General features: G+C 38.4%; 1 protein-coding gene across 9 annotated transcripts; it reads right to left on the bottom strand.

Moving 5' to 3' along the window:
• Nucleotides 1-107,420: 107,420 nt before the first annotated feature.
• EYA1 (EYA transcriptional coactivator and phosphatase 1) lies at nt 107,421-458,309 on the bottom strand (the record flags this gene model as incomplete). 9 transcript variants are annotated; one of them, XM_080694448.1, is made up of 18 exons in its annotated part: nt 107,421-107,501; nt 118,535-118,635; nt 122,374-122,495; nt 122,596-122,710; nt 123,873-124,033; nt 124,152-124,210; nt 150,735-150,824; nt 175,751-175,834; nt 177,836-177,975; nt 204,857-205,043; nt 205,452-205,530; nt 230,809-230,950; nt 234,652-234,797; nt 235,117-235,186; nt 247,121-247,198; nt 268,061-268,188; nt 269,741-269,790; nt 458,277-458,309. In XM_080694448.1, the coding sequence occupies 18 exons, from the start codon at nt 458,307-458,309 to the stop codon at nt 107,421-107,423; spliced, it is 1,866 nt and encodes a 621-aa protein (XP_080550574.1). The 9 variants fall into 9 exon arrangements, with proteins under 9 accessions (XP_080550574.1, XP_080550581.1, XP_080550578.1 ...); XM_080694455.1 differs by lacking the exon at nt 458,277-458,309 and adding an exon at nt 276,518-276,544; XM_080694452.1 differs by lacking the exon at nt 150,735-150,824 and having other exon boundaries at nt 230,809-230,935.
• Nucleotides 458,310-576,716: the final 118,407 nt, after the last annotated feature.

The raw sequence follows: 576,716 nt of genomic DNA, 5'->3' as shown, positions 1-576,716 counted from the left end.
GGTAGAATGCCCCTGGGTTCAACCTCCAGTAGTCCGCCCCCCAAAAAAAATTAACACTGAAAATAAAATCTTACCTTTTGAATACTCTTTTGGTTTGTTTGTTTGTTTGTTTGTTATTTGAAGTACCAGAGATGGAACCCAGTGGCATTCTACCTCCGAGCTACACCCTCGGCCCTATTTTTTTTTTTTTAGTCTCTTTATTTTTGAAACAGGGTCTCACTGAATTGCTAAGGGCCTTGCTTAGTAGCTGAGGGTATCAGTAAACTGCGATCCTCTCGTCTCCGCCTCCCAAATGCTGGGATTACAAGCATATGCCACCATGCTCGGCCCCCTAATTATTATTTTCTACTTAATGGTAAACTGATTTTTCTAGGCCTCATAAGGATTCTATAACATGCTTAGAAATGTCATCATATTTTATTTAAACATGAACTATAATTCATGTTATGCAAATTCATTGACTCCTATTTTGTTATTTTGGCATTGGCTTTTTCTTCTTTTAATCATTTCCTATTATATTTTAAGTGCCAAGAAGACACATTACATTTTAAAGCTCCTTTAGAACTTACTCCAGTTTTCTGACTAACCTTGTGTATATACTGACTTCACCTGCAAGCCAGGTTTCTCACCATCAAATAGCTAGATGGTATTCATGGCCCCAGCTCCACTTCCTTCATCTAACTTCAGGAGTGAGAGAGTAGTAAAAACATTAATTTTGAGTCAATCCTATTAAGCCCAAATCTCAGGTAGACACTTACTTGCTAGATATATAAATGTAGAAAGTGAATTTATTTCCTTATTTATTGTGTTAGTCAGCCATTGGGAACCCACTTTGCAAAACGGGGCTCACTCTTAGAGAGGAGAAGTTTGTGTACACTAAGCTGTGAAATGTTTACTGCATTCCATCCCTCTTTCTCCTACTTTCAGATATACACGACATAATATTTTATTAGAACTAAGATGACTTACTCTAATTTTCCTCTTAAATTTTACATCAAGGCCAAGCAGAATTTAATTGCCCAACGGCAAGGAAAAATTGGTTGCCCACAACAATCGTAGATTGATTTTGAGCATTCCTTTCTTGGATACTAAAGTTTTAAGTCAGCAGTTTCAAATTGTGATCCGGGAAGCAATAATTTTGCAAATGAATCATTAGGTATATTTATGAGAAGCCCCATCTCCATCCACTCAAAATATTTTCCAGATTCGTTATATTCTGTTAAAGAAATGTGTTTAAACTGTGGTTTAGAGTATATCTTATATCCCTCCTGATAGCATCCTAGAATACTAGCTATTATAAAGTCATACCAGGTATGACTTTGGCTAAGTCATAAGGCCAATGCCATTTCTCTAAAAAGCCACCTTCTTCTGGATGACACTGTAAGTGACGAGACCGTGGGCGCCTTAGAGATCAGCCCATCGCCACACTGTGTGACCTGTCAAGTGGTGTATAAGGAACTCAGTAGATACATATAGGAAAATTATGTCATGTTTTATTCTGAAACAAATTCAGAATAATTGATCATGATGATTAGGATAAATCACTGCTCAAAATATGGAAGATGCTCAAGGAATCAACCTACCATATCACCTCTATCTCTGGCTTCTTATTTGAAAACTGAGGATCACACCTACTTCAGAGCACTTATCTTTACAAACCAACACAGTGTTTAGAATAAAGTTATGAGTTAATAAATATTATTCTTTTTTATTTTCCCTATCATTTTGTCACCAAACTATCCTCTCATATAGGAAATGAGATGTATCAGAGAAAACAATATCGTGAACTTTTTGTACAGGTGATCAACTATGAAATTCTATTCTAAGATGCATGCTCATAATATTAGCAATTAGGAGTCTAGAATCCAGTACAGTGGAAAGTTGGGCTTAGACAGATCAGCATTTAAATCTTGGGTAGGAATGACACTAAATTTTCATTCTGATCTTTAACTTGGAAGCTGGACAAGCCTCCTGGGTATCTCAGAATCTCTTGAATACTTATGTGTCAATAGCAGGTAATGTTCTACCTTATAAGGTTTTTGTTAGGAGTAAAAGAAAAAGTGGATGTAAACTTTATATAGTATCTCATCTAGTATGGAATATTCTCTGATGGTTCAAATATTCTATCTGCATTGTCCACATGATAGACACAAGCCAGATGTGCTTATTAAGCAACTGAAGTGGTGCTAATACAGCTGAGAAACTAAATTTTTAGTTTAACTTTTTTTATACTGGATATTGAACCGAGGGGCATTCTACCTCCAAGCTACACCCTTAGTCCTATTTTTTTTTAAATTTTGAAACAGGGTCTTACCAAGTTGCTGAGGGCCTTACTAAATTGCTGAAGCTGGCCTCCAACTGCTGTCCTCCTGTCTCAGTTCCCAAGTGCTAGGATTACAGGCATGCACCACCATACATGGCTAATTTAACTTAATTTTAAATTTCTAGTTTTTCAACAAAATGTTCATTAAGTTCCCATTTGGTCCCTTTGCATCTTATTTTTACTTACTAATGTAATGCTATAAATGAGTTACAATTGAACATAAGGCATAAGTGAAATAGAACCCACCTGAGCTTCCTCCCCTTCCACTTGACAGGAGCCTAGAGGAGTATTTGGGTGTAAGAGGCTGGGTGAGGAAAGAGTGTCCAGGGTAGAAAATGAACTTAACATTGGGTAGGTCATGCAAATATATTAATTCAACAGGGCAAATGAGAGAAAAAGTCTAGTAGTGAATAGGAGTGGGAGAGATCAAATCACTGAAGTCAGACATGAATGGAAGAATTTCCCAACTCAGCAAGAAGTTAGAGACTGCTGTTCTCAGGTACATGGCAATTACTGGTTTGAGGACCCAGAATAACAAGAACCTAGAAATAAACTGTACTTTGAATAGCAAGAGTCTAGAAGATGATTTTTTTGGGGTCTAAAGTGACCCAAATAGTTACTGTCAGGTTGAGAATATTTTCTCCAAACTAACCAGTCATTGGGACAAACATAAAGCTAGACATTTGGTTTTTACTGATGATAAATATGTTCCTAAAAGAGGGTCATTTCAAGGACCAATACAAAAGCAGTGATGGCAGCATATAACAAAATGATAGTTATATGGGATAGTTAGGAGAAATTGTAGCCATATAATAGCTTAAACTTTGCTGGACCAAAAATCTAATTCTCATAATCCCATCAGTGATATCACTTTACATTTCCAGTGAACAATTTAATAGCAAGGAATGATAGATATAAAATTATCAAGACTTCATTGCCTTTACAAAAAGCATTAGAAAGCATTTACTGGCATGTTATGAAGTAGCATAAATAATTAAAATACATCTACTTATTAAAATATCAGAATAGCTAGTGATGTTATATCCTAGTTGTTATTTCCTCGTGCTCATTTGTGAAGCTCAATAACTTCAAGATGTTAATTGTCATTAGTGCAAAATGGAAAACATGTGATTAATGGGTTGAAGAAAGAGAAAAAAGGGGAAATGACTACACATTTTCCTAAAAGACAGAAACACAAATTAATGTGTTTATTAGGGAAAAATCTCAGAAATATTTTGCTAATATTCCTTTTATAGAACATTACTTAAGCTCTATTCATGAATAAATTATAGTCATTTTAAATTTAGAAATGTTCCTTGAATCTGTGTCTCTACTGTGAAAACATATCAATATGAAAGAATTCAAATACCTTTGTCCTTGTTTTAATAGTGCTAACTTCAATCGACACAGAACATACAAGTCAACTTTAACAAACTATGTACCAAGTATACTGCAAATTCACTGTGATGAATTTGCAAATTATTTTCCCCAACCATAGATAATATCCACCATTTGATTTTGAGCATATACAAAATGTCAATTGCCTATGTATTTGAAGTGACATGCACACATATATGCAGCTGAGAGTTGAAAGGAATGGCTGATATCATGTCAGCCAGGTTTCATAGTTTACTGATGAAAACTAGAGCCATGTTTCTCAAAATTTTATATGCACTTAAACACCTGATATTATGTTAGCACAAAGGTCATGAGTCTATATTTCTAATAAAATTCTAGGAAATACAAATACTACTATTGGAAAAACTATAATTTGAAGATTGAGAGCCTGGAAAACTAAAATAGTTGCCCAAAGTTACACGGGCAGATAGTAGAAGGAAAAGGTTTAGTATTTTTGCTTCCATTTTATGCACCACTCCAGCTTTATTCTATTTATTTATTTGTGTATTTACTTTAGTATCTATAGCACAATGGCCAAGAGTATAAACTCTTAAGTAGCCTGGATTCAAATCTTACCAAACTTAGCTTGTTGTGGTCTTGAAAAAATTACATAATTCCCCCTTAGTTTCTCCTTTTGTAGAATGGAGAAAGTAGCAGTAGAATTCTCGTTAGGTGGAAAAAGAACAATATCATCCATATTAGGTAATTATATTAATGCTAGCATATCATAGGAATTTAATAAAAATTATCCCTGTCTCATTTTGGGGGTACTTAATATCTCCATCTAACAACCTACCTAGGAGATTTTTTTTCTTAACAGAGAAGATCAGAAGCATGTCTAACGATTTGAATTATTTTTGGATTAGGTGATTGCTTTGGTATCGTTTTTATATGTGAGTAGGAGAGTGTTTGGGATATCGAAAACTCATTTCAAATAATTAAGCATGGACCAGCCAGTATTTTAAAATCACTATTACTTACTCCCTACTAGAAATAGAGACAGACCTTTTTGATAAGTGCAAAGATCTTTTTCAAACTTTTTCTGTAGGTGGTGGTTGTGTTTAGAAGGAATTTGACCATATGTAATCTAAAGATAGGTGAGATGCCAATCAATCTAAAATAACACATCCATTGATATTAATGGTAATCTTGAAATCAAGTTTTACTATGGATAAAGCAAAACAAAGACTGTAAAGTTGTCACTGTAAAAGTCTTGGAGAATCAGTTTTTCTTTTTTTCTTTATTTTTTTTAAAAAATTTACTTGGTTTTGAAATTGAGTTTGGATTTAACTATCCTGGATTCTTTTCAGTGGAGGGGGAATTAAGAGACACCATACTGTTCTTTATTGTTTCATGATGGGAGTGTCTTTCAACAATCTACTTGCACCTATTTTCCTTCCCAGCCAACTCATTTTTATCCATGTCCTTAATTGCTCTGGCCTCTGGCACCATATGTGTCAGCCCACAAGGAACAATGCCAGTATCATAATGCTGCAAGGCGATCCCCACTCCAGGTGGCTTCACGGCAAGATGAACAAAGGCAGATGAGAACATAATTTATTTTTTAAAAACCAGAATGCCAATTTACTAATGGACAATTAGAACTGTAATTGTCACACTGACTAAACTATGTATCACTAAGAATAGTGCCCACACAGACATACCAATTACATTCATACCAATTGTCAATGTAATTTATAAATTAGAGTTTGTTAAAGTGAGAGTGTAGGCTGGCATATGAATGAAATTTTATCCAGAGTGCTTGATGAGTAAAGGAGAAGAATAAGAAAAATTTTATAAGTTGAATATTAACAGCATCAGACTTATAAAGCCTGCTATAACCATCTCCAAATGGGATGAACCCATTACGATTTTAGAATATTTATCATTTACTCCCAAATTAAGGGATAGTTATTCACTCACACTAGTCAAAAGTAATGTGAATCTCACACCTTGGGGATCATAGCAATAGTATTTTAGCATATCTAATTATTTGTTAAAGTATGTAGTTCCTGAATTGTAGGGACATGAAGGACTAAAATTAACATTATGAATCATACTTGAAATAATCAGCCAACATGATGGGCAGAACACTGAATCTGTACTCAGTACATATTTGATGATATCTTTTCCAAAAAAAGAATTTCTTTTTCACTTTATATGTTTATAAAAGATATATCACTAACATGTTTGTTTGACTATTTTAGTGCATGCATCGTGGTTTTGTAACTTTAATTAGTTCAACAAATTCTTATTGATTTTACAACATAATCCAGAATCTAAACAAACAATATTTATTAAAATTAACTTGGTGTTTACACTAACATTTTATTATGTACCTGAAAGACCACATGCAAACATATATTAGTAATTTGAATCCATTTGTGAAAGCGAAATAGATTTGACTACATTTAAATAGCCAGTATTTTATTTATGACATTGCTAATGCTTATTTTCCTAGGCTGCTGCAACATTCATAAGTGCTGAGAAGTTAGCTACTGTGTTATGAAACATGGTCGTGATTGGGGAAAAGACAATGTGGAGTGTCATGGATGTGATTGGGGGGAAGATAATGCAGAGTGTATTAGGAGTATTAGCTTTCCAATAAAATTCTCTCTCTCTCTCTCTCTCTCTCTCTCTCTCTCTCTCTCTCTCTCTCTCTCTCTCTTCTTCCTCCCTACCTCTCCATTTTTCTGAAGGATTGGAAGGTATAAATAAAGGATTAACAAAGGAGCAAGCAAGATGGTAAAATGATTTTAAGTAGTACTGTGTCCTTTAAGACAAATTACTAAAGTTCTGTCAAAAACCAGCAATCGACTTATCTAAAAAAGTACTTGTATTGGTGCACTGTGACTCACATCATAAGTGATAGTGACATACATGCACATACAGCACTTGGTGGACTTTTCCCTGGCTCCCTTTCCACTCTCCCCTTTCTCATCCATGGTATTGAGATTGGCATTGGTATTCTCACATATGTACATAATATCCATGAAAGTGTTTCCTTTATTAATTCTTTCCCTCCCCACCCCTTTCCCAAGACCACTTCCTCACTCCACTTGGGTCTCTCCTCCACTAACTAAAGTCCCGCATGCTCTGATTACTCCCTAGCTTCCACATATGAAAGAAAACACATGACCCTTCCCTTCCTGGGACTAGCTAATCTCACTTAACATAATGTTCTCCAGGTTTATCTATTTTCTTGGAAATGTTATAATTTTGTTCTTCTTTATTGCTGAGTAGAATTTCATATGTGTATGTCCCATAATTTATAATCCATTAATCTGTTGATGAACACCTAGGTTGGTTCCATAATTTGGCTATTGTGAATCGTGCCAGCAGTCAGTTTATTGAGAACACAGTACAACTAAGTCCAAGTCATCTCATAATCCATTCATTTGTTCATGTATCATCCACTAACATACCTGCCAGGCTCTATGCAGAGATATAGGAAACTTCTGTTCCTGCTGTGAACAAGCACAGTGAAGATAGGATGTTGAATCCTGTTAGCAATAAATGTTTCTTTAGGATTTTTAAATCTTGTTTCTTTTCTTATACTATTATTAGTTTTATTTTTCCCACTTAGTTTTTTGTTCACTATAGCTCTAAGTTTTTGTTTTAATAATTTTCCTTTTTTCACTGAATTCATTACTTCTCCAATTTCTCTAGACACATTTCCTGGTATGAAATTCTCTTTTTACTTTTACTCTTTTAAGTTTCTTAATTATTCCTTTTTGGCCCTCAAGGATCCCCATTTCTCAGTTATTGACTTCCTTCTACAACTTCCTTTTCTGATGGGTCTGGCATGTGTTTTACTGGCCACACCACATAGCTTGTTCAAAGTGTCTAAAGGAGATGGTGTTCTGGCAAGGATGGTCACCTTGACTACCATTACCATCACTGTAGGTGGGTGTTTCAGTGAGGAAGGGGAGCTTTCAGAAGTTATGGCTATAAAATATTAATAAAGAAATTCTAACAAGAAAATTACCACAGAGAGAGAGAGAGAGAGAGAGAGAGAGAGAGAGAGAGAGAGAGAGAGAGAGAGAGAACACAAGTGCAAACGCTGAGCAAAAGATTGAGATTATTTTGGCTATTGTTCCATACTAGAACCTTAAAATAAAAATGTTTAAGATCAGAGACCTTGCAGTTACTTGAAGAGGTCATGGAACCATCACTCCAACATGTGGGCACATGTAAAAACTTCCTCACTGAGACCCCAAAGACACAAGAAAGTAAAAGGAGGATTGATATCTAGGGTTGCATTCAACTGAAGAGCTTCTATGCAGCTGGAACTATCAGGCACCTCAATAGAGAGATGATAGGAGAAGATTTTTGCCAACTACTCTGATAGAGGACTAATATCTAGAATATATAGAGAACTCAAGAAACTCACTGCCAAAAAACAAAAAAACATACCGATAGCCCAATCAAAAATGGGCAAGTGAACTAAGTAGATATTTCACAAAAGAAGAAATAAAAATGGCCAATAAATGTGTGAAAGGATGTTCAACATAATTAGCAATCAGAGAGATACAAATCAAAACTACCCTGAGATTTCACCTAGCGTCAATTAGAATGGCAATCATTAAAAACACAGACAATAACAAATGCTGGGAAGGGTGTGAAGAAGTAGTAACTTCGATGCACTGTTGGTAGTAGTGTAAATTAGTGCAGCCACTCTGAAAAACAGCATGGAGGATCCTCAGAAGAATGAGAATGAACCTACCCAATGGCCCAATTATATCACTCCTGAGTCTCTACCCAAAAGAATGGAAACCAAACTACCAGGATAATGTATGCTTATTTATTTTTATAGCTGCACAATTCACAATTGCCAAACTAAGGAACCCAGCCAAGATGTTCATCAACGATGAGTAGATTACAAATCTATAGGATATATACACAATGGAATTCTACTCGGCCATAAAAAATAACAAAATTATGTCATTTGCAAGGGAAATGGATGGAACTGGAAAACATTTTGCTAAGATTAGTCAGTGACAAAAAGTGAAAAGTAGATGTTTTCTCTGATATGTGGAAGCCAGGGAGAAAATGAGACATGGGAGGGAGTCTAGACTAAGGAGAAGAAACCCTAGATGAGTGAAGAAGGCGACCAGCTGAAGGAGATGGGGGGGGGAGAGGAAAACGCCTCAATGGTTATGATGTACATATACAAACTTATCAAAGGCAGTCACTGTGCTGAGCACTGGAAGGAGGAGAGGGAGAGGGAATAAGGCGGAAACTGGAAAAGGGCTCAGTGAGTGCTGTGTGCATGTGTGCCTCTATCACCCTGATCTTCAACAAGATGTATGATTACAGTGCACCAATTAAAAAAAAGACAAAAAAATTTAAAGTGGTTGGAGAGATATCACACCATAGGAGAACACCCAACCTGGCACCCCCCCCCCCATAGTCTAAAGCAGCCTCTATTGACTCCCTGGGTCTGAGACTCTGCGATACCACCCAGTAAAGGAGTAGTGGGGTCTGAGATACTACTGACTCGAGATCCAGAACACCTTAAGTGAAGTCATAGTGACCCAAGGGAAGAACCCAGAGAAGGCACAAACTTCCTAAATCATGGGAAAGAGTAATAACAATGGAGAAATGAATGACCACAACCCCACAACATCAGAACCTGATAAAACAGAAATTCAGAGATTTCTAGAAGATCAAATCAGGAAAATAACTGTAGAAATAATAGAGGTGTTTCAAAAAGAATTCAGAGAGAGCCAAAAAGAGATAAAGGATGCAATTAATGAAGTAAAGGCCTCAATTCAAAGTACAAACAACCGATTAGACCACATGGAGAATAGAATCTTGCTCTTAGAAGATGAGCACTCCAAAAATGAACGCATAGTTTCTAATTTAGAAAAAAAAATCCGACAGCAGGAATCTGACATTGAAGAAATATGGGCCCATTTTAAGAGAGCTAACCTAAGAATAATTGGAATAGAGGAGGGAAAAGAAGGTGAAACCAAAGGGATCAATAATCTCTTCAAGGAAGTAATAGCAGAAAATTTTCCAAACATAGAGCAAGAGGTCGTTACACAGGTCCAGGAAACTTAAAGAACTCCCTTTAGACAGGATCGGAGAAGAGGATCCCCACGCCACATAATTGTCAAAATGACCAATGTGGAAGCCAAGCAGAGAATCTTAAAGGCAACAAAAACAAAGGGCCAAGGGACATTCAGAGGCAAACCAATTAGAATCACTCCAGACTTCCCAAACCAAGTCATGAGAGCCAGAAGGGCTTGAAGTAACATATTCCAAACTCTGAAAGAAAACAACTTCCAGCCAAAAATTTCCTACCCAGCAAAACTTTTTATCAAATTAGATGGAGAAATAAGAAGCTTCCACGACAAACAGAAACTGAAGGAATTTATGTCTTCAAAACCAGCACAAGAGAAAATACTCAAAGAGATTAACTACAAAGAAGAAATAGGTAACACACACCAGAACCAGAGAAACAAGATTTTCCATCCAACAGACAACTAAGATTGGTTATCTGTGGAGATTCATTATTTATGTTAGTCTTTTACCTATCTCTAAATTGTATTGTTTGCTTTTATTGTTGCTAATTTTTAGGATTTCTAGTTGTGAAAATATTAATATACCTTCAGATATAGCATTTGGAAATATTTTATCTCATTCTATCAGTAACTTTTTACTCTGTTTACATTGTCTTTGGATATACAATTTTTTTTTTAATTTTTAGGGAGTTTGTTTACCCTTTTGTGGCCTGTGCCATTGAAATCATATCCAAGAAATCACTGCCAATTTCAATGTTGTTATGTTTTATGACCCAGATTTTCTTCTAAAAGTTTATAGTCTTAAGATTTATATTTAGGTCTTTTATCTATTTTGAGTTAATATTTGTATATGGTGTTAGGTAAGGGTCCATTTTTATTCTTTTTCATGTAATTATTATTTTTCAACAATATTTAGTTAAAAGATTACTATTTCCACCACCAAATGTTCGTGGAAACCTTGTCAAAAATAACTTGACAATATATGGAAGAATTTATCTCTAGGCTTTTATTTAACTCCAATGGTTTATATATCTGCCTTTAGAACAGTACTACACTGTTTCAATTATTGTAGCTTTATATGGTTTGAAATCAGAAAATATACATCTTCTAGTTTTTTTCTTTTTCAAGATCGTTTTGGTTATCTAGAGTCCATATTCCATATTAGGATAGATTTTGTTCAGAAAAATAAATAAATAAATGTATGATAATTTCACCTAAAAAGAAAAAAATATTCTCTGGTAAGAAAGAAAGCAAAAAGAAATATTGAAATGTTATCTTTAAGTCATCAAAAGCTTGGTATCAGACAAATGAAACTGTTATGTGAGATTATCATTGTTAATTTTGGATAAATTGCTATAAAACTAGATGTCAACCACTAAGCCAAGCATGGGAAGGAGAAATGGGGAGGGAACGGGGTCGGGATTGGGTAGGGGCTAACTGGGCTATGTGTGCATGTATGTCTACAAAAGTATTTTTTTATCCCATTATAATGTATGAATACAGTGTACCAATAAAAAAAGTATGAAAAAAATAAAGTCTTGAATTTATTTGAATAGTATTGTGCCAAGACTGGCCTTTTACAGAAAGTCTGGTTGTAGGCAGGGATTTGCACCATAGTATCATCTGTTGAACTAAGATCTGCTTCCTGACTCTGCCCTGAAATGATGCATCATGGCTCTCATTAGCTCAAGGAATGGTACTTGACTTCTTTTGAGTGGTAGGAGCAGTCTGGGTAATTGCTACTGAACTTTTATCGCCACCTCAGTGGGAGGCTCAAGCTCTGATATATGTCATCATCCATGTACCTCTGGCAAAATACAGATTATAGACAGGGCTTCAAACCAGATTCATTACACCAATTTCTGTCAGTGGGCCCTGAACATGTGCATGTACTGTCACTCCCGTAAGTATTTGTGATGTCCAAACAGGTTGAAAATCAGTTTTCATGCCTTCCCCAGTGGTGGTCTCATGAACAGGGAATCATGCCTATAGGCCTTGTTTTGAATGGTAGGAAAAGCAGATCAGGAAGTTAGAAGTCAGGTACACAGGAATGCTGAGGTTGTTTATGCTGGTGGTGTAAATAGAAAAAGAAAGCCCAAGATAATATGCAAAAGCAAAATTTCTTGGGGAAAACATTTGTTTTAAAAGCTATAGGGGGTGTTCAGTAATGAGCCAGGGTCAAAGACTGGAAATAAATAAAATGAAGGAATGGAGTCAAGTACACAGACTCCTTCAAAAATATGCTTGTAGGGAGGGTAAAAGCAGATTTGTGAATATTGAAGGAAGGGAGAGTTAATGGGAAACGGAGTGGAAGAGAATATATATATATATATATATATATATATATATATATATATATATATATATTATTGGTACATTGTAATCATACATCACATTGGAATACAAGACTTGAGAGGATATACAAGCACACATCATTCAATTAGCCCTCATCCACTCCCATCCCATTCCCTCCCCCTCCCTAGATCCCATGCTTGATGGTGATTATCTTTGATACATTTGTTTACATACCTCCTGAGTTTTAAAGAGGTTCCATCTTCCCCCATCCCATACCCTCTGATTGGTCACCTTAATTGCTTTGCTATAGGGCCCTTTCTATAACTCGACCTCCTCCTGTTACTCCTTTCCTCCTAGTCTTTGCTAATTAGGGGAAGCTTCTGGTTTTTATTTTCTGTGATATTTCTCTGTGCATGCCGCATTGCAGGTTCCGATCCCACTCTTGACGGCCCCAGTAGTGGCCTGGCCACCCGGAGGACTCCGATCCCAACTTTGCTGGCTCCAGCACCAGCCTTGCCTCATGAGAGGCCCTGATTCTGGCCTCACTGGCCCCCACACCAGCCTAATGCCTCGGCTGGCTCTGATCCCATCCTCAGAGGCCCCAGCACTGGCCTTGCCTCAAGGCAGGCTCCAATCCCAGCCTCACTGACCCTGGCACCGTCCTAACCCCTTGGCAGGCTCCTATCCTTGCCTTGGAGGCCCCAGCACTGGCCTTGCCTCATGGCAGGCTCCGATCCTGGCCTTGCTGACCCTGGCACTGGCCTAACCCCTCGGCAGGCTCCGATCTGAGCACCCTCTTCACCCAGCAGGTTGTCCCATGTTCCTGAGGGTTCATGGTGGTAGCATTCTGCTTCTGGGGTTATTTCTTCAAAAGTTCCAGGTGTAATGGATCAGATCTCTGCTTCCCCTGAGTACTGGCTGCTGCCATTGCCACTGCCTCCACCATTTCAAATCTTTCCCAAGCTCTTTTTCCACTCTGCATGTTGTCCAGTGTTCCTAAGCATGCGCAATGGTAGCATTCGACTCTTGGGGTAATTTCTCCAGAAGATAAGATTGGTAGGATCAGATTTCTGCCTCTCCTGAATACAAGTCTCCACCACCATTGCGGTTACTTGTTCCAACACCGCCTTCTTTCTAGGTCTCCGCTAAACTCTCTCCTTACAGGTCATGTCCAGGATTCTTAAGGATGTAGAGAAGAAGCAGTCCTACTTCACAGGGAATTTTTCCAAAAGTTCTAGTTCAGTTGGATAAATTTTGTCTGCATCTCCAGTATCCTGGCAGCCACCGTGGCCCTCTTGACACCTCTCCGATATTTTTCTTTTCTTTTTTCTTTTGCTTCCCCCCCCCCCTTTTTTTTTTTAAATAAGACAGTATGTGTGGTTTGAGGAGGTTGTGGGATCAGGCACTCGATAGCACTGTGGCCCAGGCCCCAGTTCTTCTGGGGGTCCGGCGTGCCCTGTGCAACCCCCGCCCAGGGCCCAGGGCCCTGCGGCCCTGCTGCGGCCCTGGGCTCTGGTGAAAGAGAACTTTTTGAGCATGCTAGAAGTGAAAGGATGGGGAAGAACCTGAGGTCAAAGCAGCAACTAATAGAAGGAAATTGAAGTCAAGTTCTAGAGAAAATTGCATCAAGATTGATCTTGGGGAAGTTAGATCAACACAGCAATTCTTATTTCATTGTTAAAACAAGTTGAGAGTAACCCTTACGAAATGGGAGGATTACTGATGTGTGTCTGTGACTGTAGGTTCAGCCATTCAAATGTTACTTTCTAATGTGAACTCTTCAGCCTGCATCCTAGCATTTACAACGAGGGACCAGTGTCTAGCCTGGACCATCTGACATGGACCTGAAGGGGGATCCTAACAGTGGGAGAAAGTCATGTCCATCAGTTTATGGAAATGAGGATGAGTGAAAGTTAAGCCTTTGTAAACTTTTGGGTGTATTAAGTTATAAAGCTTCTGTAACTCTTCACAAATAGATTCTGAACAATGACTTTTCATCACATTTGAGTGCTGAGCAGCACTGATTTATGCCCTCTCTTTGCCTTTAAAGTGATTGATTTTTTTTCATTTTAGTTGAGTTCCTTTCTCTTGCATTAAAATCCAGGAAATGTGGGGGTGAGGTGTATTCAGCATGTGTTGCAAGGAAATCATTAAAGTGCTCGCAAACACACCTTAGAGCTGTCAGCTGGCTTATTCTCGATGAATGACTCTTTGGTAATACATGTATCAGCTGGTGATAATTTGAAAACTGGTGTTGAACTTGAATACATGTCATGCACAGGTAACAACTTCTTCCACTTGGCTACTATTCTTTTTTCTTTTCCAGATGCAGCAAACACAAACTTTCAAACAAAATAATCTATGTTTAGATGATTTCTAGTAACAGGGCAACATGGCCTCTTCTTTGCAGGGTTTATTTTCATTTTTCCTCTGAAGAGGATGAGCAGCCATCACATACAGTTTTGCTTTTATTGTACCAAGTATCTCTCTGTGGAGCGACTGAGCAATACAGGTGAGTTACTTTAAACCAAGAATGTTATTCTTATGTTTTAGAATTAGGCCTGAATAGTATATTTAGGAATTAGGCTTGAGTTAGAGTCTCTTCTTAATTTATCTGCTGTATTTCCTAAGATATATTAAAATCCACGGGTTCCTTTAAAATATTTATAACTTTGCCATGTATGGTGGCACATGCCTGTAATCCTAGTATTTGGGAAGCTCAGACAGAAGAATTGCAGGTTCAAGGACAGCCTCAGAAACTTGGCAAAACCCTGCTTCAAAATAATAAAATAGGGCTAGAAGTTTAGCTCAGAGGTAGAATGTCCTTGGGTTCAATCCTCCGTAAACACACTCACACACACACACACACACACACACACACACACACACAGCAAATGGATAAGCAATTTGCTTTACATGCTAGTGGGTTTTGACACAAGGGTCCAGGCACACACACACACACACACACACACACACACACACACACACACACTCACAGAGCAAATGGACAAGCAATTTGCTTTACGTGCTAGTTGGTTTTGACACAAGGGTCCAGGGGGACAATTCAGAGAGTTTCTCTCAGGTGAGAATGAGGTAGGTCTTGTTGTCTATGCTCCTGTTTGAACTTTACAAAGAAATAGGCTTTACACTAAGGTACAGTGGTTTATTTGTGCTTATTTTAGCAATTGATGTTATAGGTGGTGGCCAATCACACACATTTTGACATTATTGCTTCTAAACAATTTTGACAGGATCACTTATTCTATCCTTTATTTTGTCAGCAAACTGAGTTGCCTTTATATGTTTCAGGCACCCAGGAAGGTATGAATCTCAACAGAAATGAGTAAGGCAGAGCTGGGCTTGGTGGCACACACCTTCTATCCCAGTAATTGGGAGGCTGAAATGGGAAGATCGCAGATTCAAGGTAAGCCCTTGATAACTTGCTGAGATTCTGTTTTAAAAGTAAAATAAAATAAAAAGGTTTGGGAGTATAGCTCAGAGGTAGAAGACCCTGGGTTCAATCCTCATTTCTACAAAATGATAAATAAATTAATATTAATTAAAAATAAGAAATAAGGAAGGCCAATTCTGACAGCAAGTCTTTTAGGGGAAGCTGATTTGTGAATAGCACCAGATTCATCAGTAGGACTTCAAATTTATTGTTACACATTCACAATGGGATGGATGGCCCCACTACCCATGCTAATGTGCCCATTTAAGACTGTTTTGTTGTTGTTATTTGTTTTTTATTTAATATATTTTTATTGGTGCATTGTAGATAAACATCACAATGAAATATAAGACTTGTGAGGATATACAAGCACACATCATCCATTTAGCCTTTATCCAGTCCCCATCCCATTCCCTCCCACTTCCTCAATCCCATGCTTGATTTAGTGATTAGCTTTGATATCAAAACACATTATGTGTTTTGAAGAGATTCCATCTTCCCCCATCCCATCCCCTCTAATTGGTCACCTTAATTGCTCCTCCATAGGGGCCTTTCTTCAACTAGATCTCCTTCGATTACCCATTTCTTGCTAGTTTTTGCATATTAGGGAAAGCATCTGTTTTTTTATTTTCTGTGATATTTCTCTGTGTATGCCACATTTCAAGTTCCAATCCCACTCTTGAAGGCCCCACCACTAGCCTGGCCACTCGGCAGACTCTGATCCCAGCCTCACTGGCTCCAGCACTGGCCTCACCTTAAGGCAGGATCTTAACCTGGCCTCACTGGCTCCAGCTACAGCCTCATCGTATGGCGCAGGCACCGATCCTGGTCTTGCTGACCCCAACACTGGCCTCGCCACATGGCAGGCTCTGATCCTGGCCTCAGAAGCCCCAGCACTGGCCTTGCCTCACAGCAGGCTCTGATCCCAGCCTCACTGGCCCTGGTCCCAGCCTAGCCACCCAGCAGGCTCCTATCCTGGCCTCTGAGGCCCTGGCACTGGCCTTGCTGTGCATCAGGCTCTGGTCTCTGTCACTATGAGCAGGTCGTCAACAGATGTTCCCTTTCTTCTTCTTCCTCCTCCTCCTCCTCCTCCCCTCCTCCTCCTCCTCTTCTTCTTCTTCTTCTTCTTCTTCTTCTTCTTCTTCTTCTTCTTCTTCTTTTTGGTGGTACTGGAGTTCAACCCTTCTACCTCCAGGCTACACTCCCAGAGACTATATATATATATATATATATATATATATATATATATATATATACACACACACACACACACACATACATACATAAATTTGGAAACAGGGTCTCTTAAGCCAGTGAGGCTGGCCTCGAACCTGCGTGATCCTCCTGTCTCTGCCTCCCAAGCGCAGGGATTATAAGCGTACACCACCATGCCTGGCATTCTTCCACTTTTTTTTTTTTTAATATGAGAAAGCAGTACATGTCTTTTGCAAAAACTGGGACCCCAAATATCTCGTGGCAATGAATTTTGTCTTCCCTCCAAAGGCAGAGGTCCACATCTTCATTTTGAAGAGCAGGCTCTGCTGCTCCACATGCACCCTGGCCTCCTGCTCTGCACAGAGGAGTGCGGTGGCTATGAGGGCTGATGACTCCCAGAACATGCAGCATGGTGGCCCATCCGGCTCTGTGGGGCTCCCTCTGATACCCCTCAAACCCTTTTACCACTTAACATGTTGTCCAGAATTCCTGTGCATGTGAGGCAGGAGCAGTCAATCTACTTTTGGGGAGATTTCCTCAAAAGTTCAAGGTGGACTGGACTGGATCTGTCTGCCCCTCCAAATTCTGGTCACCACCACTGCCACTGCTGCCACTGCCATCTCAGTTTTCTTCTGAACACCCTCCCCACACAGTTTGTTTTCCAGAATTCCTGAGCATGTGCAGCAGTAGCAGTATACCTTTGAGGACATTTCTTTAAAGTTATGAGGTGGATTGGATTGAATCTCTGCCTCTACCAATCTTGTTTCTCTTCGGAGCACCTTATTCACACAGCATGTTGTTCCAAATTCCTGAGCATGTGTGGTGGCAGCATTCTACCTTTGGGGCGATTTCTTCAAATGATCAAGGTGAATTGAATCAGATCTCTGCCTCTCCTGAGTACTGGCCGCTGCCATTGCCGCTCCCTCTACCATCTCAATTCTCTCCCAAACACTTTTCCCACACTGCATGTTGTCCAGAATTCCTGAGCATGCGTGGTGATAGCATTCTACCTTTGGGGCAATTTCTTCAGAAGATCAAGGTGGGTTGGATCAGATCTCTGCCTCTCCCAAATATTAGCCTCTACCTCTGCTGCCGCCACCGCCTTCCTCCTGGTTCTCCGCTAAGCTCCTTCCTTACATGATGTGATGTCCAGAATTCTTAAGCATGTGCGGCAGAAGCAATCCCCCTTTGTGGGGATTTTTTCCAAAAGTTCCAGGTGAATTGGATAGGATTTGTCTGCATATCCTGAATCCTGGCTGCCACCGCCACCATCTTGGCCCCTCTCCATTTTTTTTTTTTTTTTAACAAGAGAAGACAGTATGTGTGTTTTGAAGAGGTTATGAGATCAAGCACTTAGCAGCAATGAATTTTATCTTCCTTCCAAGGGTGGAGGCCCACAGCCTCACTGTTTAGAGCAGGATCTGCTGTTCAGAGTGCAGCAGGAACCCCAGTGCAGCATAGAGGAGCATGGCGGCCAGGTGCGCTGAGCTCCCCAGGGACGCACGGCTCAGCTTCCCAACCGACGCTGCTCGGCTCCCTCCAACAAGCCTGGATCATTTTTTTTTTTTTTTACAAGGTATGTTGTTAAGAGTCCCCAGCATGTGCAGCTGAAGTGGTCTTTTCTCTAGTCCCTTCTGGGATGTTCTTCCAAAAATTGCTTCTCTTGCGTGGCATGCGCCTCCTTGTCATCTTGCTTCTAATTCTGCTGTTGTCCACTATCTCTCCTGTATTCTAGGTAGAAAGTCGTGGCTGGAAATGTTTCCGCAAGTTGTCCCAATCTGATATTAAACCAAAATCTGGTGTCCAGGGCTTCTCCGAGGAATGCATGTCCTTTTTGGCAGCCGCAGCCGCCGCCATCTTCCCAGGTTCCCTTTAAGACTGTTTTGTGAATCCATGAGATCCAAGAAGGAAGCCTAATATACTCCTGGAGACCATCGCATTTTATAAGGAGAGTTATTTTCACATCACTTTAGGGCCTTCCTCAGTTCAGTGCATGTGAAGAGGATTCATTTTGTCAAAAACCGATAGGAAGCTGGGCGTGGTGGCGCACGCTAGTAATCCCTGCACTTGGGAGGTGGAGACAGGAGGATCGCGCAGGTTGGAAGCCAGCTGCGCTGGCTTAAGAGACTTTATTTCCAAATAAAAATATAAAAATAGGTCTGGGAGTGTAGCCCGGAGGTCGAAGGGTTTCCAGGAACCCCAGTACCACACACACACACACAAAATAAACCTGATAGGATGAGCTCCTAGATTTAAAAACAAGCCCCACAAATATTTGGGTGAAGAAATTCATTCCTCAGAAGAAGAAGGTTTCAAGATCTTGGCTTTTCCTTCAATAGTTAAAGTGGCATTTGATGACTCTAGACTTTTGCACCTCTGCCACAGGCTCGGGAGTGGGCCACATCAGACCTGTCTGGCGAAGAAGTCAGAGGAAAGCTGTCCAGGTCTATGGGGCAGCCTATGACCACAGGCTGTAAATCTTGGCCTTGTCACCAAGGTATAAGGCCAGGAGGCTCACTGACCTGGTGACTGTCCACATACCTGTGTAAGAATTTAAACGTGCTGAAAAGCAAATACTGTTGTCACTTGTCATTTAATTTTCCCTAGGAAAAATGAGCTCAATCAGTGCTTCCTTTTAGGAACTGCCTGAGTGGGATGTATCAGGGTTCCAGGAAATGCCCCAGGGGTCCCTGCTGCTTCAGACCTCAAGTCCATGGGGTCAACTGGGGGTTTATTTTGTAAGTACCCAATCAGGGGCTTCTCTGTAGCAAATGACATTGTTAAAATACTTTTATGTAGATGTTGGGGCAGGGAGAAAAGGAAGAAAAGACATAGGAGTGAATCTGAAAGGAAAAAGAAAACCAGGTCAGTATGTGAGATCTCAGAAGTGTCCTCACAGGGACCAGGGCCAATATCTGGATGTTGATAGAAATCATAAGGAAAGAAGATGAGGATAACTGTCATGGCAGTAACTATAGTGAGCATTAAAACCAGCTGGATGCCTTCTGTGTTACCCCATAAAGAATAGTTTTAAATCCAAATGAAATTCTGCCATATCTCTCTTGATTCTCTGAAGTGACATCACTAGAAGGAAAATCCCTGTTCTCACCTGGGGACCACATGTGTGTGGCCTCTGGGCTGAGGCCTACTCAGTGAGCCTTATGGATCAGTTTATCAATGACATCAATGGGGTCTAGGATTTCCATAGTAAAGAATTTGTTTCAATTACTATTTGTTCCTCCATTTAGGCAATACATAGCTGTCTACTATATGGGTGAGGTTGATGAGTCAAGATGAAAATAATCAGTTTCTCTGGGCGTAGTGCCATACGCTTGTAATCCCTGAGCTTGGGAGGTGGAGACAGGAGGATCGCGCAGGTTCGAAGCCAGCCGTGCTGGCTTAAGAGACCCTGTTTCCAAATAAAAATATAAAATAGGTCTGGGAGTATAGCCTGGAGGTAGAAGGGCTTCCAGGAACCCCAGTACCACCAAAAAAAAAAAAAAAAAAGAAAGAAAGAAAAAAAAAAGAAAAAGAAAGAAAGAAAAAAAGAAAAAGAAAAAAAAGAAAGAAAGAAAAAGAAAATGATCAGTTTCTAATCTTAAAGTACCTTGTATCAAGTTAGAACCTATATGTGCAATTGATAAGGAACCTAAGCTAAGAGGCACAGTAGCTGCTAGCAGCATGCAGGTGGAAACGGCCACTTTCTAATGACTTATATTTTGTCAGTAAGGTTATTTGATGAGAATGGGGTGGGATTGGTTGGCTGATTGAGGAGCATTAGAAAGGTCTGGAAAGGTCACAGTGAAAAAGCGATGGAGCGATAGTGAACAAGGACTCTCAATAGAGATTGTCTCCTGTGTCATCTTCTAGGAGTTGTATAGTTTGTATAGTATATATTTTATGTTTAGGTCTCTGAAATATTTTGAGTTAATGATGTGAAGGGTATATTGAGCTCAGAAAATCTTACTGCAGGAGACTAGAACATGCTGCCTCAAATGTATGTCACTTTGGCCTATCGATTACTTTGAATTAAAGAAACTGAGAACCAGCCAACACAGGAAAAGCTCTTCGCCACCCTGTAAACCACTTAAAACAAATAACTGCCCTTTTATAAAGAGAAATCTATAAGGGAAATTATCATGAGCAAAGGTGTTTAAGGAAGAGCTATTCAGACAACTCGTATTAACTGTGATCGTCTCTCTGTATGAGACAAAACCACTTCACTGTGCACTGCCTCTTCTCACTCTCCCATAATTCATTTCTCACCGCCTACAAGCTCCAACTCCTATTCCTTTCTGTAGTCAGGATTCTAGTCAATCAGATTACTTCAACTGTCTGACCCTTTTTTGAATCCATACTTTTGTGGGACTTCACATATGCATATGTAATTAATTTTTTTCTTCTGCTAATTTGATTCATGACAATTTAAGAGCCTTCTTCCAGCCAGACAAAATAGAAGGATGTGGTTAATCCATTTCTTCATATATATATATATATATATATATTCCCCTATATATATTTCTTCCCTATATATATTTATTATATATATTATATTATATATATGATTCCCTATATATATTTCTTCCCTTCCCTATATATATTTTTTCATATATTTTTTGTGTATGTGCATGTGACTATCCAGTTCTCATACCATTTGTTAAGATACAGGTCCCTTACTTGTATCTTATTGTTTGCAAATAATTTCTTCCATTCTGTGGCTTCATTCGTTCCTTGATGGCATCCTTTTATTTTTAAACTTTTATCAGTATGTTATAGTCTTATAGTCTCACATCATAATGTAGTAAATAGTGATAGTGATGAGGATGCACACAGCACTTGGTGAGCTTCCCCCAATTCTCTTCCCACTCCTCCCTTCCCCATACATGGTATTGAGAATGGCATGGGTATTCTCACGTATTTACCTAAGGTCCATGGAAGTGTCTCCTTCATTAATTCTGCGTCTCCCCCACCTCCCCTAGATGATCTTCCTTGCTCCATTGGGGTTTCTCCTCCATTGTCTAAATTTCTTCAGGTATCCCCATTACTCCCTAGCTTCAGCATGAGAGAACACATATGACCCTCCACTTTCTGTGACTGGCTAATTTCACTTAACATAATGGTCTCCAGGTCCATCTATTTTTCTGAAGATGATATAACTCTGTTATTTTTTGATGAGTAGAATTTCATTGTGCATATATCTCATAATTTTATTTTATTTTATTATTATTTTTTGGGGGGGATGGTACTGGGGTTCCTGGAAGCCCTTCTACCTCTGGGATACACTCCCATGGGCTACACTCCCAGACCTATTTTTTAACATTTTTATGTGGAAACAGAGTCTCTTAAGCCAGTGAGGCTGGCTCCAAACCAGCGCGATCCTCTTGTCTCCGCCTCCCAAGTGCGGGGATTACAAGCGTGCACCACCACGCCCGGCCCATAATTTTTTTTTTTTTTTTTTATGGTACTGGGGTTCCTGGAAGCCCTTCTACCTCTGGGATATACTCCCACGGGCTACACTCCCAGACCTATTTTTTAACTTTTTTATGTGGAAACAGGGTCTCTTAAAACAAGGTCTCTTAAGCCAGTGAGGCTGGCTCCGAACCAGCGCGATCCTCCTGTCTCTGCCTCCGCAGCGCGGGGATTACAAGCGTGCACCACTACACCGGCTGTCCCATAATTTTGTAATCCATTCATCTGTTGATGGACACCTAGATTGGTTTTATAATTTGTTTTTTTGTTTTGTTTTGTTTTTTGTGGTTTTTTTTTTGTGTGTGTGTGGTACTGGGGTTCCTGGAAGTCCTTCTACCTCCGGGCTACACTCCCAGACCTATTTTATACTTTTATATTTGGAAACAGGGTCTCTTAAGCCAGCGCGGCTGGCTTCGAACCTGCGTGATCCTCTTGTGTCCGCCTCCCAAGCGCGGGGATTACAAGCGTGCGCCACCAAGCCTGGTTTATTTGGCTATTGTAAATTGTACTGCTATAAACATGGATATGCATGTATTACTATAATATTCCAATTTCTGCCCCTTTGCAAATATAGGTACATCCATTCCCAGTTTTCTGAGGAATCTCCATGCTGATTTCAACAGAGGCTGTACTAATTTTCAAACTCACCAATAGAGTAGAAGAGTTCCTGTTTTTCTATATTCTCACCAGCATTTATTTTTTGACTTCTTCTGATTAGGGTTAGATGGAATTTCAGTGTAGTTTTGATTTCATCTCCCTGATTGCTAATGATGTTGAACATTTTTATATATTTATTGGCTATTTGTATTTCTTCTTTTGTGAAGTGTCTGTTCAGATCAATTTCCCATTTTTTGATTGGATTTTAGTGTTATATCTTTTAAGTACTTTCTGTATTCTAGATATTAGTCTTCTATCAGAGGAAGTGCTGGCAAAGATTTTCTTTCATTCTGTAGGCTATTTACACTCTTGATGATTTCCTTTGATTGGCAGAAAATTTTTAGTTTAATGTCATCCCATTTATTAATTCTTGCTTTAATTTCTTGACCTGTGTCTATATGTTCGAGTGTTGAACTTATGCCCTCCTCTAGTAATTTCAAAGTCTCTGGTCTACCTTCAAGGTGTTTGATTTATCTTGGGTTAACTCTTATGCAGAGTGAGAGGTAAAGATTTAATTTCATTTTCTACAAATGAATAACCAGTTTCCCCCACACCATTTGTTGAAAAGGATGTCTTTTCTCCAGCATATATTTTGGCACCTTTGTCAAAAATCAATTGGCTGTAAGTGTGTGAATTTGTTTCTCTGTCTTCTATTCTGTTCAGTTGATCCATGTGTCTGTTTTTGTGCCAATTCAAAGGTTTGGGAGGGAAGGGACAGGAAAGATGGAGCCCATGTCCTCTAATAGACTAGAAGTTGATATCGGTTACAGAGAGATTCTATAGAATGGGAACTGGTAGTTAGCTATTACCAAGGAGGGTTGTTAAGGGAAAATTCTACAAGGCAGGGAGGGGGGAAGCAATGATTACTTATTGCCAAGGGGGATTGTTATATCAGGGTTAAGCAGGATAATGGGCTTTCCTGCAAGCAGAGAGGTCTGATATGGCTTGTTAGACAAGTCTTAGGCAAGACAATGAGTACATTTTCAGGAGCAGGGGTAAGAATGTAGTGAGCAAGACTTGCTTTTAGAGTACCTTTTGTTTGGGACACTAACACCAATATTATTCTGTTGTTATTACTGTAGCTTTATAATATAGTTTAAAGTCAGGTATTGTGGTACCTCCTGCATGGTTTTGATTACTGAAAATTATGATGGCATATATATTTTTTGCTGGTACTGGGGATGGAAACCCTTCTACCTCAGGCTACTCTCACAGACCTATTTTATATTTTATTTGGAAACAGGGTCTCTTAAGCCAGCACGGCTGGCTTCGAACCTGCGCAATCCTCCTGTCTCCACCTCCCAAGCGTGGGGATTACAAGTGTGTGCCACCACGCCCCGGCCTGTGATGGTATTTTTTTAAAGGGGTTCTTTTTTTTTTTTTTTTTTTTTTTGGTCTTTTTGGAACTGGAGATCGAAACCTGCAGAGGAGGCAATTTGCTACTGAGCTACATTCCAGCCCCGTGATGGTATCCTTTAAAGAAAAATGTTTTAAGTTTTGATAGAGTCAAATTAATTTTTTCTTTTTCTTTTTTAAAATTTTTTATTGGTGCATTGTAGTCATACATCTTAATGGGATAAAAGATGGTAGAGACATACATGCACACATCACTCAATTAGCCCTAACCCAATTCCTTCCCCATTCCCTCCCCCACTCTCCTTCTCATGCTTGGCTTAGTGGTTGACTTTGACATGTTTGTTAAACTACATCATGTGCATTAGAGACTTTCCCTCTTCTCCCTCCCATTCGCTCAGGTCGCCTTGTTTGCTCATCTATAGAATCTCCTTCTTCATCTAGAGTTTCTTTTATGACCCATTTCTCCCTATTTTTTGCATATTAGGGAGAGCATCCAATTTCTTATTTTTTGTGACTGACTAAGCTCACTTAGCATAATGTTCTCCAGTTCCATCCATTTCCCTGTATGATGTAATTGTGTTTTTCTTTATGGCTGAGTAATTGCTTATATTTCTGATATTGTATTGACCAAGTTATTGCCTAATTCCTGATTCCAAATTTATTTCTATGTACTTTTTCTAAAAAATGTATAATTTTAGCTTTTATATCTAGGTCCATGATCCATTTTGAATTAAATTTTGGATATGGTATTGTTACCAGGAAAAAGATATCCCCAGAAGAGGGTTCTGAGGAATGTCTGGATGGAGGAGGAGGAACTAGATACAGGACAAATGGGGACCTTGATGTATGTGATGAGAGAAATTTTAGCACCTGTCAGTAGAACACAGAGGTCGTTTTAGGAAAGCAAGGAAAAGAAATTCAAGAGAGCATACAGCCATCTTAAGAGTCAAAGACACTCTGAAGGTTTTCAGGCCCTTTTAAAGGAAACTTGGTGAGGGTTGGGTATGGAAAGGTATGTGAGAAGGAGTTCAGTTTGGTCATTTTCAGCACACTTGCCACCATTATCTGTCCAGTAGATAACATCAGACAGTCCTCTAAGTTACAGATTTCTTTACATGTTGTCTTTCTTTTTATCTACTTGTGGGCTAATTAGTAGCATATGAAGTAATTTTTTGTGAGTGAATTTATGGCCACTTTAAAATTTAAAGATTTCTCAGAAATTTGAGAGCAATAAGTCTGGGAGAGAGACTGGGTAGACTTTGTCAAATGCCTTTTCTGCATGATTCTGTGAGTTTTGTCCTTTATTTATATTTGAGTAACATATAATTTGAGCTTTAGCTATTATGCCAACTCTGCATTCATGAGATAAATCTTACTTGGCCACATTATAAACTTTTGTTCCTGGATTTAATTACTAAAATTTTGCTAAGGATTTTGGCAACTGTATTCAAAAGAGAGACTGGCTTCATTTTCTTTTGGTGTATTTGGTTTAACATACAGACTGCATAAAGATTTATTATTCCTCAATAATAGAATAATAACTCAGTGAAAAAGGGTAAAGGATCTACATAGACAGTTCTCCAAATTATATATATATATATATATATATATATATATATATATATATATATATTGTGTGTGTGTGTGTGTGTGTGAAAATGGTAATAATAACACCCTTAGCTTTCAGTAAAATGTAAATCAGAATCACAATGAAATAGCACTTCACAATCATTGGGATTGATTAAATCAGAAAGTATTGGTAAAAATATAGGGAACCTTCATAGCATCATTATTTACAATAGCCAAAAAGTGAAAACAACCCAAATTTCTGTTGCTGATGAGTAGATAAGTAAAATCTGATAAATTTATGTAATGGAGTATTGTTCCTCAATATGAAGAAATAAAGCACTGATACAGGCTACAAATTGGATGAACTTGGGAAACATTCTAAGTGCAAGAAGCCAGTCACAGAAGACCACATATGACATAATTCTGTTTAAATGAAAAGTCCAGATTAGGTAAATCTGTAGAGACAGAAAGCAGAATAGTGGCTGCCTGGGGCTGCAGAGTAGTGTGGGGTAGAACAATAAGGGATGGAGGAAGAGAGAGTTGTAAGAAAATAAAAGTGGAGACTTTCTTCTTAATGAAAGTGTTGAAGGTGAACCAGCTGCCAAAGGAGGGAGATACCAAGAGAAAAAGAACAAAAAGGAAAAATGGAGAATCGCAGAGAGTACAATTTTATTAGGGAGTTATTTAAAGGTTTTAGGAGGCAGCAAGAGACGGAGGTTTCTATGCTAAGCTATACAAAGGAGGGGGGCTGCTACCAACTAAAATATACCTGGTTTTTCTAAAAAATTGAACATGTCATGCATCAATTAAGGAGCAGTCTGGACATCCGTGGCTAGCAAGAAACTGCTTGGTCCACCATCACAGTGCCATTGCTTATCCTTCCAGGTTTGGAAAGCATGGGTGGGAAAAATGCTGGTCGCAACCAAGATGACTGTGGTTCTGTCAAGCTGGATCTCTGTGGTGTTCTAAGATTGATCTTGGAATCCAAATGTGGTAACACACAGAGTAATCCTAGTAACTGGGAGGCTGAGATATGATCATAGGTTCAAGGACAGTCTCTGCAATGTAGTGAGACTTTCAGCAACCTACCAAGAAGTTGTTTCAAAACCAAAAAAGGGCTAGGGTGTAGCTCAGAGGTAGAATACCCCTGGGCTTAATCCATAGAACCATACACACAAAAATAAATAAAAAACTAATGTGGTGATAGTTATATAACCGTGAATATATGAGTATACTAAAAACATTGAATTGTACACCTTAAAGAGGTGAATTATATGGTGTATGAACTAAATAAATATGTACAAATAAAAAGTAAAACTATGAACTAGTTCTCCTGCCAAATCATTCACACCTATTAAGTTGTTTAAAGATAACAATAACCCCCCCTTAGAGGAGATTATTATTACCCTCGTTTTACAGATGAGAATATTGAGATTTAGGTTTACAGCTCCTCCCAGTTCACATAATGTGTGACTGATACAGGATTCAAATCAGGCAATGTGCTTGGCAAGGCCAAGGTTAACTTTGCAGTTAATTCTCTCAAACCCAAGGTTAGACCTCTCCTAAATGAGGAGGCTACTTGTTTCAGTTCAACTAACATTTCTACCCTATTTTTACATCCTTTTTACACTTTTTGTACCAGTATGAGAAATAAATATGAAGGCCAGAAGCTATTTCAATCATAATGTTAATAGCCTTACAAATTTCTACCTATTAAAGAAGAAACAGAATGATAAATGCTGGCTATTTGAGATGACACCTCAATTCTCACTTTTTTTTCTGTGTGGGCACATTCTCCAGGAGAATCTAGATCTATAAACTTTTTTTTTACAATAACTTTTTATTCTAAGTCTTCAGAATAGCTACTCAATACTGACTTGTGCTGCAATGAATTAAGGCAGGGATGTAAGGCTCTATTTTTCTTTTAAAAAAAATCTTGCCATCTGGTTCTCAGTGTCCCCTTAACATAGATTTCAGGCTGTGAAATTCTGTACAAGTTTATGAAGCTCAAGATTGACCTTTAAGAGAGAGAAGCCCTATTTTATTATGCTGACACCACACATCATAACTCTTACTTTGCTTGGAGAGCTCATTCAGTGTCATCACCAACATGTGCAACAAGAGATATGTTATGTTTATGGCTAGAATATTTCTTTTATTTCCAGTTATAGTTTTCCCATAAAATTTCTATTGAAAACAATCTCCATGCAGCTCTTGAATGTTATTGCTTGGAACAGAAATGCTAAAACAATTTGCTTATTTAGGATCTTGAGTTTTTCCAGCATTATAAAGTATCTCAGTCCCTCCAAAAATACCTTTTCAGCCACATTCAGTAGTAATGCCTGTGGTTCTTCTTGTCATGTATTTTATGGAATTGCATTACTTCCATAATTTATTTTGTATTCCTACTGCTTATATTAGAATACAATGGGTAAATAATTTCATTTTGACTCTTCTTTCCCAAATATTTTACAATTATGATTGAAATTCTCTTGAGGGTTTTTTTTTTGTTGTTGTTGTTGTTTAGTTTTAAAGTAGTGTTTCACAGCAAAATCCAAGAATGGTTAAAGGCTGGGCCTGAGCATCATACTATGATCCAAAAGAATACTGTGTACATCTTCAGTATTAGATAATCATTTGCTTTCTATCAGTCATCACTATGTCTGCTATACCTCCCTTGTTGGACAGAGGTCAGCGTGGCCTTCATAGACTGGGAAGGAGGACTTTTGCCACATGACCGAGTCTAGGAGAACCAGAAGAGTCATTGGGAGTCCTAGAGGTCAAGTTCTGGGGCAAGACCCAAAGGGTTGAGGGGAAAGGTACAGGGGGAAAGTTGAACTTCAAGTCTAGTGGGGAGGAGACTGGCAGAAATAGCATGACAGGGGCAGAGGAAAGAGTGATTTGGGTGTTCCTGACAGATGTAGCTCAGATGTCTAAAACTTGGTGTATGTGATTGGTGTAGTCGAATGAGTGTGGTCTTGCCATTGGATCTGGGTTCACATCTTGCTTGGTAAGCAGGCTGGAATCAGTCAGTTAACCCCCTATGCCTGAACTTCTTGTCTTTTAAGTGAACATCATCTTAATCACATCAGTACCATTTCAATAATACCTGTACTATGCTAGACATTTTCCATAGATTCTCTAATTTAAACATCAGTACAACCCTGTGAGAAACTTTTTATCTTCTACTTTTTAGGTGGGGGGATACCAAAGGTCAGAAAAGTTAAGACATTTTCCCAAGGTCCCTTTCTATGGCTGGAAAGTAGTAAAAGCCAGGATGTTCACACACACACACACACACACACACACACACACACACACACACACACGCACACTTTTACTGATACAGTGTAATTATACATCTTAGTGAAAGTCAAAGTCATACAAATGTGCAGGTATCTTGGAGTGTTTCCCTTCAGGTCCCACCCTGCTATCTGCTGGTGTCCTGTCCACTCAGCACAGCATCTTGTCATAGTGCAGGGTGTCACAGATGTAAACTCATTTCTAACCATTTGAAGTTCTTTTCAATTCAACTGGTCTTGATGTCCTGGGCTTCTACTCGAATGTGGCTGTTTCTGTTGCTTGTGTTTGAGTATCCTGACCTCAGTTTAAAAAGTAATGTTATTGAAAAATACCATTTAAAAAATTCAGCACATTTCTTATAAATTTCAGGAAAAGGATGTTGGGGATTGATGAAAAGAACAAAATCACTCACTCAAAATCTGATTACTGAGAGGTTGTGGACACTATTATCCTAATAATTTTATGATTTTTAAATCATATGCATGTGTGAAAAAAGGACACATTAAATGTACTCCTTTGCAAGTTTTGGTGTTCTTGTGTGTGTGATGTTGTCTTTATATCACTGAACATTGTTCTATATTATCACGGTCAGTGGCTAGATGGTATTCTATTATACAAATATATCAGTTTATTAAACTTTACAGTGTAGTTGGACATTAAAGTTGTTTTTATTGTAAGTATTGTTAAATTATAGCAAGTGCATTTGTGTGTGTGGTTGTTTTTGTATACATAGTTTTAAAAGGCTCAATTCTGTGTCCAAGGCCAAAACGTTTAAAATCATCAATGTATTTAATTTAATTAATTTTTATCTATTTATTTATTTATTTTTATGTAGATCATATTGAAAATGGCATGCATTCAGACTGTGCTTGTGCCGCCCACTTCTCCTTCCCCCTCTCCCAACAGTGAGTGTCCAGGTTAACCATGCAATATTTATACTTTTACACATATTCGGGTGTAGCTACTCCATTAATCAACCTCAGCCTTCTTTGTCTCCTATCCTTCCATTTCAGCTTTGCTGAGGTTATCCCATCTTCAATTTAAAATTGAGATACAACGACCGGGCTTGGTGGTGCACCCTTGTAATCGCAGCATTCAGGAGGCAGAGACTGGAGGATTGCAGTTTGCAGACAGCCTCAGCTACTTAAGCCCCTTGCAACTCAGTGAGATCCTGTTTCAAAAATAAAGAATACAAAATTAGGGTACTGGGGATGAAACCCAGGGGCATTCTACCTCTGAGAGATACTCCCAGCAGATAAAAGAGAAGAGGAAGGAAAAAAAATCCCTATACATTTCCCTGGTTTACAGGTGAGTTTCAAAAATGCCTGCCATGCAAAAAAGGGCACCATTATGAAGAAACTCTCCTCAAATTACCCAGTCAGACACCCTCAGAAAGGCCATGGACCGAGGGCTCCCTTTCAGCATCTTCACACTGCCACAGCAAATCAAATCCATCCAGTTTGACTCCATGGGATGCATTGCAGCAACAGCTTTCTTTTTCTTGTTTTTTCTTTCCCCCTACCCATCCCCCAGATTTCCTTGGATACAAAGGCAGAAAAAATAACAGAATTAAGTGCAGTGCCCATAAACAGCATAGCATGCGAAAGTACAATGGGAGGGACATTCCTTCCAAGCTACTCTGCTGCTGTCTTGGCTTAGGGGCCAGTTTTTCACATTGCAAGGTTTTACTCCTTACTCTCTGGTGTAAGGAATTAGGGATGAAAACATTGTTTTGATGGTGGAGCAGGAGTGGCTCTTGACTGACACATGGGTTAGTCTGAAAGGCTTTTAGGACCAGGTGTTAAAAAAATTTTCCCCAAGCATCCAGGAAGTCAGGAAGGACCATTTCTACCCCATGCTGAGGTTTGTAAGCAAAGGCTTTAGGAGGTTCCTCTTGTTGGGGTCTTTACTGCCCTTGATTTGCAAAAGGCCAGGGAGGTCAACGGAGGGCCTAGCTTCTGGAAAGCCAGCTTCTTCCGTCTGCCCTGCACTACCTGCTCTGCTCTGTAGCCTATTCCCACTGGGTGATGATTAGAAGCACAGATCCTCACCCCAGAGTGGGCTAGCAGAGTGGCTCCAGAACGCCTCCCACTGTCCCATCCTCTCTGTAACTGTCAACACTCCCAGAGGGCCTAGTGGCCTCTGGTAGGGTAACATATGCTAATAACAGCATGCAACAGATGTTCCTTTTTTTTTTTTTTTTTCTTTTTCTTTTTGGATGACACTAAAATGCATTGTGTAAACTGGGCATGCTGTGAAGGAACTTTGCCATCACACTAAAACTTTTTAAGATGACCTTTGTGCACACTTGTCTTTATAGTAAGACCCATGGTGTTTGGAAAAGACTTCAAGCATTTCTGACTTTGAACAGGAAAATCTATATTAAATGCAAAAGCAAAAGCAAAAAAGAAAAGAAAAGCAGTTTCCCTGTCACATCTTCTTGACCTGCAGATGACTCACTCTTCTCTTCAGCAAGTCTAAGATGCAGGGAAATCGCCTGCAGGAGCCCTGTTTGAAGACTGTGCTGCATGTGTCTTTATACACATACTGTCTGTGTGTGTTTCCGTCCTGAGGCCCCAGGGCAAGACCCCGCCTTCCTGAGCCGCACAAACCTAGCTTCTGTCAGAAAGCAGGTACACAAAGCCTCCTTTAATTTGCCCGCCCTGCGGTGAGCGGTGAGATGAAACATGGCCACCGAGGGGTAACAGATCTGTCCCCTAAGACGCCTTTCCTGAGAACATGGCATTTGTTGACTCTGGGTGAAGCTTTTAGCATTTTCAATCTGTAGGAGAGCTGGACACTAGCTCTGGTGTCGATTATCATAGTTCTAAGGAAAAGTCTGTTGCCAGCTTTCTTTCTTTATCTGTTCATTAAACCTTTTTAGATATTTCCTCCCTGATTCCTGGGAATTAGTGGTGACTTGTGTCATTTTCATATCACTGAGATTCGTTAAAGGGATAAAGATACAACTGTTAGTTCCTCTTCACTCTGTAGGGTGTTGTTATTTCTTTTTAATTGAAAAGGAGGAATGCTGGGCATGGTGGAGCACGCTTGTAATCCCTGCGCTTGGGAGGCGGAGACAGGAGGATTGAGCAGGTTCGAAGCCAGGCTCGCTGGCTTAAGGGACCCTGTTTCCAAATAAAAATATAAAAAATAGGTTTCTGGGAGTGTAGCCCAGAAAGAGAAGGGTTTCCAGGAACCCCAGTACCACCACCAAAACAAACAAACAAACAAACAAACAAACAAACAAATGTAAAAATAGGTAAATGTATAGTGTTGTTTAGCTCCTTTAACTCCTTATCTATGGAAAAAAGAACAAAGTAAAATAATTTCATAGCTTATTTCTAAAATGGTCATTAGAGGCAGTGATTTATTTTTATCCCTTAATAACTTGTTAGAGGCAATTTAACTGGCCCAGGTGTCTATCTGAGGGTGTCCATTCTATGGGGAGTCTTTCTTCATCTGTTGGTCATGAGAAAAACATTTAGTGAGAAATAAGAAGGCAAAACAAAACAAAACAAACACAACAAAAAAATACTAAGAGCTTGTGTAGTCAGCAGACCACATGATGACTTTGCGAAGTTGTAAATCAGAGTAAGAGAGACATCAGAGTCACAGCATTGTTAGTTGGAGAGCTGTGCCTTTGGGTAGCTAAATGTGCCCCTGTTTGTCTATTCAGGTTTTCCAAATCTCTTCTTCTGAGCCCTTTGTCCTGGGAGGAGCTCTTGCCTTACAGGGACCATATTTACATTCTAGTTTATTTGTCTGGTCTGTGGCTCTCCAGAGGTTTATATTCTGTATGATTCCAGTTTTAATGTAGGATTCTGCAACTGCTTTATTCTTTCAAGAGAAAAGATGACCAGGCCCTCAGTAGAATCTTCCAGTGTGGTTTGGAGACAGAGAAGGGGTTTGTTTTGGAAATGTACATGGTGTATGTTAAGGCAGTTTCAGAACTGTTTGTTGATTGATATTTATCTTCATAGAAAGTTCTGCGGATATGAGAATTGAATAGGGGTCTTGTGTGAGTCAGCTTTCTGTCACTGTGACAAAATACCTCAGACAAATAACTTATATGGAGGAAAGGTGAATTTTGGCTTATGGTTTCAGTCCATGGTTGGTTGGCTTGTTGCTTTTTGGATCTGTAGTGAGGTTCTAATTCATGGTGGGAGAATATATTGGAGAAAATTGCTCGTGGTGGCTGCGCATCAAGGGAGGGGGTGAGTGAAAGGTCTGGGGTGTCGAAGGGTATGCCCCATTGACCTAACTTCTTTCTACTAGGCTCTACCTTCTAAAGGTACCACCATTTGTGCCACAGGCTGGGAACTAAGCCTTTAACTCATGAACATTTAGAGAACATTCCAGACCTAAACTCTAGCAAATTTGGTGAGTGGGAAGGTCTGACTTTGCTGTCCCTCACTTAGTTCTGTATGTTTGTGTATCTTTAACATGTACTCTAGATGAAAGCTCTCATTCAGTCTAATAATCTCCTGAGGTGGGGATTATTGTTATCTCCATTTTTTGGTTGGGGGAATTGAGGCTTAGAAAGGTTAACTCGCTTGCTCAAGGATGGGCACTGGATCCAGTCTCGCCTGACTGTGTGACCCTGAGCATTCCTTCTACTGGTTCTGCTGCCCATGCTCCACTCTCTTACCTTCCATTTCCTGCAGTCCCACCTTCTACAATACTCAGCTGGCGAGACCCCCAACCCTGGTCTTACATTTTTGCTTCCAGAGGCAACTGAGGAGGGGAAATGTCCAAACTACACCATGCAGATTCGCACCACTGAAATTCCTTTGTCCTCTCCACAAGCTTGGCCCCCTCATCACTCATGGATCCTTTCAGATGCTTAGTCAGCTGCCATTCCCACTCTAGAGAGAACGCTTCCAAATACCATCACTCTCAGCCTGCTCTTCCCCCAATCTCAGGAAACCTTCAGACTTCCTGGTGAAACTGAGGCTATCCAAGTACAGAAGGAGAAGGTACATATGTTTCCTCTAATATGCCCAGACTAGGAAACACAAAGGATACCAGTGGGACTCCAGATAATGGAGGGAAAATACCAGCAAAGTTTGAATGGAAAGATAGGAGAGGAGGAAGGCTGATCTTGATTAATGAGGGTCTATATCTGAACATGTGTAAAATTATGAATAAGACATGGTTAACCTGGACAACCATTGGTGGGAGGGGGGAAGGGAAAACGGGGGCGGGGGGGAGAGGGCACCAAATATAGTTTAAATGTATACTATTTATGTTCAATAAAAAAAAATTGTTAAAAGAAAAAAAAAGAAACTGAGGCTATCAACAAATCTCATATACCTTACTCACGAGGTGACTTATAGTCACATCAATACTTAATTTCTTTGTCAATTTCAGTATTACTCTTCCATCCTTTTCAAAGTCAAACCTGTTACTTGGATCCTTTGAAATGTATCCCTTCTTTCTGTTTTCTTCAAGACCTTATTCTATTAGTCAAACTTCCTCAACTACTCAATCTTTATTCTCTTTCTTTTCAGACATCTCCTTAGCCTCAAAGGAAACTCAAAATTTACCCATTCTAATCCCAAGCCAAGTAAAAAGGCCCAAGTCTCTTCTAGTTACTGTCAAGTCTCTCTTCTTCTTTCACACAAACTACTAGAAGAATAGTCTGCACTGCTGGTCTCCAACATTCTTCTCCCTCATTCTTTCTCCCAGGATATTTAGTTTTTGTTTTTATTACTTGTACTGAGATATAATCAGACAAAAAGAAACTACTTCAATTATATGCAAAGAAAATACAATATGGGGAAATTGAATGGGATTTGGAAGAACTGAGAAACCATATGGATAGTGAGGTTTCCTGCAACAACAGAAAACCATTAAGACACCTAGAATGGAGGGACAGAGTGGAGATGGTGTATCAGGCCCTGTTGTCTGGCCTGTCTAGAGGAAACTTAGTCCGTGGAAGGAATTAATCTCAGTAAATGCAGTGTCCTGGCTGGCATTCTTACAGCTATAATCTAAAGATCTGATCATATAAGTTAGAGGAAAGATCTATTTTCTTACAGTTTTGGATTCAGTCCATGTGAGGCTAGGGACTGCAGATTTAAGGGCATGGTGGCAGGAAGCAAAGAGAGGAAGAGCACATGGGCTGTGCTTCTTACATCATGGAGACCGGAAGCAAGAGAGTGAGCATGGGGAAGAGGATCCATGTATTATAATCCCCAAGGCTACACCCCCAGGGACCCACCTCCAGCCACACCCTACTGGCCTGGGTCACCACTGCTGGGATTATAACCCTCATGACTCAAATACAGCAGCTCCAAACATTAATACACACGCTTCTTTAGGTGATATTTTATATCTAACCATAACATGCAGCAAGTAGGATTTTTAGGTTTTTTTTTTTTTTTTTTTTTTTTTTTTTGTGTGTGTGTGTGTGTGTGTATGTGTGTGGTACTGGGGATGGTACCCAGGGGCATTCTACCTCCAAGCAATACCCCCAGCCCTATTTTTTATTTTTTTATTTTGAAACAGGGTCTCACTGAGTTGCAAAGAGCCTCACTAAGTAGCTGATGGTGGCCATGAACCGCGAATCCCCAGTCTCAGCCTCCCGAACGCTGGGATTACAAGTGTGAGCCACCACACCCGGCTTTTAGGTATTTTAAATTATTGGATATCTTTGAATTATACCATTGATCATCTCTTCTTCCTCACTGGCTTCTGAAAGACAGCACCTCCTTCCACTTTTTGATTCCTTCTGTCTTCTTTACAGACTTCACCCTTTCCATGTTCCCATATCTACCACTTAAATGTCAGTGTTTTCCAAGATTTTCTTTAATATCAAGGTTTTAACTCCCTTGTGGATTCTAGTAACTTTCAGATATATATCTCTAGCTCAGACCTTCCTTCTGAAATTTTGGCTTGTGTTGACAACTCTGTGTCTTCATAGCCTGACCTACACACTCTTTCTCTTTTTTTCTTCTGTTCTTCCTTTCTTTTTCTGGGGATGGAACTCAGGGGTGTTCTACCTCTGAGTTATACTCCCAGCCCATTTAACTTTTTTATTTTGAAACAGGGTCTCTAAATTGCTGAGGCTATCCTCAATTCTGCAATCTTCCCGTCTCAGCTTCCCAGTACTGGGGTTACAGGCATGTGCCATCATGCTTGGCTTTCATAACCATTTTCATTTCAACAAGAACAAAAAACTCATTATCTTCCTCCAAATTTCCACTTCATCCCTTTTTACTTTCTATATTACTCAGTGGTGTTACTACCCATCCTCTAAGAATTGTGAATGAGCTGCGATTTGATTTTTTGTCAGTGAAATTTTTGTTCTGTCAGCTAACACATTTGCCTGCCACATATCATGGTGCTGAAGCCTCTTGGATCACCGACAAGGAGCTTTCTCACTTTTTATGTCAGAACAAACCTCACAAGCTTCAGGACTATGTTGGTTTCCCTTGACGCCCATGTTCTATGGAGATGCTGTAGGTAGGTTCAGGTGGGTGTTGTGCTTGCAGCAGGTTTGTTTTATGGAGGGACACTGAGCACCCCCTAACTTCTATAATGAGTTGCAAGAAAGCCTGTCCAAACTTTGCACCAGAAGTAGACATAATCTTTGCTGGGCAGTGGGGAAAATATTTGCTCTTTACTCTGGTGGGAGACTGGTTTTTAAGGTGCTATGTTCTGTAAACAGCCTTGGTAAAACAAGAATTCACCCATTTATGAAGATATTGCTGTTTTACTAGCTCTGCCCCGCTCTCCCGTGACTCTGGTCTCCATCATCCTTTGTTTTCCTGTTCAAATGAAAAGCTCTACTCATCCTTCTGGTCTCAGCTGCCTCCTCTGCCACCTCTGTGGTAGCTTTTCCTTCTGCAGTGACTCCAAGAAACTCAATATGTTCCTTTAGTTCAGAGCTTCTCACACAGCCATTGTCTCCTGATTTGCCTTCGTGTCCCGCTGAGCATCTGGAGGGCCTGACCCTGTCTCTGATGTCATCCCAGCCTCCCAGTGGCACAGCATCACACATCTGGTGGAGCTCGGTGTCATCTCTGGTACGTGCAGTTCAGATCATGCTGCTTCCGTAGCCCCTGCTCTGTTTCTTGTCAAATGGTCTGTGACACTAGCAGGGTTACCACATGTGTATTTCTAGGATTTAGCTTAGATATACTAAATTGTATTTCGTATTTAGTAAACACTAAATTGTAGGGGGAGCTGTTCATTTAATGAGTTGGTGAAGAAAGACAGAGTAAAAATAACCTATTGTATGTTGTGGGGGGAGGGGAACCTATTTTTCCCCCTCTGGGAACAGCAGGTAGAAAGTCTGCTGTCTCCCTGAGGAAAGCAATTCCTTCCCATCTCCCATCTTCTTTTCATCATTTTGCCAAAAAAAAAAAGAATTTGTCTCTTTTTATAATGAACATTTAGAAGAACGAGTCTGGAATAACGTCTTAAATCAGGGTTGGGTGACCTTTGGGGAGTTTTTGCCACTGGTAAGCAAAAGAGACCCTGGCAGACAGTAGGCACATACATTTCAAAATGGTATCCGACACCCCCACCCCAATTTTTTAATTCCTTAAAAAAATTTCAAATTTGGTCAAGCTTCTTTCCATTTCTGTAGATTCTGAAAATTCCAAAAGCATTTTGCTTTAACCTCATTGTAAAAACCACATAACTCCCTTTATAATGAATTGATAACTAGTCAAGTTTTATTTTTTCCTTGAATTTTACATAAAAATAAATCTTATCCACTGAAGGATTAATAGAAAGAAAGCCTAACATTATTCTCTATCCCAACAACAGTGTCTTATATAAAGTTGCAATAGGTTTTATAGAAATCTTGTATCAATCTTTTATTGCTATGTTACTTGGATTTTTTAATTGATACTTTTTTAAATTTATATTTTATTGGTGCACTGTATTCATACATCATAAAGGTATAAAGAAAATACTTTTGTAGACATACATGCACACATCGCCCAGTTAGTCCCCACCCGATCCCCACCCCGTTCCCTCCCCATCCCTCCTTCCCATGCTTGGCTTAGTGGTTGACATCTAGTATTAAAACAATTTATCCAAAATTAAAAATGATAATCTCACATAACAGATTCATTTGTCTGATACCAAGCTTTTGATGACTTAAAGATAACATTTCAATATTTCTTTTTGCTTTCTTTCTTACCAGAGAATATTTTTTTTTTTAGGTGAAACTATCATACATTTATTTATTTATTTTTCAGAAAAAATCTATCCTAATATGGAATATGGACTCTAGATACCCAAAACAATCTCGAAGAAGAACAAAGCTAGAAGATGTATATTTTCTGATTTCAAACCATATAAAGCTACAATAATTGAAACAGTGTAGTACTGTTCTAAAGGCAGATATATAAACCATTGGAGTTAAATAAAAGCCTAGAGATAAATTCTTCCATATATTGTCAAGTTATTTTTGACAAGGCTTCCATGAACATTTGGTGGAGGAAATACTAATTTTTAAACTAAATATTGTTGAAAAATAATAATTACATGGAAAAGAATAAAATTGGACCCTTACCTAACACCATATACAAATATTAACTCAAAATAGATAAAAGACCTAAATATAAATCTTAAGACTATAAACTTTTAGGAGAAAATCTGGGTCATAAAACATAACAACATTGAAATTGGCAGTGATTTCTTGGATATGATTTCAACGGCACAGGCAACAAAAGGGTAAATAAACTCCCTAAAAAAATAAAAAAATATTGTATATCCAAAGACAATGTAAACAGAGTAAAAAGTTACTGATAGAATGGGATAAAATATTTCCAAATGCTATATCTGAAGGTATATTAATATTTTCACAACTAGAAATCCTAAAAATTAGCAACAATAAAAGCAAACAATACAATTTAGAGATAGGTAAAAGACTAACATAAATAATGAATCTCCACAGATAACCAGTCTTAGTTGTCTGTTGGATGGAAAATCTTGTTTCTCTGGTTCTGGTGTGTGTTACCTATTTCTTCTTTGTAGTTAATCTCATTGAGTATTTTCTCTAGCACTGGTTTTGAAGACATAAATTCCTTCAGTTTCTGTTTGTCATGGAAGTTTCTTATTTCCCCATCTAATTTGATAGAAAGTTTTGCTGGGTAGGAAATTTTTGGCTGGAAGTTGTTTTCTTTCAGAGTTTGGAATATGTTACTCCAAGCCCTTCTGGCTCTCATGACTTGGTTTGGGAAGTCTGGAGTGATTCTAATTGGTTTGCCTCTGAATGTGACTTGGCCCTTTGTTTTTGTTGCCTTTAAGATTCTCTGCTTGGCTTCCACATTGGTCATTTTGACAATTATGTGGCGTGGGGATCCTCTTCACCGATCCTGTCTAAAGGGAGTTCTATAAGTTTCCTGAACTTCACTTAAGGTGCTCTGGATCTCGAGTCTGTGGTATCTCAGTCCCCACTACTCCTTTACTGGGTTGTATCGCAGAGTCTCAGACCCTGGGAGTCAATCGAGGCTGCTTTAGACCATGGGGGGGTGCCAGGTTGGGCATTCTCCTATGGTGTGATATCTCTGCCACCACCACTCCCCCACTGGGTCAAGTCCCTAGGAGTACAGTACTGGGATTTCTCCTCCAGGGGCCACAATTTGACTCACTGTTGTTGAGTGCGCAGATGGAGCTGTCGTGGACTTGGTGAATTCGCTGCTGCTGCCGCAGGTGGCAATATGGCGCCACTGCCACGCCCTTGGCCGTGAGGCTGGCATATTTCTTTTCTGTTTTTGAGCTCCGCTCTGAGTCCCTGCAAGGTGTGCCGAGCCCAGCCCCTGGGAGCTTTAGATGCTCCCTGCGCCGAGAAATCTGCCGAATTCCTCCCGGCTGATCCGCAGCTGCTCACCTCGGTTCGCTGTCTGCCGCTCCTCTCTGGAGCCTGGTGGGCTGTTGAGAGCATTGGTCTGGTGCCATCCAGTGAGCTCGTCGCTGCCGCCGTCAGTAAGGCGCTGCTGCTGCGTCCTCGGCCGTAAGGCCGACGTATCTCCTCTCTGGTTCTGAGCTCCGTTATGAGTTCTCCTCCTCTCTGGAGCCTTTTGCTGCAAGGGAAAATGGTGCCCGCCGCTTCATGCTGTGGCTCCGGCTCCAGCACTGTGGTCTGGTTTCTGGTGTCTCATTTTTCCAGCCCTCTTTTTCTCTGTCCCTTGAAATTACATTTTTTTTGTTTCTCTGCTGATGGTGTTTTCTGGCTATGAAAGGCGCTGATTTTGTGGTAATAGAGATTGGTTGTTAGCGGGGCTCGTAAGCCCCGGTTTTCTCTGTCGCCATCTTCCCAGAACCTTAATTGATACTTTTTGAGTTGTATGTATTAGTATCGTCCCCTAAGACTCCGACCCGCAGGGGCTTAGAGAACGACACAGACACCTCTTCAGCTGAAATATGAATTCTTCTTTAATGGATCCTTAATATGTCTCTTCTTCCTTCTTCTAATATGTCTGACAATGCGTACAACAAGCACAATATATATCAGCATCAAAATCCCTCCCTCTATTTCCTACCAACCCCAAGCTTCCACAGCTAGGGCATGCACACTTCTGACTTTCTAATAGGCAGGCTGGTGGTAGGCGTCACTGATCATTCTGCAGGCACGTAGCATGGCACACTGCGCATGCTCAAGGAGACGTCCATCTTGTGAGTCTCATGACTTGGCTGCAAGCCTAGGCGCCATCTTGAATCCACGCTGGCAACAAGCCTGGGTGCCATCTCGGTCCAGCCGAGTGGGCCCCGACATATTAGGTAGACTATCTGGGCCAGGTTCTTAGAAAATTGTTTCATTACTAGTAAAGCTGATTAAAACCATGCTTTTTTAAATCAAGAAAAATGTTAGAAAAAGGACTTTTTATGCTTCATAGTGGTGGTGCCTGCCTGTAATTCCAGTACTTGGGAGGCTGAAACATAATAGCATGTTCAAGGCCAGCCTCAGCAACTTAGTGAGACCTGTTTAAAAAACCAAAGTGGGAGGGTGAGGGTGAGTGTATCTTGGAGGTAGAATGCTTTTGGCTTCAATCCCTAGCAAAAACCAAACAACAACAACAACAACAAAAATTTTTTTTTAAATATTTTTTTAAAATATAGTGAAAAATTCTACATGTGGTTGAATTATAAATGTATGACCATTAAATAGATGGAATTATAATATGTAAAACTTAAGTGAACTTGTAAAATCTGTCTCTTAAATTGACCAAGTCTGTGTGATATAGGTGACAATAAATGACAATTTAGGTTATTCAGGTGTTTTGATGTTTCGGTATAACATAATTTGGATATATCTTTTTCGATAACTTAGCAGTTTTTTTGTTTGTCTTTCCTATTTACCTCTTACAACATCCTAGATATTATAGTTATTTGCTACTACACATAGGTTGAGTATCCCTTATCCGAAAAGCTTAAGATTAGAAATGTTGTAATTTTGAATTTAAAAAATTGGAATATTTGCATTTGTTTAGTGAATGGGACTCAGGTTTAAGTATAACATCCAGAAGTAATTTTAAACAATATTTTGAGTGCATCTGCAATTTGAGTATGACCCATCATGTGGGATGAGATGTAGAATTTTCCACTTGTGACTTTAAGTTGGTGCTCAAGAAATCTCAGATTTGGGCACATTTACGACTTTTTATTTTTGAATTAGGGCTGCTCAACCAATACCAACGTTTCTCAACCTAAATTGTTCTATAAAACAGTGCAGTGAGTTCTTTAAGACAGGCTCCATGAATGAATGAGAGGTAACTAGGGGAGGGGCAGAAAAAAGGGCAAAGCAGCACAGGCTCAGATGGCCGCGGGGGAGGGGCCGGGGCAATTTTGCTCTACTGGGTAGAATTCAGAGAAAATTGCAATGTGTATTTCAAAATAGCTAGAAGAGGGATTTTAAATGTTCCCAGACAAAGAAATAATAAATATCCAAGGTGATGGGTATGTCAACTACTCTGACTTAATTATTACTTACGTACAATATACATGTTTAGAAACGTCACACTGTAGCATGTATAATCCCAGTACTGGGGAGGCTGAGACAGGCACTTCAATGAGGCCCTCAGCAATTTTGCAAGATATTGTTTCAAAAAAAAAAAAATAGAGCTGGGGATATAGCTTAAAGGTAGAATGCCCCTGGGTTCAATCCTTAGTACCACAAAAAATAAAACTAAATAAAAAGGTCAAACTGTATGCCACAAACATGCACAATTATTATATATCAATTAAAAATAAATGCAAAGGTATATTTTTAAGAAAAATAAGAAATAATTGTTGCATATGAATTCTTGACTTCTCAGGGGATTTAAAAGTATGGTAATTCTATTATTTATTTTAAAATACCATAGTATAGCTGGGCGTGGTGGTGCATGCTTGTAATCCCAGTACTTGGGAGGCTGAGACGGGAGGATCGCACAAGTTCAAAGCCAGCCTCAACTTCTTGGTGAGGTTCTCAGCAACTTAGTGAGACTCTGTTTCCAAATAAAATATAAAATAGGTCTGGGAGTGTAGCCTGGAGGTAGAAAGCCCCTGGGTTCCATCCCCAGTACCACAGAAAAAAATAAATTTACTTAGTGTAAAACAAAACAAAAAATTACAAATCTTTGTTTCATTGAAAAGAATTATTAAGAGAAAACCTTTTTAACCACAAATGTTATGTTTCTAGGCCTTAGTTATCTCCATTGAGTCTGTTCTGAGACTTAAATTCATTTTGAGTTGGTTTGTTTGGGGACCAGGCTGAGATAGTATTTTGACAATACATAGTATTGACACAAGGGACACTTACTTAGAAAATCAAAATGGATAAGAACAAGACATTTACCAAGAAAAACAATACAAAGACTCCTTTGATACTGGTAGTTTAATCCCAAACCATAAGAAACGATAGTACTTATCTTCTGTAGTTTACATAATGGGGGTTATGAGTTTACTCCTTCTTTTATATGTCTGTCTATAAAATTTGCTGTCACATAAAGCCAGATCATTGGAAAACTATTAGTCCTCCTACACATTTTGCTTGCAGAGAAGGCAGTTACCATCCTATGTGCAGTGGGACACACAGGCAGAAAAGGCAGGATGGCTCAGCGTAGCCAGGATAGACTTATAACGATATTCAGTTTTTACTGGTTTTAAGAACACTTAAATATTGAACAATTTTTATATTTAAAAACTCAGGGATACTACAGAGATGCAGACCAAGAATGAAATAAATTTAAGTACCAAGTTACAAATCAATAATCCCTTTAGTGATTCTTTTATAATCACTTCTAGTGTCAGGCTTGGGTTCTAGTTGCAGATTTTTGCCAAATATTTGGAGTTGTCTTGCTAATAGCTACTTTTTTGTTTGGCTTTTTCATGTTTCTTTTTGACAGTATCTACTATTTTTGGCTGAAAAAGAATTGCTATCTATAGCCAGCTTATATCGTCTCTCTCTTTCCATTCCTAAAGATAACACTATGGGTGCTCTGATTATCCTGCCTTTAGACAATAGCTATTCACACTTAGTTTGTCCTATCTTTTTCCTTATTCTTCTTCAATATTTAATGAATAGAGTAACTTATTCATATAGTTCTTAGAGTTTCTTTGTTTTTAAATATCCTTTCTTAGTTTGCTGAATCTGTTGTGTTTTTTAAAAGGGATATCCATCCATATATCTGTATACTGTGCTTCATTTCAGAGAGAATTAAGGAAGACTTTTAAGGGAGTATAATATTTTTCATATGAAGGTTTTGAAATATAAGTTAAACTTCAGTCAAATAGTAGCTTCTTTATGGCAGATCAACCATTTTGTCTCATATTTTCAAGAAAAGTATGAAAGAAAATATTTACTGATTCAGAACTTGAAAGTTACATTTTTGAAAAGATTTTTAAGCAATAAGATCTTTACTTAGTAGGAAAATAAATGCAATACAAATATGAATATAGCACTTTTAACTACTGTAGATGCCACACATTCAAACACTGGTCTTTGTTATGAAGAAAATAGAAATTACCAATTAAAAGAAACAAAAAGTGTTTGAAGCCAGGCATGGTGGTGCATGCTTATAATCCTAGTACTTGGGAGGCTGAGATAGGAGGATCACAGGTTTGCAGCCTCAGCAACTTGTGAGGCTCTCCATAACTGTTTCAAAATAAAGAATAAAAAATTGAACTGGGAGTGGACCTCAGAGGTAGAATGCCCCTGGATTCTATCCCCAATACCACAAAAATAAATGAATAAGCAAACAAGCAAAGTATTTGAAATCAGTATACTAGATAATAAGGTGATTTAGGAGAGAAATTAACAGCAAAATGGTGATTATTGGAAAAGCAAATGACACCTACAAAAGGAAATTTTGGTTAGTTCTCAGAAGGTAAAATAATTTAGCTCAGAGCAGCAGGAGAAAGTAAGAAATGGATGTGTCAGACAATTGTACGTGGCATATGGCAATGTTTCATTGCCTGCCTAAATGTGAGCCAATATATCTGTCCTTGAAGAGAATATTGATTAAATGAAGGGATATAGTGCTATAATTTGAACGGAATAGCTCTTCCTCTCTAATCATACTAGAATTACATTTTAACAAAATCTCATTAAAGAGATGAATGTAAATTCCGATAGGCTGCAAACCTCTGCCATGCCAGGAATTATTACAGCAACATCTAACTGATACCACTAGTCACCACACAGTGTAGCTAAATCTCTCATAAACTCCATCATTACCTCTAGAAGAGGGCATAACTTATTGATATGCATAAGGTATAAAATACAGATTATGAAGTAGCGTACATACTATATGAAAGCATATTTGGACTATACTGACTATGGCAAGTTGGTATGTTTATCTTCCAAACAGTGCCCCAGGGAACTGCATTTCAGTAATTCATTTACTTCAAGCAAAAGAAAGACCATTGGCTTTTAGACAGTACATCTTTATGTTTGTCATCCAGCAGCAAGCTAGCTTTTTTTTCCAATCTGATTTGGCTCCAGCCGAGCGATCTTCATGTCACAGCTTCTTCCCTCGCCACATCCAGAGAGAGGCATCCTGCGGCTAGCGCTAGAATGAAGCCTTATGGGGAAGGTGAGGACGCACTGGCCAATGGCTTTTCCTGTTGCCGGCTAGTCCCTGGTTCTTTGTGGACATGAAAGAGCGCCGCTGGAGAAGTGAATGGAATCCTTCCAGTTCCTGAGACTGGTGCTATCCATCATTTCCTAAAACCATTTAATACTTAGCACCCAGAAAATTGTCCATTAAATTATGACAGAAAAGTAACTCCACACCCTCTCTTGTCCAATCACTTTAGCCTGGAATTTAGTCATTGGCATGGCAGAACATAAGATCAGATAGTCTGGGGCACATGGAAAAAATAGCAACATTTCTTCATTTCAGTGAAGATGACTTTCCCTTTTCACTTCCCCAAACAGGCATTCTACATGTGATGAGGAATCTCTGTGGCAGGCAACACAAGTCAATATAAAAACAAGAAAGGTATCGGTTTAGGTTTTCTATCTTTAATCCTTGTCCAAAAGTATGCAAAAAATAACAAATTGAAAAACAAAATGTCTTTATTTAGCCTGCTATGACAAAGTGCCATAAACCAACTGGCTTATAAACAAGAAATGTATTACACTCCTGAGTGCTGGAAGTCCAAGATTCTGCGATTGCAGACGGCCTTCTTTGTGGTTCGTAGATGACTTCCTTCGTGGAATAACCTCACACGGCAAAAGGAATGATGGATTTCTCTGGGGTCTCTTTATTTATTTTATATATTTTATTATTTTATTGGTGCATTGTAATTATATGTCATAATGAGGAAATATGGTGAGTGATAGAAACATACACGCACATGACACTGTGTGTTTCCCTTGGGGTTGGGGTCTCTCTCTCTCTCTCTCTCTCTCTCTCTCTCTCTCTCTCTTTCTTTTTTTTCAGTACTGGGGATGGAACTCAGGGGCATTCTACCTTCGAGCTACTTTTTATTTTTTAAACAGGGTCTCACTGAGTTGCAGAGGGCCTCACTAAGTAGCTGAGGCTGTCCTCGAACCACAATCCTCCTGTCTCAGCCTCCCGAATGCTGGGATTACAAGTGTGCGCTACCGTGCCTGGCTCGGGGTCCCTTTTTATAAACGCTTTAATCACACTTGCCAGGACTCCACCCTCATGGCCTGATCTAATCCCAAAGGCCCTAGCGTCTAATTCCATTGCACTGATGATTAGGTTTTAACACATGAACTTGGGGAGACACAAACATTCAGACCACCGTATGCCTACAGACTCAAGCTCTTTTTTGAGAGCCAATGACTCTTGATTATTCCTCAGATTCAAGTTTTACTTTTGACCCCTGGTGGGAAAAGGGATTCTTTTATCTCATTTCATTTATGCATCAGTGTCAAATCTTTACTGTAGGCTCCTCTTATGTCTGCCATCTAATGTGCTTATATTTATTCTTATATCATGGGTTGAAGAAAAATCTAGGATGAATATTTGAAAGTTATCTTGTCATACTTGTCTTCTGAGAGCATGCTCACATGAATGAAGGAAAGTAACATTTTACCTGAGATTTTTCACGCTAAAGTAAAGCTACTATAATTTCCTCCTCCCACTTCAGGTAAAGAGGAAAGCCAATTGGTTTGATTTCTTAATTGCAACTAAATATAACAAAAATGAGCAAAAATTATAGAGATGTCCAGAATAGCACTAAAAGTAGTTTTTGCTGCTCCATATGGTTTTCTTAGTGTGGATACTACTAGGGGATATAAGGTATATATGGGGTGGAGGGCAAGAAAGAACTTCCCTAAATTATAAATTCAAGGTTTCGACATCAAAAGCAATGAACAGAAAAAAATACACAAATTGTGTTTCCTTTGACTTTTCAATCTCCATCCTTGGAGTTTTGCTGGTACTCTGCCATTCTGGCTCTAGCATGTCATTGGAGTACAAATGGTTGGGTTAGTTAAGAATGCTGCTTGTGCAGTAGAACCAGGAAGAAGCCCAAGAGGCTATGCCAGTTCATGGACATTAAAACAAGTTTGCATATAAAACAAGAAACCATAACTAATTAACACCAGGCAGGTGGTCTTGATGGAAATTTAAAATCCAAACTGGGTCAGCGGGGAATACAGACTTGGCAGACAAGACTGTAACCAAAATGATTCCCCAAGACTCGCCAAGTGGTCCCCATGCCAACTGCCCTTATGAACAGGCTTCCTGTGCCAGTCATTTCTGGGAAAATGGAGCCAAGGACAAATGAGTGCGTTCTTAAATGAGTATGATTACATTAAGATTTCAGGGCATTAAGGTTTGCATGAGCAGGAGGGGATCAGCCTAGATGCTGCACACGTGCATTTATTAATAGCAGAGAGGACCATGGGGAGGGGTTGGCTAAGCTTTCAAGGAGAGAGAGAGGGTATGATGCTTTGCTGGAACACATCGGAGTTGAGGGGAGGAAATATTTAGACCCCCATGGAGTGCCAGAGCAAAATCAGATACCAGTAAGGGCAGGGCTAACTGAGTAGCAGCCAGAATGGCTGAGAACGGTTGAGAGTGAAAAACAAGTTTTACTGCCAGATGATTGTCAAGAGAAAGAAAGGCCGAGAGGGTGGGAAGATGTAGAGAAATGGGGAGGAGGGGGTTGCCAGAGGTGTGATTCCTACCCGGGTGTGAGGAGATGACTCAGCACCTTGCCTGGCTCTGCTTGCTCTTCCTCCCCAAAGGGGCACATAAAATGATGGGATGTCAGCCCCAGATGGGCCCTCAGAGATGATCTGGTTCACAGCCCTCATTTTATAGCTGAAGAAGCCGCAGCCTGGAGGGGAAGTGTCTTACCCGAGGCCACACAGTGAATTCTTTAGCAGAGCCCTGGGGAGGCCAGGGCTCTGGTCTCTCTGCTTGCTGCCCTTTTAACCTCAACACCAGCAAATGCTGTCATTGCTGTGGATGCATTTGCCCACTTTATTTATATTTAAGTTAAAAGGCAAACAAAGGTTCTGAAGAAAGCTGAGGCTTGCATAGCAATCAGAACAATAAATGGATAGTTCCACAGGAACAGATCTAACATTGAAATCAGTGTGCTTTAAATAGTCAGAACTGCACGAAACTGAGCACAAGCTTGGTGGGAAATGGCTTTTTCGGTAAGGCTTTACTTGTTCCAATTATGGAAAAAAATCAGTATACTTATCATGGTAACTAGAAAGTATAGGACTAATATAAGCATCACTTATCCCTACCAAGATATTTTGATATTTTCTGCTAGGATGCAAGCAAATTTGTATCCTAAAACTTTATAAGTATATTTTATATAGTAAAAATAAAGACTTCTTAAACACACACATACAATATTAAAAATCAGGTTTATTGAGTTACTTTCATTAAATAAAATAAGCCCATTTTCAGGGATTTCTCTGAGTTCTGAAAAGTATAGTTAGCACTCTTCAGTTATTCCTATATGAGGAAAATCTCCCTGCCTGTCTTGTTCCACAGGCCTCTGCTTGCCCTGGGGTCCTCTATTTTCTTTCTTTCTTTCTTTCTTTCTTTCTTTCTTTCTTTCTTTCTTTCTTTCCTTCCTTCCTTCCTTCCTTCCTTCCTTCCTTCCTTCCTTCCTTCTTTCTTTCTTTCTTTCTTTCTTTTTTTTTTTTTTGAGTCTGGGGCTGGAACCCAGAGGCATTTGACCTCCAAACTACATCTCCTGCCCAATTTTTTTTATTCTTTATTTTGAAACAGGGTCTCACTGAGTTGCGAAGGGCCTCACTAAGTAGCTGAGGTTGTCCGCGAACCACGATCCTCGTGTCTGAGCCTCCGGAATGCTGGGATTACAAGTGTGCGCCACCACGCCCGGCTCCAAACTCACTTTTATAACAATACGATCCTATGAAAACTAACCTAGTCCCTTGATAATATCATTCCATTTATGAGGACAGAGCTCTCATGATCTGATCACCCCTAACTGGGTCCCACTTCTCAGTGCTGTTCCACTGCGGATTAAGTTTCCAACACATGAACTTTGGACACATGCAGACCACAGCAGCCTGATTCAGTAAGTTAAAAGACCTTAAGAACAGAGCTGAGTCTTACCTGAAAAAGGAGCAATTTCTCTTGTGAACAGCATCTTTAGTACCAAGTCTCAGTTTGCCCTTCCTGGTGTGCAGCCTAGTGGACTTCACTTGCCTAGCCAGCTCCCATGATCATACAGGCCAGTTTCTCCAATAAATCTCTTAATAGGATTCAACCAAAACCAAAACCAAAATAACAAAAAACAACAACAAAAAACTAGAACCAGCAGCAGATACCTAACTGACAGAAGGAGGAGAAACTCTTCTAAGCCAGAAAGCTCATGAGAGTCAGGGGGCTGTCAGTCAACCCTTTGCTGTCCCTCTCTGTCAGCCTGCTCAGTTGCCTTCCCCTTCAGCTGGTGCTCACCCCTACCCGCTGTCCTCGGTCCTGCTTCCTGCCCTGCTTCCATTGGCTCTTTGTTAGATCATGACATAGATGAGAGGAGAGGTTTACTGTTTATCTTATGTATAGATAAATATGAAGCTCTTTCTAGTCAGCTCAGGATTTAGTCTGTTCTCTTTATATCAACTCATGACTTATCACTGAGTATTTTTTTTGTCATTTATTGCATCAAAATAGAGAAGTCTGAGATTTTCAGAATCCTTACTTATCCCGAAATCAAAGTTACTAGTGTGTGTGTGGAAATCAAGTGGCTTTAATTAATTTAATTATAAGTAACCACCTATACGTTTCTTCCCCATGTGGTAAGAGTTTTACTGAATTTGGTTCTTTGAAGGAATATTACTCAAATTCATTAGGCTAATAGGGACCTTAAATTTTAAAATAGGGTGAATTTAAGGGATTGCCTATTCTCACAATTTTCTTCAGAAAATTGTCCTAGAGTGGGATTATCACTGAAGGCTGGGAGGCCGCATATTTATATGGTTAGAGGACTGATGTTCAGTTTATATAGTGTTCCCTCTTTGTAAGAAGGAAGTTGTTATTTATATCACATTTTTATTTTAAATGAGGCTTATTAGTCATATAAAAATAATATACACATTTAAAAAACAGCAATAATAAGCTAGGTGTGTTGGTGGTGCATGCTTGCTGAGCAGGAGGATTGCAGGTTTGAGGACAGCCTCAGTAAATAGTAAGATTCTGATCAATCTAGTGAGATTAAAAATAGGGTGGAGCTCAGAGGTAGAATTTCCATGGCTCCAATCCCCAGTCTTATAATAATAATGATAATGAGTAATTTCCTAACTAAAATGTAGCTGAAACCAAAGCAAAGCAATTTACAACAAAAATAACACCTATTTCTGAACTTAAGTGTTGACATGGCTCCATGACAGAATTCAATGAAGGAGGCAACCATTTGACTTGGCCCAAGGTCCCTGTCAAAGCCACAGCTGTAAATATGGACTGGATAGATGTGTTACGCTGGTGGCTTGGCTGTTAGAGGAAATGATGTAATAAGCGGTGTGGTTTTCTGATACAGCGAACAATTCTTGGTGGACCTCAGAGCAAACATTACAATTTTCTCTTGATTTGCATGGTGGTTGCATTTCAGGAAAACACACTTTATATTAAGACCGTGCACAAATACTTTCTCTTCAACATTGAGTTAGATCTAGACTAAAAAATTTAAAATATGCTTTTGAAAGCCCAGAGAGCAGAGAATATTATTCAACCAGGATCCCTGAAGCAGTGCTTAGCACATAGTAGTTACTTAATAAATATTTGCAAGAATGTGTGAACGTTTTTCCTCCTATAAAATGAGGTGGAAATTTGAAAGCAGTTTAGGATGAAGAAAAACTATCTGTTGTGCAGGACTGCCCTAGGCTTTGCAGGAGATCTGGCATCTGCTGCCCTTGCTCACTGAAGCCAAAAAGGCTCTTAATTATTGCAAGAATCCAAAATCTACCACTTCAGACTTGCAAGTTGACTATGAGTTGTACTGTTTAGAACCACAGGTTTAAATAGTGACATGGGAGTGGTGTCTTGCCACTGGATTTCAGGGAAAACTCACTCATAGGAACGATGCTTTGAGTCAATGAGGATGAGACAGACTTATTTAAAGGACTGTTTGGCTTTGAAGTAGGTGCACATAGTGTGGATGAAACACCAAGGGATAGCTTCCCTCATACTCTGTGGAGTAAAAGTGGGCAGTACTGGTGCCTTATTGTAGGTTCATTTCCTTGTGGAAGTTTAGGCTGTTATAATTAGGGCACTGGGTGATGAAGTCTTGGGATACTATCAAACTTCTACTGGCTATATACATGCTTAATTGACATGTATGGGAAAATCTGTTTGCTAGGTTTCTATGATAGTATGTATACTTTGGGGAAGTGATATTTTTGTTGACTATCCAGGAAACCTGCTTCCAAGGATCAAAAAGCTTTTCTGGTGAGAATGAAACCCGAGAATCTTGAAGGACATTTCCTTAACACTATGAGAGAACCTATATATGTATTTTACTTTATGCCAAAACATGTACATTTTTACCGACAAGACTCTTTTTCAGCCTCATTGGCCAGTGTAGATAAACACCAACAGCTTCTTATTCTTCATTTATGATTGGCTAAGACTCCACATGAGTCAGCCTCTTTGAACTTTTCATTTTACTGGCAATCTATTTCAGTTTTCCATGACTGCCTTAGAAGGGAGAATTATTCTTTTACATGCAAGCCACAAGGAAGCACCCCAGTTCTACCGGGAGGCTTCTCTTAACCCTAAGTAGTGTGAGTGCATGAGTGAGGATAGGCTAAGTTATACCGTGCAACAAATAACATCCAAATCTTTAATTTTTTTAAATTTATTTTTAAATTTTTATTTGAAACATATTAAAAATGGCATACCTCATTTCTCTTCTATACAACATCCCTGGCAAGTCAGGTCAGTTATCCAGAATGGTAATGGCTCACAACTATGGGCTACTTCTGTGTTCTGTCACTTTTATCTCAGTGTATTTTTCCTTGATCACCATGACATAGAAGGATTATGGGGTGATTTAATTCTTTAATCTAGAAATATGATGTATCACTTCTGCTTGCAACTCATTAGGTAGATTGGAGGGGAATGACCTCCTCCTGTACCTAGTAGAGGAGAAGTAGGTATAAATGAGTACTATTAAGGAAGTAATACATAGCAGGTGCATTAGTCTGCTCAGTCCTCCATCACAAAATATGAGGTTGGGTGGATACAATAACAGAAATTCATTTTCTCACAATACTGGAAGCTAGAAGTTCAAGGTCAAGGTGTTGGCAGGGTTGGTTTCTCCCATGGCTTGCTGATGGCCACTTTCTCACAGTGTCCTTACGTGGCCTTTTACTCTACGTGTACATCCCTGGTGTCTTGTCCAAATCTCCTCTTCTTATGAAGACACCAGTTAGATTGAATCATGAGTTATTATTAACTTAGTCGCCATTTGAAGGCTCTATCCAAATGCAGTCGCATTCTAAGGTAATTGGGGTTAAGTCTTAAGTATATGAATGTTTGTGGGACACAGTTTAACTCTTGAAGCAGGCATCTTTGAAGTGGTGTTAGTATACAGCAAGTCCTGCCTGTGTTGCTGAGAGGTCCATGAACATTTCATGGTATGTGTCTATTGTGTTATGTGGTTTCATGAGTGGTAGCTTTTCCCTACTCTCTGCTGTTGCATTCTCTTTTCCCCAAGCTGAGGGCCACAGATGACATTTAGTTATGCCCACATTTGTTTAAATGAAATTTCTCCATCACATTATTTTATGGAGGCTGGTAAGAGCCAACGAAAACTAAAGAACAACCCAAATATAGGCGATGTACACATCTTTAAATAGATTATGAGTAGGTTTTGGCAAAAATTGAAGATTGGGAAATATTGTCTTTTCTTTTTATTTTTCCTATTAGTGACCTTTTTTCAATTTTCTTGTGCTTCTGTCTTCTGATGTTTCCAAAGTGGGTTCATTCTTGTCCCCTCCTCATGAAGATTTTATTTTGTTGGGAAATATTAAAGGTGGCAAAATGTGAATGTATACATAATACGTGATGTGGGAAAAGCCATGTGGTCTAGAGGAGCAGGGGTGGGGGGATGGGGGTGGTGTGAGGAGAGGGGAGGGGCAACATTAGATAGATACTATCAGAAACCCCCTCGCACTACACATGGACAGACCAACAGGCACATACATGTTCAGCTCCAAATTGATCGCTGTCCTGCACAGGACAGAGCAGAGGCAGTGGCAGCCAGAGGACAGCCCCGGGGAGGCTCTGGGCCACTGCAAGGCCCCTTGATTTGGGTGCTCATCTTCCTTGCTATTTGTACACATAGAACCTTCTTCTCAGGGGTAGTCTATCAGTCTCCAGAAAGGCAGTGAAAGCAGACATTACCTGGAAAGAACAGCTTCCAGGCCACCCTGAAGGGAGTGAGAGTGGTTTCATCAGACAGGAAAGCAGCTGTTGTGGGGCTTCTTTCTCTTTTAGACATGTGATTGCCCAGAACAGGAAGAAAAGCACAGCTCCTTGTGCCAGGTCTAAAGCCAGGGTGGAGTTCATGATGCCCCACATCCCTACCATAGCAGGTGGCACTTTCTGGGATTCAAAGTATGTGCAGAGACTGGGCAAGTAGTCACTGAAAAAGAGAAGCTGATGATGAAGATGATGAACCAGGAGTTGTGTTCAAAGGTCAATAGCTGTAGAGCTGTTAGCTTGCACAGTAGGACCAATAGCACAAGGTTACCTGTCACAGTCTCCAGACTAATGCTGCACCTGGAACCACGAAGCCTAATACATACACGAGGTGGACTAGAGTCTTACGCTATAGCCAGTTTATTCAGAGACCTGAGAGGTTTTTTATAACCCAGCAAGACCCAGGAGGTTATCAGAGGTTACAGACTATGTAACATCAATAGACACATAGCACAATAGATTACATTCTCAAAAAAAAAAAAAAAAAAGCCAAGTGAAGTTCTGCAAAAATGTCTGTCTGGTTACAAGGAAAATACCTTTTTCTAGAGCTGTTTGATTAAAACATACTGATTTGGCAGGAAGCATGAGAACACAGCCAAGGCCACATCTTGGTCCAAAGCACACTGAGTGAAAGACCTTTGTCCTTTTCGGAGCTTTCTCACGAGATGCAGTGTGTTCCTTCATAAGATGTTTCCACTGGCCTGTGTCCTGATGGTTACCAGGTCAACCACAGGCCTGACAGCCAATGACCATCTTCCCTGGCCTTGTGCATATGGCTGTGGAGCTCTTGTAGGCCCAATAGGCCAAAGAAGTTAAAAACCAAGAAACAGAGCACAGGCACAAAGTAGTTATCCAGTTGCTGGAGTCCACAGTGCTGGAATTAGTCTCAGTGGTCCCTGCCTAGAACACTTCACTGGTAATAATGAGGACAACCCTGATGGACAGAGAGGGCAGAGATGTTCCTCAGGTCAGCCAATTTAATATGAAATTTTACATGTAAACTGAACTAGGATGCCCAATTGTTAGGTCAAATACTCATCCAGATGTTGCAGTAATAGTATTTTGTATATGTGATTAATTGTAGCTTTAAATAAAGTGTATTACTCTCAATAACGTGGGCAGGTCTCATTTAATCAGTTGAAGGTCTTAAGGGCAAACTGAGGTATCCCAGAGAAGAAGGCATTCTGACTCTACAGTGTGACATAAAAATCTTTCATTAAATTCCAAACTATTGACCTGCTCTACAAATTTTGGACTTCTCAGTCCCACAATTATGTGAGCCAATTTTTTGAAAAATGTTTGTATACATTAAATCTATTGGTTTTGAGATAGTTATCATGGATGAGCTCTTGAAGGAAGGCTGTTGGTTGGGGCTGAAATCTCATCATATCTCGTGCTTCTGTATGTCAGCACCTGAGTCTTTTTTTTTTTTTTTCAATACTAGGGATTGAACCCAGGGGTATTCTACCTTCCAGCAAAACCCCAGCCCTATTTTTTTATCCTTTACTTTGAAACATAGTCTCACTAAATTGAAGAGGGCCTCACTAAGTAGCTGAGGCTGGCTGTGAACCTGTGATCCTCCGGTCTCATCCCCCCAAGTTCTGGGATTACATGCTCAGCTCTGATTCTTCTTTATAAATCAGGCCTATCTTCTCTTCCCAAAGGCCTCTGACCCCGAGCTGTATTGTAGCAACAGAATCCAACCTGGTACTAGTACATGATCAGGAGAAAAGGAACACACAGACTGGTCATAGCCAGGCTGGTGAAGATCTCTGGAAGGCACTGGCCAATCACAAGGTGGGGCCATAGCCTTCAGGATGGTCCTGGACAAGGTGATGACAGGGACAGTCCCAAACCATAGGCCTCCATGTCTTCTTCCACCAGGTTCTGAGTGTCAATACCAGTAGGGTAACCATGCGGTTCCTAGAGTCTTCAAGAACGGAGGCATCTGCTTATCAGGAAGAAGTTGAGACAAGAGATGAGTAGGATGGCATAGGGGCCCAGGATGCATAAAAGGTAGTGTAAGAAATGCCTGCTCAGGGGTGACGGGTGTGGGGGTGACACTGAGCGAGCAAGCCAGGCCTCGGGTGTACCTGTTCAACTAAACCATGATCTGCAGTATGTGTTGGAGATGGTCCAGGTGGTTCGTGAAGGACTTGTCAGAGATCAGGAAGAAATACCAGAGAAGTACAATCCCCAGGCCTGGATGACAATGAGCCAGGTGGATTTGTACGTGTGTAGTTGGCGACTGACTGTCACGACAATGGCATTTCTGGTTGCACCCAGCTGTCAGCTTCCTCAGGCACCAAGACAGGCATCTGGATGAAGTTCTAGTTCCAACTGAGGGGTTGGTGGTAAGCTTGACTCTGTGGGATACTGTTAGGAATGGAAGCATTTAAATCAGGAAGGACACTTCCAAGGTCCTCGGCACCATCCTCCTAAGGAGGCTACAGACATATAATTGGAGAAAATTCTAAATAAGACTATCTGCTTCAGACTTCCAACTCTACCACTTCCAATGTCTTCAGAATGGCTTCCTTGCTCTAGGCCCTAAAAGTATAGCAAGTTTTTTAAGAAAAAATGTGTTAAAGTGCAAAAAACACCAACAAACCTTGGGTCAGTATAAGTTCTCACTGCAGTTATTAACTAGTGTCTAAATAACAGTTATTTGTTAACACTCAATAAAAACAAAAATGAACTTCAGAGCTTTCACCCTTATTCTCGTCTTCTACCTCATTATGGAGATTACAGGATGAGAATCGAGGAACTTGAAAAGATGCATTTAATATCCTTGAGAAATAGACGAGGGAAGATGGCAACCGAGAAAAGCGGGGCTTAAGAGCCCCGCTAACAACAAATCTCCATTACCACAAAATCAGCGCCTTTCATAGCCAGAAAACACCATCACAAGTGAAACAAAAAATCACCAGGCTCCAGAGAGAAAGCGAACTGAGAACAGAGCCACAGAGGAGATAACCGGCCTTGCGCCCGAGGACGCGGCAGACGCGGCAGCAGTGCCATACTGCCGGCGGCACCGGCGAATTCACGGGACGGCTACAGCAAGCCGAGGTGAGCCACTGCAGAACAGCTAGGCGGGATTTCTCCGCGCAGAGAGCATCTAAAGCTCCCAGTGGCTGAGCTCAGCACACGCTGCAGGGATTCAGAGTAGAAATCAAAATCAAGAAGAAAAACGCCAGCCCCATAGCCGAGGGTGTAGCAGCGGCGCCATATTGCCACCGGCGGCAGCAGCACCGAATTCAGCGAGGCCAGTACAGCTACATCTGCGTACTCAAGAACAGTGAGTCAAATTGTGGGCCACAGAGGAGAAATCCCAGTACTGTACTCCCTGGGACTTGACCCAGTGGGGGAGGGGGGGTGGCAGAGATATCACACCATAGGAGAACTTGCAACCTGGCACCCCCCACAGTCTAAAGCAGCCTCTATCGACTGTCTGGGTCGGAGACTCTGTGATAAAACCCAGTAAAGGAGTAGTGGGGTCCGAGATACTACTGACTCGAGATCTAGAACACCTTAAGGGAAGTCATAGTGACCCAAGGGAAGAACCCAGAGAAGGCACAAACATCGGAAATCATGGGAAAGAGGAATAATACTGGAGCAATGAATGCCCACAACCCCACAACATCAGAACCCGATAAAACAGAAAATCAGAGATTTCTAGAAGATCAAATCAGGAAAATAACTGTAGAAATAATAGAGGTGCTTCGAAAAGAACTCAGAGAGAGCCAAAAAGAGATAAAGGATGCAATTAATGAAGTAAAGGCCTCAATTCAAAGCACAAACAACTGATTAGAACACATGGAGAACAGAATCTCGCTCTTAGAAGATGAGCAATCCAAAAATGAACTCATAGTTTCTAATCTAGAAAAAAATATCCGACAACAGGAATCTGATATTGAAGAAATATGGGCCCATTTTAAGAGAGCTAACCTAAGAATAATTGGAATAGAGGAGGGAAAAGAAAGTGAAAACAAAGGGATCAACAATCTCTTCAAAGAAGTAATAGCAGAAAATTTTCCAAACATAGAGCAAGAGGTTGATACAAAGGTCCAGGAAACTTATAGAACTCCCTTTAGACAGGATCGGAGAAGAGGATCCCCACGTCACATAATTGTCAAAATGACCAATGTGGAATCCAAGCAGAGAATCTTAAAGGCAACAAAAACAAAGGGCCAAGTGACATTCAGAGGCAAACCAATTAGAATCACTCCAGACTTCCCAAACCAAGTCATGAGAGCCAGAAGGGCTTGGAGTAACATATTCCAAACTCTGAAAGAAAACAACTTCCAGCCAAAAATTTCCTACCCAGCAAAACTTTCTATCAAATTAGATGGAAAAATAAGAAGCTTCCATGACAAACAGAAACTGAAGGAATTTATGTCTTCAAAACCAGCACTAGAGAAAATACTCAAAGAGATTAACTACAAAGAAGAAATAGGTAACACACACCAGAACCAGAGAAACAAGAGTTTCCATCCAACAGACAATTAAGATTGGTTATCTGTGGAGATTCATTATTTATGTTAGTCTTTTACCTATCTCTAAATTGTATTGTTTGCCTTTATTGTTGTTAAATTTTAGGATTTCTAGTTGGAATATTAATATACCTTCAGATATAGCAATTGGAAATATTTTATCCCATTCTATTAGTAACTGTTAACTCTGTTTACATTGTCTTTGGATATACAATTTTTTATTTTTATTTTTTAGGGAGTCTGTATACTCCTCTGTTGCCTGTGCCATTGAAATCATAACCAAGAAATCACTGCCAATTTCAATGTTGTGAGGTTTTATGACCCAGATTTTCTCCTAAAAGTTTATAGTCTTAAGATTTATATTTAGGTCTATTATCTATTTTGAGTTAATATTTGTATATGGGATTAGGTAAGGGTCCAACTTTATTCTTTTCCATGTAATTATTATTTTTTAACAATATTTAGTTAAAAGATTATCATTTCCACCACCAAATGTTCATGGAAACCTTGTCAAAAATAACTTGACAATATAGGGAAGAATTTAGCTCTAGGCTTTTATTTAACTCCAATGGTTTATATATCTGCCTTTAGAATAGTACTACACTGTTTCAATTATTGTAGCTTTATATGGTTTGAAATCAGAATATATATATATCTTCTAGCTTTGTTCTTTTTCAAGATCGTTTTGGGTACCTAGAGTCCATATTCCATATTAGGATATATTTTTTTCTGAAAAATAAATATATAAATATATGATAGTTTCATCTAAAAAATAGAAAAAAATATTCTCTGGTAAGAAAGAAAGCAAAAAGAAATATTGAAATGTTATCTTTAAGTCATCAAAAGCTTGGTATCAGACAAATGAAACTGTTATGTGAGATTATCATTTTTAATTTTAGATAAATTGCTATAATACTAGATGTCAACTACTAAGCCAAGCATGGGAGGGAGGGATAGGGAGAGAATGGGGTGGGGATTGGGTGGGGGCTGACTGGGAAAAGTGTGCATGTATGTCTACAAAAGTATGTATCCTACTATGATGTATGAATACAGTGCACCAAAAAAAAAAAAAAAAGAAATAGACGAGGGCCTGTAAACTTAGAGGTGCAAATGCACAGATGTTATTTTGGCTGAATGAGAAAAACATGGCAGCTAATTTTGTTTCTCTGAGGCTGTGTCACATGCTGAAATTCTCCAAAACCACTAATAAAGTGATTAACGACATCCATACTGGCCAATCAACCAACACATCAATAAAATCAAATCTTCATTCTTTTTCCCATGTACTATTCAGAGAAATATTAAATTTTCAGGATATATATGACCACAAAGGTCAATTGTTTTATTTGGTGTCATATTCTTGTTAGCCACAGAACATCTAGGGGTCACGGTAGACTATAAAGTAATTATGAAATATATTTCTTAACTTTTAAGAGCCAAATGAATGTAACCTTTGGATAGCAGGCAGCAAGTATATTAATTTCATAGGAAATACCCCAAACAATATCAATTTATTGGAATCTAAAAAATCTGATTTATTTTTGACATTTATATTTATTAATAAGTTATTCACTTCTAAATGTAAATATGCTTCCTTTTAAAAGACTTTTATTTTTTTATTTATTTTTAACAGTTTTAGGTTCACAGTATGATTGAGAGGAAAGTAGAGATTTCCCATGTACTTCCTGCCCCATGCATGCATATACTTTCTCATTATTGGCATGCCCTGCTAGAGTACAGTTAATGGTTCTGCATTGACAAATCATAATCATCAAAGTCCACAGTTTACTTTAGGGTTTATTCTTGGTATTCTATATTCTATGAGTTTAGACAAATGTAAAACAACATGTGTCTAGTATTGTTATATACAGTCTTTTTATTGCCCTAAAAATCCTGGTGCGCTCTCTCTCTCTCTCTCTCTCTCTCTCTCTCTCTCTCTCTCTCTCTCTCTCCAATCCTTCTTCCCTTCTAACCTTTGGCAAACACTGATCTTTTTATTCTCTCTATGCGTTTTTTCTCCCAGAAGGTAATAGAGTTGAAACTATATAATATATAGCTTTTTCAGATGGGTTTCTTTCACTTAGTAATACACATTTAAGGCTCCACCATGTCTTGTCAAGGCTTGATAGCTTGTAGTTTGTTTTCTAGATGTACCACAGCTTTGTCTGTTCACTGACTAAAAGACTTCTTGATTGCTTTTTCTAAGTTTTCAACAATTATGAATAAAGCTTCTTCTATAAACACCCACATGCAGGTTTTTGTGTTAGACATTGGTTTTAAATTCCCTTAGGTAAATGTCAAGTAGGATGATTTCTGGAGTATATGACAGTTATTCTTAACTTTGTAAGAAACAGACAGTCTTCTAAAGTGACAGTGCCATTTTGACATTCCCACCAACAACAAGTGAGAGGTCCTGTTGCTCCACACTTGATAACTGACATTGCCAGTGTACTGAATTTGGGGCATTCTAGTAGCTGTGTGGTGGTATTTCATTACTGTAGTTTGCATTTCCCTAATGATATGTGATGTGGAGGATCTTTTATTTGCTTATCTGCCATCTGTACATCTTTCCTAGTGATGTGTTTAGATTTTGGGGGGATCATTTTTCCCTTGGGTTGTCTGTTTTCTTATTGATGAGCCTTAAGAGTTTTTTGCATCAGCCCACCTCTTAATGAGCAGGAATGGTTCATCCCCAGCAAATAATCAAACTTAAATCTTTAATAATAATTACTCTCTACCTTTATATTTTAACTTTTGCATATTTATAAGATTGGGTATTATTTTTAGAGAGATATAGTAGGTAGTATTTACCTAATTATCTTAAAACTATTTTCTCCTTTGCTTAGCGTACTTTAGGATGTAACAGCTGATATTTTTTTTTCTATAATCATCACATCAGAAAGAGTGTACAGATTGATGTTTTACCCAGTAGCTAACGTTGTTGAAGGCACTTCATTGATTATTTTACTTTGAAACCTGGCAAAATAATAATCAATATTTATTAATCATCAGTATTGTACCAGACACTTTGCCATGTGTTTTAGAAATACTTAATTGTGTTGGGTATGGTGGTACATGCTTGTAATCTCAGCATTTGGGAGGCTGAGACAGGAGGATTAGCCAGCCTGGCTCCTTAGTGAGGCCCTCCACAACTTAGTGGACACCCTGTTTCAATAAAATAAAATAAAGTAAAATAAAATAAAATAAATAGGCATCAGAGTGTAGTTCAGAGGTAGAATGCCTGTGGGTTCAATCTCCAGTACCAAAAAAAAGAAGAAAAGAAAAAAAAAAGAAACACTTAACCATAACATGAAAAAAGTTTTTAAAGACACATCATAGAGATGTAGAACTTCACTCAAAGGTCCAGAGCTAGTGTCAGGTTTGAACCCAGGTTTTGCCTGATCTAAATCCTGAGCTTCCTCACCTGCCTTTGCTGTAATTGGAACTATGTAATTGAAAGCAAAGGACAAATTGGGATCAAAACCCAGAAGTTGAACTTCATATTGATTATGAACTAGAAAACAGTAGAAGCAAACGTATTCTGTGTCTTTGAGGATTGCTGGTTTCTTATTGCCCACTAAGTCCTGCTGCTCGGATGATGGCCCCTGTCTCATAGGTTCTATCATGGGGCTTCCCAACATTTTCTCCCTTTTCACTTTTGCTCTTGCCAAGCTTTTTTAGGCATATGTTTTTTCCTATGAATTCTCCCCACCATGAAATTTTAACACCATAGGGCACTATATATCCACTTATGTACTGAGTACATTCCTACTTTGTACATGAAGAGCTAGATTTTCTCATTGTCCCCTTTTACCACTCCTTTGGGAATGCATGTTCGGGGCCATTAGATGAAGGAAAATTTGTCCAGGAGTTGGTCTAAATTGGTGAGTGAAACTTTGCACCCTGTGCCTGTCTTTTGCACGCTTGAGATGCCAAGTCAAAGCACACGCTCCGGGGACCTTCACTGGTACACAGACCGTCCTGTGGGCAGAATGCACACCTTTCCCATGATCAGTGAAGCAGCAGAGATTCACGGTCCAACATGAAGTAAACTTGACAATAGTTTGCAAAATTACTTCCTCTGAAAGTGACTTGCCTCATGCCTCAGAATATAGGTAGCCTTTGGCCCTTTAAGAATTGGGCAGAAGTTGCCGGGAAGATGGCGACCGAGAAAAGCGGGGCGTAAGAGCGCCGCTAACAACAAATCTCCATTACCACAAAATCAGCGCCTTTCATAGCTAGAAAACACCATCACCAGTGAAACAAAAAATCACCAGGCTCCAGAGAGAAAGCGGACTGAGAACAGAGCCACAGAGGAGATACACCGGCCTCACACCCGAGGACACGGGAGACGCGGCAGCAGCGCCATACTGCCGGCGGCACTGGCAAATTCACGGGACGGCTACAGCAAGCCGAGGTGAGCCACTGTGGAACAGCCAGGCGTGATTTCTCCGCGCAGAGAGCATCTAAAGCTCCCAGTGGCCGAGCTCAGCACACATTGCAGGGATTCAGAGTGGAAATCAAAACCAAGAAGAAAAACACCAGCCCCACAGCCGAGGGCGTAGCAGCGGCGCCATATTGCCACCGGCGGCAGCAGCACCGAATTCAGCGAGGCCAGTACAGCTACATCTGCGTACTCAAGAACAGTGAGTCAAATTGCGGGCCACAGAGGAGAAATCCCAGTACTGTACTCCCTGGGTCTTGACCCAGTGGGGGAGGGGCGGTGGCAGAGATATCACACCATAGGAGAACGTGCAACCTGGAACCCCACACAGTCTAAAGCAGCCTCTATCGACTCTCTGGGTCTGAGACTCTGTGATAAAACCCAGTAAAGGAGTAGTGGGGTCTGAGATACTACAGACTCGAGATCCAGAACACCTTAAGTGAAGTCATAGTGACCCAAGGGAAGAACCCAGAGAAGGCACAAACATCCAAAATCATGGTAAAGAGGAATAATACTGGAGCAATAAATGCCCACAACGCCACAACATCAGAACCTGATAAAACTGAAAATCAGAGATTTCTAGAAGATCAAATCAGGAAAATAACTGTAGAAATAGTAGAGGTGCTTCGAAAAGAACTCAGAGAGAGCCAAAAAGAGATAAAGGATGCAATTAATGAAGTAAAGGCCTCAATTCAAAGCACAAACAACCGTTTAGACCACATGGAGAACAGATCTCGCTCTTAGAAGATGATAATTCCAAAAATGAACGCATAGTTTCTAATCTAGAAAAAAATATCCGACAGCAGGAATCTGATATTGAAGAAATATGGGCCCATTTTAAGAGAGCTAACCTAAGAATAATTGGAATAGAGGAGGGAAAAGAGAGTGAAACCAAAGGGATCAACAATCTCTTCAAGGAAGCAATAGCAGAACATTTTCCAGACATAGAGCAAGAGGTCGATACACAGGTCCAGGAAACTTATAGAACTCCCTTTAAACAGGATCGGAGAAGAGGATCCCCACACCACATAATTGTCAAAATGACCAATATGGAAGCCAAGCAGAGAATCTTAAAGGCAACAAAAGCAAAGGGCCAAGTGACATTCAGAGGCAAACCAATTAGAATCACTCCAGACTTCCCAAACCAAGTCATGAGAGCCAGAAGGGCTTGGAGTAACATATTCCAAACTCTGAAAGAAAACAACTTCCAGCCAAAAATTTCCTACCCAGCAAAACTTTCTATCAAATTAGATGGAGAAATAAGAAGCTTCCATGACAAACAGAAACTGAAGGAATTTATGTCTTCAAAACCAGCACTAGAGAAAATACTCAAAGAGATTAACTACAAAGAAGAAATAGGTAACACACTCCAGAACTAGAAAAACAAGATTTTCCATCCAACAGACAACTAAGATTGGTTATCTGTGGAGATTCATTATTTATGTTAGTCTTTTACCTATCTCTAAATTGTATTGTTTGCCTTTATTGTTGTTAATTTTTAGGATTTCTAGTTGGAATATTAATATACCTTCAGATATAGCAATTGGAAATATTTTATCCCATTCTATTAGTAACTGTTAACTCTGTTTACATTGTCTTTGGATATACAATATTTTTTATTTTTTAGGGAGTTTGTATACTCCTCTGTTGCCTGTGCCATTGAAATCATAACCAAGAAATCACTGCCAATTTCAATGTTGTGAGGTTTTATGACCCAGATTTTCTCCTAAAATTTTATAGTCTTAAGATTTATATTTAGGTCTATTATCTTTTTTTTTGTTAATATTTGTATATGGGATTAGGTAAGGGTCCAATTTTATTCTTTTTCATGTAATGATTATTTTTTAACAATATTTAGTTAAAAGATTATTATTTCCACCACCAAATGTTCATGGAAACCTTGTCAAAAATAACTTGACAATATAGGGAAGAATTTAGCTCTAGGCTTTTATTTAACTCCAATGGTTTACATATCTGCCTTTAGAATAGTACTACACTGTTTCAATTATTGTAGCTTTATATGGTTTGAAATCAGAAAATATATATCTTCTAGCTTTGTTCTTTTTCAAGATCGTTTTGAGTCCATATTCCATATTAGGATATATTTTTTTCTGAAAAATAAATATATAAATATATGATAGTTTCACCTAAAAAATAGAAAAAAATATTCTCTGGTAAGAAAGAAAGCAAAAAGAAATATTGAAATGTTATCTTTAAGTCATCAAAAGCTTGGTATCAGACAAATAAAACTGTTATGTGAGATTATCATTTTTAATTTTAGATAAATTGCCATAATACTAGATGTCAACTACTAAGCCAAGCATGGGAGGGAGGGATAGGGAGAGAATGGGTTGGGGATTGGGTGGGGGCTGACTGGGAAAAGTGTGCATGTATGTCTACAAAAGTATGTATCCTACTATGATGTATGAATACAGTGCACCAATAAAAAAATAAATAAATAAATAAAAATAAAGTAAAAAAAAAAAGAATTGGGCAGTTTATGAAGAACCATGCTAATAAAGGTCTCAGCCACCCTGTTCTCATTAATGTAGGTCTGTTTTTCCCCTCTTACAGTTTCAGTCAGAAGGAGCTCCCATTTTGAATAACTAGTGTTGGTAACAATTTCAACATTAACTTCTCATCAGGAGATGATCCCCTTGTCCAGCAAGCTGCAGACAATTGGTGCCTAAAGCAATAGCAAATTGTAAAAATATTTCCAGCAACTTGCTTGCATTTGTTTTCCTGAAGGTGTGCGTTCAGAAGCAAGGCTGCCTCCCTTAACTCTGTCCTTCTGCCTCTGTTCAGCTTTGCTTCCCCTCATACTGTGGTCTCCCTGTTCTGGCTTTTTCTGTTTTTTTCTTTTTGTGGAACTAGAGATGGAACTCAGGGTCATTCTACCTCTGAGCTATAGCCTCTGCCATATTTTTTATTCTTTTTTTTTTTTTTTTTTGGTGGTACTGGGGTTCCTGGAAGCCCTTCTACCTCCGGGCTACACTCCCAGACCTATTTTTATATTTTTGAAACAGGGTCTCTTAAACCAGCGCAGCTGGCTACAAACCTGCGCGATCCTCCTGTCTCTGCCTCCCTAGCACGGGGATTACAAGCGTGCGCCACCACGCCGGCTATTCTTTATATTTGAAACAGGCTCTCACTGAGTTGCAGAGGGCCTCACTAAGTAGCTGAGGCTGTCCGCGAACTGAGATCCACCTGTCTCAGCCTCCCAAATGTTGGGATTATAAACATGTGCCACCACACTGGCTCCTGTACTGGCTTTTGACCTGTGCTCTACAGCTCTATCCATGTGGATAATTTTGTCCATAAACATCTTGGCAAGCTTGAAATTGCTTTGGCACACATGTGAGTATGAGCTTTTCAAAATAGATGCTATTCTCCAATGTTGACATTCTCCTTTGTACTCCACCTTCTCTCTCATGATAGTAAAAAAGTGTCTAGTGGCATTTGGATCCACTAAAGGGTTCAAGCCGCCCAGTGACGTGGTCGGTAGTGATCAGGTGTGGATTTCTTTGCTGAAATAGGCCACAATGCCCTGGCTATGGGAGGAAACAGCACAGCATCCAGGCTGCCCATTTGCAGTGATGTGTGGGGCATATCTATTGAGTGTATGGGCTCTGGTTCAAATCTCTGCTCTGTTGCTTCCCATGAAACAGCACTTTTTTTTTCTGCCTTTGTTTTCTCATCTAAAACTGAAGGGAGGGTGGGGAAGGGATTAGTGGCTACCTCACAAGAATGTCTTGAAGCCTTAATGAAATGACATATATCTTTAATATTTGCCTATTTAAATACTCAACAAATACTGGCTGCTATTCCTGCTACTGCTATGACATGTCTGCTACTGCCGTTCTTCCTAAGCGTAATGAGCCCTCCTTCATCCAGGAACAGGGAGTGGAACACGTGTTTTGAGAAATTTTCTTTCCTTTAACTTGCTTTATGCACCCTGAACCCAACTTATCTGGGTTAAGTAGATAGAACAATAATCCAGAAACATACAAACCTGCCTCATTAAACTCTTGCTGCAATCCCAGTATTGTTGCATGGAGACTAATGGGTTTAGAAATTAGAATGGAAGCTCTGTGATGTTTATTATTCATTCAGCAAGTGCCACCGTGTAGCAGTAAGATCAATGCAGACAGAAGACTGAGTAAGGTACATCTCCTAATCAGAAGAAGGAGTAATGCATGGATACAAATCATTTTAGGAATGCCAATAATAGACACTTGAACAATTTCTCCTTGGCAGGTTGTATATTTTGAAACAGTACAGTGGCACACAGATACAGAAGTCTCAGAGTTTAAGTAATAAGTGAAAAATTAAAGACTGAACTCTGACTCAATGTGACTTCCAAGTTTGTGGTCATGTCCATTCTATGACACACATGAAAAAAGGGTCATGGGGCTCTTTGGGGGCCTGAGGAGGGAGAGGTACCTTGTAGCTGGTGGTTCATGGTGTAAGGGTGCTTTTGAGGAAGACATGGTGGAAAGGAAGCTTTTCATCATCCCATTCCAGCACTAGTGGATGGGAGTTAGATGGGCTGAAGGACTCTGAGAGAGGACCAGAATAAAAATCTCACACACGCCGGGCGTGGTGATGCACGCTTGTAATCCCAGTACTTGGGAAGCTGAGACAAAGGATAGCAGGTTCATGGCCAGCCTCAGCTACTTAGTGAGGCCTGCTGCAATTTAGTGAGACCCTGTTTCAAAATACAGAATAAAAAAAAATAGATAGACTGCTCCTGGGTTCAATCCCTAGTTCTGCAAAAAACAAACAAACAAACAAACAAACAAACAAAAACAATCCCACACAGGGTGGGCAGGGCATTTCTGGGGGATGTCATATCTGTTTTGACCAAAACAAAGGACATTAGCTGGGGAGAGCCACCTGGAGATGTCTGGTGAATCGAGATTCTTGAAGGCTTTGAATGACAGGGAAGAAGTGTGCAGGAGTTTTGCTGTTGTTGTTTTTGGCAAGGCAGTCTAGGAGGTGGGAGGGATCCCTCACTTTTAAAATGGATAGATCTACAGGAGCATACTAAAGTGTCTCCCTACTAGTCATTTGCTCAGACCGTCTGCTCTTCTGCTTATTCCTTGCTTACTTCAGCAATGACTAGTTCATGCTTGTTGGTGGAATGAACAAAGGTGAAGTTCCCTCCTTACGGGATCATTGTGAGAAGGAGGTTACCAACGCAGAGCACTGAAACTGGTCCTCGATGAATGTTCACTACAATTATTATAGCAAAAGAAGTGCTCTTGAAGTTGTTGGGTGAATGGGTGGCATGGGCAGAAGCTGGTGTTTGGATTATTCTGATGTGTATCTGTGAGGAAGAAGAAATACTCAAGAGTGAAAGGTCAGGAGGCACTTGCTGAGTGGCTCAGGGCTGAAAGGATGAGGAGCTGGAGCAGGCACCTGAATGGAGCCCGGGACTCACTGGGGCAGCATTACTGCTCTTGGCTCCTCATGAACTATCAAACAAGGAGCTCAGAGGGTGTTTGCGTCATAGTGTACCAGGGCACCCCAAATATTTTCTCAGCCCTTTTGAACTCACTGGATGTTTAAAATTACAACATGGCATCAAATTCTATGTGGTTCTGACTTCTCCAAAATTGAATCCGTCCACTTTAGCCTTCCTCCTTGGATCCATGCTGAGGTGGATTTCCCAGAACATTCTCAAAGCTTCAGCCCTACAGGGCTCTCCCAGCTCTATATTTCTGCAGTTCAGTGAAAGCCATGTAATTATCATAACTCAACGTTTCAGTTAGAGAAAAAAGTTGTATGAATATATTAGATCCACTCAAATCAATAATGATGACTAATACCAATAATAAGTGGATTTCCCCAAAATGAAATGCAAAATAAAATGTTTACTCCAGCACTTTATTAATTAACATAAAATCAAGTTATATCCAGTTTGCTCCTTCCCTATGTACCAATAGAAATTTACATTTATTGCCAATCACAATTCTCAGTATTAAAAAAGAGACAATGTCTTTGATCCCTGTTATATTATTAGTACTACATACCAAGGCTATATATATTGTGTGTGTGTGTGTGTGTGTGTGTGTGTGTGTGTGTGTGTGTGTAAGTCACTGATAATTGACTCAGGAGTACTATTCTACTACTGCTCTACATCTCCAGATTTTCTATTTATATTTTGGGACAGGACCTCCTTAGGTTTCTCAGGCTGATCTTGAACCTACAGTCCTTCTGTTTCAGTCTCCCAAATCACTGAGTTTATGGGTGTATGCCACTGTACCAGGTAAGGCTGCATTTTTTTTTTTTTGTGAGAAGGCTGAAATTCAATAGTTGTTCGGACTTACTTTATAAGTATAGTTATATTTTTTATGTTGAGGTATAACCACTGCATTTCTCTCTGAGACAGGGACTGGCATTTTACCATCCAGCTGTTTTGCTCATGAGTCAGTCCTGGCAGAGTATCACTCAGAGCTCTCCTGGCAGAAGCAGGGATAGAGTCTGTGGGATGGCTCAGAGCGCTGTGCACTCCCCCCTCCCCCAGTGGGGATGGCCTTGCCAGTGAGAGGTCAAGCTCTGCTTCATGGTGAGGCATGGAATATCAACAGCTGGAAATTTTGCTCCTAAGCCAACCAGGAAGGAGGCAAGTCATGTTAAGACAGTTTTGTTTTTCAAATAAGACTGAGAGTGTAGAAATGCAGCAGCTTGGACAAACGAGAGAAAAGAAATAAACATATACCAATAAGGCAGGGTTCTGACTTGCTCACTGGAGTGCTATTTCAATAGCACTCAGATTCCTCCAGCTGAAACCACTTGTACATCACCCCAGATGCTGGAATCTGTGAAGGAGCTAAATGATGCCCGGCTCTTCTGGGGCACGTCCAGCATCTCAAGCCTCTCATCAGGTCTCTTCTTGATAATTACTTTTATCAGTGGGTTTATATTTACATAGTCAATACCAACAACTAAAATCAACACCTGACACAGAGCATTTGGTGGGGAAGAGTTCCAATGGAAGGTCCAGTACCTGGGCTCTCATTTTGCTTCTCATGAGCAGATCTGCACACTTTATCAGGTCCAGGTTTGAGTTCTTTGTCTTCTTTCCCTTGATTTGCTTTGAATCATTCTCTGATTCCCTGTATTCACTTCTTCCAAAGGGGTTCAAGTCCTGTTTTCTCAATGGTCTCACTAAAACTTGGAGTTCTTCATTCTAAGTACCACTCCCCTGGCAGCTGTTACATGTTGCATGAGCTCCTCTTCCCCCTCTTCTTCATCCTTCCTGTTGTCCATGACCCTCTGCACACATCCACCTGCCCGGTCTGGTCTTTTGCCCTCCTCAGCTGCCCTGTGGCATAAGTTGTCTAACCCCTGGCACTGCCTCTTCCCATCCAGCCCATGTCACCATGGGCGTGACCTCATTTAACAGTTGCTTAAGCAAGTGGGTGGGCAGTCTAAGTCCTTTCAATGAGAGATTTAGCTGTGACTTTCAAATAGAGGATACTCTAAATCCTTAATGTGTGATCTTTTCAGAACATGTATTGTGGGTTCCTAGGTGTGGGGTCCATCTTAGTAATCAACAAACTTTCTTCAGTAGGCCAAAGAGGGGCCTGGCCAGGATTTGTACTGAGTAAAAGAGAATGAAAGGATTCTACATTTTTTTCATTTCCCATCCTACCTACCTTTCTTTACAGTGGCAAGGCCATTTCAGAGGACGGCTTTCAATCACTTACTTGAGGGGATAAATAAAAGCCCCTTGAGGAAGCAGTTCATAACTTTTCTCCCTCAGCCATCTGTAAGGCTAGCAGTGAATAAAGCATCCAACTCTTGTCACAAAGCCCCAGGATGACAGAGGAAGCAGTCAAACATGCTCCTGTGAGTGGGCACTGATCTGCAAAGTTAGCCAGCCTGGCAGGGGAGAAGGCTGAGTTCCATGTTTTGACCCAGCAATTGCATCCCTAATTGGGCACACAGTTGCACTTTCATGGCATTTAAACACTTTAAAGAAGCCATGCTTGAGACAGAAGGTCTGTCGTGTGTTTTTCCTTTGGGTGAAGGAAGGGAGGACAAAATACAGGGGCTCCTTGCACGTAATTAGCCATTTAATTGTACATCTCAGCTTTGCTGAGCCTTTTACGCATGTGATTATGATTCACTTGAAAGCACTCCATTGATGATGGTCTGTCTTCCATTTCTCTACAAAACAAATTAGGAAGTAAAATATTCAAAACATTTCATTCTTAAAGTCGATTTCTTTAGTTGCTTTTTAGTTCTAACCTGCCTTCAAGTTTCTACAGAGTAAAAACAACCACAGGGAATTCCACATCTGACTCTGATAAAGAACATTAAACAGAATGTACATAACTGTGGGTCATTTGCAATTAGAGCATAAGTATAGTACAAATGTGGGGTCTCTAATCCACCCCTGTTCCCCCTTCTTCCTCTTACCCAAATTTTCAGATTGAGAAATTGAGGTGTTGAAGTCCAATCCCTTATCTAAGTCACTGTCCAGCAGAAACATGTCAGGCATATCATCTGGCTTCATATTCTTTTCCAGCATCAAGCCAAGAGACCAGGATAACATATTTAACTCCATCCTTCCATTAAACACGAAACAATGGATAACCTCTAAGACTTGCATTATACAGAAATATGGACTCAGATCTTTTGATCCATTTTTTATACTCACCTGCATGGTAGCAACACCAAAAACTTTCCATTGAAAAATTGTTGACTCATCTGTTTTTTTTTCATCCTCCCCATCTTCCCATTTTGTTTTTGAAAGGGCTTAGTACCCTAGTAATTTCTTCTCTCAGTTCACGTATGCATGCCATACATGCTAATTTACATACTTCATCTATCAACAGCCACCTGAGCTGTGTTTATGTAGTGTTTGCATAGCATACCTATAACCCTCGCTGCTGCCCCTCTCTTTCTGTTTCCATGAGTTGGCCCTCTTGAGAATGATTGTGAGGAAGACTCTTTAGCCTGATTTGGCTTAATCTGAGTTTACTTATTACCAGAGTCAAAAAAGTGCCACCCAGAGTAGACATCAACTTATTGCAAAATCTCTAGGAGTCAATTTAGATTTTATGAAAATGTCAAGTTCTTTTGGAGAATGCCTGAGTCACTACCAAGGAACCAGGGCTATTTGGCCATGACTGTATGTCCATCAGAAGTGGATTTATGCTGAGCAAATAATAAATGCTAAGTAGTAACATTAACCATGGATTCCTAATCCCTTCTGAATGAGGAAACTCAGCCAATGCAGTTGAGTTTGTCAAGACTTTTTTTTTTTAATGAGAAGTGTGTATTAAAATCATCAGTACTGCCGGGCGTGGTGGTGCACGCTTGTAATCCCCGCGCTTGGGAGGCAGAGACAGGAGGATCACGCAGGTTCGAAGTCAGTCGCGCGCGCTGGCTTAGGAGACCCTGTTTCCAAATAAAAACGTAAAAATAGGTCTGGGAGTGTAGCCCGGAGGTAGAAGGGCTTCCAGGAACCCTAGTACCACCACCAAAAAAAAAAAAAAAAAAAAAATCATCAGTACAGACAGGGGAGCTTCTTCACCACACAGAGGCCCAGATCCAAGCTCAAGTCCCTGCATCAGAAATTCCAAAAAGGGACCCAACTATCTGTATTTCTAAAACATTTCTCAGTGATTCTGATGCTTATGCAGTGAAGAACCAGAAGGCTGGGAGAATCGTATCCATTCTGGTCCTCTTGGAATATGTTTTCTATTCTGTGAGTGTTGTATTTGGAGACTAGAGTTGGAAGACTTGGGTTCAATTTGGGACTGTACAACCAAAACTTGTATGAACCCAGGCAAGTTTCTCTTAATGCTTCTTAGCCTCAGTTTTCCTTTATGTAAAAAGCAAGGTGACAGTAGGGGTTGGTGAGATTCAGGGAGGATGCATCCCAGGCTCATAGCAGGGTCTGGTGTTCACTGGCTTATCCTTATTCTGATAAATTTATGCCCCCACACTTCTTGTTCATTGCTATTCTGTGTTAGAGAAGTCAAAATTTGACCTTTATTATATTCTATGAGATGTTACACCTTATTCCAAATAATAATGTGAATGTAGCAAAGACAAGTAGCTTCCCTCAGGGATGCTCTACAAAATACTCATTGCCTGATTTTGTCCTTACACCACCTCTCCTCTGTTTTGACCTAGTCTGTATATTTCATCAACCTTGTTCAGAGAAATAATGTTATCCTTTGGGGCTGAGCAGAGAGTGGAGTCTCCCACTGGGGAGAAGCGTGGACATCGTAGAATCTCCAGAGTAAAACCATCCTACCTTTCTTCTGCAAGAAGGAAGGAGTACAGTGGATTGACCATTTCATGTCAGGGACACACTGGGCCATGGGTCTGTATGTAGCTCTATGGCCTTATGTTTTATTTTCCAGCTCTACTGTCAGCTCCTCAAGGACACCCTTATCCTATGCAGGGCTTTGCAGAGCTCTGAGAACAAGGAGTGGATGCTCCAGGCAGCCCTCTGGCACGGGCCTGGCTTGTTTACCATTCCAGCTTGAATTGCCTCTCGTGTGCAACAGTATTCATACATATGACAAATGGCCACTGGCTAATTATGTGCTGCTTAGTAGGAATTGAATCTCTGCTGGAACCAGCCCAGTCTCTGCCCACTATTTATAGCCTTCATATGTCCCAAATTTTCCAGTTCTGATTTCAAGTATTCTATCCCACTGTCTCCAGCAGTACACTTTATGCTTGTCAGACCACATGTCAATTTATGGCCTGAGAAATACAGTCACAGTATTATAACCACCACCCTAAACACCACATTTTTTAACTGTGGGATTTGAATCCTGCTGCTTAAAAACAAATTGGACATCCGGAGGAAGTGTAAAACAATCATTTTTGTCTTCAAATGTACTTGGCAAGCAATGGATTTAAAGCTTCACCTGAAGACTATAGAGATCTGGGATCAAATGTCTATGGGATAATAAAGAACTTGATGCGAGTGCCTTCTACATAGAATGTGGCCATCGAAAGCAGGGTGAATAAATAGGTCGAAGGACTGCAGAGACTTTCATGTGCTGTCCCTTGCAGACATCTGATCTGGCTGTGCTGTGCAGCTTCCCACTCAGACGTGGATGCACAGGCACATGTCTTTGCAATACTAGGTGAGAAAGGAGCAGATTTCTGACACCACTGCCCCCCTACTTTATATTAAGTACTTTATTGACTCTGCCTTACTTAGCATGTAGAATGGCACTGGGGCATGGGCACAGAAAACTTTAGGTCACAGATGGAAGAACTGACACATGGAGAGAGTAAGGAGCTTGGGTGGGACACTTGCATGGTTAGCTGTGTGGTCAGAATCAGAGTTTAGGCTAATGTGACTGTAGGGTTTCTCATATTAGTCTTCATTTTCCCCAGGATGATATTAAATGAAATTTAACTAAAATCACTACCTACCAGCCTCAAGCTTCCTATTGTTTTTAGGAAATACTTGTGAATGTAAGTGGCATAGCAAATGCCCCTTTGTCACGCTCCCTGTGTCTCAGTTCAAGGGCAGGCCTGTGTGTTTGGGGTGTGGAGAGCTGTGATGCTTAGAGGCCACCTTGTCCTTGATGAAGCCCTCCAGGGCATTGCGCATCTGGACTCGGTCTTCAAATCTGAGACTTACAATGGCACAGAGCCAAGCCCTGGTCATTGGACCTGAACACCCACATGTCTTAGAAGGCAGAGGGACAGCTTCTTACACAATTATGCTGTATACCATATATCTTAGCAGATATCATTAATAGCATTTGTATAGAATGGTCATTGCTGGTTCTCGGAAACCCTGGGTCTTTTCAGACATCCTGAACTCTGCTCAGTCTGTGGAAAATGATCTTGATTTAAGCAGGAGGGCTACAAAAGGCATGGCCCCAGGACCTAGCATAATGCCTGTTCCAAAGCTGGTGCTTAAAAATTGTTACGAGCAAATGAATGGACCAGAGACTCAGTGACTTACTCAAAACTTATGACAGAAAAGTTGACAAGAAAAGTCAATGCTTGTCCTGTTTTCAGAGATTTCTGGATGGCACCGTGACTACCATGCCATCTGGAAGAGTCAAGTATCCCAGCACTCAGCACAGTCCTGACATAAAACAAGCGTACTGGGATAAACCTAGAGAAATTCCACCTCCAAGCCATACCCCAAGTCCTTTTTATTTGTTTTTTTGTTCTAAAATAGAGTTTCTAAGAGTCTTGCCATTTTGTCTTAGGTTTCTAGGAGTCTTGTCATTTGGCTGAGGCTATCCTCAAACCTGTGATCCTTTTTCTTAGCTTCAAAGTACTGGCATTACTATACCCTGCTAAAATAGGCATTCTGGAGTGCAATGTCTGAATCATGGCACAGCAATGGCTAATATGAATTGGAATACTTCTCTTGGTTATGGGATATACATAAAAAGGAAAACTATATATCAAAAATACAATTTCAGATTTAGCTGTCCAGGGAGTCAAGAACAATAGTGTGTGTTCTTCAGGGTTACAGTGATCACCAGTTGATACTGCTGGAAGCTTTGCTTCATAAATAATGTTCTATTAACTCCTTGTGAGGACACATGGGCAATGCTGGTAGATTTTATGTTCATGACTTTCAAGTTACTGGAATAATCTAAATAAAGAGAGTTACCATTAGATAATCCAAAATATTCTTAGAGAAACTAAGGTCATGTCTGGATTAATCTGTTACATCTTTTCATCTTAAAATAAAAATATGCTTGCCTCTGGGGAAGAAAAATGAAGATTTTGAGGATCTGGTCCAATAGAGTGACCTCCAGTGAATCAAGCAGATATGAGTTATTGTCCTGTTATTTTAGAGGAAAATATCAAATAATTAGGGGCTCCCAGAAGCTGTTTGCTGAATTGTTAGACAGATTAATCAAAAGAAAAGAGCATAAGTTCTTGCCTTCTAATATGAAAATGAAGATCAGTAATCAGATGACAACCCCTTTCCACCAGGTGTGTGGTCCTGGTGAACTCTGGATCAAGCTGCAGCCCTGAGGGCTGGGACCCCAGCCTTCAGCACCAGGCTGTCATAATGAAATGGGCAGCGCCCTATTTTTATTTGATGTGGTTTTTGTAAGGCAGGATGTATTTTGAACATAGCTCTGCTACAATAAAAAGTAAAACATTACAGATTAACTCTTCATAAAAGCAAATTAATCCTTCCCCTCCACCTCCTGGAGAGCCCCCAGCACAGGATGAAGAAGTGATCATTCACCTTGGGCTGGGCTTGACAACTGCTGAAGACCAGACACCTTTGTGTTGGGTATCCAGGGGCCTCGCATGGAGGCAGGCACAGGACGGAGTTCCCTCCTGCTGGTAAACTGCTATTCCATCTGGAAAGGAGGTTTGGAGGAAAGACAGGAGGTGGAGGATGGCTACTGACAGGTGGGGGTGATGCATAGGCCGAGCTGCACTATGTGCTGCCTGAGCTCCCTTTTAAATGAGCAGTAGGTGGGTCCCTAGTGTGTGACAATTATCCCATCTCTGTCCTGTTCATCACAAGCCAAAAGGTTGAGAAGGAAGATCAATGGCCAAGGAAGAGAGAAAGTGACGGTTAAAAGGGGATGTATAATTGGCTTGATTGTATAAAAGGGAATGAAAAATGACTTAAAGTTCTACGGAATTAACTGAAAACTAAATTTACTAGGTCCTGATTTCCTTTTCCCTCACTTTCACAATTTATTTATTTTTATTTTTATTTTTATTTTTATTTTTTTGCGATCTGGGGATGGAACCCAGGGGCATTTGACCTTCAAACCACACCCCCTGCCCTATTTTTTTATTTTCTATTTTGAAACAGGGTCTCACTAAGTTGCAGAGAGCCTCACTGAGTAGCTGAGGCTTGTCCACGAACCGCAATCCTCCGGTCTCAGCCTCTGAATGCTGGGATTACAAGCGTGCACCACCACGCCCGGCACTTTTGCAATATTTTGAAGCTATTATGTAGGTAGAAAAAAAAAACAACAACTAAGATTTGATTTTGTTTTCTAAATTCATTCAGTGATACTGCTAGTAAGTGTGGGATTTATAAAATAAACTCAGCTTGGTCCTTCTGAGCTGGAAACATGGGTGTTCTGAGGGAAAATACTGTGCTAATTGTCTGATGGATTCGGTTTTAAGTTATTTTAAAAATGAGGGTGGCTTTCTTTGATTCAGTAATGAATAACTGCAGACTTGGTACACTATGTTTGTAGTATTCAAAAGTAGTTTGGCAGAAAATTACCTAAGTTTAGTTACAGCCCAGCAAATGCCAAGCATATAGTTGGCGCTCAATCAATGTAGAGTGTACGCATAAATGGCCAGGGGGCACTTAGCATTCTTTAGGGGCGAAACCTATCGATATTCTTGACACAGCTATGGAACTCAATCAACTGGTGGCCTGAGGGAACACTTTGCTGGTACAATTTGTTACTGATACAACTCCCAGGCAGATGCTCATTATAAGACAGGGAATTAATGAGGCCAAGGATCTCAGTTTAATGGCCCCAGGGGCCAGTTATCTTTGTCTCTTCTATGGCTGCGTCCACAACCCATAACCTCTGCCAGCTGTCACACACCAGGGCATTCTCTTTGTGACAAAATGGTCCAGAAAGGAGATGGTGAGGGGATTAGCTCAGACCCATTACCACTTCAGAGAAATAAAGCAAGGCATGTGCGTAACAGAGCGGTCCCTAGGAACAACCAAATGGATGAAGGACACATTCCATGGCCAGCTGAACCCAGTGCTGCACTGCTGTGGCTCCATGTGTACAGTGCCCTGGCCTTGTTCGCTGTAGACAATCTAGCCACATTTGCTGAACAGGGAAGAGTTCCAAAGCCCTGACTCCAGCGAAATGCTCTACCCACAGAATTCAAAATGGACTCGGAATATTATAACCACATACTCCTTCCAGAAACCCCCTTTTTGCTAAATCCATATATTTCAGATTATTTCAACATTACCTAGTAACATTCTTTGAATAATAGACTAGTATATTTTCTTCCTGGCAAGCCTCACCTTGATCTGCATTATCATTTAGGCCCCATCTGAAAACACCATTAATTTAAATAAGCAATAGAGACTGAAATAAAATTCCATTCATGCTTAACTCTCCAATGTGGTTTGGAAATGCTTTCTTCTTCAGCCAGTCTTATGTTACATGCTGGATGGTCTTTTCTTTGACCACCTCATAAAAACGGACTCATAAATACTTTTCATGTGTTATTTAAACTAGCGGTACTCCCCGAGGCACTGTGCTCTGTTTTTTTTTTTTTTTTTTTAATCCTTTGTGTATTTCTAAAACATTTCTAACCCAGTAGCAGAGGTAAAAGTGTTTCCTAGCTTGAGAAGGCCAAGATCTATCACTATCAGTCCACAATTTTCCTTTACTGATAAAAAGATTTCTCCTCTCAGCAGAATGTTGCCCAATTTATGTGATTTCTTTGTAAAAAAAAATCCATTGTGAGATTTAGATCCATTGTGAGAGTTAAGAAATATGTGTCTTTTTTTTATGCCCTCTGATGCCAGAATTGGGACTTTTCAGGATAAGAATGTTTCGTCATAGTCTAACAAGAGCTTTGTTTTCTCATAAAGATCTATTAAATCCTGATTAGTGATGAAGAAGGAGAAAAGAGGGGTTGCCTAGCAGACACAGTTGTCATGCTGTGTGTTGCATGGTCTGTTCTGGGAGCTGACATGGACCGTCCACTATAACCAGTAGGTTAGGAGGGTCATGGCCAGCACTTTACCAGTATTCCAATTCTTGATTCTTTTCCCTATAATATCTTAGGTCTTTTTGTGTTTTTAGTACGCCTGTCTTTCCCACTTTGGAATAAATTTTGACTGGCTCCACTGCTCTACTCAACGACTCTATCCCTTGTCTGAATTTTAAGTGAATTCATTGCTGCTCTCTGCTCCTCACTTATGTTATAGATTTATATTAGAATTAGGATTAGAAAGGAACTGAGGGTTTACCTCATCCAGCTCTTCTCTACACGCAGAGATTCTTCCTTCAATGTTCCACAGGATGCTCCTTCAACATTTGTTTCTGTACTCTTAGGAACATATATTTTCACCTTTGCAAACTGGGTACTTGTTGCTCAAACTCTGAGAGATCCTAAACGTGGATTGCGTCATCAATCCTCTGATCTCATCCAAAGATGTAACTTATCTCCAGAATTTATGTACCCATATTTCCAGCTGCCTCCTTGTCATTGCCACCTGAATGAATTTAACATTCTGTCAGTCATCTGTCAGGTCTTTATTGACTATCAGCTAAGATCCAGCATTGTGTTAGGCACTGGGCCTGCAGGTGTGAACTATATTGTTCTCTTGGAGTTTTATCTCATAATGGGGTGATATAGAACATGTCTTATAGGTTCCCCAAATAATATATACTTAGAAGGTAACCAATTAGCTTGTATTCCATTTCAACTACCTCATCACCCCCTTATCAATGGTTCTCAAAGCATGTACTCAAAGTGGTATCACTATTTCCTGAGAAGTTGTTTAGAGATACAGGTTCTGGGTTCTATGCAGTTGTACTACATTGAAATTTAGGGGGTTAGGCCCAGCACTTGGTGTTTTAACAAGCCTTCAAGATCATTCTTATGCATGCTTAATTTTGAGAACCTGTGTCTGTATGATCCCAGTTTGATCACATATGAATCTAGTTGGATACCAAAAAGAAACCCCATAGACCCTTAACTCCTCAGTCTCTTTCCCCCCAATCACAAAGCTTTGTTAATTTTCTCTAAAGAATATATTCAAAATCTATGTGGTTCTAAATTCAGACAGTTATATCTTGTCTGTTGCATAGCATAAACTTCCTTAACTGGCCTCTTAATCATTTTCTCATCTACTTTATTCTATGTTAAAAATCTTGTCCCACCAAAAAAGCAAAAGTTCCTAGTGGCTCTTTTTGCCTCTAGGATAACAGCTAAACCAAGGGAGCCACATATGGCCTTGTATAATTTGGACAAGACTAGCTTTACAGCCTCTTCTGTGTACTCTGAAGTAGTCACTGTTTCTCCAGCCCTTGAATACACCATGACACAGCCATTCTTGTGATATTCTCGGCCAATGGCTATTGATTGTGACCACAGTGACCACTGTGGCTGTACAGTCACCTGGCCCTTCATTCCTGTCTCTCATTCCTGTCACTTTCTTGTTCAGCTGGCAAAACTTTATCCTTCGAAGCCCAGACCAAATCCCACCCCCCTTGTGAACTCTTCTCTGGCTTCCCCTGGGAGAGTTACTCATTCCTAAAAGTTCGCAAAGTACTTCATTCACCTCTAAAAGAAGTATACTTATCATGTTCAGAATCCATTTGGATAAAGGAGAACCTGGGATCCAGAGAGCAAATGGTTGATCCAGGGTCGCAGATAAACAACGGGAGAGTTCAGAACTAACCCAGGTCTCCTAGCTTCTAGTCTAGGGTAATTTCTTCTGTGTTTACAAAATCCTATTTCATGTGTGTGGTGGTGGGAGTGATGGGCGATTTTTCTTTTCTTCAGACATTACCAGCAAAATCCACGAGAATCTCTTTAATCCCGCTTAAAGTGAGAGCCTTTATTTCTGCTCAGTTGAGAGCTCGGGAAACTGGAGGATCATTTCATGCTGCTGGAGTCTCCTGCTGAATTCCCATACTATCAAGATTCTCTTACAACATCTGGCTGCTTTACAGGGCATTTCACGGAACAAATCAATTAACATTAAAAAAAAAAAGTGGGGACAGAGAGAAAGGAAGAAAATATTTGAATGGTAGCATAGCACTTTTAAAGTTCTCCAAGAGACAGCTGATGCCTGAATTGCAAAAAACCTTGTAAGTCAACATCTCTGTATAACATAGCTCACTCTAACACTAAACATATAGAAATGAGAACTGTTTGGGGAGATAGGTAGGATTACCCTGACTTATACACTGTGCAGTGTGCACTTGTATTGAAACAGCACGTGGTACGTTGTAAATGTGTACAATTTTTTTATTTTTATGGATCAGTTAAGAAGAATTTAAGTCAAAGAATGTATAAACATTTTATTTCCAAGTTTAGATCAGGGTAATCATATTCTTCAGACTGTGGACAAAACATACATAGACATAATTTAATATGAATACCTATAACTTTACCACTGATTTATCCTTTCTCTAACAGCGGGATCCAAGACCAAGATTGTAGGTTAAGAAATTATACTTAGCCAGAAAGGCCCTAGGGGCAGTTCTTTCAAGATGCAGTCATTGGATTCCGACTAAATAGTGCAGGAGGATCTTGGCAGTGGCTACTGGAACCACTTGAGTAGTGCTCGATGTACTCAAAACATATAAGCTGTTTCCACTTGTGAAATTAAGTCCTGGTAATTCACTACAAACAGATCAAACTGTTTGTTCCCATTCAGCATCGGTAGATGTGTGGGTACGCACATACACACACAGAGTATCAATACCATTCGTTATCTCCATTTTGAGCATGTGATTCTACAAGATGCCAATGTATTTAAAGTTCCTAGAATAGTGCTTGACACAAAGTAAATGCTCAATATACATGGTCATTTTATCCTAGTAGCCAGACTCATCTTACAAATCCTGTGATATTTTGAAAAGTGCCCAGTGTCTCTAATTAAAAAAATAATCAGTAATGAGTGGTGATAGCATGTCTTTTGTAGGGATGGTGTATGAATTAAATGAAATAATGTATACAAAGAGGCTCCATTACTAGTTAGAAGTTCTACAAAATCAGTGTATTTAACTTGAATCTGTTTCTTTATCTGTAAAATTGAGATTTGGGATATTGGACTAGTGACCTTCTGAGGGCATTAGTAGGGATGACAGTAGTTTGTAACTATGAACATACTAAGTAGAAAATGTCATTGAATGTCACGTGCTATTTATTATATGGCTCTAAGAGCTGTAAAGAAAAAATGGTTCCATGAAACTCCATATTATTCTGAGAAAAAGTGAAGATCTTTAATTCAAATGATGTGGAGATCACAAAGTTTGCCCTAACTTTAATCACCTCTCAAACCTGAACAAATGAATTGACCATTAAGAACTTTTTAAAAATAGAAGGGTCTTCTCTATAATTTACATAAACAAGGCTAGGAAGAAAGGAAATGAGAGAGATTCAGTCTTAAGTAGTCTATAAAAGGAGAGACCCGCTGGCTGTTCTTTTATCTGCCTGGAGCCTCTTTGGATCTTTTCAGATAGTTATTTACCACTCTTCCTCCCACACACACAGACACAAATACTGAGGTGATGTAGGCTCTGGACTTAGTTTTACTTCTTTCTTCTCCCTAGGTCTTTTCCCATGCTGTGAATGGTAATAGACTACAATCTGTTGGAAACAGGAATATAGCAATAACTCCAAAACAGGCTCCCAAGTTTGAAGAGTAGAGCCAAGATGCATGAGTTTCCAAACATCCCACTGCATTAATACCTTGCGGGTCTGTGGGGACCTTCGTCTAAATCTCTCCAAACACTTCCCAAGTTTGGTTAATCCTCAGCATAGCCATGGTGAAACATTCCCACATTTCGGAGGAGGTCACAAGTGAAGCCCCCATTCAGCTGGAAGCTGTGGACTGGGGTGAGAAAAGGAGACTGAGCCCTGTTACCTGTCAGCACGTGCAGCACACAGTCAGCCATCCAGGGGGCAGGTCACGGGAGGAGATGAGGAAGTTTGTTTCAAATGAAAATAAACTTTAAAATAGAACAAGAAAACATATTGCTTTATTTTTCATAGCTGAAAGATTCTGCATTTGCCAAACAATGGAATGAAAGGAATGTCTGTAATCAACGGCTGTCTCTGGTCCCTGCTTGGAATTCTCCCCATGACCAAATTAATTATTAATAGTTATTCATTCAGTAAACATTTATTGAGCACATTCCAGGTACTTACTGTTGCAGGTATTAGAGAATAAAAAATACTGTGTACAAGTTTCCCTAACTCCCAAGGAACTTACCATGTAAGGAAAGAAGCAAATACAAAACTCTGTGTGTGTGTGTGTGTGTGTGTGTGTGTGTGTGTATGTTTATACATATACACACTAAAATATCTACTTGTGATCTTATTCTTCAGCCTAAAAATAATTTATTTCAGGAAAGCTTCCCCAAATTTCCTCTACCTAGAAGTATTTCTCTGAACTGTCATGGCATCATATCTGCACTTCCAGTGTGGAACTCTCCTCTTCTTACCTAGCATTGTAGTTCTGCACATCCATTGTTTTCTTTAATAATCTATAAGTCTCTCGAGTGTAAAATTTCTGATTTATGCTTATCTTCTGGGCAGCTGGTATAGTAACTTGCACACAATAGGCACTTAAATGTTTGTATAGTGAATGAATAAAAGAATGGACAACTCAAAATTGATCAGTAGTGCAAGACATGTTACACTTTAAAACAGAGCAACTCTATCTTTCCAAAGGGGTTGAAATCAGAGAACTACAGTAATATATGCATACCCATGTTAACAATAGCACAATTCACAATAGCCAAATTATGGAACCACCCTAGGTATCCAGCAACAAATGAATGGATTACAAAATTATGGGAAATACACACAATGGAATTCTACTCGGCAATAAAAAAGGACAAATTACATAATTTGCAAGAAAATGAAAGGACCTGGAGAAAATTATGTTAAGTGAGATCAGCCAATCACAAAAAGTGAAGGGTCATACGTTTTCTCTAATATGAATATGCACAAGCTATGGAGTAATTAGGATATAAGATGGACTCCAGAAAATGGAGGAGAAACATCAGTCGAGCCAAGGAGTTGGTCTAAGGGAAGGGGAGAAGAAAGACTGAGGTTCATTAGTGTAAATACTACCATTGACTATGTGTACATATGTGAATATACCAACATCAATCTCAGTACATTGTATTGGGAAGGGAAAAAGGGGGAGGGAGGGAGCACCAAGTGCTGTGTGCATGTATGTCTTTGCCAACATGATTTGCATTATGTTGTGAGACTATAAGGAACAAATAAAAACACGTTATAAAAAATAAAACAAAGCAACTACAAACCTCTGTTCAATAAAAGGATCAGGGGTAACTTGTCGAGAATACAAAGAAGAAAATTCTAGATCTGTAAGAGCTGAACATCTAAGAGGATTTCTCAACTACATTAGTGAGAAGTTAAAGTAGGTTGGCATGACTGCTTAAGATGGATTTTTGTTCTTATAGTTCATTTCAATAGACAAATTGAACAGTGGGTGGTAGGATTCCTAAAATCGTTCAAAGCTCAGATACATACCTGTGTTATTTGTCAATGTAACAAACTTAAAGAATAAATACTTAGTTCCTTTGTGCTCCTTTGCTCCAAATGAGCGTCTGATGAGTGAACTGAGACTGCTTTCCTGTTCTCTTGGTGAATCTTTGGTGTTATATTAATTAATCTTTCATATCTACCTATATTTTGAAGAGAATTCATAAATAGCATATGAAAAGGCTCAAGGAATCACACAATGATTTATCTGAGGCAGAAAAGCTGAGGTATACCTAGGAAAACATGCATAAATACAAAAAGATGTTAATTGATCAGAAATGACCAACCGGATTCAGGTGATCAGATTAATGCCAGTGCCTGAACATGTGGATGATGACATCATATTTGCCATGATTGAGTAAGCCTGCTGGAGAAAACGTCCACTCATTGTCTGGAGTCCTCATCAGTGTGCAGGCATACTCATGTAAAAGCTTAGTGCCTGAATGTTACTTTTCCTTGGATGGATTCAGGACATGTTTGGGCATAGTGCTGCATGCCTCCTACTCTGCTAGGTCCTTCTCATCTTTCTAAGCTGGGGAGTTGGCTTTGTAATAGGTTTTTGGCGTGGTAGACTCATATACCAGACGAAGGGGGAGGCTGCTCTTCCCTGCTGTGAGCTACTTCATGTACTGCTGGGATTCCCTTTCAAGGAATCTGAAGTGTCTTTTTCCTGATGAATTATATTTTGGAGCATCCTTTACCAAGGATACAATCATGGGCTGTTAACATTTTTTTGGACTTTGATTTGGCCAGCAACTACAATGTTTTTAGAAACCTGTTTTCATTTAATTTCATTTCCTTTTTCCTGTTAAGCACATCATTGGACTTAGAAGAGCATAACTTCAAGTTTTTGGAAGGTTTTGTGCTCAGTCCATGTTGGATACTGGAGGATCAGTTCTGTGGTCCCCTTCTCTGGCCAGCCAGAATCCACACCTTGACCTGCCTTTGGTGGTTAGTGCTAACCTCACAACAATGGTCATTTAACACTAGCACAACATTACATAAGCCATTTCCTTCCCTTCTAGAATGTGGAGGGATATATGAGAAGCAAAGAAAAATCTGTGACCCCACTACTCATATTTTCCACAGGCCTCCAATTACCCTTTCATCTGTACCAAATATGGAGAGTGATGTTAAAAGCGTATGTGAGAATCCGGCAGCATTTTCGTACATGAATGTTGTCTCTGGTCTGGTTTCCAAAACCATTCTGGTAATTTGGAAAATTTGCCAGGAAGCGCCAATTGTTCTGCAGAAATTTTCAGTTAGATTCTTAGACATTTGCTTTCTGTGGTTGGTTTGGTCTCTTTTTCTTTCTTTCTTTCTTTCTTTCTTTCTTTCTTTCTTTCTTTCTTTCTTTCTTTCTCTCTCTCTCTCTTTCTTTCTTTCTTTCTTTCTTTCTTTCTTTCTTTCTTTCTTTCTTTCCTCTTTCCTTTCAAAAATATGCACAGCAATATTCCTGATTACTCATTTTTGGCAATTGTGTTGGCATCCATGTAACACAAATTACTGGTACCTTTTTAGAAAATATGATAATTTTTAGCATGTGTGAGAGAAATGGGATGGGAAGAGGTGAAGAAAAGTCTGAGAGAAATTCATTCTTACACATGAACCTGTGGGAAGGAAGAAAAGTCTGAGAGAAATTCATTCTTACACATGAACCTGTGGGAAGGAAGAAAAGTCTGAGAGAAATTCATTCTTACACATGAACCTGTGGGAAGGAAGAAAAGTCTGAGAGAAATTCATTCTTACACATGTGAACCTGTGGGAGGGAGTTTTTCCCTTGCCACTGAAAAACAGGTAATACAGACCAATTTCATTTATTAATTCATCCAACAATTACCTATTGCGAACTCACTATGGGCAACACTATTCGTACACTAATGATAAAGAACCAATCATAGCTGTTATAAAGCTGTTGAATAAAAATCATGTAACAGGGAAAAGATGTTCAATTTGAACAGAAACACATTATAGTGAGTTGCTCAGATTCCTTATCAAAAATCACCATGAAAATAGTCTGAGAGTGATACATGATTCTTTTTGTGAAATTTCCATGGGCAATGATATTGTTCTTAATTTCTTAATAAGCCAAGATCTTACAGAATAGCTTCTGGAAGAGGTGTCATGTACCATGATGGTCCAAATAAAGCATTAAAAAGATGGTACTTGAGAACAGGTTGTACAAGTGCCCATCAGGGGACAGCAAGCACAAGTCTGGAGAAGAGTTATTGGTCTAGCCAGATGCGGGCCTCCGAACCTTAGTGTGCCAGCTGGATTCCCCTTACTAACTCTTGACCCCAAGAGTTTGTGTACTCTGTGGACAGACATGTGCCAAAGAAAAGCTTGTCACTGGCAAACACTGGCCAGTCCTTCTCACTGCCTGGCTGTGCCCCTGACACCATCCACCACCTGGCCTGCCCTTCGCCCTCCATCAAACAGGTGAAAACACATATGCTTACTGAACTCTCAGGGAACATGGGGGCCATTAGCAAAGTGAGGGAACATCTGGTGCTAAATGGCAGCATGAGGGGCATCATTGCCTGGACTTACTAAGGATCAGAGAGCGAGCAGGGCATAGTAAATAGTTACTCTCCTCTCATCTCCCTCCCTCGAGCAAGCAAAACACAAACCACCACCGATGGCAACAACAGAAAGCAAAAAACAAACCTACCCATGCTCAGTTTTGTCCTTTCTTTTTACAGCATCTGATAGATGTTGGGATAGATTTGGTACCCAATACACTTGTCAACAACCATTTCAGTGCTTTGCAACATGTGCTTAAGAAGGGTTGCTGCTATATAATGGATTTTGCTCAAGTGCTGATAAACATCAATGCCCTTCCTGTAAGATTGTTATACATGAAGGGGGAGAGTTAATGACATCTTTATCTAGACTCGTGCCAGTCAACACGATCACTAGCTGGCATTTCAGGGAATCAAAACATTAACACTAATCTCATATAAATGTTTTTAACATCTAATCTACTACCTTGATCATAGGGAAGCAGAGTCTTGCCTGTTCTTTTCTACCAGGAAAAAAATTGTCTTATCATAAAAGACGAGGGGAGGGGGAATGAAAATAAAAAATAAACCCTTTAATAGCATGCTACCCCTTTTTTGCTATTGACAAGAAATCAGGTTCTTGGCTTGTTAATTAACTTTAAAAATACAGAAGTTTCTTGGTTACTCGCTCCTTGGATTCTGAGTGCCTATGACTTTGAAGTAAACCTCACTGGTGAGTGGTTTGGCATTGAACTAATGAGATTTTATTATTTTGAACAGCTGGTCAAATTTGGAGGCCCCTGGAGCCTTAAGGCAACTGCTGATTTACAAGGATTCTATCCTGTGCCCTGGCTGATGTGTTTGTTGTTGATTTAGGCTGGAACAAAGGTGTAGATTTTGTGATGTCATAAAAATGTCAAGTGATTGATTTGAGAATATGTGCTGTCTATGGGTAGCCCCTACTAGGAAGCCTGCATCTTGGGTGGTTCATATTTGAGAACATTTCAAGAAGGCTTGGGCTTTAAATTAGGCAATGTATTCTAGTGGGAATTTGGATAAATTGGCTTTCTATTGGGTTGATCTAGAGCATTTCAAAAACTATAATTTCTGTTTGTTACTTCCCTCCTCTCTTCACCTCCTTTCTTCCTTCCTTACTTTTCTCTCTTTCCCCCCTTCCTTTCTCTCCCTTGTCAGTAAGTACATTTAAGCAAATTCTAGCACTTCTGAGTATGAATCTCTAAAAAATATGGACATTTTCTTCACAGTATAAACATAATTATTCTTTGGTGTCATCTAATGCTCAGTTTACCTTTCTTTTATAGTTTCAGAGTTATTTATTTCAATAATTTCTTTATGTCAAGATCCAAATAATCTCTCCTGAGGATAGTACTTTTGTCTCCATCATACAGACTAGGAAACTGAGGCTTAAGTGACCCACAGTTAATGAGAGGAAATGATAGTCTCTGAGTGAGAGCAAGATGAAGAGAGAGACAGGGAGACAGACACACACACACACACACACACACACACACACACAGAGAGAGAGAGAGAGAGAGAGAGAGAGAGAGAGAGAGAGAGAGAGACGGGCTATGTGTGTGAGTATGTTTTGGTACTGGAGGTTGAACCCAGAGGTGTTCTATCTCCAAGGTATACCTTTATCTCCATTTTATTTTTGAAACAGAACCTTGTTAAATTACTGAGGCTGAGCTGGGGATGGTGGCACATGCTTGTAATTCTAGTACTTGGGAGGCTGAGACTGCCCAGATCCATATGCATTTTTATTCTGAGTGTCTCTTTTTCTTACCAAATCTATTATTTTGGGTTGAGGCTGGCATAATTTCTTATTATTGTCTTACTTTTCACCTTAATTTGATCCTAACTATACCTCTAAATGTCAGAGGATGAGTGATATGCTAGTATAAGCTTTGCACTGCACGTGTTTGCCATTTTTTCTGAATTATTCCAGAATAAAGGGTGACAGACTCATGGGGATGTGCAGTGAGCCTGTGAGCCTGAAGGGGAGGGCCCACTGTTTCTTGAGTAAGCTTCCAAAATTCTCCTGTACACGCCAGTTAGTCATTGGCTCTTTGTGGGGAAAGGTAAGGCTGCTAATAAAGAGATAAACAGAACACATCCATTTCTCTATTCTTAAAAATATTGTTAGAGATAAGGCCTCAGTGTATAAGCTGGGTAACTGGTCTAGGTACATATCATGGACAGAGTTTTTAAATTTAAATTCTTTGTGTTTTCCCTAGTAAAAGTTCAGGATAAATCCCTCTCTTTCAGGTGGCAGTCAAAGAGCCAAGAATTCCCCTGATGGTCCCTGCTGTGGTTGGGGGAGTAGGATTAAAGAAAAAATGCAGGAAGCATTTCATCTATCCATAAAAACCTCCAAACTACCTCTGTCCATCTGGCCAGCATTCCATCTCTCCCACAGCAGAGGAGGATGTGACGTTCCTAAACCACATGTCAGAGACATGGCTTGGCCAGTCCATGACGCACTTCTATTAATGTACTCTCATGAATTTATCATCTACTTTATCCACACGAATTTGGAGTCTATTTTATTTACAGTGAGTACAGCCTCCCTGTCACTGTTCCTTGTTCTGGAAAAACACTGTTCAATCAAGTAGTTGTCAGCAACATTCCAAGTGCTCAGGAGCCATGCCAGGTTTGCTGCTACCATGGTGGATGGCAACAGATACCAAACACTATCGCTCTCGAAGGTTTCACAGTGAGGCATTAGTTTATACCATCCCTTGGTCTAGACCAACTCTCTGGCTGTTCTTCTGATTCTAGTATGTTGTTTATTTGACAATACTCAAATATCTGACTTTATTACTGTCCAGATACCCCATTGACTCTAAAAAGTACCTTTCAATGTTGAAGAAGATACCCCTCCCACCTCCTTCATTCTTTTGCCATATTTGGTTTTCCTAGAGGTAGATTTATGCAGGGGCAAGATGAATTCTTAGAATCTTCAGCTCTATTGAAGTTGTAGACCACAGGTCAGCCTGTGTGGGCCAGGTTATTCTCTATCCCTGTCTATACTTATAATAGCCATGGGGCATAGCGTCTGCTTTGGGTAGCACTGTCACTCTCCTGGTCACATAAGCCCTTTGATTAAGTCTTTCTCTAGCCTGTGGTCTCTCTGCTCATAGATCTGGATTATAGCCTTCTTTCCTACCCCAGCCACGCCCTCACATCCTGCCAAGGACAGGCATTTGTTTGAAATCTCAATGGCAGAGACCACCAGGTTCGATCTGAGACCCTGCTGAGGCCTGTGAGTCTGTATTGATGTTTCCCCCTCAGGTCCCTCTCCCCACCACTCCCATGCTGCCTCTGAGACTGGACCTGTGCTATGGACCTGCACTTTAGACTTGCTGTCTTCTTTTAAACCCAGTAGGCCTGCATTTGAAGCAATAGTTATCCACCCTCCTGTAGTAGCCTTGCAAAAGGCCCTCTGCCACTTCAGTTCTGCTGTGCCTGATTTCTGAGTTGCAAAACTCAGGCTGAGGAGATTGAGCCCTGGAGTAAGATGTTGGCTGTCCCTTTCTTTTTGTCTCAGTTTTCAGAGGGAAACTCCATACACTTAGTTTCTTCTTTCCTTCCTATCTCTTCAGAGTCCTCATATCCTAAGTCTCTTCTCCTTTTGTTAGTGTTATGTATTCTCAAGGGTCATGCTTTTGTTATCTAGGTGATTTCAAACACTAGTTAGTTCATTTAAAATCTGGCACTTTTTCTGCTCACCTCAGAAAGGAGAAAAAGTCTCCATTCTCTGAATTTCTACAAGTTGTTATTTTTTATTTTTGGCATATTCTTGATGTCTCCTTTGTATCTTACATTTCTTCTGTTCCCGGGTGTGTGCATCCTGTATCCCTTACTGAGCTCTGAGTCCTTTGAAGAAGGAGGCACTATCTTAAAGGTCTTACACCTAAGCTACCACATCTCATAGTGCCTAGCATAGTATTTTAAGCACACCAGGTACTCAATACACATTTAATAATGAATTGATGAAGCCTCAGGAGCACTGTAGGCACAGAGTAGTATTGATTTTCACTTCATCTTTCTCTTTGATACTCATGCGTGTTTGGGATAAAGGGAAGAAGAAATGAAAGCAAAGCATGTTGGAAACAGTTGCTCAGCCATCTGCTCCCACCTCCCCAAGGCAGCTTTCTAGCTTGTTTTTTTTTTTTTTTTTGTTGTTGTTGTTTTTGTTGTTTATCTTGTTGACTAGATGTCTGTCACCTGGATCTCTTCCTTAATAAGTAACAAAGATGGACATGGCAGTAGAAAAAGGCCAGCACTCCTTAGCTTGGATGTTGGATGCTCTTTTAAGATTTCAGTAGTCAATGCAGGCAGGACTTGTGTTCTGCAGGAACCTCACTATGCGTCAGCTATTGGTCCCACTTAGAAAAGCATTGCCTTGACTCCAGAAATGGCTTTTTTGAGCATATTCTAGAGAACAAGGCTGAGCTTTGGCTGTACCTGAGTTTCTATTTTTCCCACTCTTTCTGTAGTGGACTTGCATAGGGCAGGCTGAGTAGCTTGCCCATGGGATAGGTTCTTTACTTCTTTGGTTTGAATGATTCAGAGGCCTCACAATACTGCCCCACATCAGGAGTCTCAGCAGCTAGGTTCACCTGCGAGTCTAGACATTCTCTGACACTTTCCAGTGAGGCCTTTAGAGACCGACTTCCAAGCGACCTGAGTGCCACTGGGGTCTGCTCAGAAGTGACAACCCAGTTAGCCAATCTGGAGGGATGAAGACTGCCACATGTGCCCCAAACTTCTGATATCAGCTGAAAGTAATTAGGATCTCACATTGACAGTTCCAAGACTACTCTCACCTCTTACACCAACTGCAAATACATGGGTGTTCTCCAAACCACTCTCAGGTTTGATAATTTACTAGATAAACTCAGAAAACTCATTGCTACCTTTTGTATTCAGTTATGCTTTATTGCAAGGAGAGTAAGCATGTGAAAATAAGCCAAAAGAAAAAACACAGGGGGCAGAGTCTAGGAAGGTTCCAAACGCAATGCATCCATTGTATCCAGGGTTCCATTTGCCTGGTATTGAGGTGGCATGATATGCTGAAGCATTACCATACATGGAAGCTCACCTTAGCCTCCGTCCAGAGTTTTCCATGGCTCTTCATTGCAGAGCGATGATGGATTGGTTGCCTACATGATTGATCTCAGCCTCCAGGGCAACTTTTCCACCCGAGGCCTCTACCCTAATGATGCGGATGACCTTCCTGTAGTGGCTGCTCCCACCCCAAGATCTAACATGTCCATCTTCCTGTCCAAAGACATTTCTGTCAGCTCTGACATAGTTTACCTCCTAGGAACTTAGGATAAAGCCCAGACTTCTCTGTAGGCAAGGTCAAATGTTATTTACAGTAGCCGAGCAATTTTCCCCATTGTCCCCAGGTCTCCCACCATTGGGTCAAATCATTAGAATATGCTAGTAAACTTTTTACTCTGTCCTGTCTCTCTTTAGCCCCTGGACCCAAGCATCCTCACTTGCCCGATGATTGTGTGTCCTGTTGTACTGATTCATAACTTAGTGCAATACATAGTCCCAAGTTGGCAGTAAGAACCTTGAGGTCCTTGTCCGAGAACCCCCTGAAGTCATGTGTAAGAATATTTGCATTTGGATGTGGGTGGACGATCAGAACTCACACATTTCACCAGATTTCAAAGAGGTCTGCGTCTCCTTAAAGGTTAAGTACCCCTGGCCCAGATGAAAGGGAAGTCTTTCCCTCCTACCACCACTGCCAGTCCGTTCCTGTTTCAGCATCAAAAGTATTGTTTGCCAGGAGAAAGGGCATGGTAGAGACAGAGCTGGGCTGGCAGGACAAGGCAATTTTGCTATCTTGGTTTACAAGGCCTCTTGGGTTAATTCTAGAAGCATCAAAGCAAGCTTTTCTTCTGTCTTTCCTGTGCTCTGCAGGCCAAGAGTTTCTCGTGCTAAAATAAACAACTGGCAGTTTCCTTAGACTTGACTGAAGGAAGGAAAAGGTTTATGTTTCATACCTTTTATATTATATAACAACATTATTATGTGAATTTCAATTCTTCAATCTGTTTATTTAAACTTAAAAAATAGTATTAAATACTATAAATAGAAAACCGTGTCCAATCCTGAGCATTTACAAAAAGTGTGTAGCTAGTAATATAGTTTCTGAAATAATAAACCACTTATCCCTGATGGTCAGGCTTTGTATATATCACCCTTAGATTTTGTTAATTATAGTTGGCTGGAGGAGATGAGAGGTGGATAGGAGGAAAAGTTCTACTTGTTTTAAACTGTAGAAAAGGAAAAAAAAACTACACCTTATTTTGCATCTGTTGTAGCTCTTACATAATCATGGTATTTGTTCCAGCCAGATTCAACTTTGATTTACTTTACTGAGAAATATGAAATCTGTTCATAAAAAAAGATTATTTTCAGTCTATTTTGTTCAGCTCTTAAAGTGTTCTGGTTCTTATCAGACAAGGAAATAAGTTCTTGATGCTCCATAATCCTGATCATTGAGGCATTACTTGAATACTATCTAGAACATGATTCAATACTAGTTTCTGTAGGTGATACAAACATGAACAGTTATTCTTGATATGATGTAGTAGAGAAAGAATACTGACTCTCAACAATAATAGCATTTTATCATCATTTTTGGCTTGCATGCTTTTATTTTTAGCTCCTCTTAAAATTCCAGTGACATTATAAAAATTTTTGCAGAAATATAAATATACATCCTAAAAATCATATGGAATTTAAGGAACCACAAAGACTGACAAAGTTAGAGGGCTTCTTGCATTTCCTGATTTCAAAACTTACTACAAAGCTATAGTCACTAAAATGGTGTGGTACTGACACAAAGACAAACATTTGGACCAATGGAATAGAACCTAAAGCTCAGAAATAAACCCTTACCTATCAGATGATTTTTGGTAAGGGTGCTATGACCATTCAACAAGGAAAGGGTCATCTTTTCAATAGATGATACTGGAGAAACTGGACATCCACATGCAAAAGAATGAAGTTGAACCTTCATCTTATACCATACATAAAGATGAACTCAAAATGGGTTAAAGACAAATATAAAAACTCCAACTATAAATATCTTAGAAGAAAATAGATGAAAATGTCTATGACATTGAACTTGGTAACGAGCATCCCTTATGCTCTAGTACAGGAGAGCAATTAAGCTCTGGTTGGAGTCAGATCTGGGTTCAAACTCGAGACCTCTTCCTACTGTGTGATCTTAAGCAGTTTTCTCTCTGCTCTTGGACTCAGTTTTCTCATGTATAAAAAGATGAAAAGTGAGAGTAATAAATTGACCATAGGAATTATGTACATTCATGATTGCCTTAGCTTTTTCTCAGTAGATGACAGCATTACTAGCCATTCAGGAAAAGAAAAATAATGTATCAGTTAGGCAGGTGGGCTTTGAGTAGGATTTTTTAGGTTCATATCTGAGTCCCACCCTTTGTCACCTCTGTGACTTTGGACCACTGCTTATAGTTAAATAATTGAGGCCATTTTTTATTTTTGTTCTGAATAATGGAGTTAGTAATATTACTCACCTCATGAAGTTGTAGGGATCAAATGGGTGAATCCCCTTGTCGAGCTCTTCAGAATGTGGTCAGCTCTTCCCAGTTACTAACTGTTATTGCTGTGACAGGGCTCAGTGCAGCATCTGACATAGTTGGTGCTCATCTAATGGACTATTATATTCTTTAGACCATGATATTTAGGGAGTGCTTAACAGTGTGAGCTCCTAGGAGTGGCTAACAACAACTTGAACAGCACAAACACAATAGCCTTGGCTATATTATAGATCTTGAATATCCCCAAAGGCTCATGTGTCAAAGCTTGGTTTCCATGGTGGCATTTGGGAGGTGGTAGAAGCTTTAAGAAGTGGGGCCTAGTCCGAGGTCTTTCGATCACCAAGGGCCTGCCCTGGAAAGGGTATGTGGGACGTTCCAAACCCTCCTCACTCTATTGCTCCCTGGACCCGAGGTGCATGGGGTTTTGCTCCTATGTTTATGGGCCAGTTTGGTATCCTGTTACATTAAAGATGTTCAAATCTTTATCTCAGTTTTAATTCTGAGTGCTCTCATCTTCAAATTGTCCTGAGGTTCTTCATGTATTCTGTTTATGACTAATTTGTCAGACATATTTATGCTAATATCTTTTCCATTCTGGATTTTCTCTTTCTTTCTCTTAATGAAGTGTTTTATAAGAATATCTTAATTTAAATATAGTACAGTTTATCATTGTTAAGATAATTTAATGCTCATCATGTTCTTTTAAGGATCTCTACCTAGCTAAAGGTCATAAATATATTTTAACATGCACTTTTCTTTTTGTAAATATATCTATCTTTTTACATTTGGACTCATTATCAAGATTTTATTTTTTGTGTACAGTGATATAGAAGGCAAGATTCATTTTTTTTCATATTGAAATCCAATTGATCCAGCATCATTTATCAAAATGGCCATCCTATCTTTATTGTCATCCTAGCCATCAACCAATGCCAGAATATATGTAGTTTTTACTTTTTTTTTGGGGGGGGTCTTTTTTGTCTATTCTAGTACCAAGATTACAATACTCTAATGGTTAAAGCTGTAGATCATATTAAATATCTGCTTGTATAAGTTTCTCGCTTTGCTTATTTTAAAGAATCAAGTTGTTTGTTGTGCTGTGCTCACTCTCTTGTGTGCTTGTTCTGACTCTCCCTCATTCTTCTTAGATAAGGGGATGATATGTAATTCACTGATCAGTTTGAGAATTGACATCTTAGCAATATCAAGTCTTCTAATTCATGAACATGGTATGTCTTCTTAGTACTTCTTTGCTCTCTGTCAGTAGTCTTATATAGTTTTCAGATTTTCTTGTAATTAGATAATTTAATGTTGAGCTTGTGTTTACATCAGTGGGTTAAAGAAGCTGGCAAGTGTTAAAACTATTTGAAGTGATTTATTTATTTATTTATTTATTTATTTATTTATTTATTTATTTGAGGGTCTGGGGATGAAAACCAGGGGCATTTGACTTCCAAGCTACACCCCTGCCCTATTTTTTATTCTTTATTTTGAAACAGGGTCTTACTAAGTTGCGGAGCACCTCACTAAGTAGCTGAGGCTGTCCATGAGCCATGATTCTCTAGTGTCAGCCTTCCGAATGCTGTGATTACAAGTGTGCGCCACCACGCCCAGCTATTTGAAGTGTTTTAAAATAATATTATCTCTAGACTATATCTTAGACCTGAAACATCAGAATCTCAGAAAATAGGGCTCTGGAAGTCTAAGAACTTCTTTAAATTTCATCATACTTTTGATGGAAGTAAAAATCTTTCTGCAGAACTTGGCAAATTTTATTGACATTTAAATTGTCATACCTGTTTACCTTCCCATTGTATTTCTAGATAGTTACTTTACATGAATTGCCTCTGAACATTTATAAATACATATATAAAAGAATATTTATTATAGCATGTTCTATAATAGGAAAACATAGTAAACATTCTCAATTTATATTAATGGAAGATGTATTGAATAAATTATGCTACTTATATGTAGCATAATACTAGTAGCTATTGAAAGGAAAAAAACTAATCTATAAGTACTGAAGTAGAAAATTTAAAACATTTTTAAAGTTGAGAAATTAGGTGTTGTGTAAGCCAATATGGTTAATAAAACACACAGCTACACACATATATAAGCATATATAAAGACAATGGCTCCTTTACTGGAGAATCTAAAGATTTCTGTCATTTTTATTGTATCTAAACATTCTATAAATGAGCAGTAGGACAATCAGTGGAGTCAAATTCAAAACAAATGTAACTCAGATGACTCTAGTAGACATAGTTGGGGTTGTTGAAGTACCCAATGTTGGAATGAAAAAGCCTAGTGGGATAAATTCCTAGTGGTTTCTGATAGGAATGGGGAGGGGAGAGAACTGCCTGGCTTATTATATGTCAATTTGAAGGAAGGTTGAGAATAAAAATATTTTAAAAATTTTTACATATTTCCCTACTCTATTTCTGTGTTATTTTAAAACCTAGCACTTTACTTTTAAGTACACAATTCAGTGACAGTAACATTAAGTACTTCCAAAACGTCCTGCCACTATAACCACTGGCTATCCATCTCTAGAACTTTTTCATCATCTCAAACAGAAACTCTGTACCCATTAAACAATAACTTCCCATTTCCCCCTAAGTCCATAGTAACCTCTAGTTACTATGTTTACTAGTTTATAGTTTCTTTAGTTTGCTCTGTTTCTGTGAATTTGCCTACTCTAGGGACCTCATACCAATAGAATCATATTTCAAAGTTTATTCATGTTGTAGAATGTTCAAATAAATATTTAGAATATTTAATGCAGGGGGAACATTTTCAAGTTCATTTTGATGTATAGCCAAGTTTAGGACCACAGAGTTAGATGACTTTCTGAGGTCTGAGTGAACAAATTGTGAGGGAAACACAAATTTTGTGTTCACTTCAACAAATGTGTCCCCCAACCTCCCACCTGAGGCTCTCAGTTCTGTCAATATCCTCCTAAAGGCCCAGCTCACACATCAGCTTCTTTATGAAGTCTTCCTAAATATTCCAGACAGACATGCTTCCCATAACCTAAATGTTTTAATTGATTTATATTTTTTTAAATTTTGAAGCATAACTTGGAAGGTTTAAGATTCTAACAACCCACTCTCTCTAAAAGCAGGATATATGGTGTCTATTGAAAACTGAAAAACCTGACACCCTGAGCCAGTATTCCTAAATACAGCTGATTAGAGTTGAGAAGCATTTGTCCTCTTTCTATGAGCCACAGTATTCCCATTTGCCACAGTCCCTCTCACTCTCTCTTACCTCCCCAGCTCTGCGATGAATGCCTATTTCTGGTTACTGGTACTTGTTCTCACATTTTCATTATAGTATAGAAATATTTTCAGAACTTCTGTCATTACCAAATGAGAATTTTTTTTTTTTTTTTTAATGAAAGGGCCGGGCGTGGTGATGCACGCTTGTAATCCCCACGCTTGGGAGGCGGAGACAGGAGGATCGCGTTGGTTCGGAGCCAGCCTTGCTGGCTTTAAAGACCCTGCACCACCATGCCTGGCATTGTCATGCTTAATTTTTAAAGTCATCTTAGGCTCAATTTCTGAAATTGTTTTAGACATTATCTCTTCATTCTTCTTTCACCTTTTCATCAGTGAAACTCCCACCTCTTCTTTATGAGATAGATTAAAAATTCATTGCATTGGGAGTCTTCCCAGATAACCTCTCCCAACCTTGTGCTCCCCAAGCCTTTGGCTCACCCTTTTCTTTACTGGTGAAGTCTAAACCCTCACTCATTGCTTTATCTCAGCAGTACCCAGCTCCCACCCTGGGAAACACACTTCTCAAGGCACAGAATCGTTTAACACCTGGCCCAAGTCTCAGCACATAGTGGGTCTTCAGAACAGGTTGAAAGGTTACATGTCAAAGGAAGAACTATTTTTCTAGCATTTAATTTTCTTTAAAGTCTATTGATGTATGACTGTTTAGGGCAGTGTGTTGTTTTTACTGATTCCTGCATTTTCTTTTGTTTTTCATGGAACACATAGCACCGATTTCCTGTCAAGCTTTGCAAATAAATATCAAGGTCAGGGGCTGGAAACATTTCTGGAGCTATCCTGGTACCTCTTGATTTCGCTGGGCCAAGAAATGCTTTCAACCCCAGAGGGCAGAAGTTTTTCAAAACAAGACTGTTCCAATAAGGGTGTGTGCTTCCTCCATCCACGGGGCCCCCTCCCGCTTGCATTTTAACTATTTTGAAAAGAATGGGAATTCTGGAAAGCCTTTGGTATTTTTGAACCACTAAGCAGGCTTGGTGATGGGGTCCAAGGTGATTTCTCAGTGAGCAGTCCCTACACATAGGGGCAGAAGGAGAAGGAGACAAAGGGGTGAAAGATGCCCCTTCTGAAGTGGAGGTGGCAGGATTCCTGCTCATCACACTCCTCTCTACTTCCCCTGTTCTGACTGAGCTGTCTGCACAGTGCTCACAGAGACTCCGATCGCCATGTCGTGGTTGGTGGGTACTTGTCCAGGGCTCACACCTGTCAGGTCTGAAGCAAGTGTAGGGGGTCGTCAATGGCTTGGTCCTTTTTAATATTCAAGTTAACACACAGCCTTCCTCCTTTCCTCTGCCCTTCTTTTGTCTTTGTTTTTCTTCTCTTTGTTTCTTTTCTTTCCCTCCTCTTCAACACCCTTTGGGTATTGTAAATTGAACCTACGGACATTCTACTTTTGAGATACACCCCAGCCCTTTTTATTTCTTTATTTTTTATTTGAAACAGGGTCTTGCTAAGTTGCTGAGGCTCCTCAAATCTGTGATCTTCTTCCTCTCTCAGCCTTCTAGGTACTGGGATTACAGATGTGCACCACCATGCCTGGCTTCAGTACTTATGTTCAAGGTGGGCTCTGTGCTTGTAGACAAGTACTAGGGACAGAGTCAAAGGGGTATTTCATTAAAGACCCTCAAGAATCTCTTGGTGCTTGGTTCATCTCCAATGAGGCAGCACCCCTGTTATTGGGAGGTACAAGGAATGAACATTTTCTGGACACCTCCTGGTTATGTCTTTAAGAGTAGCTAGAGAGTGGGTAATAGAGGGAGGGTTCAGCGTCTTCACAATCCCCATCAACCAGCCCCTTTCCCCCACACTCTCCCATCCAAAATAGTGTAGTGACATTTCCTCAATTATATGTGAAGGGCTTCAGCCCAATTACTGTACTTTTGGAACCATCTGGGAAACCAGGTTGCTATTCTTGCCCCTTCAGACAGTTCACTGCAACACACACATCCAGTGATATATAAAATTACTTCCGGTCAGGAACAGTGAGAAGACTTAAACTGAAACTACACCCTCTCTCAGCTATAACCCGCTGACTTAATTATGTACAACTTTGTATGAGGCTGCATACTGTCTGCTCTTTCCTGGTGTGGGATGGAATAGATAAAGGCAGAGGCTCTGGGAAGCCTGCTCCTCCCTTTCATGACCTGCTCTGCCTCACCTGCAGTACGGGTTCCATATTTCTTCCCCCAGGCAGGCCTTAAGACAGACTCCCCTTACATCTTGTTTGGATTATTGCTACCATCTCCCACATGTCTTCCAAAATCCTATTTCTATACCTTTCTATACCTTTCTCTTTCATTAATCAAATGAATATGCCTCTGATGTTATCATCCCTCCCTCTAGGCTAAAATTCCTTGATGGCTTCATCACAGCAGATAAAGCCCAAAGTCATGAGTTTCTAAGTTCAGACCCTTGGGAATCCAGACCAACTCAATTTTTTAGATTTTTCTCTCAACTTTCCTCATTTGCCCACCAAGCTTTGTTTTACCAGACTCTACAACTTCTTCAATAGTCGGGCATGGTGACACACACTTGTAATCTCAGCATTTGGGAGGCTGAGACAGGAGGATCGCAGTTCGTGGACAGCCTCAGCTATTTAGTGAGGCCCTTTGCAACTTATTGAGACCCTGTTTCAAAATCAAGAATACAAAATAGGGCAGGGGGTGTAGCTCGGAAGTCTAATGCCCCTGGGTTCCATCCCCAGACCCACCCACACACAAAAAAACTTCTCCAATATACACTGCATTCTAAATTCCCAGTGCCTTTGCTCATTCTCTCGTCTTTCATTTATTTTAGTCATAAAAGGTTTACATTTTATCATGAACAAAAACAATATCAACAGGTCCAGCATTGCCCTTGGTGATGGAAATTCAGCAGCAGGAGCCACATCCTGAATCATCCTGAAGTTTTCAGCCTATTGAGAGAGGCAGACAACAGCAAAGAAACCCAACAGATAAAACATGAAAAACGATGGCAAGTGAAGAAGGAAATAAACAAAAGCTGTGTGAGAAGGGTTTTGTGGGGGAGAAACTGTCTTTTGGAGTGGTCAGAAAGGCACGTAAGGGTGTGCTGTTTAAGCTGAGGCTTGAAAGGTGGGGAAAGCAAGTGATGATAGAGTCCTCCAGGTGAGCACGTGTGTGAAGGCCCCGGTGTGGAGATGCATAGAGGACTTCTGAGATCCAACAAGGGGCTGAGTGGATGAAGGATTGATCAACAGGAGGGGTGCGGCCAGCAGGACGCTTGAGGAGCTCGAGGATGATCCTGAAAGCAATAGTAACGGGCAGTTCTGGGATAGGATTGGCATTTAAAGAGATTGCTCAGGCTGTGAGGTAGGGAATGGGTCAGTGGGGGGATACTGAGGGCCAGGAGACAAGCCCAGAGCTTTCCTGGAGCACTGAGGACACTGGTGATGTGGACGGGGTAGCAGGCTGCTGGAAATGTGTTGGTTGGGAAATAGGCAAGTCTTAGGGCTGAGAGTGGACTTCAGAGAGGGAGGAAAGATCAAAAGGCATCTTTTTAAGCAACAGGACCATTTACTAGGGGTTTTAGGAGAGGACTGAGTTTAAGAGCATCACAGTTCCTTGTTCTTTTTTTCCTTTCCTTTAGGCCAACAAAAACATCACCCACCACCCCCGAGACTTCTCATGTCCTCAGGTAATTTCTTTGCTGAGGGGCTTCCATCAGAAATCAAAGTTATTTGTGACCGTTGCCCCTGGTCCTTGATATCTAATGTGGCCCTCAGGACAGACTGCCTCTATCACACATGTTTTCCCTGTAGACAGCAGCCCCTGAGGACACCGCTGACATGGGACATAACTCTCCATTGACAGAGGGGCTCTGCTGGACTCTTGTGGGATGGACTTGAGTTTAGGTCAAGGGCAAGGCCATGCAGAATGTACTAGAAAGGAAAGACCAACATTTAGAAAGCACCCTTTGGCCACTGGCTCACCTTGCTGGCAGGTGACTGGCAGTGGAGGTGTTTTCCACACATCTGCTGGCAGAGAATAACAGCTGCAGCTTGAGCCATATCTCAGACCAGTCAAATTAGAGTCTGGGGTGGGCTCAAGCTTGGGTGTTTGTCACAGCACCCCAGATGATTGCAAGGGGTAGCCAATTGCGTTAGCAGCGGTCTAAGGAGACTGGACCTCACAGGGACCTTATTTCTCTTATGGGATTGCCCGTAAGTCATGGCAGAACCCTGCTAGATAGGTAACATGCAGGAGGGAGGGAAGGGGATGATGTCAGCAAGGGCCAACACAGACAGTGTTGGGTAGCACATCTCTCACACCTGACACACCTGCCCTGCATCTGAGGGCCTTGGGCTTTGTGTCAAGCCAAGATAAGGATAGGGTGGGCCTCGGTGTGACTGTAACAGGGGGATGCCAACCTCCCCTAACAGGAGGGAATCCATGTCCAGGACTGACAGTCAAGCTCTGGTCCCAAGCAGCAAATTCCCCCTGTGCCATCAGCTCCGAACCCACACAGGATTGTGTGGTCACACACTCGGGGACTTGGGCACCTCTCGTTCTCCTGGTGGTGAGTTCCCCTGGAAGGGCTTCCCTCTGGCAGAGCATCCACTTTTCTTCTGTTGCCAATAAAAATCCCCAGTGCTGCTCTTTCTCCTTCGCTTCCTTGTATTGCTTTTGACAGAGTTTGCCAGTTAGCTGAGGTCAGGATTTCCTTTTTACAAACAACCTGCTTTCAGTCAGCAGGGCCAGAGGTTTCCGAAATTACAAACCCTTTCATTTCTTCTGCCACAAGTCATCCTGTCAGTTTGTTTAATCACATAGAATGGGGAGACATGGAAAGGCTCAGAGAGGCACTGAAGGGAAGACATGCTTTTAGGAATGCAATCCTTTTGGATTGTTAAAAAGTACCCCAGAGAGGCGGGATGAAACTGTTGTAGCTCTCATGGCTGGGACACGTGTGGGTAAAGTTGCAGTATCTGGAAGGTAATTTCTTACAAGTCTCTAATGAGTACACAGTGTTCATCAGCTTCACATTCTCTTAAGCAAATGGCCTCCTTTATATTTGTGTTTGGAAACATCTGTGTCATAAACAAGTTTTGTAAAGCAAATTTAAAACATTATGAAAGCCGGGCGTGGTGGCGCACGCTTGTAATCCCCACGCTTGGGAGGTGGAGACAGGAGGATCGCGCAGGTTTGAAGCCAGCCGCGCTCGCTTAAGAGACCCTGTTTCCAAAAATAAAAAAAATATAAAATAGGTCTGTGAGTGTAGCCTGGAGGTAGAAGGGCTTCCAGGAATACCAGTACCACCAAAATAATAATAATAATAATAATAATAATAATAATAATAATAATAATAATAATAATAAATAAAAATTAAAAAAATAAATAAAACATTATGAAATGTGTGTTTTCTTTGACATTCATAATATTCAATGAAAGGCAAAAGATTTAAACCAAGTTCTAGAAGGAGGACATAGGATTGAGATACTTGGCCTTCAAAAAAGGCATTTAAACATCATTGAACAATTATGCTGTGGATAGGATGCCAAGTAGGCTTTGAAAATTAGAAGGGGACACCTAGAGTTACTTTATTATTTTGTGATAGACCTGAGAGACAAAGATAACATTGCTGGCATGGAAGCTCTTAATCTTTTCATGGTTCTGTGTTGTATTCAAGATGATGAGTTAAGTCACAACCAAAGAGGGTGGGTTGAAGTCACGACATTGGGCAAAGCATTTAACCCAGGTTAAAATGGGGCTAAACGAGGCAGTGCCTGGGCCCACTACTCTAAAAGTAGTCTGGTATAGAAGCATCACCCAAGGGACATCTACAGTTGCTAAGGCAGGAGCAGAAGTACACTGTTTCTGTCCTCTTCCTTTTGTTCCACAAAGGGGGCCGCCATGTGCATGCGTAATAAGAGCACTGGGCCTGAAGTTCTATTCAGAGACAAAGGGCAGAGCCCTGTCCCTCTCCTTCTGGCCACTCCGCACTTCCTCTCTGAGTGCCAGTGCTGTAGTCCCAGAACCTTCACTTCTCTTCTCCCTCCCCAGCTTGCTCTATACCTTCCCAATCTAGGGTGCTCCCAGGCTCTTTTCTGCTTGGGCTTGCTCCTCCCCGGCATTCAGGAAGCTTCACCTGCTCGCCTATTCTAACACCACCCCTCACCTCCATCAGTACTGCTCACAGAGCCCTTCCGAGCACAGCAATGAACTCTTTAGTAGCCACAGCCCAACAATTGTGGTCAGGGACCTGTCATTTTCAGTTTGTTTTGTAGACCAGGCCAGAACAATGCAATGCATGTCTGTAGGGTCTGTGCATTTGAAAAGCTGGCTTTGCACTTGGGAGGACAAACAATATATAGGAACAGGTAGTGTTACTAAGCAACATTAGAGAAACTGTCAGGCAGTGTCTCAGATTCTATATACTAACTTTCTTTGTCTTCACAAGAATCTTCTGGGGTAGCTATTATTGACTTTTTCAAATGAGAAAACTAAGGTACAGAGAAGTTGAAAAGCTTAGCCTCTGGAATGGGGAGGCTGGGATTCCAGGCAGTCTGGCTACAGAAGCAGAACTCTTACACAGTGAGGTTGACTCCTTCTCTTGAAGATATCTTGTGACTCCACATTTTCTCCATTCAACCTAACAGCCAATCTGATCACTGCTATTAAAAAACAAACTCAGATTCCCCTTTCCATCATCCTGGTCCAAATAAGATCTTGGGTGGCCAGACAGGACTAATGGGCTAATAACAGCGAATTCTCCCCTCAGGAACCTGAGTGATCATTTTGAAGAGTAAATTAGACCAGGGCACACTCCTGCACAAGCCCTCAGTGGCCTCCCCTTTCACTCACAGTAGAATGCAGATCCCTTAGGTCAGCCACAAGGCCTTCCTAAACTCCCTTCCCTCACAAAGTCATCTCCTCCACCTCCTCTTGGACCCACAGGTTTGGTTTTCTTTGCTTTTGGTCCTTATCTTGCCTCCTATTTCCTAGCAGTCAAGTCTCAGGTCACTCAGTTCAACAAGGCTTACACACATCAAATATGCATGTTCCATAAGAACCTTTCTGACTTGAGTGTATCTCATTCATTCAATCACTCATTTATTGTCTGTCTCTACCAATTCTAATATAATCTCAGTCCTGGGGAACTTCCCTTGAGCATCCAAGATAGTGCCACATGGTGAGGGCCATGTGGATCTAAGAAATGGAATATAAACTGCCAATACATGTGGAGGTGGAGAGGAAAACAGAAGTTCAAGAGAGCTAACACTGCAGCTTTGATGTGAAAGAGGGTTCTGCAGATGAGGGGGAACGGAGCTGGCCAAGCTTTGGGTAGCTTGAGGCTGGAGAAGGTCATTGCCAGATCTGTAACTGCTCTGAGCAGAGGTGAAGCAGAGCACTTCAGTGTTGTTATGGTTCAGTAAGGAGCTTGGTATTCTGGCCTACTGTCCTGAAGGTTTGTTTCTTTCAGTGATGAGAGATAAGGCTGAGAAGAAAGTACAAACTGCCTTTGAAAGCTGGAGGATGTCAGGGGAAAAAAAATCTGAGCTCTACTCCACAAATGAGAACCCTGTACATGTTTTGGCCAGCGGTGTCATGGTAGAAGTAGTACTTTAGAAGACTCATCATCTCATGGTATGCTCTCCATTTTCTCGAATTTCTATCTTCATCTAGTACGTAATAATACCTTCACTCCACCTCTCTTTAAAGATTTTTTTTACTCAATTTTCTTCACTTTCTTTATTATTGAAGCTGCTTGGCTCACTGCATGTATGTGAAAAATATACATTCTGGGGCTGGTAAATTAGACACTGCACATTTGATTTTTACATGTTTGATGTATGAATGTTGTGTTTTCTAAGATTAAATTCTCAGGAGAACGCAAGTTATGCTGTTTTATAACTCTGTCAGTGTGGTAATCTGGCAAATCATAGAGATCTATGTTATGGGCATTCTTTTTTATTAAATTGCCTTATATTGCTATCCCTTGGGTGGCTAAATCTATGACCTGCAATTCAAGATACTTTATTCTGATTTCTGTTCTATAGCAGATGAACTTGAATGAGGGTCTAGTTTATATAATTTGGGGGAGTAAAGAGCTTTCCCACTCATCAATTCTTTTTTTTTAATTTTTGGTACTGGGGTTCCTGGAAACCCTCTATCTCTGGACTACACTCCCAGACCTATTTTATATATTTTTTTATGTGGAAACAGGGTCTCTTAAGCCAGTGCAGCTGGCTTTGAACCTGCGCGATCTTCCTGTCCCCGCCTCCCAAGCACGGGGATTACAAGCCTGTGCCACCACGCTCGGCCCACTCATCAATTCTTACAATCGTCAAAGAAACAGCTCTGCCTTCTAGTTAAGTCCCCTAAGATTGATAAGGCTTTCACTCCAATTGCTTCATGTATATTCCTTTTATAGGACTTTGAGTGTTATTGCAACCAAATCCTGCCACTTCCTATATATAGCCAAGAGGAAAACGATGATACCGATATTTGAGGAACGTACAGTACTTCACAAATCAATTTTATTAATTTAAACACAAAATTAATGAAGAAAAACTATGTACACAATGGTGGACACACCACACCTTTTTACAGTAAGGCCAAGATAAATTTTGTCTTTTCAGTCTGCAGAGTAAGAAAACATAAAATGAAAAGGTTAAAAAAATCATCAACTTCAGTTTGCTTCAAGCAAAAAAGCAAAAAAATAAGCTAATTCAATTGTTAAACAATTTGGAGAATTCACAAATGACTAATTCTAGCAGCAACATGAAACTCCAGGAAAGGATGAAATAGCTCTTTAGCTACTGTAGGTCAAAGCTAATGGGCCCAATATACTATTAAAGAAAATTCATCAGGCAATGGAAAGCTTTGGATAGACTAGTGCCCAGACAAATTGATCACTTGTGGAAAAACTTTATTATAATATGAACAAGGTGACAGTTTTTATTTCCTAGATTTATGCTTCTCATAATGTAAGTGGAGAGTAACAGATTTTGGTGGTAATGACTCGGCCATATCCACTGTTGGCAATGAAAGGTCCTCTGGGTATGGAGGAAGACAGAACATGAATGTAATAGAGTAATGCTGAGTTTTAATGATTTCTAGATATATGGTAATGTCCTCTTTTATCTGTACAAGAAAATGCAGACACAATAATTCTGAGCATATTCAAACTCAGTCTCCAATTCATGAATCATTTTATTAATAAAATATATCTATCCTCTATATTCTTTCTGTGGGATGAAGCATTTGAATAATTATTTTCCCAAGTAGTTACATATAATACATTAGTATTAAATGAAAAAGTGAGATGGTAAGAGGACTTTTCAGTTTTTCAAATTAATTAAGAAGCTGCTGTGTTATCCTATCAAGGCCTTCCTAACAGCATTAAACATTTTTAGATAGAAGAACTGATTGGGGGGAATTTGGAAAATAAAATTCTTATTGACACTTGACATCCATGCTTTTGGTCTTGACAACATTATAAAAAATCCATTATCTACATATTTATACTCAATACTTGGATAAGGCACTGCGCAAGAGTCTGTGCACATGTTGCCTCAAGCTTCACTATGAAGGTATCACTACCTTTCCATATCATTTCCCTAAACAACATGTAAAAGAATCATCCATTATTACAAATTTACACCAAAAATTCTTTCTGTACATGATTGTCTCCGTGATGTACATATTATACGTTTAAATTAGACATATTTTAAACTACTTTGCAATGTGCTAAAATTCAAAGAACTTGCTATGTCATGAGGAAAAGGTCTTTAATCACTCATTTCTTATGTTATTGTCTCTTCAGTTATTTGATGTCAAAAAAGTCTATCTGGATGAATTTTATGTGATTTATACCTCAGTAAATCTGTTTTTCTTTTTTTTAAAAAAGTCTGTTCATAAATAAGTAGAGATGTACAGATTACCCTGGGTATGAGACGCCAAAAAGTAAACCTTCTTTACAAGAAAATTCTTCCACTGATATTCAGGAAATACATTTCAGTCTTTGTTGTGCAACCAAGTTTGCTGTACTAGAGAAGCTGTTTATGTCACATTGAAAATGCTAAAAACTGAAGTATTTGTAGGTCCTTTCTTCACAGGTTTGAACCGTGTAGTCAATGTGGCAAAGACACATCCCACTTGCTAGAACATTCTCATGGCTTATTTTCGTTGGATTCACAGTACTAGAGTCGACAGCTGTTCTGAAGAAACACACATGGTCCTCCATTCGCCACAAAGGCAGAGGTCGAGATGGAAAGCAGCCATGTATCAATCAGTTGAAATACTAAGTCCTGGAGTCCAGCGCTGACCCGAGGCTCAAGTCTGTTGGGTGTGTCCCCGGTCGCAGGGCAGCTGTGTGGTTTCAAAGTGCTCTTGCTGCTGTTACAGGTACTCCAGTTCCAAGGCGTGATGTAGGGCCATGAGGTCGGAGTGACTGGAGACCCTCCAGAAGGGCATGGCATGCTGCAGGGGGCAGACACATGGTCAGGACAGAACGCGCCCGCAAAACCCTGCCCACTCCTTCTGAGTCCGCTACAGGGTTCACCCCCCTTGTTTCAGTATTGCATAAACTGCCAGCTATCACCTTAACATCACATCTGTCCAAATAAAAAAGGCAAATGTTAACCTCACCTAAGAATACTGGACTGAGTTTTAAAACGTAATTTAGAGTCTTTTCTTTAAGAAGGTTGTGGATATTTCTGAAGCAGATCTATGTGGTGACTCCAAACAATTGCTACAAACAAAACTTTGCCCCAAAGAACTTTTAAAATATGTATCCAGTATCACTGTGATGTGGAAAACTTAAAAAGTTTATATTTTATGAGTTTAAGCAGTTTCCCTTAGTTGGTTGTATTTTACATTTTTCCGAACATAATCTTGCTCATATCTGAAGCAACTATTTTTCATTTATTTCCGCCAGTTATTTTTCATATTGACCTTAAAGTGATTTTATCATATGGGAAAAAATTTAATGGACATTTAAGGTTGCTTTTGTATGTGTTTGTAATTGTTAAATTCTCAATCTAAAAATGAAATCTAAATGATAGGAATGTTTGTAAAACATGTGAATAAGCCAGAGATAAGGAAAACAGGAAAAAAAAGTTTTCTTAATCTGAAAGGTGAAAATATAGACTAAATTTTTACCATTTGAAAGGACTGTAATAAGCTGGGTGCGATGGCACATGTTTGTAATCCCAGCATTTGGGAGGCTGAGACAGGAGGATGGTGGTTCTTGGTGAGGCCCTTTGCAACTCAGTGAGAACCTGTTTCAAAGTAAAGAATAAAAAATAAGGCTGAGGGTGTAGACTGGAGGTAGAATGCCCCTGGGTTCCATCCCCAATACCACAAAAATAGGACTATAGTTAAGTACTTAAACATTAGCAAAATCTTTTTCTAAAATAAAAGGAAGACAATCACTTTTTTTTGGTAGTAGGGATGGAAGCCAGGGACATTCTACCTTTGAGCTACACTTCTACCCATTTTTTAGTTTTTACTTTGAAACAATGTCTCAATGAGTCACTAAGGCCAGTCTCAAACCTATGATCCTCCTGTCTCAGCCTCTCAAGTACTGGGATTACAGCCATACAACACCCAGCTAATAATCACCTTTAAATGGACAAACTAATGCTTGGCTCACTGAATGATATATTATGAATTACAAAATATAATAATGAATCATAAAATAATATGGAGGCCAAAGTATAATTTGCAATGATAGGCCTGAGGAAATTAGGTAAAAAAATATGGTATAGAGGCAATCAGTGGATGTGAGACTGCATTTTTAAAATCTGTAGATAATAATTATGAAATTTACTATTTTGATATAGATCACATAGCTGCTATATACTGGGACGCAAACTATTATACATAAGTTTTAGCAATGTGTTTGCCTCAAATTTATCTGTTATAATTATATACCACATTGCAATATCAAATATAGATCTCTCTGGACTCAGTACTACTTTGAAATATCTATGTATTCTTTGTTATTCTTCAATAACAGAATAGTCCCAAAAAGAATACCAAAGGTTACTTTGTAGATTTCTAGAAGAATGTTCCACTTGGGACCTTTAGATTGATTGTTAAGATGTTTTATTGTGGTTTCATTCAGGAATTTTTTTTACTTTGCAGGCACATAGTCTAGGTATAGAAGAACATGAGATGCGTATGAACCTGGCTCACAGTCCGTGGGCAAATAGCAGAAATGTATAACAGTTATAAAAATTCATCTGGGTTCTAAGAGAAGCAGGAAGGGAGACAATTATCAGTGCCTGGTAAACTGAGGAAATGCCTAAAAGAGAGAAGGTGATAGTTGAGAGGGGAATGAAAGGAAGAGAGAACACCTATTTTTCTGTGGGTTGAGACAGAGGATAAAGGAGACACTCATCACTAGCTCCATTGGCTGGGTATGAGAGAGTGTGTGGTTAGTGCAAGCCTGGCTCTAGATGGTCCAGGGCCAAATTAGCCCTATTAAAGAGTTTATTAGTAAATTATAATAGTTATTATGTACTGGGTATCATGTCAGGCACTGTGTCTTAGAGTAGGTATACTATTACCACTATCTTACTGATGAAATAATTGAGACTTTAAGAAGGTAGAGAGGAGCTTAAGTAATAGCTGGTAAGGAGTGAAACCAAGATTCTTACCAAATCTAGCCTGAATATGAAGAAAATTGGCTCGAATGACTCCTAACTGCTCTAATGACCTTTAATTTAGACATATAAATTATTAGCACACTAACATAGTTAAAACACACAATCCCACCCTACACTGCTGGACAAGAGATACTGAAAAATTTGAGTATCTCTTATTTATAGGACTGATCCTATAAGTGATAATCTACAATATATGAAGTTTTCCTCCTTTTTAAAACTATTGGAGCAAATTCATGCATATTATAAAAACATTTTTAAAACACAAAACCACATAAAATACAAATCACTGATTATCCTAGTAATAAAAATAACTACCATAAACATTTCTACATAGTATACACTCAAACATATTTGAAAAAAAATATATAGTCTCCATTTAGGATCTTTCTCATTTTACTACTTAATCTGAATTCAATTTGAGACTTTTTTTTAAAAAAAAAGCTATTATTTTAAAATATTTAAAAATATGTACAAATGTTTTCAATTATTAAACTGTATACAGTGTTCTTTCATATTTAACTGTCTACTTGGTATCTATTTTTATATTCTTTTTATTTATAATTCAGTTACATTTTTCATATTTTTCTATTATATTTGCCAGTAATCCATTACCTGTAGAGCATTGTAGCAGAAATGTAAATATAGCACACGTAGGACACAAGCCCCTATTGTCAAGAACCACTCAGCTGGCTAGACATTTGATGGGACTGTTTCATTACAGTGTGGAGCACTGTGGGATTAAGAATAAAAATGACAAATTGAGAGTCTGAAGAGCTAAGATGGAGTGGGTAAGCTGGGCTTCCACTGACCCAGAAGAAAGGACAAAGGTGTACAGGTTAGATGAACAGGGCTGAGACCCTCAGAAGGTGTGTGCTGTGGCAAGGCCAACAGGTGCAGTGCACAGAGCATTTTCTGTTTAGTCTGGAGGTGATGGGGCTGGAATAGTCTATTTATTATATGGACTAAAAAAAAAGGAGGGTTTTCTAGGAAAAACACTCAGAATATATAACTAAGGAACAGATTTTTTCTCTTGCAAATGCAAGGGAAAGGAAGCTAACACTTCTCAATGCTGGGCGACACAGGGAAGAAGATAAACAAGTTGCAGGGGTAGCCAGAGAAGGATGCATCTGGAGGTGGGACTGGCTGCGAGCTGGGAAACCAGGCTGAGTGACAGCAGAAATGGACTGAATTCAGTGGACGGGAGATGTTGTGAAGAAAGAATTCATATGACTCATGGGCTGGAAGTAGTGAACTCCAAAGCAAAGTCTGAGTAGGCAACTGCTTTGGGATGGCTGAATTCATTTAATACATTCAGATGGGAATGACATGTAAAATCTAAATGAAATCTAAATGAAAATATCTGGAGCTCTGGGACCAAAAATAGAGCTACCCACAAATCTTAGCAGAAATGACAGTGAGAAGTGTGACCTATGCGTGATTACTTTATCAAGAGTAGGCTGCATTGAGAGAAGTGGGTACCATGGCCTAAAGGAGCACATGGTATTGACTCTTTAGAACTAAAATATTTCTTAAAGGGAACATGACGACATTCTTCCTTTTCTTCTTTTCTATAGAAAATTTCCAAAGCCCCTTACCCTGCCCTTCCCTATCTGATATTCTGTATTTAGCCCTTCAAGTTTCATATGACACCCATCATATGAAAAGCTGGACACATGAATACTCTCATGTAAATGAAATTTTGCTGAATTATTAAAAAGGATGAATAATCTTCTCTAGAATTTAAATGCTCATAGCCTCTGAGGCAACTGAAATGCTTCTAGGAATTTACTCCAGACACACTTGCATATGCATGAACCACATGAAAACCATTCAGTGCAGAACAGTTTGTAACAACAACAAATACTTGAACCTACCTACATACTACATGTTTAGCCCTAGGGGGCTGGTTAAATAAGAGCACATCCACATAATGGAATGCCAATACAGTCATTTAAAGGGATTAGAGAGGCAGAGCTATGTATGTACTGATAGAGATAACTTCCAGGACAGATTACCAAGTGCAAAAAGCTGGTACAGAAGCAAGTGTATAATTATCATTTGTGTTTAAAAATTGATCTGTGCGGGACCCAGTAAGACGCTGGGTTCTGGGCAGGGGTCGTGCACGGGGCACACCAGCCGGGGCCCGGGTAGCGGGAGCCCGGGCCCCGGGCCGAACTTCGCGTAGCACACCAGACCCCTGGAGAAACCGGGCCCAGAACAGAAAAAGATAAAGAAAAATATCAGAGAGGAGGTAAGAAAGCCGTTATGGATGCCAGGACACTGGAGATGCAGAAAAAACTTATCTAAATGCATTGGAACTTATGGAAAAATTCACCGTGAAGAGGACTGCTATTTCTCTATATTGTTAAGAATCTCAGACATCACCTGTAAGGAGAGAGTTTAGCGGAGACCAAGGAGAAATGCGGTGTTGAAAGAGTTCTCCGCGATGGTGGTGGAGACTTGTATTCAGGAGAAGCAGAAACCGGATCCAACCAACTTTATTTTTTTGGAGAAATTACACCAAATGTCGAATGCTACCATCAAGCATGCTTAGGAACACTGGACAACATTCAGAGTGGAAAAAGAGCCTGGGAAGGATTTGAAACGGTGGAGGCAGTGGCAATGCCAGTGGCCAATACTCAGGGGAGGCAGAGATCTGATACATTACACCTGGAACCTTTGAAATAATAACCACAGAGACAGTGATTGGAACCTGCTGAGGGGTTAGGCGGGTGCCGGGGCCAGTGGCCGACATCGGAGCTGCTGTGAGGCAAGGCCACTACTGAGGCCTCCGTGGCCGGGATTGGAACCTGCCGAGGGGTTTGACCGATGCTGGGGCCAGCGAGGCCGGCATTGGAGCCTGCCATGAGGCAAGGCTTGTGCTGGGGTCTCCGAGGCCAGGATAAGAGTCTGCCAAGGGGTTAGGGCGGTGTTGGGGCCAGCGAGGCCGGTATCAGAGCCTGCCGTAAGACATGACCAGTGCTGGGGCCTCCGAGGCCGGGATTGGAGCCTGCCGTGAGGCAAGGCCGGTACTGGGGCCTCCTAGGCCGGGATGGGAGCCTGCCTTGAGGCAAGGCCGGTACTGGGGCATCCAAGGCCGGGATAAGAGCCTGCCGAGGGGTTAGGCTGGTGCTGGGGCCAGCGAGGCTGGCATTGGAGCCTGCCGTGAGGCAAGGCCTGTACTGGGGCATCCGAGGCCGGGATAAGAGCCTGCCGAGGGGTTAGGCCAGTGCTGGGGCCAGTGAGGCCGGCATCGGAGCCTGCCGTGAGGCATGACCAGTGCTGGGGCCTCCGAGGCCGGTATCGGAGCCGGATGAGGGGTTAGGCCGGTGCTGGGGCCAGTGAGGCTGGCATCAGAGCCTGCCGTGAGGCAAGGCCGATAATGGGGCCTCCAAGGACAGGATAAGAGCCTGCTGAGGGGTTAGGCTGGTGCTTGAGCCAGTGAGGCCAGCATCGCAGCCTGCTGTGAGGCATGGCAGGTGCTGGGACCTCCGAGGCCGGTATCGGAGCCGGATGAGGGGTTAGGCTGGTGCTGGGGCCAGTGAGGCCGGCATCAGAGCCTGCCATGAGGCAAGGCCGATAATGGGGCCTCCGAGGCCAGGATAAGAGCCTGCTGAGGGGTTAGGCCGGTGCTGGAGCCATTGAGGCCAGCATCGCAGCCTGCTGTGAGGCATGGCTGGTGCTGGGGCCTCTGAGTCCAGGATCAAAGCCTGCTGAGGGGTTCACCAGTGCTGGGGCCAGCGAGGCCAGCACTGGAGCCTGCCATGAGGCAGGGCCGGTACTGGGGCCTCCGAGGCTGGGATTGGAGCCTGCTGAGGGGTGAGGCCAATTCTGGGGCCAGGGAGGCTGGCATCGGAGCCTGCCGTGAGGCAAGGCCGGTGCTGAGGCCTTCGAGGCCGGGATTGGAGCCTGCCTTGAGGCAAGGCCGGTACTGGGGCCTCCGAGGCCAGGATAAGAGCCTGCCGAGGGGTTAGGCCGGTGCTGGGGCCAGCGAGGCCGGCATCGGAGCCTGCCATGAGGCAAGGCCGGTACTGGGACCTCCGAGGCTGGGATAAGAGCCTGCCGAGGGGTTAGGCCGGTGCTGGGGCCAGCGAGGCTGGCATCGGAGCCTGCCGTGAGACAAGGCCGGTGCTGGGGCCTCCGAGGCCAGGATAACAACCTGCCGAAGGGCTAGACCGGTGCTGGGGCCAGTGAGGCCAGCACCGGAGCCTGCTGTGAGACATGGCCAGTGCTGGGGCCTCCTAGGCCGGGAACGGAACCTGCCAAGGGGTTAGGCCGGTGTTGGGGCCAACGAGGCCGGCATTGGAGCCTGCCGTGAGGCTAGGCCGGTGCTGGGGCCTCCGAGGCCGGGATTGGAATCCCGCCAAGGGGTTAGGCCGGTGCTGGGGCCAATGGTCAGCATCGGAGCCTGGCGTGAGGCAAGTTCAGTCCTGCTGCCTCCAAGGCCGGGACCAAAGCCAGCTTAGGGATTAGACTGGTGCAGGGGCCAGCGAGACCAGAACTGGGGTCTCCCATAAGGCAAGGCCACTGCTTGAGCCAGTGAGGTCTGGATCAGTCTACTGAGTAGCCAGGCCACTACTGGGACCATCAAGAGTGGGATTGGTACTTGCAACGCAGCATGCACAGAGAAATATCGCAGAAAATATAAATCAGACGCTTCTCTTAATCAGCAATAACTAGGAGGAAAAGGGCAACAGGAAGAGGTTGAGCTATAGAAAGGGCCCTATAGTGAAGCAACTAATGTGACCAATCAGAGGGTATGTAATACTGGAGGACGGAGCCTCTTTAAAACGCAGGAGGTACATAAACAAATGTATCAAAGTAAATCACCAAAGAAGCGTGGGATGGAGGGAGGGGGAGGGAATGGGATGGGGGCTGGAGAAGGGCTAATTGGATGATGTGTGCTTATATATCCTCTCAAGTCTTGTACTCCAATGTGATTGATATATGACTACAATGCACCAATTTAAAAAATAAATTAATAAAAAAATTGATCTGTGCTTCCATGTGCATATATAATTTCTAGAAAGTTTGCATAGAGATACAAATACATCTCAAATTAAAGACTTCAAACAGTAGATTGGATGACCTAAAAAGATCAGAATGGAGATGAAATCCAATTCAAGAGCTGGCCTATTGAAGTGATCACTAACTATTAATGAATGAATGAATTTGTGACCTCTCTATCCAATTTAAAGAAACCCAAGTTTAAAACATTAGATTGTATTACAAAGATTACTCTTATTTTATACAAATAGATTGTATTTTTCTCCTGAATAAGTTCAAAATCAGGTTCTCAACCTCATTTTGAATTTTAACATTTTGATAAAGCTTTTGTCATTATACAGAATATAAATGTTTGATATTTTCACCCTGTTTTATTCACAAGAGATTTATTTTTAAAGAGTTCTCTGAAAACTAAGTACTGCGAGTTTAGTAAGGCCACTCTTCCTGTAGAAATGAAAACTAGATATTATTAATGTTTTGATTTCTTAATCATACATATGTCTAATTATTTTACTCAAGCCATGTTGTATTAGGAAAACATAGTGAAAAAGTCTGACCTTCTTATCTTTGAGGAAAGTATTCTTATGATATGCAGTATAGAGTTAAATTACTTAAAAATCCCTGGATTATATTGGCAAAGAAAATCAGGATAATAGAATAGACTTTAATTGACTGTTAATAACATAGGCAAGGAGAGGCATTTTCTGTTTTTTTTGTTTTTGGCTTAAAAAAACTACTCTCTCCAACAAAATAACTCAGCAAACCAAGAGGCAAGCTAGGTGGTTAAAACTGATTTTGCAGAAATGCAAATGGTTTGATTTTGCAAAACATCTTAGTGCATAAATGTGCAGGACTTCACTGGTTCACTATTCTATTTAGTAATTTAAATTGCCCAGTAATTATAGTATCAGAATTAATATTTTTAAATTTTTAATCATAAGTTAAAGGAAAAAGATACCTACATAATTATATATCTACATCTCAAAAGGAAACACAAATTATGTGCTTTAATAAAAACATACATTTTTATAAATCAAAATAAAGATATGTAGATGAAATTTATAGTTTGGAGAAACTCTGTTCTAAATCTCATTGCCAGAGGCAGTAACTGGATTTAATTCCTAGTTTGATCTCTTCCTAGCTGTGGGATTTGGGTAAATTATTTATCCTTCCTGTGCATCAGTTTTCTTATCTATAAAATGAATATGAGGAATTAATGAAATAATGGATAGGAGTGCCTAGAAGAGGGATTGGAAGGTAAGAGCTTTATAATTAGCAGCAATTCTTGTTACACATTATCATCGTTATCCTGCTATAGCATGGATAGCTATCTCTTCATTGACTTCATTGGCTTGAACATTTATATGATATTTACATAGGGCAATGTGGAGTTGTAGAGCCCTTTTCCTCTAAATTAAATATTTCCCCTAAGTTAAATATTAAATATTCTCTACTTTTGTGCAGAACTCCATTTTAACAATACTTATGATCTATTGTGAATTATTAGATTATTGTCTCTTCATACATTTACTACTATTTAAATAGCAGAACTTTAAAAAGGCTAGACAAAACATTCTCTTCATTCAAATTAGAAAATAAGCCAGGCGTGGTGGCGCACGCTTGTAATCCCAGCATTAAGGAGGCTGAGACTGGAGGATCACGGTTCACGGACAGCCTCAGCTACTTAGTGAAACCCTCCACAAGTCAGTGAGGCCCTGTTTCAAAATAAAGAATAAAAAATAGGCCAGGGGGTGTAGCTCAGAGGTCGAATGCTCCTGTGTTCTATCCCCAGACCCACAAAAAAAAAAGAAAGAAAGAAAAGAAAATCATTCAATTTATTAGAAAATTATAGGATAGATACATAATGGAATTCTACTCAGCAATAAGAACAAAATTTTATCATTTGAAGGGACCTGGAAATATTATGTTAAGTGAGATTAGCCAGTCACAGAAAGTGACGAGCCATATGTTTTCTCTTATATGTGGAAGGTGGGGAGTAATAAGGAATCAGGAGAGACTTTAGAAATAGAGGGTTTAGAAACCCCAATGGTGTGATGGAGGGGCTCTTGGGGAGCGTGGCAAGTGGGAGGGGAGAGACTTAATGAAGGAAAAATTTTCGCTGATGTAATGTACATATGGGAAGTTATCAATGCCAATCTCAATATCATGGTGGGGAGCGGGGAGGGAGCTGGGTAAGCTCACCAAGTGCTGGTGCATGTATGTCCCTGGCACTCGGAACTACATTATAATGTGAAGCTACAATACACATATAAAAGTGTGTGTGTGTGTGTGTGTGTGTGTGTGTGTGTGTGTGTGACCTGTCATTCTGAGTAATATCATATCTAAAATGTTTGCAAAATATTAGGAATTGGGGCCTTCTGACAAATCTGCATTTCACACACACAAAAGGTCTCATGGTGCAAAGTGCTTGTTCACATCAGATGGTTTAGGGCTCTTATCACCTATGGTCATCCACAAAATCAAGATGAAAGCCAAGAGGACTCATTTATAATAAACAATTTCAGAGATACTTTTTTGTTTTTCTTGCAATTAGCTGCCTACTTTCTTGGTGTGCGTCTCATGGAAAAAAGAGTATTATGCCCAAAGACAAATAGTGGAAATAATTTGAACTGTTCTTCAAAGACAGAAAATATGCTAGTCCTACTACTATTTCCAATTCTAACATCAAACTCAATTCCTTTATGTTTTTTGTGTTGTGCTCACTGAAGCCAAACTTCTAAGAAACATACTTCTCAGGTTAAGGAAGGAACCCACAGAAACTGTGATAGAGCCTCTGCATTTGTAATTTGTGACCTCCGCTCTCTGCATTTGTAAATGATAACTTTTTTATTTCTCCTTCTCCTACCACAAGCCACACTCTGGCAACTTTCGGTGAATATCAGAGGAAGAAGGGCCAGCCTGGAGGGCAGATTCACACCCTGGCCTCTGGCCACATGGGCAAGAAACTCTGCTCTTCAAGGGCACTTTGTGAATAGGTGCAAATCTGATCCATGTTTTCCTGGTCACCAGGAGGTCCTGACTCACAGAGGCTTTCCCAGGAAGACAACTTAAGTCTGGAGTCCCACCAAACATTTTCTTCTGGTCTGCAAGATTGAGTCTGGGGAATTCCAATTTAGTCTTGGAAAGGTTTTATGAAGATAGGCAAGAGGGTTAACAGATGTACCCAGTAACAGTTGTGGCTGGCCAGAGTGAAGGGGGAGAACTAGTGCTTAAGTGGTAAATCCTGCTGGCTATCACGCACTAGCAGACCTGAAGGCGTATGGAACTTCACTGGCACACTCTGGGTTTATGGGGATATAAGTGAAGTCACCTGTCATCCACACAAGTAGAGTCAGTGCCTATGATTTTATTGGAGTTCAGAGGCATCCAGGGTGTGTTCAACCATTTGCATAAGACTATCAGAAGGTTGGCTGTGTAATACTTAATGCTGCATCTGGAACTTTGTGCTAATTCTAGTATATACCGGAATACCACGGGAGAGCCTGATTGTAGTACCCTTTATGGAAACATACCAGGACTCTTAAGAATGACTCTGTGGGGAAGGAAGGAAAAATTACACAATTGGTTAATCTATAAAATAATTAATGTTCTTGGAGAAGCAGAGACTACAATTGTATCAAGATTTGGTCCACCTTCTATGAATATCAACCATTCTTTGCGTTCCCATTCTTTTCTAGGATCACTTGATGCTGGAGTTCTACTTGGCCCTTTCTGTACACATTCACAGTCTGTTTCTGAGAAATAGGCCTTGTTTGAACAACGTATCAATGAGAAATTTGAGGGGGACAAGATGCATCCTCCTCCAAGGCTCACCTTTTTTGCCCCTTGTTCTTCTTCTACACCATCTCCAATAACAACATACACTACTTTTCTTCCAAACCTTTGAATTATCCTCTCAAAACAGCTTTCCTTTCCTAGGGAACAAAAACAAATTGCAGATAATATAAAGTTTTTATATAAAATGTTTTTCTTATGCATCTGTTTCGACTTTTTCCCACTTGTGCAACTAAGAAGAAATTGCTTTTAGGCTACTAGATAGTATGTGAAATAGCACCATAATTAAAAATTATAAATTAATTAGCAATGTGATAGCCTGTCCCTTGGAAATTGACAGTTTACTCTTTCCCCAAGGACTTGTTTATTAAAAAGTTTGATGTAGTCAATCACAGTATAACAACTGAAGAAACAGAGTATTGTTTTGAACACTTTTGATCCTTTCCCTACAAGCTGAGGCTAAACAAAGGCATGCAGTCCTGGCAGCATATTTAAATTTGATTTTAATAATGTTTCATAATATATCAACTCTGAAAGTAATACTTGATCCAAACACTATTGAGAACGATTAAAAAACCAAACCAAAATTGGTTTTGATATAGCAAGAAAAATAAAAACAAAAACAAAAACTGGAATTAGTTTATCCCTTCAGTTTCAGGTTGAACTGAAGTCCCCCCGAACCTAATGTGCTTACTTAAAATAGTCTCATAAAAATTCTCCTGAAACAAACATCAGGTAATTTGGGGTACTATAGTGAGATCATGGCTGCTTTACCCAGGCATCTCATGTTCAATAAAGCACTTTCCTAGAGGAAAAATGGGATAAAGGTAAGAGAAAACCTTTATCTGTCTATTATCTTTCCCATGTCATGACTCAGTTTGGGCTCTTGGGGCGGCTATACTCTCAGCACATCCCTGTAGTTAATGCGGGCATTGTTTCTTCTTAGAGAAGAAACTGGTGCTCCAAGCCTCTGCCTGACAATGGGGTCATTTTACTGGACAATGGGACAGTTTATATTTTTCCAATGTGAACGGCTGAGAGAGGCCTGCACCTCTTTCAAATAAGGATCAGATATACACATGAACAAATTGCTTGTTTGCTTAAACAAATGTCTGCTTTATATTTGTATTTTGTACTAAAATCTCTCGTTTGCATCTGACAGAATGAAATAGAGCTAGCCTTATTCAAAGGATGCAATTTTAATGCTTCTTTAGTTGCCCACTAAACTGTGAAACATTAAATCACTTTTAAAAACAAATACAAAATGTAGTTTTCATTGCAAAAATATACAACCAAGTACTTACATGTCAGGAAACTACTTTTCCCTCCTTAAGAGGAAATGCATACTTTTGCAAACTATTTTTTTATGGAAAAAGATAGGTAAAATTCATTGTTTTTTGAAGTTGTGGAAAAAACAAATTTTTGCCTATGTACTGTCTCCTATAGGTGTAATTATAAGTTTTGGACCATGTAGAATTTGTTGGCACTAAGTATTAAGAAAAGGAAACTGCTCTTTAGAAGTTAATTAGAAATCTTATACAATAATTCACTTTGATGAATCTATTTTGTGTGAAAGAGCATATCTCTGCTAAAGGAGAGACCAGTCATCTAGCACTTTGGCATTTGTCTACAATAAAAATCCCTGGATTTTCTGTAACAATTTTCTAATATATAATATATTACATAACTATGTCATATGCATACATATTTTTTGTATGTGTGTGTGTAGTTGGATGCTACAACTAGCAATGACCACAGGATTTTCAATCTCTACTTTTCTTATTAAGAATGTTATAGAAATGTGAAACACTACCACTGGTTTTGAGATAATTTTCTACCATCGCATATTTTTTAAATTTTAATTTCTCTTCTGTACTGAAGAAAGTTAAAGTCTAGTGTTTCAAACAAAATGCCCACTTAAAAATATTTAATGCTTACTGAATTGCCATTGCAATTTCCTATTATATTACCATTTTCAAATCATCTGGGATTAAACTTCAACGCATCTGACATGTAATACACTGCTGTACTTTCCTTCTGGGAGGCTGAGCACTACCCTTTCTGTACTAAATGCTTCTTTGGAATTTCTCCCAACTTTCATGTGCTAATAAACTTTACCACAAAACACAATATAATTCCTGTTTATCGATATAGATGAAAATAGGATTAACACATGACTTAATGTAAACTGATTGCTCCTTTTATGGAACATGAGAGCATATAAAGTTTCTGGTTATAATGGGCTACTATGAAACTGACTTACTATGTTCTTTTTATACGTATTTTCAGCATTCTGTCTTTGGCTTTTCTCAGGAAGCATCACTCAAACTACAACTTGAGAGGTCTATCTGAATACCCCATAGGTTCTTCAGACTCAACGCTGATATGATTAAGCATAATTTCCCCAGAAGTTAATCCTGCACTTCTTACCCAGATGCTTAAGAAAAACCTCTGTGTTAGCCTTCCTAAAAATAAACAGGGATTTACTTGTCTGTTCCATTCAAAAATACTTTTTGTAGTACTTTCTATGTGCTGAGCATTGTAGCTACTATGATGAGCCATAGTCCTCAAGAATATTAAGGTCTGGTGGGGAAGTCATTCTATAAACATTAATTATACATATAATTCCTTAGTGACTATTTAGGAAATATTTTAGATAAATATATGTATAATGGTGCAGGGAGATGGAAGTGAGATCTATAGGGATTCCATTTTCCCCCCTTTTTCATCAGATGGAGTTGAGCAGCCAGAATTAGCCTTCTTCAAGGATGCTTACGCCATTGGACTAACTAAAATAACATTCAGATCCTTAGGCCACTGATGACTAGACCCAAGTCGTCTTCTTCAGCTTCCCATGAGCACGTTAACTACTCAGGCTCACAAGATCCTCAGTAGGTACATATTTTAGTTCCTCTGTCTCTGATCTCATAGCACATCTGTCTGGTAAACTCTTACTTATCCTTCTATACCCAGCTCAAATGTCATTGTGTTTTCTGCTTTCACTAACACTCATTATCTGCCTCCTCCTGGCAGGAAGCAAACATTTTCCTTGGCCATGTGTACATTCAGGCACTTAACAGGAACCTCTAGGGTCTGGGAAGGAAATGAATTTTAGAATCGGAGAGACCTGTGACTGACCCTTGATCAGCTATTTAGATGAACAGTGTACTTATGTCTTGGAGCTTTAGTTTCTTTGTTACAAAATATAAAGATGGACTGAAATATGGAATGCTTAGTTACAGTTCTGGACATGTAGTAGATACTAGAAAATGCTTATTTATATATTGCTTTATTATATTGGACTATAGTTATTTGGATGCTTATTCCCCCTGAGAAAATGGACCATGTCTTCTTTTTATATCTACTTTTATTCTGTCTTAGTTTGTATTCTAAATTTCATTTTAGTCTCTTCCTCCAACCATGTTTCCTTCTTGCAAAAAGCTTAATTTCTTTTATATCCTCCATGACAAAAACAGAAAGTGAATTACTCATACATATTAAATTAATAAACAACTGTCAACCCCATTTCCAATAATAATAAATATGCTTTTAGTGTTCGTTTCTACTTTATAGAGTTTTATGTTACTATTAATTTTAATTTATATTTTTGTGGATATTGTCTAATAAAATAGAAATAAGTTACTTTTATCTAAAATGCCCAGGTCTTATGTCAATCAATGAAATAAAATTTTATGAGTTTAGCTACACAGATTATACTTTATATTTCTCTTAATGCCTAAAACAAATTTTAAAAATAAATTATTCTTCCAGTTTCCTGACATATCTAGTGTTCTGAAAAAAAGATTTCCTTTACTGCTTTTTACTTTTACTAGCCTGAAAAGAATTGATGAAAATACAATGATAAAAGCACAACTCACCTATTTTAGTTGCACTGTAAATATTTTCTATTGGAAATACAATTCCTAATCCATACAGCAGGACTTTAGCCAATGCTGGGATGAGCTGAGTCGTTGTTACTAAAATATTCACACAGTTCGTCCTATGAAAACAGAAAGAAAAAAACTGTTGACAAATAAACCTCCAAAATGGGGAGGCACAAGTAGTGTGGGGTCACACAGAGCCCTTGCGGAGCGCCTCACCGGGAGTGGATGAGTGAGAGTGCTTTTAGGGCCAGGGTCAGCCACGAGTCGGTCAGTGCCTCAATCTCAGCCCTCAGCTGCAGCCAGGCTTCTCTCTTAGCTGGACCAAGCAGACCTGGGGGTTTAAAAACACAGGTAAACTACTGTATTCTCACCAACAATGTTTCTTTGGCTTTGTAAATAATGAATACTTATTTATTTATTTGTGGAATTGGGGTTCCTGGAAGCCCTTCTACTTCTGGGCTACACTCCCAGACCTATTTTATACTTTTTTATTTTTTGGAAACAGGGTCCCTTAAGCCAGCACGTCTGGCTTCAAACCTGCGCGATCCTCCTGTCTCCGCCTCCCAAGCGCGGGGATCACAAGCGTGCGCCACCACGCCCGGCAATAATGAGTATTTAATATCACTATCAACCTCACCTTCACACTTTCTAGCATACAAAGTAATTTTCACGTATTATCATTCAGTTGATAAATGTGTTTTTAGTTTATGGAGAACATCTATTGATCATTCCTAGCATCCTGTCTTCTGGTGATAGAAGCCATCACTTCTCTTAGGGAAGTCTATTCTCCCTCATTCCTCCACCCTATAGATTGAGCAGAGTGGACCCTACCTTCTGGCTGCCAAGAGAAGTGTGTGACTTTGGCTTAGCTAGTGAAAATCAGTCCTAGAACTTCTGCTGAGTCTATGGAAAGATCTCTCTCTCTCTCTCTCTCTCTCTCTCTCTCTCTCTCTTTCTCTCTCTCTCTCTCTCTCTCTCTCTACCAGTAGATGCTAAACTGGCAGGGCATATACTTAGATCTATTGTTGGCCATTTTATCACCTCCTGAGTGGCTTAGGGTGATTCTTATCCAAAGGAAAGCATAGGTCTTCCCAATGGCATCTAAGCAACTAGATGTCACCATGTTGGAAACCCACTCTTCATTTTTAAGTCAGGCTATTTCCTTTTTTCCTCATACCATTTTGACCACTGAACCACAATGAAATGATCCAACCTAAGGCAAGCACCCACCCGGGAAGGAACACAAGCATCCACCATGTGCTTTGGTAAGGGTTACTAAGCCCACTTGGTTGGAAGGACAACTGAAAGTTGGAGAGGCCACACTGGCCCAGGTCATACTACTAAGAAGCTCACCAGGATCGCTGACTCTAGTGGGATACTCTCACCAACTCTTAGCAGAGTAATTTCCAGTTGGATGAAATGACCCTGAACAGTGAGACACAGAAGGTAGTGGTACATTTAGCTACACCAAGGCACACGCGGCAGTCACTTGCCTCCCACGTTGTTTTTGTAGGTGTTGTAGATTTCTTTTACTCGCCGGTAGCGAAAGGCCAGCTTTCTCATCCAGTCCACGCCACCCCGGACACCGGTGGCCAGGCATAAGTTAGCACTGGTGGCTGCCGCAGGAAAGCCATCTGTTCCAAAGTTATACGTGCTATTTAGATGCAAGAAAAGTTCAGAGTTAAACAAACAGAAAATTCATATTACTAGCTAAGCAATTAAATCGTAAAAGGGAGGCAATCGGGGTGAGCTCCCACGTGTCCCGGGCTCACCTCAGGTCTTGTCCATTATCATCCGAAGAAACGTCGTCTATATGAACTTGATCACATTCCTGAAATGTAACCAACACAATATGACTCAATATTTTTTAAAGCATCTTTTTTGTTGAAAGCCACATATCACTATTTAAAAAACACTTTTATTGCAGCTGTGTGTATGTGTGTGTGTGTGGTTTTTTTTTTTTTATTATGTGAAGCAGCAGGTGGCAGTCTTGTTAAATTGCCTTTTTTACCTTACTTGGGTCCTCTTCTCTAAGAAACTAGCAATGTCATCAAGGACTACTGTTACTCGGCTCCAGAGAACACATTCTTGCGTTTAGAAAGGAAAGTGGTTGAAAACAATTAGCATATGTGTTCCATAAACCTCAGGTACCTTAAGACATCATGCTGCTCAAAGCTGATTCAGTCAGTGTCTAAGCATAACTGAAACCAGACATTTTGGTAAATGTAACATGCTAGAAAAATTAAACCTGATGCTAACTGCCAATGAAATTATGACCTCTGATTGCTGTTGAGCCACACACCAACACAGCCTGAGGCCAGCGCGCTGAGGAGCCCAGACAAAAAATCTGTTATTGGTTTGGTTTGCCATTTATTTGAGAGATGTGAGGTTTATTCTGTGTGTGTGTGTGTGTGTGTGTGTGTGTGTGTGTGTGTGTGTAGGATTTTTTTAAAAGCACAGGAGACTTCAAAACCTAAATAAAATAATCAAACCATATGCTGTTTTTACATCTTTTGAACTTTTTTACTTATTACTGTTTTACTGGTATTACATATTCCTTTAAATATTGAACTGATGAGTTTATTATAGCAAGGTGTTATTTTGAACAGACCTTATTTTTTAAATCCCAAGCACTATGTAAACTGTTTAGAACGTGGCTGGTGACTGTAGGCTAAAGTTGTACTAGTCCAAGGGAATGTTTGTGCACCTGTTTGTGCAGGAGCCTGTAGGTCCCACCACCCACTCTCTAGCCCCTGCAATGGTTGAGGGAAGAGTGGACACTCAATAAACATTTGAGGAATAAATAAAGGCATACGAATTTAGAGAGGGAAGTCCAGAAACCATGATAAGCTTTCATAGTTCAGCCATGCTCCTCCTTCATACTAGAGAGGAGTTTTGTTGTACTTATTCCCATGAAAGTTTTAGCTAAAAATTATTAAATAAATTTCTAGACAAACGTATTGGATTTGAAAAGGGTCTCCTGATGAAGGTTCGGGTCCTGTTTTCAGATGTAGTTTATTTTAGAAATCTAGCCCCTCTCCTTAGTCCTCATGTTTGTCTTTGTATCCAAGCTGAAACATGACATGTGTGGAACACTGCACTAATAAAAGGTATATTTTTATGTTGTCGGTTTCTTCTGAACAAATTCTTCTCTCTCCATGGATTTTTGAGGAAGGGAGCAGGAGATAGAAGTGGAGAGAAACTCAAACCAGCTGTTCCTTAACAGAATTAAAATTGTGACCCCCCAACCTCTTCTCCAAAGCATCTATTTTCCAGGCAGCCCTCTCCCAGTGAGCAGCGAGTTCCAAGGAGGAAAAGACTTTGACCTTGTAACCCTCACTGCTCTCCTGAGGTCTATAAGCCCAGATAAGAAAAGAGGAAAAGGGGGCCTACCCGCCCTCACATGCTGACTGTGAATTTAACATTTGTAAAACAGGTCATTCTTGGAAAACACAGTTGGGAACTTCTCAGAGTTAACAATTTAATCTTATTTTAGGAGACAGCAGCGATCATTGGATCATTGTGTGTGTTTGTAACAGCAAACTTACTCTAGTCTTAACGAGTTGCTAAGTCAGGAGACAAAACTTCTGATCTTTGCCTGGAAATGAATTTTCATGATGTTGGTAAGTTATTCGTCTAGAGCATGTAGTTAGTATTAAAAAGGAGAAGAAGGGGGGTGGGGGGAGAAAAAGCAAGAAAAAAAGGTCACAGTGGCATGAAGGAGAAATTTTTTTCTCTCTTGGGAAAATAAACAGAACCGAGGAGGAAGCTGAGGAACTGGAAGAGGAAAAGGTATATGTTAAAAAGAATCCAACTCGAGGAATCAACGTACACTTATAATTCCCCAGCTAGTGTTGGTTTGGAAGAGTTGTTTGGAAAAGCAGGGCATTAGATGCTTTTCTTAAGCTAAGCTGTAGATTTCCACTAACAGAGCCGGTTATCTCCTGCCTCGCCCTGTTAATGGCTCCACAGTTGCCATTGTTCTTCTCTACCCTGTATTTATTTTCTCTCTGCCAGCTTTATTTAAAACAAAAAATAAACAAGCAAAAAAGTACCCCAAACAAAAAAAACCTTTATTGTTCCCAGGCAGGACTCTCCTCTGAAGAATTGTTCAGTATCTTGGTTAGCTCTAATTAATGTCAACAGTTTCAAGCTTTTACCTGAAGGGAGCAAATGCCACCCCACAGCCACTTAATGAAAGCCAGTTTGGTGTGATGGCCACAAGGAAATCCTAGCTCTTTATCAGGAGAATTTGGTAGAAGGATTTGATTTAAAAATCAACATCATTTTTGAAAGGGCCTACTTAGCGTCTTCAAGAATGAAAAAGAAAATTCATTAAAATGTCTCTGTATCAGACACGGCCAGAGCAACTTAGTTGGCCCCTCTGCAATTCAGTGAGACCATGTTTCAAAATAAAAAGATAAGACAGGGCGGTGGGTGTAGGTCAGAGGTAGAATGCCTCCAAGTGCAATCCTCAGTACCACCAAAAAATAAAAATTAAAAAAATGTCTATGCAAACAAAGTTTCACTGGGAATTGCACTAACATGCATAAGGAGGGAGGAAAGGGAAGCACATGGGTAAACAAAGGGAAATACACCAAGTGCTGTGAACATGTATGCTTGTATCACTTTGAATCTCACCATGACATATAACTACATTGCACCCATAAAAGTATAAAAAAAACCGATGTAAAATGTTTATAGCACTGTTGTTCATTTTATTTAATAAATAGTATAAAAATACTAAACTGCACAAACTCTGAATGTACAAAACACATGCTGCAAATGTGTTACCTGCAAGTCTTTGTATGAGCTTACAAATAATGCTGTAAATGCTAATGGTTTTTAAAATTTTTCAGAAACTTTAATGAGAAACTATAATATTGCTCTCTTGATATTTCCTATTAAATTTTAATTCTAAAGAGAGCAGAGAATATGAAGATATCACAATAGCTCATCTCAGATCTGCAGGATTAGAACTTGAAGCTACCTGGCTTGTGTTCACATTTTCTGAAAATTGGTGTCCTCCAGGGAGAACTTTTCTTCTACTCCTTTTCAGAAGCCATCCAGCTTTTTGACTCTCTTAAGAGCCTAATTTTAGCTTTCCACTTTTGCCTTCTTGGCCTGGTAGTTTCTTAGTCTCCAAATCTGTTTTTTTTTTTTTTTTTCCCCAGTACTGGCGATGGAACCCCAGGGGCATTCTACTTCCAAGCTATACCCCCAGCTCTATTTTTTATTATTTATTTTGAAACAGGGTCTCACTGAGTTGCAAAGGGCCTCACTAAGTAGCTGTCTGCAACCTCGATACTCCTATCCCAGCCTCCCAAATGCCCAGTTCTCCAAATCTGTTTTAAGCCCAGAAAATCAGACAACCGAGGAAGGAGAACAAGGCCTGATCAAAGAGCCCCTCAAATTCAGCAGAAGGGGCCCTGGACACATGGCGAGAACAGCAATCACAAAGTGTAAAGCCACTGCAAGATTCTATAGACCCAGAAGACAAAGCTGGATACTTAGTCTGTTTCCAGGTACAAAATATATTCACAGAACTCCTGATTGGGTCCTTACTACACAGAGCGAAGAACACACAGGATTCCCTGAGAAAACAAGTTCTTCCAAAAGCTGACTGAACATGCCAAAAATGTACTTCTGAAACAAACCTCTAATAAGTGGGTGATAGGGCTATGAGGAAATGAAATGATTACTGAACCCAGGTCTTGGGAAAGCATTCACATTCCTAGAGGCCACCACCCGGCCAGCAATGTGTTCATCAGTGGAGGTGAGCGGGAGCTGCCCAAAGGGTGTTGGACCTGAGACCTCCCTGGGGGCAGAGGCAGTGGCTGCAGGAGTTCCTGGCAGATTCTGCACTCATGCCCATAAAAGTGCCTTAGCTTAGAAAATGGTTATTCATTCTAGAGTCAGAGGCTACTGTCTTCCAGGTACTGTGCCATATACTAAGGAGAAAACATTTAGTGCAACAGAAAGGAATCTTTATCACCCTGGAACTCACATTCCAGTGGGGGAGACACTTAAACCAGAAAAAACGCTAAATGCACACTGTACTGTCTGATATTGGCAAACGCTAAGGATAAAAACAAACAAACAAACAAACAAACAAACACAGCAGGCAAGGGGGATATGAAATGGCTTGTGAGTGTCTGGGAAAAGAGACTTCCAGGCAAAGGAAAGAGCAAGGTGAAAAGCTATGAGGCGGGGAAGAGCCAGGAGCAGTTAGTGAACTTGTAGGTCACAGCTAAGAGCTGGCTCTCACTCCCTGCCCGCAAGGCCCTTAGAGTTTAGCAGGAAATAGATTGATTAATTAACATCTCAGTGATAAGTTCATCATAATCATGATACATATGGCGCACTCTCTCTGGGATCCGAATAAGTATCCTTCTGCTGAGGGTTGAGGCGTTCTGCAAAAGTAGACTGACATTTGGCTAAGTCAGGGAGGACGGCACGGCTCACTGTTTGTTCTTGTCAAGTGTGTGACCGAAGCAATCACATAAACAGAAGAGCAGCGGCTTGCTAGCAATGGTTACAGCCACTGAGCTGTGGTGGCAGGAACTAAACAGCGTTGTAGCCTCTGACTGTCCAGCCAGACCTCTATGGCCAACTGGGTAGGTGGGAGGGGGCGCATTTATTGGGCAAGCCTTCATTCTTTCAAGGAAACAGTCCACATGCAGAGACAGAAAACAGGCCCCAAAAGGGCCAGAGAGAACAATCCTGAAGATCTTCTTTCTATCTGCAAATCAACCAGAGTTGATATGAGGCAAAGAGTTATTTCTGAAAATGGCTTTCCAAAGGGATGTTAAAATCAACAACATTTTTGCATAAGGGCTCGGCAACAAGTCAGTAATACAGGTATATGTAATTTAACATTTTGATTTCACCAACTAAGGGAGAATAGGGCCAGTGCAGGGTAAAGTTGGGATTACTAAGAAAAGGTGGCAAAGTGTGCTGTTTATTACTAAGCCTTGATGTCACTGATCATCGGCTCACTGCTCCCATCCTGGGCACAGTCCCTCCCTTTCAGAAGTTCTAAAGCAAGTTCTAAACGTCTGGCTACTGACGTTTCCCACACAGACACTGTATCCCTTGCCGATTCTGCCTTTCCCCAAAGCAATGGCAGACTACTTCAGTGAGAGCCATTTCGTATGCAGGTTGAGCACCCCTAATCCCAAAGCCCAACATGCTCCAAAGTCTAAAACTTTCTGAGCACTGGTGTGGCGTCTCAAGACGGCGATTCCACACCTGATATCCCATGACAGGTGACAGTGAAAATGAAGGTGTATTAAAAATATTGAATGCAATTACCTTCAAGCTATGTACATAAGATCTATACAAAAGGAAAATGACTTTTTTGTTTAGACTTGGGTTCCATCTCTAAAATATTATGTATAAGCAACGATTTCAAGCCTGAGAAAAGCTGAAATCTGAAACACATCTGGCCCCAAGGATTTTAGATAAGGGCTATTTGGCCTGCACTTCCTGTGGGGTTCTTGCGGAGGCAGGCACAGGGTTTTTCTCATCACATAGACCTCTTATTTCTTGTTGAGTTGAATTTATGGTGAAAATACAATATATTGAATGCTATAATTTAATTTATAGATATGAAAGATGAGAACTCAGAAAAATTAAATAATGTACGATAAGTGCTGAGGCCTCGTGTCTTTGACATCTTCAATTCACACCTTCCCAATTTCACGTGACACAGATACCTGCCCATTCTACGTGTTGGTCATCACTGAGGCTCATCAGTTGTATGGCCCTTAGGGAACTCTGGCTCCAAAATGTACCCCCCTTTGCCTCGTTCCTGCTGTTCAGGGTGTGTGACGCATCCCCCTCTCCAGCCTGGAGTTCGGGTCCTCCAGTATAAGCCCTGACCCTGCCTGTCATCACCAGACTCTTAAATGATTGGCACTTGGTAGGGATGTCATCTTGGAGAGCCACTGTGGTTACTGGGTCTTTGCCAGGGTGGTCGAGTCCATATAGTGTGACTAGAGGTGGGGTTTTAGCAAGTCACACTGACACAATGCATCTTAAGTGGGAGGTTTGAGATGGAGCCTCAGGGATCGGGCCACAGTGACAGCAGGGGGGATAGATGCCAGTGATCTGAGGTGTGGCATTGGGCCCCCAGGTCCTCGCCTGCAAACCTGTGTTCTAACATGACAGGCTCCTGCAATCACCTTTCAGATAAATACCACAAACCAAACAATCAAAGCGTACCCGAGCCTGGCTTCCTTTTATGTGACACGGCTTGTGCTTCACAGAGCAGTAAAATAAATAAAATTAGCAAGCTTCAGTCACTACAGGCCCTCAGCGCTCAGCCATCCAAGCACTCACATGGCTCGATTATAAAATGATCACTGGATGGCTGGGGAAAACTGCCAATGTGCAAGGCCGCGGAGCTCCAGCTCTGGCAGGGGGAGCGGGCAGGGAGCCACCCAGGTTCCATCTTGGCGCAGTCGCCGCAGCGCTCTGGTTGCGCTGTTAGTCTGCCTTTTTTATTTCTTCTGTCATTATTCTTGGCATCACAACTTGAGCTGACCTTTTTCTGATCCATCATCATCTCTGGCCTTCTAGGGGTGGACCACAGACTTGTTCTTTTGGATCGAGCCCTGGGAATAACTCCGATTTTGTACAGGGGCTCATATGCAAAATATTAAGTTATGGCAGAATTTTTCTGCAAATATTTATTCTGCTTTGATACTGCAGTGGCTGTACTTTGCCCCCAAGCCTTTCACTTGTACCATAATTATGTAAAAATACACCATACAATTCATACTAGTTTAGGAAAATTAATAAAAGGAATTAAGACAGTTACCATGGGTCTTGTTATCTGTGCCAGGCAGAGTGACGTAATGACCAGCACATGGATGCTCTGTGCCTTTGAACGGGAAACCAGAAACACAAACTCGGAACAAACCTGAAGCCTTTGAGTAAACACAGACTCTGAGAAGACTCGGGCTGGTCGCACGTTGTGAAAAGGAACAATATTGAAAAACGGGTTCTACAAATGTGTTTTGAGAGAAGTGGAGTTACTAAGCTTGGATTCTGCTGACTGAGGCTGTATTTGCTCCGTGTTCCAAATTTACCATGAGAAAACTAACACCATCCTGCCAACTAATTGTTTCAATACCTTCCTTTACAAAGCAGAGAAAAAGAGCCACTAGAGAGCTATTTTCATCATGTCTTGACATGAGTGGAGCTATTGAGAGCAGCTGGAGTTGGCCACACTAGGGGAAAGGACCACTGGTCTCCTTGTCCTCTGCCATCCATCATTAGGCCATTACACCCGTAGCTTTGAACTACTGATCATGGAACAGTACAGATACCTGATTGAGACCTCTGACATCTACAAGTTACTAAAAAATATTCCTCTTATTTTTAAGCCTGAAAATCTATACTGAGGCAGTAGTAGTTTAACTACAGAGACAACCATAGCAGCCAGTTGAAAGCTTTACACTGATAAGTGAACAGCAGTACACACACACACACACACACACACACACACACACACACACACACACACGCTGTTGGGGACCGAATCCAGGGGGCATTCTACTTCTAAGCTACATCTCCTATTTAGATTTTTATTTGAAAACATTGTATTGCTACGATGCTGAGGTGGCCTTGAAACACTCCATCCTCCGGTCTCAGCCTTCCAAGTACTGGGATTATGAACACTCCCAGCTAAGAAGTACTTTAAATTAAATAAAGAAAAGTCCCCCTGTGGATCTAACGACCCTATCCCTGTTCTTGAAAAAGGTCTAAATGATACAGATGGCCTTACAAGGTGACCAGTGTTGGAGAGACAGAGGCTTTAAGGGAGCTGCTTTTCATACTGGGTTTTGGAATTATCTCCAGACTTCCTAGATATTTTGATATCATCATTGAGTAAAATAGATATCCTGAGAGCCTGCTTTCTGGAAAGCACCTATGATTCAGAAGTTCTGGGTAGAGGAAGGGGTGGCTAAGGAACCGATCCATCCTCTTGGTTAAGGAATTCTGTGAGTTAGTCAGTTTGCAGAAATTAGGTTTTTACTTGCATATTTCTTTCTGCAAAACACATTCCTCACTTATACTTACTGTTTTGGAATGACATGACTGCAACACACTTTCTCAAGATGGAGCCATACCATATCCATGCAAGCAAGTAGACGTGATGAAGCTTAAAGGGCTGCCGGGTGCCCTCTGCCCAGCTCCGTGGACTCCCTGCAGCCCACAGCGCCACCGGCGGGGGCGGAGGGGGGCGCGTTCACAGCCTCTCCACGGTGCAGGACCTGTCATCTGTCTGGGTGCACTTGGTGACCCTCCCTGCTTTACTATCACACTTCGTCTTTGGAGAAGAAGAGGGTGTGTGTCACCTGTGGCTAAGACACAGGTGAGGAAGACGAAGGGGGTTTTGAAAGTCGCTTCCTCTGCTTGGCGATTTGGGGCAATGCAAGCTAAAGAATTAAGAGACCCAGGCAAATGTATTTCTAATTCCCCACTCTATCTGCTCAGCACACCACTGGCATCAGCACACACTTAAAAATCAATATTTAAGTATCTGTATCTGTTTTGATAGGAATAAGATGACACACAAGACAAGACAATGGGAAAGAAAACAACTGTGAATCTCAGAAACTGAAGAGAGGAATTTCAACTTTTTTTTTTTTTTTGAGAGCTGGGAATAAGATGCAACTTGTGGAGACACACAAGTTGCATCTTTTATTGTTTCTTACTTATGAAAACAGTGTTTTAATATATTTATTGTTACAATATCCTTTAGGGATTATCTAAGTGAGAGGGAGAGTTTGTTTGAATTATGTTTACATAGTTAGGAGACCTAGGTGGATATAACAGAAGCCCAAGATTTGAATGATAGAAGTTTTAGCAAAGATAAGGTATTGGCTGTTTTGATTTGATTCTGCTTATACTAATATTTACAAAATATTTAAAGATTAAACTATTTATTGAATGTGTCTGCAGACTATATATATATATATATATATATATGTACTGAGGTTCCTGGAAACCCTTCTACCTATGGGCTACACTTCCAGACCTATTTTATACTTTTTTATTTGGAAATGGTCTCTTAAGCCAGTGCAGCTGGCTTCTAACCTGCGCGATCCTCCTGTCTCTGCCTCCCAAACGCAGGGATTACAAGGGTGCGCCACCACGCCCAGCTCAACACTGTGTTTCTAACAGTAATTGATTAATTGATAATTATGGTACATCATTTGCTTAAATTATACTAATACTTAGCATTTGCTTTACTTTTTAAATCCATACAATGAATATTTAATAGCTAGTACTAAAAGATGCATGTTTCATTGGTTAACTCTTTTTTGGTGGGTGGGAAGGTGCTAGGGATTGAACCCAGTGCCCTGTGGACGCTAAGTGTACATCCTACCTCTGAGCTAAACACCTAGCCCTTGTTTTTTTATTGTTTAAGCCATGCTCTGTACAACAGCACTAGGTATTTCAGTGAATTCTTTTTTTTTTTTTTTTTTTTTTTGTGGTACTGGGGTTCCTGGAAGCCCTTCTACCTCCGGGCTACACTCCCAGACCAATTTTTTCTTTTATTTTTGGAAACAGGGTCTCCTAAAGCCAGCACGGCTGGCTTCGAACCTGCGCGATCCTCCTGTCTCCGCCTCCCAAGCGCGGGGATTATAAGCGTGCGCCACCACGCCTGACTATTTCAGTGAATTCTATGCTCCTACCACTGATAATGTATATAAAAGTTTATGTCGAGTACAGAGCTTCATTTTTGGTTCAGTTAACATAAGAGGATATAGTATTTCATAAACTTATTTAGGAAATAGGAAAATTTTGCAAACCTTCTGATACCAGGTAGGGGAAGGCATTAATGTTTAATATATGGCTAATCTTAGATGATACAATTTTATCACAACATAGCATATAGATTTTAAATTGTATCCTGTAATGAAGTATGACCATAAAAGACCAAAACAAATGTACAACATAATTATTATTCTGAACATTAAAAAATCTTGGCACGCAGCTAACATAAATATCATCTTTTGAATGTTGATGAGAAGTACCTTTAAGAAGGAGCCTTTGATTTGCTGCTGAACTGATTTCCCAGTGTTCAGTGGGCTTGCTCATCACTTTTGCAAACATGATTTGTCTCTGGCAACAGTCGGTGTTCTTTGTAACCCCTTTCCTTTCTTTTAGATCTATTATTCCTGCTGAGAGTATCTTCTAAAGAATTTTTCATCGTGACACCACCTCTAGACTTGCTGTGAATAATCACAGTCTCATAAAAATCATTCTTTTTATTGCAAACTTGCTGCCAGAACATGGAAAAATATCCAAGCCAGGAGGCCTTTTATCCTTCTCTGCAATTGCTTTTTTTTTTAAACCCTCACTGCCATTTGAGGAAAATGAATCACATACCAATTTATTTACAAAGTATTTAACTAGAGGTTTTAATTTATAGAGAAATATTTAAGCTGTAATATAAAACAGGTCTTATTTTAAGAAAGTGTTTTTCCCCTGGCGCAATTTTCAGTCTATTTATTTGTACCAAGTATAAGTTCCAGTTTATCAAAGTTCCACATCTATCTTTATTTAACAGCAAATAATAGGCAGTATCATGTAATCGACTTTTTTAAGTGCCTGGGTGTTAAAATTTTTGTCTTTCTTTTTACACAAGGATTGCGAGGGGGACCTGAGGTTTGCAAGTTTAAAAGATGGCAGTTTATCAGCTTTGTTAATTTTATAATTAACAGAGCTTACATATATCACATTTTATAATGAACACAGCCAGATAGTTTTTAATAGTAAGAAATACTCAGCATAGAAAAGAATGTGTGGCTCAGAATAAACCAGACTCTATAATATCCTTAGTTGATAAGTTCATAAAAACTTTTTTCACATTCAGTAAAGAGTTTAATCTCTGCCATGCAATTATGATAGACTCCAGGAAGAAAAATATGTGGAACCGGACATAGGCACTTGAAGAAAAAAAGAAAAAAGCTCCCCAATCCCGCTGCTGCAGGAAGGGGCCCATCATCACCCCTGCTCACCGGCAGCCCCTCCTGGGAGGCAGGACCTCTGAGGGCCACTTGTTGACTCACAGCTCTCTATTCCAGTATCAGTCCGCTTGAAAAGCTACTGCCCAAACAGTCCCTTCTGCACACCTTCCTTTATGACATGCAGACTTCAGGTAAGGGGAAATTATTTAAGCTCCATTGCCTTGGTGGAAATACTCCTACCAGATAAAGCTCCTCTGACTGAGGAGCCCTGCTGTGCCCCAGATCAGTGGCTCTACACAGGAGCTGGAATTGGCTGCCTGAAAGGAAAGCTAAGGGAAATTCTTGTTCATGTTCCTGTTCCCACTCTATAAAACCACGCCCTCTTCTCAAGAATCTAACACTTAGAGCTGCCCATAGCCATGTTTTGGTTGTTTATGTATGTTTCAGGAATATACTACATTTTATGTATCATTAATATTGTATAAATATTATATGTATTATATATTAACTGTGGCATTATTGCTAGAAAACATATAGGACATATGTCCTGTGTTTTTAAAATTCATTTTGTCATGCATTCAACTAATAATGACTGAATACCTATTTAAAGCCTAGGCACTAATCACACCAAAAATAATGAGATGCAGAACTTGCCCCTACGGCTTTATACACACAGGAAGGACTGCGAGAACAGGTGCAGCTGACGTTCACTCTGACTTCCTCTCAGGGAAGGTGCTAGGATGCTGACCAAGCCCTTCCCCTCCACCCATCCTAACCAACATCTTCAGAGCCTTCTGCTCCACCAGGGAGCACAGTCTCCCATGTGGGATCTAATCTTGGAGTTGGGGCAGGTAATGCATTTCCCTTCTGTTCCTCTCTCTCTCAATAAATATATTAAAATTACAGTACACACATTCAGTATATCCCAATGCAACAGAATATTTGAGGGCCTCTATGATGAACTTGATCTTGCTTATGCTGCTGTAGCCAGTACATCCTGTCAAAAGCTTCAGCTCCTGCCACACCATGCCTGGCCTCCAGCCCCTCCCTTGCCCAGACAAGTGCATATCTGCTGCCTACTGGATGCTTTTTGTCTTTGGCCTCTTTTCCAGGGGATGCTCCCTGGGGGAAGCTTTCAATTAGTTTCATTCTGTTCTCTGTCCCTGACATCTCCTCAACACCCCTGTTAGAGTCATAATAGCTACCATTTTAGTGTGTGTGTGGTACTGGAAATTGAACCCAGCAACATTCTATCTCCAGGCTACACCCCCAGCCGTATTTCGTTTTTTATTTGGAAACAGGGTCTCACTATGTTATGGAGGTTGGCTTCAATCCTCCTGTCTCAGCCTCCTAAGTACTGGGATTATAAGCACATACCACCACACCCAGCTAGTAGCTGCCACTGAGGTCAGGCAGCTGGGTCACATGCGACGTGTTCTTTTCAATCCTCCCCCAAAGTCTGTATTTGATGGATAAACATGTGAAGATTTATGCACACCATTCCTAAGTGTACTACTAGATAATCAACGCTTTGAAGGAAGAGGCCATCTTTTCTCCTTTTATTTTTTCATACTGGGGACTGAACCCAGAGATATTCTATCTCTTAGCTACACCCCAGCCCTATTTTCTATCCTTTTTATTTTAAGATAGGGTCTTGCTAAGTTGCTGAGAATCTCACTAAATTGTTAAGGCTGACCTCAAACCTATAATCCTCCTGGTCTCAGCCTCCTAAGTACTGGAAGTACAGACATGCCCCACTGTGACTGGTGAGGCCATCTTTTATATATCTCTCTACTTATTTCCTAAGACTGGGCTGCGCACATAGATGTCACTGAAGAAGCCTTCCAGATTATCTGATTGGTAGAATTGAGTTATGAAAGATCAGGCGGCCCAATTACAAGTTAATTGATAATCTTACTGCATTTTGTCTCTGAAGTGTTAAAAATTGGTAGTTGTATAAAAACAAATGTATAATTTTACTAGATTATAAAAGGATACACACAGGTGTAGAAAACTCCTGCAATACTGAAAAATATACAAAAGAAATTAACTCCAATTCCGTCCCTTCAAGTACCCAATGGTAAAATCTTTCTTGTCTCTCCTGCCCTCCTGTTCACCCACTCATTTATTCAAATTCCTAAAGTTTATTATAGAGTTTATATTTTTATATGGAATATAGGCAAAAAAAACCCCAAACAACAACCAACTAAAATCAAGTATATGCGTTTGGCTACTTTATCCCTCCACACAACAATTTGTACTAAAGTTCTTTGCTATTTATTTATTTATTTATTATTTTGGTGGTACTGGGGTTCCTGGAAACCCTTCTACCTCCAGGGTACACTCCCAGACCAATTTTTTTTTTTTAAACAGGGTCTCTTAAGCCAGCACGGCTGGCTTCGAACCTGCACGATCCTCCTGTCTCCGCCTCCCAAGTGTGGGGATTACACGCGTGCGCCACCACGCCCGGCCTAAAGTTCTTTTATATCAATAAATCACTCTTACTTTAAATTGCTGTATACTATTTTATTTTGTGCATGTTCATATTTCTTTTACCAAGCAATGGATAGTTTCCAATATTTTCTTAGACCATTAATAGTAGCAGGGCAGAAATTAGGTCAGTTTTTCTAATAATTCTGTTATAAATATTAAAAAATACTTGGTGCATGATTGTTGCTCTATGAATGAGTCAGTGAATGACTATCTTAATGGACACACTTGGACAGATTTATGACCCATTTTTTCCCTTATGCTATTTTTCATGTATTTTCCTTAGCTGAGAGTTTTAATCACTCAGATCTCTTAGCCTTGTTCATTATACACCTTTTGCTTAGAACGTTCTTCCCTGAAGCCAAGCCCACTGTGTTGGTTCCCTAAGTCAGTCCTTGAATGGCACGCTCTCTGTCACATCTTTTGGAGTGTGCCTGTAGGCCTCTGAGCTGACCCTGCTGCTTTACTTTTTTGCACCCCCATCCCCAGCCTGATCAAACTGTTAGCTCCTTGAGGACAGAATATCTTCATCTTGTTTACTGTTATCTCCAAAGATAGTTTTACAGACATCATTTGTTTCTTACTTCAAGTTAAAGTCTTAAATTTCCCCCTTGGCATTGGAATAGCTTGTCTTATTGCCTTCCTAAGGTCTGGGCCAGCCACAAGGACGGCTTCTGCTTACGTTCACTGGGATAGCTATGTGATCGCAAAAGTTGTTTACTTTGGTGACTTAAAATTAAAACCATTTTTCTTATGTTTTAAAGTAAGTGTTTTAGTTACTACATTAAGAAAGGAAAATAGTCTTATTTCAACAAATCTCTACATGTTATTGAATAAGTGCTAAATACTTTTCTACTTTCCAAGCTACTTATGATTTTTGTGTGACTGAAACACCTTAATTCCAAGTCCAGTTAGATAACATAAGTGCTGAAAAACAAATAGTTCTCACCATCTGCAAAGGAGTTCCCTTTAACTCTCTGACACAGTGAGACACTGGGACATCATTCTTTGTCAATTATGTGCAAAGAGGCAAAAGAGTTCGCAAAATAATGTCACTCAAAAGCACCATCCTCCCCCGTGTCCTGCCTTCCACCTGCCTTATGAAGGCACAGCACACGGGGCCCAGGCACTAGTAGCAGGACTGAGGAAAGCTGACCTTGGAAACACTGAGAGAATACTGAGCTGAGCCCAGATAGAGGCTCCATTGTACCTGGGCTGAAACAGGAGCAGCCCACTGGGACCGCAACTTAAACACATTTTGGGGAAGTTGAAGTTACAGGCCTTCTTTTGCTCTATTCAGGCTTAAAAAAAAAAAGGAGGGGGGTGCCTTGAATTCCTTTTCCTACTAAGCAAACTTCCTATGAAGGCGCTGGGGTAGACTGGCTGTACAAAGTAGTGACTCTTTCCTCCCAATCGACAATTAGCACACACCTGTCAAAATCAAAGATCTAAATGAAACGCCTGTCAGAGGTGATGCTGGTGGGTCAGTTTCGTAGGATTTTTAAATAAACAGACAGCCATGCTGTCCAAGGCTGAAACAGTGCCATTTCTATTTATTAGGATGAAAGGCACTCCTTTTCCTGTGACACTGCTGGGTGGCAGGTACTAAGTAGGGTTCCTAGTTCTGTCTTTGCAGGCGAGCCCTCTCAGGAGCTCCTCAGGATTAACACTGCAAAGGTCACACGTTGGTGAGAAGCAAGGATTGAGTCCAGGTCTGCGCCTCTCTGAAGTCACTTCTTTTCCTCAGACCGCACGGCTCCCAATTGCCTCCTCTAACACAATAGAGAGTCTCGGGCAGAGCTAGGGAAGAAGCTTCATGGGCAGGTTAACAGTCTCATGGAGTAATTACTACAGAGACTCACCACTCCTGGCTTACTTAATAAGCCATTGGATTTTCTGAATCTGGCATTTTCTATACACATTTAGATTATGTGTTTTCAAATTGAAATTTCAGAATGGGACCTCAGCCCTGAGTTCACTTTTCTTTTCCACTTAGCACACTCTTCCTGGGAAATCTTTATGGAATTCCTGGGCAATGGCTCCTTGCTCAAATCTCTCTCCCAAGCTGCAGACCTGTGTAGTCGGCAGCTTGCTGAACCCCACTTATATGTCCAACATGCGCCACAGATTCAATACCTCAAACCCAGAGGCAGAATCTTCCTTCCAAGGCCAGCTCATTCTGCCACGTTTTCTATCTCTACCTAATTGATCGAGCCAGGAACCAAGATTCTTGTAACCCACCGCCTACACTGAATAAACCTTCAGCCCCTACCCAGCCTTCCTTCTTGCCAGCTGCCCCATTCTCTGTTCCCCTGGGAATCCTGGAGATTTCCCACGTGGATTGTTGACACCTCTCACTTCACCATACATTTTATCTCTGTAGCAATGTTCAAAAACCCAACTCCTTAGCGAAGTGCTCAAGCCTTTCAGGATGGGGTGCCTGACGCCCCTCCCTCATGCCCAGGTCCCAGGTGCCCTGGGCACTGTATTGCTCACTCTAAACCCGAAAGCAGGCTCTCTCATGCTAATCGGCCCTTCCTGGGGTCATTTCTCAAACCTGCTTGGCCTTGCTGCCTCTGCCCCCGTTTGGGCAGCCAATCTGCCTTGGCATTCTGCTAAGCTCCTCTGCCTCGTCCCTGGTGGGCGTCACACTTGCACATGGCCATCCTTGCGCTCTCCTGTCTGCGCCTAGCATCCTGGCTCCTTAAGGGTGGAGAGCATATTTCATTATCTTGTCTTCCATGCCTCACTAGAATGCAAAATGGAGCAAACCCAGGACAATTTCTAGCAAGTAGTTGTATTTATCTGTCACACAGAAGGCTGCTAAAATAGTATTTCTGCCTGTTGGAGAACAGGAATCCGTCTGTCTGCTGACCTATCTCCCAACAAATCCCAAGCTGATTTGGGGTTGCTTGAACATTCATGGTATTTAGTTTGTAAGACCTAGCAAGACATAAAAGCTCTGGAAGACACCCTGGAAGAGGTGGGTCAGTTGCAGGGCTCTGTGCTGCTGCATGCCTTGTGAGAGCACCGAGGTCTGTTCCTGCCTTGTCTACGGCTCAACAGGAACAGCCAGGTCCTTGGACACACCTAGAAACATTTGGTGCAAAGATATTTGCAAAAAGAAGCCTGGGTTTCAATCTCAGCCCTACCACTACCTAACCAAGCGGCTTTGGGAAAAACCCTCTGCTTGGCTTTTCCACACTTGCAAACTAGAGATTCTGAGTGTGTTTACAGAGCTGATGGAAAATCAAAGTCATGGTTACTTCACTGACATGAGAGGAGTGTCCCTGAGGTCCACCACCCTCCTGCCCGCTTTGCCAGGGCTCTGGCCAGCAGCCTGAGCCAGCCTGCCTCTGGGGCCTGCCGCCTTGGGATGACATCTGTAGTGGGAGGGGACGCTCTGTGTGGCTGAGTGACTATAGTCACAGGGTTCTGCTCCATAACAGCACAGCCAAGTTCCACCAGCCACGCTTCGTGACAGGTGATTGGAAGACAAGTTAAGGAAAACCTATCAGCTCAGGCCAAAGAAAGGCGGGTCTTGTGCCAGGAAGCCAGCACCCTTATTATCATCTGAGAGGGACCCTGAAAGATGGTACGGTGCAACTAAGGCGCAGCAGCTACTGAGCTGCTCACAGGTGCCACAGCACACCTCCCTCATCTGGCCAGGTGAGGGGGGGGGATGTGCGTATAGATAAAGCACAATGATGGCCAACACCTGTGATCCCAGCCCTTGGGAGGCTGAAACAGAAGGGTCACAGGTTTGAGGCCAACCTAGGCGGTGTAGCACGACCCTATTTCAAAGTAAAATAAATAAATAAATAAATAGGGCTGGGGTGTAGCTTGGAGGTAGAATGACCCTGGGTTCAATCCTCAGTCCCACACATCTACAAACAAACAAACAAGCAAACAAAAGTTTTTGCTGGAGCCTGTGCCATTTGCAAACTAACCACTGGCAAATCTGTTGGTGTTTTCTAGTATGATTTCTGTTGGGATTGTATGTAAGAATTTTGGCACCAAGCCACTTATGGTTTCATGCCCCTTAGCCCAGCCCTCCTTACGTCTCTTCCGTTCCTCCCTGCTCAGCAGTACAGTGCTCAGCCCAGTGCTCTCTGTGCAGAGAAAACTCCATCAGCAACCACAGCAGCTTGGACTGCCTTGGTGCTTCCTGGGTGGCGGGGCTACTTCTGTGACCTAACAAACCCACTTCTCATCTTAGAAATGTAACCACCTTTCCAGTTACTCAGGTTCTTCTTCCTTCTCCTCCTCATTCTTTTTCTTTGTTTTGTACTGGAGATTGAACCCAAGGACATTTTACCTCTGAGCTATAACACCCCCCATATTTTTTTTATTTTGAAACAGGTCTTGCTAAGTTGATGAGGATGTCCTCGAACTCATAATACTCCTATCTCAGCCTCCCAATACCAAGATTTTGATTCTGCTTCTCTCCCCGCCTCCATTTGATCTACTAGCAAACCTTGCCAGGTTTCTACCAAGATATACTCTACTGTAAGTTCCGCTGTTTCTTACTGTATGCACAAGTCTACAGCCTCAGCCACAACATACTGTTCACGTTGGCTGCCTGCAATAATTTTGAGCTGGATGCATGGGCTCCACTCTTGCCTCCATTTCTCATTTCAAACAGGCTGATATTTTATAAAATATAAATACTGTTATATCATGGCCATGCTTAAATTCTCCAGCAGCTTCCCATTAAAATTAAGAACAAAACAAAACAAAAACCCAAAACTCTTCACCATGGTCTACAGGGCCCTTCATGCTGGTCTTCCCCCACCCACCATGTTTCAGCCACAGTGGCTGTCTCAATGTCTCAATTCTTTCTTTCTTTCTTTCTTTCTTTCTTTCTTTCTTTCTTCCTTTCTTCCTTTCTTCCTTTCTTCCTTTCTTTCTCTTTCTTTTCTCAGTGGTACTGGGGTTGAAACCCAGAGGCTTTCTTCCTCTGAGCTATACTCCCAGTCCTATTTTATATTTTATTTGGAAACAGGGCCTCAATAAATTGCTGAGAGCCTCACTAAGTAGCTGAGGCTGGCTTTGAACGTGTGCGATCCTCCTGTCTCAGCCTCCCAAGTGCAGGGATTACAAGCGTGCGCCACTATGTCCGGCTCAATTCTTTCTTGAAAGAGCAAAACTCACCCCCACCTCAGGGCCTTTGCACTTGCTGTGCCTTCCCAGGTGCTCTGTTACCATTTTGTTGTGCTGCCCCCTTACACTTCCTGGTTTCTTCACAGATGTTACCTCTTTAGGAACATTTCTTCCTGACCAAATGCAGCTAAACATGCCTCACTCTAATTGGCCACTTATTCAAGACTTCTTTTCTTCCTTGCATTCATTTCTGCTTGAAAGCATTCAGTTTACATGGTACTTATTTCCTTCTTCCTTTCATAGCACTAACTAGAGTGTCCGTGACTCACTGGTCACTGTGTCCCCGGCACCTAGAACCATGTGTAGGTGCTTAATAGTCACCCAGTAAGCAGGTATTGATTACTGAGAGAAGAAAAGGAATGACAAAGTAGAAAGAGACTACAAGATGCTGTGACCACCTTGAGCCATCACAGAGGAATGACATTAACAACCATATCATTCAGAAAAAACCTTTGGCAACTTTTTAAATATATTTACCTTCAATATAGCATAGACACTGAAATCAAGATCAGATACTATAATACCTTCAATATAGCATAGACACTGAAATCAAGATCAGATACTATAATTTACTGTATAGACTGGTTATTACAATCATATTGTGGTAGCCTTTAAAAATATATTTCTCACGCCGGGCATGGTGGCGCACGCTTGTAATCCCCGCGCTTGGGAGGCAGAGACAGGAGGATCACGCAGGTTGGAAGCTAGCCCCGCGCGCTGGCTTAGGAGACCCTGTTTCCAAATAAAAATGCAAAAATAGGTCTGGGAGTGTAGCCCGGAGGTAGAAGGGCTTCCAGGAACCCCAGTACCACCAAAAAAAAAAAAAAAAAAAATATATATATATATATATATATATATATATATATATTTCTCTGCTTTTAATATGCCATTAACTTTAACATTAAGGCTGTCCTATATTTTATAGCCAACTTTTAAAACTCGGATCATGAGTATTTTCCCTATATATAATAATAAAAAGTATAAAACCAAATTTTCAATGAGGGAGTACCATAATTTATTTAATTACTACTATATCACTATAACTTAGAGGTATAAAACACCATATGGGGATAGAGGGTAGGGTTGAGTTGACTTCTGAGAGGTGTCAGGCCAGAGTTAGAGCCCACTGCTCAGTAGATGCGTGGTCTAACACAATTTTTATTTTAACCATCCCAAGCTTCACTTGGCTCTTCTATAAAACAGCTAATAAGAGTGTTACTACCATCAGGATAAATGTAATGGAATAATATATGAGAAACACTTAGGATAGATGCCCAAAGAATAGTTGTTACTCTTCTCTCCATTATCTGTCTGCACCTCCATCTGTCTCTATCTACTGTGCATTGGGGTGCTGGGGTTGGCAGCCAGGGCCTTAAACACACTAACTGCAAGCTCCACCAGTGACTATACTTCCAGTCCTCATTTTTGACTCTAAAAGTAGAATTACTGAGCAAAAGGATCAGCCCTTTAAGGCACCAAATACATGTCATCAAAAGGAGAGTGCTTTATGAAACCACTATCAATTTGCTACCTTACCAGCAATGCACAGAGTATTCTATTTACTGCACTGGAGACGTCTACTGAATCGACTCACAAACTCGTTTTTTTTTTGCTTTAAAAGAAAAGTCACTGTAGCTTACTCTGTAACTGATGTTGCTACCTAAACATGTCTACGGTCCCTGGGTTTGGCCTTTGACTCACTCAACCCATACTCTAGTGAGACCAGAACCTTCTGTCCCAGGCCCTTCTCCTAATGGAGAGTGTTAACAACTCAAGGTGCTATGAATACAGAGACTTAAATATCAGACCTGCGAGGGGAGTATACAGATAGAAGGTCTTGGAAAGCAGGGAATATTCATGTTGTTGTTTTTTTTTTAATTTTATTTTATTGGTGCACTGTATTCATACATCATAGTGGGATACAAACTTTTGTAGACATACATGCACACATTGCCCAGTCAGTCCCCACCCGATCCCCACCCCATTCTCTCCCCATCCCTCCCTCCCATGCTTGGCTTAGTGGTTGACATCTAGTATTATAGCAATATCCAAAATTAAAAATGATAATCTCACATAACAGTTTCATTTGTCTGATGCCAAGCTTTTGATGATTTAAAGATAACATTTCAATGTTTCTTTTTGCTTTCTTTCTTACCAGAGCATATTTTTTTCTGTTTTTTTGGTGAAACTATCATATATTTATATATTTATTTTTCAGAAAAAAATCTATCCTAATATGGAATATGAATTCTAGATACCCAAAACGATCTTGAAGAAGAACAAAGCTAGCAGATATATATTTTCTGATTTCAAACCATATAAAGCTACAATAATTAAACAGTGTAGTACTGTTCTAAAGGCAGATATATAAACCATTGGAGTTAAATACAAGCCTAGAGCTAAATTCTTCCCTATATTGTCAAGTTATTTTTGATAAGGTTTCCACGAAGATTTGGTGGTGGAAATAATATTCTTTTAACTAAATATTGTTGAAAAATAATAATTACATGGAAAAGAATAAAATTGGACCCTTACCTAATCCCACATACAAGTATTAACTCAAAATAGATAAAAGACCTAAATATAAATCTTAAGACTATAAACTTTTAGGAGAAAATCCGGGTCATAAAACCTCACAACATTGAAATTGGCAGTGATTTCTTGGATATGATTTCAATGGCACAGGCAACAGAAGAATATACAAACTCCCTAAAAAATAAAAAAAAATATTGTATATCCAAAGACAATGTAAACAGAGTTAAAAGTTACTAATAGAATGGGATAAAATATTTCCAAATGCTATATCTGAAGGTATATTAATATCCCAACTAGAAATCCTAAAAATTAACAACAATAAAGGCAAACAATACAATTTAGAGATAGGTAAAAGACTAACATATAATGAATCTCCACAGATAACCAATCTTATTTGTCTGTTGGATGGAAAATCTTGTTTCTCTGGTTCTGGTGAGTGTGACCTATTTCTTCTTTGTAGTTAATCTCTTTGAGTATTTTCTCTAGCGCTGGTTTTGAAGACATAAATTCCTTCAGTTTCTGTTTGTCATGGAAGCTTCTTATTTCTCCATCTAATTTGATAGAAAGTTTTGCTGGATAGGAAATTTTTGGCTGGAAGTTGTTTTCTTTCAGAGTTTGGAATATGTTACTCTAAGCCCTTCTGGCTCTCATGACTTGGTTTGGGAAGTCTGGAGTGATTCTAATTGGTTTGCCTCTGAATGTCACTTGGCCCTTTGTTTTTGTTGCCTTTAAGATTCTCTGCTTGGCTTCCATATTGGTCATTTTGACAATTATGTGGCGTGGGGATCCTCTTCTCCGATCCTGTCTAAAGGGAGTTCTATAAGTTTCCTGGACCTGTGTATCAACCTCTTGCTCTATGTTTGGAAAATTTTCTGCTATTACTTCCTTGAAGAGATTGTTGATCCCTTTGGTTTCACTTTCTTTTCCCTCCTCTATTCCAATTATTCTTAGGTTAGCTCTCTTAAGATGGGCCCATATTTCTTCAATGTCAGATTCCTGCTGTCGGATATTTTTTTCTAGATTAGAAACTATGCGTTCATTTTTGGATTGCTCATCTTCTAAGAGCGAGATTCTGTTCTCCATGTGTTCTAATCGGTTGTTTGTGCTTTGAATTGAGGCCTTTACTTCATTAATTGCATCCTTTATCTCTTTTTGGCTCTCTCTGAGTTCTTTTCGAAGCACCTCTATTATTTCTACAGTTATTTTCCTGATTTGATCTTCTAGAAATCTCTGATTTTCTGTTTTATCGGGTTCTGATGTTGTGGGGTTGTGGGTGGTATTCATTGCTCCAGTATTATTCCTCTTTCCCATGATTTCGGATGCTTGTGCCTTCTCTGGGTTCTTCCCTTGGGTCACTATGACTTCACTTAAGGTGTTCTGGATCTCGAGTCAGTAGTATCTCAGACCCCACTTCTCCTTTCGCTCCCACTAAAAAGTGTCCCAAGAGAGTGACGAGGGGCACACTCATGTAGCTCTCATTCACAGTTGGTGAGCATGACATGCTCAGCAGCTCTGCACGCCTGTGCTCACACACCCCAGAGGGCTTCACACTACTTTCCAGCTCAGATCCCTGCACAGAGGATGGGAAACTGGGGACCAGAAAACAGGTTCCTGTCTAATCATTTGTGGAGGGGTCCTGGGGATGGAATCCAGGGGCATTCTACCTACAAGCTATACCTCCAGCATCTTTTATGGTTTATTTTGAATCAGGCTCTCACTAAGTTGCTGAGGGCCTCGCTAAGTGACTGAGGTTGGTCTGGAACCTGGGATCCTCCTGTCTCAGCCTCTCACGGACTGAGATAAAGGTGTGCGCCCAGCTCTTGCTCACGCTTGAAGGCCAACACATCACCACTGCCGAAGACAGCAACACCACCAGTGAACCCACTCTGCCGAACACCAGTGAAATCCCATCACCTAACATTACTTAAGAAGATTCAACATAAGCTTAATGCTTCCTTTTTATTTAGGCTTATATCCATCTTTATAAAACATTTTCTTTTTAACTGTGGAAAAACCCAGTGGGAGAATTGACCAGCAGCAGATTAAACTGCTACACTGTCATTGTTTAAGACCTTTCCTCGCCTCACTGCCTGCAGATCTCCTGTCAGTAACAACCCACAGAATGAACTCTTTCTACACCCAGAGCCACACCTAACCAAAGAGGCTGAAGAAAAAAGCTCTCCGATTCTATACTGTCATTCATAAAAAATGACTTCTATAGAGCCTCATCGTGTTGCATGTGGAGACCTTTCTTGTAAAGTGATATGCAGGACATTAGTCAGACTAGAAATAGGCAAGCCAGGAGTATGCTCTGGAACTAATGTCTAACCTGTCTCTGCTGGGGAAAATATTATATATATCCTAGGATAATTATGTCTCCCTGTCACTTACATTCCTAAACACATGAAAACATTTTTAATGATACAGAAAAACAAATTTTCTCCTTTTCTTTCTTTTCCTGAAGTACCAACACAATTAATGTATATTATTATTTTTTAAATGAAAAACGCAGTAAGTGAACCACAAGCAAGGCTTTTAAAATAAAAAAAGTTAGCATTTTATTTCTTAGAGTTATTAGGATATTTCTAAGTCCCATTAAAAGTTATTGGGTTAAATTCCTAAATCATATCCTAATAACCATTCGAAGTACATACTTTGATAACACAACAAATATTACTGGAAGCCCCATGCATAGTGTATTTAATTATTTAAAATGTCTTATCAAGCAAGAATGAAGTAAACCAGATATACAGATGGGCAGATGTGAAAAAGTTAAGATTTTGAAAGAAAAGAAAAAGGCCAAATGTCAACAATTAAAGTTTAGAAATCACATTCCAAGCTTACCAAGACTGTTAAATTCCTTCCAATTACTTGTACCATAGACCCTAAAAAGCTTTAAACAAAGTAATTTACATATGTTAAAATGCTCAAGTCCCCTGAGACCACACATTGCTAAGGATGTGTGAAATCATGCATTACTCCACCATTGCTGCCCGATGAGATAATTCTGGTTTTCTTTAGAGTGTTATGCTAATAAACTTATTTTTTGCCAGAAAATATTTTTACTTTTTATTTTGAAAGAAGCTTATATTTGCAATAAACAGTCCCAGGTTTGTTGAATTACAAAATATAAAATGAAAGATGCAAATAAGAACAAATTTATTTTTAAAATTTTATGAAAATCTAGAGCAAAGATTTTCCAATGACAGAAACTAAACGAATCTTTCACGGTTACTTTAGTTGATATCTTTGTATTATTCTTGCGTAAAATAAATTAAAATCAATTTTTATAAAGTTAGAAGCTTAGAAATTTTCCCACTATTGTTTTATGTATTTGGTCGAATTTTTCTTCATTCTCTTTTTAAGTTTATCTTTAATTAGAAACTGAATAGAATGCCAAGAATAGATCGAATATTTCAATAATTGCACAGACCACTACTTATTCTTTTTAAAAATTTTTTTGTTTATAAAAAACATACATCACCTCTACTTTGTATTTATTTGTTTAAGGAATATTTCAGTATTTATATACACTTCAGTGTAAATCTCAATTAAGAAAATGAAATTTTGCACTGAATCAAAGCTGAGTTTAGAAGTGTTTGGTTTGTATTATACCAACTTTTTACTTTGCCTTACTTCTCCCTCTTCACCACATAGCTGACACTGTATAGGGAAGCTTTGGCATTTTTAAGAAGGTAGAGTTTCAAAAGCTAGCAAAGTACTGCTAACGTCTTCTTGATGGGCATTATTAACACCTATTAACATCAATAAGAGAATAACAGGGTTGTACCCATGACAAAATATCAACCTAGTTTATATCTTTAGAAACAAACTGAAACTTAGGAAAGGAATTTAACACATTAGCAAAATACAGAATTATTTCGTGTTGCTTTCTTGTGAAGTGAAATACAACCATAAATCAGAAACAGCTTTTGAAAAGAAGTATGATTATTAAGCTTTTATGTAGGCAATTCTGAACTTGTCACTTACTTAGAATATTTCTACCTTAAAAAATATCAATGACATACATGTCATTTCCTTAAGGAAAGCACATACTTTAAAATGTAAAAAATAAAAATTGCATTTGATTTCTAAGTGTAGAAATAAATATTTCATTATGGAATAAAAAGTAAAGCGCATTTAAATAATTTATTGCACTGGAAGTTGCCAATTCGTCTGTGAGTCGTTTCATTGCAGATGAAAAGAAGTCAAAATACAGGACAGATGTTGAACAAACCACATTTAAGTTCTGTCACACACGGGTATTTTTCAAATGATTTTGGCTCATCTATTAAATAAGGTGCATTTTGCTTGATTTTGAAAAGGGAAACATCAGGAAATATTTAAAGGGCAATTGCTGCCAATTAACTTTGATCAGTTAAAGTTCTATTTGAATCTTTGGGATTCTTCTCCTGTCTGAAATAACATACATTTCTAAAATCTAGCAAAACAACAACTTGATGATTAATGCCTGTTGGCAGCCCTACCACAAGCTTGCTTAACAGCAGGATTTAAATAAACAACTGTCTCCATTAAGAAGAGCAAAATGTAGTTATAGTCATGTTTTCTCATAATGGAGCTGTGAAAAAACAATACTCCTTATTTTTAAGAATGCTGCTTACTGAGATCCCCGTGTCAGTGCCCATAACACATTTATCTAGCCATCTTACACAAGTTTCCCTTAAATCACAATGGACCAATAAAATCATCAGCAGTTGAACCTAAGGAATCTGAGCAACCCAAACACTTAAATAATCTCCAAACAACTGGACTCGCCAGAAAAAACATCTGACTTCACACATTTAGAGTCTGACATGGACAACACATGTGAGGACTGTGAATCCTGTTGGGTTCTGAAGGAAACATATCAACAGTGACTCTGGAGCTGAGAAAGATGTAGCTTCTGATCATCAACAAAGTGTAATACTTAGAATTCTTGACCTTAAATTTTAACCCTTACCAATAGTCATGTGGTATCTAACTTTGAAATACAACAAACCAAAGTAAAACAGAAAAGAAACACCATTAAAGCAGACTGTTGGCATATAATCGTAACTACTTGGTCCCATTATTCCAGTTGTTTATCTTAAAATGTACTATCCATTGCAGTTTTTACAATCAACTGTATTTATTTCCTGACATGCGACATGGAGTATGTATAAAACAATTAGAACTTACCTCTAAGTCATTAAAAAATAGATGCGTGTCTGCCAAGTTGAAAATCATTTCTTCCATTCGCAGTCCAAGGGAAACTGATGTGGGTGGATCCTAAAACAAGAATTTTGCCAGTCAAGAACTCTTCAGATTACACGAAATATAGTGTCATTAAAAGTTAATCTGCAGTCAGGCGTGGTGGTGCATACTTGTAATCCCAGTATTTGGGAGGCTGAGACAGGAGGATTGCTGTTTGCCGACAGCTTCAGCTACTTAGTGAGGCCCTTTGCAACTCAGTAAGACCCTGTTTCAAAATAAAGAATAAAAAATAGTGCTGGGGGTGTAGCTTGGAGGTAGAATGCCCCTGGGTTCCATCTCCAGTACCTCAGAAGAAAACAAAAAAGTTAATCTGCTTCAGCTGGGCATGATGGTGCATGCTTCTAATCCCAGCATTTGGGAGGCCGAGACAGGAGGATCCAGGTTTGCGGCCAGCCCCAGCTACTTAGTAAAGCCCTCTGCAACTTAGTGAGACCCTGTTTCAAAATAAAGAATAAAAAATCAGGCTGGGGGGTGTAGCTTGGAGGTAGAATGCCCCTGGGTTCTATCCTCAGCACTACATTTAAATAAATAAATTAAAAAGAAAAAGCTAATCTGCTTCAGGAAAGGTGAAAAGCAAGAGACACTTAAGGAGATGGGCTCCAGCTGCTCTGGGTGCTAGGGATTTATTATTTCTGCAAATTTTAGTGATTTGCTAAAAAAAAAAGTACCACAGATATTGTTATTTTGCATTAGAAGTAACTTGTTGCCTAAAGTATGACACAGATTATAGGATTTAGGGTTATTTAGACACACAAGGTAGAGGAAATTCAGCTGTGTTTCATGAACAAGAAATTCAGTGAATCAAGAAGTCATTGTTTATATTATGTTAGAATACATTAAGACTTTCTAAAAGTATTCTCAGAAAGTTTAGAAAATATACTATAACTTTAGAAATGTAACCCTGTGTTACCTTTAGATGATAACTCTGTCTCATTATTTTTATTTATTCAGACTACTGCCTGCCAATTTTGAGTATACTTAAAGTAGATAGTAGTAGCCATGCTGACCATTTGGCTCCATGTCCAGCTGAGGGGCAGATCTTGCCATCACATGATACGTCCAGGCATCATACAACTGGTACTGCTCACAGAGGAGAAAGCACCGGCAGTCTGAAGTGTCCAGGGGCTTCCACCTTATGCTTAAGGCCTGGGACACTATGGTGATTACTCAGTCTGTCCCCTACAGCCCACATCTTGATGATATCTACTGGCACTGAAATAAACTTGGGGATATGCAGATGTTTGCATTCTTTATGGTGTTATTGTATTTGTAATGTTTGAAAAATGTTTGTAAAATTTGAAATCCAGGAAGCAATATAATTCATGGCTGAAATACTAAGAAGCAGGAGAGAGTATACAAGGAATATGAAATGAGTTTTTGAAAGTTTTATTGCCATTCTAAAAACAGTATCAACTTTTATATGAATGGCATCTTAAATTTTTCTGAAGTATAATAATTTCTGATATGCTATTTTATTACTGCAACAAACACTTGGAATATGAAATCTATCTGTATCATTATTTAAACAGGGAAAGTGTACTAATTACAGAAAGTATGCCTTCAGGTATGCCCTTCATTTGAGCTCTGTGACAGGGAGGAAATAAAGACTCACAGATAAGTGTCCAAGAGCTGCTAGGAGGTACCCAGAAAAACAATTCCCTCACACTGCCTGTGTGCCAACTCATACTCCTTAGCTTTCTCAAATTGTCCTTGTTTAATGTGACCTAAAATCTATGAAATTTTATAGGTTGCGGAAGAATTAAAAACAGTTGACAAAGATGAGTGTGGTGGTGCATACCTGTTATTTCAGTACTTGGAAGGTGACAGGAGGATTGCAGGTTCGAGGCCAGCCTTAGCACTGAGAGCCTCAGTGAGGCTCTCAGCCACTTAGTGAGATCCTATTTCCAAATAAAAATAAAAAGGGCTGGGGGTTTAGCTTAGAGGTAGAATGCCCCTGGGTCTATTCCCCAGTATTATAACAATAACAACAACAACAAAACAACAACAACATAAAGTTGACAAATATAAAAATTTTTTTTTTTTAGGAAATTGTTCATTCACAAGGATTCTAACTATCCGTGAGCATTCTGGAAAAAGCAAATGTTCAAATGCAAATGTGCCTTAGAGCAGAATTAACCAGTAGGGGAAGTTCAGACAGCCGTTTCTAAAACAAAACACCTGACTAAGGTGTATACGCCCTCTAGTCCAGGCCAATAAAAATACACTGACTTGTCTCATAACCATGTCAATGAATCTTTTTATGTGGCAAGGGTGGAGACTTGCCACATTTATTTAATTGCCAATTGTGGAATTTATGTGCCGTAGTATTGTTGCTTTTGAAAAAGTATTATTTCTCCTTGATATGGTTGCTTATTTATATGGCCATCAAGAGAAATACTCTATTCTTTGTTAATATATAGCATACTTTAGCTTTTCTTCATAAATTACAGTAATGACTTGCTGGTTGGAATACTAATAAATTTTAAAGGCTTGTTCAGTCTTCAGTAAAATGCAACACAGATGTTGGCCTTATTTACCTTCTAATGTTATTCTCAGACTTTAGTTATTAGCAGTCATTCCTTATCAGTTGTTATACCCGCCGCTCTACAGTACTGAAACATTTACTATGCCCAAAGAACTGTTAGAAGACGTTAACTAGAAAGAATCTTAGAACAGGAACAGGTTCTAATGGAGAGCAGTGTTTCTCAAATATTTTTTTAGCCAAAATTCACAGTAAAAAAAATATCATTTTATACAGATACGTCCGAAATGTAAGTTTAGCTACATAAGACTTTATTCACTGTATGGAATGTATTATGATATTTTCCATTCCCAAGCCTGTCGTGATTGATCTGAACTTTGCTAAGCAGAGCTGAAGATGTCCCCTCATTGATTTTAGAGATGGGGGTTCTGATTTCCAGCACTGTAGTTATTTGTGCATGGTAACTGAGCTGCCGGGTGCAAAACCATCTTATCTTGACTCTTTTACCTAAATTAGCAGGAGAGAAGATAGACAACCATGTCCATGGGGTTGCCTACACCATTCCAACATTTGAAATTCTCCTATGACAGATTTTTATTTTTTTATTCTAATAGATTTTTATACCTTTAAACATGTCTGATACACATTGAATGAGACAAATCTAATACTGAACAGTTAATAAGTTAGTCACAGCTTGATGGCTTATTTTGGCATATTCAGAAGAAGAGAAAACATATTCTTAGGCCCAAACTGAGGCATAGAAATCACCATGTCTTTGGCTTAATTTGTCTTTTCTTGCAAGAACAAATTTCGGGGCTGCAGTTATGAAATAGTTTCTTCTACAACACCATTTTTGTTGTTGTTGTCACTTTGGAAGACGTATTTAGAGCTTTGCCTCCACTTCACAGTAACATTTTACTTATTTGCCAAGTGCCTCTTGTTTTGTTTAACCCTCTATGGTTCTTATCACCACTGTCTATCTTTGCTTGACATTTCTCCCACACTGGAGTTTAAGACAGCACTAATCCTTTGTGGGCCTTCTCCTGCAATCTCATCATCCATCTCCTCCCTAGGACTCTGTTCTCATCTATTCCTTGCTCTCTTCAGACCATCCTAGACCCCAACACTCATGGCTTCACACCCCATTCCACATGGCTCTGCTTTCTCAGATCTGAAATCTCAGCTGCAGACCCATATATCATCTACCCAATGGCCACTTCTTCTTGGACTTCCACAAAGCATCTGAAACTCACCACGGGACAAGTATAATCCATTTTATTTGTCCTGGAAACTTACCATCTGCCTTGTTCAAAAGAATGGCAGCCTACCAACCTCAAACCTTGGTACGTCATCCATGGCCCATCAGTGATGAGGCCCTGCCCCTAGGCCTGGACTCCTGCCTTCCTGATGATCACCACCATTCTTTGTTTTCATGTTTTATTGCCCAAGTTACAAGTCTTTCTGTGGGTATCTTCAAGTTTCCTCCACCGAGGTCTATTTTCAGGGCCTCTCCAACTCCCATCCTACTCTCCCACTGATTTTAAGAAATGTCGAGAAGGAAACACCAAGTGCTGAGTGCAGGTAGATTCCTATCACTCTGAACCTCATTGTGATGTATAAGTACAATGCACCAGTAAAAGTGTGTTAAAAATATAAACATCCAATGCCAGGCGTGGTGGCGCACGCTCGTAATCCCTGCGCTTGGGAGGCAGAGACAGGAGGATCGCTCAGGTTCGAAGCTAGCAGCACGCACTGGCTTAGGAGACCCTGTTTCCAAATTTTTAAAAAAATGTAAAAATAGGTCTGGGAGTGTAGCCCGGAGGTAGAAGGGCTTCCAGGAACCCCGGTACCACCAAATATATATATATATATACATATATATATGTATATATATATATGTATATATATATATATACACATCCAGATACTTCAACAAATTCTAAAGGCCCATAAATGTCAACTTTTATTTATCTCCCCAATGTATGACCTGTTTGTGGTTCTTCAGTTTTTAATCATAAAATCTGTTTCTTCAAGAGATGACTAGATGAGACCTGCATACATTAAAAATGTGCTTATATAGTAAAATATATAGCAAATATATTAAATATGCATTATATTTAAAATATGCTATAAAATATAAATATAACTTGACTTATAATATGAATTGAATATATAAATATAAATGTAGTGTACATTTTATGCTAATTTTAATATATTATGCCATATTTAAATTTAATATATTACCTATAATACAGTTCAGTGGCGCTGATGAAAGCTCTCACCTAGAAGCCTTAAGGAAGACTGAGCAAGGGGTCTGTCCCACTGGTTGCCCACATTAATATACTGTGATCTCTGACCAAGCCTGCACATCCAAGTCACCATCTCTGCAGAGTTTCTCACACAACCCATTTCTCATCTCAGCATCTCCTTGCTCCTGATTCCTCCCAGGTGGGCTCAGCAGCTGCTAGGTACCACAGCTGTTTGTGATCTTGTCTAAAGAGGGCAGAGGATTAGCCTTAGCCCACCCCATACCTTTTTTTTTTTTTTTTTACAAAAAAGACTTGGAATTAAGGAAAGCTTTATTTCTTTTTGCTTTTAGTATAGAATTGGTAACTGAAGAACTAAAACGTGGTTATCAGTTCTCTGAGACCATAATGTAAATTCTATGTACCTACTTTTTATAGAATATTTTGTTCGGTTAGATAATTTTTCTTCTTTCTATAGCATTTTAATAACATTTTTATCTTTTAAGCTATCATTTCCTATTTTTTATTATTCTTATATCCATCTCTCTACTTCTTTGGGAACCAACACAATGCTTGCCTAGCATAAAGAGAGAATATTTAAAATAATTTCAATAAAGAAAAAAATCTAAATTTGATCTTTAGTTAGTTGTTAGTATTCTTTGTAAACAAAATTAAGTTCCTAGCTACCTAGTCTGGGAAAAAAAAATGGACATTTGAATCCTTAATCATTCTATTTATATAACATAGTATTAAACATGCTCATTTGTAAACACTTTCTGATTAAAGAGCAGCTCATTCTTATAATAGCTGCTTATGAAATTTTTCTATTTAATAATATGAATTAAATAGTAGTAGCACAAAGTTTATACACAGTTATTCATATTTTAAACTAAGTAATGGCATACATTACAAAATTTTGCAAAATACATTCTTATGTGCTGTTAAATTTAGGTCTCTGGTCAAAGCTGAATGGTACAGTAAAGAGGCTCAAAAGAGAAAATGCAAAGCAAATGTTTAATCACTTTTCTTGTTTAATGAAGAAACTATAAATTTTATCCAGGTCCCATGCTCAGGAAATTCTTACAGTGGAGATCTTCTTCTTAAGATATTTCTTAGCAAAGGAAAACACAGTAACATCTAACCCCTCCACCCAAGGAATGGAATTCAACCCTACTCCTAAATTATGTGGATATGACATGACATTGCAAATGTCTGCATGAAGTCCTGAGAGTAAAGGAACTTGTTTCAATGCTAGGCTACCCATGCTGTCTTCAGTACATCGAGACATATCATGTCTACTGAATGGAAAGTAACGTTAAATGGAAAAATTAAAAAAAAATATTTCTGCTGAGTGTTTATACCAGGCCTAAAACAATTCTTTGACCTTAATACTTTGTCAAAAGATCTTTAATTGTCCCATTGCCTCAAGATATTTTGCTCATGTCTTTAGAACATAGAAACTAAATTTACGAATTGTTAGCATTGTCCCTGGTCCATTGTTGTCATTTTTTTTAACTGTTTGCTGATTGCTTTTTATTTTTTGGCCATATTGCTATTATTATACTCAATATTCATGGGATAATTCTTTTAAAATAAGGAAAGATTTCTAGACAAGAGTATTACACAGGAACGCAAAAATGCCACTAAATACAGTCTCCAGGGAGACATGTCCATTCTCCTTGAAGTCAAATGTTGAAAACCTATAATCAGATTTGAAGTAAATAATAAGGGTATGTATAAGTCCAAGTGGGTACTATATAGCCCAAGTGTTACCTCTTGTTTCCCTACTTTATTCCATACAATGTTTGATAAACTTCAAGAAGTAATTAACAATGTATTTATTTTAAAAAGCAAGCACAGACCATAGTGCTTTAGAAATTTGATTCTAGCAAGTCTCAAACCAGGTGAAGGTGCTTATTTCTCCTGAAGGGCTGGACCTTTGCTTCTACACTTAGGATGATAAGTAACAAAATCCTTTGAACACAGAGCTCACAGAAAAGCCATCTAGCTCCTTCCCTGAGTGAACTAGATCTAACGTAAGTCCCAATAAAAGGCTTGAGTAGTGTCACTCTTTGCTACATGTCACAGAAATTAAAGGAGATCCTTCCAAAATAAGCATGCCCGTTGCCTGAGGCAAGGAACTTTGGCATACAGGGTAGAAGAATGCCAGAAACTCCCGCTCTCTTGACAGTCAGGCCACAGGCTTTGCAAGGCCTAGGCTGGGATTATAACGTTGCTGTTTACTAGCTATGTGTGGTGGTGGGCAGGTTAAGTTATTTAACCTTTGGGTCTCAAATCCTCTGTCAATTTTACGGGAATAAGATAGGCTTGTTTGCAAGACTCAATTTTGTCAATATATGTAAAATTCTGGACTAGGGCTTGGCAAACAGTAAATTACCAATTCCTGCCTTCAAATTGGATATGAAGTTTAGGCTGTTGAAAGATCAAAGCTATGCTCAGCAGTCCATTCTCCAGCTTTCATTAGAAGGAAGTTAAGAAGTCATTGCTGCAGTTTGCTTGCTGCTGTTGCTGCTGTTGTTTGGGTCTTGAGTATTCTACAGAGGCCATGGGTAAAGGCCTGGTGCCCATGTGGGGACCAGGGTACACCAGCTACTGGGGCATGCTGTGTACCCTTTGAGATGTTGAGCCACAGAGACATCTTCAGATCATTTGGGGGGTTCCCTTAACAGGGATAATAGAACCACCCCTTGCTCTTCCTCTTCTTTGCTTTCCCACACATGAGGTAAAGCAATAGGTCCAATCCATCATGGACTGGAGCGTCTAACACTGTGAGCCCAAACAAACCTTTTCTTTTTGTAGCTTGATTATGTTGGGGCATTTGTTATAGTGATAAAAAGCTACCATTCTCACCCACCTGTGTAACTCTACCTTTAAAGAGCCTAAGTTTGGCCGGGTGTGGTGGTGCACGCTTGTAATCCCCGTGCTTGGAAGGCGGAGACAGGAGGATTGTGCAGGTTCGAAGCCAGCCGTGCTGGCTTAAGAGACCGTTTCCAAATAAAAATATAAAACAGGTCTGGGAGTGTAGTCTGGAGGTAGAAGGACTTCCAGGAACCCCAGTACCACCACCAAAAAAAAAAAAATAAATAAATAAAATAAAATAAAAAAATAAAAAAATATGAACCTGAGTTCCAAATGGACTTTCCCCATAGTTATCAAGAATTTTCAGACAGCTCCTTATGCCAATATTTTTTAGGTGACTATGTTCTTAAAAGCCCAGTTAACAGCAAGGATGATTAGGGCAAGAGTTAAGCTGGAGCATGTAGTACGGTCACTGCCAGGCAGGGCTACCATTGGCTCTCCCAAAAGATGCCCACAAAGCTTCTTGGTGCAGAGATGTTTCTTATCACCAGGAAATGTAACTTAGCTCCAGGAAGTTGTCAAAGGTGTCTCATACCCTAAAGATTATACATAAGTCTACTAAATATCTATTCCTATACAGAGACTTAAAGGAAACTACCCACAGAGAAAAGTCATAGCTAGACTCAAGCTGCAAGCTGAAACTACCTTTAAAATGAGTCACCAGCGTTCAAGTAGACCTACAAGTTAACTACATTTGCTCCTTGATTATAAACTGGCTTATAGCCAGGCAGGTGGTGCACGCTTGTAATCCCAGCATTTGGGAGGCTGAGACCAGAGGATCGTGGTTCGCGGAGAGCCTCAGCTACTTAGTGAGGCCCTTTGCAAATCAGTGAGACCCAGTTTCAAAATAAAGAATAAAAAATAGGGCAGGGGTGTAGCTCGGAGGTAGAATGCCCTTGGGTTTCATCCCCAGGCCCCTCCCCCCAAAAAAAGAAACTGGCTTGTAAGCTAAAATTTGCTCTGCTCTTGAAGAGGTAATAAAGCAATGTGTCACCTATCAGGTTATATGGCATCAGCCACTGAGGGCACCTAGCTGTCCACCAGAGGTAATCAGGAATCCCTGAACAAGGATATGTCAGAACACTATAGAGATATTAAAAAGAGGGGGCAACTGACTTTGTCTCACCAAAAGAAGCTCTGGGCTAGTTCTCTTGGAAAGGAACTGTCCTTTTCTTTATGGTAGCAGATCTGTACATACTTGGTTCAATTGGATTAAAGACCTTGTGGTCTAAACCGGGCGTGGTGGCGTACCTTGTAATCCCCGCGCTTGGGAGGCGGAGACAGGAGGATCGCGCTGGTTTGGAGCCAGCCTTGCTGGCTTAAGAGACCCTGTTTCCACATAAAAAAGTTAAAAAATAGGTCTGGGAGTGTAACCTGTGGGAGTGTATCCTGGAGGTAGAAGGGCTTCCAGGAACCCTAGTACCACCAAAAAAAAAAAAAAATAATAATAATAATAATAATAATAAATAAATAAATAAATATAAAAATAAAAACCTTTTGGTCTAGAAAACTCCCCTTTGAGTCTTCTACCTCCTAATCTACATCTTTGAACTAAAGAAAAGGGATGTAAAAGATAAACAAATATATCCCATAATGGACTGCTGGCAGAGACTGTCCACTGGGACAATGACATTTTAAAAACAATAGCAACAAGACATGCATTTCTTCCTGGACATACCCTTATATGAGGTCTTATGAAAAAGAACCTGAAGCTAATTAACATTCTAGATATAGCTATCAGTTTAGAGAAAACATAGAGGACAATGGAAGATTTTAAATACAGAACAAGGATGCAATCAAGAAAACCTAGATGTACAGCACAGATGGTTTGGTTACTTCAATAAAAACAATCAAGGGGAAAAAAAGACTAAATGAAAATCTACAAATTAAAAAAAATACAAGAAATGTGATAAACTAGAAAAAAAAAAGCAAAATTATTGGAGAAAAACACTCAGCAAAGTAGGAGTAGAAGGAAACTGCCTGAATATAATTAAAGGTCATATATGTAAGACCCACAGCCAACATTATACTCAGTGGTGATTGTCTGAAAAAAGTTCTGCCTAAGATCAAGAACATGAGAAGGAGATCACTTTTGCCATGTCTATTTAACATAGTAATGGAAGTCTTAGCCAGAGCAATTAAGAATGACAAATAAAAGCCATCAAAGTTGTAAAGGAAGAAGGAAAATGATCTCTCTCTGCAATGACATGATTGTATATGTAAAAAGCCTCAAAGATTCTGCAGAAAAAAATGCTAGAATAAACATGTTCAGCACAACCTCAGGCACAAAATCAACACACAAAAATCAGTTTTGCTTCTACATACTAAATAGCCAAACAAGGAAAAAAACTAAGAAAAAGATTCTTGTAAAAAAAATGATTTGTCACAATAGTAAGAACAACAACAACAACAACAAAGGAATTGAATATTTAGGAATAAATCAAGGGAAAAGCAAGATTAGTATACTAAAGACTAGAAAATATTGCTGAACGAAAGTAAAAAAGACACAAATAAATAGAAAGACATCCCATGTTCATAGATGTAAGACTTAGCAATGAGATGTCAATACTACCCAATGTGATTTAATGCAGCTCCTATCAAGTTTCCAATGCATTTTGTCTTGTGGGTTTTTTTCCCCCCAGAAATAAAAAAAGAATCCATCCTAAAACTATATAAACTCAAGGGATGCTAAATAACTAAAATTGTCTTGAAAAAGAAAAAGTTAGAGGTCTCCCATTTCATAATTTTGAACTTATTATAAAGCCACAGTAACCAAAACAATGTGGTTTTGGCATAAATGCACATGTATAGACTAATAGAATAGAAAAGAAGGAGCTAGAAACAAACCTCATGTATATGGGCAAATGATTTCTGACAAAGGTGTCAAAATCAATGGGGGAAATGATAGTCTTTTTAGCAAACAGTGCTGGGAAAACTGTATATCCACAGGCAAAAGAAAGAAGTTGAATCTTTACCTTATACTATACACAAAATTAATTCAAAATATATCAAAGACCTATATGTAAAAGCTACACTCTAAGGGGGAAAACTCCACAGCATTGGGTATGGCATGAAGTCTTGGATATGATACCCAAAATAAGGCAACAAAAGAAAGAAAATGGAATAAAAAATGATCAAATCAGAATTTAAAACGTGCAAAGGGCACAATTAACTGAATGAAAAGACAGCCTAAAGAATGGGAAAAAATATTTGCACATATCCACTAATCGGTTAATATCCAGAATATATAAAAAATTCCATAGCCAGGCATGGTGGCGCACACTTGTAATCCCAGCATCTGGGAGGCTGAGACTGGAGGATTGTGATTCGTGGACAGCCTCAGCTACTTAATGAGGCCCTCTGCAACTTAGTGAGACCATTTTAAATAAAGAATAAAAAATAGGGCAGGGGGTGTAGCTCAGAGGTTGAATGCCCCTAGGTTCCATCCCCAGACCCACAAAAAAATAAAAAATAAAAATAAATAAAAAATAAAAAATATATAAATTCCAACAATTCTAAGAACTCCTACAATAGCCAAAAGGTAAAAATACCTCAAGTGTTCATTGATGAATAAATACGCAAAATATGAAACACACTATGGTATGCATGTACAAAAGGAATATTAGCCTTTAAAAGAAAGAAAATTCCGCAACATGCTGCAATATGTATACATCTTGAGAACACTGAACTAAGTGAAATAAAAACAAATGCTATCTGATTCTACTTTTAAAGAGGTACCTGAAGTCCATAAAGACTGAAAGTAGAATAGAGTTTGCTAGGAACTGGGGTAGGGGGAGAAGGGAATTTCTGCCTGGACGCAGACTTTCTGTTTAGGAAGATGGGAAGGTTCTGGAGAGTGGATGCACAAAACGTGAATATAATTAATACTAGTGAACTGTATACTTAAAAATGGTTAGGAGGTTAAAGTTTATGTTATGTCTATTTTACTACAATTAGAAATAAGCATTGCCAGGTATGGTAGCGCATGCCTGTAATATCAGGGAGGCTGAGACAAGAGGATCACAGGTTCAAGACCAGCCTCGGCAACTTTATGAGACTGTCAGCAACCTAGCTGAGACCCTGAGACTATAACACACCAATAAAAGTATATATTAAAATGTAAGCAAAAAGAAAAAAAGAAAAAAAGGCTGGGGGTAGCTTGGAGGTAAAATGACTTTGGATTCAATCTCCAGTAACACACACACACACACACACACACACACACACACACACACACACACCTCTCTAAACATTTAAAAAATAAAGAAGCAGAATATGGTGGTACAAGCTTGTAATCTCAGTACTTGGGAGGCTGAGACAGGAGAATCACAACCTCAGCAAGTAGTGAGACTCTCATCAACCTAGTGAGCCCCTGTTTCAAAAAATAATAAAAAGGAGCCAGGTATGGTGGTATATACTTATAATCCCAGCATTGGGAAGTGGAGAAAGAAGGATCACAGTTTGCAGACAGCCTCAGCTACATATCTAGGCCGCCTTTGTAACTCAGTGGACCCTGTTTCAAAATAAAGAATAAGAAACAGAGCCAGGGATATAGCTCGAAGGTAGAATGCCCATGGGTTCCACCCCCAGTACTGCAAATAAATAAATAAATAAATAAATAAATAAATAAATAAATAAAATAAAAAAGGGCTGGAGGGGTAGCTTGGAGGGAGAATTCCCCTGGGTTCAAGCCACAGTATAATATACACACACAGGAAAGAACTATAATTATTAGATAATGATATTAGGAAATTATGAATTTTGCTAAATAGCTAAGTTACTATGTACCATCTATTGTTTCTATTCTAAAAATAATTCTTTTAGTGGAATCCTATATATACAGTAAAACATATACAAATAGAATCATATGATATCTGAGATTTGCCTTGAGAAGTTGCCTTAGGACAGTACAGAGCAGCTGAGTGATATGGTAGCGATAGATAAAGATTGCGTAGGACATAGTTGATATTTATTACAGTTGAAGAGGTTACCTTAGGTTTCATTATACAATTCCATATGCTTTTGCATATGTTTGGAAGATTATATAATAAAAATCTTAAAAGTATTAAAAACATCCACTGACAAAATATGATTAGTTTTTTGTGGGTGGTGAAATCTTGGTTTAAAAAGATATTTTTTGGAAAATTTAAAGCACACCCAAATCATACTTTTAAAACAAAAAAATTAAGTCAAAATTGTAAAAGCCTTATAAAGTTCCTCAGCATATCCCCTTTGATTGAGAAGAATGTTCTAGGGCTTGCTTTGGGTAGGTAATCTGTATTCAGATTTATGAGGTTTTTAGAATATATTCAAGAATGTCAGCCTCCACTCTGCCTGTATTAACTTCACTCATTTTTATCATACACAGTGTTCTTTTCTAGGACCCCAGAGGAACCCCTACATTTATAATTGAAGGATCTTCATCTCATGGATTTAGGAATGTCAGTGTTACATTGCACTGTTGATCAGCTGCAAAGGAAAAATCTCAGTGTAATTTAAGAATAGCAGTAACCCTAGAAGCACCCATTTAGGGCCTCTTGCCTTTGTTTTTTGGTTGTATGGATCCTGTGGATCCTGAATTTTTTTTTCCTCTTTTTTAACTGATCGGCAATGCTAGCGTTATCGTTTGGCCTCCTAGAGATTTCTGAACTAGTTAAATCATTGTAGCTTATAGGAATGCCTATCGTGAATAATGTTAGGAGGTGCATTTCCTTCTCAGCACTGCGAATCCTTTGGTGATTCTTCAGTTTCACTCTTAGGGGTTTGGAGCAGCATTAGTTGAGCTTTACCCCAATAAAGGGCTGTTGTCGAGGATTCATTCACGTAGCAGTATCCTGCATTATTAATTTATAAGCTCCCTGAAGGCAGGAATTACGGCTAGACACCTACTACACTTCTGTATTTGTGTTATTTTATAAACATAAAAAGCTGACTTTCTGAAAAGTTCCTTAGTGTCAGGGCAGGAAACAAAAGACGACTGAGGCAGAGGAGGGGCTCCCGGCCAGGCATGTGCTCTGGGTAGCAGAGCCTGTACACCTCAGGAAGTTTTGTGGGTGCAACTTGAGAAGGGTGCCATTTGGTGGGACAATTTTCTGAATTACTTTATGGATGTTTGTAATGATCATGAGCTACAACTAAAGTACTCTATGCTGGGGGGTAGGGTAATGAATACTATCCACTACTTCTATTCTGACAAATTCTTTTGATAGTGTCTTAAATTGGGGGTAGTATTACCACGGGGACCACACTGTATTAGCACTGGATCTCTCCCAATAGGAAAACCACCATGAATCCTTCTAGGTCCTTGTAAAGAGGGGCAGTAGGTATATTCTCATAATATTTTTGTTTTATTCCAATGGCCCAGCTGAAATTCACATTGCTCAGATTATTCTGTTGCCCATTTATGTCCAGCACTAGCATAATCATGTCTGCATTGCTAATTCCAGTATTTGCACATGATATTTGATCTTAGCTACTTTGTAATAGATAAACACTGTCTTGAAAGTGGTATGTTCTCATCTCCTATCCTCTTGACTTCATCAGGAAGTTACACTTTATTATGTGGTAACCATGTTCATGAAGGTGGTACTGAAGAAGAGGGAAAAGAGCCCTAACCTAATTTTACCAATGAGGTGGCTGAAGTAAATCTTGTTACGGGCTTGTCTGCTCACCCTAATCATAGTAAAGCTTGGAGAGAAGAATGGAAATTAGAGTTTTTAGTGATTTTTAAAGAAAATATAAAGCAGCCAGATGCTCTATGTTATTGATAGTTTTGCATAAGCATACCTATTTTTTCTTGTACATTCAGCAGCCCTGTCTCTATGACAAGGCACCTTTGATATCCCGAGTTCTGTTGACAGCCAACTGAGCCAGGGCCACAGCATGGGGAGCCAGGACGGAGCACCGCGAGTGACCCGCCAGCCCACAGTGGCTTTCCTAACAACCCCCCCCTTGGCTGTGGTCAGTTCTGCACATTCCTGGTCTTAGCTCTCTCTTCCTGCCAGCACCACTGAAGCGCATTATTCTGGCGCAACACACACACACACACACACACACACACACACACACACACACACTGACCACAGGATTCTCAGGAGAGAACCACAGTCCGGCCTGCTGGAAACAGGTAGTGAGGCACTCAGCAAAACAACCAGGAAGAGTTGAGAAGAAACACAACGCTGTCCTTTGCCAACTTCAAATGACAAGGTCATCTGTTCATAGTGGCCAACACAGACCTCTACAGAAGGGAGGCTGCTTCAGAAACGAGTTTCTAAACCCATTTTTATTTACCTTCTCAAAAACTCTTACTTTTGACTCACTGTGTCCATGGTCCTTTTGAGACTCAAAAGAAATGGAAACTTAAAGGAAAACCTGTTTATCTCTCTCTCTCTTTTTTTTTTTTTTTTGGCTTTTTGGAACAGGTTGGAGTATAAAAATAAAGTGTCTTTCTCTCTTCTCTAGAAACCTTAACTCTAACCATGAAAATATCTCTACCTTTTATGTAACTATGTTTTAAAAGATACAGCCCAAGATTTTTAGTGTTGATTTAATGCCACAAATGCCAAGTGTTATACTAGATCTTATGTAGTCCAAAAGTCATTTCAGTTTTATTATAAGAGCTAAAAACAGCACTGAAATGTTGATGAGGAAGCAGTTTCTCCTTATTGCTTAGATATACCCCACACAGCATTAAAAGAAAAATTGCTCCTATTTTTAATGTGGTTTTGGTTTCTATGCTCTTGTATTTTTTGTCCTGCTACTTTTTCTTTTACTATTTCATGTTTTCCAGACTGAAAAGCAAACGTTTTAATAGTAAACTAAAGCAAGCACATATTTAAGACAATATGAATTATATAATTTGAATTATTTAAGTTTAAACCTCAAATAACTATTTGATGACCTAAGTTACTTCTTCAAATTTTAGACTCTGATTTAGCAATCTGGCTTTACAAAGTATCTAGTTTTCCTACTAACAACAAATAAATGACAAAAAAATGATTTCACAAGGTGAAATTTGCCTTTTAACTATTGTCCTATCACTATTTTCAACATACAAGTTCATTTAAAATATCTGATTAATGTCTCCTGTGCCTCTCCTCTTTGAATTTGTATCCTATTACCTCTGTGAGATCAAAACTAGAAATTGCTGTATCACTTTGGAGCACAATGCAGAATATATCATGTTTTAGAAAGTTACTAATTTTTGGTTAGCTAGAGCTCCTAGAAGACAGTTCAGCTATTTCAGAAAATATGACTAGTCGTGGGTATGGTGCTTACATTCTGAGTTTGTGTAATAAAGGGTAGAGTTCCTAAATTCTAACTGCAGCCAACCCTCTGCTGGCAAGCAGTTACTGAGCCTCGTAATGGCCACTGAGGTGTGGTGCTGACAGTGTGAGCAGATTTAGGAGCATTTGTTGCTCAACGTGCAAATCTTTTTAAGTATTCTTAGGAGGGCAAATCTTGGGGCAATAGCAATCAAAATGGAAGGAAAAAAAAATACTTGTTTTAGGCCGCTTGAACAATTCCTTATTTAGAATGCTAATATTACAGCCACAAAAGGGGCCTGAATGCCACTTAAAAACTCTCCCATTGAGGACCTTTTGTTTTGGGTAAAAAGAAGCTGAAAAACAGGAACGGGCACTCTGAGTACAGAAATGGTTTATTTTTAAGGCCCCATGCTGGCGGTTCACAGGGGAGGAGATTAAGGACAAGCATTGCAAATTAGCTCCCTTATCTGAGAAAAGAGAAAAATTATATGCTGAAACATTACTTTTCTTATGAGACATCACTAAAAGTGTTTTTCAAATGATTGGTACAATCCATGAGAGCCCAAGATTCTACTGCTATCTTTCCTCCTATCCACAGGCATCAATCCTGCACCAAAGGAGATTCATTTTTTCACGTTTCTAAGGCTCACTGGACAGTTGTCATAAATGTTTTGAGAGCCAAGTTATAATTTTGATGCAAATAAGAACTAATCTGGATTACCTCAAGATATTGCAATGCATATGAAAAAGGAATTATGGTTGAACTACTGCCTGGATGATTAGACAAAAGAATCCAAATCTGTGGTTGGGCTAATCAGGTCATTTTTCCTGATCAGATACCTGACACTCGACTGTGCTAATTTTCTCCTTACTTAAGAGACTCCCTTTCAACATTGTGAAAATAATATTCAAGCAGAGAACTAAGAGAGAGAGCTTTGCTATTTCAAAGATTAATTTTGATTGTGGAGGAAGCCCAGTGAGTCCCAAATGTGAGACAGCCGCCAAGAAATGTTACAAAGAGGGAGGAAGGAGAAGAGAGCTGGCGTGGACCTGGCCAAATTGGCCTTAACACACGGGGGCCCGCAGGGTGCCAAGGGGAAGGCTAACCAGCTAAATGCAGTCCAAAGACCTATCAAGAGTTCATTTGTAACCACTCTCGTATCTCGCCCCTTTCTAGTGTTACAGCCACTTTTTAGGCCTTTATTGTATGCTATCAGGAATGCTGCACAATAATTTTCTTTGCCATCAGATTAATCTTATTAATCTTCCCAATTGTGTACTGCTATCATGTCCCTCCACTGTTTAACATTGTTCCTGACATTCCCCAGGCCTATAGCACGAAATCCTGACACCCAAGGCTGGGCACAGCTCTCCTGGGAGGGCAATGGACCCATTAGAATTAGTTTACACACCTGTATTGCCACTTCATAGACATACTTCCTGGGTAAATAATTTCATTTTTTTTCTGAGCCAAAGTCTCCTCCTCGAATATAGGAGCTAACTGGATAATAAATGTGAGATAGTAGTATAAACTGTAAACCTGGGCAAGGTTACAATTCCATTGCCACTTCAGCTCATTTTCTGCTATTCATTTTCTCTGAGTCTGATCCCTCAAATGTACTTTATAGATATCCTAGCCTTCTCACCAATAAGTTTGGTCACTGGCAGTGCTCTACTTTCTTTCTTCCTGTCTGCTACCTGGAACAGCAAAAATATGCATGATTGTTGGCTCTCTCCTCTGAACTCCCAAAGCAAGCAAGAACTGCTCTTATTTAGAGTGCCTGGGAGTGTATCTCTAAAGACTTCGAATTGTTCTAACAGCCCTGCAATCCTCTTCATTGCACAGGTGGGAAGATGGAGGCAGAGGCATGAGGGGCTTTTCCCAAGGCCAGAGGGAGGGAGGCAGACAAGCATGGTTGCTGGGAAGCTGGAGCACGCCTGTTCATTTTCTGCATTCATGAAGAAAAGAAAAAACAAGACTTGATTCAATAAGGCACAGCCAGAACATACGTTTCAGCTCAATATTAGTGGTGATTAGGAGGAAGGAGCTGGCAGTTAATGGAGAGGAGTACAAACCTCCAATGAGGGCAAAGAAAGGGGCTAAGAAAGCTCATTCAGCTGGAAATCCTAATGCTACAGACAACTGCTTTGTTTGTTTTGAAGATTTCGATTCTATGTCATTCCACAGTATCCAGAAGTTTTTAATTGAGCCATACATTATTTCATCTTTTTTATCTGATTTGGGATTTGGAAACCACCTTTTGGGCTTGCCTTGGCCACTTATTATTCCAGCCACAAAACCTTGGGTGCTACCCTGCTAGGGTGGCCAGGGCCCCCAGGGCTTAGAGTGTGCTTTGGGTCTCACTTCTTGGTGACAGAAAGGAGAATTAATGCCAGGACTGCTAAAAACCCATTCTCTTTCTTCCCAGGAACACAGCAAGGCCCCATTTCCCAGCTTCCTTGGTCCTGGGCCGTGTGGCTGAGGCAATGTCATGGGCAGAGGTGTGTGTTCCTTCTCAGCTAGGCCCATGATGCCTCCCATGCACTGCTCCTGCCTATTGTCTCTGTGGGCCCGGCTGCTAATGGCAATAATCCTCTAGCCCTGAATCCTACATGGTGAGGATAGTGGGATTGTGATCAGTACCACTGAGCCCTGCCCTAACCAAGCAACCAAAAATATCCAATCTGGACTGGTTAGAAAGAAAGACAATCATTTCAATTGAGTTTGAACCATTATATTATAGGCCTATTTGTTATAGCTGCTTCACCTATCCTAACTAATTCTTCTGCTGATCTGTGTTTCTTTGGAGCGCCAGATGCAAACAGGGTATGCCTGCACTGAATAAGCAGATATGTGAGCCTCGGTGTGGCTGTCATTTAATGGTCCTGTTGTTCTGCAGTCAGGAGTAAATGGAGTCAGCACAAAGTACAAAGCGTGGTAGTGTAGGGACAATCTTTCTCTAAAGGGATGATAAGTATTTTAGGCTTTGCAACCCTATGCAGTCTCTGCATTTTTTTGTGTGTTTTTTTTAAAAAAATTATCCAGCTGGGCGTGGTGGCACATGCTTGTAATCCCCACCCTTGGGAGGTGGAGACAGGAGGATCGCATGGGTTCGAAGACAGCCTCCGCTACTTAGTGAGACCCTGTTTCCAAATAAAATATAAAACAGGTCTGGAAGTATAGCCCGGAGGTAGGAAGCCTTTGGGTTCTACCCCCAGTACCACAAAAAAAATAAAATAAAATAAAATATATCCTTTTAAAAAAAATTTAAACAATATTCTTAAAGACTGTTACTATCACTGTGAACTACATTGTGATGTGAAACTATAATGTACCAATAAAAAATAAAGTTAAAAAATCAGGCCATAAGCCAGATTTGCCCTATGGGGTAGGGTCTGTTAAACCCTCATCTATCTATCTATATATCTATCTTTATTTATTTAAATTTTTGTGGTACTGGGAATGGAGCCCAGGGGCATTCTACCTCTGAGCTACACCCCTGGCCTTGTTTTTGATTCTTTGTTTTGGAATAGGACCTCACTAAATAGCTGAGGCTGGTCATAAAGCTATGATCCTCCTCTCTTAGCCTTCCAAGTGCTGGAATTACAAGTGTATGCCACCACACCCAGCTATCTATATTTTTTACAATACATAATCAAGAAAATAATATCTTATAAGGCATGAAAAAGACATGAAACAGAAATTTGGAAACTAAATCAAATGTCACTGGAATGAAGCCACAGGGTTTGTGTACCATCTGCAGCTGTGTTCCCAATGTGAGGGCAGAGCTGAATGGTCAAAACAGGTCTATGTCCCACAAAACCTAAGATACTTATTTGCTGGATCTCTACAAAAAAATAGTTTGCCAGCCCCTTGTCTAGACATTTTAGAAGATCATCACACTGTTTAAGTAACCAGCCCCTCTGCAACTCAGCGAGAACACCAGTGACCTGCTGCTCTGTGCTAAGCATTCTGCATTTTCACCACCATCTTGGGAGAGTGCCACACCCAGAGGTCTTGGCGTCTAGTGTTGTCTTCTAAGATAAAAGAGCAATGGCAATCCTTATTGGGTAACTAGAGTGTTCAGGTGAAAGGGGTGTGATAAACTGCTGTTACGTTATTATTTCCCCAGTGTACTAAATGATCATAGCCCGATGACTTGGAGGGTTAGATATTCTAAGCTCATATTACTGTAACTGAAGTCCCCTTAGGATCCTGGCATGTTATAAAACACTCAAGGAGCAGCTACAAATTTGACAGGTTTCTTGTTATTGGCCATTGCCATTAGTAAGACATTATGCTGGGTCTTTCAAATTCAGGATGTACTTTATTTCTTAAAATAATTCTGCGGGCTAAGTAGCTAGCTTTTTGGATGAGCAGATTGAGGTGCAGTAAGAACAAGTAAATTGCATAATGTCAAAAAGCTGAAAAGCCAAGAGCTTAGAATGAAACTAGATTTACTTGAATTCATTTGTGGTGCCCTTCCCATTGCAAGATAAAGAATATCGCATATTGAAAGTTCATCAATTTGAAGACACCACCACCATCTTACTGGCCAAGATTCATATATACTTTTGGCAGTCAGATATTCACCTACATTCAAATATATCTAGTACTGATTTAATCTGTTACATCAGACATGGTCTGAAATGTTTTCTGCGTTGGGTCTCTAGGCTCTCCCAATTCCTTACCCACAAAAACATCTTGGGTCATATCAGTTTCACAGCATAATGTTAAAGGAGTGCTAGGCACGTAGTAAGTCCCACAATTAAACACGGTGAACTTTATGCTACCGTAAGTGCTCATGTTTTGGTTTTTATATAAAATGAGGACTGAGGCTCAATACTCTTAAGATCTATTCTAGCCCAAGTCCCTATGAAACACAGATGCTGCGTAACAATAAAAATAAAGTGCTGAAACAATCGAGCCGCCACATATCGGTATTTGGGGTGTTCTCCCACAAAAGGGGGAGTCACACTTCAGTCATCCTCACAATATTTGCTTGAAATAAAAGTTTGGGGTGTATGCATTGTTATTAACAATTGGATTATACTTTCTAATTTAGATCAAGCAATGAAGAAAACAATAAAAATCAAGACTGTTTTTTTCTAGTGAAAATCAGAAATTAGGATTTATTCTGAAAGCACCTTCTAAGCCTGATTAATCAAAAACAGCTAGGTCAGACATTCCAAACAGTATCCCAGTTTACAGTAACACCCACAGTCTACTCTCCTGCTCCCGTTGCATCTTTCCTCTTCCCTAGCCGTGGCTGTACTGTACTCAGCTCCCACCTTTTGTTCCCATCACCTTTGTTATAAAACAATACTTCCTTATAACCCAACGTGCTTCTTCCCACAGCTAGGATTACACGAAAAGGTGAAACATTCCCAAACTTTTTTGTTTTTGGTACATATTGCTATAACATGCCCTAATTTTGCATTTTATCAACCCGATCCTGTATCCTCTTACGGGACAGCCCACTCATTGAGCTGCCTAAGCTACTGTGACTAAGCTACTTCTCAAGTATCTGGTTCCCATAGAGATGGAACAGCTCTCACATTGTCAGGCATTCATTTCTTTCTCAGTATGAGGGGGAAGGCCCAGCCACATACTTTCCTCACAATGCTCAAGAACACAACTAAATCTGTGCTCCAAAAGGGAGTCCTGCTGCGGAGCTGCCTTCAGACTCTAGGGGAACAAAAGGGATGCAAGACAATCTGAGCAGCTTAGCTGTTATTATTGTAAGGCGGGATCCTTGTTGAGGCATGCACTATTATAAGGCTCGATTATAAGATTTGAGAGGAAATTCTGACTGACTACATGCTCTATAATGAAGAGTGCAGTAAATGTTCTTGCATGCTTCTGGTGGGGACTTAACATCTTCAGCACTGCCTGTTCAAGAAGCCACCCTAATAGGAAGGGAAGCCGCTGGGCAATGGGACAACAGGTCGACCCCAGTGTCACGCACAAAGAAGGTGCTCCCTAAATGTTTAGGGAGAAATCAAGCAGTCTGAAGAGCTTCTGAATCAAGAGTCTGAGGAGCTTCTGACTCTAAACTATAAAGTTGCTCAGAGTCTGGCATCTCCAGCCCATGCCAGTCCTCCTGGGTGTCCCGGGCTCCTCTTTTAATGGCCCTCTTGCCTTACCCAAGTAGGTGTTAAAATGGTATCTCAAACTTGTCCAACTTCAAACTTTATACTTTCCCTCTAAAACAGTTCTTCCTCACCTCAACCAATCTTTCACTCTTCTTTATTACTTACTGTATACTACTTCAATCAAAATCCCTTTCTTTCATCCATTCATCCATCCATCCATCCATCCCTGGATAATACCTACAGATGTTCTACTACTGAGCTACATCCCTATTCCTTTTTCTTGTTTTTAAAGAGGGTCTCATTAAATTGCTGAGGCTGACCCTCCCGTTGTAATCCTCCTGTCTCAGACTCCCAAGTACTGGGATTACAGGCTTGCACCACCACACATGACTAAATAATTTCTAAGTCTCTTCCCTCCATTTCTCCTATTAGTGACTCAGATTACTGCTAAAGTGTTCTATCTGGATTCCCATTTGTCTTCCCCTACCATTTATCCTCCACACTCAGTTAAAGTCATCCAATCTCAGCTCCTCCCTGGAAGGATGATCAGCCCTCCTGGGGGTGGCTGGAAGGCCCTTAGGATCCTGACACCTCCCTACCTCTGTTGCCACTCCATCCTCGTCACTGGTAGTCCTTTAGGCCTCATTGTCCTTCAGACAGCAAGGCCTCCGTGCTTGCCATTGCCCCTGCTTACAACACTTTACCCCAATCCTGACACACAGACTTCAGGCCAATATGACACTCAGAAGATCTTCCTCAAAACACAAGCATTCTGAAGTTCTCCTTCAGTCCCATCAACCCATCAAGGAGACACTTACAAGTAAATAATTCAGATTATTTACTTGTAATTTACTTACAAGTAAACACTTCAGAGAATATATAAATTCAACCCATGAAGGAGACAAAAATAATTTACATCACCCATACTTCAGAGAATATATAAATTTGGCTGAGAATTAAATGAAATAAAACTTTTTTTATCATATGGCCTACCATGATACAACCAAATAAATTAAATACTATTTGATAAAATATTAAAATAGTAATGGGTAACACTTTAAAAAGTGAAGCTCCTGAGCCGGGCGTGGTGGTATGCACTCATAATCCCAGCATTTGGGAGGCTGAGACTGGAGGATCACGGTTTGTGGACAGCCTCAGCTATTTAGCAAAGTCCTTCACAATTCAGTGAAACCCTGCTTCAAGAAAAAGAAAAAAAAATAGGGCTGGAGGTGTAGCTCAGAGGTGCAGTGCCCCTGGGTTCCATTCCCCAGTACAAAAAAAAAAAAAAAAGTGAGGCTCCTGGCCTTAGCACTTTTGTGTGAGTTCTAGACCCCAGCTTTCTTTGTTAGGAGTTAGTTGTAGGGACATTATTATGGCTCAGTTAAGATCTTCTACTAATTATATGCTGACATTTCAGGTATTGAATTAGTTTTTTAGTTAGTTTGTTTGTTTTGGTAGTACTGGGGTTCCTGGAAGCCCTTCTACCTCCAGGCTACACTCCCAGACCTATTTTATATTTTATTTTTTTATTTGGCAACAGGGTCTCTTAAGCCAGCGAGGCTTGCTACAAACCAGCGTGATCCTCCTGTCTCCACCTCCCAAGCACGAGGATTACAAGTGTGTGCCACCATGCCTGGCTTGAATTAGTTTTTAAGCAATAGGTTTTGTAGAAATGGGGTGAGTAGGAGGCCTGATGGAAGACATAATACATCAGCTAAAATAGTGATGAGGTCCTGTTATTACCTCCAGACTGTGTGTCCATAGCAGGGACTCAATGCAGATTTATTGCAATAATCAATACCGGGCACATTTGTAAAAGAACATGCATCTTTCATGGGTATCAACTTCAACAATTAATTGTGATAAACCTCTGGAGTCAATAAGACATAAGAATTCAGTTTCTAAAGCTCCAAACCAATATCCTCAAAGATCTAAGACTTAGTGTTTCTTTAAAGATTGTAAAAATGAGAACTATAATATTTTCAGTATAATTCTTGAATTTTAGAAATTACCTGTAGCCACTTTACATAATATAGTTTTCTCATGGGAAAGTGATTAAGAATGAGAAGAAACATACTAAAAATAATTTCTAAGGCTTCAGGAAACCCAAATGCCCAATGTTGATATGAAAGTTCTAGTCCTCGAGGTGGTTTGTAATAATTCTTTATCTATAATACCAAGATAAATACTATAACAATCCTTAACACGAGTACATTAGTCCTCGTGTTAATTAGTACAATTAATTGTCATAGGCCCAATATGACAAACCATTCAAATAAATTTAGTCCCATCAGTAAAGGAACGTGTAAAGATGTTCATAGCAGGTATTTTTTAAAAGAAATTACTAGTATATTGCTAATTGATGAAAACAATACCAAGTGAAATATTTTCTCCCTATAAGGGTTTAAAAGTAAAATGACAGGGCAAATTAAAAACATACAGCAAAAAAGGTCTTTATTTCTCACCTATATAATATATATATATATATTTGCCATCTGGGGATGGAACCCAAGGGCATTCTACCTTCAAGCTACACCCCCATCTCTATTTTTTATTCTTTATTTTGAAACAGGGTCTCACTGAGTTGCGAAGGGCACTAAGTAGCTGAGGCTGTCCGTGAACCTTGATCCTCCTGTCTCAGCCTTCCGAATGCTGGGATTACAAGCGTGCGCCACCACACCTGGCTCCACCTATATATTTAAATAGCATTCAATCTCTTTTATTCATTAGGATATTAAGTAAGCATGAATTTAATTTTGTGAAGTCCATTTCATTTTGTAAGACTTAAAATAATCTCTTCTTTTGCTTATTTACATGTTTTCTCCTTACCTATATATTTGACCATACCAGTAAGTTATTTTTGCTTTTTATATTTTAAATTTATGACTTAAATTTCATCCACTGAACAAAAAATAAATTCTAGGCATATTACTCCAAAGAAAATAAATGCCCATACCTATTGGTACTCACCCTCCCATATCTGTTGGCGTAGGACCCCGTAAGCAAGGAATGGAAAACAATGATTGTCTCGTCCAAGTCCCAGATGAACACTCTCTACAAAGGAAGAATCAAATCAGTGTGTCTTTGCCTTGGCTGAGAAAACTGTTATTGAGTTAATGTCAACATCAAAAAGTAGTCTTATAATGGCAGAGACAAAGGAAAAATCTGAATTACTCTTTTTAATCACAGCTGTCCCAAAGGACATCTCCCAGTGTTAGTTCATATACCCTTCAGATGAAGAACAGGAGAAGAGTTAGACTAACCACATCAATAAAAATGCAGAAAAGGGATAATGTATATCCTTTTATATGTAGCAAAATTTTAATTACAGTTCTAAAGAAATGAAAAATAAGCTATAACTCGTGGGTAACTTCTGAGATATGGTGGGCAATCAATGAAAAATGACTCAAATGATCTTTCCCTTATATTTGTTAATTAAAAAGCATTAAATAACTAATCTATTCTATTCTTATCAAGCCCCCCCCCCAAGAAAAACCCTGCAACTTTTTAATCTATTCACCTTGTGTTAACTACTGGCCAGTTATCAAAGAGATGGGATAGAGAGTTGGCCCTCTGTATCCACATGATCTGATATGCATTCAAGGATAGAAAATACTCAGAAAAAGAAATTTCATCTGTACTGAATGTGTACAGGTCTTCTTCCTTCTTATTATTTCCCAAACAATACAGGATAACAATCATTTTCATAGCGTTTGTGTTGTATTAGGTATTATAGGTAATCCAGAAATGACAAAGTGTTTGGGAGAAAGTTCACAGGTTTCATGCAAATCCTAAGCCATTTTTTATAAGGGACTTGAGCATCTGTGGATTTTGGCCTCCTCGTGGGGCTCCTGGGACCAGTGCTCTGTGGATGCCAAGGGATGACCGCATGTTTTTGTTTTTTTTACCAATTTTTTTTTTATTTCAGATTTCAGGTTATAGATATTTAACAACTTAGGAAGACAGATCACTCATGCTTTTAGACATGCTCTTGGGGCATTTTGAATTGGATTTGGAGAAATTCACTTCAAAAAGGTCTTTGAGACACCACAGAAAACCTCCTGAACCTGCTTCTCTCCTTCCCATTCCTACTCACACCAGTACATATTCATGCACATAGATGTGCTGGAAAAATCTCATCTTTTCTGCCAAAATAATCATGTTTTCCACCATCAGATTTCACTTTGGCAAAAGCAGAAACTTAATTGCAGTGGCTTCAAGCTTTGAAATCTACCACCCTCTCAGCCTTACTTAATCCCAACTGCTTTTGAACTCCACCAAAACATGTCTCAGAAGGTGATTAGCATTTCAGTTTGGAAAATTTCAGGTTGTCCTTTCTCAATATACACAACTATGTCTTTAATTTCAGAGTGGACTTTATTAAACATTTTTAGTATGGCACTTACTTAATTGAAATGGCAATGACACCAAACAGTGCCACAGAGTTCTGTTCAAGCAAAATTATACAGTTAATCATATTTCCTTAGAGCAAAAGTAAACGTCTTTTATCATGAGGTTAATATGGAAGAAAACACAGAAATAAATAATTTCTGGGATGTAGTTGGAGATATATCTCAGTGGTGATGACTTGCCTAGCATGCACAAGGTCCTGAGTTTAATCCCTAGCACCAAACACATCCATAAAACTTGCATAATCTGGGCTAGGTGTGGTGACACATGCCTATAATCTCAGTACTTGGGACAACCGAGGCAGGAGGATCCTATGTTCGAGGCCAGCCTTAACAACTAGTGAAGTTCTCTGTAACTTAGTGAGGCCCTGTTTCAAAATAAAAAATAAAATAAAATAGGGCTGGGGATGTAGCTCAGAGCTAAAATGCCCCTAGGCTCAATCTTCAGTACCCTTCCCAGAAAATTATATGACCTACAGTTAATATGAAAAAGAGATAAATTGTTTTCCTTATTATTAATGTGAAAAAGAAAAAAATAATAAAAGCATTTGGATTGTTTACAGCTGTTTACAAAGCAGTTCTATAGAACCACAGTTAGAAATAGATGCTTGTTATTTACTTGGGTGTGGGCAGTGACGTCACGTACCTCAAGATCAGAATCCGGGGGAGGTGAAGGATTATTGTTTCTTCGGCCCCGTCCACGTGATTTCCCATCTGAACCTCGACGCAAGCGATCAGAATCTGAATCTTTAATGGGTGTTGAAGGGCTGTGGATTGTACTGTACTCTGAAAGAATACAGGAAGTACTTTCATCTTCAGTTCCACCATTATGGTGCCAAGAGCAACCCTGCTTTAATACAGGGGCAACTTTGAGTAGTAGAACACATTTCACTCTGCTTAAACCCTACATTACCTTTTATGTGCAGTGGTACTTAACTTATGAAATATCTGATTCTAAGATCTGTTTTGAAAGAAAACGCAATCAGAAAAAATTAAAATTTAATTTGAGGTGAGAGACAACATGTTATACTAAGCTATCTAGATTTTTCTCAGGGCACTCTGTGATTAGACAGCGCTCCTCATCCTTATCCACTTTTCACACTCCACAAATAACACCTGGCTGTACTAGAGAAGTTCATGTGCCACCTTGGCTGTGGCTCTCCTAGCTATAAAAAAGGACCCTGGTTCACGGGAAGACAGAAGAAAAACAACAAAAAACAAAAAAAAAAAATAAAAACAAAAACAAAAAACAGCTCTGTAGTAGGAAAACTGAGTCATTAGGTAGTTTTTTCCTTGAAAAGTTTTAAATCCCATTCTCCTTAAGAAGGGCAGATCTGGGACAACACCCATCCTTCATACAGCACCAATCACAGGCTCTTTTCGTGTCTCAGTCTCTTTGAACCAACATCTGAAACCAGGCAGAACACTGAAATTATTCCTCTGGCTCACTCAAGAAAACCACTGAAATAATTATATATAAACCACAAAATAAGGAACAACTCCCAAATGGCTCAAAGGAGGAGCTGGGCAGTGGTTGCGGGGTCATGGAAGATTCTGATGCTGTGTCCAGAATATACCAAAATTCATCATCACCTCTTAGGTAGAGTTTTTTTTTTTTTTTTCCTTAATCTGTCTAGTAATCTCCACTTTCCCCAAGTTCCATGTGCCCAGTATGCTAGTTCTCCATCCAAACTTCTTCACCAGATTTCTTTACCACATAAGGGTTGAAATCTCTCAATTTAATATGAGGAATGACTATTCTCACTGTGATGTTGACACTGAATTTCATCAAAGAGAAAACTATGAAGAACTGAAGCCCTAGTAGCAACAACTTTACCACCATAGCCTTCCATTGCATGGTGTCAGTTGTAACTTCCAAGTTTAAAAGTATTTTTCCAAAGCTTTATAAATCTAAGTAGATAGAAATAGACTTTGACAGAGTAAATTCCATGAAGTAGCTCTAAACTTCCGTTTAACACCTACACAGATTCTCACCACTAAAAGATGAGACTTTTGCATGTCCTCTTCCATGATAAAATGCAAACTTCCTCATATAAATTGGTCGCATGATTCTCATACCCAGAAACCACTAGGATCACCTATAAGTCTGTTAGTTATTTATGGTCAGAAAATCCAAAACAGCTCTATTCAATGGCAGTTTAGTTATTTAGAAAGTATTTTTGACCTAACGTCTTAACACATCTATTAAATTACAGTGCAAGTTAATTATTCTCTAACTCTATATTAATCTATGCATCAAATCAAGCATCTCATATCTTGCAGAAAATTAGGGGCTGCAAATAAATATAGTTTTAAGTAGCTAAGTAGATTCAAAGGTTGTTTTTTTTTGGAAGAAAAGTTTTCATTTAAAAAAATATATTCCGCGATGTACATAACCATGAGGAACATGGTATCCCGTAAGACAGTACACAGGACAATATTAGTGGTTTTAAAACAAGCATGCACCTTATAACTGGCAGGGTTGGCATCTGATTCAAATGCACTTCAAGTACCTCACTATAAAACCTGTCTTTAATTGTGAGCTCTCTAGTTTTTGGTGGCTCCTATTTGAGAAGGTCTAAAAGATATTAAACAATGTATCTTATTATTTCCATTGTTGCCTTGACTTCTAGATAGCTTAGAGTTAAATATGTCCTCAAAACAGTCCATCTTATCTGGGTTTTCTTGGCTTAGATTTTTTCTTATTGATCACTCATTAAATTACTTTTGATGTTAATTAAATTTAAAAATATATAAATGTCATTTTTATTTTTTGGCAAACAGATAAGATATAATTAAGTGAATCACTTACTTAGGTAAGACTATCTCAAAAGAAAATAAATTAATTGAGCCAAGTATACAGGAAAAAATTTAAAACATGGTATCTATAGTTTTTCCAAGTAGAGAAAAAACACCCTAAAAACAAATAATCAATACCTTTAACTAATAAAATACACACACACACACACACACACACACACACACACACACACACCTTATAAGCCTCCACTTATTAGAGGGAAGATAAAATAAAAAATTATGCAAGATACTTAAAAAATTCTTCCTTTTTGTTCTATGAGGTGGAATTAAATGCTTTTGACTCTCTTCACCAGATTTCCTAACTCTAAGTTCTCCTTCCTCCTACTAGTGCAAAACAACTCAAATAATTTAATCTAATCCACCAACAGCTCATGTTTCGCTAAAGCCTTCTTTAAATTATTCAATTTTACCCCCACTGAGATAATGCATATAAAAATACTTTGAGGAGCATTCATTTCATTTAAGAAACATTGACTGGATATGATATTCACACTATTCTAGGCACTGGAGAAGGAGCCTGAAATACAAGGATGTACCAAGTTGACAAGGTTCCTCCCTGGGTTCAAGCCCCAGAACTGCAAAATACATACATACATACATACATGCATGCATACATACATACATACAGGCATATAAATATGAATGTGCTTCAGGCAGACATGAGCATGTGAAGGTACAGAGAGAGAAAGCATGTCATGATTAGGATTGAGAAAAGCCTTAATTTGATCTGAATGTAGAGAAGAGCAAAGCAGTGCAGAGAGAATGAAAAGCAGAGGACTCTACATAACAAGGATTTCCTAACAAGCCCCACACAGATAATGCTGAGGCTTTACTTTCTTATCTCCTGAGGATCCCACTGTTCGCTGCACTATTCTTGCTAAATATCCCACAGATACCACAATTTAATTGTGCCAGAATGATCCTCCTCTTGATTAAAAAGTGTGATTAATGGCCCTAGTATCTCTTCAGTTTTCAAATCCAGAAGCTCCTTACCAGCTCCATCAATCAGGACTGAATTCTACTAAGGTTATTATTATTATTATTATTATTATTATTATTATTATTATTATTTGGTAGGACTAGGGATGGAACCCAGAGGCATTCTACCTCAGAGCTACACTGCACCCCTATTTTTATTATTTATTTTGAAAACAAGGTCTCATTAAGTTGCGAAGTACCTCATTAAGTAGCAGAGGCTGGCCATGAACCCGTGATCCACCTGTCTCATCCTCCTGAATGCTGGTATTATAAGTGTGTGCCACCATGCTCAGCTTCGACTAAGTTTTTACTGCTGAATTTGTTGGGTCTAGTTTGAGCTCTGATCATCTCTTGCTTTAATTCTTACGAGGAATTTCCAGTATAGCTATCTTCAGCCTTCTCACTATCTTCTGCTCTGTCAGAGAGAGTTATAAAATCCTCTGGTGTTCCAAACCTCCATCACAGAATATAAAGAATAGTCCAGGTTTTACAACCCTACACTTTGGGCTCAGCGGCCACATTTTGACTCTTGTTCTTGCTACTTACTAGAAATATGTCTGTGCTGTTATTTGCTCTTTGAATAAATGAGCTTCATCACCTATAAAATGGGAATAGATAAGTTAAAGTACAATGAAACTAGTATATGTAGAAAAGTACTCAGAATGCTGTGTTGCACAGGTAGTCTAGGGTATAGCTACCCTAAAATGAGAGAAGTCCTGCAGCATCACTCAAATCCTTTCTTTTTTTCTTTCCTCTCTCTCTCTCTCTGTACTGGGAATTTAGGAATTGAACCCAGGGGTATTCTACCTCTGAGCTACACCCCCAGCCTTATTTTTCATTCTTTATTTTGAAACAGGGCCTCGCTAAGTTGCAGAGAGCTTCACTGAGTAGCTGAGGCTGGCAATGAATCTGCGATCCTCCTGTCTCAGCCTCTCAAGTACTGGGATCACAAGCGTGCACCACCATGCCCAGATGGAAACCTTATTTCCAACCATTGTTAGAAATAAGCCTACTTCAGTCAGACAAACCACCATGCTGTTTTATCTGTGCACATTCTCCTTCTTCTTCAAGTGCCTTTTCTCAACTCATACTCTCCCCAATATATCTGTGGAATGGCTATTAACATCTGGAGATGAAGCTCATGTATCTTCTTGAGGAGTTTCCATCTAAATCTTGTTCTCTCTTTTGTAATTACTCTTACCTCTATTACAGGGCTTTGTGATGTTTGCAACTGTTTATGCTTGCAGTGGATAATAAAAAACTGGACATAATTATTTTGAGCAAGTGTCCATCACCTTTACTCTGAGAAAGGAGAACCTGGTGGCATTCATTTCTATATTCTGAGAACCCAGCACACGTCAAGCATGCAAAGTAAATGTAAAACTGATGATGTAAAAATTAGTATTTCTTAATTCTAGCTCTCACTAGGATAAACATTTAAAGGTTACCTAATTATTTCTGCCATCTCCTCAAAATATCTGTAAATGGGAAACAGCTATATTTACTTTAGAAGCACACTGAAAAGTTCATGTTTACCTAGTTAATCATAAAATATTAAAATCTACACAAGATCATTAAAATTCTATAAACCTGTCAATATTAGAAAAACAAAGATCTAGAACTAAGAAGAGTCCAGCCAGTTCTCTTACCCAAGGCTTGGGGAAGCGACTATCACTTTTATTCAGTTCTCAGTCTCTCTTTTTTTCTTCATCAAATTGAGAACATAGTCTTTAGGATAGTTATCTTTAAAGTTCTCTTATCTATGGGTATACATACACTTACCAAACCTTCCTAATAGTTCTCTCCTGGTCTCTCCACCTTAAATAGTTTAGTTCCATCCAACTCTATGATACACCCTGGGCAACCCCAATCTTCAACAACCATCAGAGTTGATGGTCAAACAGATCTAGTCCAAATTCCTTAACTGGCTGTATTATTGTGGCTCCTTCAACATGTATATTGTAGTTTTATATGCTGATAAGTAGTTTTTTAAAAGTGTATCAATTTAAACCTGGTCAGGTTTATCTTAACCTTATGAACATGGACTAACCTGTTTCAAAGAAATCAGGTACAGAATGATAGATAAAAAAATGATTTTCAATTTGCGTGTTTTGGAGATGCTTATATATATTTGCTTAAATTATTTTCTATAAACTTTCCAAATCTTTTGCCATTTTTTAATATTTATTTATTTATTTAGCTGGCTAACTAGTGGGACTGGGTATGAACCCAGGAGTTCTCTACCATTGAGCTACATCCCCAGCCTATTTTATTATTTATTTTGAGACAAGATCTAATTAAGTTTCCCAAACTGCCCTTGAACTTGCCATCCTCCTGATCTATCTTTAGAAGCCTTATCCTCTTGGTAGCTGGGATTACAGGAGTGCCTCACTGAATCCAGCTGCCAATTTTTAAATATTTTAAATTGATTTATAAGCCGGGCGTGGTGGCACACACTTGTAATCCCCGCGCTTGGGAGGCTGAGACAGGAGGATCAGGCAGGTTGTTTCCAAATAAAAAAGTATAAAATAGGTCTGGGAGTGTAGCCTGGAGTTTCCAGGAACCCCAATATCACACACACACACACACACACACACACACACACACATCATAATAATAAAAATAAATAAATAAATTGATTTATACAAAATAATCCTAACTTTTTAAAATATTTGAAGCTATTTTTCCCAGTCTGATATTTCTTTACATTATGCTTTCCTTCACAGAGGCTTTTTATTTTTATGATGTCTTGCTGCACAGCATGAAGGCCTGGTTGGCTCCTTGAAGATTTAGGGATAAGCATTCACATTTATTCTTGAGTTGCAGGAGATTTCTGATCTAACCTTACACCCCTGGGACTATATACACCAGTGCTAGTTGTACAGGAAGTAGAATACCGGGATCCTGCGGGCCCTCTTCGCTGTGCTTGGGGAGAAGGCCTGCTCATTTCTAAGTCTGAGTGAGGTGAAGGATGACTCCCCTCAAACAAAATAAAGTAACTGATCTCCTAGAGGAGAGGAAGCTCTCACCACAGGCACAAATGACACTGGAGACAGGCCAGAGAAGCTACAGTGTCTGGCCAGACCCTGAATCTGTCTCGAAGACACTGTAGCTTACAGAATAAAGTGCAGAGCATTTTTTGTGAAATCCTTAGAGATAGTGTCTGAATTTAGTGAACATGTGTAATCGATAATTATGTTGTGTGCAGCTATGTGGAACTCACAAAGAGAAGTGAACATGTTACTTTCCTCAAAGGTATATACTGTCACATTTGAGACTCAAGCCTTAAAACACACAGGACAGGCTGGGCGTGGTGGCGCATGCTTGTAATCCCAGCATTTGGGAGGTGAAGACCAGAAGATCACGGTTTGCATACAGCCTCAGCTACTTAGTGAGGCCCTTCGCAAAGAAGACTAAAACATAGGGTTAGGGATGTAGCTCAGAGGTACAATGTCCCTGGGTTCCATTCCCAGTAACACACAAAAAAAGGGAAGAAAGACAGACAGACAGACAGACAGACAGACAGACAGACAGACAGACAGAAAAACGGGACAATGATACAAGCAAGTAAGAAATAAAGGCCGAACAGCCTATGATACCAAGGTATCACTGAGCTTTGAGACTCTCAAAATCAGCCTAAGTCTATGCAAAGTCATCTTAAAAGATGACATAACAAGCCCAAATTAAGAAAATTGAAAGAAAGGATGCAGAAGGTTTGGACTCTAATTCAATAAAGAAAGGATATCCTGGCTCTCTGGCATTACCTCTAGGGAGACAGAGACATCAAGCTTAATGCTATGGGCCAAAAGAATCATATATATCCATTTGGCATATTTCCAATGTTTTAAATTTGTTTTTCTATGGGGAGAGGACTATTCTGTGAAGCTGAGTTTGATTACTTTAAGGTAAAAAAGGAGAATGGCATCTTGCTCCAGGAATGGGAGAGACGACAGTCATATATAATGGAAATTACCCAGGACTTCTTTCAAAGGCAATGAAATTAATACATAGGATAGCCAGTTATGGGCTACAGGTATACTGTGGGGCATAGAGACTGTGTTAATCAGCTATGTATCACTGTGACAAAATACCAAAGGTAATAAACTTAATAAGGGGATAGGTTTATTTTGATAAACCATTTCAGAATTTTCAGTTCATGGTCGCTTGACCCTGTTGCTTTGCATTTGTGATGGCACATTGCAGCGTGGTGAGAGCTACGGCAGTGGGAGGCTGTTTAACTCATGGTGGCCTAGAAGCAAAGAGAGATAGGATGGGCCCAGAGTATCCCCTTCAAGGGCACGTTCTCCCAGTGACCTAACTTCTTCCCACTAGGTCCCACCTTGTACATGTTCCACTACCTCCCAATGACACCATGGGATGGAGAGCATGCCTTCCACACATGGGCCTTCAGTGGACATTCAAGATCCAATCCAGAGTGGAGATCAGCTTGCTCACACAATTAAATTTTAATTTGTTCTTGTTTGTTTCTATACTCTAAATAGGGATCAGTAAAATTTTCCTGCAAAATGTCAGAGAGTAAATTATCTTATGCTTTCTGGGTCACATAGTCCCTGTTGCAATCACTCCACTTTGCCACTATAGCAGCAGACAGAATGCAAGAGAGACTACAGAATCCTCTTGGGTCAATCCAGTCACTAGACATGCGTCTTGCTGGTGATTTTTGTGTTCTCATATAACATAATGGCCTGGTGTGGGCCCCCACCTAATGAATCTGATGTAAGTTGGGCACAGTCCCAGGCTTGAGACCGTGGACATACTTGTTTACTTGGGTTCTTTGTAGTCTACTGAATCTGGAGGACACCGTCACAAATCACAGGAGCAGGCAAGCATGCCAGTGACACTGGGGAATCATCTAAGCTGCATTGTGAGAGAAGAAAAACTCAGGGGCCCTAATGTTATCAAGCCACGGTGTGCATTCTTCAGGGAAATTAGAAAATTTAAATGAAAAGGTAAATGAAAAAGGGGTCTATAGGCCTTTCACACCGAAAGCTTAGATTTCCCCTGACTTAATGTAACCTCTTGCAGCCTAATCTGACAAATTCTTACTGACCGAGTCTACCTTGAATCCTCTGGACACCATTTAATTAAAAAAAAACTCTCCTCTCCTACAAAGCAGCTAGGGGGAAGGGCCACCTGCATTTGACCTCTACAAGCTCAAGTTCCTCAAAACTAAAAAAAAAAAAAAAAAAATCAAATTTCTATTATTTGCAAAACTTTAAAGAAATTGCAGTGGTGTCCTAAACTTCATGCTTGAATTCTCATGTGACAGAATACCATAGACACCAATGCTCACAACAGAAGATGAGTTTATAGGCACATATTCATTCAGTTCGCTTTTTTCCTTTCTCCTTCTTTCCTTCCTTTTTCATTTTTCTCTTTCTTCCTAATAAAAGGGAAACAATGTTGTAATACTTCTTTACAAAGGTAAAGAAGTAATTATATAATATTGTTTTATAAAAGCAGTCTTGGAAACAAATCAATTTGAAGCAGCTATATAATAGGTCGCCTCATCTTTGTACTGGACCTAATCCTCTGTCCATACTGCCCTGCATGACTAGAATCTTGAGAACAGATAGAAGAAGTCTTCTTATGTCTCTTTTCTTTTTTTTTTTTTTGAGGGGGGGCCAGGGATTGAACTCAGGGCCTCAGATGCATGCTAAGCGCACGCTCTGCCACTAAGCTCTATCCCCAGCCTTTCTTTTTTAATGGTCATTACTGTCACCTCTACTGACCATGGACTTCAACCCCTGGCACTGCTGAGGTTCACACTGAACACCTTTCCTTTCCTAGTACTAATATTCTGACTCAAGAGACACTGCTCAAAAACATTTGGGTTGTGGAGGATTCTAAACAGCTCTGACACATTTTCCTGCTCATTTCCCCCAAGTCCTCCTATGCTTCCATCTCTGCTAACTTGTGAAGATGGGAACTCCTCCAGAGTCAGTCCTTTGTCTCATGCCCACACAGCCCACTGTGCCGACCTCTCTACCTCACACCTGCTCCCCACTCTCCTTTCTCAGTTGTCTTCCACTATGCTGGCCTTCTAGGCACTCAAAATCCAGAAAGAGCTGGGCGCGGTGGCGCACGCTTGTAATCCCAGCATTTGGGAGGCTGAGACCAGAGGATCGCGGTGTGCCGCCAGCCTCAGCTACTTAGTGAGGCCCTCCACAACTTAGTGAGACCCTGTTTCAAAATAAAGAATAAAAAATAGGGCAGGGTTCCATTCCCAGACCCACAAAAAAAAAAAAAGAAAGAAAAAATCCAGGAAGCACAGTCTCTTCTTCATCTTGGAATCCACTCTTTCCCCTTCTCAAAACATTCTTCCTCTGGAGATCCTGATGTTTCTCTCTTTCCCCACTTTAGGTCTCTGAAGTGTCATCTTGGTGGACAACTTTTCCAAAATAATTCATTTGCTCTAATTCCACCCCACTCACCCAGCCCTTCACCTTCCCAGGCACATCTGAGCACAAATGCACTTGTGTTTCCGTGTCACCTGTGCCTTCCAGTAGAATGGAAGCCCCCGAGGGCAGAGACTATGCTCTGTTCACTGTTAAGCTCCTCCTCAGAACTGGGCCTGGATCCTATCAGAGGCTCATGGACATTTATTGTTTTCACAGCCTGGCATGGGGAATATTCCTGGTTCACATGTCCTCCTGATCCTTGATCCTTTTTAAAAGGCTCCATTTAATCACGTCACTTTTTTTTTTTTTTTTGAGCTAAGTGTCAGAGGCTAAAAATTATCAACATGCCCACATTCTATTTGGGGATGATCTGACAAAAGGAGACCTTAAACACACTTAGTTTCTTATTCTATCTTCTTGGTTCAATTGCTTCAGACAACACAGCATTAGAGACACTTTACCCATTCGAAGAAAAAGAAAAGTAAGGCCATGTTAAGTTCAAGAACTAGATGAGTGGAACAGGACTTCCTCCAGGCTTTGAGATTATTTTGACTCCAGATCTGTTCGGGAATGTGCTACTGTCCCCAGGAAACAGAGGAAAAGGTTGAAGTTGATAGACATTAAGGGTTCCCAGCTAGCATGGATCACAGCCAGGACATAGACTCAGGTCTTAGACTCTGAAGCCTCCATGCCATCCACCTTCTTCTGCTTCACATGCCCTCCACCCTTGACTTGCCTCAGAGAGGGCATCTCTTCTCTGAGCCAGTCTTGCTTAGCGGAGTAAGGGATGAGCTGTGCAGCCCTCAGTGGGCACCAGAGACCCTTGGATGATGCCTTCTCCTGAAGGTTTGGGGCCAATGAAGAGTTGCTTCTTAGGTCCAAGGTATGGCTGCATGGATTGTGGAACCTTCACGAACCCCAGGAATGTGACCTTTCCTTTTACTGTTTGGGAAATGTCTTTCTGCTAAAGGATGGATATTACAAATTATGGTCCACCTGTATATACTCTAACTTACAGGACAGACAATGGATTCGTTCAAATTTCACAATATTGAACAATATAACCTGCAAATTAAGATTACAGGGTCTGCATGTATTAAAGAATGAGCTTGGTAAATTGTAATTTATATAATTATCTGGATGTTATCAGTACCTCAGTCTCCTCAACAGTAAAATGGGAATAATGCCATTTTAAAGATAGCAAGTAATTGGTGTACTCTAAAAGATTCTCCATAAACACATTTGTCTTCTTCTTACATTAACTGAATTTCTCAAAGTCATCTCTCTGGACTTGGTTATTTTATTTGTAAAGATGATCATAAAGTGATCTCCCAGTTAAAAAATGCTTTCATCCCTTACTTAAATTTAAAACTAATTTCAGTGTCTTCTTGTGGAAACAATGCCCTGATAAGGACCCCATTTAAAATGCTCTATTTGTTTAGCTTAATAAAATTTCTTAGCCGAGCTTGGTGGTGCACGCTTGCAATCCCAGCATTTGGGAGGCTAAGACAGGAGGATTTGGGTTCGTGACCATCCTCATCCACTTAGTGAGGCTCTGTGCAACTCAGTGAGACCCCGTTTGAAAATAAAGAATGAAGAATCGGCCTGGGGGTGCAGCTCAGAGGTAGAATGCCCCTGGGTTCCACTCCCAGTATTGAAAAAAATAATTTATTTTCCCTATCTTCTGTCCTTCACTTATTCATATCTTTTAATTTTGAGGATAAGCTTCCCCTCCTTTGTTGTTTTTTTACTCTATCATCTAGCAATCATTGTTCGTGAATTTCTTATGATTATTGCTTTTCCATTGTAAAAATTCAACTTTTACTAGTTTTGATGCACATGAGGCTGTCCTCATTGGTAGTAAAGTGATTGAGAACAGGGAATGACCTTCATTTTTTTTTTTTTTTTGTATTCCCACCGAACATGACAGAATGTTAAAAGCAAGAGAAGCTCCATGAATAGCTAATGAAATGTTGAAGTGCATCATCCAATTCTCATGTTTGTCAGTAGAAGAAACCTTTCTTTCTACTTTTCCTTCAATTAGGGAACAGTGTAATGCAATTTAATAGCACAATTAAGGAATGAATCTCAAGAGAAATGTGCTTTTAGAGTAACCTTTATCAATATCAAAGCTGAGTCAGGGCAGGTAATTAGATGAATGAGTCTATTGAAATGGATACTCTAGGGAAAACACTAAAAGAAAAACTGGAGGGAAAGAGACTCCACACAAATCCTGTAGTTCTTACAATTCTTGAAGGGAGAACATTTAAAAGGTAATGTGGAATAGAAAATCAAATAAGTATAGACACAAAAAATCCATAGTAGAGAAAATAAATTATTCTATTTTACATACATTCACACATATTTTACCAGAACAACATGCTTTTTTATATAAGCAAGTGAACTAAAACGAATAAGCCTATTAGACTAGGGAAGTTTGGAATTTTGAGCAGAAAAAAGAAAAGATGGAGAGATGTGTGTTCTAGTGAGGTTACAATTACATGAAGTGGGATGTTTAATGTCCACTGCAGGCCTATTTCTTAAAGGCTGAGTTTCCAGAGTTGCCGTACAGGAAGATTATGGGATCTTTTTGATTGGTTTTGTTTCCTAGTGCTAGAGATTGAATGCTGACTCTCACATGGGTAAAATGTGCCAGGCAAGTGCTCTACCACCAAGCTATAGCCTGAGCCCTGGTGGAACCTTTAAGAGGTGGGATCTACATCACCAAGGACCCTTCCTCTTCTGTTTTCGCTCCTGACCATGAAGTGAATGATTCTGCTCTTTTACTTCATTCTGGCCATGATATGTTTGTTCTCTCTCTCTCTCTCTCTCTCTCTCTCTCTCTCTCTCTCTCTCTCTCTCTCCCTCCCTCCCTCCCTCCCTCCCCCCCCTCTGCTGTCAAAACCATGGGTCAAAAAAAAGCTTTTGTCTTTATAAGCTTATCATCTCAAGTATTTTCTTACAGTGATGAAAAGCTGATTAACACAAAAGTCATTGAAATGATTTTGTGTTCATATAAACCAAAAAGTTGACATTTTAAAAAACTGTGGTTGTAATGCAATTTGCAACTTAAGTGCTCCCTGATTATGGAGTAATTGTGGTGAATTTTTTCTTTGGCTCTTATTACTGAATGAAACATTCTAAATCTTATTTTATGTATAATTTATATCCACTTTACTCCAAGAAGGGTTTAAGATAACCCACCAACTATCTACATGATAATTAGCCAGTTTTTTTTTTAAACCAAAAGAAAAAATTTGTGTGGGAAAGGTAAAATGAAGCCAGCGAGAGCGGTTTGCATAGATCTGCTTGCCCTTGGGTTTTCAGGGAAGGCACCTACAGCCCAGGGATGCATATAAAACAACAAAATTACCTCTGCACAAATCACCTCACAAGGCTGCACAATGAGGGCCACAGACTGTGAGGCCAGAGACATGTCCCAAGGTGAACAAAGAGCTAGGGTCATGAGATCCTTATTTCTAAGGCTGGTTATAGCTAACTCCACAGCTACAGAGTTCAGAACTTGGGCACACAGCACAGGAGTCAGGGTCTTATTAAAGTGTGAAAGGGAACATGCCTAGTGGAGCAGAGCTGGCTGGAGCTCTGCTGCCGGGTGGCAGAGACAGGCTTCTCCTCTGAGTCTCAAGCAGCAAGGTGGTAAGAAGTGATAGTAACAAGTTACCTTAAATGGAACTATTAGATGCTGGTGAGTGAGACACTTATGCTTTATCAAGTTAGCTGTGATGAGAAATGATGCCCTCTAAGGAAAACTGTAAGGCCCAACTAGGAAAGGTTTCCATGAGGAAGGACACAGCCTGAGGGAAGGCCTGTGAAGTTCTCAAAAAGCTTTGGGGATTCATGTGGACCTCCAAAGTAAGGGGGCCATTAAATATTTACAGTAATATGTGATAGCACAATCATGATCATTTTATACAGAGAGAGAAAGAGAGAGAGAGAAAGAGAGAGAGAGAGAGAGAGAGGAAGAAGAAGAAGAAGGAGGAGGAGGAGGAGGAGGAGAAGAAATAATAAAATAATTAATAATAATAATAATAATAATAATAGTAATAAACCTCAGCAAGGCCTTGAATAAATTATATTATTCAGTGAATTTTACCTTATCAACGGATAGAAGATTTAAAGAAAAAAAACCTTGATAAACCTTGTTCTCAGATGTAATGTCCTCCAATAAAAACTTGTATAAAATGTATTAAAGGCATATAAATGTGCTGACTAGTCTTATAGGGTTCAGAAGCAATACAGGATCAATTGACATTGATTGAATTAATACAAAGAATTACTTTGACTTTGCTACCTGTACCCCATAACCATTACTCCCCTTTCACACAATTACTAATTAAGGTCCTAGGTGAATTAATTCCTCAGTCAAACTCCACAAATTAAATTAACAGAGGTTCATCTTTCCTGGAGTTAGGCCATTACCCACTCTCCAAACTCATTCATGGGAACTTCTATTAGTAATGACCTTCAAGAGGGAAGAACTCACAGACTTTCTGAGGACCAAAGACCTTGTCCCTTGTTACCTCTAATCCTAGCACTGAGCACGTGTCTGCCACACAGGAAGTGTTTATAAATATCCACTGTGTATAAGAATAAGGAAAGAGAATATCCGAGGGCTAGCTACTCACATCATTTTATTCTCACAGCTATCCTGTGATAACTCTCAGGTTTTAAATTCTCCAAAATCCAAAATATTTTGGGCATTAACATGACATCCAGAGTGAAAATTCCACATATGACATCATGTGATAGGTTGCAGTCAAAATACAGATGCCCACTGCTGGGCGTGGTGGTGCACGCTTGTAATCCCAGCGCTTAGGAGGCTGAGACAGGAGGATCGCACAGGTGCGGAAACAGCCTTAGCTACTTAGTGAGGCTCTCAGCAACTTAGTGAGACCCTGTTTCCAAATAAAGAATAATATAGGACTGGGAGTATAGCCAGGAGGTAGAAAAGTCCCTGGGTTTCACCCTCAGTACCGCACCCACGTGCACGCACGCGCGTGCACACACACACACACACACACACACACACACACACACACAAATACAGATGCCTAGAAATATTGCATTAAGTTACCTTTGGGCTTTGGGCATAAGGCCATGTGAAACATAAATGAATTTTGTGCTTAAGACTTGAGTCTTACCTCCAAGGTACCTCATTATGTATATGCAGACATTCTAAAACATCTGAAAACTGAATTTTTCGGGAGAAATTATGGAGACAAGCTTTTTAGATAAGGGATGCTTAACTTGTATTCTTTTCATTTCATAGAGAACTGATATGCCAAAGAGCCAGATGACCGTCCAGAGAACATGGTAAACCAGAATTCAAACTCTGGTGAGTAAGCCCAGTTCCAAATCCCTAGCCACTACTCTAGTTTCTCTAAATTGTATTCTAAAGAAATGTAGCACCCAAGGGGTGCTCAGAAATAATCTCTGGTTGAGGGTTGGGGGTGAGGAGAGCACAGCTGGGGAGTGGTACCCAGCCTCGCAAGCCTGGGAAGCGGTGTACATTGTATTTATTCTCAGTGAGTATTATCACATCAGAAGATCAGAAAAGAATTAAAGCAAAAGAACCCTGATAACTTAAAGCATAATAGATGTGTCTCTAACTTATCCTATACTGGGACTCACTAAAGGGTCTAGAACATCTATCCCCATTCTCAGGAGAAAGTTGAGCTACCCAGGGAGTGTAGGAAAGGTCACACCAGACCCTTCTCTCCCGGGGCTGCCACTCCAGTGTGCCATCAAGGGACACCACCAACAGCAGCAGGCTCTGCACCTTAGGAAGACTCAATCTTCATAGATTCTTCGTTTGTCTTTACTGAAGTGAGGTCTTAGGCAACAGAATCAATAAGGTCACGTCTAACATTAACATTAAAAGCTTCTCTAGCCCAGGTGCTTCATACTGCAGTTACTGTAATAAATTTGTAGATATAATACTGTGCCGATTTACAAATGAGCTATGTTCCAAATATTTTAAAAGCAGTTGCTTGAATCTAAGAAGCTGTTTTCTCACAAAATTAAAGGCAGGTCTGGTTTCCAAGTAAATGTATGACTCTGTCAACCAATAATCCAAGTGAAATACTGCACATATACAACAAAAATAGTTAAAAATGATCCTCTTAAATATCAGTAGTCAGTAGTCACATAAAGGTAAAAAACAACACGGCGCACCACACTTGTAACCCTAACACTCGGGAGGCCAAGATAGGAGGGTCACAGACGTGAAGCTAACCTCGGTTATTTAGTGAGACCCTGTTTCAAAAGTAAAAATAATAAAATTAGACAGAAGGTGTAGCTCAGAGGTTGGATGCCCTTGGGTTCAATCCCCAGTACCAAGGGGGGGGGAGAAAAAATAGAATAATAGAAGAAGGGAAAGGAAGGCAAGGTGGAGATAACATCCAGGGGAGAAAGAGAGAAGGAATATAGTAAAGAGATGTGGTGGTAACTTGTTCCCAAGCAAGTCTATGGCAGGTAATTTTTAGTTTGGAGGAAAGGAGAGGAGGGACAGAGCATATTCAGGAAAAATAGAAGACATGAGAGAGGTGTGTGAAACTGCTGCAAGCTACCCATGAGCTAGCTTTGTATTATACTTAAGACCATGTACATGCCTCTTCCCTGAATCTTCAGGTCTGCGGTATTTTTTCAGTATGTCGTAGAGCTCTCCAACATCTAACGTCTACTTAACTGAATATCTCACAGTATATGTCTCTGTTGAGAGTGTTGCAAATGATTAAGAAAAATGAACACTCCCATTGTCAGTACCTTTCAGGGCTGTTTACATGTTCATTCTTACCCCCACTAGAAGCCTGAGACATGGGGTTTTGAGAAGCAGCATTCCATCCTGGAGCCTGAAGCCACGCTCAGAAGCTCCACTGAGCAGTCACTGACTGGGCTTCAGCTTCCCCATATGTGAAATGGGGATAATGGCAACACTGTCTACCTCTCATGGAGCTGGACAAGAATTAACTGAGTTAATGCATCAGAAAAAAATGGAAGAGGAAAAATAAAATGTATGAAACTTAAGCTTAGATGGGGACGGGGGCAAATAGTGTGCGCACTTTTATATAAGCAAGTGTAGTCTTAAGAATGCTGAAAGAAACCAAGGGGCTGTGCACAGGATACCAGAGGAGCTTTATTTTTTATTCTATATATACTTTTGTATCTTTATAATTTCATCCAATTAAAATTATTCATTAAATGTACTAAAAGTTTGCAAATTCAGATAGCAAGCTAGGAATAAATTGGTAGCCACTAATCGATCCATACTGACTTTAATTAATCTTTGTTTTAAACCCACTTACTGAGCTGGGCTGTAGTTCAATGATAGAGGACTGACCCAGCATACCTGAGGCCTTTGGTTCAATCATTATCACACACACACAAAAAGACCTAAGGCAAAACAAAGTAAAAACCTCATTTACTGAGCCATTGAAGCCCAGTTTAATGAAGGGGAAGGAGGGCAAATACAGATAACTTGATGTTCTTCCCAACCGTTTCCAGTTTGAAAATTGCATCTGTAAATGCCGACTTCCTCCACTTTCAGCAAGGGAACTTACTGCACTGATTTCTGTTGGGCCTATAGAACAAGTAATACTTTAAAGCATTTCAAATAAAGAGTTACAAAAGCGGACAGAATAATAACTGTTTGGGGGCATTAGTAATTTAGTTAGCTTAATAATATATCATTCCTTTTCGATAATTTATATATGAACGTCATTATATAGTAGAAGAGAGGATGATGTTTTAGAATCTAAAATACTAAAATTGACTATAAGCATCTTGACTTCTGGCCAACTAATCAAAAACTTAGGCAAACCAGTCACAAAATAGATAAATGCTAAAAGACTAAATTTTTTGCTTCGCGGAAACAAAGCCTAAAATCCACAGGTAACAAAAACTCATTTTTATTACAGTTCTTGCAGTATAAAACAAAGAGCGGATTTACTTCCATTAACTTTATAATCTCATTAAAGTTAATGCTATATATCCTCTGGGGAAAAAGCAAGCAAGCATACAAATGCCAATGAGACAAACAAGTCCACCAACCCCAAATAAACATCTGTTTTGTCTTCTCACATCTTAATAGCCTGGCTATTTTAGATACAAATATTTGTTCTGCTGACAAACGTTTCCAAAAATGTTAGCTGAAATTGTTTCACTGAAATGGTTTATTTTTGAGCTGAACAAATTACAAACTTCTCCAAAATCCACAGGCATCTGTGGAAATGAGCAAGTATGGCCTACAGATTCTTCCAAACCGTTCGCTCAGCAACGTGTAGGCAGCATTAGACATTCTCCTGCAAACCTCCCGGCCACTTTCGCGGTGAACAGTCACGGGCATGTCAGGTATACAGACAAGACCCAAATTTCCTGCATTTATAGGAAAGTCGTCTGGCAGTTCAGCCATTCATCCTGTCACACGGAGTCCCCGTGAGAGCTCAGTTCTGCAATCCTGCACAAGAACGTTCCTGTTTTTCAAGCACTTTGCTCGACTTTCTTGTGTCTTGGCAGGGATCAAAGAAGCAGAGGGAACGAATGGTTTCCCATGCGTATTGAATTCCCTCCGACACTGATTTCTCCTCTGTCACTTGAAATCCAATATTGGCCAGATTCCTGTACATCACCTTAACGACCCGATTGTCTGCATGCGGTCAGTGAGTGTGAAGGTGGATTTTAACATCATATTTGTGGGTAACAAATTCATATGAAAAAGTTCTCTGAAAAAAGAACTCTCCTATGGGATTTATTCTAAAACTCATTCCTAGTGCATAAGTAATTGGCTTGCATTTCACAGGATCCTAAAATGTTTTATTTGCCATTTGCTCTTTTTTTCCTCTCTCTCATTGCTTTTTAGCATTTGAAAAGCATGATGGTATAAAGGTCCTTTCATAAGAGCACAGCCTCAAAATTCTGACTTATTACCTAATGTTTATTGATGTGTCTCATCTTCCTCACCTGTAAAATGGGGACAAATAGTAACTACCTGTTGTAAGTTTGCACGTGATAATGAATATTAAGCTCTAAGCCCAACAATTATATTTCAGTATATTTTACTCTGCCTTCTTCTTCTTCTTCTTCTTCTTCTTCTTATTATTATTATTATTATTATTATTATTCTTATTATTATTTTATTATTATTACTGCTACAATTATCATGAAATGTCCTAAGAAATTTGGGACAAATATGTTCTTAAGCCAAATTAATTAAATACAAGATGTAACCGGATTACAAATGATTGTGTTTTGTTTATTTATATATGAGTCATGGGACAAACTACTTTTAAAAAATGGCTTAAGTAATCTTCTGAAAAAGTCAACTTATTTTAAAAACTCTTCATGACAATACTCCCAAGTTGTTAATTTTTTTTATTACCCTTTCAGAAACATATATTTGACTGTGTTGTTATAATATAACTGAAGCTTTAAGAGTTCAGTTTAAGATAGTCTACTTCCAAGAATTAAGAGATTAGGTACTACTTTAGATATTAACATAACAGAAAAACACTCTGAAATTTTGTCCCTCCACCATCTTTGATATTTGTACAGTGAAGAAAATCACGGACTTGCTAAAGAATTTTTAAAAAATGAAAATTGAGTGGAATCCATCTTAAAATTTAAGGCAGTCATGGATTCAATTGTAACTCTCAGAGTTAGTAAGAAAAAAGTTGAATCTGATAAAAAATATTTTAAGCACTGAAATTTTAATTAACTATAAATATCCTTCTCAGAAACTAAATACTACCTTGAGAAATAAGGCATTTTTGACAAGATATAAATGGATATGTGTAACTAATTAATGATACTTACTGCATACCATCATAATTCTAAGATTTTTTCCCCTGTAAACTGTTTATAAATATATATTTCACTAAAAGTAAACATTCCAATAGTAATGCATATGAAAATAAAACATCTTTGAAGTAAACAACAATAAAAAATAACCTACCAAATGTTGGGAGATCCAACAGGACATAGAGGGGAATTGAGAGCACTGTATGCATGTATTAGAAAAGAAGAAAGCTCTAAATGAGTCCTTCAGTATTATCAAACTAGAAGAAAAGCAAATTACATCAAAGGTAATTAAAGAAACAATCGAATGATAGGAGTCAATTAAATAACAAAAAATTAGCCAGGCATGGTGGCTCACGCTTGTGATCCCAGCATTTGGGAGGCTCAGATGGGAGGATCACAGTTTGCAGACAGCCTCAGCTACTTAGGGAGGCCCTCTGCAGCTTAGTGAGACCGGTTTCAAAATAAAGAATAAAACATAGGGTTGGTGGTGTAGCTCAGAGATATAATGCCCCTGGGTTCCATCCCTAGTACTGTGCAAAAAAAAAAAAAAAAAAAAAAAAAAATTTATTTACAAAACCTTAGAAATCAATGAAACTTGCTTCTCTAAGAGATCAATTAAAAATTTAATCTGTAGCCAGGCTAAGATAAAAAAGAATATATAAATTATGAGTATCATAAATGAAATACCACCACTAGAGATCTCATGGATTCTAAAATGATAATAAAATACTATTATGAGCAATTCTATGCTCACAAATTAGGGAGACTAGATGAAATGGACCAATTCCTTGAAAGAGACAGTCTTTCAAAACTCACACAAGGAGACATTTATAATTTGAGTAGACGTAGAAACCAGTTGAGTTCACTGGTGAATTCTGTCAAATGGTTAATGAGCAAATTACTTGAATTTTCTTTAGTCTGTCCCAAAAAACAGAAGCAAAGGGAAAATTTTCTCAGTCAGTGAGGCCAGATTTATCCTAATAGCAAAACCATACAAAGACATTGCAGGATATAAAAACTGCAGACAAGTATCTCTTTCAAATATCGATGCAAAGATCTTCAACCAAATATTAGCAATCTGAATGCAAGATACATATGTATTCTGCCTATATAAATAGTTATTATATAAATAATTATGCATTGCAAAGGATTACATGACATGACCAAGTGGGATTTATCTAGGTATGCAAGGCTGCTGGTTCAGCATTTGAAAATTCAACACATCAATAGTCTAAAGAAGAAAAATCATGATCATATCAGCCAATATGAAAAAAGCATTTGACAAAAATAAGTAGCCCATCATGCTAAAACTCTGAGAAAATAGGAAGAGATGGGCACTTTCTCAAGCTGATATAGGACATCTAAAAAAAAAAAAAAAAACAACTATAGGTTGTTTTCTCTAAGATCAGGAGGAAGGCAAGGATGTCCTTTCTGCTACTCAACTTTCAGCACTGTACTGGAAGGTCTGCCTATTGCAATAAGAGAAGGTAAAGGAAAGATATACAGATTGGAAAAATATAAAACTGTCCTTGTTCACAGATGATAACTGTCCCTGTCTCTGGAGAAAACATTAAAAAATTGCCCCCCCCCCGCCATGAAAAACTTCTTGGAGCTAATAAGTAATTATAGAAAGGATGCAGAATACAAAAGATAGACAAAAGTATATTGGCTTCTTATATACCATTACATTGACATCAAGAAACAAGAGAGAGAGGGAGAGAGGGAAGTAGGGAAGAAGGAAGAAATAAGTATACACTTGAAAAAATGATGAAAGAAATAAAGGAAGATTTAAATAATGGAAAGATATAGCATATACATGGATAGGAAGATTCAATGTTGTCTATACATGTCAGTGGGTCCCAACTTGATCTATGAATTTAACTTAATTTCAGTTCCAGTTCCAGTTACTTGGTAATATTGTCAAACTGATTCGAAAGTGTAGATGGAGAGGCAAAGACCCGAAATAGCATAATTTTGGAGAACAAAGTCACAAGACTGACATTTTCTGACTTCAAAACTTATTAGTAAGCTATAGGTATCAAAACAGTCTAATGTTGAGGGAAGAATAAATTGATCCATGAAATAAAAGGAGAGGCCAGAATAGAAACATGTCAATATAGTCAACCGATCCTTGGCCAAGAAGATGTAAATGTAAAATGCAAAAATATAAAGGGTCTAGATAGTAACATAGGAGAAAATGACGTTGGGTTTAGCACTGAGTTTCTAGGCATGATGCATAAATATAAAACTTTACAAGCTAAATTTTAGTAAAATTCAAAGTTTCTCTGGGAAAAACACGGCTAAGAAAAAGAACAATAAGCCATAGACTGGTAAAAAAAAAAATTCTCAAATCACATGCCTGACCAAAATACACAAATGATTTTTAAAACTCAACAATAAGGTGCTGGGCGTGGTGAGGCATGCTTGTAATCCCCGTGCTTGGGAGGCAGAGACAGGAGGACACTGTTTCCAAATAAAAATATAAAATAGGTCTGGGAGTGTAGCCGGGAGGTAGAAGAGTTTCTAGGAACCGCAGTACCACAAACAAACAAACAAACAAAAAAAAACACTCAACAGTAAGAAGGCAAATAACCTGATTAAAAATCAGGAAACTATCTGAACAGACATTTCACCAAAGAGTATACTGATGACAAAGTAACACGTGAAAAGATGCTCCACACCATGTGGACTCCAGAACTTCAAATTAAAACAAGATAACGCGCCGGGTGTGGTGGCCCACGCTTGTAATCCCCGCGCTTGGGAGGGGAGACAGGAGGATCGCGCAGGTTCGAAGCCAGCCGTGCGCGCTGGCTTAGGAGACCCTGTTTCCAAATAAAAATGTAAAAATAGGTCTGGGAGTGTAGCCCGGAGGTAGAAGGGCTTCCAGGAACCCCAGTACCACCAAAAATAAATAAATAAATAATAATAATAATAATAATAATAATAATAAATAAAATAAAATAAAACAAGATAACGCTACACATGAGAATGCAAAATGGTGCAATCATTTTGAAATGTAGTTTGGAAATTTCTTCTGAAGCTTAACACAGCTATATAATATAGTATAGAATCTCTTGTAGGTATTTACCCAAGACTTAAAAACGTATACATTAAAACCTACACCCGCATGCTTGTAGCAGCTCTGTTCATAAATGCCCCAAACTGGAAGCAACCAAGATGTCTTATTGGAGGTAGGGAAAGACAGGCACTGCTAGTTGGAGAGTGGGTTTGAGTATTTATTTATTTATTTACTTATTTATTTATTTTTGAGATAGTTTATGCTCAACTGCCCAGGATGGCCACTAACTCCTAGACTCAAGTGATCCCCCTGCCTCAGCCTTTCAAGTAGATGGAACTACAGACATACCACCACATTCAGCGACATGAAATTTCTTAATGCAATAAATACATTAAAAATCTTAGCCAGGTGTGGCGGCACATCCTTGTAATCCCAGCACTGGGGAGGCCAAGACAGGAGGATTGTGGATTATGGACAGCCTCAACTATTTAGTGAGGCTCTCTGCAACTTAGTGAGATAGTTAAAAAAAAAAAAAAGAATAAAAACTAGGGCTAGTGGTGTAGCTTGGAGGTAAAATGCTCCTGGATTCCATCCCCAGTACTGAACAAGAATTTTTTTTGCTCAGTGAACAAATAATACCTTATTATATTTCTCAAAGTAGATGGGTTCTTATGTATCTCCAGATCATGTAAATTTTGTTTAAGATTGTCAATATATGGCTAAAACTAACTTACTCACTTACTCTTTCTTTTTCTATTTAGATTAGACCTAGAGGCATTCTACCTACAAGTTGCACCCCTAACCCTTTTTATATTTTATTTTAAAACAGAGTCTCACTAAGTTGCTGAGGCTGGCCTTAAACCTATGTTCCTCCTGTCTCAGCCTCCCAAGTACTGGGATTACAGGTATGCACACCCACCACACTCAGTTAATAAACTCTTTTTTAAAAATGAATGCAAAGGCATTGGTTTTAGTTTTTAAAATAAACTAAAAATTTTCAGTTAAGCTCTCATATTTGTTATGAATTTTAATGTAATAAATTTGTCTACACAACAAAGAAAATAATTTTCTAGTTAATTATAAACACATTAAAATAAATTAAATATTTTTGAACTTAAGATTCATAAATATGTACATGCTAACAAGTGATACTGCATACTTCATGGACTTAAAAGATTCCTATGTTTCAAATAGCTTTTACAAGGCGCATTACAAGGTAGGTGTGGCGGTGCATGCCTGTAATCCTGGTACTTGGGAAGCTGATAGGAGGATATCAGGTTCAAGACCTGCCTCAGCAACTTAGCAAGACCTTGTTTCAACATAAAAAATAAAAAGGCTTGGCAGTGTATCCAGAAGGTAGAACACCTCTGGATTCAATCCCTAGTTCAAAAAAACAAAAACAAAATCACACACAAGAAAAAACAAACAAAAAAAAACAAACAAAAAAATGGATTCCTACATTGAGTTTCCCTTGCAAAAACCTTACAAGGGCCAGGCATGGTGGCTCACGCTTATAATCGCAACATTCAAGAGGCTGAGACTGGAGGACTGCGGTTTGCTGACAGCCTCAGATACTTAGCGAGGCCCTTTGCAACTCAGTGAGACCCTGTTTCAAAAATGAAAAGACTAAAAAGTAGGACTTGGGGGGGGGGTAGCTTGGAGGTACAATGCCCCTAGGTTTCATTCCTAGTACTGAAAAAAAAAAAACTCACAAAACTTACAAGGTTGTCTTTATATGTTCATTATGAGAGGACAATTATATCAAAAATGTCAGAACAGATAGAATGAAGGAGGCGAGTTGGTACATGTGTAGCTGTAGATTCCTTTTACTGAATAAAATCATGAAAAATACCCCCGCAAAATCCTGGTCATATGTAAGATCAGATAATGACTAGAACCTAACTTTCCAGTATTATAAAATAATGGATTTAAATTCAATAGAAAATATTAAAATGAAAAGAAGAAACACCTAAAAGCAGTTCAATAAAAACAGAAATTGATTATTTTAAAGACTTTTATTTCACTCAAAATAGAAACTATTAGGTTATAGTTAATAAACCATTTTATCTAATTCTGGACTTTAATGATTTTACTTTTTAATTAATAGTAAGCCATAAATGCAAATATATCTAGTAAGAAAGACAAATTAATGCTCCCAAATTTATCCTGAATCTAGAGTCTCATCACAAATGTAAACAAAATCAAGACCATGTCTTCTCTGACCTTTTAAAGTAATTATTTTTTTTCCAATGTGGGAACTCAATGAATTTTCTACTTCTGCTTGTATAACATAATAAAAGCTCATCCATACATATACAGGTTAGTTATAACCATGAGTATAAAAAAATCTGAAAAAAACTTTTTCCCCCAGTTCACTTCTATTCTGTAGCCATAAGATCATAAAACAGAAGTACCTAAATCACTAAACACCTCTTCAAATAAAAGCTAAATACACTTAGGACAATGCAAATTTTCCAAGACAAACCCTCATGATCTAAACAAATGGCAAAGCTCTTTAAGTATTCAATTTAACCTACATGATTAAGTCTTCACCAGTTTATCTATACTGTACCCTTCACAATTTTATTTTGGAATTTCATAAATCAAATAAAATTATTCTGTTATCTCCTTTTCTCAGTCTTTATTCCACAGATCCTGTTTTTTTTTTTTTTTTGCTTTTTCACTAAACTTTTATTGGCAGATTGTAATTACACATCATAGTAAGTTTCAGAGTGATAGAAACATATATGCACATATCACTTGCTGTGTTTTCCTGGATATCACCCTGCTCCTGCCTTTCCCTGCACATGTCATTGAGGTAGGCATTAATAGTTTTGTATATGAGCATAGCATTATTTAAAATGTCTCCTTCATCAAGACTCCTTCTCCATGCCACTTCCCCCAACCTACACCACCAGCCTGGGCTCCACTAGGATTTCTCCTTTTTTAAAAAAAATTTTATTGGTGCATTATATTCATACATAATACTTGGGTAAAAAACCTGTGTGTACATACATGTACACATCCCCCATTTATCCGCTACCCACTTCCCACCCTAACCCTCCCCATCCCTCCTTCCCTTGCTTGGCTTAGTGGTTGACTTCGATATGTTTAACACAGACCCTATTTTTTAAATTCTCATTTACATAATTTTCTTCATTTCAAAACTCCTTTAAGTATTCAAGATAGTGTGTCTGGCAAAAACAGTCAGTATGAAAACATGACAAGATCTTCCTAAAATTGGGACAAGTCATAATCTTTCCTCATGCTACTTATATGAAATTTATGGAAGTAGAGAAGAAAACTCTATAAAACTTCTACAATAGGCCCTATATGCTCTATAATAAATTTTATCTTTAGTGTGATTGTATAGATATAAAAGTTAATTAAAACACAGAAAGGAACATGCATACTTGATTCTATGAACACTGTATTTATAGGACAAGTTTAAAAATGATGCAATATCCTCCTTTAAAATAAAGCAATGCGTGTATTTTTTTTTAAAAAAAAAAGAAAATGTAGAACACAGAAAAGTTAAAGGGTACAGGATATTTGTTAATACTTATAAAATAATCTTATAGTCGAAATTTAAACTAGCATCATCTATAAGATAAAACACTTTTTTCCATGGGTTAGGATGACCAGCTAGAATTAACCCTCTGAATTTATGTCATAGAGGTAAAGTGTTTTGATGTGTGACTATTTTAATTTGGTTTAGAAAAAACCTCTGACTTTTTAAGGATAATAACTTATCTCATTATCTATAAAAGAATGACTGCATATTTACAATTTGAAGACAAAAAGGTGAGAAAATATAAGAAATCTAGGTGGTGATCAATTTAGAAAATTAAGGATCCAGTAAGAAGAGTTCAAAAAGAAAAAGCCAATTGAAGGGCAGTATCAAAGATATTAGGTAAGAAAACGCCCTGGGACAGAAAAGATCTCAACTGAAAGGTCTCATCAAAGGATACACAGAACTATGAACACTGCTTATATTCCCACATGGTTATATACTTCACAGTGCCCTCCAAGTGAGCAGGAAAGGGGCTCACTGGGTTCTATGATCAACCCTTTGGTGCTAACTGATTTTCTGAACCATCAGCAATATATTGCTTTGATAGAAAACATTAAATACTTAATCATAATATATTAAGTTCTAAGGAATATCTTGTACTTAATATGTGATATCAATAAATTTTTATAATTGTTTACAATTATAACTGTAGCTAAATATTTCAAGTTATAAGTAAAAAAAACTAGACAGAAAGTTTAGTGCACATTTATAAATAAGCAGTCTCTAATGTGCTTCTGAAGCTTATGTGCTCTGTATTACAATTTTCAAATAAATAACAAATGCAAATAAAGTTAATTCCACAATCACAGTGCTTAAATTTATGTTCTACCTTTGCCAAAACTATTGAAGTCACTGAAATACCTGACTGTGGGTGCTATGAGCATGTATGCCTCCACCATCTTGTACCCCATCATGATGTATGACTACAATGCACCAATTAAAATTTAAAAAATAAAATGTAAAAAAAAGAAATGCATTTGAGCCACCAGAAATATAGCTGGAAGTACTAATAAAGTGTACAAAAATGTACATAATTACCTGCTGTGGGATCAGTAACTGCTTGACTCGTGATGCCAGATGGTGGTTCCTGAAGCTGGTACGTGGCATTGGTGGATGGCGTCGTTGGGCTGGTGTTGCTACTTGTCATATAATGTGCTGGATATGGTGAGCTGTTGTAATACTGTGCATACTGACCCTGGCCAAAGCTGGGATAAGAGGGATAGTCCTACCAAATGAACCACACAAGGACAATCTGTCAAAACACTGCTGATTTTCTTATATTTCAAAGTATATGTACAAATATGTTGGTGTTCCTGTGTCTTTTTGGAAATCTCATCAGCAAGTGTACATTTACTGAAGGGCTTGAATTTGCTAACAGGCTTTACGTAAGATTATATACATTCTTCATATAGCTTCTAGTCTTATGAAGACAGCACTAGTAGAATTATACCAGTCTGAACACCAAACAACTCACCAAAATAGATTGCTAGAGATTTTTTTAAAAGGAAAAAAAATATTAAGAAGCTTAAGAAAGCTCCTACTTATAGTTTAATGTAAACAGATCCTTCTTTACATGATAAAATTATGTTAGATTTAAAAATATTTTAGAAGTTAAATTGACTTTTTAGATTACCTGCTGTGAACTGTTAAATCCAGAAGAATTTGTGAGTGAGTTGTTTGCTGTATATAATCCTGATGATGTTGTAAAGCTGCTACCTGAAACAAAATGAAAAGAAATGTAGCTTACTAAGCTATGCAGACTAACGTGATTATAGGACAATATCATTTAGATAAGGTGCAATTGGAGGTTGGTTTATCTTCTATCCAATAATCCACTGCTCTGAATAAAATTTCACTTTCTTAAAATGGTTGCCCTTTTTACTTGACCATATGAAGAAAGATGAAAAAGTAAAGAAGTTTACATTTGGGCATACGTGAGTAACATAAACTAAAGAGAGATTTATGTTTTATGCAAACACATTAGACACTGAGTTTTCCATTTAAATTTATAAAATATACCAAGATTTTTTAGATCTTTACATTAAACATGCATAATGTAAAATTAAGAGGTCAGATTAGATGATCTTTATGGTTACTGCTAATTAAAAATTGTCATTCTACTTTCAAGAACTTAACATGTTTTCAGATGTCATTATTTATATCTTCATGATAGTGGCCCACTGAGAAAACTCTTTTATTTCACCAAAGAATGAATAAGAGCACTTGGAGACTTTGATGCAATGAAGATCAAAGAGGAATAAATCAATGTTTTGTCTATTATACATAATTTCAAGGTAGCATTCTATTTGTTGAATGTCTATATTGTTCAACAATAAACAGTAACCACTGTGCAAGACACAACCTAAGAGCAAATCTTAGTCCCACTCCTCCACATTATTTACCATGTTACTGTTAAGTTGTGCAACATAAAGATATTCTATTTTTGATGATCCTATTCCTAAAGACATTTGAAAACATAAGACCAGGGATATGCAATTGTGTAAAAAATGGTATTCATCTACAACAAAATGGACATTTAAATCCGCACCACCTTTCTGTTGAACTATTAGTTAATGATTGAGCAATTTTGTGTACCGTTTAGCCCAGCAACTTTACTACCAGGAATTTACCCCAAGAAAAAAGAAATTATGGATATATTCAAAGAGATAGCAAAGATGTTCTTCAGTGTTGGCTCCAACAACAAGAGTCCCCAGTAATTAATAGTCTTATTCAGTAAATAAAATACTATGAAGCTATGGATGATGTTTAATGACATAGAAAAATTGTTCAGCCGGGCATGGTGGCGCACGCTTGTAATCCCCGCGCTTGGGAGGCAGAGACAGGAAGATGGCGCAGGTTTGAAGCCAGCCACGCGTGCTGGCTTAGGAGACCCTGTTTCCAAATAAAAATGTAAAAATAGGTCTAGGAGTATAGCCTGGAGGTAGAAGGGCTTCCAGGAACCCCAGTACCACCAAAAAAAAAAAAAAAAAGAAAGAAAGAAAGAAAGAAAGAAAGAAAGAAAGAAAGAAAGAAGAAAGAAAGAAAGAAGGGAAAAAGAAAAAAGAAAAAAAAGAAAAATTGTTCATATTTTTCCATGAAACAAAAAACTAAAACAACAAAAAGTATTTTTGGTTATCTAATTTTAAAATAGGTTTGAAAAGCCTAAAAATTGTTAAAGAGCTCTAGAATCTCACGTATCACTGAAGGATCCAATCTATGGCCATGTCTTATTCATTAAGCCAAGGTACTTTTTATTTATTTATTATTTATTTTTTTATTTTTTGGTGGTACTGGGATTCCTAGAAGCCCTTCTACCTCCTGGCTACACTCCCAGACCTATTTTATATATTTTTTTATTTTGGAAACAGGGTCTCCTAAACCAGCACATGCGGCTGGCTTCGAACCTGTGCGATCCTCCTGTCTCCGCCTCCCAAGCGAGGGGATTACAGGCATGTGCCAACGCACGGCTGCCAAGGTACTTTTTAAAATTCTATACTTGGGCCGGGCGTGGTGGTGCATGCTTGTAATCCAGGCGCCTGGGAGGTGGAGACAGGAGGATCGCGCAGGTTTGAAGCCAGCCTCACTGGCTTAAGAGACCCTGTTTCCAAATTAAAAAAATATAAAATGGGTCTGGGAGTGTAGCCCGGAGGTAGAAGGGTTCCATCCCCAGTACCACAAAAAAAAAAAAAAAAAAAAAGAAAAAAAGAAAAAGAAATTCTATACTTGGAACCTTTGTTGCTTCTGTAATTAGAAATAAAAGCCATTTTATAAAAAAATTAAAAATTTACTGCAAATGAGTGGGATAGACAATAAATGTGTTGGCAGACCAAGGAAGAAGTCTTCAACCTTGTAATTCACAGACGGCTTCAGGTATAAAACATAGTAGTGCATAGATGCCAATTATTTACTTGCTACTGAACTTTTAAGTACTGGTTTAAGGGTCAGAAAGCAACAGATGAGCGTTTTGATTCATCACTTATGATCTATCTGGACTTTGGACAAGTGATCTAATCCCCCTAACACATAATCTCCTTATCTGCAAACAAATAGTTCTTAAACATTAAATGAGGTAATGTTTTAGAAATCACAAAGAACGCTCTCTCACACAAATATGAGGCATTCATTTTATTGTTTATTCCAATACCTGTTTCTGAAATTCTCCACTACGTTCATCTATCTTTTCCCTCTCCTTACTTTTCCAAATTAGATAAATATGACTCTCTTTGGATATCTAAAATTCTTTTTCTAATTATTTATTAAGTATGTATGAACTTTGAAAGTTTGATCCTTTTTATTAAGAAGGGAAAAGACTGGACATGTGGCTCACACTTGTAATCCCAGCATTTGGGAGGCAGAGACCGGAGGATCGCGGTTCGTGGACAGCCTCAGTTACTTAGCGAACCCCTTTGCAACTTAGTGAGACCCTGTCTCAAAAAATAAAAAGACTAAAAAATAGGGTTGGTTGGAAGGACAATGCCCCTGGGTTCCATCCCCTATACCACACAAAAAAGGAAAATATTTTCTAAGTTAGTTTCAAATTTAGTTCTCATACAGACTCCTATTTGAGATTTCTTCATTTGTATATTTCAGGAATATTCATCTTTGAAAGTTCCCAGAACACCTATGTTAGGCAAGAGAGGGTCTTCACATGACTGATACTCCACTGTGAACATCAGGGTCTCAGCAGACGGGACTCCCCTATGATTGTTCCTTTCCATGTATTAAAAATAGATTAAACATCAGGCTCACAGAGATGATTATATGGGAATGGCAGAATAGCTAAGACATATCTGGGACCTCACAGAACTTATCAAGATAACATTGATTTTATTTTGTTTTTCAAACATTGGACTTCATGGGCATATGATTTACTCATTAGGTATTTGTATAATGAGGAACAATTATTAATGACTATATAAAGCAAATTTATAAATAATGAGTGCTTAATAATATATAAATACATATACAAACATATATAAATAATATAAATAATGAGTCCTTGTGAAACAAAATTGGAATTTCTTTTGGATAAGTGTGTGCTTTTTAGACATTAGGTATTATATGTATTTGATAGGAAAAATTACTTTGGGTTATGACCTGTTACTTTTACTTAAACATTTTTAGGTTATGACTTGCTACTTTCATTTAAATAACACATTTCTGAGCAATAAATACTGACCTCAATAATCCCAATCCACCAAGAAAATGAATAAGATATAGAAAATATATTTTAAAAATGGATGTTTTGATTCCATAACTTATTCCCTGGAAGAAAGTAGAAAAGACCATGGAAGCTATATTGGCACATACAGGCCACTAGGGTCTGACCAAGTAAATCACAGTTCAGTACTCCAAATGGTACCCAAGTGACTTTCTAGACGTAATGCTACTTCTAAGCCTGTACATTAGCTGGAATTCAACATAAGTTATATTCATTTACTGCTGACTGCAGGCTGAGATTCCATTCCATTTAGTGTGTTGAAGCAGGAGCTTAATGGCACCCCGGTGGCCTCAGAGACTTAATGCAACTTCCAAAAGGATCTCACTTGTTTCAGGAAGAGGCATACCTACTAGAGGATCAGGCACAGGCAATATTAATTTTTCACCACCAGCATCAAGCCTGCAGGGCTGTTCCACCTGCCTTCACATCGGACTTAGGCAGACAAGACTGCTCATTTAGTCCCCCTGCCAGCCTTCGGTTTTGATCACAGACTCTTTTACTGGTTTCCAACCCATTCTCTAGCCCCTTTCAGTTCACTCTCTGCAAAAGGAGTAGACTCTTTCTCTAATGTGCATGACTGATCCTGTCACTCTCCCACTAAAAAAAAAGCAACCTTTAGTGGCTCCTTATTTGCCCTCAGGATAAAAGTCAAATGCCTCACCATGGCTTATTTATTAGGCCTTAGCCGGTCTGGTTCCTATTTATCTTTTGGACTTGTTTGGTTTCTTTCCAGCAACTCCGACCTCCGCTCCCCCTCCCAGATACACATTCCAGCCTAACACAGTGAACCGGCACGCATTGCTTCTAATGCTGCTCCGCAGCTCCTTCTTCCTGTCGAATCCTGTCTGACTCCTATCCAACTTTATAATTCAATGGGCTAGAAACTCTTCCTCAGGAAAAAAAAACAAAACAAAACAAAAAAAAAACCTCAATCCCTTCTCTCCTCTTTCCCCTAGATCTGGTTGTTCTCTGTGCTGTCTATCTTCCAGTCTATCTCTGGAAGTATAACTAGTATAACTTACTAGTCAGTATTTTCAGTTAACTACTGCTAAATAATGAGTAAACTAACAAGTACAAATTATACTTAAGCTTAATAGTCCTTCCCCTATATTTAAAATAGGCTAACACCAACAACAACAGCAAAAACTTTGGAGCTTACAAATAATTTGATATGACTACCCAGCTTATAAAACATTTTCAGAATATAAAATAGAATGACAAGGCCAGGCGTGGTGGCCTACACTTGTAATCCCAGCATTTGGGAGGCTGAGACAGGCAGATCGTGGTTCAAGGACAGCCTCAGCTACTTAGTGAGACCTTGTTTCAAAATAAGGAATAAAAAAATAGGACTGGGGGTATAGCTTGGAGGTAGAATGCCCTTGGGTTCCATCCCCAGTACCTAAAAAAAAACATATAAAAATAAAAATAGAATGACAATAAAACTAGATAACAATTGAGCACTTGCTACATGTTATATAAGTGTGCTCATCTTTTACATGTTTAATCTATACTCAACAAAACTTGATATTATAGGAAGTATTAATATTCCCATTTTGCAGATAAAAAACAGGGCTAGGATAAGAAAATATAACTTCCATGGGATGAAAGTAAACCTCAAAACATATGTCTTTTTTTTTTTTTTGAGGTACTGGGGATGGAACTCAGGGATATACCTCCAAGCTATATCCCCACCCAATTCTCTTGCCCCTTTTTATTTTGTATTGATTTTTGAAAAGTTTAGGAATTCACTAAAGTTTTCTTAGGGATCATTTTAGAAAATGAACATATTTATATGAAACATTTAAATACATATAAGAATTTATATATTCCTATAAGTATAATACTTATATTTATATACAAATATAAATAAAATGTTTATACTCATATAAAGAAAATATATATTCATATATAAATATAGTGAGATATTTATGAAGCAAAATATAAGTTACAGGGACAAATAATAAAACTTTTTGAGTACTTACACTGAGCTATGCCTAAATAAGTATTTTACCTGCCTATTATTACTCACCTATTCCTCATATTTACCTTGAAAGGTAGATCCAATCATAAGCATTTTGCATGACCTAACTGCCTTACGTCATGAGCAAGAGAAGGGATTCAGTCTCAGGCCCTCTGTCTTCAAGGTTAAAGCTCCTATTCGTCACCAAATACAGCCTCTCAGAGGAGCAAAAATTTTTTTCTTATAATTCTTTCTTTCTTTTTAATCAACATTATCAAAACATGGCTGATACCAGGCGTGGTGGCACATGCTTGTAATCCTAGCATTTGAGAGACTGAGACAGAAGGATCTGGGTTCACAGCCAGCCTCAGCTACTTAGTAAGGCCCTCTGCAACTCAATGAGACCTTGTTTCAAAATAAAGAATAAAAAATAGGGCTGGGGTGTAGCTCGGAGGCAGAATGCCCCTGGGTTCTGTCTCAGTGCTGCAAAAACAAGAAAGAAACAAACAAACAAAACACATGGCTGACAAGGGCCTCCACATCAGCAGAAAGTGCCACTGAGAAGTACCTATCTCCCCCATACCGGAACCCTGGTCTTGCGAAGGCAGAAAAGCTAGGGGTATGACCTGGAAATCCATGTGCTTACCAAACATCTACAGTGGCTGAGTTTTACTACCACTATACTTTAGCACCAATTTCAGTAGATGTTTTAGCAAGTGCTTTGAAAACAGGCAACCAGTATAAGCTTTCATTTTACACTAAGCAAGGAATCATACTTTCTAAGCTTTTAAAGAAGCAGCCTCTCAGAGCAGATCTGTGTGAGGCATTCAAGGTTCCTGAGCTGAGCTAAAGATCACATGGAGAGGTCGGGCGTGGTGGCGCATGCTTGTCATCCCCGCACTTGGGAGGCGGAGACAGGAGGATCGCGCAGGTTCGAAGCCAGCCGCGCGCGCTGGCTTAGGAGACCCTGTTTCCAAATAAAAATGTAAAAATAGGTCTGGGAGTGTAGCCCAGAGGTAGAAGGGCTTCCAGGAACCCCAGTACCACACACACACACACACACACACACACACACACACACACAAAGATCATATGGAGAAAAGTTCCCACTGTGAGAGCAGATCCAGTGCAGACTTCAGAGTCGGCAATACCAGATAAGTTTCACTGGAGTTTAAGTTTAGAAGATCAAAAGCAAAGGCAAACTAGCAGTGACCACACTTCTAAGAGGGCTTCAGTGCAGAGGCTGCTAATCCCACCTCCCACTCTATGCAGCCAGCAAGAAACGCACACTGCTGTACAAGGCTGTTGTAAACCAGGTTTGAACCTGAATGCTACAGGGGAGAAAGAAAAAGACACAATCAGGAAAAACAGAACTTTTTTCCACTGGGAGGAACACCCTGTGAATATCTGCTGGACTTACCAAGTTTTCACTTAAAACTTTAGGTCTAAGATTCAGATTCATGTTTGGAATTCCTTTCTCAAAATAACAGGGGAGCATTATTCTTCCTAGATAAAATTGGCTTTACATGAAAAAAAAATCACCTCCAGATAAATAAAATGCAGCATGAATATACTATGATAAAATGTTTTTCATTTTTATGTCACATGAAATCACAAACATTGCCCGATAGTTGAAATTTCCACTTAGAAGCCATTAGCTCTCAATCAAGAAGTCTGGCAGTGACTGGCTCAAGTGATACTCCAGTAATTCTTAGTAGAATCTGAAATTTTGGTGGAGTCCAAAATTAAGGCATGCTCCAAATGGGAGATGTTTGGGTACCTTCTTATCTGCTGGTTGAAAGTTAATTCTAGACTAGGGATGTGGCTCAATGGTAGAGCACTTGTGAGGGCCTGGGTTCAATCCCCAGTACACCGCCCTCCACTCATACACATCCACACACAGAAAAATATCATGTACTTAAATAATTTACTATTATGAACAATCATAGCCATGTTTGGTTTTATAGAAAGTATAAAGGAGAAATACTTTTTTCTAAAACAGAACATTAAAACAAATCTTTCTTTTTAGAACTTCTCTGAGAGACATCACTTTCCCTTCTACTGGCTTTTTGTTAAAGTTGAATGGGCAGGTTTATATCTCTGACCACACACACACACACACACAAAAAAAAAAAAAAAATTCAGGTTAGTTCCATCACCTGCATCTACTGGCACTCGATAGGGACAACACCTACGCTAGAAGCTGTTGTAGACCAAAACCCATGGGGGTCATGAATCTGTCCCTCGAGGAAAGCTTAAAACCCCATGGAGTCATGAACTTAAAACAAAGAACCATCATTTTGTATCGTCTCCTCAGGCCCCTCAGGCTCCTTCATAGAATTGCTGGGCAAAGGGCATGAAGCCGTGTGGTTAGACTGGGAAGGGAAACACACCTCACACACACAAAAAATGGCAAGTGCATTCCTGGCACAGGGCAAGGACAAACTTCCCACAGATCAGAGAGAGAAAGGTTTGTGCAGACGCGGGGAGGGAGCCAAGAATGGGTGATGGAAGTTTCATGATCATTTGTTTAAGAAAACACAAACAGCTCAGGAAAAGAAGTGAAATTCTTTAACAGAAAAAAAAAAAACCCAATAGTTTTAATATTAAGCACATAAATATTAGCCTACCGGGACACAAGAAATATTATGATATTAATTCTCCTTTAAAGATGAAGAGACAATGCAAGATGAATATTTAAGCTGAGCCTGGTGAGGAAGGCTGGGGCTTGGGGTGGAGAGCTTGAGATAGGGGTGCGGGGGAGAGAAATATGCTCACCCAGCTGTTCCCTAGGGCTCCCCATACCCGCTCCACTACCTTAGCTTAGCATACAGTCATTGTTCTCCTAAAACCTCACCAGAATCTTGTTCCTCTCACTCAGTGCTTCTCTCCAACAGCTCCCACTTTCCCATCCTTCAAGGTCTAGCTTGAGTCTTATCTTTTTGGTAAGTCTTCCTTGATTATTCCTGTTTGTACTGATTATAGTTCCTGAGAAACCCAGCTCACTGATAAGTGATATCAAGTAATTTACTTCTTAATTAGACCAATCCTAAAAAAGTTCTCTTTAGTCTTATTCTCATCCTGACCCTAAGTCTTTATATTCACTTGTTTTATTTATCCTGAATGCATAAACCAGAGATGGGTAAGTCATCTCTGACTTAGGGCTTTGAAGGGCTTCAAAACTGAAGATCCTTCAAAGTAGGATCAAGTAGGAGACAGAACTCTCCCTTTAGAATTTCAATCCTGTATGGTAAGTCACTGAAGGGCTCAGTGAGATTACAACTGCCCTAAAGAATCAGATGTAGGGACAGGAGGAGGCCTTTTCACAGTTTTTTGTTGTTATTGTTATTATTATTATTATTATTTTGGTGATGGCAGTCAGTTTGGAAGGGTGACTTTAAGGCCCACAAAAGAAATCAAGAGTCAAATTCCTTATTTGTTCAGCAGTAAAAGAGAAAGAGAGTAGGGAAAGAAAAATATTCAAATAATTGAGCTTATTTCTTAGATATTATCTAAAACACATAATTTGGTGGTTTCTTTTAAACTAGATTGTATACAAAATGTTCTCCTTAAAAATAAGATTTTGGCTGGGCATGGTGGTGCATGCTTATAATCTCCGTGCTTGGGAGGCAGAGACAGGAGGATTGCGCAAATTCGAAGCCAGTATAAAATAGGTCTGGGAGTGTAGCCCGAGGTACAAGTGCTTCCAGGAACCCCAGTACCACCAATCAATCAATCAATCAATCACTCAATCAATAAAAGATTTTATCATTATATACTATATATATACTAAATTATCATTTTATTATACATTATTTATGTACTCTACTCATTTACATAATTAAACTAATATAAATAAATAAACTTGGATTATAATCAGAATTTTAGATTTAAATAATCTGAAAGAAATTAAATGCAAGACCTACAAGCACATATGGAGGAATTAAAATATTTCTGAATGTCTAGGAAAAAAGTACAGGAGAACTTTCAATAACAAAATTTAAGTATTATAGATTTTGAACAGCTCACAAAATCTCACTGATTTTAGCTTCAAGTACTATTGAAGCCCAGAGATGGTACATGGACTTCAAACCACATACCACATGAGCATCCTAACTGAACATTATCCTTGTTAGTCATCTATCTGTATCCTAATAGGACATGGACCTTATGGTGCAGATACAGGCTTCCTAAGAGGCTCTTTACTCTGTTAGCTCAGATACTGATGACTGATGACATGTCACAAGTAAATTAATGAAAATAACAGTCCTTCTTGCATATGAAAAACTTCACATTCGTAAAGTAATAACATCCTACACTTTGGAATCCATTTTGAGATGATTTCAGTATATGGTGAGAGATGAGGGTATAGCTTCATTGTTTTGTGTGTGGATAGCCAATTTCCCCAGCATCACTTGTTGAAGACTGTCCATTCTCCAATATGGATTGTCACCTTTGCTGAAAACGAGTTGGCTATAGACATGAAGAAAATTTCTAGGATCACTATTCTTCTGTTCCACTGGTCCACAGGTCTGTTTTTACGCCAGTGTCATGCTGTTCTGCTTTACTATAGCTTTGCACTATGTTTTGAACTCAGGTAGTATGCTGTCTCCAGATTCATTCTTTCTGCTTAAAATTGCCTTGGCTCGCCGGGCGTGGTGGCGCACGCTTGTAATCCCCATGCTTGGGAGGCGGAGACAGGAGGATAGCGCAATTTCGAAGCCAGCCGCGCTGGCGTAAGAGACCCTGTTTTAAAAATATAAAATAGGCAGAGACTTCCGGGAAGATGGCGACCGAGAAAAGCGGGGCTTAAGAGTCCCGCTAACAACCAATCTCCATTACCACAAAAAGAGCGCCTTTCATAGCCAGAAAACACCATCACCAGAAAAACAAAAAAAACCACCAGGCTCCAGAGAGAAAGCAGACTGAGAACAGAGCTCAGGGCCACAGAGGAGACACACGCGCCCGAGGACGCGGCAGCAGCGCCATACTGCCGGCGGCAGCAGCGAACTCAGCGGACGGCTACAGCAAGCCGAGGTGAGCCGATGCGGAACAGCCAGGCGGGATCTTTCGGCGCAGACAGCATTTAAAGCTCCCAGTGGCTGAGCTCAGCACACGCTGCAGGGATTCAAAGTGGAAATCAAAACCAGAGAAGAAAAAATACGCCAGCCTCATGGCCGAGGGCGTGGCAGAGGCGCCATATTGCCACCAGCGGCGGAAGCAGCAGTGAATTCACCGAGTCCAGTACAGCTACATCTACGTACTCAAGAACAGTGAGTCAAATTGCGGGCCACAGAGGAGAAATCCCAGTATTGTGCCTCCTGGGACTTGACCCAGTGAGGGAGTGGTGGTGGCAGAGATATCACACCATAGGAGAACGTGCAACCTGGCACCCCCCATAGTTTAAAGCAGCCTCTATCGACTCCCTGGGTCGGAGACTCTGTGATACAACCCAGTAAAGGAGTAGTAGGGTCTGAGATAATATAGACTCGAGATCCAGAGCACCTTAAGTGAAGCCATAGTGACCCAAGGGAAGAACCCAGAGAAGGCACAAACCTCCGAAATCATGGGAAAGAGGAATAACACTGAAGTAATGAATGTGCACAACCCCACAACATCAGAACCTGATAAAACAGAAAATCAGAGATTTCTAGAAGATCAAATCAGGAAAATAACTGTAGAAATAATAGAGGTGCTTCGAAAAGAACTCAGAGAGAGCCAAAAAGAGATAAAGGATGCAATTAATGAAGTAAAGGCCTCAATTCAAAGCACAAACAACCGATTAGAACACATGGAGAACAGAATCTCGCTCTTAGAAGATGAGCAATCCAAAAATGAATGCATAGTTTCTAATCTAGAAAAAAATATCCAACAACAGGAATCTGACATTGAAGAAATATGGGCCCATCTTAAGAGAGCTAACCTAAGAATAATTGGAATAGAGGAGGGAAAAGAAAGTGATACCAAAGGGATCAACAATCTCTTCAAGGAAGTAATAGCAGAAAATTTTCCAAATATAGAGCAAGAGGTTGATACACAGATCCAGGAAACTTATAGAACTCCCTTTAGACAGGATCCGAGAAGAGGATCCCCACGCCATATAATTGTCAAAATGACCAATGTGGAAGCCAAGCAGAGAATCTCAAAGGCAACAAAAACAAAGGGCCAAGTGACATTCAGAGGCAAACCAATTAGAATCACTCCAGACTTCCCAAACCAAATCATGAGAGCCAGAAGGGCTTGGAGTAACATATTCCAAACTCTGAAAGAAAACAACTTCCAGCCAAAAATTTCCTATCCAGCAAAACTTTCTATCAAATTAGATGGAGAAATAAGAAGCTTCCATGACAAACAGAAACTGAAGGAATTTATGTCTTCAAAACCAGCGCTAGAGAAAATACTCAAAGAGATTAACTACAAAGAAGAAATAGGTAACACTCACCAGAACCAGAGAAACAAGATTTTCCATCCAACAGACAACTAAGATTGGTTATCTGTGGAGATTCATTATTTTTGTTAGTCTTTACCTATCTCTAAGTTGTATTGTTTGCCTTTATTGTTGTTAATTTTTAGGATTTCTAGTTGGAATATTAATATACCTTCAGATATAGCATTTGGAAATATTTTATCCAATTCTATTAGTAACTTTTAACTCTGTTTACATTGTCTTTGGATATACAATATTTTTTTTTCATTTTTTAGGGAGTTTGTATATTCTTCTGTTGCCTGTGCCATTGAAATCATATCCAAGAAATCACTGCCAATTTCAATGTTGTGAGGTTTTATGACCCAGATTTTCTTCTAAAAGTTTATAGTCTTAAGATTTATATTTAGGTCTTTTATCTATTTTGAGTTAATACTTGTATGTGGGATTAGGTAAGGGTCCAATTTTATTCTTTTCCATGTAATTATTATTTTTCAACAATATTTAGTTAAAAGATTATTATTTCCATCACCAAATCTTCGTGGAAACCTTGTCAAAAATAACTTGACAATATAGGGAAGAAGTTAGCTCTAGGCTTGTATTTAACTCCAATGGTCTATATATCTGCCTTTAGAACAGTACTACACTGTTTCAATTATTGTAGCTTTATATGGTTTGAAATCAGAAAATATACATCTTCTAGCTTTGTTTTTGCTTCGAGATTGTTTTGGGTATCTAGAGTCCATATTCCATATCAGGATAGATTTTTTTCTGAAAAATAAATATATGATAGTTTCACCTAAAAAAAAGAAAAAAATATTCTCTGGTAAGAAAGAAAGCAAAAAGAAATATTGAAATGTTATCTTTAAGTCATCAAAAGCTTGGTATCAGACAAATGAAACTGTTATGTGAGATTATCATTTTTAATTTTGGATAAATTGCTATAATACTAGATGTCAACCACTAAGCCAAGCATGGGAGGGAGGGATGGGGAGAGAATGTGGTGGGGATCGGGTGGGGGCTGACTGGGCGATGTGTGCATGTATGTCTACAAAAGTTTGTATCCCACTATGATGTATGAATACAGTGCACCAATAAAAAAATAAAATAAAATACAAAAAAATAAATAAAAAAAATAAAAAAAAAATATAAATATAAAATAGGTCTGGGGGTGTAGCCCAGAGGTAGAAGGGCTTCCAGGAACCCCAGCACCACCAAAAAAAAAAAAAAAAAAAATTGCCTTGGCTTATGTGCTGTGCTTTTAGAGTACATTTGCATTTGGTATTTACACATCAGTTGTCTCAGATTATGTCCAGTATCACCACTGAGATAACTGAGTCAAGATCCTTATCTTCATCTAAGAAGTGCAGAGGATGAGGGTTTCCTTGCACACAGCCCCTTGGTTAGAAAGTGACCATTATCTCCATGTCTAGGATACTGTTTTCTAATCTACCAGGTAAAATCGACCTTCTAGATATCTGAATCACTTGATATTGAAATGTAATTAGAGATCATAAGAATTGGGATTAAGTTCTGGTTACACAAAAAGTCACAGACACAACAAGAATAGAGACGCTGACACCTAAGAAATTTAATAAATGAATTTGGAATCAAACTATTTCATTTCTTAAAAAAAAGTAAAAGAAAAACCCCTCATGTTCCTCTGTTTTTAGTCTTGTGAACTTAAAAAAAATTCCATAAGGTGACCTAGGGATGGTGTATCACAAGATTTGCTTTCTTGTCGCTGTTTCAGGGGTTCTTACAGAGGAAAGGTGGCAGATTTGTCAACCATGACAAACAAGAAACAGTCTTGCTGCAAGATCCTGTCTTGGTCACCAAGTTCTATATGTGCTAAGCAATAGCAATTAAAACCAAACTACCGAGCCCCCAAATTTTATTAATACATCCCTACTACTTTTTCCAGTTAAGAAGAATACAGCCTGTGTTGATTTTAACATGATTTAAGATATTAAATCAATGTTTTGTGTGTTTTAACCTGGCAAACACAGCCAAGATAGACCTTAAAAAAAAACTAAAAAAAAAAAAAAAAAAAAAAGTAACGTGCAGGTCAAAGGTCTACTTCACAGAGAACAAGGACTCACATTAACAACCAGAATTACTGCCAACATAAGAAGGTTGAACCTGCTGGGGCTTGTCTGACTTCCTATGTTTTAGAACGTTTTCTAGCACTTACTCAGCAAGCAGGATGCTGTCTGTCCCTCACGTATTTTCACAGAAGTCCATTTGCTTTCCTCCCCTGGCCTCTTTGCCATGGGCTATGTCCATCATCAGGCTAAGTCTCCATAGCAGAAGTTAGTGGCTGTCCCCGGGGATAAGGCCAGATGGGCTATTGAAAACCAAGGGTCTCCCCTTCTGTATAAGATGGATCTTAAAGGAACATGTTCTCCTTTTTGTCCTGGTTTGTTTTCAAAGAGAATTTTTGCCTTCGGTAATAAAGGTTGTAAGCTTTTACATTTGTGTTTCTTGATATACTTCAGAATATTTTAACTAAATGTAACTTGTATGGGTAATAAAATTTTTATTTGTCACAAATTATGGCTCTAGCCAGAATTCAAAAGATTTACATATAATTTTCAACACTTGAGGTAACAAAAGATTCCAAAAGAACTGAAATGAAATTGTTATTTTTAAAAATAAATCTTACAAAAAAAATCAGAAGGTGATCTTTGAAGGGAAACACTTGAAGATCATTGGAGCAGTGACCACTACCTTCCAGTTCTGGCCCTGGCACTCCATTTTATGACAGAAAGAGCAAATCTCAAAAGCTTTATCATAGCAGATTATATATATAAAAAAAGACAATACAGATTTCTCCAAAAGTATATCTTTTGGAATCATTCCTTTTTAAAAATACCATTTCTGTGGAGGTGGAAAGTTTTAAAAGTGTGACAGTACATTTTCCTAGGCAACGCTGAGATTCTAAGTGACTAAAACAAGAGTTGAGGCATAGATTGGTAAACTATACACAGACGATGGAAGGACACGGGGGTGATGCTCTTCAATCATTCTTGCCTCATCAGGATCCAGGGGTACCGGAGGTGTGGATGGTGATGGATTTGTGTGCTCTCCCATGTACTGTTTATAAGCCTCTGCCCTGATTTTTCATTTCTCTTCACTAGTTTGAATCCCAATCTCTTTAGCAGAACAAATAACATTATAAACAAAGAGGGAGTTAGAATTTGTGTTTTTTTCTTTTAATGAGAACAATAAAGCCTAAAGAAAAATAAACAAAGCAGTTTCAGGGCCTCTGCATTTAGTCCTTGTCCATCTGTGTAGCCCCTCCCATCCATCACTGCAAATCCTGACACCTTCCTTGGTGCAGAATGACAGGAATGTCCCATACTGTCACTGCTATTCTGGGGCAATAAAGCACTTGAAGGGGCAGTCTGTACCTCTAGTGTGATGATTCTGTGAGCCTCTTAAGAAGCTCTGTCTACTAAATGAACACAGGAAAAAAAAATACATTAAATGCAACATGATAATATATTAATTAAATTTTTAGTATGCTAAATTTCAAATTCATTTCTCCAAACTAGGGTCACTAGTCTTTATGAATCCGTGTGTGTGTGTGTGTGTGTGTGTGTGTGTGTGTGTATGTGTGTATGTGTGTGTGTGTGTGTGTGTGTGTGGTGCTAGGGATTGAACCACCCAGGGGCATTCTACAGCTGTATTTTTTTTTTTTAAATTTTCAAACAGGGTCTCGCCAAGTTGCTAAAAGCCTTGCTAAGTTCCTGAGGCTGGCCTTGAATCTGCAATCCTCCTGTCTTAATCTCCCAAGTCCTGGGATTATAAGCATGCACCACCTCACCTGGCTAAATCTTAATTTCTAATTTTTATTGAGGTATTGACTGCTCCACCACTTACAAAAAATGTACATATTTTAAATAAAGTAATCGAGACTACAGATAACTTTTATGAATGATGGTGGTCATTACCTTCAACAGTCTAGCATCATTAGAACTTAAGTAATTATTACAAGCTTAATTTTCCTGAAAGCTTTGGATTATCCAGTAAAGCGACACAGGTTAATTGTGTGTCTTTTGTGTGCCTGAAATCTTTTGCAAGCACACACAGTTCCTTCCCCAACAGATTGCCATGAACAATTTTGTTTTCCTCACCTGATTCTGCACCGTCACGGGAGCACAGTTAACTGTTTGCTTTGCTAGATGGAATGCCAGTCTATGTGGTAGGTGGGCTTTAAGTAGAGAGTGATCCCAACAATACTTCCAGACCTTGCTTTAGAAAAATGAAAACTAAAAGCTTGGTTTCAAGTCAGCTGTCTCTTTTATATAAAAGGAGAATGAAGGCTGGGCAGATAGTCTGTGAAGTGAATCAGTAAATCAAGTCACAGCAGTTTTTTCTTATTTTGTATACATATATATGCATGTGTGCATGCACGCAACCAGACTCATACACAACCCCTGCTTCACTAGTTTCCAGTGCCCTTTGATTAGTGAGCAGCATTAAACCCATTGTTTGCATTTTCTCTACGATGGCCCAGGGGTCCCTGGGTACCAGGTGACTCTTCATAGCCGTCCCCTCATCAGCAGGCCTGCCGAGGGTGTGTGAAGGAAAACCTGCTGGGACCATTTCAAATATTCCAGAAACACCAGGTGTACACTGGGAAACAGGGAGAGGTGAGAATGAACAGACAAGGGAACTTCACTTCCTCGGGCTGAACTCTACAGATATCTGGGAACAAGAACATTTTTGTCTTTCTCCATTGAACTTAAGTTTCTAATCTTTCACTGGATGTACAAATGAAATAATTAAAGCAGAAAGAGAATTTCCCAGTGATCTTGCAGCAAAGGTGAAAACAATCAGATTTCCTAATCACCAGGGTTTTATTTCATAGAATTGTGGGGTTAGTGCGTATAAAATGAAAATCCGATCCTTGTTTGGTTCACAATGGCATGTGCCAGTTTCAAAGAAGTCTGTCTGCCACAACAGAAGCATTGAATGCTGGGGTGGAAGGGTCCAGAAGGATCATCCGGAATAAATTAAGGAATCAAATAAGAATGGCCCAGCTCCCAAAGGTCCTCGGTGGCAAAATGGCCACAAACTCTCAGTGAAATCTGATGTTTAAGGGCTGAGAAAGTGTTAAGGCACAGATAGCTCTTGGAATGAGTTATCTAAAAAATTTTTCTAGAGCTTCAGGAGCTGGTGTGTGACTAGTTTTGTAGATAGTTGTGTAATCCAATTGCTTTGGTTTTAAAGAACAAGTCTATCCTTCAGAACGTATAACTACCACAGGCAAGTACATCTTGTATTTTGTTTTCTAGAAGAATCTACTGTAGTTTAAGCCTATGTGCAACACGCCAGGGTCAGATAGTCTTAAACCTTTCTCCAACTAGATTTTGAGTGGCCATCCTTGAGGAACCATTAATATTATTCACACTCAATAAATGGCTACTTTTATGTATCTGTCAGTATTGGCAGGTTCATATCCTTTATGAAAGTCATTGTTCAAAGTTGTTAGAAAGACTCAATGAGATGATACATGTGAAATAAATAGAACGATCCTTACCATCTAAAAGGTGCTCATGAAACACCAGCCATTGCTTTATTATTTTATTTTTGTTGTGTGGAAGTCAGGGTTTCTCTGTCTCTACATAGCAAAGCTTATCATATACCATTGCCTAATTTTACCTACTAAACAATTTGAATTTGATATTTAAATAGTTATATTGCTTCTTTTTTCCCATTCATTCCTTGTACTCAAAGTGGACATGTGGTGAGGGAATGGCTGAGGCACAATGGTGTGGTCGGTTCCCTTTCGTCTCACCACACAGAGCTGAGCTCTCCCCTTCGCAGTGGCTATTCAGTACTTCCAAGTTCCCACTGACCAACACCTGCAGCCCCTGATGTTCTTCTTTCTGTTCTTTGCTGATTCTTCCTGTTGGTCTTTTTTTTTTTTTTTTGAATAATCATCTACAAAAAGTCTGACCTTGCCAGGCATGGTGGCACACACTTGTAATCCCCTTGCTTGGGAGGCAGAGACAGGAGGATCGCGCAGGTTCGAAGCCAGCCATGCTGGCTTAAGAGACTCTGTTTCCAAATAAAAATATAAAAACGTAGGTCTGGGAGTGTAGCCCAGAGGTAGAAGGGCTTCCAGGAACCCCAGTACCACCAAAAAAAAAAGTCTGACCTTTGTTGACAGTAATTTTCCTTCCGTGACAGAACATTGTTAGTTAGACCTAGCTCATTTTCGTTTTTGCTGTACTTATTTGGTTATTGGGTGCTTAGAGCTCTTTTTGTTGACAAATATATAAAATCTGATTTGATTATATTTTATATACATGTATGCAAAATGCATACACACATATGTGCACAAACCATATAAATCTTCCCTCTGGGAAATGGGAGGGAGTATTTAGTTCAAGCTTTCTAATTAAAATCTATCCCATAAATCTGACAATAATGATAATGATAACAATAATAATAATAAAAACAGTATCCACATCACCACTGCAATAAGAGCTGTCAGAATAAAAACAAACATTTGAGTTCTTACTATATACCAGATGTTGATCAGAGTGGTTTGCACAGGTAAGTCTCAATTAAACCTCCTACTAGTGCTGTGGGATTAAAATACCATCTCCATTTTGGAGATGAGTAACAGAGAGATGAAGAAGTCTGGTCCCTTGCTGAAGGCCCACAGGCGGCAACGTCACAATCACTGGCTGGCAGTTAAGCTCCAGAACTATACTGCCCCACTGCAGTATATGTGGGCCCCACTGCATCTGCAGCCCAGTCCTTCAAAGTCTGAGAGCAGCAAACAGGTGACTGCCAACGCTTACCTCAGGTCAGCAGGGCACACTGCACTTTGTTGGAGTCACTCGGGCTGCTAGGATATTTCTTCTATTAACATGAGAGTCAATGCTACTAAATCCTAGCAGCTAAATCTTTAAGTAATTCATCAATTACAATTTTAAGTTGTAAAAGATCTTCCTGGAGGAAAAAATCTAGCCAAAAATGTCCCAGATCACTAAAACCAATATACTCTCCTTCAGGATTTTGGCTCTAAGATAAAACTGATATAAGCTCAGATCACTGTGATTCATTAAGTATTAATAGAATTTGAGGAATTCTGAAAAAATTTAAACTATGTAGGAATTGCTATAGTGCAAAAACATGCATTGTAAAGATGATTAAAGGCCAACAGACTCCCACAACTAGGCACACGAAATTACTGAATAATGGCAAAGTACTTTTTATATTGCATTTAATAGTTTATATTAGATTTTAATTATGTACCCAAATCTGGCCATAAGCATTCTCTAGCATATTATATACAATTATCATCATCAAACAGGCAAGAACAGTTTCTTTTCCTCAGTCCCTTATGGGCTGACAATAGGGCAAAATACAATATCCACACACATGGAAAGGATAAAATCCAGAAGGAAAGAAAGAGAGAAAACAAGTCTATTTTTAGGGGAGACTTCCGGGAAGATGGCGACCGAGAAAAGCGGGGCTTAAGAGCCCCGCTAACAACCAATCTCCATTATAACAAAACCAGCGCCTTTCATAGCCAGAAAACACCATCACCAGAAAAACAAAAAAAACCACCAGGCTCCAGAGAGAAAGCGGACTGAGAACAGAGCTCAGGGCCACAGAGGAGACACACGCGCCCGAGGACGCGGCAGCAGCGCCATACTGCCGGCGGCAGCGGCGAACTCAACGGACGGCTACAGCAAGCCGAGGTGAGCCACTGCGGAACAGCCAGGCGGGATTTCTCCACGCAGAGAGCGTCTAAAGCTCCCAGTGGCCGAGCTCAGCACACGCTGCAGGGATTCAGAGTGGAAATCAAAACCAGAGAAGAAAAAATACGCCAGCCTCATGGCCGAGGGCGTGGCAGAGGCACCATATTGCCACCGGCGGCGGCAGCAGCAGTGAATTCACCGAGTCCAGTACAGCTACATCTACGTACTCAAGAACAGTGAGTCAAATTGCGGGCCACAGAGGAGAAATCCCAGTACTGTACCTCCTGGGACTTGACCCAGTGAGGGAGTGGTGGTGGCAGAGATATCACACCTTAGGAGAACGTGCAACCTGGCACCCCCCATAGTTTAAAGCAGCCTCTATCGACTCCCTGGGTCGGAGACTCTGTGATAAAACCCAGTAAAGGAGTAGTGGGGTCTGAGATAATACAGACTCGAGATCCAGAGCACCTTAAGTGAAGCCATAGTGACCCAAGGGAAGAACCCAGAGAAGGCACAAACTTCCGAAATCATGGGAAAGAGGAATAATACTGGAGCAATGAATGCCCACAACCCCACAACATCAGAACCCGATAAAACAGAAAATCAGAGATTTCTAGAAGATCAAATCAGGAAAATAACTGTAGAAATAATAGAGGTGCTTCGAAAAGAACTCAGAGAGAGCCAAAAAGAGATAAAGGATGCAATTAATGAAGTAAAGGCCTCAATTCAAAGCACAAACAACCGATTAGAACACATGGAGAACAGAATCTCGCTCTTAGAAGATGAGCAATCCAAAAATGAACTCATAGTTTCTAATCTAGAAAAAAATATCCAACAGCAGGAATCTGACATGGAAGAAATATGGGCCCATCTTAAGAGAGCTAACCTAAGAATAATTGGAATAGAGGAGGGAAAAGAAAGTGAAACCAAAGGGATCAACAATCTCTTCAAGGAAGTAATAGCAGAAAATTTTCCAAATATAGAGCAAGAGGTTGATACACAGATCCAGGAAACTTATAGAACTCCCTTTAGACAGGATCGGAGAAGAGGATCCCCACGCCACATAATTGTCAAAATGACCAATGTGGAAGCCAAGCAGAGAATCTTAAAGGCAACAAAAACAAAGGGCCAAGTGACATTCAGAGGCAAACCAATTAGAATCACTCCAGACTTCCCAAACCAAGTCATGAGAGCCAGAAGGGCTTGGAGTAACATATTCCAAACTCTGAAAGAAAACAACTTCCAGCCAAAAATTTCCTATCCAGCAAATCTTTCTATCAAATTAGATGGAGAAATAAGAAGCTTCCATGACAAACAGAAACTGAAGGAATTTATGTCTTCAAAACCAGCGCTAGAGAAAATACTCAAAGAGATTAACTACAAAGAAGAAATAGGTAACACTCACCAGAACCAGAGAAACAAGATTTTCCATCCAACAGACAACTAAGATTGGTTATCTGTGGAGATTCATTATTTTTGTTAGTCTTTACCTATCTCTAAGTTGTATTGTTTGCCTTTATTGTTGTTAATTTTTAGGATTTCTAGTTGGAATATTAATATACCTTCAGATATAGCATTTGGAAATATTTTATCCAATTCTATTAGTAACTTTTAACTCTGTTTACATTGTCTTTGGATATACAATATTTTTTTTTCATTTTTTAGGGAGTTTGTATATTCTTCTGTTGCCTGTGCCATTGAAATCATATCCAAGAAATCACTGCCAATTTCAATGTTGTGAGGTTTTATGACCCAGATTTTCTTCTAAAAGTTTATAGTCTTAAGATTTATATTTAGGTCTTTTATCTATTTTGAGTTAATACTTGTATGTGGGATTAGGTAAGGGTCCAATTTTATTCTTTTCCATGTAATTATTATTTTTCAACAATATTTAGTTAAAAGATTATTATTTCCACCACCAAATGTTCGTGGAAACCTTGTCAAAAATAACTTGACAATATAGGGAAGAATTTAGCTCTAGGCTTGTATTTAACTCCAATGGTTTATATATCTGCCTTTAGAACAGTATTACACTGTTTCAATTATTGTAGCTTTATATGGTTTGAAATCAGAAAATATATATCTGCTAGCTTTGTTCTTTTTCAAGATCGTTTTGGGTATCTAGAATTCATATTCCATATTAGAATAGATTTTTTTCTGAAAAATAAATATATGAATATGATAGTTTCACCTAAAAAAACAGAAAAAAATATGCTCTGGTAAGAAAGAAAGCAAAAAGAAATATTGAAATGTTATCTTTAAGTTATCAAAAGCTTGGTATCAGACAAATGAAACTGTTATGTGAGATTATCATTTTTAATTTTGGATAAATTGCTATAATACTAGATGTCAACCACTAAGCCAAGCATGGGAAGGAGGGATGGGGAGGGAATGGGGGGGATCGGGTGGGGGCTGACTGGGCGATGTGTGCATGTATGTCTACAAAAGTTTGTATCCCACTATGATGTATGAATACAGTGCACCAATAAAATAAAAAAAAATGAAAAAAAAAACAAGTCTATTTTTAAAAATATGACTTAATAACCATATAATTTACTACCAATGACCATAAAAAATTTTTAAACTCTAACTCTCAATTTTTGCATTTAAGCTCATCAAGAACCAGCAACCAGAGGCTGTGGGTGGGCTTAGGCCAAGCACTCTGCTCACGAAGTGGTCCTTTATCTGCTTTCTTCTCACCTTTAGATGCCCGGTAGACAATGTGACCAGAATCCATGGTTGTGTAATTGATTTGGTTGCTTCCCTACTGCCTCTCTCCTTGACAAGCATAAAAGCTATATGCACAAGCTGCTATTGTCTGCCTCACGATCCCTTTTATAACTAGAGCCTAGGACCATTACTTGATTAATGATGTCTCTCCATCACTGTTAGTTCTTTTATTCCTTTACTCAGTTGAGATTCAGCATGTATAGAAACAAAGTTCTTTTCCAAGGCAGTTTAAAAGTTTTAGGACCTGGTACATAAGTAGTATTATTCTAACAATAAATGTTGTCTAAAACAGACTTTGTTTTATTGCCACTGAATACATAAAAATGTTGTCATGCGGGCCTTTTTATACCAAAAGCAAAGCCAAATGTGAAAGAATGAATGAATCTTGATCTGTAAACCTCTAGCTTGTTGTACAATTAAAGAAAAAGAGATTAACTGGAAATACATTTATAAAATAGCATAAAATGACCAACAGGTACATGAAAAATGCTCAACATCACCAATCTCCAGGGAAGTGGAGATTAAAATCACAACGAGGCATCACCTCACCCCAGAAAGAGAGGCTATCGTAAAAAGACTAAAGATAACAAGTGCCAATGAAGATATGGAGAAAAAGAAAGCCCTTGCACACTGTTAGGGGGAATGTAAATTAGTGTGGCCATTATGGAGAACAGTATGAAGGTTTCTCAGAAAGTTAAAAATAAGACTCCCACATAATCTGGCAATCCCACTACCGCATATATCTCCAAAGGAAATAATAGTATGTCAAAGACACACCTGCTCTCTCTTGTTTGTTGCAGGACCTTTCACAAAAGCCAGGGAACGGAAACAACCTAAGTATTCATCAACTGAAGAGTGGGTAAAAAAACACATGTGGTACATATCCACAATGGAATACTATTCAGCTATAGAAAGAAATGGAATCCTGTCATTTGAGGCAACATGGACAGAACTAGAGAGCTATTCTAAGTGAAATAAGCCAGGGGCAGAGAGACAAATTTCACATGGTCTCACTCATATGCAGAATCTAAAAAACACTTGATCTCATAGAAGTTGAGAGTAGAATAGTGTTTACCAGAGGCCAAGGAGAATAGGGTGCAGGGAGAGGTGGGGAAAGGTTGATCAATAGAAACTAAGTCATAGTTAAATAGGAGCTATTACTGCACAGTAGGGTGACTACATGTGACAATAATGTACTGTATATTTCAAAACTCTAGAAGAAATAATTTTGAAAGATTTCACCATAAAGAAATGACAAATGTTTGAAGAGATAAATATGTTTAACTTGATTTAAACATTATGCATATATACATGTATCAAGGGCTGGGGGTGGAGCTCAGAAGTAGAATGTCCCTGGGTTCAATCCCCATTACCACAAAAGAAAAAAAAAGTATAAAAACTATAGCAAAATCCTGTATTTACTGAAATGAAAATTTCAAAGTAATATAAGAAAACCTTAAAAGAATGTAATACTTCCTGGAAATTCCACACATAAATTTAGTTAAAAATAAGTAAGTAGATAAGATATGCTTAGCCTTACTCGAGATTTTCAATAACAGGAGATTATTTAAATGTGATTTCATTATGAATGACATGTACATATTAAAATAATGCTATAGAAAAAAACCTGTTAATGTAAAAAGATATTTTCAATATATTTGTTACTAAAAGTAGCATTTTGCAAAATATTATAACCTTTGTTCCTAAACTATATATCTAGAATATATAACAAAGTAAAAAATACATGAAACATATGATTGTAATTATTTTTGCTTCTCTATATTTTCTAGTTTATCTGCAGCAAACAAATTCAATGATCACAGTAAGGAATAAGATAAAATATAAAAGATAGGAAACCTATATAAACTCCTTCAATAAAAATATGATAGGGATTTAATTCAATGACGACCTAGCACTGTTAAATATATTAAATTGATTTGTAGTGAAAGCAAGATCATAGAAGAAGGCGTTAATGATGCAAGACCAATTCTTGCATAGGTTCATTTGCACAGTAACAATTTGCTAATTACAAGTGCTGTCCCTGTACTCTTGACCAAGAGCTTTGACAACATAAATTTGAACTATAATTCATTTGATTATTAACTTACAAATGAAAGTATAACTTTTCTGTAGCCTTAGAAATAGAACCCAGGAATTGGCTCTCATAAGCGTTTTCTTGAATATTCACTGGGTTACCATAAAATTGATCGGTGGGTTTTGGGTAGATATTAAGTCAACACATGCCACACACTCCATTTCTAGAGCTGTGACCATTGCTCCCCAAGTCCTACCCCAACATGAAAATGAAGAAACACAACCCTTTTAGGATAACATCAAGTGCAGGAGCTTTAGCATACATCACAACACCACAAAACACCACAATTTCTACATGTTTACTTTTTTTTCCCCCTCTTTACTTTTCTTTTTCTTTTCTTTTCTTTTTTTTTTTTTTTTTTTTTTTTTTTTTCTGGTCTGGGGATGGAACCCAGGGGCATTCAACCTCTGAGCTACACCCCCGGCCCTATTTTTTATTCTTTATTTTGAAACTAGGTCTCACTGAGTTGCAAAGTAGCTGAGGCTATCCACCAACCATGATCCTCCAGTCTCAGCCTCCCAATCATTCTTTTTTTTTTAATTAATAGAAGACATGAAGGTAGAAAACTTCAGTTTCACACACACACACACACACACACACACAAAAAAAAAAAAAAAAAAAAAACCCTAGAGATTTCAAAAAAGAACCTCACAGGGCATTCATTCTAACCCCTTGATTATAGAACTATGAAATTTAGGTCCAGAGAGCAGGGTAGGGAAGAGGCGAAGAGGAGTGAGTGTTCTGCCTCTAAGCCCAGTACACTCTACGGCAGGATCAGTGTTCTGTGCTCATCAGCTACAGCGCTAAGGAAGCAGCAGCATCAGAATGTATACAGACCTTGCATCTGGTAGCTGTACGGAGCCTGTCCAGGTTGAGGGGTACCAAAGCCTGTGCCATAGCTGAGGAATCCCGTCTGTCCAGGTGACTGTGACTGTGACAATCCGCCTTCAGTCTTGATGCCTGCCCACAACGTACCTAAATCAGTAGGTGACAGCTTATCCATCTGCTCATTCTCAGAAGCTGGTAAATATACAAAGACACGCACTCCTACAACTGTGCAGCCACAGATGCTCCCCGATCTCACAATACTTAGCAATGGAGGGCGTACGTGCTTACAGTGAAAGACCATAGAGCATAACTTCAGGTTTTAGGATATCAGCAATACGAATACTCTGCTCACAAAGTTCTCTTGCTTCCCTGCATCTGACTTTCTATAAAATGAAACTCCAGAAATAGCATTTCTATACTTCATTGTTTTATTTTATGAGAATTGATCATTTTTATAGCCATTAGCTAAACTATTCTGAAACTACTATATTAAATACAATTTTTTCTTTAAAAAGTGATTTAGTTAGAGCCTCTGGCCTCATAGTGCTTCTTTCCTTCCTTTCATCCTTCTATCCTTCTTTCTTCCCTTACTTGTTCTATCTCAGAGCTGATGCTAGTGCACCTCTCATTTTGAAGTCAGAGGAAGCAACACTGGGCATTGAACTAAACAACAAGGGCAAACTCTTTGCCCTGAGTATTTAGATCCAACCAGAAAACAAGCCCAAAGGAAGCAGAATACCAAAGGACCAAATCCTGTAAAACAGCAATGATTTCTAAACATGTGACGTTGACCAGGACTTCTCCTCCTGTCCCTTCTGTTTTCAAATATTCAAATGCTGTGTTACAAATGTGGTCTAACATACATTTTGTTTTTAAATAATCACATAAAAGCCAATTTGTACCTTTATGAAAGCAATGTATTTGTGGCCCCCAAAATACTTCCCAAAGCAACAGGCTGGCACTCTCACTCTAGGACTTGACCTGACAGCACTGAGATATCAAGCTCAGCTTTGCATCACAATTAAAAAGTCATGAAAGTTAGCAACTGTCCTTAATTCCCAGAGAGAGAGGAAAGAAACATTCCTGCCGAGAGGAGTCACATTTTTTAAAATAATTCTGCTTTGCACTTAACTGATAGCTTTAGGATTAAGATACACAGTAGTTTTACTGTTTATTTCCATTTTAGGGGAATTTTAATCAGTAGAACGAAGTGAGGCAATTATCCTAAGGCCGTGGAAGAATCTGACTCTTGGCTGAGTAAGCCCACTCTAATTCCTGGAGTATCTCTGAGTATTTCATAATAACCTTAATATTTAAGGCTTAGCTCAACCTTAACATTAAAAAATGTGATTTTTTACTCTACAAGCAATTCCAGACCAATGAATAACTCATACATGTAAATAATCCCAACAGACATGCACTCCCAAGAAAGGTGGCTCGATGAATCCAGAACCTTCCTTTCTTTCCAAGATGTCACCCGTGAGGATTTTCCCCCTTCCCTCTCTCTTGGGGGGCTGTCCTGCTCAGCTTCCAATCTTCACTCCTACCACCTGCATTTGACCTGGAGGATCAGGACGGGAATCTTTGGGATGAGAACAAATCTGGAAAAGCAGCAAGAAGTGGAGAACACCTAGAGCCACTTCTGTTTCCATAACTTCTACCCACGAGGTGGCAAACTCATTTCCTTGGCCACCCCAAGCAGAGCCAGTGATGAACAGAATGAAATGCTCTTTTCCATTGATCTATGATTTCCACTATGAAAAGACAGACCTATTTTTTTTTAAAGGATTATGTAAGAAGTCAGGAGGCACCGATCCTTAGAGAAAGTCATCTAAGACCATGTGGACATACACTCTCAGCAGTGAAAACCCTAAAGGACCTGCTCTTTCTTCATGAATAAGCCAGGGGGTGGGGAAGGGTCCTGCCTTAGTTTTCAAAGTGCTGGCTCAGGAAAAATAGAAGCTCTGGGTCACAAGCACTCAGGACATCTTCTTGTACTCAAGTCCCAAAAAGAGTCAAAGGAAGTGATCAGGGAAATGTTGGGGACTGCGAATTATTCCTGCAAGATTTGTAGCCATGGAAAGCTCTGCCATCGAAGCTCTTAACACTGAGCCTTACTGACTCTCAACACACCCATCTGGACTCACCATATTAAATTGCCCATCCTCATTCTGCTCCCTCTGATTCCCTCCTCACTCGCCCTAGCCCATCTCACCCTGCTGGAACAGCGATCCCAGCCAATAAGGACCATTCATTACTGGTTTAGCACTGAAGTGGCCCTTACTCCATAGCCTGAGAATAGGCAAAAAAAAGGGGCCTGAGAGGGGAAAGAAGAGACAAAGTCTGGGGCTGGCAGCCGATACAGTGACAAGAACAGCTTTTATGGCAGCACTGGCAGGTTGCCAATATCCTAGTGTTGCGTACACTGTAAAGCACAACTGCACTTCAAATAATCATCTTACCAACGCTGAGCATATAAACTCCAGAACTGCCTTGACTTATTGCAGAATTAAAGCTGCACAATCTAAATTGTAGATCCAAGAATAGTTTAAATAATTAGATTCATATCTGATATTATTGAGAAACTTTAAGTTCTAGAAATAAAATAATTTTAGAAAGTCTATCTTTTAAGGCTGTCTTTATAGTCTGCTTTAAGAAACACCTAGATGGATAACATATAGTGCTGATAGTTTTGAAAATTCAACTATAAAAGCTGAAGTTATACATAGTTTAGGATTTTATTTGTATATATCCTGTAAGAAATTTACATATGGGCCATTTAAGGTAAAAATAGAAAATTAAAAGAAATAAAGTAATTTAGCTTCTAACTATTAATGAAGTTCTTAAAAATATCAATTATTTCAATATACTACAGGAAAGAGTATTATCAAACAATCCTACAAGAATAAACATAAAAAGGAATAGTGATTATATATATATATATATATATATATATATATATATATATGTGTGTGTGTGTGTGTGTGTAATTTTAAAAGCACATAATTACCTATTCTACTAGTCCTTCACTCCAAATGTCTGTATACTTTTTATTGATCACTACTGTTTTTTAAACAAAATTTCAACAATTCAAAAATGGATAGTAAGTTCATTTTGTTTTAAAATTGCAATTGAAACTCAACCAAAGAAAAGATATTTTAAAATGTGAAGGCCCTTTTTTTTTTCAATTGAACTTTGGGATTTGGCTGGATTTATTTTTAATTTACAGGTATTGACCCTGTAACAATTGAGTTAAATTACACCAAGATAAAGATAATCTCCAGGTGGTGAGGAACAAATGGCCGAGGTGAGCTTTAAATGCTTCCTGATCTGGCTCTTCAAAGTGCAGTCCGGGAGGTGATATATAGATCACTTTTCCTAATGGTTGATAATGCTGAAATTTGAGAACACTCCCCCCCAAGTTTAGAGCAAGAGTTTGTTGAATTCCCCCTGTACTTGCCTAATCACAGGAGGACATCTGATAAATAGGAAATGGATCTTTACCCCAAAAGACTTCATTCTCCGAGGTTTTATCGCAAATATGCACAAAAATACTTTGGATTCCAGAGCCAAGTGCTCAGTTGGCAAATTCAGAATTGAAAAAGAAGTGCAGAAAAAAGCCAGCAAGAGGCCACAAGATCCACGCAATCCGTTCACCACCTCTGACCTCAAGATAAGAAGTCCCTAGTTCTTACAGTGCTCACTGTAAACAACCATATCAAGAACTTAGCCACAAAAGGTGACAGAGCTTTCTAAAGTGGCCTGAGATTGAAAATTTTTAAGTACCACTCCAAAATACAAGTCTGCCCACTAGAAAATGTCACTACAACGACGGCAGGATCACTCACCATAGGAGGAAATTCCGTAGGGCTGTCCGGGCTGTGGGTACGTGGCGTACGCTGTAGCTTGTTGCATTCCTGTGGTAAACTGTGTTTGCCCATATGCAGCCATGGTTTGTGAGGAAGGGGTAGGAAGAATATGTGGGTATGGTCTGCTATTTGTCAGAAATGACAGAAAATAGAAAGCCCATGCATTAGATGGAACATGCAAGGTAACCGATTGACAACCACATCACAAATTCCAGTTACAGCATGTATCTTCGAGTTAAATGTTCAACACAAGAGACTAAGCACTGAGACACTTCAGAGTCTGTACTAGGCGATGCTCACATATAAATCTGTGTAAACATATTTAAGTTTCTAAGAAACGTACTTTTATTTCAATCGGGATGTAACATGTGGGCACAGACATGAGTTGGAATAAGGTCAAATTCTACCCAGAAATATTATTTATTAAGAGAAAATACATCTTACTTGGAAGGATAAATCTGTGGTGGAGAGAACTGGTGAGTTGGTCTTGGACTGAAGCTGCTGCTCCCGACTGCTAAGGAAAAACACAACAAAACAAAACAATGCACAATCATCCAAGAAAAAAATACAAAATATAAGTAGGAAGCATTGATGTATTTTGAACTATGGCTTTGCCGTATGGAATCTCTAGATAGTTGTTCTAGAAATAGCAATTTTCTACATTTCTAGCTAATAAAAAGTTTATAACAAGAAACCCATAAGAACTGATTTTCAGTGGCTCTAATTTTAGACAAACTCTTAGAAAACACAGTTGCAATCTTAAATACCTGTCAGCATACTGTAATGGCTTTACAGTGGCAATGCTCTGAGAGCAGAGGGAGCCCTGGCTACCTTCTAGAAGGACAAGCTGAAGGGGGGAGGTTCCGAGTTGAATTGCAGGGTTGGGCAGGAACCTGAAAGGTCATCTGGCCTATTGTCTGTGCTCAACAGGAACACACAAACCCCAGCCTGTATTACCAAGAGATGCGGTCTAATCTTCTCTCAGGTGAGTAGAAATAAGACAGATCCTCATTTGCCTGCATTGATTTAGCAATGCTTTTTAGTAAAAATGCATTCCTATAACTATTTAAATTTCTCATGTTGCAAGCTCAGCCTGTTTTTTCTTTTGCTGATCCGGGTGTTCCTTTGCCTTTTAGTTATATATGTTCAACTTTAATGTTCAAGTGAAAACGCTTTCTTTTTTTTTCTTTTAAAGAGGTATTTAAGCACTCAAGCAGAACTTAATTTTTTAATCAGATTTACTTGATTCAATATGCTTCAGAAATGTTCTAAACTCTTGTGACATGTTCTAATTCTCAGTTTTGAACTAAAGAAGCAAAAATCCATTTTAATTACCAGAGGCCTTACAATGGTAATTCTCAGCTTCTTCTGTTGTAAATAATAACAATTCATCTATAGGTGTGGGTACACACACACACACACACACACACACACACACACATAACACATATATACACACATATAAAAACTATACACACATATGTACATTTACAAGCATGTATATAATTTTTTCTTCAAGCTCCCTAATCTTTACCTGGCTAAGATGAATATAGTTTGGGTAGAAATATTATAATACACAGTACATTTATTTTTTTTTTCCACTAATAGTCGCTGTCTTCAGAGGTTCTATTATTTATTAGCTGTATTCTACATTTAAACTCTTTCATATGGGTCCATAAACTCAAAGTTTTATGTGTTTTTCTTGTTGTCACATCAGGGCACTTATGCTTCTCGCATGTACTTTTCTAGCTTGTGTTTAAGAGAATAGTGTTGGAGTTGGACTAGAATCTCAAAATCTATGAATAGTCCTTCCCAAGTAGAATAAACTAGGCCTAACCCAAAGACAACTGAACAGATCTAGATTAGTCCTATCCCTGTAAGCTGCCAGACTTCTACCAGCTGGCTGTCAGCTTGGCAGAGACAGATGGTCCATACAAAAAAGATGGCAGGGAAATCCAGCTGGTCTCCCCACTCCAGTCCTTTGGCACATACTAAGTCACTACTTGGTTCCAGGAGCCATGCAAGGTGCTACAGAAGCAAAAATATAAAGACGAGTTCTGTCTTTCCCGCCATGTGGGAAGGCTAACATGTAAGTAGCTATGGTAGGATTAAATATTATACTTTATAGAAGAGAAGGAAGGATTAACGAGAGAACTCTTGGACAAGAAGGAGTAATACCTTCCCTAGACAATCATAGTTAAAGATAATTGTTAAACTAAAACAACGAGATGGGCATGGTGGTGCAGGCTTATAATTCTGTAATCCCACTACTTGGGAGGCTGAGACAGGAAGCTAGCAGGTTTGAAGCCAGCCTTGGTGACTTAGCAAGGCCCTTGGCAACTTAGTGAGCCCCTGTTTCCAAATAAGAAATAAAATTGAGCTCGGAGTATAGCTCAGAAGTAGAATGCTCCTTGGTTCAAACCCCAGTGCCACACACATCAAAAAACAAACCAACAAACAAAAGAATCAAATGCAATGTCAACTAAAGATGGACGTCACAGGAGACACTTTTATTCTCTTCTAACTCTATACCTGTTTCTCAGATTGTGGTGAAAAGTTCATAAACTCATCAGGTTGTACCAGTGATTTTTTTTTTTTTTTCAGTAGTGGGGATGGAACCCAGGGGCATTCTACCTCCAAGCAACACCAGCTCTATTTTATTCTTTATTTTGAAACAGGGTTTCACTGAGTTGCAAAGAGCCTCACTAAGTAGTTGAGCTTGTCCTTGAACTGTGATCCTCCCTCCCGTCTCAGCCTCCCAAATGCTAGGATTACAAGAGTGCACCACCACACCCGGCTCATACCCAGTGATTTTTAACAAATAAAACATGGGTGTCTATTATACAGGGTATATCCTATGACACTTGGGTTTACTGTATATGCTCTCTCTCTCTCTCTCTCTCTCTGTGTGTGTGTGTGTGTGTGTGTGTGTGTGTGTGTGTGTGAATGAAAAATGAGATTTGGGAAGCTGCAGATTGTAGTAATTAAGCATAGGTTCTGGAATCAGAATTAAATTTCAGCCCAGATTCAAAGACTAATTGTTACATATGGTCTTAGGTTATTTCCTCTGAGCCTCAGTATTCTTTCTTATAAAAAGATGACTATAGGGCTATCTACATCTCTGAGGACTGTTGTGAGCACTAAATGTTTATTTTCTCAGATTCTTACTTTCCTTCCTTCCAAAATTTGCCCTTTGTTCTCTAGTTCAAACTCCCCAGTGGACAGCATCACCATCTGTTCAGCAGAATGCTTAAAGATGGCATTCTTTAACCCTGTTTCCTATATGAGGAACTTGAAGCTGATAGCAGTAACATGATCAAGAAAATAAATGGGAAAGTTGGTATTTGAACCCAGGTCCTACCAACTCTTTCCACAAAAACATACCATCCTCTGACCTCCTACATAAAAACTAGAAACCTCAACATCATCACACCTTCTCCCTCTCTTTCATGAGTGTCAAATCATTCACCCTTCTCAAGTCCAGAAAGGGCCTGTTGATCCACCATTGCCTGCACACACCATCCTACGCTCAAGGTTAAGTTCTCACCATGTCCCACCTGGACCACTGTGCCACCATGGCCCCTGTGCTCCACTTAGGGATGGCCACCTGTCAGTCACCTCTGAGCCTCACTCACTACTGCTACCATAATGATTATTCCTAAGTGGAAACCTCTTCACATCCATTCTCTAGCTCACAGCCTGTCAATGACTCACATTATCCCTAGAATAAATTCTAAATGCCTTGACAGAATATTCTGGGAGAGTCAGGCTTCTACTCCCCCTTGGGCGTAGCACTGTGCAGCCAACCTGAATTTCAGGACTCCTGTTCATGTCCTGCATTCTTAGGTCTGTCTTGATTGTTCTTAGTACTAGACCCTTTTGCCTTGTGATGTTCTTTCTTGTGCTTGACAAACGCTCCACTGTGGAGACTAAAATGCCATTTTCTCCTTAGAAAAATCTCTCCCTTCTCTCTACTTTTTTGGAATGTTACAAACATTAGCAATGTAGCACTCACTATATTCCATTATGTTTAGCATATTTAGAGTATAGATGATAGTTTCTTGTGCTAATCCCAAGCTTAGGAGCCAGGTGTTTCTTACCTACCTTTGTTTCCTCAGCACCTGATAGGGTGTGGCACATGCTCAGTAATTGATAAATGGCTTCGCATAATATTAGTGTAATATAAATATGAAATACAAGTCATAAGCAAAGTAGGTTTTAAACACCATAATGACTTCATGTATGGTCCAATTATTTTAGGATATATATAAATATACATAATAAATCTAATCCAATTCTTTGGCAGTATAAATTGGAGTAAATAGCATTTATCATAAAATAAATGTGAATAACTCATAATATGGGCTTGCTGCTATGGTGAACTGAAAATTACCATTTCAACTTCCATATCATATATCTGTTTTATTTCTCTCAGTCCAAGTCCCTGCGATCTCCGCGTTGCCTGCAGGCCAAAATCTACCATGTTATGCCTTGAGCACTTGCCTCTATAATGACCTAAAACACCCTCAACTTTTAAAACAGAAATCCAGAAATTAAGATTATTTTTAATCTCGTTGGACCAAAATAATCTACAACAAGGGAATGCCCCTAGGCTATATATCAAGATAAACAAAACAGTCATATTACTATTAGCAAACTCCAAATTGTATGTGCCACAGAGCCTTGGGAACACACGATCAACCAGTATCTCCCTATCTGTGTTAGCACGTTCATTCCCAATTATTCCATTCTTTCTTCTACTTCTAAGATATAATTTAAAGACCCTCCAAAACTTTGTATCAGTACCACAACAAACAAACAAACAAACACAAAGTGAATAATAATCACAAGCCTGAGAACCCATTTTGGAGATCCACAGAAATATCAAAATTAGCATGTCATCAGTCACATTGCTGGACTATCACCTCAGTAATGTCAATATCTCTCAGCTATTTTTATATCAATGACCATATGTAAAATTGTCACTGATGTTCTGTGCATATGTGAAATGATCAATGTCAATCTCTATATCATGTATGGGGAAAGGGGGAGCAGTGGAGAGGGAGCCTGGGGTGAAGCTCAGAAAGTGCTGTTAATATGTTTCTCCCCATCACTCTGAATGATATTAAGATGAGAGACCTCTGCAAAGAAAATTATAAAACATCAAAAAAAGAAATCGAAGAAGACCCTAGAAGATGGAAAGATCTTCCATGTTCATGAATAGGCAGAAAAAATATCATCAAAATGGCCATATTTCCAAAAGTGATCTACAGATTCAACGCAATGCCCATTAAATTACCAAGATCATTCCTCACAGACAGAAAAATCAGCCCTTAAATTCATTTCGAAAAACAAAAAACTCAGAATAGACAAAGTAGTTCTCAACAACAAACACCACACAGGAAGAATCACAATATCTGTCTTTAAACTATACTACAAAGACATTGTAATAAAAACAGCATGGTACTGGCACAGATATAGATACATAGACCAATAGAGCAGAATAGAAGCCTCAGAAACAAAGTCACACACAGCCAATTGATATTTACAAAGGGGCCAAAAACATACACTGGATTAAAGATATATCCTGTTCAATAAATGGTGCTGGCAAAACTGGTTAATCATATGCAGAAAAATGGAAATAAATCCCACTTTCTCACCCTGTACAAGAATCAATTCAAGATGAACCAAAGACTTGGAAATTAGACCGGAGACCTTGAAGTTCCTTGAAGAGGGCATAAGTCCAACACTGTAACACATAGGCACAGATAAAAACTGTCTCAACAAGATCCCAAAGGCACATTAATGTGTGGGATTGCATGAAACTGAAGAGCTTCTGTACAGCAAAGGAAACTATCAAGAATCTCAACTGAGAGCCAAGAGAATGGGAGAAGATTTTTGCCAAGTCCTCCAATAGAGGACTGATGAGAAACTACAATGCACCAATAAACATTTATTTTAAAAAATCCTTCAGCCAGAAAACCAAGTCAAGAGCTGAGAAATAAGTTTTGACTCTTCTCTTTTCCAAACACCGGCATACCATTTCATCTAAGTCCAGTCAGCTCTGCCTCCAAAATAAATTTCAAATCTGACAGCTTCTCACTTCTTCTCATCTGTTACTCTGTTCCAATCACCATAGCAACCAGAGGAAGCACCTCTTGCATCTCCCACTGCAGGGGATATAACCAAAGGAGAGCCCAGCAGCCATGCTCTGAAATCCACCCATACAAACACAGGGAATCCACCCTTGCACGGGCTGGCCAATGGCAGTGCATTGGGACAGGAAAGCAGGCTTCTTCCTGGGAGGCCTACGTCTCTTCTACTGGCCTTCCTGAAATGTCATTAGACTGAAAGTCAGCCCAAGTGCCTCCCCTTAACCTCACCTCCCTACCCTCTTCCACTTCTTTCTCCTAATACAATCTTGGCACATTTAAATGTGCCTCAATGGCGCTTCTAGGATGGTGAGCTAACATGGACATTGTTTCTCTGCGCAAGGTAAATGCTGGTCTCCTTGCTAACCCCCTGTCCCTTTCCAGTGCTTCACCCCAGACAGCCTCCTCCATGCAACAGTGAGCCCCTCATGCCACATTCATCTTCCCCTCAATTCCAAGCCCACCACTGTCCTCAACCCAAATTTATTTCCTCCCTTCACTAGGACCTATGGTCTCAAGTCCCTGGCCCGAGGCCTCCCCTTGAACAGGTCCCCACCTACTCTTCCATTATGTTCTTTGATCAGCTCTTTCTTTCTTTCTTTCTTTCTTTCTTTCTTTCTTTCTTTCTTTCTTCTTTCTTTTTTTTTTTTTTTTTTTTTTGGTGGCACTGGGGTTCCTGGAAGCCCTTCTACCTCCGGGCTACACTCCCAGACCTATTTTATACTTTTTTTTTTTTTTTTTTTTTTAGAAACAGTGTCTCTTAAGCCAGCAGGGCTGGCTTTGAACCAGCGCGATCCTCCTGTCTCCACCTCCCAAGCACAGGGATTACAAGCGTGCGCCACCACGCCCGGCATCAGTTTTTACTTTCTTCACAGCACTTCTCAGGAGACAAGTCACCTACACTGATGCACCACTTATCTTTGCACTGTCTTTCCCTCCCATCAGAACGAAGGCTCCATTAAGGCAGGGACTTATCCACCTTTTCAGTGTTTCATTCCTACTGAATGAAATGCTGCTTGGTACATAGTAGGTACTTAAAAAAAAGTTGAATGAATGAATCAGACCCACAAAAGTTGTAATTTTAGGATCCACTAAAAATAAAGAAACCATATTTGGCACGCAGGATAGGTTTTTGTCTTTTCCAGACACATTCCTGTTTCTATTTTCAAATATTATCAGATATCAACTTTGTATACTAAGTATCAACCCTGGCATCTTACTAAACAACAATTTTAGACATTATGAAAATTACAGATGTGGCAGGTGAAGACATCCATCACAAACACATTATTTTCAGTCACTGTGGCTCTTAAAATTTAAATCATTAAGATATTTTCATTAGCAAAGAGTAAGTAGACAAAATATTACCCTGTTTTCAAAACAAGTTAAGTAACCTTGCAATTTTCAGCTACACGCACTGGAAAACTAGCCAGGCTCTTTCAGTGTCCCCACACCAGGATACCTGAGGGATTTCCTGGAGAAGAGGGCGCCTCATGGCCTTCTTAGTGATTTTGAATGCTAGAGTTCCTTGAAAGACAGATGTGGAGCTGCTATCTCCAACATCAAAGTGGCTCAATTTCTCCTTTTCCTTGTTGTCTTTTTTCCTAGAGACACTAAGAATAGTCAGGAGGGGCGTTTTCAAGTGTATATGAGTTTTTAAGCCACTAAAGACAAGGAAGTAGGAAAGGTGGCCACAGGAGAAATATCTACTTGGACATGGAGGTTTGAAAAGTTCTTTCTATTGAAAATCCAGAGGCTTTTTCACAGCCATTCCAATACTCCTTGATTTTTGTATCTTTACTCATTAAAAGGAGAACAGGAGCTGGGCGTGGTGGTGCATGCTTGTAATCCCAGCATTTGGGAGGCTGAAACCAGAGAATCGCGGTTCATGGACAGCCTCAGCTACTTAGTGAGGCCCTCTGCAACTCAGTGAGACCCTGTTTCAAAGTAAAAAGAATAAAAATAGGGCAGGGGATGTGGCTTGGAGGTCAAAGGCCCCTAGGTTGCATCCCCAGATCCACAGGGAGGGGGGGGGGATAACAGGAAGGGAGGAAGGGAGAAAAAATGTAAAAGACAGTAAAAGAATATCCATCTCCATGGTGCTGTGTGCTTCCTACACCTTGGGCCAACTCCTTAGACAAACCCATGTGTCCATGTGTCCAAGACAGAGAAGCAATCTATGTAAAGCATCATCCTTTCTAGCTTTGGCACCAAATCATCTTTCCACCTTCATCTCAGCTGTTTCCAAAGGCTCTTGCTTCTTCTACATATCTGTCCCAAATAAAGACTCCAGATGACAAAGGCCCTGGAAAACATGTCATTGTTGCCGTTTCCCACTCTTGTGAAAGAAATGACCCTCTCCGGAGGTCCTTGAGGGCTCCTCAGCACTTCTATGCTCAATCTACCTCCTGGGCAATGCCTTGTATTTATCAAAACTTTCGTATTTGTCAGCATCTCCTGATAAACCTCAAAGTTATCCTCAGTTAGACACCTAAACTTTTCTCCTTCACTCTGGCTTTCTATCTGAATCAAACTCAAACCACCTCCTGACCTCTTCCTTCCCCTTTCTATGGTCTCAAGCCACAGGAATTCATTCATTTACTTAGCACGCATTTGCTGAGTATCTTCAGTTTGCCCAGTACCATGATGGTTATTGGACTCTAAGTATGGATAAGACAGACAGAATCCCTGTTCTCATGAGGCTATAGCTTAGCAGGAATATAGACACTGGCAAATAATTTTAAAAGTAGTGGTGAAGGCTATAGAAGGGAAGGACAATGAACTAACTTAGAGAAGCGTATAGTGGTGGTCTCGCTGAAATTTGAGAATAAGGAATGTTACTCTCTTTCCAAAATTTTCATTCTTCTGTTCTCATTTTTTGTTCTACAACCTCATCAAGAGATGTAGGACCCCTGACATCCTTACCTCAAATTACTAGGCCCATCTTTTCTATCTATATCAGGTAGTTGAATAATTAAACTGTTCTTTTATGGATACTCTCAAATTCTCTTACCCTACTCTCTCCCTCACTTTACTTGGCAAGTCCTCACCCCTGAAGTAAACCAATTGTCTGTTTTCCCAAGCTGCTAGCCCTCGTAGAGAAGAATCACTTCATCACAAAGGTTCTGAATTTGACAGCTCCAGCACTGTTTGGACCTGTGTCTCTACTGTCAATCTCCTTCCATATTCTAAGCAGCCTCCTGCTTCCCATTCCACCCAGCACCTGTTTCTGTGTCCTCCAACTCACCAGGCTCACAAGCCAATCACTACTCTCATTCTGAGCCACTTCAAGGAAAAAGAGAAAGCCACCACCAATCCATTCACCAGTGGAATCATCAAGCAAATAGGAGTACCTAATATGTGCCAGGCACTGTGTTAGGTATTGGGGACACAGAAATGAACAAAACAAGACAAAATCCGTGCCTCTTGGGCTTATGCTTTGGTGGGGCACGAGTCCAATAATAAACTTAATGCACAAGTAAATTATGAAGTTCTTGGTGAGAGGAAAGAGGAGGGAGGATCCCACCTGCAGAGCAGGGGCATGGGGAGAGCTGGCGACACAGAGAAGGTGGTCCAGGTGGGCCTCTCACAGAAGGAGAGATGTGAGCACCCACCTGAGGGTAATAAGGGGTCAGGCAAGTGCATGGGGAAGGGACGGCCAGCACCCTGGCCTGTGCTGGGAGCCCATTCAGAATGGCAGAGCACTGATGAGCAGCAGGGTTGGTGCCAGGGCCAGATGGTGGGGACCTGTAGCTTTCCAAGGAATCAGACAAGAATTCCCTAACATGTTGCCCTCTCCTCCATGTCAAATTGCTCCTCATTACCTTCTACCACAGTCCCCATGATGTTTTAGTGTGAGATTTACTCCTCTTCCAGGAGGATCCACTTCTGTGTTGGGTTAAAGCTACTGCTGCTCCATTAGGAACTTTCCTTGTCAATTACGCAGAGAGTCTGTGCTCGCAGCATGAAGTCACCCTGACCTTCTCACACTCATCTCTTTGTCTCTGGGCTGCTCTCTCTTCCCCCCCTTTTGCCACTGTGGACTTGAGGGATCTTTCTCTCTCCTTTCCTTGTTCTTTAAATCACCCACCATTCAATAAACTTAATGAGTTCAAGCTATGTGCTTGGGAACTATGTTGGAGACAGAAGTGGGATGTGATCCAGTTGGGAAAATGATAGTGAAGCCCATCTGCCCACTAAAACTGCTATAGGCTACATCCATCAGAGCTTCTCTTCCTTCCTTCCTTCCTTTCTTTCTTTCTTTCTTTCTTTCTTTCTTTCTTTCTTTCTGGATCTGAGACTTGGAGATAAGTTACATCTTCAGGTGCAATGATAACTCACATTCATTGTGCCCAAACTGAGATGATCTTTCTTTGTCAGTCATGCTCCTTAGTCCTGAATTCTTAACTTCCCCCTGTGTCAGGCTCATCTCTATAGCCACTGGTCACTAATGACTATCAATTCTACTTCATAAAGACATCGAATTCCCTGGCTTACCACACTCATTGCCAGCACTTTCTCTCAGATCACCAATATTTCCTTTCTTCTGAAAATCAATACAAAAATATCTTCTGACTGGCCTCTCCATGTCAGCTCGCTGCCTCTAATCCATCTGCCAATCCTGGACAGACAGGACTCTGGATTATGGATACAGGCATGCTGCTTTTTCTTCTGAAACCTCCCATCACACTTAGGATAAAGCTAACTCCACACAGGATCCACAAGTTTCTCCAGACTCTGGTCTGCCTCCTGTGCAGCACTCCTCACCTGTACCCATTGGGAATGTGGAGCCATCAACAATCTCCCTCTGTGCACAGCCCCCTCCCGTGGACAGCCCCATCTGCCCACCATCCCCGTCCCTGGTCCCACAGGTACTTTCCTCCTATTCACTTTTTAAAGCTGGTGTCCACGCCAGGACACCTTCCCTGAGCAGCCCACCCCAGCCTGGACTCCACTGGGTCCCTTTCTGGGTGTCCTTATGGCTCCCCAGCCTTCCCTATACCACACTAGACTGTGATGGCTTGGTCATTTGTTCACGCCATTAGGTCTTGAACTAGGACCGGTATTACCTAACTGTGAACTCATGGAAGAATCAAGCATAAACCAATACCAGGCAATGTTTTATGAAAGAACAAAGGGATATAGTATGCTTTGTTGTTTCCTTATTGCTTTGAGATGGTATCATTAGTATAAAGGTATGTGTGTATACTTCATTTTATATCTACATAGAATTACTTTCTGTTGTATTAAATAAATGATCCCGAGAACTAGATCAAGTGATCACAAATTTATGAAAGTACAGCATTTCTGATTGAGAAGTCTTATAAATACAGCAGAGAATATGAAAAAGGCTAAACATTTAAGAATTGTCTCCTCTATAAACAATTTTTGAATGTCCAAGTTGGATAACTTGGCAAATATCTAATCAGGTTTTCACAGTTACTCTATTATTGCCAGATATTTTGTTCATTGGAGATTTTATTAATGAGAAAGAGACAAAAATTGCCTTAAACATTTAATGTTTTTACAGTCTATTTAATTTAGATATATAGTTTACACACACACACACACACACACACACACATATACACACACACATATATGAGTTACTTAGGAGCTTGGTAACTCTATCTAGGGGGTATAAAACAAACTTGAATGAATGGAAATCATTCTACATAAATTCTTGTGTTTAGAAAGAGGATATAAATGAGAGAGAAAGAGCCAGGCGTGGTGATGCATGCTTGTAATTGCAGTACTTGGGAAGCTGAGACAGTAGGATTAAAATTTTGAGACTAACCTCAGTTACTTAGTGAGGCCCTCTGCAACTTAGTAAGACCTTGTTTCAAAATAAAAAATAAGACTTGGAGGTAGAATGCCCCTGGATTTCATGTGAAAGAGAGAGAGTGAGAGCGAGAAGAAAAAGGAGGAGGAGGAGGAGGAGGAGGAGGAGGAGGAGGAGGAGGAGGAGGAGGAGGAGAGAGGCAGGGAGGAGGGAGAGAGAGGGAGGGAGGGAGGGATGGAGGGAGGGAGGAGGGAGAGAGAGAAAGAGGAATCATGAGCATAATAAAGAGACCATAAGCCCCTTTATCTCCTTTATTGGACACCATTTTTAGCAAACACTTTATAACACTGAATAGAAACATCAGATTTGTTCATATGTGATTCTGAACATGGCTATATTTTATATCTGTATCTGCATATATGCATACATTAATACACACATATATCTATATATGTAAATAAGCTAGGAAAGACTATGTCTAATATTAATGTGAAATCTAATATTTATTCCTTACCTGAACCTGAGAAATTGTCTAAAGACCCGTCTGCTGTTGTTGATGCTATTTCACTGCTGCTCATTGGCTCTGTTTTAACTATAAAAATAAACATATATCATATACCCAATTAATAGTTATTTGTAAAAGCATGGCAGAGAAGATACAATGTTCAAAATACTGATGAGAAATTAATTCAAAAGCAATCTTTTCCCATTTGAACCTAAATAAGATTAATATTCCTAACAGAATCTCTTCTAAAAATGCATTCACATGCCAAGTTTTTCCCTAAGAAAACAATCTATTATTATGTTACCCTTTAAAAGCAGAACTTTAAGTTAATTCAATATGTCTTATATGTTTATTAAGTTACTTATTAATAATAACATCTTTCAAAATATAGGTAGTGTGATGTGAAATTATTTTCTGGCAGTTACAGAAAAAAATCTGTTATCTGGCCAAACAGAACAAAAATATTTAGAGAAGCAAGAAATGTGTGACTGTCCTAAACACCAACAGGCTTTCATGATGCTTGGGGCAGGTGTGCATATATACACCACACATGCCACCCAAGGGCTTTCTCGGTTATCTAGCACGGACCAAAAACACAGTCCTGAGTTTAATGGATTATTTTCACAAAGCCATATCAGACTGCCAATTCACCAATATTTGATAAACATACTATGAAGAAGAAATGAAGTTTCCATTTTGAAATAATACTAATAGCAGATAGTGTGTGGAATGTATACATGATCTTTGATAAAGTCCCTTTTGGGGGAAACATAACTATTTGATTTATATTATAGATCCACGCCCCTGATAGAGTGATAGAATGACTGTACCCCCACAAAACTAAATGAGCCAGACTACTTCAGAAATCTGCCTTTGTCCCCTAGCTTAGATTTTCTTTCCTTTTATTTTTATAATGTAGAGCTGGAAAATTGTTTTACCTAGAACCTTTTGTTTGTTTGTTTTTGTTAGGTTTGGTTTGGTGCTGGGAATTGAACCCAGGGGCATTCTACTCCAAGCTACACCCCTGCCCTATTTTATTTTTTATCTGGAAACAAGATCTTGCTAAGTTGCTAAGAACCGTGCTGAGCTGCTGAGGTTGGCCACCAATCTGTGATCCTCCTGTCTCAGCCTCCTAAGCACTGAGATTACAGGCATCGTGCTTGGTGTTCCTAGAAACTTTTGATGGATTGGCATCATTGAAATGTGTTTAACTGACTTTGTGGAAGTTGTTCATTCCCCACTGACAAGTTTTCAGAAAAACCGCAGTAATATTCTAAAGATAAGCAAAAAATCCAGAATATGTTCCCTGAAATAATGGCTTCAACAAGAGAAAAACATGGACGTTTGTTCACAAACCCATTCTGAAAGGGGAGAGAATGAGAGAGAATCTCAGCTCTTCCTTCTCTGAAGGGGCCGATCTCAGAAACACCACGCAGAAGACAAACTTATGCTGCTCCTGGGCCTGCCTCAAATATTTGACAATGCATGCTGAATAGTTTGAATGTATGATGTGAAACCATAAAGCACCAATAAAAATATTAAAAAACAAAATGGGTATTATAAATAAATGCACCAGGTAGTCATTTTCAAAAAAATCATTTAGGTAGTTTCTAAACAAGTTTGGGAGAAAAAACAGCGAGACTAATGGGAATCACACTGCCTGATTGTTTTCATATAGACCACACAACAGTGAAACTGAAGTTGTAACTGAAGTTTCCACTTTTCTGCCAGTTGTTTTGGGTTAGAAGTCCTACTTGATGCTAATAAATTCTGACATAAGCCTGTATTACCCTCCTCTCTCCATGCCACCAGCAAGATGATGATATTGCTTTTCATAACTGCACTGCCACAGCTTTAGGAAAGCCAGCATTCTGTAGAAACTACTCCAACAGTGCAGTTTCTAAGTGTTCTACTCAACTGTCCAATTACACGTATCTCCCGTATTAAGAACATATATGACGCTCTGTATACATTTGGCAGTAGTTCTGTTTTACTCTTAGATCACCACTGGGATTTAGAACTCAGAATTACATCCCACATGCTGAGCAAAAGATTAGAGTTAGGTACAATGGAACCCCTCAGGTCCTATAATGTGCCTACTATATATCAGAGTCTTTATAGACATTATCAATAATCTTTCAAGAGAGTCCTCAAGTAGGTCTCTGAATGCATTTACAAACTCGCCGGTTGGTGCTGTCTTCTTGTCTCCCATGTAAGAAAATGAAATCAGAGAATAGGGAAAGAAGCTGTCCAATGCAGAAATTTGTTTTAATTTTGGATTTTTTTTATTCCAAGTCCCATAACCAACGCTTGAAGAAAGAAATGGTAGTTAAGTGGCACTTGCCACAGTTAAGGCTTCTCTACAACAGAGCCAGGCAGGGGAGGCCCAGCGTCCTGCACTGTGGACAGAGTGTAAGGGAGATCCCACCAGTTCCTGGCCTCCAAGGTCCACTGAGCTTCCAGGTCAAGTGATGTTTGATGGAATATATCAAGGAGAAGTATCATACCCAAATGTCAGGAAAAGATGAAGAAGTAATTCCTTCACTGCATAGGATGTTAGTCCAAATTATTTCTAAGTCTGCCAAATTTAAGGTCTATGGTTTTGTAGCTTGACTGTACAGTAACTTTGTGAAAGCTTGCCTATAGCACAACCAGTCCTATTCCTATACCTCCAAATCCATACCAGCTCTTCTTCATTTCTCCATATCTTTAGCTTAATCAAATGTTAACTTTCATTCCCCAGAGGCACATTCAATTACAAGTGAAATCCATTAAAACTATGCAAAAAGAATAGAAGGGAAGGGAAGATGATACTTCTTCTTTTAGGTCCCAAGTTCAATTCTTTGTGTCTTTGTTCAAATATACCCATCTATACACTAAGGAATAAAGACTCCCAATGACTCCGATTTTAAAAAAGGCTTACTATTGAAGAGCAGAGGATGTACTTAAAGTAACTACCAGGATATTCATGATCGTATCAGGTACTGTCACTGAATACTCTGATCACCAGGGACCTGATGCTAAAAAGACTGGTGATTGATTGTGATGTAAAATAGCCTCCCAGAGAAAGCCTAAAAGAACAGACATACTTCTGGCTTTGTTGTTGTCAACCATACACCCACTGGAGAGTTATAAAGACAAGAATAATCTCTAGCCACCAAAACATGACCTGCTTCATCCCCACCAGTGCAGTCACATTTATCAATAGGCCATGGATGACATAACAGAGCTTCTCCCCGAGGCTTCAGATTTAAAAACACCACATGCTGACTTGTTTTAAGTCTTAGATATCTGAGGTAGTATAACATCTGAGAACTGTCCCACCTAAGCCACCTGTCTGAAAAGCAAAATCCGTGAAAGATCTGCTCTCCTCTAACCAGTGTTCCTTTCACCAGACGTTATTCTTTGTTACATGACTTCGATCTATTAGAATATATCTATTTTTGTTCTCATTTGCCACTTCAGTATGTCTCTTTTTCTACCACTTTGAGTTTCCAATCTTCCATCTGGTGTTTAAGGATCTACTTATATTCATCCTTTAAAAAGCCCAGAAGTTCCTCTTTGTTCCTTTGACTCCCTTACCAGGTCATTCATGCCAGGCCTGAGTTCTGCTGGGCAACTGCTACTCTCTGGGTGTACCACAGACTCCCCCTGTGAATGCCTGTCAGCCTTGCTGTGGGAGTCAGAGAATCCAATTACCTGCTACAAGACTTTCTAATGTGTACTTGATTCTTTGGCCTTAATGATCTCAGGTAGAAACTTTAAAAATTTTTCCACATTACAAGAATACAGTAAAGATTCATAAAAAATTAGGTAAAGTAGAAGCTAAAACTGTATTCGTCATATAGCAGTAGCTATAATATCTAATGCTGTTGGGCTAGACACCTTTTGCCCTTCTCCTGGGATTTAATACCAAGAAGTAACAAAGAATGAAGTGTTAAGAGTACTAGATTTGGAATTATCAGCTGAATTTCAATCTAGCTTTAGCATCAACAGCATGAACCTGGATTAAGTTACTTAGTTTCTCTGTGTCTCAGATTTCTCATCCGTTAGTGGAAATTATATATGGATATAATTATATATACTCATGTAAGGATAAGAAATGATTATAAAAAGAAGAAAAATGATTATAAGCTTATAATCATTTATAATCAATTACAGATATATAGTCAATTATAAATCACCTAGCACTGTGCTAAGTGGTCTAGAGCCCAAGCTTTTAAAGTCAGTCACTTTATCATTATATCAGGGCTTTAATTATGAAAAACCAAAGCATCTATCTATCTATCTATCTATCTCTTTATTTACAGTGTTGGGGACTGAATGTGGAGTTTCACTCATAGTAGGCAAAAGCTCTACCTATGAGGTACAACCCCAGCCCACAGAAATTTTAAAACACAGATAACTGGGTCAAAAATCTTGAAAGTTAAGCTTATACTTTGCAAAGAAAATGGGAAGACTCTAAAATGAAGTGACTTGTCTAGGGTCAACTGTGATGCTATGTCTCCAGAGAGCCCAAATCAAATCAAAGTAACTTAGCAATAACTCAAGAAAACAGGACCAAATTATAGTCACATTAAGACAAGTGATACCTTGGTCATAACAATAAATACATGTTCTTTCTGAAGAAGCAGACCAAGAGGAGAATGTTATACAAGGCAGTTGGGACCAAGAATTTGAGGAGACAAAGAACCTGTCTCCCTTTAGTACTTTTTAGAGTAATCTGGCCTGTGAAAATGACAGACCCACCTTTCTTCACCATAAATTTAAGTGGAAATTTGTCTAATAAGCCATTGGAGCTTGATGATGTCAGCTATCAAGATTGCCTAACTAATCCACTGCACCATGATTCAATGTTCATCAAGTAACTTCTGGTTATGCTTTGTATGTTGTGGTCCTGAAAATAAATCTCTGATGCGATGATAAGTCAATTAGAGAAAACTGGCATTTGGTGCATCTCATCAAGACTGGCATTTGGTGTACTTTAATCAAGGTCACCCCAACAGATAGTTGCCTGGAAGACTAAGAGCCAGCCTGTGTTACGAAGCATTCCCCCAGGAAAGCACAGGGAAGGTGCTGGCCTGGGTGACTAGCAGGTCTTCCCAGTCAGTACCTAAACTAATCTCACAACCTTTCTTAGATGTCTTTGCTTGGCACAATTCTGTCTTCTTTTCAATTTCTTAGTATGATACTAAGGGATTTCTAAAACTCAGGTCATCATCCCTCTACTATTCCTTATGACTCCTTTATTTCTTTTGCTGTGATGAGACTCACCTTTGTTCAATTTTGATAATGGTTCAGCTACACCACTGTCCAAACTCCATTAGAAACTCTTGCATTTCTGTTATTCACTTACTTTTTTTTTGCCAGACATGCTCTTAATGCTCATCATTAATACCCTATCTTTCCAAAACTCTCTCCTGTCCCTACTCTGCTTCACAGTCTCACTTGCCAAGTCTGGAATCCAGAGCCAAAAATATCCACTTCACATCCCCATTATCTTAAGAATACTGTGTTTCTCATTTTACTAGCCATCTTTTTTTGAAAACCCTAATTCCAAGATGGGCAGTCTTTCACTGTTCATCCCCCAGCTGCTGTTCTGGATGGATGAGCATAGGAGAATAAGTCACGCACGGCACACTGACAGAGCCCGTATAAATTCAGGCCTTTATTCCCCTGGGTCATCGTGCTCCTTGACAGTTCCCCTTTTCCATCTTCTGAATCAACCATCTGAAATAGCCACCGTTGAGCCTTTTCTACTTTCCTCAAGCCTGGAATCCTACTTCACTCCCCACCCTCTTAGCACATGTCCTCACCCACTGTTTTATGAAGGATGTTGAAATTGCATTAAATCTGTCATCTTGCAACATTTCCCGGTTTTCTACTGAGTAATTCCCGTGGAAGTTCCCTTTCCCTTGGCAGTACTTTATCTTTACCTTGGTGCCTCTTCCAAACTGCCTTTGTAAGGAGATCTTATTATTTGGTTTTTCAGTATCTCCAATATTTCTATTTCAAGAGGCCACTTCCCTCCTTTCTAAAGAAACAGGTCTCTCCTTTTCAAAAAAAATTTTTTTGCAGCACCAGGAATAAAACCCAGGGCCTTAAACATGCTGGGTTTTACCACTGAGCCATACTTTCAGCCCTTCCTCTAATTTTTAAAAGGTTTTCTCTGGACTGTGGTACTTTTCCAGTTGTCTTCTTTTACCATGAAGCTTCCTGAACAATTGTTTCAAAACCTTATTACCTACTCTCTCTTTAACCCTTTGCATCAAATCTTTTGTATCTACTTTACTAAAAGGCCTTTTCAAAATGCCCAGTTCACACTTTTCTCAGTCTTGATTTCCTTTAGTACTTCTGAAGAATGGGTCTTTCCACTTGGCAGTTTGCTCATCACTGTTCAACACAATACAATGGTTCCCTTTCCCTCCATGTATCTTTCTTTTTATGTTCTTTTGCCTACTCTGTGGTCCTATCATTTCACCTCCTCACCTTTCTGAATTTTCATCACAATATTTGACCTTTTGGTGATCATTCTTTAAAAATGACCTTTATGCAGAAAACTTCTAAATCTTTATCTGCATGTACCTTTTTTTCACTGTGACCAATTCCCACATCCCAATTAGACTACGCCCTTGCTGGTCAAGGGTCAGATTCAGCCTACCCAAACATAAAATCACCACCTTATTCCTCTGTAGTGGTCATCTCTCTTTTGCTTAATATTATCAACATAGAATAAAAATTTCCTTTTCACCCTGATTTCTTCTGCTGCTTCTTTCCTCGGACCCCATTGACAAGTGCAACATTTTGGATCATAAGCCCCTAGGGGCCATGTATGATGCTACTGAGAGGTTGTAGCCTAGCAGGGAGTCTTGAGGTTATGGGGAGTGTACCCTCAAAGAAAGTTGTGTAACTGGTCCTTCCTCTTTCTCTCCTATGTCCCTGCCATGATGTGATGCTTTGTCATAGGTCCAAAGGCAAAAGAGACTGAAAACTGCAACACTGCAAGCCGAAATAGACCTCTTTTCTTTGAAAGTTGATCATCCCAGGTATTTGTTATAGAGATAGAAATATGACTAATATATCAAGTCTATAACTTCTTCCATTCTAATCTTTCATAACTTCCTTTTCAATTTCATGACCATTAACCTAATTATCTTCTGCCTGTTCTCTTGTGTAAGTTAGCAATTGGCCTCATGACTGCTGCTGTCCCTACTTCAGGAAGATTTTTTTGAGCATCTCTTCAGAGCTCAGATTTTCTCAGTGCTCTTGACTCTGAGATCTTTAGCGGGCTCTTCCCTTTTCTCTGGAATTTTCTCTTCCCTAATCATGTATTAGAGGCTCCAATTTTTCTTTACTTCCTGTTTCTTTCTACATACTTTATATTTGCATAAAATCTGGTAATTTATAAGAAGACAAGAGTATTAAAAACGTGCTGTCTCATATAATTGTCCAGACTTTCCTGCATGCCCCTATAATTCCCTTCTACAAATGCAGCGCTACACATCCCTATATAGAGACATTTAAAACAAACTTACCTAAAATGTTTAGTACTTCCTCCCTTCTACAGTTTTGCTACTGTCTGTTCATTTGACATTAAATATTCTATAAACCTCCCATATGAATAAATCATATGCTTGAAATGTCAAACAAAATCCCACTTGTTTCATTAAGTCTTCCCTGATCTTCTATTGATCTACTCACTCAGGGATAATTTTTTTCTCTTGAACTTCTAACTAAGTCTGTGCTTGTGCTTCCTTTATAATATATATTCCATTCCATCTCTATTTTTCATAGACTTATTAATTTTAACATATGACAAAAATTCCATGATAGGAGTTATATCATTTTCCATTTTTGTATCTCTATAGAATTTAGTACAATGCCAGGCCTTAGAGTTGGTACTCAGCCTTTACAGAGGAATGGAAAAAGGTAAAAGTTTGCAACTGACCTAAAAAACAGATTGCACTCAATTTCATACCATGAGCCACATTGCACAGGCCATTAAGAATATTGTCCAAACATAAGATGAATTTTATTCCTCCCAAATTACCACTTAGCAAGCTTATGTGGAGTTCTTGCAAAGTGTTTCCTTGACAGCACACATGTGAACATATTTATGCTATTTTGTTAAAGCACTATCTGAAAAAGATACACTACCATTAAATGATATCAATCAATATTAATTTGCATAAGTAGAGAGGACTCTGCCTGAATCAGTGAAGAGAGAGATAACTAAGTTATCATAGATTTAATAATAATTCATGGGGCATGGCCAACCAGTGGCAAATACTGGATATTGCCAAATATGCCTCAAAAAGCCATTCATAAAACAACTCTGCACATGATTATGCTGTAGCAATCACAAAAAAAAGAGCACAATCATGTAATGTTAGGGCTGAGATTCAGTGACAATATCACTCATAAGTTCAAGGAGTTTCTTTCTCAAACTTTTGGGCAGAAATGAAATGTATACTATTAGAAACTGTCAAATGATTAAAAATGGGGAAAAAGACACCAAAGACATAATATGAAGATAATAAAATTTTTATATAAAATGTAAAAATAGACAATAGTAATATCTCTATATTTATACATTTTATATATCATATTTTAAAAACACATGAATTAACTACTGTAAGTAGCCATTTAACTATTTTCTTGTCAAAAAGTATTTAGATGTATGAACTTAATGTTTTGTCTTCTAAATTCCTATTTAGCAAATGAGGTATCTTTTTCTATTTAAATTGGCTCTAAAGCCTGAATTGAAATCTTTATCCCTCCAAATACTAAATTCATCTTTTTTTATTTTAAAAGAGGGTAGAAGCCGGGCATGGTGGAGCATGCTTCTAATCCCAGCATTTGGGAGGCTGAGACAGGAGTATCAAGGTTCACGGACAGCCTCAGCTACTTAGTGAGTTCCTTTGCAACTCAGTGAGACCCTGTTTCAAATTAAAGACTAAAAAAAAAAAAAAGAAAAAAGAAAAAAAATAGGAAAATAGGGCTAGGGTGTAGCTCAGAGATAGAATGCCCCTGAGTTCCATCCCTAGTACCGCAAAAAGGGGGGGGGGGGTAGAAAAAATAATAGCTCTTCAAAATAACATAATGTGCACAACCTTCTAAAAACCATATTGATATATATTGATTAAACTTGAACTTCAGGGTATGTATGTAAAATATTGACTGCTCCTCTGAATTGTCTGTGCAATTCTCTTTTTTTCTTTTTCTTTTTTTGGCAATTCTCATTCTTATCCCACTAGTTCAAGTTCCTAACACATAAAATCTGTACAGATTGTACAGGCCTCGGTACTGTAGCTCATCTCTCCCCAATCCAATCTATCTTTGAAATTGGTGCCAGATTAATACCTAAAACACAAAACACTTCACCGTATCAGTCCCTTGCTCAAAATATCCCCTGGCTACTCTCCTGGCTACAGGATGAAGTCCAAATTCCTTCGCCTCGTCCTCAGGGTCCTCCATAGTTTGGCTCCAGATGATCCTTCCAACCTTATCTACTATCAATTCCTTCTTCAGCTAAACTGGTCTCCTCACAGTCTCCCAGACTATCCTACCTTTGTTCATATTGTTCCCTCATTTAGAATGCATTCCATCTCCTCTGGACCTATTCGAATTCTACCCATTTCCCAACACTCGGCTCAGATTCCATCCCCTCCTTGAAGCCTGGCCAGTCCTTAGCAAGCTGAAGAGCCCTTTCTTCTCAACTCTGAAGGCACTTTTGTTAGGATCAGTGGCTTCTAACCTTCTTGAGAATGAAGCCCTCTTTCAAACACCAAAATAATTTTAGAACTTGAATGATAGCCTATTTTTAATCTGTCGATGGAGAAGGTACACAATGCAAAAAGCCTACTATGAATCTACAAAGATTTGTATTAAAAAAAGCACAACAGAATGTCCATATATGAATGAATTTAGATGTATATTGTGGCTTGCTAATTTTCTCACCCAGTAGACAAAGATTTTTTTTCACAGAAGAATTAGGTACTAGTTCTCCCACTCCTAGGGAACTCTAAACCACAGACGGAAAGCCTACCCTACTTAATTTAGAACATATTATTGCCCTTTAATTTTTGCCAAATGTTCAAAAAGTCATGTGTCCCCCAAGCAGACTGTGATATCCTTAAGGCAGGGCTAGCATCATCTATCTTCTAGAATCTCGCAGAGTTCTTGGTACACAGTAAAAGCTAAATAAATGTTTGTTTTCATTTCCCCTCAATATTGTATTGTACAATTAATCATACATGCAGAGACATTGGAAGAATTATGTAGTGAGCAATTGTAAACCTACCGCATGGAGTGAACAATTAACATTTTACTGCATCTACTTTTCTGTATGTACTCTTCCAAAAACCCCATCTCATTTTTCATGCATTTCAGAATCAAATGCAGATAGAAAACATTTCCCCCAAATATTTCAGCATTTGTATCACATTCATCTAATTAACTAAGGTTTATATTTATGGCTCTTTTTCTTTAAAGCAACATTTATATACATTAAAAATATACATCTTAAATGTGCCACTCAAAGACTTTTAACAAATACTTACATGTAGAAGCCAAAGTAGGATCTATTTTTAGCTTAAAAGAATGGAAGAATGGCATACAATATCGAAAGACTGCCCTATTTTAGGAATTGAGCAAAACGACATTCTCTGTGGCATAAAGCAATATTTATGTGCTTTTAGAAGGAAAGGGTAATAATTTAAAAAGTACTTTATAAGTCAGGTGTGGTGGTGTGTACCTGTAATCCCAGTACTTGGGAGGCTGACACAAGAGGATCTGCATTCAAGGCCAGCCTCAACACTTAGCAAGATCATTTCAAAAAACAAACCAAAACCAAGAGAGAGAGAGAGAGAGAGAGAGAGAGAGAGAGAGAGAGAGAGAGAGAGAGAGAGAGAGAGAAAAGTTAAAGGTTTAGGGGTGTATCTTAGAGATAGAATGTCCCTGGTTCAATCCTTAGTACCAATAAATAAATAAATAAACATTAATAGACAGAACTTCACCAATTAAAGAATTAAATGTGGTTTCTATTTACTGAGCACTTCCTATATGCCAGACATAGTGCTAGGCACTTCATAAGCAAGCATTAGCTTGCTTGTTCTTCATGGCAACTTTATGAAACATTTATTTTAATTATGTCATTCCAAAGATGAGGAAACTGCAGATTAAGGATGTTGAATAACTAGCCCAAAGCCACACAGGTAGTTTCAAACTTTAAAATTAATTTGTCTTTTATATATTCACCAGAGTCCAGTGTTTTCTAATTAGGGTTTTAGCATCCTTATTCTTCTGATACAGACCTAGATAATCAGTAAAGGACAGGGCTATAGGGTAGTCTGAGGCTACCAGGGTGCTGAATAAAAGCGTATCAGTATATGTTGCGAATTAGCAGATGGTAAAATAAACTCGTGTATGAAGATTGGAAGCAGATGAGCTGGCTTGGACTCAGATCCTCAATCACATCAATGTGGAAAAATGACTTATTTGCCTAAAATGTAATCAATCTACCAAATGATTAGTACCCTTCTCCATCCTTCACAGGAGCACCCGGACATGGACCCTTCCCACACTGAGCATGAGCTGGATGGGTACTTACTGAGTACCTCCCACCCTCCCAGTGCTGTGCAGGCTGTGGGGCAGCATGAAGGACCTCAGAGAGGAGGAACCATGCTCTCCTAATGCAGAGTCACTACAGCAGCCAGTCCCAAAGAACGTGTTTCTTTTGTATTTTATTAATTAATTAATTTATTTATTTATATTTTTTTGGTGGTCATGGGGTTCCAGGAAACCCTTCTACCTCCAGGCTACACTCCCAGACCTATTTTTTTTTTTGAAACAGGGTCTCTTAAGCCAGCGTGGCTGGCTTCAAACCTGTGCCATCCTCCTGTCTCCACCTCCCAAGCGCGGGGATTACAAGTGTGCGCCACCACGCCTGGTGTTCTTTTTAAAAACTATAACATTTAGTATTATTTAATATGCAATAGATGCCAGTAACTGTCCTTAAGTATTTTAGATAATTCCTAACATCCTGTAATGCAGGAACAATCTCCATTTTATAATGAAGATAGTAGAGGCTCAGATGTGATAATAATAGCAAATAAACAATAAGAACTTCAGAGGAGTCAGACTCTGTTCACCATTTAACACCCCAGCAAAACTAGGTACCATTACCATCTTCATTTCACAGGCGGGGATGCAGAGGCCTGGGGCAGAAGTGTCCACTTGTTGGCTGGTGAGTGGCAGAGCCCGCCTTCCACAGGGCATCTGAGTCAGGACTCTGCCCACCTTCTCCCCTGCTGCCTCTCAAATTTGCCTTACAGAAACAGCTGAATTGAGATCTTCCACCCAGATTAGACTGACGGCAGAAAGCATGCTCTCTCACCATCATGCAATACCATTTCCTCTAATTTTTAATATTCTTCCCTTCCCCCTTTACTCTGCCCTTAAGACAAGTTGGCAATTTGTGCTCAGAGAGACAATGATATGTAAATAAGCATATTATTTCAAATAAAATACTCTTATTAATTTTCACCTGGAGTCTTTTCTCATTGCTCATCACACCTTGAATATAGCTTCAAAATACTCCTTAAGTGTATTCTTAAAACACAAACCCAATCATACCACTGTCCTATGTACAACCTTCAGGCCTCACAGCTCCTGCACAAATGTACCCAAGATCCTCTCTGGTACCCAAGGCCCTCCATAATCTGCAGTAGCTGACTGGCTTGGACCCATCTCTGTGCATGCGCGCGCACACACACACACACACACACACTTCTGATTAGGATGTCTTTGTGACAACTGTAAAACCATGTTATCCCTCTTACTAAGGTGTATAAATATCACTACACGTTCAGTTTTGTCCCACCTTTGAAAAATTTTACCTTGAGATTACCATGTTCCCAAAAAACCCCCACTAACCCCAAGTAGACTCACTGCCTTATCTTTATATCATTCAGTCATTTCTTAGAGTATGTGGAAGTTGCTTCATAACTGCTAATTTTAGGGAGAGGTACTGGGGATTGAACCCAGGGGCGTTCTACCTCTGAGCTATTTATTTTTTAAACAGGGTCTCAGTAAGTTTTGAGGCTTGCCTTCAACCTGCAATCCTTCTAGCTCAGCCTCCCAAGTATTGGGATTACAGGTGTATGCCATGGTGCCTGGCTCATTGTGAAGATATTCAAGCCCAACAGTTGAATTTTCCATTTACGAAATAATAAGTTAGAATGGGTCAAATGCAGGTCAGTTAGTACAAATTGAATGCAAAATCCGGGGCAGGGTGAACTGCGGATGTGCTCTGGGTGGGAGCCTATAGTGAGTATGAATTGGTATGAGGTATGGTCAATGTCAAGCTGTAAAAGAAACTCTAGAAACTTTTTGAATCTAGTCATGCAATATAAAGAGAAGTAGTATTTTAGGTAATATAATTATAAATACTTACTACATTATTTGCTTAATAACATAGGTCATTTGTTCAACATATATTCAGTGCCAAGCCCTCTGTTAGATGCTGTGGACACAATACTGAACAAGTCGGACCTGCCTTCAAGGTCCTTAGAGATTCTACCAGACAAAATAGATATATAAGTAGATATTCTACACCCTTATCTTGGTCTTAATACTAGGTAAAGGGACATAATAATTTAAGGAAGATAAAGCATTTCAGCAAGTATCAAGCTTTTGATCTTCTAACCAAAGTAGTGGTTTTGGAAAATCCATGTTTTAGAGCATAAACAATATGGATTTTGACATCAGCTTGATTTGCCCTTGAATTTCTTCTCCAATAGAGCTGATATGCTATGAAAATATTTGGCAATCACTTAACCTTTTTAAAGTTGGCTGCATAAAAGTCACCACAGTGATTGTTTTAAAATACAGTGTAGAGGGTATAATGTTGTACTTAGGAAACAGAAAGAACTCAAGTCGACTCATGGTTCACATTTTATTTTGCTAAAAAGCATCCTTTGTATTTAAAATTCCTCTTAGTAGTATCTGATGCAGTGGTAAAATGGGTAAGTATTTTAGATTTTGTTTCCCTTTTCAAAGTAAAAAAGTCTCCAATTTGTTTTATGGGGAGTAGATGTAAGTGCGTCTCCTTGGAATGCGTTTGGTGGAGCTCATCTTTTTTTTTTTTTTTTTTTGGTGTAATGAGATATTAGAGGCATGAAATAAAACCGAAAAATCTGCAAAGCCAGCAAATCACCACGAATACAATCATAATAAGTTTTCATTTATAAACAACTCTGGGGTTGGTTCTAAAACTTAACATAAATCCTTGGTTAGATTCTCAGACTTACATTCTCTTCTAGAAAAGCTAAAAAGCAATCACTGAGGACAGCCATGCGACAGACAGAATTTTTTGTTGTACAAAGTAAAAATAGAAAAATGGAAAATCTCTAATACATAATTGTTTCTATGATTTTGTGTACTTAAGAACCAAAGAGAGGATAATTAATTCCTCTTGGCCCTTATTCCAAGTAAACAAGGTGAGAATTAAAACACACACACACACACACACACACACACACACACACACACACACCACTTAGTCTATGCACTGCTCACCACAAGCATTACCTAAAGCAAGTAATCTATGCCTAAAAAGATATGAAAGTTTATTTGCCTCTCTTCTGGTGGGAGCTGGAGGATGTTCTGTGGGGAGAAGCATTTCTGAACATACTGATTTGTGGCCCAACCAGGGCAGAAGTGCCACAGAGCTGACTCTCTAACCTATCAATAATTGGAAGTAACTGTAAGCTGTCTATATGTAGTCATTAGTTTATGAAAAAAAAAACTAAATGTCTAGCAACCACGAGCCTAAACCATGCAGGTGATAAGTACTGGCATTCCTAATGCGATTAGAAGAGATTCCGTGAGCTACAGATGCTGACAGGTGAGAATCTCTGCTGTCCCGAAAGCCCACGCAGGCCGCCCCTTTATTCTTCTGACTCTGCCTCCTCTACTTCTCGTCATTCTCTCTCCTCTAGCTGTACGGAGTTCTCGCTGTTCCTAGAACACACCACCCATGTCCTGAACTCTCAACTTTGGCATTTGCTGTTCCTATGAAGCACCTAGCCAATGCCAACACCTTGCCATTTGGTCGATACAATCCAGTTCTCAAAGTCAAGAGAAATGCGACCACATTTACCATAGACTTAAAAATAGCCCCTGATGTAGAAAATATTTACTCTGAGCAGTAGCAAAACTGCAACTGCTGTTTGAATTTCACAGTAATACTGCTGCAATCCAAATGTGCACAGAATAATGACTATTATAATGAAAAGCAGAGCTGACTCCCCATCTGTTTGATCTCAGAGAGGCCTAACATAGGCAGACGACTGACAGAATTATAATTAAGTCTAAAGCTTTGAAAACTAGTTAGAGGCAAGCCCCTAAAAGTTAAACTATTGATGTAACACACTGTGTATGCTTGACCACAGGAGGAAATCACACACACACACACACACACACACACACACACACACACACGCACGCGGGAACCTGAGGACCAGAATGTAACTACCCTGGGGAGTCATCTGTGTAAGAAGTTCTTTTGTCATCAAATGCCTGCCAGTGGTTCTTGCACAGTTCTGCCATTTGTTAGGGAATGACATTCTCCATTTACAGCCACCAGTGGAGCAGGGAGCACCAGGATGTTCAGGGGAAAGGGATGAGAAAAGGCTTTGCAGAGGATGAGAATCACAGTCTCTTCATAGAACAGCCCAGTGACTTGAAAGCCCAGGCTTTGAACTCAAAACAGAGCAAAAAGAGATAAATAAATGCCAGCTCAGATATTAGTAGTACCCATCATGGCTCATGTGCCTTTAAACTTGGCATATAACTTTCTAAGGCTCTGACTATTATTTATGCATGGAATGGGAGAGATTGGATAGGAGTTAATAGACACTGAGCCCTTAGTAAGTTCCAAATATGTTACAAGTTTCCTATTACATGCTCACAGCAAGCCCAATGTAAACTCCACTGTTAGCCCCATTTCATAGATGAGGAAACTGAGCCACACAGAAGCTTATTTGCCTGAGTTCACACAGCTAACCATGGAGCTGGGATTCAAGCCCACACACTTAGCCATTCTCTTGGCAATCTCAAGGAATTTTCTGAAGATTAATGAAGCAAAACAGAGGGTGATCAGCACATCGCCTAACAAGCTGTTCACTAACTATAGCTATTTTTATTATTGGCATCAGGCATGTGAAAACTATTCCTATATACACAATATAGCAAATATTAAATCCTAATAAACTACTTTGTCATTATTTCAAGTCTTTTGCTTGAGAATAATATATAAAGATGCCAATTTTGTGGCTCTAGACAAACTCTAAAAACATCACTTAGAAATTCCTTTACTCATGATGCCCCTTAATCTTCCAGAAACTAAGTTACGTGCAGAATGTAAACAATAATAAAATTAGATTACCATGTTTCTATTGACATCAGAATATTTGACCACAGATATATAAATATAGCCTGTAAAACACAGCCTCAAACCATAATTTTATACACATTCACTTCAGTTTGGATATTTCCTACAAATAACATTTCTTAGATACTCTCCTTGTGTAGAATTGCATTTTCTAAGTCAAAACAATAATGAGAAAAAACAAATTCAGATAATTTAACATCTTCAAAATAGATTTTGAATGTAAATGTGTATAATTGAATTAATCTGTCATCTGAAAATATGCAAAACACAGTTGACTAGATTTTAAATGCAGATAATTTAGTCACCTAATTCAAGATTATAATCTGGTATCATCTTGGAAATCTAATATACCAATTTAAAATTATTATTTGAATAACCATCAGAATTCCTGAAACTATGTATAGTGCAAATTCCAACTGTATTTGGTTTCGCATCACTTAAGGACAAATTTATCTGTTTTAAGACCAATTTAAGCTTCTTTTTGAGTTTGAATCTGAATTAATAATAGAGAAGACTCCCGTTCCAAGCTCTAGGTTTCACTCACACTTCTTTTTAGCTGTCTCTGGTCCATGCCCACAGACAACCCAAAATAAACAATGGAAGGAACAATATGGGAACTGACCAATCCCAGGCTCCCAAGCTTTTAAGACAACTAGAGAAAACAAAGATGGGAAGAATCCCTGCTTTGCAAACAAGGCCCTAATTAGGTGGGTAAATAAAATCCTTTTACTGCACTAACCTTTGAGTCCTTCTGAAGGGAAGGTTCCCAACTACTTCTCACATTTAATGCAAACATCAACACAAAGCCTTAGCCAATCGAGGTTGGTGATCCATCCACCCAACATTAGAAATCCTCCTTCACATTCCACACTTTGATATTTATCAATAGAAACATCAGCACCCAAAAGCTTAATCCTTAAAAATAATGCTTTAACACTCTCTCTAATAAAGAATTTCTATCCCATCCTGTCCTGGAAGACTAGAGAAAAGAGTTAAAAGACCACAATTTTTGTTTACATAAGTATTGACTAGTGTCTTCTGGGTTAAGTTTTAACTGTTTCATAGTAACTAGAATATTCATTAATTCATTTGGAAACACTTCCAACAGAACTTCGAACACTGCTTTTCTCAATACAAGACAAGCACTTGCTTACGTTACTATTTTACTATTTTCACCTACGTGAATTTTATAGTTCAAAGATTTATAAAGTGGGTAATGCCAACGGTTAACTGCAATAATATTGATTCACAGAGTATAATGTAAAGAATAACTGAAAGTTTTGAGACATGAAACAAACAACTATTTTAACTGAAAATTTTATTTTTATCTATGAAATGAAAAAAAAAAGAGTATTTGAGGCTGTAGCTCACTTTCTTTCTGTCTTTATCCCTTAGATGAACCATGAAAATAGGCACTAACCTGTGAGTACAGAGTCTACAACGTTGAGACTTAGGGTAATTTGGCAGCAGACTTAAGAAGAAACTTAATATTCTCTGCCTCTTTATTCCATTCCCTTGTTTGTTCTTTAGATGAAGTTATGGTTTGTGATACAGGAGATTTTCTTGTTTTCTTAGCCTCATTATAGGGACAAGTAGTGGCAGGAAATTTTAAAAAATGGCTCTGGGAAGACAATCTATAAGCAGAGGCGAAGCCAGGAACTGTATAAACTAAATGGAAGTTTTGTTGACCTAACTAATTTCACTAATTTCAATTGAGCTGAGATTGCTTAAAACTGAGCTGCAAAGAAGTTGCTTAAATACAAATGACAAATCGTGTGTGTGTGTGTGTGTGTGTGTGTGTGTGTGTGTGTGTAAACTGGAAATAATTTGTTGTAGACTTTGGGGGAGATGATTCATATTTTAAAGACTCTTAACATTTTAATGAATTATCTTTTTTCTTTCATTCCTCCAATTCATGGGTAAATTTCACACTAAATAAGATCTTAAGAAATAGGAAAATCCATAATGATTATATCCCAGGGAAACTTGCCAGATGTTAATGAATTCACGAATTTCAAGCTTAACTCCTCTAGTGGTGGCTGAGAGGAATGAAATGTGTGCATGATGGAACAGATAGTAGCATGATATATTGATTCACGACCTCAATAGCAACCTAGAATTTTCTGATATAGTTTGGACCTAAATAGGCACGTAACATAAATCATGAAGACAGTGTCGGGTCCTTACTTTCAAACTATGTAGTAAAATAAAGCTGAATATTCTAGTAGGTTGACAAAATTCCTTTTATACCTTGGATAATTTATACTGATACTTCTTTCTTCACTTTCTAGCCTACCATAACTCTTGCAAAATACTCCAATGAAGAATGCCTGAAAACGGGATGTGATGAGTAACCGTGTATTTCTCTGAAATCAGGCCTAAAAAAAATCTCTTGTAAGACATAAAATAATTAAGGTTTTTTAAGGAATTTTTAAATTATTTCCCAGATTGAATATTTCAGAATATGGCACAATTATCTAAAATATTGTTTCAGTTTTATTTTAATTATGCAGAGATTATACAAAATACAACATTTCTGAGTATGGATGTGATACCAAGCTATGAAATGTAAATATTCAGAAATACATTATCACTCTACATGTGCTTAAAAAAAAAAAACAAAACACCTCATTCACAGAGGAGGAGGAGGAGAACAGTACTCAAAAACATATTCTGCTCCTGTACTGGGTAGTTCTTATTTATTGGAGATAACTTGCCAGCACAATGTTGAGAAGATATAAATTTCTTACTCCTATTCCACTTTTTCTTACAGGAAATAGTAACTATCAGTATGTCATAATTACTTCTTCCCATATACAGCGATATATTCTATTAAGCAAAAGAGTTAACATGCCTCGTCTTCCTTACTTTTAAGTTCCTTTGAGTGGACTTCACGGTGATGGAAATGGCCACTCTGGGTTTGCACCTATAGCCTGTCTGTGATGCCCATAAGCCTGGCTGAGTGGGTGCCGCACGGAGATCTGCCGGGGCTGTGTGACTTTCCCACTCGGTCTGCACTCTGAAGCAGGCATACTTTCACCTGCACCCAGGCTCCAGGAGCAGAGGAAAGAGCACTGCTTGCTTTTATTTTATGTGCACTAGGAAATCTACTTATACACTACAATTGCTTTCCTATAAATATTTTGAGTTTCTCTTTGACTAGTGAAGTGGGAAGAAGTTTCATATGAAAAGGCACTTTATTCAGAGATTTTTTTTCTTAATCAGCAAAGCTTCGACTTTTGAGAACCATGATTTTCTATAAACACCAGAAATGAATATACTTACTCTTAGAGAAAAAAAAAACTGGTTATACATTAAAAACAATTACTCTCAACCAAGACATCTTATGTCAGAAATGATTTATATTTATCTATTATCATATATTTCATAGCATTACACATTTTAAAAGGTTTCACTGATACACACTGTAATACTCGCACTAAAAGACAATAATCTATAGCACTTAGTTTTACTTAGTTTCTAAAACTATGTGATAAAAGATCACCATGGTGACTGGGAGCTGATAGCTAAGGGTTTATCAATGGATGGGATTCTAACACGGATAATCCTTTGAACTTCTAGTTAAGCTTATTTTCTGAGTCCATAAATGTCCTAAAACTTAAAAGTAAATAAGCAAAAACACCTATGAAGAAGTATTTTTTCAATAGGCTAAATACAGTGAAAACTAAATACAGTGAAAGATGTAATATGTCCTTCCATGTGCTGTTATAAAATATGTATAACACCTAAATGACTCCAGATAACAGCTAGCAATACATACATGTATCTTCACCTCCTTAGACTTAGCTATATATAGATTAAACACATATTTCTATTTAAAATTGCATAAATATTCATATTAATTATTCAAAAATAATTATAACAGTACTATATTTAAAATGCTATTTGCTCTTTAAGAAAGTAAATAAATTTTATGTACATCTTCCAAATAAGGCTTCATATTTTGTAAACAGTGTTCCTTTTTAACTTATTTATATTTTAATAACAAAAGACACAAGAATATTAGGCATACAAATTATTTTATCTATCTTTAGCAACAATACAGTCCAATGTTTACATTTAAGTACAGTTGGCTGTATTGAGTAATAAAACAGAAAGTAAAAGAAATCATTCTAAATTTTCATTGCATATACAGTAAAGCAATGCAAGCTGATACCATGATAGACATGATCAAAAAGATAAAATTCACTCAAAGGTTAAAAATGTTATGCATACATGTATGTAGATGTAGTATGTGTGTGCATATATATAATCAATGTAAAATAAAACCATGCTATGTAATATAATAATAACCTAGTAAAGTGTAGCTCCTAACTAATGATGAATACTGATTCATACGTCAAATTACCTAAAACGGAAATAGAACAGTAGCTTAATGGATTTGACAACTGAAATCATAACCACCTCATAGCAAAGTGTACGTTGATGAAGAAACAAGGCTCAAAGCAAACAGTGAGAAGGCAGACACTCACCTTCGGTGCCATTGGGAGTCATGGAATTACTATTTATATGAGAGTTATCGAGTTTGGGACCACTGGGGGATTCACTACTACCACTCAGACGGCTATGCGGGCTGGTTAGATCCTGCATTTCCATAGACCTAAAGACAAGAAGCCTTCCATTTGACAGATGTACCAAATTCATAACACCAGTGTTTAATGCGCTAACGACTTGACACCTTCTTTGGAACACACTCTCACAGAAGTCCTATTGTATCTATTTTCTTAGACTCAAAACAGTTAATCTCGAGGTGACTTCAGTCATCTTTTCACTGCATGCACTATCACAGATGTCACTCACTCTACCTACCCAGCCAGGCATTCACATGGAGTTTTTAAAATCTCTCTCATTACCTCTTTCACAGTTTATCAAGTCCTGAGGTCTAATGTTAGACATGACATCTATCTTCATTTTCAAAGAAAAAATAATGCAGTCTTGTTTTCCTCTTATATTAAAAAAAAAATCCCCAAGGCTTTCTTTATCTAGAAAAAAACTGGCAACTATGTAAGCAGCTACAATAGGAATAAATCACTTTTCTATGTAATCTGTTACATCTAATTAATTAGCACTAGGTATTCTCTTATACTTTACCACCCGATTGAAATTTAATGGGTCTCCAAACCAAATAAAACACTTGAAACCTATAGTGTAGTGACAGGGGATGAGATGGTCCTGATGCATGTGTTTACTCTGGCAAACTACTTAATTGTTCCTCTGTTTCCCTTGAAACAAATGCAGCATTAAAACATGATGATGTGGGCTCACTTGTTTGCTTTGTGGATTACATACAGCGTGCCCAATTGAAAAGGGATCAGGCCAACATACAGTGAGTCCCTAGGAGCATTAGCACAAGGCATACCTCAGCTGTCATTTAGGGAAGGAAGGAGGATTCTGCTTAGCGCTACAATTCTGCATTTCTACCATATCAAAACAGCTCAGCCCCCTCTGAAAGGCCAAAAGACTCAGTTTATAAATGGTACAAAACTCACAACTCGGCTTCACAACTGCAGAACTAGATATTTATATTTAACACTCTTACTAATGAAGAGGGGAGAGGATTTACTAGAGGCACATCAAGAAACCATCTGTTTTCTAATTTAAAAGTACAAGGCCCATCTGATTTAACCTTTTTTTGTGCCTTTCTTTAAAAAATTAAATGCATAAGGGGGAGGCTTAATCGACATGTATGAAGCTAATATTTGATATTCACCCCCATTAAGTCAATAAAAGGTGTAGTCATTTTAATTTGGAAGCTGCACTTAAATTGACTATGGCTATTAGTTTTTAAAACAGCCATTTTGCCTCTAAGATGTGTCTTTGCTTCCTTAGATCTTCTGAACTCCCACTAGAAGTGGTTTCAAGTCCAGTTTTTCTTTCCTAATTCTCATTCCACATTCACAGTTCTTGCAACATCAAGAAGTATAACTCATTATCATTCTCAAACCAATTCCTTTCCTACATACTTAAAAATGTTTACAGGCACACGCACGCATGCACATGCACACACACACATACACACACACAGACTGTTAAGTAATTTCCAACTGAGGTTGCAGCTATTAATAGAAATAATTAAGAAATACTAGACAAAAATAGACCTGGGTCACAGAAAGGTAATCTACAAAAATGTCAAATATCAACAATATCCTTACCTGCAACTTGAGGAAACAGCAACATCTGAACTGGTTTGAGATGTTTGCACCTGTGGTCAGGGGTAAAAAAAAAATTAGAAGCTGTTGTTACTGTGCTTGAGTGTCAGCTCTTAATTATATAGAGCACATGGCTGAGACCGACAATGCTCTCTTTTAACCAAAAGAGAAAGAGGAGGACGCTGCCGCAGTGAAAGGCATATTGTCTTTAAGTTGAGGTCTCCACTGTTGTTTCCTCCTGCAGGTCTATCCTCCTCCTCCTCCTCCTCCTCCCCTTCTTGGGGGGAGAGGCAGCCAAATGACGGGATAGTGATTCATCACTGGCCTATGACAGCTGCAAACGGGATTACCCCTCCCCCAATCAACATGCAAAGCAGCCTTGCCCAGGCAGCTTGGAAAAGGTGCTTGGAAAAAAAATAGCTATTAACAAAATGAGCGTGTTTAACAGCAGTAGTTCAAGCAGTAATCCAGCTCAGGCGCTCTCAGAACATCTTTCATCTTCTGTTATCACCAGTTGAAATAGAGCTCCCGCCCACCCCTTTGACTCCTGACAGTTTCTTATCCTTATCATGATGATTTGCTCCTACATTTACTATTTGTCGTGTAACATTCACTAAAACAGCTCCTGGGCACCTTTCAGGCAGCACTGGACTAAGGCTAAATGGCAAAGGCAAATTTTCACACCCAAAGTCCCACCACTGAGCAGTGAGCTTGTTTACCCATGCCCAATTAAAATTCAAAGCAGACTTCTGCAGCTCTTTCCTGCAACATAGGGAGAGTAGATTTTTTTTTTTTCAGCTTCCCATCTTTCAGAAGGAAAAAGAGAATGGGTAGTTGAATAATCAGTTCAGTATCCCGGTTAGCCAGCACGCTAAGTGTCGTTTGTTTCTAGTTGAATCTGTGTGTGGGGGCTTTGCTGAACAACTTCACTAACTTGGTGATGGTCTCAATAGTTACTGTCCTACTTCCAAAGGCAGCTTTTACTGCTGGCAGGTGACAAAGCTCAGGTGAGCTGGGCTGCTGCTGGCTTGCAAGCTCAAGCTAAAGCCTGAATATCAGGAAAGGGCATTCTGCATACGGTTGAAAATGGCTCAGAATTCCAAATCTTTGATGTGCATTTTCATTCAACCTGAACTGACATCAATTAGGACTACAGAACAAAGATGAGAACTGAAACAGTTCAAATGGAATTAAAGTTATTCCGCTAAATATAGTCTGATGAGTCCTGTTATTTTTGAATCGTGATTTGCGAAATTAAGAAACACTACATTTCTAGCAAAAATAAAGCGTCTTAGGTCTTACTGTCTCGGTATAACGTTATGTGAAATTTTTAGGTATGCCCTTATTTAACATGTGCAGGAGAAAAACAATTTTTAAAAGATGCTTGAGTGTTAAGTGGAAATTAAACATTAATGCCTGCAGATGTGCCATTCTGTGATAAAAGATTCCTGCAATTTTTGCTAAAGCTAATGTTCTTACACAAGAATAAATGGTTTCCATTAGAAACTGCAGCAATATACCTCAAGGATAAATTTCTCTTTTTTTTCTCCACCCCCTAACTTTTATACACCTGGAATAAATTATAGGTGAGAACTTAGTTTTAAGAACTCTTTCAGCTTAATTATGTGAGAGAGTATATAAAGCATACTTTCTGTTAAATGATAAAAATCCATTTCCATTTTAACATTAGCTAGAAAGCATAGTGTTGGAAACATAATCTTAGTTTCATTGTGTGCTTTTGAAAGTTTGGTTATATTTGAGGTTTAACCTATCATATCTAAATTTAAAAGTCAAACTGTCGCTTATAAAACATGAACTTCAAAACAAGAATTATTCTAGCGTAGTTCCTTGTTAAAACGCATTTCATAACAATATATTTCTTCTATGCTGGTGCAACTTAGTTTTTACTGTACTTTCATACATTCCTATTTTTGAAAGTCCATATCCATGATGTTCATTTCATTAAGCATACTCCAGATATATTCTTTTGTGTCTCAAGGATTATTTAAACCATGTGTTGTATGTTACTGTATTTTAAAATGACTCTTTAATCAAAATAACTTTAAAACAACTAATCCTCACTTAGGCTGGTCAGCTGAATCCACATCGTGGTCCAGGAAAAATAAATCTACTCTCAAGAATGCGAATGCAGACAACAATTAGACACAGATGTGAGCAAAATTAGTTACAGTTTACAAAATGCTACACTTCACATGCTTTTAGTTTTTTATATGTAGTACAAGATTACAGTGCAATAGGGAAACACAGTCTCATAATGACTTATGTGAAAAGAACACCTATTTCTGATTGGTGTTGATTTTCTCACATGTTTAGCAACATCTGTGAATGTTTCTCTGTTTTAAAGGTCTCAAACCATAATATGTTTCATAAAATAATTAGGGATATTTTCGTTCAAAAGGGAAAAAAATCAATTCCATGATTTCCCAGAAAAGTGCGGTTAGGCATTCATTAAGCTCACGTTTTCTGCTTTACATCCCTAAATCCAATGTTTGTCTCCAGATCTGGTATTTTTAATCCAAGTACTTCTATGAATGCAAAAATATTTCCCATTCCATGGTAAATGGTCATCTTTTAATACAATGAAGTCATTTCACTTCAATGCTTTTAAAAACTCTTTACACAGAACGCACATAGTAGCGTGTTGACAGGGTTGTGAAAATACAAAGAACACAAAGATAGCAGAACTCTTGAGAAGTTAAATTCAAGGGTCCTCAGCAAGTCATTTTGACTTCTGATTAGCTAATGAGGTCTTTTAAGTTTGCCTTTTTTCTAATTAAATTTATAATTCTTCACAGATGGAACTTTTGTTGATGTTCAATTTGTCTCTCTCATTTTGTTAAACCTCACATAGTACTTCGCCAATCCATTGAAGAGCCACATTAAATCTGTTAATACCATGCTCTTCAGCCCCAGAAATTATTTCCAGAAGGCAAACTTGCTTTGAGAGATCATCAAACAAGACTTAAGGTACACATTTTATCACATTTTCCCTACCACAGAGCTCAAGATGCACAGCAAAATTCATGACTTTTGCACTGTTTATTATACTTTGCTAAATTACAAATCAAAAGCATCTGACAGAAGATCATGCACCAAGCCAAAAAGTTAATAATGTTCTGTGAAAAGTAAACTGTAAATGGAAAAGGATTCTAAATCTCAGCAGCACACAGCAAATAAAATGTAGGTACTTGTCCAAATTATGGGTTTTCCGTGGGCTTTTTTTGCTTGCTAGAAGCAATTTTTATAAGATGACTATAATTTAAAATTGTTTTGTAAAACTGAAATTTCCAAAGTGAAAGTACTGAACTTATATAAATAAATAGAATTGGCAGGCCAGATAGTTTTGTCCAACCACAGATCAACCTGGGTATTCCCAAACTTGAAAGACAATGGCAATTTTCTAATCTGAATGTACTTTATAGAGAAGAAAGTACCGTTGTCATAAATCTGCTTTTTAAGCAGAATATATTCCTGCTAACATTTCTCCTCAATCAATGTTACCAATTACAGTGTCAGTGTAACAATAAAAACCTAAAATCTTAAAATAAGTAAAAATTCAAACCTAAAATTAAAACAAACTTCTAGGGCAAGGTAGATGTTTTTGAAATGTTAATGCTACCCTTTTTCATCAAAGATGCCATGAAGTACAAGCTTTAATACTATTACTGATTCTTGTAATTACCTTTGAAAAAACATCCCTTAAAAATGAAGAAATAGAGTTCTTAAGAAATGGAAAACAAGTATTTAAATTACATCAATTCTACCTACAGCTATAAAGGACTGTTTTCAAACTTAGCATTTATTTTAAACATTGATTTAAATATCTTTGCTATCTGGTTAAATAAAAGTGATTTTATTCTTACTGCAAGAAGTTTCTCTTTTTTTCCAGTGTATTCTTATGAAATAAAATTTGCCCCTCAAATGGAAATGTTCTTTTGAGAAAATCATTTATCATGTCTGTGAAACTCACAGCAGTTGACTTCCATTTGGCACTCTAAAACCCGAACAGTGGCTCAATTAGGCGCCTATGTCTGTCACCACGAAGAATTTTCAAAGATTGAAAATCCACGGCTGCTTGCTCACTTAGTGAACACTTCGGGCCTTAGGAGAACTCAAGTATTGAGAAAGTCCAATATCAAATGCTTTAACACACAAAAGCATGTCCTCAAACTCCAAACAGTGAGGGTAAAGGCTCACATGACATAACATAAAGACCTACTCTGAAAAAAAATTACAAAAACAATCCCCAACCTATACAACTATCCTCCAGGCATAACTACTGATTTTTGGTACCCCTTGCCATTTGAAAAAAATGAAACATGAAAATGCTTGTCGAAATTCAGTGACAGCTCTGAATCTATCGAATTCTTGTAAATGCTATGCTTAAATGCGTTCAAAAACTCCTCCCAAGAAATATGTCCAGAAATCATTAGCAACTCATATTCTGATTTCGGCTGGCAATCACCTAAAATAATTCAAAAGTTAAAGAATCTGAATTTTAACCTCAAGGTCCATTCAAGTCACCTAAAGTGCCAATATGTGATGAATTCATTAGTTGGGCAAATGTTTATTGTAAACACCGGTTGCAGATGAGCCTGTTTAATATAGTGTTTGGGAAATATGCTTATAGAAGCAAAGGGATTTCTTTCCTTAAACAGTGGTATCAGTTCATTTTTATCAGTTGTCCTTTCAAATGTTAAACCTCCCATTTTTTTTTTTTTCCATATCAACCTAAACTGCATCGGAAAAGTCACCTGTGAGTTAAAATGCACGTATATATAGCATCGCTCAATCTCACACAATAATATTTAAGGTTTGTGCAATTCAAGAGACAAGCGAAGTAATCTCCCTACAAGACTATGGCCCTGTATTACGCTTCTTTATATAGATCATAAAAATAATTGTTAGCAATTAACTTGTAATTATCTCAATGATCCTAAGCGCTCAGATAATTCGGAGGTTAAAAATTATATGCTCATGATGGAACCCTGTGGCTACTAAGTTCTAGGTACCAAGTGTCATAACCCCCCCCCCCGTGCCATTTTTTTTCTCCCCCCACCCCTTACTTACTTACTTTCTTTCTTTCTTTTAAAACAAATCAAAACAATACTTAAGCCCTGCTGTTATCTCGGGCTGCGCCCGCCCCCAAAACAGCTGCGGTCAGTCCCTACAGTTTTCCTGGCAGCGCCGGCTGGTACTCACAGCGTTCGGGTCCGCCGCATCCAGCCGCTCCCCGTGCTCCCTCCCGGCGTCCTGGGTCAGCGCGCGGCGGCGCCGGGCATCCTCCCGGGCGGGCGGCGGGCGGGCGCGGGGTGCTCAGCGGAGCCGCGGGGCCGGGGCGAGCCGGGCGAGGACGCGCGCCCCCGGGAGGACCCCGCCGCGGGGGCCGGCGGCAGGAAGGCTCACAGTCGGAAGTGGCGCTGGAGAGTTTCTGCCCCGCTCCAAGCGCGGAGCCATGGGCTCCCACCGCGCGGCTGGGCGGCAGCTCTGAGCCCTGCGCCCGCTCCCCGCCGAACGGCAGCCGCAGATAACATCTGAGAGCCCTAGACAAAGAAACGGCAGAATCGCATCCCTCGATTTGTTTGCGCAGCCTTGTAGGTCTGCCCAGGAAGCCTCGGGGCTTTTTGTTTTGTTTTGTTTTTGCAACGCAAACCACAGCTATTCTCTTGTCCCAACCTTATTGGTTTAAACGCAACAATCGAAAGGGGCACTGCTCTGTCTGACTCAACCTAACTGCTTTAAAAAAAAAATTATTATGTAAATGAACGCGCCCCATGCTATCTGAATCAACAGCTGTGTGAGAATAACTTCTTCTGCGAGACACTGTCAACACATGCATCCTCCTGCAGCAGTGGCTCCCAATTAAGATCTTTGGGGAATAGTTAGCTACAAGTTATCTTTTACAGTTTTCCAAAACTTTTTTTCGGTCCCTGAAACTTAGGGAATCGATACTTTCAGATTTTTTTTTTTTTTTCCCTCCTAATGTGCCTACCTACTAACAGGTCTGGGGAAAGATAACAAGTAGAATAGCTGTTTCCACTAAGAGGGGAGAGAAAAAGCTAACGTGTAAGTTGTTATCAGTTCAACAATGCAAGCCTGGCTCAGGGCTCTGCAATGATTTCTAGGGTGGCAAGTCTTCAATGGACAATCCTTTGGATACGAACCAGACAGTATTTCAGTGTTCATAGTTTTAAATGAGGTTTGAGGAAAAGATTCGTTGTACCTAGAATGCTTTCCTTACAGCCCATTGTTAAAAACTAAACTAAACTCAGAATCTGCATGTACGTGATAATGTAAAGCACCTTAGAGAGCTGAGCTTCAGTTCAGCTACCATGCTGTTTTTTGGACAAATGAATGACTTCATTTATAAGACCAATGGCTTAACCATTATGTTTATTTCAGATGTTTAAAGAAGGTGCCACTTACGTGGACTAATTTAGATGGGATTTTAATTTGCCAATCTCATGCCATAGTTCAGATACAGATGTTTATTTTGATACTGGTCACTCATCATAATCAATTTTGCACGCTAAAACAAAATCTTTATACCCGTTGGATTTTTCTTAAAACTGTTTCGTCACTACCAATAATGCTATTCTATTTATTTAGATTTTTATTAAAACTCAAAGCATCCCCTTTTTAAAGGCTCTCACCTTGGTATGAATATTTTTTAAATCACAGAAAGTTCTTTAATAATCTTTAATGAATATAATACGTTTCTAGGGCATCAACTAATAAAGCAGATAGATACAGTCTTACCTTTGTTTTGCTAATTTGTAAATGAAAGCACCATCCCCTTGCAAACAAAGACAGAACAAAAAGCTTCTAATGATCAAAATTCAATGCAAGCTTTTCCCCCTCTCCACTCCTCTCACCAAAGGATGCCAGGCTAAATTCCTCAGAAGAGAGCACTTTGTCAAACCTATGAGACAGCTTAAACTGCAAACTCACCTAGGATTGTATTTTGGATAGGACCAGCAAGGAATTATGGGCTAGGCATCTACCATATTTGGGAAGTCAGGTCAAAAACAGTTGATTGCTATTGGATCTGTTCATATATGCAGCAGAAATAGAATTACATTACCACCTACAGCACTCTCATACTTGCAGTATCATTTATTCAATACACTAAAGTCTATATGTAGAAAACAAAATATGGGATATAATGGGGGGGGGGTTCTAGTGCTATCAGATAAAACAGTGCTACGTTAATTCATTCTGTGATATCAAACGCCCACACAGTGACTGCTTTTGCAATCAGATTTATTACTAAGTTCTATAAAATATAAAGTTTGAGGTGTAGGTTGGAGAACTAAATCTTGTTTGAAACTTTACAGTCAGCTATTATACTCATGCTTCCCATAGCTTAAAATTTATTTTAGATATATGAGGCAGAAATGTTATTTTTTCTGATTCATGAAAGATTATATTGGCAAATCCAGAATACTTGAAGCTAAAAACAGAAGTATCACGTAAAGTATGTCACCTTTACATGGAAAAAATTTGCCTATATTATAGCCAAATTTATATTACATGTGCTTTTATATTGAAATTCAATTATTTTTATTTATACAACCAAATAAAATACCATTCAAAATACATGGTAGAAGAAAATGTAAAAATCGTGATTAATTTAATGTGATCACTAATTGACATGCTTTAGCTCACATTTCCTAATTATGTGACAAAGAGTTTAGTCAGTGGCTAAAAGTAATATTTATTTACATATTTACCACTTTTAAATAGTTCCTTTTTTCCTAAAGCAAAACTAGATGGATTAAAAACAATCACATATTATTCCATAAATTTTTTCTGGTTACTACTTCTAAATACCAAATGTATAACAATTACTATTACATACAACTTAAGCCAAAAAAAGCAGTATTCTATAACTAACCAAAATTTAAGACATTACTAATAAGACTCAGTTTTTAGTGTACTGTTATTTTCCTATTTTTCAAATATTTAAGAACCTATAATTACATAACTTAGCCATATACTCTTAAGGACTTTTCGCTAAATATAGTCATACAAATTTCAAGAAAATTTTGGAAAATTTGTCACTAGTAAAGCTAGGTAGTAGAAGAAAATGTAGTTATATTTGCTGCAGAAATCTCAACATATAAATGTATGAATAAGGGTTTAAATTTTTTCTAATATGCCTTTTCCCCTATAAAACAATATATATATATGTATATATATATATATATATATAATTTTATCTGAAAAATAAAACATTTGAAATATTCAACTATAATGAAACACTTGAGTACCCTCAATGAAATATAAAGTTCTTTTCTATATTGTACCTCCAAATAGACTTTATCTGACAGAGCTGGCTGTTACCCGGATGCAGTTATGTAGGAGAAGTCTACAATTTTGATAGAATTTTTAAATTAGCAGAGAATCTTAAGTAAAAGCATGATAAAAAGATAAACAAATGTCCTTAATTAAAAGAGAAAGAAAGAAGGGTAGATAGAAAGGACTCAGCAATATAAAAAGTAACTTGGCATTTTTCTAAAACTAAACGTATTATTCACAGTTGGCTAATCAAATTAAACATAATAGATACACTGAAAAAAACAAAGAATAAAATACAGTGTCTCTTTCCCTTTTCCATCCCAGGAACAACAATAAAGTTCATTGAATAGTTGTAACCTTTCAATCAAGATGAACTTTTCTTCTATTTATATTGACTTGAGAAAATTTCAGGATTAAGCATGTATGCTATGATCATCCCTTCACTAATTCCCATGTTCCTCCAATTCTTATGAAATGATTATTTCTCATAAGTATAATGGTAGAGTCAGTTGCAAAATATAATTAGCACTTAAAAACTTTGCTTTTTCTCCATAAAGCAAAATGCTACTCATTATTTTCTCCCGTGTTACTAAAATCAACACTATCTGGAAAGATGAAGCATTTTGCAACTCAAACTGCTCAAAATAGAATAGCAAATAGAGTATTTCAAGAGACTGTCCTAGTCCTGCTTCCTGGTGAGATTCTCTTCCTTGTGGCCTATTCCATGGTACTGTATTCATGGCTTCTTTGTGAAGTTTTTGGATCCATGTCTAGATGGCGGAGATTATGACACTTGTTGGCATTTGGAATGGCCACGTCCACGACCTGTGCTTTCCCTGCTGGAGTGAGACTTACAATGAGGGTCCTGCTCTCAATACCCTTCTGTTGAAATGCAACCAAGTAAAACATCCTCTATTTATTTGAAGAATGATATTAAATCTGCCAAACTAAATGTCTACCAGTATTTTTCTAAATGCTTTCCATTCAAACTCCAACATGAATAGCTTTTAAGAATAAATTTAAGGAGGCAATTACTATTAACTATACTATGGAAAATTATTTTCATAAATATTACGTCTTTATACAACACAATATGAAAATAGAACCTATTTCCTGACCTCCTAATAAATACGCTGGCCATTACATATGAATCATAACCATTTATTTATGTAGGGTGGAAAACTTGTTATCCTATGTAGTAATGACTGCCTCTCGGATGTTTTTTAAGACAATTATTATTCTTAATAGGAACTTTGAGTAGCACTTCTTAAAACTAATAATGATGGCAAAGACAGTGACAGATGTTTCAGGAAAGGACATGAGATTAGATGATAAAGGCACTTTAAGGAGAATATGACACAACAGGTTTTCCATTTAAAAATCAACTGATTTTTCCACATATGTAAATAATGGGTCTTGGAAGGATATGTTTAATTTCAGCGGTAAGCTCTTTGCCTTCTCACAGTAGAATGGATTATTGTTGACATGGAGCAACCTAGAAAAACCTAGGTTGTCTCCTCTTCAACTTTTTTTTTTTTTTTTTTTTTTTATCTAAACCATGGGAAAAACCAACCTTGTCAGCACCTTCCATAACATGTTAAGAGAATCTGGAAATTTACTTTGTGTTTTTCAGGTTTTATGACAGCTGAATTCACAATTTTTAAATTCTTCAGAAACAATGAATAGCTCATGGAAGAAGGAAGGGGGTTAATTAGCAATTATTACGTGCTGACTATGTGCCAGTAATAGTGCTGAGCATTTCATGTTTTTATAAATCCTGCTTTTTAAAAAATATGAAGGTTTATTAACCTCACTGATTATTTGTTCTGGAATCTGCCTCATTTTCCTAGCACTATCAAAGTCACCTCCAAACAGTAGGTGGAGCACTGGGACATTAATGGCTCCTGGTTTTATCATCATTTTGGAGCAAGATGAAATTTAAGAAAGTAAGTCCAGAAAGTTGTGTGACATATTGCAATGATATATATCAAACATATAGATATATTATCAAGGTAATACATCTATATATTGGTATAGGTCAAGCTGATAGATATTATGTAATACCCGATTATTTATAAACGCATATTGCAAGTTAGCTTACAGGTGAAAAATAAAAGTACAAGAAATGGTCAGCAATAAAAAGAAATATGAAAAGTCTCTAAACTTTAAGTTATAAAAGCATAACATATGCTTTTTTTTTCATTTTTATCTAAAGTAGATTTTCTTCCGAAAGTAGGACTTACAGATAACCCAACCTTTTCCTTATTCTAAAAGGAGAGTCAAAGCTTCTAATTTACAATAAGCAATTACATGGATAACTTGCTTCGTGATTGTATCAGGTTCTTTCCCTTTGCCTTTCTTAATTTGAGTTATCCAATGTGATATACTTTGATCTTAATTGCTACTATATAATAAACACTTGATTTGTTCACTGAGGAAATAATTATATTCAAACTGTGCTCCAAGTTTCCTGATGCTTTTGGAGGGAGAGTTTAAGTCTTCAGAATCAAGAAACTATTACTGTTACAAAGAAATTGCCATGGAAGGGGGGTTGCCCAAACCTAATAACCTATAAAATTTTTCTTCCTTCAGGCAGCTCTAACTTTCCCCCCTCTAGTCTCCCAAATCGGGGGAGTGGGGGAAGGGTAACCTCTAAAGCTGTTTTAGACAGAAGGTCACAATTCAAAGGGCCAGTAATTTAATCCAGTGCACTGCAATCACACTGCTGTTGGAAATAAAACCAGAAGCATCGTTATTCTAATGTTTTTATTAAGCAAAATTGATAAGTATTCTGAGTGGAGGTTTCTCTCCACTGTAGAGTTTAGCTACAATCATACTTGCAGGCAATCAAGTTGCCTTAGGGCCTCAAATTTTATTTTAGTATGCTGTGGAGCACACACAAAGACAGTAGATTGGCCATTACATACTAAGAAAAACAATCTTCAGTTTTTTCAAATATTTAAAGAGTGTACCTTTCCAAGATCAATCTGTATATAAGATTAAATATATATATTTTTATCTTTAGGCACTTATGATGAACAAGAATACTTCTTTTAGGCTGCTTCATCTTTAGAGTATTTTACTGATTACTTAAATTCATGATTCAGGTTCTTTAAATAAAAAAAAATCAAAGTCCAGAAGTCTCCGCTGCCCCTTCTGGGAATTCTGTTTTAATATCACCCATAATCTGGTTTACTTGAATTGTAGAGTAAGACAAAGTCAAGGGTCTGGGCTTTAGCGAGTTAGTATATCATAAATGAGTAAGGTTCTTAAAAAGTAGTGCCCTTGTTGATAGGGAGTTACAGGCTAGTGGCTTATTTTTTTAATCAATACAAGAAAAAACAAATAGTTTACCAAGAGGTCAGAGTGCCGGTGGAGGAGCCCTCTACTCTGTGATTCTCATTGACAACCCCTGTTGAAAGGTCCGCAAAGCCCCCATTAGCCGGGGTCTCCTGGGATGGCTGTTCACTTTCCTTCCTGTCCTTCCCGAGGACAATCCTCCCTGGCAGCAAGAGTGGATAGAGAGGGCAAAGGAGGAGGTGATGGGGATTGGACTAAAACAAAGCAGGACAAGAAAAAGATTATTCTTGACAATAATCAGAAAACTGCTCAAGGACTCAGGCCTTTTAAAAAGAATGAATTCCTTTGGCTTAGAAATTCTAAGGGAAAGAGATCATGTTTTTAGACATGCAAATTTTCTACCTTTTAAGTAGACAATGCCATCACTGGTATCTCCAAATTTTTGTATCTGACAGATCTAAAAATTAAATATAGATGACCTATATTCCACAAGTACATTAAGTTATGATTTATTAGTAATGACTCTTAAAGAGGATAAATTAGATTTTTCTCCAAATCATGGCTATTATCAATCTATGAATGACCTATACATGAAAAAAAAATAAAAGCATTTGATGAGACACTTCATACCGACATCTCCCTGTTGTAGTATAGGACCTATACTATTCTATCTATATTCTTGGATTTTATAGCCACCATTGTTTCATGCTATTCTTAAATGTGTGGAATTATCAATATCTATCTATAGTTAAAAGCACTTATTAGACTAAAACAAGTGCATGCCTATTATTCTAGTATTTTGGAGGCCAAGATAGGAGGACCACCACTGGTGCAAGGACAGCCTCAGCAACCTAGCAAGACCCTGTTTCAAAACAAAAAATAAAATGGACTGGGAGTGTAGCTAAAGGTAGAATGCCCCTGGGTTCAATCCCTGGTAACACACACACACACACACACACACACACACACACACACACCATGCACAAGAGCACTAGAGATTTAAATAAATGTTAATTCTGGCTTTGGCTTGGGTTTTCTCTGAGCCTTTTGTTATCAGTTACTTATCTTTTCAATTTATAATCTGTAGAATGGATAACAATGGATGTGAGGTTAACCACTCTTATCAAAACAGCACAGGAATGAAAATGTTTACTGCTGTGGTAAAGCTCACACAGATGGTAAAATAAAAACAGAAAACTGAATTTCAACTCAATTTAATGAGTGAAGAATGAATGCCCAGATAGGGAATGGTTAATTTTTAAGGTTTAGTACAATTTGGCACACATAGTAGGTACTCTATAGGTGCTAGTTAAGTGATTATTTAAATTAATTAATCTATTCCAGGCTACTTGATGAAACATTGCCCTGGTTTGTGAAAGAAAAAATTTCCCTAAATTTTCTTTGCTATCACTTTTTCCTTTATGTGTTTGCTTTTTTACACTAGTTATATTTCCCCCCTAATTGGAAACTCTTCAGCTGAACTGGTTAGGGCATTATCACTGTCCATTATCATGTTCAAAAAACATAATTCAAGTACTTGAAGAAACAAAGTCAAGTCACTGAATCTGCTAAGAATTTACCATGCCCACAATAGTAACCAAACTCCAAGAAAATTAGAAATCAGAACAGGCCTGAAATCTCTGTATTCTTTTACATATAGTTGAGTGATACAGGAACATGGAATAAAGAGTTAAGGTTTAAGTTTTAAAGAGCATACATTGTATATTAGCCAGAACCATCATATTCTCCCCTAAACACTCTTATCTTAGCATCAGTTCATAGTTTTCTTTTAAATTCCTAACCAAAAATATCCAGAAAAAAAAATACACAATAGATTCAAAGCATCTTTAAGAAAACTTTCTCCCCCCCCCCTTTAGAAATTCTGCTTTGTACATGTACCCACAATGTTGTCATTAAAAAAAAAATACAGCCTTTAGGCCACTCAGATGTTTAAGCAATCAAGTTAGTTGGTCTATTTGCCTATGACCAGTCATTCAGAGGGTATTTATCATGCATCTACTATGTGTGAGGTACTGGGGTATTAGAAGAAACAGTAAAGAAGGCAGAGAGAATCCCTGCCATTAGTGAAATTATGTTATTTGTGCACCAAAGAAGAGTATAAATATAAGCATGATTTTCACTTTCTCTAGAAGCCCCACCAAAGTCCCAGGAAAGGGGTGCTTTTTAACCTAAATAATTGAGGACAAAGAGGATAGGTAATCAGAAATCAGTAACAAACTTTAAAAGCAAAAAGGAAAACAGGCTATTAGAAACTGACTTTGATCTCAGAAGCTGAATCTAAAGTTGACTGTGAGAAAAACAAAAAGCACCTCAAGTATACCATCCCTTTCTGCCCTTAACATGTCTCCAGAGTTAGTGGAGTAGGTACTTTACAAGTGAAAATAAAAATAAGGCTAAAAAGAGAGGATGGGGTGCAAGTCATTGTATGCAGCAGCTAGATCCCTTCTCCCTCCACATACCTAGTGAAACAAGTGACTGGACTGAAGGAGATGCCTGGATATGTTGAGGGAGGAGGCATGATATGCTGGAACACCCACTTCTACTCCCTCCCCCATTATGTCTTTGCCATCAGGGTTTGTAGGACATAGTCATCTAGATCTAGGTCATTGGGCAGGGTCTAAAGTCAAATTTGCAAAGAGTTCCAACCAATCCCAAAAGATAAATCTGAGACACTTATATACCTGGGTGTCTCCCCTGAAAAGGACTCAAACTGATCACCTCAAGGAGAAGCTATGGTCAGCAAGTTCTTCCTGTCAATCACCCTTAAAGGGCCTCACTCTTAAATATGATCTGTAATTAAGTAATATTAGGAGTGTGAGGAAATGTAGAAAGAGGTGAAAATGTTTCTAAGAAATGTAGAAACCCAATGAAGAGAAAAGTCACTGGCAGGAAACAGAGATCAGACAAAAGTGAATGTCAAGAAGAAAAATAAACTCCCATCAATATCCCTAGAGAAATAAGAGAAACTACTTCAGCCATGAGAAAAATTGGAAAATAATAATAAATATTTTTTTCTAAAAAAGAACACCTCATGAAAATAAAAGTAAAATAACAAAAGTGTAAAATGTAACATGAAGAGATGAAAAATGAATGAGAAGTACAGAAAACATAATAAGGAGTTATAGCACTGTTGGTCCAACATCCAAATAATTGGAACTTAGGAATAAATCAGATAAAATAAAGACTAAAATTTGGACAAATGATTCTAAAATCATTTTAGGTCATGTATTTTCATATTGAAAAGGTTCAATGAGTACCCCCCAAAATGTAAAAAAACATACCAATATCAATGACCATTGCTGAGAAATTTCAGAACATTAGGAAAAGGGGTAGAGCTTACAACATTCTAGAAAGAAAAAAACAGATCATGTGAGAAAGCATGGGTTTCAGATTTTTTAATTGGAACATATATTTTTAGAAGGTAAAGAAGAAATGGCCTCAAATTCCTTAAGGAGAAATAAATCGTAACCTAGAATTTTATAAGCTACCACACTTTACAATTCAGAACATTAAATATTTTAATTAAATTATGACTATTTTCAGACGTGAATTCTCAAAAATTTGTTCCTCAAATATCCTTTCTCAGGAAGCTAATAGAAGATGTGCTTTATCAAATTTGGGAAGAAGCCTCCTTTATACGATAGATCATCCCTATTGCTGGTAATAAAGGGAAAATTTAGCTATGCAGATAGATAGAGCCAGGCAGTAGGCTCAGAGTCCAGACTGGAGAAAGTCAGAAGGCCTCAGGAAGTTTTCATGATGATAAATAAATTAATAAAATAACTGATACATTGGAACATATGGAAAAAAATTAAACATATAGTGGGAATATGAAACTGAATTGTTAAAAAGAATAACCAAACTGAATCCAACAATATACCAAAAAGATTATATACCATGACCAAGTGGTTTTATTCCTAGCATACAATATTGGTCTAACATTCCATATCAATCATTGTGATACACCACATTAAGAGAATAAAAGATAAAAACAGCCAGGTGTGGTGGCATATGCTTATAATCCCTGCACTTTGGAGGCTGAGACAAGACCATGTGGGTTCGAAGCCAGCCTCAGCTGGCTTATGTGACCCTGTTTCCAAATAAAATACAAAATAGGTCTGGGAGTATAGCCCAGAGGTGGTAGAAGGGTTCCATCCCCAATATCACCAAACACACACACACACACACACACACACACACACACAAAAAAAAAAAAAAACTCAATAAAATAGGGATCAAAGAAAATGTCCTCAGAATAATAAAGTCATTTATGAAAAGCCTACGGTGGGCATCACACTGGTACACAGTTATGTAGTTGATGGGGAAAAACTGTAATATCTGGTAGAAGGCAAGAATGCCTTTTATTTTTACTTCTATCAAATGTAGTAATGGAAGTAGTAACAAAAATAATCAGATAAGAATAAAAAATAAAAGATATCTAAATTAGAGAGGCAGAAATAAATTTATTCCCATTTGCAGATAAGATTCTATATGTAGAAAACCCTAAAAACTTGATAAAATAAAGATACTATCACAACTAATGTATATAAGTAAGGCAGCAGGATACAAAATCATAAAAAAATCAGTTGCATTTCTTTATCAGTAATGATCTATCTGGAAAAAAGCAAAACAAATCCATTTATGATAACATTTAAATAATTAACTGCCTAAGAATAAATTCAACTACAGAAGTAGAAGTCTATATACTTAAGACTGTAAAACTGATCAAATAAATTGGAAAAAACAGATAAATGAGAAGATTTCTGTATTTGTGAAATGAAAAAACTAACACTTTAAAAATGCCTATACTAAGCCGGGCATGGTGGCACATGCTTGTAATTCCAGTACATGGGAGGCTGAGACAGGAGGATTGTGGTTCTCAGCCAGCCTCAGCTACTTAGTGAAGCCCCCTGCAACTTAGTGAGAGCCTGTTTCAAAATGAAGAATAAAAAATAGGGCTGGGGGTATAGTTCAGAGGTAGAATGCCCCTGGGTTCTATCCCCAGTAAGACCAAAAAAAAAAAAAAAAAAAAAAAAAAAAATCGATACTACCCAAAGCAATCTAAGGATTCAATGTATTTCCTATCAAAATTTTGATGACATTTTGCACAGAAATAGAAAAACACAATGACAAAATTAATATAGAACCACAAAAGACCCTTGGTAGCAAGAACAATCTTGTAAAGGTAAAGAACAAATGTGGAGACATCACAGTTTCTAATTTCAAATTATACTAAAAAGACATAGTGGTTAAAACAGCATGGTTCTTGGTTCTGGGATAAAGATAGAACAAATTAACAGATTAGCGAGTCATATAAACCCAAATATATATGTCCACTATTTTTTTACAAGACCACCAAGAGGACACAGTAAAGTAATGGTGGCCTTTTCAGTAAATTATGGTGGGAAAATTAGATATACACATGAAAAATAATGAGACTGGACCCTCATCATCTACAATGAATAAAAAAAAAAAACTCAAAATGGTTAAAGATCTAATTATAAAACCTGATACCACAAAACTCCTAGAATAAAACAAAATATTCTAAAGCTCCTTGAATTGGTCTTGGCAAAGATTTTTGGAAAGGACAACAAAAATACAGACAGCGAAAACAAAAATAAAGCAGGACTGCATTAAATTAAAATCTTTTGCACAGCAAAGGAAGCAATCAACAAATAAAAAGCAGCATATGGTTTGGGAGAAAATATCCACCTACTATATAACTGATAAGGAGCTACTATCCAAAATATATAAGAAAATACCTAGCTCAATAGCAAAAACCCAAATAAGCCAATTAAAACTGGACAAAGGACCTGAATAGACATTTTTCCAAGGAAGACATAACAGAATAGATGTAGGAAAAAATGTCAGACCACTATTAGGGAAATGTTCATTAAAACCGTAGTGAGGCATCGCTAGGATGGCTGTAATAGAAAAGGGAAAAGGTATGTGTCAGAGAGAGTATACAGAAAAAGAAACCCTTCCTTGGACTGTTCATGGAAATGTAAATTTCAACAGTCATCATTGAGGTTCCTCAAAAACTAAGAATGGAACCACCATGTTTTTAATTTTGTGAGGAACCTCTATACTGCTTTCCATAGTGCTATAATTATTAATATTTCTACCAACAGTAAATAAGAATTTTAATAAAATATTTTTTCTGTCATTTGTCACAACATGAGTGAACCCAAAGGAAATTATGCTAAGTAAAATAAACCAGATACAGAAAGAAAAAATGCTGTATGACCTGTTTATGTATGGCATCTGAAAAAAAAAGTTAAGTAGACAGAAACAGAATAGAAAGTAATTGTCAGAGCTACTAAGGGGAAGAAAATGAGGAGGAAGCAGGTAAAGGATACGAACTTGCAGTTATGTAGGATAAATAAGTTTATGGACCTGATGTATCACATGAGATCTATTAATAACAGTGGTTGGGCATGATGGAACATGCCTGCAATCCCAGAACTTGTGAGGCTGAGGTAGAAGGATTGCAGATTCCAGACCAGCCTTAGCAAGCTAGTGAGAACTTCAACTTAGCAACACACTGTTTCAAAATTTAAAAAAATAGGTCTGGGGATGTGTGTGGCTCAGAGATAGAACAGACCTAGGCTTAATCTCCAGTAATACACACACACACACACACACACACACACACACACACACACACACACTGCTGTCTTGTATACTGAAAATTTGCTAAGAGAATAGACTTTAGGTGCTCTTACCATACACAAAAGAGAAAAATTAGGTAACTGTGGTGGATAGGTTAATTTGCTTGACTATATATAAACTGTATAGACAACCATACATATTACATACACATATATTATCTATATCATATTACATACCTATAATACATATACACACATAATGTGTATGTGTATATAAATGCCATGTATGCACCTTAAACAATTTTAAAAAGAAGAAATCCAAATACCACATGCTTCAGTAACAGCTTATACATAGGTGGAGTCATGGAAATACCAACAATGGATCTATCAAAACTCGGGAGACCCTGGCACTGGAAGGATGGCAAAACCTGCAGCACTGGTTTGCGTGTGGGGTAGAGTGGGAGTGAGATGAGGGAGAGGCAAGACTTCACCTTCCATCCTAACATTCAGCAGGTAACACCTATAAATGGAAGATCGACAAAAGAATAGCATAGCAGCATTTGGCTGGAAAGCCAAAGTGGTTTCTTTAAGAAAGGGGACAGATGAAAGGGAAAAAGGAGTTTCTCCTCCACATCACACTTTTTGTAGAATCCACTTGACTTTTAAAACCATGCAGGAGAAGGCCAGGCGTGTGGCGGACGCTTGTAATCCCCACACTTGGGAGGTGAAGACAGGAGGACTGCGCAGGTTCGAAGCTAGCCGCGCTGGCTTAAGAGACCCTGTTTACAAATAAAAAAATATAAAATAGGTCTGGGAGTGTAGCCCGGAGGTAGAAGGGTTTCCAGAAACCCCAGTACTACGAATAAATAAATAATAAATAAATAAATAAATAAATAAATAAATAAAACCATGCAGGAGGATCACAATATCTGACTATACTACAAAGCCATTGTAATAAAAACATCAAGATACTGGCACATAAACAGATACATAGACCAATGGAGCAGAATAGAAGACCCAGAAACAAGTCCATACACTTACAGCCAATTGATTTTTGACAAAGGGGCCAAAAACATACCCTGGGAAAAAGATAGCCTCTTCATAAAATGGTGTTGGCAAAACTGGTTAGCCATATGCAGAAAAATGAAAATTAATCTCATGTTCTCACCCTGCACAAGAGTCAATTCAAGATGGATCAAAGAAATGGAAATTAGACCAGAGACCTTGAAGCTCCTTGAAGAGGGCATAGGTCCAACACTGCAACATATAGGCACAGATAGAAACTTTCTCAAAGGCACAACAAACTAAAAGGCGAATCAATACGTGGGATTGCATGAAACTGAAGAGCTTCTGTTCAGCAAAGGGAGCTGTCAAGAACCTCAGTTGAGAGCCAACAGAATGGGAGATTTTTGCCACCTATCCTTCCAATAGAGGACTAATATCTAGAAGAGAACTCAAGAAACTCAACACTAAAAAAACAAATCATTCAGTCAAAAAATGGGCAAGTGAATTAAATAGACACTTCACAAAAGAAGAAATTCAAATGGCCAATAAATGCATGAAAAAATTCTCAACATCATTGGCAATCAGAGATGCAAATCAAAACTACCCTGAGATTTCACCTAACTCCAACTAGAATGGCAATCATTCAAAACACAAACAACAACAAATACTAGTGAGGGTGCAGAGAAGTGGGAACTCTAAAACATTGTTGTTGGGATTGCAAATTAGTGCAACCACTTTGGAAAACAGTATGGAGACTCTTCAGAAGAACAGGAACAAATCTACCATTCGATCCAGCAATACCGCTTCTGGGTATCTACCCAAAAGAAAGGAAACCAAACTACCAAACTAATGCATGTGCAACTATGTTCATGGCTGCACAATTCACCATAGCCAAACTATGGAACCAGCCAAGATGTCCATCAACAGATGAATGGATTACAAAACTGTGGGATATGTACACAATGGAATTTTACTCCTAGCAGTCAGTCTTGGAAGAACTAGACACGATAGGTAAGACAATGGCTGTTCCAGCTCCATCTACTGTTTGACAGAAGCTGGTAGAGACTTTAAGCAGTACCAGCAGAAGGGCCACCCACCTAAGCTCAGTCAATCCACAGAATTATGAGTAAGTAAAATGGTAGTGGTTTGCAATTCTACAGTATGTAATGAAAATGCCCATCACTGGGCGCGGTGGCACACACTTGTAATCTCAGTATTTGGGAGGCTGAGACAGGAGGATTGCACGGGTTTGAAGTAGCCTCAGCTAATTAGTGAGGCTCTCAGCAACTCAGTGAGACTCCGTTTCCAAATAAAATATGAAATAGGTCTGGGAGTGCAGCCTGGAGGTAGAAAACCCCTGGGTTCCATCTCCAGTACAACAGGGAAAACAGAAAAAGAAAAAAAAATTCCCATCACTCTACTGAAGTTGATGTTACATCGCAAAAGTTGTGTGTATAAAATCAAACCTAATGGACACATTTCTGTCTTTATCTTAATTGTCTTAAGAAGTAATTTTTGTTGTGATAAAATATGCATAGTATTGTATTTAACTAATTTACAGTATATAGTTCAGAGGCACACTAAGTACATTCACACTGCTGTTCAACCATCACTACCATCTATTTCTCCAGAATTGTTTCATTTTTCTCAAACTGAATCAGTGTACCAGTTAATCACTAATTCCTCATTTCCCCTTCCTCCAACCCCTGGTTATCTCCATTCTACTTTTTGTCTCTGTGAATTTGACTATTTTAAGGTATCTTATTAAGTAGAGTCATACATTTGTTCTCCAGGATAAACTCTTAGTTTAGTCCTAATCACAGTATCTAACATTGCTATTTATTCTCTCCTTAAAATGTTCCTGTGAAGTCCTGGCACACACGCTCTTATTGGTACCCTCTGTCCCATTTTTCTCCTTCTTCCATTTTGCTCTCCTTGAGGGCTGCTCCTTTCCTACTGACTTTATTTCATCTTAAAAGCCAGGCTCTCTCAAGCCTTTTCCCCATGAGACCTCGTTCCCATACATGTCTCAACTGCTACATGTAGGTGAGGGACAACCACATCACCACCTTTAAAGCAACAGAGCAATTTTTTTTAAAAATTGAAATACTGCCAGGCATGGTGGCACATGCTTGTAATCCCTGAGTTTGGGAGGTTGAGATAGGAGGATCGCACAGGTTTGAAGCCAGTCTCAGCTACTTGGTGAGGCTCTCAGCAACTTAGTGAGACTCTGTTACTAAATAAAATATAAAAATAGGTCTGGGAGTATAGCCCAGAGGTAGGAAGTCTCTGGGTTCCACCACCAGTGCCACCAAAAAAAAAAAAAAAAAATTGAAATACATATATATTTGCAAGTATGCTCCTGTCTTCCCCTCCTAAATCCCCCAGTCTTTATACCATTAACCCTGGGCTTTAGGTTATACTTGGAAAGGTAGCATGTAAAGGAAGCTCCTTGAAGAGAAAGAAGCTTTCCAATGCAGGGGATTGGTTGCTAGAAACAGAAACTTACATAACTGGGTAAGGTTTGGCAGGCTTTTGAAAAGTTGTCCAAAAGAAGGGAGATCAAGCCTAAATCATGGGTTCAAGTTTGAATCTCTTTAGAATGTGGAAATGGGTTCCCACGTGTCAATCAAAAACCATCTGATCAGTAACCAAGAACTAGTAACCTCCCAGGGTAGGAGGTGGTATTCTCTTGGGATCTGGTAAAATAATCCAAAAATATACAGAAATAAGTTTTTTAAAATGGAGATGTATATATGGGTTATATTTCACAATCAAAATAACCAGATTTATAAGTAAAATAAGTTATGTCAGTTGACTTTTAAGTTTTGGGATTAACAACTATTTGTCAAGCCACATATAAATGTGGGGATTTTTTTCCTATACAATAAAGTCTTTCTCAATCACAAAATGCTCTTTCTAGTGAGACAAAGAGAAGGCAGCCAAGAGCTCCCGGGTCTCTGGTGGACTTGCCCAAGTGCTAAGAAACCTGATGGACTAAGAGGAGGCCTCCAATGAGAACAAGGGCCACACAGGAGCTGCTTGGGCATGGAGGCCACGGGGGCCAAGGACTCGAAGAGAAGGGTCCAGCATGATACTGGACAGCACTTCACAGGGACAATCAGACATGTGCCCATTCCACTCGGGGATGACGGTGAGCAAGCAAGACAATGACACCTTCACTGGGGCCAAAGAAAACACCTGGGATGGCACAGATACTCCAGGTGCAACAGCTCTACCCATTCATGTCCAGGATAAAATGTGCACCAGCCTCTGGGAACTTCTGTTCTTCCAGGGAAGGATGAGGAAAGGGGGCTTAAGGAATCTGAGTGGCCAGGACTTAAATCTGGAGAGGGCCACCTATGGACCTGCAGAGATTATACTTTCTTGAAGTAGGTATATGTAAGGGGCTTTGTTGTTAATTTTGGTTTTGCTCCTATGTGCTGGGAAGCAAGATAAAAGAGGTTGTGAAAAATACATTTAGCTTTGATTTTACATTGGAGTTGTGTATGAAGTGTGATAGCAGTGCCTTAACAGACTTCTGCTGGGCCACAAATGCATCTCTCCACATCACTAGGCCTCCCTTTTGGACCATCTTTATTTTTATTTTATTTATGTATTCACATATGTATGTTGGTATTTATTAATTTATTTTTGTGTTAGTGGAGATTGAACCGAGGGTCATTCTATCTCTAAGCCACACCTTAGTCCTATTTTATCTATTTATTTTTGAGACAGGGTCTCACTAAGTTGCAGAGGCTGGCCATGAACCTGTGATCCTCCTATCTCAGCCTACCAAGTACTGGGATTACAATGCACCTTCATGCCTGGCTAGGGCCATCTTTTTTAAGTATCTTTATCACTTGAAAATTGTGCATAGATAGGGGTGAGGTTCCCTGACTTTTCACTGAGACCTGGATAATCCAGCTCCTTCACCCGCCTGCAGTCCTGTGCCACAGACAGCCAGGCCTCCTCTGGCCATTCTCAGGTGCCAGTAGCCCCCAAACCTGACCTACAGCTTAATGCCACTGTGCTATTCCTTGCACTAGGAATTTCCAATACTTACTGTCTTTCAGAGTTCAGTTCAGTTGTAACCCCAATAATCTCACAATCTTACCTCTCTTTAGTGGGAGCTACTGGCTGCTCCATTGCCATTTCAAATGACATCTGTACTTTTTTCTTACTTTTTAACTTTTTTTTTTTAACTCCTACTCCTGATTCTAACCTGCTTTTCTACATCTCTCTGTCTCTTGGGAGTACAGCCTTCAGTGATCCAAGCTGGAAATGTACAGATGTTTCTCCTTTTCCACACCCAAATTCTAAGCCCCGTCCCTCTAATACCACCGCTCCCTATCCTGATGTCCATCTGCATCTGGCCCTAGTTCCATTGTCCAGCTCAGATACTCCCTGCTGTCCCTACCCCTCCAGTGGCCTCCAATGGTGTTGGTCCACCTGCAGCCGGCCTGGACTTCCAATGCCATGATACTGGCCACTTAACCCCAGGACTTCAAGACCTTCATCAGCAGACAGCACCTCACTGCTAGATGAAAGTGGGACTCCATAGGCCAGCACACCAGACTCACCATAGCCACTTCTGTCCACTTGTCTGTGCAGCCCCAGGGCCACCCCTCTCCTTTTCTGCTTTAGCAGCCCTAGGCTTCTGGTAACACCCCTAGATGCACATGCTTCTTTTCAAGATGCCTGTACTGGTGTCATCTCTATCATCTGCAATGTCAGTTAGGTACCACAGTAAAAGAAAGCAAATTAAGATTGTGTTATACTTGCAGGTAAATTATAATGGGAACACACAGAGGACACTGGTATCTGCTTTGACATCCTCCTCTCCTCCCCAGTCTACAAGTAGCTCAAGTCTTCTCTGTGCCAACACAACAGGAGGAAATGTCCCTCCGTTTTCTTATATTTTTCTTTTGTCTTGCTATCTTATACTATCTAGGACATAGGACACATAAGAACATTGAAAACATGTGGAAGAAAAATAAATGTGGGAGAATATAACCAGATCAAAGCCTGGGAGAAAGTACACACACACACACACACACACACACACACACACACACACACACACACAGAGACTTAGGAGCAATTGGAACAGCAAGGATTTGGCTTTTTGAAAGACAAAAAGAAGTTAGAGTTCATTTTTGTCAGCACTCAGGAAGTCCATCAGAACTCGTTTGTTAAACTGATCCATATGGTATTACCTGCAAAGCAGGAGTTCTACAGTTGCATGGAGTCATCACACAGACACACAGCAGTGTGTCCAAAATTGTTATGAAGATTCTGGCCCCTCCCTTTCTAATTCTCTTAAATGACAGCAAAGGTATCACAATGTGCTCCCTACAATGCAATCCTGGTTCCCAACTCCCACGCGCCATTTATAACTGTCTCCTTCCAGGGTGTCATTTGGGGATTTATTGATATTTCAGTTAACAGGTTGATTCTAGGCTCTTATAAATATAAAAAGCACTTTGTATACAGAACATGGGCAGAGATCCAGAGTAATGTCCTCACCGCCTGGGGCACTTTAAAATTTGTTTTTCATCAGACTAATTGTGTTATGAATCTGCATTCTCATTATATATCACAACCATCCGTCTTTTTACTAATAATGTACAAGATGAGAAGAAACAGAATGTGCATATTATGGTTAGGTCTGATCTTCCATTTGTTAGAGCAAAACTAGACATTTGAGTAGAACCACAGATGAATTATACAATATTTATAAGAGGTTCTTATCCTAGCTCAGCAATAGAATGCCTATAGGATGAAGCCTAAATAGCAAAATAAATAAATAAATAAATAAATCTTAAAAAAGAGTATCTTATAGTGAAAATGAAGAAATCAAAACCGGATTAAAGTAGATAAAATTAAAATTATTATATGGGACTGAAGAAATATTTACACAGCAACAAATTATCATGTGAATAAAAAATTATTTTGTAATAAAAGTTGCTAAAATGTATACTAATTTCTGATATAAAACTATCTCCAGGTTTCCTGCTTCTATAGACACATATAAATTTAAAAATCAAGTATCTCAATTGTTTCAATGGCCAATGTTATCCATAATATATTATGCTTAATGTAGATTAACTTCAAATATGTTTCCGTACTTAGTATTATTTATACTATATGGGTTTTTTTCCCCCTGGTACTGGGGATTGAACCCAGGGACATTCTACCTTCAAGCTATAGCCCCAACCCTATTTTATTCTTTTTTTTGGAAACAGAGTCTAAGTTGCAGAGGGCCTTACAAATGCTGAGGCTGCCACCAACCTATGATCCTCCTGTCTTAGCCTCCCAAGAACTAGGATTATAAGCATGCACTACCATGCCTAGGCCCCAGGGCATGTAATTTATCTCCTTAAAAGGTGTGTATTAGCCAGGTGTGGTGGCCATGCTTGTAATCCCAGTACTTGGGAGACTGAGACAGGAGAATTACAGGTTCTAGGACAGCCTCAGCAAGTAGTGAGCCTCTCATCAACTTAGTGAGATACTGTTTCAAAATAAAAAGAAATAGGGTTGGGGGTGTAGCTTGGAGGTAAAATGCCTCTAGGTTCAATCCTCAGTACTAAGAAAAAAAAAGGTATGTACTAATAGGAAATGGATAGGTAATGCTATGTTTTAAAGGGCATGACATTTTTCTACTTGAATAATAAAGAATATGTATGCTTCTTAAATCATTGCACAAAATAAAGCAGCTCTACATTATGTATTTCTAGGGTTGCCTAAGTTAAAGAATTCAGTGATTTGGTGGTTTGTATTTTCTAAATATAGCAATCTCCTGTTTCAGTCTATGTGCTAAGACATAGGATAGGGTACACTGACAGCTCAGAGAAAGCATATTGATTTCTAGATCTGGAAAAGATTCTACAATCAAGGAATTATTTTGATTCTCACCATTATGATGGTAGAAAATTGTTATCAGTACACATCTTAGAATGACCTACCTAAATGAATGTGGCATGATACACAGACATGAATGGGACATTCTAATACCACAATTTTGGGGGAAAGGTTGTACTTTTACTTAATTAATTTTTCCTGGGACAATTATACTAATATATCCTCAGCTACAGTTGCTTTATAAAAGATTTTTTGCCATTTCATAACCAATTTAAAAAATATAAACTCAAAGAAAATTCAAATTTGTATCACATACCATCTTATTATCAGTTTAACCAAAATTTTAAAATTATAAAATCCAACAATTTCAAATGTTAGTAAATTTATGATAATGGGAATTCATACCCCCTACTGTTAAAGTATATTAGAAAAAAGCTTATCAATTTTGTGAAAGGTAAAAATACATTTATACCTGCTATCATTTGGATCATAAGTCTTCTTGAGAGGTCCCTGTGTTATAAAGGCTTAGTTTCCAGGGTGGTGCCATCCAGAGGTGGTGAAACCTTTAAGAGGTGGAGCCTAGGGAGGGGACCCTTAGCTCATTGCATGTGAGACTTCAAGGGGAGCAGGAAGCCTGCCCTCATCCTCTCTTCCTCAGTTGCCTCCATGCCATGAGATGAGCAGTTCTGCTCGGCTATGTGCTCCTGCTATGATGTGTGCCTTGCCATAGGTCCAAAGCAATGGTCAGCTGATCATGGACTGAAACCTCTAAAACTGTGAGCCCTAGTACATCTCTTCAAAAACCTTTTCTCTTCATAAGTTATCTCAGGTATTTGTTATAATAAAGGAGAGCTAATATAATACCTAACCATTTCACTTATAGATATATTCCTTAAAGAAATTCTTATACATGACCATAAAGAACAATATAAAAATAAATCACTGTTGATTGGGGGTGTAGGTCAGTAAAAGGCAACTTGCCTAACAGGTAGGAGGCCTTGGCTTCTATACCCAGTAACAAAATTTTTATTCACTGTTATTTTGTCTCAAATAGCTAAAAATAATTTGTAACAAGATATTTTTTTAAAAATAAGAGTTTTCTATTACCAAGATAATTTATATTAAAACTGCAATATATTTGCCATTTCGTGGTGGCAAAGTGAATGAACTAGAGTTACACACATCAATCTGAGTGTGTGTATACACCATTTATGCTTTATTCCTTCAGGTATGTATGTGTATGTGCACACTTATACAATCTGCAGGTACACATAAACTTGAAGAGATGAAACAAGTTCAAGTAAAACACAGATCATACCTTATGATCTGTGCTTTAAAACATGCTATAGTGTGAATTGACTACAGAAATTTATTTGTAGTGAAAGTGTAAAGACATGATGGGAGTAGTGAACACCCAAACCAGAAAGGTAGTCACTTCTTGGGAGGAAGGAAGAAGAGCAAAAATGAAGAAAGTACCCAACAGGATTCAATGTCCCATTTCATAAAAACAAAAAACAAAACACAAAAACAAAAACAAAACACAAGACTTCATATAATACTGCAAGCTGGGCGTGGTGGCGCACACTTGTAATCCCAGCATTAAGGAAGCTGAGACCAGAGGATTGTGGTTCGCGGACAGCCTCAGCTACTTAGTGAGGCCCTCTGCAACTTAGAGAGACCCTGTTTCAAAATAAAGAATAAAAATTAGGGCAGGGGGTCAAATGCTCCTGGGTTCCTGGGTTCTATCCCGAGACCCGCAAAAAAAAAAACCAAAAAAACAAAAAAACAAAGTAATAAATAAATAAAAATAAAAATAAAAAATACTTCATACTACTTCAAGGTTTCTACATGCTAAATAATGTCCATTTTAACAAACCAAAAAACTAACTCTTCACCTTAGTAAATATTACTCGAACATGTGTTACTATCTTTATATAACTTTTTAAAGTTCACTGCCTCTCAGAGAAAAGTCACTATAATAATAAATGTTTTCCACACTCATAATCTTCCCCAGATCTCTAACAGCATGCCCAATTTCCTAACTTTTAAGAGGCAAGCTTAGAACTCTGATGATACAGCATCTGAATAGGTAATTGGTTATTATCATGTTGCATATATTATCAACTTCATATATTTTAAATTGTTCTATCAGTTTTTCATTTAAAGATTTTTTTGTGTGTGGTGGTGCTGGGGTTCCTTGAAACCCTTCTACCTCTGGGCTACACTCCCAGACCTATTTTATATTTTTATTTGGAAACAGGGTCTCTTAAGCCAGCGAGGCTGGCTTTGAACCTGCATGATCCTCCTGTCTCCGCTTACCAAGTGTGGGGATTACAAGCATGTGCCACCACACCCAGCATCCATTTGAGGATTTTTAGGAAAGCTTATTTAAAGTACGTACACCTCTCTATTTACATTTCTTCTTTTCTAAGCACTTTAAGATCCAGAATGAAGCCGACTACCTTCCCCAGCTTCAAGGCCATTTGCAACAGGACTTCTCATTCTCTATGGCTCAGTCAGGTGGTACCTCCTCTTGGTTGCTTTCTCTGACCAACCAAGGTCATGTTAGGCACCCTCTGTGTTAGTCAGACATTTTAGCACAGTGACCAAGTTACTGAACAAGAACAACTTAAAAAAGGAGAGGTTTATTTTGGCTCATGTTTCAAAGGTTCAATTCATGGCGGGTAGGCTCCAAGGCAGAAGCATCATGGTGGCAAAGGAAAGCTGCTCAGCTCTTGGCAGCCAGGAAGTGGAGAGAGAGAGAGAGAGAGAGAGAGAGAGAGAGAGAGAGAGAGAGAGAATATGAGAGATAGACAGGCCAAGGGCAAATATAGTCCCCAAGACCCCAGTGACCCATCTCCTTTAGCCATGCCCCACCAGCCTACAGCCTACAGCCACCATACAGTAAATCCATTCAAATTATTAACCTATCAATAGGTTTATCCATTGATGAGGTTAGAACCCTCATAATTCAATTGCTTTACCTCTGAACATTGCCATATTGCCAAATGCATAAGCATTTTGGGAGACATTCTGGATTCAAATCATAACATCTTCCCAGGATTCCTTAGTCCCCACAGTACCCTACATGTACCAAGATACATAGCATACATCCCTGAGCAGTTCTGGCCAAGCCCTATCTTCTCCACTGTGATATAACCTTCCTGAAAGTAGCAACCGTGCTGTGCTTTTATCTTCTCAAGGACTCAGACTAGTTAAGTATTTACTACATAAATATTTTTAATGAGTGGTAAATAAATTAATTTGTTAATTAAAATACTGGCATTAAATTTTCCTACTAGTATTATCCTTTAGCCATTTCTTCTGTACCTTAGGAAGGTGAAAAAGACAGTCAGCATAGGATCTTTTTCTCAGAAAATGGCCATGTTATTTTCTGAGGAAATACAAGGAGCAATGCATCCTACTCATGAACCCAAGATTTGAGCAGTAAGGCATATAGACCATAGTGCTTTGACCTGATAATTATAATTCTCAGAGTGGGATGTTAACTGAGAGCGATCGATTTTTTAAGCAAATGCCATATTCTGTTATACCAAACTGTGGCATATAGACACTTGTATATTTAAAATACTAAAATATAATCCAAAATATTTTATAACTTCTTTTTACTAATTGAAAAATGAATTTCTAGATAAAAATTCTGGTGCTTAATTTCTAATAAAATAAAGTAAATTAAGAATTTTTGTTTAATTAAAATGAGTGATCAGAAAATATTCAGAAGCAGCCAAGCAGAGGGCAAGTGATGTGTGGGTTAGCCCAGGTCTCAATATGACAAAATATCCTCTCATGCTAAAAGAATAAGTAGTTGATCTCACCCAAACCATCATGGAAAACTGGAATTTGGAGAAATGTAGGTGCAAAGAAAGAAAAGAGTTAAGAAACAAGCTTTTTTTTTTTTTTTGTGGTTCTGGGGATGGAACCCAGGGGCATTTGACCTCCAAGCTACAGCCCCTGCCCTATTTTTATTCTTTATTTTGAAACCGGGTCTCACTGAGTTGCAGAGGCCTCACTAAGTAGCTGAGGCTGTCCGCGAACCGCGATCCTCCAGATCTCAGCCTCCCGAATGCTGGGATTACAAGTGTGCGCCACCACGCCCGGCTTGAAACAAGCATTTTTTTTTTTTAAAGTACATTTTACCTCTTACTATTATCTATTGATTCAACAGAAATATCTGTAGTTTTTATACTGTTTTTTTTTTTTAAGCATTTTCTATGTGCAGCTTCCTGAAGGGTAACAGTAGTCCTGAGATTAGGAAAATCAGGTAACGTTTTTGTTCTACAGACAAGGAAACAGAGGCTTGGAGAGATTAAGGACAAAGAAATGGCACTTGACAAATACTTACTTCCTAAATTTCTAACTTTCAGTTCAATCTTGTTCTGGAATGTGACTATCAGTCAATTTTTCTTTGCCTAAAAAATAATTCTAGGTAATAGATTTGTTCTAACATTTAGAAAAACTTGAAACTCTGCTATAATAGAATGGTATCTAGTGGGTTATACTTAGCTGTACATTTTGCTTCTGATTGCATAAATATTCATAGAGAAACACCTAGAAAAAATTTTCAAAGCACAGAGTGGTGGTTCTTATTAGCTCTAATAGAGATCAGGTGGATAAATTCCCATGCAATGCTTTGAAAATCTATCCCTGACTTTGGACCATTTAGGTAGCTGTAAAGTACAATCCTGTTTGCTTTGGTGTTGCAGTAAAAACCATGCTTTCCTGGATTACTTTCACACCACCTAAAAGATGGTTCTGTTTCCCAGGAATGGTTATTTCTCAATTAGGTCAAATTATTCAGTTGTAATTTTTTTAGTTTCTTTGATTTTATCATCTTCTGAATCTGTGAATCTCAAAAATCTAGAAGCTGCCAAGCATTTCAGTTCAGCACTATCTCCAAGAGTAGAATCAACACCTGTGCTATAATTCCTCAAGAGCTGGTGTGGAAAGAAAGGCCTGGGGAAGAGGGTTGTAGGAATGGCCACACAGCCTCTCACTAGAGGCTTATTTGCAATTCAAGTTTCTTGCCATGATGGACTCCGGATTCATTGTTACTGGGTCTCCTGAGTTCTTCAGAGAAGCTACAAATCCATACTTTTCATAGAATGTTTTAATTTTTTTTTTTTTTTTTGGTGGTACTGGGGATGGAACCCCTCTACCTCTGGGATACACTCCCAGATCTATTTTATATTTTTATTTTTGGAAACAGGGTCTCTTAAGCTAGCAAGGCTGGCTTTGAACCTGCGCCATCCTCCTGTCTCCGCCTCCCAAGCACGGGATTACAAGTGTGCGCCACCATGCCTGGCTAGAATGTTTTAATTTTTAAATGTTGAAATTACAAATTACTCTTTGAACACTGACTGGACCCATGTTGTCTAGAGCAACTGGCATTTGTAGCCCATCAGTTTTCTTATCTAACAAGTAGAACTATTGACCCAAAGTTATTAAGCTCGGACCATTCATTCCTATTTCAGTAGGGAAAACTGGTTTTATCCATTGGTTACAATCCTCTTTCTGAAAAAATATTAGTATGCTATAAACAAAATTAGAATATTAGAGGACTACAGAATAAATAGTTGGGAAGAATTTGCTTGTTCATGTCAACATAGGTGAATACTGGGCAAGTGAAGGATAATACATTTTAAGAGAAAAAGATGCTACCTTCTGATAGTTAATGATAATCTGAATTAAAAAGAAATATAAACAGAAATTTTCATACCAAGTAGGACTTAGGATCATCCAATTGACTACTACCTATATCGAATAGTTCTTAAGATGAAATTGTTGATGAATTCATGTCAGTAAATATTTTCTTATTTCTCATGGGGGCTTTTCATTCTTAAGTTGCTTTGGTCATGGTATATTCTTTTTACTACACTATGCTATTTGATTTGCTTTTCAGAATCCTGCATCTACATTTATAAGTTAAGTTGGTAAAGTACTTTTTCTTGTGTGTGGTACTAGGGATTGAATTCAGGGTCATTCTACCTCTAAGCTACACCTCCAGCCCTTATAAGTTTTTGTTTTGAAACAGGGTCTTGATGTGTTGCTGAGTATCTTACTACCTTGCTGAGACTGTTCTTAAACAGTGATTTTCCTGCCTCAGCTTCCCAAGAACTGAAATTACAGGTGTGTGCCACCATGCCCAGCATCTTCCTGCTTTTATTTTTTATTGTAAATGAAAGTTTTGGTGCCATTTATAAACAGACCTTTATATTCTTAACCTCCTATCTAGTTATTGATCTTTCAGGATTTTGTTTTCTTCATGAGTCAATCATTTTAGTGGAGATTTCTCTAGAAAATCATTCAATTCTAAAATTTTAAAGGTATTTCCATAGATATACTCCCCACTCCCTAAATTTTCTTGTCTATCCCTACCATATATGTTATATCCTTATCTTTAGAGTGACGGGTTTTCTTTTAACTCCCTTTTCATAAAAAAATCAGACACAGCAAGAGTTTTTGCATTTTATTAGCCTGTTTGAAAAGCAAACTTCAAGTTATTTTTCTCTCTTTAATTTCAGTCTTTATTAATAACTATCATCCCAATATCTTTTACCTTATTAGTTTCTCATTCCTGCAACTAAGTAATTTATTTTCATACTCATTTCCAGAAGAAAAACATTTCAAGCTATACATTTTTCTCTGAAACATACCGGCATATACACAATAGCATTTTCTACAGATTTGCTCTGAAGTGTTCTGACAGCATGGTGACCAAAACAAATGCATGTCTTTTGTTTTGGTGTTGTTTTGTGGTGCTGAGGACTGAACCCAGGGCTGTTCCACCCTTGAGCTACACCCCTAGCCCGACTTAATTTTTATTTTGAAAGAAAGTCTCACTGAGTTGCTGGGGTTGGGCTCTAACTTGCTTTGGTCTTGTCTCAGCCTCCCAAGCATGGGGATTACAGGTGTGCACCACCACTCTCAGCTGAGAATGGGTTTTTGAATTGCAAATGCTGTCTCCTGAAAAGTTGTTTGACTTCTCCATGCTTCGGTTTTTTCATTTGTCAAATGGGACTAATCATAGTTATATACCTTTTAAGGTTATTCTAAAAGTTGAGAAATTTTATTTTGAAAAGTTTTAAATAATAGGCTCGTATATATTTTATTATATTAAATGGTAGGTTAGATTACTAAAAAATGAAAACTGTGCTTGGCACTTAGTAAGCATTCAATAAGTGTGTGTTGTCATTGTTGTTACTACCTTCTGAATAATTTTACTGAGTGCTGCTTGAGTGAATTACAGTTTTTCTTTGCTTATGGATTTTTTTTCCCCTCAGTAACCATACAAGCTGGGCTATCAAGGTCTTTCAGGTAGAGACAAAGGGTGGACAAAGAATGTCAGTGATATTTCTGTTCTTAAAGATTATTCTGCTAACCATGAAAAGATAGTCTCTACTCCCAGGTCTGCCTGTTATAAGGTCAAGAACTCTGGATGCTTCTATGTAGCAGTGTAGGTTCTCTCCAAGTCTGACAATTTGGTAGGACTGAGCCATCTGAGAACCACATGCATCGAGTGGGCAGGTTTCTACTTTTGGAGTTCCATTGCACAATTCCAAATTTGTAATCTAACTCCCTAGACCTCAGTTAGAGGCAAGCTTTTCCTCTGCCACTGGTACCCTTGCTCTGTCTTTAAGAAGATGAAATCTGGGATGTATTAGTAATAAGCTAAAATGAGGGGCAAGAGAAGACAGAGAACACAATAAACTATGTTTAGATGTTAGAAACTCTAACATATACAGAAGGTGTAACATGTTCAATGATGAGAAATACTTTAAAATTATCCTAAAATTAACATTTAACATATGCAACAATGTAATTTGAAGAAAAGTATCTTGAATGGGGTAGTGATGAAAGAAGTAGATAAAATTATTTCTGCATTTATATGAAATAAAATGTGTCCCAGAATATGCTCCAAATTTATGAATTAATAAAACAAGACTTGATTTATCAGATAATGAAAATCGCTATAAGATTATGATAATTAAGACAGTATGCTTTTGGCATAGAAATATATACAGAAATTAGTAAAACAGAAAAGACTGAAATAAATCCAAACATATATGGATATTAATTTATGACAAAGATGGCATTACAACTCAGTGGAGAAAGTAGGGTTTATTTAACAAAAATGCAAGCACAATTGGCTGGAAAAAAGTAGGGTTAAATTTTTCTTACTCATTCTACACAAAAATTAATTCCAGATGGATTAACAATTTAAACATAAGTAGTTTTAAAAGTATAAAACAGTAAACTAGGTTGCCATTTGTACAAGACTTTAATAGGTGAGATTTTCCCAGGAAAAGTAGAAAGTCTAAATGTGTCAAAGGAAGAAAATAAACGTATTGACTACATACAGATTTTTAAAACTGTTGTGTGACAAAAGACAGCATAACTAAAGTCAGAGATGATAAAGTAGAAAAATATTTGACAAAAATTGGGTTAATAATCATAAACAGTGAAAATCCGCACACTGATTAGAAAAAGACAAGCAATCCAATAGAAAATTGTTCAAATGTTTCAATCAGGCAATTGGCAGAAGAAGAAATTCAAATGACCATGGACATGTGAAAAGAAATGCATTATCCTGACAAGCCAAAGTAACTCTCATACACACAGAGGGTTCCCGAAGCAACAGGCGATGCTGGTAGAGAGTGGTACTGTGAAGAAACGATGCCTGCGGGAGTGAAAACTGTCACACGTGGCACTGGTGGCAGTGAAGAATGCGGCGACAGATTGGGAACATAAGCTGGATATATTTATTGAAAGAAATTTCAGAGTTTGCAAATATAGTCTGTGTCCAGAAATCCTACTTTTGAGAATGTCTCCTACTGAAATAAAAAAAAGGCCTTTACTGTATCATTTTAATAGTGGCAAAAATGGAATCTGCTTGATCATTGGTCAATAGGGAAATGAATAGATAAATTATAGGTATAAAATAATTTTATGATGGTTCTAAAAAGATTAAAAAAGACCCTATGTATAAGCCTGAAGGAATGTCCTTTTTTTTTTTTTTTTGGTTGTACTGGGGTTCCTGGAAACCCTTCTACCTCCGGGCTACACTCCCAGACCTATTTTATATTTTTATTTGGAAACAGAGTCTCTTAAGCCAGAGAGGCTGGCTTCGAACCTGCGTGATCCTCCTGTCTCCACCTCCCAAGCACGGGGATTACAAGCGTGTGCTACCACGCCTGGTGGAATGTCCATTTTCAAGTTAAAAAAAAAAATGAATTGCAGGGTGACATGCATGCTATAATAATATTTGAAAATAAAACCAAAGCGTTATCAATAAAAGGATGAAGAACGTTCTAATTGTATATGCCCTAGATTATTAGCACATGTTCTTCAAGAGGATGAGAATGAAGGAAGGTTGAGAGAAGCTAACCAACTCTTTCTTTATATGTCTTTGGACTATCTCACTTCTTAAACTGCATTCCTGTGCTTGGTGACTTGATACATCACTAAAGTCATTTAACTATAATTGTGCTTTCTTTGAGGACTGACTATCATAGTTAATTTGATAATAGCACCGTGACTGAGAGGGAAAGACCCACAAATTCAGGCTGAGATTGGTAGTGGTGTTTCAACTCTGAAAGACCACCATACCTTAGCTCTATTTAGGAGTCTTTTGTGTTTAAGAAAGACAGTGACCTAAGCAGAAATGTACATTTTAAAAAGTAATAGGATTTCAGAGAAGAAGTAGAATTTTTTTTTCAGTACTGGGGATGGAAACCAGGGACATTCTTCCTTTGAGCTACACCCTCTCAAATGCTGGGATTACAAGCATATACCACCATGCCTGGCTTTAGAAGTAGGAAATTTTGAAGGTACCCATATGTTGTAATTTGGAGATGGGCTGTCCCCCAGAAAATCTCATGTGTTGGCAATGCAAAAATGTTCAGAGGTGAAATCATTGAATGAGGGCTCTCACCTCATGAGTGGATTAATCCATTGATGGGTTAGTAATTTGAATGGTGGTAAGCTTAGGCCGGTGGGTGTGGCTGGAAGAAGTATGCCATGGGGGGTAGGGAGCATGACTTCCAGGACATATACCTATCCTTGGTCCTTTTGTCTCAGTATTTGCTTATCAGTTGCTATGAGCTCAGTGGCTTTTCTCCACTTTGCCTGGTCACTGTGATGTTTCTGCTTTGGAGCTGGACAACCATGGGCTAAACCTTTAAAACTATGAGCCAAATGAACTGTTTCTCCTCTAAGTTGTTCTTATCAGGTATTTTGGTCACATCATTATCATCATCAACAATAACAACAGCAAAAACCTGACAACTAGTATACCATACCATAGAGTTATTAAAAATTCCCATTCAGAGGGAAAGGAAGGAGAAAATATGGGAAAAATGGCTTTCAAACTTCTGGTCACAATTCATTAATGAGTCTTAAAATAGCTTGAATGGCTTGTGCTAACATTTTTGTAAAATTAAAGAGAACATAAAATACCAAAAGGAATCATACTTAATAAGAATTTCATTTCATATATTTTCAGGTATTTGAATATTCATATATATAATAGTGTTAGTACTGGATTGTAATATAAAACGTTTACAACTATGGATTTTGCTTTAAAATGTTTAAAATCCATTGCTTTTAGAACTAAAACTGACAGAACACATCACCTAATAGACAGTGAAGTAAAGGAGGAGAGAATCAATTGGTGCTAAAGTTCAGCTTAGAAAATGAAAGAATGTAACTCCTTCTTATTTTACATAGCCACAACCACCGCAAGAGCTCCATCTTTTCAGTTAAAGTCTAATCCAAGATGCCTGAATAAAAGAAAGATATCGGTGCCAACAGGATACCATATCAGGCATTCCAGAGAGGTGAGTTGTTATAGATATGCTATCCTTCTTGCACCTGAAATTCTACCATTTATGCATTTCTTTTTGTGAATCATTGCCCATTTCAGACCATATCTTTTTTTTTCTTAAAATAAAAAAAATCATTTAGAATAATAACTTCTTAGGTCTCCAAATTCATCCTCACTCTTCTCCAACCGTTTTCTGGGTAGCTATTCATTGCTTAACATAAAATTTGGAGCAATCAAACTTAAAGACTCAACCACCCACTGAGCCACTTCCTGTTCTCAGTAGGGATGTCTAAGAAATCGTTATCAACATTTCACTCCCTTCCTGGTTTACACAGTTGCCTCTAACTTCTAGCACAGAGGTTCTTGGATGCACAGAAATAGTTTTTGTCATTGTTTTAATTTGTCTTTATTTTCCCAATATCTACCACTAGGTCTGGTCTGGGGTACACTGCAGGGATACACTTGGAATGAGCTGGGCATGGTAGTGAACACGTGTAATCCCAGTACTTAGGAGGCTGAGACAGGAGGATCACAAGTTCATGACCAGCCTCAGCTACTTAGTGAGGCCCTCAAAACCTAGTGAGACTCTATTTTAAAATAAAGAATAGAAAAAATGTAGGACTGGAGGTGTAGTTCGGTGGTAGAATGCCCCTGGGTTCAAATCCCAGTGCTGCAAAAAAAAAAAAAGATTGGAATGGGTGAATGAATGAATACTTGCATGCCACTTCCTAAATTTTAACTCTTTTAGTCTTTTAGTCTCATATAAGTCTATATCTTAAGCTTCTATCATCTGGATCTTTCTCCTTATCATTTGCTAAGCATGTGCAAGCATTTCATAAACATTTCATATATCTTTTACAAAACAACTACTACAAGAAAATGTTCACAAATTTCTAGCTATTTTCTTCTTTCTTGTCACTGCCAAACTTTCAGGAAAACTAGTCAAGTTTTTCTAACTTCTCTTTATCAACTTGCATTCACCCCTCTACTCTTAAAATATGGCTTCACCTGACCAAACCTCAGGCCCAACTGTAATTTACTGTGAACAGAAATGACAGAGAAGCATACCACATATGGATACAGTCAACAAAATCCAGAGTGTGTCAAACTCCTAAAGAACAAATAACTCAATTTCTTTAACTAATAGCATATGCATATATCCAATTGTATATGTTAAGTATGTGCACTTTTTGGTATATAAATTATACCTCAATAAAGCTGTACAATAATAGTGACTTACAGCGATAAAAAGAGAGAGAGACAGAGGTATAGGTTTTAAAGATATTAAATTATCTCAGTACATGGACATTTTTATTGTGTTTCAAGAAAAAATTTATGAGATTTATAGAAAATGGCAATCACAGAAATTAGCATACACTGGATATTTGATGATGATGAAAGTATTCTTTTACCTTAGGTCCTAAATGATGTGATAATTTTGTATTTTGAGTGACTTGATCTTTCTGTGGTAAATACCTAGATATTTATACGTAAAATAATATGATATTTGAAATTCACTTCAAAATAATCTAGGATAGATGGAGATAAATGACATAAAATGAAACAAGACCAGAAGCTGAGCACATAGTAAATCTAGGTAATGAATATATGGCTATTTATTATATTTGAAATATACCACAATAAAAAGTTTAAAAGAAAAGTTCATCTCCGGCATCCTACTTAAACTGCTCTGGGCAAGTCCCTAGCAACCCAAATGGCCAACTTCAAGGGCATCTCTTTGGGTCATTATCATGATTCTCGCCAAAGCTGACACTGTTCTATTGTTCACATCTTAACATTCTCACATTGACTTCAACATCCCCTCTATTTCCATTCTTCCTTTCCTTCACTGTCCTGATCACCACCACTTGGGGAGCAGTAGTATGCCAGAGGTCCTGAGTCTAAGTTAGAGGGGGTTTGAGGGATTTATGTGAAATGAAAGAACCACGTTGAAAGACAGAATCATAGTTGAAAGACAATGTCATAAATGAAAGAGCCACAATTAAGTTCTTCAAAATGAGAGAAGGGTCAGAATGAAAAAAGCTTGTTACTAAGGTGGTAGTTTAGAGGTTCAGAAGTAGATTGAGTCAATGATGAACAAAGAGAGATTATTTTTAAAATATCAGTATCACAGATGAAGACATCACTACCAATCTCATTAATATTTCACCCCACAAGGATGGAAAGCACACAAAGTGCTATGGGCATGTATTGCTTCTATCATTTTGAACCTTGTTATGCTGTATAATTACTATGCACCAATAAAAGTATAAAAATTTCAACAAACAAAAAACAAAACTAAACAACAACAACAACAATAACAAAGTGTGTGCTGAGTGCCATTCTCAAGTGCCCAGCACTGGTGTGTATGAAGAAGGAGTGGTGTGGTGCTGACAGCCAGGGCAGCAGGCTGGCTCCCTACAGGAACTTCTCAGCCTCCTGTGTTCGCAACTCTAATCGACCCTCAATATTCAGTATATCTTTGAGTGCCTTCCATATGTTCAGTATATTATCCTAGCTTTGCTTCTCATTTTACTTTATACCGATTGTTCTTAACCTCTTTTAGGTTGTGAATTCCTTCGGGAATCCAACAAAAGGCATGGACCATTTCCCCAGGATAAATTGCCCATAAATACCTACACACAAAATTTGGCATGCTATTTATTTTATTGCATTAGAAATTTACTTCCAATATGTAGACTATAAAATAATCTTTTTATGTCACAAATTATTCTGATTAAAAAAGAAAAATACGAATTGTATATGCAAAAAGTAACCAAATTGTTCAGAAGCTAATCTCAATGATTTTTTTCTTAGCTTTTCCCCCCCTACCAATGCTTTAATGGTATGTATGTGTCATCTTTGAATACTCAGGAAATTCTGAATTTTCATATAGTTAATAACAGAGCCAAACATCTTGCTCCTAAAGGTATGTAGCAAGAAAGGAATCATCTTACTTTATTCTCTCTGTTAGATGAGGGAAGGTGTTACAAGTGAGGTTCCTAGAAAGGAGAAACTAAGATGATTGGTACAGGAGAAATTTATTAGGGAGTGCTATTGGGATCAATACCGTGGAAGGATAGGGAAGAAAATAAGATTTGACAAAGAAAGGTGAGCTGCACAGCAGCTCCCCAGAAGGTCTCAGCACTCAGACTAAAGGCCTAAAAGAGTTCTTAAAGGCCAAAATACTTCTTAAAGCCTGTTTTGAAAGAGTTCCTTCAGATTCTTGAGTTGAAGTATTTAGCTCAAACAATATGTGTCAAATTTTCCATGAAGCAAGCCAAGTTGTGTTGGAACTCTATCTGGTCAATTACTCTGCCCAGTTACCCAGTTGCCCAGCATTGGCACTGGAGACCAGGCCACAATGTAGCTTATCAATCAGCCATTGGATGCAGGCTGCCCTTAGAAGATTTTGCCCTTGGGTGAGGCTGTGCTTCTCAATCACAGTGATTCCCAAAGAAAGCTACCAGCCAAGACGCATCTTTCAGTAGCATCCAGAAGCTCTCCCAGAAGATGGGAGAAGAAGTCTATTCCTGAGGGGGACCTGGGTAGCACACAACACAACAGTATTTACTATAGAAGACTTCTATAAGAACATTAGAATACTTTAAGACTCTTTGAACTGAATTCTTGTCTTCTCATTTTCTATATATCCATGTTTATAATTTTATTTTGACAAAGCTAAAAGTCTAATTTCATTCTGTATAGAATGGCTGGAGGGTTTCTGGTTTTTTTTTTGTTTGTTTGTTTTTTTGCGGGCCTGAGGATGGAACTCAGGGGCATTTGACCTCTGAGCTACACCCCATGCCCAATTTTTTATTCTTTATTTTGAAACAGGGTCTCACTGAGTTGTGAAGGGCCTCACTAAGTAGCTGAGGCTGTCTGTGAACTATGATCCTCCTGTCTCAGCCTCCCAAATGCTGGGATTACAAGTGCGTGCCACCACGCCCAGCACGACTAGAGTTTTATTATTCTTATCTCCTGCCTCTAGATATACTTTAATAGCACTAAAAATTTCACATTGAAACCTAGCTGTGATCCTCTTTCGAGGAGTGGTCCAAAACAGTTCTTAAAGCCTGTTTTGAAAGAGTTCCTTCAGATTCTTGAGTTGAAGTATTTAGCTCAAACAATATGTGTCAAATTTTCCATGAAGCAAGCCAAGTTGTGTTGGAACTCTATCTGGTCAACTACTCTGAGAGTGGCTTTCCTGCTCAGTCAGAGAAACTGAAAAGTCCACTTGATAGTTAAGTGCTTTAAAGCCTTGAGCTCTGGAAAACCTGGACATTTCCTTCTGAAGCAGAGAGAACCCTTATTCTATTTTTCCATTTATAGACTAAACTTCTGGCAAAGACAGCAATTTCAGTCTGTGGCTCTGACCAAGTTCACGACTTTCAAAGCAAGAGTATCGTTTGGAAAGTCCACCACCGAAATGACATACTCTAACAAGTTTTAAAGCATGACAGATACTGTGTTTATTTAGAGAAGACCAACATTTTCCCCTGGCCAAAAATTTATATAAAAGAAATTTCTTGAGAGACTCTGCATGCACATAATAGAAGAAAAGCAGAGACATTGGGGGCTCTGGGGGCTCTGAGAGACTCCAGTAGTTTTATTCGGTAGCAATCTGAGAATTAGGAAAATACCCATGGTATTCTCGTAGGTGACGTCCTGTGACAAAGATGCCACTTAAGATTCTTCTTCACTATTTCTGATGCACTTAAAGCTCTCACCAATTTTGACTCTCACCAAGACAATGATTCTTGCTAATTCTTTCATTTGAATGGGAGAAGGCCTGCCTTATTATAACAGCCAAGCTAATCATCATTGAAGGCTTTCTCTATGCCACCTATAATTCTAAGTGCTTTACCTGTATTATCTTAATTCTTATAATTCAGTAAAGTAGGTATTAATTCACATTCCCATTTTACCAACTCCCATTCCCACAGGTGAAAAATCTGGTAGAAATTGAGATAAAAATAACTCTTTTCAATCTACATACCTAATAAGGTTGATGTTGGGATTCAACCATATGAATGAAGCTTGATTTCAGAATCTATCTTCATGTGTTCTACATGGTTTTTCAAATATCTTTAGGTGAAAAGTATCAGTTTAGAAATCATCCCAGTGTTTGTTTGTTTGTTTATTTATTTATTTAGTAGAACTGGGGATTGAACCTAGGAACATTCTACTTCCAAGCCATACCCCCAGCCCCATTTTTTATTCTTTATTTTGAAACAGGTTCTCCCTAAGTTACAGAGGGCCTCACTAAGTAGCTGAGACTGGCTGGGAGCCTGTGATCCTCCTATCTCAGCCCCCCAAGTACTGGGATTACAAGCATGTGCCAACATGCCCAGCCTCATCCCAGTGTTTTAAAATTGAGCTTTCTTCTCACCAAAAATTCCACCTTTCCGGGTGTGATTGCAGGGCGGCCCCTAAGCTGTTTCTTGAGCTGCATTGGCTTTGTGCTTTTGCAGACATGTCTTGGCCACAGAGAAGCACTGTGGTTCCTGTGCAGCACATTCAGCAATGAAAGGAAAACCAAAGGCAGCCAAGGTCTTCACTAATGCTTCCCTCTTAGAGCCACATTCAATATAAAACAAGTTTCTTGGTCAAAATGGTAGGATGTAGCTGGGTATGGTGACACACATTTGTAATACCAGAACTTGGGAGGTTGAAACAGGAGGATCACAGGTTTGCAGCCAGCCTCAGCTACGTAGTGAGGCCCTCCATAACTTAGTGCGACTTTGATTCAAAATAAAGAATAAAAAATAGGGCTGGGGGTGTAGCTCAGAGATAGAATGCCCCTGGGTTCAATCTTCTGTACAGAATAAAAAGGTAAAATGGTGAGATGCTTTGTGTAATTCCTGCAGATAAGAAACTAGTCTTTCTCAGCATCATAGTTTGAGGACAATGACAATTTACATTGCTGGAGCCACTATGCACATGTCCAGGGTATCTGCTAGACTGTCCTTGCTTGTCCTCCACCCAGATCCACCTTCTTGCTCTTCCCTACCCTCATGTGCTGCAGGCAGCCAGGCTCTCCAGATCCCAGCAAGAGGAAGGTCAGGAGGATGGTCAGAGGGCTAGAGGAGGCCTAGAGAGAGGGTATTCCTCCTCTGCTGCTTCCTGCAGTATGTCAGAGTTCCAGCACAGATGTGTCCCTCCAGGGCCACAGTTTCTCCTTGGCAGGCCTCTCTCCACAGAGTCAGCACTGTGGGCTAAGAAAGCAAAGAGATACTCCACTTCTGGCAGTAAATGACTATCTCTGTTAGATGACGATGGGCACTATGGAGAAGGGAGTGCTAGAGGAGGTGCTGTTTATTCAGTAGGGCTGCAGAGGTTCTCTGATGACACTCATTTGGAAGCCTGAATCCCGTAAGAAAGCAGGCTCTGATGATGGCTTGGAAAGAGCACTAGGGAAGGGCTGGAGGCCAAAGCATCCTCAGGAATCTGAGAAAGGAGAGTGAAGCAAGGCCAGAGACAGGGATTAAGTTTTACAGAGCATTACATGCCATGATGTAGGGACTAGGTGGCACATCCTGAAGACTCATTGGGAGATCTGAGCAGAAGCATGACCTCCTTTTCCAAGGGTCACTGTATCTGCTGAGTAGAAAACAGCCTCAGGAGTGGAAAGAGTATAAGTTGGGAGACCAATTAGGGAGTATGACAAGAGCCCATCATGTTGTTATACACACGATATTAATATCACATATAAATCACAACTTTCAAATCATGTGCTGCCTGCCATGTTGACTTAAGATGGCATAAATTGTACCAGAAGAATAAACATGCATTGATGAGACATGAGAAGAGAATCCATGCCTGCAATAAATGAAATTATCACAACATTTATTAAAAATTTCACTCCACTGTGGAAAAAAAAATCATCCTTTGAGACACTCAGTTTTCTTTTCTTAAAGACTACTAAAATGATATCCTGTCTCAGTTGCTTCAGTTGTCAGGCAGAGGTGAGAGGTAACAGTTGAAACCAGACTGGCTATTAGTTAAAAATTGTTGAAGCTAGAAGATGTTTACCTAGGAGTTCATTATACTTCTTTTATTTTTGTCTAGTCTAAAATTTCCCATAATAGTTTATTCTAGAACAGAATTTAACATATTACTGATATTACTATTTTAATATAAAATTGCTTTAAATACATACTTTACCCATACCATAATTATTGCTATATTTGAAGTCTAAGCCATATTTTATATATCTGATAAATGAGAGGTAATAGAAAAATCCTCTAAGGTGAACTACAAACTGTATCAGAATGATTTAAAAAACCCTCAAAGTTCAGAACACAAGAATATCTTATGACAATTCTCTTGTCTATATTTCAGACATAGTAATTTTAATCCTTTTTATAGTAGCTTTTAAGAAGGCTAATGACTTATTCCCATTAAGTCCTGCTAGATATAGTATCCCAAATGTACTTAATAAATTGCACCTTCCTTGAAAAGGTGATGGGCTGAAAAATGTTTAGCTCAAACATGCATAATTGATAGGCTCCCTAGTGCAAATAAGTGTCTAATAAATAATTAAATTTAATCTCATTATAAGAGTTTTCATAATGGGATAATTTAATTAAATGAAAGCCAAAAGGGTTTCTTAGGGTTGGAAGATGTTAATGTTTCTATATTTAGCTAATGGTCTGGGGATAGTATAGTGAAGAAAGCAATTCACATGGGTGCATGCATTATTTAATGAATCCCTCTGAGATGGAAGAAAGGACAGATCAATGATAACTTGTCATTTTATCATTGCTTACAAGGCACATTTAAACAACCTAGGATATGTTAAAGGTAGAAGACATGCAAAAAAAATCTAACAATTCTTTTAAAAAGAAAAGAAGCTATACCCATAATATTACACTAAGAGATTTTAATTAAAATATATATTTTCTATGTGCCACTCTTCCTACTTTATATCTGTTGCTAAAATGAAAATAAATAAAATCTCATAAGCTGTTGTAGAGTCGGGTCAGATCTGGCTCTAAGTGAAAGTAATAATGGATACAGCATGTATATCTGATACTAAAAAATTGATAGCTGAGTCATGAGGGACCCATTAACAAGCTTTTTGTGTGAGCAGAGTTTTGTGCTTCAAGTCTCCAGAAGCACTTAACCAGACTAGAATAGTCAAACTGTAGTTCAAGTAGTTAGCTCAGTTACAGGTGATCATTTATGAATTAATATGAATGGTAATAGGCATTATTCTTTTATCATATTTTTAAAAACATCATTTTGTGAGAGGCAAAGGTGCAAACATCACAAAATTCAAGCTAGGTGGTCTAGGCAGGATCTGCCCACACCACACTTTACAAATAATATGTCAAATAACAATGTGCAGACAGGAAGATTTTTTTTTTAAGTTAAACCTAACTTTTCATGAGATGGTCATATCCAAATTTGCATTTAAAAAAGCCCAAAATGAACACCTTAACTTGAGAGTGCCAGATCTATATCTAGGGCAAATGGTGCAAATGGACCATCCCCTGACCAAGTCTCCAAACCTTGGAGAGGAGGCTCCCTGTTTATAGGGAAGCTCTTTGTTTCCACCAGAGCTACAGAAATGGGTGAGCAGTAGATCATTCCCACGGCTTTCAATAAAGTCCCTTCATGTTGGTGCTGCTGCAAAGCTTCTCATTGAAACCTTGATGACTGTTTCTCTTGGACAGGGGTTGACCTCATAATTATAGAATTGTGGGGATAAAAGGACATTAGACATCTCCTAGTCCCTCTACTTCCTTATACAATGAGGCATCTGAAAGCCATGAAATGGGGTATGCTTAAGGCCCTCCAACTATTTAATGGCAGACCCACAACAAAAATATGGGCTCTTTAAGGGCTTTTTTCTATCATGCCAATTCACAAAAGAAACTTTTTAATATGATGACATAATAATCAATAATCTATTTAAAAATAGCCATCACTACAAATTCAAGTGTGTGTGTGTGTGTGTGTGTGTGTGTGTGTGTGTGTGTGTGTTGTATTGGGGTGGACAATTTATGAATGAGTGAACGAGAAAGTCCTGAAGGTTGTGGACATAAATGGTACAGCTCTTTGGTCAGTTGTTTGATGGTGGTAGTGGTCAGCAACATATTAAAAAAATATACTGAACTAGCTTTGTCCTGTGTTTCAGTGAGCCTCCTCCAAACTTCTTCTCTTCTCTATACTTTTCAATTAAGATGTATAGGGTGCCAAAATTGAACGAATGTGTTCCCTACAGCTGCTACTGCTGCACGTGTAAAATGAACAATGGGTTGTTGTCTATGTTTATACATGTGTGCAAAGGGTAAGGATGTGTTGATGGAAGCAAAAGAAATCCTAAGGTCTGAAAACTACTATATTCCAAGGTACCTTGGATAACACTAAGGAAAATCAATTTTTAAAGTAGATGCATTTTTTTCTGTAGTAGTCTGATACTTCCTTATATTGTTGATTATTTTTATTTTTATTTTTATTTTTTTGTGGTGGTACTGGGGGTGGAACCCATAGACTTTTCTACCTCCAGGCTATACTCGCAGACCTATTTTATACTTTGTTTGGAAACAGGGTCTCACTAAGTTGCTGAGAGCCTCACTAAGTAGCCGAGGCTGGCTTTGAACCCTTGCGATCCTCCTGTCTCAGACTCCCAAGCGCGGGGATTACAAGCGTGTGCCACCATGCCCGGTTTAAATTTCTTTTTTAAAATATGAATCTCTGGATTCACTTAAGGTGAAGGTGAGAATTTCTGTATTTTGAAATTTGTAATGCAATAAGTATCTCTTTTTCCTGAATGACGCTAAAAATAATGGTCACTTTGCTTTAATGGGAGAGCATCTCAAATATTTTGCTTTGTCCTGTTTTATAGAGAAATCAAGTGTTAATCAGATGAGTCTTTCTTTAAAAAAGGCAGGTCATTTATAGGACAAGTTTTCTAATCTTTTGTTCCTCTGGGGACAAGAAGAATTTTTAGTTTCCAGGGCTGCCACCTCTACAAAAATATACTATTGTTCACTGATCTTTGGTAATGGAAATGGGTATGTCCAGGTGATGCAATGTTTGCCAGTCATTTCTTAAGCACAAAAAGCACAATGTATGGTTTGAGGATGTAGCTCAGTGATAGAGTACGTGCCTAGCATGTGTGAGGCCCTAATTTTGTTCAAAAACACAGCAAAAAGAAAATAAAAGAATTTAAAACAAAAAAAGCAAAAAATGCTCTTATCAGACTCATTCCTGATATATTCGTTATTTGTCTTTGACTATTTGTTCATTCCCAGGGAAAGAAACTTACATACAAACAATTGTTTATTAAGAACAATATCATGCCATTTCTCACTTGCCACCTGTCTCTCTCTTAAAATAAGAGAATATTAAAATGAGATATTTTTCTCATTTTCTACATGTCTCTTTTTTAAAATAAGAGAACTGCAGACATTCAGATGATGAAAATAAATGCCAAAATCAGAATCCTATCTTGCCATATTTTTTTAAAAAACATAAAGTATATGTTTTTCCTTTTCACTATAAAGATTTTATAAAGTTCCAATGTTAAGAAAGGTATTATGTTTTTATATTTATGTGGTTGGGTATAGAGGGTCTTTATTTAAATGAATTAGATAATTCTTAACAGGAAAAAATAAGGTGATAAAAATAAATTCTTAAAAACTGAATTTAAGTAACAACAATGGCAAAGTATTTTAAGCCATCTGAATATTTCCCTCCAAAATAGTACAAAGAGAATTTGCTTTCATTTTAATGTTTCTATTTACAACATGGTTTTCATAATTGTTTCTAAATGTGTTTAATATTTTCTAATCCTTCTACTGAGGTATTATTTCTATGTTTTCAAATTTTCAAGTGAAACCTATAGTTAAATTGATTTTAATTCTTCCAGATACCCAAAGAGTAGTAAGAATTTTCAATAAATATATAATTTTATTTTCTTCCTTGTTTAATCACCCTCATTTTCTTTACATTTTGATTGAAATTATCTGATAAAATCATTTTGACACTGTTTTTAATGAAATAGTTAACAGTAGATTATAAATGACTGTTGTTTCAGTCATTTATAATCTTGTTGTTTCAAGAAACATATGTTCCTTAGGTGTGGCATATTCCTGTAATCCCAGTACATGGAATGAGAGGATCATAAGTATAAGGCCAAAAGTGAGTGGAAACTTACTTGGACTCAGTTTCAAAATAAAAAATAAAATAGGGCCGGACATGGTGGCACATGCTTGTAATTGCAGCATTTGGGAGGCTGAGACAGGAGGATCACAGTTCACGGATAGCTTGAGCTACTACTTAGAGAGGCTCTTTGCAACTCAGTGAGACTGTTTCAAAATAAAGTACAACAAATAGGGGTGGGGGTATAGCTCAGAGGTAGAATACCCCTGGGTTCAATCCCCAGTACTGCAAAATACATACATACATACATAAAATAAAATAGGGCCAAAATGTAACTTTGAAATAGAATGTCCCCAGTTTCAATCCCCAGTATGAGATTAAAGTAAAGAAGAAAAAACACATATGTTCATAAATATCTCTATAGTGTAATAAATTTCAAGAAAATGTATGAGGACATCCAGGAAGATGGCGACCGAGAAAAGCAGAGTTTACAAGCCCCGCTAACAAACGATCTCTATTGCCACAAAATCAGCGCTTTTCATAGCCAGAAAACATCATCAACAGAAAATAAAAACTGTAAATACAAGGAACAGAGAAAAAGAAGGCTAGAAGAACAACCAAAGCCAGAAAAGAAACCACCTGCATTGCAGTGGCAGAGCCGCTCCGATGCTGTCTCTCCTCGCAGCACCAGGCTCTAGAGAAGAAAGGGACTCCGAACAGAGCTCAAAACCAGAAAAATAATACACCAGCCTCACTGCTGAGGGCATGGCAGCAGCGCCATATAGCCAGCAGACCCCCAGGGACTTGTGCAGGTTGATAATATCCCAGGGTCTGAGATTTTGCAGTCCAACCTAGTGAAGGAGTAGTGGTGGCAGGGATACCACACCCTAGTTGTAGCTCCCCATGGGAAAACACCTAGCCTGGCACCCCCATGGTCTCACAGAGCCTGAATTAAATCCCTGGGTCTGAGACTTTGTGATACAACACAGTAAAGAAATAGTGGTGACTGAGATTACCACAGCAGAGCACCCTAAGTGAAGTCGTAGTGACCCAGGGAAGAACCCAGAGAAGGCACAAACTTCTGAAATCATGGGAAAGAGGAATAACAATGGAGCAATGAATGCCCACCATCCCACAACATCAGAACCTGCTAACACAGAAATTCAGAGATCTCCAGAAGATCAAATCAGAAATATAACTGTAGAAATAATACAGGACTTTCAAAAAGAATTTAGAGAGAGTCTAAAAGAAATAAAGGATGCAATCATTGAGGTAAAGGCCTCAATTCAAAGTATAAACAATCAATTAGACCACATGGAGAATAGAATCTTGCTCCTAGAAGATGATCACTCCAAAAAACAAGCATAGTTTTTAATTTAGAAAAAAAAAATCTGACAGCAGGAATTTGACATTGAAGAAATATGGGCCCATTTTAAGAGAGCTAACCTAAAAATAGTTGGAATAGAAGAGGGAAAAGAAGATGAAACTAAAGGGATCAATAATCTATTCAAGGAAGTAATAGCAGAAAAGGACCCAAACATAGAGGAAGAGGTCGATACACAGGTCCAGGAAACTTATAGAACTCCCTTTAGACAGGATCAGAGAAGAGGTTCCCCACGCCACATAATTGTCAAAATGACCAATATGGAATCTTAGGAGAGAATCTTAAAGGGAACAAAAACAAAAGGCCAAGTGACATATAGAGGCAAACCAATTAGAATCACTCCAGACTTCCCAAACCAAGTCACGAAAGCCAGAAGGGCTTGGAGTTACATATTCCAAACTCTGTAAGAAAACAATTCCTAGCCAAAAATTTTCTACTCAGCAAAACTATCTATCAAATTAGATGGGGGAAATAAGAAGCTTCTATGACAAACAGAAACTGAAAGAATTTATGTCTTCAAAACCAGTGCTAGAGAAAGTTCTCAAGGATATTAACTACAAAGAAGAAATAGGTAATACACACCAGAACCAAAGAAACAAGATTTTCCATTCAGTAGACAACTAAGCAAAGAAGAATAAACAGTATCTCAAACAGAAACAAAATCTTAACATGTTAGGCATTAAAAAATTATCTCTCAATAATAACACTGAATGTAAATGGTCTCAACTCCCCAATAAAAGACATAAAGTGGCAAAATAGATTAAAAACCAGAACCCATCCATTTTCTGCTTACAAGAAACACACCTTCCAAGTAAGCTAGAAACAAACTCAAGGTAAATGGCTGGAGCAAGGTAATCCATGCTAATGGAACTCGAAGGCAAGAAGGAGTAGCAACTATGATATCAGACAAGTTAGACTTCAAACATAAACTTATTAGAGGAGACAAGGTCATATTTTACTGGCAAAAGAAATAATCCAGCAAGAGGAAATAACAATAATCAACATATATGCCCCAAACAGATGCAACTACTTTCAAAAAATAAAACTCATTGTGACATGAAGTCACACATAAATCTCAGTTCAATACTGGGAGACTTCAATACACCTCTCACAACATTAGACCAATCTTCCAGACAAAAGGTCAGTAAAGATTTCTCAGTACTAAAGAACACCATTAATCACATGGACCTGTTGGATACATATAGAATATTTCACCCAACTACAGCAGAGTTTACATTTTTCTCAGCTGCCCACGGAAACTTCTCCAAAATAGATCACATTCTGGGACACAAAATGAGCACTAGAAAATTTAAAAAAGTTACATACTTCCCTGTGTCATTTCAGACCATAATGGGATGAAACTAGAAATCAACTAGAAGACCCAGAGAAACAACATAAACATGTGGAGACTGGACACCACACTTCTGAATGAAGAATGGGTCATAGAAGATGTAAGAAGTGAAACCAAGAAATTTCTAGAAACAAATGAAAATAAAGATACAACATATCAAAACTCCTGGGACACTTTGAAGGCAGTATTAAGAGGAAAATTTATAGCACTGAGTGTTCACATAAGAAAAACAGAAAATCTTCAAATAAATAACCTAACAACACACCTCAAAGACTTTGAAAAGCAGGAACAATTGAACCCCAAAGCCAGTAGAAGACAGGAAATTATTAAAATTAGAGCAGAAATTAACAAAATAGAGAATAAAGAAAAATACAGAAAATCAACAAAACCAAAAGTTATTTTCTTGAAAAAATTAACAAGGTTGATAAACCACTGGCCAACCTCAAAAAAGAGAGAATCAACTCAAATTATAAAGATAAGAGATGAAAAAGGAGACATTACTACTGACACTGTAGAAATCCAGAGGATTATCACAAACTACTTTGAAAAACTACACTCCAACAAAATGGAATATATGGAGGAAATTGACAACTTTCTAGATAAATAAAACCTTCCTAAACCAAGTCAAGAAGATATAGAACACTTAAACCAAACAATGACAATAAAAAAGATTGAAATGGCAATAAAGAGCTTACCATCAAAGAAAAGCCCAGGAACAGATTGCTTTCCAAGTGAATTCTATATTACCTTTATAGAAGAGCTAACCCGAATACTCCTCAAACTATTTCGTGAAATAGAAAAAAACAGGACTCTCCCAAATACATTCTATGAAGCCAACATCACACTAATACCCAAACCGAATAAAGATAGTTTAAGGAAGAAAAACTACATGCCTATATCTCTGATGAACTTGGATGCAAAACTATTAAACAAAATACTAGCAACATGCATGAAAAATCACATAAAGAAAATCATACACCATGACCAGGTAGGGTTCATCCCAGGGATGCAAGGCTGGTTCAACATACAAAAATCAATCCATGTAATTCATCATATAAACAGAATCAAAGACAAAAATCACATGATCATTTCAATAGACATGGAAAAAGCATTTGATAAAATCCAACATCCATTTATGATAAAAACACTGCAGAGAATTGGAATAGAAGGAACATATCTCAACATCTTAAAGGCAATCTACAATAAGCCCACTACCAACATCATATTAAATGGGGAAAAACTTCAAGAATTCCTCCTAAAAACAGGAATGAGACAAGGATGTCCATTATCACCATTTCTCTTCAATATAGTACTAGAGACTCTAGCCAGAGCAATAAGGCAAGAAAAGGAAATCAAAGGAGTACAAATAGGAAAAGAAGAACTCAAACTTTCCCTATTTGCAAATGACATAATACTATATTTAAAAAAACTAACAAACTCAACCAAAAGGCTTATAGAACTGATCAACAAATTCAGCAAAGTGTCTGGATACAAAATCAATCTTAAAAAATCAGAAGCTTTCCTGTACACCAACCATAAATCCACTGAAAAAGAAATTCAGAAAACACTTTCACTCAGGATCTCCCACAAAAAAATAAAATACTTAGGAATAAACTTAACCAAGGAGGCAAAGGATCTCTACAAAGAAAATTATAAAAAAATGAAAAAAGAAATTGAAGAAGATCTTAAAAGATGGAAAGATCTTCCATGTTCATGGATTGGCAGAATAAATATCATTAAAATGGCTATCCTCCCAAAAGTGATCTACAGATTCAATACAATGCCCATTAAACTACCAAGATCATTCCTCACAGACATAGAAAAATCAGTCTTTAAATTTGTTTGGAATAACAAAAAGCCCAGAATAGTCAAAGTAGTTATCAGCAACAAAAACCATGCAGGAAGAATCACAATACCTGATTTAAACTATACTAAAAAACCATTGTAATAAAAACAGCAGGGTACTGGCACAAACACAGATGCATAGACCAATGGAGCAGAATAAAAGACCCAGAAACAAGTCCACACACTTTTAGCCAATTAATTTTTGACAAAGGGGCCAAAAACATACAATAGAAAAAAGATCGCCTGTTCAACAAATGGTGTTGGCAAAACTGGTTAACCATATGCAGAAAATTGTAAACTAATCCACTTTCTCACCCTGCATGAGTCAATTCAAGATAAATCAAAGACTTGGAAATCAAACCAGAGACCTTGAAGCTCCTTGAAGAGGGCATAGGTCCAACACTGTAAGACAAAGACACAGAGAAACACTTTCTCAACAAGACCCCAAAGGCACAACAAATTTAAAGGTGAATCAATACGTGGGATTGCATGAAACTGAAGAGCTTCTCTTCAGCAAACGAAACTGTCAAGAAGTTCATTTGAGACCCAACAGAATGGGAGAAGATTTTTGCCACCTACACCTCTGATAGAGGACTAATATCTGGAATATACAGAGAACTCAAGAAAACTCAACACTAAGAAAACAGAGGATCCAATAACAAAATGGGCAGAACTAAATAGACACTTCATGAAAAGAAATTCAAATAGCCAATAAATGCATGAAAAAATGCTCAACATCATTGGCAATCAGAGAGAACCAAATAAAAACCACCCTCAGATTTCACCTAACTCCCACTAGAATGGCCATCATTCAAAACACAAACAACAACAGATGCTGGCGACTATGTGGAGAAGTGGGAACTCTAAAACATTGTTGGTGGGATTGCAAATTAGTGCAACCACTTTGGAAAACAGTATGGAGAATCCTCAGAAGAATGGGAACAAATCTACCATTTGATCCAGCAATACCACTTCTGGGTATCTACACAAAAGATAGAAAACCAAACTACCAAACTAATGCATGTATATCTATGTTCATAGCTGCACAATTCACCACAGCCAAACTATGGAACCAGCCAAGATGTCCATCCATAGATGAATGGATTACAAAACTGTGGGATATGTACACAATGGAATTTTACTCAGCCATTAAAAAAAAAACTCAATTACATCATTTTCATGGAAATGGATGGAACTGGAGGACATTATTCTAAGTGAGATTAGTCAGTCACAAAAATTAAGAAATCAGATGATTTCCCTAATATGTGAAAGCTTAGGAGAAATGGGTCATAGGAGGAACTCTAGATGAAAAAGGAAATCCTATAGGGGAGCAAACAAGACAACCTAAATGAGGAGATGGGAGGAGGGAGGAAGGAAATTCTCTAAAACACACAATGTACTTAAACATATCGAAGCCAACCACTAAGCCAAGCAAGGGAAGAAGGGATGGGGAGGGAATGGGGTGGGAATTGGGTAGGGGTTAAATCAGTTAAATGTATGTACACACAAGTTTTTTACCCCAATATGATGTATGAATATAATGCACCAATAAACAAGAAAAAAAAAAGAAAAAAAAAGAAAATGTATGAGCAAGACCTGAAGACAATTGAGCAGATATAATCTTGATTAGCAGATTGTGATCTCTCTCTATCTAGCTGAACTGTTTATGCTTTGCTTCTCTTTTTTTGCATGAGATGCCATGAATGAAATCCAGGGGGATTAAATTCTGAGATATATCCTCATCTTTGTTTTAATTCTTATTTAGAAACATAGAGGGGAAATACCACCAAAGCTTGAATGGAAAGATAGGGGAGCAGGAAGACTGAACTTGATTAATGAGGGTCTACATCTGAATATGTGTAAAATTATGAATATGGCATGGTTACCCTGGAAAAATCATTGGTGGGAGGGGGGAAGGGAAAACAGGGGCGGTGGGGGGAGAAGGCGTCAAGTATAGTTTTAATGCATACCACTTATGTTCAATAAAAAATAAATAAAAAGAAACATAGAAACAGAGTTTCACTAAGTTGCTGAGGCTAGGTTTCAACCCTGCAATTCTTCTCTCTTAGTCTCCAAAGTACTATGATAACCACCATGCCCAGCTGCTTCTCTATCTTTTGCTAATGCTTTTCTTTGTTTCTTTCAGTCTTTTTATCCTTCCTCCCTTCCTTGTTTCCTTTTTTTTCTCTTGGTACCAGACAGCCTCAGCTACTTAGTGAGGCCCTTTGCAACTCAGACCCTGTTTCAAAATAAAGACTAAAAAATAGGGCTTGGGGTGTAGCTTGAAGATAAAATGCCCCTGGGTTTCATCCCTAGTACTTAAAAAAAAAGTAACAAAAATTCAAACTTAAGAACCCTGAAAACATAAAAAAGAAGAATAGCAAGAAAGAAAATGGCACTACAGTCCCACAACAACAGAACTCACCAACTCAGAATACCAAAAAGACAGAGAATACCAAAAGGACAATTCAGAAATTTAATAGTCAAAATGATTCAGAATTTCAGAAGAGTTCAGAGAGTGCATGAAAGAAACAAAATCATATAAAGAAAGAAATGGATACCCTGAACAGGAATCAAAAAGAAGGTCTGAAGGAAGTAAAGTATGCAATAAATGAAATGAAGACAACAATACAAGCCATCAGTGGTTTGTAGTACATGGAAAACAAAGTCTCACTCTTAGAATATGACCAATCCAAAAATGAAGGCATAGTATATAATTTAGAAAAATCAACTCAACATCAAGAACTGGATATCCAAGAGATTTGGGATGATTTTAAAAGAGTAAATCTAAGAATAATAGGCAGAGAAGATAGTCTAGAAGCTGAAACCAAAGAATAAAAAATCTCTTCAGAGAAATAATTTCAGGGACTTTTTCAAACATAGAAAGTGAGGTTCATACATAGGTATAGGAAACATAGAGAACCTCTTTTAGAAAAGATCACAGAAAAGGTTTACCATAGTAAGTAATCAAATTGACTAATTTAGAGAGTAAGGAGAGAACCTTAAATGTAATGATAGTAAAAGACTGAGACACATTCAGAGGCAAAACAATAAGTATCACCCCAGACTTCTCAAACCAAGTCATGAAAGTTAGGAGGTTCTGAGCAACATATTCCAATCTCTGAAAGAAAACAACTTCCAACCAAGACTACTCTACTCAGCAAAGATATCTTTCAAATCTGACAGAGAAACAAAAATCTTCCATAAAAACAAAAGGTGAAAGAATTTATGTCTTCCAAACTCACACTAGAAAAAATACTCAAAGGACTAAATTATAAAAACAAAATTAAAAAAATCCAGAACCAGAGAAAGGGTGATTTCCGTCAAATTAACAACTAAGCAAAAAAACAAATACTACCTCAAGCAGAAATTACAGCTAAAAATGTTAGGAAGTAAAATTATTTTTCATTAATTATATTGAATATCAGTGGCCTCAACTCCCTTATTAAAAGACATAAAGTGGCCGGGTGTGGTGGTGCATGCTTGTAATCCCCGTGCTTGGGAGGTGGAGACAGGAGGTTTGCACAGGTTCCAAGTCAGCCTCATTGGCTTAAGAGACCCTGTTTCCAAATAAAAGTATAAAATAGGTCTGGGAGTGTAGCCCAGAGGTAGAAGGGTTTCCAGGAACCCCAGTACCACCACCACACACACACACAAAAGACATAAAGTGGCAAAGTGGATTAAAGCTTATAATCCATCTATATACACTCTATTAGAAATGTACTTTACACTAAAAAAAGTTACAAACCAAAGGTTAAGAGCTAGTATAAGGTAATTCATGCTAATGAAACTTGAAGAAAAGCAGGGGTAGCAACTGTCATATCAGACAAATTAGATTTTAAGCCTAAATTTATGAAAAAAGACAAAGGTCAATTTTTACTGGTAAAAGGAATAATTCAACAAGAGGATATAATCATATTCAATGTTTATGTTCCAAAAATAAGTGTGACTACTTTTATAAAACAATTCTTTGTGACATTAAGTCTCACACAGATCCCAAAACAACCTAGAATAAATTGACAAATTTCTAGGCACATACAACCTTCCTAAGTTGAATCAAGAAGATAGAGACCAATCTTCTAGAAACTGATCAGTAGCTATCAAAAAGATTGAAACAGCAATAGAGTCTACCATCCAAAAACAAGAGCAAAAAAAATGCAGGTTCAGATGGTTGTATGTATCTAGAAATTTGTCAGTTTCTTCTAATTTTTCCATTTTTTTATAGTATAGTTTTTCAAAATAGTTTCTGATGACCCTCTAGATTTTCATGTTTTCTATGGTAATATATCAATCCTGGGGATCTACTCAAAATAATTGAAACCAGATTACCATAGTATTAAACATAGATTTTATATATATATATATATATATATATATATATATATATATATATATAATGTTTACAGCTACACAGTAGCTAAACTATGGAACCATTAAAGATTTCCATCAACAGATGAATGAATTACAATTATGGGATATATACACAATAAAATTATACTTAGCCATAAAGAACAAAATTATTTCATTTGTAGGGAAACTGATGGAATTGGAAAATATTATGTTAAGTGAGATTAGTGAGTCACAAAAAGTGAAAAGTATGAGATTTTCTCCCTCATATGCAGAAGCTAGGGAGAAATTGAGACACAGGAAGGACTCCAGGAAAAGAAGGAGAAACCTTAGCAGAGTGAAGCAGGGGATAACAGTGAGATGGGAGGGGAAGGAATACTTGAAGAGGACAACACCTCAATGGACACGATGTACATACATAATCTTATCAAAGCTAATCACTGTGCTAAGCATGGAAAGTGGGGAAGGTGAGAGATGGGAACTGGGGTAGGGCTCAATGAGTACTGCATGCATGTAAGCCTCTGTGCCCTGCATATCATCAAGATGTATGATTACACTGCACCAAATATATTCTATTCAAATGTTCTTACTGGGCTGTGGGTCTCAGCAGGACAGCACACACAGCGCAGGCACCTTGTCTGCCTGGCTAGAGAAGAACCTTTGCAGTCTGTACAGTTTTCCCTCTGTTCTTCAGGATTGACAGTAGTTCCCTTGGAGCTTGCCCTCAAGGTTTTATATCTTAATCTTGGAATGGTTGGTTTTATGTGACATTTCAGTGTGTCCTCAGCCTGGCCAGAGGGTGGGTTCCTGATGGCCTGCCAGGTGACATGTCATGTACCAGGAGCACTGTCACTGGACTTCTAGTAGCCAATCACCAAAGGTCTCAAAGAAAACTCAGTAGGGCTCTGAAAAGGAGGACAGAGCTTGCTCACCCATTTTCTTCATTGATTTAAGTAAAATGTGCACTTTCAAAAGTGTTTTCTTGCTGGGAGTGGTGGCGCACGCTTATAATCCCCATGCTTGGGAGGCAGAGACAGAAGGATCGTGCAGGTTTGAAGGCAGTGCACTGGCTTAAGAGACGCTCTTTCCAAATAAAATATAAAATAGGTCTGGGAGTATAGGCTGGAGGTAGAAGGGTTCCATCCCCAGTACCACTAAAAAAAAAAAAAGAAGAAGAAAAAAGTGGTTTCTTAAAGACAGAGAGAAAGCAATACATTTCTGAAATAGTAAAATATAATTTATAGACACAAGGTATACTAATAAGTTCTACAAACCTAAGAAAATGCTGTCTTATTTTTAACAAAGCCTATAAAATTTTTGGATTAGTTTAAATTTATTACTTTTTCTAAAATGTGACTAAACATCCTTCCTACATGCATACACAATGGGAAAAGTATATTCTGTGGGCAACCAAGAAATGAAGGAATTTCCTCCTAGATCTAAAGAGTTTAGCATCATTAGCTCCTGATTCCTGTTCAGGTGTGGATTTTGGTGACCCATTTACAGGTATCTTCTTTAATCAATAAGTTTTCCATTAAACTCTAAGGTATGTGTGTGAATGTATTTGTTTGCTTTGGTCTCACCAATGCCATTGACATCACATCTCAGTATTCTAGCCCTAGACAAGTATGCTTGCTTAAATAAGCTGAAAGAAAGATAACACTCTAGGGAATCCCTGGACAGACCAACACTTAAAATGATGGAGAATAAACCCCAAAGAGAGATTCTGAGACAAATTTTGCTACTGGTTGGATGTCTAGAGGTGGGGGGTGGCAGAAAAGGTATCGTGGTATTGAGTAAAGTCATACAGTACCACTTCATGTGGTTCAACTGATATAATACGACTTTGTATTTGTTTTGCTAAGATGTTTGGTTATGGGAAGTGAAACCAAAAAGAGCAAATATAATAGTATCTGTTCTGGTTAATATATTATAATGTTGAATAATAAGAATAAACATTTGTAAGTTAATCATGCATTTTAGTGTGACCTGAATTGACTGATGTGGGTAATTTCCTTATTTAACCATAGGGTACAAAATATAGTTTTTAATAATGTGATTTTATAACTCTAAAAAAACTTAATTGCAATCAGTTTCATTCTTCCATAGAGACTTTAACAAACAAGGTAGTCTTAACATTTACATGCAAAGCATCACTGAATTGTAGGAGTTAAACAGGGGAGGAGCACACTGACTGGCAGGATATTAGATATACAAGATTTATTCAATGCATAAGATCTGCTATTTGCCAAAGAATCTTGCCAAAGAAGTCTCACTGGAGTCTGGAGGAGAGAAAAAGTTGGGGGTTTGGGAAGTATTAATCTAGTAACCACTGACCAGAGGACAAAGAAACATGCTCCCCCTCTCTGATCCCCCCTGGCTGATCCCTGGCCTATCAGGAGCATTGTCTTTGAGCAGATCAGTGTCTCAGTTAACATTCTCACTGTTATAATCCAAAACAACTGACCATAGAACTTGGAGGAAGGCAGATTTATTTGTTCTCAGTTTTTTGGAGATTTGGGGTTCAGTCAATGTGAGGTCAATTATGTGAAACTCAGAGGATGGAGGTGGAAAGTGTAGAGATAAAGCACCCACAGCTTTGCTCTCAATCATGGAAGTCTGAGGCAGAGAAAGTCTGCAGGGGGAGGAGGGATCTTAGAAAGTCCCCAAGGCCACCTTTAGGGACCTCTTCTTAGCAATAAAGCTCTGCTTCCTACATTGCTACCTGTTTATGTGAGAGTTAGGCAGACCTTTTTTTGCGGTACTGGGGATGAAAACCAGGGGCACTGTACCTCTGAGCTACAACCTCAGCCCTATTTTTTAGTCTTTTTTAATTTTTGAAACAGGTTTTCACTAAGTTGTGAAGGGCCTAGCTAGGCAAACATTTCTAATTCAAACCATTACAATCAGTTTTCTGCCTTATTATCAGAGACATTTAAACTGGGTTATTTGTCCTTTTTAGACCTTTCCTCTAATATTTCAACAACCAGGTCTCAAAAATAGAGATTGGGTTTTCTTAAAATCAAGCAAAAAATTTTGCAATGTCAAAGATCGATGACTTTATATTTTACTTTATAAATTAAGAAACATCAATTCCCACATCTACTTCCTGTTAATGCTGAAGTGGATAGACTTGTAATTATTATCTTTTTTCTAAAATAGCTGTTTTTAGCCAGTCATGGTGGCACATACTTCTAATCCTAGTACTTTAGAGGCTAAGACAGGAAGAGCACAAGTTTGAGTCTCAGTAATTTAGTAACATTCTGTTTCAAAAAAAATTACAAGAGTCCTGAAGTATAACTCAGAGGTAGAGTGACCCTGGGTTCAATCCCCAGTACATACACACACACACACACACACACACATTCACATAATATAATATATACATATATTATGTATATATATTATAATGGAATATATATATAATGGAACATATATATAATATATATGGAACATATATATATAATTATATATATAATAATATATAATATATATGGAATATATATATATACATATATATATATGTATATATATATATATTGGAACCCAGAGGCATTCTACTGCTGAGCTATACCCCATCTCTTTTCCTTTTATTATTTGTTAAGAAATAGAATCTCACTAGGTTGTAGAAAGCCTTCCTATATTGCTGAGGCTGTCTTAAAACCTGTGATTCTCCTGTCTCAACTTCCGTAAATAAAACACTTTTGTATTTTGATGTGTGGTTGAAAATTTTGTCCTGTTTTACTTTGTATGAACCTCAAAGATTTTCATTTTGCAATAGCCCTGGTTTTAATTTAGGAATTAACCCTGAAGATTCCTAAAGGAGAAGAGAGGAAAAAAACCAAAATATGAAGAAGACTCAGAATGAGAAATTAGAAGGCATGGCCTCAATCTGCAGAGCATGGATTGTATACTGGTGTGCTAAATGATTCCTATTTGAGAGGGACAGGTGATTTTGAGTACAGTGTGGAGCCGGTGTGCTCTGAACCACTCACTCTCTCACCTTTCCTTCCTAGTATGACTGAACTAAACTTAGAAGTGGTTCTAGAGCTAGGATTCCTGTCTTCTCAAAACACTGCATTTTTTTCCATCTCCTTTTGAATGTTGAAGTTGACCTTGGTTTTACTTCAGATAGGAGCTGACATGAGGCAGGCCCTGCAAAACTACATTGGCCTGTGCATCCTTTTCTTTCTGCCCGTGTTGTTTGGTTAGTCTATTATATCATCTCCCCTGATGTTTAATGACCTGGTTGTAGCATTGTTTTTGAAAGTTATTTTTTTTAGAAATAACAAAGATTCAAAACAAAAAAGAATAAATTTACCAGGCATTAAACCAAAACATACACAGAAATAAAGAGACACAAAACAGTTAAGGAGATTAAGTCCACTTGGAGCAGCTGATTACAGTCTGAATTAGCTCTATTTCTCCATTGCCTTCTTGAAGGCTACTGAGTAAATCACTACATCTCTCACTGGCTTGTAGGCTAAGATTGCACCTCTTTTTATACCCTGCATAATGCCCAGTGAAACCATGAATTTAATAATTAATAATGCGTTAACACGAGGAATGTCAGTGTAATTCTACATATATATTACATATATGTAATGTTGTGCTGGACAATGAAGAATGTCATAGACATAATCAAAGTATATCTCGAAGCTTGCTAAAGCTGGAAGAGTAATATAGTTTATATTTATATTTTCAGGAAAGGATCCCATGGGTGAGTGCAGTGTCTCATGACTGCTTTCACTGAATGAATCAGTTGGGAGGAAAACCAAGATTTTGGCACACAGGAGAAAGAATTACTGACTGGTGGACAGAAATGAATTACCCACAAAGATCTTTGATTAGTGTTATTTTGTTTTTTAATGGAGAAAGTGAATACACATTTTTCTTCTTAGGGGAGGAGAATATTAATAAAATGTATGTAACATAACATCAGTTGCTGCTTTATTTATTTTTATTTTATTTTTTTTTTGGTGGTACTTGGGGTGGAACCCAGAGGCTTTCTACCTCCAGGCTATACTCCCAGACCTATCTTATATTTTTTTCGGAAACAGGGTCTCACTAAGTTGCTGAGAGCCTCACTAAGTAGCTGAGGCTGGCTTCGAACCTGCATGATCCTTCTGTCTCATCCTCCCAAGCGCGGGGATTACAAGTGTGCGCCACCACGCCCGGCTCAGTTGCTGCTTTAAAACATTACTACCAGCCTATGTTGTTGTGTGGTGATGTTCCATTTTTAAAACCCATAATGATATGCCAGAAAAAGATTTATGCAATTGTTACAAAACTACAATAATTTCATGAATTGAAAAACTTCTATCTTATAGAGAAAAAGTGTAACGCAAAATGCATGAATAAGATTAATCTTACAGGCACAAACTTTCAAATGCCTCCCTTTTATCTGAAGGCAGAAGGAATAGGGAACTACTCTGTACATAATATGAGATAAACACACTGCCCTAGAACATGGTCCTGCTGCAGCCAATTCTACCCCACTAGCTCAGTCTAGTTACCTGGATCTGAATAAGAAACGTTGTTAGATTTAACAAAGAACATCTGCTTTTCATTTGAGGTGCATTCAAGTGTTCATTAAAGTGTCCTAACTGCTCTTTTCTTTTTCTACTTCACAATGGCTTTCCTTTCTAATACTGTTGCAAATTAAGCATGTGACAGGAAAATCTCAGAGCCACTGTGTCATTTCCTTTGAAAAATGCCAGGAGAAACAAGAAAGAAAGCTGAAATCTCTGTTTAGTAACATTTTTTATTGCCATTCACCTTTTCCATACTTCCTAGGGTGTTTATTTTCTACAATTATTCAGTAGGCATCCCTGAACCTGAATACCTCCAAGCCTTCTCACCTATGTACATATAGGGAGGACAGGAAATCAGAGCTTGAAAGTGAATTACTGGTGTTAGCTCCTTTGATGAAAATATTGAGAATAATATTTTATGTACAGAACAGTTCTCATACCTATACAACTACTACTTTATTATTCCTGTTGATATTAAGAGGAACCATAAATACAGAAATTATTAAGATTTTACAAATTGGGATTTTTTGGGTGATGTGAGCAAAAAACATACAGTAGTTTAATTTTGGCATTATCAGTAAAGTCAAGTGCTCTATGGAAAATAGTTATAAGAACAGGCTCTTAAAATAAGAACTGTCTGTATTTATATTTATATACATTATTATAGGCTGGGTGTGGCATTATCAATAAAGTCAAGTGCTCTATGGAAAATAGTTATAAGAACAGGCTCTTAAAATAAGAACTGTCTGTATTTATATTTATATACATTATTATAGGCTGGGTGTGCTGACACACTCTTGTAATCTGAGACTGAGACTGGAGGCTGAGACTGGAGGATCACGGTTCATGGCCAGCCTCAGCTACTTAGTGAGACACCTTGCAACTCAGTGAGACCCAGTTTCAAAATAAAGAATAAAAAATAGGGCTGGGGGTGTAGCTCGGAGGTAGACTGCCCCTGGGTTCCATCCCCAGTACCGCAAAAAAAAACAAAAAAAAAAAACTAGAAATATATATATTGTTATGTATTATGTTATCACCTGTAATAATAAGTATCATGTATTATAACATATTATTAGAGTACATGTTTAAGATATAGATGTACATTAATATGTATATATTTCAGTAGAATTATTTACATATAAAGAGATTTTGGAACTGTATCTTTAAAATATAAGTAAATTAATACAAAATAACCATGAAATAATGGCTTGTTGGTATGGCCTGGGCCATTGCATAAATTTGAAAGAAACAAATATACTTTACATAAAAATATTAATCTGAAAATAAAACTTTTAATTCATAGGTTTCATTATCTCTGAGGGGCCAAGTAATAGCTCACTTTTATTGAACACTTCCATGTCAGCATCTGCTAAATTCTGTATGTTTATCATCTCATTTGATCTTTCCCATAACCATAAGAGAGGTATCATAAAGAGATTATCATTTTTATTCTCATATTTGTTACAGTTACAGGAGACTGATGTCACACACAACCAGTCAACAAAGTGGCTAGAAGTCCCAATTTACAACCTGAAAACTACATTTACGTGAAGAAATTATCCTGAGAATACAGTTGGATAATAGACAATAGACAATATATTTTGTGAGTAAATACTGGGGACCCAACTTGAAATCTTGGAAAAGAGGGGAGCTAAGAATAAGATGGGCTGGGCATGGTTGCGCAGGCTTGTAATCCTAGCATTCAGGATGCTGAGACCAGAGGATCGTGGTTCGAGGACAGCCTCAGCTACTTAGTGAGGCCCTCCACAACTTAGGGAGACCCTGTTTCAAAATAAAGAAAAAAATTGGTCAGGGGATTTAGCTTGGAGGTCGAATGCCCCTGGGTTCCATCCCCAGACCCGCAAAAAAAAAAAAAAAAAAAAAAAAAAAGTAAGATGGAAGTCATGAATCAATAATGTTGGGAATAGTGCCCTGCATCATCATTCCTGATTTGGGATAAGAACCTCCAGTTGTGTCATGTCTAGAAATAACTCATGACAAATAATCGATTCTCTTGTGGGAGGCTGGAGCCAGCCCATCTGGGATGCTGGCCAGGAGCTTGTTATCCTTGAAACCAACCAGGTCTGGGGCTATAAAGGGTTCCTGAAGCAGCCAGAAATGAAGAGCCAGAGTGTAAAAATAGAGTCCTTGTAGAGTGCAGAGCCAAAGCAACTTTAAGATCAAACCCAAAAGGCAAATGGGAGGAGATAAGGAATAACAAAAAGACAGTGGTTGCAAATAAATTGGAAGCAAACAGGAAGCAGAAAACAAAAATAAAAATGAAAAAAACCCTATAGGTCCTAAGAACATGGGACAGGAAAGGTTGGTTTTACAGAGTGGATAAAGCCTTTGTAGGGTCAAGGTAGACACCCAAAACCCTCTAGGGTATACGAGGAATTTTTAATTTAGCTTTAATAGTTACAGATAGCCTAGAATTTAATATCTTAGTCTTCTCTCTCATATTAATTCAGATACCAAACAAAAAATCTATTAATATCTCTTTGTTGAATATAGATCATATTCTCAGTCTTCTGCTACGTACAATAAGAAAGAGAAAGGAAATAAGATACAGTCCTTGTTTCCCAGGATTGCTTTCTAGACAGAGAAGCGAGAATCATCTTCCTGTCTCCCTTCCTCAAACTATATATTCATTGACCATCCCTCTCACTGCCCATGCAGAGATCATGTCAACTCACCCTTAGAAATGTCTCTGAGTCCACTGCTTTCTTTGGCTACCCCCCCCCCGCTTAGACCTATGATGCCTAGTGTCACTCTTCTATGAATGACTAACTTTGTGGGATACTTGGAGGCATTTCTCACTCATTTCCCATAAAAAGGAAAAGACAGGAAAGGAAAATTCCTAAGATTTGACAATATATTATACATAATTAAGTCAGTATTTGCATTGTGCCTCACTATAGCAGCAATCCACATTAGAATTTTCTACATTTATTTAACCATGAGTCCCTTCTTTTGAGGGAGCTACAGATAATGCTTTGGGGAGCATTATCCTGTATCACTGAAAGAGACTGCAAAGGACATCATCTTGATACAACACCCCCACTCCCAAGCCTTTCTACGCAGCTCTACTATATTGTTTTTCCAAAGGTATCATTTTGCATATATCACTCACCTCATTACAATCTTAGGAAGCTCTTCTATGACTTCTATGAAGTCTTAATTTGACAGCTTGTCAAGACATGATCACTCTATTCAACTAGCCTGATATACTCATATCCTAGGTTATCCAAGCCCACACATATTTGCTATTTACAGTGCATGGAATACAATTCTTTTTACTCCATTAATCTCATTCTCACAAAGTTTTCAAGAGTTTGCTTAAGCATCACCAGTATTTCTCTTAGTTGCTTCATTCTATGAACATCTGTTTACCTTTATAAACTATTCATAATTCTTAGATTATAAGAATCAAGATTAATAGCCATGTTTTCATCTTGTTTTTATTTATATGTCTACTTTGGAAGTAGAATAATGCTCTACATGCAAATGTAAAAGATGACAATATAACAGAAATCATAAACATAAACAATTATGGTTTAGGGTCTGGTGAAGTTTACATTCCTAAAATCTACCTATAAAGGCTGGATGCAGTGTGCTCTCAGGGGACCCAAAAGGAAAGGAAAGGGCTTGGGGCTACCACAGGACCCTTGTGAATTTCATCAATAAAGTGCCATACATTTGTCAGGGCTGCCATAACCAAATAGCAGAGACCAGGAAGCTTAAACAACAGCAATTTACTCTTATAGTTCTAGGGGCAGAAGTCTAAGACCAAGGTGTCTGGTCTTTCCCGGGACCTCACCCCTTGACTAATAGGTGGATGCCTTTTGCCTTTGTTCTCTCTGCTCCTTCCTCTGCCCATGAGCATATTTTTGTCCTAGTCCTCTTATAAGGACATCAGTTATATAAGATTGGGACCCACCCTCTCTCACCTTTTTTTTTTTTTTTTAACCTTAGTCATCTCTATAAAGGCCAGATCTTCAAATGTAGTCGCATTCTAAAGTACTGGGGGACATAGGTATATATATCAATTTGGGGATGATATAAATTTAACCCATAATAGATAACTCTGAGTAAGTTAAGCAAATGGAACTACCAGATTGATAGATTGAACAAGGGCTACAAGAAGACATCTAGATATCATAAGAACCACCCTAAGACTATTCCAAGTTTTCATTTAAAGGTGCTTTGTATTTTAACTTATTCTCTAATTTAAAATAATTCCTGGTACATGATAATAAAGTTTGTGAAATTAAAACTTTCCATGTTTCAGGGAACATATAAACCAAAAGTTTAAAGACACATGGACTACTGTTAAGATCAAATCAGCCATGTGATCTGATGACAAACTGCCACGCCCAGGAATCCTACCCAGAGGAAACACTCCTTTAGCCCAAACTACTATGGCTTCTAGAAGTAGAATTTGAAATTTTTTTTTCTAGAGCTTTTCATGGCTCTCTAATAACTAGAAATTAATAGTATATTGCACATGTGAAAAGGTAGGGAGAACAGTTTGAAGAGAAAAAAAAGAATATGAAAACTTCTGGATTTTCTCACTTCTCTTAAGATTTCTCAGAATATTTCAATGTTGGAAATTAAGTAAGTATGATAATCTACTTCAATGTCATATAAATAATTTTGAGTTAAACAGACATAAATACTTAGATTCAAATAGAGAGGGAGGCACATAATAAACAAGGAAAGTATCTAGTGCCTTAAGTGGTAACTGGTACAGTAGAAACAATAGTTTCTTGCAGGAGTTAGGGGGTTGCAGTTTCAATGCAGATGCAAAAAGAAAATCTCACCAAGAAGATTCCATGTTGGTGATGACCAGAAACTGGCAAGAGAGCAGTCCACAAAGATGTCAGGAAGAAAGAACAGTGAAGGAACCAGGAAGAGCAGATACAGAGGTCGTGACTGGGAGTGTGATTGGTGGGCTAAAGGACAACAGACCACCCAGCATATCTGAAGGAGTCAAGGGAGGGGGTAGGTGGTTATATTGGTGGTGTCACCAAGGCCAGACCCTTCAGAGTCTTGAGGCCCATTGGCTCTTACTCTGAGTGAGGTGAGAACCGACAGAGGGTTCTGAGTAGAGGAATGACAGGGTCTCACTTGCTTTTGAGTGAAAACACTTTGGGCTATTAAGAATAGAATGAAACAGATGAAGCAGTGAGTATATTAAAAAAAACTGGAGTATATTTCAAAAGAAGAGTATATTTCAAAAATCCACTTGGGGAATAATGGCAGCCTGTACCAGAGGGGCAGCAGTGTAGTTATTAAGCAGTGGGCAGTTCACCATATGTTCTTTATTTTTCTCCATAGGCACTGATTTTGTGAATGAACTACATTCTGGGTATGAAAGAAAACTCAGAATTAAGGAGAATTCCAAAATTTTTCTTTTTTTTTTTTGCCTAATCACTTGAAGGATGGAGTTGCGATTGGATGCATATGTAAATATTCATATACTTATTACCCATTCTCCATGAGATTAATAATCGTCTATATTTATTTTAGTTTCAAGTTGAAACCTTGAAAATAACATGCTTCAGCATAAATCACTAAACTTCACACTAGTGGGTATTCCATTATTTCTTTTGTAGACATAATAATAAGAAACTACCTCAGGGTTATGATTTAGATATAGAATGTGCCCTAAAAGCTCATGTGTTTGGCAATTTAGAAATGTTCAGATGTGAAAAATTGAATTATGAGGGCTCTAACCTCATCAGTGAATTAATTTATTCATGGCTAATAATTTGAATGGATTTACTGGGTGGTAACTATAGTCACATGTTGCATGGCTGGGGGAAGTAGATCCCTGGGTGCTGAACTTGGACACTATGTCTATTCCTGTTCTTTTTTTCTCTGCCTCCTGGCCACCATAAACTGAGTATCTTTCTTCCATCATCCCTTGGTACCATGATGTTTCTGCCTTGGAGCCAGCCAATCATGGACTAAACCTTTGCAATCATGAGCAAAAATAAACCTTCCTCCTTTGTTCTTATCAGGTACTTTGGTCATAGTGACACAAAGCTGACCAAAGCTGTCCAATACACTCATTTTCTTGCTAATCCATTTTTCAAAGGACATCTTTGGCACGTTACTTCAGTGATAAAGAAATGTTGCAGAAGGAAACAATTTATAAAATTAGGTAAGTAATGGCATTGATTTAGCTCAGAAAAGCTATTCACATTGATTATTTTGGTAAAATATAAGTGGAGTAAGGCAGATTTTTTTACAAGGGAAAAATTAGAGTTAACCTGAAGTAGAAAAAGGTTATTAAGGAAATGAAGTACTTAAGAAGTATGACTGAAATGTTTTGTTCAGCTTCTGTGTAACAAGCACAAGTAGATGTGAACAAATGGTTATCAGTAATTAGGAATAAATTAACCAAGTAATTAGGAATAAATTAACCAAGCTATAGGATACAAAAACAGAAAATAACTGATAATTCAGAAATTTTTAATGAATTTGAGTAATTGTTCAAAAGAACTGAGTGTAATATTTATGAAAAGTGTATATGCAACTAAAAGAAGCCTAAATATACTGAGATGATTCAAGGTTTCATAGAGCAATTTTACCAAAGCATATTTTATGCAAAAAAGTGTGTAATTCATTGTAATACTGTATTTATATGTATATGTGTATGTATATGTGTAAACATATATATAGATATTCACTTACATTTGTGTATGTGTGTATGTATATATGTATATATATGTCGGCACATACATACTATACATGCCATGCAGCTTCCTTTTGAAGATTAATGAAAAAATTTACAGTTCTAAAAATGTGACAAACATTTCAAATAAGGAAAGTGGGTTTCTCCAGAATTATGCTTTCCATCTACCCAATTCCTACCCATCATTTGAGGTTCTAGGAAACCTTATATTTTTTAACTCACAATAAATATTCTCTGTATTCCATTTATTCTTACTTTACTCGCATAATCATAGCTACCTCAAGGAATCTCTACTATAGCAACACTACATTTTTAAATCTATTTTTATTGCTTGGCATTTTGGCATTTAACCTGCGCTATTAAAATAAACTATGAACTTCTTGAGGAAAAAGTACATATGGCTTATTCCTTGGTAACTAATATGTAGTGTAATGTAGTATCAATTAATGAATAGGTCGATTCATATTTAATTGGTAAATACATTCATTTTCTTCCTTTTTAGTATCTAAAATTATCTAATGAAGCACAAACTAAATAAAAGTGAACCCCAAAATAAAGATTTGTGTTTGGGATAAAAATGTAAACAGAGCCGGGCATGTTTCCAAATTTTAAAAAAATGTATAAATAGGTCTGGGAGTGTAGCCCGGAGGTAGAAGGGCTTCCAGAAACCCCAGTGCCACCAAAAAAAAAAAATGTAAACAGAAACAATTCAATTACTTACTTTAGAATTTTTTGGGGGAAGGGGTTCTAGTAAGGTAAAGCAGAAGACTATTTAGACACTGTTCTACTTTTCCCTAATCAGATTTATGGTATTTGCCATGCTGCTTAAATCTCAAATGCAAAAACTTTATAAAACTATAATTATTAATTTATAATAATTTACTTAGTGTTGCCCTGTAAATGAAGTCTACCAAATTCTATTGAAAAACTTCCTAGTAGCTGCCTTTATTATCTGTCTCTAAGAAAATCTCCTGATCTAGGACCTATTCTTGGCACTATTTAGCCCATGTCAGTATTGCATGGATTCAAGTACACCAAGTTCAGTATGCACTGGGGTCCATACAGCCAGCGTGGGTATGTTTCTCTATTCTGTTGTTATAAGTTTTCACTAAACTTAGGCATGATAAATTTTAAAGTATCAAATGCATAAATGCACTTCTCCCAATCATTGAGATCATTTTAACATTAGTCTTTTAAATATTTTGCTATACATCATGACTAATATTGACACTTGTTGACAAAATTTTAAATGGTAGTGCAATGACCTGTAGAGCTACAAGAATCTTTCAGAAGAAAAACAGAGATAACTAAATGTTCCAACGTCTTAATAACAGAACCTAACCATCTTAAATGATGTAACCTAATGTACATGAAAGTATCCTATAAACTATAAAATTCTATTGAAACATAAGATCAGATGACACAGCCCACAGACTAAACTACCCAATGTAAGATTTACATTCCATTTATGCATATTTACAGTAAGTAAGCCTAAAAAATGTTTTAAATAACCTACTCCAAGGAACATACCCTAAGAGAGAACCATTATTTATTTGCCTGATGTATATATGGTACACTTATACCAGGCCATTGCCCTGCCCCAACAGTACTATTTAGTACAAACAGAGAAATAATTTGTTTAGCTACATAATCAGGAGAGGCTGCACACAATAAAAAAAAAGCATTCTGGTTTTTTAAATGAATAAAAATTGATTGTGTCCCTATAAAAACTAAATTGGCAGAGTGTTAACTGCATTTCACATAAACATCTGTAGCAGACTGTGCCTCTCTGCTGTGCCATAATGCAATATAGGACACTTAGGAGTAAATGCGTCCTCCAGATGAGTTCAGAGAGATTTTCTAAAAGCACCTGATGAGATTGTAAAAATCGGATTAGTCAGAACTGCTAATGACACTTAAAACAAAGGGAAATCTTTAAACAAAATTATTTTGCACTTCTCCTCTCTTGATAAATTATATGCAAATTAATGTTGATTGAAAAATGTTTGCCTTGAAGGTAAATTCACAGTAATAAAGTCAAGTCAGCTTTCTTCAAACACAGTACCTCCCATTAAGGGTACTTTAAAATAAATCACATTATTTCCTCTTTGTAAACTATCTTAATAAACAGTATGATGATATTATAGACTTTTATCTTCAGAATATACCTGGGAATTACAATTATTATATGCATTTTTTTGTTTTAGGCTCCACTTATATGTATGTTTATGTATATATCCCTACTTTCATCTCCATATAAATATTAATTTTGCATGTATGACCTTTTAACTATATATATATATATGTATAGCTATTAGACATATTTAACTTTATATATAGCTACTACATATGTATATATGCATATTATATATGTATGCTTTTATTTTTTTAAGCTGCCAAAGCTCTTCATTTCTTTTAGTCCATCAGTTGAAGGAATAATTTATTTTAGTTAGGATTTCTTATAATGTTATATAGTTTCATTCTTGACAGATTTTTTAAATCCAATCTTGGGACTCAAGTCAATATTTTTGGTACTTATTCCTTCTATTAAAGTATTGATATACTGTGTTAGAAAGAACAGAGTTCAAATGCTACCTTTTCCTAGGGCTAGCTCTAAAATCAGGAACATTTATAAAGGAACAGCTTTATAACCAGGAACCTAAGGAGAATCATCTAAGCCTGAGTTTCTACTTCTCTAAAATGTATAAGATAGTGCATAGACCTTCAAAATGAATAAGAGTGTGTATGTATTTGTGTATAATGAATGTGTATGCAAACCTAAGAGCTCTTAGTTTTTCTGTGGGCAGATGACATGTTCGGAGCTTAATATTATACAGCCATTTCATCTTGTACATTACTATTATTTTTAAAAGAAACAATGTTAGGATAAATAACACTTTAAAACAAAAGATGAGGCTGGGGAAATAGTTTCATGGTAGAATATTTGGCTAGTATGTATGAGGCCCTGAGTTTGATCCCTAACACTGCAAAAATAAATTTTATTTGTAAATTAGAGAAAAAGAATATTAACTTGTATATGTATGTATACATATTTTATTATATTAATTATATTACATATTCACACAGTAATACTAGATGACTGCTAACAAATAGTACCAAATAATCTGAACGGGCTTTGTACCAAAAAAATTAGACATTTGCAGGAGTTTTATACCAATTCTGAAAGGAAGAGAAGTTGGAAGAACATATAATTTACACAGAAACCTAAACCAAGAAGAGGATAACAGTATGAGAAGCAAGGCATAAATAATGATTATTTGGGAATATATATAGTTTGTGACACATAAAAAATGTTGAGATCAGAGGCCTGAGAAAAAATCTCTTTTGAACAGACCATCTATGAAGAGTTCTAAGAAGCACTGCAGGTTGCTTCTGATGCTTCAGTTGCATCAAGAAGTAACCTCCCAGGTCCCCATACACTTATGAGTCCTAGGTAAATTCCTTACTGTCTTATTAATCCTCTCCAAAGCCAACAAACAAACATGTTCTTAACTTATATTTTCTTTCCCAAGAATAACAAGGGTTTTTGTTTTTGCAGTGAGTCTGGTGTGGTAAGGATAGCCGAAGACAATAAAATAAACACATCGAACATGGAATCATAAACATGTAATTTGATCACAACCAAATGGTCTTCAGCTAATTAAATTAATTAATTTTCACAATGCATTTATGCATAATAAATACCCTAAATGAGTAACAATGTAAGTTCAAATACTTACTTCCTTATATGTAATGTTGTCCTGGTCAATGAAGAATGTTAGAGATATAATCAAAGTTCTTATCTCCGAGGATCATGAAAGCTCATGGAAGAATTAAAAACAGTTAAAATACTTAATAAGATTAAAATAAGTGGTTGAGGCAGGAGGTGTTGCCAGGGATGATCAATGCCGAGGGAATGATGGGTGATGGTTCCATGAAAGTATGATGGAGTGGAATTAGAAAGTGTGCATGGGTGGAAGGAAAAGAGGGCATCTGAGGGAAGGGCACAAGAGAAGCGGAGTGACCCGGACACATACAAGGATGTGGCTGCGACTGGCTGAGACCAGGCGGTGGGAGCTCTGGGAAGACAGAGAATATCAGGAGATAGATTTCCTGCTATAGCTTGTATGGCAACATGAAAAAAATCTGACAAGGAAGGGAAAAAATGTGTATTGAGTTTTGGAGGAAGAGCTGGTATCTAGGAGGAAAAGCCTAAGAAAAAGATTGTCAGAATCAGTCATTGAATCAAACTTGAACAAACAGGCTACCCTGGAACTTGGAAAACAAAGTTACAATGAGGACTCAAGAATTACAAGCTAGGCAGGGACCCAAAGTCAAGGCTAGTGAGTTTGATTCAGGGGACCCATGTGATTGTTGAACCAGTGGGGCCAGTGAAGACCTAGGTTATTCTGTAAAGCTGAATTTCAAAAAGATTAACACCTTTGCCCTGCTAACAATAAGAGGTGATATCATAGTTGGGGACTAGGTCAAGAATGCTGAACCACCTATCCATTATTCTTTCCAAACCTACCACCTACCAAATCTCCTGCTCTTACCAAATGCCCTTCTCCATTGGGATTTGCTGCTTTACTCATTGAGCTTGTTTGGCCTCCGATGAATGAGAAGGACAGCGATCAGAGACTTACCTGAATCACTTACAAGGTGATTCTGGGGTATGTGAGAATCCTGGCAATGTCTGCTTGAAGCTGAGTTTTGGCAGATAGTTATGTACTAGTTGGGGTGCTGGTCAACCAGCTGGTATCATGGGAAATACCTTCAGTGCTAGTGAATGCTATTAAATATCTTTCCAATTGACTGTGACTCTGGGACCTGTACTTCAAAGTAGACTCAGGCTTTCCAATTAAGTCATTCAATAAGCACTCATTGGGCCTTCATCATCTTATCATTGCTGGATTAACTTGGTTTACCTTCCATTTTGGTACAGGTGGCATGGAAGTAGAGTTGTAATGCTTAACAGATAGCAAATCCTTCCCCTAAAGGTGCTAACTCAGTGGCAAGAACAATCTGTGTAGTCATTCATTCCATGAATATTCACTGAGTACTTACAGGCACTAAAGCAAGTATGACAAGTAATGTTCTGCTTAATGGCCAGGTAGACTCTCAGCTCCTTTTCTAAATGAGCTGTGTGACTCAGCCCTGATCATGAACACACACATATCATAGGACAATTATGAGCAATAAATGTTTAGATGTGATCTAGCATATATTAAATCTTCAATAAGCATTACGTATTAAAATGATGGTTTTTAAAGACTGGGTAATCCAAGTCCAAAATGTCTGCTAAAGATGAATCTGTTTGTGTAGGAGTTTGAAATATTAGTAGATATCTTCTATGAAGATTAAACAGAAGAAGGTCACTTGAGGCAGATAAAAATAGCCTTTGAAAAAAATTGGAGTTATGAGGCAACATAGGAGCTTCTGGTTCTGGGTGGAGTCAGTCTCCATGCTAAGCTGCCAGGCTTGAATTTGATATTTCAAGCTAAGGACAGTCATTGGGAGATTTTGTGATGAAGAAATGGCACTATGAGTTCTGCTTTAGAAAGACCATTTTGGCAGGATGGATAGCAGGGGCATTGGGGAAGCTCTGTGAGCAACGTGGGCAGGGCTGGTGGAAGGGGTCACAAGCGTCATCATCAATTGGAGTTTAGGAAGAAGGCTCCCCAGGACTCGATAACTAACCAGACATGTGAAATGGGTGGGAGAGAAGTACAGGATGACAGAGACCAAGGGAAAGGGCATTTTCTGAGAAGGGGAAGACTAAGGATGCAGAAGGTGTGAAGGTGAGTATTATGAGTTCAGGTTCAGATCTACTGAGGCTGGGTTTAAGAAGAAGCCCACCTAAATCTGTATGTGGAACATTTGACAAATAAAAATGGATTTTTTTTCTGTTTTAGTCTCTTTTCTGCTTTGATAACAGAAAACCACAGATGGGACAATTTTTAAAGAATAGTAGTTTATTTGGGTCATGGTTCTGGAAGCTGGGAAGTCACACATATCACACCAGCATCTTCTGAGAGCCTTCCTGCTGCATCACAGCAAACCAGCACATGAGAAGAGGAGACAGTGGCACTCAACAGTAACCCACTCCTATAACTAATCCTCTCCTGTGACAATGCCATTGCTCTATATGAGAAGGAAGATGCCTCATGACCCAATCACTTCTGAAAGGTTCCTAGTACTGTCACATGGTGCAAAATCCCAATAAGTTTCCCAAAGGCAGAGAGAGAAAAATAAAGCTATCCTCCCAAAGAACACACATGCCCAGGAAGAAGGCAACCTATGACCGTACAGTAGGTGGAGCATTTTACAGAGCAATGTGTATTGATTAGGAAAGTCAAACTTACTCTGGCAAACTACTGATATGTCCAAATGCAGACCCAAGTATTCATGCACAAAAGAGAAGAAAGTAAAGCAGTCCTAAGACTTTCAGCCTAAATAACTTGAGGATTATAACATGGCAGCCATAATTAGTAACTTTCATAAGAAGTAAAGTCAAATATAGGCAACAGAGAAAATGACAAAGACAGAAATATATTTGTAATCTGCTTTTGAGTCCCTTACATGAAAAGGATAGTTAAAATCCCCACCAACATCAGATTAGAAGGCTAACTTCTATCTGTCCCGAATAAAAACAAAACTGGAATACCCATGGGGCAAATCTAATGCTAGAAAAATCAGCACTGCATCTCTCTTTCATGCAACACAGTACGGAAACAAATATATATATATATATATATATATATATATATATATATATATATACACATATATATATACACACATACACATACATACAAATATATATACACAAATACATATATACATACATACATATATATGTATATATATTTGTGTATAAGTCAGGCATTTCTGGATTCAAAACTCAGTTCTTATACTTGATAACAAGAGAACAATGAACAAGCTAATGAATTTGCATATATCTCTGTTTTCTAATATTTAATTAGATATAATAATAAATTTTTTTGGACTGAATGTTTGTGCCTTTCCCAAAAAATTATTTGCTGAAACCTTAACTCCCAATTTGGTAGTATTTGGAAGTAGAGCATTTGAGAAAAAAATCAGGGTTAGATTAAGTCATGAGAGTAATGACCTCATTATGGAATTAGTACCCTTATAAAATGAAGGTACAACCTCCTCCTCCTTCTTTCTTCTTTCTCTCTCTCTCTCTTTCACACACACACACACACACACACACACACACACACACACACACACATATCTAGAAGAGGCCATGTGAAGAGATAGTGAAAAGGGCTATCTCTGAGCCAGCGAGCAGGCCATCACCAGACACTGAATCTACCTCTACCTTAGGCTTGGACTTCCCAGCTTCCAGAACTAGGAGAAATAAATTTCTTATGCTTAAGTCGCCTAGTTTGCAGTATTTTGTTATAGCAACCTGAGGGGACTTAGATAATAGTTAACTTAAAAGATTTTATGAATGAGGATAAAATTTAAAAATTGTATTAGTTAATAATTATTTTCCTTTTCATACACACAATACAAAACACTAAGCCTGCACATGAAACAGCTCTTAATTCTTCCAATAGTTTTCTGAGGAAATGGACTAATCTATTAATCAACAGGTCCCATGGGAAATATATCTTTTCTTTTAAAGACATTTGAATCCTAAGGCAACTAAACTTTCTAGAAATAAGATTCCTTGATAATGGAATCTTATTTTCCTGTTTTCATATATTATCATATCATATGCATGTGATTTTCTCCTACTTTAACTAGAAGGTGATTGTATCTTAGCCTATGACTCAGAAATCCATGAACTGTTGGCAAATTTTTTTTATTGGTACACTATATTTTCACATCATAATGTGGATCATATTGACAATGGTGTACATTCACACAGTACTTGGTGCCCTTCCCCCTCCCCTGGTTTCCCTTCCCCCCTTTCAGAACAATGAGTGTCCAGATTAATCATACTGCATACACATATTTTAATGTAGCTCCTCCATTAATCAACCTCAGATTTCTTCCTCGCCTACTCTTCTATTCTAGCTTTGCTGAGATTTCCCCTCCATTTTCTGGAGTCCCTCTGGTATCCCTAATAATCTCAAGTTTGGGCATATTAGAGAAAACATATGTCTCTTCTTTCTGTGCTTCGCTGGTCTCACTTAACATAACGTTCTCCAGGTCTTTCCATCTTCTTGCAAATGACATGATCTTCTTCTTATTTATAGCTGAGTAGAATTCCATTGTGTGCATATCCCATAATTTTCCAATCCATTCATCTGTTAATGGAGACCTAGGATGGTTCCATATTTTGGCTATTACTAATTGTGCTGCTATGAACATGGGTATGCATATGTTACTGTAGTTCTCTGATTTCAACCCCTTTGGAAAGATACCCAGGAGTGATATAGACAGATCATAAGGTGGATCCATTCCCAGTTTTCTAAGAAATCTCTACACTGATCTCCATAGTGGCTGAACTAGGTTACACTCCCACAAACAGTGTAAAAGAGTTCCTTTTTCCCTACCTCCTCTCCAGTATTTGTTGTTACTTGACTTCTTTATGCTTGCCACTCTGATTGGGCTTAGATGGAATCTCAGCATAGTTTTGGTCTGTATCTCCCTAATGGCTAAAGATGTTGAACATCTTTTGATGTATCTATTGGCCATTTGTATCTCTTCTTTTGTGAAGTGTCTATTCAATTCAGTTGCCCATTTCTTGATTCCGTTATTTGCTTTTCTTGTGTAGAGTCTTAAGCTCTTTGTATATTTTGGATATTAGCCCTCTATCAGAGGTAAAGATCTTCTCCCATTATGTAGGCTTTCTCTTTAGGTTCTTGATGGTTTTCTTTGATGAGAAGAGATGTCTTAGTTTGATGTCATCCTACTTGTTAATTCTTGTTTTAATTTCCTGTGCTTTGGAGGTCTTGTTGAGAAAGTTACTACCTGTGCCTATATGTTGGAGTGTTGAGCCTGTGCCCTCCTCTAATAGCTTCACAGTCTCTTTGTTTGAGGGTGACTATCATATAGCACTGGCTGTTTACAGACAGTTTTATTAATTATAAAAGGAAGAATTTTTTTCTGGCACTTAACCAAACTTCTGAATTGGCATATTCTCAAATTATGTTTTGTTGAGTCCTAACTTAGGTCATGGCAGGTATCATGCCCTGGGCTTCATACACCTTTACTCAGCTTATTTTTACAATACCACAATGTAGGTAATGTTCTCATTGCTATGATTTCACAAATGGCCAAGCTATTTGACCTTACCTAACCCAAACCACAGGGCTATTCACACAGTGAGGACATGTGTAGCACATGTATCATGTCCTGGCCAATAATGATGTCATAGTACTCTATCTCAAATACTCTACAAATATATTCACAATCAAATATGAGCCATCAGAGCATACTCTGTTATTTAGTCTTAACTAATGAAAATTAATATACCATCCAGAAAATATTATCAACCAATCAGCTATTGTTAAGACTGTGCTAGATGAGCTAGTTATCGTAGGATCTGCAACAAACAAACAGAAGGAAAAATATCACACGAGGTATCAAAACATGAGTTCAAGAAATTATCCAGGATAGAATTCTATTAATATTAAATATATTACATATAATAATATTTCTCATTATTATAAAGATATAATGTTGAATACTCCCCTGAACTTATGCAGGCTGGAATGATTGCTCCATAGCTCTGTGATGGCCTACTTGGAAAAAAATATTTATGAACAGACACAGGTCAGATTTTCAGAGACTTGAAAAAAAAATAAAAGAACTGTCTTTAATGCATAATCAGCATCTGGAAGAAGACTGTGCTATACTGATTACCTGCAACTTTGCACAGGCTGATTTAATCAGGACTTTCATTTTTTATGAATGCTTACCCTCCTGCTCATCTTCCAAACAAAACTGGCTCTGCACATTTAATGCTTGCCATAACATAACACCGTACCACTCTGTCCCAAGTTGGGTCCACCTCTACTCATCCAAGTTTGCGGATCCCTAGTAAAAGATATTTTAAGTGGTATCTTATATAAGACAGGTTTTCTTAAAAAAAAAAAGAAAAGTTTAAGTTTGAGGGAACAAGTGAAAAATATTCAATTGAGGGATCACAGAAAGCATAATCAGAAATTAGGTACCATTCACCAGCAATAGAGCATAAGACCACAGTTCACAGCGAGTAGAGACAGCGACAGTAAAAGACTTTAGCAGATAGACTTTGGTACTAAGAATATGACATGCAGTATTGAGTATTTAGTCAACGAAGACAGATTTAGATAGAAGAACAGAATGTTATCATTTTATGGCCAAATAGTATCCCATTGTGTGTATGTATACTACATTTTTCTTTACTCATTCATTAGTTGATAGACACTTGAATTAATTCTCTTTCCAGGCCACTATGAAGAATGCCATCATAAATATGGGAGTGCAGATCTCTCTTCGATGTTCTGGTTGCACTTTTGCATAGTAGAGTGACTAGAGATAATAATAATGTACTATATATTTCAAAGAATCTAGAAGAAAGGATTTCGAATATTATCACAGCAAAGAAATAAAAAATATTTGAGAAAGGATATGCTTACCCTAATTTTACACAATGTACTCATATATCACATGATGCTTCATAGATAAGTACAATTTTTACATGCCAATGAAAATAAAAAAAGATATAATAACAGAAAGTGATGCTGCTTGGGGCTGATATTTGTTGGGAACTGCTGAAGACCAAAGCAAGAGGAAAACTAATTTGGTGCTGAATAGTGATATGTTTATGTTCTTCTTACTCTTAGCAGAAATTAGAAACAGCATTAAACCTACAGAGATTCAAAACATAGGAGTTGAACTTATGTGAACTTATAACTTTGTAAAGGACTCCATCCATACCCACTGAATTTGGATAAGAATTGTATTGATTTTACTTGACAACTAGATCTTACTTTTTAGGAGGTAGTGATATTATAAAACTATAGGTAGAAAAATATTCCTCAAGATAGCCATTTAAGCACAGTTTTAAAATGTAATATCTCTTTTTTCCATGAGCTAGACATGTTAATTCAAACCATGTGTGAAATTGAAGAGAAATGGATTAGAAATCAGACCCTATCAAAAACTCGGAGTTTTCACAAAATAATTAACTCCATGTTTTAACGGTGTCACCAGTAGAATCACTTTCATTTTGTTTTATTTTGTGCTATTTTTAGTGTGTGTGTGCATAAGGGATTTTGAATCAAGTTGTGAAGGTGAAGTCTGGCTGAGCTCGGCAGTTGAGAAACCATGCCCAGCAGCTATCCTCACTCTTTGAAACTCCTATTCCAAATAACCTCTTTAATTTCTTTTTGCTATCACAAATCACTCATTACCCTTGATGACAAGGAGTTGGCTTATCTACTTTCACTCATAATTTAATACTAATTGAACCTGGCAGCTGAAATGGGGACTTTGTATTAACAGATAATCAAAGACAACCATCCAGTGAATTAACATTGAAGAAAAACTACCAGTTAGGTAACATGCAAAATCAGACTTATAAGACAAATGACATTTTTGTCTATTTTGATACCTAGTGACAGTAAGAATTTTAGCATTGGGAACTGACACTTTTAAAGTAAGGATGTTAATATTAAATTAGGATCTTACTTTCCAGATATGCATTTTACATTAAAATTTGTCATCAGAAATCATTCTAAACATTTAATAAATAATAAAGGTACAAGTGCTATAAGCTTTCATGTTGAGTCTTGGCCCCCTCCTATGCTTATTTAACTCATTTAGAACTAAAGACTAAGAGAAGACAATTGGCTGAAAAGGTAAAAGGTAAGCCTATGCCAGTTTCAGACATAATGACTTTGGAAGTGTGTGTGTGTGTGTGTGTGTGTGTGTGTGTGTGTGTGTGCTTGTGTACTACTGTGGATTGAACCCAGAAGCATTCTATCTTCAAGCTACACCACTAGCCTTTTTTGTTTTTTAAACAGTTTAACTAGGTTACTGAGAGTCTCTCTACATTGTTGAAGCTGGCCACGAACCTGAAAGCCTCCTGTCTCAGCCTTCAAAGTACCGGGATTACAGGTATGTGCCACCACACTCAGAGGTGTGTGTGTATATATATTCATTTAGACTTATTTCTGAAAATCCCTCAGAAATCTAAGAACCATTTAAGTCAATATTTTGCGATATCTTTTATAAAATATCCATATGACCTCTTGCTCATATAATTTTTAAAATGTTATAATATCTACTACCTCAGGAAAAATCCCCTACTTTGGCACATGATAAAATTTTTCTCTGTCTTCTTCATATACTACAAATTACAACAGCAAATATTAACAGTCAGTAAAAATATTAAAGCGATCTTTTGAGTTATGAGAATGGATGGTTATTTCTAACCTTATCTCTGCATCTTCTCACTGCTTCTCACTCACTGCCTGATAACTTTGTTTGGGGTGATCCACTGAAGTTCTTACTGATTCTTTTTTTTTTTTTTTTTTGGTACTGGGATGGGACCCAGGGGCATTCTACCTTGGAGCATCACTCCCAGCCCTAATTTTTAAAAATTCTTTATTTTGAGACAGGGTCTCACTGAGTTGCAAAGGGCCTAGGTAGCTGAGGCTGGCTTCGAACCTGTGCAATCCTCCTGTCTCAGCCTCCCAAATTCTGGGATTACAGGTGTGTGCCACCACATCTGGCTAGTTCTTACTGATTCTAGCAAGGCCTCCTATTGGCCTCAGACTTCCTAAAGTTGAAAGTAATGATGGTATACTTCACGTACAACTTTACTCGGTCTTTAAAACATGTTGCTGTTTACAATTCTTGTGGCTTCCCTTAAAGCAGCTGTTTAGCAAAGCTGAAATCTCCTCTTACATAGGAGGCACCTATACAACAACCAGTATGTCCAGCAGAAGTTATCAGAAGTTATTGAATGCTCCTAACTCCCACTGAGCTCTGAAGTTGATAGAACTGTCATGCTTTCAAACCTTGTAACTCATTATTCTTAAATTATTATTTATGCTACTCAAAATGCCATAAGTGATAGACCCAAACTGTATGCATTCTCCATCACAAAAGGCAATAACACTTTTCATTTTTATCGCTCAGCACCAGACCCTCCTTCTCTTTGGGATCCTCGGTTTCCCCTATTTTCATTCAGTAGAATACATCTGGATTTAGATTGTTACTAAATGTTCCCTGTTAACATCCCCAATCCATTTGTGAAAAGTCTGATATGAAGACAGCTAAAACATCTGCAAAGGGCAAGTGTTACCTCTTCTAAAGCTCCCTCCATGAATGCCCCATGAATCTTACATTTCATTTTTTCATAGGGCCGCATCAGAATCACTGGGATTACAGGTAGTGGAATAACATCTGTTCTCAGCTATCCCTAGCTGACTGCACTGTCATACTTTTCAGATTAATCTGTTTTGTGCACATTTATAGAACAGTTCTGTGTTTAATTCAATTGTGTTAATTCATGTCACCAAATACTAATACATACAAGGAGAACTAGAAAGTCCCATAGAAGGCCTCAGGGTACAGATTGCAATGGAAGCTATTGGAGTCACAATAAAATCATGACAAAATTGCATAAATTAAAATGTAATTATAGTTCCATAATTATTTTAGTTCCCTTAAAATGATTTTATAAGAAAAGCTCATGAAATAATAAAAATACTTAAAACTCTAACAAGAAGTAGAAAAATGTTCATTTGCGTGATTTATCAGAAAGGTGCATACCCTAATACTATCATCACCCATTAGAGTAGGAAGCATTTTAAAAATACTGCTGATGTTAATGAGGGCATAGTGAAACTGTAGATATTTTTATTTATTTCTGATGGAAACGTAAATTAGTAAACTGTTCTGAAAAATGATTTGGATTATGTTTTTTTTTTTTAAGGGTCTGGGGATGGAACCCAGGGGCATTCCACCTCCAAGCACAACTCCTGCCCTATTTTTTATTCTTTGTTTTGAAACCGGGTTTCACTGCGCTGCAGAGGGCCTCACTAAGTAGCTGAGGCTGTCCGCGAACCGTGATCCTCAGGTCTCAGCCTCCCGAATGCTGGGATTACAAGCGTGCTCCACCACGCCCAGCTTGCATTATGTTTTAATAGCTTTCAAAGAGTATATGACTTTTAGAGCTATTAACTATACTTTTGAAATAATTCCTAATGTGTACATGTTCATAACAGCAATAAATATTACATATAAAAACAACCAAAATATTAAAAATAGAATATTTTAAAATTTTAGATGCAAATGGATTAAAAATATTTAACTTAAAATTATATCTTTTAAGAATATTTAATTATATGGAAAATGATATGATGCAAAGAATAAGAACAGAATATAAAACTATATGTGATTTGAGATAAATCTGTATATTATATTTGCACATATACATATGCACAAGAAACCAGGAAGAATATGTTCTCAGTGATGGACTGATTGTGGAGGATAAAAGAAGTGGTATTACAGAGGACTCCAGGGCTGAGAGTGAGATTTACCAGATGAATGAAAACAAATGAAAAAAACACACCTTAAGAAAAGGGTTAGAGAGTTTTAGGATACTTACAAAAATGGGACCAAAGTGATGGCTCATGGTCTCGATTTAAGGAGGGAAGGGGGGCTGGGAAAGGGCTGGCATGGAGAAAATACTAGAGCTAACAAATTGGCTTACATGCTTCCCAAAAGTGTTTGAGGCCAATTACTAAGAGAACTTCCTCATTCCTTTGACACAATCTCAGACTTCCTCCAGTGTTCCCCATGCTCATTATAACATGCCCTTCATACCTGTAATCATTTACTAAAATTTGATAGAAAAAGTCCCCAAATCTTGTGGAACTCGGCTAAATATTTTTATGTATTTCTCACTTGTAGAACTACTCTTTTTGCGTTCGATCTCTGTAAAACCTATATCTAACTCAGTTATTTCTTTTTTGTTGCATATTTGCACTTGCTCTCAAAAGGTTTTCAATTGTTTTGGTGTCGTAGGTTTTATAAACTTCTAAACTAGCCACATTAACCTCATTCCCTTCACTGCTGTAGAACTTTGAAACACTTAGGAATATGTGCCTTGATTTTCTTCTCTCTGCGTTAACTTAGATCTACATGACCTTCTTACTCTGTTATTTTCACTGTAAAGTAAATTATCTTTAACACTATATGCTGTCTTTTCAAATATGGTAAACATAGTTCACATTCTCCAGTTATTGAGGGCAGGATGAAGAGACAAATGTAAAATAATTATAATTACTGATAAAATTAAAAATTCCTGACTCTGAAACAAGAGTCTGTTCAAACCACCAATCTGGGTTCTCAACACAAGTATCCTGAGAAGCTTTAGAAGAAAAAATTTCAATTTACATGGCCCACCACAGAATAATGCAAAACTGCTAAAGATTTGACCCGAGCATCAGTAGCTTTTTGTTTGTTTGTTTGTTTGTTTTTGTTATGTTTTGTTTTTCTTAGGCACTAGGGATTGAACTTGGGAGCATTTACAACCTCCAAACCACAACCTCAGCCATTTATTTGTTTGTTTGTTTGTTTATTGTTTTGACACTGAGTCTTGCTAGGTTGCTGAGCCTTACTACTTTCTGTGGCTGTCTTCTAACTTATGATCCTCCAGCCTCAACTTCCGGAGTATTGAAATTACAGATGTGTACGACCACTGTGTCTAGCTAGCATCAGTAATTTTAAGCAGTTTCCAAATGATTCCAATGTATGGATTGGGTTATATATCCTGGAAGAGGGCACCTACCTTTGCCTGGAGTGAGGAGACAATGAAGTCAAAATCTTATAAGGCCAGTGGTGAAAAGGAAAGAGAGGACATATGATTTAGAAGGGCCAGAGGAGATATATGTTAGGCAGGCAGAGGACAAAATTCAAACCCAAGGCAAAGACAACCTGACTATAGTTCCACATGGCTGACCTATGCTATCAATGAGGTGGGAAGGAGGGCTCCACAGTGCAAAGCCAGGGTTGATCTAGGTTGTGCAGTTTTCCAGAAGTTCACCCTCTATCCTACAGAAATAAAAACCTGTCCTGAAATCTTCTTCCTTAATGAAGAGCTTCCCAACATGCCTACTAGAGGCCTGGCCAGGGAAGCTGTTGATCAAGAACTGGCTTAGAATGATGGACTATCGTAGTACTGCAGGAAAGTCTGCAAGTTTAGGAAGCACTGTTACAACCTCTAGAACATGGGGAAGTAGTCACAGGGACTTCTAAAGTCTTTGGCTAGAAATGAAAGAACATGAAAGTTTAGATTTTCTATTAATCACATTAGTGAATATGCTTAGGAAGCAAAGAAGGTTATACAAATAAAAATAGAGGTACTGGCTCTAAGTATGATCAAGAACAGTACTGTCCAATAGAAATGTGATGATATAATATGGAGTTTTTATGTATTTTTAATGTAAATGTATATAATTTGAAGTTTTTCTCCTAGCTACAGTTTAAAAAGCAAAACATATATCAAATTAATTTTTCTATATACTTTTATTGGTGCATTGTAATCACTTTATTATGAGTTAAGAGTGATAGTGGCATACATGCACACAATACTTTTAGTATTGACACAAAAAATTGAAGAAGATCATCTCTGAGGTAGATTCTGGCTTAACATTCCACACCTGATACTAACATTTGAAACACTATATTTGGAACCACTTATTATATTTTTGCTACTTTTGCACACACACATATGTATACATTATCTCTTTCTCTCACATGAACATGTACACACACACACACACACACACACACATACCTGCAGTTACATGTATGTGTGCTTGTCATATACTTAACTACACTATAATTTCTAATCTCTTGTTTTTACTGGCCTGCCACATTTATCACAGATGCTTTAAAACATTCCTTCAAGCCACTGCCAATTTTTTAAAGCCTACCCACACAATCTTTAATTCTGACTTTCTTGTTGTCACCATTCCTAAATTTGGAAAGGTGGAATCCTCCTGCTTTTACTTCTTTGTTTTGTTTTGTTTGTGGTACGGGTGATTGAGAACAGGGTTATTCTACCTCTGAACTACACCTCTAACTCTTTGTTTGTTTGTTTGTTTGTTTGCTTGTTTTGGTGGTACTGGGGGTGGAACCCAGAGGCTTTCTACCTCTGGGCTACACTCCCAGACCTATTATTTTAAATATTTTATTTGGAAACAGGGTTTCATCAAGTTGCTGGGAGCCTCCATAAGTAGCTGAGGCTGGCTTCAAACCGGTGCGATCCTCCTGTCTCAGCCTCCCAAGTGCAAGGATTACAAGGCGTGCGCCACCATGCCTGGCTTATTTTTGTTTTGTTCTAAAATATGATTTTGCTAGGTTGCTGAGGCTGTTTTTGAACCTACAATCCTCCTGTCTCAGGCTCCCAAGTCCTGGGATTGCAGGTGTGTTCCTCCATGCCTGGCTACAATTTTTTCTAGCACGAGGAACATTTCTCTGTAGATTTAAAGCTTATGTACAGTACTACATACACTAGAATTTGTTTTCAGTACTGGGGCTTGAACCCAGGAGAATTTTACCTCCAAGATACACCCCCAGCCCTTTATTTTAAAACAGGGTCTAAGTTGTGGAGAGCCTCACTAAGTAGCTGAGGCTGGACACAAACCTGTGATCCTTCTGTCTCAGCCTCCAAGTACATGGGATTACCATGCCTGGCTCATAAATTGGGATTTTTAAACTTATCAGACATGCCTTTTTGATGTTGTGTCTCTCTTTTCATGTGTTTCTAGGATTTTCATAATTTCACCCTTTACTTCTATGGCCCATTCCTCATTCAGCAGTGTGGTGTTCAGTCTCCATGTGTTTATGTAGTTACTTTGGGTCTTCTAATAATTGATTTCTAGTTTCATTCATTGTGGTCTGAAAAGACACAGGGAGCCAAGCCTGGTGGCACACACTTGTAATACCAGCATTCGGGAGGCTGAGACTGGAGGATCCCATTTCGCAGACAGCCTTGGCTACTTAGCGAAACCCTTTGCAACTCAGTGACACCCTGTTTTAAAACAACAACAAAAATAGGTGTGAGGGTGCAGCTCAGATATAGAGTGCCCCTGGGTTCCATTCCCAGTACCACAAGAAAAAAAAAAGACAAAGGGGAGTATATCATAATTTTTGAATCTGCTAGTATTCATTTTGTGGCTCAAGATGTGGTCTATTTTGGAGATGGCTCCGTGAACAGCTGAGAAAAATGTGAACTCTGCTGTAGTGAGGTGAAATATTCTGTATATTCTAATAGATCCATTTGATTTATGGTATTCTTTAGGTCTGAGGCATCTTTACTGACCTTTTGTCTAGAAGATGAATCTAGAGATGTGAGAGGAGTGTTGAAGTCTCCCAGTATTATTGTATTGAGATCTATGTGTGACATAATGTCATAAAGAGTTTATTTTATAAAAGTGGCTGCATCTATGTTTCTGGCATAAATGTTGACTATCTTGACTTCCTCTTGCTGGATTGTTTCTTTTACCAGTTTTTAAAAAATGACCTACTTTGTCCCTTTTGATAAGCTTGGGCTTGAAGTCTAATTTGTCTGTTATCACTGTAGCTACTCCTGCTTGTCTTTGAGTCCTGTTGACATGGATTACCTTGCTCCAGTCCTTCATCTTTAGTTTGTGACTATCTTTACTAGTAAGGTGTGTTTCCTGCAGGCAGAAGATAGATAGATTCTGGTTTTTAATACATTTTTGTATGATTACAAAATACATTTTTGTATTTTACAAAAATACATTTTTGTATTTTTGTAAAATACATTTTAATACATTTAATACATTTCTTGCTACCTTATGTCTTTTTATTAGAGAGATGAGGACATTTATGTTCAGTGTGATTACTGAGAGATGATTTTTAATTCATAACATTTTGAGTTTTAGTTTCTATTTGAGGTAGTGTTTGTTCTTTGCTGAGTTGTCTGAAAAATTATTTTTTCTCTTATTCTAGTATTTATTATTCTTTACAGTTAATTTTTTTGAATATTTTCTCTAGTGCTGGTTTGGAAGACAAATTCTTTCAGCTTCTGCTTATCATGGAAGATTTTTATTTCCCTTTCAAATTTGAGAGATATTTTTGCTGGGTAGGATATTTTGGGCTTCAAGTTGTTTTCTTTCAGAGTTTGGAATATGTTTCTTCAGGCCATCTCGGTTTTTAAGACTTGGTTTGAGAAGTTTGGAGTGATTCTAATTGGTTTGCCTCTGAATGTCTCTTGGTGTTTTGCTTTTGCTGCCTCTAAGATTCTCTCTTTGTCTCTACATTGGTCAGTCTGACTATTATGTTGCATGGCAAACCTTTTCTCTGATCTTGTCTAAAAGGGGTTCTGTAAGTTTCCTGTACCTGTGTAGCAACCTCTTTTTCTATGTTTGGAAATGTTTTCTGATATTACTTCTTGGAAAAGATTTTTGATCCATTTGGTTTCACTTTCTATTCCCTCTTCTATGGGTATTATTTTTAGGTTAGCTATTTTAAGATGGGCCCATATTTCTTCAATGTCCAATTCATGATGTTGAATTAATTTTTCTAAATTATATATGTTCATTTTTGAAGTGGTCATCTTCTAAGAGTGAGATTCTATTTTCCATATAGTCTAATCTACTGTTTATTTCTGCATCAAGTGCTTGTATCCTTCACTACTTTCAGAGCTGCTTTCTGATTCCTGTTAAGGATATCAGATTCTTTATTTTTTTCTTTATTCTTTCATTCTCTCTCTCAATTCTTTTCAGAAATCCTATATCATTTCTACTATTAAAGTTCTGATTTGTCCTAGTGAACTCTGCAATTTTGTGTTGGTGGGTTCTGTTATTGTGGCATTGTGGGAGCTGACTGTTTCCTTGCTATCCTCCTTTTCATGATTTCAGGTTTCTTAAGTTTGTATCTTTGTTGTTTTTGATAGCCTTTTATCACTCTGTAGATGCCAGCTGGTATATACAGAGGCAAGTTGTCTTGTATTCAATAGTGAAGGTTGAATGAGGTAATGAAGTAGTAAATTCAATAATGAAGTAGCAGATAAGATCTAATAGAATGAGAGTTTGAGTTCAGTAAGATAATATATAGTAGAGATTAGAAATAGTGAATATATAGGAGGATTCTAGTAACCAATGTAGAGTATTTAGTAGAGTGATATGAAGTGGATTTAATACAAGATGAAGAAAAGAAGAGAAAAAAAAGAGGGTGACCTAGAGAAGATAGATATAAACAAGGGAAGAAGCTTGTAAAATAGGTGGGGAAGAGAATAAACAAACACACACACAAAAAAATAGAAAAAACAAAACAACAACAAAATAAACAGCCCTACAAATATATGAATACTGAGAAGACTGGTCTCTGCAGTCCTCTTAGGTCTGTGTAGATTCTTTCAGCCATTTAAGGTTCACATTTTATAATAGGTTCTTTAGCATGTTCCAAGCACTCAATCTCATTTGGGATATGTATACAAAGAAATTTTATTCAGCCATAAAGAAGAACAAACTTACATCATTTGCAGGGAAATGGATAGAACTGGAGAACATAATATTATGCTAAGTGAAATTAATCAGTCACAAAAAGTAAAAATTCAGATACTCTCACTACTATGCAGAAGCTAGGGAGAAAAGGGGTCCTAGGTGAAACTCAAAGAAAGAGAAAACATATATGAGCAAATAAGGTAAACTAACTGAGGAGGATGGTAGGGGAGAAGAGGGAAATCCCCTAATGTACATGATGTACATTCACCAATGTATCAAAGTCAATTACTATCAAACATGGGAAGAAGGAAGTGGGGGAGGGAATAGGGTAGGAATTAGGGAAGGACTAATGAGTGATGTGTGCATGTATGCCTCTACCATTTATACCTTATTACAATTTATGACTAACAATGCATCAATGAAAAATACTGTGTCTTTTTGGATCATCTCCACTGTATAATAAAAGAACTCATTAGACAGATTTTTAGGTCATTATTCATGTGAATTTTTTATCTACTACATCTAATTAATTTTTTATTAGGCAATACAATCCCTATTCTCAAAAATTGCTCTCTCCCACTTCTGTGCTTGTCTAAGTTTTCTGTTCTCTTATCTTCACTCAAGGATACCTTTACAGATTCTTCCTATAGCAGTTTTCCTATAGGTTGCAAATGTCATACCAATTTTCATACCTTTAATTTTTATTTTTTAATTTTCTGCGGGTCTGGGGATGGAACCCAGGGGTATTCGACCTCCGAGCTACACCCCCTGCCCTATTTTTTATTCTTTATTTTGAAACAGGCTCTCACTAAGTTGTAGAGAGCCTCACTAAATAGCTGAGGCTGTCTGCAAACCGTGATCCTCTGGTCTCAGCCTCCCAAATGCTGGGATGACAAGTGTGCGCCACCACACCCAGCTTCATATCTTTTAAATCTCAAAAAAACCCCTCCCATTTCCAGTTAATGCTTTTATCTCAGACTTCCAGGCTCCTGAACTATGAGAAATAAGTTTCTATTGTTTATAGACTACCCAATCTGTGGTATTTTCCTAAAATAGGACAAGAGAGAAAAATTGGCAGATCAGAGGAACCCACAATATCATCACAGCTTACCAAGATTGAACAAAAACAATAGTCAGCATATGATAGTGATCCATGCATAATACATGTTTACAGTAGCACAATGCATAGTAGCCAAGTTATAGAACCAGCCTATGTGTCTGTCAACTGATGAATAGATAAAATAAATCTTGTATACACACAGATGGAGTTTTACTCAGCCACAAAGAAGAACAAAATTATGCCATTGTTAGTAAAATGAATGGAACTAGAGAACAGTATGCTAAGTGAAATGAGCCAGATTTAGAAAATTAGGGTCTTCTTATTTTATCTCATATTTGGAAGTTTAGGAGAAAAAAAGAATAATAAAAAAGAGGTCCTATAAAAAGTAAAAAGAAGACCACTAGAGTAGAGGAAGTTGATCAGGGGGAGGTAGGAAGAGAGTGAAAGGGAGGCCTCAAGGAGTGAAATTGATCAAATTATGTTACGTGCATGTATCACAATATCACAATGAATTCCACTGTTATATATAATTACAATGCAACAATACATTTTTAATGTTAGTCCCAAGTAATAAGTTTGTAAAATTAAACACACACACACACACACACACACACACACACACACACACACACACATGCAAATAGCACAAAAACACTAAGACAGTGATGTGATCCTAAATTTCTTTCTTTGGAGGTTGTAATTCACAATAAACTTTTACATAGACCACATCATTAATGTATTCCCTACCAGTTCTGGTTTGAGTGTACTGAGCTGAGCTAGAACTTTGGCAATCATGGAGCAATTCAAAGCAGTGCTCTTCTAGATTTCATAACTGTATTTTCTTCTTCTGTAGTGGTTATGACCATGCCTAATTACAGTAGCAATTTTTAGCCAGCCATTCCAGATAATTTAAAGCCTAGTTATAAAAAAAAAAAAACCAGTGGTTTTCCTATAATTTCTTTAGTTTGCACAATAGTATTTGTACAACAAATATAACTGTCTCAAACAGTTTTGGGAACCATTAACTCTTGGTAAATTCACAACTCTATCAGCAGGAGCAAAAGTGTGTTGAGGATACTCAAGAGAGCAAGATCAGTATGTTTTATAGAAGGACAGAACATATAAGTTCACTTAGGGAGTCAGATAAATGAAGGCTAAGAGAGCTATCTTAGCTGGCTGAGTCCCTTTCTTTCTTTCTTTCTTTCTTTCTTTCTTTCTTTCTTTCTTTCTTTCTTTCTTTTGTACTGGGGATGGAACTCAGGGGCACTGTACAATCTACACCTCCAGCCCTAAATTTTTTAGTCTCTTTATTTTTGAAACAGGGTCTCACTGAGTTGCAAAGGGCCTAAGTAGCTGAGGCTGTAGGCAAACTGCAAAATCCTCAGGTTTACGCCTCTTGAATGCTGGGATTACAAGCACACGCCACCGGGCCTAGCCTAAACTGACTTCTTAAATACAAACTTCACTACTCTTTTATTTTACCTTTCTACCTTTTATGCTTGTTCAATATACCTTGATGGATTATAATTACTACAGCCTATTTTTAGGTAGTTTCAGTTTCCCTGAAAATATTCTTAAAATAAGGACAAACTGTCATGTTAAATATTTATGTAGACAAAAACTCTGCTCAAACACTCAATTTAAGGTAAATTCTCATAATTTTAGTGACAGTGCAATCAAGTTATTTTATTACTGACCATGTGCAAAGAACTGTTCCTGTTTCATTTCAAAAAGTAAATATAATAATTTATTTTTCAGATAGAAAAATTTAGGTTTTTATCAGAAACTTCCTATGTCTAGTTTATTTTTCTTAAAATTAAATTCAACATTTCTATAACAGAAAACTTGTTAGCAAAGTAGCTGATATTTATAACCAAATGAAAAAATAATTTGATCATTTAACTTATAGCCTTTTAATGTATATTCTTGTATAACAATATATAAGTGGTATATCCTGATTTTCATTTATATCGAACATTCAATTAAAAGTTATCATGTTTCCATATTATATTCATACTGTTATTTGTAACTGCTATAAAAAGTCCAAAAAGAAGCAATAGTATTGGTTTATGTGTAAAACTCTGTATAAAAATATAGATGTTATGATATACAGAAATATATAGTAGAAGAAATATATAAAATACATTCAGGTATTTATTCATTCATTCATTCATTCATTCATTTATTTTGGGGGTACTGGGGTTCCTGGAAACCCTTCGACCTCTGGGCTACACTCCCACACCTATTTTTATACATTTTTAAAATTTGGAAACAGGGTCTCTTAAGCCAGCGCGGCTGGCTTTGAACCTGTGTGATCCTCCTGTCTCTGCCTCCCAAGCACGGAAATTACAAGCATACGACACCATGCCTGACTACATTCATGTATTTTTATAACATAAGAAAGATGGAAGGAAAGCAACCTAAGGTTACTCTTTTTTTTTTTTTTTTTTTTTTTTGCAGGTCTGGGGATGGAACCCGGGGCATTCGACCTCCAAGCTACAACCCCTGCCCTATTTTTTATTCTTTATTTTGAAACAAGGTCTCACTAAGTTGTAGACGGCCTCACTAAGTAGCTGAGGCTGTCTGTGAACCACAATCCTCCAGTCTCAGCCTCCTAAATGCTGGGATTACAAGCCTGCGCCACCACGCTCCTAAGGTTACACTTAGATACATCCATTCATCTATGTACCTAGCACACAAGTTGTTTTTATTATTCTTTAAACTGTATAGAGATATTTTACATATGTTTTCACATGTATTGTCCTTTTTACAATAATAGTATCTGTTAAAATCAGGTTTGAGGAAATCCATTATTCTTTTCTTGTGAGTTTGCCTTGCAAATATGCACTACAGAGATGACGGCATACATAGTGAGGCTCCCCAATGAATGAGAGGTGAGCAGCATGCAACCCTCACACCCATGCATCGCTTCCACTTATCTGTCCAGGAGCCCCGTGGACAGGAAACACTAGTTGTCCCTGTATACTCTGGCCCATAGACATCATCATAGGAATGTTCCTTTTTTTGGTAATGCCATAATTTCATTCTTTATCAATAAGAAGTTATATTTTTTTCTTCATCCACTAGAAGCACAAGAAAAAGAAAATAAATGTATACTAGAAAGTTGAGCAAATTTTAAAAAAAGAACAAGTAAAGTTGGAGATGCTGTAGAGAGTTGTGCACACAACAACATAAGGACTTCCATCAAAATATCTTCTCAGCCATTTGTCACGTTGTAAGAGCCACACCATTTACACACAAAATCTACATCTTTGTAGATGTTGTACACCCATTTACTCTTATAAATTAGAACACTCAGCGTGGGGGACATGTCAATTACATTTTCACTTTCGAGTTAAAAATTCCGATTGTGTATGTTCTACTGCAGTTTTACTACTGGCGAGCTTCTATACAATGTTTATTTTCATTGATGTCATTTGTCACACTATTTTAATATACTCAAAAAACAAGCAGTAAGAAAAAAATCTTATTTTCAATTTTTCTTATAAAAAGTAGGAATTTTATATTCTAGATGTAAATAGTGATTGGCATCACTGTCACAAAAATGTAATATATATCTGCCTAAATTATTAACCCAAATATCTTGGAGGTTACATATGCTACTTATAATGTCAGAAAGTACTTATGAAAAGATTTTTTTAGTCATCAGAGGCAAGAAAAATTTATTCAAAGTTTTAAAATATTTTTATGAACTAATTTATTTATCTATCTCTTCAAATTATTTTTTCATCATCTACTATTTCCAAAGTAATGGAAGAACATAAATTCTACAAATAAAAACAAAAATTACTTTCATATTTCATAGAAAAATTAGAGATAAATGGAGAAAAGTCCACCAAAACATTCTGTCCTAGATTTGTAACTGAATTCCTTTGCACTAAAAAATATGCCTTTATGCAGTGAATTAATTTGTTGTTTTATCAAAAGATGAATCAAACTATTTTAGACCAGCATTAGCAATATTTCTAAACTGTTGGGGACATTACTACTGAACAGCTTCAAAACATCTTTGTTGACCTCAGAATCACCATAGAAACTTCCAAGCAACAATGACTTGGCGGCATGGCATTTATGTCTCACACATAGAAGAATAAATTTTTTGTACATGTACAAGCAAGCACAAAACATACAAAAGAATCAATGTTTCTCCAGTGGAATTCCGTTAAAACACTGGCATTAGGAGACAAGAACAGCACTTAATAAGATTGACACTTTGAATGAATAATGTAAAATTCTTCACTCTCATTGCACATCATATAACTCGACTCAATCACATCTGACCCCAAAACCTTCTACAAAAAATGATAACATGAATGGACTGCAAAGTATCAAGGGTGCACATCATCTTATGCAAGTGTAGACATATAATCCTTAATATTCACAACAGCTGCACACACTATCTATAATGACCAGAGTTATGCTTCTTGACAAAAGGCTTCCCAACGGAGTACCTCACAAGTTATTTTCTTCAAAAAAGTGTTTTTCTGAATTAAACATTTTATTGTTTTCCCATTAAAAGAGAATAAAATGAAAGTAATAGGGCAGACATGCAGAAGATAATTTTATATCTTTACAAGCAAAACTTCTGGAGGAAAAGAGAACCTCTGAAAGTTCTCATATTGCTGCTCCTACAAATTAGATTCAGTGGATTCTTCATACCACTGGGGTTTGGGTCAAAGTCGTTGAGACACAAAATTAACAGTTTAAATTTTGGTGTTTACTAACCATTAAATTCCTACATGTACCTTAGAATACTTCTTTTTTTCCCCACTTGAATGGACAATTTTATTTTAATTAGACTGAAATATGAAAACACAAAAATGTTGTGAGTAGTTTTTACCAGAAATCACAAATCATCCTTCCTGGAAAACTGTGCCATAGACACGGTCTGAAATTTCTTTTTTTAATTTATTTTTATTTTTATGTGAATTATATTGAAAATGGCATACATTCAGACTGTGGTTGGTGGCCTCTTCCCTCCCCACTTTCCCTTCCCCCCTCCCAACAATGAGTGTCCAGGTTAACCATGCTACATTCATACTTTTACACATATTTGAATGTAGCTCCTCCATTAATCAACCTCATATTTCTTTCTCTCCTCCCCTTCCATTCTAGCTTTGCTGAGGTTTCCCCTCCATTATCTGGAGTCCCTCTAGTGTTCCCAATACTCCCTAGTTTGGGCATATTAGAGAAAACATATGTCCCTTCTCTTTCGGTGCTTGGTTGATCTCACTTAACAGAATGCTCTCCAGGTCTTTCCATCTTCTTGCAAATGACATGATTTTGTTCTTCTTTTTTTTTTTTTTTTGGTGGTACTGGGGTTCCTGGAAGCCCTTTTACCTCCGGGCTACACTCCCAGACCTATTTTTACATTTTTATTTGGAAACAGGGTCTCCTAAGCCAGCGCGCACGCGGCTGGCTTCGAACCTGCGTGATCCTCCTGTCTCTGCCTCCCAAGCGCGGGGATTACAAGCGTGCGCCACCATGCCCGGCTTGATTTTGTTCTTCTTTATAGCTGAAAAGAATTCCATTATGTGTATTTCCCATAATTTTGCAATCCATTTATCTGTTGGTGGACACCTAGGTTGGTTCCATATTTTAGCTATTACAAATCTTCAGCAATAAGAACCATGCAGGAGGCATCACAATCCCTGACTTCAAATTATACTAAAGAGCAACAGTAGTAAAAAAAAAGAAAAAAAAAAAAACATGGTATTGGCACAACAACAGGCATACAGACCAATGGAACAGAACAGAACATACAGAAACAAACCCACAAACCTATAGTCAATTAATCTTTGACAAAGGGGTCAAACTCATATGCTGGAGAAAACACAGCCTTTTCAACAAATGGTGATGAGAGAACTGGCTATCTACTTATAGAAAGATGGAACTAAATCCTTACCTCTCACCATGCACAGGAATCAATTTGAGATGGATCAAAGACTTAGAAATTAGACCAGAGACTGTAAAGCTATTAGAGGAGGGCATCGGCTCAACACTCCAACATATAGGCACAGGCAGTAACTTTCTCAACAAGACCTCCAAAGTACAGAAAATTAAGGCAAGAATTAACAAGTGGGATGGGATCAAACTAAAAGTGTCTGCTCATCAAAGGAAACCATCAAGAATGTAAAGAGAAAGCCTACAGAATGGGAGAAGATCTTTACCAGCCACCACTCTGATAGAGGGCTAATATCCAGAATATACAAAGAGCTCAAATGACTCTACACTAACAAAACAATTAACCCAATCAAGAACTGGGCAACTGAATTGAATAGACACTTCAAAATAATAGATACAAATGGCCAATAAATACATGAAAAGATGTTCAACAGCATTACCCATCAGGGAGATGCAAATCACAGCTACGCTGAGATTCCATCTAACCCCAATCAGAGTGGCAAGTATAAGGAAATAAAATAACAAATACTGGTGAGGACGTGGGAAAAGAGGAACTCTTTTATACTGTTGGTGTGAGTGCAAACTAGTTCAGCCACTGTGGAGATCAGTGTGGAGATTCCTTGGAAAACTGGGAATGGATCCACCATATGATCCAGCTATGCTACTCCTGGGTCTCTTGCCAAAGGGGTTGAAGTCAGACAACTACAGTAACATATGCGTACCCATGTTCATATCAGCACAATTTGTAACAGAATACTTCTTTTTATGTTAGCAGGTGAAACACCAGCTGGAAATATATAGATACACAGCCATATTCTAAACCATTACAGAATTTTTGAGTTAATTAAGTTACAAATTGATTTTGTTCTTGTATATTGGAGCCCAGTTCTTTCTTGAAAGTAATAAAAAGCTGAATGCACTAAAAATAAATATACATGATTTTTAGAAATAAATATATTTTAAATTTACACATTATAAAATATGCATTTTTAAATGCTCAAAAGTAATGTACTTTCCAGGGTCCAGTGTTTTTAATATTCCTTGCATTTAAGACAGTGTCTAGGGGATTAGGCATTGGAGCTATCTTAGCTGTTTATCAATTAGGGTATTATTGCAGAATACTAAATATTTTATAAGTCAATATTCTTCCTTTGTGACATATTTCTTTGTGAGAAGAAACAATAACTGGTACTTAGGAAAAAAGGAAGTGAATTTATTTTTGTTGTCACCGTTGTTTGTATATTTTGTTCAACATTAAACAAGTTATAATCTATTTTCTGCTTCTGAGTTTGGCACCTTTGGAATCGTAAGTGATTTTTATGTCTCTAGGGCACCACTTAAAACTCACTATTTTGTGATTAATTTGAAGAGTTTCTTAATAAATGCTTCTATGTGCCTAAGGGCCATGTCCCGTTAGAATCATTATTAGAGATGAAAGCATATCAAAATACATTCCATCTGAAGCGCTCACTGGCTGGTATGGATACTGGCAGAAATTATACATTATTATGCATGAGTATATATGCAAAAGTTTCTGAAATATTAATAGACTGTAATAATTATGTTCATATAATAAAATATCTACAGCATACATTTCATAACATTTTCTGTAATACTCCATTGCATTCGGTTAAGTCTTAAACACTATTTGTCTAGATCATTGGTTTGATGATCTACAGTCTTGACTGACTCACATCAGCTGACTTGATCTCTAGTGAATAGATATCTGCAGCTCTGATTTGGACAAGCTTCTGGGCAGCGTAATTGATCCAAGGACAGTGCACGACTCAAGGAGAATCCTATTTGGGTTTCTGCATCCAATACTAGCATCAAATTACTCCCTATTTTCAGAGAAACAGCACATTCTCTCATAGGCTATTCTAGTACATTTGGATTCATGAGATTTACTATTCAGGAAAGACTTTAGAGACATATAATTTGCCTGAGTTTATTCCAATGGGAAACAGAATATGCCCTTTAGTAAAAGTTATCCTAAAAACTCTGCTCTCCAGTCTTCAAATGCAGTAGAATTTTCACCTGGGATAGTTTCTATCTTTTGACTGTTAAAAAACAAACAAACAAAAAAAAACAAAAAAAACAAGTATAACTGCTTAGTAGTTCCAGATCTGTGGGAATCACATTGTATTTTTTCATAAATAAGCTGAAGATGGAAGATCAAATAAAATGGTAAGATACAACTAAAATTTATGACTCTAAAGGGAATTTCCAGCAGAAATTGTTTAGAGTGTATCATTGCATTCCAAAAATATCCCAAGCATGTATCATGAATATATGTACTGGCAATGAATTTTATACTGTAAAATGGTTATCATGGTAAGTTTTATGTGTGTTTTACATTCAAAAATATTTTAATGCCATAAATATTTCTGCGAAATATTGTTAGTGCTGTTTCACCTGCCTAAAACATTCTTCTATTTAGTTGCATAAGTTCAGTATGTTTCATGTCCAAGTACTTCTATATCCACCATGACATCTTTCCAAACTGTCCAGGCCTTTGGGATAATATGCTCCTCTGAACTTTGACAGTATTATTTCCACTTAATAGCACTTTAAAAGCGATCACATATTTGCATTTCATTTTATTAATTTTATTTTCACTATTAATAGGTCATAATACTCAACATTCTCAAATTATCTGTCCTAAAGTTAGCAAGTACTAAAAATAGTTTCTTGGAGTTGACATATCATCTAGCAGTAAGACTTAACTAATTCTACTATGAGAATTATTAGCTTGAAACTTGCTACTGATTGAGTCAAGCTCATTTGTCTATCTTTTACTATTCAAAACTGCTCACAACACCTGGTATGTGTCAGGCACTCTACCAGGTGGTAAATACAGATGTAAGTAAGACAATCTGTCCTCAAGTTGCTCTAAAGTTAGGAGGAGGAAATAGCAGCTGTAAACAAATATCTGTATTTCAGTATGATTAAGATTGGGTGAGTGTTTTTTTCAGTTGGAGAAATATTAATGCCGTCTTCAAATTGTGGCCTCTGGAATCAGAACTGTATAAGAACACTCCTACCACTTGGCTCATCATAAGATGTAGAGGCACACAGCTGACCAACACCTCAACTTTCTCCTCTATAAAATGGGGAAAAACAGTACCTGCCTCACAGTGCCATGAGGAGCAAAGGAAACAGCAAAGGCATGGTGCTCCCTGCTACACTCAGTGCCCTGTAAGCACCCAATAAACATTAACTCTGTTGTATGAGAATATGACACTACCATAATGATACCTTGTTTTATGACACTTGGAATCAGTGGTGTGAGTGTGTGTGTGTGTGTGTGTGTGTGTGTGTGTGTGTGTGTGTTCACATACCCATACTTAAAACCATTTTCTCACATTATTTACTAGCACATTGGACTTAGGTAGATGACAATTAGGTGCATCTCCAATTCACAGTGGCTTCTCTTTCTCTAGAAAAGCTAACATGGGCTTCAGTTAACTATGCTCTCAGTGCTCTCCAACCGACCGGTGTGAAGGGAGATGCACAATCTAGGCTTCATCAGTCAGACTCTTCTGAAAACAAGGTAATTGGACCTGAGTTGTCCTAACAGCTAAACTCTGGAGTTAAAGTCCCTGAATTGTCCCACCTGCTACCTTTCTGAAGTTTTTTTTTTTTCACAGACCTTTGATTCTGTGATCTGTGAAACCATTCTTTCAATAAATACTCTCTTCAGATACCAGAATAATAACTATTATAACAAACAAACAACAAACTTAACTAATGTTGAGAAAGTCTTCTCTTCTTGCACACATCCTCTAGCAAGACTGGCCTGGTGGTTTTTCTTCCCACCACACCCTGCGGGAGTTTCTTTAAAGATGTACTGATCAATTGGTCTATGCAATCATGTTCCAACAAGATTTAAAGCATAAAGAGAAAATCTGACTTCAAATAATTTGCTATCTACTCTGGCTTGTACTTTAACACCTGAGACTTAAGTCAGCACATACTTCTCCCTTTCATTTCTCCATGGGTTAGCAGCAGGATCTTCTGATATAACTCATAACCCATGAATGAATTTCAAGAGAAAAGAAACCAGCTCTCTATTTGTTGCAAGAATTTGAGTTTGCTTTTCTAGAAATTGAAGTACTCAGAATAGATAGTTTCTAGGGGACCTTCAATGACATACTACTGTGTAACTGAATCAGTCACATTGATCAAACTGAGAAGATAAATTTTTACTAAGATTTAGAAAGGATTAAGCATGTAGGAAAGACAGACATTTTATTTTTTAACACTACATATACAAAAATTGAGGTAAAAATCATCTATGTAGTGACATAGACTTAATACTGCATGGCTAAATATGTATTATTTTAAAACAAACAAAACCATATCTATTTAAGATGACACGATGAAAAATGTTTGGTTTACCTTTAATTTATGCCTGTAACTATTGGTGTGGTTGTTCCAAGTATTTTAACATAGTAAATAGATGTGCCAATAGCCTTTTAAAAAGAGGAAACAGGGGAAAAAAACTTTACCCTTAAGACATTTATGTTTATTTTTCCACATCTTTTAAAAGTTTACTACTCTTACTTAACTCATCTTGAGACATTACCAGTTCTTAAACTATGTGTGGTTTAAATTTTTGTATTTGGTGGTCCTGGTTTAATCCCCAGAGAGCAAAATTCCCCATAATAAAACTGGTATTTCATAAGACACACAGGACTCAATTAGCAGAGAATCCGAATTGCCTGTGACTCTGGGGAAAGGTCAGAATTCAGTTCATTGAGAAAATATAAACACAAACAGAAAACAATTGTTATACATTGGGTTTTAAATTGAATTTCAAGAATGATACATGTAATCGTTTTCTCAAAGTAGGGAGGATTTGTAATAATAATTTTTCTACAATGCAAACTACAACACTATGGCATAGAAATAAATTGATATATGCACACATACTTTTAACATATGGAATGTATATGAATATATATACATATATTATATGGATAATCATATGCATATAAAAGGATTATTGATTATGTACACATATGGACATATATGAATCTATGTACATATGTATGTATATGTGCATGTACATATACATACATGTAGATAAAATAACCATGAAAAAATAAGTATTTTATTATAAATAAGACACAAAAATTACCTAGTTTTCTATTTCTAGACTACTTTTGTTCTAGTTATATTTTTACTCTAATTATATTTAAACATAATTTTGAAATTTTTCAAACTATTTGATTATGGGTATATCCTTCATAGCATAGAGCACAACTTCAAAGGTAATTGTGTGTGTGTGTGTGTGTGTGTGTGTGTGTGTTATGGGTGGATGGATGTTAGGGTAGGATGGGAGAAAGGATATGATTATATAGTATAAAGTAAATTTCTGGAGTTTTGGCATACCTACGATTATTAAATATCTAAAGTTTACAAACTGATATCAAATTATGCAAATACCTTTTGTGCTTTGTTGCTTTCTCCATTTTAAACTCGTCATTTAAACTGGAAATGCAGGGTCACTCTTTGCTTGTTTTGAGTCTTGTAAGTCTATTTCAAATTATGTCCACTGTGCAGGAGAAATCATTACTATTCCCCAGGAACCAAGAATCCTGTCTTAATCAGGAGAATGAATAGAAATGAAGACCTCTTGGAGCTTAATACATGTTTTAGAATTCCACCAAAATATTTATTCTGTTTTGCAACTGCATTTCTTTCTTTTATAAAATCATATGTATGCCTGTGCTAGTCTAAGTGTTTGCAGCTTGGTCTTGTTCTTCACTTTAAAATAAGGCATCCAGCCAATTTTATACACCACCTATTTCTACCCAATTGTCCTTTTCTCTCTGTCAACATTTTCATTAAAGTAAAAGCACATGGATGAATATGATTTTTCCAATACATTAAAAAGGGTGAACTGAAAGCTTCACTCAAGTCAATTAGCAGAAAAAATCTTCAGAGGTGGTGCCATGCCTAGCACAGAACTACTACAAGTCATTGCCTTGAATGGTGCCCTAGACAAAAATTCCTAATTTCCTTATTATAGTTCTGGTTGTTAATATAAATTGGTATTCAGGTTTAAATTAAAATAGGTCAAAGGACAACCACTTATTCATCAATTGTCATAAATAAGAGTTAAACATTTTTAAAAGTCATTATTGTTATTCCTGGCATGAAGAACTTTACTGTCGGGGCCCACTCGGCTGGACTGAGATGGCACCCAGGCTTGTTGCCAGCATGGATTCAAGATGGTGCCTAGGCTTGCAGCCAAGTCACAAGGCTCACGAGGCTGGCGGTGCCCTGAGCCTGCGCAGTGAGCCCTATCAGGCGCCCTACGGATGATCAGTGACACAGCGCCTCATGCTACCACCAGCCCGCCTATGAGAGGGTTAGAAATGTGCATGCCCTAGCTGCGGGAAGCTTGGGGTTGGTGGAGTGATGAGGGAGGAGTTATGAGACTGATATATATTTGCCTGCTGTGCACATTGGCAGCAGCAGCAGCAGCAGCAGCAGCAGCAGCAGCAGCATTATTATTGAGAAGTAGCATTAAAAGAGGAAGTAGCTTCATCAACAGAGTCGGCGTTCGTTTGTTTCTTCCCTAGGCTCTGCTGGTCAGAGCCTTAGGGATGCGTAAGTGGTGCCGAGACCCGGGAGAGAGAAAAAAAACCAACAAAAAAAAAGTAGCAAAAAATTCGCAGGTAAGTGATATAATAAGATAAGGCTCACGGATAAGCGAGGACAGCGCTGTGTAGGTTCGCAGGAATTTGCGAAAATAGGTTCGCAGGAATTTGTGACGATAGGTTCGCAGGAATTTGCGACGATAGGTTCGCAGGAATTTGCGATGATAGGTTTGCAGGAATTTGCGACAAAGTAAAACTTATCATGGGGTCTAAGGTTGCTACCATGAAGGTCAAAGAGGCTCTTCGTAACATTCTGTCTAAGGGGGGAGTGAAAGTGAAAGCAGCCACTTTAGAAAATTTTCTTAGCACAGTTAAAACTGTAGCTCCGTGGTTTTTAGAGGAAGGATATGTTAACACTCCTCAGTGGAAATGTCTTGGTCAGGATCTTCTTAAGGCCGATGCCAAAGGGGCTCTCCCACCTGGGACACTGGCTATCTGGAGCTTAATTAAATCATGCCTGACAGACAAAACAGGGGGGTATCATCAAGTTCTGGCTGAAGGCTCTAATGTTTTAGAGGAAGCAAGAGATTTCAGGGCAAGGTCAACAGGCAGACTCTCAGAGGGATGAGGAGTCCTCTGAAAGCGACTCCTCCAATTCCTCCAAGGTGGAACAAGAGATATGGCCTGTTCCACCAGAAAGAGATAAGGAGGAAGAAGCTTTGTTAGAATCTTGGCGCAGATTCCAAATGTCTTATAACAGAAAAAAGAAACATTCTGAACCTTCCACTACTCCCTCTCCCTCTCCTAGTCTGCCGCCATATTTTACTGAGAAAGGAAAGTCTGATAGGCGGAAGAGACCTGAGGTTAGTCCGTGGGCGGAGATTTTGCCTACACCAGGAGCATTTCCTGTGTTTCTTGACCAGAATCAGCAAAGGTATCATGAGCCATTAGATTGGAAGATTGTTCAAAGATTAAAAGAAGCTGTGTCTACATATGGAGTGCAGGCCTCATTTATCTTGTCACTGGTAGAATCCTTTGAAAGATACGCCATGACTCCAAATGATTGGATGAATTTGTGCAGGGCTGTACTGTCTGGTGGAGCCTATCTTAATTGGAAGTCAGCCTATATAGAATATTGCTCTGATCAAGCTCGTGTTAATGCTCAGACAGGGAAACCTGCTTGGAATTGGGATATGTTAATGGGACAGGGACCATTTGCTAATAATCAAAATGGGTACCCACAGCAGGTGTATGGGCAAATTAATCAAGCAGCATTAAGGGCATGGAAGATGTTATCAGGGACAGGTAATTTAGGAGCCAGTTTGTCAAAAGTTACTCAAGGACCCAATGAGCCTTTTGCTGATTTTTTATCACGGCTTATGGAAACAGCTTCTCGGGTTTTCCCTGATGTGGACGCTGCCATGCCATTGATTAAACAGCTAGCTTATGAGCAAGCCATTAAGCCTTGTTGGGATGCAATACGTCCCTATAAAATAAGGGCCTAGAAATATGGCTCAAGGTATGCAGAGACATAACTGACTCTGTCATACAAGGACAAGCCATAGCTGCTGCCATTGTTTCTGGGTTGCAGGGCAAGTTTTACAATCAAAAGCAGAGAGGCAGTTCAGGGAATTGTTTCTGATGTGGTCAACCAGGACACTTTAAAAGAGATTGTATACAGACTAATTCTGGAGCATCTTCTAGACCAGCCCAGAGGATTCCCAATCTGTGTCCTTGGTGTAGAAAAGGCAATCATTGGGCTATAGAGTGCAGATCTCGATGGGATGTAGATGGAAAGCCTCTTCCCCCACCACAATCAAGTGCTAGGCCAAAAAAATGGGCAGAGGTGCCCTGTGCCTCAGGGCCCTCAAATGTATGGGGCAATTCAACAGGAGACAGGGAATGCAGGACCACAGATGAGGCAGGTGCCTAGATTTCAGCAGCCTCTCCCACCATACGGAGAGCAACCCCAGGGAGTGCAGGATTGGACGTCTGTGCCACCCCCCGACTCATATTAACCCCTGAAATGGGAGTTCAAAAAGTAGATTCAGATTTTCATGGACCCCTTCCTTCTAATACTGTAGGACTGCTTCTAGGCCGAAGTTCCACTACCTTATTGGGTCTAGTGGTGCATCCAGGAGTTATTGACCAGGACTATACAGGCAATGTGAAAATATTAGTTTCTTCCCCTCGTGGGATTTCTGTTATAAATGATGGGGACCGCATTGCTCAGATAATTCTGTTGCCTAGTAAACATTCTCTTTTTCCTAGTCAAAGACAGGCAAGAAAAGATAAGGGCTTTGGTTCTACAGGTCCTCCTGGAGCATGGCTCACTATGGACATGGGGTCACGTCCCATGTGTCAACTCACTATACAGAGAGTCTCTTTTTGGGGTCTCTTGGACTCAGGTGCAGTCCGTAGTATCATTAGATTATCTGAATGGCCAAAAGATTGGGGATTACAACAGACAGATCAATTACTTAAGGGGTTAGGATATGCAAATAGTCCAAGCTGCAGTGCTGTTCACCTTAATTGGACAGATCAAGAAGGTCATTCAGGGACATTCCAACCTTTTGTTCTGGAGCTTCCTGTATCCTTGTGGGGTCGGGATGTGTTACAACAAATGGGAGTAAAATTGACTACTGAATCTGTATATAGCCCTCAAAGTCAACAACTTATGCATGATGCAGGCTATTCAGGGACAAGTGGGCTTGGCCGATTTGAACAAGGTCGAAAGTCCCCTGTTCCCATGATGGGAAGAAACAATCTTAAAGATAAAAGAGGACTGGGTTTTTCTATGGGGCCACTGAACAATTAAAGATTAAATGGAAAACAGATGTGCCAGTGTGGGTCTCTCAGTGGCCCCTTCCTAAAGAAAAAGTTACAGCAGCCCACGAACTGGTACAGGAGCAGTTATCAGCAGGACATTTACAGTCCTCCACATCTCCATGGAATACCCCTATTTTTGTTATCAAAAAGAAATCAGGTAAATGGAGGTTGTTACATGATCTCCGAGCAGTAAATAATAGTATGGAGATCATGGGACCAGTGCAATTGGGGCTACCAATCATATCAGCCCTCCCTGCCAATTGGCCCACTGTTGTGTTGGACATCAAAGACTGTTTCTTCTCTATCCCACTGCATCCTGCAGATACCCCTCGATTTGCTTTTACAATACCGTCCATTAACCATCAGCAGGTGGATCAAAGATATGAATGGACAGTGCTACCACAGGGTATGGCTAATAGTCCCACGTTGTGCCAAATATATGTAGATAAAGCCCTACAATCTATTAGGAGAGAATTTGCCTCTTCCATGATTTGTCATTATATGGATGATATTTTATTATGTGCTAAAACCCCAGAAATTTTGGACGAAATGCTTATAAAAACTATACTATGTCTTAAACAATGGAACTTAATTATAGCTCCAGAAAAAATACAACAGGGAAATGTTAAACAATACCTTGGCACCAAATTAGAAGATACTATTATTCGTCCTCTTAAGGTTAGCTTGAGGGTGGACAATTTACAAACTTTAAATGATTTTCAAAAACTTTTAGGGGATATAAATTGGATTCGACCATATTGCAGACTTAGTAATGCTGACCTTAAACCTTTGTTTGATTTGCTAAAAGGGGATTCAGATTTATTTTCTTCACGATCATTAACACCTGAGGCACGAGCATGTATTCAACTCGTAGAGGAAAGATTATCTGAAGCACAAGTAGATCGTATAGATTATCAGAAAAAACTGCTCTTATGTATTCTTACTACAGATCTCACACCCACTGGAGTGTTGTGGCAAGAGGGTCCCATAATGTGGGTACACCTCCCTCATTCTCCCAAAAAAGTGTTGCCATGGTATCCAGCTTGTGTTGCACAAATAATTATTAAGGCACTAAAGGCAACTCTGACTGCATTTGGGATGCAGCCTGATCTTATTATCACTCCATATACTAAAGAACAGCTTGCCACTCTAGCTGCCACCAATTCTGACTGGGCTATTGTCCATGTAATGGCCACAGGACAATTCGATAATCATTATCCACAACATCCATGGCTCAGGTTTGTTTTGGCTCATCCTATTATTTTTCCTAAAATCACTCGATCTGCACCGATGGCTGGAGCGCCAAATATTTTTACAGATGGATCCAAAGGAGGTATGGGAGTGATATTCAAAGAGGGCTCAGATCCACAAACTTTTCTTTTTCCCCATTCATCAGCACAGGCAGTAGAGATTTTGACAGTGATTCAAGTATTTATGCTCTATGATTCCACTCCATTCAATTTAATTTCAGATAGCTTATATGTAGTACAGGCACTTAATACCTTGAATGTGTAGGACATATTAAGGGACAATCTACTATTCTTTTATTATTGGCTAAGTTACAACAATATATTTGGAACCGCAAATGTTCCTTCTATGCAACCCACAAACGAGCTCATTCAGGACTTCCTGGACCGCTTGCTGAAGGCAATGCTATTGCAGATTTTCATACTCGAACTGTACTTATTTTTTCAAATGAGGACAAAGTGTTACAGGCTCAAGAATTTCACAATAAATTTCATGTAAATTCCCAAAGGCTGAGACTAAAATTTAAAATCACTAAAGAACAAGCTCGACACATTGTATTGCAATGCAAAAATTGTTTGACATTATTGCCACAGCCTACTACAGGAGTAAATCCTCGAGGTCTGCGACCTCTTCACCTATGGCAAATGGATGTCACGCATGTTCTTGAATTTGGCTCTCTTAAATATGTACATGTTTCTGTGGATACATGTTCTGGAGTCATCTTTGCCTCTGCTCATACTGGAGAAAAGGCCCAACATGTAATTTCCCTTTGTTTGCAGGCTTTTGCTGCCTGGGGCATCCCTCACCAAATTAAAACTGATAATGGACCTGCTTATGTTTCTCAGAGATATTCTCATTTTTGTGCCCAAATGGCTATACACTTAAATCATGGATTACCGTATAATCCACAGGGCCAGGGCATAGTAGAACGAGCCCATGCCACTATTAAGTCTGCTTTAATAAAACAAAAAGGGGGAATAGGGGCTCAATGGAGCACACCAAAAGATAAACTAAATCTTATATTATTTATTCTAAATTTTTTAACGTTGGATGCCAATGGACGAACGGCAGCGGAAAGACATTACAGGCCTCACGAGCGCTATGCAGGGCAAGCAATGTGGAAAGATATTCTTACAGGAGCATGGAATGGTCCGGATCCAGTGCTAACGTGGGGTCGAGGGTCGGTGTGTGTTTTCCCACAGGACAAAGACTCGCTGATTTGGGTTCCTGAATGATTGGTGCACTATGTACAGGAGCCAATGGAAGATGCCAAGCAACAAATGGATATTGCTAACTCTGTTGGTAATGTTTCACATTGGAATGGGTGAAAAAGATCTTTGGGGAATTATTTCTGCTTTCCCTCTTCCTTTACCTGTGTCCACCATTGCCACCATTTTTCTATGATTTCAGGGGGAACTGTAAAAAATTGCAGCTATTCTCAAAATTTTTCCGATACTTTTGAGGCTAGCGTCAAGGTAAATTGTTCAATGGGACCACGATTCCCGTTTGGGCCCACTCCTGTTTGTGTAACTACTCCATTTTTTTGGCTTGTTTCTAATAGTTCTTTGGTTAATGATACTCTAGGTTGTTTTATTGATACCTGTTTTCTAACTTTCTGCTGGAATGCTTCTATGCACCCTTGGGCAGTAGCAATGCGACTGCCTATGGCAGTTCCTTGGCCAATACAAGTGAATGTAAATTCCCTTCCAGATTTGCTGAAACGAGAAAAGAGAGACTTTGGAATTTCTGCTCTTATTGCTGTAATTGTGGCCTCTGTGGCCATGGCAGTTACAGCTGCTGCCGCTTTGGCGACATCTATAAATACTGCAGCCAATATGAATGCTCTATCCTCACATGTGGCTACTGCCATGGCTGAGCAAGCTCAAATAAATGGGCAACTTAAAGCTGGCATATTAATGGTAAATCAAAGAGTAGACCTGTTACAAGAACAGGTTGACATTCTGGGACAAATAGCCATGGTACCATGTATTCATAAATTATCTGGATTATGTATAACGTATGTGCAGTATCAAAATTTCTCCCATGCAGGCAATTTGTCTCGTCAATTAAGCAAGATGCTTCTAGGAACTTGGAGCCATGAATTTGAACACACCATGATTGAGCTTCGAGCATCTATCATTGCAATTAATTCTACCTGCGTAGAAGTCGCCACAGTACAACAATGGATGGACTTGATACATGGAACATTGGGTTTCTTAAAATATTGGGGTGGCATGGCATTCTGGGCATTCTTGCTGGTGGTAGCATGCTGTTTCCTGGTTGGATATATCAGGCGAACTCGACAACACACACTGCAACAACAGCACATATTGGTGCAAGCTATGGCAGCCTTGATGTTGGCTCATCTCCTCAGGTTTGGCTCAATATGCTGGATCGGTAGTCAAAGACGGGTAAGATCGTCCCCAGGATCATATCAACTTAAGACAGGGAAACAATCATGCTATTGTTCTCCCAAAGATGGGTAAGAATGATCCTTGAGGGTCGACAACCTAAGACAGGCACGATCCCGAGCCTTATTTTTAATAAAACAAAAAGGGGGAGATGTTGGGACCCACTCGGCTGGATTGAGATGGCACCCAGGCTTGTTGCCAGCGTGGACTCAAGATGGCGCCTAGGCTTGCAGCCAAGTCACGAGGCTCACGAGGCTGGCGGTGCCCTGAGCCTGCGCAGTGAGCCCTATCAGGCGCCCTACGGATGATCAGTGACACAGCGCCTCGTGCTACCACCAGCCTGCCTATGAGAGGGTTAGAAATGCGCATGCCTTAGTTGCGGGAAGCTTGGGGTTGGTGGAGTGATGAGGGAGGGGTTATGAGACTGATATATATTTGCCTGCTGTGCGCATTGGCAGCAGCAGCAGCAGCAGCAGCAGCATTATTATTATTGAGAAGGAGCATTAAAAGAGAAAGTAGCTTCATCAACAGAGTCGGCGTTCGTTTGTTTCTTCCCTAGGCTCTGCTGGTCAGAGCCTTAGGGTCGTGATACTTTACAATGTAGAATCTCATTCAATCCGTATTACAATTCATACTTGGTAATGCTATTGTGCTTCCTTATAGTAAGTTAACTGCCAATCTTTAAGTAGCATCATCACCAAAGTACAACTGGGGCTGTCTGACTAATCCATGTACGTATCTATCTAGCATCCCATGTACGTATGTGTAGAGTATAAAATTTAGATACACCACTGGGTGTACATACACACGTAAACACACACACAGAGCCAATTTACTATCCTGAGAAAGTAAAAGTAAAGCATTATATAATTGGGAAACTGCATAATTATCAAATTAATAGTACAAAGCAATGATATTTAAATACTTCTCCAGGAAAACACATGGGCAAAACATTATTACCTCTTATACTATAAGCGTAGATAAAAATGAACCCAAATAATGTCTAATTTTATAATGGTTATTTGAAATCTTTTCCTTTCTTTCCCACTTAATGAAAGCTTAAAAGGAGACAAGTATAAAATAATTACATTCTAATGTGGATCAATTCCTTCTTTTATCAAAAATTGTTTATTAAGCTAGAGGATCAATGGTAAGGGAAAAAATTCAAAGCTTAAAGCTTCTGCCTTCATGAAGTTTCCAGGCTAGCAGAAGAGACAAAGATTAAACAAATAATCACATAAATACAATTTCAGACAAAGCCAGATTTTTGCCCCTGTGAGAACAAAAACTAAAGTCATTTGTGAAGGCCACTGATAAGATTTTTCTAGAGACTTTCATCGTAGATCTGAAAGATGATAAGGCAGAAAGGAGGTGGACTAATCAGACAGGACAATGTGTTGAAAGACCATGGTGGATGGGTGTCCAGAAATTAAGTGGGGGAGAAGATCAGTGTGGTCAAGAGGGTGTTAGGTTCATGTGGAACCCTAAGTGAGGATTACAATATGAAACAAGACAAGAGATTAATAGAATAGCTAGCAATCTGTTCTAATCCATAAAAGTTGCAATAAAAGTCCCTGGGAATGGCAAGAAATCACATGCAATTATCTTAAAATAGGTCCTAGCACAATATACGAGTCCAGAAATGTTAAGGATATTTAAGGAATCCACCAGAATGCCACAAAAGGGAGGGCATGAGGAAGCAGAGTCAGCACTTTTATGTTAATGATGGGATTTCAGGAGCCTTAAAAGACTAAGTATCCATTAGTAAGATGGAGAGGATGAGAAAAGTAGGTGCCAAAATGGAGCATGATGCAGGAGTGGCCATTGACAGAGTGCAATCCAGAGAGCCCCATGTCTTCACCAGGGTAGACCAGTGCTTTCACAATCTGGCAAATGCCTACCAAAGGCTGATGAAACCCTACTAAGCTCCTCTTGCCCATGCTTGGTCCTTCAGACAGCTCGTTCAAGCTCACTGCATTTAGTTCTGGACAAAATTGTGGCTGCTGGATCTGTTACCAAATGGGTTCAATGGTCTTTATGTGCAGGAGAAGAAGAGCTCTGGTCTGAATGGACTGTGCCTGGTGCCAATCAGCATGGTGCCCCTTCCCAGATTTAGATACAACTCCAAAGGACTCTATAGAACACACAACCAAGAGAAACAGCAGAGGACCACATTTTAAGACATTCTGCTTAGCAATTGTGCCATAAAGATATCCAGTTATTCCACAACAATGCTTTTTGTAGTAGGACATAACAAAGACTCTACCTAGATAAATATATCATCAAGATCATAGGGCTCATAGGATAAACATTCATTTTCAGCTTTACAAACTGCTTTCAATTCTACTCAGAGTCAATCTTAATACGCTACTTTAATTCATCTTACATAAACTGTGCAAATGACAATATATCTAAACCACTGTATTCTAGCATGTACAGAATAATTTTATAACCAATGAAAAGACAAGTAATATTTTCTCTATTCCTTATAAAATGCATAAACATCATTTATTATTAAAAAAAGTAAAAAAAAAACCATTTTATTTGATGGACAGGGAAGCTGGTTAAATAAATTATGATACATCCATACAGTGGAATACTCTACAAAAGCAATAAAGAATGAAATATTTTCCAGCTGAGATATAACTATCAGAATGATACACTTAATTTTTTAAAAAAAGTCAATGTGTGTAACAGTGTGTGAGTTTGAGTCAAGCAATAGAAATAAATACATGAATACAAACGTTCGGAAAAGATAAACAAAACAGCTGAAAGGTTATTTCAGAGAAGTAGATCTAGAGATCCACAGAAAAAGGAAGACTTGCTTTACCATTGATCTTTTTGTTCTGTTGGCTTATTTTAAGCTGAGTCTCCTTTCATGATAAAATAAGAAAGGAAAACTAACTTTGGTTTGGAATTTAACCATTTTCTATGAAGATATGGGCAAAAAATAAGGAAAACCAAAAAGAACTTAGTGGTTAATCACACTGAACATTCCTCTATAACAACACTGCCTCCTAGTCAACTGCATCAAAGTCTAACTCTATGATCTCAACATAAACACAACAGTATTCTTGAAATACAAGCAAAAACAAAAGATTTGCTTCCTCCTCTAAGTTCTTTACAAAATTCCTCTGCTGAATTCCTCATTTTCAGTATGCATAAAGGGGCAAATTGTTAGACACTACAGAATTTTTGAGAACAAAATTCCTTACTGGATCTAATTTTCATTTGTTTATTTAATTACTTAGTTCATCCTGAAATAGCATATCTCAAATCATTATCCAACTGTTATTGATATAACCAAAAACAAATTTCCAAATAATAAATTCTCTAAGACTTTCACGTTTACTAGATATGCTTAAGCAACCTGAGAGTCAGATAACACTTTGAAATTTGGTTTCACAGTTTAAATGTATTCAAGAAAGACAGCCTCAAATTATCTTAGCCATTTGAAGTTAAAACTCACCTGAAATCCTTGTTTCTAACTTCATGGCGAGTGAATTAATGGAGGCAAAACTGATCTTATAACCAAATTTTTTTTTGGTGGTACTGGGGTTCCTGGAAGCCCTTCTACCTCCAGGCTACACTCCCAGACCCCTATTTTTATATTATTGGAAACAGGGTATCTTAAGCTAGCGTGGATGACTTCGAACCTGCGCGATCCTCCTGTCTCCGCCTCCCAAGCGTGGGGATTACAAGCGTGCGTCACCATGCCCGGCCTTATAACTAATTTTTTTAATTAAAAAAAATCTGAGTTTCTGGTCCCCTCTCCCTAACCCAAGCACCCAGCCACTCGTCTTCTTTAACCATGCAATTTTCTACAAGTCTTAGAATCTACAGTATTCTGTACATTATTTGTCAGTTTCAAAGAATACAGAGCTTATACAAGAAATTTTCAATATTCAAATTTTTCTGGGACAAACAATCCAAAAGTGCTTTTTCTTCTAAATCACTATATTCTTTTGGCAAAGACATATCCTAATTAAGAGTTAACTATATTCAAATGTTTAGCTATATGAATTTATTAAAGATTGGTCACATAAGTATGTTTATTCCTGAAAACTGAGCTATCCACTTAAGATTTGTGCAATAAAATTAAATTAATAAACAATTTTACTTGCAATAGTATCAAGAAAGAAATAAAGTACCTAGGAATAAATTTAATCAAGAAAAAGCAACACTTGTATACTGACACTACAAAATAATTGCAAGAAAGTTAAAAAGAGCTAAATAAGTGGAAAGACATTCCTATTCATGGAATGAAAGGATAATATTGTTAAGATAAGAGTACCACCCAAATTAATATATTCAATTCAGTGCCTATCAAAATTCAAAATATTTTTTTACAGACATAGATCTGCTGATCCTAACATTCATATTGAAGCAGAAGAGACCAAGAAAAACCATAAAAACCTAGAAAAATAAGATCAAATTTTTAGGACTGCACTGGGTATGGTGGTGCACACCTATAATCTTAGTACTTGGGAGGCTGAGACAGGAGGAACAAGTGTTTGAGGTCAGCCTCAGCAATTTAGTGAGGCCTTTTGCAACTCTGTGAGACCCTGTTTCAAAGTAAAAAATAAAATTGGGCTGGGGTTGTAGCTCAGAGGTTCAACAATCCCCAGTACCACACACACACACACGCACACACACACACACAATAATAATAATAATAATAATAATAATAATAATAATAATAATAGGAGAACTTACACTTTGTTTCCAGAATTTACTGCAAAGCTATAATGATCTAAATAGTGTTACATAGGCATAATGATAGGTCAACAAAATAGAGCTGAATCCAGAAATAAACTCATATATCTATGGTCAGTATATTTTCAATAAGGATATGAGAACATCTAATAGGGAAAGAATAGACTTTTCAACAAATAGTTCTGGAACAACTGGATATTCTTAAGCAAAAGCATGAATTTGGAAACCTACTACGTACCATAATCTAAAAATAACACAAAATAAGTTCAAGATATAAGTATCAGAGTAATTCTAATCATTTCTCAACTCTGAATAACCTGAGGTTTGGTTGCTTCAGAGAAGCAACAAAATTGTACATATTTGAAATAGGCAAAATAGCAGAGGGAAAGATTTGCATATTCTACTTTATGTAAATTATACCGTAATAAACCTAACATAGGGAAAATAAGGCTTAGCAAAACTATTCTTTATTTTTATTTTATTGGTTCTGGGGATTGAACCCAAGAGTATTCTACCTCTAAGCTACACTCACAGACCTCTTTTGCTTTTTATTTTGAAACTGGGTCTTGCTTGGTTCCTGAGAATCTCACTAAATTCCTGAGACTGTCTTTGAATAGATGATCCTCTTGTCTCAGCTTCCTGAGTACTGCCATTACAATCCTGTACCACCACGCCCAGCTTAACAATTATTTTTAAATTAGCCTATGAAAGGCTAATTAGGTAAAGAAAAAGTAAAAAAAAAAAAAAAAAAGATTGGAGCTCAACATTATATACCACTGGCATTACTTGGTATAAATAAACCAGAGCAAATCTATTAGTGATACTACAGAAAATCACAATTATTGACAGTCATGTAAAGCCATCGATAGGGCAGTGAAAATTAGGAAAAGCCTGCTCATGCTTTTTATTTTATTTATTTATTTTTTTGTATGGGTCTGGGGATGGAACCCAGGGGCATTTGATCTCTGAGATACAGCCCGTACCCTATTTTTTTATTCTTTATTTTGAAACAGGGTCTCACTGAGTTGCAGAGGGCCTCACTAAGTAGCTGAGGCTGTCCGTGAACCGCGATCCTCCGGTCTCAGCCTCCCGAATGCTGGGATTACAAGCGTGCGCCACCACGCCTGGCTCTGCTCATCCTGTTTAGAACAGCCATTTAAGAAATGCTGTCCTTGAAGAACCCAGAGCTACTCTGAAAATCACGGGAGTAAGAGAAAGGGACTGACATGTCACTAGAAAGGCCTCTCCCTGTGAACACTCAGCCAGAGACAGGGCGAGCATCAGCTGTGCGGCCTGCGTGTGCGGCTCCAGCACATCAAGGTCCAGCGAAGCAGAGGGCACAGCTGCCAAGCCCTCAGCACATTCGCGCACAGTGGCAGGCCGCCGCCGTGGGAAGCCTACCGCCTCCTTTATCACCGAAGAAACAAAGTCTTCGTAGTGAGGACTTTATCACATTGATCAGAAACTTGCAGGCGGTGCGTTGCTATTTTTATTCATCCAGTCAACAAATATTTACCGAGCACCTACCATGCACAGGGCACTGTGGAGATACAAGAGGCCAGGTGGCTTTGTATAACAGGCTTTGAGGGCATCAGGAAGAATGCAGCAGGACACGATGCTCTGCTTACAACCCTTTAAAAGCCAAGGTCTTACAAGGTCCAACAAGGGGCTACGGAATCTGAGCCTGCTTCCCCATGCCAGCCCTAGGGCCTCTCTGACCTCCCTTCCCACTTTTCTGGCCCTCACTCCCTTGGCTACCGTCACTGGTCTCCTTGGGGTTCCTCCAGTGCACCAAGCATGCCCTCATTGGGACTTTGTCCCAGTTGTTCCAACTCTTTTGAAATTTCTCCCTGTATTTTCTCATGGTTCCCTCTCGCTACTTACGTCAAGATTTTGCTCAAAGTTACCTTCCTAATTGAGGCCCACATGCCCAACAGTCTTCCTTAAAACTACAACCCCTCAATGCCCACATGCCCTAGCCCCCTCTTGCTCACATTTTCTTTCATTTTCATTTTTGTCTTTTGGTACTAGAGATTGAACACAGCAGCCATTCCACCTCCAAAGTACACTCCCCCACCCAGCTCATTTTTTTGTGTTTTGGAAATAGGATCTCTCTAGATTGCTGAAAGTCTTGTCAAGTTGTTGAGGCTGGTCTTCAACCTGCGATCATCCTGTCTCAGCCTCTCAGGTTCTGGGATTACCGGTGTGCACCACCACGCCCAGCTCCATGTTTCATTATAACAAATAGAAAGTAATTTTCTAGCTGGGCACGCTGGCTCACTGTTTATAATCCCAACATTTGAGAGGTTCCCAGATAGGAGGATCATGGTTTGTGGCCAGCCTCGGCTACTTAGTGAGGCCCTTTGCAACTCAGTGAGACCCTGTTTCAAAATAAAGAATAAAAAAATAGGGCCTGGGGTATAGCTTGGAGGTAGAATGGCCCTGGGTTCCATTCCCAGTACTGCAAAAAAAAAAAGGAAGTAATTTCCTGACTTATCGTGCATAGTGTTATGGCTGCACCCCACACTGTAAGCTGTGTGAGCGTAGAGACTTGTTTTTTTGTCTATAGTGCTCACTGCTATCTCTCTAGCACTTACTATAATTCATGTTCCATAAACATTTCTTAAATGTGAAAAGGTACCAGTATTTTCAGAATACTTTCCTTAGAAGAAAGTCCCTTTGAGCTGGCTCTTTGAAGGCATTAGAGACCCTTCATCACGGCTATAATCCATGGTACTACAGCTGTAGCCAGCTTCTGAGGCGTGGAGGTGAAGGCCCCTCATCACCCGACAAGGACAGCATTTCCTGAGACACCCGCTTGCCACTCGCCTGTGCCCTGCCTAGTAACACTGGTTGGTGAGCTATGTGATGGGCCAAAATTATTTCTATGTAAAATGTTTCTTATGTAATGGCCTGTGCTTTCCACGAATAGTCCAAAATAGACTGGAAATAATGAGCTGGAAGAGGAAGATATTTACTCTAGTTTCTAAGTCTTCTCTGAGCTTCGTAATCCCTAATATGTCAAGGGATACATGTAGTCACTTAAATTTTTCATTTCCTCATCTTGTTCTAATTCCTTCCACTCTCCAAGAAAAATAAAGAAGAAAAAAGAAAAAAGAATCCTTGGTGCTTTACTCCTAAGTAAAGTTTATCCACAAGGTATTGTTAACATTTCCTTGATTTTGTTTGTAATTCCTGCCTAATGGTGTACATTCAGACTAAGAAAACTCAAGGCCATTTAATCGTGACAGTTCTAATAAACAGAAAGGACTTACTATGAAAATGTTCATTTAAAAATGTGTGAAAATTGTAAATGGGGATTATGTGTCTATGATGTAAGATTGCCAGGATGCAAAGTGGGGCCAAAGAAGACCACTTTGTCTTTATACAACAGTACAAAGGCACTAACTTAGCTGAGAAAAGATGCTGTATTCTATTCTCATCACCAGTTAATTCATTTGGACACACACATTGTCTTGAACCATTTCAACTAACTTCCATGGATTTGACTGTAAAATTAAGAGATTAAGATTAGCTTCCGAACAATTTACTTACCTTCCAAAGTGAAAGAAAAAAAATGTGAGCACTTTCAACCAAAAATTAAAGACACCATGAATGCCTGTCTTGTTTTCAAAACCTGAGTTTAATTTTTCAGTTCTGTGAGTCCAAAATAATAATTTCTCAGTAATGGATTTAGCACCAATGAATTGAAACATTATATCTGGTTCACCAAAAGTTCAGTACAAGGAGCAGGTTAAGCTTCTTAAATAAAGACTTAAGCAAAATATCAACCTGTTTAGACTATTCTACAACCAATATAAGTTATTTATATCTACCTATTACACAGCAAAAGATCTTGTCTTAAGTGAATGTTAATTTAAAAAGTCTAATAAGATTTGTTGAGATAAAAATGTCATTTCTCAATGGTCAAGAAAATTAAAATATTTCTTACTGGTAAATGATCTTTCAAAAGCAAATGTCAAACTTTGATTCAGAAAAATTCCAGGAGCCATAATTCTATTATTAAAACTTGTTAATAATAAGTTTTAGGTAAAAATTGTATAGCTAAAAGTATTTCAAGACACTAAGCATATATTTTAACTGGAACATTATGAAAATATACATAAATAAAATATAAAAGAAAAATGGAAAAGAAAAAATAAACTTCATAAAACAGTAAATTTATAAAATATTAAAATTTAAAATTAAATGTGTCATCACTTATGCAAAAATATCTATTTTTTGTATGCATGAGCAGTAATTTTTATTTTTAAACAAATGGGGAAACACATGTTAGCCAGGGCTGTCACCAGCTGTAAACTAAAAGCCAATGAAGGAAAAGAAAAGCAGTTATCTTGCCATCTCTCACACTGGGCTGGAAATAACAGTAACTTCTAAGCTGTTACATTGACTTCAATTATCTATTTGCTATACTGGGGATGGAACCCAGGGGCATTGTACCTCCAAGCTACACCCCCAGACCCAATTTTTAAGTCTTTTTAATTTTTGAAACAGGGTTTCACTAAGTTGTGAAGGGTCTCACTAAGCAGCCAAGGCTATATGTGAACTGTGACCCTCCAGTCTCTACCTCTCGAATGCTGGGATTATAAGCGTGCGCTACCACACCAGGCCAAATCTAAAAAAATTTTTTGGAGAGCCTACTATGTGCCAGGGTTATGTGAGATGCTAGGTATGTGTGCGTAATCAAGTTATCCTGTCCTTGCTTTGCGGTATCTATACTTAATGGGGATACTTCTTTTTATGTGATAAGCCTACTAGCAAGTTGATCAACAAGAATCTTCTGTTATATTTTGCTCTCCCCACTTTTCCTATTTGTCCAGACCTGAACCTGACTAGAGGCATCAAGCATCAATATGAGAAGCTGAGCCAGGGCAACCACAGCAGGAGTTGATCTTCTCATGAAGATGGAGAACCAGGAGGAGAAGGAAGAAGGTTAGCAAAATATTACAGTGGTGGCGGTCCCGTGCCTACTGAAAGCTGGTTGAATCAAAGCTGCTTCCCTATGTATACTTTTTTTTTCTGTTTAGGAAGAAAAAGGAAGACAAAAAAAAATTTTTTTTAATCAGAACATAAAAAGCACTATCAATTAAAGGAAGTAATAAATTAGCCTTCAGTTCAAATTTGGAACTTCTATTTGTCAGAGTCACAATTAAGAAAGCAAAAAGGCAAGCTACAAACTAAGGAGAGAGATCCGCAAGTATCTAATAAAGGTCTTCTAACCAGAATATATAAAGAATTCCTACAAAGCAATAACAAAAATTGACCAAAAAAATTGGGAAAAACATCTGAATGGGAACTTCATTAAAAAGGCTACCCAAAGAGCCAATAAGCAAGTGAAAAAGTGCCAAGCATCATTACTCATCAGGAAATGCAAATTAAACCACATTGCATACTATAGCTCATCTTTCTGGATGAAGAAGTTAAAGGACTAAAATCAAGTGTTGTTAAGGATGTAGAATAAGTGGAGCGCTCATACATTGCTGGCTGTTTTTTGATACTTTTATTAGTGCATTATAATGTAGTTCATGATGGTGACTTACATGCACACAGCTCTTGGTGGGCTTTCCCCCAGTTCCCTTCCCAATCCCTCCTTTTCCTCATACAGGGTACTGAGATTGGCCCTGGTATTCTCAGATGTGTAATGATGTCCATAGAAGTGTTTCCTTCATCACCGATCCTCCCTCTCCCTCTCTACTTCCTCACAATAACCTCCCTCACACCACTGGATTTTCTCCTACATTATCTACAGTCTTTCTTGTATCCTGATTATTCCTTAGCTTCAGCATATGAGAGAAAACATATAACCCTTCACTTTCTGTGACTGGCTAATATCACTTAATATGATATTCTCTGGGTCCATCCATTTTCCTGCAAATGGCATAATTTTGTTCTTTATTATTTCTGAGTAGAATTCTATTTTGTGGAGTCGAGAGAGAGAGAGAGAGAGAGAGAGAGAGAGAGAGAGAGAGAGAGAGGGAGGAGCCTACAGAATGGAAGAACATCTTTGCGAGCTCTTCCTATGATAAAAGACATATTTAAATTAAAAGTTAAAAACTTATTTTTAAAGTTGTAAAATAAAATAAGTTAAAAACTTGTTTTAAAAAATTTAAAAATATCCAGAAATACCTCATCACCTTTAAAATACAGTCTAACTAAGCTCCGATCCGAGTCATCAAGTTCCCAGATGATCTAAGCTCTTTCTACCTTATAACCTCATCTCTTTTTAGCAGCTCCAGCCCACTCCTTTCCAACCAGGATGGCCTTCCAGCTTTGCCTCAACTGTGCCAAGCTCACTGCTGCCTCTTGCTGGCAGCATCTCCTTCCAGGCTCACTGAAGAGTGGCTCGCTTCTTCTCAACCTTCAAGTCAGTCTCACCTCTTTAGATGCTGCATCCTTGACCACCAATATCTAAAGTGCCCCTCTGTTATGGTTAGATGCAGAGGGTCCCCTGAAGAGCTCACATATTAATGTTCGGTGTTGATATAATTAAGTCATGAGAGCAGGAAGTAACTCCATCCTGATGAATTTACTGGGTGGATACCTAGGCAGGTGGGGTGTGGCTGGGACAGGTGGTTTCCTGAGGATGTGGCCTTAGAGACTGTGATTTTGTCTTTAAGTCCCCTTGCTAGCTTCTGTGATGTGAGAGCAGAATCTTGCACTTGAGCTCTCCTCCCTCTCTGCTTCCCACTGCCATACTCTGAACTCCACAGACACTGCCTCCCATGGACTGAACCCTGAAACCTCCAAAAACCATGAGAAAATAAATCTTTCTCCCTCTAAAAAAAATTTAAAAATATATTTAAAGTTAAAAACTTAACACCAAAAAGATACCAAATAGCCAAGCCAAGAAATGGGCAATTAAACTAAATATATACTTCATAAAAGAAGAAATATGAATGGCAATTAGTATATGAAAAAAATGTTCAACATCATTAGCAATCAGGAAGATGCAATTCCAAACTAAATTGAAAGTCCATCTAACCCCAATCAGAGTGGCAATCATCAAGAAATCAAACAACAATAAATGCTGGACAGGGTGTGGGGAAATAGGAAATTTTTTGCACTGTTGTTGGGATTGCAAATTAGTGCAGCCGCAACCAGAATCAGTGTGAAGATTCCTCAGAAAACTAGGAATGGATCCATCATATGATCTAGCTCTACCACTCCTGGGTATGTTTCCAAAGGGACTGCAATCATAATATTATAGTAATACACACATATCCAAGTTTATAGCAGTATAATTCATAAGGACCAATTTATGAAACCAACCTAGGTGTCCATCAACAGATCACTGGATTGCTGGTAAGAGTTTAAACTGGTCCAACCACACTGAAGAGCTATTTGGATTGTCTGAAGTTAGACATATGTTTAGCCTATACCTCAGGAATTCCATTTCTAGTTATATACCCAAAAGCAATTCATGCAGATGTTCACCAAATGACATGCACAAGTATGTTTACAACAACTTCATGCATAAAAGTGAAAAAGTAGAAGCAATCAAATGTTCATCAACAGTAGAGTAAATAAATTGCAGCATAGACATATAATGAAATACTTCCCAGCAGTGAAAAGAATGAACTACTGCCATATACAATAACATGGACAAAACTAACAGACACAGGCTGAGCAAGCAAAAGACACCAAAAGTATCTGCTCCATAATTTCTATTTATATAGAATCAGACAGAGGCAAAACAAACCCATTATTCAGAGCAGTGGCTGCCTTTGTGTCTATCAACTAGAAGGGGAACTATACGGGGTGCTGAAAATATTTTATTCCTTCTTCTTGGTGGTGGTCATAGGGTTGTACTCATAAATAAAAATTCATGCTCAGCCATGGATTTTTATTTATGAATAAGAATGATGGCACCTACCTATAATCCTAGAATTTAGAAGGTTGAGACCCAAAGATCACAGGTTAGAGGCCAGCCTCAGCAATTTAGCAAGACACTCAGCAACATACTGTTTCAAAATAAAAATAAAATAGGGCTGGGAGTATAACTCAGAGGTAGAATGCCCCTAGATCTGATTCCCAGTACACAAACAAACAAACAAACAAACAAACAAACAACAAAAGCTCCATGCTCTCCATGATGGCATCTTCCAACTGGTCCCCTGATTCTTGTAAGTTGTAAGCCAGATCAAGACATTCTGTTGCTCAAACCCACCAGAGGCTCCCAATTCACTCAGGATCAAAGCTACAGTCTGTGTAATGAGTTGCCACTGGCCCCTCCTCCCCTTTCCATTTACTTTATTTCTTGCAGGTGTTAATGCCTGTCTCCAAAGTTAATGTCTCAAGGCCTTTGCTCTGGCTGTAACTCCCTCAGGGAGCCACAGAACTCTCTCCCCTCCTTCAAGACTTAGTCCTATTTCCCCACATCCTTGCCAGCATTTATTGTCAGTATCCTACATGCCTGCTATTCTAAAAGGACTCTTAAACATAATTGGTGGGACTATAAATTAGTATACCCACTAAGGAGGTCAGTATGGAGGTTCCTCAAGAGCCTGGGAAGGGAAGCACCATCTGACCAGCTATTCCACTCCTCTGTATATTTCTAAAAGAATTCAAGTTAGTGATACATTCGTACCCATGGTTACAGCAGCACAATTCACAATGACCAAATTACAGAGCCAACGTAAGTGTCCATCAAACGATAAAGGTATAAAGAAAATGCGGCATATACACACAGTGCAGTTTTACTCAGCCGTAACAAAGAACAAAAGGATGTCATTTGTTAGGAAAATGGATGGAACTAGAAAATGTTATGCTAAGTGAGATCAAACAGTCTCAGAAGGTCAAAGGTCCCATGTTTTCTTTCATATGTGAAAGCTAGAAGGAAAATAAGAAACAAAAGGGACTTCAGATAAATGAGGAGAAAGACCAATAGAACAGTAGAAGGGGCTCAAGGGAGGAGGTGGGGAGGAGGAGGAGGCTTGAGGGAGGAATATTTCAAAAAATGTTATGTACATATTCAAAGGAAGTTCTACCAGCGTCACTAACATGCATGGGGAGGCAGGAGAACGGAACAGGGTGGGATGTGGAGGAAAATCCACCAAGTGATGTGTGATGTATGAATCTACTAGGCCATAAAATTACAACACACCAATAGAAGGACGAAAAAATCTCACTCAGCCTCTCCTAATCTCATCTGTTTAAAATTGCAAAATGCTGACATGTGGTGTGTGAGGGTGGTTTGTGTGTGTGTGTGTGTGTGTGTGTGTGTGTGTGTGTGTGTGTTTGATTAGAACAAATTGCATTCAGATTGAACACACTGAAGTAAAAAAGAAACTGAGTTTCTGTGAATTATTAGAAAACAAAAATACTTAAACTTTTAAAAATGTTTAACAGGTATTTTAATTAATTAATTAATTTTTTAAACAATTTTTATTGAACATAAATGGTATATATTTAAACTATACTTGGTGTCCTCTCTCCCCACCCCCATTTTCCCTTCCCCCCTCCCACCAATGGTTGTCCAGGGTAACCATGCCATATTCATAATTTTACACATATTCAGATGTAGACCCTCATTAATCAAGTTCAGCCTTCCTCCTCTCCTATCTTTCCATTCAAACTGTACTGATATTTCCCCTCCATTATCTGGAGTCCCACTGGTATCCTCTATGTTCCCTAGTTTGGGCATATTAGAGGAAACATATGTACCTTCTCCTTCTGTGCTTGGCTGATCTCAATAACAATGTTCTCCAGGACTTTCCATCTTCTTGCAAATGATATAATTTTGTTCTTCTTTATGGCTGAATAGAATTCCATTGTGTGTATTTCCCAAAGTTTTGCTATCCATTCATCTGTTTATGGAGATCTGGGTTGGTTCTATATTTTGGCTATTATGAATTGTGCTGCTATGAACATAGGTATGCATATGTTGCTGTAGTTCTCTGAATTCAACCTCTTTGGAAAGATACCCAGGAGTGGTATAGCTGGATCATATGGTGGATCTATTCCCACCTTTCTTAGGAATCTCCACACAGATCTCCGTAGTGGCTGAACTAGTTTGCACTCCCACCAACAGTGTAAAAGAGTTCCTCTTTCCCCACATCCTCGCCAGCATTTGTTGTTGTTTGATTTCTTTATGCTTGCCACTCTGACTGGGGTTAGATGGAATCTCAGTATAGTTTTGATTTGCATTTCCCTGATGGCCAGTGATGTAGAACATCTTTTCATGTATCTATTGGCCCTTTGTATGTCTTCTTTTGTGAAGTGTCTATTTAGTTCATTTGCCCATTTCTTGATTGGGTTGTTTGTTTTGCTGGTGAAGAGTCTTTTGAGCTCATTGTATATTCTGGATATTAGCCCCCTATCAGAGTGGTGGCTGGTAAAGATCTTTTCCCATTCTGTAGGGTTCCTCTTTAGGTTATTGATGGTTTCCTTTGATGAGCAGACACTTTTTAGTTTGATCCCATCCCACTTGCTAATTCTTGCTTTAATTTCCTGAGCGTTGGAAGTTTTGTTGAGAAAGTTACTGCCTGTGCCAATATGTTGTATTGTTAAATGTATTTTGATATGCAAAATTCTCTCACATTCTTTTCATATATATATATATATTTTTTTTTCGGGTCTGGGGATGGAACCCAGGTGCATTTGACCTCTGAGCTACACCCCCTGCCCAATTTTTTTTTATTCTTTATTTTGAAACCAGGTCTCACTGAGTTGCAGAGGGCCTCACTAAGTAGCTGAGGCTGTCTGCGAACAGTGATCCTCTGGTCTCAGCCTCCTGTATTTTGGGATTACAAGCGTGTGCTACCATGCCTGGCATTCTTTCTTCTTTAGTCTTTAACAAATATTTTAAATGCACAAAAAGACTTCTTTTGTGTTTTGTTCTTTTTTTTTTTTTCAGTACTGGGGATGAAACTCAGAGGCATTCTATCTCCGAGCTACACCCCCAGCCCTATTATTTATTCTTTATTTTGAAACAGGGTCTCACTGAGTTGCAAAGGGCCTCACTAAGTAGCTGAGGCTGTCTGCAAAACGTGATCATTCTGTCTCAGCCTCCCAAATGCTGGGATTACAAGTGTGTGCCACCACACGCAGCTTCACAAAAAGACTTCTTAATGTGGTCTTTGGGGAAGATGGAGAGGGGAAAATGAGCAGGATGAATATGATGATATTTCCAATAGGGGGGAATTATGAGTGTGTGTTACTAGGGATGCCGACATCCAAGGATGAAAGCAATGATGCAGTATATAAAAATGTACCCAAATGGAAAATTACCAAGGACTTTTACTTCTTTCTGTCTTCTATTGATCCTTGAATACGACAGAAAATTGCTTCCTCTTTTTTTCTCCCTCTTTTTTTTGTGTGTAGTTCTAGGGATTGAACCAGGGGCATTCTACCTCTAAGTTACACTCTCTTTTTATTTTTATTTTGAAACAGGTTTATTTTGAAACTAGGTTGCTGGGAGTCTCTCTAAGTTTCTGAGACTGCCCTCAAACTTCTGATTCTCCTGTCTTAACCCCCCAAGTACTAGGATTACAGGTTTGTGCCACTAAGCCTGGCAGAAAGATTGTTTCTTGTTTCTTCTTCAGGTTGATGAAATGAGTGGGACTAAGCAAAGATGAGGTACTAGATTAAGTCAGGGAAGGGTGCCCCAATACAGGCATGTAGGATGGAGGTTAAAATCCCTTGGCCCATCTCTTTGCTGTGGGTTGGGTGGTGGGCCTGTGATTAGGGCACATTGACTTCCTCACCTGGCCCAGGTCACACATGTTCATTTTGCACTGGGTCTAACAAATTCTCTAGCTGGTTCTGTTCACTGGATTGGGCCATGCTGGGAAATGCTCACCAAAGGAAAGTGATTGCACCTTGCATCTCCAACCACTGAGAAGAAGTACAACGCTTGGGCTTCTGTGGGCTTTAGAGGCAACTCATTCTATCCAGGTATGTCTATTTTCACTCATTTCTTAGGAGACATGACACATTGTCAGAGTTTCTTACAAAGAGAGGGTAGAGTAAGCAGCCCTGACCATGGGCCATTTGACCTGACTGTATATAGTGGTGGTGGTATTTCTAGTGGAAAAAAGATGCTATGAGGGGTATCTAATCTGCTTCAACAGGAAAATTGTGGTATGGACCTTTAGGATTCTGGAGTAGAAACATGCCACCTGCATCAAGAAACTATCATATACCATTCAAAAATCAGCTCCGGGCAGGCTACCGGGCAAGGCAGAGACAAAATAAAGGGGCTCCCTTCTGTTGCACCAAAGCTTTTCTTCGACAGCCGAGTTTGCCTGTCTACAAGGAAAATCCTTAGAAGCGTCATGTGCATTGCTGCCGGGCAGCAAATCCTGCCTCTCCTTTCCCACCTTATCTTAGACTCCTGGGCAAGTCCTAGGGAAGCATTACACTTCCCAAGTCGGCTTACCATTCTTCCATTCATACCCGTGCCATCTCCCCTCCCCCCTTCCATCTGGTCACTTAAAGCACAGGCCTTGGTGCTAGGCTGGCCTGTCCCAGGGAAACAGGAAGGGAGGGAAGAGGTGGTTGGTTGAAAGCCACTCCCAAAATATTCTTCATGGGCCACAGGTAAGCCTTGTGCAGAGCCCCAGGCCTCTCCAGCAGCCTTCTGTTGTATTCCTCAACCTCCTCCAGCCTCATGATCACCCATGAATGGGATGGATTCCAACCACTAAAGCTTACGGAGCATCTGTTGGACTGATTCATATCTTAATTTCATACTAAGTTTGTGATTAACTTTGTAAATAAAAGTAGAAATAAAACTTTTCAAAGTCAAGTTAAGCATTGTCATATAGGGTCAGGAAGTTTTCTTTGAAACAAAGATTCCACATACCTTTTCTTTTCTTTTCTTTTCTTTTTTTTCTTTTCTTTTCTTTTTTAGTGGTACTGGGGTTCCTGGAAGCCCTTCTACCTCCGGGCTACACTCCCAGACCTATTTTTACATTTTTATTTGGAAACAGGGTCTCCTAAGCCAGCGCAGCTGGCTTCCAACCTGCGCAATCCTCCTGTCTCTGCCTCCCAAGTGCGGGATTACAAGCGTGCGCCACCACGCCCGGCTTCTCCACATACATTTTTTAAATGATCAAAGATTTCACTTTGTAGAACACTTGTACTTTTTCATGTATAAGTAACTGAAATAGAGCTTTTTTAAAAAAATGTGAAATATTTGACTATAGATTGTCAAAAATAACTCTGTATGAATACAATAAAACTAAAATTTATGGGCGAGATAAATTGGCAAAGACTTTGGCAATGGAGAAAACTCATAGACTGAGATTTTAAGTCCCATGTCCAGTTAGTCTTCTCTTTTCAACAGGAAGAACTTTTCATCCACAAGAAAACAAGAGACTTTACAGAAATAAAGTTGCAACTGAGTAATAGAGTAAGAAAAAAATACTAAGCCGGGCACAGTGGCACACACTTGTAATTTCAGCATTCGGGAGGCTGAGACAGGAGGATCATGGTTTGTGGACAGCCTCAGCTACTCAGTGAGGCCCTCCGCAACTTGGTGAGACCCTGTTTCAAAATAAGGAATAAAAATAGGGCAGGGGATGTGGCTCAGAGGTTGAATGCCTCTGGATTCCATCCCCCATCCCACAAAAAAGAAAGAAAGAAGGAAAGAAGGAAAGAAGGAAAGAAGGAAAGAAAGAAAGAAAGAAAGAAAGAAAGAAAGAAAGAAAGAAAGAAAGAAAGACCAGCTTTAGATAGAAGCTGTCATTCCAAGATCTTGATTATCTCTGGATAAATGTTATGGCTTTTATTTTTATTTCTAGTGTATTTTAAAATGTTTTGGATTTTACATGAAAACCTAAATAATTATTCTCTTAATTCAATTTAAGTTTCCAACTCTACAGAAGAGTTAGTAAGATAAGGGCTGATATGGTTTCAAAAGATTTTATATTTGAGACATTGGGTTTTCATTGAGTTCCAAGTCATTTTAAGGACTCCATGGATGAGAGTCTCCTGAAATACAAAAGCAAGCAAGCAAACAAACAAAATAACTTCTTTCCTTAACATGGCTCTTCCTGAGAGAGAGAAATTAAAACTTTTGCCAAACTTTAAAGAGACTTGTGATGCCTCTGCTCCCCCCAAGCAACAGGATCTCAGAAGTAGAGTTTAATTGTTGCAGCTAGTTCTGGGTAAATGGCCATATCAGGTTGCCTGGTTGGAGAGGTGTGTGGAATCCCCACAGCAAGCACTGAACACCTGCTGTGGTTAAGACCTGGTACCAGGTATAACTTGATCAGACCTGGTACTGAGGCCCTGTGCCTGGATTGGAGAAATGACTGCTGCCATAGAGGAGGCAGAACCAGAACTCTGAGGTGGAGAAGCACTGTGCTTTTTCTACTCATTGGGTAGCTTCACTGATACAAGGCAACTTCCCTTGGGTTGGTGCTTCTGATCACCACAGTAACTCGGGAAGGCATGCCAAAGAGGTAGAATCAGTCCCACTGAAAAGAGACGAAACTGGGGTTTTAGAGGAAGCATTCTTTTCCCCTAAGGTTCTTACAAAGGTTTGTAGACCCGGAAGCATCTTTTCCTTTCTCCAAGGAGAATTGCATTTGTAAAGAACCTGGGAGCCCATTTCCTGCTGTTCAGGTACACCTCCTCTCAGGACTAAGGGTGGTACACGTATTCTGACCAGGTGCATGGGAGGAACTGACTGTGCATGGCACCTTTCTCTTTAGGACCCTTCAAGAGAAAAGATGCCCTGTTGGGTTTCACCCTCCCACGTACAAACAATGGAATTACCCCAGACATGAATCTCAGAGGCAGATGAGGAAGGGAAGCTGGGTTTGTCTTCTCTTTCTGCCCTCAAAGAACAGGAGGGTGTGGGCAAGGGGTGGGGGTTCTGGAAATGCATGTCTGCCCTGCAGACCCAAGCCCCCTCCTCTCAGGAGGTAGGCTCAAGGTCATGTGGGGAAAGGGAGCAAGAATGTGAGAGAACCAGCCACACTTTGTAATTCAGCCTCATCTGTACATTCTCCATCAGTGTGACTTCTATGTCACTTTTCAGGTGGTTCCAAATTCAGGAGTAGGGAACAAGGTACAGCTCCTTATTCTCACGTATATGCTCAGTAAGAATTTCAAAGACAAATAATTTAATCAAGATCACAGGCCTGGCGAGTGGTGTGTCAATGGTAACCACATTTTCCCAATTCCCTCTTTGACAAACTAACATGTATACCAGGAGAAAAAAATTCTTAGAAATTCAAGTGTATTATTTGAACAATGAGACAAATTGTTTGAAGTGAGGACTGACTCAGAAAAACACTGCCAGTGTGGTTCACATATTACTTAAGAAGCAGCTCTAATCTCACTTTCTACATCAAGTTTAATGTAATTACTGTGGGCTATTTAACATTCTTCAGCTTTTTTTTTTTTTTTTATCTGTAAGATGATAGGTTCAAGCCAGTGATCTCTTAAAGCTCTCTCGGGGTCAACATTCTCTATGTATTTATGTCTGGACTGGTCTAGAGAGACGTGAAACTTTTCCTTTACTATCTACCATACAATTACTACTCTATTCTTCACTATGTATTTTCTACCTATAATTTAAGCATTTTACCATATGATTATGCTTTATGATAGTTTCTTGCTAAAGAATACCATTTTCACTTCAGTCTTTGCTGATCAATTTCTATCAAAAGTTCAAGATCTTTTGATCATCTAAAAATGACATTAAGAAAATAGTCAAAACACTGATTGGATATTTATTCATAATATGCCAAGCAAATGATCCATAATCACAATATATAAAGAATTACTACAAGTGATTAAGAAAAGAACAATTTTTTTTCTTGGTGGTACTGAGGATGGAACCCTTCTACCTCCGGGATACACTCCCAGTCCTATTTTTATATTTTATTTGGAAACAGGGTCTCTTAAGCCAGTGAGGCTGGCTTCAAACCTGCATGATCCTCCTGTCTCCACCTCCTAAGTGTGGGGATTACAAGCTTGCACCATCACACCCAGCAAACAACCTAATTTTTTTTTAAATAAATGAAATAGGTAGATACTTTACCAAAGAAGCTAACCAAATGACCATTAAGGAGTAATAAAAGACCCTCAATTCATCAAGAAAATACAAATTAACATCATAATGAAATACTACAACATTTTAACCCAAATGGCTAAAATTTTAAGATTAACAATTCCCAGAGTTGCTGAAGATGTGGAACAACCGGGAAGCTCAAAAATTGCTGGTGGCAGTGCATGCTCATTTAACAAAGCAGATGAGCAGAATGATCTCTTTTTAAACATGCATCTATCTTATGACCAGCAATTCCATTCCTAAAAAAAAAAAAAAAATGAGTGCATATGTCCAATAAAAGACAGAAACAAGAATTCTCACTGCCATTTTAGTCATAATAGCTAAAAAGGGAGAAAAGAATAACCCAAACATATATGATATAAAGGATAAATTGTGGTGCATTCGTACAATAGAATATTGCATGGCAATGAAAAAGAATAAATAACTGTTAACCAGAACAGGAACAGACACTCTGTTGAGCAAGATTCAAGAGAATAGATAGAATTAATATACTGCTCAACTTCTAAGAAGCTCACATAGAAACACAGCTAATCAACTGGAAGAAAAATGAGAGAAATTATTGGCATTACTGGAAAAAGGACAAGAAACCCTCTGGGGTGCTAGACACTTCTAAACCTTAGTCTGCAGGATAGTTCTAAAGATGTGTGTACAGATGTAAATAGTCAACAACTGATGTGTGCATGTAGGAATCTGTCACTTTGAATTCCATTAGGATGTACAATTTCAATGTACCAATAAAGCTGTTTTTTTGGGGAAAAAAAATCTCACCAAACTGTATACTGAGAATAGTTGATTAATATACACTAGACTATGTGTATGTTACACCTTGATTGAAAGGAAGGGGGGAGTGGAAGGAAGCCTGGGGAAAGCCCACTGAATGCTATGTGCATGCACATCACTATCACCGTCGACTACATTATGATGTGAGATTGTAACGCACCAAGAAAAGTAAAAATCAACAGAACAATCACAAAAACCCAGGTTTACAAGACCACTCATTAGAATTAACTAAAGAATATCCAATCTGTGTTTTTCTTAGGATAGTCTAAATGCTACGTATCTGCCCACCTCCCCCGCCACACTGAACCCTCCTGGCTCCTATTAGAATTGTGCTGCACTATGCTTTGAGGTTCTCTCAGATGTCAAGGGCTTCCTAAGAAACAAGATGAAATTTGATGTCATTGTACTTTAAGGCTGTTGTCTGACATTTTCTTCCATGTCCCTTGATGGAGAGGTATTTGAGGAAATTCTTTCAGGGCTCATATCAGGAAAACTGTTTCCCTCGAGTAGCTGGTACGTTTCACCTCATGGAGACTGTCAGTCCTGTAACTGAACTTCCTGGTAAGCCAAACAAAATGGGAATGACTAATTGGTCGCTCTTTTGTGGATTTCAATCTACTTCTTGATGCACTTTCTTTTAGAAATTCATCTTTTCTATTTTTTTTTTTTTTGGTGGTACTGGGGTTCCTGGAAGCCCTTCTACCTCCGGGCTACACTCCCAGACCCATTTTTTACATTTTTTATTTGGAAACAGGGTCTCCTAAGCCAGCGCGCGCGGCTGGCTTCGAACCTGCGCGATCCTCCTATCTCTGCCTCCCAAGCACGGGGATTACAAGCGTGCGCCACCACGCCCGGCTTCTCTCTATTTTAATTTTACTTCTCTATATTTTTTCCCTCTACACTTTGGTTTACTATCTTCATCCTATTGTGCTACATTATTATACTGCATAACAGCTACAAATGTTGTCTTAACAACATTAAATATTAGAAGATAACAAATCGGATGCATACATGACTTATGAGCACACATAAGGGAAGGGCTACTAGCACATGCTGTTCTCTGGCTCACCACACTTTTGATAGCTGGTTTTATCTCTCTATACCCTGAGTTCCTGGTCTGGCCCAGGTGTGCATTTTCAAACAGTCTCAGGTAGACAGTTGAGGGATAACAAGTACCATTTGGAGGCTTCTGTGCAATTATAGCTAATGGCAATGGTTTGGGGGCATGTGGAGCAGAATATGAACATGTATTTAAATTATGAAAGAACTCTTGTTCTAGGCCTGCAAAAACTCACACGCCATTTGGAAATTGGGTCATATTAATTATAACATCACAGAGAACAACGCGTATTTTAATCAACTTCAGTTGACAATGCTGTGACCACATCACAGTTGAGGCTGATTCCAAGCCATCTAGACAATTACTTCCAGGTTTCCAGAGCTTGTAGTTTGCTAGGCCACTTAGAGGCACAGCCTGTTTTGCTGTGTCCTGAGCCCAGCCCTGCAGGATCCAGGCTTTATCACTGGGTAGAGACTGAAGACCAAGGTCCTAGGCCAAGTGTGATCTCTAGGACTGGATCCCAGGCCCAGGGGAGTAGGCACCTCCCAGAGGCGATGCTTTCCCTAACGATTTCCTAAACTACTGGCAAGAATCGAGCTTCTCTGCCCTTCAGCATAGTCAGCAAACAGCACCAAAGTTTTCCTTGGCACTTCCTTTTGACAACATCTTGCAGTTTACACAGCTGGCCCTCTATTATAAAAGCTGTGGGTGACCTTTAGTACATAATAATGCCTTCAACTTTTGAGAAGCTGGTTGCCATTTTTGCCCGCTGACCACAAGACTTCCTGAAGGGAGATGATTCTCCACCATTAAAACTGATTGACAAGATTTTTTGATTTGCTTAATTAAGTAACCATGGGGTAGCTAATGCTGGAACAGTTATTTCAGAATTAAACCCAACTGGTTCTTTTTGCTAATGTTATTCCACATAGTAAACAGAACCATAAAGCTTTTTGTAGTTTAAAAAGTGGTTGTTTATAAACAGATACTTCTAAAATATATTATAAATGTGGGAAACATTGGATACACCAATACCAGTGTTTATAGAGAAAAGATAGTAGTTTGACAAAATATGTGAGGAGCTGGAAATATGTTTGTGTATATACTTATGCATATATGTGCACATTTTACATATATGTATACATATATTGAATATATATCCACATACATATATGTACTTATATATGTGCAAGATGGTATGATTGTGGAGGGGTTTACAAGATAAGCCTATTTTGAGAAACCAATGCATAAGCACATTTTAATATGTATTTTAAAAATCACAATGGACAGTTTTAATATCTTTAGGAAATAGCTTTTGGAAATCAACATTAAATAAAAAAGAGCCCAGCCAGGCGTGGTGGCGCACGCTTGTAATCCCCGCACTTGGGAGGCGGAGACAGGAGGATCGTGCAGGTTCGAAGCCAGCCGCACTGGCGTAACAGACCCTGTTTCCAAAAATAAAATAGGTCTGGGAGTGTAGCCCAGAGGTAGAAGGGCTTCCAGGAACCCCATTACCACCAAAAATAATAATAATAATAAAATAAATGAATAAATAAATAAATATATAAATAAATAAAAAGCCCAGAACATGAAAATCTACATAGCAGAGTAGGTTGTAACATATTACAACTCAGAGGCTTTTCATTGAGAAAGTGACCTAAATGCTGTAAAGCAGCACTGACCAGGAAATAAAATCCGAGGGCAATGAGATGAGGAGGTCAAAAAGTCTGAGGAGCCCGGCTAATTCAACTGGACACTATGATGCCCCTTGGGAGGAAAGTCATGTAAACTGAATCGCTCCACTGACAAACGGGTGGTGAGCAAATAAATTCATGATGAAAAGAAGAAACAATGCTAGGTAAAGTCTTGAAGTATCAGCTCAGAGGGAAACCCAAACAGTCATCTGTTCCCCTTCTTTGTTTTATAGGAAATATCAAGCACACTGGTGGGGTCCTCTGTAAGACCATTAGTAGCAGCGGAAAGACTAAGACGCAGGACCTCTGCTTCCTAGGTCACCACTTTCTGTATTTCATGGCATGCTTTTTTTATTTATAAAAGGAAGTACTAGAAGAAAAAAAAAGGCAGCCTTGTTTGGAAAGGCTGAACTCTGTAGTTATTTGCAGGGCTGGAAGGAAGCAGTCACTCTTCATCCTAATAAGGCTAACAGGGAAGAGAGTTTTTAATCAGAGACTGGAACAGGTTATTATGAGCTGTTTGTGTCTCCTCCAAACTCCCATATGAGTCCTAACCCTATGCTACACGTTGGATATTAAATGTCCCCCACAGGCTCATGTGTTGAAGGTTTGGTCCCAGCTTGTGGGAGGAAGGTGGATCTTTTAAGAGATGAGGCCTAGTTAAAGGAAGTTATGTCAATGAGGGTATGTCCTTGAAGGTGATATGGAGACCCCACTTCTTTCTCTCTTTTCTTCCTGGCCACATGAGATGAGTAGTTTTCTTGGCCACAGGCTCCCACCATAATGCACTTGGCCACCATAGGTCCAGAAGCAATGGGGCCAACCCATGGTGAACAGACACCTCTGAAATCATGAGCCAAAGGAAATCTTTCCCACTAAAAGTTGATTATCTCGGGTATGTGTCAGTGTAGTGAAAAGCTGATTAATATACCCGCAAATCTCAGAATGTGACTGAGTCTGGAAATTGTACTTTAAAAAAGATAACTAAGGTTAAATAAGGTCAGGTGGGTGGTCCTCCTTCATCAGGACTGAATAAAAAGAGAAGAAAACAAAGAAGTCACAGAAAAATGCAGTCCTGTGGGCATCTTGATCTGAGACTTCCAGTCTCCAGAATTGTGAGAAAATACATTTCCATTGTTGAAGCTACCTAGTCTGTGGTACTTTGTTATAGCAGACAGCAAACTAGCACATTGACATCGGCAAATTCCCCTCAGAGTCACAATAAAACATGCGACCCCAATTTCAGATGTGTGGTGTTTACCAACAGTAGATGAAAGTGGAAAACATATAATGTTTTCTATGACTGAGTTTAGCTTACTGAAGGTAGTCAACCAATTAATAGCTATTTTAATTAAAACTGGCTTTATTTTTAACTTAACCAGACAAGTTGATTTGATTATACCTAGTAACTAGTTAATACAACCAGCATTCTGGGAGGAAAGAATCATTGGACTTATTACCCCGGACAAAAACTGTTAGCTCTGTGGGGAATATGGTCCCTTCGGCAGGATGGCAGAAGGGGTCAGGTCAAGTGTCAACTCCAGTTAATTGGCAGTGGCTGACCAGAGTGTCACATTTATCACTGAGTCTGAGATGAGTCTTGGCTCAGGAAAAGCAATTGTCAAATAATTGTCCCAGTAAGTGTCATGGGTTTGAGGAGGGGTGATGGCAGCGGACTTGTTCAGTGCCCCCCAAAAACTTTTGGGTACTTTTTATGTCCAATTACTTTTGAAAGCTGTCTTAATAGAGCAGTCATGAATGTAGCATACTTTCAATGGAATATGAATGTGGAGGGGAGAAAGAAGCGTGAGGAGTTAAGAATTGTCATCGGCACATGGTATCCCTTGCCTGCAGAATGAGATTTAACAATCAACCAATGTGTACAGTTGGTCCTGTAGGATCACACATACCTCTTCCTCTCTCACTACCTGGGCCTTTCTTCCATTCACCAGTCTCACTGCACTACCTTCTTAGCTGGGGCATGCTCTCAACAGTTAAAATGCTGAATTATGCCAGTGTGGTTTATCAGGAAAATAGGAAGATCATAGCCACTAGCATGCACACATAAACTCTCTTTAATGTGGGCATAGAGAAGCACCTTCCTTACAATATAAAAGGACCAGAGGAAATTAACTATTATTAGAAAACTATGTCAGATGAGCTTTGTTGAAATCCTTCTTATTCAATAATACACATAGAAATCACTTTATTCCCATTAGGGGACCAAAGTATTTTCATTCATTTGTACATTTTAAAGAATGAAAATTTTATTATCTATTATTCATTATATTTTTTCAAGTAAAACTTCATGAATTGAAATACCGAATTATTTCAAGAGGCACTTTTTTTTTACATACAAAGAATTTAATTAATTATGGGGAATTTCAAAATAAAGTTAAGTTTTAACTTATTAAATTTTATTACAAATGTTAATTGTTATACTGAGCAAAATGCCTCTGCATGTAATTTCACTTATCAGATTTATAGACCTGAAATTATTTTTTTATTGGTACATTTTTATCATATATCTTAATGGGGTACAAGATAATAGAGGCATATATGCACACAATACTAGTTTAGTCCTTCCCTACAATAATTCTTTCTTTCAAAGATTCAACCCTAGAAAAAGTTTGCAAAGCAATAATAAAATCATAAAAGCTACTGGTTCCTTCCAAATAGAAGTTCTGTACCCAGACACAATACTAACTTGTGTTAAATAATACAAGTTAATAAATACTAACTTGACTTTAAAATCCCAGTTTTCTTTTGGATTATACAACTTTTCATCCATTTAGCCAATATGCTATCTTAAGCATTTCAACAGTGTAACAGTGCTGTATTATTTAAGTGAGGACAATCAATAGTAGGTTATTATGATAAATTCTTTTGACTTGTGCATCCAAATTCCTCTTATGACCCCAGCAATGTATCCTGCAGCCAAAAATCCGTATTCTTTCAAGTAAAGCACAGGGGCAAAAGAATTTTAAAGCAAGTAGACCAATAGCTGCAGTCACCATATAACATTTGTGAATAATTTCCTCAGTTTCAAAAGCGTAAGAAAAATTCTGCACACTTGAAATCTGGTGAAAGGTAAATGAAGACAAGGCCTAGAGCAAGGCGCCCATGCCAAGGGTTAGAAAAGATGTGAATACACAGCTGCTTTAAGTCAAGCATTTATAATCTAAAATATGTAGAAGGAAAACACTCCGTAAATAACAGAATGAAGCATGAAAAACACACATGTGAATATTTTTAAGGCAACCTCAATAAAATATTCACTAAACAGATTCACAGACAAAAATTAAGCCTTTGGTTTTGAAACTTCTCTGAGGCTCACACTTTCCCTTAAGGCAAAAGCAATATAATGCTATTTACAAACATAGAAATAGCAAGCTCTAAAGCAGTTTATGACTATTTTCTGTACTTTTGAAGGGCACCACAATACAGAACATAAGTATACAAACCACCGGCTTGAGGCTTATGACCGTGCAGACATCTCTACTTGTTTTTCAAAAAGGAAAATTGTTAAAAGCAAAACCCACACATTAAAGAGATAAACATTAGTAGTCTTCTAGAATTTACTACTATAAAAGATCACTTCTTTCTGACACTAAAATACTTAAAATCTTTAAAACTGCTACTATACCGTGACTGTGAATATTTCTTTCCACAATAAAAATAATAGCAAATGACCAACAGTAGTAGCCCTGATTTGATGTGAAATCTATTTTAAGAATTGAATACAATTTAATTCTAGTCATTACTAGAGCTACTTGAAATTTATATTCAGTTTTTGTGGTTGTTACTAGGGATTGAACTCAGGGCATTCTACTTCTGAGCTACATCCCCCAACCCCAGCCCTTTCTGGTTTTTTTTTTTTTTTATTTTGAAATAAGATCTTATTAAATCAGCTGATGATCTTGCTGAATTGCTGAGGCTCATCTTGAACTCATGATTCTCCCGTCAGCTTCCCAAGTCCTGGGGTCACATGTGTGTGCCATCACACCTTGCTTTATATCGAGTTTTAGGTCAACACTCTCTGGTGTTTATATATACATATTATGGACAGCAATGTGTTACTAAATGAAAGGATAAGTTCTGATGAGTTCATCATTAGGCAACCTTGCCATTATGCAAACATCATAGACTTAATTTTAACTAAGATAGCTATAATTTCCCTAGGCGATAAAATCTTTTTAAAACTTATTTTATTGGTGCATTGCAATTATATTTCATAATGAGTTTCAATGTATTAAAAACACTGACAGGCCTCCAGTGACCTGTCTCCTCCAGCCATGGCCCTCCCTCCAAACCTTGGGCATTGCCTACACACGAGCATTTCTGGTAGACATTCCATATCCAAACCCAAACAGGTGTCCACAATTCAACAACTAGTAGGTATAGATGACGCCCCTCCCCTGGGGTGAAGGGCAGTATCTTATTCTTTCCTCCCATTTTCCCTTGAGAAGGAATGCCTTGCCAAGAGAGCTCCCAAGCACCAGGCACACAAGCAGCGTGGATGCTTGGTTCACTTGCTTGTGGACTCTAAAATCAGCTTTGCAGCCAGGTGTGGTGGTGAGTGCCTGTAATAGCAGTACCTGAGAGGCTGAGCCCGGAGGACTGTGGGTTTGATGTGAATGTCAACAATTTAGCAAGATTCTGTTCCAAAATATTTTTTTTAAAAAGTCCTGGGAGTGTAGCTCATTAGTAGAACGTCTCTGGGTTCAATCCCTACTATCAAAAAATAGAATAAATAAAAAATAAGTAAAAATGGTTTTGCAATATGTGGGAATTAAATTATGATTCCCAAACACTGGTTTTATTCCAACACTTCTAAAACTCAAACCAAGATTCTTACATCTTTAGGTCACATTAATTTATAAAGAAAACAACGCATGAATTAAGACGCTATGTCTAATTTTTTGAAAATGTTCCAATGAGTGATTTTTAAGAAGCGTCTATATAACTAAACTGAAATTTGTAGAGGCAAGTCTGATAATCCCCAGTTCCTGTAAAACTCAACACCTGCAGCTGGTGCGATAAATCGGTTTGTGAGTCTAGTTTCTTTTGTTTTGCATGCTTCTGTGAGTCTGCACAGCTATGCAGGCACACTGTCATAACCTTAATCACAGACAGGTTTATTTTTGTTGGCAGCCTTATGCAAATTATTGTATTATGGGTCTTTGCGCTTAATTCGCTCGGCTTATACCCTGATACCAAAAACAGATTGCAAAACAGGAAGGGATCTCGGAATTGTTTAATTAACTATGAGCTGTAATTTCTATTTATATCTAACTGAAATGTTATAGCTCTGTGTTAAATATTCATAGGAAAACAGATTATTCTGTTTCTAATTTAAAATACTTAAGCTTGCTGTAATTTAGAAGTTATAGTTACCCACAAAAAGAATATGTCAGCCTTTTTTCAATATTTCAAGCCAATTTCTCTTATTCTGTGAACTAACCACTAGAACTAAAATTAATCAACACAACACTAATTCGCTAAGTGGTACCTTGGTGGCCTAACAGAGTTGCAGCAACTTCAAAATGGCCTCACATTTTACCCTCTGTCTTTAAATCTTTTACCACACACTCTTTCCTTTTACCACAGGAAAACCAATTGTACCAGTCAATTACCACCAATTATTATTGGTTAAGTTTTTAAGAGCCAAAAAAGTGTTATCTCTCCCATGGTTTTAATCTATCATACTTTTTCTAGGAAGGCAAACTGCCTAGAAAAGAAAGAAGAGAAAAAAAAAAGACAGAAAGGTCACCAATTAAAATATAATCACATGACCCCAAAAGCATAGGCAATAAAAGCAAATGTTGACAAATGGGATTATCTCAGACTAAAAAGCCTCTACACAGCAAAGGAAACCTACAGAAAATACGTGAAAGCTATCTATCTGTTTAAGTGTTAATATCCAAAATGTATAAGGAACACGAATTGCTCAATAGTAAGAATTAAAGAATGGGTAAAGGACCTGAAAAAATGTTTAACATCACTAATCATTAGAGAAAAACAAATTAAAAATCTCAATAAAATATCATCTCATTTCAGCTAAGAATGGCTATTACCATAAGGCCAAAGGATAACAAGTATCGGCAAGGATGTGGAGAAAAGAGAACCTTTGGCACACTATTGATAGGACAGGAAATTAGCACAACCATCGCTTAAACAAATATAGAGATCCCTCAATACCATCTGACCCAGAAATTCCACTATAAAATATATATCCAAAGGAAATAACATCAGGATGTCAAAGAAATATCTACACCTCCATATTTATTAAAGCATACTTCACAATATCCAGGAAACAGAATCAACCTAAGTTTCCATCAATAGGTGAATGAATAAAGAAAATGCGTGGTATAGTTAGAAAATGGAATACTATTCAGCTACACAAAGAAGAAAATCCTGTAATTTCCATGATATAGATTAACCTAGAGGATATTATGTTAAGTGGAATAAGCCAGGCACAGAAAGATACTACATAATCTCACTCTTGTGTGCAATCATAAAAGTTAATAGAAACAGAGTAGAATGGTAGATACCAGGGGTTAAAATGGTTGAGAATGGATTGGGGGAGATACTGGTCAAAGGATACAAAATTTCAGTTAGATAAAAGGAATAAGTTCAAGAGGGCTATTATTCAACATGATGACTATAGTTAATAGTATATTTTATTATTGAAAAATGCAAAAAAATAGATGTATACTCAACACAAACATGACAATTATATGAGTCATGCATATAGTCTGTTCAACAAATGGTGTTGGAAGAACTAGTTAACCATATGCAGAAAAATGAAAATAAATCCCACTTTCTTACCCTGCACAAGAGTCAATTCAAGATGGATCAAAGACTTGGAAATTAGACCAGAGACCTTGAGGCTCCTTGAAGAGGGCATAGATCCAACACTGCAACACATAGGCACAGATAAAAACTTTCTCAACAAGACCCCAAAGGCACAACAAAATAAAAGGTGAATCAATATGTGGGATTGCATGAAACTGAAGAGCTTCTGTTCAGCAAAGGAAATTGTCAAGAACTTCAACCAAGAGCCAACAGAATGGGAGAAGATTTTTGCCCCCTCCTCCTCAGATATAGGACTCATATCTAGAATATACAGAGAACTCAAGAAACTCAACACTAAAAAATAAACAAATAATCCAATAAAAATGAGCAAGTGAACTAAATAGATATTTCACAAAAAAAGAAATCCAAATGGCCAATAAATGCATGAAAAAATGTTGAACATCATTGGCAATCAGAGAGAGGCAAATCAATACTACCCTGAGATTTCACCTTACCCCAACTAGAATGGCAATCATTCAAAACACAAACAACAACAAATGCTGGTGAGGATGTGGAGAAGTGGGAACTCTAAAACATTGTTGGTAGGATTGCAAATTAGTGCAACCACTTTGGAAAACAGTATGGAGAATCCTCAGAAGAATGGGAACAAACCTACTACTTGATCCAGCAATACTACTTCTGAGTATCTACCCAAAAGATAGGAAACCAAACTACCAAACTAATGCATGTGTATCTATGTTCATGGCTGCACAATTCACCATAACCAAACTGTGGAACCAGCCAAGATGTCCATCAACAGATGAATGGATTACAAAACTGTGGGATATGTACACAATGGAATTTTACTCAGCCATTAAAAAAAAAACTCAATTACATAATTTTCAGGGAAATGGATGGAACTGGAGGACATTATGCTAAGTGAGATTAGTCAGTCACAAAAATTACGAAATCAGATGCTTCCCCTAATATGTGAAAGCTAAGGAGAAATGGGTCATAGGAGGAACTCTAGATGAAAAATGAGATCCTATAGAGGAGCAAATAAGACAACCTAGTTGAGGGGATGGAAGGGGGATAAGAAGGAAACTCTCTAAAGCACACAATGTACTTAAACATATTGAAGTCAACCACTAAGCCAAGCATGGGAAGGAGGGGTGTGGAGGAAATGGGGTGGGGATTAGGTAGGGGCTAACTGGGTGATGTGTGTATGTATGAAAAAAGAAAAAAAATAAGTAGAGTTAACTACTAAAAAAAAAGACTGTAGCTTAAAAAAATAATAATTAGGTAGTCATTCCACAATGTCTCTCTCTCTGTGTGTATGTGTATTTTTTTATTTATTTATATTTTTTGGTACGGGGGTTGAATTCAGGGGCTTCCTACCTCTGAGCTACACCTCATCCTTTTTTATTTTTTTTGTTTTGTTACAGGGTCTCACTAAGTTGCCGAAAGTCTCAATAAGTTGCTGAGGCTGGCCTCGAACCTGAAATCCTCTTGTCTCAACTTCCCAAGAACTAGGATTAGAGAAATGTGCTACCACACTAGCACATATATGTATACATATACATATACATATACATATACATATACATATACATATACTTTACATATGCTTGCACATATACATAAACTTTAAGACAATATATGTATATGTACACATATGTGCATAGGTCTATACTTTAAAACAATATATTGTACATATTAAATACATAGTTTTATTTGTCAATCCAAGATTAATTTAAAAATCAAGGCCTCTACTCTCCTGGCCCTTGCTCTCCCTCGAATGTGTATCATCCTCACTTTTCCCTTAATAAACCTCTGCCTTTACTCTGAAAAAAAAAAATAAGAATAAAAATCCAATTTCAGTGCCCATATGAGACGCATCACATATTGTTATCCAACTATCCTCAAAAGAATTACTTTTTAGACTTTTCCTTTTTCACTGATTTATCTGATCTCAGAATCCTTCTGAATACTGTTTTCACATGAATGAAGAAGGGCTGGTAAAAGAGAAAGAATACAAGAGAGCATGACTTCTTTCATCTCAAGAGCATCACTCAGTGGACACACTGTTCACAAGTATTGGCTACTGAACTGTATTCTGTCTTCTTTATTTATTTACTTATAGAAAGAACCCAGGGGTCTTCTACCTCCAAGCTACACTCCCAGACCTAATATATATATATATAATATATATATATATATTATATATATATATAATTTTTATATATAATTTTTTTAAATTTGGAAACAGGGTCTCACTAAGTTGCTGAAGACCTCACTAAGTAGCTGAAACTGGTTTCGAACCTGCGTAATCCGCCTCCATCAGCCTCTCAAGTACTGGGATTACAAGCGTGTGCAACCACGCTCGGCCCTGTATTCTGCCTTCTAAACCACACAGCTACACTCAAGGCACACTCAGGATTCCTTCACAGATGAGGAAAGAAGGGTTCCCGTGACCCTGTGAGAATTCAGGGAGGGCCTGCAGGACCAGTCTCTGAATTGCTAGGTTTGTGTAACCTATGTGCAGGCCCCTTGAGTTATCAGAGTCTACACACACACACACACACACACACACACGCATACACACACACGATGACCCTTCAGTACATGCCAAGTGTCTGACATCTTCACACCACTACTGCATCCTGAACTGAGAATATATATACTCTTGAGGACAGAGCAGCCGCTGCCTCCCAGACAGGGACCAGGGAAAAGATGCTTAGGGAGCTTCATTTAGACAGTTCCTCTGCCAGCCTTGGAACAGGACAGGCCAGGCCATCCCTTAGACAGGATATTGGGATTCTGAGCCCCTCTGCTCTCCTTTGCTTCCCAACCACCATGTGCCCCTATTATGATACACTGCACCACCACAGGCTCAGAGTAACAGGACCAACCGACCATGAACTAAAACAACAAGCCAATACAAATCTTTCTTTTCTATAAGCTGATTATTATCTGTTATGTTGTCCCAGTGATAAACTGACTAAAGAACGGCTAAATATACACACAGATATTCATTTCTAGTATTTTTGTATTTGGGGGTACCAGAGACTGAAACCAGGGGCGTTCTACCTCTGAGCTAAAGCTCCAACAGCATTTCATTTTTATATTGAAATAGGGTCTTGCTAGGTTGCTGAGGGTCTCACTAAGTTGCTGAGACTGGCCTCAAACCTGCAATTCTCTGTGCTCAGTCTTCCAGGTACTGGAATTATGGGTATGCGCCACCACACCTGGCTCTAAGTATGTTGAATTGAGTTCTCTGGTATATGTGAGATAGAAATAATAGAATAGGGCAGAACATGAGGCAAGATCTAGGATAAAAAGGAATCAGAGTCCCTTGGGGAGAAAGATGTCAAAGCAGAAGGAATAAACAGATTTGCCTAGAGCAACCTTGCAAAGATGATGAAAACGCCCTTTCACTTCTGAGTCTCTGTTTTTGAGATGATTTAAAGCATGGTCATTATTTGCCTGAAATCCTGCAGGAAACTTTGAATTATATATGTACATATTGTACTAGTTACCTTAGAAATGTGATTGGGTTCCAATTATGTCAGTAAAACTCTAACTACCAAAAGAAAATTGTATGGCATCCTCTATCATGCCTGGACAAATTTAGATGATTGAAAGCATAAAACAAGTCATATTTTTTTTACTATATTTATAAAATAAAAGCAGGGACACCCTTAGTCCATGCATGCTGGATGCTATAGCAATTTCTTGACTGTATAGTAGAAGAAACATGCTCTCCAAAGGAAATGGCTGCGGAAATACAGCAGGACCCTGCTCAGCTACACAGGAAAGTTAATGGCCCACTGGCAGAGGCCGGGGAGCTCAATAGGGTTTTCAAGATTCAGCCTGGGTGACAAATATTGTTCACTTAATTATTTTAGCTAAGAAATCATTCTGCATAATTCTCAGATTTAAATTGTGGCGAACTGTGGACTTAGTTTGTGGGTGCATGCAACTAAATCATCTCAAAAACTAAAATACAAGAAGTGCTGACTCATATCTTTCTTTCTTTTCCTTTTTATAGAGTTTATTTTATTTATTTGTGTGGCGGAGTACTGGGGATTGAGCTCAGGGGAGTTCTACCTCAGAGCTGGACCCTTAGCCCTTTTTATTTTTATTTTGAAACAGGGTCTCACTAAGTTGCTGAGAGTTACTGCATTGTTGAGGCTGTCCTCAAATCTGTGATTCTCCTGTTTCAGCCTCCCAAGAACTGAGATTTCAGGCATATACCACCATGCTTGGCTTATCTCTTTCAATAGTATATATTTTCAGCCAGGCTTGGTAGCATACATTTGTAATCCCAGAATTTGGGAGGCTGAAAAAGAGGGTTGCAGGTTTGTGAATAGCCTCAGCAATTTCAGAAAGCCCTCTGCAACTTAGTGAGACTCTGCTTCATAATAAAAAGTAAGATAGGGCTGGGGATAGAGCTTAGAGGTAGAATGATTCTGGGTTTAATTTCTAAGTAAAACAAAAAATAAAGAAGAAAAAGGAGAAAGAAAGAAAGAAAGAAAGAAAGAAAGAGAAAGAGAGAAAGAGAGAGGGAAAGAAAGAAAGAAAGAAAGAAAGAAAGAAAGAAAGAAAGAAAGAAAGAAAGAAAGGGAGAGGGAGGGAGGGAGGGAGGGAGGAAAGAAAAAAAGAGATAGTATAACTTCAGATTCAGCACAGCTCTCCTAATTCTACCTTCTAACAGTAGCCCTTATTTTATAAAATATCATGGTCAACATATGTAATAGTGTACCAAGTATAAGTGAAAATCTTGTTAAGTTCATTAAATCTGAACCTAGAAAAACATAAAGATTTTTAAAATCTACCTCTCTGAAAATTTAATCATTGATGTCCCATGCCACTAGAGATACAAAGGGGACTTGAACCCCAGCAGCAGAGATCTGTGAGCTTCCTGGCATTTCCCATTTTGTAAACATCTATTTATACCTGGCTTCAAAATAATTTTCTTTTCTCTTCTTCCACTCCTCTGCATGTCACTTTTACTTAATTTTTTTTTTTTTTTTTTTTTTTTTTGCAGTACTGGGGATGGAACCCAGGGGCATCCTACCTTCAAGCAACACCTCTAGCCCTATTTTTTATTCTTTATTTTGAAACATGGTCTCACTGAGTTGCAAAGGGCCTCACTAAGTAGCTGAGGCTGGCAGTGAACCATGAATCTCCTGTCTCAGCTTCCCAATTGCTGGGGTTACAAGAGTATATCACCATGCTTGGCTTGCATGTCACTTTTATAGGAAAAGAAATGCCTGGCTTCTTGGGTAGTTTGAGAAACTTGGATAGTGGGAAAGAAAGAACAAAAGAGCCAGCTTTCACTTGTGGTCACTTCTTAGGTTGTCAGATTAGTAAATTAAGATCTAAGTGAATCAATTAAATTTGTATTTCAGATAAGCAAAATTTGAATTTCAAAATAAATTTAGTATAATTTGTTACATGTCCTATGCAATATTTAGGACATGCAAAAATATTGTTTAGCAGCAATTTAAATTTAACTAAATAGCCTATTATCTGACAACCCAATTTACTTGGCAAAAATCATAGATTACAGCTCACCAAGTGCTGTGTGCATCTATGTCCCTGTTATTCTGAACATCACTATGGTAGGAGACTAGAATGCACTTATAAAAATATATTTAAAAAGTAAAATAGGTAAAGTCATAAGTTATGACTTAGAACTTATTTCTTATTTCTTTTTTTTACTTTTTAAACTTTTTTTTATTGGTGCACTGTATTCATACATCATAATGGGATAAAAAAAAAACTTTTGTAGACATACATTCACACATTGTCCAGTTAGCCCCTACCCGATCCCCAACCCGTTCCCTCCCCATCCTTCCTTCTCATGCTTGGCTTAATGGTTGACATCTAGTATTATAGCAATTTATCCAAAATTAACAATGATAATTTCACATAACAGTTTCATTAGTCTGATACCATGCTTTTGATGACTTAAAGATAACATTTCAATATTTCTTTTTGCTTTCTTTCTTACCAGAGAGTATTTTTTCTTTGTTTTTTTTTTTTTTAGGTGAAACTATCATACATTTATTTATTTATTTTTCAGAAAAAAATTTATCCTAATATGGAATATGGACTCTAGATACCCAAAAAGATCTCGAAAAAGAACAGTCTTAAGATTTATATTTAGGTCTTTTATCTACTTTGAGTTAATATTTGTATATGGTGTTAGGTAAGGGTCCAATTTTATTCTTTTTCATGTAATTATTATTTTTCAACAATATTTAGTTAAAAGATTATTATTTCCTCCACCAAATGTTCGTGGAAACCTTGTCAAAAATAAATTGACAATATATGGAAGAATTTATCTTTAGGCTTTTATTTAACTCTAATGGTTTATATATCTGCCTTTATAACATTACTACACTGTTTCAATTATTTGTAGCTTTATAAGGTTTGAAATCAGAAAATATACATCTTCTGCCTCTGTTCTTTTTAGAACTTATTTCTTAACAGGTAAGGTATCTGATGCAGGAAGATAAAGAGACTGTTGTCACTCAAACAGGCACACAGTTATAACCTTGACTTCCATCCAGACTTCAAAATCCTCAGCTAACAAATCTGTTGCCATCTTGCCTCTTTGTAAAAGCAACGGTTAAATTTCCCTACTTGCCTCTTTTTAGCAGAGTTTATCTCATTGCTAGTTCCCAAGGGCACAAGATCATTTCATAATGGAATTCTGGATTCTACCTATGTTCCCAAACATACACCTAATTAGAGCAAAGGCATTATTTTGTTTGTTAATTTGTTGACTATTACCTTAGTCATAGCACTTATGATATTAAATTACAATTGCTTTTAGGCATATATTTCCCCCAATATATTCATCTCTATATACTCAGTAATAGACCTAGGGTCCTGGTCACAGTAGCCTCACTCATTAAATACTTAGTATACCTCTAAGAATTGTTAAGCTCTTTAAACAAATATTATTCCTAGTGGGAGAGACAGCCTTCAGTGTTCCCAGGGGTAAAGATGGGATATGCAGAATAAAGACCCATCCTTGAGGCTGACATGCATAGAATATAGAAACTGACCATTACACACAGTAATCTTTGATGCTTTTGTCACAATAAATACATTCAAATATATTAGCTTTGGTGCTGGTCTGATACTAGAGATATCTATCTACAGATGATCCCCAACTTGTGATTGCTCCACTTAGGTTTTTCAGTTTTACCACAGTGGAAAGGCAATATATGTTCAGTATATACCACACTTCAAATTTTGAAGTTTCATCTTTCCTAGGCTGGTGGTTAAGTTGTACTATATTCTTGAGATGCTTGGCCTCAGCAGGGAGCCACTGCTGTCCACAACCACAAGGGAAAACAATCAGTAGTCTACACTGTATTGTTTTGCTAAAACTGGAATGTTCATTAGGTTAGATGGATTTAAAGCTCTTTGAAATTTAGGACATTTTAATTTATGATGGGTTTATCAGGACATACCCCACTGTAAGTCGAGGTACATTTCTATTCTATGGCAAAAAATAGCCAACATAATTGAACACTTATTTATATACATTCATCATCTCACTTAATCCTTACAAGGTACTGGCAAATGGTAATCTGAGGCTTACCAAGGTTAGTGACACACCCATTATCCACATAACCCACAGCCAAACCTAGACTTAAGCAGGTGTCACTAATTCCAAGCTGCACTCTGAACCACACTCAGTGGAGCCCCCACTGCTGGCATCATATCTCAGTGGAGTCTCCAGAAGCTGGATGTTCCATTCTCAGCTATGTGATCTGATACTAGAGATATCTATAGTAAAAATAAAACACTTTTATTAAACTGCATCTTTCTGTAGCATAAGAGGCACTTAAATCCTATCAATCGTTTTTGTAGGTAACACGAGGACATCTTGATTTAAATAAATTTGCACTGTTACTTTTTATGAATTTATTCTTTAGGAAGTGAATTGTTAATGGACCAGCTTCACCTTGCATCTCTTTCTACTCGGGAGACAAACAGAACAAAGCATATTTTATTGGCTATAACTATTGCAATTTGAATTTTAAACTTTTAAATATAAGACTGATGACAGAGAATCATTAACTAAAATACTGACTGTTGGAGGGTTTTTGGTGGTGTGCAGTTTTCATTTAAGTGCAAATGACATTTACCTAAGTCATAAAGAAAAATTAAAATCTGTAATAAAGTGGATTTTAAAATGTATATAGTACAGATAAATGGTTTAGACTTTTTCAAATCCCATTTTAAGATAGCAACCAAATTTTTAAAAATCAGCCATTATTCTCTCCTTGGGGTATATTTTTACTCTTGAAAATCATAGTCACAGCCAGATGTGGTGGCACACGCTTGTAATCCCCGTGCTTGGGAGGCGGAGACAGGAGGATCACGCAGGCTCGAAGCCAGCTGCGCTGGCTTAAGAGACCCTGTTTCCAAATAAAAATATAAAATAGGTCTGGGAGTGTAACCTGGAGGTAGAAGGGCTTCCAGGAACCCCAGTACCACAAAAAAAAAAGAAAAGAAAATTATAGTCACATTTTTGTATATTTTAGATCTCCTATAAAGTAGACCTTCTTAAATATAGAGGAAAAAGAGATACAAAATATAAAATATCTCACTGGATTTTGTTAGCTTTAAATATTCCAGGACCCACTTTCAGATCAGTTCTCCGAATTTAGTGTACATAAAATTATCCAGGATGTTTATTGATATATCCATCTCCAGAGATTATGCTTGTTTAATCAGGGGTGGAGTCCACAAATCTCCATTGATACCCATGGTCTATAGACTTTAAGAAACACTGATTTTTGTCCTCCACCATAGCATCTCCCACAAAAAAATAAAATAAAATGAAGATAAATGCAGAGGTTCTCCACCCTGGCAGCTCCTCAGAACCATGAGGTCTGGAGCCGAACCAAGTTCCCTGGGTGGTTTGTTCCACAGTTAGAGTAGAGAACCACGGGCTCATTAAGTATAAGCAAAGGACTGTGACACATTTCCTTATGGTGCTTGTAGAATAAGCCATAATTAATAACCAAGCCTTGTATTCAGAAGAAACAACAACAAAAACACTTTTATTGAACTGCATCTTTCGTTCCTTAGCAACTTGTAACAGGAACGGGTGACTCTCATGGTGACCACCCACCTAGGAAAAGCCATGTTCTCCCTCAGTGTCCATAAAAAACATGAAATTTATGGATGCCTTTACAGCAGCAGTTTTCCAAACTCTGCATTCCCTCCTTTGTTGATCCGACAGATTTTTGCAGGTGTTGGAGAACCTATCCAAATGAGTCCTGAAACATCGTTACCTCGAATGCCTTAGAAACCAGAAAAGCAGCCAGGCATTGTGGTGCTTGCCTGTAATCCCAGTACTTGGGAGGCTGAGACAGGAGGATTACAGGTACAAGGACAGCCTCAGCAAGTCGTGGGACTGCCATCAACCTAGTGAGACCCTGGTTTTAAATAAAAAGAAAAAATAGAGCTAGAGTTGTAGCTTGATGGTAGAATGCCCCTCGGTTCAATCCCTAGTAATACAAAAAAGGAAAAGAAACCAGAAAAGCAAAGTTCATTTGCATAGTCAACATGTTACCCACTCTGCTTTCTATTCTTCTGTACCAAGATAATATGAAGAACAGCCTTCTTCATTCACCCCCACCTGCAGCACCAAGAGCGCAGTACTGTGATGAAGCACGGCCATGGGAGACCAAAGCCAAAAGCATTTAGAAAATTAAAGAGGAAAACTTGCAGAGGTCTGCAAAGAAAGCCACTCTTTTGAAGGAGCAGCTCAGGGCTCCGTTTCACTTGGAATTAAGCTAGATAGAGTGACTGATTCTATGTATTTGTTTGCGGTGCACAGTATTTTTCTTAACTGTGAGATATGATGTGTGCCCTGGACCCTTACTGTAATTGTGCAGATGTTTTGGGCACTTCTTGCCAACTGCACTTGTAATTGTAGTTTTATAATTTAATTGCATTGCATAGGATATATTCTTAGTGTGAAAAAGGCTGGTTGGCATTTAAAAACTAATCCTGCTGTCTTTGAAAATGTCTTTGATAAATACAAATTAAAATATTTTCTGTAGCTGGGCATGGGCACACTTGTTATCCCAGTACTTGGGAGGCTGAGACAGGAGAATTGCAGGTTTGTGGCCAGCCTCAGCTATTTAGTGAGACCCTCCACAACTTAGACCCTTTTAATAAAAGAAAGAATGAAAACTAGGGCTGGGGGTATAGCTTAAAGGTAGAATGTCCCTGGGTTCTATTCCCAATACTGCAAAATATATTTTTTCTGTAAATACATGGCAGTATAAAGCAGATAAGAGATTTGAATAAAAAAGTAAAATTAAGGAAACACCAGAGAAAAATTTTGTTTTATAACCTTGCTTTATAACCTTGGAACATTTCTCTATGAATCAAAATCCTAAAAGCACACAAAAATTGCTAAATATAACTACATAGATGGTCAAGATATGCATGATATACATCATAAGCAATAATAAAAGACAAGCAACAGACTACCCACAAATATACAGGCCTAACCTTGACATTAAAAGTTTATAGCTGGATGTCGGGCGTGGTGGCGCACGCCTGTAATCCCCGTGCTTGGGAGGCAGAGACAGGAGGATCTTACAGGTTCGAAGCCAGCCGCGCGCTGGCTTAGGAGACCCTGTTTCCAAATAAAAATGTAAAAATAGGTCTGGGAGTGTAGCCCAGAGGTAAAAGGGCTTCCAGGAACCCCAGTACCACACACACACAAAAAGTTTATAGCTGGGCATGGTGGTACACGCTTATAATCTCAATACTTAGGAAGGTAAGACAGGAAGATTGTGGTTCAAGGACAGCCTCCGTTACTTAGTGAGGCCCGTTGCAACTCAGTGAGACCCTGATTCAAAATAAAGAATAAAAATAGGGCTTAAGGTGAGCTCAGAAGTAGAATGCCCTTCGGTTCCATCCCAGGTACCAAAAAAAAAAGTTTATAAAAATCCACAAGAGAAAAACCAAGATATAATAGAAAAGAGAAAAATGATAAAAATTTGCAGAAAAGGAATGATAACATTTTAAAACATATGAACTCCATACTGACTCCACTAACAACAGGCTAAACATATATTTTAACACATTTAATTCTTTGTGTGGTATCAGGGATTGGACTCAGGGCATTCTACCTAGAAGCTAAATTCCCACCTCTTTTTATGTTTTGATTTTTTTTTTAAAGTTCTCTCTCGGTTACTGAGAGTCTCACTATGTTACTGAGGCTGTCCTTGAACCTGTGACCCTCCTGTCTCTGTTTCCCAAGTACACCATCATACCCAGCTACATATAATTCTTAAAGTAACCTTATTGAGCTGGTTACTATCCTCTGCGACATACATGAGGATATAAAGGCATAAAAAGTTAAGACATGTGCCCAAAGTCATGGAGCTGGCCAGGAGAAGAACCTGAATTTAACCCTGAGCGGTGACTTTCAGACTCTCTGCCCTCTTCACCATTATGCATGCTTTCTGTCCTACCTGGAAAAATAAACAATAAAACCACATTGAGATACAATTTTTCACCTCTCATACTTACAGAAATTTACATTTGATAAGAAAAACACTTTTGGCAAAGCAGTGGAAAACACAGGTGCTCTAATGCATCACGGGCAACATAAGAAGAGTCATAACAGCTACGGAGGCAATCCAGCACCCTCACACCTGGGAACTAGCCCTACACACACCTGCACAATTCAAGGATGTATATTTTTAGTTTATTGTGTCCACAGCATTTTTAATAATAGCAAAAGACTAGAAAACTTCCACATGCTTGTCATAATGTTGCAGTCATTGAATAGAACACTTTGCAACTATAAAATAAAATACAAAGCAGCACTCTACCTACTGATAGGGAACAATCTCCAAGAAACCGCAGATACAAAAAGCATGGCACAGAACAACTTCTTTTGTATAGATAAAAGGAAGAAGAATGTATACTTGGAATATCTGTGCAAACTAGGGAGAAGAGAAAGAGGAAGCTGAATTCCAAACCCTCAAAGGGAAAGCCTTGGTCTAATACCACAACAGAGACAGGTGAGTATACTCTGTGTATTTTACATCAAAATAAAATGATAAAATCTGAATTCATTATCTCCCTATGAGTCTCTGTTTTAGCACTTTTTTAGCTGATGTGAAAACAGTGTAAATAATAGGACTCTGGGGGTTCCAAGTGAGGCTCTATGAAATGTGCCTTCTGCCAAAGGGACCCTCTACTTCGTGACGCCACCCGCCACCTGAGCAGGCCACGTGTTTCTGCTGACCAGCTATCCTGTGTTTCTGTTCCTGCACTTTCTTCTCTGGGTTCCCACTGCCCTCCATTCGTCAAAAATATTTTTTAACCAGGCTTTTCCTCAGGTGTTCTGTGTCACTGTAGGCATAAAGAACTCATCAAATGCTCTAATTTTTATAGAGGTCATTGTTTAGAGTACTGTGGTCTGAATGTTTATGCCCCCAAACCTAATCACCAATATGGTGGTATTTGGAGGGGGGCCTCTGGTGGGGTGATTAGGCTCTCAGGAAGAGAATTAGTGCACTTACCAAACAGGCCCAAGGGAGCTCATTGTATCTCTACTATGTGAAGACCAGAAAGCACCATCTATGAATCAGAAAGTGGACCCCATCACACACTGAATCTGCCAGCATCTTGGTCTTGGACAACCCAGCCTCCATAACTCTATAATTTTATAAGCCACCCAGTCTATGGTATTTCATTTTAGCAGCCTAAACTAAGACAAGAGTCAACCAGAAAAACAGATTTTCTTACCTTTGTCTATTGCACTAAACAACTGAGTCAAATTATATTATTATACCATATTTCTCATAACAGTTTATCTTACTCTGCTTCTTAAGCTAAACAAATATATCAGATTTCTGAAAGTAGTCTGAATCAAACAACCTCATAAATATTTTATTCAAAAAATAAGCTTTTTTCAATGTCATTTTTCCTTCAAATAAGGTCAACTTTTTATAATTCATGAAATAAATTATTGATTTTAGAAACTACCTTTATGCACAAATAAGTAGACAGTTGGCTCCTTATGAAAGCTACTTTATAAAATATGCTTAAGTAGGAAGTAAGTGACTCCTAAAGCACCTTAATTACCTGTCTATAAGGGAATTTTGAAAGCCCCTAAAACAAAGGAAATTTATTTGTTGTTACCAGACTATATATGCTCCTCCCTGAGTGAACTTCTATGCATTTAGACTTTCAGTACCTTACATATACAGTTTAAACTGTTTCCCAGCCAATGCAAGTCAATAAAATATAAAAAGAAAATATCTTTATGTACTTTAATAAGGATTATGTCTATGAATATGTTATAATTGCATGTGAACAAGCTATTTTTATTTCAAAATCACATTTAGAGAAGGTTTAAATGAATGACTTGAATCTGCTTCACTGGACAATACTTTGTCTTGTCTATTAAAAATAATGAAACATTTCTGCCTTACAGAGCCAATACTTAAACACAGAGAAAGTGCTATGTGGAAATAGAGTACCATGGGAACTCAGAGGCAACAGTTAGTACTGCTAGCTGAAGGAATCACAGATAAGGTGGTGTGATATTTTGTATTATTGTTCTACAACAATAAGCTATCTTACCGCAGTCCATAAATTATTTATTATTTTGAAGTATAATAAAATATAGTACTATCTGATTAAAGTTGGGCTTCACGTGTGACTTTCTTTGGCAAGGGAATGCAAGTAGTAGAAGCTCTGTTATAAAGCAGTCATTGAATCCAGAGCTTGGGAGACTTATGGACAGATCTGAACCAAAGCATACCCTGGTGCAAGCCCATCTAACTCCAGCCTGAAATAGAGCTTTCCAACCAAGCCCAGCCTGTGGGTAGCTGAGCCAGTCACACGTAAGCATGAAATGATGCTGTAACTCACTCCAATCAGGAATGTTTGTCATGCAGCATTACTGTGGCAAAATCTGGCTGGCTGATAATGGGTTGTGAATTAACAAAAAAATTGTTAAAATTTAAAGAAGTAAAATGGAGAGAAAAGACTTCCTAGTCTGAACAATCTGTCCCATCGATCACTCATTGAGATCTGCCATTCTTTCTTTGTAGGATTTCCTGTGTATGTTTCTTTCTTTCCATTTTAGCTGCTCTGACACCAGATAAATTCATCTTCATGTCACACCTACTCCTGTAAGAGCTTCCTGGGGAGTCTTCCTTGATTAATCTCTTAAAATTGCTCTCTATATAACAGCTGAATCAGTGGTGCTGAAACAGATAATGTAAAGTCAGTGAGAAACCTTCAACACATCTCCCTGCAAACTGAAATTACTAATGTGTTGACCCATACCTCCATTTCAGTAAGCCTTGTACCTATTACATTCCAGCATCACAAGATGTAGAAAATTAAAAGCCAAAATAAGACACAGTCTCTCACCCAAAGGAACTTCTAAGGGCTCACTGAAGAGATAAGCAAGGGAATCAGCTGTTACAAAGCAATAAGAAAAGACCGTGCTAGAAGTGGAAGACCTTGCCGGGCGTGGTGGCCCACACTTGTAATCCCAGCATTTGGGAGGCGGAGACTGGAGGATCGCGGTTCACAGACAGCCTCAGCTACTTAGTGAAGCGTTTGCAACTCAGTGAGACCCTCTTTCAAAAATAAAAAGAATAAAAACAATTAGGGCTGGGGGTGTCACTCAGAGGTAGAAAGCCCCTGGGTTCCATCCCCAGTACTGCAAAAAAAAAAAAAAAAAAAAAAAAAAAAAAAAAAAGAAGTGGAAGACCTTCAAGTTTGGAATAAAACATCTTCTCAAAAGAGATGCCTAAGCTAAGAGGTTTTGTTTTGCTTTGCTGTGATGAGTATAAATTAACTCCAGGAAGATGATCTATCAGACAGAGTTAACTAGCATAGGTGAATACACCCAGTGGCCCGGCACAGAGGTGCACACAGAACCAATGGTTCCTGTGGGCAAGACAGGTAGCCTTCCTGTGCCTGCGCTTCATACACAGCATGCTTTTATTATTGTCTCTGCTGTCACTTGATAAATCAAACCTCAGGATTAAATTAAATCCTGGAGGAATGGATACAACCCACAGTCGTTTTTTTTTTTGTTTTTGTTTTTGTTTTTCTTTTTCTTTTTCTTTTTTTAGTGGTACTGGGGTAGAACCCAGGGATTTTTTCTACCTCTGGGCTATACTCCCAGACCTATTTTATACTTTATGTGAAAACAGGATCTCATTAAGTTGCTGAGAGCCTCACTAAGTAGCTGAGGCTGGTTTCGAACCTGTGCGATCCTCCTGCCTCAGCCTCCCAAGCGCTGGGATTATAAACTTGAGCCACCACGCCTGGCTCCACACAGTAATCTTAAGCACCATTTTCACTGCAACACGAAGAGTGATGAATACAGTACTACAGAAACACCAACAAACTAGGAGCCAGAGATGGAGTTCACTGTGCTCCAATGTCCCAGACCTGACTCAGCAACCCAGTGACCACCACAAAGACAAGACACACTCTGAAGTCTAGTCCCCTCAATAGTGAAAGACAGTCATTTCCTGCTGCTCATGTTTTGCCATCATGATCTAATGATAGATACGAAAGCAATTTCCACCTGGAAAGTACCACATGCATTCTGAGCATTCCTATTCAACGTAAGAGATTGGACCTTTTGTACAATGCCAACCACAATTTGTCAAAAATAATCAGTAGCTTCTTTAGTACTCTTCTAGCTTGGCCTCATGAATGAATGATAACATCTTCTAAGTTTAATATAGTTCAAAGCCAAATTTCAGAAACATGTCTGATAGCCTAAGGCTACAGTTGTCACAGAGGAGACATTACATAAGAACGTGGAAAACAGTTTCAAAAAATTTTTAAATATTTTTAGATGAATTATAGATTACACAATTCCTGAAGAAAAAAAAAAAAAGACAACACAAAATAATGATGGTGAGTAGGCAGAGCTCCAGAAAGAGACAAAAGAGAAAACCAAGAATGTTGTAAAATTATGGTCACAACAGAAGCAGCAGCCAATAGAGCACATCTGAATTAAGCAGCCAGGGACGCCGAGGAGAAGCTGCGGAAAACAATTCAAAGCAAAATGAAAAAGATTGAAAGCTGATGTTAAAAAGATATAGAAGGGACATATAAAAAGTATTTGACGTATGCATAATGATCATCCAAGGAGGGAATCAAATAAACAGAACAACATTTTAAAATATAATGAAATAGCCAGGTGGGGTTGGTGATTTAATGCCTGCAATCCCAGTACCTGGAAAGCTGAGACAGAGGATCACAGGTTCAAGACCAGCCTCAGCAATAGTGAAACTTCCAGTAACCTAGAGAGACTGTGTTTCAAAAAAATAAAAAATAAAAAGGTCTGAGGATGTAGCCTGGAGGTAGAATGCCTCTGGGCTAAATCCCCAGTACCATAAAAATACACACATACGTAACAAAATCTCTTAAAATTTACTCTTGAATTTTTCAATATAAAGGGCACACCAATATCACATATCATTCATAAAAGTTTTCTAGGAAATAATATCCTTTAAAAAAGATACAATCATGTAATTAGTATACAATATATACATATATCATCATGTATGCCTTCAATATATGTAATTTTTACATGTAAATTAAATATTCTTAGAGACAAACACACCATGGTTTCTATAAAATAGAAAAATAGTAATATAAAAACTCAACTCTCAATCATATGCTGCTATTGAAATTGAAAGATAAAAATTACAAAAATATTCTCCATAGTAACTACAATATCAGAAGACATTAATGTAAGATCTAAAAAATTCAGGGGAGCCAGGTATGGTGGTACACGCTTATAATCTTCCCGCTTGGGAGTCTGAGACAGGAGGATCGCAAAGGTTTGAAGCCAGCCTCAGCTACTAAGTGAGGCTCTCAGCAACTTAGTGAGACCCTGTTTCCAAATAAAATATAAAATAGGTCTGTGAGTATAGCCCTGAGGTAGAAAAGCCCATGGGTTCCATCCCCAGTACCAGAAAAAAAAAAAGAAAGAAAGAAAGTGAGAACTAATGACTCATACCTTTCCATTGGCCTTTTAAGTATGAAGGTAATAAAGAGACATTCTGAAGCTTGCACAAAATCGAGGAAAATTGCTCTTTAATAAAAAGTTACTCTATTAAAAATTTCAAAACAAACAAAAGTGGTGACAAATGCTGGATTCACTAAAATAGTAGAGAATATTTAGAATTTAAGATGAAAAAACTCTTAGAATTTTCAAAGCAGAATGCTATAAATCCTGACAATGTCAAAAGTTTATAACTAAGCCAAGCATGGTGGTGCACACCTATAATCCCAGTACTTGGGAGGCTGAAGCAGGAGGATTCTAGTTTCAAGGTTAGTCTCAGCAACTTAGGAGATTCTCAGCAACTTGGTGAGACCCTGTTTCAAAATACAAAAATTAAAAAGGACTGGAATGTAGCTTGGAGGTAAAATGCCCCTGGGTTCAATCACTAGGAGAGAGGGAGGGGGAGAGGGGGGGAGAAGAAGAAGAAGAAGAAGAAGAAGAAGAAGAAGAAGAAGAAGAAGAAGAAGAAGAAGAAGAAGAAGTAGAAGAAGAAGAAGAAGAAGAAGAAGAAGAAGAAGAAGAAGAAGAAGAAGAAGAAGAAGAAGAAGAAGAAGAAAGGAGAAGGAGAAGGAGAAGGAGGAGAGAGAGAGAAGAGAGAGAGAAATAAGAAGGAGGAGGAGGAAGAGAGAGATTATAACTTAGAAAAACTATGTTAAGAAAGAGGAGGTGAGAAGTAGGCTCATTTCCTCTGCTTTTACATTAAAAGTGAACCATCTGTCTAAAGCTTATGCACATAGCTTCTAAAATGTCTTTTACTTACTTGATAGTTTCTTACTAAATCCTTTCCTCTTGAGATTGTCTTCTATAAATTAATATTACTTGTAAGAATAGTGTTTTCCCTCAGTTTAGCTTGATTCCGATTTTTTCTTTTAAAAATCAAATATGACAAAATATTTTAAACTATTTAAGGTATGATCCAACTATTATAAAAATAATTTTACATGTACATATGTATCAAGGAAAGTCCAAAATGATATACACTTAATGTAACCACTGGTTGTTTCTGAATGGTTTTATTTTTAAAACGTGTGTTCTACCACTTGAAGTCTTATGTTCAGTATACCATTTTCATAGAAATAGCAGTCTTTTAAGTAAAACTGAAAGACATAAGCAGTAAAGAAAGCAAAAGTAGAGAGAAAATTAACTAAAATTTAAAATAAGAAAATTTTCAGAAACTAGCACTGGACTTTCCTCTGCCCTTCGCTCCTAGTGGCAAAGTAAGTAAGATAGGCAATGAGTTACATGTTTTTAGTGTATGGTAAAAGAAAGCAGAATAAGCCAGGCACGGTTGCACATGCCTGTAATCCCAGCATTTGGGAGGCTGAGACAGGAGGACTGCAGGTTTGAAACCAGCAACTAAGCAAGATGCTGTTTCAAAATTAAAACATCAGAAGAGCTGGAGTGTATCTTAGAGGTACAAAGCTCCTAAGATTAATCCCCAATACAAAAAAGATAGAAAGAAAAAAAGGAAGATAGAAAGAAGGAAAAATTAAATAAATAGGAAAAAATAAAGCAGAAAAATTATCTTGTTATCCATGTTACATTCATACTTTTACACATATCCAAATGTAGCTCCTCCATTAATCAACATCAGCCTTCTTCCTCTCCTACTATTCCATTCTAGCTTTGCTGAGGTTTCCCCTCCATTATCTGGAGTCCCTCTGGTATTCCTCATAGTTCCTAGTTTGGGCATATTAGAGAAAACTTAAGTCCCTTCTCTTTCTGTGCTTGGCTGATCTCACTTCACATAATGTTCTCCAGGTCTTTCCATCTTCTTATGAATGACATGATTTTCTTCTTTTTTACAGCTGAGTAGAATTCCATTGTGTGTATTTCCCATAATTTTGCAATCCATTCATCTGTTGATGGAGACCTAGGTTGGTTCCATATTTTGGCTATTACAAATTGTGCTGCTATGAACATGGGTATGCATATGTTACTATAGTTCTCTGATTTCAACCCTTTTGGACAAATACGCAGGAGTGGTATAGCTGGATCATATGATGGATCTATTCCTAGTTTTCTAAGGAATCTCCATACTGATCTCCATAGCAGCTGAAATAATTTGCACTCCCAACAACAGTGTAAAAGTTCCTCTTTCCCCACATCCTCACCAGCATTTGTTGTTATTTATTATGCTTGCCACTCTGATTAGGGTTAGATGGAATCTCAATATAGATTTGAAGAGGGCACCAAGCACAGTCTGAATGTATGCCATTTTTAATATGATCCACATAAAAATTTAAAAATTATCTTGGAGGAAGAAGAGAGACTGGTACTCGTTGAAGAGCTACCACATGTCAAACACTGTTGTAAGAAAGTTCTTATAACTCCATGAAACTTCATGAGCTCTTTCTTCAAATGGTGAAGGCCAGGTGAGTGTCTTGATGCTGAAGTCCTTAGTAGCCAGTGGCAATGCCCAAAGTAGAAGCCAAGTCACAGGACCTCAAGGCTTGCTAACCCTATTTCTCAACCTTGAGAAGTTTTTGTTTCCTTGGTTTTTGTGTTTTGTTTCATTTTCTTTTTGTACTAAGGAGCATTCTACCTTTGAGTTGCACTCCCAGCCCTTTTTGGTTTTTGTTCTGAAACAGGATCCCAGTAGGTTACTAAGAGTCTTGCTAAGTTGCTGAGGCTGACCTGGAACCTGTGATCCTACTGTCTCAGCCACCCAAGTACTGAAATTACAGGTGTGCCCTACCACATCTGGCTCATTTATTCCTTTATAATAAAGTGTTCAGTTGCTGCTGTGTAAAACTTTGAGTTAACCAGAAGTTCAAAATCCAATGAGAGCCATAATTGAGATCTGGAGCTCTATAGAAGATAAATATAAATCTGACCATCAAAAGAATTGATGAAGAGATAGCACATCTTTGTTACAGATACAGTTTATACTAGAACATTGCCATAAAAAATGCTAAGTCTGGTATTGTTGAAATAATTGATGGGAAACAGAAACTATGTAAAACATTTCTTAACCCAAGTCTTTTTTTTATTCTAATTTGCATTCCCCTTACTTTGAAGATTCTTATGAAATTTGAAGTGGGAACAAACATTGAAAACAAAATAAGAATTAGGCACTGACAAAACTTTTCAATAGCAGTCCATTAAACATCATATACTCTAATAAAACTATAATTATAAACTAGGTGCGCACATGCCTGTAATCCCAGTATTTGGTGGAGGCTGAGATGGAAGGATCACAGATTGAAGTCAGTCTCAGCAATTTAGAAAGACCCTCAGCAACTTAGTGAGACCCCGTTTCAAAAATAAATCAGGGCTGGGGGTGTAACTCAGAAGTAGATGGCCCTGAGTTCAATCTGTAGGACCACCAAAAAAAAATCCTAGTTGTATACACTAAATGTTCCAAATAAGATATTTTGCAATTTAAACTTGAAAATTCTAACTTATTTTCCCTTTTGACAAATAATGATGCACATAAGTTTATCCCTAATTTGAATAAACAGAGATTGGCATATGTGTAAACACAATCTCAGTTAACTGTCATAATTATCCCTATTTACACATCAAGTTGCCCTTTAAGCCATTACACATAGATGAATACGACAACGTAAATAACCTAGAGCCACAAAGACAGTTTTTGGGTACCTGTCCTCATCCTTAGTTTGTCTCTTCTCAAGTACTCCATTCATTCATTCAATTATTCATGCACTATTAACTGAGTAGCTAGCTATTGAGTACCAGACAATGTAATAGGGTAATTACTAAGAAGAGAACAGCATGATCTTTAGAAAACTCACAGTTCATTGGACAAAAAAACAGGTAAATAGCTATCATATCACAACTTATTAAAGGCTACAGCAGAGTTCTTAATTTCTGCAGACAATGACTAGTTGGAGTTCCAAGGACAGACACATATAAGGGTTGGCCTTTGACTTCAAAATAGGAGGAAGAGGAGGCTTTTGGCAGGCAGAGAAGGATGCAGGGACTATGTGAAGCCAAGGAGAAGAGAATGTTTTAGAATCGTGGGAGTTAGAGCGAGGTGACCTCATCAAGTAACACGGAAAGGCTCATTTGCTACTATACAAATATAAATTGCATATTATGGCCACAAAGTTAGCCTTCCTGGGGCGCCTCCTGCAGGGTGCCTCCTCTATCCCCAGTGTGCTCCGCTCTCAGGAGGAGAGTCCCAGGAGAGGGAGCATTGGTGGAGAAACAGAATTACAGGTGGCGGGAGGCTTTCCCATGACTGCTCTGCACACGCTCTCCACTCTAGACACCTCCCCTCCACTCTTGACCTCTGTCTAGCTCTAGTCTTGGCTTCCTATTCGACTAAACCTCTGGAAGCTTAGTTGAATCTCAACACTGTGTCACCAGTTCCCTAGTTTCCTTTTATTTATCAACACAAGTAATCTGGATGTCCCCTTCCCTCTTCCATTCAAGCCCCTCTAACTGAATTCCATCCATTGTAATTCCTTCATTACTTATCCGAACGAATCCCTCAAATGACCTGGCAACACTAATCATTCCTCCTTCTAGAGACATTTTGCTATCTCTGGCTCATCTCCCTCTCCACCATCTCTTTAGTCCTGAATCAGACCCTCATCCCTCTTTGGCTCTGATATTCCCCTAAATCCTCTCTCATCTAGTGCATTTCTCTCTCAACAGACTTTCCTTGGTTATCATCAATCTTGGTTCCCACCTCATCTATTTATAAATGAACACCATATCTATACTTTTAGTCCAACCCAGCCCAGAAATCCTATCTAAAATGTAAACTATCTACAGAAATTACCTCAATAGCTTCGCAACTTCTCAAAGTGCCCCAAACTAAATCACGATTCTGTTTTTTGTTAAGATAAATTCTCCAGATACAAGAAAGTCTCTTAATATTTGATAAAAGGTATCTTGCCCTCATTAAGCCTTCTATTACAAAGTGACTACATGCTGTTACTTATCCAGATGTCTCAGTCACAGTTAATTGCAGGCCAAAGAAATAATAAATTCATCAATATTGAGAAAAATGGTTATAATAAATTTGTTTGTTTGTTTGGTTGGTTTTTTTGGTGGTACTGGGGTTCCTAGAAACCCTTCTACCTATGGGCTATACTCCAAGACACCTATATTTTTATATTTTTATTTGGAAACAGGGTCTCTTAAGCCAGCACGGCTGGCTTTGAACCTGTGTGATCCTCCTGTCTCCACCTCCCAAGCGCAGGGATTACAAGCGTGCGCCACCACACCCGGCTAATAAATTTCATTTACATAATTTCAAAGAAAAGATCAGCTACCTTTTACTCAAAATTCTTAATAATTATGTGTAAACATGAGGCAGTATTTATGTAATAAATATATTCACATTACTATAATTTTAAACAAAGAATTGGTATTACTTTTTAAGGTAAAATATTTTCAAAGCACATCTCTATGTTGTTCAGAGCATAGAGACAAGAACTAAGTATATGTCTCCAAAATGGAAATATCTTTATATATATTTTAGTAATTGTGAGTACAAAATGTCAAATTTTAGTTACTTAGATTACTGATCAACATATACAAGCCCTAATTCTTAATTGAAAATACACGGGATAAATTACAGGATGTTAACTCTTCTTAAAGCCATCAGCCTTCAAATGTTTAATCATAAATTTTTATCAGTAAAAAATTGAGCATATATATTTATATATTATATGCAAATTATACTCTACTAATAGATTATATATCATAGAACATATATAAAATACATACTTTTCAAAAGACTAAAAATTAGAAATTGTATTTTCTTCCCATGGCTGATTGAAACACTAGGGGATATCCTACTTTTTAGTCCATTGGCATATTAGCTCATTTTCTATTGCTATAACAAAATAACCGAGGCTATTCTATAAAGAAAAGAGTTGTATTTTGCTCACAGTTTTGGAGGCTAAAAGTCCAAGACTAGGTAGCTTTATCTGTTCTCTGTGGAAAGAGCCTTCTTGGTTGTGTTTAGAACATGGTGATGGCATCATGGCAGGAGATTATGTGAGGAGAAATCCCATGATGAGACAGGCTGCCAGGGAGTGGTGAGGGGCCAGTCTTGCTTTTTTTATTCTTAAATAACAACTTGCTCTCATGAATGCCAACCACAGCATTACTGCCTTTCAACGCCCAATGGCAGTGTCCCCAGTGACCTAATTTCCTCCCACCAGGCCCTACCTCTGAAAGTTTCTACCACTTTCCAGCACTGCCATGCTGTGGACCTGATTTCTAACACATGAACCTCTGGGAGAGAAACCACATCCGAACCACGGCAACTGGCATAAGCAGCAATTGTCTTCCTACATTTTCAGCTGTGCACATTTCTCAACAGCGAGTCTTAGTTCTTAGTCCCAAAGGCCCAACTTACCTTCTCTCTAAATTCATCAACTTTGATGGCCCCCATCAGCTCTTATTTAAACCTTTCAATTTCTTTTTCTTTCAAGGGTTATTTCCCATAACTTATAAAAGCTCTGACTTTTTTTAAAATCCAGAATCTCAGTAGCTAAAAGAAGAAAAATTCAAATGACATAAAAGGGAAAAGACAAAGCTATTTCTCTCTATAACGCTAGGAGTAATTTCAATATCACCTCCCAGTGGGATGTTCTGCCTTCAGAAGTTTGCTTCTATCTGCCTTGTCTTTGACTTTGCATTGGCAGCTAAATCATATAGAAAACTGGTATAAAAACAAAATGAAACTTAAAAAAAAATACAGTTCGGCAATTTCAGCAACGAGAATGAAGAATACCAATCAATCTGTTCCAAAAGCAAACTAGAATATCTGAAAACAAAGCAAAAGACAGTTTACAATTTCTTTCAAATTTTCATTCAAAATGACTTAATATGAACTTCACCAGTTAAAAGAATGAACAATTACTGCTACAGAATGGAGATCCTTGTGGCTTCATGAGTAGAAAAGTTACTTTCTTTCATTTTCTAAAATTATAAAATAAAATCCAAGATCATAAAGTCAGTTGGCATCTTCTTTTATCTAGAATATGTTTGTAATTTATTTTATTTGTACTGGTGATTGGACCCAGGGGCATTCTACTTCTAAGCTACATCCCCATCCCTTGTCATTTTTATATTTTGAAATGGAGTCTTGCTAAGTTTCTGAGGTTCTCACTAAGTTGCTGAGGCTGGCCTCAAATCTGCAATTATTCTGTCTCGGCCTTCTAAGAACTGGGATTACAGGTGTGCACCACCATGCCTGGCTATATCCAGACCTTTAAATTACAGATGTTATTTAATTCTTTTTTCCTAAGCAATCCTGGAGGAGTGCACTTTTGCATTAAAGGTGATGTAAAATACAGTATAATTATCCCTGTGATTCTTCAGGCTGAGGCAGAAGGGTGGCCAAGTTCCAGGCCAATCTGGGCAATTTAGCATGACCCTGTCTCAAAATAAAAAGTACCCTGAGTTCAATCCCCGGTATTCCCCCCAAAGAATATATCCTGTAAATATTTCCTCTATCTTAACTTGGATTTTTGTTACCAACTCCTATTCTTTTACTTATTTTCTTCACTAAAAACACAAAGATATTTTTTTCTGTGTCAATAAGTATCTATAGTATAAGGAAAAAAATCTCAAAATGAATTTGATCACCTGAGCTGGTAGTCAAAAAATATTTGTTAACCTGACAGTCCTGCTTTTCAGTCAAATGAAAGTTTGTTTTAAAAATTTAATAGCTTTAAGATCTATTTTTGGTAAATTAGACAAATACGAAATATCTATCATATCTAGCAAGCTAATTTAGTAAGCTACTTCAAATTATAACTTCCTATTTGTTTAATAAAATTAAAATTAAAATTAAAATATAACAATGTTTTTGGATGACACTAACTCAAAGCAATTAATGTTCTCTTTTTAAAATACTAAAAAAATAAAATCAGGTAGAAGTGATGAAAAGACAGACATGTTGACTAAAATATATCCCTTCTAAGATTTTTTTTTTGGGGGGTATAATAATTTTGATTGTGCTAGCAATCTAGGTTTAGCAAATAAGCTTCTGTTTTATACCTTGGGACTTTATTCTAGTCTGCTTGCCTTCCTGATTACTAAGTCTTTCTAAATTAGAGCAAGCAATTTCTCTTTGTTTTACCTAATATTTGAAAATAGCAAAAAAAAAAAAAATCCCCTGGGTCACTGAAAATTATCCTCTCATTCCAGCCGCCTGTTTCAAGTCAGTCAAAACATTCCAGACTTCAAAAGGAAGCTCTGCCTTGGTAGGCCACTTTGGTGTCCCTCTATGGCTGGCTGAGGAGGGATCGGTTATTTGGATAAATTAATTTCTGGAGCCTGCCGGCCTTCTAGAAGACCTCAGTGTCTGCCTGCAAATTAGTTCTACTGAACACGAAGAAATCCCTGGACAGGCTAGAAGAAATAAATGGTGATACAATCTAATACTACAACGTTTGTAATGTGATTTTATTCTGCTGTGTAGCTTGTAAGCGCAGTTAATGTTGAATTGTATATTTTAAATTAAAAATAGGGTTGAGGGGAAGACATAAAGCAGAAAATCAGATCAGTATCCAAGTCAGCAGAAAAGGCCAAGAAGCCAACGTTAAAATAAAACCTCCAGCAGGAATCTTTTATGAGAACAAACAATAATGTCCCAGTTTTCCCCAAATCAACTATGTATTTACGTTACAGCTACAAGCCCCCTCTCTGGCAGCCCCTCCTCTGAGGCAGGAAGTCATGCACTGGAATTAAGCTTCAGAGGCCCTGGACAGGCAGGAGGCAGCCCTGGTACCACGCAGGGCAAGTGCTTTCCCAAGGCTGCTCCCGAAGGCAGAGGAGCGTGTGGCCAAAACTAACAAACAGGGCCCCTCAAGCGGAACAATGGTCCAGAAAACTCAGCAAAAAGGAAAATAAACTTCATTGGCAGTTTGTTTTGGGACTGTTAAGAGCTTAGCTACAACTCTATCAAGATTTTGAAGAAGGAAAGAAATTTCACACATACTGCATCCTCCCAGCTGCTAGAGAGTTTGTAGTGCAAATGGATCATCTAGTCTGGCCGTGCCTAATCCACTTTAGGAGATACTTGGATCTTTTCTTTCCAAAGTAAACAGAATCACACCTCTGAAAAAGAGATGAGGAATACTTCCTCTTCCACCTCCAGGGCCCCAGGCCAGAGACCAACGCCAGAGAGCCTATCTCCATCCCTGTGCTCACTTGATCAGAGGGTTGAAACAGCTGATGTATTGAAGATCAGAAATAGGCAGTGAAGCTGTGATTATTTGATTAGATTCCATTCTATCTATCTATCTATCTATCTATCCATCTATCTATCTAATATATATATATATATATATATATATATATCAAACAAACTAGTCTAAGAATAGCATCAACAATAAATTTTTAAGTTTAATGGATATCATTTTTAAAAAGGAAGGGACTGCAATCATTTTGTCTTTGCTGTTAGCTGCAAGTAATATTCTGGTTCGCAGAAACCCATGAATACTGAATTGTGACCACATTTCAAAAGTTTCTTTTTTTTTTTGAAGTGTTTCTCAAAAGACTGGGCGTGGTAAATTAACAGTTCTCCAATCCTACCCTGGATTACTTCTTTTAAAATATACTTTTAGGAGTGAGCTTCAGATGGCGACCGAGAAAAGCGGGGCTTAAGAGCCCCGCTAACAACTAATCTCCATTACCACAAAATCAGCGCCTTTCATAGCCAGAAAACACCATCACCAAAGAAACAAAAAAATCACCAGGCTCCAGAGAGAAAGCGGACTGAGAACAGAGCTCAGAGCCACAGAGGAGATACACCGGCCTTACGCCCAAGGACGCGGCAGCAGCACTATACTGCCGGCGGCAGCAGCGAGTTCACCAGATGGGTACAGCAAGCCGAGGTGAGCCGCTGCGGAACAGCCAGGCGGGATTTCTCGGCGCAGGGAGCATCTAAAGCTCCCAGTGGCTGACTCAGCACACGCTGCAGGGATTCAGAGTAGAAATCAAAACCAAGAAGAAATAAGCCAGCCTCACAGCCGAGGGCGTAGCAGTGGCGCCATATTGCCACCGGCGGCAGCAGGAGCGAATTCACCGAATCCAGTACAGCTACATCTGCAAACTCAAGAACAGTGAGTCAAATTGCGGGCCACAGAGGAGAAATCCCAGTACTGTACTCCCTGGGACTTGACCCAGTGGGGGAGGGGCAGTGGCAGAGATATCATACCATAGGAGAACGTGCAACCTGGCACCCCCCCATAGTCTAAAGCAGCCTCTATCGACTCTTTGGGTCGGAGACTCTGTGATACAACTCAGTAAAGGAGTAGTGGGGTCTGAGATACTACTGACTCAAGATCCAGAACACCTTAAGTGAAGTCATAGTGACCCAAGGGAAGAACCCAGAGAAGGCACAAACTTCCAAAATCATGGGAAAGAGGAATAACAATGGAGAAATGAATGCCCACAACCCCACAACATCAGAACCCAATAAAACAGAAAATCAGAGATTTCTAGAAGATCAAATCAGGAAAATAACTGTAGAAATAATAGAGGTGCTTCGAAAAGAACTCAGAGAGAGCCAAAAAGAGATAAAGGATGCAATTAATGAAGTAAAGGCCTCAATTCAAAGTACAAACAACCAATTAGACCACATGGAGAACAGAATCTCGCTCTTAGAAGATGATCATTCCAAAAATGAACGCATTGTTTCTAATCTAGAAAAAAATATCCGACAGCAGGAATCTGATATTGAAGAAATATGGGCCCATTTTAAGAGAGCTAACCTAAGAATAATTGGAATAGAGGAGGGAAAAGAAAGTGAAACCAAAGTGATCAACAATCTCTTCAAGGAAGTAATAGCAGAAAATTTCCCAAACATAGAGCAAGAGGTCGATACACAGGTCCAGGAAACTTATAGAACTCCCTTTAGACAGGATCGGAGAAGAGGATCCCCACGCCACATAATTGTCAAAATGACCAATGTGGAAGCCAAGCAGAGAATCTTAAAGGCAACAAAAACAAAGGGCCAAGTGACATTCAGAGGCAAACCAATTAGAATCACTCCAGACTTCCCAAACCAAGTCATGAGAGCCAGAAGGGCTTGGAGTAACATATTCCAAACTCTGAAAGAAAACAACTTCCAGCCAAAAATTTCCTATCCAGCAAAACTTTCTATCAAATTAGATGGAGAAATAAGAAGCTTCCATGACAAACAGAAACTGAAGGAATTTATGTCTTCAAAACCAGAGCTAGAGAAAATACTCAAAGAGATTAACTACAAAGAAGAAATAGGTAACACACACCAGAACCAGAGAAACAAGAGTTTCCATCCAACAGACAACTAAGATTGGTTATCTGTGGAGATTCATTACTTATGTTAGTCTTTTACCTATCTCTAAATGGTATTGTTTGCCTTTATTGTTGTTAATTTTTAGGATTTCTAGTTGGAATATTAATATACCTTCAGATATAGCATTTGGAAATATTTTATCCCATTCTAATTAGTAACTTTTAACTCTGTTTACATTGTCTTTGGATATACAATATTTTTTTTTATTTTTTAGGGAGTTTGTATACTCTTCTGTTGCCTGTGCCATTGAAATCATATCCAAGAAATCACTGCCAATTTCAATGTTGTGAGGTTTTATGACCCAGATTTTCTCCTAAAAGTTTATAGTCTTAAGATTTATATTTAGGTCTTTTATCTATTTTGAGTTAATACTTGTATATGGGATTAGGTAAGGGTCCAATTTTATTCTTTTCCATGTAATTATTATTTTTCAACAATATTTAGTTAAAAGATTATTATTTCCACCACCAAATGTTCGTGGAAACCTTGTCAAAAATAACTTGACAATATAGGGAAGAATTTAGCTCTAGGCTTTTATTTAACTCCAATGGTTTATATATGTGCCTTTAGAATAGTACTACACTGTTTCAATTACTGTAGCTTTATATGGTTTGAAATCAGAAAATATATATCTTCTAGTTTTGTTCTTTTTCAAGATCGTTTTGGGTATCTAGAGTCCATATACCATATTAGGATATATTTTTTTCTGAAAAATAAATATATAAATATATGATAGTTTCACCTAAAAAAATAGAAAAAAATATTCTCTGGTAAGAAAGAAAGTAAAAAGAAATATTGAAATGTTATCTTTAAGTCATCAAAAGCTTGGTATCAGACAAATGAAACTGTTATGTGAGATTATCATTTTTAATTTTGGATAAACTGCTATAATACTAGATGTCAACCATTAAGCCAAGCATGGGAAGGAGGGATGGGGAAGGAATGGGGTGGGGATCGGGTGGGGGCTGACTGGGCGATGTGTGCATGTATGTCTACAAAAGTTTGTATCCCACTATGATGTATGAATACAGTGCACCAATAAAAAAAAAAGAATGCAAAAAAAATACTTTTAGAAAAATAAGTTTTTGAGCGAAACTAAGCAAACATTATTTCAAACAGAATACAATATAGCTAATAATAGGTGAATAGAAATAATAAGTATCTACAAATAATAAAAAACTATAAAAACAGCATAATATAATGCTTTCAGTCATATCTCAAATTTGTCTCAATATCAATCACAATTACTTTTCAATAAATGAAGTTAAAGCTGTTCAGATTGTGATATCCATGAGTTTTATTACAATTTAATTAATTGAAAATACTAATAGTCTATTTTTTGCAAAAATTTAAAATATGAATGGGAAGTGACTCATGTATATGTAAAGAAACAACTGGAATTAAATATAACACTATTCAAAGCAAAATAAACATTCATCTTTATTTTGTTCATCTGTAGATTCCATACAGAAATTTCCAAAAATAGAATGCATGAAAAAGCATCTGATAATTAGAGAAATCATGCTAGAACCCCCTTGCTTCTGCAAAACCTCAAATGAGAAAATATGGTCTCTTGACATTTTTTAAACCACCAAAATCTAGACATACTTATTTTTCCCCAAATGCAAAAATAAGTTAGGTGAATTGCTTTGTAAACCAAACATCTACAGTTTCCAAATATTTCACAAAAGCAAGACCCTGCTATAATTTTCTATTAAAGTTGCAAATATTTTCAAACATTTTTATTACTTGTTCACCAAGTAATCAACTAGATTTCATATTTTAAGATCAGATTTGGAACTGTGTGTCTGTTAAAGAAAAAATTGAGGAAGGAGAAAGAGAAAAGAAAAGCAACAGGATTATTACTGTTATGATCTGCTAAAGCCAATCTTGCTTAATCACAGGCCAATTAGTAATTTTACTGTATAATAAACAGAATTAAAGAACTTTACAATGTTTGAGGCTCGAAAGGTGGCAAGAAATATCAGAAGTATTTAAGCGGGCATGGTGGTGCATACTTGTAATCCCAGCCCTTGGGAGGCTAAGACAGGAGGATCACAGTTTGAGAACAGCCTCAGCTACTTAGTGAGGCCCTTTGCAACTCAGTGAGACCCTGTTTCAAAATAAAGAATTAAAAATAGGGCTAGGAGTGTAGCTTGGAGATAGAATGCCCCTGGGTTCCATCCCCAGTACCACACAAAACAAGAAGTATTTCTAATCTGTATGTGCTTTGTGTGAACCTTTCTGGAAAAATATAGCAAGTTTTCTTTAAAAGTATGTTAACCCCAAAGGGACAGCAGACAGCGTTATGCAGTTTGCCTCTGTGAGTGTGGAAAAACACCTTGATCCTTATAGCCTCACTTCCTCTCTTTCATTAGGTTATAAATTGTGGATTCACTAAATTTCAGCAGTGGATGGTATTTTAGAGGTAATCCAACTCCACCTCACTCTCCATGCTAGAGACTCCAACAGCATATCACCAAGTAGTGAGTTAAGGCTGCATACGGAAAGTGTTTTGAATAATCCCTGTCTACGATGTCTAGTACTTGTTATTTATCTTTGTAGTAATAAGTACCGAACATTTCCAAACACATTAAATTAGTGCCTCCCAAGAAAATCAGCTCATTTAATCTTTTCTAATAATTTTCAGTGTTTAAGGACTTTCTTGTTTTAATGACTTAAAATATACATGTAATGTATGGAGAATTTAACCATCAATATGAACAACTTTGGGGGCAGACACTTTAAAGGATTCTTGATATCTCAATCAAGGTACTATGTAACATGTTTTATTTCCTAGCAAAATATATTTGCCATCTTAAAACTTTTTATTATAGGATTATAAACAGTTTTTACTTCACACATGTCTTTAATATTTGTCATATTTTCTTAGTTCTTAAGGTGGGTGATAATACTAAACGAATTTCAGATCTGGGTTTCTTTCCAAAGTTATTATCAAAATCTTTTTAAGTCTTATTGTCAACAGAGGTGAAAGTCACTGACCTTGGTTACAATTGCAGAGGATCAACCCAATGTTAACGTAACTTTCAAAAACGTTAATGTTTCTTTGTCCCCCCCAAAAAAAAAAGTTCATGCAGTTTGCAAAAGACTCAAAGTAACTTGTTCACTGCAGAATTTCATCACACACTGTGAGAACTAGCCCATTTATTTCTCTCTCGTTGTCATTATGATAGTCAAGAAATTGTAATCTTCATTCAATGTCAAAAAATAAATCACATGTTTGTTTGAAAATTTTGTTGGCTACTATTTTGTTTAAGATGGCAGTCTGGCTGAAAGTTTGAATATAAAGTAAGTAATACAACTGATGAAGTTTAAATATAAATATGCTTCTGTTAGCCCATAGGAAATAATGGTCATATTTTTCCCATATATTTTGAAATCTAGGCAAATAACTAATTTTAACATTTCATGTAAACTTTCTAGCAAATGAATTTTAATAAAAGTCAGCTTCATAGATAAAATTATTTTTAAGTTGTCTGGGCTCCATTTGACCACTAAGTTAACTATTTTGAGAACACAAGTGGTTAAAAACTGCCATAGCTAACCAATTATAAACATTTTTCAGGTACGTAATTTCATACACCCACACGCAAAATACTTTTGAACCATTTAAAAAAATTAACCCTCCAAGTTTACCAGCTGAGGCCAAATAAATGTATTTTTAAAATTTTTCATATAAACTCAGAAAAATTACTAAAACCAAGAAAGTGAGCCCTCGAGGCAAAGAAAAATATATATCTAGTCTTTTTTTGTAAATGGAAATTAGGAATCTTATTCTATAAAATATGATTGGTATAAAATTAATATTTGAATCCTCAAAGCATAAAACTTTGTTATTAAAAATATTTCCAAGCTGGGTGTGGTGGTGCACACTTGCAATCCCAGCATTCGGAAGGCTGAGACAGGAGGATAATGGTTCGCGGCCAGCCTCAGCTATTTAGTGAGGCCCTTCCCAACTCAGTGAGACCCTGTTTCAAAATAAAGAATAAAAAATAAGGCTGGGGGTGTAACTCAGAGGTAGGATGCCTTGGTTTCCATCCCTAAAATGAATTTTAAAAAATGCAGCCTGATTAAATAAGAGGTAAAGGTGTGTGTAGTTCAGTGGTAGTTCAGTAGATATATGAGTCCTTAGGTTTAATTCCTCTGCCTTCAAAAAATCAGCATACTGTATGCCTTGCCAAATGATTTTTTTTCTGGTACTGGAGATGTAACCCAGGAGCATTCTACCTCTGAGAGGATCCTCCTGTCTCAGCTTCCCAAGTACTGGGATTACAAGTGTGCACCACCACGCCCAGTTCCACTATTCCTATTTTATTCTTTATTTTAATACAGGGTCTAGGTTTCAGAGGGCCTCACAAGTTGTTAAGGCTGGCCGAGAACCTGCGATTCTTCTGTCTCAGCTTCCAAAGTGCTGGGATTACAGATGTGCACCACCACATCCAGCTCCCATAGTTTTTTACAGAGTAAAAATTTGAGAATTCTAAGCATCAAGTAAATTACCACAAAATTTGGGATTTCTAAATGGAAATTTAGTTCATACCTGATTTAAAGAACAACAATAACTAGTGAATGAAGTCATTCATTGCAACATTTGTTCAGCCTAATGCAGAAATACCACATTTCAAAATAAAAAATTAAATTAAATTGACAATTTAAAAAAATTTTTCTCTTTTCCATCAAAGATAAAAAGAGGATATAAGGAATTTCCTTATGTGTTTTATTTGTTTGTTTTATTTTTAATACTATCTTGAGGAAGATATGCATTCATTATTTTTAGCTATAATCTTGATAAGCACATATTTGTCTATATATTTCTGTATTGCTTAATAAAGACATTCCTTTAATCCTATTAACTAAAACACCACTAGCTTCATATCCATTAATTAAATCAAACTTTGGTTTAGTTTTGTTCAAACTGCATCTGTACTAAAGGGCATAGACTTTTCTTTTCTTGTCTTTATTCCTTAAATATATTTACACAACACTGACATTGTCTTATATATTATGAGTATTCTAGATATTTTTTTTTTGAGACAGAGCCTCAAAATGCTGCCCTGGTTGGTCTCAAACTTCTGGGTAACTCCTGGGCTCAAGTGATCCTCCCACCTTAGCCTGCCAAGTAGCTGGGACTACAGCACACACTACCACATCTGTCTCCTAGAGATGAGTTAAAACAAAAGGGAAGGTGTGCCTAGGTCTATGCAAATACTACCCTGTTTGAAAAAAGAGACTAAAGTATCCCAGGATTTACTGAGAGCTCCTGGAACCAACCCTCTGTGGGTACCAAAGGATGATGGTGTCATCCCCATTTTAAAGGTAATGACATTAGCTCAGAGCTGATCAAATATTTGCACACATATGGGCACCAATGGAATCAAGACTTCAACACATACCTTCAGCTGCCTGCTGATTCTATCTTGGTCCCTTCAATTCCCTCAGGTAATTTACTGATTCAAAATGGCTAAGAATACAAGCTCAGTTATTACTCTACTAATAGAAGATGGGAGTACACATTCCTAGAGATATATGAATTAAATTTGTTTTAAAAAATACGAATATTAATCTAATTTATGTTAAGTTTGAATTTTAGAGACCTCAAGGAAGTTTAAAGAATTCTTTTGAACTATAATCATTAATTGATCTAATTTAATCTAGAAGAGCACCTTGGAAAAATTTCTTCAGTGAATGTGATTTTAATTGTAGAAAAACAACTGAATATCTGGTTTGTGACTGTTAACTTTTTTGCCCACTTAGTTTCATAAATTCATGTACATAGACTAATCTATATTTAGTTTATTTTATAGTCCTATTTTTATAAAAATATGCAAAATTAACCTAATCTTCTGCTCAAAGTATGAGAAATCCTCGATTAATGGAATGCCTGCTAATAAGGTTTCATAACTGTGCTGTGTCTAGCATAGCTCTGCTTTTGCGAAACCCGGTGGAGAAAGGAAAGCTCTGGGCTTGTTTCTGGGCTGTTTCCAAAGGTGCATGGTCCCCTGCAGCTACCTGGAGTGAAAGGCTCCAAACTAGCACTGGTAAAGATTTCTCTTTGTTTACAAAACCTCAGTTCCTGGCAGTTGTATTTATTCACCCATTCATTCAACCAAAACGTTTTGCGCATTGACAGTGTGCAAAACAAAGAGCCTACGCAGCAGGAGGAGGGGGCTGTTTCTTTCATCCCTCTCTGTCCTCAAAATAGCTCGGGATCTAGAAGGCAAACAGACTTTTAAATTAGGGTGGACAATACCAGATAAAATGAAATTTATGTTAATGATCAGTTTAAAGCAGTTACTGGGTGAAGAAGAAAGGTTCTGTTTGGGAGGGGCAGATACAAATAAATAAATTGTCCTCTGCATGTGCCCAGTCCACAAAAAAGAGAAAACACCAGTGACTGATTCTGCATGAACTGCAAAAGAAAGAAGGGTTATAGTGATTATATTTGTATAGTTAGTTATATGTACATATTATCAAGCCCCACTTCTATTCACAAATATAAATGGAAAGCAGTGGTGCACACCTGTAATCCCAGCTACTTGGAAGTCTAAGGCAGGGAGATCACAAATTGGAGGCCAGTCTCAGCAACATAGTGAGATCCAGTCTCAAAAAGAAAAAAAAAAAAAAAAATACCATCTTACTTTCTTTTTTTGTGTGTATGTGGTATTGGGGATAAAACCCAGGAGATTTTCTACCTCTGAGCTACACCCCAGCCCTGTTTTTTTTAATTATTTTTTATTATTCTTTATTTTGAAACAGGGTCTCACTGAGTTGCAAAGGGCCTCACTAAGTAGTTGAGGCTGGCTGTGAACCTGAATCCTCTTGTCTCAGCCTCCCAAATGCTGGGATTATAAGTGTGTGCCACCATGCCCAGTTTTATTTTACTTATTTGTAAAATATAGATTGATGGAATTACTGTATTGATGATCTACAGCTATATATCAAATTATCCCCAAGGTTAGCAATTTAAAATAATACACATTGGAAGCCGGGCGTGGTGGCTCACGCTTGTAATCCCAGCATTCGGGAGGCTGAAACCTGGAGGATCACGGTTCGCGGACAGCCTCAGCTACTTAGTGAGGCCCTCTGCAACTCAGTGAGACCCGGTTTCAAAATAAAGAATAAAAAACAGGGCAGGGGGTGTAGCTCGGAGGTAAAATGCCCCTGAGTTCCATCCCCAGACCCGCAAAAATAAATAAATAAATAAATAAAATAAAATAATACACATTGGGACAGAAAATATAGCTCAGAGCTAGAGAAGAAGACTCTGGGTTCAATCTCTAGCACCATAAAAAAAGTAAATAAAATAATACACATTTGTCACCCTACACCATTTTTGAGGATCGGAAATCTCGAGAATTTTAGCTAAGTGGTACTAACTCAGAACCTCCCATAAGAGTATCTCCAGGCTGTGGGCCAGGGCTGCAATTATCAGAAGTCTTGACAGGGAGGATATAAACGCGAGGTGGCTCACTCCTGTGGTTGTTGCAGAAGGCTTCAGGTCCTAGCCACTGTGCTGCCTGCTGCACTGAGCAGATGTGTGTTATGAAGATGTGTGTATTTGCAACATGGCAGCAGTTTCTCCCAGAGGAAGCCACCTAAGAGAAAGAGGAGAAACCACAGTGGCATTTGTGACCTAAGAGCCACAGTGGTCCACCACCGCTTCTGCTCTTCCTTCCTATGAGAAGTTGAGGCACCAAGTCCAGACAACACCCAAGGTGAGGGGAGCCAGGGAGTCCATCTAAAGGGCTCCATCAAGAGGCTACGTCTCTTAAAGGGAACAGTACTAAACAATTTGTGATCACATTTTATAATGATCTAATGATCATAAACACTTTCTGGAAGTAGTATACCAAAATGTACAAATGCTTCTTTGTAGATGTTCTAGGCATCTTTAAATTTATTTATTTATTTTTTTAATTGGTTCATTACAAAATATACACTGTAGTAAGGTTCAATGTAATGCAAACATACATGTACACAGCACTTTGTATGATTCTCTCCAGTTCCCACCCTGCTTCCTTCCCCTCCCTGTACAAGTAAATGAAATCGGTACAATACCTCCATGTATGGATATAGCTATAGCATTATTTGAACTCTTTCTTTCATCAAATTTCCTGCTCCTCTCCCTTACCTCCCCCCTTCAGACCCCTCCACTATACTACCTGTCACTCTCCTCAATTATTTGAAGTTTTTGTTGTTGTTGTTGTTGTTGTTGTTGTTGTTGTTGTTGTTGTTATGTTTCTCTCTAGCTTTACTATATTAGAGAAAACAGACAAACTTTGAATTTCTGAGACTGGCTGATCTCACTTAGCATAATATTGTCTAGCTCCATTCATTTTCCTGCAAATGACATACTTTTGTTCTTCATTATGGCCAAATAAAATTCTGTGTGCATACACCACATTTTCTTTGTCCATTCATCTGTTGATGGACACCAAGTTTGATTCCATAATTTGACTATTGTGAATTGTGCTGTTATAAGCATGGATATTTATGTATCACTATGGTATTCTGACTTTAGTTCTTTTGGAAAGACACCAAAGATTTTGTAATCAGAGTAACATTGTATATTATATTACAAATAAGTAAATTATAAATGTACAAAAAAATGCAGGGATCAAAAAATCCCCATCACCATGCTGGTGCCAATATAAAGATACACTAAAACTCCACCAATTGTAAGATTTGTTAACTGAGGGATTAAGAAGTTTGAAGAAAAGAAAGAAAAGACCAGCCAAATTTAGAGCCTTAGAGATCTATCACACCAGTTTCCCAAGCACCCCTGATCTGTGCAAATGGATATCTTCACACTGAGCACCTAAGTGTAAACATACGCCCACCTCATGATGGATCCTCCTGCTCATCCTTTGATGACACCACATCTTTATTTTGTGATGAAAAACCTTTCTGAATTTTAATTATTCAATAAAATATGAGTATCAAAAGAACTGTGCTGAGTTAGAATTAGCGGAGCTCTCCTCTCAAAATCTCCATTTTGCAAATGAGAAAAATGAGGCCCAGAGAGACAAGACACGTCCAAGGTGACAAGTCTAGTCCAATGAGAAGAAAATCCAGATTCATGGAAGGGAGAGAGTGCAGATGTAGACCCAACTCATCTGACTGCCAACAGGAGGACAACGCACTGCTCCTGGTTCTATCTGCACTCACTCACTCAGCTGGGACTCTCTCTTCTGTAGTTGTTCTATGGCAACTTTCATGTTACATATAACTGCAGAGTCTGATTCATGTGATCAATATCTTCCGGCCCACAAAGCCAACCGTATTTCCTATCTGATCCTTCACAGAAAAAAAATTACAGTATTGGTATATAAAAGTGGCCTTGCAGCTCATATTATGATTTGCATCATTCTCAACAACTTTGTGAACCAAGAAGGTGTTTTTTTTTTCCCCTTAAGAATTTAAACTGCACTCTCTACCTTTCCTTCACACACACACAAAAAATGTCCCAAAGTCTGTGCCTTGTATTCATAAAGAGAGATCTCCATGCAGTCATAACTGACTGCTCATTTACACCAGTTCACAGTTCCTGGAGTTCTCAGGCCCCTGCACAGTGAGAGTGCGGGATCAGAGGCAGGCAAGGGGCAGTGAGACTCGGTGGTCAGAGCCTCTCCATGCTTTTTTCCCCAGCATCAGCCACGAGCAATTTCCATCCTTGTCACACTCCATTTGCTCGGTGCATGTGGACCAAGTGAGCTACACCAGAACACAAGATGTTGGCCGGCTCGGATAAACAAACGTTTACTGAGTGCCTGTGGAGGGCTTGACATTGGGCTTGGCCCTGGAAATATAAACATGTCCCTGTCCTGGCTCTGCAGTAATTTTCCTGTCTAGGTTTTATTTTTTACTTAAAATACCCGCCTGCTAACACAACCTGGTGCCCAACTTGAACTCTGATAGCCAGTCTCTTCCAACTCTCAGATCACATTCCAAGCTGGGCTCTTTTAATGAGCCCAACCAGCCTCACTGCTCAAATGAAAACTTTTGCCTCATTCCTTCCAGTATGGTCTGACCTCTCAAGTCATAACCTCAGCCCATCCCTGTGAATGTGGGTCCACTACATCCAAGTTAAGAGACAGTATCTTGCCTCCCAGACCAAATGCATTTTAGTGAAATAACAACTAGCGCTTTCTAAGCATTTCCTTAGAATTGTGGTGTGTCCTGCATGTTTGGGATAACATTGGTATTAATGAAGCATTGGGGTAACAGTAACATTCACTCCATGTCTGGCCACATTTTAAGTGCTCTCACCTATGGAGCCCCCTTCAGTCTTCGCAAGAACCTGTGACCATTGATGAACATGGAGCGGGGGCTAGAGGAGGCAAGCAGACCTGCCCAGGGTGGTGCAGTTACTGAGTCGCGGATTAAACATAAGCCCCAGGAGTTTGGCTTTAGAATCTGTGCTCTGATTCACTGAATTAGAGCTTCACATGTCATTTTTAATCATGCAGACATGAAAGAAATGTACTTTTATCCCCACTTTACCAATGAGGAAAAACTGAGGCTTGGGGGTGGGGGGTGAAAGACTTGCCTAAGAACAGGACAATGATGGAAGAAGGCTTGTCTCAAAACGTCTGCCCTTTTCTTTCTTTCTTTTTTTTTTTTTTGGTGGTACTGGGGTTCCTGGAAGCCCTTCTACCTCTGGGCTACACTCCCAGACCAATTTTTTATACTTTTTTATTTGGAAACAGGGTCTCCTAAGCCAGCGCGCGCGGCTGGCTTCGAACCTGCGCGATCCTCCTGTCTCTGCCTCCCAAGCGCGGGGATTACAAGCATGCGCCACCACGCCCGGCACGTCTGCCCTTTTCTAAAAGATGCCCTGGGTCTTGGCACTAGTGGCTGGATAGACTGTATTACCGTTTACAAAGTGCTTTGACACATGCTATCTTATTTCTTCATCACAGCTACCCAGAAGCATAGATATTATTATTGCTATAAAAACAAATTTGAGGTTTATAAATTAATATATATGTGTGTATATATATATATGTTTGTGTATATACACACACACATACATACATACACATACACATACACTTACCATATACATATATATGTGGTGTGGTACTGGGAATGGAATCTGGGATTGGGTTCTACCTCTGGGTCACAACCCCAACCCTATTATATCTTTTATTTGGGAACAAGTTTTCCCTAAGTTGCAGAGGGCCTCTCTAAGGTACTGAGATTACCTTCAACCTTTGATACTCCTATCTCAGCCTCCCAAGTATTAGGGGTACAGGCATGTGCCATCATCATACTTGGCTAAAATATACTTCTTAAAGCTATTTATTGCCAAGATCCGTAGTTTGTAAACTGACTCAAAACCAATTAATCAGACTTCAAGTCAGGGTTATGTTCACCACACCCTACTGCATCTCCATGTTCAAGTTATGATCTGTTTGCTATCACCCAACACAGCCAATCAGACTACCCCAGCTGTAGGGCCCACTGTCTAGTGCTACAAATGCAAACCATTGCTGTTGTCGGATGGGTAAAGGGAGAGTAGAGAAACTGGTAAAGATGCAGCTTATAACGAATGATCATAAAATAGACCTTAAAAACTAGAAAATAAGTAGTATTTCATTATTAGACATTTTACCAAGATGATTAGAAGGTAAATAATGATGCATTGAAGGCTAAACTTCCCCACCTGTAAGGCAAAGAGGTGGACCTAGAACTGTAGTCACTAATCAACCTGGATGCTTCTCCAAAGTAGACTGTAGGTGTCTATTGGATGGTTTTCCTAGCAGCTTCCCTGGGAACTGTTATGTGTTTGCTGCAGTTCCTGCTCCATCAACTGCAGAATCATGACCCATGTAAAACCAGAGACTTTCTTTTTACATGTAGATGGCCCTGTAATGTTCAAGCCTGTCAGCCAGCACTGTCCAAGGAGAGTCGATAGAGACAGTCTATCCATGAAGAGGAGATGGAAGAAAATGTGCAGAGAGAAATAAAAATAAAACTGAGGTTTCTCTACATGCTATTTTTTGTCCTCTTAAGACTTGAAGTCCAAATCCCTAGGATCTTTGAATATGACTTATTTGGAGACAAGGTCTTGGTGGATGTAATAAAGATGAGATCACAAGGATGAGCCCTAATCTAATATGACTGGGGTCCTTAATAAGAAGAGGGACACAGACATAAAAGGGGCCACAATGTGTCCATGTGACAACATAAGCAAAGATGAAAATACACAAGGAAATGCTAAGGAATGCCAGCAAAACATCAGGAAATAGAAAGGGGCAAGGCAGAATTCCCTCCAGGTTTTAAAGGGAACATGGCCTTGTCCATGTCTTGATCTTTTAATTCCTAGCATTCAGAGCTATGAGATAACAAATATCTGTTGTTTAAAGCCACCCACTTACTTGGTGGTCCTTTGTTACAGTAGCCCCAAACCACCTATGCAGGTGTCATGGATTGGGGATGTAGTGTCCCCCAGATAACAGCTATGTTAAAGGCTTGGTCGCCAGTGTAGCAGTGTTCAGAGGTGGGGACTTGGGGAGGTGATTGGATCATGAAGGGCTCTGACTGTAGCTGAATAGACTATTGGGAGGCTACAGAAAACAGGAAGTGGAACTATTTGAAGGGAGTGGGTCCTTGGGTGAGTGGGTCCTTGGGGGTGTGCCGTTGGGTACTATATCTTGTTTCTGGCCCCTTCCTCACTCTGTTTCCATGATGCCATAAAGTGAACAGCTTTTCTCTGCCACACCCCTCTCCCATGTCACACTGTCTTACCTCAGGCCTAAAGCAATAGAACCAGCTGGCCATGGGTAAATACCTCTGACACTATTAGCCAAAGTAAACCTTTTCTCCTTTACGATGCTTTTCTCAGGTATGTTGTCATAGTAACAAACAAAAAGCTGACTAACAAAGTAGGCATCCAATAATAGCCTGCTTAAAAAATGAAATGGAAAATAAATTACTGGATTTATTTTAAATGTGTTACCCCAACATTTTGCTTATGTAAAATCTATCATTTGTGGTGAACATGAATAAATAAAACCCCAATTTGAGTTATAATTTCTTAGTTTGACTGACTTACAATATGGGTTGCATTTCTATAACTGCTTTCAATGACTTCTACTCAAGTGTATTTCTTTTGATTAGTATAATTATTGAATTTTTTATTTTTGGCTAAAAGTTGCCCTTTATTCCTGGGATCTTTATGTGTAGGCATAAGGCATGTATACATTTTATCTAATAATTTTCTCAAGAAACCCAGAATTTCGGCAAGCACTGTTGTTAGCATTTCAAATTTAAGGAAGATTCAAGAGGCTGAGTTTTAAAAATAAAATAAAGCCCTGAAGTATCATTATATCAAAAAATTTTTGAATGTTGTCATCTAAAATTTTTAAGATAAAAGTAAGTTAACTATCTGCCATTTACAACAAATGTTCCTTTTACTGTCTCAAGAGACCAGGTACAATCCCCGCACCCACCTGCAACATCATGCATAATAAGGTATATGTAGTATTAGTGTTTGTAATATCTGGTGCAAGTAGGATGGCTGCATTTTAAAATTTTATTGTAGACTTTAAGGTGGTCTATTTTATATGACTACATTTTTATAGATTTTTTTTTTTTTTTTTTTTTTGCGGGTCTGGAGGTGAAACCCAGGGGCATTTGACCTCCAAACTACACCCTCTGCCTTAATTTTTTTTTTTTTTTTTTTGGTACTAGGGGTGGAACCCAGAGGCTTTCTACCTCTGGGCTATACTCCCAGACCTATTTTTGGAAACAGGGTCTCACTAAGTTACTGAGAGCCTCACTAAGTAGCTGAGGCTGGCTTCGAACCTGTGTGATCCTCCTGTCTCAGCCTCCCAAGTGCGGGATTACAAGCGTGCGCCACCACGCCTGGCTCTCAGCCCTAATTTTTTTATTCTTCATTTTGAAACCAGGTCTCACTGAGTTGCAGAGGGCTTCACTTAGTAGCTGAGGGTGTCTGTGAACCGCGATCCTCCAGTCTCAGCCTCCCAAATGCTGGGATTACAAGCGTGCACCACCACACACAGCTCTAGAGAGGTTTTTAATTAAAAAATACATTAGAGTTATATTACATTTTTTAGCTTTTTAAAGAACTTTTAAAGTCAGGTATAGTGTGGTGCATGGCTATAATCCCATGCACCATGTAAACCTGGGAGACTGAGACAAGAAGGATCTCAGTTTTAGATAAGACCTAACAACTTAATGAGAAGCAACTCAGTGAGATCTTATTTCCAAATAAAAAATAAAATAAATTTCCCCTGAGTTCAATCCCAGTACCACAGAAAATAGAAGGAAGAGGAAGAGAATGAGGAAGAGGAAGAGGAGGACTTTGAAATACATGATCCCATTTAAATTACAAAATTATAATTTTACTTATTTTTTATAGAAATATGAATGTTTAAGTCAGGTTAAGATAGAAGACAAAGCAGCAACACCTCCCCCCCCCAAAAAAAAGAACAGGTAGTTTCTGGAAATAGAGACTCCTTGGAACGAGCTTTTAAACTTTCCTGAGCTTATCTATCTGTTCTTTTATGACTGGTCAGAATTAGGTTTGGAGGAACCAATGAGTTTTGCACAATTTTGATCTTTAATTTGAATGATGATGATGATGGGGGGGGGTACTGGGGCTGATCAGGGACCTGATTCCCTGGCATCCATCAGTCTCTCAACTTCCTACTTACCTCTTCCAATCTAACAGAAAGGGGGATGCAGAGATTAGACCCCCAAAAATCATCTCTGTCTTAAAGCTGTTGAGACTAATTATTAGAAACCAGCCCCAGGTCATACAACTAGTAAAAGGTGAAACCAGGTCTTTTGCCTCCAAATCTAAAATGCTGGTTTCAAGACACCAGGCTGTCTAGTTAATTCAGAAACAGGGTTTAGGTAATTCACTGGTCAGGTAACTGCAGGCCTCATAGTTTCATAAGGAAATAAAATATAATCTTTTTTTTTTTAGTTCTTTTTTTCCAAAGAGTTTGTAAATATTTTCAAATCTTAACACAATTTTTTTTTCTAGGAATTCTCTTGAATGAAAGAAATTTAAAGATACAGGCATTGCCGGCTCTTTGCTGTGTGTATTTCTGGGGTGTTTGGGGGAGTGGAGCCAGCCCTGAGGGTTCGGGGGATCTGCTGCCTCGATGCTGCTGAGAAGTAGAGCTGTGCCCTTCCAGACAGGAACTCCCTGAGAGGGGAATAATAACTCCTCAGAGTTATGAATTATGACAGGAATGTCACAAAGCCCCACTAGCCTCTTTCTCTCCATTACGTCCTTATGAGGCCAGGAGATGAATAGATAGAACTTAGAAAGTCACAAGTTGCTTCCTCTTCCTAGATGTGAGAGAGACATGGGCAGAATGTTCCAGAAAAAGGATAGAATTTCTGATTAAAATTTTGGTCCTGTGCTGTGTCTAAGTAGGACAAAAATGAGAAGCTCTTTTGCCTCTTGTCCCAGTCCTTCATCACATGATAGAAACATTTCCACAGCTTTGCTAGTGGAAAGAGTAACATGCTTCTCAATGTCCACATAATGAGCTGTTTTTCTTCCTTTAAATGTCATGAGCCACCCAAAAATGTCAGCTTCCACTCTCACAGTGCACTGTGGGGGCACCAAGAAGAATGAATGCATCCTTGTTTAAGGGTTTCCGCACACTGCCACCCTCAGACCCGCTGAAAGGATGGGGAAGCTCCTCTTAGCCTCTCCCACAGAGAGACCCCAGGGCTTACCATGCCACAGGGCTGAAGGAACAATGGCGGTGCTCTCGATGGCCCCCTGACTAGACATGACATGTGGGGGCATCGCAGCCTCCTCCCCCGGCTCAGTGCAGCTCCACCTACAGAACAGAGAAGAGCCTAACCAGAGTTGAGAAAGAATCAGAACAGGCCATGCAGATACGTAATACTATGGGATAACTGTACTTGCTGAGTGTTCCAAAGATCTTCTGTAAACTATTGTGTGCAAGACCTTTCAAAAAGATTTCTTTTTCTCTTTTCTTTTTTATATTGAGGATTGAAAGCAAGCACATTCTATCTCTGAGCTATACCCAAGCCATGTATGTATGTATGTATGTATGTATGTATGTATGTGTATTATTTATTTATTCATTTATACTGGAGATTGAATCCAGGGGCATTCCACATCCAAAACACACCCCTAGCCCTTTTTATTTTGTGGGATTTTTTTCTATTTTGAAACAGGGTCTCCTAAATTGCAGAGGGTCTCATTAAGTTGCTTAGGCTGCCCTTGAACCTATGATCCTCCTGTCTCAGCCTCCCAAGTACTAAGATTATAGATGGACACCATCATGCCCTTCTTCAAGAATCTCTCTTAGAAAAAAAAAAAAAAAAACAGTATCATCCTTCTGTGGGGAAGACCAAAGATCCTCTTACTAAAAGTCAGTCTTAAAAAGCAAGAATTATGTCTTACTAGAAGTGGGACAGTTCAGAACAGGTCATTAGCAGGTATAAAAAAAGGGCTACAGAGTGGACAAAAGGAAAAGTTATAAAGCAATCAAGATAAAAAGGACGTTATTCAGCTTATTTAAATTTTACTGTCCCTTTCTTACAGATACAAAACTTGAAGATCCCAGGAAAGTACTTAGAATAGATTTGATTTTTTAAAAGAATATATTCAAAGGGATACTGCCCACCAATTAAAAATATATATATCTCCTGATACCTGCAACAACATTCATGAATCTCACAGACAGAATGCTAAATGAAAGAAGTCAGAGATGAGAAAAGATATAGGGTGAGGATCCAGTATTCGTGATCTTTTGGAATAACATGCAAAACTGATCAAAGGTGAAAACTATTAGAAAGTACAGTCTCTAGGGTGAAAGGCAGGCATTTGAGAAGTAAGGAGTGAGAAGGGACACACAAGGACTTCAGAGTGTTCTTTGTAACAGTTTGGGTTGCATGGAAATAGCCATTTATCAAAACTGAACAGTTAAGAATCATGCCTCTCAGCAGGGTCAGGAGGCATACACCTGTAATTCCAGTACTTGGGAGGCTGAGATAGGAGGATCACAAGTTAAAATCCAACCTCAGAAATTTAGTGAGACCCTGTTTCAAAATTAAAAAATAAAACAGGGATGAGATTATAACTCAGAGTAACTCAGAGGTTGAATCCCCTGGGTTCAATCCCTACTCAATCCCTAAAATTGTGCCTCTCGATACATTAACAGAGGTACATGGGGGCGTAACATACTTCTGTGTTTACTTCATGCAGTTAAGACTTTTTTTAGGAAACATTCTGAAAGACGAATGTGATGAGCAAGGGAAAATTCAATCAAGATTGGAAGTGTAAGCACTTTGTAGCAGGACTCTGTTCAATCTTTTTTTTTTTTTTCTCCTCAGTAATCTTGACATTTTTTTTCAGCTAAGTTTTAGGTCCTCTTTCCAAATTTATTTAGGGCAGGGATCGAAGGAGTTACTGGGTATTGAATCCAGGCCCTCAATCAACCCAGGCAAGCGCTGTAGTGCTGAGCTACAACTCCAGCCCCCCTTCCCACCTTGAGTCTCTTTCTCTGAATTCCAAGTAGAAGGAAGCGAGGAGGTACCCACCCAAGGCCTCCACACAGGGCCCCTGGAAAGGCAGCTGCTATTCCTGGTTGAGCAGGCAGGAGCCAAATTGTCAGGAAACAGCTTCTCAAATCAACGCCAAGTAGTGTTTGCCCTTGAGAAATAAACCACCCTAGTTTTGTGCCTCTAGGACAGCCGACTACCTTTCAAGAACAAAACTGCTTCACTCTCAGGTAACAAAAAAAAGAAAAAAACCAAAAGAACAAACTGCACTTAAACTGTCCACTAATCATGTCATTTCGTTATGAGGGCCAAAGTAAATTCTCCTAATCCGACCTTTTTTGCCTATTTTATTAGTCTCAAATATCGGTTAATTTTTTCCTCCTTAAATTTGAATTTGCAATTTACAAAATATCAAAAGAAGTATTATTGGCAACAATTCTTTGCACACACACCATTAAATCCACTTGACTCCTACCCCAGGAACAACGTTACATAGAAAATGGCAATAAGTACTAAGTCCTTAAAGCTTATTTTTAATTTATTTGGTATACAGTGCAAAAACATTTTAATATGATAAAATCAGATATCACAGATACTTAATAGGAGTTTACACAAACTAACTCAATGGGTTAAGGCTGCTCTTCCTGTTTAGGGTAAAAGCTACACCATACAAAGCCATCGCCAAGTACTCTATGTGAATTAACTCACAAGATGACTTAGGAGATCCATAAAATCCTCTCTGTAATTGCACTGTAGGAGTGTAAAACTACCATGATTGCACTTGTCTCTTTGTTATTAAAATCCTCATCCATTAGCCCTTACTGCTTATTGCATAATACCAATAGGTCTTGTAAAACACACATTTACGGGAACCGCAACAGCATTACTAAAGATCACACTTTGGGTTTGTGATAATTCTATTGTGAACAAAGCCCAGCTAGGAAACCAAGAGTCTGACAGCATCAGATCTGACCAGAGAATCTAAAATGCAAAGTCACCTAAGCCGCCTCAAGTAGCCCTATGGACATTTTTCAAGGACACAATTTTAACTCACTAAAAAATGCTTTTTAAAAATTAAAATTCATTGAATTATTCAAATTCTAAATAATTCAGAAGTTATTTTCAAGATTACCTCTAATTGGAAATAGTCATTTATGAACCAAAGGAACTTTCTTTTCTTCCTGACATGAACCGAAGGAAAATTTCTGCCCTTTTTTTTATCAAATAAACGAATAAAATATGACTTATAGTTTCTTAGTTTAAGGCCCATTCAAGAGCGCAAACTCTAAACACACATTTTAAATATACACACACATAACACGTGTATATCTTAATAAAACAAATCCATATAAAACAGATCAAAACGTAGACACTGATTTCAAGTTGTGTGAGACATACGGAAGTTTTTCCTGAGGCAAAGAAAAATATAAGCTTTAAAATTATGTTATGCATGTTGGTATAATTGCACAATGCTAAGGGTTGGCTTTTTGTCTATACCTCCATTTTTGATAACTGATACCTCTAAGAAAAAATATAAATTGGGTTAGGCTGACAAAACAGCCTACTACGTAATTCATAATGCTCAAAATCATTAAAATTAGTAAGGAGCTTTTGAGAAATTTCCACACACTCAGGTTACAACAAAAATAGTCAGTATTATTTTAAAAGTAATAACTCTTTCCTTAGGACTGACATTTTGTTTACTTACAGACTGTCCATTTATCCCCCGGGGGTCTCCCATTGAAGATTTCTTCTTCTGAATTATATATGGGCTATTAGCTACACGCTCCTTCAAAGCGCTCCGACGCCTCTCCACCTGTGGAGAGCAGAGCATCAGGCAGCTGTATTAATTGTGTGGCATGAAATTAAGAGCTGCTCTGGTACATCTGCAGCGTCCCATTGACCAGCATGTATACACAAGTCAAGAACGCTTACCTTCACTGAATGAATCCCTAAAATAAATATTATGGGCTCACTGTTTATCACAATTTACATGAGCCAAATGTGGCCAAATTATAGCTCGCTGTGCCTGCTGTCAGCAGCTGCAGCTCAAGAGAAAAAAAAAAAAAAGAAAGGTGGGGAGGGGGCAGCTAAAGAGCTTTCCACACACATTATTTCTGAGCCAGGAGGACAGAGCTCCCCCTCCTTCTTTTTTCTTTTTGAATTCAGTTTCTCTCTGCTATCTATCAACGTCAATTGTCCCACAATGCAAAGAGGAAATCCTAACAAAGAAATATGATTGTAGTCTGAGCAAGGATGAAAGAGAGAATGCTAGGGCTGAGTGTTTTACCCTCAGGGCACGGATATTATTATACTATGTCTTAGCAAGTTTACATTAGGTCGCAGTTTCATGGTTGATCGATTCTGTACCTTCAGAGACTCAACACCTTCAGGAAGAATGGGTTTAGGGGAACTTCAAAACATAGCCAATAAACGTGGCATTTCAAACTGTGCTATGGTTATCTGACTTCAAAAAAATATATAGACATCTTGCTGCCAATTCTAAGGTCCTAACTTTCAAAATTAATTTTCACGCTCACACTCAAATGAGGAGCCCAAGAGATACTCTCCCATAAATTATTCTACATGTTTCACATAAACTTGAGTGCAGATATGTAAATATACACTAAATGTACATGTTAAGCAAAGAAAAGATATAGTCTTAATATCTAAGATAAAACGGCACAACAGGGAATGAAGAGTAATTCAATTTTGGTGTCATTCTTAGGAAGATATTTGACTTTCCACACATTTGTATAGAAGGAAAACCACAAAAGTGGAAGTCAAGGCATTTGAATTCTGGTCAACGCTGCCACAAACAAGCCAAATGATCTCAGGCAAATCATGTAGTCTCTCTGGGGCTTAGTTTTCTCATCTGTGAAATGGAAGATTTCAACTGAATCATCCCAGTTTTTATATTTCACATAAATATTTTATAGTTTGTGATTTAATAAGTGTATGCCTTTGCATACATAATTTTTTGGTAAGATAAGTCAAGCACAGCTCACCTGAAAAGCAGTTTTGGAATACTGAGATAATTCTCACATTTTCTTGGCTTACAATTATCAATGTTGCAAAATATATGCCTTATCCATGGCCAAAACAAAGGTGATGCTTCTTGAAATAAGGCTCAAAAATAACTAGATTCCTAAAATTTGGAGAATCCCTATTAAAGTAATAGGAGTTTCTGTAATAAGGATTTCTGTGTCTTTTAACTTACCAAAAAAACCAATTTCCTAATTTCACATTGTACATAAATAAAATTATATGTATGTGTTTATGTCTTTTAAACAAAGAAAACAAAATATAACACTCGATTTTGAACTGCACAGATTTCAAAACTGAATCTTAAAATTAGCCAGCATTGCTTTTACAGGATTTCTTGTATAAGCAGGGAAGAGATATCATGCAATAAACTAGACTTTTTTTTTTTCATTGCTTAATTTACTCTCAAGAGGCACATTAACTTTTCTAGGCACTAAGGTGGGACTTTCAAGTAATAATAATAATCCTGCCTTACAGTGGCAAAATGGTTCACAGTTTACAAAGTACTTTCACATAAATCACCCACTGTAAGACAAAGTCCAGTCTCAGTGCTCACAGAAGGGAGCAAGCCTAAGACAAAGCTCCCTCTGATTTCCCATAAATTCCCATCCTCTCCCTACCTGTCTTGAGAGCATGTTTCAATCAAAACCTGTACATTTGATATTCTGGGATTATTTCCCATGTGTTTCTTTTCCATATTTCCATATTGAACTTACTGAACAGTTTAAGGTATTAAGAATGGTCAGGTTACATGAGCATGAAAGGTATTTCATTTGTAATTTTATTTCTGCTAAAGATGAAACTATTCTGTACTAAATATCATGTTTGTTATTGTTTCCTGGGTTGAAAAGAAAAGACTGAGATTATTGGGAAGTCAAAACAGTCAGTTTTCATCTACTTCAGGTAGATATCTCCAGTAAAAATGACTACCACTCAAAAATCAAAAAAGTCACAGAGAGTCTTGGACTTTATTTACAAATCCTCCACTGCTTGCTAAATCAGCATAGTTGTTTCCAGATTTCTACATGTCAATTCAAACCATGAAATATATGACATGACTGGGCCTACTGATATTTAGGAGCCTGGCTCTGGCAAACCTATAATTCCCTTGCTGGACTTGATCTTTCATGGTTTATAAATAAGCCTGCCTCCATTACAGCACTTATCTAGCAAGACTGCAAATATTTCTCTACCTGTCTCGTTGACTCAGTGCAGCTCTATGAAGCCTAGGACTATGCCTTGTTTTCTCATCCTGGTCACACATGGCACTCATTAAATACTTTGAATAAATGAATGAATGAATGAATGAATGAATGATGTTAATATATGACAAGTTTTGAATACATGTGAATTTCTAAGCTAGAATTCAGTGGACAGTTAATAGTGATGTTATCATTCAGTCAACACATAAGATAGCCATCAGCTTTCTGGCCCCTTAAAACAGGTTCAAGAAAAACAGGTGACTTGATGTATGTCTGTCTATTCACTACTTACCTGCCTGTCCACCTATGTACATAAAGAGTAGCTACTCATAAAACTGTATAGACCTACACATAAGCACACATGGAGGTGGACTTCTCAGGGTCTTTGTTTAATCTAGAAGAGGTCCCTAGAGAAGGCATATAAGAATCTTCATGGAGGTCAATGTTTTAGATTTGTGGAGTAGTAGAGTCAGGAGCCTTTGTATCACAAGGTACAATAAGTCTGGTGGTAATAATTATTTACCCACAGACACCAATGCTCACCCTGTCAAAGCAGAGAACTGAATTAGCCACCCACTTATCCCTTTTCCCCAAATGGCCAAACCTTTCCTTTCCTACTTCTGAGCCAAGTGCAATAGTATCCTGAAAAATAAGGTGCCCATTGGGGTTGTACAGAATGGAAGCCTACCCTGCTATGGGCCACCAATAACAAGGTTCTCTATCAAGAGAGAAAAGACTGAGAAGTATCCTGGGGCCTGGCCTGCCAAATATAAGAGTCTAGGCTAGTAATCCCCTGGGAGCATAGCGGAAAAACCTAGCAGCACCTTCCTGAAATATATTTTACCATCTCCTTAAGTAGGAAGAAAAGATAAATGAGTAAAACATTGCAATGTAGCTGTACAGGGTTAATCTGGGCATATACCTAAAGATAGTCTGAATCTTCTTACTTTCTAGTTTCAGGAGGCTCCTGAGAAGACCTCTCCAAGGGCAGTGGCAAGCATCCCTCTCCAAGGCCACTGTAGCCCATGGAGACAGAGCAAAGGCATCCATGGCTCCAGATGGATGAGCCCCTAACTTGCATTCACAGATCCAGGCCCGCTGCTTGCCTAGGCACAAATGAATTGAATTTCTACATGTTAGTATAGAAGGAAAAACAGGAGACAACAGAAGCAACAGGAACCTCACTGTGTAAGGAGAAAACACGAAAAGAGGGCCCTTTGAATGCATCTTTTCAACACCTGAGGGTGTTCATATTTGTTTTGTTTTGTTTTAATTTGGAAACAGGGTCTCTTAAGCCAGCAAGGCTGACTTGGAAACAGCGCGATCCTCCTGTCTCTGCCTTTCAAGCGCAGGGATTACAAGTGTGCGCCACCACGCCTGGCTTCCTGGTGATTTTTTTTTTAAAATAGGTTATATTGTAGATGGCACGTTAATCATCTCTAATGAACCAGAGATCCAGCAGACATTGTTAATAAACTGTGGCTTTTTGGAAGGAAGGGTATTTTCATTACAACACACCATCTCTTTCCTCTTTTCCTTCCCACCAAGTGTTGAGTTTTCTAACATTTCTGAGAAATAGAAGGAAACTAATGATTAAACATTGCTTTATGAAAAAGAAAAGGCCTATTCTAAAATATGTCCTCAGAAGACTACAGCTAAAGGTTGAATAAACATATCAAATCAAGGGGTCTCTGAGAAAATTTACCTACAGAAGCCTGCAGTGAAATGAACCATTGGATAAGTAACCTTCAGAGACCTGCTCAGCTCAGTGCTCCATGGCCCCAGAAGCCATAAGGTGCTGTGTCTGTTACCTCTCCTTTGCTCGCTCATCTTCCTAAGAAATATGGTTTTATCCAGGAAAACAGAGATTGGGCAAACTCAGGTGTGTCACACCAGGAAGCCTATACTCATCGGTCTTTTAGCTAGTGAGTATAGCTTCAGCCACTGAAGCTATTTGTAAACAACAGCTTGATCCCTTCCTTGGTGAAAGTCTTCCATAGCTGAAGATGTGGTTTTTCTAGAAGCAAATGCCTACACTAATTTGCTCTATAGATTTTCCATTCATTTACTAGTACTACTGATTTAGAGATTTTAGTGTGAAGCCTAATTCTTGATAGAATTTCTAAATAAATATGATCAGATTTTCTTTATTTTTGATTGACATATAATTGCATATATGTATGGGAGACAATACATTATTTCAACATATATATACACTATGTCATGATCAATTCAGGCTACTTAGCATACCCATCGCCTTAAATATTTATCTTTTTTTGTGTGGGGGGGAAGCATTCCCCATTCCTTCTTAGATTTTTTGAAATATGCAATGCTATTGTTAGAGTCAGCCTACTGTGTTTCCACCATCTGCAACTTCCTTCTAACTTCAGATGAAGAATGGAAGGCAATTTCACAATCAAATGAGCTGACACTAATTAGGAAAATTATGATGTTTTTACTTGGTAAACAGAGCTAAATTCAAACGATGCCTTCAAGAACATTAGCTCTACAAATTAAGACAGCACTTATTCATTAACAATACTAAGAACACCCTAAGTAAGTGCTGATTAGTTGTGATTGGTGGCATACTCACAAGGGATTTGAGAAACAATGGTATGCCATAACATGCTGAGTGAGAACTATACTCTTAATAAGCCCTAGAGGAAATCCAGGCATCTAAGAGAAAAATAGGCTAAAACACAATATAAAACACAGGATAAACATCTGATATTTCACAAGGCTGGTGTATTGATTCTGCTGCATCTACTGAATTTAGGGTATTGCTAGCCCCCTGGCTATGTTGTTTGTGTACAATTTATCACAGAAATAGTTTCTCGGCCTATTAGGAATTCAGGTTCAGCTTAAGAACAACAAACAAACAAAACATGCTCCAGAATAACTGGTGAAAGTAAACAAACAAAACTCAAACACCTGGCTCCCTTCGGTAGTCATGTGTTGCTGTCCACATTAAGTACAAATACCTCAGTGATGAATTTTATTTATTTGCAAAGAGGAGATGTGAAATATCTACTCCCTTATGTAGAAAGATCTATCACTAAACAAAATATCTTAAAATATCAGAAATATACCACAAAACTCTTAAAATGTTAAAAATAAACCAAAAATTTATCCATGGTGGAGAATTGAGTAGTAGTACCTGAAGCCCAGGGTTAGGGGCTGATTGGCTCCAGAGGGGCAGGAGGGACTTCTGGAGATATTGAAAATGTACTATATCTTGAGGGTAGTGGTTACATGGACGCAGATAATTATCAAAACTCATCGAGTTATATGTTTGTTAAAGCTGACTGTTGAATTATGTCACACAACTTCCATTTTCTGTGAACTGTCACCTCTTTTTTTTTTTTAATTACTGTCAAGGGAGTCTCAAACTGTTTTAGCAGGGATATCCCCTTCACTTAGCATGATGATCAGCCTTGGTCCCTCTCATTAAAACATGATGTCAGCGTTAACCTTGGTTTAGCTGCTTATCCACCAATTCTCCTGTCTAATACAGGTGTGTGATATTTACTTTTCCTTGAATAAATTATATGGGCTCAAAAACCAACAACGTTCACATTTAAGTGAAGAAATGAAGACATTGCTGAAAACATTCTTGATTTAAGAGGTGAGAATTAGAACATATATATATTGTTATTTAACACTAAGGTTTAATTAATATGCTAATAATTTGTAGGATTTATATGATCTTGCAGGCTTTATTTTAGGATTTATATGAGAATTGTCTGGTGTTCAGTAATACTTGGGGTTAAATTCATGAAGTACCTGGTCTGTGCTTAGCCAACAATAAATTCAGTGGCCAAGAACCAAAATGTGGTTTTGTTTGTTAAAAAACAAAACAAAACATGAGAGCATATTTATCGTTAAGACCTATATCAGGGCTTCTTTTCCTGCTAAAAACCTAAAGTAATTCCAGCCATGGATATAGGCACAAACTTTAATGTGCATCTCATTAAGGATGTATTTCATAAAGAGGTCCCAAGTTCATCTTTAGACCATAGAATCAATGCATATTGCATGTGCCAATCTAAGAGACACTAGATAATAAACCCCTCCCTGATCTCCTCCAATACCACACCTACCCTAGACAATCACAACTAAAATTTAGTAAAGTGATTTCCTCATTTCCTGGATGCTGAGTCTTGCTTTCAGTTGCTCCTTGACCAGAGTAAGGATTGCCTGATGGAACCAGGCTGCAGTAGTGCAATCTCAGAGGCCAGAATACCAAAAATAAAAACACAATAATGGAGAAAGCATTAAGCTGTCAAAAAAGAGGCACTGACTCAGAGCTTCTCTGAATTTCACTCTTTCCTTAAAACCAAAGGACAACTTACTTTATAACAAAGCTAAAAAGGTTTAAGAAATCTGTCTCTTTTCAATTCCATGAGAAAACAGTTAATGGGTGGCACAACGTGATGGAAATATATACATGGCCTGGGCTGTGGCGACTGTGCCACAAAAGGGAATCATGGAATCTAAATTTCCATCTAGGGCAGGAATTGTCTGAAGGATGGCCAGTTTGCTTCTGCGTGAACATTTCCGGAGACAGAATTGTACCAGAATGTCCAGCCACCTGGCCTAGAATTTGAATGTTTTATCTTTAGATTTTCCCTGACACGGAACTGAAATTGACCCACCTAAGCTCTCTTCTCTAGAATCATTTTTTTCTGAACCAAAGCAAATCTATTTCAATATCCTCCTATCCAAAAATATTCCTTAGGCCAGGCGTGGTGGTGCACACTTGTAATCCCTGTGTTTGGAGGCTGAGACAGGAGGATCGCACTGGTTTGAAGCCAGCCTCAGTGACTTAGTGAGAGCTAGGCTCTCAGCAACTTAGTGAGACTCTGTTTCCAAATAAAATATAAAATAGGTCTGGGAGTATAGCCCGGAGGTAGAAAAGCCCCTGGGTTACATCCCTAGTACCACAAAAAAAAAAAATTCCTTGAATTATGTGGAGATGATGATATCACCTTGTATCTCCCCTCTATTGTTCCCAAACTTCTTTATAAAATGAGTAAGTAACTTAAGCTAAGCATAATGGTGCATGCCTGTAATCCCAGTATTTGAGAGACTGAGACAAGAGGATCACAGGTTTGAAGCCAGCCTCAGCCACTTAGTGAAGCTCTGTTTCCAATAAAAATAAAATTGGTTGGAGATATCGTTCAGAGGTAGAATGCCCCTAGATTCAATTCCCAATACCGCAAAAAAAAAAAAAAGCAAACAAACAAGTTACTTAGTATTCCAATCTCTCTCCATTGGACATGCTTGTTGGCCAATAGCCTCCAGATCTGAATACCATTGACACTTGCCAAACTTAGCAATAGGGACACTCAAAGTCTTCTGCTAATGACCCATTTTTTATTTTCAAGTCATAACTCCTCTGGTTCACATTTGGAGAACTGAATCATCCGTGTGAAATTCTCATCTTGTTAGTTTCTGCGTATCTGTCACATTCTCTGAGTCTCTGAAGCTCAGGGTTCTATAAGCAAGAATCCTGGCATGAGATATCCATTCTGAACTTGCTTAATATGCTAACCTAAAAAAAGTATTACTTTAGCTTTTTTTTCTCAAGCCACTGACAGAGGTGATAGAGAGGAGAAAGCCCAACACAGAAGACTCCAGGCAGGAGGGTAAGGATTCTCACCTGTAACTCTGGCACTTATCAACTACACACTCTAGAGGGGGAAAATATGCGAGCCTGTGGGTAGTACAATAACTTTCATACCATCTCATAGGAGGGAGAATGTTAGCATAGTCCTACATAATCCATGGTCAATGAATGTGTGCAAGAGGCCAGCAAGCACTTTGTAAAGAATGAAATTCGGTCATAAAACTATCATACAACATACTTCTCTCTAGTTTTTAGAACCAACATTATCAGCTAAATCACATAAGTCAATTGCACAAGAACAATAAGATACTTTTAGAAGCTGTATTTCAGGTTCCTATGATAACAATTAGTAAAACCATATTGTAGCACTCCCTCCCTTTAATTGCCTTTTGTGAATATCCCTTTTTTAAACATTTTTTATCTGCAACTAAACCCATTAGGTTTTTTCCATAGTTCTTACTTAGGATTTTCCTCTGCCTTCTCACCAGCTCATGATATGTTCCCAATGGTCAAACACATTAGAATATGCTGTCTCCTGAGCACAGAACAGGTCTGATTCATTTTGGTGTACTTCGACACTAAGTCCTTTCTAAGATGGCTCCAGCTGCAATCCCAGCCTATCGCTGTCCACCTAATGCCTCTTCTGCTCATCTGCAGTTCTGCTACCAGACTACCTCCAGATGCCCCGGGGCCAACACCTGCCCTCCAAGCCACAGCCCTTCCAGGTGATTTCCTACTTGCTGTCCAAGACTCATCTGGACCTCCCTTCCAGGAAGCCTTGCACACCTGGTTCAGCTTTGTTGTTATTGTTGTTAATGGTTTCTTCTGTGCACTGGTCACACTGGCTCATGGTTGTCCACCAGACTGCTCCTTCAGGGCAGAAACCATGGAACAAGATATAGAGCACACCACATTTGCCAATACTGGACTCTCCGAGGGCTAGGGACCCTGAGCAGGATGGAAGAATGACTTAATGGCCAACATGGACATCCTGCTCCTTTCTTATTCCTGCTTAGCTGGGATCCTCTGCGCTGAGCATTTTCTACTGATTCTTTGGAATATAAAATCAATTCATACTTTGATATAGATCTGAGTCCACCCCCCATTCAACTTTCATTTTTAATTTTGAGTTTGTGAACAGTATCTAGCTAGCATTAGTCAGTCCACCCACCACAGCAAAACAAAGGGGGTGGGCCTTAGTTAACACTAAAAAGCAATGGAAATTGTTCACACAATATTCTTATTCCACCCACTGCGATTATCTTGAAAGGTAAAGCAGAGGTCTTGCTTAGTCTCCCTTACTCTCAATATTCATTTAAATAAAAAATTATTCCATAGTGTGGAATTCTCCCGTTCATCTGCTACTATTTTTAACTCCTCTCTTTGATTTGAATCAACCAAACTACTTTTGACCAAAGGAAGAAACTACCAGGGCCATAAAGCGCTAAAAATAAAAATCGGCTTGCCCCAAGTGCACGCCAAATAGAACCTCAAGAGGGGGGGGGGGCAAACCGGTGGGTAGGGCAGCCATCACATCAACTAGGGCCAAGAGGACGCCCCCACACCCCAAGCCCCGGACTTCGCTTCCACCAGCCTCCAGCTTCCCAGAGGACGGCAAGCCCTCCGGGTGCGTGCAGCGCCCCGAGGCCTCCGGCAAGGGGGCGACAGGCGCCTCCTGGCGAGCGCGGGCCCGGCGGGTGCGTGCGCCTCGCGTACCTGGCCAGGTGCGGCCCGGGCGGAGTCGCTGCTCCCGAAGGCCGCCCTCCTTCCTTGGGCGCCGCGCGCCGCTGCCGCCCGGGCTCTGCCGCCGCCTCGGAGCCCCGGAGTCAGATTTAGTTTCGCAGCTCAGTGTCCCCGGTCGCCGTCGGACGGGCTGCGGGCGAGGGCGCCCCGCTCCCTCCCTCCCTCGCTGGCGACGCGGGGCTGAGGAACCGGTTCTTCCAAACGCAAACCGAAAACGGGGAACCGAGAGGCCAGGGCGGCGCAGAGCGGGATTCTGGCTCAGCGTTGAGGACAGAAACCCTGCTCCCGCTTCCAGAAATTCGAGCCAGGGAAGGCTTTTTTCTTTTCTTCCTTTTAAATATGCGCCTGTGCCTCCGGGTCCAGGGGCGCCCTGCTCGGAGCTCTGGGGGAGCAGAGACTCCCAGGCCTGCTGCTCCTCCCCAGCACCCCAGTTCCCGCCCCACCCTGGCCCCTTCCTAGGCCCGACTCAGCCCAGGGTTGGAGCCTCCGCCCAGGCCCGCTGCCCATGGCTGCGGGGTGTCTCTGCCGCCTGAGACTTGCAGATTCTAAAGCATCTAAAAGACGGACCTCAGAAACAGGAGGGGGTGCTGGGGTTCATTCAGTATCCTTGGGGGAGCTAGCTGTGTGGGGTGGTCCTCAAGGGGAAGCAGGGGTACAATAGCTTGGTGACTTTTCTTTTCCTGGTGGATAAGTAGGAATATAAAGGGAATCTAGTCAACCTGAAACTCATTAAAACATCTGTGATTCAAGTATTGTTGAGTGATGTTAAAGGGATATGATTTTATCTTCTTCTTACAGATAGGGAAACTGAGGCAAAAGTAGTAAGTGGATTAGTAAGTGGATTGCCCCCAAAGTCATGCAGGAGCCTGGGCTCAATGCCCAAGACTAGTCCTTAACTCTTTCTACTTTTGCTTTCCTATGGAGGAGCCCTTTGAGAGGGCAGGGGTAAGTGTCTGTAACTCCAGAGAGCCTCTGCATCTTTGACTTAATGGCAATTGGATAGATACCTGCAGGGTATCTAGGCCTTGGATGGAAGCAGCCATTGCAAGCCAGTAATCTGAGATCTTCCTCAGGCCCTTTCTCTTGCTTGATTAGGGAATCCAATCAGGCTCAGTGAAAGGCAAATACCTTGATGATTTGTTCTTTTAAGGACTCCCTTCCCAGTAAGCATCAAAACCTTGGCTCTTCTCTGCTCAGTTATTCTCATCCAATGAGATACTGCAGCCAAAGGGCCCTGGAAAGTGTAATGCATGGCCAGAATGCAGGTATTATTGCACACACTCCTTCAAAACCGTCTGCATTCACACTCTTCACTGCTGTTTCTATCAGTCACCAAGGATCTGTTGACTTGTGCTGGATATTATGAAATAAGAAGTCAGTGAGACCTAGTCCTTCACCTTCAAAGACTACAGATTATAGATTCATAGATAAGACAAACCAACAAGCAGGAAAGAATTAGATATCTTACACAAAGATTGATTTTTGATCCAAAACTGTTACATATTTATGTGTGCAGATCCAGGAACTTTTCAAAATAGAGCATGTATGCTGGATGAGGAAGACTTTGTGTAGAAATCAATGCACTGATGACTTTTATTGACACAATAAGACCCCAAAGTCTTCCTCAAGTAAGCAAATTAACCATTCAGTGAAGATGGCTTTCTTTTCTTGAATCTGTTTATACTTTCTACCCATCCATAATATAATGAATTCCCATAACAACAACTAAAAGAGTGAGTGCAGACTGACACTCTTTCTCCCCCCCCTCTCTCCTCCCAGACCTATTTTTTTAAAATATTTTATTTAGAAACAGGGTCTCACTAAGTTGCTAAGAGCCTCACTAAGTAGCTGAGGCTGACTTCGAACCTGTGCAATCCTCCTGTTTCAGCCTCCCAAGCTTGGGGATTACAAGCCTGCGCCACCATGCCCAGCAAGAATCTCTTAAACCTTAGGCGATCAAAATTTTTTTAATTCTTTCTTATTTTTTATTTATTTTAATTTTTTATTGGTGCATTATATTCATACATCATATTGGGGTGTTTTTTATTTAAGGGGGACAACAGTAACCCCCAGACTATCAAATCTAAGTGCCATTCAGCAAAAACAGTGAAAATTTCTCTTGTCAAAAACTTCAAGCATGGCATTTATTTGAAAAATGATATGTATTTTAAAATTTATCATTATAATTCAAAAGTAACAATCTGAAACGGTTATATATTAATAAAAGTTATTTTGAGATTTTATCTGATATTTCTAAAATAGCTAAAATAAATCTCAATCTGAATGTCTTACCTCTTTTTAAATTAAATTTCCGGAAACCTAGTTTCATATGGCCTTTGGATAAAAACATCTATATTTTCAGAAACTGTTCTGAATTTGAAGGTGGGGGGGGAATATTTCATTATTGCTCTTTCAGAAATGCCATGTATTTAAAATACTGGTAGTACAAGATTCAGAAAATAGAGTCATAGTCAGAATTTTCTCTTAAGGATAATTTTCTCTTAAGGATTCAGGCAAAGTACGTTTCTTTTAGCACAGTATACAAATTCTTCATATTCTCCAAAACAGGAGTGGTGGGAGCCAATTTATTGAGTATAATGTATTCCAGATACTCGCTGGAATAAACAATGCTCTTGAACCCCTCAGATGCTTAGCCAGTAGGGAGCTGTTGACTACTTGAGGTTTTTACACATCTCTCAGCCAAATCAGAAATCCAAATCCCAAATCAATCACAGACACACAGTGTGGATTTACAGTCCTGCCTGGGGATAAGGTCACAATCTGCAAACATATTATGCCACCCAAGATAGGTTTATTTCTGACATAAAATATACTTAATTTTTTATTTATAATAAATAAAAATACACATAAAATTTTCAATAAAATTTGTCCTTTGCAACCCCAAGCCAAAACACATTAAGAACACATATTTATAATTACCCATTTGAGAATATGAGTTTATGTTCACATATTGATGTGTATATAAACATATTGATCTGTAAAATTTCCCTGTGAGTGACTAGTACATGTCATCAGGACACAATTATGTATCTGTTAGTTTACCCTGGACTTAGGACATCAGCTGTTTACATGTCATAAAAACACTTATCCCAGCTGCTATTCTAACCTACATGTGTATAATAAAGAAATGCCAAAGTTTTTTTTGCACAAGAAGGCACAAAAACTGCTGAAGTGTAGAGTTATACTCTGGCTTATGGCATAAACACAGAACACATGTGACCGAAATGCACAGTTCTATTCAGATTCTCAAATACAGATCTATAAGAAACAAAGGATAAAAGTCAACGGGAGTTTGGTATGTTGTGACCAAAAGAAGAAATATCTTTCTCTTTCTCTCTCTCTCTCTCTCTCTCTCTCTCTCTCTCTCTCTCTCTCTCTCTCTCTCTCTCCCTCTCTCTCTCCCTCTCCCTCTCTCTCTCCTCCTCTCTCTCCCCTCTCCCCTCTCCCCCTCTCTCCACTCTCCCCTCTCCTTCTCTCTCCCCTCTCCCCTCTCCCCTTTTCTCCCCTCTCCTCTTCTCTCTCTCTCTCTCTCTCTCTCTCTCTCTCTCTCTCTCTCTCTCTCTCTCTCTCTTCTCTCTCCCCTCTCTCTCCCTCTCCCTCTCTCTCTCCTCCTCTCTCCCCTCTCCCTCTCTCTCCCCCTCTCTCCCCTCTCCTTCTCTCTCCCCTCTCCCCTCTCCCCTCTCCCCTTTTCTCCCCTCTCCTCTTCTCTTCTCTTCTCTCTCTCTCTTCCTCCTCCTCCTCCTCTTCCTCCTCCTCCTCCTCCTCCTCCTCCTCCTCTTCTTCTTCTTCTTCTTCTTCTTCTTCTTCTTCTTCTTCTTCTTCTTCTTCTTCTTCTTCTTCTTCTTCCTCTCTCTCTCTCTCTCTCTCTCTCTCTCTCCTCTCCTCTCCTCTCCTCTCCTCTCCTCTCCTCTCTCTCTTCACACATTAAAAATTATTTTTTATCTAGTATGGTAGTGTGATTTCATGTATAATAATCTTACTGAATGCATCTAATGGATGTTTTTGTAAAATAAAAAGGAGGATGAATCCAGCCCGTTAATTTAGCTCAAAATAGAATCCTGAGCATAAGCAAGAGAAGACTGGGTCATATGGAAACAGCCAAGAGTGAAGCCAACTCCCCGGGTGTAAGTTGGGAATTTTCTTATATACAGAAACAATTTAAAGAACCGCTTAAGGGGCCATTCATGTTCTTTTTCAGTAGTGGGCTTTCTTTTTTCACTTAGTCATATCACTTAATTCATTGAGAAATCATGTTAACTCTTCCAGTGTATAGTGCATCTGGCTAGGGAAATCAACGGAAGGCACTGGAATAAAATATCAACCGAAGTTATGCATGCCACTGAAGGCAGTCTCTAAACTCTATGACCTTTATATTATAAATAAATATATGTACTCTTTACTGGAATATCCTGTAATCTGAAAAACAATTCTATTGCTATTGGTTACCCCAAATAAATGTTATGAAGTAAGTCAAGCAGAAGTTTACTCAGTAAACAGGAACTTATTACAGCAGCCATAAAATTGGACTTTTACATCCAGTTTGTTAATGCATTAGGATTGGTTTTCCTAACCAGTTAATGTTCAGACATGTTAGCAAGTGCATTTCCCCATATCATTTCTAGAGGACATCACAAGGTTCATCAACCTACCAGGGATTTTGGAGGTTTGCAGTAAAAGGAAATGGGGAGAAAGGGACAAGTTTACATTTGTCCTTCTGTACTCTGGTGAAGAGGCCAAGTGGGGGCTGCAAGCCTAGAATTCCTGGCCAGATTTCTGTCAAAGCAAAGACCTCAGTTTCCAGGTGAAATTTCACCCATATTCGAGGTCTCATATATAAATACTCTGATATACTTTATTTTGATTAATTAAAAATGAAACACCTGTATTGTTAAGCTTTTACTTTTATATAAATTTTCCAAAGTCATTGAAATATAATGTCTCTGCATATTTAGCCTAACCTGCGAATGCTTTAATCGGTTTTCTCTCTTAGCATTTATATAATACATGTATGTGTATGTATGCATATGTATATATGTGTATATATATGTTATATATACTATATATAATTATATATACATATATAACTATGTATACAGTTATATATACACACACATATATATATACTATATACAGTTATATACACATGTATGTATATATGTACATATATGTATATAGTTATATATACTTTTTTGGGGGGGGTGGAACTGGGGGCGGAACCCAGAAGCTTTCTACCTCTGGGCTATACTCCCAGACCTTTTTTATATTTTATTTGGAGACAGGGTCTCACTAAGTTGCTGAAAACCCCACTAAGTAGCTGAGGCTGGCTTCGAACCCATGCGATCCTCCTGTCTCAGCCTCCCAAGCACAGGGATTACAAGTGTGCGCCACCACGCCCGGCTTATATATACTTTCCTATAGTCAACTACTATTATAGGTGGAGCATTCCTGAGATTCAACTTTACTCTGATCCAGATAATTCTATGAATTACATTTCCATTTGTGACCCAGCCTTACCTTTATAAAGAGATGATATTTAACACGTGCTTTGAAGAAATGGGATTCTTCAATGTGGCAGTCACATGTCCCCCCTTTCCCACTATAGGCAATGGTTTGATTGTTCTTTAAAAATTCTATTATGTCATAGAATAAATAGGCATCAGATTTATTACTTTCTCACAACTAGGGAGTTAAAGAATAGTATCTCTTCCTTCAAGAATAAAATTACAGCCGGGCATGGTGGCACATGCTTGTAATCCCTGTGGGGTGGAGACAGGAAGATGGCACTGGTTCGAAGCCAGCATCCCTGGCTTAAGAGACCCTGCTTCCAAATAAAAATATAAAATGGGTCTGGGAGTGTATCCCGGAGGTAGAAGGGCTTCCATGAACCCCAGTACCATAAAAAAACCAGAATAAAATTACAGGTGAATTTTTATAAAGAGCCAACACATTGGTCTTCTAGTCTGGTTTAGAACAAAATTGGGCACTCCATGAGCAGTTCCTAATGACCAAGAAAACAAAAATGCTTCAGGGGTTTGATTCATGAAGAGCATGCATGGAGTTGGATCTCAAGTTTACGACATTTAGATTATATTTCCCCAGACCTACTACTTGCACTTATCTAGGTTTGATCTCATTTGCTATTTCCTGACCATGCTTTTGGCAGATACACTGGTAGTACTTTTGTTGACTTTGGTTTATAGTTGTAATTTCCTATCAAACTTTCAAAAAAAAATCTGTTTCATTCTGTGAGTTCTGTTATCAGACAAAATGAAACTAAATAGGTATACATTTATTTCAGAAAGCCCAGGATGAGAAATCTTGGGTTATTGAAAAGATGTAACATGGAGAGCTTATACTATAAAATCACAGATTGTGGACAGAGGCCCATTTAGACAAAACAAACAGCTCTTTCTTGGCCAACAAAAAGCCTGAAGAATAGTCCCAAAGTTAGCAGTAAAGATAATTTTCAAACTTCCTTGTCTTGTATGCCAAACCAAGCACCACCAGAATGCCAAATTAGTGCCAAAGGAGTAGTGGGAAGCAGAGAGACACAACCCATTGTTTGATAAGCATAAAATACTCAGTGAGGGAAATTATGTTTCCTGCATTGTAATTGTCTTCATTTCTTAACATGTTACAAGAGGCAGAAAAGAGCTATTTTTGGTAATGAAAACCTAATGTGTCCTAGAATATTAGTCAGAGATTCAGAGGGAGACTTGCTGATTGGGATTGATACCTTTTGTTTTATTTTCTAATTTTTTCACTTTTGTTTCATTCTTTGCCTCTATGTGTTTTTCCTCCCAATACTAGATAACTGGTTGTATTGTTTGCCTGGACATTCTATTTTCTCAAATAAATGCATAATTCTTAATCTATCCTTTAAAGACCAAAATTGAAAATTGCTTTATGGAATCACTGTATAGAATCAGTGTTTTCACATGATACTAAATCTACATATTATCTGAATTATAGCCCCAAAGCATAAGTCTATAGTCATTCAAAAGGAGAGATTCCAAAGGATACGTTTTACCATTAATTTTTCTGAATACGCAGTATACTGACAACAAATGGCGATTTTTATTCTGAAATTTTTGCCCCAGAATTTAAATTTTTTAATTTGCTGAAGATCTGGAAGTAAACAGCTAGCCCAATAATTTGCCTAAATCTAAGTGACACAGATATGTTTCTTCAAATAATAGAATTTATGTCTGCAAAGGGAAAATTTCAACTATTTCATAATTAGCTAAAGAAACAGCTACTGATCAATTGGGATAAAATGTTGGTTGGAATAAAAATGAGTTACTCACACACATGATACATGTAAATAAGACAACATAATTTATGTGGTCACTTCAGTGTGATCTCCTTTAACAAGCTTTAATCTTTGAAATTATGAATAATGTCTTATAAGTGTTAAGTCACAAATTTAATAAGTCTTATGTAAGAGAATTCTTATATACAGTCAGGAACAATGACATAATGGAGACAAAACTCATTGGGATTATACCTGTGCACTCTGCTGCTGAAAGTGGGTTTTCAGTGAGGCCAGGCACAGGGGGAGAGGAATGTCTGTTGAAAAGTATTTGGGAGCTTAAAATGCTGAGTAAACTGTTTGTACCAGGAAGAGGTGTTCACTGTTGAAGAAATACCTCAAGTGTGGCTACAAGGATCAAAAGTGGATGATCTATTTGATGTGAAAGTTGAGCTTGGAAAGAGGCAGGCAGGCAGGCAGGCAGACAGACAGACAGACACTGGGGTCCAGCATGGGTTCGCAGTGAGGTGCACAAATCCTATGTCTGAAGATCATGAAAGGACCTGAGCCCAGTTGAGATAATTAAAAGAAATTCACCTCAAGTAGGAGTATTTTTTCTTTCTCTCCCCCCACCCCTTCACTCTATGATGTCTTTCCTCCAGCCTAGGAAGCCGGTCCTTTTTGAGGCTGGCTGCTCAGAGTCTCCAGAGACTCAGGGTACAGTGCGCAAGCACGTCTGGTCGCTCTGCCTGGTGGCTCTGCAATTTGATTTCAGGCCTTTTCCCCCTTCGGCATTATTTTTCTGACTACTTGAGAGAGAAAAACAAAAAAACCAAAACTGTATAAGAAATTTGAGAAGCGACTGAGCCATGCAGAACCGCACACGTGGTCAAGCAAATTGGATGGGGGTTGGGGAAGAGGCGGGGAAGAGAGGAGAAGTGAAACTAGAAATTATGGTTCGGCTTGAGAATTCAAGAATCTCCCTTCTTCGTTTCCAGTATGTATTGCCTCTGGTTGCTCACAGCCTCGCTTATCCGAGGGAAGTGGAAGAGCAAGACGATGGTCTCAACATTGTCCGTCCTCAGGTCCTCAGACATAAATGTGCAAGTACTTCAGAGTGGGGAGTTTTGCTGGGAAACTTCCAAGAAAGAAGCTGTTCCCCAGGCTGTTTCTAAATAATAGTAGATTATTTTCCCAAAGATTATGAACAGGACCTTTGTGCAAATCCAAGATACAGAGATGTGCAAAGTTCCTAAAACTGGACATTCGAATTTCACTTATTTTAAGAGATACCAAGCCCTCCAGAAGGAGAGAAAATGAAAAAGATAGCCGCGTGCGTGTGTGTGTGTGTGTGTGTGTGTGTGTGTGTGTGTGTTTTGCCAATAAGCAGGTAGGTATAAAGGAGAGTGGCTTCCTTCTAGAAGCTGTTTTATTTCAGAATATACCTTCTTTTGCAAAAGAATATATATAATATATGATTGTAAATAAAATGAAGACATTTCTGTCAATGTAGTTGTATCATTTGAGAAGTAAAATTGAACACGCCTTTCGTTAGAAAGAATACAAATCAAAGTGCCACTGCTGGTATCTCAAGTCAAGATTTAAGAAAAACGATTTACCCTGTCAGAACACTGAGTTTTACTTTTCTTTTCTAATATGTCTTCAATTAAACAAAACATGTTAACAAGATTGCAATGAAAACTCAGTATGTTGTAAACAACACAGAAAGAAATTCTATACTGATTATATTTGGGGGCTGCAAAGATTTTATTACTAGATATCATTGAAGTAGTGGAACCAGAAGCCGTGAAAGCAACGAGATTCTAATTGAAAAAGGGAGTAATTTAAATAATGTTTGCCCACTTAAAAATGCTACATAAAATGTAAATGCAATAAATTGCACGGAGTTTTTTTTTATTTTAGAATTTGTATTTAGTAGAGTTTGAAGGCCAATTGCCAACTCATGAATATATCAGAATAAAACACAGGAGCAAATGCCAAATGCCTGTGGTTTATGTAAATCACATAAAATCGCAGGGTTTTTATATTTAGGTAGATAAATGAAGAGAGATATATAATGACAGATAAAAATCAGTTATGGTTTGTTGTGGATTTCTATTCATGACAGAATTCTCCAGATTTTTCATTGACAAACCCTTGTCTGATATTTTAAGAATCTAATACTTGAACGGGCATTTTTCTATTTCGCTTCTTAAAAGTGTAACCAAAGAGAAATTGCTAAGCGAAATTTCTCAGCAAACAATAGGGAGTGTTTGTCCGTCTCTGCCGGGCTGCTCCGGGGCGGGAGGGAAAGAGAAAAGGAGGGTTCAGTTCCGAATAAATGCCACCGTAGCACGGTTCCCCAGGGCGCGGTGGGTGCTCTTTTGGGTGGGGAGTGGAGTACCGGGCGGTTCATGGGGGGTCGGCTGAGAAGGGCAGATCGGGAGCGCCTCTGGGGGGTCTGGGGCTGAGGCCGGCGGGTGGGGGCTCCTGGCGCTCCCCGCTGCAGCGCCCGCAGCAGGAGCCCCGGGGGCCGCGAAGCCCTCTCCCTCCCGGCGGTGCCGATTACCAGCAGCTGCTTCTGCTTAGCCCTGCGGGGGCCCGATCGCCCTCGCCCGCGGCCTCCCCGGGCTCGGTCTCCTCGCGCCCCTCCCTCTGGCCCCCACCTCCCCCAGCTCCGCCGGCCGCCGCCGCAGGTCGCCGCGGTTTCGCAGTCGCTGGCCCAGGTTCCCAGCGCCCGGACCCGGGGCCGGCGGGAGCGGAATGGGCCAGAAGGACCCGGAGGCTCTAACCCCAACCTGGGAGGTTCGGGAAGGCGCTCCCGAGAGGACCCGGAGGTCCAGGGCGGGCTAGCAGCGAAGGGCCGCCTCCCCCTCGCCCTGAGTGCGTGGAAAAGGAGCTAGGCAGAGAAAGTGCGCCCGGCGCGCGCTGCGGGCCACCTGTGGCGTCGGGGAGAGCGGACCCGAGAGGGACCAGGGGTGTTGCTGAGCTGGGGGAACTGGGGAAACGCTTCCCAGGCCCAGGCCGGGAGGGAGCCTGCGGGGATCTGCAGGCGCACAGTCGCCGGCGGTCTTCTCCCTCGATCTCCCTCCCCACTTTCAGTGTCTGCTAGAGCAGATACTTGGGACTCTCTTGCGGGCGCTTGCAAAGGTGGAAAACGACTGGAAACTAGGACTGGACAGCTGGGTGGCACGGGCCGAGGGCCGAGCGGTCCAGGCGCCCCAGACTAGAGCGGGCAGGAGCCGGGTTAGGGCAGGGAGCTCAGGCTGCGGCGAGGCCCCGCGAGAGGACCCGCCTGGCCCCTGCGGCTGGGCTGTGAAGTGACCCAATGCCCCCGGCCTGCCACAGAGGCCTGGTCTACAACCGAGGACTGTCGGACACTTAAGGATGCGCTTCCTAGAGAGATTCCACTTCATCTGCAGCAGTATTTTGGAAAACAAGCCCTCACGGCCGGGGAGGGTTAGAGTCCTTGTACCTTCGCAGTTTTGCTTTGCCGGCCTGACTGGAGGAACAATAGTAACCCGCCGGCCCTGGCGTGACCAAAGCCTATCGGGTCCTTCTCCCCGCCCACCTCAGAGAGTAGGGGGCTCGTCAGTCAGCGAAGGGCGCACCCATTCGCTGTCCGGTTTGGCAGCTGGATGGGATCTTAGTTGCCTGTAGCCCTGCACTTCTGCAGTTCTGACGGAAGACACTGTCTTCCCACCAGAGCTTAATGGAGACCAGCCTGAGATGACCACCTCTACGCCTGTCGTGGCGTGGAGAATAATCCCTGCCCAGGGAGAGGCGACAGGAAGTATGTGTTCATTGAGTAAGTACCCAGCCAGGTGGTCTTAGACTCGTCTGGCACCCAGGGGAGGCGCCCAGTGCAACCCCTGGGAAGCTAGGAAGCGTAACCAACCCCGAACCACCTGCTAAAGTGTTGCCTGCTGGGTTCTCTGCCCACCCCAGCGAGCTGCAAGACCGGGACACAGCACTCCTCAACCCAGACGCCCTGTCGCCAGCGAATTCAGAGAACTAACCCGTAAACCAACCCTTTGCCTTCCCTTTCTGATGCTAAGCATCCGCCCTCCACAGCCCGCCCTCCACCTCGGTTTTCATTCTGCAGTCCCGGGGACCAGTTTTGTGGTCGATATCATTTCTTTACTATCAAAATAGGCGAAAGTCTAGTCTTACTCCCCCCAAACGCCCCCCCCACCCCCTTAGCCAAGAAGGAACTAATCATTTCAGGGGTGGAACTTTAAAGGATCCCTTAGGGAAGCTATAGCATCCCTGGCCCAGCCACCCCAGCTTGAAGAGAGGACATCCCCTCCCCCAGCCATATGCCAGGGCAATTGTCACCCTTAGCCAAGCCTCAGAATATCAGGGGCTGCTCTGGGGTAACCATGGTAAACAGTCTCTGGAAAGAAGGACGAAAAGCACTGGGAAGTGCCCTCCAGAGGCATCTAGGACCATTTCTGCGAACGGGGCTCTGTACAGGATGCTCTGTTAGCCTTTACCCAGAGAAACACCTTTGCTAGTGTGCATTTAGGAAATTTGTGAATCCTCAGCCATAGGACACCTGGACAATAGGTCCTTCTGCAGGTAAAGATGCTCGACTCCAAGGAGTTCTCCATTTCCAGGAAGTGGAAAGAGGCTTGGGACATTTTGGAGATTTAGAACATCAACTTTAAAAACATGACAGAAAGTTTGTAAAACTCCACACACTTGGGAGGGTGGGCACTTGCAAGAAAAGCCAGCTGATTTTAGTTCTCAACATAGGTCTTTGTCACACAGACCTATAACTAATGATGCTTGTTGGTTCAGCGTGTGACCATTTCCAATAATAATGCCAGCGTTGTCCCCCTGTGATGACCTCTTATTATCTACCACCTTTTCTGTTTTTGTTTGTTTCATGACTGCCAGCTTAGAAAGTTGTTGAGGGAACTGCTTCCCTTCTCTAAAACATCTACTCACCAGTAGGATCTTAGGATTGAGGCTCCCAAGTTTGTCACTGAATATTTTCTACTACCTGTGATCAGATAAACAGAAGTCCATGTTCATATTCACAGTTAGGGAATGCAAAGCAGCACAAAGACAGATTTTTGACAATGTAAAGGAATTGGTTTCTTTAGAAGAAATATGACTGGAAGCTTGTTTCTGATCCCTATAGTGATGAGGAATTAGACATGTCTGGGGGCATACCATCACTGGAGACACAAGATATCAGATCAGTAAAACCACTTAGGTGCTGCAACTATCCTTTTCAAATATGCCCTATTCGCCTGTGGCACCTGTGTTAAAGCAGTGTCCTATATCTCTCCATTTTTCTTATAGTAGCAAAAGTTCTGGAAAGTAATGTAAATCATTCAGGGGAGAAGAAAAATGAAAAATGGCATTTTTAAAAACTAGCTATACACACCTGCAAATCTCTCATTTTCCTGAGGTTAAGCCTTGCTTTCCTTTTCTGTTGTAAGTTTGAAAGAATATTTATAGGTAATATTGAATTCTTGGTCCTGTATCTCTCAACAAAGAGATTTGGTCCTGCTCCTACCATATACAACCAAAGTACCTTCAATAATGGGGTTTTCACTTTCACCTTTTAACGCCACACATTCTGAATTCCACATTTGCTTCAAGAAGACATGACCAATGTGTGTGCCGAAGCAATCTACAGAAAAATCTTCCCATCGCCAGCCAATATGTGGCGTCTGTGGGGAGGCACAGTGCTGTTAATTCCTCTGAGCTCCATCTGTGGGTATGATGAAGCCCGACCATTATGGGAGATTGTGAGGTTAAATTAATTAGGTTCTTCCATTATACTGCTGTCTTCTGGAGATGGTTGCCATTTTCCCTTTAAATGTCATTATTTCTAGATGTAGTTAGCAGCTGATGCAATTGAAGAGGAGATAATGCAAATTTAACAATACAAATAACACTTTCATGTATGTTGGAAAAAGCACAGGGAGAAGGAGCAGCCAAGTTGTACCTGCCCGCCATAAACAACCAATGTACCTGGTACTTTAAAAGAATAAAATAAAACCAGCCAGAGTGCCCTTGGATTCTTTTCTTCAGTGAATTCTTGAATCAATACTTTTGTTTCATGTTTTCATGTTCTCAGTGATGTTAACGTATCCAGTTACAATCTCTTGCCAGTAAGAAAGAAAATATGCCCTGCTGTTCACCCTTCTAAACACTTTTAAAGAATCATGCTTTCTTTTCATTTGGAATTATGACTTTGATTGTCCCCTTTATCTTTGTAATCTCCAAAGGATAATGAGTGGACACACTTAATTCCCTACACTAATCACCTGAGTTGAAAAACAAGCTCACATTAGCAAACTCAGTAACATCTCTGATCTTTTACAAAAAGGAAACATATAGGTATAGAAGTAATATCGATTATGATATTTATTCTGCCACTGCAGAAATAAATGGATCAGAAAGACTGGTAGGCTAATGAACCTATACAGCAAATATTAAAAACAGATGTGTTCCTGTTACACTGTGGAGTAAGAATGTATTATTAATAGGTGATAAACTGTACATTCTAATAAAATAATGCAATATAATATTCTTTATTTTTTAGCTCTTCAGGGATTAACTTATTAGTCCTATAGCAAATAAAAATTGGTGGAAATGCAACATCCAATATTTTTAGGACCAACATTTAAACAGATCACAGATTATAAATAAAAGTCCTTTCCTTTGTCTACAAATAATTGTTTTGTTTACTCCAGGTATTTTTAGCTTTTCTCTTTTGTTTCCTACCAAATGACTAAATAATGAAATGGTCTTATTTACCTATTATGGTTACTGCAAAATACAGTTTAGTATATGAAAGCACTGCTTGTTTGAATCCAGGTACAGCACTGGACTCTCCCTCTATCTCCTCTCTCTCTCTCTCTCTCTCTCTCTCTCTCTCTCTCTCTCTCTCTCTCTTTCTGTGTGTGATACTGAACTTTGAACTCAGAGGTATTCTACCTCTGAGCTATACCTCCAGCCCTATTTTTTATTTTGAAACAGGGTCTCAACGGGTTAACAAGAGTCTTACTGCTTGTTCAGGCTGTCTTTGAACCTGTGATCCTCCTGTTGCAGCCTCCCAAGTACTGGAATTACAAGAGTGCACCACCATTCCCAGCTAGCAACGGTTGGTCTTCTAATACACTGTGTGTGTTTCTTAACTTTTGGGTGGGGTTTGAGGTCTGGGCTATGTGCCACTTTTTCAATTCAAAGACACCACATATATAGGTCTTTGTTATCACCAATCCACCTCAAGGGGTGCATGTGTTTCGGTGGGAGATCACACTGCACTTCTACTGGGAGTTATGCAGCTTCAATAACTTCTTCTGGCAGTCATCTTAGGTGCACAGAGATGCACCCCCCTGGTGAAGATCAGCACAGGAGCCAGACTCTGACAACACCCAAAGCTGCCTTTGATTCAAGAAATCGCACTCTTGCTCTAAATGCACATGAAATCCTGAAACCTCAAAGCACCAACGTACTTGGCACTGGCACACTGGAACTCAGACTTGGACCTGCGATGTCTCTGGTTTATGAAATTCAGTGTTCATTATAAGGTAATTTCGTATAGGATAGAAAACAGAACAATTAAGTCTAAAGAAGGAACTAAAATAAATACTGTATTATGGGATAGTCCCAAGTATGTCACCAGCAATAAAATAGTCATGCCTTCAGCCCCTTTCATTCTTTACCTCTTCTTTCTCTTATGCCATATTTTCAAGTCAATAGTGTTCTTTACTTTCTAAAAGAAGAGTCTAGACATTAAATCTTTAAAAAATGTATTCTTCAGACCTACAGGGAAAGTCAAGTCAGGAGAGGGAAAGAAAGGAGAGGGGGGAGGATGAATATGAATGGACCACTTACATTTTACAGCAGTATGCCCTCCCAGCTTTTTTGAGTAGAGGGAGGGGGACCCTATGAAACCCTCTGCGGTACTCACTATAAAATGTGTTTTGGTGAAGAATTTAATACTTAAAGTCAAAGGACATTTTCTTGCCTCCTTTAATTTTTGTGGTTCATATGGAAGAAAGTCCAGGTGGCAGATTTAATTCAGAAAAAAAATTTCAGTTTAGCCTTGTTTAAGGCAAACATCTTTGAGTGGAGCAGATACTTATAAATGCAAATCAAATTCTGTTTTTTTCTGACATAAACGGTTATTGGCATTCATTCAAATATTCATTAGTTCAGAACTTTAAAATGTGGACTCAGAGGAGGAAATTAGGTGAATGAATAATTAAGAGCAGGATTTACAGGTAATAACAGTCTTTAGGATTCCTTCTGGATAATCATATCTCTCAAGAATCTTTAAAGATGGCTAATAAAAGCAAATACCAAGAAAAATTTAAAAAATAAAGATGGCTAATATACCAACTCTTGATACTTTTGCATTATGAAATACATTTTAAAAGAGCAAATCTAGCACATCTGGAAAGACAGAAAAAAAGTGGATTCTGAACCTAAAGAAATTAATTGCTATTAAAGGCAAATATGTCTCATTCAAGGAAAGTTCTTCTTCTTCTTCTTCTTCTTCTTCTTCTTCTTCTTCTTCTTCTTCTTCTTCTTATTATTATTATTATTATTATTATGCACTCTACATGCCAGACTTTGTGTGCTTTGTTACATTTTTAAATTTAAGTAACTTTAATTTATAGTATATTGCTATACTTATTACATATTTTAAAATATTTTCAATGGATATGCCTCCTTTCTTGTCAACTTCTGTGAAGTACTGTTAATAATTGTATTGCATTAACCACTTTCTGATTCTATTTGAATGTATTTTCAAAGATTCTGAAGAATTCACAAGGAATTCATCTTTAAAAAAAAGAAAATGATCCTAGTGCAGTTAATCCTTTTTTTTTTTTTTCCACAAGAGATGTGATGAAACCAAGCCTCAGAACATTTTTTAATGTTGATAGAGCAGGCTTGAAAGAAACGCGTCATTATAAATCAAACTGTTCTGGGGGCAAAGCAGTGCTGTTTTTAAACCACGGAGTGGGTCAATGGGTGTGGTTACGCACACGGTTGAATGGTGAATGTATAGATTAAAATACATTTTGCCACACTAGTTTCCAGAGGATTGTTTTGGCCTAGTGTTCCCAACCATGAGCCAAAACTTTGGTCAGTATTTTGACAACAGAGCCAGGAAAAACAAAAAAGGCTTAGCCTGTGAAAAAGAAATGAAGATGTAGTGAAGGAAAACAGTAGTCCCTCTGCCACTGCCTTACTCGATCCATATGTGGGTTTAAACACAGGAAATACCCACCATTCACCGCAATCAAGCCAGAGGCTTGTGCATCAGAAAGTGCCTTGTGGAACTAATTGGACTCTATTAAGATTGTCATTGACATGGGAAAGCATTTTGAAATTTTAAATCAGAACATGCAATGTACATAGAAAAAGATAACAGTCACATTGTTGATTCAGGACTGCAAATATAGGCATAGTATACACATGGGCATGCGAGATTTGTACGCTTCAGTCAGTGATGTACTGTATTAATTATCATTCAGGAGCATGTTTGTCTTCCTTCATGTTATAGATTTGCTTTTAATCTACAATCTTTCCAGAATGGGCAGATTTTACTGAGTATGTTCTGGCGCCAACTCATAGGCAAAGAAAATCCAAGCATTGCCAATTTAAAATGATAATCAACAAAGTTCAGGGTCTTTGCTATAACAACAAGGCTTACAGGGGGGGAAAACACAGTTTGAAATAATGGAACTTACAGAGAACTTTTTCAAGACATTAGACAAAAATATTGGAGTCTAAGTATTCATGCTTGCTCAAAAATCTGTGTCCATGAGTCTTTGGGGAGAAGTACGATTAGCATTTCCAATAAAATTACCTAAAATACAATCTACATAGGAAGTTCACTCTTCTTTTGTTATCACGTTGAAACCTACATTGGACTCATATGTGCTTAGCTCTGACAACTGTCTCAATGTTATGGTTGTCAATTGCATTTGTTTTATAGATAAGGTTAACTTGTTGCTAATATTCTTGGGTTTAAAATCTGTATTTGGTTTGCTTTTCTAAAAATATGATTTCCCACTATTATGAAGAACTTGCTGTGTTTCATCTACCTGAAATTTTTGGAAGCCATTACATTATACAATCTCTTGGCTCAAGATTTCTTTTGTATGAAGAGTGACAATAACCATAACTCCCACCTATAGAAAATAATTGATATGCAAGATGAACTCAAAATTCCTCAGCCTATTGGTGCTGCCTTTTTTTTTTTAGTTAGTAGTAAGCTTCTTTATTTTTGTTGCTTCAAAACTTCTTTGTCATGGGTCACTTCTAGTATAGTTCAGCATTTCTCTGATTTCAAAAATAAAATGATTGCAACTAGGGAGTGTTTGTAATTTGTGTTCTACCTAGATTTACCATGAAGATACTGCCAAAGGGGAAAGTTGGACAAGCAACAAATCATTGGGGGCTTTTATGCATGTGTGCACGCGCATGTGTGTGTGTGTGTGTGTTTAAATACCTTCAGAATCTTAGTATCTTAAAATTTTAATCCAATCATATGATCATTCAGTCATGAAAGAAGATTCTGAGAGCTAAGGTTTTTTATGTGAATTTACTCAATTCATATAACTCATAATAACCTTCTGGCTTAGGTGCACGGATTCTTCTCATTTTATGAACAAACTGAGTTAGAGAAGTAACTTATCTGAAATAACACAGGGCATAAGTATTGTATTGGAAAATGATAAAACATTGGGACAACTGGACTCCTATGCTAATCTAGAAAGTGTATAGAAAATAATAAAAACACCTCTGAAGGTAATTTAAATGTCTAAAAATCCCCAACCCATTTTCTTTCACATTTCCCAGCATTGGAAGTACTTTGTGAAAATAAGTGAAAAGTGGGCAAATACAGTTTAAAAATAACTACTGTAGAGGCATATCAGTTTAGATAGTGTCATTTCCACTTATTATTACATTGTCTTTCATACATATACAACACGTGCAGGCCAGCTAAGAACCATAAAAGGGTCTCATTGAGACAGAAAGAAGCAAGCCACTACATAATTATATAGACATAGACACCCTGAAGGTTTTTTTTCTTTTTTCTATATGGCAGTATTTTCTTCAGCAGGAGTAAAAATCACTAGATTATACAAGAGGAGGAATAAAGAACATTATCTATTTACATTTTCTAAAAGAAAACTAATTAGAAGAAGGGATGGAATTAAGGTAGCATTTGGTGCAGGGAAAAACCTCTGTTTTGAAGCCAGGAAAAGCTATGGTTTTGTCTAAGGCTATAGCCTTCACTTCTCCATCTGTAAAATGGAGGTAGTAAAACTTCTTAAGCTGGCAGTGTGTGGTGGAGCATGCTGTTTGTAATCCCAGCATTCTGGAGGCTGAGACCTGAGCATCCAGGTTTGCAGACAGCCTCAGCTACTTAGTGAGATCCTCTGCAACTCAGTGAGACCCTGTTTCAAAATAAAGAATAAAAAATAGGGCTGGGGGTGTAGCTTGGAGGTAGAATGCCCCTGGGTTCCATCCCCAGAACCGCAGAAACACAAACAAAAACAAAAAACAGGCTCCTGAACATCATGGTTAGTAATTTCACCTTGAGAGGTAGTTTAGCAACCTGGTTTAAGGCAATTCGCCTGGAATTAGACTGTTGGGTTTGAATCCTTGCTCTGTAAAACCAAGAGAAGTCATCTAACCTTTCTAGCCTGCATGTCCTCGTCTGTTGAGTGGTTGTTTGTGCAGATGATATTCTTATAATATTGTTGTAAAAATTAGATAATTTATATTAAGCATCTAACAGAAATATTGGCTTAAAGCAAGTGCTCAAAAAGAGCCAATATAATTATAAACTCTTGAGAGTCAAATAAGAACAGGAAAATTTGAACCTTTCTAATATTTCTGATACCTTAAAAAACTCCACCAAATAATAAATTTCTATTCTGAATATAACAGTTAAGTGGGCTCTACATTTCTTATTCCTCTACCTTGTGATTTTTACATTTAAACTTCAGTTTCTTCATTCATATAATGGGTTTATATTTAACTCCTAACTCTGTACTGATTATGTATTTGTCTGATACTAGGGATTAAACCCAGAAGCATTCTACCTCTGAGCTCTGCTTCATTTTTTTTAATTTTAATTTTATTTAGAAACAGTGTCTCTTAGCCAGGCATGGTGGCGCACGCTTGTAATCCCAGCATTTGGGAGGCTGAGCCTGGAGGATCGTGGTTCACAGACAGCCTCAGCCTCTTAATGAGGCCCTCTGCAACTTAGTGAGACCCTGTTTCAAAATAAAGAATAAAAAACAGGACAGGAGGTGTAGCTCAGAAGTCAAATGCCCTTGGGTTCCATCCCCCAGGCCTGTAAAAAAAAAAAAAAAAAGAAAAAAGAAACAGGGTCTCATTAAGTTGCTGAGGCTGGCCTTAAACCTGTACTCCTCCTGTCTCAGGCTCCCAAGTACTGGGATAACAGGCACACACCACCATACCTGGCTTCTATTGGTTATTCAAAAATATATCATTAGGACATTTTTACATGGAATTAAATTTCTCAAAATAACATCTCTATAGTATGACACACAAAATTATTAATGAAAAGATATGTAATAATACATGAGGTATCATTTTCTTATGCCAAGTTTGTAAACCCAGAAATTCGGTGAGGTATTCTTAATCCCAGAGACTCAGCAAAATTACATCATTGTCTTGAATGGGATGAAAATCTATTCAAACAAAGTTAATTCCCAAAAGTAATTTCTGGACAAGGCTTTCTCTTACAAGCAATTGTGCATACATAAAAATTTCATGCAACAACTTATAAATGCCAGAGGAAAAAACAAGTGAAAGAAAATATGAAATATTATTTCCAGATTTAAAGGAAAGATTGCCAGTTGAGAATGTCATGGGTGACAGTCACACTGTAAGTCACCAAGAAAAGATCAAGGCACTTTGGACAGAACCTCTGTGTTCTTTATATCTTGACCTTTGTTATAGCAGACTTGGAGTGATCTTGACTAAAAATTACCCCTCAGGGTACAATGAAATTTGCTCGTTAAACTATTTTAGTGTTTTTTCTGGATATCATGCATAGCATGCTCCTGTCTCTCTGTGGTGGAACCAAAAGCTAATAGCTTTTACTGATTCTGCAGATAAATATCATATGTCACCACCCATTAAAAATCTGTTCTAAAACTCAAGTTCCCATTAATCAACATTGTCTTTGTTTTCAACTAATTAACTTCAAGAATAACACAAGAAAACTTATGGGGTCTATAGTTAGTTATGGGTAGAAAATTTTAACATTATAACATTAGAAATTCATATTTGGCTCCTATATATTTTCTTTCTTTCATTTGAAATGTAATACTATGTTTTGTTCTGTAGTTCAATATCTATAAATAACCTGACCATATATTATATTTTCCAAGCCAGGAGATTGAAAGTGTTGTTCCAAACAACAAAGCTTATCCTAGGATAGAAGGAAGAAAGATCTCTCTAGATATAAGCATGGGTTTTAATCAGCCTAAAGATTTAATATTGTGGATTGTGGAATAAGCTACGCTTTCATGAAAAGAGCCATATTTTATCAATTAATATCAGTGTTGATTATCAGAGAATATTGAACAAAAATGTACAAGGGTCTTTAATTTTCAAGTTAGTGATTTGCCAGAAATTCATATTACTCTAGACTATTACTGGTTTTTAGATCAGATTACGTGACCATTTTTGTCCTTTCAGTCAATGGTCTTAGAGTTGTCAACAAATCTATACAACTAAAAATAACTCATTATGAAAATACATCTAGTTTTTATTGTTATAATTATTACATCTCTGGTATTTTAAACAGTTGTGCTTATTCTGTATTCAGTAAATATATGTGAATAAATGAAAAAATAAACCAAGATATTTTTGTTTAATTTGGTACTATCTGGATAACTCAGATGTAATCAACAAATAAAATCATTTTAAATTCCAAATTCTTATGTAAAAAGACCACATTGTACCTCCTTTGGAAGATATGCATGAATAAATATTTATACAGTACTGTTTACTAAAATTCAAGCCATTATTGGTGCGTTGCTGAGAGAAATTATACCATTTCCATTTACCTCTTAGAAACAAAAATACCACTGCTTTAACAAAATGAATGTCTTTGCTGTTTTAATTAAGAGAACTTTGTGTATCACTAAGTTTCCAGCCTGCCTCTCTCTAATCATAACTCTCTCATTTTTCAACTTTTCTGCTCAACTGCTTCCATCACACTGATTTTTTTTTTTAACCTCTCATGGAACCACTTGGTCACTGACCATTTCTATTTACAAAATGTATTGGTCTTCTCTTTCTTTATTTCACTCCTAATCATCATTCCAATAACCACAGATTTCTCCATCTCTTGCCTCTTGACTGTATTTACTTGCAAATCAATGTTGATGAGTACAAGTACTTACTTCCTCTGTGCCAAGATATAGGGCAATTTGGTTTTATCACATTCATATCTGGCTTCAAATGGGTGCTCAACAGCACTCAATTGTTTTTTTTAAATAACTTTTTTTTTCACTACTGGGGATGGAACTTCGGGACATTCTATGTCTGACCTACACCCCCAAGTCCTATTTTTCATTCTTTATTTTGAAACAGGGTCTTGCTAAGTTGCGGAAGGCCTCACTAAGTACCTGAGGCTGTCCTTGAACCGCTATCCTCCTGTCTAGGCCTTCCAAGTACTTGGATCACAAGGGTGCACTACCAAAGCTCTTGTCTCATTCTCCTTAACTCTCTAACCTTTGCCCCTTCCCCCAGAGATGAATCCACTGCCTAAAATCACAGAAAACATACAAGTGATCACAAAGGTCATATTTTTTGCATAAACACAAAATATACAGAAGAATCTGTATCCACACCCATTTTATGATTCTTTTTTGATATTTCAAAATAAAATCCAACTCTTCATCTAAAGCTAAGTCCTCTGACATTTAGGAAAGTGCCCTTGTTTTAGTGGGAAATGATGCAGGCTTGCAACAGAGTGGTGATAACTGCTTATAGTTTGAAAGAGAAAACCTACAGGACTTGCAGATAGGCCACACATGGGTGTGATATAAAGGAAAGAAAATGAAAATCAAGACTGACTTCTGTGGGTTCTGCTCTGGCCGTGGCGTATTATTAGATTTTATCAGCCCACGCACAGAAACCCAGCTGGATAAGATATTAAAAATACATGGATAGAAAATCATTATAGAGTTACTAGGGTAACCAAAACATGAAGTCCCCAAAACTACTTTTTTTTTCTCCTAAGAAAGAATAAGCAAAGCCTGGAGTGGTGGCACATGCTTGTAATCCCAGCATTCGGGAGACAGACTAAAGGATTGAGGTTCCTGGATAGCCTCAGCTACTTAGTGAGGCCCTCTGAAACTAAGTGAGACTCTGTTTCAAAAACAAAACAAAAAACAAAACAAAAAACTACAAAAATAGGGATGGGGGTGTAGCTCAGAGGTAGAATGCCCCTGGGTTCCATCCCTAGTACCACAAGAAGAAGAAGAAGAAGAAGAAGAAGAAGAAGAAGAAGAAGAAGGAGAAGGAGAAGGAGAAGGAGAAGGAGAAGGAGAAGGAGAAGGAGAAGGAGAAGGAGAAGGAGAAGGAGAAGGAGAAGGAGAAGGAGAAGGAGAAGGAGAAGAAGAAGAAGGAGGAGGAGGAGGAGGAGGAGGAGGAGGAGGAGGAGGAGAAACAGCAGCACAGAAAAAGAAGTACAACATATAGCACATCTTTTCCTCTTGTGGTATTTTTTATACATCTACAACTGGTAATAGAGATGTGAAAAGGCTGAGCAGAAGAGCATTCTTATGGCAAAGTAGGATTCTTGATCAGAGGAGAATCATTCAGTCTTCTAAGTATAATTCAACTGTAGGCTTGTAAAAGCCCTGTAGTAGGTTTAAGAAGTTCTCTTCTGTTTCTGGTCTTCTGAAAGCTTCATATATGAAAGTAAATGTCCCCATGATGGCAGTCAAGACGGCTGATTTTGGAATCCCAGAAAGGGAAATAAGAGCAAATGTAACATAAGCAATAAATTGAGATATGGAAGCCATAAACTTTGTAGAATTCACCAAAGCCATACACTTATAAGTTCTCTTATGAAACATCGGTTTTAAAAAATCTGAAAACCTGGGAAAATAGTATCATTTATTGGAGATGGATAATATTAAGGAGAAAAAGTTTCAGTGGAGGTGGGAATAAAAGGATCAAGAACTCAGTCATAAACATGTTAATTTTTATACATCTATTAGATATTCTAGGAAATATCTTACACAGGTAATTTGATATACAACACAAAGGTAAAAAAGAACACATAGTAAATTATCCCCCTTTCCCTAAGAATGATTTTTTTTAGAAAGTTCATTAAACTACATTTTCACTTAAGTATACTCAATGTTACTTTGTGTATAGAATATTCTGAAATCAAACCAGCCAAAATACAAGGCTTAGAGAATTGGGAAAGATATGAAAGGTAAATGCCTCTGTGACATTTTAGACTTATGATCTGATTCATAATACGTGAACACCAAGATGAGTGCATGTATTATTAAACCAATAGAAGGAATTAGGTATTGAAAAGGGTCACTCTGACACTTATATGCAGTTCAAGGAATAAATTCTGGCACAGGATCTGGGAAAAAGCAGCTGACTGAGGTAGGAGAAAATCCAGGTGAGTGGTATGTCCCAGAAACTAAGTGAATAAAAGAAGGCTTGACCATTAATACCAGATGTTGGTGAAAGGTCAAGATGAGAACTGGTAATTAACCATTTGAATTGCCAATTTGGGAGTCCTTAGTAACCTTGAGAAGAGCTGTTTTAGTGCAATGATAGGGATGAAATTGTAATTTGAATGGTTTTATGAGAGAATGAGAGATATATGCTTCTGGTAATGATAGTTCAGGTCATTCAACTAACCTTTTCACTGAGATAGCACAAAATCTAGATAAAATATTTTTCTAAGCTTCTAAAAGCAATAAAGAGCAAACAAAATGTTGAGTAATTGCAGAAATAAGATGCAGGAGAAACTGTAACTCTAGAGAAGAGAGTCTGCAATATGGCTGTTTTTTGGCCGGGGGAAAGGAAGAATTGTTTATTCACATACAGCATAGTAACTTATGAACTTTAAGCAAGTTGCTAGATACACATCAAAATCCCCAAGTCAATATATTTTTAATATACTAGTAGCCATTTGGAATTTATAACTAAAAATTGTTTAAAACAGCATCAAAATGTCAAATACCTAGCAATAATTTTAACCACAACAAAGATTATGTAAGAACTCTATAGTAAAAAATTATAATATAGAATATAGGCTGTTTTTCCCCAGACAGTGTTGGTAGAGCTGTGAAAGGTGTGGCCAAGAGGAAAGGTAGTGTTTCCAAAGAACTGGGGAGTAGTGACTTTTGCCCAAGTTCTGTCCATGGTAGAGTCTTGGTAAACCACCAGGTGCTTTGGCTAAGTGCCCTCAAGGTATGCACATATAAAAGGAAAAAGGAAACAAATAAAACAACTTTTACACTGACCAAACATATCTAAAACCCTGAAATTAGATTGAAATGACCCCGGATTATTATTATCCCCATTTATTTGGCAGAAGGAAAAAAAATCGGCTTAAATAGACATGATAGAGTAAAATGATAAAGGTAGAGTCTAGATAGTGAATGTATAGGTGCTCACTGTAACATTCTTTAAAATGTTTGTTTCTGAACATTTAAAAGTAAATCGTTAGTAAAAGAAGGCAGTTGTCTCTGGAGGGAAGTAGATATTATTTTAGGTTTTGAATAAAGTGTTCTCCCCGCTTTTTATGAACAGAATGTTCTAGTCCACCTAAAAGTTATATATTGAAATCCTACCACCAGTTTGGTGGTATTAGGAGGTGGGACTTTTCGAAGGCGATTAAATCATGAATGGGACCCGTGCCCTACTGAAACACACAAGAGCTTCCTCTCTCCCTCTCTATTCTCCATCATATCAAAATACAAGTGGGCAGTCTGCAACCCAGCAGAGGGTCCTCCCGAGAACCTGACCATGATGACCCCTATCTCAGACTTCCAGGGTGCAGAACTGTGAGAAATTAATTTCTGCTGGCTGTAAGCCACTCAGTCTATGTAATTTACTAAGTTACGCCAGCCTGAACTAAGACACTAGGGACATAGGTTCCCAGTGTTGGCTTTCGTGACTCTCTGGAGGGTGATGCGGGAATGATGGGGACAGCTATCGCAGCTTTCATGCAATTATGAGACACTGAATAAAATGAGAGGTAGTGGAAGCACCCAGGGATATGCTTCTGAAAAGGGGGCGGTAAGCCAGTAAGTTTAGGAATCTATGCACCACAGCATCACTAATTTTCTCTCTCTCACCGAAGATTGGTTTGATTTTTCTAAGTGTTTATATAAATATAAATATTCATTATATGCTTTCTTTTTTTCTTTTTGGAGGGGTTGGCTTTTTTTTTAACCGAGAATAATTATTTTGGGCTTAATCCGTGTTGTTGGTTGTTGTATGTATCAGTAGTTCTATTTATTTATTTATTTATTTATTTATTTATTTATTTATTTATTTTTGCGACACTGGGGCTAGAACCCAGGGGCATTCTACCTCCGAGTTACACCCCCAGCCCTTTTTGTGTGTGTGTGGGTCTGGGGATGTAGCCCGGGGGCATTTGACCCCCAAGCTACATCCCCTGCCCTATTTTTTTTTTTTGTTGTTGTTGTTCTTTATTTTGAAACAGGGTCTCACTAAGTTGTGGAGGGCCTCACTAAGTAGCTGAGGCTGGCGGCACACCGCAATACTCTGGTCTCAGTCTCTCAAATGCTGGGATTACAAGCGTGGGCCAGCACGCCCGGCAAGTATTTTTTAGTTTTTAGTTTTATTTTTTAATTAATTAATTTATTTATTTTGGTGGTACTGGGGTTCCTGGAAGCCCTTCCACCTCTGGGCTACACTTCCAAACCTATTTTATATTTTTGAAACAGGGTCTCTTACGCCAGCGCGCTGGCTTCAAACCTGCCCGATCCTCCTGTTTCCGCCTCCCAAGCGCCTGGATTACAAGCGTGCACCACCACGTCCGGCTAGTTTTTATTTTGAAACAGAGTCTCACTGAGTTGTAAAGGGCCTCATTAAGTAGCTGAGGCTGTCGCAAACCACGACCTTCCTGTCTCAGCCTCCCAAATGCTGGGATTACAAGAGTGCGCCACCATGCCCGGCTATTCTTATTATTGATGAGCTATGTCTTTGTACAAATACACTATCGTTTGTTTATCTATGTACGTGCTGATGAATATATGGTTAGTTTCTTATTTTATGCTATTTCATTTAAAACTGCTATGATCACTTATATATACGTCTGAGTATTGACATATGCTTTGGTTTCTCTTGGATAAATGTCTAGGAGCAGGATGGCTAATTACATGTATGGTTCATATTTGAAAAAACTAACAAACTGCTTTCCAAAGTGATTGTATCATTTCTCACCCCACCAGTACAATATTAGAGTTCTAATTGCCCCCCATGTTTATTAATGCATTATAAGGCTTTAATTATAGTCATCGTAATAAATATGCAATGATATTTTGTAATTTTATCTAATTTACATTTCCTGAATGGCTATGTTGACCAACTTTTCATGTACTTATTTGCTATTTATGTTCCTTCATGAAGGATATATTAAATTTTGTACATATTTTAAATTGGATTGCTGATTTTTCTCATTATTGAATTTTGAGAGTTCTTTGCATTTTCTAGATTTGAGTCCTTTATCAGATACATGCTCTGTAAATATTGCCTCGTTCTGTGGTTTCTTTCAGTCTCTCATCAGTGTTTTTTTTCAGAGTGTAGCTATTTATTTTTGTGAAGTCTAATTTATCAATTTGTTCTTCTATGGCTTTTGGTATTTTATCTAAGAAATCTTTGCTTAATCCAACTTTACAAAGATTTTCTTACGTTTTTATGCATAGTTTTTTTTGCCTGTTTGTTTTGAACTTAGGTTTATAATCTACTTAAGTTAGTTTTTGTATATGGTATGAGAATTAAACTCGAATAACTTTAACATACAAATAGCTAATTTTATAGCACAATTTGTTAAAAAGATGACTTTTTAAATAATTTTAGTGGTGCATTGTAAATATACAACATAGATTCAAAGTGATACATGTATATACGCACACATCACTTGCAGCGTTTTCCTCCAAATCCCACTCTGCTGCTCCACCCATTCACACTCCCCAATGGGGGTAACATCATTTAAGACTTTTCTTTCCTCAACCCTCCTTTCATCTCCTTCTCTCCCCCCATCCCTTCCACATTCTACTGGTATCTCTCTTTTATCTGAAGTCCCCTTTCCTTACTATTTTCTTCCTAGGTTCTATCTATGAGAGAAAACATAAAACCTTTGACTTTCTGAGAGTGACTGATCTCACTTAGCATAATGGCCTCAAGTTCTACCCAGTTTCCCACAAATAACATTATTTTGTTCTTTATAGCTGAGTAAAATTCCATTAAAGGTATATACTGTATTTTCTATATCCATTTATTTTTTGATGGACATCTAGGTTGGTTCCATAATTTGGTTATTGTGAATTGTGCTTCTATAAACATGAGTATGCAAGTATCAATATAATACTCTATTTCCTTTGGAAAGGTACAGAAAAGCAGCGTACCTTGTCATATGATGGTTCTATTCCTAGTCTTTTGAGTAACCTCCGTACTGATATTCATAGTGGTTGAACTAACTTACAATCCCAACAGTATATAAGAGTTTCTATTTTTCCACATCCTTGCCAGCATTGATTACTGTATGTCTTCTTGATGGTTGTCATTCTAACTCAAGTTAGATGGAATTTCATTGTTGATTTGATTTGCCTCCCATGATTGCTATTGCTACTGAACATTTTTTCATACAATTGTTGGCCATTTACTGAAGGGGGAGAGAGGGGGGGGAGAGAGATGGAAAGAAAGAAGGAAAGAAAGAAAAGGAAAAAAGGAAACTTCAGAAGATGGAAAGATCTTCCATGTTCTTGAATAGGCAGAATAAATATTATTAAAATGGACATACTACCAAAAGCAATGTACAGATTAAATGCAATCCCTATTAAAATACTAATGCCATTCTTCAGAGAACTAGAAAAATGATCCTAAATTCATATGGAAGAAAAAAGACTCAGATTAGCCAATGCAATTTTGAGCAGTAAGAACTATGCTAGAGGCATCACAATACCGGAATTCAAATTATATTACAAAGATATAGTAATAAAAACAACATGACATTGGTATAAATATAGACACACAGACAAATGGAATAGAATAGTAGATACAAAGACCAAACCTTACACTAATAAGCCTGTTGATTCTTTACAAAGATGACAAAAAATATATATTGGAGCAAAGATCACCTTTTCAACAAATAGTGTTGGGGATACTGGATATCCCATGTAAAAGAATGAAACTAGACCCCTGATTTTCACCCTGCACAAAAGCCAACTCAAAAACAGATCAAAGACCTAGAAATTAGACAGAAATATTGCAATTACTAGAATAAAACATTAGACTAACTCTCCAACATATATGTACTGGCAGACACATCTTTCTTAAGATCCCTAAAGCTCAGAAAATAAAAGCAATAATCTATAAATAAGATGGCATCAACTTAAAAGCGTTCTGCACAGCAAGGCAAATAATCAAGGGTGTGAAAAGAGCTGGACATGGTGGTGCATGCTTCTAATCCCAGCATTTGGAAGGCTGAGACAGGAGGATCACAGGTTTGTGGCTAGTCTCAGCCACTTGATGAGGCCCTGTACAACTTGGTGAGGCCCCATTTCAAAATAAAGAATAGAAAATAGAGCTGAGAGGTTTAGTTCAGAGGTAGAATGCCCCTGGGTTCAATCCCCAATCACACACAGAAAGAAAGAAAGAAAGAAAGAAAGAAAGAAAGAAAGAAAGAAAGAAAGAAAGAAAGCAAGCAAGCTACAGAATGGGAACAAATCTTTGCCAGCTATTCCTCTGATAGAAGATTCATATCTAGAACATAGAAAGAACTCAAAAAACTCCCCTCCTCACACACGGGCAATTGAAGACAGATGTGGTGTGGTGGCATATGTTCATAATCTGAGGTTTTAAGAGGTTAATTTTATAGTTCTACTTGATTTTAGGAAGATTGCAGGCTCTTGGCTAATCTCAGAAATTTAGCAAGATCCGCAGCAACTTAGCAAGACTGTATTTAAAAAAAAGAGCTGGGGGTAGAGCTCAAAGGTAGAATGCTTCTGAGTTCAATCTCCAGTACCATCCACCCAAAGCACACAACTGAAATGAATAGAAAATTCTGAAAAAGATGACTTTCTCTTACAATTGCCTATTTGTTGAAAAATCATATAGAAGGTAAATTTTTGAACTCTTTATCATTTTATTGGTCTGTTTTGTCTTTATCCTGTTTTATTGCTTACCATAACCACACTATCTTTATTATTGTAGGCATACACTAAGTATTCAAGTTAGTATAGGTACTTTAACTTCCTTTTGTTTTCAAAGTGCTTTTGGCAATTTTAGGTCCAAGTGCTTTTTAGGTTCAGATTTTGTTATAAGAAAAGAAAGTCCGCAGAAAATTTGGCCAAAGTTCTGTTGAATCTGTAGGTCAATTTGGGGAGAATTTACATATTAGCAATATTCCGGCTTCTGAGCCATGAATACAGCATATCTCTCTGTAATGGCTTGGATTTAGAACATCCCCCCCAGCTTTCATGAAAACAAGGTAGCAATGCTGAAAACCAAGCTTGATTGCCAAGGAGGGGTCCCTGAGGACATGGCCTTGAAGATTACATATCCTTCCTTATCTCCCTGATTTCTTTCTGCTTCTGGTCTCCAAAATCTCTCTGCTTCCCCCAACTCTGTCTTGAGTTCCACAGATTCAGCCTCACAGGAATTGAACCTTAAAATCTCCAAAAACTGTGAGCAAATAAATTTTCCTTCCTTTAAATTGTGTTGTAAGTCATTTTGAATTATAGCTACAAGAATGACAATAATTAATATTTAGATTCTGAGCCATGAATAGGGAATATCTCTCTATTTAGATATTCTTTAATTTCTTCCCAACAATAAATTTCGATTTTGTGTGTATGTGTGCATGTGGTACTTGGAATTAAAACCAGGAGCATTTTACCTCTGAGCTACACCTGCATTCCTATATTATTTATTATTTTGAAACAAGATTTAACTAAGTTACTAAATGCTGGTCCTGAACCAGAGATCCTCCTGTCTTAGCCTCTCAAGTACTAGGATGACAGGCGTGTGCCACTGTGTGCAACTTTCTGATTTCTAATTTTTAATGAATTGGTTTCGTACAACTTTTGTCAGATTTATCCTTTTGTATTTTATATATTTTAATGCTAGTAAAATGATGTCTTTATTTCAATTTCTATATGTTCATACTAGAGATTGTTGTTTTTGTATATTGATCACATGTCTTGCAACCTAGCTAAACTGTTATATAGTTCTACTCACTTTTTGTAGATTTTATTTCTATTTTTGATGATCATGTTTATTAATAGAGATGATTTGGCCTTTTCTCTCCTTTTTGCACTGGCTGGTGTCTCTGGTACAATGTCGAATACAGATGGCAAAGAAAGATTCTTGCTCTTAGAAGGAAATCATTCCGTTTTTCACTCTAAGTATGTTTTAGGTGTAGGCTTGTAAAAACCCTTTAACAGGCTTAAGAAGTTCTTTTCTATTTCTACTCTTCTGAGAGCTTTAATTAGAAATGGAGGTTGTTAAATATTTTCTTCTTCAGCTGTTGAGATGATTGTGCGTATTCTCTTTATAATTCTGTTAATATAGTCAATTACATTGATTATTTTTCCTTTTTAAATCAATATTTTATTTCTAGAATAGGCAATACTTTGTCATGATATATAAGTTATTTATATTGAATTCACTAAAATTTGTTTATAATTTTACATCTATTTTCATGAATGCTACTGGTCTGTGGTATTGTTCTTTTTTCTTTCTTCCTTCTCCGTTTTTTATCCCTTCTCATTTCTTTTTGTAATATCTCTGATGTTGTTGGCACAGTAATGTTGTCCCAACAGAATGAGATTATGTAAACTTCCTTATCCCCCTGATTTCTCTCTGCTTCTGGCCTTCAAAATCTCTCTGCTTCCCCCCACTCTGTCTTGAGCTCAGCCTCACATGAACTGAACCTTAACATCTCCAAAAACTGTGAGCAAATCAATCTTCCTTCCTCTAAGTTATGTGGTCAGTCATTTTGAATTATAGTTATGGAATGAGATGGAACATAATTTATCCTCTTCAGTTTTGTAAAAAAATATATGTAGACTTACTATTTTTATTTTTTTAATGTTGGGTAAAATTCATCATTAAAATCACTTTACCTTGGAATTTTCTTTGTTGAAAAAGTTTTAATAATATAATTGATTTCTTTCATAGATATAGGCATTATTTAGGCTTTCTACTTGCATGAGATTTGGAAGTTTATGTTTCTCAGTGAATTTGTCTATTCTAGTAAAGATTTGAAGTTTAGTGCTATAAAGTTATTTATGATAATAGTTTATGATAATTTTAGTATATTTAAATTCTGTAATGATACCATGTTTCTCATGCCTAGTATTGTAATTAGTATCTATTTTAATTTATGGTGGGGCCACTAATAGGTTTATAAGGTTTACTGATATACTCCAAGAGTCAGCTGATAGTTTTATTCATCACTTTAATTTTTTGATTTTGTTAATTTCTATTCTGATATTTACTACTTCTTCAATTCTTTTTATCATTTCATTCAATTTTCTTTCTCTAGTTTCTTATAGTGGGAGCTACAATCACTGGTTTAAGATTTCTTTCCTCATATACATATTAAGTATTTTAAATTGACCTGGCTGAGCATGGTGGTGCACTCCTGCAATCCTAGCATTTGGGAGGTTTTTTTGCAACTCAATGAGACCCTGTTTCAAAAAAAAAAAAAAAAAAACAGGGCTGGGGGTATAGCTTATAGGTAGAATACCCCTGGTTTCAATCTCCAATACACAAATAAATAAATAAATAAATAAACAAACAAATAAATAAATTGCTTTAACTGTGCTGAATAAATTTTGATATGCTGAATTTTTATTTATGTTCTGTTAAAACACTTTCTAATCTCTCTTTTGATTTATTTTTGGACCCGTGATTTATTTGTAAATGTGTTAACTTCCAAATACCTGATTTTCTAAATTTTTGTTGTTTTTACTTTTGATTTCTATCTTGACTCCTTTGTGGTCAAATTTAAATGTTTAAATTTATTGAGAAGTGTCTCATGGGCCAGTGTTTGATCTATCATATTGAAAAGTCTCATGTGTACATGAAAGTAATGTGTATAATAATGTTAGGTATTCTCCAAGTGTCAGTTATGTCATTCCAAAGTGTTGTTGAAGTCATCCAAATCTTAGCATTTTTGCCTATTGCTATGTCTACCAATCATCTTTCACTAATATTTTATTAAATTCATAAATCCATATATTTATCACCATTTTAAGTCTTTGTTTTATGTATTTTTATGCTCTCTTATTAGTTGCATACCAGTTTAGAATTTTTATACCCTTGATAAGCTGACCCTTACATGATGTACTAATCCTCTTTATCTCTGGTAGCATTTTTTAGCTGGAATCTAGCTTGTCTGATATTAGCATAGTTGATCTAAATTTCATCAGACCACATTGTAATCTTTTTTTGCACATTATTATTTGCAACTGACTTGTGTCTTACATACAGATTTTTTTTCTTATAGGTAGTATTTTGTTGGGTCTTGCTTTTTAACCCAATCTGATAGTCGTGTATATGTGTGTGTGTGTGTGTGTGTGTGTGTGTGTGTGTGTGTGTGTGTGTGTGCATGTGTGTGTACACATGTATGTGTGTTACTGAGTTTTGAATGAAATATAATTTCATTCCTATTTTATTTTTTATTTTGAAAGAGAGTCTTGCTAAATTGCCGAGGCTGGCCTCAAACCTGCAATTCCCCTGTCTCAGCTTCCAAAGTGCTAGGATTACAGGCTTATACCTCCACACCTGGTTCTGACAGTCTTTTAATTAAATTGTTTAGGCCATTTACATTTAATATTATTTATTTGGTTTGGTTTAAATCTACCATCTTCTTATTTGTTTTCTGTTTGTTCCATTCAGAACAGACTATATAATTTTAAGAGCCCAGAGTAATATAAAATTGTAGGATCCTTATTTATATATAAATTCTTAATTTTTTATGACAAAAGATTACTAAATCAAGCATCATTTTTAGGGGGTCCTTCTAAAGGCAGGGTCTCATGTGACTGCTCAGCTCAAATACCTATGAAGTTGCTCTGATTTTGCTTTTTTTCCTCTTTGTTATCTCTTTCTGCTCTTCATGGATTTAAAATATTTTAATGATTCAATTTCAGCTTTTTTTTTTACCTACTAACTTGTTTTGTTATTCTAATGACAGGCAAAGTTAATATATATGTATATTCTTACATATGTATGTATATATGTCATATATATTATATATGTCCTACATCAAATCTTAACAGTATACTTTCTTTTCCTTGTTTCAGCCTTTTGACTATTGATGCCATGGTTTACTTTTGCATAGGGGGCAAACCCTAAAATACATCGTTGCTATTTTTGCTTTAAACAATGACTCCTTGAAGATTGTTTAATAAGAATTACACAATCTAGCCAGGTGTGGTGGCACATGCTTTAATCCCCGCGCTTGGGAGGCAGAGATAGGAGGATCACGCAGGTTCGAAGCCATCCACGCTGACTTAAGGGACCCTGTTTCCAAATAAAAAGTATAAAAATAGGTCTGGGAGTATAGCCCGGAGGTAGAAGGGTTTCCAGGAACCCCAGTACCACCAAAAAAAGAAAAAATGACACAATTTAATTCTTTATGGCCCAATAAAACCCCATTGTGTATGTATCTGTGATATAGATATCACATTCATATTACAGATTATATTTCTTAGCCATACATCTGTTATGGGACATCTAGGTTGATTCCATAACGTGGCTATTATAAACTGTGCTGTGTTAAGCAGGGATCTGCATGTGTTTAATTATTTGGGAGGAAAGACCAAGAAAAGTTGTATAGCTGGATCATATGGTAGTTCTATTTTTAGTGTTTTGAGGATCCTCCATACTGATTTCTTGTGTGTGTGTGTGTGTGTGTGTGTGTGTGTGTGTGTGTGTATGTGTGTGTGTGTGTGTGTGTGTGTGTGTGTGAGAAGGGCTAGGGATTAAACCCAGGGGTATTCTACCTTTAAGCCCTATTTTATTTTTTGTTTTGAAAAAGGGCCTCATTAAGTTTCAGAAGGCCTCCATAAGTTGTAGTTTTGCTGGCTACAAAACTACAATCTTCCTGTTTCAGCTTCTCAAGTACTAGATTACAAGAGTGCTCCACCATGCCATCTTCCATAATGATTTTCATCTCTCAGAATTTAAAGATGCTATTTCAGCTGGGCATGAAGGCACACACTTGTAATCTCAGTACTTGGAATGCTGAGACAGGAGGATGGAAGGTTTGAGAACAGCCTCAACAAATAGCAAGACTCTCAGCAACTTAGTGAGACCCTGTTTCAAACTAAAAAATAAAATAAGTCTGAAAGTGTGACTTAGAGGTATAACTTCTCTGGGTTCAATCCCCAACACCACACATACACAAAAAGAACTTATTTCATTGTCTTATAGGATACACTGTTTCAGAAGAGAAATTTTCTGTCATTTTAATGTGGTCCTCTAATTTTTTTCTCTTCTTGCTTTGAAAAATTTCTATCACTCAAATCAACATTTGATTATGTTGATCTTTGATGTACTTTGTTCATATATGTTGTGTTTGGTGTTGAGTCTTATGAATCTATAGTTTAACACTTTTCATGAAATTTGAGAAAATAGCCATTATTGCTTGGGTATTTTTTCCTCTCCTCTCTTTTTCTTCAGAAATTCCAATTATATGTACATTTGGTTGCACAAAATTATTGCAAAGTTCACTGAGCCCTTATCCTCTGTTCTTTTTTGTTAGTCTTATTGTTTTTGTTTCATTCGTAATACAACTATTATTAGGTCTTCAGGTTTTACTCATCTTTTATTCTGCAAGGCTAATAAATCAGCCATTAACCTAATGCAGTGCATTTTTGTCTCAATAATTATGCTTTTCATTTTTAGAAATTTGATTTGTGTTATTTTTTTGTTTTCTTTGTCTTAAAACATGTGATCACTCCTCTAACACAAGAGTGATTTTAAGATACTTTCCTATTAATTCTACCATCTGTGTCATATCAGAGTTGAATTCAATTGGCTGGACTTTATCCTCACTGCGGGTTCTACTTTTTGCTTTTTTGCACACAGGGCAGTTTTTTATGTGATGTCAGCCACTGGTTATTTTTCTTTTTGGGTGTTAGGCATTTTTTTTCCTATACATTTTCTTGAGCTTTGTTCTTGGTTATGCTTCAGTTATTTGGAACTTTTGGGGTCTTCTTGGGTCTTCTTTTATCTTTTGTTATACTGAACAAAAGCAGCATGTAGCCTGCAGTTAATTGCTCTCCTCTACTAACTTAAATATGGAATCGTGAATTATGAGCTTCCCTATTCTGGCTGCCTGGGGCAGGCACTGTTCCTGCCCCTGGTGATGTGGGAGCCACTGTTCCTTCTAACCTTTGGGTGTTTCTTTCCTGACCCCGAGCAGTTTCTCCACATGCATGTATGTACCAGCTCTCCACTGAATATTTAAGACAGACACTTAGTAGTCCTCTGGAGTTGCTCTGTATGTAGCCATCTCCTCTGTAGTATTCTGCTTTGCAGCACCCAGTAACTTGTCTTCCTTTGGTTCTCACTGAGATACTCTTTCTTCACCTGGCAAAAACATACTTGGCTCTTCCTGAGATCACCTTTTCTGCACCACAACCTGGAACCTTTTTCCAGTCAGGAGAAGGGACAATCACAGGATTCACCTCATTGGTTTCTTGCCCCTTAAGAGATTAATGTGTTTAGTTTTATTTATGTCTAGTGTCTTGAGAGCTACTTTTCCATAAATTTTGTTCATTTTTCAGATGAGATGATAAATCTGGTGCCTGTTACTTGTGATTAGAAGAAGAGTCTAATATTATATTTTGATGAGTCAAGGGTATGTACTGTAATTTTTGTGATAAGAACTAATACAGATCAAGGAAAGATTTAACTTCCAAGCCAATAAAGAAAGAAATGGAAGAAAGTGAAATAATTAGGCTAAAACATGGTAAGAATAGGGTGAAAAAGTAGTATACAGGCAACAAATAGAAACAGTAATATGGTAGCTTTAAACCCAAATATATTAGTAATTATGTTAATTATTCAATCAGAAGCAAAGTTAAAATTGGATTAAACAAAAAAGTAACCATTCAGAGTTTTCATGAGTAATAAACAGTACATAAGGGTGTAAAGTGGATGAAAATTAACAATGAAAAAAAGATACACCCTGTTAAACTAATAACAACTAAAAAAGGTGATGGAATTCTATTAACATCATACAAAATAGAATTATGGAACGTAAGGCAAAAATTATTACAAGTGATAAGGGGAGTCACTTCTTTTAGTTTTTTTGCAGTACTGGGGATGGAACCCAGGGGCATCCTACCTCCAAGCTACCCCCCTAGCCCTATTTTTTATTCTTTATTTTTTAAACAGGGTCTCACTAAGTTGTGGAGGGACTCACTAAATAGCTGAGACTGTCTGTGAACCCGGATCCTCCTGTCTCAGCCTCGCAAATGCTGGGATTACAAACGTGTGCCACCATGCCCAGCTAGGGAGTCACTTCTTAATGACATTTTATAGAAATATATAACTCTACATTTATGTGGCTAATAATAATCATTGTCTTAATTTATCAAAAAATGAAAAAAACCTACCAGGAGACGTAAACAAATTAAGTGAAAATATTCAAACACATCTTTCTTAGTAATTATTAAAACAAGTATGCATTAATTCTGTAAAAATATATGTAATCTGAATAACAAAATTACTAGCTGCAATCTAATGTATACATTGGTTGCACAATTCACTCACCAACTCCAGAAGTCTCTATTTCCTATGCACATACAGAACATTTGTGAATATTGATTGCACTATGAAGCAAGTGGTCCATAGAAAGCACAGATAAGGTACAGCTCCATGACCATAAAACAATAGTTAGAAAATTCCTAGATGTTTGAAAAAAAAAATAGGTCATTCATCACTAAATAATCCATGTGTAAGAAAGAAATCATGAAGAAAATTAGAAATGTTTTAAATAGACTAGTAGATTCACATTGATGGGATAATTTATAGCCTTAAATATATGAATAAATAAAAGTTGAAAATAGACAATCATTTATCTCAGACAGACAGAAAAAGAATTCCAATTCAATTCAAACGAGAATGAATAAAGTGAGACCATATACTATTGAAAACATAAGTAAAAAAATCTAAAAGACCCATGGTTGTCGACAAAATTAATTCTTGGATTTTTTTTTTAAGCACTGGGGATGGAACGCAGAGGTATTCTACCTTCGAGATACACCCCCAGCCCTATTTTTTTAATTCTTTATTTTGAAAGAGAATCTCATTGAGTTGCAAAAGGCCTCACTAATTATCTCAGGCTGTCCTCAAACCTCTGATCCTCCTATCTCAGTCTCCCCAATGCTGGGATTATAAGCATGCATCACCATGCTTGGCTAATTCTTTCATCTTGAAACTTGAACAATAACTAAAAAAAAAAAAAAAAAAAGACAAACCCTCATCCCGTAAGCATTATGGAACTAGATGGATCACTGGCAAACTCTACTAAACATATAAAAAAGAATTAGCATACAAACTTTTCCAGAGAACTGGAAAAGAGGGAATATTCCCTAGCTAATTTTAATGATATTCAAATCTGATAAAGACATTATGGGAAAAGAATAATTTAGGCTGTTATTACTCATGAGGATAGAAGAAAAATTCTAAACAAAATACATGCAAGCAGCATTCAATAATATGTAAATTGACAATACGTCAAGATTAGACTGGACTGATTCCAGGAAGGTAATGCTGGCTCAACATTTGTCAAATACATCAGTGAAGCCCGTCCCATTAATAGAAAAGAACACATTGTATGATTGCTTCAGTATATGCAGAAAAATCACTTAATAAACTTTGCATTAATTTATGATAAATTTTCTTAGCAAGCTGGGAATAGAATGGATATAGAATATAATACCTTATCCATAAAACATCTGCAGCTCAGATCATCATGTGGAGCATACGATCAGTATGAGCTGGCAGAGTGATATAGCTGTCAAAGAAATTGATGGAGACTCAGAGGGAAGCACAGGGCTCTGCTCAGAGAAGGCAACGTTCTCTTCCATTATGTGGAGGACAGACAGCAGTGGAAATATTGTGCTAGTTTTGAGGGGAGCTCTCCTTTAACCAATGACCAACTGGAGAGGCCCCTAAAAGATAAAGATGATCAATCATGACAAGTAAGCAGTGATGAAATAAAAGACTTAACAAATGGGTAAGGTTTCCTGGGTGGAAGGCTCAGAACTTAAAGGCTGTAGAGAAACTGTAACTTAACTAGTAGGAGAGAAAGTTATTTAAAGATAGGTGTACCTTGAAAAATCTACAAAGAAGAATTCATTAATAATTAAAACATTGAGATTCTTGATGATGTCCTTTGATGAACAGAGACTTTTTAGTTTGATGCCATCCTACTTGTTAGTTCTTGTTTTAATTTCCTGCACTTTGGAGGTCTTACTGAGAATGTTACTGCCTGTGCCTATATGTTGGAGTGTTGAGCTATGCCCTCCTCTAATAACTTCACAGTCTCTGGCCTGATTTCCAGATCTTTGCTCCTTCTCCATTTGATTCCTGTGCAGGGTGAGCGGTAAGGATTTAGTTCCATCTTTCTACAAATGGATAGCCAGTTCTCCCAGCACCAAGTTCATAGCAGCACAATTCACAATAGCCAAACTATGGAACCAACCTAGGTCTTCATCAACAGATGAATGGATTACAAAATTATGTTAAATACATGCAATTGAATTCTACCCAGCAATACAGAAGAACAAAATTATGTCATTCATAAGAAGATGGAAAGACCTGGAGACATTATGTTAAGTGAGATCAGTCAAGCACAGAAAGAGAAGGGATATATGTTTCTCTAATATGCTCGAGCCAAGGAGTATTTGGGGTACCTGAGGGACTCCAGATAATGGAAGAGATCCTCAGTGGAGCCAGGAAGAAAGGGTAGGGGAAGAAGAAGGCTGAGGTTCATGAATGGAAAAGCTACTGGTATACATATGAATATAACATTGTTATCCTGGACACTAGGTATTGGGAGGGAGGGAAATGGGGAGGTGGGGGGAGCACACCAGGTACTGTGTGAATATATACCATTGTCAACATGATCTACATTATGATCTAAGACTATAATGCACCAATAAAATATAAAAAAATTTCAAAAAATGCAAATGTAGCAAAAAAAGTAAAAAACACTCAGGATGAGAACCATCTGCTTTCTAGGTTCTCTGATGCTGTTGTCAAGAGGTTGGAGGACTCTTCAGCAGGGCTCTTACAGAAAGGACTAGGTTAAACAAGTAACATCTAAGGTGACTTCTAGCCCCAATATTCTATGATTCATCAACCATAGATCAGAACTTTAACAATTTTTACAAACGGCCATTGCAAGTTGACACCATGATGCTTATGGCAGTAAAACACATCCCATAATGGAGTAGCTTTAAGAGTTAGTTACTTCTGTACTTCCTTTCTGACTGTTGTTAGAAGTCACTGAACTCTGAAGTCATTTTAATAAGACTTTAGGGCAGTTACCATAAGATTGAACAATACACTTACACGTCCTTCACTTAGCTTCTACTGCTAGAGTTAGAATACCTAATGAATGAGTAGTTCAAGGAAGTTAGATTGGTTTCTCCATATCCCAAAGATTTGTTCATGACTCCTTGAATTTTCTCATCCCTTGTATTCAGTTTACATATCACATTTCTTCTCTTGAAACTGGTTCTATTCTTAAACTGTCCTTTTCTATTTTTTTAATTCAGTAATTGTGAAAATTTAGCATCAACACAAAATTTCTCAAGACACTTCTTAGAAATCATACATTGTTAATGTGCACTTGCCGACATATTTGCTATCTTGTTTGAGTTGTGGTCCATTAAAATATTATTCTATTTCTATGCATTCATAAGTATAGAAATACCTCATATCTGTTATGTGTCGGTTCCATAAAATAACTCTAGTAACATTTTGATAGAGAATTTGTGAATTCCTCCATTTATTCTCAACTCATCCCTGGTTCTTTGAAAATCAAGGCTTTGTTAGCTCAGGAGTGACAGAGGGTGACTCTCAAAGCAGAGCCCTGTAGATACTAGTTGAGTCAAAAGTCCTTTGTGGGTCTGTGTCTAATGTTTGAAAACTGCCCCTAGCCTCGAGTTTTATATTTTCAGAAACATCTAAGCATTGAGACAGTGGTTAATACCAAGGCTAGCCCCCTCAAATCTGAAATCTAGTAAAGTATCAAAAGGATTTATATATGTCTATTTAATATGTTTTCCTAGTTATAATTCTTAATATATTTCAAATATGGTAGAGAGAGGATTAAGAAAATTATTGCCCTTCTCTTTTAAGTAAATTATTTTATTTAAAAATATTTATTACATTATTACTTAAAGAAATTTTAATAGCACTAGAATAATTATAAATTGTTAATACTGAGCTGTTTTTCAAAGTCAGTTAAAAATAGTCTTAAACTTCTTTTTATATTATTATTTATTTTTACATACACAAAAAACACTTCAATATTGCCATAGACACATTTTAAGAAATTTCTACTTTATTTTTAAATTTACTAAAAAATTGAAATCATTTGAAAGTACACTATAAATGGTTAAGTGATATTCAGTGCATAATAGCTTAAACAACACACTAATAACTCATTACATTGTATTTATAGGAAATATTGGCACTGAAAATCTCTGATTTTTGTGTGATCAATCTCTATAAAATGTTCACAAAATGTAAACATTTGAATGACTAAAAGCAGGTAGTTTAGTAATGCACATATATAAATTTATGTTTAGAATTTCATACATTAAGTCATAAATACCTATAGAGTAATTTTGCTAGAGTTTGAATGTATGTAATAAATTACAAACCATGCAAAAAAAAAAAACCCTACAAAATACACGAGTGTTCTACTGTAACCCAATATCGCTTAGAATTTTGTATAAGACTGATTTATTTTAGGTTCCTTCCAAAAAAGTTAGGTAAATGTTGGAAGAATTTATTCTGATATGGTCCTGTAGCCTAAGAACACCTTGAAAGCAATAAAGAGCAATTGAAAGCAATACATGGTTAGAAGGCCAATAGAAATTAAAGTTATCCTTACAGTAATTTTTATGTTAAAGACACCAACACCATACTGAGGACCTGGGTTTTTCAAAGATCGAGATTTTCCAAAGATTAGTTGTATTTCTTAAATAAATAAAAGTGAAGTTTTTAGAGTGAACAGTTAAGAAAATTTTCCCCGATATAAGTAATAAAAGGAGATGATTCCTATTTGTTTTTACGTTATGACTTGTAATAAAATTCTAAAATGACACGAGAAAATGTGAACATCAAATTATTCTACCATACTAAAAATAGAGTCACAATAATAAAACTTACTCTAGAACTATCTAATATAATAACTACCAGTCAACATGACATTCATATTTAGATTTTTGGCTTGGAGTGTGGCACATACTTGCAACTCCAGTACTTGGGAGGCTAATATGAGAGGATCACAGGTTTGTGTACAGCCTCAGAAATGTAGCAAGTTCTAGAGAAACTCTGTTTAAAAAATATTAAAAAGGCTAAAGATATAGCTCAGAGGAAGAACATCTTTGGGCCCAATTCCTCAGTACCATACACAGTACATATATACATACAAACATACATACACATACATACAAACATACATACATATATATGAATTTAAATTTTAATTATATAAAGCTAAAAATTCATCTTCTGTGTTGCCTTAGCCACATTTTAAGGGCTCCATGAACAAATATGGCTATTATATTGGACAACACAGACATAAAACACTTCCAGCACCATAGAAAGGTATATTGGACACTGCTGTAGAATGTGAGAAATGGTATGTGTACATTAAAGTGAAAAGAGCCTAAATCCTACGGATTAGCAATAGGACCCTGGCTTTTTTTATTTTTCATTTCCACCTTCAATTTTTATTTAGGTAAAAACATTGTATATTCCAAAAGGTCATTCTCTGGTCTTTTTGAAGAGATAGCACTTTGCTGCTAATTGCTATTACTGGCAAGATAAATACCTTTTTAAAAATTTTTTTGTGGCACTGGCGATTGAACCTAGGAGGATCTCATTAAGTTGCTGAGGCTGCTTTAAACCCTGATCCTCCCGTCTCAGTCTCCCAAGTATTAAGATCACAAGTGTGCACCACCACACCTGACTTGACCAGTTCTTAAAAAACAAATTACTAGTTGGGAAGCCACTCAAAAGGCATGTGGATGCTGGAGTAGCAGAATGGATTGACACTAAATCTTTACAGAGTTACAAAGAAAAAAAATCACTAGTACAAAATAATGCATCTGAGTAGTAAGATGAATTGGGTAGCTTGGTCACTGAGACCAAGACCCACCTGCCTCAGACCTCACTGCTGTCTTCAGGAAGAGTTCTGTGGGGCCAACTGGAAGAAGATGAGGCTGGACAACCCTGCAGGCTACACATGCTGGGCCTCCTGGAGCTCATGACTCAGAACAGCAAGTGAAAAAGAGCATTCTGGTTGAAGTAGGGTTGAAAACTCTCTTTAAGACAGAAAAATATTAAACCATGTTAATATATCCAACCTTCAGAAACCAGTTCCAGGAAAACCACAGTGACTCAGCAGGAAAAGTGCTTATTTGAAAAAGTATTTTCTAAATAGAGACTCTCAAACTCTGTATTTGATTAAATCCACTTGAGAAGAAAACACCTTCATTTTGTGTTGACCTATTATCTTCAAATGATTAAATATCACTGCCACTTATAAATTTTATATCTCCTTTAAAGATTACATTTAAAAAACCATTTAAATGATACCATGCTGCCATAAAAGGTAGTTTCTCCTCTCATTGAAATAATATTCCCCGAGGGGTCAGATTTACATCTCATGCAATGCCATGGGAGAATTAGACTCCACGAAAGCAAAGAGAATCCTCATAGAGTTACATAGGATGAAAGTTTGGCACAGACATTATTTTTTAGATGGAAACTGATGAACAGAATAAAAGTTAAAATATACAGAAATGGGGATCCAAGGTAACAATGACAAAAGAAAGGAGTCTTTTGTGGTTTCTAGATTGTTTTTTTTCCTCCTGTCTCCGTACAATTTTGGCTGAGCCTCTCCTGTTTTCTCTGATGGTCCTCATGCTACTAAGGCTGGTTATAATGAAAAGGCAGTAGGACTTCAGATAACAATAAAGTGACTCCTAGTTCTAATAGCTTTCTTAATGATCGGCTTTGGGTTGCACGCTCTAAGTGTCTCCAACTGTGAACTATAAGACCAGATGAAACCTGAAATGACTCCATGGGGTAGTAAAGGCACAGAATACTCTCTGCTCCAAGACTGTCACCCTGGGCTTTGACATCTTCATTAAAAAAAAAATCTCATGCTTATGAAAATTGCAAGTACAAACTCTGATCTGTGTGTGTGGCAAGTGTAGAAGTGATATATTTCATTTCTTTTTCTTACAATCACTTTCATGCTTATATGTTATTTCCCTTGCCCTATTTTTGTTTTATTGCTATCACAAAATGGACTGGTTTATTTTGGTGCTATTTCCAAGAACAGATCAGTGGTGGTTCATCTTGCTTATTATAACTCAAAGAGCCTGTAACAGCCTTTAGTAATTTCAAAAATCTAGTCTGTGAAATTCTTCCTTACTTTGTGCAAAACATAATTTACTTTTTATTTGTGCATGATATTTCTATATTACATATTTTGAGCTGCTCCTAAATTGCTCTTTGATTGATATTATTTGGATGAAACCAATTATACAACCTTAAACTCTCTTACAGTGTATGGAAAATATTATTTTTATACCTAAAGTAGGCATATTTTCAAATATTCCTAAAACGCTAATTGCTAATTTCAGAGACATAAAGCTTATTAACTCTTTGTGCTACATGCATGAAGTGTATGTGGGGCAAAGTGTTGCCTTATTTCTCTTGTTGTGGTATCTATGGATGAGTGAGTGCTAGAAAATGAACTGTAGTTAATACATTTCAAATTCTAGGTGCACTTTAATGAAGAAGCCAATATCGCTTTATACTGCAACCTGAAAAAACTCATCGCTTGTATCTTGCAAATGTGTATGTATGGGGGACAATGCTTTAAACCCTTAAATGTATGATTTTTAAAATTTTCATGACAATTATCTTATTGCCCCATTTTGCTGACAAAGAAATATCCCAGAAGTTGAAAGTTAAACTTGTCCAAGGCCTCACAGCTAGAAAATGGTAGAAACATAACTCCCAGAAAATCTGACTTGAGAAAATCCATCTTAATGAGAGAGATGTAAAACTAGATGTATCCGTCATCCTAGGGAATATTAGAGGGATTTCAATATTTAGTTGCCTAGTACTCTTTAAGGAGTCTTTTGACACTCACAACATAACAACAGCTTCATTACTTAAAAAATGCTCCAAAACTTAAAATTTGACTCTTGCCTTGTACTCAGCACTGTGTCAGTTCATATAATTAACAAGATCAAAAGTTAGTTTCTATTATGCCAAAAAAGGCCTAATAGAATTGTGTTAAAATTATTTTGTGAGAGAGATTACAGTAAAAGATTAGTAAGATTGTAAGGAAATTAACAATTGAATTGAAAGATTAGTTGCCCATTTTCAGTGTGTGTAATAATATGTAGTCATCTGAGATATAAAAGCATATGTATTATGGTAAAATAATGTATTTTAAAGGGAAGAAGATATAAACCCATCATAAACACATGGATAATTTTAAGTGGTGATAAATGTCATAAACAAAATGAACGAGACCAATGACACTGAACGTGTCTAGGTGGGGAAGGCCATTTCAGCTCAGGTGGTCATGAACAGATGCTTTGAAGAGATGATACTGAACCTATGATGCAAGCAATTGGAAGGAGATAGTTGTTCAAGACCCAAAAGAAACTGGGCATGATGGTACACTCCTATAATACCAGGACTCGGGAGGCTGAGACAGGACTGCAGGTTTGTGGCCAACCTCAGCAACTTAGCAAGGCCCTTCACAACCTAGTGAGACTCTTATTTCAAAATAAAAACTAAAAAATAAAATATGCCTGGGTATATAGCTCAGACGTAGAATGTCCCTGGTTTCAATCTCTAGTCATACACACACACACACACACACACACACACACCCACACCAACCAACCAAAATTATAAAAAAAAACAACAACCAAACAAGGGAAGAGTTTTTCAAGAGAAGACAAGCGCTCTCAAGACTCTGAATAATGGGAGGAGAGTAGGTTTGAGGACCACATAGAAGTCCAATTGATTACAAGTAGGTGAGGTTAAGGGGTGGAACATAATAGTCTAGGTCACAATTGATTAGATTATTAGGAACTCATGGACATGGCAAATAGTTGGGAATATTTTTTTTCTTGGTATAATAGGCTATTTTATGAGTTCATGCAGAGTAGTGATAGACTTGGAGAAGCTCAATTTCACAGCTACCTAGAGAATGGAGAGTTAGCAGCAGGGAAACCAATTAGAAGACACAAAAGATGGGCAGGCTCAGACTAGGATCTTTGCAGTGCCAAGACGTGATTAGATTAAAATCTATATTAGAGGTAGGGCTGACAAGATTTGCTAATCCACTAAAGATGTATATGAAGAAAGGAGAAGAATTAAAGATAAATCATAAGATTAAACATAAGTTACTGGGTTGAGAAGAGATGAGAAAGGGAGGGGAATGGCTAGGATGGAAGAACAAGGAAGTCTGCATAGGGCACATTAAAAATATAACATACCTTAAGCAGAGATACAGCAGTTACCAGCTGTCTACCTCCAAGGACATTGTAGGGGAAAAGTGAAAATGGTCTAAAGATCATTAAATTATACTGAATTAAATTCAAAATGTAATTAGATCAGGATCAAAATTTTACAAATTATAGCCTATGTGAATCACTGTTTTCTGGAAAAGGCAGGAAATAATTCTTATAAAACTAGTTATTCACCATATTTAAATTTCTTGGAGATCATATGTAACAGGCCATCAGATAGCAATTTGATCCACAAATCCTACAAATCCCATTAGTTCACAGCCCCATCCTCTTGGTGTTTTACTGCTGTTGACAGTTGGGACCAAGGGGAAGGCCTCGTCTGAAAACTGAGTAACCTGGGACTCCATTGCCTGAGTCACCCTCTCAATGGGGATCTCAATCCCCCCACTTTTTCTTCTTTCTTTGGGACCAGGATGAACTTTCTTAAGGACTGATCAAGCACAGGGCTGCTGATCAGCATGGTAACACAGTCCTTTTGTACTTCTCTTGGGGTGGAATGAACAATGATGACTGCGTTCCTGAAAATTTAACCTAATTTCACAACACGGAAAACTGACCGACCTACTTTTGAGCTGGTCCTCTTTCTGAGTCTCTCATCTGTGGCTCTGAGCTCAGAATGTCATCTTCATGTATGTTTAATGACCACTCACATACCAAAGGTACCAGGGCAGCCTTGACATTCAGCACCATCTGGAGAATGTGTCCTATGTCTTCCTTCAAGCGCCTGGGTCTGACTGTAGTATGACACTTGTCTACAGACTCAAGAGTGATTTAACTGTGCGTGGTTGGGGGGGTGCCTGTAATCCCAGTACTCGTGAGGTTGAGACAGAGGATTTCAGGTTTGAGGTGAGCCTCAGCAACTTAGTGAGATTCTCAGCAACTTAGCAAGAACCTGTTTCAAAAAAAAAAAAAAAAAATATATATATATATATATATATATATATACACACACAACACACACACACCTAGGAGTGTAGCTCAGAGGGAGACTACCCCTGGGTTTGATCCCCAGTACCAAAAAGAAAAAAAAAAAAAAAGAGTGATGTATCTCAGTGGTTTTCAAAAGTGTTTCTGTGTAATACTGAGAAAGAGAAAAAGGCAAGCACAGGGCACTCTGGGTTTCCAGCCTCTATTTCAGTCGTAGCAACTTCACAAGTTTCTATTTCATATGTTCAAGTTCCAAGTGAAGTTATCATGTGTTTACAAAGGACTGTTTATGCAAATAGGTCTAAGATCTTAAATATTAGACTAATAGATTAAATATGCACCCTTCCTCTAACTTCAGTTTGCCTCAGACACATTTTGCAGAGACATTAAAATATAAAGTAGGGAGTGGAGGTGAAGAAATCTTGTATTCTTCTTTCTCTATCAATGTACCACTTAACACCAGGAAGAGGAGGCTGCCTGGAAGTAGGAAGGGAAGAATAGCCTATCTTCCTCCTTTGGGCTTTGTGTGTTGGCCTGGATTTTCTTAATTTCTTTGGGTTGTGGTTTAGGCTAAGAATCCTTCGGGAGATCCTTTGTTCCTGAGGAAACTATACTTGGTAACTGCTTCTTTGTGTTTGCCAGTGTCCTAACCATCCAGTTAACTGGTGTGCGTGCAGGAGGAATGGATGGAGCAGCTGTTTTTTGTTTTCTCTCTTGAAGTCACAAGCTTTTGGGGATAATGGCTCAGAACTGATCAAAATAAAAAACTTCCCTCTGGTTATCTTTGTTAGGTCAAGAAAATATGAATCAACTTGTGGGTTTACCAGAATGATTGCTTGTTTTCCGTGGAAAACTAGGGAGTTCTGTTTGATCAACAGCTGCCTTCTGCCTTTCTCTTTCCTATAGCACTCTAGCCCAGTCATTGTGTAATTAGGTCTACAAAAAAAAAAAAAAGTGGAAAGTTTCTCAACTGCCTTAGCACACAGGGAACTTATACTGCATACTAAAAATCCAGCAGTCCTTTGGGAGTCTGGCAGACAACTGGGCACCACGCTCTAAGATCAAGCTAAAGGTTTACCCACAATGGAGCTGTCCAAAGGGCTGTGAGGCTCTGATACCTGGACCTGTGACAGATATACTAGTTTTAGCTTCTGGGCAAGGTCCTATCAGTTATATCTATAAGCCTTATTTAACAAGCTCACCATTAATGAGTTTCTTCTATGTACTCTATTCTAGGAAGCCTCCTATCCCCAGTTTAGTTTTACTGGGCTGTGCATCTTTGGATTGTTATGTTCTATTCAAGTTGTTAATGGACTGAACTAAAGTAACCTTGAAAAAACAATGTAAATATAAAAGAACCTAATATTAATTACCTAGATTTCAAGGAAAAAGTTTCAAATCAGTTTCCTTCCAGCGCCCTCTCTCCAAAATGACTGCTTGATGACCCTCCCCACTTTTTTTGTGTTTCAGAAATCTCTTCTGCTTCAGGCCACTTTGGTTATTACAGACTTTAGCATGTCTTTATATCACTCACTGCCACTACTGGTCAGAGGTAATGGGCACAGGGCTCACTGAGGTAGTCTACCCACTGGCCATAGATAATTTGATCAGGAGAAAGACATCAGATCAAAGGCAGTTTCCTGGACTGACTGAACTTGACATGGTCAGTGATATGGAGAGATCCCTCCTATGTTGCCAGAGTACAGAATCCTAGGGAACCACTGGTGGTCATGTTTTGTGTCATAAAAGAAGCCATTTTGTAACGAGGGCAAGACAAATTTGCTATGCAGGGAGTTCCTGATTCTGCTTGTTACTTCCTCAAGGTTTGACTCAGATATAATCTCTTCTGCTATGAATTTTCTCAGTCTTTTAGTTCTTGATATGGCAAGTAACTTTCATATTTCTATACTCCAAATCTCTGCAATCTATAAGGAAGGAGCTTGACGGCAGGAACTGTGATCCTGGTCCTTTTGGTAATTGACATGGCCCCCAAGCAGAAGACCTGGGATGTCATAGGTTTGTCAAGTAGAAACCTGATCCTCAGTAAGTTGTAGCCGCAGCAGGTTGCCAGTTGGAATGGTTGGGGAAAAGGACTTCTCACCTGGGTCTTGCTCCATCATGTCTCTTGGCAGCACTGGGTGACAAAATTTATGTTCCCCGATGGCATCAAGGTCTCTCTCATCTTTCTGGCTGGTATCCTTCCCAGGGTGCTACAGGTTGGATAAGTTGTTGGAACAAGTACTTGTCCCTTGCCTTCCCCGAATCTGTTAATAAATTAATGTGGCCTGCAAAAGTTCACAATACCTGAGCCTCAACTTTGCCTCAGTGTAAACGCAATTTATTCGTTGAATCACAAAATATAGGAGTACATAATTTAAAAATTGAGAAATGTCTTATGTTCATTCACCTGTGATTACAGTGCCCGTGTTCATCTGTTTGGGAAGTGTAGTGTCTCCATGGGCGTCCTCGAGCTGGGAGAAATGGGATATACCTCTGAGAAGGGCTGAGAAATCTGCCTGACCTAAATATTATTTGTAGGATCATAAACTGTTTGCTGGCATACACGACACATATCTACTCTCTTTTGCATTATCATTTGTTGACTGTGCAGCAGTGCCACTTGCAAGAGAAAACTTGATCTGTCATTCCTGGTACTGAAAAGAGTTGTCAGCCTTGGTTATTTAGTGCACTTGGGGCTATGTTTTAATCCATAAACTAATTAATTCCAACAGATATATACTGGGGGCCTGCTATGTGAATACATAGGGACGCAAATCTGACCTGTCCCTGCCAGAGTGTCTTGGAGTTTATCTCTAGGAGGCAAAAGCAACACAGGGCTATGGGAATGCATGATGTTGAACTGAGTCGGGGAGGCAAAGGGTGTACCCTTGAAGAAGGTGAAAAGATAGAAGAGCATTTCAGGCTGATGGGCCAGTTTGTGTGGATCCTGTGCAGCAGAAATGAGCTTGAGGTGCTAAAAGAAAGGTGGTGCCTCCGTAGTGCAGGGGAGAAGCAGGAGGAGTCTCACCACATTTCAGGAGGCTAGTTTCATCCTGGGAGCAACAGGAAGCTTTCAAGGATTTTAAGTAAAGTGATGTAGACAAACTTGCACTTTTAGAATACTTTTTCTGGTTGCAAGGTATAGAATAGATTGGAGAAGGCCAGATGTGTAGATGAGGTATTTAGTCACTGAGGCCCTTGTGTAAAAATGATGGCAAATTGGGCAAGAGTAATAGTGGAAGAGATATTCAGAGGAAGAAGAAATATTTAAGAAATAGTATGTAGATATACATTTTTCCAAGTAAGCTATAGAGCTTTTTTTTTTTTTTTTTTTGGTACTGGGGATGGAACCAGAGATGCTATGCCCTGAGTTCCTTTTTAATTTTTTTTTTAAATTTTAAGACACATATCTCATGAAGTTGCCCAACCTGATCTGAAACTTGAGATCCTTCTACCTCAAGGGTCATAGGTGTGGTCATCACCACACCAAGTTACAGAGAACTTCTAATGTGTGGGACTGGTATTTGATTCTGAGTCAGAAAATTGAAAATATATTAATACTAAGGGGGAGGCATTTTATTTATTAGATAGAAAGGAAGAAAGAAAGAGAAAGATTATTCTGTTCCATGTAAGTTATTGCACTAGCAAGAATTATCTGAACCTTAGCTCATGTGTAATATGCTAAATACTAAAATGAGCTAGAAAAGGTTTATAAAATGAAGACCTTAATTCCATTAAATGCTTTCAATTAATGTGCATTAGCAATTTAACGTGACTTTTGACATTTTTTTTTCTTGTGGGAATTCTCATTGTTAATATGTTTTGGAAGGAAAATGACAATTTCTACTCTGGAAAAACATAATTCTAGTTGAAGTGAGTAATTGTCGTCAAGGAGAAATAAGTTATTCAGAGTAGTCTGTTTCTATTGAATACATTCAAGCTTAACAAGCAATTGTATTCCTGGGTTTATATCTGGGACTCCATTCCTTCATCACAGAGACACAGTGTCTTCTGTGTGCCTCTGTACAGGGATTTAATTAACCATGAAGGTGTTTGATGGAGAGGAATCCTGCCTATTCATGGTGTTTTAACATCTACAAAAAGGAAATACCATGGTTTTTAGGTTTGGTCACGCAGCCATTCGTTTCCATTGAGAGACCTAATTTGGAGGGGACATATTTCTTAAATAAATAAACTGACTGAAAATATGAGCTGCTATAGATGAGATACCAGGAAGATTGACAGGCTGATAGGTCCTGTTATTAGACTGACCAAAATGGTTATTTTAATCAGAAGATATCTATATTTATATTTATATCTGTATCTCTCTCTATATATCTACACACACACACACACACACACACACACACACACACACTGCAGAATTAGTAGAGATACCTACTGACATTACCCCAAAGTAAATATTATAATCGGGAAACATCTTACCAAACATGTGAAAAACTTGAAATCACAAGCCCAAGTAAGGCCCCTTGACTGTAATTTCAAATTATGTGATAAAGATTTATCTCCAGCATAAAGGCATTTTTCAACAAGAAGAGCCACAATCTGGATTAACTAGAGAACCAGAAAAGAAAGACCAAAAGCCACATGTGTCCCAGCCAACTGTAAAATATGAAACAAAAACCATTAAAGGTAAAGACTAAATTTTCAGGGCTTTCAACTTTTAAAATCTGTTTGAAGAAGGCACAATGCCATTTTTCATACGCTGCCATGTGTTACCTGGTGATAATTTTCCCCAGCCCTGGATCCATTTTCAGTTGCACAAACCAGTAACTTTTGTTTGTAGCCGTCAGTTGGTCTAGACAGACAATTCTTTTGAGATCTGTTCTCTTTTGATGGGTTTATCAGATTTCTGCCCCCATTTTTTCTTTATAGTTTTCTATATCCTCCTGTCTCTCCTGCTTGCATGTGTAATGCAATGGCCCTCAAAGGTCACTTAGCAGTCTAAAGTCACCCATGGAAGGAGAAATCATAAGAGAGAAGAGCAGTGTTTGGTGCTTTCCATACACCCGGAGAGCTTTCTTGTCGAGAATAATTTCTTCCTCACCTACTTCCATAAAAATAACCTCCCCTACCTCTCTCTATATATTTGCTTAATTATTAAATACCAAAGACAGCCCAGGCTGCCCTAGCAGCATTGACTGAAGTACTGCAGAACATATATCATGTTTTTATGTTCCTGGAGCTAAGCCATAATTTTGTTATTATTAGTTGTGCAACCCTAAATTTTTTTTTTTTTTTTTTTTTTTTTGCGGGTCTGGGGATAGAACCCAGAGACATTTGACCTTCGAGCACATCCCTGCCCAATTTTTTATTCTTTATTTTGAAACAGGGTCTCACTGAGTTGCAAAGGGCCTCACTAAGTAGCTGAGGCTGTTCGCAAACTGTGATCCTCGTCTCAGCCTCCCAAATGCTGGGATTACAAGCGTGCACCACCACACCTGGCTAACCCTAAACAATTAATCAAACCTTTTCATATCCATTTTCCCCACCTGTGAAGGTTGTAGGGTTATTGTGAGGCTTACACCAAAAAGGCCTGCGGAAGATCTCTATGCAGTGCCTGGCATGATATAACCCAGTCAATAAATGTTGATTATTCTTATGCAAGGTCAGAGATAACCATTTGATCTCCACGGGTGGGGGGGCACTGGGAATGTGGCTTGTAGAAGTCTGCATCTGTAAGTACGGAAGATATTTATTTCCTCTGGCAAACTTTATTTTGCACCAGAACAAAATATAATTCTGTCCATAATGAGAATTACTTTTTTTTTTGAAAAGTGGGTTGCTTTTATTAAGTTTTGTTCAACCATGGGGATAGTTTGCATTTATTTTCAGAGCAGGAGGTTTGTGGGCTGGTAGGCCCATTTTGCTAGATGTGTGAATTATTTAAAAATCAGTTCCAAAAATCAAAGCAGTACTGTTCAGAATACTTCAAGGGCTGGACTTGAGACACACAGTCAATGCAAATTGTGTCGAGGTATAAGGCACAGTTTTATGATAAGTAGAACAGAGGAGACAGAGCACACGAAGCTAATAAAATAATTAAAATCAGAGGAAAAGAACTGCTTGAGAGTAACAATTCATTTCTGTAGAAATACAGCTTATTCCCAAATGCATATATATACATATATGATAGCTACAAATGAGTTTGCAACTTTCCTCCAAAAGTATTTGAGCAGGAAATAAAACTTTTTCCCAGTGGATGAAATAACAGTCGTTTCTGCCAATCTAAGCAAGGCAGATTTAAATTTTATACGTGTCCAACTGCTTGTTCCCCCTTAGCTAATAACCTGCATGCTGGAAAGATTTCAAATAAAAGGGAGTTCACAGCCCCGAAGCCCAGCTCTGAATATATCTACCGTGCATGTAAACAAGTAAACCATTATGTTTCTTATTGAGATAAAGAATACAATGATAAGTGGGGACTTTCACAAAACAAAGAGCTTCCTATTGGGAGTGTGGATAATCTTCCAGAAAACCCTGTGTTTTGGCAAATCGCACCAGATTAATCTATTAGGCATCTCCTTTCATTATCAAATTTCCGCTGCCTATCACAGTGGCTGCCTTATCAAGCACCCCTTTTTCAATAGCAGTCCCATTCCTAAGATTTCAGATGCTGGCCTACCCTGCTCAGAAAACAGGTGTCCCTACTGTTTGCAGGCAGCAAAGGTCCTTGCACAGAAGCCTGGGAAAGGGCAGGGCTATCAGACTCGGTTCTACCTGAAGGAACAGGTAACAGAAAACTGTTGATTCAATGAATAGAACTTAATTGGCACACATTAGCCAGGAGTGAATGTTTTTTAGAATTAAAATTCCTTAAAAATTTCCCACTGACAGGGAAAGCTTGAAAAAGAAAGGCACAGAAGATTGTTTTGTAATAATCAAGTGGACAGCTCCAAACAATGGAACCATTCTTTGGAGAATTCTTTTGCAAACATAATAGTCGCCCAGATTTACTTTTAACGTTAAATATGGCAGTTTGCAACAACTTCACAAAGTTACCTGTGGAGCTTCCGCTGTTGAGCTCATCGTCTATATTCGGGAGGAAATGCATTTCAGGATTGCACGAGAGGCTAATATTCCAAGTCAATTAGTATGATGTATCAGGTTTTCTGGTTCTCAGAGTTTCCATTGCCAGCCTGTCTTTCTTACTTAATAAAACTGGGCATGTGGTTTCTGACCAGATCTTTTGTGTGCTGGACCAGGGTCACCCACCAACAGTGGGCAGTGAAATCCATTGCTAACAAAAATTTCAGCTTTAACAGTGATGTGCAGGAATACATGCATGCTCAACACCTGGTTAAATGTTTATGTTACAGATTATATCCATACACACTCACACACACCCAAGGGTGCGCGCGTCATGCTTATATTTAATTTTATTTGCAGGTAATTATTTTGCTTTACATAGCCAATGCCAAGATATCTTTAATTTCTTCCTGTCAACTCAGTACAAGGCAAGTCCTCGGCTTGCTAGTATATCTGTGCCCATCTGCATTCTCCAGCAAGTAGAAAGACTCCATTCTATGCCCTGAACTGAGCCTTAAAAACTTGGCTGGTGTGTGCTTTACTGTAATAAAATAAAGGCCTTCAGGAAGGCCACCATACTGACAACCGGAAGATCCAGTCTGCCTGCAGCTTCCCTGCCTGACAGGACTGCTCAGAGATGGGGCTGGGTCTGCAGGGTGGGTAGGAAGCAGTGGATAAGCGCATGCCTTTGCTTCCGGCCCTCTACAGCGCCAGCTTTGTTTCATCTACAGATGATTAAATGGTCTGCGGGGCAATTATGAACTGGAGGAAGGAACAGCCAGCTCTCTCCAGGTTTCCTCAATCAGCATGATTGAATTTCTCAAAGGCAGGCAGCAGTAGCAGAAGCCGTTTCAATGACTTTTTCCTGGAAAATGTTCTGCAGCTCAGAATTGAGCCTTTCATTTAACTACTTGCTGTTTCATTTTATTACGTGCAAATTGTGGCTTAATAGATTTACAGTTACTATAAACCCTCAACTGTTAGAGTAGCCCAAGTGGCTAGTAGATTTTAAAATGACTGGTATGAACTTACAAAAAGTGATAGTTGCAGATTCTAATGAAGGATACAAGAAACTCTAATAAGCAGTGTGCTGACATTCTGTGTTACTTTCATTGTAAGGGCAATATTTTTATTGCTCCTTATAAATGATAGGAGAATATAAGGAATTCAGTTTGAATGGAAGAAAAGGAAGGAGTTCTTGGGGAAAGTAGATTAAATAGGTATCCTATATCGCATCGTATCATGGATACCTATGAAAGGTAAAGTGCTCTTTTTTAAACATATTGGCTTAGAAATTTATACAGTAGGCAAATATGTATATAAATAGAAGGTTAATTTTTATTTTAAAAATAAGTAAATATAGGAAACATGTCTTTTTAATAGTTTGCACATAATATTAGTAAAATGAGACCAAAAAAGTCATTGTTGAAGTCCAACACATTGATTTTCAAATCTGTGTCAGTGTCTTTATCACAGATTTCAATCAATGATCATAGACCAGAATTCTAAGGGTTGAACTACTTAGAACCTAACATGAGTGATGCTTATAGATATGTTAAAATAATCTATAACCCAAATGGAAATTCTGAAAATAGCTTTATTAATATTGTGCATCTCATTTGGGCCACTGATTTAGAGAAAGAATCTTGTCACTGTTTCTGCCTGCAGTTCCTGAAACACACTCACTTGCTGCTTAGCTTTGGGTTCAGTGACTTAGCCTTGACTTTGGATTTCTGAGACTCAAGTTTCTCAAATGTCCAAAGGGATTCTACCTTCCCTGATTGCTTTATGCTGCTGCTGCTGCTGCTGTTGCTGCTGTTGCTGCTGCTGCTGCTGTTGCTGCTGTTGCTGCTGCTGCTGCTGCTGTGTGTGTGTGTGTGTGTGTGTGTGTGTGTGTGTGTGTGTGTGTGTATGTGTGTGATGCTGGAGATTGTGCAAGGAGCATTCTACTGCCTCCAAACTATACTCCCTGCCCTACTTTATTTTTAATTTGGAAATAGAGACTCTATAGGTTGCTGAGAGTCTTGCTACAGTGCTGAGACTGTCCTCAAACCTATTATTCTTCTGTTTCAGCCTCCCAAGATCTGAGATTACTGGTTTGTGCCACCATGCCAGGCCTTTGCCATTTTAACATTAAAAGTGAAATAGTAGTGTGTGTGTGTGTGTGTGTGTGTGTGTGTGTGTGTGTGTATGCGTGTGTGTTGCTGGAAAATTGAACCCAGGGTAAATCTACCTTTAAGCTACATCCCCAGTCCTATTTTCTATTCTTAATTTGGAAAAAGCATCTCACTAAGTTGCTGACAGCTTCATTAAGTTGCCGAGGCTGGCTCCAAACCTTTGTTCCTCCTGTCTCAGCCTCCCAAGTACTAGAATTGCAGGCATGTGCCACTACACCTGGCTGAAATAATTTTGACAAATACAAAATAGTATACCAAGAGCATATTAACATAACAAGACAACTCTGTCAAAAGAAGTCATTGAATGGATTAGATTGATTAGTTGTGTGCCAAATATCAAAAGCATCTGTAAGGATTGGGATGATAATGTTAAAAATAATTGGTGCTCCAAGAGAAAGGAGGTGAAACAGTATGATATGATAAATTCTTTTACAGAGTGACTTGAGTTTCTGAAAGAGTCACATGAAAACCGGCATGCATTATCATTCTGTAATAGCATGCAGCCATTTGCAGCAGGAGCAGCCCGTGGTTTAGAGACTACTGTTTGAATGCTCAAATCCAGAGGTGGTTAGGTCTGGACAATTTCATGACTAGGTAGAACAAAGTGATCCCTAATTTTACATGACTTGTTGGAAATAAACACAAATCCATAAACACTGGATGATAAAAATGTCATATGAAGCTTTCATCAACAAAATATAATTTCTTTTTGTATCATTTAGAGTAAAAGAATCTTTTTGCCCTAAATTGCATAATAAAACCTATGGTCAAATACTAATCTTAGGAATCTGAGTTCAAGCCACTGATTTAAATGAAATAATCTTTAAACATTTAAATATTATATATTTACTCCAAAGTAGTTTATTGACTAATTTATTTTCCCTGAGCATATTCCAAAGAAAATCAACTTAGTGCATAATAGATTGGATTAGGTAATTAGTGAATGATTCAGGCTGTCAATTGTCTATTTTAACATTTAGCAAAATCTGTACAAGGAAGAAGAGGATATGAAATAGTAGAGAATGCAAAATATAGAAATTACATTCCTATCATTTTTAAATTTGTAAGAGACTTGTAGTAGGAAAACAAAAATAAAGGCTACTTTATACACTTTATATCATGTAGAGAATGTAACACCAAGTTCAGTCCATTTGAATTCACTGCTGTGCTGGGCATGGTAGTTGGAATTTGGGAGGCTGAGACGGGAGGATCACAGGTTGTAGGTCAGCCTCAAAAACATAGTAAGATTCTGAGCATCCTATCAAGACCCAGTTTCCAAATAAAAATTGAAAAGTACTGGGGGTATAGAGCTTGGAGATAGAATACCTCTGGGTTCAATCCTCAATCCCCCCCCCCAAAAAAAAAATCACTGCTGTGCTTATCTGAGTTGACATTTTATAACTTATTTGGAAATGATAAGATGGATACCTAATATAATCTGAATGGGACAAAATTTAAAAATTGAGTAAAGCTGTTTAAGCAAGAACCAACTGTATAGAAAGAGAAATATAAAAACATTTGCTGAGCGATTTTAATTAGCTGCAGTTTCTTTGAATTACATTATAAATATCCCAATATGTCCTTTAACATCTACACAAACTACTTAAATAAAATAATACATCTCTACACTTTCCTTTTGTTTACAAATTTCAAATCTTTCTAAAAGCAAAGGAATATATAATTATTTACAGAGAAACATCATTTGAGGAAAAAATTCTTTATGATATGTCCTTGAAATAACATCTGTTTTATATCATGTAGATAAGAGAACAGCCTTTAATTCATCCATCCACACCGCCACTTAAAGTGTAAGAATCTAGGAAGTATAATGTGATTTGCCACATTTTTGTTGTGAAACTTAATATTAAAATGGATCAGATGCTCCCGAATGTAATTTTAAAATGGCAACGACTTCTACACTTCATTAACTACAGATGTATAGATAATAAGTCTCTTTATTGGAGAATATGTTGTTTTGCAGCTGTTAGCCCAACACAGTAAAGAAGCCATTTGCAAATCTCATTAATAGTTCTACCATTTTCTACCACTTGAATGAAAAGTGATAATGTATAGATCTCACAGTCATTAAGAACTTTCTGTTACTCCTTTAGGATTAATTTGCACTGACCCAGAATTTTGTATTTGCTTAACACAAGCCGTGGGTTACTTTGATGTTATCTGCTTCTATAAACAGTAATATACAGTCCTCTCCTGGGCTAAAACAGCTCTTATTCCAGTGAGAATTGATGGTATTAATCATTCTGAAGTCCAAGAGTGCTGATCATAAATTGTATGCGGGACCTCACTTAGTACCTCCCAGGACTCCCATTCATCACAAGCCCTCTTTTCCACCTGGATAGAACATATATAAAGAATAATTTATCTCAGAACTTGAACTCTGTGATCTTCTTGATGTCCAGTTGACATAAGAAACATCGTGCAACAAATATTTACTCTCCTATCTTTTGAGATACAGAGCTGAAGTTATCTGCCATTTCTAAAGTCTGATTCCCTCAAGTGGTCGGAATGGAAAATGCACATCTTGCCTTCAAGTTTAATGCAGATGAAATAAACTGAAATGACCAAAAATAAAGGAATCACTTTAACAATGTTAAAAATAAAAAGATATTAATTTTAAGTCATGATCTACATATCAAAACAGACTTTTTTTTTACCACATATTAAGCCTAAAAATGCTAGCTTATAATTTATGAACTTTTGGGCCTGGAAAATGTTTTGAGAGCCTCATTTTTAAAAAATGCAAACCTGCATAGATCTGTAGAAATATTTATCTTAAACAAAAACCGGTAACTCAGCTCAAGATCAATGCGACCTCCCCCCAAAAAAAACCTCTCAGAAATCACCCAATTACATAGATAGTATTTCAGAACCTCCTTTCCACACCACCTAAATTAGCTGTCATATTTAAGGAAGGGTTGCATTTGGTAATTTACTTTTCAGAGAAAAATATATCCTCACAAAGAATGGAAGGAGATAAGCCACAGGAACAATAATGAGGAAGAATGGTCAGAGGCTAGGTGGCAATCTTGAATTTCAGGAGGTGTACATTTCTCCACAGGATCTCATTTGATAGCTTTGGTGATTTTCCCCCACATCAGTGAAAGAAGGCAAACCAATACTCCAGACTAAAACTCTTAACCATGGAGGCATTTCTGTAATATTTCTGATTTCATCCTAAACTTAGCTTCGATTTGTAATTTTCAAAGCTCTCTCTGTTTCATTGTGAATGTGTGGCTTTATATTTTGCTGGGCTCCAAACTTATCAATGTGTGAGTTCACTTTATGTGATGCACCTTAAAAAGCCAATTCTCAAAATGCCAATGGAAACAAGTACAGCATAAATAAGCTATCACATTGAGTCCCCCAAAATCCAATTTTAGAAAATAAACTCAAAAAACTTGTGCCAAAGGGTAAGCTGAAAAGAATCAAAATTCTTACAATGACAATCTTCCATCTTCCTTTTCTTTTTACTATGACTACAAACTTCACAAGAGTTGAAAAGTATTTCAACTCTTCTGTATCAAAATATTCTGTATTAAAGAAACAGAGGGGAAATATGTGATACACAAAGTTGTTGTATAGACTGCCACTTAACATTCTCCTTTGGAAAATTTATTTTGTGAAGTGTTCTGTTATCACAGCTTAACTCTTTTGAAACAGTAGTAGTTTCTTACTAGATGACAAAGGATATTGTTCCCATGTTAAAAAATGTCTGACTTTGACACTTATACATTGCATTGTTGACTGACCTGAATATTGAGCTAGTAGTGAGTCAAGAATATACAAAATGTGGGAGGCTGATCCAGGAAGATCACAAGTTTGGAGCCAGGCTGGGCAACTTAGAGAAAACCTTGCTTTAAAATAATAAATAAAATAGGTGTAGAGGTGTAGCTCAGAGGTAGAATGCCCCCAGGGTCAAGCCCCAGCACCCAAAACGAAAATCAGTAATACAGATATTCTTGTTCCTGTCTAGGAATTCAGTCTGTTTTCTACAGGTTATACTCTGAATTATACAGAGAAAATATTTGTAACTCATGTGTCTTATAAGTCATGTCTATCTAGACTATATATAAGAACTCTTGTAACTCAAAAATAAAGGCAAATCATCCAATTAAAAATGTATAAGAGACTTGAACAAATGCTTCTCCACAAAAAGAAACACAAATTTCCAATAAACACAGGGCATGATGTCAAACACCACTACTTATTAGAGAAATGCAAATTAAACACACCAAGAGACAGCACTCATATCCACTAGGATGGCTGTAACAGGCAAAGAGTAACATGTGCTGACAAAGACATAGAAATTTTTCTGGTGGGAATTTTAGATTATGAAGCAACTTTGGAAAGCAGTGTTTTAGGAAAAGTTAAACAGACTGGTTGCAAGACCCAGAAATTCCCCTCCTAAGTATCTATCCAGAAGCAGTGACCATGTATCTCCACATAAAGATTAGAAAGTGAGCCTGGCGTGATGGTACACACTTGTAATCCCAGCATTTGGGAGGCTGAGACAGGAGGATCATGGTTTGTGGACAGCCTCAGCTACTTAATGAGGCCCTTTGCAACTCAGTGAGACCTTGTTTTAAAATAAAGACTAAAAAATAGATCTGGGGTCGGGCGTGGTTGCGCACGCTTCTAATCCCCACACTTGGGAGGCTGAGACAGGAGGATCGTGCAGGTTCAAAGCCAGCCTCAGCTGCTTAGCGAGGCTCTCAGCAACTTAGCGAGACCCTGTTTCCAAATAAAATATAAAATAGGTCTGGGAGTGTAGCGACGGAGGTAGAAGGCCTCTGGGTTCTATCCCCAGTACCACCAAAAAAAAAAAAAAAAAAAAGAGCTAGGGGTTTAGCTCAAAGGTAGAATGCACCTGGGTTCCATCCCCAGTACTGAGAATAATAATAATAAAAAAAAAGACTAGAAGGTGAATGTGCACAGCAGTATTATTCATAATACACTCCCTTAGGAAAAAAAAAAACTAAATTTTCAACTGATAAATGGATAAACAAAAAGAAATGAAGTACTGATAGATGCTATAACACAGAAAAACTTCAAAAACATAATCTTCTGGGCCTGACAATGTCTTGAGAGCATCATTTTTTTTTCATGCTCAGTGAAAGAAGTCAGTTATTAAAGAACATATATTATATAATTATATTTATATAAGATATCTAGAAAGATATAAAATATCTGTAAAGTGGCTGACTCAGGCTGGGTGTAGGAATAAAAATAGCTAAATGGATATGAGGTTACCTTCTAGGGTGATAGACGTATTCTAAACCTAGATTGTGGTGATGGTTGTATAACTATGTAAATACACTAAAATGTAAATGCCTTGAATTCTCTACTTAAAATAGATGAAATATAGTTTTTGGTATATAAATTGCATCTCAATGAATCTGTTCAAAAGAATAAATGCAGAGAATGGGTTGGGTATAGGAGGATACCAGAGCTGGGTAATTAAGGGTCTTATAAGGATATTATAAGTTTTATGTTTTTATTATTATCATTATTATGTTTTATTATATTATTGTTGTAAGGGTCTTATCAAGGAGCTTTGTCTTTCCCCACAAAGAAACAGAAAACCATGAAAGAATTGTAGTAAAGAACAAATAGTAGTTCTGATCCCATAGGATTTGCATTCCAAGCAGAATTGTATATGTCATGTACAAAGCAGCTTAGGTGTGCAGGTGAGCCAGGTAGACTTCTTGTTTTACATGCGCACCAAGTCGTATGTTCCTAACTCCCAAAAGATCATATTCAGTAGTGAGTTACCTGTGAACATTCGTACAATAAGTGATGTTGAAAGGAGCCCAGGAGCGCAGGAAAAGCCAACCACAGTTCTACCACTCTCTGCTAATTGATAAGTTGATCATCGTCTGTTCCATTTGGTAATTTTGCAAGTGGAATCATAGTTTTTGCTCACTAATCAGAAGATTGTGAGTCATTATCATGCTATGCACTTTGAATTAAACTGTGGGGGAATCAATATTTTAGGCAAAAATACACCAAAAATGAGTCATTATCATGCTATGCACTTTGAATTAAACTGTGGGGGAATCAATATTTTAGGCAAAAATACACCAAAAATGATTTATGATGAGAACAGCAGCTATGCAAACCTTGGTAACCAAATTCCAATTGAGATATTTCCCTAAGTTTGTGTACTTTCAGCTTGAAGTCTTAATTCTTGCTTCAGTAGGTTGAGGATGGTTTGTTAAGCTAAATAAAGTGTTGGTGATACTGATTATGCTGCCCACTGAATTGATACATAACATAGATACGCTAATAATTTTAAAGAAATCGAGGGAGTTTATATAATTACTAGCTTATTATACTTCATTTTTTTGTAGTACTGGGGATGCAACTCAGGGGCATTCTACCTCTGAGTAGCACCCTCAGTCCTATTTTATTCGTTTACTTTTGAAAATGGGTCTCATTAAGGTACTCAGAGTCTAAGTTACTGAGGCTGGCCACAACTTTCAATCTTCCTGTCTCAGCCCCCCATGTACTGAAATTACATCACCACACCTGGCTTATACTTTATTTTTAAGGGAAATAAACAATCATACCACTGAACATATAAAAATAAAGCCAAACTGAGACAACTCTTAACCAGTATCTTAGAGATATCCCACATTCAGCTCAATAACATTTAAAACATTCATAGAATTTTTTTCATATGTGTGTGTATGGTACTGGGGATGGAACCTAGGATCCCTACCTCTGGGCTACAGCCCAGCCCTATTTTATTTTATTTGGAAACAGGTCTCCATAAGTTACTGAGTGAGAGCCTTACTAAGTTGCTGAGGCTGGGTTTTGAACCTGAATCCTCTTGTCTCTGCCTCCCAAGTATTGGGATTTTGAGCATGTGCCACCATGCCCGGCTCAGAGAATGTTTTGAAAGAGGCTCAAGGCCAGAATTATGAACATAAGCTGCTGAATGATTCTAAACAGAAAATTGACTCTACTGTTCAAGAGTAAAAAGGGTCATAAATAATGATAAAAATAAAGAACAGCTTTGAAGTTTAATTGGCCAGAATTGTTTCTTACCATTTTATTCATTTTATTTTTCTTACCATTCTAACTATGTAAGAATAAGTGACACCAATTGACTCTCATAGACACTTCTACTTATTCTCTTAGCTAGAACCTCTACCAAGTCCCTGCGCCTCAAATTAAAGACACGAAAGTCAGTGTCCTATATATCATATGGATAAGTTGTTGATTGCTCTATGGTAGTTCTCTATACTAGATTCCTGACACACCAGACATAGACAAGGCCAAACAGACATTGAAAAAATGTTGTCCAACAACCATTTCAATCAATGTACAGTTTAATTTTCTTAAAGTCCAGATTGACCAGTTATCTAAATTGACAGATTGTTTTTGCATTTGCATCTTGGGAGTAACCATTGGCACACTCTCTGATTTTCTATAATTTACAGGGCCAAGTTCTTCATTGTTTTAGCCAATACAGTCTTCTATTTCATGAGTAGTCTGGCATTTTCAAATAGCTTCACTAAATTTTGGATAAGTTTTTCCAATTTGCTTTTCTCATTGAGCTCTACCTACAAGGACTATCTGACATCCCAAGGTTTAGATGTATTTGAGTAATTTGAAAGAAGAAAAGAAGGCAAAGAGGTAAAAATATGTCTCTTTCATGTTGCTATCAATCAAAAATAAAAGCAGATTTCTCTCAGACTAGACCTCTACCCACAAATCAACTTTGGGAAGCATCAAACAGTAATTTGCTTTCAAGAGAAATTTTTTTGAGAAAACTACATAAGCCTTTATGATTGTATTGCTAAACAATTTGGAATCCATCTATAGCATAGAATCTTTATAAAGTCCATGTGCTGTTTAAACATTTTAACTTTAATAATTTAGATTATAGGTATGATATAAACCATCTGCATGTTCCTCATTGTAGGCAGAGAATGTTTTTTCTTGCAGCTGGCCTGGACTTAAATTCTGTGAGCCAGGGGGCCAGCTGACCTTCCTGTGCATGGTAGCCATCTTTTGTAATAGAATCTGAAATAAGAATATGCTGGGCAAAGTTGTGTAATATGGTCCTAAACTTTACTAAATTGGTTTTGAATGCTGTTCAAACATTATCTGTATTGTGTATTTTAAACTCAAGTTGTTGTAGTTTAAAAGCCAGGAAAGATTCTAGGAAGATCCTGAAGTCTGGATTACAAAGGCTCAACATTTTCATTAGTCATAAAACTTCACGTCTTAGTCATCCAGAGTGCCACAATCTGTTAACAGGTGTTGAGAATAGTCACCAACACTTGGGAAATCTCAGGCTATTTGTAAGGCACACGTATGCACATTCTTGAAGGGGTGTCTAAAAGGGGTGATTAGAATTGATTTGTAGGGCAAAAGTGGCATAACAGTTCATGCAATCTTCTTTTGGCTTGTGTTTTAAAGCAGACAATCAGCAAACTAAGATAGCAGAGGTATCCGTTTTAGACATATCATTAAGCTCCAGGATGAGAATTAAAGGGAAGCTTGAAAGGTACTCACCTCTGTAGTCTGAGACATCCTTTGGCAATAAGAGAAAAGTCAAGTCAGATGAAGCAGGACAAGGCTTCACAGGATGCAGTCAAGGACCATGGAGAATAGTTTAAAAGAGGAAGGCCAGTGTCAGCAGATGGAGCAGAGGGTGCTGACTTAGCAAACAGAGGTGAAAATCCCCAGGAACAGGACAGCTTTAGTGGGAGAAGGACAGCATTTCGTACATGCTCTGCAACCTCACGGCCACATCAGGAGGCCACCTCAAACCCTCTATCCCCTTTAGTGGACTTGCCTGACACACTGTCTTCCTAAGAGGTACTTATGGGACTTGTCCTTTGGGTCAGCAGGGAGCATGGGCCAAGCAGCCACTCTGCAGCTGCAATTTGTGTACTCGTGAATTTCTAGATCCATGCAGCTTGCACCTCAATATGCCAGACGCTGCAACTTTCAGGCTGGTAAAAACAAGACTGTTGAATAAAAAGGAAAGAACAATTCAGCGACTTTATGCAATGATGAATTCTGGGTTAATTTTAACATGTCAGGGAAAAAAATGATCTAGCCATGCCTGATAAGCCACTTTGGCAGCTCAATGAAAGTTTAGGATGTAATGGCTGGAAACGACCTCAATGTGATCAGATGCATGAAAGGAGCCAGGCTTGGTGGCATGTACCTGTCATCCCAGCTACTCTGGAAGCTGAGGCAGGAAGATCACAAGTTTGAGGTCAGCTTGGGCAACTTAGACCCTGTCTTAGAATAAAAAGTAAAAAGGACTGGGGATGTATCTCAGTGGCAGAGTGTTCCTGGGTTTAATGCTCAGTATGGCACAAAGAGAGAGAGGGGAGGAGAGAAGAAAGGAAAAGTGAGCCAGGCAAACAAATACTTTAAGGTGCTGCAATGATAGATTACTACGGCCCAAACGCCCCTTAGTATATGCAAGACCTCACATGTAAAGTGAAGTTACACTAGTTCATATAAAGACCAGAGATGTGCTCAGTTATCACTATACATGTAGTTCCATATGTATATACCTACATTTTAATGATTTTGCACTTAGAAAGTGCAAGATATGAATAAAAGATCAATGATACCCTTTTAGTTCCAAAATTGTTAGAGTGAGGGGTATTTTTTTCTTAGAAAAAGAAATACTGTAACCTTAGAAAGAAACATGCTTTAACAAACATGTATTGAGAGCCTTTTATTTACAAAGAAGGTACAATAAAAATATGTATAAGACATAGGTTTTGCCCTTGTGAATCTTTCCAGAATCCAGTAAGGAGAAGATCTTGTGTAAATAACTGGTTATAATCTATGGAGGAAGGTGAGACTGCTTTCAATAGAGGCACTTGTGAAATTCTAATAAGGTGGCGTAGAGCATAGCTTGATTCTGGAGTGTTCTTGTAAAATATCAACTCTTTATCTTCTCATATGTATCACCATTGTGCCTGCTGCTGCAGTAAAAAGAACGAAGCTGTTCAGATGAGGGCAGCTCAGTCATGATGGTGTGGAGCATAGATACTTTAGGGTGGATTACCAGCTCAGAGCGCGGACTCATGAGATAGGTCAAGCTTTGCACTCAACATTCTTCTCTTCCAAGGATTTGCCCTCATCAGCCCCAGGAGGTTGTCTGGATGTCTAAGTGTTGCTTCATTGGCTCTCTGGTGTCAAGATGTCTTGTTCCATGCGGCCTATGGTAATAGTCTCTGTCCTGTAGCATCTGTAGATACTATGCCTGGCCACACTTACCCGTAGGCAGTGTCAGCCTTTCCTGCTGGTTATGTCCACAGTCTCTTCTCCTCTCCTCGCCCAACACGGCTTCACATGTCAACACCATGTACCGGATACGCACAAGGATTGCCTTCAGGCCAGGCCCAGTGTAGGGGCGTGGGAGCTGTGATGCTGGGCTTTCTCTTATTCTAATATTCCATGCTGCCATGTTTTCTTTATTACAACCACCCCATGTAGCAAATATACTGTGAGGCTGCCTTCTTCCAGAATTCCAGGTGAGAAGGGAGGCCCAAGTCTCTTCTCTCAGAATACAGGCTTGGAAATCCATCCTGGAGCTTCCCTTTGTAAGTAAAAAACCTAGAGGTGGGCACCTTAGGGGCTCACTCAGCTGTAATCTGCCTCTGTTTTGGTCAAAATTTAACTGCTTTAATCCAAACCTTTAACCACACAATTTAAGGAGGGAAGATTTATTGTTCACGGTGTTTGCAGATTTCAGAGTCTAATCCATTCCAGGCCAGGTCTGAGGAGCTCAGGGCATGACTCAGGGCATGAGTGGGAGAGAACAAGGCTTCTCTCTCTTACATATTGGAGGTTAGAAGCAAGAGATAGAACAAGAGGAGGAAGAACCTTACATAATCCCAAGCCACACTCCAGTATTCCTCCTTAGCAACCAAGTCCTGCTTCCAATATTGCTACCTTGTTTTTGTGAGGGGTAGGGAGATATTCTAAATCCAAACTAATACATTTTTCTTTCATTTTATCTGCAGCTTCTTCCTGTCACACTTGAAAGGAGTCAGAAAACTGCATTACATCTGGCATAATCTCCCTTCTGGTTTAGGGTAAAGACTTGCTATGAAAGGGAGTTTTTGAAACTCAGGAAAACCATTCACTCTCCAGGACCAAGCTTCTGCAAATCAAAACATATGTGCTTTCAGCTCATGTACTTGGTTATTGTCTTCATGTTTTTGATTGCATCTTTCCTCACTTGAAGTAAGAATGTCAGAGAGTTCTAGAACATCATCCAGATTATGTGCATCTTACATAGTTTAAATTATTTTACATCTCTGTAAGTTGTAGTACACTAATAAAAGGCAAATGATTCTTGTTCATAAATATGCAAAAAATATTTTATCTAGTGGAGATGCCTATTGGCCAGTTTTGCATCCATTAGCAAATTTATTTCAGCATTTAAAATGGCATATATAGCTGAGCATGGTGGCACATGCTTGTAATACCAGTACTTGGGAGGCTAAGACAGGAGAATGGCAGGTTTGTGGCCAGCCTCAGCTACATAAGCGAGGCTCTTCACAACTTAGTGAGACCCTGTTGAAAAAACAAAGAATAAAAAATCAAACTGGTTGTGTAGCTTGGAGGTCGAGTGCTGTGGCGAGCCGCCATTAGAAGATGGCGCCGGCTTCCTGCCTCTGAACTAGAAGATGGTGCCGGCTTCCTGCCTCTGAGCTTGATTGACACATGGCTGTGCAGGAAGCAACTCCATATTTGGAGGCTAAAGTTATGTAACGCATGACGTGGTGGTGGCCTGACGAGAATGAGTCAATGAGTGAGTGAGACGTGGCAGGGAGTGATTGGGAGGGTTAATGTTTATAATGCCCTGTGCGAGGCAGATCGCCGCCATTCTGCCATTCCGCCATTCCGCCATTCCGCCATTCCGCCATTCCGCCATTCCGCCATTCCGCCATTCCGCCATTCCGCCATTTTCTTCGACTTGTATCCTGAATAAACGGCTTGCAAGAAGAGCTTGGTGTTGCATCTTAATCGCTGGTCGAGGGACGCGACAGAGTGCCCCTGGGTTCAATCCCCAGCACCACAAAAAAATAAATAACTAAAATGTCATATATGTATATATATATATATATATATATATATATATGTATGTATATATATATATATCATATATACACACACACACACATACATTCATACACTCACATACATACACACACATGTATATCAGTATGATTTTGAATTCTTCTTTGTTCCTGATATAACAGGTAACTATTTACCTCAGTAAAATATTTGCTGTGTGTTCCTTTTATATTTGTATGGGAATCATGGTGGTGCCACCATGCTCAGCTATATATGCCATTTTAAATGCTGAAATAAATTTGCTAATGGATGCAAAACTGGCCAATAGGCATCTCCACTAGATAAAATATGAAAGGTACTGAAGGTAGAACCTAAGGGCCTTCTAACTCCAGGCTATCCCTTCCCCAGCCCAATTTTATTTTATTTTTTATCTGGAAACAGTTTTTCTAAGTTGCTGAGAGCCTTACTAAGTTCCCAAGTCTGGTTTTGAAACTATAATCTTTCTGTCTCAGTCCCCCAAGTACTAGGATTACAGGAGTGTGCCACTACACCTGGCCGTTGGGTTTACCTTTTTTTTTTTTTTTATTGGTGGTGCTGGGTGTGGAACCCAGGGGCTTTCTACTTCCGGGCTATACTCTCAGACCTATTTTATGTTTTATTTGGAAACAGGGTCTCACTAAGTTGCTGAGAGTCTCACTAAGTAGTTAAGGATGGCTTCGAACCTGTGTAATCCTCCTGTCTCAGCCTCCCAAGTGCTGGGATTACAAGTGTGCACCACGATGCCCAGCCGTGTTTACCTTTAAAAATAATTATACTTTGCTGGGTGTGGTGGCCACACACTTGTAATCCTTGCGCTTGGGAGGTGGAGACAGGAGGATCGCGCAGATTTGAAGCCAGCCTCGCTGGCTTAAGAGACCCTATTTCCAAATTAAAAAATATAAAATAGGTCTGGGAGTATAGGCTGGAGTTAGAAGGGTTCCATTCCCAGTACCACCACCACCAATAATAAAATTATACTTTAACAAAAATTTTTGTGGTACTGCAGATAGAACCCAGGGGGCATTCTACCTCCGAACTATATCCTCCAGTTCTATTTTTTAGTCTTTTTTTAATTTTTTTTTGAAACAAGGTCTCTCTCACTGAGTTGCAAAGGGCCTAAGTAGATGAAGTTGTCTGTGAACTGTAATCCTCCGTCTCCACCTCCTGAATGCTGGGATTACAAGCATGTACTACCATGCCTGGCTCTTTAACAAATTTTTCATCTTTATTGAACCAAAAATTTTAAGGTTTGAAAAATATCAAATTTCCCAAGGGTATAAAAGTAATGATTGATTAAAAATACATTTTGAGCCTAAATATTTGATTCCAAATCTTAAATTCTATATTGCTTCATTATTTAACTTCCAAGAAATTGTTATTTTATGCCATCTCTAGTTTTGTACTTGTGTTGAAAGGGAATTTATATCCTCAGCATTGTAATTTTAAACCAAAAAGATATGGAACTAATTGTAATTTTAATTTTTTAAATTGGTGCATTGTGGTCATACATCTTAAGGAGTACAAGATGGTGGAATCATACATGCACACATCACCCAAGTAGCCCTTCCCCAATGCCCGCCCGATTCCCTCCTCCTCCCTCCTTATGTTTGGCTTAGTAATTGACTTTGATATTCTTGTGAGTGTTTGTCATGTGCATTAGGGAATTTCCCTCTTCTCACCTTCCATCCCCCTCAGTTTGGTCACCTTATTTGCTCATCTATAATTTTTCCTTCTTTGTCTAGAGTTGCTCCTATGACCCATTTTCTCCCTAGCTTCCACAAATTAGAGAGCATTTGATTTCTTATTTTTTGTGACTGACTAATCTCACTTAGCATAATGTTCTCCAGTTTCATCGATTTCCTTGTAAATGACATAATCACCTTCTTCTTCTCCTCCTCCTTCTTCCTCTTCCTCTTCTTCTTCTTCTTCTTCTTCTTCTTCTTCTTCTTCTTCTTCTTCTTCTTCTTCTTCTTCTTCTTCTTCTTCTCTTCTTCGTGGTACTGGGGTTCCTGGAAGCCCTTCTATCTCCGGGCTACACTCCCAGACCTATTTTATATTTTTTATTTGGAAACAGGTTCTCTTAAGCCAGCAAGGCTGGCTCCGAACCAGCGCCATCCTCCTGTCTCCGCCTCCCAAGCATGGGGATTACAAGCGTGCGCCACTACGCCTGGCTAATTTTGTTCTTCTTTATGCCTGAGTAAAACTTCATTGTATACATATCCCCTAATTTTGTAATCCATTCATCTGTTGATGAACATCTTGGCTGGTTCTATAGTTTGGCAATGGCGAATTGTGCAGCTATGAATGTAGATACACATGCATTAGTTTGGTAGTTTGGAAACTGCAGGAATTAATTGTTAAATACATAATTTTATAGTTAGTTACCACTATCCTTCTCCAAGTTAAATGGTTGTCTGACAGGGGATAAAAGGATGCTCTGATATTTCTTGACATTCTTTTTCACATTTATTTTTATACTGTGCTTTATGGGAAATAACTATGAGTTAGAGCTAGGAAGAAGTAACTCTAATTTATATGCCATATAGTTAAGTGTTGTATATGGGGGAGGTAAAGAAGGGATTATTAAAACCACTTAAAATTACCTACAAAGAGAGCTTAGTTAGAAGCATCATCTCCTGTTTATTTCTGAGTGAACTCCTAACAAATAAAAATATATCACCTATGTCCAGACACAGAATGAAGGATCCTCTGAGGAAAAGAGCAACATTTTAACTATGCAGTTTGTCAGCATTTTATAGTTCAGAATTAAACCACATTTCAAACAGATCCAGTTTTCTTCCTAAAAAAATCACAATTACATGTTTCAAAAATTCTGAACCTTGTTCAACAAGCCCAACCACATGGGTCAATTCATATTTTAAAGTAGAGTTTGAAAAATTCAAAGGGAGGATAAAGAAAGACTCCAAGAAGAAAAAAATTAGTTTCACAAAGCTGTTCCTAGGAGAACTATGTAATCTCCGTCTTAGAATTTTTTGGTAGAGAGAAGTAGGGGAGAAGAACTCAGTGCTCTTCCTTATTTTGGACTCATGGACTGAATAATTTTAGAGACATCAGCTAGAAGATAATACCTTTCCAGTCTGGTAGGAGACGGAATGTTGTTCCAGACTAGTCCTGGCCCAATCCTCAATTGCTCTTCCTAGCTAAAAGGACTGCAGGTTTTATTCAGGTGCCAGTGGACTCCCTTCACCTCAGTGACAGTAGACCTCTCCGAGGTCTTTTATCACCAGGGAATAAAAGTCATGATTGGTTAATCAAGACTGGCAAAAATGAGTTGTGGTCATTCACGTTCATTAGCCACCCTAGGCAGGGGCATGACACTCAGTTTTAGCAGTGAAACATAATGGACATCGTCCTGGGAATAAAGAGTCAGGCCTTTACCCTCTTTTTTTCTACTTGGGATGCTGGACAGGCCATGATGACTGGGGCAGTGGAAACCGGGTCTCACTGAGTTGTAGATGGCCTCACTAAGTACCTGAGGCTGTCCATGAACTGCGTTTCTCCGGTCTCAGCCTCCCAAATGCTGGGATTGCAAGCGTGCACCCACCACACCCAGCTAGGATGGTGGTCTTTGATATCAATCACATCCTGCTGAACAAATAATTCTGTACTGTGAAAAGAAACACTTTGTGAAAATGGTACCAAACATTGCCAGGCCCAATGCAGAAGAACTTCACACTAGTAACCTGTGTGCCCTCCCTTCACCTTGAGGCTCTTCAAGACTGGTCTCATCACATACATTTCTAGTCCCCTATGGTCTAAACTTTTCCTTCTATTTCTTTTCAAGAAAGGGTGATTAATGCAGTCTGATTTACAGATATAACATCCAATGAACAACAAACACAATTTCCTTTCTTTTGCACATATTTTTTTATTTTTATTTTTTGGTGCTGGAAATGGAACCCAGGGCCTTGTACATGTTAAACATAGACTCTGTCGCTGAACCACATCCTCAGCTCCCACCCTTCTTGTCTAATGGACAGAAGCACATTTTATATCCTACTTTCTGAATTTTTAACTTAATAAAATTTATAATTATATATCAAGTAGGTTATTGTAATGCCTTCATACCCTTTGATTTACCTTCATAATATTTCATTTATTTCTTGTGGCATATCCATTTTCCAACTCAGGAGTGTCTGAGTTATTTCTGGATCTATTTTTGTATTTTTTCTTAATATTATTATTTTTATCATTGTACCTTTTATTTAAGGTCTTAATCTAAATATAAATCAAATCAAAACCAACCAATCAACCGACAAGCCCCATGAGTGGTGTTTGGTGCCTTGCACAGAGTGGACAGCCAATAGGCAAATGAATGAGATGTATCTTGGGTTCCACCATTGAAGTACGAATGGACTTTGTAACATTAAATGCAAACATCATTCATGGTGAGCTTCTCTTTTCTGAGTGTAGTGAAATACTTACTATAGAAAATTTGGTAAATATGGACAGGTGCAATGATGAGAATCTAAATTACCTATGGTATGTGTTTCTATTTCAATACTTAACATGTGTTTATAGATGTAATGTCCATAAATTCACAGGAAAGAGCCCACGGGTAGAAAGTTCAGGGGCATCGAGGGTTGTGGGGACCTTTTGGGTCCTCCAGGTTTAAGGGTGTCCTTGGGGTTGTATTTAACACAGCAAGTGTTTGTGCCAGTTTTTACTTACTATGGGCAGATGGTCTGTTACCCCTGCCTACTTTATACTAGTGACCCATTGCCAGGTGCCATGTTAAATGGCCATTTCTAACTATGATTTTTTGGAAGGCTCTAGGTAGGAGAGAAAAATACTCACTTGATTTCTATCATTTGGTTCTACTTGTCCTAATTGTATGGCAAGTCTACATCAAGATGGGGTAGATGATTTTAAAAGATTTGATGTTTTGTTCTTGTTGTCATTATTATTTTTTGTTGTTGTTTTCAAGAAAGACAGTTAGGTAGAGGAGAAAAGGAGAAAAGGAAAAGTGAGTGAGGTTCAGGGAACACAAGTTTTCTGACTGGCCAGAGTGAGTCCTAGAAGGGACCATGGTCACTTCTCTGCTGGTATTTTGGTTTCCCTAAGGAGGGAGGGGTTTGTGCTACTCCCAATTCCAACAAGCCCATACTGATTAACAGAAAGGGGAAGACTTTTTAATGCCAGAAACATCCACAATCGAAGATTAATTTTCCTATAGCAATTCATTTGCACAGAAGCATGCATACACTCTCGACAAAATCACCAACATTGAGACTACCAAAAAGCATAATTTCTCGAAGCCATTTATCTGATGATGAAGGCATCCCTTCTGTGCCTACCTGTCAACAATGAATTAATTTGCTTTGGCTGAATTTTTAGGCCCCTCTCTGGCATGGCCATGACATACTTCTAAAAGTGCTCTGAGTTGGAGATTAAGTTGTGTTCCCCTGGAAAAGGTAGAAAACAAAAATATACTGCACACATCTATCTCTTAAAGTTCATTTCACCTACTGATTTCATGCAACTCGAGTGGGATGTGAAGTATTGCTACTCTTACCTTCTGCTCTGAAGTCCTCATTGCTATTGTGAAGCATTACTATGATTTTATGAAGGTCCTCAGAGGAAACAAACTTATTTTAAGGGATGGAGAGAAATAATCTTCAGGGAAGAGAGAGTAGTGGGCCATTGTGAGGAAATGTGATACTTCAAGGAATTTGGAAATGTAATTTTTATATTTGATGTATCACTGAGATTAAAGGGCCATCTTCAGTTTCAAACCTGCTGGGTAACTTTCTATCATTAGCCAATAAAAGTCTGTTATATTATGTTTTTGTGGTGAATTTTCAGGGTTATAGAGTTTCTCTTTCAGTTTTTTTTTTTCCTAAGGCTCTACTACCTAACAAAGGAAGAAGTTCATGTCCTTGGCCATCAGCGAAAAAGTTACAAGCAGGGGGAAAATACATGATTGAAGAACTGAACACTTAATTACATAGAGATGTATTAAAAAAAAGATCCCTTGAGCTAGCAGACCACAGGACAATGGATCAGCAATTTTATGATCTATTTTTTACTCTATCATTGACTCAGGATACTGGGAAAGTACTATGTTTTGTTTTTCAAAAAATTATCGAACTATCAGGACATCATAATTTATTTGGTATAAATGATGCTTGCTGAGCACCCAAAATCTAGAGACTTTTTACCAGAGCAGAAAGTAAAATGATTTTTATCTTTTTTCTTTATAGCTGAATATAATTCCATTGAAATAATAGCATTTTCATGAAGATGGAAGGAACTAGAGAACATTATGTTAAGTAAGATTAGTCAAGCACAGAAAGAGAAGGGACATATGTTTTCTCTAATATGCCCAAGCTAGGGAGTAGTGGTAATACCAGAGGGACTCCAGATGATGGAGGGGAAATCTCAGCAAAGCTTGAATGGAAGGATAGGAGAGGAAGAAAGCTGAGGTTGTTCAATGGAGGAGCTACATACGAATATGTGTAATAGCATAAATACAACATGGTTAACCTGGACACTCTCTATTGGGGAGGAGGGAAAGGGAGGGAGGAAGGGCATGAAGCACAATGTAAATGTACACCACTCTCAATATGTTCCACTTATAAAAAATAAAAATTAAAAATAAATAAATCAATAAATAAATTTAAAAAATGATTTTTATCTTCAAACAAAAGAGAAGAATATCATTGTGCCAGCAAAATAATTATAAAAAGGTATCTATAGTGGTGAAGGAGGAGGATAAATCGTGGGAATTCTTCATTTTAGGCTTTATTTAAGTAAAGGATTTATTTTCCCTGTGATTTTGCACACACAGAAAAAGAGCCAAGATTTGTGGAATACAATCTCCTTGTGGCCAGAATATGGTGCACTTTGTTAGTTCATCAAAAGGCAAACAGATCAGTTCATGAAGTGGTTCTGAAAAAATGGACACTGAATCTGAAAAGGATGCATCATTATAATTAAAACAAACATGCAATAAAACCTGTGAAGAGATCCAGAAAAAATATATACTATATCTAATTGCCTCCTGTTACAGACTGAAGGTTCTGGGAGAAAATCAGGGTTAGATGAAATTGGAAGGATGGGGATCTGGTCCAATGGGACTGGTGCCCTTATAAGATGATATTCCAGAGCACAATCTCATTCATTCATTCATTCATTCATTCATTCATTCATTCTCTCTCTGTCTCTCTTTCTGTCTCTTTCTCATTTCCCTTTTTCTCTCTTCCCCATTCCTCTTTCCCTGCTATGTGAGGACAAAAAAAGAACCCTCCCTGGGACTATCGCCTACTGGACCCTGATTTCACACTTTCTAGCCTTCCAAACTGAGAGAGGATGTCTAATACCACCCGTCTATGTTTTTATGGTGCCTTAATTGACTATTACACTCTTGAAATATTTTTTTCTTCAAGCATCTTTTCTGTTGTGTTTCACAATCCGAAGTGTTGCATTCCAATCTGTCTATCAATTAACATTAACTCATCTGCCTCATTTTGCTGAGACACTTGTTTCTCATACACATCCTATCGCTTTGAGATATAAAGACTGGACATCTACTTTTGGTCCAGAGACTTATTTGAGGACATATAGACTTGGAATTATGGGATCAGGCAGTGATAATGGTGATGATAGTGCTCCTGATTTTAAAGGAAATTGTTTCAGTTTTCTCCCATTCAGTATGATGTTGACTTTGAGTCTGTCATATAGTGACTTTCTGATATTAAGGTAAGTTCCTTCTATCCTTAATTTCTTCATTTTTTTAAACATGAACGGTGTTGAATTGCGTCAAATGCTTTTTATGCATATATTAAGGTTATCTATATGCTAATCATGAACCCATTGAAAAGATATCTGAAAAGCAATTTCATTCACAATAGCCTAAAAAACTAAGTAAATAAAATAATTAGGACTAAATCTAACCAAGGAGGTGAAATGCCTCAAAATTATAGAACAGTAAAGAAATAAATTGAAGAAAACCTTAGAAAATGGAAAGGCCTCTCATGCTCTTGGACAGGCAAAATAAATATAATCAAAATGACCTAAAGTGATCTACAGATTCAGTGTAATCTCTTTAAAATACCAGTGTCATTCTTCACAGAACAGTCTTAAAATTTAGGACTGTTGGAAAAACAAAAGGCCCAGAATAACCAAAGCAATACTTTGTAGTAAGAACCGTTCTATAGGCATCACAATACCTGGTTTAAAGGTGTATCACAGAACTATATTAACAAAACAGCACAACATAGTATTAGCACAATATCAGATATAAATTCCAACAAAATAAAAGATACAGGAACAAATCCTTATAGCAAGTTTATTTTTGACAAAGGTGCCAAAAACACATGCTGACGAAAAGATAGCCTTTCCAACAAATGGTCCTGGCGAACTGCTTTTAATATGTAGAAGAATGAAATTAGATTTCAGTCTCTCACCCTGTGTAAGAGTCAACTCAAGATGAATAAAACACCTAGAAACCAGAGCAGAGATTTTGCAATTACTAGAAAAGTGCATAGGACCAACTCTCCAACACTAGTAAAGACTTCCTCAATAAGACCTCCCAAACTCTGGAAATTAAACAAGGATCAATAAATGAGATGACATTAAATTAAAAGCTTCTGAGAAGTAATCAAGAGTCTGAGAGAGAGTCTACAGAATGGGAGAGAAATATTTGACAGCTATTCCTCTAATAAGAGGACTAATATTTAGCATATACAAAGAACATAAGAAAACAAACCAATCAAAAATGTACAATTGAACTAAATACACATCTCTCAAGAGATAAAAGTGGCCAGTAAATATATAAAAAAATGTTCAATATCAGTAGCAATCAGGAAAAGAAAGGCAAAAACTACATAAGATTCCATCTGATTCCAGTTAGAATGGCAATCATCAAGAATACAAACAATAATAAATTCTGGTGAGGATATAAGGAAATAGAAACACTTAAAGATCCTTGATGGGATTGCAAATTAATATAGATGCTATGAAGATCACTGTGGCAGTTCCTCAGAAGACTGGGAATGGAACCTACACATGACTCAGTTATACCATTTCTGAGTATATTTATAAAGAAACTAAAGTTAAATATGGATACACATGTATAGCAGCCAAACTATGGAACCAGCCTAGTTTATCAATAGATGAATGGATTGTGAAACCATGCCATATACATACAATGGCATTTTACCCGGCCATAAAGAAGAAAAAAATTGTGTCATTTCAGGAAAATGAATGAAACTAGAAAATATTATGCTAAGTGAGATTAGCCAATCTCAGGAAGTGAAAGCTTGCATCTTTTCCTTAATTTGTGAAAGCTATAGGGAAATTAGAAAATAAAAGGGTTTTCAGGTAAATGAGGAGAGATATCAGTAGTATAGTAGAAAAGAGGAGGTGGAGAGAGGAAAAGGAGACTCGATAAAGGAAACAGATCAAACAATCCTTTATATACATGTGAAGTTATGAACACCAATTTCAATATTATGAACAGGGAGAGGAGGGAGCAGAATGGGATCTGGAGGGCAACACACCAGGAGCTGTATGTATGCACGCTCTTATCACACTGAGTCTCAGTATTTTGTATAATTACAATGTGCCAATACAAGTGTGTTTTTAACAATGTAGAAATACACATTAATTATTTAGCATTAAGGTGCACTGACTAAAACTGAAAACAGAAAATATTAAAAATAAGGCAGGTGACAAAGGCAGAAGAGGGTGGGGGGAGAAAAAGGTTATTCTTACTTGATCAAAAGCTCTGATCAGTCTTGGGGGCATGCCCTGAATTCTGAGGGTGCCGGGGGGAGATAAGATGAGGATACAGAGGGATGGTCAGTTTCACACCACAACCAGCAAGCGCTATTGCTTTTTAATTTGGCAACTTTCACAATCATATGTATGATTTCATACTTCTATCACCCCTTTGTAAATTTAGATGTTTAAAATCTGGAATACAACTTTTTCATTCAGCATTCTCACTGCTGTGACCGAAACATCTGATGACTACAATTTAGAGGAAGAAAGATTTATTCAGTGGTTGAATGATTTGGATATGTGAGTCCATTTTTTTCATATATATCCCATTTTATGCAGGTTGCCAAACAGAAGAAGAAGACCCCCGGATATAGGTCCTTAGGGGATGATGGCAGAGAGTAGAGAGAAAAAAAGGTCAGAGAGAGAGCTAGATGCTGCAGCTGGGCAGGGCCAGGAGACACTCATGTGTACACACACACACACACACACACACACAGTACTGTGCCACATCCTAGGAGCCTGGCTGGAGCAGCCCCAGCACACACTACCTGGGGAGACCCCCAGGGATCTGCCTCAGACACAGCCTGACTGCTTCCAGGGCATGAGCTCCTGGGACATTTTACATTCAAACCATAACAACTTAAATGAAAAATTATGAAATATAAGTGAAATGAAATTTGTATCAGATGATAATACCTACTTTAAAATACATGGATGCCCGAGGTAGAAAGCAGGAAGAATCAATGGTGTACTTGTGAGTGGAGTTCAGGACTCACTGCAATAGAAAATGTTTCTGGGCTTCTGTCCTCATGACACTTAAAAAAAAATTTTATTTTATAAGCATAATATTATAACTTTATACATCCTATTCTTAGTAAAAATTATACTCCAAAGATAGTTCAGTTTGCATAATTAAAAAAGAAAAGTCCAAAGGTGGCAAATGTTCAACACTGGGACAATTAGCTTTAAATTATATATGCTCTGAATATGTTTCCTGACAGTCTCAGAAGCATAGAGTTGTCTTTGTATAAAAGCATGTGTGAGCTCTGGTCTACACACCTACACCTTCTCCCAGCTATCTTTCCACCCAGCCTCTGTGGAAGCCAAATGCACTATGTGCTATGGGTTTGAATTCTTTTCCTTTAGTGAGCTATTTGGGTTTTCTGTCTAGGCTTAAAAACATTTGCACAACTAACTTTGGTCATGCTGATAATTAGGATGTGGTCCTGCCTTCATCTATTTAAAATGGCTCCTCTTGTTATGGCCTCAAATAAACCTTTTGTATGAATTTCCTGATCTGTGCACTAAGAAAGTCAAGTTTGATATATATATATATATATATATATATATATATATATATATATATATAGTATTTCAGATTTTGTAATCTACAAAAATATTTTGTAAAGCTTTCTGGAATCATCAGAAACATTTTACAAGAGAAAATCAGAAACTGAGAGGAGTTAAAGCCCTGGCTGGGGGTGAGGCAGATGTGACTGACACAAAGTACTCTCACTGTGCTGGAGCCATTGAGAGCCAGATCCGTTTTCTGGATCTCAGAAACAAGAAACAGCCAACAGGAACTCCCCTTGCTCCTCGATGGCCCCAAAACAGGATGTGGCCACATTTGCAAGTGCAAGGAAGCACTTTATTTATTGACTTTTGGTGGCTTGATTCATGATGTAGCATTAACCTGGTCTCCTGTTATAATCACTCTTTCTTTCCCCCAGTGAAGGCTCTGGACTCTGTTGCATCCACATTTGCCTTAAAAGAAACAGTGCTTTCTAGAGAGATGGATGGTCTCTGAAAATGGACTTTGTTGATAAGCCCAGGGCATTGCAATGCACAAACCCCAGCAGACCTCTGAGTGAGTGTTGGTGTAGCCCCTCCAGACCCCAGCACTACATCCACGCGTCACAAGCTCCACCAACCCAGTAGGTCCAAGCAGAAAGAACTCTTTAAGGCCAGCCCCCTATGGTTTTGAAATTATATTGCTTGCTGTTCCCTGCTATAAAATACTGGGAGAGCTAAAATATTTTCAGATGTGAGTTTTCATACTAAGTTCTCTTATGGCAAGAACAATATAGATTTATTGTAGGAGAAAAGAGAGAAAATAAAAGAAAGCAAAATAAAAATCAACTAGAAAAATCCCAGCACACTGAATTAACCACAGCTAATATTTTAGTATGTATGTATGCAAATAGTTATGTACATTATGTCTATGTTAATAGAAAAGTGTTTAAATATCTTTCCAAGAAAATACATGTAATTCTTAACATTTGTTATTGCCCATGTCATAAAAGTTGACTTACAATTGTATAACAAATTCTTTCCTATTGCATGTACAGATTATTTCTAACCTTTAATGGTAATATAAGCACATTCAGTAAGTTATTACATTCATTACTCTGCTTCTAATTGTCCTTAATTATTTTAGTATTTTAAAACACTGACAAGATCATTTTTAAAATATGATATATCACCATTTTATAAGTTAGTATATAGAGATTCTGCAGAAACCATCTTAGGAAATGTCACACATGAGATATAGTCTGTTTTACTGTCACATGTCTTTTAGTGATCCAAGCTAACGCATACTGATCGTGGAATGAGGAAATATTATCAGCAGACTGAGAATTGTTACATGCAATTTTATCTGGCATGGTAATGTTTTACACCATCAAATATTAGCAGCTAAATACAAACTACATGAGCAATATGAATGCAAGCAACAGAGGAATCGAGAACTCCAGGGGAACCTATCACCCCATAGCCTCCCTCTTAGTTTTAGCCATGTGCTCTGTCTTAGATGTCCTTGCTGTGATGTCCCACCCACAAGTCAACATTCTGTCTTGGCTTCCATAACTCGGCAGCATCAACCTTTACTTATTTCTCCCTGTATCAAATTATATTTATTTGTGGTAGACTAGATAAAAGGTATTGGGTGAGGGAGATGGGGAGGGAAAAAACAAGGATTGAGGAAGGGAACAGTTCAAATGAGGTTGTATCCATGCATGAAGGTATCACTACCAACCTCACTAACGTGTATGTGGAGGGAGGAAGGGCAGTGGGGCTGAATGCTGAGGGGAACACACCAAGTACCATGTCCATGTATGTTTGTATACATTTGAATCTCACTGTGATGTATAATTACAATGCACCAATAAAGGTATAAAAAACTCAATATGTCTTATCTACACAGGAATTTTTAATAGTTACCTACTTTGTTAAGTTGTATAGGTTTTGAGTGATCTACTCCTAACTTTTCCATTAGCTGTTTTAGCATAATTTTGTGGGATTTAGAGTTATTCAGAAATGCATAGAGTATATTGTAGCCCAAATCTTTATCTTATGCTCAGGCTTCTGAGTAAAGACAGCAGAATAAATGCAAATCACTAATAATTCCTCTCCCAATTTTTTTTTTTACAAAATGATTCTTTCCTGCTTTCAAACAGAAGAAGAAAAACTCAGGAAAAATTTTACCACCACCCAATGGATAAACTGACAAACTTCACAACATGAAAATTTGGAAAATCACATGTTTGAGTGTTTTTCTAATATCCCCCCATGCCTCCCAAAACAGTATTGGAGCAAGAAAGTAGGTTAATAGACTTCAAATGATGGGGACTTTCATAGAAAACTTATCAGGTGTAGGAGCTCCTTCATACAACCATCAGCAGCTCACTAGAGAAGTGAACAGATTATATGTTCAATAATCTTAGGAGTCCATGATCTAAACTTAAAGTCCCAAAGCAGGAGTATCCTATTCAAGGCATAAACCACATTCAGGTTACTCCATCTCATATAGAACATTTAACAAAATTAGAGAGAGAAAGCAAAGCTTATGTAGTTTTAACAAAAGTTGTTCAAATTACAAATAGTAGATAGTACCATCATTTCTCAGCTCCTAAATGGTTGCTTTGAGTGAGAGAGAAACACATATCAAATAAAGGAGATGGGAGTCAAGAAAATTTACTACCTTTATCAAGCTTTTTGAAAGTCCCAAATTGTGCAGTCCACTGGAAATATAAAAATATCAGAAATAATATGGTAATCCTACAAGTATTTAGTGCATACCCCTCCAAAATAAAGACGAAAAATAAGTGTATAATTAGGTCTCCAGTACTCTTGTGTTATAACTCAGTTGTGCAAGGAAATGATTGTCTCTGTAATGTTCTGATTGTCTCCACACTTCAACCACTATAGACAAAGGTCTAAAAATAGTAGCGATATGGATACAGAAACAAAGACCCCCTAGGTGAATACCCAGCCCTTTCATGTTGCACCTATCATTTGCATACAAAGACAGCTCCCCAGTGTTATGATTTTTCCTTACAACAATTACACATACTTTAAAGATCTTACAGGGAGAAAATCATTGTAATTACACAGACATTTACTATCGCTTTTGCCCTTCCATCACTCCTAATGTCCTATGATTTCCTCTTCAACCTTAGCAATTTCCTTCTATATCAATATTAACTCACATCTGCTGGTGGTGATTCTTTAGTTTTATTCCTCTGAGTGTGGCTTTATCATACATTCATTACTGAAGGGATTGTTTTGTGTGTGTGTGTGTGTGTGTGTGTGTGTGTGTGTATGTGTGTTTGCAAATATAGAATTGTGAATTGTGGGGTGATAGTTATTTTCTTTCAGCACTTCAAAAACACTATTTTACTGTCTTTTGCTTTTATGGCCTTGGAAGAGAAATACACAATCATATAAATAATTGTTCCCCTATATAGAAAATATTATATTTCTCTGGCTGCTGGCAAGACTTGTCTTTATCATTGTATCCTTAGCAATTTTGATTGTGACCTCATTGGGCATGGTTTTCTTTAAGTTTATCCTTTTGAGATTTTCTAAATGTCTTCAATCTCTAAGTTTATCTTTTACCAAATATAGGAATCTTTCAGTCAATTATTTCTTCAAACATTTTTCTGCCCTGCCCACTTTCTCTTCTTCTGAGACAGTGACACAAGCTTCAGACATTTTATTACTGTCCCACAGGTCCTTGGGGTCTGTTTATGTTTCCTATATTTTTACTCTTTTATTTTTCATATTAGATCATTTCTACTGGTCAAGCTTCAAGTTTGAAGACTTTTGCCCTACTATCTCCACTTTCTCATTGAGCCCATCCAGTGCATTTTCTAATTTCAACTATTGTATTTTATTTTCAAAATTTCATTTCATCGTTTTTCATAGTTCCTCTTTCTTTGCTGAGGGCTTCTACCTGTCCACTCATTTAAAGAGTGTTTACCTTTATCTCACCTTTAAGGTCTTTGCTACTTCTGACATCTGAATCTTTGCACTGGCAGCCCTTGATTATCATTTACTCTTGGGAATTTCTTTCTCTTTAAAAAATTATTTTTTAATTTATTTTTATTGGTGCATTATAATCATATATCACATTGGAATACAAGACTTAAGAGGATATGCAAACACACATCATCCAATAAGCCCTCATCCAGTCCTCATCCCCTTCCCTCCCCCTCCCTCGATCCCATGCTTGTTTGGTGATTAACTGTGATACATTTGTTTATGTACCTCCTGCGTTTTAAAGAGGCTCCATCCTCCCCTATTCCATACCCTCTGATTGGTCACCTTAATTGCTTCACTATAGGGCCCTTTCTATAGCTCGACCTCTTCCTGTTGCCCCTTTCCTCCTAGTTATTGCTGATTAGGGGAAGCATCTGGTTTTTATTTTCTGCGATATTTCTCTGTGTATGCCGCGTTGCAAGTACCGATCCCACTCTTGATGGCCCCAGTAGTGGCCTGGATACCCGGTGGACTGATCCAGACCTCGCTGGCTCAAGCAGCAGACTTGCCTCATGGGAGACCCCGATTCTGGTCTCGCTGGCCCCGACACCAGCCTAACCCCTCGGGTGGCTCTGATCCCGGCCTTGGTGGCCCCAGCACCAGCCTTGCCTCACGGCAGGCTCTGATGTCAGCTGCTGGCCCCCAGCATCGGCCTAACCCCTCGGCAGGCTCTGATCCCAGCCTCGGAGGCCCCAGCACTGGCCTTGCCTCACGGCAGGCTCCAATCCCGGCCTCGCTAGCTCTGGCATCAGCCTAACCCCTTGGCAGGCACCGATCCCTAAAAAATTTATTTTTGATATGATACAAAAGTTTGGATTTTATTTTTGACATTTCAGAGAGTATGTGAGACTTGGGAACTGTTAAAATCCTCTGGAAAATGCTGTTTTGTGTGTTTGTTTGTTTGTTTTAGGATCTGTATTAGGTTCGACCCATATATTCTGTCTGTCTTTTTGGGTCAGTGGATCCAGTCTAATTCACTAAGTCTTTGCTATGCTGTCAGGATCTGCCCTGCATGTATATTATTCAGTGGGTAGACAGAGTCTGGCAGTTCTCCTCATAGGTTAGTCTCTAAAGTCTTTGATATGATCCTTTGCCAAGTATGCTCAGGGTGAGCCTGGACTTAGCATAGTTAGCACTACCAGCTCTATTTTATTTTAGTTTTATTTTGCATAAGGTCTTACAAAACTGGGAAAGGCCTTGCTAAGTTGCTGAGGCTGACCAAGAATACACAATCCTCTTATCTTAACTTTCCAAGTACTGGGATTACAAGTATGCACCACTATGTCTGGCTAATTGATTTTTGACAAACACGACAGAAATATATGCTGCAGAAAAGACAGCCTTTCAACAAATGATGTTGGGGAAACTGGTTATTCATCTGTACAAGAATGGCATTAAACCCAAACTCAGTCTGAACAAGAGTCAACACAAGATGAATAAAAACCTCGAACTTAGACTAGAGACTTTGCAATTACTAGAAGGGTGACTAGGACCATGCTCCAACATGTAGGCACTGATATAAACTTCTTCAGCAAGACTCTCAAATGAAAACAAGAATTAATAAATGGGATAACATTAAATTAAAAGGCTTAGCATTCAATTAAAAGGCTTCTGTTCAGCCAAACAAACAATCAAGAGCTTAAAGAAATAGTCTACAGGATGAGAAAAGATCTTTGCCAGCTTCTCTGATAGAGGACTAATATCTAGAATATACAAAAATACTTAACACTATAAACAAATAACCCAATAAAAAGAGCAATGCATCTGAATAGATACTCCTCAAAAGAAGAAATACAAATAACAAATAAAAGTATGAGAAAAATGTCCAACATCTTTAGGAAGCAGGGAAGTGCAAATCAAAAGTCTGCCGAGATTCCATTTAACACCAGTGAAATTGACAGCCATGAGGAATACAAACAATAAATGCTGGTGAGGATGTAGGGAATTTGGAAACTTATACACTGTTGATGGGATTGCAAGTTAGTACAGCCACTAGTAAGATCAGTGTGGAGGTTCCTCAAAGACTGAGAATGAAACCATCATAGAGCCAGTCATGCCACTCCTGAGTAACTTTCCAAGTAAATGAAGTCAGAATATTAGAGCAATATGTGCAGATACATGTGTGTGGCCGCACAATTCACAATAGCTCAGTTATGGAACCAGCCTATATGTCCATCGAATGGGTTATAAAACTGTGGTATAGACACACAGTGGAATTTTACTCAGCCATAGAGAACAAAATGATGTCACTGGCAGGACAATGGATGGAACCAGAGACGATCATAGAGCGAGAGCAGCCCATCTCAGAACTTAAAGGGCTGCATGCTTTCTCTCATATATGGAATCTGGAGAGAAATTATGAAACAAAGGGGACTTCAGATAAATGAGGACAGAATCCAATAAAATAGCCAAAGGAGATTAAGGGGCAAGGAGGAGAGACTGAGGAAGGAAACCGTTCGAATAAAGCTCTGTACATATATGGAATTATTAATTCAAATCTCAGTAACATGTATGGGGATGAGGAGGTCAGATCTTGAGGGAAACACCAAATGCTGTGTGCGTGTATGTTTCTATCACTCCAAACCTCAATGTAATGTATGATTACAGTGCACCAATAAAAGTATATTTAAAAAAAAGGTAAAAGAGGATAAAAATCCTAGTAAACTCACTGCCATGTGTGTTGTTCTTTAAGTCTTGACTATCCTCTCATCTATGTGTTTACCGCTTACTTTCCAGAATGCTCATGTGATTCTTTATGATTCTGTCCAGGGTTGCTAGTTGGAATTAATGAGAGAGATAGGCCATAGTGAGTTAATTCCATCTTGGCTGGTACCAGAATTCTCTCATTTTCTTTATGAAAATTTCCCCGAACCTCTATTTTTGTTTTTGTTTTTTCATTTCTATCTTTTGTTCCCAATTCTCTCCAAGAAAGCGTTTGGTAGTTGGGGAGGAGTGTGTGTGTGTGTGTGTGTGTGTGTGTGTGTGTGTGTACATGCACATATGTGTGTAGTCTACATAGTCTACTGCTAGTGGTGGAGTAAGACTCTACCACTTAGACTCCCTTCTGTGTCATCCGAGTACCCAAAGACATTGGGATGCTAAGGTCCCATCTTGTATTTGGGGGTGATATTTTGTTCACCTCCTGGAATCCCTTGGTTCCAGTCATTTCCCACTGGTGTCAAAGTCCCTGCCTCCTTCATATCATTTCTGTTTTCTCTTGGGCCTTTAGGAAGCTCAGATGTGGCCCATGCTCAGCCTTCTGATACCTCCTCACTCTGGATTCCGTGCCATGCCATCAGTGGTCACAGGAACTTTTTTATCAGGGATTTTAATTTCCTCTGTCATCCAGTTAACCAAGTTTCCTGGCCCCTGTGTTCTCAGGTGTCCTGACATCCATTTGGTTAAAAGCTAAGGTCTAACCTCTGCAAAATTAGTGTAGAGAGACTCTGGCATTCCCCTGACTCCCTTGTTCTTGGCATCTCTGCCTCCTCCCTCAATTTCTCAGTCCTAAAGTCTTGGCATACCCCTTTCTCTTTTTTTCTAGTCCAAACTACTCATATGTAAAATGATATCTCATTCTTGCTATGTTTGAAAGGCGAACAAAGAAAGTTAAAAATCCTTTTCAATGGCAGCATAGTTAAAAACATAGAAGCCATGATAAAGGAACATGCACATTTTGAAATGCCAGGGGACTGGACACAAAGTCTTTTGCATTATCCAGATGTTGTAGTTGGGAACACTATCATTCAAATACTGGGGAAGCTGACATTTTCAAACATGTAAGAATTCTGAGAATATGACATTTAGTAGCTATTCTTGGAACAATTCTTGGAATTGTAACTCAGGAATTATAACTCTTGGCATAAGTCAAAGTTAACTGTTGGTAGTATGTTAATAAGACAAACTAGAAATGTTACATACTTTATAAATTATAGTAATGAAGAAGAACATCATGAATAAAATTAGGAAATGCAAAAGAAAAAACTGTTAAAAGAGTCATGATTTATAGATAATGAATATAACCTACAATCAAAATATATATACATAATGAGTCCAATTTCTTTGTGTATTATCATATTTTTCTTAATCTTGATAGGAAATTTTAATACATTATTTACTAAGATCAGTAACTTTTTTAGGTTTACTTAATTTCTACCTCTATTAAATAAAAACGTGTTAATTTTGTGTGAACTATATAATCTTATTTTATGCAATTATCTTGATCAATCCTACCTACCACTCTTTTACCATTTAGGTATATATGATATTCTCATAATATAATAAAAACTACATCTGGAATTATGTCCACTTAAGGTAATAATAATTATTTCTAATCATACAATTGTGGATGTATTTTATTATATCATCTGAATTATTTTTTGTAAGGCATATATTTGGATTTTTTTAATCCAAAAATTTATTCAAGCCTCTCCTTGGGAATTTTGACAGACGTTGGATGAAATAGACAATGTCTTTTGAATGAATTTTCCCAATTTCCATTAAGGAAGACCAGCAATATCTATTAGCATGAAGCTATTCAGCGAAGGTTCGTTAATTTATAGTGAATAAACTCTTAAATAGCAACACAAAGCACAATTATATCTGGTAGTCCTTATTATTAGTAACTATTCACTAGAGTTTGATGAGCATTTAAAATACACATACCTTGGTCTCGCTAGGTTGCTGAGCGTCTCACTAAGTTTCTTAGGCTTGTCTTGAACCTCTGATCCTCCTGTCTCAGCCTCGCAAGTACTGAGATCACAGGCATGTTCCATCACAACTGGCTGGTGTAGACATTTTTAAAAAAATTTATTGGTGCACTATAGTATCATATCATAATGTGGATCAGGTTGACAATGGCATATATTCACACAGTACTTGGTGCCCCCCCCTTCCCCTTTTCCCTCCCTCCCAATACTGAATGACCAGGTTAACAATGCTATACTCACATGTATACACATATTAGAATGTAGCTTTCCCATTAATTAACCTCAGCCTTCTTCCTCCCCTCCCCTTCCTTTCTGGCTTTGCTGAGGTTTCCCCTCTGGTATCCCTAATACTCCCTAGCTTGAGTATATTGGAGAATAAAATATGCTCCTTCTCTTTCTGTGCTTAGTGTAGACTTTTAAAAAGGAATATTGGAAGGAACTGTCAGTGCTTATTCTCCTATTTCCAAGATTCTAGCACACAGAAGTACCCAGTACACGTTAGAAACTCAACCAATGTGTGTTCCATTGAGCTGAAATATTAATATTTGACATATTTGAAACACGAAGTGTAAAAGAGATTTTACTTTTGTATTCATATAAGAAAGTTTTAAAAGTGATGGGTGGCGCGGCGTGGTGGCGCACGCTTGTAATCCCCGCGCTTGGGAGGCGGAGACAGGAGGATCGCGCTGGTTGAAATCCAGCCCCCCTGGCTTAAGAGACCCTGTTTCCAAATATAAATGTAAAATAGGTCTGGGAGTGTGGCCCGGTGGTATAAGGGTTTCCAGGAACCCCAGTACCACCAAAAATAAATAAGTAAATGAAAGTGATGGGTGGAAGTTGTGTCATAGACTTGACTCAGTAAGAGGTAAATATTTAGCCCTTTAGAAATCTGACAGGTGGCTTCAGAAATGAAGGAGTCCCTAGCTCAATGTGAGCAAGAGAATCTGGGGGACTATTTTAAGAGCATACTGCAATGAAGACTCATGGTTGACAGGCTGCCTCAAACTTACTCTTCCCACGTGGAGATTCCATAATTCTGTCACCTTGAAAAGGCACGTGAATAATGGCACCGAGGGACATTTACCTGCTGACCTGGTAGTTTTTTTTTTTTTTTTTTTTTTTTTTTTTGGTGGTACCGGGGTTCCTGGAAGCCCTTTTATCAGCGCGCGCGGCTGGCTTCGAACCTGCGCGATCCTCCTGTCTCTGCCTCCCAAGCGCGGGGATTACAAGCGTGCGCCACCACGCCCGGCCGACCTGGTAGCTTTTAGCTTGCTCTCTCTGCCTTGGTTTCCCATGGATAAAGTAAGAGGGCTGGTTAAGGTGATTGCATTACTTTTCCCGTTCTAATATTTTCTGTTCTTAATAGAATCTGCTGTATGTGATGATTTTATACAATTTAGTTTCGGCTCAATTTAGCAAATGTCCACTGATTCCAGTTATGTACCAGGGACATGGCTTTATTCAGTCTCTTTACGTTCTTTGTCTTAGAGGAATACAGGCCTGCTCAATGAGGAGGTATTCTCAACTTCTTTGAACACTATATGAAAAATAGAAGTCGGCTACAGAACACATAGTTTCTGCAACTGGGAGGCGCAGATGTTCTGTTTGTGCTGAGTGGCATCACCGGGTAGTTTCCGGCTGGCTTGGCTTGCATTTCTTCCTCAGGAAGGCTTTCTAACAGTAGGTTTGAAACTTAACATTTGTGGAAGCCTCCTCTACTGCATGGATGTGAAAGGTGTTATATTAATCTAAACAACTATTCAAAACCATCCCAGAGACTGAAACCTCAAGGAACACATAAAAATGCATCACTTTAAAAAAAACAAATGAGAAATGACCTGGTGACAGATTTTGACTTCCTACCTGAGTTGAGTAAAGCACGGTGGTAATTTATTTTTAAAATTCAAACTAGCTGTGATTACATTTCTAAAAGTTATCCCGAAGCACTCTCTGTAATGTGTTTATTTTCCATTGTGAACTGAATATAAAAGCTCAACTCACCACCCCAACATTCAGATCATAAAATGTCTATGGGCCCAAACTGAGTTTTAAACATAAAATGTGGATTTCCTGTTACCAGTCTTCTCTACCATTTTATCTCTGTTGTTATTCATTTTGAGCACTGTTTATTGAATGCAGTCAGGGGGTGGAAAGTCAACAAACCCAGCAGATGCAGGTGTGGATGTGATGAGAGCTGATAGAGCCCACAGTCCCCAAGGAAAATAAACACAAGCCATTCCTTTAAATGAACTTAAATGTTGTCTGTAACCCTAAGGTCATTATCCTTCCTCTCCCTCTGCCTTTATCCTCTCCATACATGCATTTAGGTGACATGTAAACATTCGGACTTAAAGATGAATTTGGGATAATTCCTCTGAAACTTCAAAGATCTTTCTAATTACAGCAAATTCAAAATTAATAATGCCCAGGGTGATGCCTCATTAAATGACATCCACAGATGACATTTGTTAGGACTTCTGCCTGGAGTGCAATGCCGGCCCGTGGAGATGCTTCACACTAGCACTGCTTTTTAAAAGCCACCTGTAGAAAAGCATTGTCACTGAATAAAATAAAACAAGCCTGATCATGAGAAAATCACAGATGATTTGATATAAACTACTTTCCGTTGAAATAATACTTCTCCCAGTTTATAATAATTCTCTCCTATTTTCTATTCTTCAACATCATAGTTGTTTTGAAATTTCTCAAAATCACTTAATCTGTTTCTTTTTTTTTTTAGGACTTGGGATTGAACCCAGGGGCATTATACCTCTGAGCTATACCTTGAAACCTACTTTTTTATTCTTTATTTTGAAACAGGGTTTCGCTGGGTGTGGTGGCACACACTTGTAATCCCAGTACCTGGGAGATGGAGACAGGAGGATCACAGGTTTGTAGCCAGCTTCAGCTGCTGAGGACCTTTGCAACTTAGTGAAACCCTGTTTCAAAATAAAAGAATAAAAAATAGGGTTGGGGGGTAGCTTGAAGGTAGAGTGTTCCTGGGTTCAGAAATAGGGTCTTACTAAGTTGCTAAGGCTGATATTGAACCTTCAATACTCCTGTCTCAGCTTCCCAAGTACTAGGACTACAGGGTTGCCCCACAACAACCAATTATAAAAAGTTATTTTTTGACGGGCATGGTGGCACACGCTTGTAATCCCAGCGTTCGGGAGGCTGAGACTAGAGGATCGCGATTCGCAGACAACCTCAGCTACTTAGTGAGGCCCTCTGCAACTCAGCGAGACCCGGATTCAAAATAAAGAATATAAAATAGGGCAGGTGGTATATCTCAGAGGTTGAATGCCCCTGCGTTCCATCCCCAGACCTGCAAAAAAAAAAAAAGTTATTTTTTTGTGGTATTGGAAATGGAACTCAGGGGCATTCTACCTCAGAGCTACACCCCAAACCCTAATTTTTATTATTTATTTTGAAACAGGGTCTTATTAAATTGTGGAGGGCCTGACTAAATAGCTGAGGCTGGCTGAAAACCTCAGATCCACCTGTCTCAGCCTCCAGAGTATTGTGATTACAAGTATGTGCCACCATGCCCATCTCTTTGTTTTTTATGACATTTTTGAGTTAATATTTTTTTAATCAGTGTTAAAAAACGCATCACCCCTACATTAAAAACATCTTCTATCTTAGACGTGTCCAGATAATAGCCAAAGTAGACACTTTTAATTTCCACTGATACGCCTACATTTCACAAATAGGTAGCCCATGGAGCACTTCACAATGGTAATAAGTAGTGTAGATTCTTCTCTGGGATAATTGTGTACTTTTAATGTGCTGTGCGGAACAGAAAAGTTTTTAAAAACTGGCTGTGGTGCAAGATCCCCACACTTGTTTAACCACTGTGGGTTTTCTTTGTTGTCAGCCATTAATGACTCCAGAACCAATTTCTCAAGTAGCAACATTTAGGAAAGATTGAATAACAAAGATGCAGAGTGAAAAAGCTAACATAAAATAAAAAAAAAATTCAACACAAATACTCCTAATCTTTCTCCCCTCTTAAGGCTCATGTCAGCACAGAGCTACTTTCTTGAGCAAACTCAACCCTCAAATGCCTTCCAAAGTATTATCTTTTCCTGAAGTTCTTTTTAGGAAATCTAGGAGAGGGTTGGAGAGCATGAGACTCAGCAAAACTTAAAAAAAATCCAATTTACAATTTCCCTTGTCTTAGATTTCTATGCCTCATTTCATCAATGTGCCAATCTCTCTAACTTGTTCTATTCCTCAATCTCATGATTTCACCCCATTTTTACCTTTCTGAGCATTTGCAAGCTCTAACACTGATGAGTAGTCTAGGTCATCTATTTCACTCTTCAGTCAATCAAAATGAATCTTCTCTTGACCCATCATCTTGAAAATCCAAGGAGAGGAAAAACACAAATAATAATGTAATAAGGGGAGCCAGATGTGGTGGTGCATGCCTACAATACCAGCACTTGAGAGGCTGAGACAAGAGGATCACAGGCTCCAGGCAAGCCTCAGTCATTTTGCAAGACCCTGTTTAAAAATGAAAAATATAAAGGGTTTCAGGTATAATTCAGGAGTAGAACGCCCCTGGGTTCAATCCACAGCACCAAACAAATGACTAAGAGGAGAATCCCCAGGGGAGGGAAGGTTAACTAGGATCCTTTAACTCTTTTATGTTGTTCTACATTCCCCTAGGAAAATTAAAAAAAAAAAAAAAGGTATCTCTTACCCATTCCTTCTCCTCTTTCCTAGAATGTAACAGCCAGATTTTCGTGTCAAAAGGTTGTATTTCAGGACCAAGTGGAAGCAGAGATTTTCTGGGAGAACAGGTCAATTTGAAGACTTGGCAAGAGACCTGAGCATTTAGTCTACATGGGGTGGGAGGAAATGGGCCAGGCCGCATGGTGTTTGGGGTTAGCTGAAATTCAGAGGAAGCCTGCCTGAGAAGTTGGATGCTGTTCACACTGGCTACGACCATCAGTCACCCACCCAACTCTTCTTAAAAAATGGAGGGAGAAACATTCCATTTTAAAGACACTATCTCCCTTATCAGAAGACTGTGATAGGACACAGATTTTGTTAGAACAAGGGACTCTATTACTATCTGCTGAAAAACAATAATAAATATGTATATCTGTGTTGCTGACAGGGTCTCACTGAGTTGCAAAGGGTGTCACTAAATAACTGAGGCTGTCTGAGAACCTGGATCCTCTTTGTCTCAGCTTCCCAAATGCTGGGATTACAAGCATGCGCCACCATGCCCGGCTTCATAAAAACGTTTAAACTTGACACTGTTGTGACCCAATGCCATATGATTATAATATATGAAAAACTGGTTTAAAATTGGGGAAGAGATAAATGATGTGTGCATGTACGCCTGTACCATATTTACCTCATTAAGACGTGTGACTACAATGCACCAATAAAAAATAAAAGCATAAAAACCAAAGGGATAAGGGCACATTTTTTTATTTCAGCATCAATAAAATCTTTAAATTTCTTCACTCATTGAAATGAGGTTAAAGTTTTCATTACTATTATAATTATTAAGGGTTGTTTGTTTGTTTTGTAATACAGGGGGTTGAACCCAGAGGCCTTCTACCTCAGCACTATACCCCCCATCCCTTTTTAAATTTTTTGTTTTGTTTTATTTTGTTTTTAAAACAGGGTCTTGCTAGGTTGCAGAGAGTCTTAAGTTGCTGGAGCTGGTCTCAAATCTGCAATCCTTTGGTCTCAGCCTTCCCAGTATAGAATCATAGGCATGTGCCATCATGTCCGGCTTGCTATTATAATTCTTATAAAAATGCATTTTTTTCCTTTGCACTTTATTGCTAACCAGGCTGCATCTCTACTGCAAACTGCTCAATCCATGTCTTTTTTTTCTTTTTTTTTTGCTTTGTCAGGTTTTTCCCCACTTTGATTTTTTTGAAGCTTGAATTTTTTTTTGAGCCAAAGGAAATATGACCAACTTCATTTTCTTTCTTTCTTTTTTTCTTTCTTTCTCTAGAAAATGGCAAAGTTTAGTTTTAAATTTTCTTTCCTAATTTCATTTGAATTTTGGGTATTTTGCTACTTTGCCTATATAACCTCATTAGAGAAAGAGAATTGAAAATGGACAAAGTCTAAGTCAAAGTTTTTCTTACATAATTCAGTTATCCTCACATAATTAAGGATAAAAACGAAGAGAAGTTTATTATGCAAATACTTTTATGTTAATACTTTTATATCTTGTTTACTAATAAGTCATTCCATTCAATAGGATTCACTTCCAATTCCAAAGGGTACACTTCCTCTCAACAGATTTAAAAGCTACTCTTCCATCTTTTACCCAATTGCTTCCATATAGACCCTCTTACTGGAGCATCAGTTCTATGACAACACAGCCTGCATTGTTTAGGGGCCTCAACTTGGGGTCCTATTTTATGCTTTCTTTTGCTACATTCACTCTTTACCAAATCTGGTTATTTCTTCATTCCTATGCACTGATTTTTATATTTCATGTGCACTGTGATGACTATAATTACCCAAGATCTTATCAAAGCCCCTCGCCATCTATCTATCAGCCTCCTAGCCAGCGCTCCCATCTCCCATCCACTCTCACTCCAGCTCAACACACCGTTCATTGTGCTACAGGCATGGCACCCTAAAACATCAAGAATAGAATTCCAAAAATGGAATTCAGCTATGGAAGGGAGGCATCCTGGGTTTTGTTTGTTTGTTTGTTTTTTTACTGGAAATCGAACCCAGGACATTCTACCTCTGAGCTACACCAGCAACCCTATTTTTTTTTTTTTAGTTTGAAACGGGGTCTTACTAATTTGCTGAGGCTAGCCTTCAACCTATAATCCTCCTGTCTTAGCTCCCCAAGCACTGAGGTTATGGAAATAGACCACTATACCCAGCTGGAAGCATTTTTAAAATTAAAATATACATTTTGTGTGTATAAGTATAAATATTAACTATCAGACCTGAAACGGTGAGTGATTTAGCCACTGGGTGACTATTAAGTTTTATACACAAACTATTGAGGAAGAATTACTGGACAATGAAGAAAAATGAATAGGAGGGAGAACAGGGAAGGGGCGGGGCCAGGACCTGTGGCCTTTCTTGTCCTCTCGGTCTGTCTGTCTCTGTCTCTGTCTCTCTCTTCTCCCTCCCCCTTTCTACTCTAGCTTTCTCTTCTTGCCACTCTTTTTCTGTTCTCTTCTTCAGGCTCTGTTTTCTCCTTTCCCATCATTTTATTCTCTTTCCTCTTTTGCTTTAACTTCTCCTTTTCCTCCCCTCAAACAGCTACCCCCAGACCTTAGTATATGCAGTGTAGGTTGTGCAACCACCCAGCTCCAGGGTGAGTCTCCACGAAAGTGACCCACGGGAGCGCCCGACCTGAGCAGCCTTACACTGAGGACCCAGAATGTAGTACATCTGACTGGTTGATGCACACGACTCTCTCTCGACATGAACGTGTAATAGAACTAAAAACATTGGTAAAAAGCAAATTCCCTGTTCCTGCAATACAATATTCTATCTACTCAGTTATGTTTATTGAGCACCTATAGGGTACAAGTTACCATTTTAGAGAATAGGATACAATAGTGAACAAAACAAAAGTTCCCAAGATGTATTTATTCCCAAGAAAATAAGCAAATAAACATAGCATCTGAGATTGTAACAAGTACCTTAGGAAAATCAGGTACATGGTGTGGGAAGGTAAGGTAAGTATTTGTATTGGTGATGAGGGGTCACCATTCAAGTGGGACAGTCAGGGAAGGCCTTGCTGAGAAATTGACACCTGAGTCTTATTTGAGAGGAGTAACAGGTGACATAGGAACCTGGGAGACCAGCCCCAGGCAGGAACGAGCCCAGCACTGGGTTAGGTGGGGATATTCACAGTCTCTACTCACAGCTGCTAAGTATGTCCACCCAGCTCATTTATTTTTTATTTTTAATTTTTTATTGGTGTATTATAGTCTCACATCATAATGTAGATTGTGTTGACAATGGCATACATACATTCACACAGTACTTGGAGCCTTTCCCGCCACCCCATTTTTCTCCCTCCCAATACAGTATCCAGGGTAACAATGTTATATTCACATATATACAAATAGTCACAGGTAGCACTTCCATTAATGAAACCTCAGCCTTCTTCCTCCCCTACCCTTCCTCCCCATCTCCACTGAGAATCTCCTCCATTATCTGAAGTCCCTCTAGTATTCTGAGTACTCCCTAGCTTGAGCATATTAGAGAACACATATGTCCCTTCTCTTTCTGTGCTTGGCTAATCTCACTTAACATAATGTTTTCCAAGCCTTTCCATCTTCTTACCAATGACATAATTTTGTTCTTCTTTATTGCTGAGTAGAATTCCATTGTGTGTATTTCAAATAATTTTGCAATCCATTCATCTGTTGATGGGCACCTAAGTTGGCTCCATAGTTTGGCTATTGTGAATTGTGCTGCTATGTACATGGTATGCCTATGTTACTGTAGTTCTCTGGTTTCAGCCCCTTTGGAAAGATACCCAGGAGTGGTATAGCCAGATATGGTGGATCCATTCCCAGTTGTCTAAGGAATCTCTACACTGATCTCCATAGTGGCTGAACTAGTTTGCACTTCCACCAAGGTGCCTAGCTCACTTAAAATCATCGACCCCTAAGACAGCAATGCTCTTATCAGCGGCTTTACTGTAGTCTGGCTTTTGTTACTTCTTTCCTCACACCTTACCTGGTGTTTTGTAAAACGATTCAGCGGTAAGTAAAAGTTTCTGACCATGTTGTCAAAGGGATGATACTGAATCAAGTGCTTCACAATGTTCTGCTGCACAAACACATCAACAGCAGTCTTACTCATTTATTCAGTTACTTAAACAGCAAATATTTATCAGGCTTCTGCTGTGTGCCAGGGAAATATTACATTTCAGGGTCAGAGTGATGAACAAAATAAAAATGTTTTGCTGTGCTCCAGGATCAGACAATAAAATAATAATTATAATTAAAAATCTTAGATTGTTCATAGAACCAGGAAGAAAATAAATAAGGTTTATGAAGAACATATAATAAAGGAACCACTCTGGGAAGTGATATGTGAGCCGAATTCTCAAAGGTGAGCAGGTGGGTTCGTTAGATTTGTTTTATTGTAACACAATGCCCAAGAAAATCAACTTTATTTATTTATTTCCATATTTATTTATTATGGTCCTGAGGATTGAACCCAGGGGCATTCTCCCTTTGAGCTACACCCCCAGCCCAATTTTTTATTTTTTATTTTAAAGCAAGGTCTTATTAAGTTGTGGAGGGCCTCATTAAGTAGCTGAGGCTGGTCATGAAGCTCTAATCTTTCTCCCACCTCAGCCTTGCAATTAGTGAGATTACAAGCATGCACCACCATGCCTGGCTTAAGACAATCAACTTTAAAAGGAAAGGTTTCGTGGGGTCACAATTTCAGAGGGATCAGAAAGTTCACGATCACTTGGCCCCTGACAAAGCAGCACCTGATGGCAGGAGTGCATGGTGGGGCAAGCTGCTACACAGGGCAGCTGGGAAGTGCGAGAAGAGGAGGGGCTGGAGCCCCACAGTTGCCTTCAAGGACACACCCCTATGGCCTAACTTACTCCCTCTAGGCTCTGCCTTTTAAAGGTCCCAACATCTCCCAATAGTGCCACAGGCGGGCAACCAAGCCTCCAACACATAGGCCTCTGGAACACTGATCCAAACCATAAACCATAACCATCAACCATAACTTATCCAAAGCATAGCAAAAGCCTCCAACACTGAAAAGCAGGGAAGAAGGACATTTCAGGCCCAGAGTCTCAGGCAAGGTCCAGCAGAGGATGCTGTGGGAATGAACGGAAGGCCCCAGAGCCCTGAGCTTGCTCCACAAAGGAGAACTTGATATGAGGTCAGAAGGTGACGAGAGCTCCAGCTTATCACGCTCCTAGGATGTGGAAGGAGGCTTGGGTTTCACTCTCCATTCAATAGGAGGCTAATGGGTGGGAATTGCGTGATCCCCTCAGCATGTCAGCCCAGTAGCCATGGGAAGGCGGGCACAGAGGGGGCTCCAGTTGATTTGGTGCCACTTGGGAAGCGATGTGGTTATCTGGTAGGAGATGCTTGCAGCAGGGGGAGTATGCATGTGCTTCTATAGGATATATTTTGGAGGGAGAACAAACGGGACCAGCTTCTGGATGGAACATGGTGGGTCTGAGGCAAAGGGAAGGGTTACAGATGACTCCCTGGGTCTCTAGGATATAAGATGGATGGTGGTGGCCTAAAATGGGTAAATGGGTAAATGGGTAAATGCTAAAATGGGTAAATGGAAGGGTATGGAAGGAGAGAGACTAGGAAAGGAAACCCTGTGGGTGTCCCCAGTAAATACCAGCCACAAAGTATAAGCTTCATGCAGGACTCTTGAGTAACAGTTTGGTTATGGAAAGGGGGACCTGAGGAGAGTTAGTCACATTGTGGGATCTCTGCTGGGCAGCCCTACACACTGTACCCACATCCTCCCACAGGTCAAGGCTGCAGGCAGAATAAATGATTTTGACAGAAAATGCAGAAGACTCTGTCCAGGTGAGCAAAAGTGTGGGTGTGAAGGGAGAGGTCTGCCTCCTGCCTTTGAGAATTGATGAAGGTATCACAATAAAGTGTCACTGCTCTATTGCTCCCCACCCCCAAAGGCAGTGGAAGCCCCTTCCAGCTGGAAAACTGAGGAGCAAACATAGAGGTTCCATTTTATTTGTGGTACTGGGAATGGAACCCAGGGGCATTCTACCTTCAACCTATACCCCCAGCTCTACTTCTTATTCTTTATTTTGAAACAAGGTCTCACTGAGTTGCAAAGGACCTTACTAGGTAGCTGAGGCTGTCTGAGAACCATGATCCTCCTGTCTCAGCCTCCCAAATGCTGGAATTATAAGCAGTCACCACCACGCCTGGCTAGGGGTTCCCTTTGACCTAAGATCTCTTTTGTCTAAGTCTAAGGAGTCCAACACTGTTTATAGATTGAGAATGGGCACAAGAGGCCACAGTATTAAGTGATATTATCTTTTTAGTGTTTACCACACCACCAACTCTGCTAACACAGTCAGTTTGTGAATAGCTGAGAAATCTGCACAGAGAAGACTAAACCCAAATATCTGTGGGAGGATGACTGCACATAAGGAAGAAAATCCTTCTCTGACCAGCACCATTATTCCTGGATGGAGTAACTTTAGTGTTTATTATTCACCATGGACACAGTCAATATATAAAGAAGAATGTGCCAACTATGAAATTTTTAAAAGTAACTGATTCTGCTTTAATGATTGTAGGCCCCAAAGGATGACAAAGGTGCTTGGTTTAAGCTATAAAATTATTTATAAAGCATTAAATATGTTTTTATAATTTAACTACTATAATAAAGGACATCAAATAAACTTCTATATCTAATGTCCATGGGGTATGTTAATAAATACATGTTAATGAAATAAATTGTTTTTCTCCAGTAATGGGGACACTATGGTCAAGTTAACTATATTCTTTTACATACTCCTCAGCCCTAATTGTGTTAAGTAGAGCTGAAAATTCAAGCTCTATTTCCCAAGCATAAGAACACATCCAGTTACTTCAAGTAAAGTAATGAGGGAGCTATACCTGATTATATGGCAAAAATGCTTGCTTCCATTAATAAATTTTGACTGTTATTTAAAAATAATATGCTAGAAGAATGGCGCCGAGTTCACATGGAGGGCTAAAGTTCAAATCTGCAATGACCTTGTGAGCACTAGGTAGTTATTCCCAGAGTCTGTTTCACTCAGGTGGCCACCAGCAGGTGCTGGCTTTCAGAGAGGTTGAAGAAACCTGGGGTCCCCTGGGGCAGACAGGGATCCCAGGAAAGGGCAACCCCTCAAGTGGACCAGCTAGAGAATGGAATTAGAGATAAGTAAATACTCAAAGAAGAGTGGCCTGACTTATGCATAACTTTGTAGGATACATTTTTACCTTTCTATTTCATTTATGAGCAGGTAATTTACTCACATGATTCAATACAATAAAAGGACTACTAATCACCTCCCAGTATATGTTCTTGTTCTCCATCTTACTTCAGCCAAGAAACTACATTTCCCAGAAGCCCCCTTGAAGGTGACCAAATGCCAAAGGACCAGCTCATGTCACAACCCTTGAGTAACGCTCATGTTAAATATCTACATTTTATGGGGAAACTGAGGCATGAAGAAGTTAAACATTCACATGGGTGATAAGAAGTGGAGCTAGGATTTGGATGGAGGGTGCCGGGGTCTGGGAGTCTGCTTCACCTGACACTGCCTTCTCATGACAGCTTCTTGGAGGACTCTCTCACAGCACTGTGAACAGACTCGGTGTTCATGTCTGAATAGCCTCTTCCTGTCGGTTCTTCTGGTGTTGTCTGGTAACCAGCCTTTTCCTCTCATAAGCACAAGGCCTGAAGGGGTGGTTAAATAACTTCTTCCATTGTGCTCAGAGGAGGAAAACTCAAGGGAACAAGACACAAATGCCTGTGGGAAGCAGAGGCAAGAGGAATAAACAGAGTCCAAGAATGAGTGGAGGGAAGTATGAGCAACAGAAAGGGAAGGGGGGTGGAGCAGCCAAAGTGGAAGAGCAGGGACTTCACTGTAACCGCGCCCTTGGGGCTGGGAATAACCACTAGAGATGGACACCCCAGAACCACAAAACACGAAGAAAGTGGAGAAGTCGGCATGACAGGTCTGTGCCCCAGAGAGGGCCACACCTACAGAGGAGGGCTTGGTACCTAGTAATGCAATAAAAAAGAAACATTTATGAAAGGGCCTAAGAAATCAAGAGGAAAGAAGAACAAGACTAAGCAGGAATCTACCACCCAGGACAAAGGAACGAAATCCAACAAGGGAGCTGGGGATGGAGGTTACACTTAAATACCGTAATTACGGAAGAATTCTTGTCTTGTTTTACCTCTACCGGAAGTTTGCTAACTTTGATACTTTTCCAGTTGCAAATGGATTTCTGATATTTGAAATAAACTTTCATGGAGAGGATTATGTAATGGCCTGAACTGGACGGAGGATATTTTCTGGACAGGAGAGCATGATAAGGGAGATGACAGGGAAAGGCGATTCCTTTGCTCAGAGCTAAGATACTGGATGATTGGATGCAGGTCTCCCTGTGGGTGACTCTGATGGATATTCAATGTGAAAATCAGCTGCATTTATGCAACTGTCATGAAGACACTGTGAAGAACCTGAACCAGGACTTTCTAATGATATGGATCTGTAAGGCTTCAGGGCTGTAAAGTAGTAATATGCAGAATACTCATTAGATTTGGCATTGCTAAAAAGTTGGACCGAATATGTTATTCAATTAAGAAAACATTTATTGGGTTCCCACTAATTTTCAGAAAAGTGTAAGTCCAACATAGATGTAGGTTTCAATACTTTCATAAGAGAAATAAAAGATGTCATTCAAAGTACTTTCTTTTCTTGCTTTACAAGATGCCTTTCTTAGAACTTCTCTTGGTGATGGTGATTAGTTACCCTTTTCTCTTCATCCCCAATCTGAAATGAGCTCCTTGGATCAATATTATGATCACCTCTGCCTCCCCAAAATCTAGGTTCCAAATCCATGCACAAGTTCAAATATTGTCAGCATATCAAATCTGTATTTATATTGGCATTATAATAATCCAACAAATTAATACTGAAGAAGACAAATTAAAAGATTATCTAAGTGAAAAGCAAGAATAAAAGCAATGGGAAAGTGTGATGAACTCCAGAAAGTGCTTATGACACTGATATTCAAACATCCTCTCAGAGACACCCAGTTAATCCTGTGATCTATGTAGGAGCACATAATATAGCAGTAGATGATAGCAACCTAATTAGGATGCTAATTTTAGTTCAAGGTTGTCAACAATTAGGCTAACTTAGCCTGTAGTCATTAGACATAAGTTATAAGCAACAATCTATACAAAACAGGTTTTGTCAAAGCTAAAGAACAAGCTGAGAACCCTCCCTACCCTGCAATTGAAAAGATTCTTGTGGCACTTGGCTGCTGGTCACAACTGCACATATCATTGATTTCTGAAATTTTGTTTCTTATTAAATAAAAACTCTCTGAAAATGCCATCAGACAGTGCACAGAAGAGCTAAATCCTATTTTGTTTTTTAATTATTTTTATTTTTATATGGAACATATTGAAAATGGCATACATTCAGACTGTGCTTGGTGCTTCCCCCATCCCCTGCTTCACCTTCGCCCTCCCAACAGTGAGTGTCCAGGTTAACCATGCTACATTTCTACTTTTACACATATTCGGATGTAGCTCCTCCATTAGTCAACCTCAGCCTTCTTCCTCTCCTACCCTTCCATTCTATTTTGGAGACAGGTTACACTGAGGATATGGAGAAGTGACCAATCAGTGCGCTCATTTGAGAAGGGGCAAAATCCTTGTCCCCAGTCTCAGATTATCACTAAGGTGAATCAGGTAACAAATGAAAAACCTTGTGATTGTAATGTTTATTCCTGTGAATATTTATGAGTTGTTTCCTTTTGAGTAACTATATTTTCAGCCTAGAAATATGAAATCAAGAAGTTACTTAACAGGAACAGGAGGCTATTGAATCCCACTAATCTTCCTCTCTCCCGTTTATAACCCAAACCAAGTAAACAAAAAATCTAAGGAAAAGTAATGTGTTTCTTAGACACATTACTCTAGTCAACCCTTCCAACCCCAAGCAGAGGCTGCTAAACTCTTTATATACAGAAATTCTGAGATGTCCTTGTACTTTGTTGGTACATGTCTGCCACAAAGACTACTATGGCTGCCCTAGATTTATGGTCTTTACATAAGGAATGCTAGAAGAATATGACTGCATAATTTGCATCTTATAGTTTCCATTAACATCATAATCATAAGGAAATCATAAACATTAATAAATACTTGGGATAAGCACCATCAATAGGAATAAACAAAATCTTCATAAGCAAATAATGTGTACCCAAGTGTATGAAGCTAGAAAAGGAAGTTTCTGCTATTCACATTTCCCATAGAACAGTCACTGTCACTGATAGACATCTATCTCATCACCCTTCTTCACTGACAGTGAAGTGAATGACAGACACATCTGTGCCATAAACTCTTCCTGCAACTGAAGTTGTGTGGCTTGGAAGATGGTGGCTCCAGTGCAATATATTACTCCAGGATTAAACTTACTGTTAGGATTACAGGGATTCTGTAGTGGGCAATGCCACACAAGACAGGACACACTGGAATTCCTGAGCAAACAAAAAGATTTGTCTTGGGAAGACATACTTCTGTGTCATATATTTTATTTCATATTGTCTTGGCTTCCTGCCTCCTTGCTTTTCAAGACTTCACTGAGATTGAGATGCATAACTTTTCTGAAAAAATGATTAACAAATAGCCCTACTGATTCAGGCCTGTGAGTATATATATAAATTATCAATGAAGGATCAGGCAGGCAAGACCTTCAAAAGCTCTCTGGAAAACTGATGAAGTTGGAATTTCACAGAGGATACAAATTTCTGGAAGAATGAGAAAGGGAGTTATTGAGTCCCATAAACTGTTTGATGATGCACTTAATTTAAAGACAAGAGACTTGTGACTGAAGAAAAGAAAGGAAATGGAGACAAACACAGATGCCAACAAAGGAAAATGAATCTTAGTTCCCAGATTTCCAAGAAGAGGGATTCAACTTTGTGATAACATTAATGGCTTTTGACTGTTTAAGTACCCTCAAATGATTGCTTGGAGCCAGCAGTCCATTTGTTAGGAGGCTGTGATGTTTTCCTTTATCTTTAAGAGTGCAATAGAAGCTTTGAAGTAACAAGGTCAAATTCAAGCACTTTTGCCTAGGCTCTGTGCAAAAATATTGGGTTTGAGTTTCCAGGGAACAGAAGAAGTCATTTCGGCCAAGCCTTTACCACCCAGAAGTCTTTTAAAAAGACTTTCAGAAGCATCCTGAATTTGCACATTACCTCCTTGACCTTGCAAGCAGGGGTCGAGCTGGAGCAAGTGGTTTCAATTGTCTGATAAGATACATTGGCTTCGGTCTTGGCCTGGCTAGAGGTTACACCAGCTGGTTTCTATCTCTTCTTCTCTAATCATTTGACATTAAGCAAGTCATGAAAGTGTTATCATAGCATTTTATTCAAGTCGCTACCATGGTGCATAATGAATGGGAAAAATAGAGATTCAGAGAAAACAGGGAAAGCACTAACAAAACTCTAGATTCCTAATAAATATAAAAACTCACTGAATCTGGAGGAAAGGGGGAGAAAAGCTTTTTTTAAAATAAATATTTGATAAGAAGCTCATCTCTTTTGATTGAAAAGCTTTCTTTTATCAGAAAATAGAAATTCTAAAATTTCTTCTAATTTTCTTTTGGTCTTGGTTGCTTGAAAGTTTATACCTAACATTTAATAACAGTCCCAGAATTATGTTAACCTCATTTTCTAAACTAATCTCTCCTTTCTCTATCTGATTTATTATTTCTTCAATTTGAGTTAACTATTATTTAATGCTATTTTAAAAACTGTTATCATATTGAACTTATCAGTGTAGTGGGTATATTTTAATTATAAAAACTAAAACAAACAAATAAGAGATCATGAATTGTGACCATGACCCTAAAACACCTAAGAGTTTATTAATGAGACTGAACTAAAAGTCATCCTCATGGTTCCACCAATACATAACTTTCCAATCAGTCTTTAAGGCTGTTTATAAAATAACTTTAGGTAATTGGAAAATGTATTTGCTACTACCTAGGACTCAAATACTTAAGAACATCATGGAGCCTAATGCTTTTATAATTTATTTTTATTTTTATGTGGATCATATTGAAAATGATATACATTCAGGCAGTTCCTAGTGCCCCCCCACTTCCCCTTTCCCTCCCTCCCAACAATGAGTGTCCAGGTTGACTATGCTACTTTTATAAGGTAATATCTATTATGTCAGGGCTCTTTCAATTATATGTGATGGAAAATTTAACTCAAACCAGCTTAAGGTAAAAGGAAAATATATTAACTTATGTAATTGAAAAAATACTAGAATGAATTTAAATAAAACTGGATACAAGAGCTAAGCAATGTCAACGTGCACGTACACACATGCGCTTCATATTTTTCTTGTGCAGATTTTATACTTTTTGGCAGTCAGCTGCCTTATGGTACCAGATGGCTTCCAGCAATGACCACCTTATAGCCTATCTACTCATCAACATGGCAGAAAGAAAGATTATTTTCAACAGGGCCAACAAAAATGCTGCTAAGTCCGGTGGGTCCCAACTGACCCATGGATTCACCTCCAAACCATCCCCTTGGGCCAGGGGTACCACACAAGGTCATTACTGGAACCTGTCCAAGCCACATGCCAATCCAAGGGCTTGGCTCCCTGTAAGCCACATGGTCCGAGAATAGGGGATGGGTATTTTCAAGGAGGAAATTGTGGGGCTGTCATCAGAAGAGAACAGGCAAAATTCACAGATGTATGCTATAATATTTCACTCAACTAGACCATTTTTTTAAACCTTGTTTTTCCAGGAAATTGGATTGCTGCTTAAAAGTTAAGATTGATCAGTGAACCAGCAAGGAAAGGAAATCCTGGTTTTTGTTATTCACATGAGATGTCCCCAAACTCTTGATGAATTTATTAATGAAAACTCTACACCGACATTAATGAGTGACATAGAACAAATTTTGTTTCCTAACACTATAGCTGGACTGCATGTTAGCTTAGTCAAGCACTTAACCACATTATTCCACAACCTTGCTAAAACACTTAATATTTCATGTGTGTGTATGTTTTAAACTCTCCAGGTTACATTCACAACGTCCAACATTTTTGCCTATTCTTTCTCACCATGGTAATTTGGGTATTAACATGGAAATTAGCAACACAACTGAATCCCTATGATCTCTTACTTATGCTACTTATTACAAATAAAGTACACGTACAAATAAGTAATATCTTCTATTGAATTAAAAATCACAAAGTAGTATAGACACATAATTATGACACAAAGGCAGATCAATTTAGTTTTTCACACTCTGGAAGTTCTCCTGGGATAAGAAAGTCTCAGAAATGTTGGCACTTAAACCAGGTGTGATGGTGCACACCTGTAATCCCAGTTCTTCAGAGGTTGAGACAGGAAGATCACAGGTTTAAGGATAGTCTCAGCAAGTAGTGAGACTCTTATTAACCTAGAGAGATCCTGTTTCAAAATAAAGTAGGTCTGGGGGTGTAGCTTAGAGGTAGAATGCCCCTGGGCTCAATCTCTAATAACACACACAAAAAAAGAAAGAAAGGAAGAAAGAAAGAAAGAGAGAGAGAGAGAGAAAGAAAGAAATGTTGGCATTTCATCTATCTTTTTTAGTGGATTTATAAATAGGATTTGATATTAGTGTAAAATATATTCAGTCCTTGAACAACTTGTACCAACTTATGACCCCATTGTTGTTCCAACTACATAAAAAATACAGGGGACCCAAGACACAGAGAAAGTAATGGTCTCACCTGATCTGGTCCGGAGCCTGTGCCCTCTGCAGGAGACTGAATGTACCTCCAGGGACTCTTCAAGGAAAGTTTTGTCCTCCCATTGCATGGACTGCCTGTTGTGAGCATATAAAATACATGTCAAAAATGTGAGTATATGAAATATATGTCAGGATATAGGTAGAGTGTAGGGACAGATAGACTGGCTAGATATGCAACAAAAAATGGGGCAGAAGAAGGATGTAACTGACATGCCCAAGACAAATTAATGGACACATACCCCGGGCATACATCTGCATGATGGGGAAACTGGAAGACAAGATAAGAACGAAATAATGGACATACGTCCCAGACATATGTCCATAGGATGAAACAGCTGAGAAAGCAAGATAACAGTTGAAGCAATAGACGTACGTAATCAATGACATCAATTTAGGGTTGACCTGGCAAATGGCCAGACCGGTGGCTCTGACCCACTGTCTAAAGGGCTGAAAGTTGGTCTGGCCAGGGCACTCCCCTGGTAGCTGCCAGCGGATTCCTCTAGATGACAGTCGGGTTCATTCCTGTCTGACTCCCCGGACCTCGAGCACCTGTACCTCAACCATCGACAACTGCTGTAACAGCGATCCTGAACCTAGGTTACCCGCGGAGACCCATTTGCCCCAGGTAACCAAATGCTATCTGCCTAGTGGCTTAGTTAGAGAAGGATGGGAGTGTTATGAGCATTGTAAAATAAACCGAGTATCTGTGAAAGACTTTAAGTGTAACCTGTCATTCTTGCCTCTGTGTCAATGAGACTCATAGCACTGCCTGCTGGAGCCAGCCGGCAAAAGTATGGGTTCCAAAGAGAGGAGTGAGGATTAAAGAATTCAATTCATGCATGGGAAGATTGCCAATCTACTCCTGGGTCGATATCTCTACTGGCTGATCCCGGGTTTATTTCTCTTGTGGTATTTATACAGTTTCTTACACCGGAATACAATAATGACAAATCCAAAATACCTTACACCGGAATACAATAATGACAAATCCAGAGTACATACATCATGGCCATCACAAACAGCACAAACCTAATCTTCTCTCAGACCTTAATTACTTTGAACCCTCCATGACCCCAAACCTTGTCGACTCTGGGCAGAGGACAGTCAGCTGAGCAAAGGACAGTCCAAAGTATTCTTTTGGTAAAGATAAGGGGAAAACCTTAATGGCTCCCCACAACTGCCCAAACTGCATTCCCTCCAGCTCCTATCTTGGTGAAAGTCTCCTCAGCTGCCCAGAGAGCCCTTAGCCAGCCATGGCCTTCCTGGGAGGAGCCTGGATTTGGTGATGGGCAGTGCACAGTTAAAAAGGCCCAGCCAGCTCCCCTTTACCCAAGATATTCTGAGGGCACACTGGCCCAGCACTCCCCGTCAGCCTGGCCAAGGCTTCATCTTGTCCACACCACTCTAGGCTTCTCTTCTGCTCTGTCCTGCTTCCCAAGCCCCTTCAGCTGAGGTCTTCTGGCCAAGTGGAAGCAGCCACCATCCCCCACCTTGTCTTCATGCTTGGTGCCATTTCCTTGACTGCTTTCAGGTGATTCTTCCCGCAGCCTCGGGGCCTTTTCCCCACATGGAT

Source organism: Muscardinus avellanarius (assembly GCF_963383645.1).
Source record: "Muscardinus avellanarius genome assembly, chromosome: 4".
In the NCBI taxonomy this organism is placed as follows: Eukaryota; Metazoa; Chordata; class Mammalia; order Rodentia; family Gliridae; genus Muscardinus; species Muscardinus avellanarius.
The sequence above is the reverse complement of the archived record's forward strand: the minus strand, read 5'-3'. Positions and strand labels throughout refer to the sequence as shown.